The sequence below is a fragment of the Rhopilema esculentum genome, chromosome 4 (assembly GCF_057945365.1).
Source record: "Rhopilema esculentum isolate cy_ngs chromosome 4, ASM5794536v1, whole genome shotgun sequence".
NCBI lineage: Eukaryota > Metazoa > Cnidaria > Scyphozoa > Rhizostomeae > Rhizostomatidae > Rhopilema > Rhopilema esculentum.
The window spans coordinates 743,694-1,225,248 of NC_142818.1; the positions used below are offsets into that span (position 1 = coordinate 743,694).

The window sequence follows — 481,555 nt, forward strand, 5'->3', positions numbered from 1 at the left end:
TCAAACTTCCGTATATACCAATCAAGAAGAGGTAAATGAATGATTTTACGTCACATTTAATCAATCCTACTGATATAATTAAACTTCCGTATATACCAATCAAGAAAAGGTAAATGAATGATTTTACGTCACATTTAATCACTCCAATTGATATAATCAAACTTCCGTATATACCAATCAAGAAGAGGTAAATGAATGATTTTACGTCACATTTAATCAATCCAACTGATATAATCAAACTTCCGTATATACCAATCAAGAAAAGGTAAATGAATGATTTTACGTCACATTTAATCAATCCTACTGATATAATTAAACTTCCGTATCTACCAATCAAGAAGAGGTAAATGAATGATTTTACGTCACATTTAATCAATCCTACTGATATAATTAAACTTCCGTATCTACCAATCAAGAAGAGGTAAATGAATGATTTTACGTCACATTTAATCAATCCTACTGATATAATTAAACTTCCGTATCTACCAATCAAGATGAGGTAAATGAATGATTTTACGTCACATTTTATCAATCCTACTGATATAATGAAATTTCCGTATATACCAGTCAAGAAAAGGTAAATGAATGATTTTACGTCACATTTAATCAATCCTACTGATATAATTAAACTTCCGTATCTACCAATCAAGAAGAGGTAAATGAATGATTTTACGTCACATTTAATCAATCCTACTGATATAATTAAACTTCCGTATCTACCAATCAAGATGAGGTAAATGAATGATTTTACGTCACATTTTATCAATCCTACTGATATAATGAAATTTCCGTATATACCAATCAAGAAGAGGTAAATGAATGATTTTACGTCACATTTAATCAATCCTACTGATATAATTAAACTTCCGTATCTACCAATCAAGAAGAGGTAAATGAATGATTTTACGTCACATTTAATCAATCCAACTGATATAATTAAACTTCCGTATATACCAATCAAGAAGAGGTAAATGAATGATTTTACGTCACATTTAATCAATCCAACATATATAATCAAACTTCCGTATATACCAATCAAGAAAAGGTAAATGAATGATTTTACGTCACATTTAATCAATCCAATTGAAATAATCAAACTTCCGTACAAACCAATCAGGAAGAGGTAAATGAATGATTTTACGTCACATTTAATCAATCCAATTGATATAATCAAACCTCCGTATATACCAATCTAGAAGAGGTAAATGAATGATTTTACGTCACATTTAATCAATCCAACTGATATAATCAAACTTCCGTATATACCAATCAAGAAGAGGTAAATGAATGATTTTACGTCACATTTAATCAATCCTACTGATATAATTAAACTTCCGTATATACCAGTCAAGAAAAGGTAAATGAATGATTTTACGTCACATTTAATCAATCCTACTGATATAATCAAACTTCCGTATATACCAATCAAGAAAAGGTAAATGAATGATTTTACGTCACATTTAATCAATCCTACTGATATAATTAAACTTCCGTATATACGAATCAAGAAGAGGTAAATGAATGATTTTACGTCACATTTAATCAATCCTACTGATATAATCAAACTTCCGTATATACCAATCAAGAAAAGGTAAATGAATGATTTTACGTCACATTTAATCTATCCAACTGATATAATAAAACTTCCGTATATACCAATCAAGAAGAGGTAAATGAATGATTTTACGTCACATTTGATCAATCCAAATGATATAATCAAACTTCTGTATATACAAATCAAGATGAGGTAAATGAATGATTTTACGTCACATTTAATCAATCCAAATGATATAATCAATCTCGCGTATATACCAATAAAGAAGAGGTAAATGAATGATTTTACGTCACATTTAATCAATCCAAATGATATAATTAAACTTCCGTATATATCAATCAAGAAGAGGTAAATGAATGATTTTACGTCACATTTAATCAATCCAACTGATATAATCAAACTTCCGTATATACCAATCAAGGAGAGGTAAATGAATGATTTTACGTCACATTTAATCAATCCAATTGATATAATCAAACTTCTGTATATACCAATCAAGAAAAGGTAAATGAATGATTTTACGTCACATTTAATCAATCAAACTGATATAATTAAACTTCCGTATATACCAATCAAGAAGAGGTAAATGAATGATTTTACGTCACATTTAATTAATCCAAATGATATAATCAATCTCGCGTATATACCAATAAAGAAGAGGTAAATGAATGATTTTACGTCACATTTAATCAATCCAAATGATATAATTAAACTTCCGTATATACCAATCAAGAAAAGGTAAATGAATGATTTTACGTCACATTTAATCAATCCAAATGATATAATTAAACTTCCGTATATACCAATAAAGAAGAGGTAAATGAATGATTTTACGTCACATTTAATCAATCCAAATGATATAATCAATCTCGCGTATATACCAATCAAGAAAAGGTAAATGAATGATTTTACGTCACATTTAATCAATCCAAATGATATAATTAAACTTCCGTATATACCAATAAAGAAGAGGTAAATGAATGATTTTACGTCACATTTAATCAATCCAAATGATATAATCAATCTCGCGTATATACCAATCAAGAAAAGGTAAATGAATGATTTTACGTCACATTTAATCAATCCAAATGATATAATCAATCTCGCGTATATACCAATCAAGAAGAGGTAAATGAATGATTTTACGTCACATTTAATCACTCCAATTGATAGAATCAAACTTCCGTATATACCAATCAAGAAAAGGTAAATGAATGATTTTACGTCACATTTAATCAATCCAATTGATAGAATCAAACTTCCGTATATACCAATCAAGAAGAGGTAAATGAATGATTTTACGTCACATTTAATCAATCCAATTGATATAATCAAACTTCTGTGTATACCAATCAAGAAAAGGTAAATGAATTATTTTACGTCACATTTAATCAATCCAAATGATATAATCAATCTCGCGTATAAACCAATAAAGAAGACGTAAATGAATGATTTTACGTCACATTTAATCAATCCAACTGATATAATCAATCTCGCGTATATACCAATCAAGAAAAGGTAAATGAACAATTTTACGTCACATTTAATCAATCCAAATGATATAATTAAACTTCCGTATATCCAAATCAAGAAAAAATAAATGAATGATTTTACGTCACATTTAATCAATCCAAATGATATAATCAATCTCGCGTATATACCAATAAAGAAGAGGTAAATGAATGATTTTACGTCACATTTAATCAATCCAAATGATATAATTAAACTTCCGTATATATCAATCAAGAAGAGGTAAATGAATGATTTTACGTCACATTTAATCAATCCAACTGATATAATGAAACTTCCGTATATACCAATCAAGAAAAGGTAAATGAATGATTTTACGTCACATTTAATCAATCCAAATGATATAATCAATCTCGCGTATAAACCAATCAAGAAGAGGTAAATGAATGATTTTACGTCACATTTAATCAATCCAACTGATATAATGAAACTTCCGTAGATACCAATCAAGAAAAGGTAAATGAATGATTTTACGTCACATTTAATCAATCCTACTGATATAATTAAACTTCCGTATATACCAATCAAGAAGAGGTAAATGAATGATTTTACGTCACATTTAATCAATTCTACTGATAAAATTAAACTTCTGTATATACCAATCAAGAAAAGGTAAATGAATGATTTTACGTCACATTTAATCAATCCAAATGATATAATCAAACTTCCGTATATACCAATCAAGAAGAGGTAAATGAATGATTTTACGTCACATTTAATCAATCCAACTGATATAATGAAACTTCCGTATATACCAATCAAGAAAAGGTAAATGAATGATTTTACGTCACATTTAATCAATCCTACTGATATAATCAAACTTCCGTATATACCAATCAAGAAGAGGTAAATGAATGATTTTACGTCACATTTAATCAATCCAAATGATATAATCAATCTCGCGTATATACCAATCAAGAAGAGGTAAATGAATGATTTTACGTCACATTTAATCAATCCAAATGATATAATCAATTTCGCGTATATACAAATCAAGAAGAGGTAAATGAATGATTTTACGTCACATTTAATGAATCCAAAGGATATAATCAATCTCGCGTATATACCAATCAAGAAAGAGGTAAATGAATGATTTTACGTCACATTTAATCACTCCAAATGATATAATCAATCTTGCGTATATAGCAATAAAGAGGAGGTAAATGAATGATTTTACGTCACATTTAATCAATCCAAATGATATAATCAATCTCGCGTATATACCAATCAAGAAGAGGTAAATGAATGATTTTACGTCACATTTAATCAATCCAAATGATATAATCAATCTCGCGTATATACCAATCAAGAAAAGGTAAATGAATGATTTTACGTCACATTTAATCAATCCAAATAATATAATCAATCTCGCGTATAAACCAATCAAGAAGAGGTAAATGAATGATTTTACGTCACATTTAATCAATCCAAATGATATAATCAATCTCGCGTATATACCAATCAAGAAAAGGTAAATGAATGATTTTACGTCACATTTAATCAATCCAAATGATATAATCAATCTCGCGTATATACCAATCAAGAAAAGGTAAATGAATGATTTTACGTCACATTTAATCAATCCAAATGATATAATCAATCTCGCGTATATACCAATCAAGAAGAGGTAAATGAATGATTTTACGTCACATTTAATCAATCCAAATGATATAATCAATCTCGCGTATATACCAATCAAGAAGAGGTAAATGAATGATTTTACGTCACATTTAATCAATCCAAATGATATAATCAATCTCGCGTATATACCAATCAAGAAAAGGTAAATGAATGATTTTACGTCACATTTAATCAATCCAAATGATATAATCAATCTCGCGTATAAACCAATAAAGAAGACGTAAATGAATGATTTTACGTCACATTTAATCAATCCAAATGATATAATCAATCTCGCGTATATACCAATCAAGAAGAAGTAAATGAATGATTTTACGTCACATTTAATCAATCCAAATAATATAATCAATCTCGCGTATATACCAATCAAGAAGAGGTAAATGAATGATTTTACGTCACATTTAATCAATCCAATTGATATAATCAATCTCGCGTATATACCAATCAAGAAAGAGGTAAATGAATGATTTTACGTCACATTTAATCAATCCAAATGATATAATCAATCTCGCGTATAAACCAATAAAGAAGAGGTAAATGAATGATTTTACGTCACATTTAATCAATCCAAATGATATAATCAATCTCGCGTAGAAACCAATCAAGAAGAGGTAAATGAATGATTTTACGTCACATTTAATGAATCCAAATGATATAATCAATCTCGCGTATATACCAATCAAGAAGAGGTAAATGAATGATTTTACGTCACATTTAATCAATCCAAATGATATAATCAATCTCGCGTATATACCAATAAAGAAGAGGTAAATGAATGATTTTACGTCACATTTAATGAATCCAAATGATATAATCAATCTCGCGTATATACCAATCAAGAAAGAGGTAAATGAATGATTTTACGTCACATTTAATCAATCCAAATGATATAATCAATCTCGCGTATAAACCAATAAAGAAGAGGTAAATGAATGATTTTACGTCACATTTAATCAATCCAAATGATATAATCAATCTCGCGTATAAACCAATCAAGAAGAGGTAAATGAATGATTTTACGTCACATTTAATGAATCCAAATGATATAATCAATCTCGCGTATATACCAATCAAGAAGAGGTAAATGAATGATTTTACGTCACATTTAATCAATCCAAATGATATAATCAATCTCGCGTATATACCAATAAAGAAGAGGTAAATGAATGATTTTACGTCACATTTAATCAATCCAACTGATATAATCAATCTCGCGTATATACCAATAAAGAAGAGGTAAATGAATGATTTTACGTCACATTTAATCAATCCAAATGATATAATCAATCTCGCGTATAAACCAATCAAGAAGAGGTAAATGAATGATTTTACGTCACATTTAATCAATCCAAATGATATAATCAATCTCGCGTATATACCAATCAAGAAGAGGTAAATGAATGATTTTACGTCACATTTAATCAATCCAAATGATATAATCAATCTCGCGTATATACCAATCAAGAAAAGGTAAATGAATGATTTTACGTCACATTTAATCAATCCAACTGATATAATCAATCTCGCGTATATACCAATAAAGAAGAGGTAAATGAATGATTTTACGTCACATTTAATCAATCCAACTGATATAATCAATCTCGCGTATGTACCAATCAAGAAGAGGTAAATGAATGATTTTACGTCACATTTAATCAATCTAAATGATATAATCAATCTCGCGTATATACCAATCAAGAAGAGGTAAATGAATGATTTTACGTCACATTTAATGAATCCAAATGATATAATGAATCTCGCGTATATACCAATCAAGAAGAGGTAAATGAATGATTTTACGTCACATTTAATCAATCCAAATGATATAATCAATCTCGCGTATATACCAATCAAGAAGAGGTAAATGAATGATTTTACGTCACATTTAATCAATCCAAATGATATAATCAATCTCGCGTATATACCAATCAAGAAGAGGTAAATGAATGATTTTACGTCACATTTAATCAATCCAACTGATATAATCAATCTCGCGAATATACCAATAAAGAAGAGGTAAATGAATGATTTTACGTCACATTTAATCAATCCAAATGATATAATCAATCTCGCGTATATACCAATAAAGAAGAGGTAAATGAATGATTTTACGTCACATTTAATCAATCCAAATGATAGAATCAAACTTCCGTATATACCAATCAAGAAGAGGTAAATGAATGATTTTACGTCACATTTAATCAATCCAAATGATATAATCAATCTCGCGTATATACCAATAAAGAAGAGGTAAATGAATGATTTTACGTCACATTTAATCAATCCAAATGATATAATCAATCTCGCGTATATACCAATCAAGAAGAGGTAAATGAATGATTTTACGTCACATTTAATCAATCCAAATGATATAATCAATCTCGCGTATATACCAATCAAGAAGAGGTAAATGAATGATTTTACGTCACATTTAATCAATCCAAATGATATAATCAATCTCGCGTATATACCAATCAAGAAGAGGTAAATGAATGATTTTACGTCACATTTAATCAATCCAAATGATAGAATCAAACTTCCGTATATACCAATCTAGAAGAGGTAAATGGATGATTTTACGTCACATTTAATCAATCCAAATGATATAATCAATCTCGCGTATATACCAATCAAGAAGAGGTAAATGAATGATTTTACGTCACATTTAATCAATCCAAATGATATAATCAATCTCGCGTATATACCAATCAAGAAGAGGTAAATGAATGACTTTACGTCACATTTAATCAATTCAAATGATATAATCAATCTCGCGTATGTACCAATCAAGAAGAGGTAAATGAATGATTTTACGTCACATTTAATGAATCCAAATGATATAATCAATCTCGCGTATAAACCAATAAAGAAGAGGTAAATGAATGATTTTACGTCACATTTAATCAATCCAAATGATATAATCAATCTCGCGTAGAAACCAATCAAGAAGAGGTAAATGAATGATTTTACGTCACATTTAATGAATCCAAATGATATAATCAATCTCGCGTATATACCAATCAAGAAGAGGTAAATGAATGATTTTACGTCACATTTAATCAATCCAAATGATATAATCAATCTCGCGTATATACCAATAAAGAAGAGGTAAATGAATGATTTTACGTCACATTTAATGAATCCAAATGATATAATCAATCTCGCGTATATACCAATCAAGAAAGAGGTAAATGAATGATTTTACGTCACATTTAATCAATCCAAATGATATAATCAATCTCGCGTATAAACCAATAAAGAAGAGGTAAATGAATGATTTTACGTCACATTTAATCAATCCAAATGATATAATCAATCTCGCGTATAAACCAATCAAGAAGAGGTAAATGAATGATTTTACGTCACATTTAATGAATCCAAATGATATAATCAATCTCGCGTATATACCAATCAAGAAGAGGTAAATGAATGATTTTACGTCACATTTAATCAATCCAAATGATATAATCAATCTCGCGTATATACCAATAAAGAAGAGGTAAATGAATGATTTTACGTCACATTTAATCAATCCAACTGATATAATCAATCTCGCGTATATACCAATAAAGAAGAGGTAAATGAATGATTTTACGTCACATTTAATCAATCCAAATGATATAATCAATCTCGCGTATAAACCAATCAAGAAGAGGTAAATGAATGATTTTACGTCACATTTAATCAATCCAAATGATATAATCAATCTCGCGTATATACCAATCAAGAAGAGGTAAATGAATGATTTTACGTCACATTTAATCAATCCAAATGATATAATCAATCTCGCGTATATACCAATCAAGAAAAGGTAAATGAATGATTTTACGTCACATTTAATCAATCCAACTGATATAATCAATCTCGCGTATATACCAATAAAGAAGAGGTAAATGAATGATTTTACGTCACATTTAATCAATCCAACTGATATAATCAATCTCGCGTATGTACCAATCAAGAAGAGGTAAATGAATGATTTTACGTCACACTTAATCAATCTAAATGATATAATCAATCTCGCGTATATACCAATCAAGAAGAGGTAAATGAATGATTTTACGTCACATTTAATGAATCCAAATGATATAATGAATCTCGCGTATATACCAATCAAGAAGAGGTAAATGAATGATTTTACGTCACATTTAATCAATCCAAATGATATAATCAATCTCGCGTATATACCAATCAAGAAGAGGTAAATGAATGATTTTACGTCACATTTAATCAATCCAAATGATATAATCAATCTCGCGTATATACCAATCAAGAAGAGGTAAATGAATGATTTTACGTCACATTTAATCAATCCAACTGATATAATCAATCTCGCGTATATACCAATAAAGAAGAGGTAAATGAATGATTTTACGTCACATTTAATCAATCCAAATGATATAATCAATCTCGCGTATATACCAATAAAGAAGAGGTAAATGAATGATTTTACGTCACATTTAATCAATCCAAATGATAGAATCAAACTTCCGTATATACCAATCTAGAAGAGGTAAATGGATGATTTTACGTCACATTTAATCAATCCAAATGATATAATCAATCTCGCGTATGTACCAATCAAGAAGAGGTAAATGAATGATTTTACGTCGCATTTAATGAATCCAAATGATATAATCAATCTCGCGTATATACCAATCAAGAAGAGGTAAATGAATGATTTTACGTCACATTTAATCAATCCAAATGATATAATCAATCTCGCGTATATACCAATCAAGAAGAGGTAAATGAATGATTTTACGTCACATTTAATCAATCCAAATGATATAATCAATCTCGCGTATATACCAATCAAGAAGAGGTAAATGAATGATTTTACGTCACATTTAATCAATCCAAATGATAGAATCAAACTTCCGTATATACCAATCTAGAAGAGGTAAATGGATGATTTTACGTCACATTTAATCAATCCAAATGATATAATCAATCTCGCGTATATACCAATCAAGAAGAGGTAAATGAATGATTTTACGTCACATTTAATCAATCCAAATGATATAATCAATCTCGCGTATATACCAATCAAGAAGAGGTAAATGAATGATTTTACGTCACATTTAATCACTCCAAATGATATAATCAATCTCGCGTATATACCAATCAAGAAGAGGTAAATGAATGATTTTACGTCACATTTAATCAATCCAAATGATATAATCAATCTCGCGTATGTACCAATCAAGAAGAGGTAAATGAATGATTTTACGTCACATTTAATCAATCCAAATGATATAATCAATCTCGCGTATATACCAATCAAGAAGAGGTAAATGAATGATTTTACGTCACATTTAATCAATCCAAATGATATAATCAATCTCGCGTATATACCAATCAAGAAGAGGTAAATGAACGATTTTACGTCACATTTAATCAATCCAAATGATAGAATCAAACTTCCGTATATACCAATCTAGAAGAGGTAAATGAATGATTTTACGTCACATTTAATCAATCCAAATGATATAATCAATCTCGCGTATATACCAATAAAGAAGACGTAAATGAATGATTTTACGTCACATTTAATCAATCCAAATGATATAATCAATCTCGCGTATATGCCAATAAAGAAGACGTAAATGAATGATTTTACGTCACATTTAATCAATCCAAATGATATAATCAATCTCGCGTATATACCAATCAAGAAGAGGTAAATGAATGATTTTACGTCACATTTAATCAATCCAAATGATATAATCAATCTCGCGTATATACCAATAAAGAAGACGTAAATGAATGATTTTACGTCACATTTAATCAATCCAAATGATATAATCAATCTCGCGTATATACCAATAAAGAAGACGTAAATGAATGATTTTACGTCACATTTAATCAATCCAAATGATATAATCAATCTCGCGTATATACCAATCAAGAAGAGGTAAATGAATGATTTTACGTCACATTTAATCAATCCAAATGATATAATCAATCTCGCGTATATACCAATAAAGAAGACGTAAATGAATGATTTTACGTCACATTTAATCAATCCAAATGATATAATCAATCTCGCGTATGTACCAATCAAGAAAGAGGTAAATGAATGATTTTACGTCACATTTAATGAATCCAAATGATATAATCAATCTCGCGTATGTACCAATCAAGAAAGAGGTAAATGAATGATTTTACGTCACATTTAATGAATCCAAATGATATAATCAATCTCGCGTATATACCAATAAAGAAGACGTAAATGAATGATTTTACGTCACATTTTATCAATCCAAATGATATAATCAATCTCGCGTATATACCAATAAAGAAGACGTAAATGAATGATTTTACGTCACATTTAATCAATCCAAATGATATAATCAATCTCGCGTATGTACCAATCAAGAAAGAGGTAAATGAATGATTTTACGTCACATTTAATGAATCCAAATGATATAATCAATCTCGCGTATGTACCAATCAAGAAAGAGGTAAATGAATGATTTTACGTCACATTTAATGAATCCAAATGATATAATCAATCTCGCGTATGTACCAATCAAGAAGAGGTAAATGAATGATTTTACGTCACATTTAATGAATCCAAATGATATAATCAATCTCGCGTATGTACCAATCAAGAAGAGGTAAATGAATGATTTTACGTCACATTTAATGAATCCAAATGATATAATCAATCTCGCGTATATACCAATAAAGAAGACGTAAATGAATGATTTTACGTCACATTTTATCAATCCAAATGATATAATCAATCTCGCGTATGTACCAATCAAGAAGAGGTAAATGAATGATTTTACGTCACATTTAATGAATCCAAATGATATAATCAATCTCGCGTATGTACCAATCAAGAAGAGGTAAATGAATGATTTTACGTCACATTTAATGAATCCAAATGATATAATCAATCTCGCGTATATACCAATAAAGAAGACGTAAATGAATGATTTTACGTCACATTTTATCAATCCAAATGATATAATCAATCTCGCGTATATACCAATAAAGAAGACGTAAATGAATGATTTTACGTCACATTTAATCAATCCAAATGATATAATCAATCTCGCGTATGTACCAATCAAGAAAGAGGTAAATGAATGATTTTACGTCACATTTAATGAATCCAAATGATATAATCAATCTCGCGTATGTACCAATCAAGAAAGAGGTAAATGAATGATTTTACGTCACATTTAATGAATCCAAATGATATAATCAATCTCGCGTATGTACCAATCAAGAAGAGGTAAATGAATGATTTTACGTCACATTTAATGAATCCAAATGATATAATCAATCTCGCGTATGTACCAATCAAGAAGAGGTAAATGAATGATTTTACGTCACATTTAATGAATCCAAATGATATAATCAATCTCGCGTATATACCAATAAAGAAGACGTAAATGAATGATTTTACGTCACATTTAATGAATCCAAATGATATAATCAATCTCGCGTATGTACCAATCAAGAAGAGGTAAATGAATGATTTTACGTCACATTTAATGAATCCAAATGATATAATCAATCTCGCGTATGTACCAATCAAGAAGAGGTAAATGAATGATTTTACGTCACATTTAATGAATCCAAATGATATAATCAATCTCGCGTATATACCAATAAAGAAGACGTAAATGAATGATTTTACGTCACATTTTATCAATCCAAATGATATAATCAATCTCGCGTATATACCAATAAAGAAGACGTAAATGAATGATTTTACGTCACATTTAATCAATCCAAATGATATAATCAATCTCGCGTATGTACCAATCAAGAAAGAGGTAAATGAATGATTTTACGTCACATTTAATGAATCCAAATGATATAATCAATCTCGCGTATGTACCAATCAAGAAAGAGGTAAATGAATGATTTTACGTCACATTTAATGAATCCAAATGATATAATCAATCTCGCGTATGTACCAATCAAGAAGAGGTAAATGAATGATTTTACGTCACATTTAATGAATCCAAATGATATAATCAATCTCGCGTATGTACCAATCAAGAAGAGGTAAATGAATGATTTTACGTCACATTTAATTAATCCGAATGATATAATCAAACTTCTGTATATACCAATAAAGAGGAGGTAAATGAATGATTTTACGTCACATTTAATGAATCCAAATGATATAATCAATCTCGCGTATGTACCAATCAAGAAGAGGTAAATGAATGATTTTACGTCACATTTAATGAATCCAAATGATATAATCAATCTCGCGTATAAACCAATAAAGAAGAGGTAAATGAATGATTTTACGTCACATTTAATCAATCCAAATGATAGAATCAAACTTCCGTATATACCAATCTAGAAGAGGTAAATGGATGATTTTACGTCACATTTAATCAATCCAAATGATATAATCAATCTCGCGTATGTACCAATCAAGAAGAGGTAAATGAATGATTTTACGTCACATTTAATCACTCCAATTGATATAATCAATCTCGCGTATGTACCAATCAAGAAAGAGGTAAATGAATGACTTTACGTCACATTTAATCAATCCAAATGATATAATCAATCTCGCGTATATACCAATCAAGAAGAAGTAAATGAATGATTTTACGTCACATTTAATCAATCCAAATGATATAATCAATCTCGCGTATGTACCAATCAAGAAAGAGGTAAATGAATGATTTTACGTCACATTTAATCAATCCAAATGATAGAATCAAACTTCCGTATATACCAATCTAGAAGAGGTAAATGGATGATTTTACGTCACATTTAATCAATCCAAATGATATAATCAATCTCGCGTATGTACCAATCAAGAAGAGGTAAATGAATGACTTTACGTCACATTTAATCAATCCAAATGATAGAATCAATCTCGCGTATATACCAATCAAGAAGAGGTAAATGAATGATTTTACGTCACATTTAATCAATCCAAATGATATAATCAATCTCGCGTATGTACCAATCAAGAAGAGGTAAATGAATGATTTTACGTCACATTTAATCAATCCAAATGATATAATCAATCTCGCGTATGTACCAATCAAGAAAGAGGTAAATGAATGATTTTACGTCACATTTAATCAATCCAAATGATAGAATCAAACTTCCGTATATACCAATCTAGAAGAGGTAAATGGATGATTTTACGTCACATTTAATCAATCCAAATGATATAATCAATCTCGCGTATGTACCAATCAAGAAGAGGTAAATGAATGATTTTACGTCGCATTTAATGAATCCAAATGATATAATCAATCTCGCGTATGTACCAATCAAGAAAGAGGTAAATGAATGATTTTACGTCACATTTAATCAATCCAAATGATAGAATCAAACTTCCGTATATACCAATCTAGAAGAGGTAAATGGATGATTTTACGTCACATTTAATCAATCCAAATGATATAATCAATCTCGCGTATGTACCAATCAAGAAGAGGTAAATGAATGATTTTACGTCACATTTAATCAATCCAAATGATATAATCAATCTCGCGTATGTACCAATCAAGAAAGAGGTAAATGAATGATTTTACGTCACATTTAATCAATCCAAATGATATAATCAATCTCGCGTATGTACCAATCAAGAAGAGGTAAATGAATGATTTTACGTCACATTTAATGAATCCAAATGATATAATCAATCTCGCGTATATACCAATCAAGAAGAGGTAAATGAACGATTTTACGTCACATTTAATCAATCCAAATGATATAATCAATCTCGCGTATAAACCAATAAAGAAGAGGTAAATGAATGATTTTACGTCACATTTAATCAATCCAAATGATATAATCAATCTCGCGTATATACCAATCAAGAAGAGGTAAATGAATGATTTTACGTCACATTTAATGAATCCAAATGATATAATCAATCTCGCGTATATACCAATCAAGAAGAGGTAAATGAATGATTTTACGTGACATTTAATCAATCCAAATGATATAATCAATCTCGCGTATAAACCAATAAAGAAGAGGTAAATGAATGATTTTACGTCACATTTAATCAATCCAAATGATATAATCAATCTCGCGTATATACCAATCAAGAAGAGGTAAATGAATGATTTTACGTCACATTTAATCAATCCAAATGATATAATCAATCTCGCGTATAAACCAATAAAGAAGAGGTAAATGAATGATTTTACGTCACATTTAATCAATCCAAATGATATAATCAATCTCGCGTATAAACCAATAAAGAAGAGGTAAATGAATGATTTTACTTCACATTTAATCAATCCAAATGATATAATCAATCTCGCGTATATACCAATCAAGAAGAGGTAAATGAATGATTTTACGTCACATTTAATCAATCCAAATGATATAATCAATCTCGCGTATATACCAATCAAGAAGAGGTGAATGAATGATTTTACGTCACATTTAATGAATCCAAATGATATAGTCAATCTCGCGTATATACCAATCAAGAAGAGGTAAATGAATGATTTTACGTCACATTTAATCAATCCAAATGATATAATCAATCTCGCGTATCAACCAATCAAGAAGAGGTAAATGAATGATTTTACGTCACATTTAATCAATCCAACTGATATAATCAATCTCGCGTATATACCAATAAAGAAGAGGTAAATGAATGATTTTACGTCACATTTAATCAATCCAAATGATATAATCAATCTCGCGTATATACCAATCAAGAAGAGGTAAATGAATGATTTTACGTCACATTTAATCAATCCAAATGATATAATCAATCTCGCGTATAAACCAATAAAGAAGAGGTAAATGAATGACTTTACGTCACATTTAATCACTCCAAATGATATAATCAATCTCGCGTATGTACCAATCAAGAAGAGGTAAATGAATGATTTTACGTCACATTTAATGAATCCAAATGATATAATCAATCTCGCGTATATACCAATCAAGAAGAGGTAAATGAATGATTTTACGTCACATTTAATGAATCCAAATGATATAATCAATCTCGCGTATATACCAATCAAGAAGAGGTAAATGAATGATTTTACGTCACATTTAATGAATCCAAATGATATAATCAATCTCGCGTATATACCAATCAAGAAGAGGTAAATGAATGATTTTACGTCACATTTAATCAATCCAAATGATATAATCAATCTCGCGTATATACCAATCAAGAAGAGGTAAATGAATGATTTTACGTCACATTTAATCAATCCAAATGATATAATCAATCTCGCGTATATACCAATCAAGAAAGAGGTAAATGAATGATTTTACGTCACATTTAATGAATCCAAATAATATAATCAATCTCGCGTATATACCAATCAAGAAGAGGTAAATGAATGATTTTACGTCACATTTAATCAATCCAAATGATATAATCAATCTCGCGTATATACCAATCAAGAAAGAGGTAAATGAATGATTTTACGTCACATTTAATCAATCCAAATGATATAATCAATCTCGCGTATAAACCAATAAAGAAGAGGTAAATGAATGATTTTACGTCACATTTAATCAATCCAAATGATATAATCAATCTCGCGTATATACCAATCAAGAAAGAGGTAAATGAATGATTTTACGTCACATTTAATGAATCCAAATAATATAATCAATCTCGCGTATGTACCAATCAAGAAGAGGTAAATGAATGATTTTACGTCACATTTAATGAATCCAAATGATATAATCAATCTCGCGTATATACCAATCAAGAAGAGGTAAATGAATGATTTTACGTCACATTTAATGAATCCAAATGATATAATCAATCTCGCGTATATACCAATCAAGAAGAGGTAAATGAATGATTTTACGTCACATTTAATGAATCCAAATGATATAATCAATCTCGCGTATATACCAATCAAGAAGAGGTAAATGAATGATTTTACGTCACATTTAATCAATCCAAATGATATAATCAATCTCGCGTATAAACCAATAAAGAAGAGGTAAATGAATGATTTTACGTCACATTTAATGAATCCAAATAATATAATCAATCTCGCGTATGTAAAAATCAAGAAGAGGTAAATGAATGATTTTACGTCACATTTAATCAATCCAAATGATATAATCAATCTTGCGTATATAGCAATAAAGAGGAGGTAAATGAATGATTTTACGTCACATTTAATCAATCCAAATAATATAATCAATCTCGCGTATATACCAATCAAGAAGAGGTAAATGAATGATTTTACGTCACATTTAATCAATCCAAATGATATAATCAATCTCGCGTATGTACCAATCAAGATAAGGTAAATGAATGATTTTACGTCACATTTAATCAATCCAAATGATATAATCAATCTCGCGTATATACCAATCAAGAAGAGGTAAATGAATGATTTTACGTCACATTTAATCAATCCAAATGATATAATCAATCTCGCGTATAAACCAATAAAGAAGAGGTAAATGAATTATTTTACGTCACATTTAATCAATCCAAATGATATAATCAATCTCGCGTATGTACCAATCAAGAAGAGGTAAATGAATGATTTTACGTCACATTTAATCAATCCAAATGATATAATCAATCTCGCGTATGTACCAATCAAGATAAGGTAAATGAATGATTTTACGTCACATTTAATCAATCCAAATGATATAATCAATCTCGCGTATATACCAATCAAGAAGAGGTAAATGAATGATTTTACGTCACATTTAATCAATCCAAATGATATAATCAATCTCGCGTATAAACCAATAAAGAAGAGGTAAATGAATGATTTTACGTCACATTTAATCAATCCAAATGATATAATCAATCTCGCGTATGTACCAATCAAGAAGAGGTAAATGAATGATTTTACGTCACATTTAATCAATCCAAATGATATAATCAATCTCGCGTATGTACCAATCAAGAAGAGGTAAATGAATGATTTTACGTCACATTTAATCAATCCAAATGATATAATCAATCTCGCGTATAAACCAATCAAGAAGAGGTAAATGAATGACTTTACGTCACATTTAATCAATCCAAATGATATAATCAATCTCGCGTATGTACCAATCAAGAAGAGGTAAATGAATGATTTTACGTCACATTTAATCAATCCAAATGATATAATCAATCTCGCGTATATACCAATCAAGAAGAGGTAAATGAATGATTTTACGTCACATTTAATCAATCCAAATGATATAATCAATCTCGCGTATGTACCAATCAAGAAGAGGTAAATGAATGATTTTACGTCACATTTAATCAATCCAAATGATATAATCAATCTCGCGTATGTACCAATCAAGAAGAGGTAAATGAATGATTTTACGTCACATTTAATCAATCCAAATGATATAATCAATCTCGCGTATGTACCAATCAAGAAGAGGTAAATGAATGATTTTACGTCACATTTAATCAATCCAAATGATATAATCAATCTCGCGTATAAACCAATCAAGAAGAGGTAAATGAATGACTTTACGTCACATTTAATCAATCCAAATGATATAATCAATCTCGCGTATGTACCAATCAAGAAGAGGTAAATGAATGATTTTACGTCACATTTAATCAATCCAAATGATATAATCAATCTCGCGTATGTACCAATCAAGAAGAGGTAAATGAATGATTTTACGTCACATTTAATCAATCCAAATGATATAATCAATCTCGCGTATAAACCAATCAAGAAGAGGTAAATGAATGACTTTACGTCACATTTAATCAATCCAAATGATATAATCAATCTCGCGTATAAACCAATCAAGAAGAGGTAAATGAATAATTTTACGTCACATTTAATCAATCCAAATGATATAATCAATCTCGCGTATAAACCAATAAAGAAGAGGTAAATGAATGATTTTACGTCACATTTAATCAATCCAAATGATATAATCAATCTCGCGTATGTACCAATCAAGAAGAGGTAAATGAATGATTTTACGTCACATTTAATCAATCCAAATGATATAATCAATCTCGCGTATGTACCAATCAAGAAGAGGTAAATGAATGATTTTACGTCACATTTAATCAATCCAAATGATATAATCAATCTCGCGTATGTACCAATCAAGAAGAGGTAAATGAATGATTTTACGTCACATTTAATCAATCCAAATGATATAATCAATCTCGCGTATAAACCAATCAAGAAGAGGTAAATGAATGACTTTACGTCACATTTAATCAATCCAAATGATATAATCAATCTCGCGTATAAACCAATCAAGAAGAGGTAAATGAATAATTTTACGTCACATTTAATCAATCCAAATGATATAATCAATCTCGCGTATAAACCAATAAAGAAGAGGTAAATGAATGATTTTACGTCACATTTAATCAATCCAAATGATATAATCAATCTCGCGTATGTACCAATCAAGAAGAGGTAAATGAATGATTTTACGTCACATTTAATCAATCCAAATGATATAATCAATCTCGCGTATGTACCAATCAAGAAGAGGTAAATGAATGATTTTACGTCACATTTAATCAATCCAAATGATATAATCAATCTCGCGTATAAACCAATCAAGAAGAGGTAAATGAATGATTTTACGTCACATTTAATCAATCCAAATGATATAATCAATCTCGCGTATGTACCAATCAAGATAAGGTAAATGAATGATTTTACGTCACATTTAATCAATCCAAATGATATAATCAATCTTGCGTATATAGCAATAAAGAGGAGGTAAATGAATGATTTTACGTCACATTTAATCAATCCAAATAATATATTCAATCTCGCGTATAAACCAATCAAGAAGAGGTAAATGACTGATTTTACGTCACATTTAATCAATCCAAATGATATAATCAATCTCGCGTATAAACCAATCAAGAAGAGGTAAATGAATGATTTTACGTCACATTTAATCAATCCAAATGATATAATCAATCTCGCGTATGTACCAATCAAGAAGAGGTAAATGAATGACTTTACGTCACATTTAATCAATCCAAATGATATAATCAATCTCGCGTATGTACCAATCAAGAAGAGGTAAATGAATGATTTTACGTCACATTTAATCAATCCAAATGATATAATCAATCTCACGTATATACAAATCAAGAAGAGGTAAATGAATGATTTTACGTCACATTTAATCAATCCAAATGATATAATCAATCTCGCGTATGTACCAATCAAGAAAGAGGTAAATGAATGATTTTACGTCACATTTAATCAATCCAAATGATATAATCAATCTCGCGTATGTACCAATCAAGAAGAGGTAAATGAATGACTTTACGTCACATTTAATCAATCCAAATGATATAATCAATCTCGCGTATATACAAATCAAGAAGAGGTAAATGAATGATTTTACGTCACATTTAATCAATCCAAATGATATAATCAATCTCGCGTATGTACCAATCAAGAAGAGGTAAATGAATGATTTTACGTCACATTTAATCAATCCAAATGATATAATCAATCTCGCGTATGTACCAATCAAGAAGAGGTAAATGAATGATTTTACGTCACATTTAAGCAATCCAAATGATATAATCAATCTCGCGTATGTACCAATCAAGAAGAGGTAAATGAATGATTTTACGTCACATTTAATCAATCCAAATGATATAATCAATCTCGCGTATGTACCAATCAAGAAGAGGTAAATGAATGATTTTACGTCACATTTAATCAATCCAAATGATATAATCAATCTCGCGTATGTACCAATCAAGAAGAGGTAAATGAATGATTTTACGTCACATTTAATCAATCCAAATGATATAATCAATCTCGCGTATGTACCAATCAAGAAGAGGTAAATGAATGATTTTACGTCACATTTAATCAATCCAAATGATATAATCAATCTCGCGTATGTACCAATCAAGAAGAGGTAAATGAATGATTTTACGTCACATTTAATCAATCCAAATGATATAATCAATCTCGCGTATGTACCAATCAAGAAGAGGTAAATGAATGATTTTACGTCACATTTAATCAATCCAAATGATATAATCAATCTCGCGTATGTACCAATCAAGAAGAGGTAAATGAATGATTTTACGTCACATTTAATCAATCCAAATGATATAATCAATCTCGCGTATGTACCAATCAAGAAGAGGTAAATGAATGATTTTACGTCACATTTAATCAATCCAAATGATATAATCAATCTCGCGTATGTACCAATCAAGAAGAGGTAAATGAATGATTTTACGTCACATTTAATCAATCCAAATGATATAATCAATCTCGCGTATGTACCAATCAAGAAGAGGTAAATGAATGATTTTACGTCACATTTAATCAATCCAAATGATATAATCAATCTCGCGTATATACAAATCAAGAAGAGGTAAATGAATGATTTTACGTCACATTTAATCAATCCAAATGATATAATCAATCTCGCGTATATACAAATCAAGAAGAGGTAAATGAATGATTTTACGTCACATTTAATCAATCCAAATGATATAATCAATCTCGCGTATGTACCAATCAAGAAGAGGTAAATGAATGATTTTACGTCACATTTAATCAATCCAAATGATATAATCAATCTCGCGTATATACAAATCAAGAAGAGGTAAATGAATGATTTTACGTCACATTTAATCAATCCAAATGATATAATCAATCTCGCGTATATACAAATCAAGAAGAGGTAAATGAATGATTTTACGTCACATTTAATCAATCCAAATGATATAATCAATCTCGCGTATGTACCAATCAAGAAGAGGTAAATGAATGATTTTACGTCACATTTAATCAATCCAAATGATATAATCAATCTCGCGTATATACAAATCAAGAAGAGGTAAATGAATGATTTTACGTCACATTTAATCAATCCAAATGATATAATCAATCTCGCGTATGTACCAATCAAGAAGAGGTAAATGAATGATTTTACGTCACATTTAATCAATCCAAATGATATAATCAATCTCGCGTATGTACCAATCAAGAAGAGGTAAATGAATGATTTTACGTCACATTTAATCAATCCAAATGATATAATCAATCTCGCGTATGTACCAATCAAGAAGAGGTAAATGAATGATTTTACGTCACATTTAATCAATCCAAATGATATAATCAATCTCGCGTATGTACCAATCAAGAAGAGGTAAATGAATGATTTTACGTCACATTTAATCAATCCAAATGATATAATCAATCTCGCGTATGTACCAATCAAGAAGAGGTAAATGAATGATTTTACGTCACATTTAATCAATCCAAATGATATAATCAATCTCGCGTATATACAAATCAAGAAGAGGTAAATGAATGATTTTACGTCACATTTAATCAATCCAAATGATATAATCAATCTCGCGTATGTACCAATCAAGAAAGAGGTAAATGAATGATTTTACGTCACATTTAATCAATCCAAATGATATAATCAATCTCGCGTATGTACCAATCAAGAAGAGGTAAATGAATGATTTTACGTCACATTTAATCAATCCAAATGATATAATCAATCTCGCGTATGTACCAATCAAGAAGAGGTAAATGAATGATTTTACGTCACATTTAATCAATCCAAATGATATAATCAATCTCGCGTATGTACCAATCAAGAAGAGGTAAATGAATGATTTTACGTCACATTTAATCAATCCAAATGATATAATCAATCTCGCGTATGTACCAATCAAGAAGAGGTAAATGAATGACTTTACGTCACATTTAATCAATCCAAATGATATAATCAATCTCGCGTATGTACCAATCAAGATAAGGTAAATGAATGATTTTACGTCACATTTAATCAATCCAAACGATATAATCAATCTCGCGTATAAACCAATCAAGAAGAGGTAAATGAATGATTTTACGTCACATTTAATCAATCCAAATGATATAATCAATCTCGCGTATGTACCAATCAAGAAGAGGTAAATGAATGATTTTACGTCACATTTAATCAATCCAAATGATATAATCAATCTCGCGTATGTACCAATCAAGATAAGGTAAATGAATGATTTTACGTCACATTTAATCAATCCAAACGATATAATCAATCTCGCGTATAAACCAATCAAGAAGAGGTAAATGAATGATTTTACGTCACATTTAATCAATCCAAATGATATAATCAATCTCGCGTATGTACCAATCAAGAAGAGGTAAATGAATGATTTTACGTCACATTTAATCAATCCAAATGATATAATCAATCTCGCGTATGTACCAATCAAGAAGAGGTAAATGAATGACTTTACGTCACATTTAATCAATCCAAATGATATAATCAATCTCGCGTATGTACCAATCAAGATAAGGTAAATGAATGATTTTACGTCACATTTAATCAATCCAAATAATAAAATCAATCTCGCGTATAAACCAATCAAGAAGAGGTAAATGAATAATTTTACGTCACATTTAATCAATCCAAATGATATAATCAATCTCGCGTATGTACCAATCAAGAAGAGGTAAATGAATGATTTTACGTCACATTTAATCAATCCAAATGATATAATCAATCTCGCGTATGTACCAATCAAGAAAGAGGTAAATGAATGATTTTACGTCACATTTAATCAATCCAAATGATATAATCAATCTCGCGTATGTACCAATCAAGAAAGAGGTAAATGAATGATTTTACGTCACATTTAATCAATCCAAATGATATAATCAATCTCGCGTATGTACCAATCAAGAAGAGGTAAATGAATGATTTTACGTCACATTTAATCAATCCAAATGATATAATCAATCTCGCGTATATACCAATCAAGAATAGGTAAATGAATGATTTTACGTCACATTTAATCAATCCAAATGATATAATCAATCTCGCGTATGTACCAATCAAGAAGAGGTAAATGAATGATTTTACGTCACATTTAATCAATCCAAATGATATAATCAATCTCGCGTATGTACCAATCAAGAAGAGGTAAATGAATGATTTTACGTCACATTTAATCAATCCAAATGATATAATCAATCTCGCGTATGTACCAATCAAGAAAGAGGTAAATGAATGATTTTACGTCACATTTAATCAATCCAAATGATATAATCAATCTCGCGTATAAACCAATAAAGAAGAGGTAAATGAATGATTTTACGTCACATTTAATCAATCCAAATGATATAATCAATCTCGCGTATGTACCAATCAAGAAGAGGTAAATGAATGATTTTACGTCACATTTAATCAATCCAAATGATATAATCAATCTCGCGTATAAACCAATAAAGAAGAGGTAAATGAATGATTTTACGTCACATTTAATCAATCCAAATGATATAATCAATCTCGCGTATAAACCAATAAAGAAGAGGTAAATGAATGATTTTACGTCACATTTAATCAATCCAAATGATATAATCAATCTCGCGTATATACCAATCAAGAAGAGGTAAATGAATGATTTTACGTCACATTTAATCAATCCAAATGATATAATCAATCTCGCGTATGTACCAATCAAGAAGAGGTAAATGAATGATTTTACGTCACATTTAATCAATCCAAATGATATAATCAATCTCGCGTATGTACCAATCAAGAAGAGGTAAATGAATGATTTTACGTCACATTTAATCAATCCAAATGATATAATCAATCTCGCGTATGTACCAATCAAGAAGAGGTAAATGAATGATTTTACGTCACATTTAATCAATCCAAATGATATAATCAATCTCGCGTATGTACCAATCAAGAAAAGGTAAATGAATGATTTTACGTCACATTTAATCAATCCAAATGATATAATCAATCTCGCGTATGTACCAATCAAGAAGAGGTAAATGAATGATTTTACGTCACATTTAATCAATCCAAATGATATAATCAATCTCGCGTATGTACCAATCAAGAAGAGGTAAATGAATGATTTTACGTCACATTTAATCAATCCAAATGATATAATCAATCTCGGGTATATACAAATCAAGAAGAGGTAAATGAATGATTTTACGTCACATTTAATCAATCCAAATGATATAATCAATCTCGCGTATATACAAATCAAGAAGAGGTAAATGAATGATTTTACGTCACATTTAATGAATCCAAATGATATAATCAATCTCGCGTATGTACCAATCAAGAAGAGGTAAATGAATGATTTTACGTCACATTTAATCAATCCAAATGATATAATCAATCTCGCGTATGTACCAATCAAGAAGAGGTAAATGAATGATTTTACGTCACATTTAATCAATCCAAATGATATAATCAATCTCGCGTATGTACCAATCAAGAAGAGGTAAATGAATGATTTTACGTCACATTTAATCAATCCAAATGATATAATCAATCTCGCGTATATACAAATCAAGAAGAGGTAAATGAATGATTTTACGTCACATTTAATCAATCCAAATGATATAATCAATCTCGCGTATATACAAATCAAGAAGAGGTAAATGAATGATTTTACGTCACATTTAATCAATCCAAATGATATAATCAATCTCGCGTATGTACCAATCAAGAAGAGGTAAATGAATGATTTTACGTCACATTTAATCAATCCAAATGATATAATCAATCTCGCGTATATACAAATCAAGAAGAGGTAAATGAATGATTTTACGTCACATTTAATCAATCCAAATGATATAATCAATCTCGCGTATATACAAATCAAGAAGAGGTAAATGAATGATTTTACGTCACATTTAATCAATCCAAATGATATAATCAATCTCGCGTATGTACCAATCAAGAAGAGGTAAATGAATGATTTTACGTCACATTTAATCAATCCAAATGATATAATCAATCTCGCGTATATACAAATCAAGAAGAGGTAAATGAATGATTTTACGTCACATTTAATCAATCCAAATGATATAATCAATCTCGCGTATATACAAATCAAGAAGAGGTAAATGAATGATTTTACGTCACATTTAATCAATCCAAATGATATAATCAATCTCGCGTATGTACCAATCAAGAAGAGGTAAATGAATGATTTTACGTCACATTTAATCAATCCAAATGATATAATCAATCTCGCGTATATACAAATCAAGAAGAGGTAAATGAATGATTTTACGTCACATTTAATCAATCCAAATGATATAATCAATCTCGCGTATGTACCAATCAAGAAGAGGTAAATGAATGATTTTACGTCACATTTAATCAATCCAAATGATATAATCAATCTCGCGTATGTACCAATCAAGAAGAGGTAAATGAATGATTTTACGTCACATTTAATCAATCCAAATGATATAATCAATCTCGCGTATGTACCAATCAAGAAGAGGTAAATGAATGATTTTACGTCACATTTAATCAATCCAAATGATATAATCAATCTCGCGTATGTACCAATCAAGAAGAGGTAAATGAATGATTTTACGTCACATTTAATCAATCCAAATGATATAATCAATCTCGCGTATGTACCAATCAAGAAGAGGTAAATGAATGATTTTACGTCACATTTAATCAATCCAAATGATATAATCAATCTCGCGTATATACAAATCAAGAAGAGGTAAATGAATGATTTTACGTCACATTTAATCAATCCAAATGATATAATCAATCTCGCGTATGTACCAATCAAGAAAGAGGTAAATGAATGATTTTACGTCACATTTAATCAATCCAAATGATATAATCAATCTCGCGTATGTACCAATCAAGAAGAGGTAAATGAATGATTTTACGTCACATTTAATCAATCCAAATGATATAATCAATCTCGCGTATGTACCAATCAAGAAGAGGTAAATGAATGATTTTACGTCACATTTAATCAATCCAAATGATATAATCAATCTCGCGTATGTACCAATCAAGAAGAGGTAAATGAATGATTTTACGTCACATTTAATCAATCCAAATGATATAATCAATCTCGCGTATGTACCAATCAAGAAGAGGTAAATGAATGACTTTACGTCACATTTAATCAATCCAAATGATATAATCAATCTCGCGTATGTACCAATCAAGATAAGGTAAATGAATGATTTTACGTCACATTTAATCAATCCAAACGATATAATCAATCTCGCGTATAAACCAATCAAGAAGAGGTAAATGAATGATTTTACGTCACATTTAATCAATCCAAATGATATAATCAATCTCGCGTATGTACCAATCAAGAAGAGGTAAATGAATGATTTTACGTCACATTTAATCAATCCAAATGATATAATCAATCTCGCGTATGTACCAATCAAGATAAGGTAAATGAATGATTTTACGTCACATTTAATCAATCCAAACGATATAATCAATCTCGCGTATAAACCAATCAAGAAGAGGTAAATGAATGATTTTACGTCACATTTAATCAATCCAAATGATATAATCAATCTCGCGTATGTACCAATCAAGAAGAGGTAAATGAATGATTTTACGTCACATTTAATCAATCCAAATGATATAATCAATCTCGCGTATGTACCAATCAAGAAGAGGTAAATGAATGACTTTACGTCACATTTAATCAATCCAAATGATATAATCAATCTCGCGTATGTACCAATCAAGATAAGGTAAATGAATGATTTTACGTCACATTTAATCAATCCAAATAATAAAATCAATCTCGCGTATAAACCAATCAAGAAGAGGTAAATGAATAATTTTACGTCACATTTAATCAATCCAAATGATATAATCAATCTCGCGTATGTACCAATCAAGAAGAGGTAAATGAATGATTTTACGTCACATTTAATCAATCCAAATGATATAATCAATCTCGCGTATGTACCAATCAAGAAAGAGGTAAATGAATGATTTTACGTCACATTTAATCAATCCAAATGATATAATCAATCTCGCGTATGTACCAATCAAGAAAGAGGTAAATGAATGATTTTACGTCACATTTAATCAATCCAAATGATATAATCAATCTCGCGTATGTACCAATCAAGAAGAGGTAAATGAATGATTTTACGTCACATTTAATCAATCCAAATGATATAATCAATCTCGCGTATATACCAATCAAGAAGAGGTAAATGAATGATTTTACGTCACATTTAATCAATCCAAATGATATAATCAATCTTGCGTATGTACCAATCAAGATAAGGTAAATGAATGATTTTACGTCACATTTAATCAATCCAAATGATATAATCAATCTCGCGTATGTACCAATCAAGAAGAGGTAAATGACTGATTTTACGTCACATTTAATCAATCCAAATGATATAATCAATCTTGCGTATGTACCAATCAAGATAAGGTAAATGAATGATTTTACGTCACATTTAATCAATCCAAATGATATAATCAATCTCGCGTATGTACCAATCAAGAAGAGGTAAATGAATGATTTTACGTCACATTTAATCAATCCAAATGATATAATCAATCTCGCGTATGTACCAATCAAGAAGAGGTAAATGAATGATTTTACGTCACATTTAATCAATCCAAATGATATAATCAATCTCGCGTATGTACCAATCAAGAAGAGGTAAATGAATGATTTTACGTCACATTTAATCAATCCAAATGATATAATCAATCTCGCGTATGTACCAATCAAGAAGAGGTAAATGAATGATTTTACGTCACATTTAATCAATCCAAATGATATAATCAATCTCGCGTATGTACCAATCAAGAAAGAGGTAAATGAATGATTTTACGTCACATTTAATCAATCCAAATGATATAATCAATCTCGCGTATAAACCAATAAAGAAGAGGTAAATGAATGATTTTACGTCACATTTAATCAATCCAAATGATATAATCAATCTCGCGTATGTACCAATCAAGAAGAGGTAAATGAATGATTTTACGTCACATTTAATCAATCCAAATGATATAATCAATCTCGCGTATAAACCAATAAAGAAGAGGTAAATGAATGATTTTACGTCACATTTAATCAATCCAAATGATATAATCAATCTCGCGTATAAACCAATAAAGAAGAGGTAAATGAATGATTTTACGTCACATTTAATCAATCCAAATGATATAATCAATCTCGCGTATATACCAATCAAGAAGAGGTAAATGAATGATTTTACGTCACATTTAATCAATCCAAATGATATAATCAATCTCGCGTATGTACCAATCAAGAAGAGGTAAATGAATGATTTTACGTCACATTTAATCAATCCAAATGATATAATCAATCTCGCGTATATACCAATCAAGAAGAGGTAAATGAATGATTTTACGTCACATTTAATCAATCCAAATGATATAATCAATCTCGCGTATGTACCAATCAAGAAGAGGTAAATGAATGATTTTACGTCACATTTAATCAATCCAAATGATATAATCAATCTCGCGTATGTACCAATCAAGAAGAGGTAAATGAATGATTTTACGTCACATTTAATCAATCCAAATGATATAATCAATCTCGCGTATGTACCAATCAAGAAGAGGTAAATGAATGATTTTACGTCACATTTAATCAATCCAAATGATATAATCAATCTCGCGTATATACCAATCAAGAAGAGGTAAATGAATGATTTTACGTCACATTTAATCAATCCAAATGATATAATCAATCTCGCGTATGTACCAATCAAGAAGAGGTAAATGAATGATTTTACGTCACATTTAATCAATCCAAATGATATAATCAATCTCGCGTATGTACCAATCAAGAAGAGGTAAATGAATGATTTTACGTCACATTTAATCAATCCAAATGATATAATCAATCTCGCGTATGTACCAATCAAGAAAGAGGTAAATGAATGATTTTACGTCACATTTAATCAATCCAAATGATATAATCAATCTCGCGTATGTACCAATAAAGAAGAGGTAAATGAATGATTTTACGTCACATTTAATCAATCCAAATGATATAATCAATCTCGCGTATGTACCAATCAAGAAGAGGTAAATGAATGATTTTACGTCACATTTAATCAATCCAAATGATATAATCAATCTCGCGTATAAACCAATAAAGAAGAGGTAAATGAATGATTTTACGTCACATTTAATCAATCCAAATGATATAATCAATCTCGCGTATAAACCAATAAAGAAGAGGTAAATGAATGATTTTACGTCACATTTAATCAATCCAAATGATATAATCAATCTCGCGTATATACCAATCAAGAAGAGGTAAATGAATGATTTTACGTCACATTTAATCAATCCAAATGATATAATCAATCTCGCGTATAAACCAATAAAGAAGAGGTAAATGAATGATTTTACGTCACATTTAATCAATCCAAATGATATAATCAATCTCGCGTATGTACCAATCAAGAAGAGGTAAATGAATGATTTTACGTCACATTTAATCAATCCAAATGATATAATCAATCTCGCGTATATACCAATCAAGAAGAGGTAAATGAATGATTTTACGTCACATTTAATCAATCCAAATGATATAATCAATCTCGCGTATGTACCAATCAAGATAAGGTAAATGAATGATTTTACGTCACATTTAATCAATCCAAATGATATAATCAATCTCGCGTATGTACCAATCAAGAAGAGGTAAATGAATGATTTTACGTCACATTTAATCAATCCAAATGATATAATCAATCTCGCGTATGTACCAATCAAGAAAGAGGTAAATGAATGATTTTACGTCACATTTAATCAATCCAAATGATATAATCAATCTCGCGTATATACCAATCAAGAATAGGTAAATGAATGATTTTACGTCACATTTAATCAATCCAAATGATATAATCAATCTCGCGTATGTACCAATCAAGATAAGGTAAATGAATGATTTTACGTCACATTTAATCAATCCAAATGATATAATCAATCTCGCGTATGTACCAATCAAGAATAGGTAAATGAATGATTTTACGTCACATTTAATCAATCCAAATGATATAATCAATCTCGCGTATGTACCAATCAAGAAAGAGGTAAATGAATGATTTTACGTCACATTTAATCAATCCAAATGATATAATCAATCTCGCGTATATACCAATCAAGAATAGGTAAATGAATGATTTTACGTCACATTTAATCAATCCAAATGATATAATCAATCTCGCGTATGTACCAATCAAGATAAGGTAAATGAATGATTTTACGTCACATTTAATCAATCCAAATGATATAATCAATCTCGCGTATGTACCAATCAAGAAGAGGTAAATGAATGATTTTACGTCACATTTAATCAATCCAAATGATATAATCAATCTCGCGTATGTACCAATCAAGAAAGAGGTAAATGAATGATTTTACGTCACATTTAATCAATCCAAATGATATAATCAATCTCGCGTATATACCAATCAAGAAGAGGTAAATGAATGATTTTACGTCACATTTAATCAATCCAAATGATATAATCAATCTCGCGTATGTACCAATCAAGATAAGGTAAATGAATGATTTTACGTCACATTTAATCAATCCAAATGATATAATCAATCTCGCGTATGTACCAATCAAGAAGAGGTAAATGAATGATTTTACGTCACATTTAATCAATCCAAATGATATAATCAATCTCGCGTATGTACCAATCAAGAAAGAGGTAAATGAATGATTTTACGTCACATTTAATCAATCCAAATGATATAATCAATCTCGCGTATATACCAATCAAGAATAGGTAAATGAATGATTTTACGTCACATTTAATCAATCCAAATGATATAATCAATCTCGCGTATGTACCAATCAAGAAAGAGGTAAATGAATGATTTTACGTCACATTTAATCAATCCAAATGATATAATCAATCTCGCGTATATACCAATCAAGAATAGGTAAATGAATGATTTTACGTCACATTTAATCAATCCAAATGATATAATCAATCTCGCGTATGTACCAATCAAGATAAGGTAAATGAATGATTTTACGTCACATTTAATGAATCCAAATGATATAATCAATCTCGCGTATATACCAATCAAGAATAGGTAAATGAATGATTTTACGTCACATTTAATCAATCCAAATGATATAATCAATCTCGCGTATGTACCAATCAAGAAGAGGTAAATGAATGATTTTACGTCACATTTAATCAATCCAAATGATATAATCAATCTCGCGTATGTACCAATCAAGAAGAGGTAAATGAATGATTTTACGTCACATTTAATCAATCCAAATGATATAATCAATCTCGCGTATGTACCAATCAAGAAGAGGTAAATGAATGATTTTACGTCACATTTAATCAATCCAAATGATATAATCAATCTCGCGTATGTACCAATCAAGAAGAGGTAAATGAATGATTTTACGTCACATTTAATCAATCCAAATGATATAATCAATCTCGCGTATGTACCAATCAAGAAGAGGTAAATGAATGATTTTACGTCACATTTAATCAATCCAAATGATATAATCAATCTCGCGTATATACCAATCAAGAAGAGGTAAATGAATGATTTTACGTCACATTTAATCAATCCAAATGATATAATCAATCTCGCGTATGTACCAATCAAGAAGAGGTAAATGAATGATTTTACGTCACATTTAATCAATCCAAATGATATAATCAATCTCGCGTATGTACCAATCAAGGAGAGGTAAATGAATGATTTTACGTCACATTTAATCAATCCAAATGATATAATCAATCTCGCGTATATACCAATCAAGAAGAGGTAAATGAATGATTTTACGTCACATTTAATCAATCCAAATGATATAATCAATCTCGCGTATATACCAATCAAGAAGAGGTAAATGAATGATTTTACGTCACATTTAATGAATCCAAATGATATAATCAATCTCGCGTATATACCAATCAAGATAAGGTAAATGAATGATTTTACGTCACATTTAATCAATCCAAATGATATAATCAATCTCGCGTATAAACCAATAAAGAAGAGGTAAATGAATGATTTTACGTCACATTTAATCAATCCAAATGATATAATCAATCTCGCGTATGTACCAATCAAGAAGAGGTAAATGAATGATTTTACGTCACATTTAATGAATCCAAATGATATAATCAATCTCGCGTATAAACCAATAAAGAAGAGGTAAATGAATGATTTTACGTCACATTTAATCAATCCAAATGATATAATCAATCTCGCGTATGTACCAATCAAGAAGAGGTAAATGAATGATTTTACGTCACATTTAATCAATCCAAATGATATAATCAATCTCGCGTATGTACCAATCAAGATAAGGTAAATGAATGATTTTACGTCACATTTAATCAATCCAAATGATATAATCAATATCGCGTATATACAAATCAAGATAAGGTAAATGAATGATTTTACGTCACACTTAATGAATCCAAATGATATAATCAATCTCGCGTATATACAAATCAAGATAAGGTAAATGAATGATTTTACGTCACACTTAATGAATCCAAATGATATAATCAATCTCGCGTATATACCAATCAAGATAAGGTAAATGAATGATTTTACGTCACATTTAATCAATCCAAATGATATAATCAATCTCGCGTATAAACCAATAAAGAAGAGGTAAATGAATGATTTTACGTCACATTTAATCAATCCAAATGATATAATCAATCTCGCGTATGTACCAATCAAGATAAGGTAAATGAATGATTTTACGTCACATTTAATCAATCCAAATGATATAATCAATCTCGCGTATGTACCAATCAAGATAAGGTAAATGAATGATTTTACGTCACACTTAATGAATCCAAATGATATAATCAATCTCGCGTATATACCAATCAAGATAAGGTAAATGAATGATTTTACGTCACATTTAATCAATCCAAATGATATAATCAATCTCGCGTATAAACCAATAAAGAAGAGGTAAATGAATGATTTTACGTCACATTTAATCAATCCAAATGATATAATCAATCTCGCGTATGTACCAATCAAGAAGAGGTAAATGAATGATTTTACGTCACATTTAATGAATCCAAATGATATAATCAATCTCGCGTATAAACCAATAAAGAAGAGGTAAATGAATGATTTTACGTCACATTTAATCAATCCAAATGATATAATCAATCTCGCGTATGTACCAATCAAGAAGAGGTAAATGAATGATTTTACGTCACATTTAATCAATCCAAATGATATAATCAATCTCGCGTATGTACCAATCAAGATAAGGTAAATGAATGATTTTACGTCACATTTAATCAATCCAAATGATATAATCAATATCGCGTATATACAAATCAAGAAGAGGTAAATGAATGATTTTACGTCACATTTAATCAATCCAAATGATATAATCAATATCGCGTATATACAAATCAAGAAGAGGTAAATGAATGATTTTACGTCACATTTAATCAATCCAAATGATATAATCAATCTCGCGTATATACCAATCAAGAAGAGGTAAATGAATGATTTTACGTCACATTTAATCAATCCAAATGATATAATCAATCTCGCGTATGTACCAATCAAGAAGAGGTAAATGAATGATTTTACGTCACATTTAATCAATCCAAATGATATAATCAATCTCGCGTATAAACCAATAAAGAAGAGGTAAATGAATGATTTTACGTCACATTTAATCAATCCAAATGATATAATCAATCTCGCGTATGTACCAATCAAGAAGAGGTAAATGAATGATTTTACGTCACATTTAATCAATCCAAATGATATAATCAATCTCGCGTATATACCAATCAAGAAGAGGTAAATGAATGATTTTACGTCACATTTAATCAATCCAAATGATATAATCAATCTCGCGTATGTACCAATCAAGAAGAGGTAAATGAATGATTTTACGTCACATTTAATCAATCCAAATGATATAATCAATCTCGCGTATGTACCAATCAAGAAGAGGTAAATGAATGATTTTACGTCACATTTAATCAATCCAAATGATATAATCAATCTCGCGTATATACCAATCAAGAAAAGGTAAATGAATGATTTTACGTCACATTTAATGAATCCAAATGATATAATCAATCTCGCGTATGTACCAATCAAGAAGAGGTAAATGAATGATTTTACGTCACATTTAATGAATCCAAATGATATAATCAATCTCGCGTATATACAAATCAAGATAAGGTAAATGAATGATTTTACGTCACATTTAATCAATCCAAATGATATAATCAATCTCGCGTATATACCAATCAAGAAGAGGTAAATGAATGATTTTACGTCACATTTAATCAATCCAAATGATATAATCAATCTCGCGTATATACCAATCAAGAAGAGGTAAATGAATGATTTTACGTCACATTTAATCACTCCAAATGATATAATCAATCTCGCGTATGTACCAATCAAGAAGAGGTAAATGAATGATTTTACGTCACATTTAATCAATCCAAATGATATAATCAATCTCGCGTATATACCAATCAAGAAGAGGTAAATGAATGATTTTACGTCACATTTAATGAATCCAAATGATATAATCAATCTCGCGTATATACAAATCAAGATAAGGTAAATGAATGATTTTACGTCACATTTAATCAATCCAAATGATATAATCAATCTCGCGTATGTACCAATCAAGAAAAGGTAAATGAATGATTTTACGTCACATTTAATCAATCCAAATGATATAATCAATCTCGCGTATATACCAATCAAGAAGAGGTAAATGAATGATTTTACGTCACATTTAATCAATCCAAATGATATAATCAATCTCGCGTATGTACCAATCAAGAAGAGGTAAATGAATGATTTTACGTCACATTTAATGAATCCAAATGATATAATCAATCTCGCGTATATACCAATCAAGAAGAGGTAAATGAATGATTTTACGTCACATTTAATGAATCCAAATGATATAATCAATCTCGCGTATATACCAATCAAGAAGAGGTAAATGAATGATTTTACGTCACATTTAATCAATCCAAATGATATAATCAATCTCGCGTATATACCAATCAAGAAGAGGTAAATGAATGATTTTACGTCACATTTAATCAATCCAAATGATATAATCAATCTCGCGTATATACCAATCAAGAAGAGGTAAATGAATGATTTTACGTCACATTTAATCAATCCAAATGATATAATCAATCTCGCGTATATACCAATCAAGAAGAGGTAAATGAATGATTTTACGTCACATTTAATCAATCCAAATGATATAATCAATCTCGCGTATGTACCAATCAAGAAGAGGTAAATGAATGATTTTACGTCACATTTAATGAATCCAAATGATATAATCAATCTCGCGTATATACCAATCAAGAAGAGGTAAATGAATGATTTTACGTCACATTTAATGAATCCAAATGATATAATCAATCTCGCGTATATACCAATCAAGAAGAGGTAAATGAATGATTTTACGTCACATTTAATCAATCCAAATGATATAATCAATCTCGCGTATATACCAATCAAGAAGAGGTAAATGAATGATTTTACGTCACATTTAATCAATCCAAATGATATAATCAATCTCGCGTATATACCAATCAAGAAGAGGTAAATGAATGATTTTACGTCACATTTAATGAATCCAAATGATATAATCAATCTCGCGTATGTACCAATCAAGAAGAGGTAAATGAATGATTTTACGTCACATTTAATCAATCCAAATGATATAATCAATCTCGCGTATAAACCAATCAAGAAGAGGTAAATGAATGATTTTACGTCACATTTAATGAATCCAAATGATATAATCAATCTCGCGTATATACCAATCAAGAAGAGGTAAATGAATGATTTTACGTCACATTTAATCAATCCAAATGATATAATCAATCTCGCGTATAAACCAATCAAGAAGAGGTAAATGAATGATTTTACGTCACATTTAATCAATCCAAATGATATAATCAATCTCGCGTATATACCAATCAAGAAGAGGTAAATGAATGATTTTACGTCACATTTAATGAATCCAAATGATATAATCAATCTCGCGTATATACCAATCAAGAAGAGGTAAATGAATGATTTTACGTCACATTTAATCAATCCAAATGATATAATCAATCTCGCGTATAAACCAATCAAGAAGAGGTAAATGAATGATTTTACGTCACATTTAATCAATCCAAATGATATAATTAAACTTCTGTATATACCAATCAAGAAGAGGTAAATGAATGACTTTACGTCACATTTAATCAATCCAAATGATATAATCAATCTCGCGTATGTACCAATCAAGAAGAGGTAAATGAATGATTTTACGTCACATTTAATGAATCCAAATGATATAATCAATCTCGCGTGTATACCAATCAAGAAGAGGTAAATGAATGATTTTACGTCACATTTAATCACTCCAAATGATATAATCAATCTTGCGTATATAGCAATAAAGAGGAGGTAAATGAATGATTTTACGTCACATTTAATCAATCCAAATGATATAATCAATCTCGCGTATATACCAATCAAGAAGAGGTAAATGAATGATTTTACGTCACATTTAATCAATCCAAATGATATAATCAATCTCGCGTATGTACCAATCAAGAAAGAGGTAAATGAATGATTTTACGTCACATTTAATCAATCCAAATGATATAATCAATCTCGCGTATAAACCAATCAAGAAGAGGTAAATGAATGATTTTACGTCACATTTAATCAATCCAAATGATATAATCAATCTCGCGTATAAACGAATCAAGAAGAGGTAAATGAATGATTTTACGTCACATTTAATCAATCCAAATGATATAATCAATCTCGCGTATATACCAATCAAGAAGAGGTAAATGAATGATTTTACGTCACATTTAATCAATCCAAATGATATAATCAATCTCGCGTATATACCAATCAAGAAGAGGTAAATGAATGATTTTACGTCACATTTAATCAATCCAAATGATATAATCAATCTCGCGTATATACCAATCAAGAAGAGGTAAATGAATGATTTTACGTCACATTTAATGAATCCAAATGATATAATCAATCTCGCGTATGTACCAATCAAGAAGAGGTAAATGAATGATTTTACGTCACATTTAATCAATCCAAATGATATAATCAATCTCGCGTATAAACCAATCAAGAAGAGGTAAATGAATGATTTTACGTCACATTTAATGAATCCAAATGATATAATCAATCTCGCGTATATACCAATCAAGAAGAGGTAAATGAATGATTTTACGTCACATTTAATCAATCCAAATGATATAATCAATCTCGCGTATAAACCAATCAAGAAGAGGTAAATGAATGATTTTACGTCACATTTAATCAATCCAAATGATATAATCAATCTCGCGTATATACCAATCAAGAAGAGGTAAATGAATGATTTTACGTCACATTTAATGAATCCAAATGATATAATCAATCTCGCGTATATACCAATCAAGAAGAGGTAAATGAATGATTTTACGTCACATTTAATCAATCCAAATGATATAATCAATCTCGCGTATAAACCAATCAAGAAGAGGTAAATGAATGATTTTACGTCACATTTAATCAATCCAAATGATATAATTAAACTTCTGTATATACCAATCAAGAAGAGGTAAATGAATGACTTTACGTCACATTTAATCAATCCAAATGATATAATCAATCTCGCGTATGTACCAATCAAGAAGAGGTAAATGAATGATTTTACGTCACATTTAATGAATCCAAATGATATAATCAATCTCGCGTGTATACCAATCAAGAAGAGGTAAATGAATGATTTTACGTCACATTTAATCACTCCAAATGATATAATCAATCTTGCGTATATAGCAATAAAGAGGAGGTAAATGAATGATTTTACGTCACATTTAATCAATCCAAATGATATAATCAATCTCGCGTATATACCAATCAAGAAGAGGTAAATGAATGATTTTACGTCACATTTAATCAATCCAAATGATATAATCAATCTCGCGTATGTACCAATCAAGAAAGAGGTAAATGAATGATTTTACGTCACATTTAATCAATCCAAATGATATAATCAATCTCGCGTATAAACCAATCAAGAAGAGGTAAATGAATGATTTTACGTCACATTTAATCAATCCAAATGATATAATCAATCTCGCGTATAAACGAATCAAGAAGAGGTAAATGAATGATTTTACGTCACATTTAATCAATCCAAATGATATAATCAATCTCGCGTATGTACCAATCAAGATAAGGTAAATGAATGATTTTACGTCACATTTAATCAATCCAAACGATATAATCAATCTTGCGTATGTACCAATCAAGAAAGAGGTAAATGAATGATTTTACGTCACATTTAATCAATCCAAACGATATAATCAATCTCGCGTATAAACGAATCAAGAAGAGGTAAATGAATGATTTTACGTCACATTTAATCAATCCAAATGATATAATCAATCTCGCGTATGTACCAATCAAGATAAGGTAAATGAATGATTTTACGTCACATTTAATCAATCCAAACGATATAATCAATCTCGCGTATGTACCAATCAAGAAAGAGGTAAATGAATGATTTTACGTCACATTTAATCAATCCAAACGATATAATCAATCTCGCGTATAAACCAATCAAGAAGAGGTAAATGAATGATTTTACGTCACATTTAATCAATCCAAATGATATAATCAATCTCGCGTATGTACCAATCAAGAAAGAGGTAAATGAATGATTTTACGTCACATTTAATCAATCCAAATGATATAATCAATCTCGCGTATAAACCAATCAAGAAGAGGTAAATGAATGATTTTACGTCACATTTAATCAATCCAAATGATATAATCAATCTCGCGTATGTACCAATCAAGAAAGAGGTAAATGAATGATTTTACGTCACATTTAATCAATCCAAATGATATAATCAATCTCGCGTATGTACCAATCAAGAAAGAGGTAAATGAATGATTTTACGTCACATTTAATCAATCCAAATGATATAATCAATCTCGCGTATAAACCAATCAAGAAGAGGTAAATGAATGATTTTACGTCACATTTAATCAATCCAAATGATATAATCAATCTCGCGTATAAACCAATCAAGAAGAGGTAAATGAATGATTTTACGTCACATTTAATCAATCCAAATGATATAATCAATCTCGCGTATGTACCAATCAAGAAAGAGGTAAATGAATGATTTTACGTCACATTTAATCAATCCAAATGATATAATCAATCTCGCGTATAAACCAATCAAGAAGAGGTAAATGAATGATTTTACGTCACATTTAATCAATCCAAATGATATAATCAATCTCGCGTATGTACCAATCAAGAAAGAGGTAAATGAATGATTTTACGTCACATTTAATCAATCCAAACGATATAATCAATCTCGCGTATAAACCAATCAAGAAGAGGTAAATGAATGATTTTACGTCACATTTAATCAATCCAAATGATATAATCAATCTCGCGTATGTACCAATCAAGAAAGAGGTAAATGAATGATTTTACGTCACATTTAATCAATCCAAATGATATAATCAATCTCGCGTATGTACCAATCAAGAAAGAGGTAAATGAATGATTTTACGTCACATTTAATCAATCCAAATGATATAATCAATCTCGCGTATGTACCAATCAAGAAAGAGGTAAATGAATGATTTTACGTCACATTTAATCAATCCAAATGATATAATCAATCTCGCGTATAAACCAATCAAGAAGAGGTAAATGAATGATTTTACGTCACATTTAATCAATCCAAATGATATAATCAATCTCGCGTATAAACCAATCAAGAAGAGGTAAATGAATGATTTTACGTCACATTTAATCAATCCAAATGATATAATCAATCTCGCGTATGTACCAATCAAGAAAGAGGTAAATGAATGATTTTACGTCACATTTAATCAATCCAAACGATATAATCAATCTCGCGTATAAACCAATCAAGAAGAGGTAAATGAATGATTTTACGTCACATTTAATCAATCCAAATGATATAATCAATCTCGCGTATAAACCAATCAAGAAGAGGTAAATGAATGATTTTACGTCACATTTAATCAATCCAAATGATATAATCAATCTCGCGTATAAACCAATCAAGAAAGAGGTAAATGAATGATTTTACGTCACATTTAATCAATCCAAATGATATAATCAATCTCGCGTATAAACCAATCAAGAAGAGGTAAATGAATGATTTTACGTCACATTTAATCAATCCAAATGATATAATCAATCTCGCGTATAAACCAATCAAGAAGAGGTAAATGAATGATTTTACGTCACATTTAATCAATCCAAATGATATAATCAATCTCGCGTATGTACCAATCAAGAAAGAGGTAAATGAATGATTTTACGTCACATTTAATCAATCCAAACGATATAATCAATCTCGCGTATAAACCAATCAAGAAGAGGTAAATGAATGATTTTACGTCACATTTAATCAATCCAAATGATATAATCAATCTCGCGTATGTACCAATCAAGAAGAGGTAAATGAATGATTTTACGTCACATTTAATCAATCCAATTGATATAATCAATCTCGCGTATAAACCAATCAAGAAGAGGTAAATGAATGATTTTACGTCACATTTAATCAATCCAAATGATATAATCAATCTCGCGTAAATACCAATAAAGAGGAGGTAAATGAATGATTTTACGTCACATTTAATCACTCCAAATGATATAATCAATCTTGCGTATATAGCAATAAAGAGGAGGTAAATGAATGATTTTACGTCACATTTAATCAATCCAAATAATATAATCAATCTCGCGTATATACCAATCAAGAAGAGGTAAATGAATGATTTTACGTCACATTTAATCAATCCAAGTGATATAATCAAACTTACGTATATACCAATCAAGAAAAGGTAAATGAATGATTTTACGTCACATTTAATCAATCCAAATGATATAATCAATCTCGCGTATATACCAATCAAGAAGAAGTAAATGAATGATTTTACGTCACATTTAATCAATCCAAATGATATAATCAAACTTCTGTATATACCAATAAAGAGGAGGTAAATGAATGATTTTACGTCACATTTAATCACTCCAATTGATACAATGAAACTCCTGTGTATACCAATCAAGAAAAGGTAAATGAATTATTTTACGTCACATTTAATCAATCCAAATGATATAATCAATCTCGCGTATATACCAATCAAGAAGAGGTAAATGAATGATTTTACGTCACATTTAATCAATCCAACTGATATAATCAATCTCGCGTATAAACCAATCAAGAAAAGGTAAATGAATTATTTTACGTCACATTTAATCAATCCAAATGATATAATCAATCTCGCGTATATACCAATCAAGAAAAGGTAAATGAATTATTTTACGTCACATTTAATCAATCCAAATGATATAATCAATCTCGCGTATATACCAATCAAGAAGAGGTAAATGAATGATTTTACGTCACATTTAATCAATCCAAATGATATAATCAATCTCGCGTATAAACCAATAAAGAAGAGGTAAGTGAATGATTTTACGTCACATTTAATCAATCCAAATGATATAATCAATCTCGCGTCTATACCAATCGAGAAGAGGTAAATGAATGATTTTACGTCACATTTAATCAATCCAAATGATATAATCAAACTTCCGTATATACCAATAAAGAAGAGGTAAAGGAATGATTTTACGTCACATTTAATCAATCCAAATGATATAATCAAACTTCCGTATATACCAATAAAGAAGAGGTAAATGAATGATTTTGCGTCACATTTAATCAATCCAATTGATATAATCAAACTTACGTATATACCAATCAAGAAAAGGTAAATGAATGATTTTACGTCACATTTAATCAATCCAAATGATATAATCAATCTCGCGTATATACCAATCAAGAAGAAGTAAATGAATGATTTTACGTCACATTTAATCAATCCAAATGATATAATCAAACTTCTGTATATACCAATAAAGAGGAGGTAAATGAATGATTTTACGTCACATTTAATCACTCCAATTGATACAATGAAACTTCTGTGTATACCAATCAAGAAAAGGTAAATGAATTATTTTACGTCACATTTAATCAATCCAAATGATATAATCAATCTCGCGTATATACCAATCAAGAAGAGGTAAATGAATGATTTTACGTCACATTTAATCAATCCAACTGATATAATCAATCTCGCGTATAAACCAATCAAGAAAAGGTAAATGAATTATTTTACGTCACATTTAATCACTCCAAATGATATAATCAATCTCGCGTATAAATCAATAAAGAAGACGTAAATGAATGATTTTACGTCACATTTAATCAATCCAAATGATATAATCAAACTTCTGTATATACCAATAAAGAGGAGGTAAATGAATGATTTTACGTCACATTTAATCACTCCAATTGATACAATGAAACTTCTGTGTATACCAATCAAGAAAAGGTAAATGAATTATTTTACGTCACATTTAATCAATCCAAATGATATAATCAATCTCGCGTATATACCAATCAAGAAGAGGTAAATGAATGATTTTACGTCACATTTAATCAATCCAACTGATATAATCAATCTCGCGTATAAACCAATCAAGAAAAGGTAAATGAATTATTTTACGTCACATTTAATCAATCCAACTGATATAATCAATCTCGCGTATAAACCAATCAAGAAAAGGTAAATGAATTATTTTACGTCACATTTAATCACTCCAAATGATATAATCAATCTCGCGTATAAACCAATCAAGAAAAGGTAAATGAATGATTTTACGTCACATTTAATCAATCCAACTGATATAATCAATCTCGCGTATAAACCAATCAAGAAAAGGTAAATGAATTATTTTACGTCACATTTAATCACTCCAAATGATATAATCAATCTCGCGTATAAATCAATAAAGAAGACGTAAATGAATGATTTTACGTCACATTTAATCAATCCAAATGATATAATCAAACTTCTGTATATACCAATAAAGAGGAGGTAAATGAATGATTTTACGTCACATTTAATCACTCCAATTGATACAATGAAACTTCTGTGTATACCAATCAAGAAAAGGTAAATGAATTATTTTACGTCACATTTAATCAATCCAAATGATATAATCAATCTCGCGTATATACCAATCAAGAAGAGGTAAATGAATGATTTTACGTCACATTTAATCAATCCAACTGATATAATCAATCTCGCGTATAAACCAATCAAGAAAAGGTAAATGAATTATTTTACGTCACATTTAATCAATCCAACTGATATAATCAATCTCGCGTATATACCAATCAAGAAGAGGTAAATGAATGATTTTACGTCACATTTAATCAATCCAAATGATATAATCAATCTCGCGTATAAATCAATAAAGAAGACGTAAATGAATGATTTTACGTCACATTTAATCACTCCAAATGATATAATCAATCTCGCGTATATACCAATCAAGAAGAGGTAAATGAATGATTTTACGTCACATTTAATCAATCCAAATGATATAATCAATCTCGCGTATAAACCAATCAAGAAGAGGTAAATGAATGATTTTACGTCACATTTAATCAATCCAAATGATATAATCAATCTCGCGTATATACCAATCAAGAAGAGGTAAATGAATGATTTTACGTCACATTTAATCAATCCAAATGATATAATCAATCTCGCGTATAAACCAATAAAGAAGACGTAAATGAATGATTTTACGTCACATTTAATCACTCCAAATGATATAATCAATCTCGCGTATAAACCAATCAAGAAGAGGTAAATGAATGATTTTACGTCACATTTAATCAATCCAAATGATATAATCAATCTCGCGTATAAACCAATCAAGAAGAGGTAAATGAATGATTTTACGTCACATTTAATCACTCCAAATGATATAATCAATCTCGCGTATATACCAATCAAGAAGAGGTAAATGAATGATTTTACGTCACATTTAATCACTCCAAATGATATAATCAATCTCGCGTATATACCAATCAAGAAGAGGTAAATGAATGATTTACGTCACATTTAATCAATCCAAATGATATAATCAAACTTCTGTATATACCAATAAAGAGGAGGTAAATGAATGATTTTACGTCACATTTAATCAATCCAAATGATATAATCAATCTCGCGTATATACCAATCAAGAAGAGGTAAATGAATGATTTTACGTCACATTTAATCACTCCAATTGATATAATCAAACTTCCGTATATAACAATCAAGAAGAGGTAAATGAATGATTTTACGTCACATTTAATCAATCCAATTGATATAATCAAACTTCTGTGTATACCATTCAAGAAAAGGTAAATGAATTATTTTACGTCACATTTAATTAATCCAAATGATAAAATCAAACTTCTGTATATACCAATAAAGAGGAGGTAAATGAATTATTTTACGTCACATTTAATCAATCCAAATGATATAATCAATCTCGCGTATATACCAATCAAGAAGAGGTAAATGAATGATTTTACGTCACATTTAATCAATCCAACTGATATAATCAAACTTCCGTATATACCAATCAAGAAAAGGTAAATGAATGATTTTACGTCACATTTAATCAATCCAAATGATATAATCAATCTCACGTATATACCAATAAAGAAGAGGTAAATGAATGATTTTACGTCACATTTAATCACTCTAATTTATATAATGAAACTTCCGTATATACCAATCAAGAAGAGGTAAATGAATGATTTTACGTCACATTTAATCAATCCAAATGATATAATCAATCTCGCGTATATACCAATCAAGAAGAGGTAAATGAATGATTTTACGTCACATTTAATCAATCCAAATGATATAATCAATCTCGCGTATATACCAATCAAGAAGAGGTAAATGAATGATTTTACGTCACATTTAATCACTCCAATTGATATAATCAAATTTCTGTGTATACCAATCAAGAAAAGGTAAATGAATTATTTTACGTCACATTTAATCAATCCAAATGATATAATCAAACTTCTGTATATACCAATAAAGAGGAGGTAAATGAATGATTTTACGTCACATTTAATCAATCCAAATGATATAATCAATCTCGCGTATATACCAATCAAGAAGAGGTAAATGAATGATTTTACGTCACATTTAATCACTCCAATTGATATAATCAAACTTCCGTATATAACAATCAAGAAGAGGTAAATGAATGATTTTACGTCACATTTAATCAATCCAATTGATATAATCAAACTTCTGTGTATACCATTCAAGAAAAGGTAAATGAATTATTTTACGTCACATTTAATTAATCCAAATGATAAAATCAAACTTCTGTATATACCAATAAAGAGGAGGTAAATGAATTATTTTACGTCACATTTAATCAATCCAAATGATATAATCAATCTCGCGTATATACCAATCAAGAAGAGGTAAATGAATGATTTTACGTCACATTTAATCAATCCAACTGATATAATCAAACTTCCGTATATACCAATCAAGAAAAGGTAAATGAATGATTTTACGTCACATTTAATCAATCCAAATGATATAATCAATCTCACGTATATACCAATAAAGAAGAGGTAAATGAATGATTTTACGTCACATTTAATCACTCTAATTTATATAATGAAACTTCCGTATATACCAATCAAGAAGAGGTAAATGAATGATTTTACGTCACATTTAATCAATCCAAATGATATAATCAATCTCGCGTATATACCAATCAAGAAGAGGTAAATGAATGATTTTACGTCACATTTAATCACTCCAATTGATATAATCAAACTTTTGTGTATACCAATCAAGAAAAGGTAAATGAATTATTTTACGTCACATTTAATCAATCCAAATGATATAATCAAACTTCTGTATATACCAATTAAGAGGAGGTAAATGAATGATTTTACGTCACATTTAATCAATCCAAATGATATAATCAATCTCGCGTATATACCAATCAAGAAGAGGTAAATGAATGATTTTACGTCACATTTAATCACTCCAATTGATATAATCAAACTTCCGTATATACCAATCAAGAAGAGGTAAATGAATGATTTTACGTCACATTTAATCAATCCAATCGATATAATCAAACTTCTGTGTATACCATTCAAGAAAAGGTAAATGAATTATTTTACGTCACATTTAATTAATCCAAATGATAAAATCAAACTTCTGTATATACCAATAAAGAGGAGGTAAATGAATTATTTTACGTCACATTTAATCAATCCAAATTATATAATCAATCTCGCGTATATACCAATCAAGAAGAGGTAAATGAATGATTTTACGTCACATTTAATCAATCCAAATGATATAATCAATCTCGCGTAAATACCAATAAAGAGGAGGTAAATGAATGATTTTACGTCACATTTAATCAATCCAAATGATATAATCAATCTCGCGTATATACCAATCAAGAAAGAGGTAAATGAATGATTTTACGTCACATTTAATCAATCCAAATGATATAATCAACCTCGCGTATATACCAATCAAGAAGAGGTAAATGAATGATTTTACGTCACATTTAATTAATCCGAATGATATAATCAAACTTCTGTATATACCAATAAAGAGGAGGTAAATGAATTATTTTACGTCACATTTAATCAATCCAAATGATATAATCAATCTCGCGTATATACCAATCAAGAAGAGGTAAATGAATTATTTTACGTCACATTTAATTAATCCAAATGATATAATCAAACTTCTGGATATACCAATAAAGAGGAGGTAAATGAATTATTTTACGTCACATTTAATCAATCCAAATGATATAATCAATCTCGCGTTTATACCAATCAAGAAAGAGGTAAATGAATGATTTTACGTCACATTTAATCAATCCAAATGATATAATCAATCTCGCGTATAAACCAATCAAGAAGAGGTAAATGAATGATTTTACGTCACATTTAATCAATCCAAATGAAATAATCAATCTCGCGTATATACCAATCAAGAAGAGGTAAATGAATGATTTTACGTCACATTTAATCACTCCAATTGATATAATCAAACTTCCGTATATACCAATCAAGAAGAGGTAAATGAATGATTTTACGTCACATTTAATCACTCCAATTGATATAATCAACCTCGCGTATATACCAATCAAGAAGAGGTAAATGAATGATTTTACGTCACATTTAATCAATCCAAATGATATAATCAATCTCGCGTATAAACCAATCAAGAAGAGGTAAATGAATGATTTTACGTCACATTTAATCAATCCAAATGAAATAATCAATCTCGCGTATATACCAATCAAGAAGAGGTAAATGAATGATTTTACGTCACATTTAATCACTCCAATTGATATAATCAAACTTCCGTATATACCAATCAAGAAGACGTAAATGAATGATTTTACGTCACATTTAATCAATCCAAATGATATAATCAACCTCGCGTATATACCAATCAAGAAGAGGTAAATGAATGATTTTACGTCACATTTAATCAATCCAAATGAAATAATCAATCTCGCGTATATACCAATCAAGAAGAGGTAAATGAATGATTTTACGTCACATTTAATCACTCCAATTGATATAATCAAACTTCCGTATATACCAATCAAGAAGAGGTAAATGAATGATTTTACGTCACATTTAATCAATCCATTTGATATAATCAAACTTCTGTGTATACCAATCAAGAAAAGGTAAATGAATTATTTTACGTCACATTTAATTAATCCAAATGATATAATCAATCTCGCGTATATACCAATCAAGAAAGAGGTAAATGAATGATTTTACGTCACATTTAATCAATCCAAATGATATAATCAATCTCGCGTATAAACCAATCAAGAAGAGGTAAATGAATGATTTTACGTCACATTTAATCAATCCAAATGAAATAATCAATCTCGCGTATATACCAATCAAGAAGAGGTAAATGAATGATTTTACGTCACATTTAATCACTCCAATTGATATAATCAAACTTCCGTATATACCAATCAAGAAGAGGTAAATGAATGATTTTACGTCACATTTAATCACTCCAATTGATATAATCAACCTCGCGTATATACCAATCAAGAAGAGGTAAATGAATGATTTTACGTCACATTTAATCAATCCAAATGATATAATCAATCTCGCGTATAAACCAATCAAGAAGAGGTAAATGAATGATTTTACGTCACATTTAATCAATCCAAATGAAATAATCAATCTCGCGTATATACCAATCAAGAAGAGGTAAATGAATGATTTTACGTCACATTTAATCACTCCAATTGATATAATCAAACTTCCGTATATACCAATCAAGAAGACGTAAATGAATGATTTTACGTCACATTTAATCAATCCAAATGATATAATCAACCTCGCGTATATACCAATCAAGAAGAGGTAAATGAATGATTTTACGTCACATTTAATCAATCCAAATGAAATAATCAATCTCGCGTATATACCAATCAAGAAGAGGTAAATGAATGATTTTACGTCACATTTAATCACTCCAATTGATATAATCAAACTTCCGTATATACCAATCAAGAAGAGGTAAATGAATGATTTTACGTCACATTTAATCAATCCATTTGATATAATCAAACTTCTGTGTATACCAATCAAGAAAAGGTAAATGAATTATTTTACGTCACATTTAATTAATCCAAATGATATAATCAATCTCGCGTATATACCAATCAAGAAGAGGTAAATGAATGATTTTACGTCACATTTAATCAATCCAATTGATAGAATCAAACTTCCGTATATACCAATCAAGAAGAGGTAAATGAATGATTTTACGTCACATTTAATCAATCCAATTGATATAATCAAACTTCTGTGTATACCAATCAAGAAAAGGTAAATGAATTATTTTACGTCACATTTAATCAATCCAAATGATAGAATCAATCTCGCGTATATACCAATCAAGAAGAGGTAAATGAATGATTTTGCGTCACATTTAATCAATCCAAATGATAGAATCAATCTCGCGTATATACCAATCAAGAAGAGGTAAATGAATGATTTTACGTCACATTTAATCACTCCAATTGATATAATGAAACTTCTGTGTATACCAATCAAGAAGAGGTAAATGAATGATTTTACGTCACATTTAATCAATCCAACTGATATAATCAATCTCGCGTATAAACCAATCAAGAAAAGGTAAATGAATTATTTTGCGTCACATTTAATCAATCCAATTGATATAATCAAGCTTCTGTGTATACCAATCAAGAAAAGGTTAATGAATTATTTTACGTCACATTTAATCAATCCAAATGATAGAATCAATCTCGCGTATATACCAATCAAGAAGAGGTAAATGAATGATTTTGCGTCACATTTAATCAATCCAATTGATATAATCAAACTTCCGTATATACCAATCAAGAAAAGGTAAATGAATGATTTTACGTCACATTTAATCAATCCAACTGATATAATCAATCTCGCGTATAAACCAATCAAGAAAAGGTAAATGAATTATTTTGCGTCACATTAAATCAATCCAATTGATATAATCAAACTTCCGTATATACCAATCAAGAAAAGGTAAATGAATGATTTTACGTCACATTTAATCAATCCAATTGATAGAATCAAACTTCCGTATATACCAATCAAGAAGAGGTAAATGAATGATTTTACGTCACATTTAATCAATCCAATTGATATAATCAAACTTCTGTGTATACCAATCAAGAAAAGGTAAATGAATGATTTTACGTCACATTTAATCAATCCAAATGATAGAATCAATCTCGCGTATATACCAATCAAGAAGAGGTAAATGAATGATTTTGCGTCACATTTAATCAATCCAAATGATAGAATCAATCTCGCGTATATACCAATCAAGAAGAGGTAAATGAATGATTTTACGTCACATTTAATCAATCCAATTGATAGAATCAAACTTCCGTATATACCAATCAAGAAGAGGTAAATGAATGATTTTACGTCACATTTAATCAATCCAATTGATATAATCAAACTTCTGTGTATACCAATCAAGAAAAGGTAAATGAATGATTTTGCGTCACATTTAATCAATCCAAATGATAGAATCAAACTTCCGTATATACCAATCAAGAAGAGGTAAATGAATGATTTTACGTCACATTTAATCAATCCAATTGATAGAATCAAACTTCCGTATATACCAATCCAGAAGAGGTAAATGAATGATTTTACGTCACATTTAATCAATCCAATTGATATAATCAAACTTCTGTGTATACCAATCAAGAAAAGGTAAATGAATTATTTTACGTCACATTTAATCAATCCAATTGATAGAATCAAACTTCCGTATATACCAATCAAGAAGAGGTAAATGAATGATTTTACGTCACATTTAATCACTCCAATAGATGTAATCAAACTTCTGTGTATACCAATCAAGAAAAGGTAAATGAATTATTTTACGTCACATTTAATCAATCCAAATGATAGAATCAATCTCGCGTATATACCAATCAAGAAGAGGTAAATGAATGATTTTGCGTCACATTTAATCAATCCAAATGATAGAATCAATCTCGCGTATATACCAATCAAGAAGAGGTAAATGAATGATTTTACGTCACATTTAATCAAATCATCATTCAAGTGATAACAAGGAATTTTCTAGAAAGGTACCGGACGAATTTGGAAAGTCCATAGCTTAGACCCCGTTTACACTGTCCCGTGCAAGTTTGGAACCGTGACAAAACTGTCGCGGTTCGCCCTTCCGTTTACACTAGCACTGTGGAACCGTGACGATTTTGCTCTGCTATCCGGAACAGTTTGGACCCTGCTTTGAAAGCGGACGAATTTTGTACCGTCACGGTTCCGTTTTTGAACGGGACAGTGTAAACACCTATCCGAGACGATTTTGTCACGGATTCACAAAGAGGTCTTTTGTATGGCAGTTGTAGGTAATCGAGGCTTTGATTGTGGCGTAACTACGTTGTCAAATTCTGAAGAAAAGGAAATTCTGAAGAGAAGACGACCACAGAAAAGGCTTGTACTGTTTCCCAGTCCAAGCCTTGATTGGACTTTGCAGTTTTGTAGTCTAAAATAACGGCTAAACGAAACAATTTGGAACCGCGACAGTGTAAACACTTGCGAACCGTAACGGTACAAAATTGTCCCGGGACAGTGTAAACGGGGTCTTAATCTATGAGATTACGTCGAGAAAAAAAATGTTAGCAAGTTAGTTAGGTTGTTATACAATATGCCCTGTCGATATTAATAATGTTCTCAGTTTAAAATTTACAAGGTAAGTGCAAGCTTTTGTTGCCGAGTATAATAGATGCATATTTTGAAAGCATGCATTTTTTTTCTATGAATAATTTATTCTATTTTGTATGAAAAATTTGCAACATATGGAACGTCGAAACATTATAAAAGAATTTATTAAGAAATTTCTTAAACGTTAGAAGGCATCAAAAAGCTCAATGAACATATAATATAAAAAGCAACGAGTCTCCTGCTGTTACCAATGGAAAGTCTGCAAACCCCATATTGAAGCCAAGGACTGCGGTTTGTGACTTTAAGTTGACTATGGTAAAGTTACGACTAAAGTTTTGACTGGAAACTTTTTGAGATGTGTTGGACAAAAAATACTTTAGCAAGCCATGTTTCCGATTTTTCTTTGCAATTAGTAAATCTTGCAGAGCTGGGAGTGTATTAGGTTTCACTGAATGCTTCAGGCGCTTGAGAACAGTGGCGGCGCCAGGGGGTGGTATGGGGGGGGGGGGGGGGTAAGGTTGGTTTCAATAAGCTTTTAACCATAGTTGGCTTAGAAAATGCTTTTTAAGAACTATGGTCGTTTTCGATAATCTCAATTCTTTCAGTCATTCCATTATTTCAGATTTCTTGAAATACATCAAGGACGAAGATAATTGTTCAGCTTGTGTGTTTAGATGTTATTTTTATCATGGAATTAATCGAGCTATTCTAAATACTCCACGAAAAACATTTATTGAGCTCCAGTCTTTATAACTATTATTTTGATTCAAGAAAAGGTTTAACCTTCATACCGTTTGATATTTTAAAAGCAAATATTTGATTGTATATACAGAGTTAAAATACAAATACTGTAAAACTACGAAGTTTTACGGATGTTCTGCTTCACATAAAGAACAACAACTAGATTTTAAGCAGCAATATTCATGTAGAAAAATCAACAGTTTAGCTATTAAATATCTAAAAAGCAACGGCGGTGATAATAAGTTCAATTTTATTAATCAACGATTCCACGTAACGTCAACCTTGCAAGACCTTACTTCACGGCATTACATAACGACTTGAATTCACGACCAAGGGCACAGCATAAAAATCACACGAGAGAAGCACCCTGAATACGCTAACAAAATAATTACTTTAATTTACTAACTCGGGAATACCAATCCAGCATAAAGGGCATAAAGCTCCCTCAGAAAAACTGCCATAGACATCAGAAAGGTCAGTCATGAGGCTACGTTCCCACATCATCGAGAGCGAGTTGGGGCGTTGGTGCATCGGCGCCAATCGCTCAACCTACCATATAGGGGTTACTAAGGGAAGTTACACAATAACCCCCAAATATGGTTGATAATTGGGAGGGAATGGACAGGAAAAGCTTCTTTTCCCCACTAATAGCCGATGCACCAGTCCTACCTAATAGCATCAGAAAACTCTAAGAAGCATAAAAGATGCCTAAAGGTATGAGGGGTTTTAACGATACCATAAAAGAAACTCAACACGCAAAGTTATACTGAAAAGGTATTTAGCATAAAGAAACCAAAATGAGGAAGGGAGGGCTGGGAAAATACGATGAAACAGCCTAGTTGTATTGTGGCTTTACCAAGCAAGATGAGACCCACGCTATGCCAAAATCTTAAATACCCCTAGATTAACCAGGGGAATGAAAACGCCACGAAACACACATCTTACCCTAGTTATACAAATCAAATTTACAGGAGGCCGAAAGACTCCCTGCATTGCTCATAAACTAATAGAGCAGATACAAGCAAAATGCGAGGAAGCGTGGCACAAGAAAACATAACAAAATAGTAATAAAAACAATCTCATGCAAATTAGTTAACGCTCAAAAGCCCCTCGTGAAATTAACTCTGATTAAATTTCATTTAATCATCATTAAAACAAACAAAAGGACTGATGATAACAATAGTGGTGATGGGATGATGCAATACCACGGAATGTTGATGGAAAGGTGACAAACACAAGGTTGCCAGATTGGCTTTTTCAGGGCAAATTTTTCCAATTTTGGCCCTTTTCAGAGTAAAGTTGCCTGGAAAAATTGTTTTTCGTCTACTGCTTAAATCTGGCATTTTTTGGCCTATCTAAACGTTATGAGGTCATTCCTTTGTTTGGTATCAACTTTAACACCCTAAGTAGCAAATGAATTATGACTCGAAAGAGCACAACTGCACGGTGTAAACTCAAATGTCAAATATTATCAGATAACCTCACGATGAGCAAAGGAATTGGTTTGAAGGAGAAAGTTTATCAGTTTCTTGCTTGGGCTTGGAAATTATCTAAAAGGCTCATGCATGGGAATAAATACTTCACTTTGCGCGATGTATTTTTTTGGAATTTTTTTTAAAATGGCTTTTTTATATGCAATTTAGCCAGAGGTTGTCATTTGTCTGGCCTTCTTTTGTAAATCCCATCTGGCAACCCTGGACAAACAACGGAGCTAATAAGAACATCACAAGACTGTTCTTTTGATGTTCTTATAAGTTCCGTTGTTGAACATCACGCAACTAAATAAAACATAAAACTAGTTGCATAACAATACACTAGAGGTGTAAAACATTTATTGATCAATGAAACATTTGCCTTTCCTACAAGCAAATGATCGATAATATTACCAGTGTCATGAACGTACAGTAATTGTACCTTAAAAAGCAATGCCCCTTTACTAACCACGTTATGATGCACGTCCAATGTCTTGTATTCAATGCTCGTGAATTATCCCGTTTATTTTAATCTCAGCATCTTAATCTCTTCACATTTTTTGCTAATAGTACAGCGTTGATCTCCTAGGCAATCTAATGATATCTAAAATGCCAAACGAAAAACAGTTTTATAGCTATCCCAGCAATCAATTGACGTCAAATTATAAAAATTAATTAACATCGAGAATGTGACATCATAATCATAAACTTTCACTTGCGTGGAAAAGAGGTTCAACAATGTTAAAAATATCTTACATAACAACAAGAGAAGCATTGCCGTAGTGAGATGATTTCTAGGCTAGAAAAGAAAAATATACTTTCGAGAGCAATATCCGACTTATTTTATATATTTATACGTACCCACTTATTGGTCGAAATGTTCGTTTTTGTACACAATTTGCTATTTTATAAAGGGATTTTAACCAAAACACGCTTCAAGAAAAAGTCAAATAAAAAGAAAATCAAAAGAAAAATCTCGAGAATCAGAAGGAAATCTACATCTCCTGAAACTGGAACTATTGTACTGCTGTTCGCTAAGAAGAAAAGCTAAAACGTTAAAAATACATAAGACTGAATGAAAGGATGAAAATAGGTAATAATTTATATTGTTTGACATGTAGTGCTGAGACGTTGGAAATAGGGTTGCACTGAATGCTTCCTGACATAAAAGGTTGAAACTTCGGAGATTGAGATAGAAGATGCAGAATGAGAATTTGGGCTGGACTGTGTCGGGATTCGTATGCATTTTAGAATGATGGCCAACATAGTAAGCTGCAACGATATTACCAAGGTGGAAACAATTACTGCGTGTCATTGAAATCTTAAAGTTAAATATAGGGTAATATTGAACAGTGAAATCATGTATATAGCCGATAAACTACCAAAAAGACATATCTTGAATACTTCGTGATGCAAAAAGATGAAGAAGGACGAATACGTTTATACTTAACACTGGATGTTCTACAAGACTGAAACGATGAAGATAGGGCATATTGGGGGCTATACAAATAGGGTACTATCGAATAGTGCATGAAACATAAGGCAAAGTTTTCAATTGAATACCGCCTAACATATAAACTGAAAAATTACAAAAAAGGGATATTTCGAATACTGCATGACAAAAAAGGAATAACAAGACACAAAGTTTTCAATTGAATACTGCCTGACAGACAAAATTGAAACATTACAAATACGGTTTTTCGATGCTCGCAAAATTTTATCAATTTTTATGCAGTTACTGTTACTGCTGCCTTTACATCAACACATAAAGACTTTGAAAAGTGCTTGTTTTCTGCATTAACAAGGGGTAGATTCCCTTAAGTTAAGTTTTTTTGCGGACAGAGAGAAAGTGCAATCTTGCATTTCTTGCGTCTGAAAGGAAGATTTTGATGGAAGACATAGCAATTGAAAGTTTTTTAGATGTATAGAAATTAAGATGAAGAAAATCATTTCATTGCTGAAGACACCTTTTTTGCTTCATCTTTCCACTAACTCTACCAACTCCCCCTTCCCTCCCCCAACACCCCTTAGAATTGAAGTTTGCCTTCATTGGACACTAAGAGTTTGCCACCCCTACTCAACTGACCTGCCTACGGGCTTGATTATGCTCTGTAGGTAAGTATGTATTTCCCAGCGAACTGAAATCACTCGTATTTGAAAATTTTCTCACCCTTCTGCTGCAACCATGGTGCAGCCTCGGGTAGTAAGTAAATCGAGAGGTTTTTTTATGATCAATTAAGGACGCATACTTATCAATGAAAAAATTCTGATTTTTCATGTACATAGTACTAAATGTATTTGTTCGACTCATTAATAGAATTTTTGTAGCTACAAAGGCAGATTTTTTCAGCTTTCATTTAATTTTTCAATAATTCATAAAATTTCTTGTATCTCAGATTTTACATATAAAATGCTCGAACTTTCACATTTGTTGAAAGTTAGGCCCTAACTACGGTTGGGTCCGGGGACCCTACAAATGCTAGTGCGGCCCTGATTGAAAGAGAAAAAAACACGAAAACTGCCTTAGTCTAACTCAGTGTTAGTCTGCCAATGATTGAGTCTGCCAATGAGTGACTTTTAGGAAATTTATGTTTTATCGCGTGTGATTTTTCGACAGGAAACAATATGTTTCAACTTTATTGTTTATTTACGTATGAATCATAAACTTTGGAACTGTAGGGCATGTCCCATAGTTTTTAGAAACGGAGGTGAGCTCCCTATTTGCAGCTAAGGGATTTTATAACCCAATGTATTAGTCTTACCCATATATAGATAAGGTTTAATTGAATGGAGCGTTATGGATAAAGACCGAACATTTTGGTCATTATTAAACGCTGCATGTCATAAAGGACTTATAAAGCATGACATCGTAAAACTGAGGGACGTATAGGGATAAAACGTGAGATTTATAACTAAAATGGAATACTTCCCGAAAACTATGAATTATTTTTAATCTGCAAAAGCAAAAAAGATGCTATAATGTATGAAAAAGCAATTCCTCTTTACGCACCTTGATATGATCTGCATTCAGGGTCTTTTATAATCAATACTAGCGAATATTTTACATTCAATCGCAAACTCTGCTTTTTAATCGATACACATCTTTTCTCGCAAAGTAAAAACCATCTGTCTTCTGATAATTGAAACGACAACTGTTTTTTAGTCTTTCCGGCAATCGAATGACGTCAAATTAGAAACGTTAGCTTGAAACGAGAATACTGCTTCTAAGCGGCCTTTGCGCCAAAGAGAGGTTGGATTGAGTTGAATCATAGTAAGATGCAACAGCAGAAAATGAAATGCCACAATGACACTTTTCCTGACTGTAAAATTACAAAATATTTCATTCCGGAATCATTAAGAGCAATTCTATACAGAGTAAATTGAGATTTGTATACTTTTCTACAGTTTTCCTCAGTGGAAAATCTAGCTTTAAAAATCTGGAGGCCTAGTTGGCGGCCAGCTTTCAGTTAGAGGCGTATTTTCCCTACGCGAAAAGGGTTTTCAACAGGATGCAAAGAAACTTGGTTTGGGCTTGCACTGCGCATCTCAACCCAAGAAGCGGTATCTTGTGATAATATGTAACAAATATAGAATCAAAAAAGAAATGGTTGTCAAGAATAAAATGTTTCTAGAAACTTCAGGAATGAATCAAAACTTTTTCAATGTTCACCTTGATTAGAAATAAAAAATTTTATCAGGGCTCCTAGCTTGTTGAATAAATGAAATAAAGATTGATATGCTAGCAAAAATATCAACCATAGCAAAAATGGCAAAAACAATTGAACACCTATGGAAGAAACATAAAATTATTTATAATAACTTTTGTACAAAACTGGGGGGCCAAGTAAGGGGTCAAAAAAAATTCTGAAGGGGACATGACCCCCAAGCCCCCTGTAGAAATGCCACTGTTTTTCCTTCATAATAGTTTTAGATTTCTCCCCCACCCACAACCCTGAGCAATTATCTCCCAAATCGAGGCTAGAAAAAACAGCTGGCAATCCAAAATGGCGACTGTTGGTGAAATGTTTCTGATTGATTCTCTCGATCAAAACCCGTAAAATGCAAGGGAAAAGGCAACAGCGAACTCCGTTAGAACCTTTTAGATTTATTACATTCCTGATTCTGTATGTCATTTCATTTTTTGATGCTACCAATGGGGCTGGATCAGTCACTGACATCACGTCCAGTGTTGGCCTAGCAAATGTCGATGGAGTCGTTGCTGTTTTCTGCGACTTTGATTCAGACAGAGATACCGATATATTGGTGATCACAACTTCAGGTATATATTGTGATATTTCCTTTTTATCAACTATCTACTAGTTAAATTTTCAATGAATAAAATGCTTATTATCGAGAAAAAATTATTAAAATAAACGACTATTTTGTACAAAAAAATGTTAAACATAACTTATCATTTAACGTCATCATTTAATTATATTAATTTTTGTTCATAATTCTTCGACATACAACACGCTAAACCACTTTTATTTATTATTATTGAAGTCCAGATGTTTTAGGCCTTCTTACACTGTTGCTTTCAGATATTGAAACTAGCAATAAATCCATTAAAATTTTATATATTTTGGGTTTCCGTGTGATCTTGGAAGCTCACCAACCGTCCAGAATTGCATACTGATTTTTGCATTAAAAATACTGTGAAGCCTTCTTTAGGTCAGACCTTCACGAGGCAGGGGCAAGGAAATGATCTGACTTAGGGAATGTCTTATAAGTGGAGACAAATGCAAACTTATGATGGTTTCAGCAAAACCGAATAATGTTGAAAAATGTAGCATATGTATTTTTGTTGCGTTGTTAAATTCAGTTATTGTTGTTAATATATTTAGTTGGTTTTTATTAGCTTTAGTTTAGCTAGTAGTATACGTTTACCAACTCAAAAGAAAGTGAACAAAAAAAACTTAAATGAGTTAGGAAAATCTAATTGGAATTGACAATGTGGCTGACTTAGTAAAAATGTGTGAGATTGATCCCGTGTTTTGATCAACCTATACTCAGAACTTTGTTTCTTGCACAGTAAAGGTAATTTGAAAGTATGGAACTGGGCAGTTAAAATCAGGCACATTCAGGACTGGTAATTTTCTAACACTTCATTGGAAACTTTGGCCCATGTCATTTAATCAGGACCCATAATTCAATAAAATGAGCCTAACCTGATTGATACCGATATTGTCAAATGTCATCTCCTCCGTGTTTATAGGCAGTGCAGGGGACTTTTTATACAAAAATGCGCTTGCATTACCTATTACCAAATCCAAATAATTTTGTTTGACCAATAAGCTAAAGCACATGGATAAGAAATTTTTGGGTGTGGACCATATATTGTTAGTGCACAACCAGGGCTGCTGTAAGTGGGGCAAGGGGGGCAAATTGCCACAGAGCCTTTAGGTCTAGGTTGCCTCATTATGGATCCAATTCCATTTTAAAATGTAATAAAAATTTTGCCTGAAAATAGTAACATATTTTAAACAATGCACAAAAATGACTGCAAGAAATATTCTGAAATATTGATAATCTAAAAAGGGTGTGGTTGCAAATATTTCCTGCTCCCTCTGCTTGCAGGAGGCCTGGTCTTTCTGATTTGCCAATGGCCTCCAAAACCTCTCCTCCCAGGCTTAACTGGATGCAACTGAATCAAGTTGGAAACTTTGTTTCCAGCCCATAGAGTAAATTGGTATGGAAAAATTTGCACACACAAAATAGCACAAATTTGTTCTACCTGATTTTTGAAACATCAAAGTTTTATATCTGCTTACAGCCACGTTGCTCCAGCCCCCCCCCCCCCCACACACACACAGGCAAACCCTAATCATAATGAATTAATGAAATTATACTAGAAGAGAACAGTGGGCAGAAAAGCCAGATTTTTTTGTTAGCTTATAACTAGTTTTGCATTGTTAATTTCTCTATTGACTGAAGACCTCAAAATTTCAAAGCCTTATAAGTGTTTAGAATAAAAAATAGGTAACTGTCTTTAAAAAACTGTCTATGAAATAATGTTTTAATCAGAATGTTTCTGTGAATGCCAATTTCATATTTTTAAATTTTTCTTGAAAACTTCTTCTTTCTATTTAGGGAAGAAGCTAGACATTTACTTATGGAGTGCATCACAACTAAAATTTGAAAAGTCAAATAAAGGTCTGAAATTCAGGTAATCCTACACCAGAGTTTCTGGTTACTATTCAAAACTTTTGGACATTGATTTTCTTGTAATTTTGAACATGGTTTTTATGTATTCTAGCATCTTCTTATCTTTGTAATTTGTAATGTTGTTCGTTTTTCATTTGACAACAAATGTTAACAAATTATGGTATTACCTGCTAAAATTAGCAATGGAATAGGATTATGCATGAAGGAACAACAGATAGCGTAAAGTAGATAGTGTAAGAATGTAAATTGTTACATGACAAGTACAAAATTGATATTACAAACAAACTCATTTTTTATATGAAAGATGCTATAAGAAACAAGTTCTGGGCCATTGGAAAAAATTTAAACTTACTTTCTTGAAGGGAAAACAGAAATAGTCTGTTTTCGCTTTGGACTCTTAACTAGGCTAGAGATAAGCTGTTGCGATTGGTCAGTAACATAAAACCAATCAGTCACATTTTCCGATCTCTCAGGTTACTTTTGAACCGCTTAGAAAATTTCTGCTTACTTTCTGACATTATCCGATGTTTATACTTTCAGTGGTGACGGAAAAAACAGCTTCAGTATGATATGTTTCAACTCTTGTGTGCTATTTTCAGATTTAGAAATTCTTAAGAAAGAATGAGTATTGAGATTTCCTAACCGTTAAGAAATTGGAGTACTCAATGTTGACCTTTAGATAATTTCTTTTATAGAAAAAATATATTTCAGTTATATTACATTGGCTTTTTAACTCAAATCAACTTAATATTATGTTACTCTTTAAATAATATTTTATTGCTCTTTATTTTTGAAGAAAAATGTGTTTTGTTGGATCCTACTCAATAAATCTGTGCTCCTACACAAGGCTTTTCCATTTTGCATAAAAACTAGATATCTTTTTTATCATTTTAAGGAGTAATAATGCATACAAAATTGTTTTCTTAAGATAAAGAATGTTTACAAGTATGTTTACAAGTAGAATGTTTACAAGGTTGCATATTCTTTGACTTTTATATTCTCAAATATAGATGAATAAACAGCAAATTCTGCAAGGGCTAAATAATCCAGGCAATCAAACCACCAGGGGTCTTTTGTAGCCCACACATGTTTTTCCCAGAGAGGCCTGCAGTTCTCCTGGCCCTTGATTTGAAGTTTAAAATGTGTTCCCATTTATCCCTTCTTGATATTTGTATGATAAGACTTCTTATAATATTTTAGTGATGGTACACTGATTGTTGGCGCAGCACATTCAGATTTTGATGGAGATGGTTGCCCAGATATCCTCCTTTTAACCAAAAATGATACCAAATCAAAATTGTTCCAAAAAGATATTTTTGCATTCATCTACTGGAATGTCGGAGAAGGTCTTTCTGAAAAGTACAGTATGTTTATTGCTCACTTTTTTATGTCATCATTTTCTAAAATTTAATTTTGTATTTCTAGTAAGATATCAATTTTGTAATATCTTATGCAAACTTACCTCTATTGATAAATGTTTAATCTTTGTAGGGACATTCATTGGAAGAATGAACGATCAGCCATTAATTATGGAGTAAGTTCTTGATTTTATTTTGATCAACAAATAGAAATGAAATAAAATTTGAATACTTTGTTATGCTCAGTCTTTGTAATATGAAAATAGGCCGCGTGCGGCATTTCGCACGCCTTGGTTACTTTGCGCGTGCGATGGCGTGCGATGCGAACCGCTTTTTATCGGTTTTTTCTCATCCCTGTTGTCAAGAACTGGGTGCTGCTTTTAAGGAGACCTTTTGTGTTATAAACTGAACGGAAACCAAGGTAATTGACAGAGAAACTGTTCTTGTTCTTTTTTAAAGATGTTAAATTTAATTAGTCACTTAAAGAAATCTGGATTGAAAAAAAATTATATTACCCGTAGACCCTACTCAAATTCTATTACCTGTGAATATCTTAGCGGATATTCATAAAAAATATCTTACCGTTAGATCGGTATTCCTTTGGAATTGAGCTAACAATCAAATGAGAAGGTAGAGAAATGACACAAACGTCGAAATGAACACACTTTTTTGGGCACAAAAACAAGTTTAAAATAATTTGAAAATAAGTACAGTCACCGTCACTTTTCTTCATCAGAGCTTTCTTCAGCTTCCTCCTCCTTATCTAGCTTTGGTTCCTTCGATAAACTGTTGCACTTACCCAGCTTTCGCTTTCTGCATTTCGAAAGATAGATCTCCGTTGCCCTTTTCAAAATATTATCCCTTTCTTTGTCAGTCCATATATTGTCATTGACTGCGATGCGAAGTCTCATCTCCATAACCCTGTGTGACATTCTCTCTACCGATGAATTGGAGCCAGATATTGCAACCATTATCTTTGCCAGTTTAAAATGCACAGGTTGGGGTACTCGTCTGCCCTGTAAGAAAGCGTATTTTTCCACAGCTTTCTTGCTTCAATCCCACAAGCATTATATTGTACGTATTTTTTTGAATGACTTCCATTCCTTGAAAGCTTGAAAAGGGGGGGGGGGGTTTGAAAATAGCTGCAAAAGCAATGATCTCTGGGACCCCGTAATCCTTGTTGTCGTTCCATTGCTTTCGATCAAACAACTTCATCGTACTAAACAAGCCATCAGCATTATCGAAGTAGCAACCTTCTTTTTCCGACTTGAAACCGAAAATTTCGTTCTTTCCTCAACCAATGAATGTTGCCAGCTCCACTTTCTTTCTTTTCGCCATGATTACCGAAGAACAGAATAATCAATCGAACAGTGAAAACATCTCTTGGATCGAAAATTTAAATTGCCGGGTTTTGACAGTAAGCACCAGGTATTGATTGCAGATTAATCCCCATTGGGTCAACTGTTAAGCGATCTTTTTGACGCTGTTGTTAAATCCCTTATTGGAATAATTTAACAACACCTTGGACAACGACAGAACCGACTTTGGCGACTTTGAGTTGAGCAATTTTAAAAAAATTTTGTGGCAAATTCTTTGTTTTGCGCGTGCGATGATTAGCACGCCTTGGACAATTTGCGCGTGTGTGGAGGCGTGCGCGTGCGATCGCACGCCTCATATTACAAAGACTGTATGCTTTATTAACATTTTCAATGAGGTTATTTATCAGTAAATGGAACTATTTTGTTATTTAGGTAGTAAGGCTTGACAAAATCCCTCAGTTTTCTATGCCATTAGAATGATTATTTGAACATATCCATCAAACTTTTTTTCAGTGTCAATGGAGATCTCTTACCTGACTTAGTTGGCATTGATAATGCAACTGGGTACATAACAGCTTGGGTCTCTCAGCCAAAACCACCAAGGTATTTTCCCACTGAATATGACACCCAAATGATGCTTAATCATAAAACTGTTATTTTTGCTAAAAGTACCTTTGCTAGACTCTCAGTGACCTTTGAAATGTGAGTGCGGATGCGATAAGTTAAGTAAACCATAACCTTCGATAAGTTAACCATGTAATGGTTTATCAAGAACTGCCCAGAAAGCATACCTGTCAAGCCTTTGTGCTTTAATGGAATAAATCTAGAGTTCTACTTAGATTTTTTTATTTTTTCTTTTGTACTTCCTTGTTCTTTCCTTCTGACATTTGTGACAAATGACAAATGTAGTTTTGCCCATTGAAAGCATTACCGCCTTACCTAATGAGAAGCAATGGAAACTACCTTTATAACAAAAATTTTCCTAGAAATAATCTTTGTTACGTCATTGACTTCTGAGTTATTCTTATTTTGCTTTTTACTATAGAAAATTTCAAGCTGAGCTTTTTGACAACAGTACAGTTCCAGCCGCATTTCCAGTAACCAGTGCATTTGTAGATTTAAATGGCGACTTTAATCCAGGTACAATACTTACATTTGATCTTGTGTTTTTTGGATGGGGGGGGGGGGGGGTAGAAAGAGACAGGGAAGTAAGAATTTGAGCAGATGAGCGGTTTAAATTTGGAGCGTCCCTTGAAAATCAGCAACGCGCTCCTTAAATATTTCAAATCAAATCAACCAAACTCGCTAGAATTACGTACAAAGACCCCTTGGTTGAAAAAGCCGTCAATTTGCATCAAAAATTCTAACGCAATTGTTTATGTGTGTTTATATACTGATCTGCTAATGCAATAAGACATTTGATTTTTATTATTCTCAAGGCTTATTTGCATTTTCATTCTGATCTGTCTATATTTCCAAATCGAATTGATTTTTTTTCATTAAGGAGCCATTTGAACGCATGACAAAAAAGAATACCTTTTAGTCCGTTTGCATACGCAAGCACAATACTGTAAACGGAGGCCGGAACAGATAAAATAAGCATGGTTTAGTAATGACAAAATCTCTGTTTAGATATCGCAGTTTTATGACATTAATTTACTTTGTTTCCTATCTAGATCTGTTTCTTCCAATTGTTAAAGCAAATAGAATTGTTCTACAAGTTTGGCAAACATCGGTAAATACATGTTATCTTTTCTTTGATATTTTGCCTCTCATGCTATTGTAAAATGGGTTAAAATTGACTGAAAATTTGTGCTTATTTTCCTTGATTGTTTTTCAATGAAATTTAAAATAGTTGTTTATCGAAGTTTACCTGTCATCTTTCAACCAAAGGCTGGGCAATTTAAGAATGCTAAATCGATGTTTGAGATCCCAATACCAGCGGAAATGAGAAACAAAAAATTTGGACAACCATCATTTGGCGACATGGGTAAGTGAGACTGTATCTAATTGATATCCTTTAAATCTGAAATTAAAGTGAGTACAAGACGCTAGTAATGGTCAGCTAAAGATATTTTGAAAAATGTCCTCAAATTTCATCATTACACCAATGAGAATCGTGTAGAATTCATGCTAGTTATTTGTTGAATTAAAGTGAGTACAACATTTATTTGTAATTCTGTTATGTGCTTTGAGATGATAAATCACTAATTAGCATTGAAAGCTATATTTTGAGTATCCGTATATCGATTGCATGAGGAAATGCTATTTCCAAATAAGCCTTTGGTATATCTTAAAATTTGAAAATAGCGTGAAAAAGAAGAAACATTGCATACTTGGTACGTCCCGCATGACAATTCTTAACTTCAGTCATTATCCAACATTGATACTCAGCGCGCTTAAGTATGTTTTCGCTGTACATGCTATTCAAGAAATGATATGTAGTTGTCAGGCACAAATTCAGATAAGTGAAATTATACTTTCAAGACTTGTGACATTTCAGATGCCGATGGACAAGTTGATTTGGTTCTGCCTGGCTGCGATGAGCCAACTTGCACCGTACCGGTTATATATATGCATAGCAAAAATACTGTAAGTATTCTATCTATCCAACCTCTGATCAAAACAATTGTAGCTTTGGCGCTCCAAAGTTCTATTTCATCTCTTTTAATTACCCGTACTATCTTTCCTCTTGTATTCGCCAGAATTATTAAGAAACTCAAATGATTCAGCATAAATGGCTTGAAAATCTCATAGATTAATGCTTTAGGCTGACGCTTAACCTAATATTATGTTGATATAATATTGAGCACTTTGGGCTAACTAACGATTTGTTTTTCAGTGGCTAAAACTCCTGGCTGCAAGCGATGCAGAACACGCCACATGGCGGTTTCCAGATGGCGATTTTCGGTCAACAGATCTGCTTAATTTCCCACCAGTTTTGAGACTTGGTAAGTTTCTATACTTGGCAGATTGTCGTTTGACAAACAACTATATTTTTTGTATAAGTTTTGAGGAAACATAACTTTCTGTTTATTTCTACATTCATTTTGATGTTTTTGTATATATATTTATCTAGTTTGCGTATGTATATTATAAAAATGATAGAATGATATATCTCAAGTATACATTTATCACAGAAAGGGGTTTTTTCAAAGTTTACTCTACAACTTTTTTTCGTTCTATGCCAAAAACCGATTGTCTTTAATGTTTTAACGAATCTCTTGAAATACCAGGTGATTTCACAATGGATGGATACCCCGATGCTGTGGCGGTGTTTGAAGGCAAAGGGTTGGTAGCTTTTTCTAACATTCTTTCTTCCAAAGAGGCAAAATACTTTATTCTTAGCAAACGTGCTTTTCTCTCCTGATAATTCTGTTTTCTTTTTTTACTGTCTTGACTGCCATTCGCAGTTCTATTTATCATTTAGTACATTAATAAGGTAGTGATTTGCTTTTAAATTTAGGTTATTTAGTCAACAGATTTCATTGTATGAATCATTGCACTCAATACTGCGCATATTGCACAGATATTAATTCATTGCACTCTCATACTGCACATCGGATCTTAGTTCATATTCAAATATGGATTTCTCGCAATTGCTTTTTCTTTAACAGGTCAAAGCGAATGGCATTTTTGCTTGAAAACGTACCTTGTAGCAATGGTGACACATCCTGCTTTGGGTCACGTGCATTAGCTTTTAAAACAAAGGTTTGTTATACAATGGCTGAAATTTGCATTCTGTCTGAGCTGTGTGCAAATGTTCTTTGAGTTGTTTTGACGACGCACAAAACGACTGAGTGGCCTTCTGCAGTCTTAACAGTACTTTTTGTCTTCAATCTTTGTTTAATGCTGTGAAACCGCTTTGATAGTCGATCCTTTATCGCATCATTCGGTCAAAAATTTGCAGTAACGTGAACTCTCTGTCATATCACTAAAAGCGATGTAATTATTTTCCGAATAATCTTTTCTTTTTTGATGTCAAAAATGTCAAGATTTCGAAGCTTTATTTCACAATAGTAGAAAAAGAACGATAACATTTTATCTCTCTAAATTTTTCGTTGTTGCGGCATAATTCTAACAGTGATAATTCGATAAGGCCCCCTTTTGAAAATAGGCCCCATCTCTAGCAATGTGTTTTGATTGAGGTCCCCCTCGAATAAGTCCCGCTTTTATGCTGTTATAATGTTTTTGCACTAAAGCGCCTAATGTGCAGTTTTATGTAATTCAAGCCAGCGTTTATTTGAATCATTAAGATGAGGGAAATGCGTTATGGTCTGTGTCAGAATCTGCTCCCGTGCAACTCATAAAAAATTGTTTCCTCTTGACATATTTCCTTTATTATCACTATCTCCGCATATCCCTATTTTCGAAATTCCTGTTACAGATCGACGACGATGCTGCCATGATATCATTCTTTGATGTTTATGAAAATGTGAGTTCGTCTACTGAAATTACTTGAACTTGTGTTTTTATTCTATGCGTATTCCTTCTGTAAATGATGTTTAGATTGCACTTTAAGTCAGTTCAAACAGCTTAGATGGCATCTTTTAATCGATGCTTTGTCAATTCCATAGCAAAATATCTATTTGTAACCATCTTGGTCTTGTCCTTAATAGTTTTAACTTTTTAATCAAAGGGCATTCTAGACTTTCTTGTGGTTGTTAAGAAGGAAGATCAAGAAGGATATGCCGTTAAGGCCTACAGAAACGACTTCAATACCGACACAACTTTTCTGAAAATTACAGGTATGCAAAGTGCCAAAATTCTCATTTAATTTCAATTTTAAACTTTGTGATGTTCAGTCTACGGATGGATAAGTGAGAGGGTATGCCGTTGCTTATGGGCTAGCGAGCGTAGGTACGGAATATCATGCACGCGCCTATGTATGCAGTCGCTTATTTGGTTTACGGCGAGGAATCAAGCCCGACAGGTAAAAAGTGAGGGGAGGCTTTTCTACAACGTTCATCTTTTTTACAATTATAGAAGGATCTGTATGTAAATTTGGTTGGAAATAATGTTTCCAAGAATTCGTTTTCTTTTGACTAAAATTATGTCAAGAAAGTTTTCAAAGAAAGTTTTGTGCGATTAAATATTAACGGAAACCTGTCCGTGAACTTCTAAAGTGCTTAAATCATAATCATTTTGCTTCATTTTTTTGTTTTAGTTAGCTGTTAGTTCCGTGTAAATGAAAACTTTCTTATTTACTGTTGTGTGATTTTAGCTCAAAGGGGTGGCAATAGATTTCTATATAACCAAATTTGCTATCATTGTTTTAACTAAGTAAGCAGAATTTTAGTGCCTATAGCCTCATTTTAATACCGGGTTTAATACCTACCCCCCCCCCCCCCCCCCACCACCATATCAGTGAGCAAATTGGAAAATGAGCGAATTGGAACTATCTGTTATGGATGTCTGTTTGATTTCAGTTTTGAGCGGAAGATGTTACAAGACCTGCATCTGCAAGAAAATTGAAACGGTATTTGCATTTTAATTATTTAAGGTTGTCTAAGATACAATATATGCCTTGCTTTATTGTTCCTTTTATTGCAATAACCTTCCCATGATCCTATGGGCAAACTGAAGTAAAAAATCAATAGTCCTAGAAGTATGATTTGATTGTTAGAATTTGGATTCAGCATTTTTCTAAACAACAATAGAGATAAGCAGTGATTTCAATCATTTTGATGTATTCGCGATGGGGTTGATCTTCAAGCCTCCCAAGCTCAAATATGTATCCTTGATATTTTTTGCGCGGATGGCTTAGTTCTTAGCGTCGAGGACTACAGACCAAAAGGTATGTGGTTCGAGTCGCTGAAATTACTAAGCTTACACCCGAAGTGAAGGGAGTCGCAAGCTCTCTGCATTTCCAGGGGGAGGAATAACGAGATGTTGACACATTGAGTAGAAAAAGACTAGGGCACAGGTCGATACGCGTAGTTTCTTAGTGTCCTGAAATCTACCGGGGGAAGCTAGGTAGCATCATATGCGAATGTTTCTTGAAATTCTTCCCAAACTGAACATTTATTAAATATACACTGTTTTGAGCACTTCGTTTGTAAAGCATAATTATTCTCAAGTTTTTCTCGTTTTACTTTGATACTAGAATTTTGATCAATTCAAGGCTACTATGATTTGGTTTAGTCGTTAAATGTTATTTTTTACAATCCTTACACACTTGTTGGCTTCTTAACAGCCTTACGGAGCTAACCTTGTTGGAGCAGCTGTTTCTTACAAAACTGTTTCACCGGAAGGAAAAATTCAGATCTGTTCAGGTAATTCATAGCTACAACTGTCTTGCTTTGATGAATTGCTTATTCGTTTGTTTTATTGTTTTTGACAGTACATAAAGTTCCTTTGTGCAATTGACAGACATCTCTTAACAATATCATTACTTCTCAATTATTTTCTACAGCCACTCAGCTGTCACAGTCAGCTCATTTTGCCTTGCAACTGCCCTACACTTTGTTTGGACTCGGTCGATCTCCAAACTTCGTCGACAAAGTGCAAGTTGGTATCCCACAAAGTGACGGGAAGGTAATACGTGACAGCAAGTTTCAGTTGGTGCTTACCTAAAAAGCTCTTGCGCATCCGGCACGCTTTGCGACTATAATTCAAAAGACCGGCCTAATATCGAACTGCATGAAAATACAAAACACGGTCCGTTTCTCAAGACAACTGCCGCTAAGCATGCCGGTCGCGCAAGAGTCTTTAATATTGACGTTGTTGATAAGATATTGTTGCTAGATTTTGCAAACGTGAAATGAAACCATTATTGTAAAAGATGGAATCCTGCAGCAAAGTCATATGCCAGACTGTGCAAGGGATTTCTTTTTCGTAAGAATATCCTGTAAGTTTTCACCCAAATTCTAATCAATAAAGCATCCTATACAGGAACCCCTCAATTTTTCAGTTTAGCTTAGGCAAGTTCTTATTCCTTGCTTACTAATTGCACTTTAAAGTTGTTCATTTTGTCATTATTTTATAACTTCACTCTGATATCTTCACTGAAAGTAAAAAACTTCTCAATCATTGCAAAAAGAATCCTGTTTGAAATTTGGGTAAATAAGTTGCTTATAAAAGTGATCTAAAATACCTCTTTTTAATCTCAAGACCCTTATGAAACGTTGTTACCGTACAGTCAATTTTCTTCTTACTTTTAATCGTAGGTTAAATGATAAGCTTGCTTACAATCATATTTTGTTATTCTCAAAAAGCAGTTATCGCTGTAAACTGAATTTCGCTATAAATTTTATCCCTGCTTTAATTCAGGTCAACAGAGTTCACAGCTGGATGTCGCTTATACCAAATTCACAAGTGATTGTAATCCCCTTCCCTCCTGACAAACCTTACGAGTAAGTTACATTCTAGGATGGTAGACTGCATTTATCAGAATTATACTTTGTCGCCATTTCGTTTGTTCATGTAATTTCTTTTTCCAATCTTCCTTAGAATTATTTAGAACTGATTCGTAAGACATTCTTCATTACGCTCACGTATGATATACAAGGTAGTCTGTTTCTGATTTGCCTTGACCGAAGCAAATTCCATCATCGACCGAAAACATAGTGTCTCACTTATTCCCAGTAAGGATCTCAATTCAACCGCTACGGAATCTTCAATTTTGCAGCTAAAGTAATTGACTGCTTAAGCACAATTTAAGGAGATTAGACGCCCTGGTTTCAAAAACGAATTTCCGATAATTTTGTAATTTAATGATATTTATGATAATTCTTATTGTAGCAGTCTGACTTTTTCGAGTTACAATTAGCGCAAGACATTTGTTAAATCATTAAAGCAGTTAGCAAAAAATTATTAACAATTTTTCATAGTTGATGATGCTGATGCTCATACAAGGTCATATCGAGACTTACAGATGCAGATATTTCATTCGAATGGAGCTGTTTGTTGCTAAAAGTATCTTGAATTCTTAGCACAACGAAATTGTTGCCATTGACAACACAAGTTCTTTTTCAGGTGGATGACAAAATTGTTGGTGACTCCCAGCAAATTGCTCCTTCAAACTGGAGGCGTTCTCATCGGCACTTGCGTTTTTGTTGCTGGTCTAATTCTTATGTTGTATATAAAAGAAAAGGTAACAGAAATTGAATTTATAGATTCTGAAGCGAGGGCTCTTGTTTCTGAGCATTTTTTCACTTTCACTTTTTGACCATTGAAACATTTTAGTAATAAAAATAAACTTAGAGCTCTCAAGATTCTTTTTCTTTGTTTAGTTTGATATTTTAGGCAACGCAGTAATATGGCCTAATTATCTTCAAACGCTTACTACCTCAATATGAGGTTTGAATTGTACGCAGAGCACAGAATATGTGGTTCCACTCAATGCTTTAGCGCTTCAAGGTTTCGGTCTGCAAATGAGGTTTCGACGTATACTTTATTGGATTGATGGCCTAAGGAAACCTCTTCTTATGCTTCCTATTAATATCGTTACTAAGTTTCTTTCTAATCCAGTTTTAATCGCAACTTTTAATCAATTTCTGTAAATTTCCTTGTTTACTTTTTAGCGCGAGGACGAGAAAGAGAAAAGACAAGAAGCTCACAAGTTTCACTTCGATGCTCTTTGATGTAGAAGCCAATTCTCATCTGACTTTGAATAATTTCTATTTCTCTAAATTGTCAATTCCCCCTTTAATGTGGTATTGGAGATTTGTTTCAAACATTTTCAACCGCATAAATATAATGCTACCTATTTATTTTACATTCTAAGACCATAGTAAATCATATTTTTCTCTTTTAAGCTGTTTTTTCTGCGTTTTGACATGGTTTCTCGCCCTTGTGATCCCGAAAGTTTTGCTGTTGTTACAGTAAGTGGTTCTCTACCTAAAAAGGACCCTTTTATAAATTGGTTTACTTTCTGGCCAGGGGGTCTCTCTAAACCTCAAATGGGCGGGTCAGTCCCACCCACTTTTGAAGCCATGTTCTCACTTTTGTGTTTTCGTTCAAACTCTGTTTCCTACTTTTCGATCCCATAGTTTCAATTGATATGTGCGAAAAAGAAATACATTCGTAAATGTATTAACGGCAATAAATGTAATTTGATACGTAAGCTGAAATCATAAGAAAACGATCTTTAAAGTGGAGTCTTTCTGAAATGGAGTCATTTTAAAAGCGAATCGTTTTAATTGGAACAGCGAAAATGGAGGCATCATAATAATAATACGAATTTTTATACAGGATTGACATGTCAACTTTTCTACTGGTATCAATGTGTGTCCTGATTAGTCCTGAGTAAAACAAAACCCTTTAAAAGAAGGGACACATATATCTATAGATTATAAATAATTCACAGCAATTTTTATTACATCATACATTAAAAATTTTAAATAAGGATGATTAGGTAAAATGTTGCGAAAAAAACTTGAAAAGTGTTACAAATATCTTTGTTGATACATTTGCGTACAAGCTTACATGCACGGATTTTATTACCATTTGTAACTGACTGAAATTCTTCGCAAGTGTTCGAATTCCCTTGTGTTGTTCTTAATGAGAGATCATGGAATGATGGTAATCGTTTATATGGAGTATCAGTTGTAATATTCCAGAGAATGTGAAGGTAGGCAGAATTAGTGCGCGGTGAATCGCAGAAGTCAGATCAAGATCATCTCTGAGCTTTCCTAGCAGCCGCAGCCTGCTTGATGCGCGTTGAAAACATTTTTCAAAATGAGAATTGAGGTTTAAAGAGCTGTCAATTTCAATGCCGAGATATTTGTAATGGCTTGTATTCAATACCTTATCACCACGATACATGACATTGAGTGTCTCATGTTGCTTGGTGATTCTCTGTGATGTTTCAAACAGGATCGACTCGGTTTTCCCTTTCTTCAGGTTAATTATCAGTGCATTTTGGTCTAGCCATTTGGCAATGGCATCCATTTCTTTGGTGAGCTTAGAATTTATAATCGCTACATCTTTATCAGCTGTATCGTCCGCATACATATCACTGTATCGTCCGCATACTTCACAATTTTTGCTACTTCGAACACATCTGTTAGGTCATTGAAAAAAATTACAAAAATTAGGGACCCAGAATTGATACTTGGGGCACTCCGGTTAGAATATCTTGTTTATTAGACAGATAACTGCCATAACTAACAACCAACGATCGATGAAAAAGATAATCTGTGAACCATTCAAGTTCTTCATCGCAGATTCCGTACTGTGGCAATTTCCGTAGTAGGTTCGAGTGACTGATAGTATCAAATGCTTTGCATTTGCATTGCAAGTCTATGAACGTTGCACCAACTAATTTCCTTCTATCTATGTACATGTTGCCGAATTGCTGTTTTTCACAAACTCAAAATTGTCAAAGAATTCGGGTGCTATTAAATAGTTTTACCCCCCAAAATTTGAGAGAATTATATTGTCAAGTCGCATGCTATGCTACAGTTTCTGGCTTTAGCTAATTTCACTGATCAGTGTCTAATTCTGATTTTGTTGCTATGGTTAAAGCCTTTTTACGAGAGCCTCGAGTTGAGTTTCAACCTTCCATCTTGGTAATCTTGGTTGCACTGATGAAATGTGAAGGATGGAAGTGATATAACATCTTTCAGTCTCGCAACAAATCAGCTTGATGGGATCAGTTAGCAAGTTCATATCTCTTGCGGTAGTTTTTTATTTCCATTTTACCTATTTTAGTTTACGTGTTATTATTCGACGATAGATAGGATCGCAGAAAAAATTGCTAAAGCTAAGCAATATTATCAGTATGTTTTGCTAAATTTCCAAATCGGTTTCCAATTGTCTTTAATGAAATTTGAGTTACCCAATCCAAGAAACAAGGTGAGAGCAATTAAGCTACATGAAATGCCTAATTCCTTTGGTCAATATGCTGTTTTGTCATGTTACCAATCGAATACAGGCAACTTAAAGAAGAGACATTTAAGAGGAAGCTTCAGAAAGAAATTGAATTGAAGAACATAAACGTTATTAATCCAAGGACGCACAGTGTTCACAGACAGGTCAAAGGATTGCCTTTAACTGTATTTTAGATTTAATTTTCTTTCTATTTTAACATGTAACTTTAATCATTAATTTTCACCTGCATTAATTCGTAGATGCCACTGACCATTCCATTACCATAATACCCTCTCAATGTCCCCTTTAATTTTCAGTCCCTTTTTTGATTTGGTCTTGACGACAAACAAAATTACAGTTTCTCATTTGACATGTATATGTTCAATCAATCTAATCATTGATCAGTGGCATCTTCTAGCACGTTTTATCCATTAAACTTTTATTTCATTATTTCTTGCACTCTGAGCATTATACCGATAATCTGTCCTGCCCAGTATCGATGTAGATGTAGATGTAGATGTAGATGTTTTCCTACATTTGCTCCAGGTCGCCATTTTACCCTTTTCCGTAGAAGGGAAAATTTCAAGCTTGATTTCGCAATGTAGAGGAAATGATATGTCTTTCCAAGTCTGATGTTGGTGCCAGGGGCGTCGTGACCAGGGGGGGGGGGAGGGGTTGTCACCCTCCCAATAGTATCTCAATAGGAAATTTCAGGCAAAATTTGCTCAGTGGAAGAAACATATCAGGTACCTCAGAGACCTTCATGTCATAAAATCAATAAAGGATCAAGCAAAGGTAGTTGCTCAGTTGGTTAAATATGGTATTTCTTGATTGAATGAAGGTAAACAAATTAATTATTTGAACACTTGAATATTTTTCGTTAGCACTCAATCCAAAAATTCAGGCCGTCTGTAGGTAAAATTGTAACTTGTGTCCATTTCCCCTAAAGTTTCTCGGTAGAAGCAACAACTGCAATTCACTATGAGCTCCAGATTATTTTTAACATTCAAAAGGCATGCTAAAATGGAAAGATGGATCTAAATTGACAACCAATGCTGCTTGTTACCTAGCTTTAGAAGTAACTGAAAACATGGTATTTTTCAAGACCATCGTGAAATTGTACCAGTTGTTGTTATCTGCTGCTCAATTTTTTTGCAAAAATGAAATAATTTTCAATAGGATCAGGAGGATTGCTTTAATAAAATTTACTTTAAAGAGTGCATTTCCCAGGGAACTGGAAGCATCAAAATTAGAAAATTCTCTCCTCCTTCAGTGGCAACCATGATGCCGCCTCAGGTAGCAACTGTGTCTTTTGCCCATCTTGATATACAGATTTGACAAAACTATTAGGAAAGTCTGTTATTATCATATAAAAATGAAAGTTGTTAATTATATACAGAGTTAGATTGACAAAATGTATTGCAGTGGTTTGTGGCCGCAACTAAAGAATTTCAGGCAATAATTTTTCAAACAGGTAAATTTGTATTTCACACCCCCCTCCCCCCTTAGGCTTGCCACACCACGGCCCTGTGATGCTCACTGTGTGAATTCTCTGTGATATGTTCAGTGTGAGTTCAGCCTCACTGGGAGCAAGGATGGCTTTTAATTCAATAGAGCCTGAATGGAGGCTCGATTTGTAACTAGAATGGTATTATCTATGGACTAAAGGAAACATAGCCTTTCCAAACATAAATAGATGGATACACACATCACAATGACAAAATAGAAACATAAATATTTTTCTCATATTATTCCAATTAACAGGTTGGAATTGCTGGAGGGTCAGTGTTTGGTATATATTTATCTCAAACCTACCAGGTTAGCACATTTAATTATTACATTTGTGCTGTTTTGGTATTATGCAGTAAGGTGTTTGCCATACCACATGGTTAACCTAATTACAAATGGACAATGCTCAGTAAAGTTATTTCTCCTGTGTGTGAATGGAATTAAGAAGGCTTTGCAATCCTGCTTTTTTGTCTGTCATCCCAAATACATCACCAACTTGAAACCTCTATATACAAAACATATTGCTATCAAAATGTAATAATAAACTGGCCTTTATTTGGATTATTATTGTAGATAATATTTGCGTATGTGATTGTTGAAAACAGTTCTGATGGGGTAAATATTTTTCAGCTTCCTGATGTGAGGAAATTTGGAAGTGTTGTTATGGAAAAGGCTGATGAGTATGTGAAAGCTGATGAATCAAATGCTGCAGAAAAAGATAAGAAATGATGATTATAACACTTGATGTTTCGGAAGTAAATGTGGCATCATACTTTACAATGCATTTGCTTAGAGAGTGTGAAAGGTTATCCACTCAAAACTGGGTGGATAGCAGTACATTGTGAGTTTTGAACTTTGAACTGTGCTTTAATACAATGAGGTGATTTCAATGAAAATCGAGCCCAACAAAGTTGATACTAAGTTAATAAACTCTTGTTTATTCTGTGCATGTTAATGTTAGTTGACAAGAACGAATAATTTATGCAAAGCATCCAGGAGTGTAAAACAGCTTGATTTTGCAAGTATTGTAAGGTTTTGAAACTAAATGAAAATAAGAGAAAATCTGACAAATAAAGTTTGTTTCCTATAATTAACTTCTTTTTATATTATAACAATATTCGATTACCTCTGGCCTGATGTGAAAATTTATGTTCCAATATCAGATACCTTCATTAAATTTGTTCAATTAGCACCTAGGAAATTTTTCGTTTACTTGTATATTTCCATTTGCTCTTTCTGAGTACATAACAGTACTGGATGGTTTGATCCAAAACAGTCAAAATATATCAAGTTCAGGGATGGAATTCATGTGTAACTGTTGTGAAATTAGGAAATAAATATTTTGATTTTAATGAGCATCCTTGTTTGTTTTTCTCATGACCATAAGATTCCTATTAATAATTTAATATACTACTTGGTGTAAAGAACAAGACAGTTCTATACACTGAATAGTGTGTACAGCTCTGCCTATATGGCATTGAGCATTTTACGACAAACCGGTAACCAGTAATTCTCATGAAACATAGTTGCCAAGTTTTGGAGAATAAAGTGCTGGAGATTTGAGTGCTGCGCAGCAGCACTGTGTAGCTATGGAGGAGCTTAAAATATTTCCATTGCAACAGGATATAGAAAAGCAGCAGGGGACAAAAGGAGATTAGAACTGCAGGTCGCAAGCCTGTGAGACATCTAAACATAGGAAAGACAACTCTATTGGTTGCATGAAAAACTTACAATAATCAAAATGTAAAAGTAACTTTTGAATGTTTTCAAATCATAGAATGCTTTAGAGATTTTTCTAGGTTTTGCTGTTGCTGAGCGCGGCTGGAGACAAGCATGAAATGCTGGAGTCTCCAGCAGGATGCGGGAGCCTTGGCAGCTATGTGAAATAATTTAATATATATCTAGTGCTTACTAGAACTCTACAGTCCATGTGGTTCTTTTTTCAATGCATATTAACAAAATCAAAATAAGTAGAAATTTTTAAAGGCTTTCTTAATTGTCTGTCAGCCATATAGCTCATAGGATTCTTCACCCTCTGCCACATATTCTTCTAATGACTTTAACCGCTTAGCACCAAGTAGCCTCCATGAAGTCTCATTACCATCCCAATCAGTGTCAGCCTTGCCAAAAGCCATTGTTCCATTTGTAAACACATAACCATCTTCAGTATGAATCTGATTGCAAATACAAAATGCTTTTGCTTCTTCCACTGTGTCAAACATAAGCCACTCATTGATGACACTTACCGGTATTTTTGAATTCTTTGCATTATACCCTTTGTGGATGACTTCTAAGGCTTTCTTTCTCAGAAGATTTAAATTTGTTATCAGACAACAAGATGAAATGTATGGAAGTTTTTCAAAAACTTTAAAAAACCTATAATAGTTAAAAAGAAACCTATTTTCTGTAATGAATTTTATTGTATCTGCTCTACCCTGTGGTATGCTGCTGTGTGACTCTAGCAACTGTGTCAACATGTCCTCGACAAGAAGCTTTTTGTGGAAATTTAATAGTATATAGTAAACTCTAATTTCAAAACAGTTCACGCTCTCTTTTTTAACGTGTTCTAGCAAAGTGAATATAGATGAGTGTAACTGCTGGATGCTATCATCTCTTTTAAATGTTCCTTCGTTTTTAAGCTCCTCCATGATGACAATATGAAATCTTACGGCCTTTTTTAAGATGTCAACGGCAACTTTTTCATCTGCTCTTTGGATGACTAGCTCTTGCCTTATCGCTCTTATTCTATCTGAAACGAAACTGTAAACGTCAGTCCAGCTTCTGTTGTGTTTGTCTTTCGCAATGACATTTGATATCAAGTAGTTAACACAACGTTGTAAAATGTAAGGGGGCCTCAGTTTCATGATATCGATTTGGCATCCAGCAGCTGGGCGAACAAACTCCTTTAAGCAAGCCTCGTGATTTGCTTTTGGTACTTTATCATACTCCGTCCCACGAGCTATTTCAAAAATTGATAGTCGTTTATGCCTTTCCCTCTCAAGTATTTCAGATTTCGGGCACATTTCCAGACATTTTCCCTCTATTTTGTCCGCCATTTTTTTCACTGTGTTGTTGTCGCTTAAGTGGTTGTTGTTGTAGGAGCCCTCAAATGTCAACATCGGCTCCAGGCTGTTCCAGTTCACCTGTAAAATGGCGACTGCTGTTACAAATCAGTTTGCCATTACATTTTTCAGCACTTTAGTTGCACCAAATCAGAATGAGAATGTCATATTTTCACCAATTAGTATATCATCGGCAGTAGCCTTGGTAGCTGCTGGCGCAGAAGGAAAATCTTTGGACGAAATCGAGAAAGTATTCGGCTGGAACGGAGAAAGAAAGCAGCTTGCAAGAACCGTATTGACGGAAACGAAGGAGACTGTGGATGAATGCAACAGCACTTGCCCACTTAAATCCGCGAATGGAATATGGTTAGCAAAGGAGTTCGCTATTTCCAAATCCTATGAAAGTTTTCTTAAAGAATACGATATTAACGTCGCTGAAACTGATTTCAAAAATAACCACGTGAAGGCTACGTCACTCTTAAACGAATGGGTGTCAGAAAGAACGAACAAGCGTATCAATGAGCTCTTCGCAAGTGGACAATTAGATGAAGCAACAAAAGCAGTCATAGTTAATGCCCTTTATTTTAAAGGTAGCTGGCTGCACCCATTTGATAAGACGATGACACAAGATGCTGAATTCCATGTTTCAAACACAAAGACAGTCAGTGTGAAAATGATGTATCACTCTGGCGAATTTAGATACATCTATGACTCACAAAACAAGTGTGATGTCATCCAGCTTGATTATACATCATCAGCCTACAATATGGTGGTAATTGTGCCTCATGAAATTGATGGGCTATTGGGTGTGACTTCGTCAATCTCCTTAGCCCAAATCTCCAAGTGGAAAGATAGTCTTGCATCATCATATCCTGAAAAAGTTGATGTTTTTCTTCCCAAATTCAAAGTGTCCCAAAAGATTGATCTTAAAAAGCACCTCATTAAGCTTGGTATTAGCCAAGTTTTTACTGACAAAGCAAATTTATCCGGCATTACTGCAGCTGAAGATCTGTATGTCTCCAGTGCAGTCCACAAAGCATTTTTAGAGGTAAACGAGGAGGGAACTGAGGCAGCTGCTGCAACTGGAATTGGCATCTCTTTTATGTCTCTTCCCCCACAAGTTAGGGCTGATCGGCCTTTCATGTTCATGATAACATCAAGAAAAACTGGCAGCATTATCTTTCTCGGCAGCATCTTTGACCCTTCAGCAGAGTGAAATGAAGGCAGTTGGCATAGCTTTGACAAACACAAGATAAAATCGCAGTGATAATTCAAATTTTTTTGGTTAAAAATGATTGTCATATTCAAAGAATATTTTTGATTTATAGAAGAAGATGAATATTTTTTTGAAAGCACAGACAGTAAAATAAAATTTATAGTGATTGTAATATTTTTTTATTTGTTAATGAAAGATCCAGATATATTATAGATTTGACTATCTCATTGTAATGTATCCTTTTCTTTATCCTGTAGTCCTACAGAAGAGGGGCTAAAGCCTGATTTACGCAAGGCAAATTTTTTTGTGGGAAGCAAACTTTTTGCTCCAAATGCTTGAAAAGTGTGCGCAGATTAAGAGATTAGAAAATTCCTTGTGAATTCACAGTGAATAATTTGCTTGGGAAAAAGAAAAATCAATTCTTCTTTTTTGCTGCAAAATTTTCAAGTTGTAATATAAACCAATCAGAACAGTGTTCGAAGACAGCTGACTTCTTTGTTTTTGTTTCCTGATGGCCTATGTCTTTCTGCATTCTTTTTCTCAAACACTCTCATTATCAATAAAATAGGTTAGTTATTATTCATTTCCTGTTTCTCGTACACAAACCATGAAAGTGGATTCACATATCGGATTATTATTCAAATATTTGAATTTAAATTTGATGAAAACTGGCTTAAAGCTACATCATTCAACCCGGTTTAGGCCATATGTCTGTAATAGACGGTCGGCTAAAATGACATTGGAAAGTTTTGAAGTATTCCTGGTCATAAAAACGTAAATGAAATTCCTCCCTCTGAAGACGTTCTGAATAAATTTTTCTAACACAGTATCACTTTTTTGCTGTTTTGCTCGCTTTTTAAAAATTATTAACTTTCAAATTTTAAGCTTTCAGATAACAGCAATCTTTGAACGGTTGCCATAGTATTTCCAGTATTTGCAGCGAATCCGCATAAAAATTTCTGTCAGTGTCAATTGAACTTCGAATTCGCGAGAAAAAATCGCAGCTAAAAAAATTGTGGCGAAAAGTTTGCTTAGCGCCAAAACTTCGTCTCGTGTAAATCAGACTTAACAAATACCTTTTTGGCTCGGTCTTTTCCACATACTTATAGATTGATTGGCTGATGGCATTTCACTCCATTCCACTTTCAGAGATACATGCATTCTTCTTCCTTTATAATTTTCCCCAGTTTTGGCCATTCATCTATTGCTCGGATTTTGATAAAGTAGTTTTTTTGCCGTAGACTGGCCTTATTTGAAAGGTTTCCATAGCAAAATGAATAGAAGTCACCTTTGAATTTTTTTTCTCCAAAAAATTACAGAACGTGTCTTGTAAAAGCTGTGATCGTTTTATAATGATCCAATCAATCAAAATGAATATATTCAGAAACCTATAAGTCACATTTCATACAGAAAAATGAAATGAGTAATAACATATCTCCAATAAAATGTGATATCAAACAATCTTATATCTCTTGCAGACCCTCAATAAAAATATCTTTCTCATAGCGCTCATTTGATTCTGGAAGTTTTTTCTTGCCTGAGCCTGCAACCATAATTTTCATCAATGGTCTTAGGTTTTCTAGTAATTCTCAACAAATCTTCCAGGTTTTGTTTGCAATAATGCTTTACGATCCATCCGTAAAATTCTTCAAAGAATTAAGGTGGCTAGGCAATCCGAACCTTAATGACTGACTAGAACAGCTGCTATTTGTAAGCATAGTTCATGAAATTCAAGTTAGTCCATCAGGTTTCATTTTGTTGAAAGGCTATATTCTCTAGCTTCAAGAGAAAATATCATTGTTTAACTATTTATCATAGACGCTTCCAGTTCAACGACAAAAGGAGTATAGTTGCAGCCATACAGTTTTTCACAAATTTTGCCAAAAATTTGTGGAACATTGAAAAATTTGTTTAGCTTTCTGTCTTCTTGCTCTTTGTACAATTTTGCTATTGATTTTTTATGCAATAATATTGCTTTATTTACTTTGGAAGACAAGTAATTATAACACATCTACCATCGTTAACCATAGGCGTAGGAGACTTTGGGCTTGAAATGAATTGATATTTTAAAACGCTGTCCTAGTTAAGAACGCCTCAAGAGAATGCTGTACAAATTTACATCGGTAGCTCTTCGTCGTTGCCCTGGATTTTTCTTTCTTAGCCATTAAGAATTCTATGCATCCACTGGATGTGTTTCCAGCATCTATCATCAAGTGCTAATGAAACCTGCTAGCTTTTATGCACGTAAACATGGTGACAAAAGGACTATATTATCGTTGACTTTGGTAGTATACCCTGGATGATAGATTTGCATGTACCTGTCTTTGAAACAATATTAACTGTTCGCAAAGCTGTTTCTTCGCATAAACGAAAGGTTCGATATACGAGTTTGTTGTAAGGCTGCCTGCTTGTTGCAAAGGGTCGCTTTCAATACCTAAATAATTGATAGTGACATTGAACAAAGCATGCAACGCAACCAGCCGAGTGTTGTGTTTCCAGCGAAAAAGAATCAAGGTCGATATGTTTAAACAGGTGAGCAACCCGTCGTGAATTAACCCAAACTAGCCTCGCTTAATCCAGTGTATCCCCCGGAACAGGTGGCTGATTATCATTGCCTTTCTAAGCCATAAAAGAAGGTTAACGAAAAATTCACCTTTATGCTTACAACGCACAGACAAGCCGCGATCAAGAAGGCGGCCTTGTCCAGGACTTGGAACTGATCTTCCAGTTCTGCGTGTTCTTGCTGCTTGACAGCAGAGCACGGGTGCATAATTTTTTAGTGCTTCGGGGAGGACCTGCGTTTTCGCTGTGACCTTCCCATCAAATTAACAAAAAAATGACATTATCTCTTCATTGCTCTATTATTTCAATAAATTTAACATAATGAAGTGACAGATCAGAATAGCTTTACTGCGTTTAGCTGAAGAAGAATAGTGTTATCTAGTGGTTTACCCTAGCTGCTGTGCTTTATCATAAGCAATACTGTGCACAGACGAGAACCTCTAGGTTTTACTTTGCTAAGAAGACTCGTCGTATGGCTATAATTAAGGCCAAATGTTTCACTCTTGGATTTTAGAATTAAATTTACATTGACTACTAAGTTGTCTTTATTATGCGCCTATGGCTTGAGAGAGAAAAAAGTTCGCTGTTGAAAAATGATATTATGAAATCCTCGTGATATTATGCACATTTGAAGAGAAAAGTGCGGCTCATGCAAAAAAAGTGACAGGAACTTTTGCAAACAGAATAGAGACATGGGTTGGGTCCAATGTTAATTTTTTGGATGACAAAAAGTCCAAAAGTTGATGGCATTTGTATACTATGCAAGTATTAAGGTTTCTTACTAAGTCAAAGATTTTCATGATCTTCAAAGTCACTTGAAGCTGACAAGAAACTGTTAAAATCAACCATGGAGAAGATTTTTAACGAGATCTAAGATATTATCTATTTAACCCCGATGTACAGCTCTGAAAAATTCAGTTTTTCGCAAGCTTAAATTAAAACAATTTCGAATCAGTCAACATACATATTCTTGTCTTACTTTCTAGTTTATGGAAAAGCAGATGTCCAACTTTCAAATTGAACAGCAGGCGTAAAAAGCGATTTAATGGAAGTCAAATTTACGAGCTTTAAAGAATGGCAGGATTTTGTACGATGCAAATAGATTTCACATGAATTTGAGAACTGTTTTTCAGATACTGTTTTTCAGATGATGACAATTTTGATGCATTCGTTGATAAAACTATTGCTCAACCTTATTATAATATCCTTGCTCTTATCAATTATGAATTAGAGCTAAGACAATAATATTTTCTTTCACTTTATATGCAATTCAGAAGATGTCTTTTGTTCGGGTGGCGATATTCAATTTTTGCCGAATCTTGATGAGCGTGACTTTTTATGCTCCCCCGGCAAACGTAGTAAGATCATAGTTTTTATAAAAAAATCAACTTTATAGTGATGTTTGCTGCACACCCCAAGAAGCATATTTCAGCTGTCCTTGTTGTAATATGTGTTGAAATTATAGAAACAGGATGCAGCTTGTCGGGACATATTATTTCCTTATTGAAAGGAAGCTCCGTAGTCGAGAGATAAACCAGTCTAGAAAGAATGAATGACTGCTGTCGTGCTTATGAATGAAATGTTCACATGAAAGCGTATGCATATTATTAAGAGTCAAGACTTGATTTTACGTTTAAAGTGAGGGCCAATCTTTAATATACGGCCGTTCCAATGTTCTTAGCAAATAATTGTTGAAAGGTAAGGTAAAATAAGAAATACTAGGTTACACTTAAGATTTTGTTGTTTGCTTCATAGAGATCAGCTAAATTGTGTTTGATCAGTTGCAGGAGTCAAGCTGTGTTTTGTTCTAGATCAGAAAGTTATTAATAATAGGAATATTCATTTAAGAGCGTCATGAGTATTGAAAAATAATGGTTTGTAAAGGCAAGGAGAGCTGTTGTGTACATCAGAAGAATAGATGACAATTACAGTTTCTCCTTTTCACTTACTTAGGCTACGAAGAACCTATTTTTCAAGAGTCAGATTGTTGTTTGCTCTTATTCTAATGGTGCTTATGGCCAAAGGCTATTTTTCCAAAAAGGTATATTCCTCGTCTTTTGGGGAAAAGAGAGTCAAAATACCTTGAATATAATACCTTTTTCCTTGAGACACAGAATTATATAAAGATAAAGAATACAGAGTTTTGGAACGTTTAAGCTCGAAACTGCCAACAGACAGACTACAAATTCAGATGACTCTTAGCTAACATGGAACATTTAATGAATCAACCAGCAACCTTATATGTTTCTCAGCCAGAAAAAGGTTTTAGAATACTATGTGAATAATAAAGAAAGATTATAGATTCTTAGGTTTGTCGATGCAGGGATATACCGTAATTGATAAAAAGTATAAATGCTGAGTCCATCGGCATGTTAAATCCCTTAGCTTCGAAAAAGAAAGTTCTTTATTGCCTATTTTTAATGGTAGCCAGAAATTCACAGAAAAACTTACCCCACAATTATTATAAGAATGATAATTTACAAATAATCGTTCTAGTCTCTTCAAATATCCACCTGAAGCCCCATGTTTCAAATTTTGTTGGTAGTGGGTGAAATATTGCTGCTGGAAGCTTTCTCATTTATTGGAAAAAACTAGTTTAGCAATTTGCTTTATGTTCCTCGTTCCGATTGATTGTTTATTTCCTCTGGTGTGCCTTAGTTGGAATGCAATGCTTTTGGTTATGGTCTAACGGTTTAAATTTTGTATGTTGCATAATGTGGCAAAATATTTTGATCTTTCTTGTGCCATCTGTAGATTTAAATTACATCTCGATTTTTTAAGGAAAAGGCCGTCACACTGTCTGTGACCGTACGTTTGTTACCTTTTATTCGTGTCAAATCATTTTTATCTTCACACTACAAAGTTGTTTCTCAATAAACATTTCGGATTTTCATCACTTTGTATTGTTTCTGCATGTTGTTTATCTACATATGTCACCTTTATTTTGGAGGATTCAACAAATTGCCAAAATCAATATAAGTTAATGTATTGTACAGCCAAACGTAAACAAAATAAGGACATCACCAAGTTCAGACAGGTCAATCTGGTGTGCATAAATTGCGATACAACAGAGCCTATATTGCAGATGTCCAAAAATAAATTCTCGTTTGACCTATTTGTTTGAGACAATTTTCCCAGATACTCTAGTCCACGTCAGTATACATGGCTTAAAAGGTCAACCTTGCAAAGCTTAGCTCTAATAGAGCCCGTTAAATCGTAGCATTTGCATGTATTATTTCCTTTGAGTGTACTGTTTTTCCAGACATTGCGATTTGCCATTTTTGATATCTTATTAGGGTTATTTTGGCTTGAAATTCATTGAAATTTATATATCTATCAGTTAATTGATGGCAAGGCACGATTGCCACAAACTCTTTCTTTCAAATGAACTTTTTCACTGGGTTGCAAGTTGTGGAAGAAAAAGCAGTATTATCCAGCCCTAAGAAGATGTCCGCTAAATATACTTTAAATTGATATGATTGCGGTTTTATTCGTTGATAACCATCGGTTGGTTTTTAAGATTCAAGATGGTTTCGTTGTTAATGCCGACATTCAGTAGTAGTCACTATTTTCTCGAAACAAGCAAAAAATTAAAAAAGTTCCATTATAATTATTTCCATTTCAAATGCATCCCTGCAGACACCCGGCTTCAAAAACGCAAAAATAATTTACTCAAAAGACGTTTGCACCTGTCTGCAGCCAGATAATCCCGGCGAAGCATACTTCATAACAGGAGATCTGCATCTGGGCTACCTACAGATTTAACAACAAAAAACTTTATTAGCTATCAATGTGTAATGGAAAACCACATTGGTATTAAAGAAGCTCGAGCAGATATACCTACAAATGAACTCATTAAATTTTAACTCTGGGTACAAAATGTGGCTGGTATCATTGGTTCTCCTTGATGGAAATTCTTTCTCAATGTGTGTTTTCCCGTGGTCTTGATAACCTTCAGTTTAACATACAAAGAATGAAAAGATAATATGAGAGATAAGTGATGCCGTATTTCGCTCGGGGCACTCTTTCGAGGGGGCACTCTTTCGAGGGGACGCTCATTTACAAATCTGCCTTTTTGGAGGCGCTCATTTCATTTCGTAGACCCAATTTTTCCCTATAGTTATGAGCATAACATAAACGCTACATGAAGAAATAGGAAATACAAGGAAATGGAAACAGTAAAAAACCATATGTAAGTAATGGCTGCAATGCAATATGAAGGCAAGTTTTACAAAACAATGTCAATTTCGTCCTCTTTGTCGATGTCTATAAGCTTCAATTCTGGTGTAGCGTCGGCAATATCTTCTTCTGAAACCAGCCTTTCAAACGGATTCAAGTCTGGTTCATTTAAAATGGATAATTGTTGCTGGAATATCTCAAGATCTGCAGAGCATGATTCACCCTCTTTTAGGCAATGGTCAAGCTGTCTTCATTGTCATCAACCGCAAGATTCAGGCCACAATGACTTCGAAACTATTGATGCATTAACGCATGTAATCGCTTTTCTGGCATATAATCGATCACCTCTTTGTCACCATCAGCCTTTTTTCTTTTTCTCCCACCTTCCTGACACTCTCTCTCCCTTTTCTCTGCCAATCTTTCCATAGAACGTTTTCTTACAGATTCAGCTGTTTCTCTCTCCTTTTCTGCAATTCTCTCACCAGCCCTGGCCATTTCAGTGATTTTTATGCCACTGGACTACCTCTACCAGCCACACACCTACAGCAAATGTTTGAGTTTATATTAAAAGAAAATTATTTCTCCTTCAATGGACAGCCATATTTACAGACACATGGCACTGCCATGGATACCCCTTTTGCCCCAAACTTTGCAAACATCTTTATGTCTGTTATTGAACAAAATATCCTCTCCACAGCCCCCGAGGGGTAGAAACCTCTCGGGGCACCCACGAGAAACGGACAAACCAAATTAAAGCACCGAAATGTCCCTCATAGGTTTCTGGCTGATGAGTTGCTTTTTATATCATTTACTGCCCATTTTCAAGCTAATTGCCTAAACATACAAGGGGCACACACAACCACCCCACAACTACCCCCCATCTGAGTTTGAGGCTGTTACCAGGTGGCAGTGACTACTTTTTATCTCCCCTTATCTCCTTTTTTCTTATTTTTCCATTTTGGATTTTAAAATTTTATTCACACATTGGTTTTTTAGTTTTTACCTTCTATACCTATAAAAACATTATTTTCAAACTTATTTCCCACTGAAGAAAACAAGATAAAATGCAGAAAATGAACGTTACAATTAAAGTCATAATGTTATTATGAAAAACTTATCATTAGTGTAATCGGTATCGGGAACTTTTGTATCATCAATTGCCTTAGATAAGATATCGATAGTGATATCAAAAATCATTGATGGATTGTTCTTTAAGCTACTTTATTATAAGGCGTGGTCAGCAAAGATTTCGTAAGGGCCCTGCTCAAAAATATTATCATATTGTCGGAAAATCATGGGCATGAGGGCCTGAAATTCCGCCACTGGGAGAAAGCAAAATAGAATGAATGCCTTTGTTAGATTGGTGCATGATAAAGTGTTTGTTCTTTGTCTGTATTAACCCGCATGTCACAATTTTTCTGTTATTAACCCTATATCAGTATCCGACAAACAAACATATCAATTCAGCAATTTAATGTTCAAGAAATACAGTCATTTTATGTCAAGAAGATTGTTTGTATTGTAAAGTAAATTACGTCAAGTTAATCAAGTAAATTTATTGATTTTTTAATGTTTCAAGGTATCAATATTAAAATAAATTAAAAACCTGATGTAACCTTTGATCAAACACTAATGAAGATCTAATGAAGTTACTATTATCAACACTACTGAAGATATTTTCCCATTATTCTTTTTTCTTTCTCGTATGTTGATTTGTGTGGTATTCATGTATCTGGCCTTGTTCCTTCTATCTAAATATGGAGGGTAGACTTTCTCTCCTCCTGGTATCGTTTTTAAAATGACGTAATTTAATCTTGCAAGTAGTGTAATCAGTGATAACTAGTAGCATATAAAACCACTTCAACATATCCCAGCCAATTTAACCATTAGGTTTTACATTGCAGACTCTAAGTGTGTCACTTTCAAATTACACTGTAGCGTTTTGAGAAAAACGCTTTGAGAGATGCCTTAGGCAGGCAGTGCTTATTAAAGATTGGGTATTGTTGTGCCTCATCATGCGTTTAGGTCGGACAAGGGTTGTACAAAAAACATAAATCATTTGAAATTGTATTTAGAATTGTTTCTTCTTCTCTATCCATGCAGTCAAATTTAACCGTTGATTACTGGCCAAATGAGACAAAATTTTGCCACTCGCTAGAAGTTCTCATGGTCCTTGACTTCCCTGTCAACTTGACCACACAAGTATCTCGTTTTTGGGGAGTTTGAAGCAAATTTTCATCGTTCAAAATCGAACAGAAATAGGTCTACCATGAGTACCTACAATTAGCTAGAGCGATCAATCATTAGATGTGAATTGAAGCTTCTTCCTTCTCTTCTCTATATTCCTAGTTAGTTTGTCATTTTAAAGTTTGAATTGTATGAGCAATTTTGATATTCTGTTTACTCTCACACATATGCCTTTCATTTTGCAAAATTTCAGCAGCCTTGTACAGTTCTAGTATTAATTATATATAAAACTTTTTACTCATGCTGTTTGACAGCAATTAACATCACAAGCGTTATTATGATTGTAAATAGGTACTTCTAGCTCTTGAAATGATTCTTCAGAATCAAAAATAAACTCAGTTTATTTTGTGTGATTTGAATTAATAATACACTTGCTATATTTGTACTATCGATAAGCCAAATTGATGTCTCAATGGTTGTGCTGTTTTTGATAAATGATGCTGCTTTGACTTTGGGAGGAGGATGCATACTTTGTTATAAAAATATTCTAAATTTCGCGAAAATTTTCAAGTCTTTAAATTTTCAAAATTTTTAGCCTAAATATATTCTTAAATTTTCCTTGCAGTAAAAAAAAGGAAATAGGAAAAAGGAAGGAAATGGAACTTGAAAGAAATTTAAGGAAAATTTAAGAGAATTTCACGTCTGAAAGAAACTCAAGAAAAACTTTAAAGAGTTCTTGATTGTCTTTGCTTGTTTTTTCTGGCCTATAGATATTGTTCATATGTGTGCCAGTATAGGCAGTATCGAATTTACAGTTCTTGTATCTTGAAACTAATTAGCTAAAACAGTAAATAGTCAACAATCAAAGCCACTTGTTCTCAGTTCAACTGTCAACAAAAGGGCCCTAGAGGGTGTAGCTGTTAAACTGTTTTTTATTTTTGAAATGCGAATTTTTTTGTTCAATGCGGCATCCGCTGAACTGTATTTTCTCTGCAATTGAATTGTGGCAAAAGGAGGAGAAAGAGAGGTGTTTAACCCCAGATGGCGCTGCGCAGCAGCGGTCTCATGTGTATGTGAGCCGCTGCGTAGAAGTGGGTTGGAAGAGAATAGACTCCCTTTGGTGTATGGCCTCGTTATGGTGTATAATTCTAAGAAGCGAGTTGAGTAGATTTTATAGTGATATTGGTGTCGGATTTGGAATCAGGGTATTTGATTACCTATGGTTACCAATTTTTAGGTCAATCAGAGTAAGTTGAATTATGCGCATGCGTAGTAAGTCCAATCATGATGACGATGCTAGATTTGGCATTAGAGCATTTAATTACTTATAGTTCCCAAGTTTTTGGTTAATCAGAGTAAGCTGAGTTTTGCCCATGCGTTGTAGGTCCGATCGTGATGCCGTTGCCAGATTTGGTTTGCATGTTCTAGCATTTACCATTCATTAGTTGTCTATATATAATTAATTACGCACTATAATAAACAGGTGGGAAGAAGAACATAAAAATTACAGTTTTTAATCGTTAAAAGTTGTTTAATCCACTTTATTGACAAATATGAACTTACCTTTACAAGCCACTGTTAAAATCACTTCTTCTCGGCATTGATCCTTGTGTTACTGACGAAAAAAATCGGTAAATTCCACTGAGAGAAAATGCAGTCCATCTTTCTCTCAAAATAAGTGCAATTGTACAATTTCTCTTGCGCTCAGTTACTTCATATATGTATTTAAAATGCCTGAAGATCGATAAGAAGCTCACGCCCGCTGATGCTCACTGCTACGGCCTTGTAAAAGCTGACGCCATTAGTCAACGATGAAAAGGAACTGAACTGAACTGAACTGAACTGTATTGCTTCATTTAGTTTGTTTCTGTTAGTTCCACAGTAGCTGCTTAAATATACAAGTTGTCTTGTACTAGTCTATTGATGGAAAAATGAAAATCTTGAATCTTGAACATCTATTACAGTTATCAATACCAGATAGAGAAGAGGGGAATCTATACGATAAATTTTGGTTTTCTGTTGGTCATGAGGAATGTGTTATTGCAAATGGTAGAAAGCTGATACGATGATCAGATTTAGATGATGATGATGATAAATTTAGCCAACGTTTACCCCTAGATATATCTGCTCTAGAAAGTGGTGATCCTGAAAGAATATTTAAGGACTTTGAGAAGAAGTTCAATTAGCGCGATTAACTCATAAAGAATTTGGAAATGACTTACGAAACCCATTCCATTCGCTGTTTCACTTGTCAATAATCGTGCTGAATTTACAGTTATCTCTGAATTAGCTCCTAAAGAATCAGCTCGCAGTGTTCAATAAAGGGAAGAAGATGGTATTACAAGGTGGTGGTATCAATACTATAACAGTCACGATGAGATTCTCTAGGGCTCTTTCTTATTTTTTGAGTCTTGATATTAATCGACTACATTATACTGATAAGTTACATTATGGACAATATTCAAGGATTACAACTGTGAAGATGACATAGACCAAATTAACAAATGGCGTTGTTCGTATGTAAAGTAAATAGTGCCACAAGTGTTATAAGACAAAAAATTAAAAATGATGACATCATTCATAAGCGGGTAGATATATATTCCTAAAATCTAGCATAAATGCAAATTTAGATATCATCGGAAGCAATCATGTGGGTGGTGGTGAAAATCGTAAACGTGTTCTTAGAAAGTTAACATTTTCTACCTTTAAGAAGCAGGACACATATGTACGATATTTTGAGAGCAGACATATTGTATATGTTCCTGTAGAGCAATTGTCATTTCAAGACATACAGGTATCAATCGCGGATGATAATAATAAGCCTATAGAGCTAACCACATTGTATCCGAAAGAATAGTTTATTGGACAGACGTTTTTAACTTTATAGTACCGACCTATAATATGAGTCACTTAACAACCGTTAGCTGCTCTGCGTAAAGAGGAAAAAATTGATCGACACTTACCACCGTCTCAAATATAACTGGAAACAGAATCTAATTTCTATTACAGATATCACCATCCTAGTAGCTAGTATTTACAACAAAAATCAGTTGAATATCTTTTCTCGTTTTTCTGGAAAAACGGGGTTTATTCAACTGATTTTTGTTGTAAATACTAGCTAGAAGCATGGTGATATCTGTAATAGGAATTAGATTTTGTTGCCAGTTATATTTGAGACGACTGGGAGGTTTTACTTATCTTCAACCTACTCGCGAACGCGAATGTGAATCGGATTCTGAATCTGATTCTGCAGACACGGAAGTGTATAACGATTCCAAAGAGTTCGGGATTCGTTGTTTGAATGAGTTAGGAAAGTCTTTTAAATTCTCAGATAGACAGTCAACATTCCTTCTTCATTTCAGACCTCGAAATGTTCGGTCAATGTAAACCATATGCAAAGGTAGGCAAAGAATAAACCGATCCCAAGAGACTACATGGAGGGTTCGTTGATAAATTTTTATTAATAAGTAAACTCTCAAATTGCTGGATAAAGCTGGTATTCCATACAACAAAGACTTTGCTGAACAAAGGAAAAGAGTACCTAATATTTAGGGCTTTGGTAGGAATCTCCCAATCTATATACCGTTTCCAGGAGCGGGAAAAGAGAAATTCCCAATCTATGAGGCGCCACCAAATATATTAAATGATATCAGGAGACATTGAGGCTATGGTGGTGTCGGAAAAATTATAACAAAGGGGTTGGTATCAATATATAATATAATTAGGAACAGAGGTGGAGAAGCTATTAGAAACAGCGCCAAATCTGCGATAACCAATGCAGTCAAGAAAGGTTTTGAAGATAAACTGCTACTAGCTGCTAAGAATAAAGGTGTTACTCTATTGCAAAAGATAAAAAATAAGAGAAAAAGAAAAACATTTGCTGTTATTGCTGACAACATAGGATCAACCAGCAAGGGGGCTAGATGAGATACTTCACAACCATCTAGCAAGACGTCTAGAGGAGAGACTAATCCACAACCTTGATAACGTGGAAGTAATATAGCTATCAATACGGACGAACTGTATGCGATGGGAGGTAGAGGACGATAACGACGACGATCTCGAGTTAAAGTTAGAAATAAAAGAAGGTTTAAGACTCTCTCCGGTTTAGATAAACGAAACACACTTAGAAAATTGTTGCTAAAGAAAGTCATACAAAGGTCATGATGAAGAATGTGGACATAACATGCTCTGCTACAGGACTAGATCTGTTCTCAGCACCTCAACCTGAGCCTATGGTAGATTATTATAGATATGTTAAAAATCTATCACAGACTGGAGCACCGCAAAATTCAAAGGAATCAAACATGTTTTCGATATCATCACAACCTGATCATTTTCTAGATCTGAGTGAATCATACTTTGTCACAATGTTGAAAATTGAAAAAGATACTGGTACAAATATAGGAACAACTATAGTTGATGAAGTCTGTGTCATCAACTGAATTGGTCAAAGAATGTGTAGACACATAGAACTGCTTGTTAATGATACTCCGGTTACGAATGCAAATGGCCTTTATGTATATCAATCATATCTGGAGACAATTCGCTGATGCTTCTAAAAACCACAATCTATAGTTGTTATAGGGGAGTTTGATAGGGTTATTTAAGTAGATTTCAAGAAACAAATCAGTCGTGATTCGTAAAGAAAAATGTATGATGTAACAATAGACAATCTGTTAATTAAGCAAGAAAAATTTTATAGTTTTCACGGTTTTTTCGGTAAACATAACATTAAAGGCATAAAAATACATAGGCATAAAATACATAAAAATACATATACGAATCCTTTATTTTTAACGAATATGACTTTGTTGGTGAAGGTACACATTGGGTTGCTGTATACATAAATAATGATGGAACTGCAGACTTTTATGACTCACATGGTGAAAGACCGAAATTTATACATAGTTTCATCATTTAGTCGTATTACTCCATAGAACTTTGGTAAACGTGTCATCGTCTCAGTATGTTACCGTCTGTACATACTTCGTGTGCGAACAATCTTCAAACCTCTTCCTGTTTCTCACATTTTCCATCGTCTTCCCGAATGCAGAGGGTTCATCAGCTTAAAGAAATCCTTCTCGAAATCGTTTCTTGCATGCTTTCTTTCCTCAGTATTGAAGACTATATATTATGTTGCATCCAGTCTGCTTCGATCATCCATCTAGTCATACGGGTAGACTCCCTTTCTCTTCAACAACTGAACTACTGACTCTACTTCCTCTCTTTCCTATGTTGTTCATGTTACATTAATTGGTCTCCAATTCTTATAGTCGTTCATATCACTCGATAATAAGTACTCTTTCTTATGCTCAGAGTTTGTTGTGAAATGGTGTGAATGTAGACTTTGTACTTCATCGTTTCTGCTTTCTTCATCTTCAGGTCTTGACATGGAGCACTCGAAATGTCATTTCTATTTCTCTAGAGTTTGCGATTACTGATGTCTCTCGTGCTCCTAAAGACAAGGAGTAGTGCAGGAGGAAATGCGCAAAGTAGACTTACGGCGTTAAATCTCTGCCTAAACCTATGCTCACTAAATGCACTGAACTGCAAGCGCAATTTTGTTAATATTCTGATTCCCTCAATATCATGGATGTTGTAAATACAATTTTCGTTGAATTCTGCGATAGAAGTAGAGGACCTCGTACTGCTATCAAAAAATTTCCATTCAAAGGGCGCATTGCTTAAGTATGTATTTGAGAACGAGACTGTAGCTGGTTTGTCACGCAGCAGGGATTTCATTGAAGAGATATTCAGGAGACTTTGTATTACTCAGGTTGAAATAATGGCATAAACGCCGATACCATCTTCTGTGGTATAGGGTTTCCCCTTCCCATCCCAGCTTATTGTGAAGCCTTCCCTATTTGCACTTCTTCATGCTCCAGAAACAGCTAAGGCTGCAGAATACTGGGTTGTTCCAGTTTTTGTGTAAAACTTAATCGCATTTCCGGGTCATATCTATGATACAATAGATTAGCATAGTCAAGATGAGGTCTGACGTATAGTTTATATAAAAGATTAAAAACATCTCTAGAGACATAATTTGAAAGATATCGTATCAGACCAAAAGCTCTTTTAACCTTTCGGATAACTGCTCTTACATAGATTTGGAAATTTAACTTTGAGTCCAATATCACTACTAAATGCTTATGTTCAGTCTCTTGTTTAATTTCGTCGATACTTACCTGGCTCTTTTGGTGGAAAATATGACTTCCTTTGTTTTATCTGCATTAAATTGCATTTTCCACTGCCAAGGCCAAAGCTGTATTTTTCAAGGTCTCTATCCAATTCATCAGCGCCAACAAGTTCGTTTTCAATCACTGAAAACAAGGAAGTATCATCTGCAAAGAAATTGACCTCACAATCTAGATTGTCACAGAGATCATTTATATAAACGAGAAAGAGAAGAGGACCCAGAACAGACCCTTGGGGTACTCCTGCGAGAACATCCTTCCATTCTGAAGTCTTCCCATTCAAGAAAACTCTTTGTTTCCGATCTGTTAAAAAAAACCCTAATAATTGCGAGCATATTACCAGATACTCCATTGCATCTAAGCTTGTAAATAAGTCCTTCATGCCAAACTTTATCAACGGCCTTTGATAGGTCAAGGAGTACTGCACGTGTTTCATTACTTGGTATATCATCAAACGCGCAATAGATCTTGTGTTATGACTAGCAATTGATTTATGGTGGAGTCACCAGGCCGAAAACCCGATTGGTTCGACGTTAATAACTGGTTTTCACACAAATGATGGTAGATTACATCAAAAAGCTGTTTTCAAATAATTCCGAAAAACTAGACGATAGTTGTCCTTGCATTGCCGACATCCCTTTTTATGAATTGGAACAACACCTGCTTTCTTCCATGAGGAAGGATAGATTCCAGTCTCTTTGCACTTGCTTGTCGAAAATCAGACTTAACAGTTCAATGACTGCATCATCACATAACTTAATCATAGCAACAGAAATGTCATCACATCCATGGGATTTGCTGGAATCAAGAGCTCGAATCTGGTTTATTACTTTCCCCCTAATGACGTTTAAGTGCTGCAAAGTTTGGGCAGAACTTGCTACGAAAATGTTTAGTTTACTCGATGTGCCTGCTGGACAACACTGTGTGACAAAGTAGCCATTCAACACAATCGCTTTTGTTTCAAAGTTCATCACAAAAAGCCCATTTTCAAGTAAAGGAGAAAAATTGGGAAGCTTTTTATTACAGTTAGCCTTTTTAGCGAGGACCAGAATGTTTTAGTACCAGTATTAGGGTCGGAGAGTTTACAGTTTACTACCTAATTTTCGGTAGTAATTTTCTTTCGCATTAGCAAGAGTTTAAGTTGGTAGTGAACAGTTAGTAAATAGATCAAACAAAGTCGGCATCTAAGCAGTTCATTCTCTTCTTATTTCATACACTGTTTTAAAAAATTATAGAAAAAATGGGTAAAAAATGCTTATCTTGACTAAAGTGGCCTAGCCCCTCCCCCCCCCCCCTCCAGTGGCGCCATGCCTGTCTTGAAAATAATTTACAACTTAACTTAGTTTGTGTGGACTCAACCTTGCCCTCATAAACATGTGCATCGGTCATCATTGCATCCAATTGCTATGACAGTTCGATAAGAAATGCTTTGGTTTTGCTAATAACTGAGCTCTTACCTGTTCCGTTCGCTTGAATGCAATGTCAGGAAGGGAAGTTCATCGCAAATATGATATTCCTTTTTCAAAATTCCTAAACGACCATTTACAAACTTCAGAGGAGGTGTTCCTGCCTTGCAATAAAATTCTTCTCGGCGCTCTGCAAAATCTAGTATTCTTGAGATGGAAGGGAGTGCTACACCCCCACACCCCACGGGATTTTCGCCCCTGATCCTAACACTGTATATTTACAAGCATGCAATCGAAATCTGCGTATATTATGGAAGTACCATCTTATGTCCATAATTAGTAAATTGTAACACCGAATGATCCTCAACTGGATAAACTGCTGCTTGAATGCTATTTACTCTTCCACAAAACACACACTATGCTAGACACATTTTAAAATAGAACCGTTGTGCCGTCGTTTGTATTTCTGCACTTTAAGATGTGCTTTTCTTAAAGTTAGAGCACTGCTATAATACTTAACTTATAATTGAGTTTCAGCATTAAGAGACTAAACATTTTCATTATAAGATAAAAACAAACAATTCATATTTAATTACATTTCTAAAGTTGTTTTTCGAAAAATTAAGGCTGAAAAATTAATATCCTGATTCGTCTATATTTAATTTCAACTTCCAAACACATGACATGAAATAGTAAGGATTGAAGTTACTCAATGCAAGAATAAAAATTGAATAAATATCATATTCTTATACTAAGGAAAGTGAATGAGAAAATAAATTGCCCTTCAAATCTGAAAAAAACTTGGTATGTTTCAAATTCATTGAAAATTTTAATGCAGAGTGAAAAAACTAAATCAAACATTCTTAATGGGCGAAGTCAGAAGAAATTGTACTCAACTAGTCTTGATCAAAACTCCTTGCAACTCTTTTTTCAAACTTTTCTAGAAATTTGTAGTTTGTTTTCAATTGTAGATATTATTTGGAGACAGATATAAATTTGAATGTTTATATAATTTAATGATAAGAACGTGTCATAGTTTAATTATATTATTTTTATAAAAAGTTTATGCTAGTAAAAACATCCACATCACAAATACGCATACAAAAACTGATTCTTTAGAAAATGATAAACTTGATAGAAATAAGCGGAAAGAGCGTGAAAAAGCTCAAAAGAGAGAATTTTACGACAGATCTAGAGGATTAGAGGGACATTGAAAATATAGTTGCTGAAGTTCAACATCGTGTTACTTTCAATTAAGATGTTCTGATATACAATGGACTGAGCCAGAGAAGCAGAAAGTTCGGTTTGGCTTAGATAATTACTTCATCAACGCCCAGTGAAGTTCAAAAGCAACTCACAACTGTCAAATATAATTTTCATTTATTTTGATCCACCTGTAGAATTTTATCTAAAATTTCTGATAAGGTCGCAGCCGGTAATTTTTCCAAAGCAAAGAAAGAGCTCGTACTTTAAGAAGACTTTCCTGCTTTATTCCCTCTTTATTTTTAGAGCTGGACTAAGAACTTGCATCAAAAAGCTTTAGGCAATAAAAATGATACTGTGAATGTGAGTGCTATTATAACTTTTTAGCGTCCCATTTATGCGAATTGAGACGGCGTCATTACGGAGTGTTTTCAAGACCCCTGCGCAGGATTGCCTTCCTAATTCGGTCAGGGGCTCTTGGTCAGGTGAGTGAGAGCGTCCAGTTTCAAGTTCCACCAGATTATTTCTACGTATTATTCAAAATGCCATCTCCCGTAGAAATATCGTTTGTTTCTGGACTTCGGAAGCCTGCAGACAATGCAAACTGTCTGATTGTTGGTCAACTTGCAAATCTGAAGCGCGTCAAATTTGATGATATTGCTTGTATACTGGAGACAAAAGTGGAAAAACAGGTGATTCGATACGGCTTTCTATTTGATGATATGCCTTTTATTCATTTGGAACCCGGGGAGGTACTCAATATACTAAATATGGTACAGAGTAGGGGTCCACGGTCCAAATGCGTCCCTTGAAATCCATCAGGAAAATTGCGAGTGCTGAATCCCCGTTGATTGTGCGTTGTTTTGTTGACGCAGAGGTTTTCTCCTGGACAAACAAATTTCCTTGTTTTCAAAATTGATAAACCTTAAAACTACACACCTTTTTGCTGATCCCTCAAATTTAACTATGTTTATAGTTTTAAATTTCCCAAAACAACAACAATTTTTGACCCTAGTGTATGTATGTATAATTCACCAAATTATTTTATTTACAGATTATAAGAGTTAAATAGATTACAATACAGGTCTGCAAATTAGTAACAAAGATAAACACCCTTAATTTCAGTGGCATGGATAGCATTTAGAGGTCAAGCCGACCCTACTTCTATAATGGTCCCCTTGGAAGTGCTGGTTCAACAGGAAAACAAACAAGGAAAAAAGATGATGCATGAATCTTTGACTGTTATTAGTTAAAAATTGGTCCTTAGTTGTATGCCCTCTTCCTTTTTTACTATATATAAGCTATATTTTTACCAAAATAGCTCCAAAAAATATTTCATTCCTGATAATGTAAATTAAGGACCTTTAACAAAATATCTACAAGTAACCCCTTTGATTAGAACAACTCTACTGGAAACAAGAAGTTTATGACCTATAGAAATAATGACAATCAAAGAAAATTCCAATGTTTACAATATTTGACCAGAATCAAAGTTTGATGATGCCAATAGGAGCCTAACCTACCACATCACTATTGGTTTACAGTAAATATATGATTTTTAAATATTTCAGTGTTTTTAAAATGCTTTTTTTCTTTTTGTTTTAGAATTTTGAACATGCATTGAGGTCTTTGGTGCCATCTCCAACAGACAGTGTACAGCTGAGTGGACGTAGCTTTGTATTGTCTTCCCTACCCACCAATGGGAGTAGACACAATGCACCTATGTTCCCACATTCACTGACTCAGCTGATTAGGAACTCATTACAGCATGGCGAAGAAGAAAATGTTCTTGTATGTTTTCAATTTTTATCATCTGAACAAAATTTTCATTTATCTTGTTTTAATTGCGCATAGTACTGCAGCATTAGGATACCACAGGTGCATAGGACACTTTAACAGAATGCATTCTATAAAGCAGAAGCTCTTTAAATTAAAAGATTTGCATGCTTCCAAGCATGCCTGCCTTGTGCGCAATTGTGCTACAATTTTGTAGCTTTTCAGTATGCAATTTTCTGACACAGATAGTCATGAAATTGTATGATATTGAAAAGCAAGAGAAGAACTTTTAAATACAGAAGTTCCTTTGGATGACAATGGGCCTGAAGATATGCTTTGATAAAATGTAAAAAATCTTGGAAAATTGTTTCTTATTGTTACAAGATGTTCAATATCTGCATGTGCACATTTTCAAAAGAATCCATAGTTTAGCAGTTGTAAAGTGATGAAAATTTCAAAATAATTTGGCAATCATTAAATTGTTTTCCAATCTGTCTGTAAGTTAAAAAGTACTACTTGAGTACACAGAAGCTGTGTTCATTTTCTCTTGTGGTCTTTTCGACCCATCTTCAACTAGGTGAGAAGTTACCAGTCAAATTTTGTTGAAAAATGAAAACACGCAAATGTTTATGTCTTCCTCTTGCAGTTTGGATCCACACTTAAGCCCTGGTCAAACAATCCATCATTTCACCCCCATATTTCGCCCAACATTTTTCTTTTATGTTGGAATGTGATCCAATGCTGGTGGTCAAATGATCCAGCATTTCACCCAACATTTCACCCAACATTTCACCCAACATTTTCCCATGCAGATCAAAAAAGGACTGGGTGGAAGGTCATATTGATAGCTGCACAGTTTCGCGACATTTTGATTGAAAAAAAAAACAAAAGGCAATCGCTGCACTTTCTATTTATTTTCTCTTCAGATATTTCCAGTACCATTGTAGTTTTTCAGGACAAATGTGGCATTCCCTATCAAGGCCTTGGCCTAAATTTCTTCCCTTGTGCTCTCTTGTAGCTCCCCTCTTCTACAGGCTCCTCATTGATGCTTTACGCTTCTTCTTTCACACAGAATTTGTCATATTTCATTATATTGCCCTTAATTAAAGTGTAACTGATTGTAAGCAAATGTGATTGTTGAAACAAATGAAACCAGCCTGAGAATGCTATGATTGAATTTTGGCGCTCTTTAACCAACTGTGCGTGCACAGAGCCAACAATGTTGCCTGCGTTGGGCAAACGATTCCAACATTTTACCTAACACTTCAAAACAATTGATTTCAGCTAATTTTGTCATCCCTGATTTAAGACAGCAATGAAACCCAACTAAGGATTATTTGCAAACTAATTGGAGCAGTGTTGCATGGATGAGAAAAAAAGCTGGCAGCAAGCCAGCTTGAAAGGCTATATGTTTGAATTACTTTAGAAAAAAACATGAGCAAGATCACTTACAAAAGGCAAGATGGTTAATCAAACATTTCAAGACAAACAAACAAAATATGTATGGAAGATTAACTGCATTTCTTGCTGATAATAATTCCATAGTTTTCCAGGTGAAACAAATGTAACAGCTCTGGGATGCTTTAATTAACCCTGCTAACCCTTATTTTTGTAAGCCCCCTGGGTCCCTGCAAAGAAATGTTAAGATTTGAATCACTAGCATGATAAAGCCCTTCATGTATTAAGTTGAGAAATGGTTATTTTATTTCTATTTTAATTGAGAATATTATTTTCAAAGAATTGGAATTTTTTTCTCATGGCATGTCATCTGTTTTCATTTTTGTATTATTCTTCTTCAGTTTGGTTGTTTCTGTCTTTTTTATTGTCTTAATTTGCTTGATCCCTTTTTGCCAATTTTTTATGCATGAATGAATATATGAATGAATACATTGAAGCATCCCTATGATTGATATCTACTAGTGTCCGGCACTCTCACTTTTTACCCTACTGTTTCACTTTTTACCTAGAGGCCCTTATTCTTATGTTTGATAAACACAATTTATAGTAACAAAAATTCACAAGTGGTATAAAGATCTATATATAAGCAATCAAGAGACTATTTGCTTTGAAGCATGTCTAAAGGCATTTTGCATTTTCATTATAGATAATTTGCGAAAGACGTGATTGCTTTGCACTGGCAATGGCCATACCTAGAGCATATCCTCTGTACAGCAGGAAAACAGCGAAGAATCCAAATAGAATAGAACAACAGAGAAAGCTGACAATAGAATTGTTCTTTGTTGGTGATGATAATGCCCCTTTAGACCAAATTGAAGTAGATTTTTTAAATGCGGCAGCTGATTCTGTAAGACTGGCTGCAAGAATTGTTGATGCCCCGTGCAGTGATATGAATACACTTGCATTCTTAGAGGTATTTCTCTTGATTATGTTGCTTCCTTTTAGAAGTAGTTTCTTTTTTCTTGTTGAAAATACTATCTTATTGAAAATACTTCATTGATATCTTCCTATTTATCTTTATTCCAAAGAGGGGGATTTCCACAAACATTCAAATTATTGTTAAGGGTATTGTGCAACATAGAGAGTCTTCAGTGACTTTAGAAACGTTACAAAGTTTCAATTTTATTTAGCAAATTTAAAGAAAACCAGACAGAAATAGCTTTTACAAATGAAAACGAAAAGCACCCACTTTTAGAATGGTGCGCGGTGCCTGGTTCACATTACTCCGTTTTCGCACTAAATCTGAGCTGAGTGGAACCGATTTTATTTTGCATTCCAATGAATACGCTTGAAAACGAAGTCGTTTGATAGTAATGCTCAATATTGTCAATCGAAAACAGAGTGATATGAAAACGAATCATTTTAATAGGAACAGCGTAAAAGAAGTCATTCGAGAACGAACCCATTTCAGCACAAAGCATTTTAATGAGAAAAGTGAAAACGGAGTCATTTAGAAACAAATTCTTTCATCTTCAATTTCAAAATGAGCTCGAACAAAGGATAGGAAAACGGACAAAAACAAAGCAATAGGAACACCTTCGTTTTTGTTTTAACCAAACCAAAACGGCGTGGACCAGAGCAATGGGAACGGCTCAACAAAATAGAGAAACGGAATGATTGAGAAATGTCAACATATGGAACGGAGTAATGGAAACAGGGATTTGATATCAAACTTTCCGTTTAAAAAGGAGTGAATTGGCCTATCAGCATGCGGTAGTCACATTCTTCAAGTGAAATGTTTATCCCTAGACGCAATATTTATCGCTCGCACGCAATCGTTCGCCCCCCCTTAAAGCCCTGCCTTTCTAGGTCTTCTGAAAACTGTTATCACAAGACGTTGCATTTATCTGATTTTATAGCTATTTTGCAAAGATTTGAAAAAATTGACCCCTGTTAAGATTCTGTCAGTATTTGACTGAACATGGCTCAAAATTTATAGAGCATTGTCAGTGATATTCTGTTGGAGATGTTAAACAATCTTAATGTTTTCAATCAGCATTTTAGCTACCAATATAATAAGTAAAACCCAATGCTTTGTTTATCAATTTGCTGTCAAAACTAAGTCAAGCACCCTTGGTCAGCCTGCATGCAGACTTTAAAAATAGAGGAAGATGTAAAGTCTGCGTAAAAAAAGTCTTTGTCTTTGAAGCCAATGAGATGTCTTTTCCAATTTTAAGGAACAAATCATAACGCTTCCTTTGTCATCGTTTGCCCTTGCGGATTTCTTTGCATTCTAGTAATTGAATCATTTTGATGTCAAATTATGATTTTTTTAACTATAAAACAATATGTACTATAAAACAATTTGACTGTTTCTAGGAAGTGAAGGCTGTTGGAGCTGAACTGAGTATTGAACCAATGATTATCAAAGGAGAAGACCTGGAAAAACGAGGCTTTGGAGGTAACTTTTTCAATTTTTGTTATTTGGAAAAAATGTTAGAAACACCATGGATCAGCGTAGCTTGCTTCTCGTGGTACTAGAGAGCTAGGGAATTTTTCAATGCCCAATAAATCTGGCCCAAAAAATCTAGACTGGGGTAAATTACCCACAAAATGACATACCATTGAATCGTCAAAAGGTTGTGAAACCATTAGTTTTTTGAATTAGAATTTCTAGAGCAAGGGCAGATTTTTATCTGGAGGCACTGGTATTAGATGCAAGAAATATAGCAAACTTCTTAAGCTTCTAATTTTTGTTTATGAAGATACCTTTGATCTTTTTCCTTTGATTATTTATTACTGTATTAAGAATTGATATTAATTTCAGTACTTGACCTTAAAAGATCATACTAATATTAGACTAACAAGATGCTACAGAACTATGAATCTTGTTCAGGTATTTATGGAGTTGGAAAGGCTGCCTTGTGTCCTCCTGCATTGGCAGTTCTCAGTCACAAACCAGAAAATGCTACCAAAAATATTGCCTGGGTCGGTAAAGGCATCGTTTATGATACTGGTGGCTTGTCAATTAAAGATAAGGTAAGAATGCATAACCAGTTTTATTTTGTCACAAAGCGCAGTGGGTCAATGTTAAGGCTGACATTCTTAGTGGGTTGATTCACAACTAGTGCTCACTTCAAGAGATGCCTTTTAGCATAAGTGTTACTCCTGATTGCATTCCTGGTGTTTAAAAATTTGATTGACTTTCTGAATTCAACTGGAGTATCTTCACAACACAGTCAGCTGTAAGTCATAGTTGCCTTTTTGGCTGTTTTAAGCTTATTATGAAGGTGATTCCCTTCCTTAACTATTCCATTATATTTCGAACACATGTCATTGTCTCATCTCTATGTTTTTAGATAGGAAGTCTCTTATCATTGCCTACTTAATCAGTATACTTCATTAATGAACAAGATAACATAAACCCAAGAATGGAGCCTTGGGGTATTCGCTATTTTCATTATTTTCAAGCGCTCATTTCTCGGAAGACAAGGCTACATTTCTATTATTTAAGGCTGTTTTCTAATCATTTGTTTGAAATGACGAGAGATGTGCCAATGCACATTAGGGCAAAAGCTTGTAGCAATATTTACATCTCTCCCAGAGAAACCCTAAATTTCCATTCAACGAAATTCATCTCTGGGAAACCCAGTCGAGTCTGCGCGTAGGCTACATCTCATGGCGCTTCACAGCAGCTAATCAAAACTTAAAGCACCATGCATGTACACCTACAATAGAAAATATTATGCAATGTGAGAATAATTCATTATTTCAACTGTGCATGCGCATATGATGGAAAATTTCAACGGACCTTCAAACAAATACTGGTTTGCTTCCCCAACAATCAGATAGTTTGAACTGAAAGCTGAAGGTAGATTCTGATGATGGTATTAGAAGATGGGCTAATTTATGCATATATTTTATTTTAGGTTCATATGCCTGGAATGAAGAGGGACTGCGGAGGAGCCGCTGGTGTTCTTGGCGCTTTCAAGGCAGCAGTCAAAGCGGTATGCTCTTAAAAGGTTTTTCCGAATGCTTGTCATAAGATATCGTCATCAAATTGTTTTTAAAATATACTAGCATTTCTGGCCGTGCTCACTTTCCAGATGACATTTTTTCCTTTTATTTTCTAGGGGTTTTCAGAAAATCTTCATTGCATTGTTTGCCTAGCAGAAAATGCTGTTGGTCCAATGGCAACAAGACCAGACGATATCCACACATTTTACTCGGGAAAGTATGCGAAAAACACATTCAGAGAAATATTTAGAATAGCTACTTCTATAACCATGCAAAAATTATCCAATGCACAATTTCGAATTTATTGCGGAAACAGAGATAGTCTACTGTGCACTGAATCCTGTCCCTCTTTTGATATTTTGCGTCGTCTTTGAAACCTATCTCACTCAAAATGGTAGTTTTTTTATTTCATTTATTCACTTGCTGTGCGAGTCATTCACTGGCTATTGAACAAGATCTTAAATGGCTACAACCCATAAGACTTTTGTGTAATATGCCATACTTGATCATTGGTTGTGCGTTTTTTGTGCGCATTGAAGCGATCAATCTTTAACTGGCAAAATTGTACAGCCGAATAATGCACTCTTCCTCCTTTCAATCCTCTTGCATCTTTGTTTGATATTTTTATTAAAAATAGAAACGAAACTTCACAATGTTTTGGAACTAACGTAACCCATGGATTCATTACAGAACTGTCGAGATTAATAACACAGACGCAGAAGGGCGACTTGTTCTTGCTGATGGGGTAAGTGCAATCATTATTACGGTTGAAATTTCATTCTGCATCGATTTTATTAATTGCTCTTTAATTGCTCTTTTAATTGCAGGATATGCTTTGTGGTTCTCATAAAGCCTTTTTCCATAGGTTGCCTATGCATCTAAGGACTTAGGCTGTGACATTATTGTAGACATGGCAACGTTGACTGGGGCTCAGGGCGTCTCAACAGGTCATTACCATGGAGCCATTGTGACTAATAATGAACAATATGAGACATCTTGTGTCCAGGCTGGAAGATGGTCTGGTGATCTGACGGTTTGTTATCACTCTTATTAGGTTTTGTTTCGCTTGTTTTGCACATATTTCATATTTCACTCTGATTCTTCACTTTAATTCTTCACTTTGATTCTTTTCTTTGATTCTTTGTTTTGATTCTTCGTTTTGATTCTTCACTTTAATTCTTCACTTTGATTCTTCGTTTTGATTTTTCACTTTGATTCTTCACTTTGATTCTTCACTTTGATTCTTCACTTTGATTCTTCACTTTGATTCTTCGTTTTGATTCTTCACTTTGATTCTTCACTTTGATTCTTCACTTTGAATCTTCACTTTGATTCTTCACTTTGATTCTTCACTTTGATTCTTCACTTTGATTCTTCACGTTGATTCTTCTCTTTGATTCTTCTCTTTGATTCTTCATTTTGATTCTTCGTTTTGATTCTTCACTCTGATTCTTCACTTTGATTCTTCGTTTTGATTCTTCACTCTGATTCTTTACTTTGATTCTTCTCTTTGATTCTTCTCTTTGATTCTTCGTTTTCATTCTTCACTTTGATTCTTCACTTTGATTCTTCACTTTGATTCTTCACTTTGATTCTCCACTTTGATTCTTCACTTTGATTCTTCAATTTGATTCTTCACTTTGATTCTTCACTTTGATTCTTCTCTTTGATTCTTCTCTTTGATTCTTCGTTTTGATTCTTCACTTTTATTCTTCACTTTGATTCTTCACTTTGATTCTTCACTTTGATTCTTCACTTTGATTCTTCACTTTGATTCTTCGTTTTGATTCTTCACTTTGATTCTTCACTTTAATTCTTCACTTTGATTCTTCACTTTGATTCTTCTCTTTGATTCTTCTCTTTGATTCTACACTTTGATTCTTCACTTTGATTCTTCACTTTGATTCTCCACTTTGATTCTTCACTTTGATTCTTCACTTTGATTCTTCACTTTGATTCTTCTCTTTGATTCTCCACTTTGATTCTTCACTTTGATTCTTCACTTTGATTCTTCACTTTGATTCTTCTCTTTGATTCTTCACTTTAATTCTTCACTTTGATTCTTCACTTTGATTCTTCTCTTTGATTCTTCTCTTTGATTCTACACTTTGATTCTTCACTTTGATTCTTCACTTTGATTCTTCACTTTGATTCTTCACTTTGATTCTTCACTTTGATTCTTCACTTTGATTCTTCGTTTTGATTCTTCACTTTGATTCTTCACTTTAATTCTTCACTTTGATTCTTCACTTTGATTCTTCTCTTTGATTCTTCTCTTTGATTCTACACTTTGATTCTTCACTTTGATTCTTCACTTTGATTCTCCACTTTGATTCTTCACTTTGATTCTTCACTTTGATTCTTCACTTTGATTCTTCACTTTGATTCTCCACTTTGATTCTTCACTTTGATTCTTCACTTTGATTCTTCTCTTTGATTCTTCTCTTTGATTCTTCGTTTTGATTCTTCACTTTTATTCTTCACTTTGATTCTTCACTTTGATTCTTCACTTTGATTCTTCACTTTGATTCTTCACTTTGATTCTTCGTTTTGATTCTTCACTTTGATTCTTCACTTTGATTCTTCACTTTAATTCTTCACTTTGATTCTTCACTTTGATTCTTCTCTTTGATTCTACACTTTGATTCTTCACTTTGATTCTTCACTTTAATTCTTCACTTTAATTCTTCACTTTGATTCTTCACTTTGATTCTTCGTTTTGATTCTTCACTCTGATTCTTCACTTTGATTCTTCACTTTGATTCTTCACTTTGATTCTTCGTTTTGATTCTTCACTTTGATCCTTCACTTTAATTCTTCACTTTGATTCTTCACTTTGATTCTTCTCTTTGATTCTTCACTTTGATTCTTCACTTTGATTCTTCACTTTAATTCTTCACTTTGATTCTTCACTTTGATTCTTCGTTTTGATTCTTCACTCTGATTCTTCACTTTGATTCTTCGTTTTGATTCTTCACTCTGATTCTTCACTTTTATTCTTCTCTTTGATTCTTCATTTCATGATTCATTAATTCCTTTCACTGTTTATTTTATCGTTATAAAATCAAGATAAATCTCAATTTTGCTTCGTTTCATTTGTTATTTCTTGATTTTTGCGATAAGATTGAAATATATGCAAATAATGACATTGTATTTCTTTGTCTTTGTCTTAAAGCCACCGTTGTTTTTTTTACTTCTAGCATCCGTTGCCATTTTGTCCCGAAATGCATTTCTCTGAATTTAATAGTTCTGTTGCTGATATGAAGAATTCAGTCAAGGTAAGTCTCGAGGCTTATTTTAAATATTTCACGGGAAAAAACAGTTCAATATTATGTAAAAAGTCAGAACCTCATTTAAGGCATCTTCAGGTCTTTTAATTTTTTTTCTTAAATGTTTTGCTCTATTTGTTTTTTGAGAATGACTTATTGAAGTTTTGTTCTCTCTTCAGGATCGTGGCAACGCCCAGAGTTCCTGTGCTGGTCTTTTTATCTGTAAGTGCATTCATCTTCAGGTTTCTTTAAACGCATAGTTAGCAAAATCTCCTTCTGTAAATATTACTCAGATTTAGGAAACAGAAAGACGATACTGTTATACTTTCTACTTTCCGCTTCCAGCTTCCAGCAGCAGCAAATTTATTTGTGCAACCTCTACGAGCGTTATCTTTATACTATTTGCCCTTAATTTCACATATTTTTTCAGTTGCCCACCTGGGATTTGATTTTCCTGGTGTATGGCTGCATATTGACATGGCAAGCCCAGTTCATCGGGTAAGTTTGAGTCACTTCAAAATGTAAAGTGTTATTCGAAATAACATATCGCCTTTTATTGTTCAATGGGAACATTCTATATAACCTGTTAATTCTTATGTAGTTTTCATTAGGATATTGAAATACCATAATTTAAAAAAAACCAGAGCAATCAAATTCTAGGAATAGCAAATACGAAACAAAGATCAATAGATAAATGAACGTGTTAAGACAGTCTTTAGATTGCGTTTGCGTCAAGTTTATAGAATGTGGTAGGCAAAACAGGGTATGCCATGCGCTGAAGAATTTTTTTTCTAAGAATATCGACGTTTCTATTTGATTTCAAAGCTAGAAAAAATCTTTTAGTTAAGCAAGGCTCATAATGTAGCTTACAAACTCTTATGTTTGCAGGGTGAACGGGCAACAGGATACGGCGTAGCATTGCTGGCAACTTTGTTTGGAAAATATTCAAAGAGCAGACTGTTGCAAAGCATCGCCCCTGAACTCGAGTAAAGATCTTAATTACTGTTAGCCCCTGTTAACTTAGACATTTGCTAAAAATATTTTGTAATGATCATATTGCAATTTGAAATTTCCTCTGAGGATTTTTGATCCAGGATTTTTTATTTAGAATTTGTATCTGCATTTGCAGCGAAGAATGCATGAATCCCTTTGATATCTTTACGAATGCGTTTCTCATCGGTTAAATGATTGATCTGAACACCGATCTAGGTAACTAGATAATTCTGTTTTTGTATCTTGCAATGGACTAGAAGAAAATCGTTTCTCAAAAACGCAAGAACGTTTGCTTCTCAATGCCTCATCTTATCTCCACGCTTGTATTCACACGTCTTTTTTATAGATACACGCCAGGCTCAAAGTTCCGTAACATTTTGTTGATTTGAGCCTCAAATGTTTTTTTAAATGTGTCTTTAGAAAATACTCTTGTTATAGCGTACCAGGTGCAGAAAGTCTGTAGCTGTAGCTTCGAGATTTAATTTCTGTGCTTTTAAAAGCAGTAGCATACAACAAAGTAGTGGCGGGAGTAATGGAGGCATAGGGGGCTCAGCCCCTCCGCCCAATCAGTGTTCTCGTCGGAAAATTCAGGCTTTCGTCGAAAACTTGACGAACTTTTAACGTGTCGAAAGCCGATTCAAGACAAACCTAGTTTTGAGGTGCAGTGATAATCACTTTGTGCAGCAATAAAACCTTTTTGTGCAGCGATAAACAGTAAAAGTATGCAGTGTTGAAACTTTATAGTCAAAGCAAGGAAATTTTCCGTATTTTTCACAAACTTTGATAGCGTAAACATACCTAGGGCAATGAAGAGAATGGACAGGGGTGATCAAAGTTACTAGGGCCTCAAGGTGCCAGGAAAATCATAAAGTAAAGAAGTCAATTTAAAGAGGTATGGCTTAAAATACTTAACTATTTTAAACGAAAGATAATGACTGTAAAAAACATTCTGAAATGTATTTTAAGCTAACCTAAAGGGCGTGTTTGCAAAGCTTTTCTGCTCGCTTCGCCCGCAGGGGATCTGCGTTTACCCGTTCTGCCCCAGGGTCCTCTTTAACCTCTATGTGCCCTTCAACAAACCAGATGCAATATTTTTCAGTACTAAATAATCAACAAACTATATGTGATAATATCAAATCTGCTTGCGAAATTTATATGTAATTTCAATTTCGTAAAGAAGAGCTGAATTGTCCATCGAATTCTTCCAAGGAAAAGTTATTTTCAAACATATTTCCCACTGAAAAAAATGAAACTGGGCAGATAAATGAAAAAAAAGAAAGGAAAGATAAAAAACAGAAAATGAACTAGTTACAATTAGTTAAAATTTTGTTGTTGTTATGAATGACTTGTCAATAGTGTAATCGGTCGACTTTTTGTACACCAATTTTCTGAGATGTGATATCAGTCATGGTATCAAAAATCATGAATGGATTCTTTTTCTAGCTACTAAATTAAAGGGCGTGGTCAGCGAAGATTCCGCCCAAAGATCACCTATTTTCATCAAAATGTACAGTGATAATTTTTTTATTAAATCATATATGATCCAAGATGTTATCTTGTCCGATAATCGTGGGCCTGAGCCCCATCAAAGGAATATCTGAATTTCCGCCACTGCCTCGAAGACACTAGCTTTTTTAGGGTATTTGAGCCTCATGTTGCTAATTTCTATGTTTCTCTAAAAAGATGTGTATTAGGAATCAATCCAACATCCTGCAATAGACAGTTTTTTAATCTATGAAGTACACTGTTCTAAAGATACAACCGAATTTCGATGTGTTCGATATGTTAGTTCGAATTGCAGCCAACCAATAATCGTTAAAGTTCATTATGACATAAGAACTTGAAATCGTTTACATTAGATCAGCATTGCTAAAATATGTATCCTGCCGTCTTGACAGCGAATTTAGTGAATAAATACTTTCTGTAAGTTACACCAAATTTCATCAAATTGGCCCACGGCACACGTTACTTCTAGTCACTTTGCCAAGGCTAGCCTTTTCGAATCAAATCTGTAAGAGAAACTAGCTGCCTTACAGTGATGAGCAGAGGCGACATCATAGAGAAAATTGGGTTACGTAGCTGCTGTTATCATATCATATCAGCCCCTTTAAGGGAATTCAACTCTTCATATAATTGGTTTACATCATATAGGTTTGCATCATATGCCTCTTATTCAAATTATAACTTTAGTTATAATGTGGTCTCAAAATTAGTTTTTTCTTTTGCCGCATGTTAACAAAAGACAGAAGTTCCATAAATTGGAACAATGCAATTATTATTGTTGCTTTGCTAAATTTTGAAAATGGAAAGAGACCAGGCACCGCGCACCATTCTAAAAAAGGATAGGCTGAGAAGGGTGTGACCGAAAATTTTGTAAGGCCACACCCTTTCAAACGCTGGAAACGCCCCCTTTTAGAAACTACTTGCTTCTTTCCACTTATTCAGAAAGAATAGTAATTACTATGAAATAGATTAACAAGATAAGACGCCAAGAAAATGAACAAAAAAGGGTTCCCAGTCAAGAAGAACTGCTACTTCTTAGGATCCCTTGGAGTAAACTTTTCCAAAGTTGCGCTAGAGTGAGCTTCTAAAAATTTTCTAACTTGTTATTGCAAAAGTGGGAGGGCTGTAGGCCCTGCTAGCCCTTTGGCTGCGCGGTGCCCGAAAGAGACTATATTCAGACAAAATACCTATATAAACTGTCAAATTGTACCGGTTATTCTTCAATGTTGCCATGAACGTTGTTCTTTCTGCAGATCACTTCACAAATGAGCTTCTGCAGATTATTCCTCCGATCATACACATCTTACTCCCCAGTCTTGAATGAAATTGGTAATTTTTTTCGATAGTGTATATCATAATCCTACTTTATTTGTAAAGAAAAGATTTTGTTTGAGGAAAACATGGACATTGTAATGGGCACATGGCAAGATGCATATCATTTCAAAATATATTTTCAGAGAGCACCCCCTACTTGTTCAGAGCAAAGCAGTGTTCGTTAAATCAATGACTTGATAATGGGCTACGCTCGAAACGTCGTTATTCATTAATCAATTCTTTCCTGGTACAATTTACTTACATTCATCGTTATTATATTCGTTAAATCAACATTCAACCGAATATTTCAGTACAGAATTTTTGGTCTCTCTTTCGAAGTGGTCAGTTGTTCGCTGGAGAATTCCTAGTGCCATATCTGATGATGGTGAAGGAAAATTACAATTATATAAACTAACAAAAATTAACTAGATTTATTTAAAAATATAGTTGAAATCTAAAAACCCCATTTACAAGAAAAGTTAACATTTTAAAAACTTGAATGATTTGTTAAAACAGGTAGCTATCTAAATAGCTTTCTAAATACATCTAGAAAGTCGCATTGAAATTTACAGACATTTAGACACAGACATTGAAATTTACAGACAGTAAAAATCAGCTAAAAAAGGTTTTTCAAATGGTATAGCAAAAATGTCTTTACCATTTCTTCTCATTTTTGCTAATTTAAACAATGTTTAATCAACCCTAAATGTTAGTTCTATGGCCATTTTCATGAATAACAGCGAAAGACTATAAGAAGATAAAATTTTGCTCTTTTATGAAAATTATTTTATGAATAGCAAAAGTAAATGGAACAAGGGAGTAAGTTATAAAATTTAAATGGTGACAAATTATACCAAATTGCAATGTTTTGGGAACAATGACGTCACACGTTGAGACTAGATAACAGTTAGTGGAAAAAAGTAGATTAAATGTAATTTTTAAAGATTTGAGCAGCTCAAATTTTGTTTTATCAGAAAACATGCCATTATTCTTTTCTCAATCCATTGCCGGGAGAGATGTTTAATAAATGGTTCATTTATGAGCCACAAGTGTATTCAGACGAAACTTTTGTTGCGAAGTAAATTCCAATTAAACAAGATTTCTGATATCTTCCAGAAAGCCAGTTTGCAAGCCTGGTTGAATGGACAATGGTGACGATTCTCATCGAGCACTCCTGAACTTCTCGTCTTCATTACGTTTTCAAGGAATATTTCAAATATCTTCGGCAGTGGCGATTCTAGCCTTAAAAATCTGGGGGGGGGGGGCTAACTGGGGGCCAAACTTTCAGTTATAGGAGCCAACGCTAGCTATTACTTTGGGCACTAGCAGAATGTAAAGCAGTGGCGTGGTGGCACAAAATTAGCTAGCTACAAGGCACCGGTTCTTAGCTCCCCATAGATAAGTATGTCCTTGGTACAGCTCCAGACCCGGCTTCAGGAAATTTTTTTGGGGGGTTCAAGTGTTTATCTACCGTGTACATTTTGGCAGCATTACACTTCGTTAATGCAATCAGAATATTTTAGCATTGTTAATATTTAAATTTCAGCTATTTCAAAGCAACTTCAGCTGTAAAACTATTTGTTTTATGAAAGTTTTAAAATTAGCTTTTGTGGTTACGTAGTTTATTCAACCTTTAGAAACACTGAATAGAACTCTTCTGTTCTTCAACTGGACCCACTTCTTGATAACAGATAAGTTCTATGAAAAGTATTTCTCGCACGAAATTAGCGCAAGAGATGTAGACGACCTGGAGCATTATACTTTGCAGTTTCAGAGACGGGGCCACAAAATTTTTTTGAAATTATGCCTTCTAGAATGGCTAAAAACGCATCTCCCAGGCTAAAATTGTTTCTGCCTTTGTCAAATTGTCTTCTCTGATGTTCCTAAAAATTCTTTTCTAGATCAACGGAAAAACTGAACTGCAGAACTTTTCAATATCTTTGAATGTTTTTAAAAATTACACGAAGGACAATTTTCTACAATAAAGATTATCTACCGATCAAAATCCCAATTTTACCGACTATTCAACTAAAACGCAAATGCCTATTCTTTGGGGGGGGTGTTACACCCCTCCTCACCCCCACGGGACCGGCCCTGTACAGCTCTATCAAGGCTGTTATCATTATGCCAAATAGTTTTATTAGTGGTGCAAGGAGAAGCTGTCCTCTAGGAAAAATAACAAAGAAAAATTGTTGCTGGGGGCCCCTAAAGTTTCGGGACCGTTTGTTATTTGACTAAAAGTAACTTTGTTCTGTTACTCAACGGAGTTTTATCTGTTCAACAATAATGCATCATGATCATGGTTTTCAACAGAAGAACTAAACTTCTAACAAATAAAAGTCTAATAGCTTTGTGAGGTTGATTGGTAAAATTTTTCCATTGTAGTTATGTCTTATATCCAACCTTCATGAGATCAAGCAAATCATTCTGTTACACAGAATTTCAAGTCATACAATTTTGATAAGCAATAGTAGATTGCCAAGGTATACTGGGATGGTATTTGGCTGACCCTGCACACCCCATTGCAAGAAGGTGGATCTTCATGATAATATATAGCAAATATAGAATTTAAATGATTGTCAAGAATGAGTTTTTCTTGGTAACTACGGAACTCTTGGTAACTTATTAAAAAGGAGCCAAAATTTCATAAATGTCCACCTCGGTTACAAACCAAAACGCTTATCAGGGCCCCTAGTTTGTTAAATAAATGCAATAAAGATAGCATTGAGGAAAATAAAGAGAGAAACACTAACAAAGTGAAAAAACGATTGAACAGCTTCGACAGAAAACATTGAATTTTTAATAGAAAAATATAAGGCAATTTATGTTAAGTCCAAAAGACCGTGGCCCTCCTTGCCCCCCCCCCCCCCCCTCCCGTAGAATCGCCACCGATCTTCGGGTGATTTTCGTGAGATATTCATCAGATTTAAATAAACAACGAAAATCTGAGCGTTATGTACAGGGATAACTTGTACTTGGTCTGCTGTTGTTCAAACTTGTTTGGTTGCGAGGTTGCTGCTTTCCTCTGGTGGTATGATGTCGATTGTGTTGTCAATTTAGTTCAAAAATATGGCAGAAGAGGAAATACTTGCTGTTGGAAGGTAGGATGACTTTGATCTATGTATAAGTATCAGTTTATCGTAAATACTCCCTTAGATTTAGTTCGTCTCATAAAGAGAGTCTTTTCAGCCGCTGCTGGCAGTGAAAACGACAACGTTTTTTCTATGACATGACAGAGGCAACGCAAACAGCGAAAACTAATTTTGAATAAACGGAAAAGTTGATACTACAAAAAGGGACTGCTTTAAATATGACCGTTTAAATATGAATTGAGAGGTTTCGGGTAGAAGAATTTATGTTTGTCAAATATCAGCCTCGGTTAAAAGGCTTGCGTTTGCAAATAATCATAATGAAGAGATTTGTGTACAAGAATGTGATAACAGGGGAACTGATTTGAAATATGTAAATAAATGTATTTAAATATATGTGTTGAATAGGTCTTTTTGACTTAACATGAGTTGCCTTATATTTTTAAGCATAATATTCCTACCTTTTGCAAATTTTTACCAAGCCTATTTAAATAAATGTAAATCTGTTATGGCAAGCTTGTTTTGATAGAACAGCGAGGGGCAACCTTTTCAATCTTGGGGCCAAATTTACAATATTTTGTACCATTGAAGAGCAGGCCAAACTAGGAAGGGCTGAACAGAAATTGAAAGCATCTTTCAATGAAATACTATCAGACTTGATTCCACTCTCTTGGTTCAATGGATTATCTCACCAGATAATTTGTTTCTTTTCTATCTTTTGATTTGAACAAACTTGAGCTAGAATTTCAAGGGAACATAATTTCCCCCATATGTGCTGCAATTTAGATTTAGATGTCCTATACTAGCAATGAGCTATTCTCCTCCTGCCAGCATGTCAAAATCATATCAAAGTCACCAAAGAAAGTGTGCATGCTCATTGTGTTTGAAAAATTTATAGAGATTCAAAATATTTCATGTCAATTCACTATTCACTCAATTAAACTGGTTGGTAGCTATTCTGTAATGAAATGTAAATACTTGCAGTTCGCTTAATTTTCTGTAGTGGACATTGTTTGTGCCAAAACTGGTCAACATGGACTTTTATGCTGCTTTTTAATATATTTTTCTCATGTTACATAGATACCAAATAGCATTGTTGTTAATTGTACAACTTGCATAGTTTTTATAGCTTTATTTTCATCATAATTGTACCTTATAACTGAGAGCTCAAGGAGTGTGCTGTGTTCCTTTCTTGAAAGCAAATAGGAAATCCTGTAAAAATGGTAATCTAAGAAAATTTTCACTTCTCCGATCTAATTTGTTGGAATATGTGTTTAAAGAATTTATTGCAAAACTGTTCAATAATTTGGTCAAATGCTGCTTTTTAGGTCAAATGCTGCTGATGAAAAATTTGATCACACTGTGGGTGCTTTAGAAGATATTGTCATGGGTAAGTAGTTTAAGTTCCTGCATTGAAAGTGACGTATAGCAGATGCCTTTTAAAATAATTTTGCAGGTTTTTGCAGAGATGATTTCAGTGGCTGAAGGATTTATATTATCTTGTTGTTAATATTCAAATAAAAGAGCTCCCAACACTGAGACAGAAGACTTTTTAGCTATAGTTTGCTGACTATTTCAGTTAAACTGTTTGATCAAGTTTGTTTATCAATGACTCATCAGATGAATTTGTATTTAGTGTTACTACCATAGCTATACAATTTCTCTCTCCTGGGTAAACTCTGTTTATGTGCCATGTTCAAAGCAAAAAGCAACTTCACAATGACAAAGAAAGTTATTTTTATACATGTTTATATATATTTAGGAGGCACCCTTTTTTTGCAAGTGGTCATTTTAAAATAGGTTTGTTCCTTAAAAAAATCATCTTTTTAGAAATTTGCTTTAGTCACACATAACAACACATTATAGTTGACTGAGCTTGTGAGACCCTTTTAATGAAATAAGCAATTCTCTACAAGCCTGACCATAAGACTTTTAGCAGGGAGCAGTAAAAAGCTCTCCTAGTTATCTCCAGGTGAGCTATTTTTAAATAGATAAGATTAACAAATGAAGAATCTATTTTAAGAAGAGCAATTTGCTTTTTAGAGCAATTCAGAAGTGCAACCTGTAGCTCCCAGGCCTTTCCCAGAGACGAGGGCTATAGCCTGCACCCATGCAAACCCCACACAAAATAGATTTGCGAGAGCTTTTTTCTGCCCGCACAGTTTTTCAAACCAACGTTCTCATATAATCCGCGCAGTTTAGCTTCCCAATATTTTTACTACTTACATGTCTAAGTGTTTATCAAATGATGTGATAAATAGGAGATTTCCGTTTCCTTGTATAGGACATGTCAACAATCTTTTGTATTATCTGCTAAAACCTGCAATAGAATAGAAAATGTGTATGCACGAAAGGGATAAAATATAGCGTGATCAATACTATATACAAATAATTAAAGTGAGAAATGTTACACCCTACTGTCAAATAGAAAACAATTTCTTTTCAAATCAAATCTTATAAACTAGGCATTTGCAAAAAAGCCACATTTAACCTGCAAAACCTAACAAAACTTTTCCATATTCCAAAAAAGTTATGTGCCTATTTTGTCTTGTTTTGATGAGTGGTAATACAACATTTAAAGGTAGTGATACACACAAAAATGCCTTCATCTGAACAGTGCTTAAAGAATCAGCAAGGAAATGTATTTTTACCTTTGTAAATACCCAAATATAAAAAAATTAACAACAGTTCAACAAGGGCTAAATAGCCCACGCAGCCAAACTGGCAAGGGCTTTTTATAGCCCACATTCTATTTTTTCCCAGAGAGGCCTGGCTCTCTTCCAGCATTTGAGGAAAGTCTGAAAGGGGAGCACAGGCTATGGCTCTCCTCAAATGGCCAAGCCTGCTCCTGCTCTATAATGTCCATGTATTTTTATTATATTTTGTAAGATGTTAGCAAGTACACAAATCAGAGCAATTTCACTGGAAAATAATACGATAAAGATTATATTTGATTGGTACTAGTGAACTCTAATTGCAAGTAAAATGTAAAATTTAAATTATTCACTTTGTCAAATTAGATGATGGATTTCAAGATTTACAAGACACATTCATGGAAAAATATTATCAAGAGTTTGAAGACACAGAAGAAAATAAACTGGTTTATATGGATATCTTCAAGGAATATGTAAGTTTGCAATATACTTATGGAGTGGTATTTTCTTTGTACATGACAGAGATCCAAAACAGCAACTTTTCAAATTTGCAAGGGTGTAAAATGATGTCAACAGCTTTGAAATTAGATGGCAATTGAAAGCAGTGCTAATCTTTTGGCTTTCTGTGAAAACAGAACCAATTAAATCTGCTTGACAGGCAAGGCCATGTTTCTCCTTGCCTTATTTTTTCAGTTGTGATACTGGATAGTGTGACATGGCACTTTTGTATTCTCTTTCTTTCCAGACTGACATGTTAGAACAGCATATTGAACAACATTTGACTGAAAAAATTCCTAGTTTCTCAATGGATGAATTCCAAAAAAATATCATGTAAGTATGAGGAAAGTAGAGCATTTTATCATTCAATTTACATGTTATGATAGAAATTTACAATGTATCTTTCATTCTCTCATTTGTGATGCAAGAGCCCAACTCTTTATTGATAAGTTTGTGCATAGACTTTATGAAACCCCAAAAGTAGGAGCAAAATGGTAACAAAAAGTAAACTAATGATCTTTTTCAGTATCAATAGAATCATTCTTCTATGGTTACTATTGATTTTATTTTTTCTAATTGTTTAAATTTTAGCATTTTGAACAAGTTTCTTGTAAGGGTTTCTGTTAGATCAACAGCCCTGGCCCTTTGAGGCAGCGATCGCCTGCACGCGCCTCCATGCTCTTCCACTCCATTTTTCGCTTGTCTATGTCAGTTCGCACATTAACCGCCCGCCTTGGTCTTCCTTTCATTTCTCGACCTCTCTTGAAGTAAAACATTCTAACAAACAGAATATTGATAGGAACTTGATCCCCTATGTTTTGACGTTTTAATCTCTCAGGAAGTCATCTACTCCTGTAAACTCGTTAACTAATTAACAAGTCATGCAAAAATCAAACAAAGCATTTTTAAATGCAATAGGGAAGAAAATCCTTTGAATGGTTTCATTTCAACCAGAATGCTATTTCGAAGGCCAATTGAGTATTCTTAACAGGTGAAACCCAAATCATTTCAACATGGCGAGTAACCAGAAAGGATCGACTGTTGAGTTAAGAACTTTCGAAAAATACGACAACAGGGCTGTTCTTGGAAGAAAAATTGAGGAGATAGATGGAAAGAATATGGTGACGTTCGTTTGGTGCAAACTTTGTCTAAAGACAAAGCTTCTATTCTCTTGAACCCACTTTGCAAAGGCAGTGCACAGGTGGATGTTGATGCCTACATCAATGGAACGAATTTTGAATGTTTTTGATTTGCAGTTTTATGAAACTATATGAATAAACAAAATTCTTTATCAGCTAAGTTTACAAAATAAGATGGCGATTCTCTGACAAAAATAAAATGATAATCATTTTATTTTTGTCAGAGAATCGCCATCTTTTTTTGTAAACTTAGCTGTTAAAGAATTTTGTTTATTCATATACTTTAATTGACGATTTTTAAAAGACTAAAAATCACCCGCCTGACTCTACTGAGGAGAGCGATGTACAGCGCGCCTGCTAAAATGCTCAAGGCCAGGCCTGGATAAAGTGTGTCAATTTTCTTTATTCCTGAAAAAGTATTACCTTTGACACAAGGAAAATAGCTAGTTATGCTTTTAACAGATATTCCACAGCTAGGGTTCCTTGCATAGTCAATAAAATGAAGAAATGCATGGACCGCAGTTCTGATCAGCAAAGTCAGGAGAATGTACACAAATCATCTGATCAGATTGAAAATCTTGCCTTTCTTCTTTGTACCATATTTTCTCTTTGCCATATATTCACCCCTGACCTAATTCAACAGCAACTTTTATGTTTGTTGTCTAATGGTGTGTTTTCAGTTATTGTAGGGTTATCAATAGGTAGTTGATAAATATGGTCTAAATTGTGTTTATTTCTTGTTTAGGTCTAGAAGAGATCAAATAGATTTAGAGATATTTGATATGCTGCAAACGATGAGTGATTTTCTTGAATTCAAACAGATGTTCCTTAACTACAAAGCTGTGAGTATGCAAAAGCGCCATATTACAGCTACTAACATTGCATCTTACATGTGCTGCTGCTGTTATGAACACTTGCTAACATTTCAATTAGCAGTGCATAAGCATTGCATTAGCTGGTTTACACAAAATTTCAATATGACATTACTTTTTTGCATTGTGCTTGTCTCATAAAGAGATGATAACCAAATAAGCTTTTTGTACTGAAAAATTACTTATATATGTGTTATGTTTATGCGTTATACAATTATTTTGCATTCATATTGATAAAGTGTCTGAAACAAAACTTTTCAATAAAAGCTGGTTCCCATAAAATTGAAAGAGTTGGAGCATGTCTCTGATTCATACTTTAATCAAAGAAAAAGTGTTTACATTGATCGTGGGAGAGTTGACAACTGTTACAAAGCGCAGTATCCTATCATCTTTTTAGGACTCAAAATGCTTTCAAAGCAAATAAAACTTTGCTATGATTGGTTAATTATGTCTAAGTGACTATTTTCTAAACAAAAGTTGGTTGGCGATGTTGGCAACATGTGCTCCCATTAAAATTTTCATTGATCAAAGGTGTCGTAAGAGTTGGGAAAGTTAAACTCAGATCAATTTGCCCAACCCTTGAAATTCACAGCCAGGCAGGCATAGCTAGCACAAGAAAGTATTCCTTAAACTGGCATTGTAATTCTATTGTATGTTACACTGTTCACTAAATAATTATGTTCTAATTGTAAAGCATGTCATTTTCTTCATGTTAAAGTGATTCATGGAAGTTGTAAATGTATTGAAAAGCTACTGGAGTACTAACAAGAAAGATTGCTTAATGCTTGCTTAGATTGTGTATATCAAAAGATTGGTTTGATATAATTTTACCCTGGTCCTGGTGACTGTTTTCCAGCTCCCTGTTAACTTTTGAAGATATTGTGTCAATCAGTAAATCCTTAAAGCCTGAGTAAGGTTACCATTTTTTTGTCAGATGATGTCACAACTGTCCTTTTTGAAGTTTTATTGCTCATCATCTAGCCAAGATATTGTAATTAAAAGAAACAGAACTAATTTTTTTCTCCTTTTTTCTCTGTTTCAGATGAAGGAAGGAAAGATGGTAGATTTAAGCCAAGGAATTGTTGTAAAACACTTTGAGAGTTCAGATGATACAGACATCAATATGGACAGCAATATTGACATAACCACACAGTTTCATTCAGCATAATGAACTGGGGAAATCAACTGTTCTTGCTAACAAGTAATGAATGCAGTCAAGTTTGGCTGTGATTGCATAAAGTACAGCCAGAGAATGCATGGTATCCTGAACAAAGACATTGCTTTATAAAAAGCATATAATCACACATAAGCAGTGATATCTGGCTGAATTTCTATTTCAGAACTATTACTTAAATTATCTTTCCTTCTCACTTCATTCTTTTGGCCAGTGAGATTCCTTTGTGGTCATGTTTTCACACTTTGTGAATATCATTAACCGTGTATCAACTGTTACACCTTATGGTATCTTTGAACATATGTTGAAGTTTATAGTTTGTATTCATTTACTAATATACTTTATTGAAAAGTTTTTGAAAATTGTTAGAAGTAGCTGGATAGAACTGCAGATAGATTTAAAAGGCTCATTTTCATAACCTAGAATTGGCAAGTTGTATATAATTTCAAAGAAGCACAATGGAAAGGTTTTCAATTTGTTATGATTTTTGTTTCTCTTCTCAACACGTGTTTCTCTTCTTAGATAACCTCGTTTTCAGTTATCATCAAAATGGAAAATATTGACTTTTGTCTTACATGTAGGTACCAAGAGATGCTTGAAACCAAGATTTTATTAGCATTCAGAATATTTATATGAATTGATATTGCTCAGAAATCAATTTCTTTAAAAGGGCATTTTGCTGCCCCTGTGCTGCCCCCGTGCGGCCCCCGTGCTGCCCCCGCACCACTAGGGCAACGGGGGCAAATGCTCCCACTTCCCCCGTAGCTCTGGCGCCCTTGTTCCTGTACAAAGCCCAACTGGCAATAATGGCATGCTTGAAAAAAATCTATTGTAAACGCGCTGAAGAGGAACCACTGACCAAAATTTTACTCTTCTGCTGGGAATAAGATTACTTCCCACATGACTTGGAGGATGCTCGATAAATGCAACTATATTATAGCAAAAGGTTTGGTTAGCTTAAGGTATCAAAAGTTAATGTGAAAACAATAGAGGTGCAGACAAACTTCGTATACCCCCTTTTCTAATATCAGCCTTTCTCCAGCCACTAATTTTGCTGGAACCTGATATGCTGTCATTACATTTCAGCCAGCAATCAAAAGAATGGAACAAATTTAAGAAAACATCGGTTTATCTGTCTTTTAGAAACTTTCTCTGATGACGTCATCAAAATACTCGCGTTGCATGTTTGATCTTACACTATCAAAGTGTGCCTCGCCATTTTTGTATTTTTAGCTTATTTCTCTAGAATAACACCTTTAGCACTGTATCAACTTGTCTTAGACCTTTGTCTGCTTAGAGCCGAAAATAAAGCGTCTTGAATAGTATTTTATTTGCCTATCTATCAATAATATTTTTGCATCCTCAGGTTTTAAATTTCGATGGCACATCCTATCTATAGCCACGATGAAGCGTTTTTCTGCTCGATTCACTTCTGTGCAATTCAAAAACATCCCACAATTAGCTGAATGAAAAAAGAAATCCGTGAATTAACCAGCAGAAGTAGCTGATTTACACTACACTCTTTTTTTATAAGAACCAGTAAATTTAAGTTCAGGCTGACTGTTCTTAATTTTTTCGAAAATCTGAGGCTGGACTGTTCTTAATTTGTTCTTAAATTAAGAGGGTGTAAGCAGTGCTACTGCTAGCTTTTTCGCTCTAAGGAGGTGTTCAGGCCTCATTTGCCAACAAAGTGAGTGAGACAGCCTTAATTTGCTGACAAATTTGAATATTCACCGATAAAGCACCCATACATCGCTAAAAATCCTCGATTTTGAGAAAAAACGTTGTTCAAAATTGCATTTTGGAGAAGCTCAGCCTCAGCTTGTTCTTAATTTGTTCTTAACTTTTGACAGGTTTTGAGGCTCGTGTTCTTATCAAAAAGAGTGTTTTTCTATCTGGAAACTGCGCCCCCTAAAATCTCTCTAAATTTATACAAGGGAACTGACCCCCCCCCCCCCCCGAGGCCCCTCAACGACATCCGTCACATCAAAGTAAAAAATGCCACCTTTTCACTTGAAAAGAGAAACTGATACTTGCATCGCTAAATGATTTTCACACATCAGGCTGTTATTATTGATGATCCCTTAATCCCTTAACAATGCTGTTTTTGGTAATGCTATAACAATATAACTGTTAATGCCTTTTAACCAGTGTTGTGGTGGAAGGGGGGATGGGGCTAAGTGGGGGGGGGGCTCAGTTTTCTTGTTAAAGTCCATAGGGATTTTGGGGGGCTAAGTGAGTTTATATTTGGTTGGGCAAATTCTGTGTTGACAAGCCTTTATCATACTTTACAGTAGATTCCTTATGTTCAGAAATGTCTTAGCAACCTTTTTGTTTCATCAAATAGTTTGAATGACTTCTACACACAACGGAAATTATCTAAGACAAATGCAAGTATATTGGGTGTGGTAAGGGTTTGGTCATGGGTGTGGCCTCTTAAACCTGCCTACAGTACAGCCCCCTTTCCTGACATTTTAGGACGCATCCCTGCTTTTAACATGTTTTGAGTGCACTCTAGTGTTAACCTATTGTTTTTATAATGGAAATGGTCTTTAAAAGTACAATCAAAGGGGGTAGGGGCATTGATATATTTATTTTTGATCACCCAACCGGGCCTGAAACTTCCACCCCTCTGAAGATTCTGCTGTGGTAAAACGCGTGTATCCGAGGCCGTGCACGCGAATATTTCAAACATCGCTATTCCTATTGATGGCCTTGTCACTCACAATCAAGTATTGAGGTGGTGGATTGCCCTCCCTCGCTGTAAAAGCAGGCGAGACTGTATAAATTACACTGTAAAGTCTGGAGAATAATGAGAGTTTGAGAAGAAGTTATATAGTTGGCTAGAATTTACGGTAAGTTAACTTTATTGAGGTTTTATTACCCAAGATATTTTGTAGATATTATGAAGCTAGTAGAGGTCCGTCTACTGGCCTAACCTAGCCCAAGGATTTTCGAACCTAGCGAAAACCTCTTTTTCTTTTATAAAGCTGTTTTTACATTTGTTGGTTCAATATGTATTTGATTTCTAACTGATGCTTTATTATCTTATACAAAGGCTTTGTCGAGCAAGTTTCTTCTCGGTTGTATAACTGGCTGCTACGTTCAAGCAAGTCTGGCATATTGTCTCAACAGATAGAGAAGAAAATAGTGGTAAAGAAAATGGCGAGTGGTAGCAAAGCTCGTGTTTACGCCGAGGTGAATACACACAGACCAAGAGAGTATTGGGACTATGAGGCTCATGTTATCGAATGGGGGTAAGTTGAAGGGAACAAGCTTACTTTCTGCAGTAATTTGTGTTGACGCATCCTGTTACCAAGGTCTAAATTGCAGGTTGTATTTATTCCAGTCTTGCCTTGGTGACACCAATAAGTATTCATGTAGAAACATCGTGATGTGAATCAATCATTTAAACGACTTTGCAAGGCTTTATTGAAAACAGCATGATGGTTTACAGAGTACTAAAATAGTCACACACAGCAACACACAGCAACAGAAACTGAATTTTATGTCGCAACAAAAACCTGTGATTTGATCCGTGATGTGATAAAGTGATAATCAACTTAAGGAATGCATTATCTTTTTTATATGATTTTCATTGTCCCATCAATTCATTTTTACCTTGGATAAGGTTCCTCCCTCAAGTGAAAGCACTTGTTATCAAGGGGCTCTACCATAAAAGACCAAGCTAACTGTATTGTGAAGTTGCTAGTTAAAAACATCTCTACAATATACAAGCTTTTCCTTTCTCTTTATGGCAACATACATTCCACTTATTGTATAAAAATGTAGCTCACTTAGAAACCATTCTAAAAAGGTCAGAACCTACTACCAGACTGTACCATTATTACATCATGTGGGTACTACATGCAAAAACTGTATTCAACTTTTGTCTGGAAACCAGTGATTTGCAATAAGCTTTTTAAAGTGAATTAAAACTATTGTGGTGAAGGTTTGAGGAATCATGTGTCTCAGGTGGTGATAGGTCATCAAGAAAAACATGCAGCGAAAGAGATGTTGCTGTAGGAATCTGGGGCTATTGTTAGAAAGAGAACCAAAGTACTTGAAAATCTAGAACACAGATGTCAAGCTCAGACTTTATTTAACAAGGCTTTAATTCAGAATGACCCAGATGTGTTGTTGTTCACTTGTCTGGTTTGGCATTTATGTCCCTCAGCTTCAACCTAAGTTCACTGGCAAACAATTTTCCGTTTCAAGTGGCTGGAATTCAGTTTGCTTGAGCACATTTTAAGCCACCAGAGATTAAGCCAGAGGAAAGCTTGCTCTATAAATGAGGTGACAGTGTGTATACACAGTGAAATAAAAAGGGCAGTTGGGCAGCTAGAGGTTCTGTTTTAAAGGAAGCTAGAGGGTTTACTTTGTAGGAAGATCAAAGTGCATTCAAGTAGAGAACAAAGATTATTATGGATATTTTAGGGGGCTGTAATTTTGATTTATTGAGTGATGAAATATCAAGCTAGGATACTGCATATAATCTAGTTTAACAAAAAATTTTTTATTCTTTGGGAAATACTTATCAGTTTTAAGTGGCTCAAATTCAGCCATTGGCAGGGCTTTCAGTTTTCATTTACTGATTTTGAGTGGTCCAATATGGATGGCTTCTTACATAGACGTGGAAAGATTGTTCATTATAAAAAGCAAAGTATGGTGGCTAAATAGTCAAGTTGAAATTTTGAAACAAAAAAGAGGGAGATTTGTAAAGAATTGTAAAAAGAACCTTCTTTATCTCTTTAATGGTAGCCAAAAAAGAAGCAAGTGTTATAAAGATATGATCAGCTTAACAAAAAAAATGTATGCTCAATATTTTATGTATAAAATGTGACAAAAAGCTCAACAGCTATTGGTTCAGATCTTTGTCTATTCAACATATGTAAGAAAAAACTTAATAAGCAATCAAATAGACAAAAAATGTGTTTCAAACTACATCATTAGAGAACAATGCATAAGGAATGCTTAAAACAGCTGCAAAAGGGTGCTTTTTGAGTCTCAACCATGAACAAGATATCACTAACATCACCTGCTCTTCTGGTTTTGAAGATTATATGAATCAGGCAGCAATTTCCACAATTGCTAACTTTCAACAACAGTTTAAATGGCATTCAACAAAGCTCAGCAAGGAACATTAGGAGTGTTCAAAAGGTTGGGTCACTTGATTAATTCCTTCCTCCATTAATTAAATACAATGTTATGTCATTTATTATGACATCAAACAACCACTAAAATAAAACAATAAGGCTTTTACTGTGTTAAAATCTTTTTTAAGTGGCAAGAAAATAAATTGGAATAATTTCCCTATTTAACAAACAATGGCAATTACAAACAAGCAAACAGCTGTAAAAGGAAGAAAAATTTATAAATTGTGCCTATGTAGATATTGTCTTTGAGATTAAACATGTTAATTTTTAAAACCTGTCTTTCAAACAGAAACATAAAAATCTTTTGTCTGAATTTTCAAAACACAGAATATAAATGGCATTGAACATAGTACCAATCAGCTGCTTAAAATTTACTAAGTCAAAGAAACATGGTCAACGAGATCCAAGAAAACAAGGCTGACCAGATGTGAAGGTCTGAGAATGAGAAAGAACTGGTTAATATATGGCAAGGAATGCCTTGAGACTGAGTAATTTTCAGCAAGATTATCAGATCAGTTGTTGGGATCTATTGCTAGTAATATTTATATCTCTACTTTCTGATTTTTTCCTCTAAATAGCTTAGAACCTCTGCAAACCTACTTTCGTCCATTCAGAAATACTGCAAGTACATTATATACTTTGTCTACCGTTTCCCCTTCACAAAATTTTTAATACACCTTTTTGAGCAACCCCCTGCTTCACTAATGTTAGTCTGTTCCTTCAGCTAAGTCTTACCCTATGCAAGTACAGCATAACAGCTAGTAAAGCAAACAACTTCTTCTTCTTCTGCCACGAGAAAGCAGCAGCCTTCTTAGCTGACTATTTTGCTGCCAAAATCAGATATCTATCACCACACAAAAACCCCTTATGTGCACAAAAATCAAACACAAAAGCATTAATTTTTTAAAAACAAAAATCTTTCATCTGCTCTTGTTTCAAACACAGATTGATAGATTTTTTTGAAGATATCATTGTTTTTTATCATCTTAATACATCCATTGTCTGCCATCTTTGCTAAAAGCAGCCTTTCCAATAGCCCAAGTTAACACAGTAAAAGGTTTAAAGGTATCTGCTTTTTAAGCGAGTCAATGGAAATGCCAGTGTATTATAAACATGGTTTTTATCTGTTGTAAGTGGGTCAAAAATTATACTGGTTGTGGCATTTCCAGTAACCCACAATGAGCTAAAATATACTGGGATTAAGCTGGTCCACTCTCAGGTCTGTTTTCCAGGTTTTTTGTCACCTATTTGGTTTCCAGTTAGGTTAGTTGGAATGAAACACAAAAACAGATGGCATTTAAGCAGGCCTGGCCATTTGTATTTTTGCAGGTGAGCTGTGAATTGCTCATCTTGATTGTTTTTTTATCATGTGTTTCAGGATAAGTTTCTTAAAATCAAATTTTTCAATTTTTTGCAATGGCCTCCTTTGCGTTTGCAATACCTCAAGTGACTTTGCTGAGAACCTTCATCCCAGCAATTCTTTCATCAATGCTTTTATTGTTCACAGGCTTTTTTCTTCTATGCCCATCTTTCCAAGGGTTTGTCTTGAAGTCATCTAGCTCAACGATGGTGTTATCAACAATCCCTTTCAAATGCACAAGATGCAGGCCTTTTCACCTTTAGAACATTAATGTAACTGTCCATTTTGAAAAGGTATCTCGTAAGACTTCAATGTTTTAAGCAAGTCTTTGACCTTTGCACTTGTTTCTGTTGCTCCTGAACCGTCTGCTAAGGTATTTTTGATAGAAGTTAGTTATCAACCCCGGACACATCTGGTCATGCTTCTTGTAAAGCTTCCCCAACACAGAAGTAACCATTTTTCAACCTTCCTTTCCAATCAATCTCTCACCAATTTCTTTGACTTTGCTACCAAGAATATGCCTGTTCTTGTAAGTTCTTAAGGTTCTAGGCACTACAATGTACATTACACTTCATTATCCTTTTCCTATCATAACATGAACCACTTGACAGGCAAAAATATTCATAGCCAAAAATTTGAAGGAGAAATCCCTTTATAGAATTAAACCAATTTAAATGTGTAATGTTTTCAAGATTCTGAAAATATGAGCAGTCAAATAAATGATAATTTGAAGGGAGTCATTTCCCCTTCAAATGCAGTTTAGAAGAGCAATTCACAGCTCGTCTCAGGTTGTGAGGGGAACATGGAGGTTATTGCTATTGCTCGCCTCAAACAGCAAGACCTGATTTAGCCTGATGTGTTTTTATCTGGGCTAGTTGATGTCTACCTATTGGCTCTCACAATATTTATACTGGTTAACCATCTAGTCACATTTAAGGAAGTGAAGTCATCTTGTTTAAGTTGACAAAAACATCTATATAAACTTTTGTTTAGAACTGAGGTTGTATTGGTATATTTGTATAACCGAGGTTGTATTGGTATATTTAGTGTAATGGAATTAAATGAGATGTAGAAAAATGGGAAAGAGATCTTTCAGTTTTCAGAGGGTACACTTTTTTGTATTTAATGTTTACCAAAAGTTCTCATTGTTTAATTGTAACGTTAAAAGTAACCTTGAATCTTTGTTGAGTTTTTTCACATAAATAGCACATTAAGAGTTTAATCTTTTCTCTCAAATATCAATGATGTGTTTTAATGTTTTTATTGTAGACAACAAGATAACTACCAACTTGTTCGCAAACTTGGAAGAGGCAAATATAGTGAGGTGTTTGAGGGTATAAATGTTGTTAACAACGAAAAAACTGTCATCAAGATTTTAAAGGTAATGAAGTTTGCATTTTTTTCTTCATTAAATTTTCGGATTAACAGTCTTCTCAAAATATATCTTGAAAAACTACACTAAGTGAGCAAATGTATTGCACAGGCTGAAACAGAAATGGGGGCACTATAGGATGACTTTTTAGTTGGAAAATATTGAAACGTTTATCAAGGATCTTTGATACTGAAAGTAGCAAATGCAAGAATATTCTTGATTTTTGTCTGTTTCTAAACAATATCGACATTTGCAATAACACGCAAATTGAGCCACGATGATTGAAGTACCTGTGAAATATTTGCAATAAAAAAGTTTATCTTTGCACCAATATTCGATATCTAATTAGAATGAACTCATGGATACTTACATTTTGCTTTGGTGTCTAGAACTGCTTATTTTATTTATTGTTGTTGATGAAAATGCTAAACGTTTTGGTCGGAAATTTTCAAAGCTGCAACAGGCCTGATGGCAGCCGCCACTTTATGTGTGATATATTGCAACAGAATTCAATCAATAAAATGTGTAACAAATCTTTAAGTCCATCTTTTCCAACCAATTGGGATGTTGTTAAAGGAACAAATAATGCTGCGAATTGCTTGAAACAACATTTTGTCTTCTCATAAAATGAAAAGACAAAATTACAGCGATAAACAGGTACACTCCAGTGCCTCAATAGCTTTGAAAGAGTTATTATAATAAAATTGCTTAAAATAAGTCACTTTCTACCAAATACAAGGCCAAAAATGATCAACTTGGCACTCCAACACCTGAATGTGATCTTGCAAATGTTTTTCTGGGTCTATCATGTCATGTATTAACAGAACCTGTTACAAAACTTTTTGATAAAATTTTAGCCAGTCTCACAAGGGTTTCAAAGCTGCAAGACTGCCCAATAGAAATTTAATTTTTTTTACTTTTTAAAAAGTAAGTTTCTTTGATTTTTAACTTGAAAGTTTTGCCAATGGTTTGAGGTTTTTTTGATTGGCTTTTAATTATAAAAGGCAGGGGCGGCGCGCAATGGTATAAACTGTATGAGCCTCATACCATTTTATTTCCAAAAAAACCTTTAAATTCATCGGCTCGTTCGCCCGTTTTGTACTGCATTTGAGGCAGTAGCGGAGGCGCATTGCGTGTTCAATATTTATTCAAATGTTAACATCAACGAAAGTTTGTGTTTGACTTGTTCCGACAAAAGACTGTTAATTGCCTTCTAATCCGTTAATGAATCATATTCTATAGTACCGTTGATAGCAATTGAATCTCGAGGGCAGTTATGGCCATGGTATTAGTTTCTCACTTCTCATACCGTGATGTCATTAAACTTTTGTCTAAGTGGCCCTGCCCTACGTCGGGGCCTTTTGTCATCCTCACATTAAACAAAGCGACTTGTACATCATGGTATAAACTTTGGATTTCTCATACCGTGGCCAGTCTAACCATTTTATTTCAACACAACGCTAATCTTTCCCTTGCTCGCATCAATATACTGTGTCTTAACAATATGGATCGGGTCTTAGGAAGTGAGTACCGTTGGGGAGTTTCAAATATTTTCTCAATTTTGTCAACTCAAAGAAGTTTAACTCACGAACAGCGGCTTCGCCTAAAAACAGACGGAAGACCATGTCCAAAAGTTACCGTGAAATACGTATCGAGTGACACTGCATATCAGAAATTTCCGTGGATTTGTGGAGACGTAGAGAGGAATACCTACTTTTGTTGGCCATGTCTCGTCATGGGTGAATTATCAAAGGTGAGTTTTTCACTGAGGCTATTTAAAATATTTTTAAGGCAAAAAACGAAGTTTCCCAAACAAGCTTTTTTCAAATAATGGTTTTTAAAAGTTAAAAAAGGAATATTTAATCAGAGAGTGCTGGTGATAAACAAAGGTTGTGACAAGTCCAAATGCTGTGTCTTGGTTGGCGTATAGTATTTTGCACAAAATTTTTCTAGAATCGGCTTTTTTATTTGCGATCCTGATACCCTGGCAGGCTAGTGGCAATTACGAAAGGGCTCTAGACCAGCAGCAATGATTGTAGCCGTGGCTCTACGCCCTGTACCGCATTCACTGGCCATGGTATTAGAATCGCGATTCTCATACCGTGCCCTTAAGGTGGCGATACAGCAAGGGCTGTGCGCCGTCTGTCTTTAACCGGCCTTCACCCATAAAGATAGGAAACCTAAGCCCGCTATTAGAACAATGACCCCATTTTTGTAGGTAGAGTGATTAACAAGACGCTGGTTTATCAATGCATTTTCTTTAGAAATAACAAAGCGTATATGCAAAACAATAAGGAATAAGAATAATCAATTCTTAATAATATTGCCCTCATAAATTTTGTATGTGAAGAAAAGCTCGATAGTTTCATAGACAGAATCAAAAACACAGCTTCTCTAGTTTCATAACTATGATAATACAGATACTCTAAAATGACAAAGAGGGTGCTTCGAATAAGGGTTTTTAGGGCAGATCACTTTTAGAGAAATTTCACTGAGGGGTGAAATCATGAAAAAGTCTCAATTTCAGAACAGATGACAAACAAATTACTCCTAAGTATCGAAATTAAATTAAACATAAGAAAGAGTATTTTCTCTTCACTAAGACTGCAACCATAAAGTCTGTAGGGTGAAATTTTCCGACATAAAAATGTAAAAGAAAGTTTTATACTTAAAAGTGGGAGGTGACGTTTAATTCGGACTCGAGAATAATTTCTCTATTTCTTTCTTCGTGTAGATGCAAGGTGTTTCCTTTGTGAAAGAGTCTGGATTTGTATCAGCTGGTCAAAATCTTTCAAATCTCGCTAAGCGTCACGAGAAGTCTAAGATGCACACAGTCAACTACACTGCTTACCAGCTCTTGGGTAATGTCGACGTAGCATGTGCTTTGGATGAAGCAAGGCAACGGGATGTCGTACGACACAATCACAGTGCTACACGTCTTTCAAAGATGCTATATCATCATATTGATATTGCTGTTTTATTAGCTGCTCAGGGCCTTGCATTTCGTGCTCACGATGAATCTAAATTATCATCAAACAGAGGAAATTTTTTAGAGCTCTTGGAATTACTTGGAGCTTACAGCCACGAACTTCGTTTATTCTTAGACAAAGACCACATTACATACACATCCCATGAACCACAAAATGAGCTGATAGAATGTATTTTTAAAGAAGTTCAACAGGAGATCCAAAAACGCATCGACAGCTCAAAATATGTCGCCGTGATGATGGATGACACAACTGACATTAGCAATGTCGAGCAATCTGCGGTATCTGTGCGGCTTGTTCATAACGGTGAAGTTGAAGAGCATATGCTAGGCATGATCGATGCTTCCAATGATCAGTCAGCCGATGCTCTTGCCAAAATTATGATGTCGACGTTGGAAAAATACAATTTGGAGCCAGCGACAAGTAAATATAAGCTCATTGGTCAGTCGTACGATGGGGCCCCTACAATGAGCGGGCAACTTAACGGTGTCCAAAAGCAAATACAGCAACATTACCCAGCAGCCTATTATAATCACTGCGTTGCTCATAGGTTATCCCTTTGCGCAGCACAGTCCGCGATGAAAATCGCAAAAGTTGCCAAGTTTTTTGGCACAGCCGACAAGCTTGTTGGCTTTTTCAGAAGCAGTCCGAAGCGCACAAGACTTGTCGGGCTTAATCTTCCAAAACCTGGAGATACACGGTGGCTGTCACGTGATACTGCAACAAGTGTCATTGACATCCACTACGAAACGATAGGGGCAGTCCTATATGAAATTTCAAGAAGTAGAAGCGAGAAAGCCGACACACAAAGTACAGCCAGGGGCCTTTGCATTCAAATGCAACAAGTCGAATTCGTCTTTCTGCTCAAGCTTTACCGAAAGATATTTGAGCAATGCACGCCAGTCATGACCATCATGCAGAAGCCAACGCTAGATGCCGTACAGCTAAGATCGATGGTTGATGACTTTCAACGTTCACTTGTTTCTTTAAATCTCGACCAAGTATGGGAAGAGACAATCCAGGCTGACCCAGATTTTCCAGTTATGCGTGAGAGAACTGGGTGGAGGGGAATAGAGAATGGAAATGATGGCTCGCAAGAAAGCTGGAAGGCTTCATTACAAACCCTTGCATTGACCATCACAGCGAAGTTTTCGGAGCAGCTGAGCTGGCGTTTTGGAAACCTTGAAAAATTCAGATGGATGGATCTCATCCATCCAACAAAATTCAGCGAAAGAAGAAACGCGACAGCTAATGAGCAAAAAGCTTTGATTGTAGAGCTGCACAAATTGTACCCATTTGCAGTTCAAGATGTGATAGCAACAGAAAATAATCTGTCTGTCCTTTATAACAGCAGTGAGATATCACTCCTTTTGCAGAAAGTTGTCCGAGAACGGGATACAATCCATGCAGCTAAAAAGGAACGCCAAGCACGGCTGCAACAAAAAGTCGAAGAGGCTAGCGACAAAACAGTCGAAAAAAGATCTAACGTGGGTGAATCCATTGGTGCAATTGATGTAGAGGAAAGTGACGAATTTGAATTGGAACCAAATTTGGAAATAGAAATTGATTCTGTAAAAGAGGGCTCACCAAGTATTCAAGATCTCTTATCTGTTATCAAGAAGGCAACACTTGAGGAGGCTCTTCCTCAGGCAATGGCACTGCTAGAGCTTGCAGCTACAACTCCACTTACCAGTGTCCATTGCGAGAGGATTTTTAGTCGAATGAAGCGAGTTGTAGCACCTTCAAGGTCAAGCATGCAACAAAAAAGAAAAGAAATGCTTGTTATTTTGCAAGTAGAGCACAAGCTTTTACGGTGGCTCACCAGACAGCCTTTTTTTAAAGACAATGTTGTTGCTAGATTTAAATCGTTCAACCGGCGTAGATTCGAAAGATTTTCAAAAAAATAAAAAGGAAGCTTATTATTTAGCATTTAAAATATTATATGAAATATTATAGCCTGTATTTTAAGTAGTTTATCCTTTCATAGACATGAGGTAGAAATCATTTTCTCATCGGGGTAATTTCTGAATTTGTAAGCTGTTTCAAAATCAATTTTTGTATAGACCAAATTAATAGAGTGCTTCCCATGCAATGTGTTTGCTCCTTTTTGAGAAACCCCACAAAATGGAGCTTATGCACTTTTAATCTCAAATTTAGAGTAAGTCTATGACTTAAATTCATAAAAAACCTTTTTTCAGGGGTAGGACCTCAATGAGTCTATACCCCCCCCCCCCTTCTAGCTAGATTGTTTTTGAGCTGTTCAAAATTTCGGAGAACTAATACCAAAAAAATTTGGCTCCCAGCCGCCCCTGATAAAAGGATGTCAAATGTCTGCACAAAAGTGATTTAATTTTCCATCGTCCTGTTGTTTACAATGTGGCTGCCATTACTCATTTGTCACACCTGTGCAATACTTTTGCTCACTAAATGTATTTTGATGTTGCAAATACTCTGAATATATGATGAATAAACAAGCAGATGATGGCCTTTGATATTTTAAATCCCAGTTTTTGTTTTCCTACTATTTACACATTTGTTTGTGGTGACCCGGTTTTGCTTTCTTCTTTCTTTCTATTCTTTCTTATATTTATTTTTTAGAACTTTAAACCTGGTTATTCAATGGTTTGAAAAGTTTATCTACTGCTCCAAAATCCAAAATCCTGACATTGACATAATGTTTTGCTGTATCTTTTTAATTTCCATCTTCTTGTTAAAGCATACCAATTTAAACATATTCTTGGTTGTTTTTAAGCCTGTTAAAAAGAAGAAGATCAAGAGAGAAATAAAAATACTTGAAAATTTGCGTGGAGGACCAAACATCATCACACTACTTGATGTTGTGAAAGATCCAGTGGTCAGTGACAGTTAAATATCAATATTTTCTTTTTCTTGAAATTAGCAGTCCATTTATTGAAAGTTCAGCTCACTTATGCTGATTCATGTTTAATGCTGTTTTGGGTGAAGTAATCAGAAGCAATTATGGTTGTTTTAAATTTTTTCTGCAATGGTTTTAAGCAGTTTTTGCAATTTTTTCTTGTAGTCAAGAACTCCAGCGTTGATTTTCGAGTATGTCAACAACACAGATTTCAAGGTACATTTTAGCTGTTTAAAAAATTAATTGGAAATCATAATTAATCAGTATGCACTAATTTTTTCACACATGTTTAATTGACTTTGGACTGTTTTCATTGCAGTTACATTAATATCAGTTGTTGCCTTGGAAAAGCATTTTTAAGTATTTCCTATGCCGGTACAATATTTAATGCTCCAGGAAGCTTTATTGTTTGTCACCTTGCAATCAATATGGCGTGGTCAGAGCAGTGGTTGAATGTCGAACTTTCTGTATTCTGCGTTAGTGCGGAGCATCTGGCAACTGAAAAGTTTTTGTTTCTGTGAGAAGGCCTCATTTGGTTTTTTTCTGTCTTTCAGCAACTTTATCAAACTTTTACAGACTTCGACATAAGGTTCTATTTATACGAGTTACTGAAGGTATGTTTTTCAAATCTGTATTCACTAAATATTTACTAAGAAGTTTATGAATTTTCTTTCATTGTTTATGAAAGAAAATTTTTAGTAAAACTTTGTGATCTGTTTCATTTAGGTAATAACTGTCAGTTTTTGAAGGTCCTGCATTCGACAGTAAATAACGAGTTCCCTTATTGGGAAGGAAAACTGAATAAATTGGATATTTTGGAGAAAATGGATGGTGATGAGCTTCTACCTAGTGTGACACTGCTGTTTTACATTTGAATTACCGTTTATCGAAATGAGATTTTTGTCTTTGCCAAGCTAATTACTATACTACCGTCAAATGTTTTGTCTGCTTTGTCCGTCAAATTTTCATATATCCCATAGTGCATTGCAGGATTTTCGTGTATTTTTCAGGCTCTTGATTACTGTCACAGTATGGGAATCATGCACCGAGATGTAAAACCACACAATGTAATGATCGATCATGATCAGCGAAAGGTAATTACTCGACAATATGTTGTGATACTTCTGCAGTAGTTATTTGTTGGACTTAAGTAAAAACAAATCTTACAATTGCATGTAATAGAGTGTGCTCCATTTGTCGGTGACCCAAAAGTGAAATCGATCTTAACTAATACGTGAATTAGTTATGTGTTGGTACACAAGATTGGGTTTGACTGGACCACAAAATAGTCATCAGCCGACATGTAATAGGTTAAAGGAAGTTGCCAGTAAGGATTTTAGATTCTTCTCTTGTTTTTCTCTTTGAAATTTTTTCCATGCTTTCACTTTTCTAATTACCTTTGAAAAAAATTTTTGCCAAGAAGCATTTTTGAATTTAAAGTGAATACGTATTCTGCGTTGCAAAAAAACAGAAGACGATGTTACTTAATTTATTCAAATAATTCCTTTGTAGCTGCGGCTCATCGACTGGGGTCTTGCAGAGTTCTACCATCCCAATCAAGAGTACAACGTCCGTGTTGCCTCGCGTTATTTCAAGGGACCAGAGTTACTCGTAGATTTCCAGGTTTGCTGTCGCTATGTACACATATTATTCAGCATTTTGTTGTGTTCCCTTTATCTTTGTTTACAATTAAATCAGCTATAAACTTAAATGCTTTGTAGGGAACCTGCATGTTAATATTGTCTGTATGTTGATGTTGTATTTCCTCTGCTACTCAGCCGCCTGTGTTTTCTTTCCTTCTGTTTTCAAGTTCAATACTTTTTACCACGCATACTTCTAAAGTTTCATCGTCATAGCCAATCATATTCTTCTAAAGCAGCCTCGCAGCCAATCATATCACCTTTAAGAAATACTTTTCATCTGCAGGAGTATGACTATTCTTTGGATTTGTGGAGCTTCGGATGCATGTTTGCAAGCATGGTGAGTCACCATATCATTCATGTGAACCATAAACTTGTCTTTAATAAAAGGCTGTTACTTTTCTTGCTTTTCTTGCATTTTAATGAACAGAGTTTTGTTATTAAGGGTGGGGTGAATTGTATAATCAGTTGAAGGCCACGGAATAACTGCTATTGTTTAAAACAATAAGGTGTCATAAAAGACATATATATATAAGATAAATTGCACGGATACAAAGTAAGAATAGATAGGGAAAGATTGACGAAGAAAGCAATGATATCATTTAAGCAGAAAGACATGAAGCAAACATTAGGTTGACAAAAAATGGAGCCATCGGCATTATGGAAAAACTGCATTTTTCTAGATCGAAAATCCTAGCTTTTGTATCAAGGTTGCTTAATGTATTTATAAAAGGATTTCAAGTTAATCATAAATCCTGTTATTTTATTGCAGATTTTCAGAAAGGAGCCATTTTTTCATGGTCACGATAATTATGATCAGGTTTGTATCCATGATTTAATCAAACCGATAGGTATACTCTCGTTCTAATTATCAGTTTAGTTTTCCAGACATTTCTCGAATTTCTAACAATTGAGATCCATGTGAAAGGTCTTTTCATTTGACTACCTTAGTCTCAATAGCACAACCCTAAGTATTTCTACATGCAAGTAACGCCTGTTGGTTCGTCATAATTTGTATATACATTTCTTATGTGATCACGCGACGACGGTCCATGTACTGATCATATTAGAGCAGCCAAGTAATGAAGCTGGCTGCCTTTTACTTCAGACATATTTTTAATCTCCTGACCTACTTGTAGTGTTAATCTTTTTGACATTCTTCTGCATCCTTCTTAGCTGGTAAGGATCGCCAAGGTGTTAGGCACAGATGACCTGTTCGATTATCTTGAGAAATATCACATCGAGCTCGACCCAAGATTTAACGACATACTTGGAAGGTATACTCCTTTGATTTGTATCACATGGTGCATTCTTCACTTCTTACTCTCATCAAAGCTCTCACCGTATAAAGTTTTCGTCAAAAGTATTTACGCATTGCGATTTTCGTCACAAGAAGAGCCCGCTCAGTTGGTAAAACATTTTTTCCTTTACAGCAGAATCACCATACTGTAAAGAAACATAGGAACGAATCAGAACAAAGATTTAATGAACGTAATCGTGTTTTGATGACTTGAGCGTTTCATTTAAAAATATGTCTACTCTGTTTTGTTTCTGAAATATGTTTCTGTTTTGGTGACTTCGTTTGGCTGGGCAGGTAGTGGTTCAGAATGCCATTTGTAAGCTTTTTTATTGGAATAGGTTGTCAATGAGAAACTTATATAAGAGTATTTGTCTGTTTTTGGTATTGCACAAAGATGTATTGTTGTAGGCATTCGAAGAAGAGATGGGAAAGGTTCATTCACAGCGAGAATCAACACTTGGTGAGCCCCGAGGCCATTGACCTGATTGACAAACTTCTCAAGTACGATCATGCGGTAAGCCATTGTTTTGTGACGTCAAAAAGTTATTTTGATTTTATACTATCTTGAGCAGCTGTAGCTCAAGGACTCAGAAACCCATTCTACTTTAAGGGTGTCTTTCTGAAGAAGGTGGCATGGTTGTCACCATTTTTAGAATTAAGATTTCAATGTTCTTATATTGGAAGCATATACGTTTTGCTTTTCCTTTATGTAAATGATAATCTTTTGATTCACTAGGAGAGGCTGACTGCAAGAGAAGCAATGGATCAACCGTATTTCAGTACGTGCCCTTCTTAATTTTCCTTCTTTTCATTTTTCTAACGTTACTGTAATTCTTGCTATTTGAAATCGAAGCTACAACGCCATGTTCTCATATCCCTCATTCAATTTTTTATCATAAGGTTAAGTTGAGATTTGGCATTATTCACCGGGACCATTGTTTTTGTGCTTTCAAAGTCGTGCTGTAACCATATTATAATGCTTGATGTCGATATTATTTTATGTTGTTGCCATTGTGTGTTCTGCTAGAGAGTTTGTAAGAAAGCCTGCTACGCTTTAAACAAATATTGCAGCACGCTGTGTTTTCTTTGTTGCTAATAGCATTTCTTTTTCATTTGCAGTGCCTGTGGTGCGTCAAGAATCCGCAAGGTCTGGAAGTGCATCAGCGGCATCTAACAATGCATCGATAAGCAACGGCCCGTCACCAACTTTATGAATGGGTACATTAATCGAACGCTGTACAAAAATCAGCTCACTTGTAAAGTTGTTTCCACAGGTGTCCGGCTTTCTTAATGCAAAGTACGGACCTTATTTGAACCGCCCATGATCATTTCCATCACTTTAACGTATGTAGATTTAATTATTACACTTGTAGGAAGCCATGTGTTTGTTTTTGTTTATTCTAGAACTGTGTTCTGGCCTGTTATTCAGTAGCGTAGCTTGCATATCCTATTTAGTAACTGTTTGGTTGACAGTACCAGCTTTGCCACGTAGAATATTCCCATCATGCTGTTCGATGTTCCCTGCTGAACGCTTCTAATGCAGGAATAAAACAAGAGCATTTGAAAGCCTCTGTATAGGATTCACATTTGTCACCCATCCATCACTTTTTGGAAAACAGTTGGTCATTGGAAATAAGCATTACAATAGTCGTCATTTCTATGCCGCATTTCATTTTCTTATTAATAGAAAATTTCTTTCTACTTAAAATGCGTTTGAAAATTGAGATAAAAAACTACAAAGCCCTCTACTCTTGAAAAAAGTGAGGTGTTCGGACAAGGCATCACCTCAATTTCACTTTATGATGATATGTTTCTCGTTCATCCCCTGTTTTTACCTACTTCTCATATTCATATTCGTATTGAAATAATTCTTTCATACGACGCCCTTAGTTACGTCAAGACGTATGCAGCACTTGCCATGAGCATACCTATTCTAGGTATACCTTTTCTACCTTACATTAAGTGATTTGTGCTTTGTTAAATCGGATGTTAATCGGAATGTTTGAACTTCTGTTGTCCCAGTGTTGTGTAAAAGCAGGCGTTGGTTTATTTGTTTTCTCAAGTTTAGTTTGTTGCAAATGGACGTATATCATAATTTGCAAATAGGGTCTTTGTTCAACAAAGTCGTAAATCTGTAAACTTTCATTAATCAAACCTTCACCAAGTCAAATGTTGCTATCTTTGGAGCAAATCAGCTCGTCTGCTGCATCATCACAGATAATGGAACATTTATCTGCCTTTGAGATGAAAATGTTTGAGTCACGGTTAGTATTTTCTATTCAGTAAAGATAACACCAAACAGTTTTAGAGCTGTACAGTTATTGAGTAACAAATTTCAAAATAACAATTTCTTCAAATCCTCCATAAAAAAAATATCAAAGTAATTCCAGATGATTTGAGGATATTTTGAAGTAGTTGTCGACAAGTAAAGTGCACCAAAAAACCTTCTTTTTTTACTTGTTAAGTTTCTAGAAGGTATTATTTGGTCAGTAATTGATATGTTATTGAAATCAGAAAAAGAATTCTAGAGAAAGAAAAGTTGGAAGCGTATTTTGGATTAAATACCACCAACTTAAAAGGAAAAAGTTTTGAAATATCTCATAAAAGTAATTAAAGACGGCTGGATTTTATTTGTATGAGTGCAGAGTTTTTCGTAGTTCCTGACAAATGCATCAGGCATTTACCTTGATAGTGTCAGGCCAAATTGGACTGTGAAAAGACGAATGCTCAGCAGCGTCAGCCTTGAAATGGTTGGTCTCAAAGCCGGTGCTGCTGTGTGCATTTACTCCACCGACATTGATTTATTTTTGAAAGACAAGCCAATTTTCTACGTGTTGAAATCAGTGCAGAATGAGGTAGTAAAAAGTTTAGTTCAACGTTTATGTCGTGGAATGAGAGTGAGAAAAAAAAATAATATAGAATGTAATGTGGTATATGAAATAGATATTTTGAATGCTGAAGAGATAATGTTATTGTTTTATATGATTATATCATGTACCGAGTCACATCCTATTCTATTTATTTCGAGATGTGAAATGAGCTTTTAGCATAGATTGAAAGGGGTCGACGTCTACTCGATAATCCAAAGTGCATCAAAATGCACAACCCCTGCCAATTGTTTCCCAGGCAAATTCAGCCATCTTCATCTCCCCCAAGGGTGTTATTGAGTAATTTTTTTGTATGATATTTTTCTAGATTGTCTAAATTTCTGTGGTGAAAGGAGGATGGAAATAGTAGTATTCCGGAAAAGAAATGAAATATAGAAAAATAACGCAAATTGCTGGGAATGTTAAGTAATTTCGGCAGGCATTGGGCAAGCATGGTCGTCCTTTCGCCAGGTGTTTTGAATCATGTCTACGTCAAAACAAAGGATCCAGAATTGTGATTCGTCAAAAATGAGCAACCAGTCATTTTCATGTTACTTTAGGTACACAGCTGCAATATAAGTCACTCATTATCCGACGTTAATGCATTGAGCAGGAGTGGCGGTAGAAAAGTACAAATTTTTAGTACTAAACACCAGTTCAGAAAAAAATAAAGATAATAGGAGCTAGCACGCAACCTTGTTTAACGACCTTTATCAAATTGGGTGCCTACAGTTGATCTGTAATTCCCCATGACCATTTCTCGTTTTCTTGCTGTTCTTAACGAAAACCAGACGACATAAACTTACATATTCAGTTTATGCAGGTCAAGCAGTGTGATCATACCATGCTTCCCCAATGTTGCTCGAAGCGTATCACATCTACTCGTGGATAGAACAGAATTGATGTTATTGCTGGGTTTTTTAGATGAACAAACTCATTCAAATCCTCGTGATTTTGCTTGCAATAAATTCTAAACCCTGTGAATTTTGAATGAATGTGTTAACGACGTTATATTTTCATTTCGAATACCTAACACGATCTTTATTATGTATTTTCTAGATTTTACATTCTCGGAAATTTTCAATACAGAAACAAATATGAAACATATTGGAACGTTTTAAACATTTAAAATCATAAATGTTTTAAAAAACTGTTACTAACGCAAGGTTTGGAAATTTGTAATTTTTGAGCCAACATTCAGGTATTTGGTTAAAAAAGCGATAACGAAGCTTTTAGAGAAACTTTGCAAGAGGAGGAGGGGCTGACCATTTCGAGTCGCTTGTTTCTTTTACTATATTCATTCAAAAATTTGGGCTGGATAGAAAACTGACTTCTCAAGTCCCACTTCTTAAGTCATTTTCTTCACTTCAATACAGTATAATGTTGGAGTAGGTTGGAGTAATTTTGGAGTAGGTTTCTAATGATCTTCCTAGACAGCCCTTCCTCCCTTTCTTAGTATAGAATCTTGCCTGTATGACGAATCTGTCTCTCACAGAGAAACCAATTGTAGTCATCGATGAGAACTGCAGTCATCAAACTCGGCTATGCAATCTCTTTTTGTTGTAAACACATAAATAACCTAAATCCATTTCAAGCGATTTTGTTTTACGCCTTTGAAGAATAAATAGAGAGAATACCTTAAAACCAATAATGTTCTTAACAACTGTAGATCTAGACGCAAAATTCGCCTGCCTTTGTTCTTTTATTCGAGCATCATGAAAATTGGGTCTAAAGGCTTAAAACCGTTCATTGATTGCTTGTTTGTGAATGTCAGTCCAAAGATGCTTTGGCAAAGGAGATTCAACACCACCTTATACCATCATTTTCATGAAGCATTCTTTCTTAAACAAAATAAACACTTTGTTAATAATCGTTTGAACAGTTCCCTCATCATTGATATTTTTAGCCATTCTTATTTAATGAATCAGTCCAAAGAATTTTTCAAATGCAGTCAATTTTCACTGAAAACACAATCAATTGACGTGATTTGGGTTGCACGAATCACGAACACAGTTGAAAGTTATCACGATTCATGAACCACAATTATTTCAAAACACGAATCACGAAAAATAATAAATTTCAATAACGTTATACGAAAATACCCATACCGGCCCTCTATATACTATATGTATATCGGTACGCTCGGTACTCTCGGTACCCCTCCATACACTATATTTGTGGTGAATGTCTATATACTATAATTTCCTCAATTAAAGTATTATATAATGAATTACGAGGCAGCCTAGTTTCAGCCTGTGCTCCAGACCCCTAACTTGAAAGTAGAGGTCTGGAACACAGGCTACCTAGCTTACGCACTAAAGGTAGTCCACAGGCATCAACACTGTTGTTTGTTTGGATTCTTGCTGCTTGTATGAGGTTAGATAATCACAGCTTTATGAAGAATCAAAATATTTTCTATTGTCATGCAAATGAGGTTATGGCATTCAACCAATGAGAGACTCCGATACTAAGGGTGCTACATAGCTCCATTTTCATGATACAGGACGTTATTTAGACCGAGGTTCAGACTCAAATTTTATTTTGAAAAATACATGATGCTTTTAAGGTAAAAAGCCATTTTCCTGCCGGTTGTCAATCAGACCTTTCAGGGGTCGAGTCAGTTACATCTTATTAATTATGTAGCATTCTGACGAATGATGTTGTTCTAAAAATATCTTGATGAATTTGAATATACTAGTTTTAGAGTTCTAGATACACATTACCACCAACCTTTAGGTAGTTTGACTGTGTTGGGGATTTGTTTTTGAATGAGATATTGCATTTTCTATGGCGTATGATTTTGTTAATTTTTTACTGTCAGTTTTGGAAAAATATAGACTGCCATTTGTGAATGAGAAATTGTGCTAGTATTTTGATGTTATTTGTCTGGTCATACCATAAAAAAATAACCCTTTTCGCGAGTCTAACCTTTTAAAATTAGTAAAATTATTTGTAGTTTCCAAACAAAGCCGTCGCTAAGCACTTTCACTTGGGGGGGGGGGGGGGGTGCCAGTCACCAATTTGTCGACAAAATAGGGCGTAGTCTAGGAACATCTTGAATTTTGGGTGCGGCATTTTGACGCAATTGATTTTGTTTATCAAAGAGTTCTCGTTAGTCAATCATCGCTTCAATTATCGAGTAACTGAGGTCACTTTCTTTGATTTTAACATAGAATACAAGACCACCAAGAGGCTTCGGAGGCCTTGCAGCAAAAACCGAGGCTCCCCTGCGAGCGGAGCGAGCAGAAATTGTTGCGACCTAGCCTTTTAGACTGTTTTGAAGTGCATTTCAGAATATTTCTTGCAGTCATCTCTTGCAATTAATTTAAATATTTGCTTATGGACTGGGGCAGTCTTTTCATCCCATCATTACGTCACAGGTGTTGCCACACGCAATGTAGTTTTAGTTACTCGCGCCGTTGCTATCCACCTTGTTCGTTCACTGTGTATCTCACTGCTTCGCCCGTTATCAAAGTATATGAATAGAAACATGAATAGAAATCGAGTCGAGTCAAAATCGAGAAGAAGTCGAAATCATGAATAGAAACATTTAAACTCACGGAGATTTCATTGAAAAGGACATCTGTAGTTTTTCAAGACTTTTGCAGAGGAAATCGTCCTACTAACAGTTCTTTCAATGGAGCGACATTTGAACGTTGTTAGGCCTATTGATACAGAGAGTGGGCCTAAAAAACGAAACGGTGGCAAATGAGGGTTCAAAAGTTGTGTGCCACAATGCTTCAGCAACAGTCGTGTGGATCGGGATTTATCCTTTTACACTACACTCTTTTTTTATAAGAATCAGTAAATTTAAGTTCAGGCTGACTGTTCTTGATTTTTTCAAAAATCTGAGGCTGGATTGTTCTTAATTTGTTCTTAATCTAATGGGGTGGAAGCAGTGCGAGTGCTGGCTTTTTCGCTCTAGGGTGGTGTTCAGGCCTCATTTGCCAACAAAGTTAGTGAGACAGCCTTAATTTGCTGCCAAATTTGAATATTCACCGAAAAAGCACCCACACATCGATAAAAATCCTCGATTTTGAGAAAAAACGTTGTTCGAAATTGCATTTTGCAGAAGCTCAGCCGCAGCTTGTTTTTAATTTGTTCTTAACTTTTGACCAGTTTTGAGGCTCGAGGTCTTATAAAATTGTTCTTATAAAAAAAGAGTGTATTTGTAATTGTAGATGTTACGAAAAAACTTTGCTAAAAACACGCTGCTTGCATATGATCTCAAGGAAGGATTTCAACCTCACTGCAGCACATAGGTGGAATTCTTGCACACAACATGCAAACCCTGCTCTCTGCATTTCACTGGTGGACGTAAGACGTACATAATATATGTGTATATAGGAAAGATATGTGGCAGGAATTGCCTTGGTTCCTATCTTGTCTGCTGTAATTTTCCACCGTTGATGCTACTTCGAATCTTATTTAACGTGCAGTGAACACGGAACCAGTGAGAGAGACAGTGTGTTGCCTGTGTAACTCTGATGTGAACTGAACTTTATACCAATTAAGATACTTATATACAGAAATCAAAATGCTGACTAAGGATTAGTTAGGATGATGTAATAATGATGTAATGGAGAAGGAAAGATCTAGACTTGGGAAGAAATCAGCATGACATAGATGTGTAAACGTGTGTACAATGGTAAAGGGAATGTCCTGTGACCTATCCTATGTGATGCCGTGAATGACGTAAGGGGATATCGTGGTGCTGGCATGATCGATGAATGAATGCAAATATGGCCTATTTTACAATATTGAAATCACTACATATATATTGCTCGAGGCTTTGAAAAAAACAAATTGAACAAGAATTTTAGGTAGTGTTTCTTTCATTAACAGACATCAAGGATTATTAAATTAACAGCGAAATTTAGCCAACGATTACATATTCTGAAATATTAAGCAGCTATTTGATATCAATGAGTAACGTTATGATATAATCAGGCGCGGATCTAGGCCGGTTGCACAGGTGTCAAAAAACCGGTCAAATTTTTAAGAGCTATGTTTCTCTGTAAATTTTGAATTTCTATCCAAAATTTCAACTGCAACAACTGCTGCATTTCTCAAACACAACTCAATTCAAAATAGAGGCAATCAGTCGCCACTCGAAGTGACAGTTTGGAGTATGCTATCTATGCGCCAATATTGAAACCGGTGGCTATTGTTTTCTGAAAACCTGTGAAAACCGGTGACCATATGTTTCCCTTATGCGAGAAAAACAGGTGGCTAAAAAGCATATTCGATATCGATATCCATAGCTCGAAAGTCTGGACGCTTAAGACAAAATGATACAAAATGAAATACGGATGCAAATAAGAATCTGAGGTTTTGTATTGAGGGACTAGACTTTCTTTCTCGGAAAAAATCATGAAAATTAGAATCGAAGTTGTAAGAAGAGGATCAAAGGCCATGTTGAAATGGAGTAAAATTCTGACATTTTAGTAGCCTGCGTCGCAGACCATATTCTGACGGAGAATAAGCTAACATTTTAGATAAAGTGTAGGAAAATTAATCAAACCCGAAACTGGTGTCCTTGTTGCAGTTCTATAGAGGCAGGTTACTTTTGTTCATCACCTGAGGCTAGTTGGTTAATAGTTGACCTTGCAGCAGCGATACTGGTACCTTACTTTGTTGTCGCTGCTGTTGCGTTGAAGCCTGATGTAAGACAATGCATAACCAGAATTGCAGGACACTGTCTGCCTGTCAAGGTAGTAGACCCTACCACCGCCATCGTCTGTGAAGTCAGTATAACTGGTGTAGCACGTGCTACGACTTGCCCATGGGCTTGGAAGGTTGCAACAATAGTAGTTGTAACGAACTTTGTTGTGGGCAGAATTCCTCTCAACTCTGATATCATTGATAAATCCAGAGTTACCGCAATCAGCTCCATGCCTGTCCAAGTAGACAAGATTACCACCACCGTCGTCGCTGAAGGATGTTGTTTTGCTCTGCAATGAGCAAGATCCCTGAATTGTGCAGCATTTGTATTGGTAGCGCATATTCCCACCACTTTTTTGCAAATGGAACATGGACAAGATAGTGCCGCTCCCACCGCAGTTCATTCTGTGACGCTCGATATACACCATATTTCCATCGCTGTGTGTTTGGTAGAATGTGTACTTGTAGCTGCAGCTGTTAATTTCTAAAAATTGAATTTAGTTACATATTTCTTTCATCAACATTTTACATAAAAATACCATTACCAGTACCAGTTGAAACTGTCACAATAAAAAAAATTATGTCCAAATAATATTGATTGAAATATGGATCACTGTTTATATTATAAATGCAACGAATTGATCTTCCATACACTGCTGACTCTAGAAGTTACCATTCAAAGCAAAGCTAATCCACTCATTGACAAATAAAGCTTTGAATTATATATGGAAGAATACCTGGGCAAGGAACGTGTGTATTGCAAGAAACTGACGTTCTTGAAGATCCAGCGCAGTTGCTACCACCATTCTGTGGTGCAGGATTTGTGCATGTCCTCCTATCTACCTTCACTCCTACTCCGCATGTCTTGCTGCAAGCTCCCCAAGACCATGAACTCCAGCCACCATTTACTGTAAACATGCAAATAAGTTGAATAAAGATTCAATAATTAAGTGGAAATCTTGGGATCGTAACGATTTTACTTTGAACAATCAAACGTATCTAGACAAAGTTGGACATCATCTAATTTAATGCATCAATTTAAAAATAGATATCGGAAACCACGAAAGAAAATTAAGGACAATCTACAATAAATGACCATCTCGCATTGAACAAAAAAATCCAAGCTCATCACAGACCTTAGAATCCTCGAACTGGGAGATCAGGTGACCAACGAACATTATATATTGTGAAATATATTAAAAATACCACATGCTCATTTACGGACTAGCTTTTTGGCGTGGCACAATGTTATTGTAGCTGGTCGGGGAAAAGTTTTCTTTTTCACTTTGTAAAGTTTCAAGAAAATGATACTTATGGGGCAACCTTAACTGTTTGTTGTTGCTCCCCCTTGTAGATGCAGTTAACCATTAAGCTATTCGAGTCTACGAGTTTAAACTTGTACGATAGAAGGGAACTAATCATTTTCTAGTTTCACTGAGCAAAATGCAACAAACGAGAGGTTATATAGACAATTAGACAATTACTTGTTAATTTTACTCATCAAGAACATGTAAATCTCGCAACCAAGAATAGTTCTGCTTTCCCTATCCTGGGTACCAGAGTCTCCATCATTTAATCTCAGGTATAATAATTCAAATTTTTTGTCGATTAAGAACATGCCATATCCCACCGCTCGAACAAGTATTATGGGCCCCATTTATAGTACATTTGTACATTTGAATGTTATTACAGGTAGATAACATAGATTAGAAAATTAACAAAGATAAAGTGGCTGACCTGGGCATCCTTGTGTGTTGCAAGAGGCTGACTGTTTTGAAGGTCCAGTGCAATTGCTACTCTGTGGTGAAGGATCTGTACATGTCCTACTTGCGTACTTCACTCCTCCTCCACATGTCTTGCTGCAACCTCCCCAAGTCCATGAACTCCAGCTACCATCTACTGTAAGCATTAGAAAGGGCTGAATAATGTTACAAAATTTTAGTGGAACTTTTGGGATCGTAACGATTTCTCGTACAAGCCAAAAATTCTAAACAAACGAACGTATCTTGACAAAGTTGGACATCATTTAACTTAATACATTAATTTTCAAATACACTCTTTTTTTATAAGAACAATTTTGTAAGAACACGAGCCTCAAAACTGGTCAAAAGTTAAGAACAAATTAAAAACAAGCTGAGGCTGATCTTTGCAAAATGCAATTTTGAACAATGTTTCAGCATGTGAACAAAAAAATCCCAGCTCGTCACGGACCTTGGAATGCTTTAGCTAACATGGAGATCAGCTGATCAGCGAGGATTTTATTGTGAAATATGTTAAAGATACCGCACGTTCATTTAAGAACTAGGTTTTTGACGTGGCACCACGTCAATGTGACAAGGACGAGGTAAACTCATTTTTAATAAAGGATTTTGTAGCTGTTTTCATTGTCACTTTTCTAAAGTTTCAAAAGAACGATTCTTATGAGATAACCTTTACTGTTTGCTGTTGCTGCAGATGCAGTTTACCATAGAGTTGTTCGAGTCTACCATGGAGTTTTCGAGTTACCATGGAATTGTTCGAGTTTTCCATGGAATGGAATTTTTCCATGGAGTTTAACCGTGTCTACGAGTTGAAACTTTTATGATAGAAGGAGACTACCTTTTTTCTCAATATGGCTTGGCAAAATGCAACAAACGAAGAAGTTAATGTGTTATGTATAAGCATCTGCAAAATAGACAAATATGTAATAAGACAGATCGTTCAGACATTCGCTTATATTGCTGTTGCTGCTGCTGTTGCTATTTCAATTATGGGTTTTTCTGCATGCCGCGTTACGGTTACATACCGGTGTCTGGTGTGCTATGCGTTTCTGCATGGGCCGAGACGCATATGCGTTTGAAGTGTTACAGTGTAATGGCGGACATGCAGGGCGTAGCTGTGAATGGCTTGAAGCGCATATGCGTTAGACAGGACACAAATGTGTTTCAACGGATGTGCGTTTTCTGGTTTCTGCATGGGCCTAAGGCAAACTACAAAAAATGATAAAAATTCAAAAATGCTACTTGCATGGACAAATTTGACCTATATCAGAATGTTGCAATCATTTCTTGCTAGTAAACATTCATTTGCGATGAAATTCGATGGTGTTTTGATTTTAGATGCCCCATGCAGAAACGCATAGCACTAAAACTCTCTATGCATTTCTGCATGGGCTAAGCGGATGGTAGTTGCTCATCTTATCATTAGCTTGATTGTAATTTCGTCTTTTGAGTTTATCGCGTGACGAGGTTTATATATTTTTGAGTATTTGATATTTTGTTAACATATAGAACTTCGATTTGTTTTGGTATTGTTTATATTGCAGGCTTGCGTTGTGTATCCCACAGCTAGGCCCTCCATGTCCGCCATTACACTTTAACATTTGAAACGCATATGTGTCTCAGCCCATGCAGAAACGCATGCCTATGCAGAAACGCATTTGACACCGGCATTGCATCAGACGTTGTACTTTGATATTGCATCAGATACTTTTACAGCGTTTTCCTGATTGGCCATGAACATGATATACATTTCTATTAACCTTATTTAGTAAAGATCTATTATTTTCATAATGTTAATATTTGCCCCTATTTACTCTAATATATATCGTGTAGCGTAGTTTTTAGGTAGAATCTCGAAGAAAGTTGTAGACAAACAAAGATGCCGAAATAATCTGCTGTTGTCGAAATCATTTGCTGTTTAAGACGAGAAATGTCTTCATTTTAGTTCTTCTGTCCAAGGTTGTAAGTCAATTCTATTTATTATTTAGAACTTACGCAAGGTTATGTTAAATAAAAGTAGTGATTTGACAAATACTCGATTCTACTCACCAAGAACATGTAAATCTCGCATCCAAGAAAAGTTTTATTTCCCGATTGAAAAGTTGTAACTTCCAATTAGGGACCCCAAGTATAAGGAAAAGAACATGTACATTTGAGTGTAATAATAGATAGATAACATGAGTCAGGAAGTTAATAAGGAAAAAGTGACTGACCTGGGCATTCATGTGTGTTGCAAAAGGCGAACCGTATAGAAATGCCAACGCACCTCATACCGCCATTCTGTGGTGAAGGATTTGTGCATGTCCTAATTGCGTTTTTCACTCCAAATCCGCATGTCTTGCTGCAAGCTCCCCAAGACCATGAACTCCAGCCACCATCCAGTGGCGTAGCGTGAGCTGTTGAAGTGGGTATGCGGTGTTAGGTGTGGTCAACAAGTAACGCGCCTGTGGGAGACCAGAGGGTAAACCCCGAAAGCTGCAATTTTTTAACTCCAGATGATTGTTAAAATCGTGTTTTTATACAGGAATTTCTACCATTTAAAAAAGAACACCTGACACACAATCCTAAAAGACGTTTATACTAATGAAAATATGATCAACTTTTTCACAGTCACCGTGTTACGTATGTTATGTTTGAAATTTCATTTAATTCCTTTAGGCTAGCCAAGGCTGACGGCAGAAGAGGAGTCGGGGGTCGGACCTCGTTTTGTGTCGTTCCATCCTAGCTGTTGAAAATTGCTCACGTCGTAAATGCTGCTGTGAGTCCCTGCAATAAATTATTGGCGGTATCGACTCTGCCTATAGTGCGCATGTAAATTTAAAAACACTGAATAACCGCACGAATAATCTACTTGTACTTCAGCCCAGGACGTATTTTTTACTTAAGAAACAATAACTGCATTATAGAAAGCGTCTATTTATATAATCTATCCTGTCTCCTCTGCCATGTCATGTTCATATCAGAGTACAATTTCTGAGCTAAAAAACAATCCCATATCCTTTATAACGATTTAATGTTGCCAAATATATGAATATTCTATAAACCATATCAAGGCAAAATGGGTACCCTGACAAGGCAGACCCCCGTTGGCCCCTGTACTATCCCTATTTGAGTGCCCATCTCGGCAGTTTTGGTGCTAAGGTTGAAATGATGAAAAATAGCATTTATATCTTCATATTTTGCTTCTCTACAATCTACACAATGCACTTGTTCTAATCCAAATCTCAACGAATTGCGCTGAGATACATCAACATACATTTGGGCGTTTGCCGAACCGCCTGCCCTGGCTCTTTATTTCTCAGTACCTGGCCACGTGACTTGCCTTACTGAACAACTGCAAATGAAGGAAGCTGAGATTAGTTGCTTCCCTTTCAAAGCTCGATCCTCAGCTCTCACAGCCAAAAACGGCAGCAAACTTCCAGCTTGCTGCCATTTAAACGCAGCTTGTAAAAACGAAAACACTCCGAAAACCAAGACTTTCTGCTTGTAAAAACTAAAGCAACCCATTTCCAAACTCACTTGCAGCACTCATTTCATGCAATCACGCATGTGTAATGCTGATTCACAGGTCACGTGCCAATGTCTATTCACGTATTCACGCATAATAAAAATTTGTTTCACGAATTCATGCATCGAAAATATGCCGATCACGCAATCACGCCAAGATGCTGATACCCCTTTAATGACGTACTACTAAATTTTGACGCATTCTTAAAGTACTGGCTAACTATACAGCCATACTCCAATTGAAAATGGCAAATTTTTAGACCAAAGCAAAACGGCAAATTTTTCTGGGCTCCCAAAATTTGATTTCCCGGTAAAGAAAAAGCATTCAAGTGAGCCCCTTTTGCAGAGTTTTGCAGATAAATTTTAACAAGAGACCTTCAGTCATGCTCAGACTATACAGCATTGTTTTGACACAAAATTTCTCTAGTCGGTGAATAGAGAGCCTTCTGTTAGAGGTTAGGGCCAGGAATTGTTGCGTACAGCGTACAATGAAAACAGTGGAGGATTTTCATAAAATTTTGGGGGGGGGGGGGCATCAGTGTGAAACTTGCTGAATGTAACATGATAAATATGTGATGTGATATGTGATGACTTTCATAGTCCAGCAAAAGCCTAACCTTCCTCTGACTGCCTTTCTCTTCAGTTGAACCTTTCGCGAATTTGATATAAACCTAAAATAATGGGTTAACTCAAAATGAGTTTTCTTTGAAAATTGATATTTTTCAATTGATATTAGAGAACGCCCGACTATTTGTCACCTTAAGAAACAACTTAAGGAGTATTCGAAGAGCTGAGAGCATGCTAGATTGCAATTATATCTTTTTTAATTCAACTAAAATATTTATACTTAATTAAGATTGTGTTTGGGTAGCTGAAGGGTTGCATCGTGTATAAAGAATATCATCAATTAGAAGTGAATTCAATATGGAAGTTACAAATAGTATAAACAGAAAAGCAAGAGCGATATGAAATACCAAGACCAGAAATGCCTCCAGCACCATCAATGGCAGAAACCGTAATGAAGCTAAGAAAAGACAGACAACGCGGACACCAATGCGCAGTGGTGTAACGCACCGTGTGCAGTGTGCACCTTTAAGCACAAAACTAAGGGCCCCCAGATATTTGGGCCCCAAAGGGGCTCCTAGGAATTTTCTAGAAAAAAGGGTTTTTGGGTAAAAGCACACGTTTCTTCATAGCATTCAAAGCAACCACATAATAATGATGTAAGCTATAGCATGTCAGTAAGGTTTCTCTCTAATGCACACCTCTATTGTTATAAAATCTTGTTTTTAATTTACAAGAATATCACAGATATTTTAAAACTAATTGATTCCTTCAATGAAGCTGTTTGAAAATGTTTTTCCATCTAAGCATGTTTTCAAATGCATGGGTCAATGTTCTTGCTTTCATTTCATGAATCTTGTGCCAACCAAAGGCTTGACAAGAAACGAAAAATCTAAGCTGCTTCAGCAAACACAAAGAAAATTTCGCTATTTTTTGGAAAAGCAAAGACCAAGATCTACCAAGCTCGAGTCTCCCTCAGCAGGGAGAAAAAGCCGAAGAAAAATTCACGAGCCCTGTCATTAAGAAATCTTCTGACACTCCTAAAAAGAGCAGCAAAAGTGCGAGTCAAGCTTCAACTGGAGAAATGTCATATCAGTTTGATCTCTCAAAGTCTGATTTAACTGCTCATGGTCATTTTTGTGAAGATGTCCTTGATACAGATCTTAAGAAATTGATTTACAGAATGGTCCTGGCCATTTCGAACTAGTGGTTGCATAAAGAAAGATAGATCTTTCTCTGCAAATTTTAGTGCTAGGTATGATAATATTAACACTTTAAAACATTTCAGTTCTAAGGCAATGGCTCTGTTATTCGAAGGAATTAAAGAAACTTTGTGAGGTTTGCTGGCTGTTTGCAGATATTTGCTTAGGTCTGTTCAAACGGAGAAAAAACACTTACCTCTTCCACTCCAAGCTCGAGGCCAATTGGTTGTGGATTTGTGTTCCATGGCACTTAAACTTCCTTTCAAACAATAGCTAGCCTGCGCGAAGACTTAACAAATAGAGAAAATTGTAAAGTTTGCGCATCGGCGCAGATTTTCTTGTATCCACTTATTTCGCAAGGCTATTGCCTTATTCAAAGCTGTTTTTCTTTATAGCCAATGTCTTTTCACGAATCATATCGATTCTTTTTAATCGTTTTGCGTTGGGGATGACTTTGCATGCTAGTATTTGAATCAGTTTGGTCGCTTGGGACATTTCGTGTTCAAATAATTTAAATTCAATTTAAAGCTATTGTGCCAAGGATAATAGATTGGGAAATAAAGACGATACCCTTAAGAAGATATGACGTAGTGGATACAAGAAAACAAGATTAGCTGATAGAAATACAGCTCAACCCGAGAAGTAGTTGAGTCTTTAGAAATATGGAATTATCAGTTTGAATTTTGATTTATCATCTTCCTCGTGGGTACTTCATGAATTAATGGACAATCATTTCTCACAATTGAAATAGTGCTAGTTTGGACATATCACACTGTCTTTGTTGAAGTGAGACCAAAACTGCAAAAACAGTTTAAACAGAAAAACACAGAAAGTTTTGACTGTAGTCAATAATGCTACCATATCCCATTGCTTCAGAACATTGTGCAATAGTCTTTCACATTGGTCTAGACAAAGGGGAGTTGTACTATTTCAGCAGATCTTTAGGGACATATAGACTAGGCCTATCATTTAGAGATTTGGAAAAAATAATGGTCAGCGTTTTAAGGTTGGGAATTAAAAGACAATTGGATCGGCCCTATTGACAATATTCCCCTAAGTAGTCATTAAACAATACCTTAATACGTCATATACTTGTTTTGCTGAGCTAGAAGCAAATAAATGAAAATACATCTTAAATGCTGGTTTTCATACAACGTCATCAGAGTCTACGATGAATTAAGATTATTTATATGAAAACCGACCAAATTATATGAAAGTCACCTATCGTAAAAAATCCTAATAGAACATTAATTTTATCTTGATTCAACGTCATTCGACTTACATTCCCCTCACAACAGCATTGCATCACATTATTCAAAATGGCGGCACTTTTTGTCAACTTTTCAACCATATCAAACATTTGAATGCATGAATTGAGTGAATTGGCGTACTTAATGGCAATTTTTCTTCTGGGAGGGGGTTGGAATTCTTGAAAATCTTGCTGACGTCATATGAAAAATAGTTTGAAATTAGTAAATGTGTCTTTGTTTGTAGAAATGTCGAACATGCCGATATGAGAAAAAGTGTCAAATGAGAGGCTAGTCGGTATAAAATAGTTATGGGAAAAAAGACTTTAATTTTCGAAAAATTGTTGAACAAGTTAGATGCAGCCACACAACAGCTGTGAGAATAAAAAGTGTTTTCTCGAAAGTGTTTCAGTAGCAAGAAACCGAGCAGTGGAGGTGTAAAAAATTGATGTTAGAGAGGAAAGAATTTGTCTGTTTCGCTTCAAGGCGTTTGGACTTAGGGGCACTAAAGGCCATGAAACTTGAGACTGAGCAAGGTTTTTCAGCTCAAAATCCTTCCAGAAAAATAAGAATTAGTGTCTTACACAAATATAAGATAAAAAGTTAACTGAATAAAGGAAACCATTTTTTCAACGATTTGTTTTCAAACAAGAAGAATTCAGGGCGTCCATCAAGTCCAGATTTGCACATCGTTGAAGATGTTTGCCTTCCTATGAAAAACGTTACGAACCATGAATCGTCAAGTGAAAGAATTCTTCAGGTTTGACATGAAACTCCACAAAAATACATTGCCCGACTATATGCAGCTTATTCAAGAAGGCTGAAGGTTTGGAAAGTTTGTGGTTTTAAAAGTTCGCAGTTACGGTTACTATCAATATATCAATATATAAATTTGAAACTGTTAAAAGACCTTTCTTACTGTTTTTTTTTAAAAATTGCTCCAAAAATTTTGAGGCTTCGATTGGTGGCTGTTTCACTACAAACCCATTTCCAATTGCCACGCAAAAACACAATCAATTCGCACACCAATGACTTTTGATAATTCTGGCGCCATTAGCCCTCCTTCGAGGTGGTGCAATACTGTGGTGAGGTGAGTGTAATTCATCAGAAGAAATCAAAAATTTTGTTTCTCCAGACAAAATACGTTGAATACGATACATGAAGATTACATGGGCCCAACTTTAGGTAGGGGCCACATGAAGGCAAAAGGGAACACCTCCGTGGGCTGTAAATAGGGGCATGACCGCTGGTTTTGAAAAGAGGAGGGCACGTGCTCCTTGTGCCCTCTATGCCCCCGGCTGCTAGTGTACACAGTATATTGGGGGAAATATATCGAGTAAAAGATTCTGTAAATTCGAAAAAACCGAACAAAGCTATTAATTTTTTAGTCGGTTTTCTCTAATTTCTTTATAAACTCTTTTTTCAAGTTCCTAGCCATTACATTTTTACACTAAGTTTTCTTTGATATAGTTAGTAAAGGTCATTATCAAAATACAACATCAACGTCTGTGATTCTGTCTATACTGATATCAAAAGCAATGTTTTCAGACAAGAATCAGTGGGCAAAGAAAATTTAGAACATTATGATCCTTTAAATTTCTTACAAATAACATTCTTGTTCTTACAATTTTCTTCTTTTTTTCTCTCAATTTTCATTTCCTTCTTTATTCCTCCAAAAAGCTCAAATTTCCTTTTGGGAAAAAGATTCTTTCCAAGTGAAAACATTGCCAATAAGCTTCGATATATGTCTCGTGAAAATATTTGCAAGTGGTTGATTTAAAAGCGTAAATTGTGTTCTTTCATTTGTTTACGAGAAGGGGAGACGAAATTTTTTAGGTCGTTTGATTCAGTCACCATTTCTGATCCATTTAAATTCATTTTAAAAAAATTATTTTTGGGAAAGCTTTTTTATTGATTTCAAATTTTTTTTCGGGGAGCCCCATAATTTGCCTAATTCATTGGAAAGATAATCAAGCTTATCACAATGACTCTATAAACCTTGGAACGGAAGACAAAATGGCTTATCAAATTTCCCGCATGGCCAATGATTTTGATAAGTCATTTTCTCAACTTCCATACTGTATGCTCATAGGTTATCTATGGTATGCTTTATATATACTGTGTGTTCTTATTACCAAAGTAACAAGGCAAAAACTACACGATCCTAGTTCTGCCTGCGGAAAACTTAAACTATATCGATGAAGCCAACAAGCATTTGCTTGGACGGCATTATTTGAGTGACTCAATACCACGTGCAAATCATTTTATGCCAAATCACATGTTTAAAATAATTCCTTTAGACCTTCAGTTATAGATAGTCTAAAGAGCAAAATAGAATTTCAGTTAGGAATAGTATGCTACACAATATTTTGCGCATTCTATACGCTCTTTGTTGCTATACTGATTTAGATGAGCCCACCATTGATCGAAAAGGTAACTTTTTCATAAGAGAATTAGTAAAAATTTATTTATTGACCCCAGTCGTTCTTACTACCTTTGAAATAAATGTTATTCTCAATGAAATAAAAGTATCACAGTTGGATATACACAAAACATGAAGATACAGCGCATAGGTAAGAAGAAGAATGAATAGGCAACGAATAAGGTTTCATATGGTGAACTTAATACAAGTGTTTTTAATTTACTGCAAGTGTTTGATATTTGCTTTTATCGATTATCAAAAATTGACTTTACAGCAACGGTAAATGTATCGATATTGGTCCCCACCAATGTTGTTTCTCTGAAGCTGGATGTAAGACAAGGCATATCCTGCATCACAGCTTACCATCTGTCTGTCCAGATAATAAACTCGTCCATTACCATCGAATGTGAATCCAGTATGTCTTGTATAACACTGAGCTAGGCCTGTCCAATTGGCTGATAATTGACAGCACTGGTAGTTGTATCTTACTTTATTGCCAGCTGCATTCCTCTCTAATCTAAACTCACTGATGAAGCCTTTTGTGCTGCAATCCATTGCATGCCTGTCAAGATATCTCGTATTGCCAGTCCCATCTTCACTGAATAATGATGTCTTCTGACTGCTGCTACACACCCCTTGGCCTTCGATTTTGCAGCATTGATACCGAAAGCGAATTTTCTCACCATTTTTTTCAAGATAAAACATTGACAAGATGCTACCAGAACCAGCGCACTGAACTCGATGGCGATCAAGATACACCATGTTGCCTCCTCCATGTGTCTCATAGTTTGTATATGCCAGATTGCAGAGATGTATTGCTGTAAAAAAACAACGGATTCTTTTGCATCTTTAAACTTCTTTTTAGAATAGGATTTCAATTCATAACTCTCATTGATTTAAATATGTCAGTATTCGATGGAGTTTGTTTAAGGGATGTCAGATGCTGAAACTGATTTTGCGAAGTAAAGTCACTTTTCTTACTAACAAGCATATGTGGCTAATTATGGAATATCATAATTGCAGTAGTAAGTGTAAAAGACGTTACTTTGTAAGCGTATTGCTAAAGCATGGCAATAAAAACAGTCTGCTCTATGATGCAACTAAACATAACAAATAAACTCTTCAACAACAATTCATTTTAATTTCTTTATCTGTTCCGTTTAAGTTCAATGCTGCTATAAATTACTGGAGGTTTTTATATTGACACAGAAAGCTGTTTTTCTCACACAAGTATTGTTTTTTAAGATTTTGAAAAATTAGTGAAACTTTATCGAGTTGAGGAAAGTTAGATTTAGCACGAGGGAATTAATAGGAATCTTCACAAATGTTGATAGCCAGAAACACTTCTCTTGATAACCAGAATGTTTTTCTCAGAAATAAGCATGATCCTGATTTTTAAAGGAGAGAAATGTCGCGAGGAACTTTACAAGGTATACGGTGTGTTACCTGGGCAAACATCTGTGTTGCATGATTTCGACTCAGATGATGGACCGTGACAACTTTCACCACCATTTTGAGGCAAAGGATTGTTACATAGGCGATGACGTGTTTGGTTTCCTCCTCCGCAATGTTTGCTACATAGACTGTATTGACTGTAAGGGCTCCACCCTCCATTCACTGCAAGTAGAAGGTAATTGAAACTCATTTCTTTAACGATTCCTTTATTCGAGAATATTTAACTCGATTTGAAAACATCACATCATATCTGGATACAATAAAGGCAATAATTCAGTGGATCATGCGTTTATCGCTATACCTGGGCAAAGCTGAATATTGCAGGCTTTGGCTTCTGAGGTGTGTCCTGTGCAGCATTTTCCTCCGTGCGCCGGTGCTGGGTTAGAGCAATTTCTATGGCGGTATTGGACACCTCCTCCGCATGACTTGGAGCACAGCCCGTATGACCCATACTCACTCCAGACACCGTCCACTAGAAAAACGGTTGACATTTACATCAACGAAAGCCTATATTATACAGGGCCTACGCCACCAGGGGGAGGAGGGCTGGAGGCCCCCCCCCCACTTTTTTGGTAAGCAAAAGTATTTCCAGGGAGGTCCTGTTTTGAAGCACTACATTCAAGTTTGACTTGGCCCCTCCACCTTGAAATTCGTTGCATGGGCCCTGTCATATCGATTGATAGTTTCGCAACAATATTTGCGATATCATGATGAGAATTAAGGAGACAGAGTGAACAATTTCTTCTGAAAGCAACTCAGAAATGCTTAAATGAATTCTTTCTTGGTAATAATAACTTCTTGAATTTTGACCATAATATTGGGAATAAAGTGTTTTCATAATATCATAGTATTTTTGAGATAGCAGCCAATAATCTTATTAAAAAGTGACGGCAATAGAATCCCATTACGAATTATCACCTCGAGGAATGTTACAGCTAGAATTTACCCTAAAACCTTCTTTAAATACCCCAGTAGAAAAGTGTCTTTCGATACAAGTTGATCGTTGCATAACTTAAGACTTGGATGAAAAAGAACAGTTTCTACAACAGCCAATGACCGGAATTAGTCAACTAGCCAACTCACAGGCTGCTTTGGCACACCTGCTTAAAAGATGTATAGTATTAGCGACAAGTTGTTAAAATGGCACAATCTGCGGAAACTACAGACCATATCCTGGACCTATTTTCTGTAATAACTTGAAAAATTGAAAAAACTCTTTAAGTAATGTTTATTCGTATTTTGAAACGCCTCTAATCTACTTTGAACCGGTCAGGTTTAACACAAAATTTCCTATTCTTTATGAAACGTGATTACGAAGTTGAAATGAAGCCAAATGAAGAAAAAATTACCTGGACATTCTTTGATTACACAAGGTTTCCTCTCTGTGTAAGGGCCAAGGTGGCTACAGTCCTTGCCCTCTCCTTTGGGAGGTGGGTTGTCACAGTTTCTTTCTCTGTACATAAAACCCTCACCACATTCCTTGTCACATTTCGTCCATGGAAGCCAATCACCAAATCCTCCGTCAACATCTTCACAGAATCGTTAAAAGACAAAAAGACAAAGTTGCTAGTTAAGTAGAACTCAAGTGTAATAGACTAGCAATGTCTATTATTTACGGAACCATTTATGATATGAAACATCAAAGATACACCAATTTAAGCACGTTGAATAATGAAAAATGTGTCATCTAAATATTTATTGGACATTTCAAGAAAAATCTGCAGACTTCTTCTAAAACGTATATGAACACCAACAGGAAACAAGATAATTTGTTACAAATCTGGTCCTTTGCGCGCAAGGTCTCAAGTTTACTTTATCATTTAATGGAGTGTCTCAAATCATTCAGCTCTAATTTATTTTCAGTTCTCCATTCCGAACGTATCCTGTATGTTCTAAACCTCAAGTATCGTATCATACAGTTTATTTTCAAAAAGTTTCATATAGTTTCTTCAATTGATCAATGAACAATTTTCATCGTAATATCGTCACGATAATTTCCTGTGTTATAGCCATAAATACAATCTAAGCTAACAGCATGTTCTCGATTCAAACATGTTATTTTTTTCGTCTCTTGGGTGCCTTTTGTTTATTTATTAAGGACAACTTTTAAGAATGGTCTCTTGTCTCTTTTCTGTTAAAGCCTGTCGTAAGGGCAAAGAGAATTATGTAATTAACGAGAATGCTCTAAAAATGTTTTTCCTCACTTTCTTCTGCGCTGTCGATGAACTGATAAACGGCTTCAGCATTTTCCTTTCCCATGCAGTGGCTGTGCTCATCTTTCAAGCAATCAACGTATATCTGCTCTCCATAACAAATCTGATTCATATGCTCTTTTTTCATCAACGCAGTCACCTGATCCTTAGTTCTGCCGTAGCACTGTCCTCCATAGTGGATTGCATAGCCTGCAAATCCTTGTGCTTTAGCCGCTTCTGCGCATTTGCATGAAATTCTAGAGCAAAACAATTTAGCCATCAAAAATGATATTCCTTGAAAAAACATCACATTTGAGAAACTTTTTAACTTATCAAAAAGTGCTTATAAACCAATATAGCCTTTGTTCCAAACCGAGGGAACTTCAGTGGTTTCGAGAAAATAATTTTAGGAGTAGGTTTCCAATGATTCCTTCCTAGACAGCCCTTCCTCCTTTTCTCAATCTAGAATCTTGCCTTTGTGACGAATCTGTCTCTCACAGAGAAGCCAATTGTAGTCATCGATGAGAACTGCAATCATCAAACTCGGCTATGCAATCTTTTTTGCTGTAAATGCATAAATAAACTAAACCCCATTTCAAGCGATTTTGTTTTACGCCTTTAAAAAATAAATAGAGAGAACACTTTAGAACCCATAATTTATCTAAAAACTGGAGATCTAGAAGCAAAATTTGCCTGCCTGTATTCAGGCATCATGAAAATTGGGTCCAAAGGCTTAGAACCACACATTGATTCCTTGTTTGTGAATGTCAATCCAAAGATGATTTGGCGAAGAAAGTTTAATACCACCTTATATCCCCATTTTTTTGAAAGATTTTATCTTAACATCAAACATAAACTTTGCATCTAATTTTGCTTTTATTCTCTATAAATGTTGACACATTTAAGGTTTGAATGAATTCTGCCAAAATTGTGAAACTTCTTGCAGTTTTTCAAAAATAGGATTTTAGAGCATCCCAGATATCCTATTTGAACTCTAGAGCGAACCAAAAAGATAATCCCAAAGGCTATCACAGAAAGCTTTTCTAATGTTTCTCTAGCTTCCTGTTAAGGCTATACCATAAAATCGATGCCACAAAATTATTTAAATTCGTTTGTTGCTAATAGGTGCTCGTTCCCGCATATACAAGTCAATGGCAAAAATATAAATCTAGACTTACCCACTTAAAAAGGTCCCAATATTTTTCCAGTCAATGACATGTTCTTCATTAATGAGCAGTTTGCCAGGGGAATCTTCTTGGAAGCAACCAATCATTTGGTATTTGTGCACGCATACAGTGTTTGCAGCAGCTAACGATTTAAACAAGAAAAGACACATCAAAAGCACATATTTTTTTAAATTAAAGCGGTAATTCGAAAAAAAATCGATCGCTAAGACCATCCCGCTGATTTATCTAAGACAGGGTTTGCTACAATTCTAAGATGCATGTAAATGTGTTTAAATGTGTTAGTTATCTTTAACTTTACTTACCACTACTTGCAAAAATCAATGCAGCAAATGCTAACAGGAACCCGGCCATCATGGAAACAGCAACCTCTACAGATAGGAATCATAAATCATTAACATCTTCGAATCTATTTAGTTTATGGTCATTGAAAGAGAACAGAAAAATATTAAATTTAAGGTAACAGCAGAAGGAATTTTATAAAAGAGAATAAGGCCGGTCTTGTCTCCATGCTTAGCTTGTCTCCTATCATAAAAACCTATACAGTGTAGATTTACGTGAAGTTCATCATTCCTATTTCGCGATACTTACTGTTTGAAAATCACCCTAGAATGCAGCAGTACATACAACTGTTGAGTATCACTCGAGATGGAATTTATACTTTTTAATGTCAATATCAATTAAGATGCTAATATCTATTGTGTGAAAAAATTACTGCTAGGCTCTGTTTGAGCAAACATGTTGAGAGAGTCGGTTCTTTCTTTAAAATTTTCGCATAGTAAACATGGATAGCACTGACAACATGGATTTGGAAGTTCTCACGTTAAGCGTAAAGAGCTTTCCAGACGTCAGTAATTGCGACGGTACTTGCGTGCAAATATGATGGAAGATTACACTAGCGATTTACAGATTTCGACAACGCTCTTTCTGTTTATGACTCGCCAGCAATCTATCAACATCTCAATAACATCTCCCTTTCTTTATGATGCCGTTAAGCATTTAACAGGTCAATTACAAAATTTATCTTTCACTAAATTCCAGTGCTAGTACATTTTTTCATAAGCTCAAGCAAAGTCATCGGGAGTATTTATGTACTTTTCTGAAATATTAGTGCTTGACTTTATTTTCCGCCAGTTCTTCAAAAAGAATGAAGACACCAATAGTATTTTAGCATCTAAATGAAACAATGTCTTCTACATAGGTCTTTCCTGAAACAATTCTGTTCCATCGTTATTAATGCTGTAGCAATTTACAATATATATATATTATGATTACTGATGAAGACTTCGGTCGAAACGTTTAAGCGATAGTGTTTTTTCTGAATATCTATATATATATATATATATATGTTAATTTTGATATAATTAATGACGTTCTATTTGCTTAGCATACACTTTAAGCCGTTACAAATGTTTTCCTTTTGCATATGACCATAACATAACTTCTTTTCCACTTACTTTTAAGCAAAAAACCTCGTTGCTGAATATTTACTTCTTTGAGTCAAAGTGAACCGTGAATCAAAGAATGTTCATGATTTTGGTGTGGCTAAAACTAACACGGTGAAAATCCATGTAAGAAACTCAGAATTGCTTGTGCTTGAGAGCTGTAAAGCAAAACCAAATCTACATCCACCTTTGACGAATGAAACAATCTTTCAGAGAACGAAATATCAGCCCAACACCCAAAGATGCCTAGGAGTTGAGATCGTCCTACCCTTGAATTATATTATGGCAGATTTTACCGCAACAAGAAAAGTAATCAAGTGGACTATCTCTTTAAAAAGCGGATACAACGTTGGAATGGAGAAAAATGCAATTTTATGCTTTGCAAAATATTCATTCTATAGACCTTAACTTGATTTTATCTTGAATGCAACAATTTCAATCTTATAATACTATCTGTGATATTTAAATGCATTCTGCATGATGCTACAGCAAGATTAACAATTTACAGCAATGTCATGATGTTATTCATGAATTGTTGCTTTACCAGTCTCAATTTATTCATTTCACCAAGGCCGGTTCGCCTTTGTATTTCCAAATTGCAGTTTCCACTAATCTGAATACACACGACACTCTAAATCCCCCAGATATATTTCCTTGTGAAAAGTTTATTGTAGCTTAAATATATATAGAATAATATTTACTTCTACCATAAAGCCATGGGTGAAACGATATACAAAAAGCGAATATTTTAAGCTTGAATATTTTAAACAAATGATTTATGATGGAACGTCGCAGCTAAGTTAACAAGAACATGTGAGCAGTTCACAGCCGGTCTAATTACGTTTGATGTAACTAGAACAATGTGTGTTGCGTCGTCCAGTTACCAGAAATTTTGCATGCAGTTTTGAAACTAAAGGTTTTTGAGTTGTCCACATTTTACCTTTAAAGATCTTACGAGATTTAAGTACTATTTCATGCTGAGAGTGTGATGCCAGAGATGTAGGCCAGTCTCAAGTGTCTGTATCGGGCTCAGAATATTAACCTAAAGAATATATAAGCGACAGCCTCTCTGCCCTTGTCTGCCAGCGTAGTTTCATCGCAGCAATAGATCTAGAAAGCTGAAGGAGCTGCGCCATTGGGTTTTCTATAAATTGTGCATGTGGCGTCACTGCATTTCTTTTGCCGGCGTGACCGCTTTTTGTAGCCGTCTTTTGTAGCACCTTGAAGATAACCGGCGTAACCATAATTGTTCTGCGATAAACCTTCCGACCTCATCAAATTTATTGATTAAATTTATACATGGACCAAATATGAAAATACTTCCAAACATGCAGATTAAAGAACATAAGGTCAATGAGATAACCCAGGGTAACTGTGGACGATTTGAACGATGATTGGTCTCTATTTAAGTAAAGTATTGACAAGCTAATGAATTTTTCCCAGAAATTGCGATTTTTCAAATTGCCTATACAGTCTTCCTTAACAAAATCATTCTTTCTATCTGAGCCCAGATCGTTCAAAAATCTGCTTGAATTGAAGATAGTGACTTATCAAGAAATGTGTAATGTTTTGACTACTTCTAATTTATCTGTGCATATATGGTTTAATGCCTGTCTATGCATGCTAAACCTATTTTCTTCAGGGCCTAAGTTAGGGTGCTCATGACTTAACTGGCACAGGGCTTGATTTGCTCTTACCTCATGTTCGAAAATTTTGAAATCTTCCCAAAAATTATTGAATAAGGTCGTACGTTTGGTATGCTAACTGAAATCCTTTGGCAGATCTTATTGGTGATTATGAATTTCAAAATGTCTCTAGGTGAGAGGAGTTCGCCTTCATCCACATATATTTGAAAAAAGATTTAATAAAACCTTTGAATATTTTTAAATTTATCAACAGTGCTCAAAGCATCTATGTCAACATCGTAGCACTCAGCAAGTGTCTCTTTTTGCTCCACTGCTTCTTCATTCTGTATTCACATTGGTTAAAGGTATATGAACTTGTATGTATTGCTGTAAAATGGCTCCAGTCTTTCCATCATTTCTTTGGTTGTATGATCGAGGATTTCAAAATAGTTTACACTTTGTCGATGATCAAATAATTGTTTTCTTCTTCTTACCCTTGTTTCTAACTGTTTCTTGGTTCTCTTCAAATACAATATCATGAGAATCTGCGAAAGCTTTAGATGCCTCGTTAATGTTCTTCAAATAGTCATCCTTTCACGTTATATTGTACAGTGCCTCTTTCGTTGATGATGTCGAATCGATTGCTTTTATCATATCCATGTTTACAGTCTGCAGCTGCTTGATAAAACGTTGCATTTCTGTAATATTTCTTCCCATTAATTTTACATGAAGATGAAGTCTTGAGCAGCATATATCTTGTCAAATCCATATTTATCTTGTCTTTTCACGCAGAAGCAATACCACATCTTTCTAGTTATATCTTCTTTTTTGACTTTCCATTCATTCTTTGTTTAAAATTCCAAAGAATAAAACAACAACGTTCCGTGCTTTATTTCTATACTTAATTTTCTCACAATGCATTTTCTCAAATTAATACACCCAATACTTGGAAGAAAGATGAAACAGACAAGCAGCCAATTATTATGTTATTTATCACTTTATCTAACATTAGATAGAATATCTAGCTTTTTCACAAATAGCTTTGATCGGCTAATTGAAGCCTACTAACAGAAGAAAGTATAAAATAGAACCTGCTCCTAAAATTATTTAATCAAACCATATATTCAAGCAATGGTTCCTGGATTTGGCACATCCTGGGTGCATAACTTCAAGGAACATGGGATTGAAATTTGTTTTATTGGTCTCTTAAAGATCTGTGCAATTTCTTATTTCGATGAGGTTATTCAAAATCTGATTGCATCTATAAGAAACTCTTTCCAGTTGTAATCAAGACAAGTCTGTTTTAATGATGATCAAACTTGTGTTAATCATCAAGTATTAATTCGTGTGATTTTCTTTCCTTTCTACTTTTGATTGAACATTTTCGAATGATTATTCTGTTCTAGTCATACTTGATCCTCTGTTTCCTATAACCATTTATTTTATTTCTTTATTTAGAAGCGTGCCATTTTTTCCAACCATTTACTCAATGTGCTTATTTCAGATTCAAAAATTTGGATTATATTGTTGGCTTTTTGCCTCTTTTTCCTTATCGTGCTATCATAATCAACCGGATGCATAATCATGATTACATATTTCAGTTAGAAATAGTAAAACCGCGTAAATCGCAGAATCTGTCGCAAATCGCAGAATGGCAGAAGAAGCCGGAATCTGCCGCATTTTGAAAAAAAATAACGCAATTTGGCGCTTTTTATCCATCTACAATAAGTTCCCGAACAATTGCTGATAATATATTTATTAAATATTCTTAATAGCTGAAACAGGCTTATAAATGAAAGATAAAGAATTTATGGAATGCATCGTGATTTATTCTAGGCCAACGAGTGTCAGAACTTGCATATTGAATTCTCAATTTTTCCCAAGCATTACTGATTTGAATTTTGAGCGACTGACTGCCAATCTCGAAATTTTCTTAATTCCAGCTCACTCTTACCAGCCCCTGCTGTGTGCTCTGATTTTCATTTAACTCTGTGCTTTTGAGCGTAGTTGCCCTGCCAACAATGTTGCTTCCACAAGCATGTACAAATAGGAAAATGTGCAAGACATCGCGTGATCTGTCAAGAAAACGTGAAATACTTTTTTAAGAATGGCACTTCAAATTTTTATTAATGATTAATTTTATAAAATTTGCAGCAAACTAATCCATGAATGAAAGCAAGCTGCTACATTTCGAACCAGAACTTTCATATGACATGAGCATTTTGAAGGATTAGCAGATGCCTTTTCCAGTCTTTGACTACAAGCCATAAGAAATAATAGATAAAAAATAATTAGAATTAAAATAGCTGAGTCTGCTAATCCATGTGGAGAAAACCCTATCTAGATCATCGTGGTTTGACCAATTAAGAAAAAGATTTTGAATGATGGATAAAGATTTTTGAAATGTGTGTTTTGACAAAATATGATACAAAATTGTTTTTGTTCTTCATGAAGAAAGTTAAGAAAATGTGTGAAACACTCTTACAAAATTATATACAAGCTTTTCATCAATTTAAACAAATGTATTAAATCGTATTCCTTCTCTGATTGGGAATTGAGAAAAAATTATCTTCCGCAACCTGAGTTAGCCCGCTAGAATTTTGCTAACCACCTTGCATTTAGTCCAGGCAGCCCCAGCAGCTATAACTTTCGCTGCCAATTAAGGAGAATCAAACTTTGCTTAGAGAAATGGCTAGAAAAAGAGAAAAGGGCATTCCCGAGAAAATCGTCCAAAAGGGCTTGACTGCATTTAAAGCTCTGGAAAGGCATGGTCAATAAATTTTAAGCAGCACTTCTCTACTATGAATATTCCAAATCTTTCTATAGCAGAATAGCATTATGCACAGAGGAATTGTAGTCGTAGCATGCTGCCAAATGTCCTTTATTGAAACAATCTACTTTTTACGATGAAGTCTGTGAAATAGCCCGACAAAGGAATGAGACGATTATCAGGATACAAATAAAATTAAATGTTTGATAAAACAATGTAATTAAAAAAATGCAATTTGAGGATCTGTAAAACCTATCTGGCCAGCATCGATTTTCTTGGCAAATACGAAATATCCCTCGTTAAGTTTTCATTTAACATGGCAGTTCTTGTTTGCGAAACTTATTAATTTTCTTATAATCGGCTTGAGCAAAAGAATTTTTGATAGGTAACCTAGATCAGTCCGCAGTTAGCTTGAACTATAATCGTTTTGCTGGGTCAAAAGACGACAAAATCATTTCCTATAAATTTTCTTTTGAATAATGACAATTTCCTATAAAATAATGACAATTAGGATTCATGTTTAATGGATAAAGTAGTATTCGTTCTTTGGCTAGCGTAAATAAGACATGGTTTTGCATGTAAATAAACTGTAGCGACGTCAACTACCAAGGTGTGAAGGGGCAAAGTACATTTTCAGGCCACGTCCTTCTAACAGTCAGAAAATTCCCTTTTACTGACAGGGAACAACCATGTTACCAACGAGGAAAGTCCGTGATTACCTTTTGCTTACGTTGTTGGAGTTTGAAGTCAAAGAATCACATCACCAAGATGTGTCAAAATTTTACCCCTCCCCAACGCTCTCTCGTCAGATTTACATCAAGAACAAAATCGATCTTATTGGAAACTGAGAAGACGCGGCGATATTAATGGATATGAATAATAATAAAATATAAAATTGAGAAGATTACTGGGCATTGTGAAAATTTTCGTTTCCTAGCAAAGAATTTTGTGCGCAAGTATTTTTTCTCCAGCACTGTAAATAGAAAAAGCAAAAAAGCTTTGCTTGTATCGGTATCTTTTGAAAAATAGTGAAAAAATATTATCAATTAATTCGCGCAGGTCCCATAAGAAGCTGATTAAATAAATTTTTTTTGACAATATCATCTTTCTAAAGAATCAATGATTTTTCGGGTGGATTTTTGTTTACGTCCGCTATTGTTTGAAATGCAATATAAACGCAATAGAACACGAATCCACAGCCAACTAGCCTCAGGTTTGGCGTGGGTGAGGTGAGTGTTCTTTATCTATTTAAGCAGATAAACACCTATATTATATAATATCCATCAATTTCCATCAATTTCCAGTAGCATTCAATTGCAGCAGGAGTCAAGTTTTTCTCTATTAACCTTCGTATCAGATTTCTAGTAGGGACCCCATCAAAAAAGCGAGGGGTTTTAATACATGGACAATTTCACATTTCAGTTCTGCATAAGACAAACATACTGTTCATCCTTTTTTCACTTCTAATCTTAACAGGTTTGAAGAAATGGGAATCTTTATTACCTTTGAAATAATCATCTTTAATTCAGAGGATTAAAATAGAACACAAGAATTTTTTACTCCGAAAAATTTTTCATTCTGGACTTCTTTTAAATTATTTTCAACAAACCATTCCATCCATTGTTAAATCATTTTATAAAAGCTCTGTTTTGCTGTTTTTATTAAAGCGAATTCGCTAACGAAACTCAGACCTATTTTGCAACCTTTTTTCAAGCTTCATTTGCGTTCTTATTCATTTGATCTTTATCATTTCCACAGGTACAGCAATCATGTTCCGACTAGCATTTCTTTCGTTGCTGTTCTTTGCAGCATGTGGTTAGTATAGTATTTTGAAAGGCTCAAAATATTTCTATTTGTGTTCAAGTTTTTTCAGAGAAGGCTGTTGCACTTTTTAGGCCAGGATTAGTCGTTCACTCTATTTTACCTGATATGCTGATTAATTGTATTCAAATTTATTTCTTCAGATGCCACAATCTCATGCAAAAGAGACTATGATATGCTTGGATGCTACGAGGAGTATTCGCCAGGAACACTGCTCTTTAGCGACAGAAACAACATTAATTGGGGCGACATTGAGGGCTACATGAGAGGGTATGTAAGCAAGCTTCCTTTATATAACCATGAGACGTGAATGGTAAATAATGAGTTGCGTCACCGAGAAAGTGAAAATACCCTACCACAGGCATCGTCTTAAGGTGTATTTCCACTTCACGGTATGGACGGAAAGCGAAAAACGGTAAACGATTCGGAAAGTTTCCGCCCATCAATTTCCAATTGGCTTTCTTTCTATTTCCATTTTGTACAATGAAGCATGCCCGAAGAAGGGGAAGAAGGCATGTTTATGGTAAACAACTTTATGATGCTTTTTCTTTTGCAAGAAGATTGAAAAGTTGAAAGAAAAAGAAATACGAGAAGAGCATTTGATTGAAATATGTTTCAAGAAAAAAGCAAAAAGGAAAGTTCCACCTAGGGAACTATGAAAATACAAGCGTTGCTATGAAAAATACAAGAGGGACCTTCTCGCAAAACTTCTCAAAAAGGGTTCACTATTGGAATTTACAAGGGGGGCTCTACAACTCTGCCTGCTTCCACCAAAGATAGGTAATATCATTTCAAGTAATTCAGAATGACTGTGACTCAGTTCGAAGCACAGCTTGTTCCTGAAGTTATGACGCAATGCCTCGAACATGATTGGTTGAGAGGTCAAACGGTACGAATTCCTTGGAAAAAAGTTGCCTTGATTTCAACTTTCAGAAACGGAAAGCGGTACGGTAAGCGTGCCGTTCTTGAATGTCAAAATATCTCCTGCGCATGCTTGTACCGTATACCGTTTTCCGTTTTCCCTCCATACCGTGAAGAAGAAATCCACCTTTACGGATTAGAATTTGCTGCAACTTTTGAGAAGTCGTAAAGGTTAGAAGCGAAGGAGGTAGCGTGCAGCTCGTATTGAGAACTGACTAATCATCACGGCAAAATTACAACAACACGCATGAATTTCAGACGAAAAAGTTTCAAAAGTATAATGTGAATTTTTATATTTTTTCAAAGCCATTTTCAAGTTCTGTACCGTCAAAAGATTGTTAACAAATTAACATATAACTTAGTGGCTTAATTACAAGTTAGCGTCCATTCCTATCAAAATGTGTGTAGGTGAGCGTATTTATGGACTAGGGGGCTGCAGAAAAGCGTGAGAAAGAATAAAGTGAGAGAAATAGAGCGGTTGATTGTTTAATTGGCACGTGACTTTCGATCCGCATCTGGATATAAATTTTCTGCTTATCTGGACATTACCCGACGTTAAGGTGTATCGGATGAGGAGCACTCCAGTATGATAAACACTCAATTTTGCTGTACTAAAGGCTTTTTTAATATTGAGATATTTGCTCTTTCCATTCAACTAAGTACTCACTCCCTATCGTGGAAAATAGCCCTGTAAGCAGTTTGTTTTACATATGTATTCATGTAGTCAAAATATATTCCCGGCTTTCACAAAATACACAGGACGTTGAATTCCCGATATCAAGTTGCAATGATATCCAGTGTTGCGTGGCAAGTCTCTTAATTATCAAATGGTAAGCAATTGCAAGGCAACGTGGCATCTCGATTGCAAGTGACACGTGTGGCATTCTATGCAACAAAGCGTTTTGGACATACCAAAAATTTCCTTTTGTTCGAAATGGTTGCAAATTAAAGGGCCCTTTCTTATTTTATGCACTTTCGAACAATAAACTATTTAGAAAAGCTGCCAGTAATTTTGGTGGTGCTTCATTTTGAACCAATTATATTCTTTTTTGTCTTTTTATTCACTATTGCCCTTGTATGACGCAAAATTGTGAAAACTTCTACTGAACCATATCCTGGGTTGAAGATTGAGCCAGCATTTAAGGGATGAATTTTGAATTAAGATTTTCTGCTGTTCTTTTCTTTAATGAACTACTGATAACTGACAAAAACCTTTTTATCTGTTATTAGCTTTCCTAAGTTGGGGATCGTTTAATTTGCAAGAATTAAGTGACATTATTTCCTTTTATGTGGTAACTTAAAAATGGCTAACTATAATGCTTAACCAAAATAGGTATTACCAATAGAATGAGAGATTATGCAACAGGCCAAAATCAACTCCGAGTTTTAAGATGGCAGTTTGCACCCAAGGCAAATATTCTGCCTAATAGCTAAGTTGTCATTATTTGTTACTCTGTATTTTTTCAAAACATAACTCAATCTTCAATTTTAGACTTATTTCTACTCCAATCTGACACGAGTCAGAATTTCAAGGGATCTTTTCTTGCCTAATTTTTTACCTGAAACTTGCTTGAAAGGATCAAAATCAGTCAGTGGGTCTACAGTGCAACTTCGACTGTTTCGACAAAAGTTTTAAATTGAAATTTCGTGGCAGATTCCTGTCAGTCCCTGTCCGGTCTTTCTTTTCGCTCTGAAATTGAATCTCATAATTCGTAACAGCAGCAATGCCAATTAAACTGGTAGATGGTGATAAAATATAAAATTGAATGTATTTGGGGCTACAACATTTTCTAATTTTTTCAGTCTTGCTTGCAAATGTTCTCAAAAAGCTAAAGTAGACGGCTACGCAGGATTTGCTATGCACTTCTGGGGTGAATGCTACGGAAGGACGTCGGCCGAGCTTGCAGGGCTTGTTGCAAAAAGTCACAGTAGTCATAAATGTGTCGGAAACCAGAAATACACTCATTGTGATGTAGCTGAACATGAACATTGTACAGGGGTTGAATACGCTGAAGCAGTCTACAAATTCAAGGCGTCATCTGAAGAAAGTAGGCACCTTTCCTTGTGTAGCTTTATATGCATTTTTTATGCTATGACAAAGAGTTCAGCTAATATGCAACTACGTCCTATCCATATATTCTACTGATTTTATTTTATAATCACATAGAAAGTTGTCTTTACTACTCAAAAAATCACTCTTATTCGTTTCCAGATGTAAATGGAGGTTTGGGTGAGTGGGAAGACTGGACACCTTGCGATAAATCATGTGGAAGTGGCTTGCAGGTACGAGAAAGAAACTGCGACAGCCCTGTGCCAAAAGGGAGTGGCAAAGACTGTTCCGAGCTCGGTCCGTTGTCAGAAACAAGAGTTTGTAAAATAAAGGAATGTCCAGGTTTGTACCTAGAAAGAATATCAGCTTCTTGAACTAGTTTCTGGATAAGTTTCAATAAAATTCAATTTCTGTGTTTACAATTCAGTAATTTCTTGCTACCAAAGCAAATAAATAATAGATTTACTGAACGCTGTTAAGACCTCGTCTTTACAGTTTGCTTTTCCTACAGATTTGGTAGATTTGAAGCCTCCAATAACCAGTGAATTAGGTCTAAATCAAAGCACAAAAAGATACTTCAGACAAAAAACAAGGATTTTAGATTCTCTCATTCGCCACTTAATTTGTTATAAATAAAAGGCCAAAATGGTGTTCCCTTCTGTTGTGTCTCAATTAGGCACCCTTAGACGCAAAAATCGCCATTAAGCGTTGGCGCATATTTGATAGTGGGAGATCGTTAGAAATTCTTTCTTCCAGTTCTGAGGTTCATTCAAGGGTGGACTTACGAGGGGGCCAATAACAGGCTTAACGTATTGGGAGCTTAAATGAAAAGAAGCATTCACTGATTAAAATTTATCAATGCCCTCTTTTCTCTTTTATAAACCTAATTAAGAGTCGATCTTTAAGCAACTTTTGAATGTCGCTTACCGTTAAGCTAGATATGTACATTCAGGTGCATTTGAACTTGTTTGAAAAACTGTAAACCAGAGGAAGGGAAAGCTTAGGAAAGCTTAACAAAAACAAAGCCAAAATGGCTTAATAAGAAACAAATAATAAACTATGATATTATGTGATTTGCTAAATTGAAACGATTTTGGATAAGAAAAAGTGGTATTAGATTTATCAACTTTACAAAAACATGCCAATTGACATTACTTTTTATAGACCTATTAAACCTATTTATATAGGTGTAACCTATTCAACTTTAGAGAGATGCAACACTCAGGCACCGCGGAAGAGGGGACGCTAGGGGGGCTTTAGCCCTTTAAATAATTTTCAAAATGTCCCTCAATCTAAAATATGATCCGCCGTCATTGACGACACTATATTACAAAACATTTACATGTTTAATTTTAAGGAACGGTAGGGTCAATCAGAGCTGCTATTCTAGATGGGGGCCATTTCAAAAATTAAGCACAATCTGAAAGCTATCTACATTAGATGATAAATTTTAATAAGCCTGATAAATACCTAGCCATACCAGTTAAAAGTAATATTTTGGCTCAAACTAGTAGTCGTTACGATTCTAGATTACCAGAAAATATTGAAACCTTCTTTAATATTTACAACCCTCTAAAAATTCACCATTTTAATGCTTACAGTAAACGGTGGCTGGAGTTCATGGACTTGGGGAGCTTGCAGCAAGTCATGTGGAGGAGGAGTGAAGTACGCAAGTAGGACATGCACCAATCCTGCACCACAGAATGGCGGCAGCAGCTGCGCTGGAGCTTCAAGACAGTCAGCTTCTTGCAACACACACGGATGCCCAGGTCAGCCACTATATCTTCCTTTAACCTCTTGATCTGTGTCTCTAAAAATTTTTACTTTCATATTACTAACAATTATTAATTATTACTTTAATTTAGATTTAAGTTTCGGTTGGCTTAAATTAACACATGAGCTAGCAATAAGTGCCAATCTTAAACAAAGAAATTATTTTTATTATTATTATTATATAATTTTGTTGATACCGGTACATATATTTGGAATGCCTGATTATGGCGTTAAACATGGAGTACAAACATGAATGAATTTTTTGTGTCGGTTATTAGTTTGCTTTATAATTTATTCTTCAGACTTTAGGTCCTCTCAAAGAACAAATTTTCTATATCAATGCGGGTTTATACGGAAAGTTTAGCTTCGAAAAACTCAGTTTTCTGTTTTCTATTCACGGAGATTAAAAAACAATTCCAGTTTTGTCAGATGCATTCAATTTTGAGATGTTACGCATCTTTAGGATTAGATTGGTTGTTTGTAATTTTTTGGCCTGTATGAAAAATCATTGCGATCCCGAGATTTTCACTTACTTACTGAATCTTTATTCAGCTCTTTCTTATGTTTACAGTTAATGGTGGCTGGAGTTCATGGACTTGGGGTGCTTGCAGCAAGTCATGCGGAGGAGGAGTAAAGTACGCAAGTAGGACATGCACCAATCCTGCACCACAGAATGGCGGCAGCAGCTGCGCTGGAGCTTCAAGACAGTCAGCTTCTTGCAACACACACGGATGCCCAGGTCAGCCACTATATCTTCCTTTAACCTCTTGATCTGGGTCTCTAACAATTATTACTTTCATATTACTAACAATTATTAATTATTACTTCAATTTAGATTTAAGTTTCGGTTGGCTTAAATTAACACATGAGCTAGCAATAAGTGCCAATCTTAAACAAAGAAATTATTATTATTATTATTATATAATTTTGTTGATACCGGTACATATATTTGGAATGCCTGATCATGGCGTTAAACATGGAGTACAAACATGAATGATTTTTTTGTGTCGGTTATTAGTTTGCTTTATAATTTAATCTTCAGACTTTAGGTCCTCTCAAGGAACAAATTTTCTATATCAATGCGGGTTTATACGGAAAGTTTAGCTTCGAAAAACTCAGTTTTCTGTTTTCTATTCACGGAGATTAAAAAACAACTCCAGTTTTGTCAGATGCATTTAATTTTGAGACGTTACGCATTTTTAGGATTAGATTGTTTGTTTGTAATTTTTTGGCCTGTATGAAAAATCATTGCGATCCCGAGATTTTCACTTACTTACTGAATCTTTATTCAGCTCTTTCTTATGTTTACAGTTAATGGTGGCTGGAGTTCATGGACTTGGGGTGCTTGCAGCAAGTCATGCGGAGGAGGAGTGAAGTACGCAAGTAGGACATGCACCAATCCTGCACCACAGAATGGCGGCAGCAGCTGCGCTGGAGCTTCAAGACAGTCAGCCTCTTGCAACACACACGGATGCCCAGGTCAGCCACTATATCTTCCTTTAACTTCTTAATCTTTGTTATCTAACAATCACAGCATTCAAATTTGTATATATTCTATATAAACGGGGTCACATGATACTTGTTTCAGCGGCGAGATACGGCATACTTTCAATCGAGAAAAAATTGCAAGTTATATTTCTGAGAATAAATGATGGAGATAGGGTAGGGGAAACGAAACTATTCTTGGGTGCGAGATTTGTATGTTTTTGGGGAGTAAAATTGAGAAGTAATTGGGAGCTTATAGAGAACAAGTTAACTTCGTCGTTTGTTGCATTATACCAGACCATATTTAGAGTGAGAGGTAGTTTCTTTTTATTCAAAGGTTTTAGATCCCAAACTCAGTTAAACTCGCGAGTCCCCAGGTTGTGCCACCAACTGACCGACCGTGTGCATGCATACTTTTATATCACCTTGCTCGAAGTGAACCAGTCTCGCTCGCCTTTAAAGTGAGATTTGGCAATTTGTTATTTGATTGGGGAAGGACCTGTGATCTTATGGCGATAACTTATCTGATTGAAAGACATGTTTTACGATACTCTTTTGTCCCGATTTGTCTATTCCTTAAATAGATTTCTACGACGTCATCTCGCAAAACACTTTTTTTCATGATATAATTTTGTTTATACATTCACGGGCTCCGATAGAGGTTGGAAAGGGAGGGGGGTTGGTGTTGCAAGGGAAAATTCAGCACCCCAAACAAAAGTTTTGGGAAAGAAGTTGTTCTACTGTTTTGCAAAAGAATGGAGTTTCTTGGCTCCCCGGCCCCCTTTCGTCGGAGGCCCTGACATTAGGCGCAAAACATGGGGTACTTAGAAGCTTCCTGTTCTATACACCAAGCGTTATGTGCATGCGTACACACATGCCGTAATATTCAATTTTTAGATTTCATACGCTCTCAAGAAAGCATTTTTGCATATCAATGTGGCAAGTTTAGATAAAGACTCAGTTTTCTGTTTTCTGTTTTAAGCAGATTAAAAAACAACCCCAGCTGTGCCGGATTCATTTAATTTTCAGATGTTAGGCATCTTTAAGATAAAATTGTTTGTTTTTAATTGTTTTGGCATTTATGAGAAATCGCTACAATAAAAATTATTGAAACTTTATTCGACGTTTTTCATGTTTACAGTAAATGGTGGCTGGAGTTCATGGGCTTGGGGAGCTTGCAGCAAGTCATGCGGAGGAGGAGTGAAGTACGCAAGTAGGACATGCACCAATCCTTCACCAAAGAATGGCGGTAGTGGCTGCGCTGGATCCTCAAGTTCTTCAACTTCCTGCAACACACACGGATGCCCAGGTCAGTAACTTTATCTTTATTAACCTCTTGATCTGTGTTATCTAACAATTAACTCTCATATGTATATATTTTCCTCCTATTTCTTGCGATCTCTTATACATTTTTTGGCGGCGGGATTGGGGATATTTTCAATAGAGAAACAATTGCAAGTAATAACTTTTTAATCGGGATTTCTGGAAATAGAACCTGTTCTTAGATTCGAGATTAACATGTTCTTGGTTAGTAAAATCGAGAAGTAATTGTCTATTTTCTGGGAGCTTATACAACCTCTTTGTTTGTTGCATTTTGCCATGTCAGATTAAAAAAGAGGTAGTTTCTTTCTATCGCAAAAGTTTAATGTCGTAGACTCGGATTAACTCGTACAACTCAATGGTTAACTGCATCTGCAGCAACAACAAACAGTAAAGGTTGTCCAATGAAAATCGTTTTTTTGAAACTTTACAAAAGTGACAATGAAAACTTTACCATGAGCAGCTACAAAATCCTGTATTACAAAAAGTTAACCTCGTCCTTGTCACATTGACCATGTGCAACGCCAAAAAGCTAGTTCGTAAATGAACATGTGGCATTCTTAATATTTTTCACAACATAATCCTCGCTGATCAGCTGATCTCCCAGTTCAAGCATTCCAAGGTGGTCATTGATTGTCCTCAATCTTTTTTCGTTTTTGATATCTATCTTTAAGGTTTTTTGAAGATTAATGCATAAAGTTCAATGATGTCCAACTTTGTCAAGATACGTTTGATTGTTTAGAATTTTCGGCTCCTGCAAGAAATTGTTACGATCCCAAGATTTCTACTTAACTATTATACCTTCATTCAACTAATTTTCATCTTAGTAAATGGTGGCTGGAGTTCATGGACGTGGGGTGCTTGCAGCAAGTCATGCGGAGGAGGAGTGAAGTTCGCAAGCAGGACATGCACCAATCCTTCACCAAAGAATGGCGGTAGTGGCTGCGCTGGATCTTCAAGTTATTCAACTTCCTGCAACACACACGGATGCCCAGGTATTCTTCCCTATTTATAGCATTTTTTGTCAATGAGTGGATTAGCTTTGTTTTTGAATTGTAACTTCTAGAGTCAGCAGTGTATGGAAAATTAATTCGTTGCATTTATAATATAAACGCTGCTCCAAATTTCAAACAATATTGAATAGACACAATTTTTGTTACAGTTTGAGGTAGATAAGTCAATCTGTGAACAAGTTGTGTAGATGTAACTGAACATCACTTTTAATTTTGTTTCTTCAAGTAAATGGAGGTTGGAGTTCATTTGGCTCATATGGAGGCTGCAGCAGGCCCTGCGGTGGAGGCACTCAAACACGATATCGATCGTGCAACAACCCAAGTCCCAAGAATGGAGGAGCATCATGCCCAGGTTCAAGTTCCCAGAGCACCAGCTGTAACACTTATGTCTGTCCAGGTTGGTAATCATTAATGCCATCTTAAATGCACTGATTCTAAATATTGTCAAAACTATATTTCCTTAGCACCTTTATACAAAATGTAGATGAAGAAATAAGGAACTAACTTCCATTTTAGCCATAAGCAGCTGTAGCTACAAGTACACATCCTACCAAACACACAGCGATGGAAATATGGTGTATATCGACCGTCACAGAATGAACTGCGGTGGGAGCGGCAGTATCTTGTCCATGTTCCATTTGCAAAGAAGTGGTGGGAATATACGCTACCAATACAAATGCTGCACCATTCAGGGATCTTGCTCATTGCAGGGCAAACAAACATCCTTCAGTGACGACGGTGGTGGTAATCTTGTCTACTTGGACAGGCATGGAGCTGATTGCGGTAACTCTGGATTTATCAATGATATCAGAGTTGAGAGGAATTCTGCCCACAACAAAGTTCGTTACAACTACTATTGTTGCAACCTTCCAAGCACATGGGCAAGTCGTAGCACGTGCTACACCAGTTATACTGGCTTCACGGATGATGGCGGTGGTAGGGTCTACTACCTTGACAGGCAGACAGTGTCCTGCAATTCTGGTTATGCATTGTCTTACATCAGGCTTCAACGCAACAGCAGCCACAACAAAGTAAGGTACCAGTATCGCTGCTGCAAGGTCAACTATTAACCAACTGGCCTCAGGTGATGAAGAAAAGTATTCTGCCTCTATAGAACTGCAACATAAACACCAACATCATTATATCATAACATTACTGATTCACATCAAATAGCTGTTTAGTATTTCAGAACATGTAATCGTTGGCTAAATTTTGCTGTTCATTTAACCATCTACGTTATTTCATTCATGAAAAATCAATAAGTAAAACTCTTTTTTTAACTGGTTTTCTTCTAAGACTCCAGCAAAATATAAATTAATTAGTGACTTTCAAAATGATTAGTTGTATTCATTACCTAAAATTTAAATTACAAGCACAGCCAATATGTTGTATCAGGATAAATAATATGGGGGCAAAACTAAACGTGACCTCTAGAAATCGTACAATTGTGGTTTGAAAAATGAAAATAAGCAGTGGTAAATTACGTCATAACGATTTGATGACGTCACAAAGTATGTTTTGGAATTTCAAAGTTTGATTTCAAATCTCTTTCAAATTGGTCATTGTAAGAGCTGTATTATGCTCAATCCTGGTTCAAGTCAAGATCACAAGCCTGGTCCACACCAGAGTGATGAATAGGACTTACCTGGTTAGCTACCGTGATCCGAACCGGATCTATTCTATTTAATATCGAAAGCTATTCGGCCGATGATATTGAATTGTCAGCCTTTGCTCTCGCTAACGTTTAGGTCAAGGCTATTCGTGTAAAACCAAACACGAAATCTTGAAAACTGTGGGATTAGAAGAAACATGTCTAATTTAAACGCAGGTTTTAAGAGTTAGAAACAATTACCGCTGACTGATCTAACTGTCAATAAGGGTATAGACACAATTTTAAATATTTGTTAACAGTAAGTGCAGCACTTGTCAATGAACAAGTTGGTTTCATTTTCAAAAATGAAAAAACTAAAACAGCTTGGTGTCTGCAAATAAACCAAAAATATTGTGATAGAAGTCAATGCAGAGTGCAGAACTTTCCCCTTAATTCTTCACCCCTAACCCTCAAAATAATAATTCAGCAAAGGTGTTTTAAAAATCTTTAGAAATTTCCAATGCAGAGACAATCTATAAATAAAGATAGCAGCTAATGTTGCTTGAACCAGAATGCATATACACTGGTTGGAGTGTCAGACAAAAGCTTAAGTATGTTTCAAAATGCCTGCCTTTTTCAAAGTAATTTTTAAAAAATTAAAAAAATTCATATAATGTTCTAAGAGCTTGGAATGGAATCTCGGTGCATATAGGGAAGCTTCCTACTTCAATCCATGAGGAGAAATAATAGAAAAAAATTGATGAACTGATGAATAAAAAGAAGACAGACAAGAACAGCAGCATTCTATATGGCCACATCGTGAATTTTTACAATTTAATGCAGGTAGGTATTGCTCCACTTTATGAATGTATATGATTGGCGGTCTACCACTTCTTCAAACAAATCAAAAGGAACCTGTTGCTTTAAAAAAAAACAACGAGACTGAAGACAGGGCAAACGGAATATAAAAAAATTCACTTAATTCCTTATTCGTGTTTAATTTGCTTCAAAAATTAATAAACATATATTGATAAGAGATATAATTTTCATTATAATTAATAGCAAAGAAAGCTTTTGCTTAAATTTATTCAAGTCTTACAACCATCTAAGCTAGGTAAGGCTTAGTCAAGGAAAGGATTGCCAGATCCTGCCCCTCCTTCATCTGAATCTAAAAACGGATTTGATGTATCATCTTCAAACGGATTTGATGGTTCTTTCTCTTCAAAAGGATTTGAAGAATCTTCTAAGAACGGATTGTTTCCATCATTGCTAATAGGAGGCTTTTGCTTTTTCTTTTCATGAGCAATATCTACTAACTTTTTCTTTTGAGATGGTTTGGTGCATAAAACAGGGTCACTTCTTCTAATTGAGCTAGAATCCGCATCATTATCACGAGCAGGCTTGGCTGGAGGCGTTGCACTTTCTGTCTCCTTCACAGCAATGCCAGCAGTTGGAGTCTTCTTGCCACGTGCTGCCTTTGGAGGAGCACTAGAAGCCTGCCCAGTTTCCTTACTGCTCAATTTTGTCACAGGTCTGTCTTTACTGCCAAAAGACTGGCTGCGTTTCTCATCAAAATCACTCAAAAGACCATGCATTTCTGCAAATCTTTGCACCTCCTGCGCAGGCCAGAAACACGACAACTGGAAAAACATCTGTTTGTTGAATTCAGTGACCATCTCATTTACTTTTCTGAATAAAGAAAAGAGCCAGTTAATGAGAAGCTTGCTTGAGTACATATGATTGTATCACTGAGGCGAAATAAAATAAACCTTGGAAGCTAGTTATTCTCTAACGTACAATTTGACTCGATTTGGTGCATAGAACAGGATGGTTTGAAGTTGATACTCAGAGTTCCATGTTTTTTGGATGATTACATTAAATGTGGAACTCGAGTCTCAACTTAGGACCATTCTGCTCACTACACCATACGGCATCGAACACTTTACGAAAAACTGGTATTATAAGATTTGTATACCATGTTAATACTAGAAATTAAGAAAATTTAAAAGTTTAGCATGTTATCTGAAAGCAACATTTGGTTTAAATATTTTGGCTAAAAGGGCTAGAGTAAAAGGGGATAACTGGATAGAGCAAGATGGAAAATATGCAATGATAGGTTTTCTCGTAAAAATCAATATTTCATCAAGCTACTCAAAAATCACAAAGAATAAAACTCATGAATTACTGAATCAAAATAAACGCGTATGTTTCTTAAACCTTAAATTCTCTTCTGAGGGCTGAGGTAAACTTTTTCGTGTCTTCCGTAAAATTTCCCTGTAAATTGAAGATATAAATTGTCAACCTGAGGAATTTTATTTAATAGCACTTTTGATTGTGAAAAGGATTTCAAAAATAGGCCTAAACAATGGGCAGCAGGTGAATATTTTCAGATTCAATATTATTTTTCTCAATTTCACTCTCGACGCTTCTCTCACAACTGTCAAAATGAGCGTTATTCTCTTATTGTTATGTTAAGCATGATTTAGAATGAGGCATGTTGAAAAATGAAGTGAATTGCCTGAAAGGAAATGGGATGCAAAAGTAAAGGAAACGTAGTACAAACATACCACTATACAAACGCGCTACAGAAAGAGCGCAACCGCATACAACTGACGGAGTGGACAACACATTCATTAATAACAACATGACATAATACGCAATGATCTTAAAAGAAATAACATACTGAGAATCTTTTGCGAGGTTATATCGCAGAAATCCCTCAAATACACTGATTTCCAGAAACGCTTGTAGAGCACCACTTTCTGAAAACTTTGAGTAGCATTCAAATATTCTTTGCACTTCTTCAGCAAGCATTGCTCCAACCTTTTGAAATATTCTCTTAACAAAGGACGATGATATCGAGCTGACCTGTAAACAAAGAGATATTAAGTGATATGTGCCCAAGCAATATACATTTTGGCATAATGAATCAACATAAAGGAAAAAGTCTTATGAATGAATACCAAATATCTACCTGGTCATGTATAACCACAAGGTTTTGAATAACCTCTCTCAGATATGGTCTCACACCTAACGAAGAAGAACGATCAACAGTGAAAACAAAAATTAGCTATACTATCTTTGAACAACTGATGAAACGGCAAAGCTATTCTATGGTTATGCCTTTGGCAAAACTGTAATGAGCTCCTAACGAGTAGATATGAAATTAGGTTAGTAAATGAGAAAGACGGTGCATATGACTTGCATTGTTTTGCCCAACAGCAGACCGTTAGATGTGGGTGTAGTAAATTTAAAAGCTTATTTAAATTTTTTTAGAAGTTACGAAATAAGCAATTTTAGCTTGTGTATCAAACTGAGTAACTTCTGCCAAGTAAGAGCTATCTATTTCCAAACCTCTTCTGTGCAGGGGATCATTTAAAAACAAATTGCAACTTTTTTAAATAGGAGTGCATCTTCATCGGCATTAAGGAGAGCTTTAAGTTTTACAATGATCGTATTTTTGCTAAAAACGCTTGTTCGATACCTTTCGTTTGGGTGCTGTCTTCCCATCGATATTCTCCCAGCAGCATTCCTTGCTCTATGCTTCCGACCAACGGATCACCTTTGTGCTCAATAAATTTATCGAATAACTTATTGTCAAAATTGCTAATTGTTGACGAGAAGGCCTAAAGTTTAAAGAAGAAAATTCAAAATTACCAATTGTTTGCAAGAAGGCATAAAATTTAAACAAAACAAAATACACACGAAATATGAGCTGGGAGCCTGCTTTCAAAATGACGTTGGCAGCATTTGATCAGGCTGGCATGGCGGGCCTGATATAGCAGACGGACACCAATTTTGAAAAATATAAAAACAAAATACAAAACAAGGGGATATAAATTTTCAGCAACAGCAGTACAAGAAAAAATTTACATCACAAACCGTTTTTATATTAGCAAGCTCTTCAAATCCACATTTTGAGCATTTTGAACCAAGCTTTGGCAACACAAATTCGTGAAGATAATTACAGTTGCTCAGACATACGAGAAACTTCTTATCCTGGGAGATGAAAATACCAGAAAAACATTACAACAAGAATTGTATACGTTTATGGAAAGAAAGAAAATAGGACTTAAAAAGTCCTATAAAATGCTGATAAGAATAAACTATGAACGCTAAAGATTGAAAAATATTGAAAATAATCATGCAAGGAAAATTAAAAATAATTATTTAGAGAATGTTGAAAATAAAGATGCAGAGAATATTGAAAATAATTATGCAGAGAATATTGAAAATAACTGTGCAGAGAATATTGAAAATAATTATGCAGAGAATATTGAAAATAATTATGCAGAGAATATTGAAAATAACTGTGCAGAGAATATTGAAAATAATTATGCAGAGAATATTGAAAATAATTATGCAGAGAATATTGAAAATAATTAAGCAGAGAATAATGAAAATAATTATGCAGAGAATAATGAAAAAAATTAAGCAGAGAATAATGAAAAAAATTACGCAGAAAATAATGAAAATAATTATGCAGAGAATAATGAAAATAATAATGCAGAAAATAATGAAAATAATTAGGCAGATAATATTGAAAATAATTATGCAGAGAATGAAATGGAATAACGAAGGATCAAAGTCTCTAACAGCATGCGAGTTATTTTAATTGACTCACGAGAGTTATTTCTGTAGCAATATCTTTTTGGGTTCCAGGAGAAGACCTTTAAAAATAAACGGTTTTCGTATAATTAAGAGGCACTATTCTCTCGAAGATTTGCACTTTGAATTTAAAAACTGATTCAAATTAGCAAAAATGGATTTCCCTGTAACAAAATGATTATTCTTAATACTATTGATAAATGAATTTAGTCCAGTGCATTAATCACAGAGGGAGAACTTAGTTTAAAGATAAAACCATTCCTGCAGGATAGAAGAAGGTTGACAATACTAGATTAATAAATGGATTGAAACAAAAATTATGATTCACAAAACACCAAGCCGCTTTTTCTGTGGCCCGGATGGTTTCTACGGTAAAGTGATCTGACAATATCTTTCAATTCCGTCACCTAGCACTGTCATTTGACACAAATGTTGGCATAAACTTCTGGCATGGTGGTCAAATCATTGATTACCTTTGTCTGTCAAACTCCTCTTCTCTTTCCGAAATATTCTGTAGACAATGCAGGAATGCCTGAAAAAGATGTCACTTAATCAGTTCAAAAATTTTCCTAAATGACGAATTATAGTGTTATATTGATGCCCTGGGAGAGCTTAGAATGGTATCCAATGACGGAAACACTGTGTAAAATACTACTTGTTATTGTCGTCGAGCACTCTAATAAATATTCATTGAATTTTTGACGCGAGAAGTCACACGGCCCATTGCATTGCGAACAAATTATTTACATTTTGCTTTCGAGAAGTTGTTTTAAAAAACTGTTGGTATTTGAAAATATTGTAGAGTAGGCATGTTGCCAGTGCTTGTCTTAACAGAGTCAAGGGTGAACACCATTACGCAACCGCTTGCCGTAAGGCAGGTACCTTACAAGCAAAGAACTTAATAGCTCCATGCCATAAAGGCCTTCAATTCGATCCAAAATGAAAAGAATTCTACAAAATGTACACTTTCATAAACTTGTGAAACTCATGTGGGCTTTGCAGCTTCCATTCCTCTTTAATTCTTTGATTCGCTGACATTAATGACAGGTATGAAATGTTTTTTTATGTATTTATTCTTAATTTTATTAGAGTATTACATGTTGAAGTGCAAACTTCTGTAAAAAGTAACGGTACTGTAAACCGAAAGTCAGAAGAACGTTTTCTATTAGCCGAGCTTAGAATAAACAATAACTATTTAAAGAAAAGGTTTTCTTAACTTACTTCAACGAGTTTTTTAGTGGAGTCGGCAACATGTTTTCGTATCCCCGGGCGCTTTTCCTGAAAAATAAAATAGAAAGCGATAATGCGGTTCTGAAAATCAACCAGGGTGACAAAGCTACAAATTGAAGTAAAATTTTCGATTTTCAACATCTCGTTTTCGAAACAAAAAATGAGCTTTAAGAGAGAACTATCAATTAAAACTATATGATTGTCTTTATATGCCAAAATGGTCAGCATATCTAAAGAAGAGCTTAACTGCTACATAAACTGACAAATGAAGCCTCAACCCTTCACCACAATTACATAAATATCTTCTTAAAAAATGTAGGATCATACTTTCTCTTCAATTGTCGTTTCACGCATGAAATTCTTGATAAATGAAATGCAATCAGATACCATCTTCTCAAAGCTGATAGGCTGCAAAGAAACAAGAACTAACAAAGTCAACATGTATTTTGAGAAAAATTGTTCACCGCAGATATCTCAAGGCAAATTGATACAATTCCACAAATAAAAAACAAAAGTACAATGTGATCTCTAATATAATTTCTGATATTAACTAAGATAAGTCTGATATTACTTGATGTTTCTTAGAATTTTGAAAATCCGAGCGATATTACAAGGAATATTTTCACTTCATATTTTCACTTCAACTTCCAAGAGCATAGCAAAAACAGCGTAAAATATAATAATACTTTTACATGACCAATAACATGCTAGCAAAAAGTATTTCCAATACAGACTTAACCATAATATAAAACAAGAGATTTCTTGGGCATGGTAAAAATTTGAAGTATGGTTAAAAACGGGCCACCATGATGTTGAATCATCTTTTGCAAAATGACGTCATTTACCAGTTTTGAAATGCAAGTGTTATTCTCATCATACACAAGCACCCATGTTTCTTTATGCTCCAGTAGCTTGACATCTGAAAAACATGAGCAAGTTGTAATTGCATTTTGTAAAATATGAGGTACTTGAATAACAGATACAATTTGCAACGGAAGCAACCAATCAGCTCCAATAGCTTGCACATGAGAGCGAGACAAAGATCGCGATCGGTCTTTTTATCAATAACTATAGTCAAAGACGTATTCTAAGTCTCCATCATTTTTATTATTCTCATGCGTTAGTGGTGCATCTTGACAATAAGCTATGCATCAGAAGAGGTTCTCCGTCCGCATACAAGTTCATGTAGCTTCTTTTTTGGCCAAACGTAGCTTCAAGAAACATCACTGATATTTCGATCAATTGTGTTCATTGTAGGATTAACAGTTGATAGGAAAAAAACTGAGACGTAAAAAGGCAACTTCAAATCATAGAACTGCTAGATCATAAAGAATATATTTATTTTCTTTAAGTTGTCACGTTAGCCAATAGGCTTGTTAAATAAAACTGCTCAACTCACTGTTTAGGGTACTTTGCAGAACTTCCTTTACGCATTGCTCAGAAACATTAGCGGCAAGATTGCCTAGCAAGACTACAGAGTCTTCTGGAAGCCCAAGAGATTTCAAAGTCTCATAGGCACCACTGAAAATCAGTAAAAGCTTAAAAAACCATCACAAAGTCAAAATATGGCATTTTGCGAAATGAATTAAACTGATATCTTTTTATTACAATAACAGATGAGAAGAGAAGTAAATTTGGGAAGTCCGAAACCAGTTCAGAACTTAAAATTCTCTCAAAAAGCAAATGGGACAAACATAAAATAGCAAAAAAATATGTTGAATTATGTTATGTCAAGAGATATATTGAAGAGCTTTAATCGAAAATATTAGACTAAATATTGAAGACTAATTGAAGCAAAAAAACAGTAAATACTGACTACAGTTTCATTCAATGCAACACTCAAAAATTCTAATAACAGGATGGTAGGTAGTTGAAGTTACAATTCTAACAATATCGAGCAATATTTACAATGGAAGCAGACTTAAGAATAAAACAGACTTAAGAAATCAGTACATACCTTATCTGGCGTCCACAATTAGGAAAATATGCAACGTACAAATCCGTTTTGGCCCAACCTCCCGCTTGAGATCTGTCTCTTTCTTTCAAGTTCAAAATTACTGAGGGTCTCAACACACCATTTACAAGGTTGCAAAAAAGTGTGACTATTTCACTTATCATGTCCTAAAAACAAATATGAAAATAATTTGATGCGCGAAAAAGTTTTAAAATTTGTCATTAACAATTTAACCCCCGAGACAAAATTGGATAAAAAACCTTAACAAAGCATTTGAATAAAAAAATAAATTCTTAAGTTTCACGCTGACAGACAAGACATTTTAAGAAGAGTTGGATGTTTCAAGAAAAACAGCAGACTTGTCCTAAATAGAATTTCCTTTTTTCAAATTGCATTTGATACATACCGAGAACTTTTTCGTATACTTTGCAATATTTACTTGGCTTTCACCAGCAGCATTAACCTAGAAGTAAACAATATGAAGCTTGCATCATTTGCTGAGTATCAACAAAATACGTTTTGAGCATCGAAGGCTATATAAATAGACAAGGACCGTAAAAGACAACGAAATAAATACAATAAAGATAACGGCAATAAGGCGCTTAGAAAACAGATCTATAGAGCAGCATGAGAGCCGAGCCAAGGTGCATTTGCCGATATATTCACATAAAGAGCCAAAGATTCTGTAGCCAACAGTCAACTGACGAGAATGCTAATACTAAAAGGGAATTTATGAGTAGCGAGGATGGCTCTGTAGTTAGAGTCGCTGACTACAGACCCAAGGGTCCGTTCTTCGAGTCCCTGGCTTGACCAAACATTCTCTCACAGTGAGGAGATTCGCCAGGGCTCTGTAAATCAAATAGTGTAGCAGGGCTTGAAAAGAGATTTTTCTTCCTGGCAGCTAAATAAAAAAATCAAGATTTCCTGCGAAGCTTCGACAAAGTTTCCAGCCACTGTAAGTGATATTTTAAGTTGCTTGATTTGTTTTCGAAAAGCAATCATTTTGCTTCTACTGTATTAGATGATCAAGGAGAACGTGATTGAGCATACTCATAGTTTGTTTTCAAGGTTAAAATTAGTTGATCTGAAAATCGAAAATAACTATTATATAATTTCATATCAGTACTAATAAACTAGAAACTATTGAAGTATTGATCTATTCTACATCTTGCTTTGGGTTTCATGTTTGCTGCTCATGTTTATCATCAAAGCTAGTAGTTCATGCAACATGTAAGAACACTTTTTTCAATGGTCAAAATCAGGGGTGGTGCTAGAGGCAGAGATGTAATCCCAAAACGCTTACATTCTATTAAGCAAGCGATGAAAAATGTATGAGAATGTCGGTAAAAAAGCATGAATAATAATGGACACATCTACACAGGTTTTGGGGACATGTTCACCTTAAATACAACTGACGTAAGAAGATTGGCTGTCTTCAAGTGTTTTTACTTATCTAGAATGGCTGATGTAAAAAGAGAAATAAATTTTGTTTCAGCTTGCTTGAATTAAATTAGTAGCTAAAAATCATGCCCGAATTGCCGGAAATTTGGTATAACAGACGCTGATTATACTAAATGATTGTATTTTGAAAGTTAATCTTCTTTTTTTGTTAGTAGTGCAGCACAAAAATTATACGGTGTGTATGTTTATCACAAAACAGCGTTCCGTAGAAGGAGAGTAACATAAATTCAATGTTCATACAAAAATCAAGCAATGGAGATTTCAATCTAAAAATTTACTGGCAAACAGCAAAAATTTCCTGCAATAAATTTGCGCTAAACATTTCCTAGCAGCACCGCTGCCGGATATTTTCCAGTCCTGTAGTGTAGTTACATTGAGAGGAAAGGAGCAGGACACTGCTCGATAAGCATAGCATTTCTCAGGTCTCTCCAGATTAAGGACAGACTATCAACGGTGGAAAGTCAAAGGATAAAGATAGAAACCACGGCAATTCTTGCAACATATTAGCGTTCCTATAAGTCTTTGAAGAAAGATGATCATCTTTTACTGTGCTTTAACTCTATTGTACTGAGAAAAAACCCTGCGAATTTTTTTTCGCACGATGTTTCCTCTCGAGAAAATTGTCTTCAGCCTCAATTCCACTTGCTATGAAATATTTATGAAGCGAAATAATAGACAATTTTTAGGAGTCTAAAATTTGCAGATATTCGCAACTTAATTTAAATGGCCATTGTATTTTATATCTTAAGTGCTTCAAGTGCAGAGAACTTGGTGAGAAAAATGTTAAGGAGACAACTTCGTGATAGCAAATCGTCTGTTGTGATATTTCGCAGGCGCCAAGATATTTGCTAAAGCTGCATACTATTTTGACAATAAATTTACTGGAGATAAAGAATAAACCCATCTCATTATAATAAACAAAGGATTCACTGGACATATCCCCGTGAAAAGATATTACTTGAAGAGCTCAAGAACATGAAAAGAAAGCTTCAACTGCAGACATTAACACCTGCCTTGCTTCCAATCTCTCCAGATAAGTAGGCTTTGCCAAGTTGCAATAAATCTGGCATGTTTCCCACAATCAGCTCGCAAAGCTCCTCGATAAATTGGATTCCATTTGGTATTGAAGCATCGTCTTGGCCTAAAATAAGAAAAAAATTGAAAACAAATTCATTCAAAATCTGCTGGAAGTCATGGTTTTGTTTCCTTGATACAAAAAAATATATAATCGGTTATCTAGCTGTCATAAATAAATAACAACTATTCTCAAATCGATCGGAATCCTAGAAATGAGTGGTCTTCATTCAATCTCATACAAAATTACTTATGAATTCACGGATGTTTATTGAATGTCTAATATAAACATTTTCAGACACAATATCTACAATGGGACGATAAAAACTAAAAATTAGACATAAATAAAATCATGAATACTGAAAGTTGTTGCATGGACTCAAATATCAGGACTGCATGATTTCTGACGGAGAACCATCTTCCTGGGCCAATAACCTAATATGCTTTAAAGTAAACAATGAATGCAGAATTAGTTTGGATTCTGATAAAGAAATACTTCGAATGACATTTCTAGCAAATGAAATAGCACTCTTACGTTAAAACGTAAACCCCGCAATCGCATAAAGAAATTCAAGATAAAAACGGATTTGAGATCAAAATTACTAGAGGATTCTCAGTGCTATATGTGTTATAAGTAGGCACAAATACAATTCAATTACAACAAATACGTTGCAAATGAGATATGGGTTTACTGGCATCAGCAGAATATTCTGCAAGAAAACTGTGAAGGCGCATTTTATGTCTATCTTTAATGCTTTACATGAAGTAACTAACTCTTTACTTTTACTGAATCAGTCTGGAACCTGAACTATTGAAGACGGAACTATTGGAGAAGGCAGCATCCTACAGTGGCAACATTTCCTACCATATATTCAATTACCACGACATAGGTAGAAACTATGGATGTTGCTTACCAATTGGTGATATCGAGTCTGGTAAAACATATGTCAGAGAACCAGTTCGACTGTGTTGCTCTAAGGGTAGAGAAAATGAATTGGAATGTATCTACTTCTGGACAAAAAGTCACTAGCTACGCAAAATACAAATACTTCTAAAGCAACAAAAAGCAAAAATTTTGTAAGAATCAAGAATTATTACTCCAATTTCTTCATTATGAAAACCATTCACAGAATGAAACATACAAGCCAAATATAATCTTGCAGATTGCAACAAATTTTCTACGCGAAAGTCGTGCTTTTCTCTTTCCTTAAAAAAAAGACATACGTATATAATATATACTCGAATTTCACCGATTTTTAGCCTCAATATTCTTATAAAATATATTCTTATGAAAAGAAAGGTTTTTGTTGCTTTTCAGTTTGATGAGTCGGCCACAATTCAACTGGTAAAGTCCGTGGGTAAACATAAATGTACATACTTTCCTCTTGGCAATACTAACCAGAATTATAGGCCGATTCTCACAATAATATGGGCAACTGTTTGGTGAATAATTTAATAGAGTACTCACTTTTGATCGGTTTTAGGTAAACCGGTCTTGATCCCTCACTTGGCGTCCGACGATGTTTACCTTAAAAAGGATTGTACTCAATTTTCACTTCTGTTTGAAGAAATAAGGACAGTATACAAAAAAGGACTTACTACCAAGAAGAAGTTTGCGTAATTGCCGACAAAGAGGCTGGCTTCTTATCAAACACAAGCGAGATAATGTCAGGTTTGCCAAAAAGAAATGAAAAAAAATTTTATAGGAATATTTCATAGATTGATTTGCGAGCAAACCTTCACCAATAAGAAAAAATATTGCTATTAAACGCACTACCTTTGAGTCAAGGAGATTCCAGGAAAAAATTAAAAATACACTTTTGAGCCATAATAAAACTGGCCAACATGCCGGTTAAATGAATTGCAAGCACTACATGCAGCGTGAAATGGCATTTTTTGCTGCAGGTAAATACTTGAAAATGACAAGGAACTATCTCATCTTTCCAAACTAGAAACAAGTTCCAATGAACAGTTAAAATATGTCCTGGGTACAAAGCGGACAACTTAAATAGTATTAACAAGTGATACTACGCCATAATATTATTTAAGCACCAAGCGGAATCGAATTTGCAACAAGAAAGATAAAAAAGGCCGCACACCGGAAACGCTTGTTCTTCAGTCATCTGGGGCGAAACAGGCAAAAAAATAAAATCGGCTGTAGAGCAAAGATTAGTATCAAAACACCTTTAAAACTTTGCTGTGGGTTATTCCTTAGGCCAGCCGAGGAAATCTTACAAATAATAGGCTGAATCGATCTGTGGATGGGGTTAAGCCAGCAGCAAAGAGAAGTGACGTCAGGCCGGTTAATGGTATCTTTGAGCACATAGAGATATCAATGTACTGTAAGCAAGGACAGAGGAACAGATGGTTGAAAGTAATTCGAAATCTTCAAGCCGGTAATTTCTAATATTGGATTGATAAAGAAGATTCATTGTACTGTTTCCTCTATGTTTGACGTGGCATGTACACAGGCAAAGCATTTTTTAATCTCGTCCGTCACAGCATCTTTGCGAAAACTCGGATTGTTAGTGCTTTTATTTGCCCAAGAACAAGATATCAAAACAAGAGAGAAATTCAACGGTAAAGGTTGTCAGAGATAAACACGATGCGTTAGATTTACAAATTTTCTTCAAGTTCCACATACTGACACCTACTCATTTAATATCAATACCGTACAACCGAATTCTGAAATTTTTTACTCATATTATCCTCAAACTATTTTATCTCAAAATGTGAAAGATAAAATGAGCAACTAAAAGGAAGCTATTTAAATTCTGAGAAAAAAACAAATAATATTATTAATATGAAATTAAGCTCTAAAATGGACAATCAAGTGCATTTATGCCAAAAAGGACTCACTTCTTTTGCTAAAAATGAGCTATAGATGCTTGATAAATTGATTAATACTATTAAGAACTTTCGTAACATTCTAATGAAATCGTGGCTTGGAGTTGAAAGAAGCCATGTAAAAATAATTTACAACCCCAGTGAAAAAAATACTTTTCGCCATTGCAGTAAGACTCGTCCAAAAAAGGTTCATTTTCACAGAAAACTCGTCGCCAGTGGACAGTAGAAATCCTACAGCTTTGTATTCTTCTGGTCTCCTTTGCCAGTATACACAGTAATTTTAGTTTGCTTGCATTTAAACAGATCTCCTATCCCTCTAATTTTCCGGGCTAGTAACCGACGGACTCTTGATTGAAGGAATATGTATATCAATGGATCGAATAAAAGAGCAAGCTGGTAAAAAGATTTGTAAAAAATGGCAAGAAGGTTAGGCACTGATTTGTTTTTGTGCGTCAATATCACATCAATCGTCGTTGGGCATACTTCGAATATCAAAAATGTCAAAACAATCAAGCCAACAACTTTGATGAATTGGCTCTTGCTCTTGCTGGCACTCTGTTGGCTGTTGATGGACTCAGCCCTTTGTCTTGTCGGTATTTGCGATTTTAAAGTAGAGAAAAATATCGATGCATAGGTGACTGCGTATATAACCACGGCAAGGCCATCTAGCAATATCCAAACCCACTTGTTATATACCTCATGGCACTTCCTGGTGTCCAAAAAAATCAGAATAATACTATTCAATAAACAGATGAACCATACAATGCTTATCAGGAGCTTCACATTCCGACTATTGGCAAAGATGAGATGCTTCAGCGGAAAATTGCATCCAAGGAATCGATCGATAGCAAGTATGTACATATCGAAAAACCAGAAGCAATACACTCCAGCACGTAATGCCCATATTACAAGCATTGCCCTATCTCCATACGAAAGACCAAAATGAGAAGCTATCAGCTCTGCAACCCAGCCTAGCGCTATGAGAATTTCTGCAAGGCTAAGGTTAATAATAATAATCGATTGAACAATCTCACTGCCTGTCAGCTTTCTTAACAGCATTATTCCACAAGAGTTGAACATCAGGGCTAAAGAAAGCACGATAAACGAAATGATTTCCGAGATACACAAGCTCGTTTGACACATTTCTGGTTTTACAAAAACTACGAGGCTCTTCAAAATATTTGTTGTGCTTGAAACACAGCTGATTTCTTTTCACGAGCGAGAGATACCTAAATGGCAGTCACAGGAGTGCTCCAGCAGGGCCGTAGATTTGCTTAATCCGAAACAACTGCACTTCTTTAGAAGTATAGACTATCTTGCAATGAATCGGTTCATACTTTTGGCGAAACCTGCTGACAGTAAATAACACTGAACCCACATGTTTGTAAATATACACAAATCTTATATGTAACGTTGCAGTCATATCCAGCAATCATTTGAGTCACCTACACGAACTGCGAGAAGCCAAATGCCAAAACCCACTACAGCCTTGTCTTGATAATTTCTCGATTCCTGCGAAAGTTTTGCAAATGGCTATTAAAAGTATCTTCGGAATACTGAATGCACCCTTTTAAGCACAGCAAATGTCCTCAAATGTCACTACAACTGCTGTCTTTCCAAAATATTCTGAGCATGTTTCAGTAGAAACGGTTCTTGACTGAATAAACCCTTAGTAAGGCAAAGCTGATACAAAGTTTACCTGCTGCGCTATCTGCAAAAGAATGCTTGCTCTGGCTGAAGCTCTGAAATAATCTGGTAGCGTTTATGTTTTGCAACTATTTGCTCACAACTGTTTTCCAATGAGCGGAAAGAAAGATTGATAATCGTGGATAAGGCATGCAGAAAGATATCACCAAATCAATGTGTTAATAAAAGTAGCACAGATTAATAAGACCTCATTGTCTTGGAAAAAGGCATGCGATTCTCACTTATTGTGCAATGAATATTCTCCAATGTAAATCTTTAACTCTATTGATCAGTCCATGAGCGTATTCCATTGAAGAGAAAGCGACTTGCATTACAGCACCAAAATGTTGTTGGAACAAAGCATCAGTCATGAAAACTTCCAATTCAATACGTAACATCAGAATACTAAGTGGGTGAGCTTCAATTTCAGTTGTGGGAATAACATTGAAATGATAAAGTGTAAATCAGGCAGCCAACTACAATAAGTCGTCCATTGCACCGATTTGTAATTGATAGGATAAGCATGTTACCTGCTAAGTTCACTTATGAGTATAGTGGCAATTCCAATAAATTCGTTAAAGATTAATGAGAGGTTAAGCAAATTTCTTTGAAAGGATTGAAAGGTTCTCAGTGAATCTAGAACACAAGCTCACTTTTTATTGCTTTTGATCTTGTCATTGAAGCATCTACTGCCAACAGACATGAACATTTCCTGATAGAAAGCCTTAATTATTGATAGTTAAGAGGAAAATAAACAAATGAAAATCAAAGAAAATAGATCAAAAGATAGAAAAGATAGAGACCAAATGAAAATAAAAAAAACAATAAATCATAAATCAAAAGACAGTAACAGTAGAGACTCATAAGCTTCTTTACAACCTAATTCAACTAAATTTCTTCTTTTCTAGAAAAAGTCAATGCACTGACCATAGTCAGGAAAACATTACGGTCGCACGGTCACTGACCGGAGGAAGGCCAACGAAAAACAATAGAAGCTCCCAAGACACATCCAAGCCACGTCCACTTTCTATTGTTTTGCGAAGGTTAACAATTTTTCTGGACTCTGGCACTAACAGTATACAAAACTGTCGAAAAATACGCAAAACAGTCCTAGCGAAAATAAATAACATCGCCAGGGGCGGGTCTTGACCTTGCAGACATGAGGTATATTACAATGTTCCTCTACCGGGGACAGAGAGCAGTGAAAAACCGTTGATACACGTATCCTATTGGTTAAGCAGCCAATTTCAACCCTGACTGCAGCTTCACTATAGCTCGAGCCAAAAAAATATAGCAATTTCTCCTGTCTCAATGTCTCTGATGCCTTATTCAGAGCAAATCTCCAGACCAACTAAAGCTCAGAAAATCGACTATAGCTAAATAAATCCAATATAGCTCAGAAAACCCACTAAAGCGCAGAAAACCCACTAAAGCGCAGAAAATTGACCATAGCTTAGTTCTGGTTGGTTATCCTCCTGATCAGATCACCTCTCCCTATTAATCATCGAATGGTATCTCTGCACAAATTATTGTAATTTTCCAAATCCATGCTAACTAGTCTTTTATTCGTCAAACGACTGCAGCTGCACATCGTCACGCAGTAAAACGCACGTCAAGCTTCATATAAGAAGACATGAAGACATAGCGACCGGAAATGCAACAAGACAATGTGCTGCGTTGTATTAAACAGTTGAAACCTAAACAATCTGGAAGCAGCTGTTAACCATTTTTCTTTGAATTATTTGTCAGACACTGTATTTTCTAATATCTATTGTGCCCTAATTGGATCCACAACAGTACTTTGAGAGGGTATCAACTGAAGCTACATAGAAAATAAATAAAATTGCAATAATATCCACAACGATTGATCTTTTCTTCTTATCTTTCATTAGCTTTATCATCTCATACACATATCACTTAAATACTCTTTTATCAATTAATGAGCTTCTCTCTATTCAAATTACACCTTCAAATTATTACCAATGAGAAAATAAACAAACCTGCCAATCGACACGTTGATACAGAATTTAGGTTAACCTCCCCGCGTTACTGCTACAGTGAAAAAAACACAACTTTTTCTTTTGTTTATATCCAGCGGTAAAGAGAAGTACTTCTTCACACAACACAGCGTAAAAAAATGTTTGAAGTTAGATTGACACTTACTTGGAAATTCAGATGGAGCTCCAAGTCTACTTCCCTCCGATCTACTTGGACGAACATCTAACTGTGGCGTAAGTGGCGGTGAAAGTCTGTTCGCAACATCTTTAATAAAAAGGTATTTATTTTGACATTAGACGTTAGCGAAGAACGCGAGAAGATATTGTCAGTCAGGTCTTAAGGTATATGATTAGATATTAATTATAAGAAAAAAAGAAAATTTGTTAATAGTAAAATCATCTAAGCACCAAATAAACACGGCTAAGACCTGGATAATTCAGGAGAATTGCAACTAAAATACGAATTCTACAAGGCATCCATAAAATTTCTTCATTGCAGTTAAACAGCTGACTTCATTTGTTTGTCTTTCACGTGCCACAAGGCAATCATGTAGATGTAGATATGGTGTATTAGGCACAATTTACACATACCATTCTTTTGATGATGATCTTTGGATTCCAAGAAAAGTCCCTTGATCCATTGCTGCATCTTTGCAATGCATTCCCAAGCAGGGTCTCCAGGACTATCCAGATCGCTCAGGTACCTTAAAACAGCCATTTCAAATTAAGACTCGCAGTTCTAAACAAAAAATATCTTGGATTGTTGCATACTAAGACCAAAATAGGGTTAAGCTTCATCGTCAAGATTACAGTGCTCTGAAGAACGGATTCTACTTCCAATGCCAAGGGGATCCGACTAAGGTCTTTCTGCCAAGCTAATACCAGGCAGAAGATACTCACTTTCACCGTGCGAGTCAGAAAGGTGGCTTCAGGCTTCTTAGGATGAAAAACAACAACAAAGATTGCATTCTGGCATATACAACACGCAATTTCAAATTAAATTCTGATCAATTAAATACTTAAAAGAAATCTAGTATGATCTTCGCTGAAAACCTTTTTTATCGAATTAAGAAATATACAGGGACTCCGCTTAACGAGTTAATGTCTGTTAGGAATATTTTAGTTAGAAGAACAATAAAACGGGAATCTTGCATTTTGATATTATCGTCATCATGGGCCTAACACGAAGAGTTATCCATGTGCAGACTAACATAGGATACATGGAACATCTACGCTTGCACATGAAAACTCGCAAAAAAAGCTGATGTAAGCTCAGATATGACCAGTTACTCCCATTTCCCTTCCCTTGGCAATCCTACAATCAAAATAATGTCTAACTACCATTGAGATTAACCTTTAAAGTAAACGTGAACAGCTGCTATCCATTAAAAACGTACATTTGAACGAATATGGGAAAATAAGGAGATATGACCTGTCAACCCGGTAATTGACAATTATAAAAAAGCGGTAAAAAGTACCTTATTAAGCGCCGTTTCTCTTCTAATACAGATGGAAATTCAAAGAGCCTTTCTTTTAGTTGAACCATGAAAGCACTAATTTGGCCATCAACCTTTTCTAATGCTACAAAAAAGAGAAGACAACGATAAATGTACATTGCACTCTTATACAGAAATAAACATAATCATTAAAATATAAAATATCTAGGTTTGCTTTAATATGTTGTTAGTAATAGAGCCTAATAAAGAATATGTTAAATACACTATAGCAGTGAAATAAACCAAGGGAACATGAAATGGCATTCAGTTGATGAGTAATTATATCTCTATATTGATGGATGTAGAATGGGATATTTCACAAGTACATACTTTATATACTGGAAGGTCATATTCATGACAACAAGACATCGGGACCCAGAATGAAATGAAAAAAACTCAAAGACCAACCACTTAACATCGGTCACAAAGTTTACCAGCAAATAGATCTACTCCACAAATCAATTCAGTGTTTTATTCACTTGTAATCACAATTAACATGTTATTCTGCTATACAGTTAAGAATTTTTCATCAAAATATGGGTTAAAACTACATACTGTAAAGCGGTGATATTCGTAAAAAGTGACCTCAAAAGAACTCAAGTCGAACTAGGTACCAACCAGACTATACAGCAAGAACTTGCACAGACAAAAGCTTTCCTTGTTTAAAAAAAACAGTTTAATTACTGATAGCAGAATACAGACAAGGAACTTTTAGAACCAAGTACAAGTACAACTACAAGAATTGACAAAGAAAAAAAACTTTTCTTTTTTACAAAAAAATAGTAATATTACTGGATAGTGAAGTCCTAAAAAGGAATTTTTAGAGCCAAACTAAAAGTACAAGCTACACTGCAAGAATTAGCAAAAAACAAAAACATTCCTTGTTTGCAAAAAAAAATAATAAAATTACTGATAGCAAAGTCCAGACAAGGAACTTTTAGAACCAATCGGAAAGAACAGGCTACACTGCAAGAATTGACAAAAAAAATCCTTGTTTACAAAAAGTTAGTAAAATTACTGGATAGCAAAGTCCTGACAAGAAACTTTTAGAACCAATCTGAAAGTACAGGCTACACTGCAAAAATTGACAAAAAACAAAAAATTCCTTGTTTACAAAAAGTTAGTAAAATTGCTGGATAGCGAAGTTCTGACAAGGAACTTTTAGACCCAATCTGAATGTACAGGCTACACTGCAAGAATTTACAAAAGACAAAAACCTTCCTTGTTTTTTTAAAAGTCAGTAATATAGCCAAACAAAGCCTTTAAGAGCCAATCTAGAAGCACTAAAAGAACAGTCTACATCTGCTACATTCATGAAAATATTTGCCAGCTCAAACAAAAACTTATTTACCTTTCTGAAACGATTTTACTTCACTGTTCTGAAACAGGGCCTTTGCTCGATTGTAGTCACTTATGACGATTTCAAAGTCACCCTTACGCAGAAAAGAAAACTCGTTATCACAACAATATTTCTTTTAGGCATTATAATAATAATTTCATCCAAGAAAATATCTGGGTATGAAAAATCGCGTCATTAAAGAATGTAATCAAGTCTACCTTAAATGAAATTCATCAAACTTGAGCATATGCAGTGGATATTACTTCATTTGTCGCCTTGACCAAAAAGATCGGGGTATCGTGGATAAGGCATGTGTTAAGGCATCACCGAAGCATAGGTGAAAGGGCAAGGAAGACTGACACAAATCATAGTGGGAATCTGCATTAAGTTCATTGCCCTTTTTAAACAAAACACCCATCGTAGCAGGTTACTTTGCACGTTGGGTCAAGCAAGATCTTCTTTTCAAATCTACTGATTCAATGGTTAGCGTTCCCTTCTTTTGTCTAATGATGATCTACATAGGTGCGAAAGGGGGTGACGTACGTTAACTCTTCAACCTGGTCATTGTTAAGAGGAAAGTCAAGCGGAAACGTACTAATGAGTTAGCCATCCCCTTCTTACAGAAAAAAGCATTTGCAAGAAGGGGGTAACTTTGAATGCCAATGGGTTCATGGTGAGGATGTGAAAATGGGCTCATAGTTCAGAGTTAATATAAAAAGTAAAATATAAAACGCCCAGCTATGTAACATGCCAAAATAAAAATAACTTCTTTTTGGGGCTTTGCAGCACATTATATATGCATTTGCAACATTTAGCCTATCGTCCACAGGCATTCATGCAGATTTTGAATTTTTTATAAGAAAAATTTTTCAAAAAACTTAAGTACGTATACCAACAGTTTTAGTAACGATTCACATTATTCCATGTACCTAAATCTTTGGCGAAAACCTATAATCATATTTGTGAATGAAGAAATCTCCCTAACAATAGCACAACCCCGCTTCCATAAACATGTCAAGCTACCCCCTTGCCCTGTAAAGGGGGACTTTTGATACTGATAAACAACCCATTATAGCAAAAGGGGATAGCAGATCAGTTTTGAAGTAAAAAATTCCAAGTACTAGCCTTAAGATTATTTCTCAGGAACAATGTAAAGCAAGCAAATGAAAGGAAACAGAGCAGTTTCGGACAGTGTTTTAAGCAAGAGTTAAGGAATACCTGCTGAAGGTTCTTTTCTATGTTTCTTTGAAGATTAAAGAGGAATTTGAACCTTTGAAGAACATTCAGAGCATTGCGTTTGGCGTCAGCATCGTCTTTGCGTGACAAAATATCCTTGAACATCGAATTGGCAACCGTATCGCAATCTAACGAGGACCAGTAAAATGACTGTTTAGCAATAACTTAAATAGGATTTATATTTGACGAAATAAACACCAGGGAAAGAATTCATTACAATGAAAAAGTTATTCTAACAAGTAAGAGCACATAACCTTAAAAGCAACAAAAACTGGGGGTGCTGGTCTACTGTGTTTTCAAAACTTGTGCCCGAGCACGGCTTTTCTGTTCGATTTGCTGTATATTTTGACGATTCATTACAATATGCAGAAGGGGGATGCAACCTGTCTAGCACAAGAACCATGTATACATATGTAGCTGCACTATTTGTATTGCTTAAAAAGCTTTTATTATATATCTGAAACGTAACTCAAGTACTTAGATGTATATTGTAAAAGTAAATAAAGCTGTCTACATAATCATGCATAATTGAAATACCATGTATTAGCATTCAAATTTAATCTAGCTTTAGCTATTATAATTTGTGTCTACCCCACATTGGAAAATGTTAAGAGGTTCTAGGATTAAAGATTCATTTAATTATGATTGAAATTCCCTCACTTTTCAAGATGCCTTCGAGCTCTTTGGTGATTGAGCCGCCCGGAGAGTCTTGCTTGTCCTCAGAAACAGATCGCTGAATTTCTAAAATCAAACAATGAAATAAAATTATGAGCTACTAAGATTTTAATAAATACCATTCTACAACACTAAAGAACAGACTGTATAACTTGTGATATATCAATATATTGGAATGTTCTGCCCTATGGTCAAATCACTGAAGCTATTTCTAACAGAATCACAGGCACCCAGGCATGTTTCCTTTCATTTTAATTCATTTTACCCGTATCAAGGAATTTTCTTCGTCAACATTTGCACATCGTTAAAAAACACAAGAAAAAGAAAGTGTTGAAGTAAATACATTTACACAATTACAATGAAGAAAATCATTCAGATTTATTTCAGATTGTACAAGTATTTTCTAAAGTTGACATACCTCCTAAGATATCTAATGAGTCTAGAATTGTTCCTAGATTCGAGCGCACAAGAGATGCAGGACCAGAGTAGCTCCTTGTATCCTGGGATTCCAAATGGTAGAACCCACTCCTCAGAGCATCGAAACTTGAAAAGTAGAGCACAAAAACATGTAAATATCTGCAGGTCTGCTTTAAAAATGGTCTATCTCAACGTTTAAAAGGATATTTTGGGAAAATTATTAAGCTTCTAAAACTCTTGATTGAAAGTAAGTTGAACCGGGACCTAGTTTACACCACGAGATAATTATGGTTAAGGATCATCTTCACAATTTGTTAGTCAGCAGCAAAATCCTTGATTGCGAACAAAGCAAAGTGGGTACATAGGATGTCCTTGTGATAAGTAAATAATATTTTTACCAGATAAACATTGCATAATGGATATGCAAGTAATTAACTGAGCAAACCTTGTATCAAGATGTTTTTCCAGCAGGAAACGCGCAGGATGAAAATTTTCTGATAATGGGTTACCACTGCCTTTAGGAATAAGAATGCATAACATAATCTAGAAACCTTATGAAGAATGCCAATCTAAAAATCTTAGGATTTTATCACCCTGTAAAAAATCAAGGAACCTCAAAGCCTCATGTAAAAAGGTGTATCTAAATATTTAATAGCATAGAACAAGGTATGACAATTTTTTCGTTCTTGCGACCGGACGAAAATCATGCATAAAGTTCTTGCGAGAATGTAAACGAATAAAGGGGTAAGGTACTAGACACCGTAATGATACGTAACCAATTTTTGTAAATGAAGGTATAAGCTACATTTATAAAGGTAAGAGCAACTTTACTACAACTTCAAAATCATTTTCTGTTTTGGCGACATAAGAAAAACTTTAATCAAACATGAATTTTAAAAACATTATCAAGGGTTTTTTTTGGGTAGAAAAACCTTTTCAACATTTACAAGACACATACATAAGATAAACTGTGATTTGAAAGACATCCAATTTTAAGACAGCAAACAGTTCAAGGCATTCTCAAACGGATATGAGCAAACATTAATGATTCTATTCATACTGGGAAGGTTAAGGTTAAGAGCTATTATGCATTATCATAAGTTTGAATCGATGATTGATGTCCAAGTTCTCTTAGCAAAAATACAATATCCTGTCAAATTGAACAGCCAGAACTTACTTTTTGGGTACATCTCGTCAATCTTATCTGGAGGTATTACAGCCCTAAAATGAATTTCAATAGATAGTTTAAAACCAATCAATAAAGGTATTCTAGAAATTTGAGTCACAGTCACATTTTAATCATAGATATTAGAATATACTTAAAAAAGGTAATGCATAGATTTAATGCTACTTTTATCAAAGAATCTAATTTCTTATGCAATAAGATGGCATTGTATTTCAAATTTTAAATCTTCCTTTGAAAACGATAATACACTTAAGGCAATATAAACGCTAATACACCCAATAAAACACAGCAAGAACATAACAATTATAAGCAGGCATTCCTACGAATTAATCCTTAAATCTAAACATAAGAAGAAAAACATAGCTTTATACTTTACCCTGTCTCTGAAGGAGCAACTCCAAGTGGGTCATTTTCAGAAAAATTTGGGGACAGTGGCCTGGAAATGGATAATCCTGAAGTTGGCTTCTCATCAAACAGCTTTGATTCATCAACCCAAACAGCTGACTCTGTGAGCAGTCCAACACGTGGCATGTAACCTCTGAACTTAACTGTGCTGGTTCCTTTTCCACCAGACTTTGTGACAACAACTATTGACCCATTCCCTAGTCCTAAGCCAGTTCTACATGTGATGTAATGAGGATGCCACTCTGCTGTGTAGGTACAGTTCTTATTGCAAATAAAAACCCCTGTAGACAAAATGAAAAATATAATTACTGGTATTAAAAGATAAAAAGATCTGGATATGCATGACTTATGATTACAGAAAACAGGAAATCTCACTGCATAGCTCAACTTTGTACATTACTCAACCTTTTTTATGCTTCTTGTACAGTTCATATTGATTTATGTGCCTATAGGTCTACAGGCAAAGACCTAGAAGCCTAGGGCTATAAAAGTGGGGCTAGAGGCATATGGCTAGAGACCTAGGGCTAGCAGCCAAATATTTGGTAATCTAATCATTAAAAAGATCAGCAACAAACAAGAATCCTAATAAAGATGGTTTGTTTGCAATGAAACTGGTTTATTCTGTAATTAGGTATAATAATTCCAATTAACCAAGTAGAGGTATGTTGTAATGCAGGGGGAAATGTTTTGGCATTTTTGGACTAATATGATTGATTCAATATTGAATTAAAGCACATCTGTGAACTCATGATTCTGAAATTACAAACTGGGATCAATCAAGCACAGGTTGCTGCCACCTCGGGATCCTTAGCACAAACCATGTACTATAAGTCTACTGACGATCTTCAAGATTAATCTTTATTTAAACCATTGCTAAGTGACTGCATTTGAGGGTGCCATAGCTTCATGTTTCTTGCACTTGTTTATCCCAATTCTTTTTGTTAATGGAAAAGTTAAGTGCAAACTGAAAATGCTAAGAGAATAGTATGGGTCTTTTTTGATATAGCAAATTTTGAAAGTCAATTTATTATATTTATAAAGATACAAACTTCCAGAAAAAAGTCAAGTGGAATTGTTACAGTTTTTGACAACTTGGAAGCAAACATTCCAAAAGTATTTAAATTATTAAACCTACATGCTTCCATCTCAGCATGCAGTACCTCGATTGAAATGGATCAAAATTTACATAAGGAGAACCATGTACCAAGACACCCTTGGATCTTTTTTAGAGTCTGTACACACACAAATATATGAAAGAGCTTGAGGCTCAATATTTTGTTCACAGAAATAGTAATTGAAAGTTTTTTAAGAAGCCAAGTGTAGAACAGTTTATGCTGTCCCTGGTTCTTGCCTTTTTTAATTATGATTTCATTTTAGAAGCTTTATTCTCTGGCAGCAGTCATATGATCAAAACCAACAGAACTCCTCCACCTCGATAGTTTCACAAAACAAAAATCAATTTAACAGGCTAGTTACCTTTTACAGAACAATATATAACAACCAAAAGACACATATCGATTAAAGGAATTTTCAAATCATCTAAGAATTGTCTTGTCAAAATGACTCATTTGGCTTTGTTGCTCTTTCTAACGCACTATCTCTCTCTAATAAAAGGTCCATGTTTAATTTAAGTGAACAGAAACAAACTTTCTTTTGCTTTATTTGAAAATCCAACAAAAAAGATGGCTGTAATTAGAAGCATTAGACTAGGCTATGATATGATGGGTAAGGGTACTGTGCTCTCCTACTTAGGATTCAATGCTGTTGTCACTTGTCACCTTGAATTTTTCAGTGTCTGTCACTTTCCTTGTTCTGTATCAGAATGTCATGAAATACTTCTCTATGTTGGTGGAAGCAACCATGAATGAAATGGCACAAGCCCTTAAGATCTTTACCTCCAAATTTTGAGTAGACCATCTGAATAAATATGAGATCGAAGATCATTCCAAAACTTTTATCAAGCATTTTGCCATGAAAAATAGTGTTTTCTTACATCATCTAAAAATATTCTGCTAATGTTTATTCTAAAATTTGAAAAAAAACCATCTGTAAAATGTCAGAGTCCTAAGATGATAAAAAAATTAGAAATTATAGAGCTGACCATCCTCAATTAAATGCTCAAAAACCTTTTCCAAAATTGAGTCAAAATAATTAATTTTTTCCACTAGGCTCCTCAGCAGCTCAATTGACGCAGACCTGTCAAGTTTCAGTTTTGAAAATGAGTGAGTTTTTTTAAAAGGAAGGTTAATTTTTAAATGTTTGGACGTCATAAGTGGATCTTAACTGATCCAGAACGAATCCTGACTGCAACACACAACCAAAAGCAGGGCCCAGGGCACAGCCCCAGGAACCTTTCTTTTGCCACGCCCTCTACTTCTTCGGAAGCACCCTTTTTGAGCAGAAATGGGGGAATTGAGGGGACTTTATTTTACACCATTCTATTCAGTTTTTATTGAGAAGAATTTATAACAGTAGATAATCATGAAAAAAATTAATCTGGTGCACTTGGGCTGTGCAAATGATTGCAAAAGTGCACAGCACTGTTGACCTGGAATGCAGAGGAAATAATGCAGGCGAACAAAAGGATGTCGTAGTGTAACTGCTACCCCAATTATTGTTCTCAGGAAAAAGTAACTCCGCTCTGACCGCTCCGATCACAAATTGCAATAGTGAAACTCTGACTTAAGGAATATTATGCTCCTTCAGGACAATTTCATTCCAAATCCAACGTTGATATATTTCCATGACTAAGAAACCATTTATTGCATCTGCACCTGTATTTAAAAGCATGTATTTGTATAAGGACTGCAGCTAGCTCTGGAGAACACATTTGGTGATAATCTAACAGATGGCCTTTCCGTTACAAGAGCATTAGGTCAGAAAGCTCAAGGACACCTTGTGCAACAAAGGCAACAACACCCAAATCTTCTCTTTTGGTTAGGGTCGGGTTTTGGCATTGTGAGCATTGCTCCACCCCAATATTTGATCAAGTGTCCGCCCCTGATTGTGAGAGCACTTTAGAGACATGGCAGTCTATGTTCAAATGAATGAAACTTGATACATGACCTTTTGTTAGGCAGATATGATGAATCTGACAGTTGAGCAAAGAGAGTTAATGAAGAAAGGCATGTTCTGTGCATCAATCAGTGGGCGTCCTTTCTGCTTTTTGATCAATGGATAGAGATGGCCATGAACAACACTTCTAAGATGAAATCTGATTGGTTTGAGCTACCAAAATGCAAGCATGTTGCACACATATACAAAATGGTCAGTAAGATAGAGTCAACACTTCAAGCTCTCAATGCTGCTGCAAACATTAACAAAAAGGATTGTAGCCATTCTGAAAATTCTCAAGCTAAGTCAAGCTAGAGGTGAAGCATGCTCAAGATCTCAGCTTCTGCAAATACGAGTGGAATTGTGATCATTTTGACAAGCAACACAAGAACATTCAAATTCTTGAATCTGGATTTCTTGCATCCTTAAGTCTCATTGAAGATTTCTCAGTTGAATACAAAGAAGGTAAAAACAAGTCCAACAATTTTTAAAAGAAATAATTTTTTCACGTGAGAAGTCAATATCAAAGAAATAAAGAGGAGTGGTTGTTGCAATATCATGACACAAGATTAAAAAGAGGATAACATTGAAAATATGGATAAACAAAAGATATTATGGATTTTGGTGTACGATTTCTGGGAAAAAGCTGCGTGAGTCCCTCTGTTGTGGTCATGTTGTGTTTGCGTTTGAAGCATTTATGGCCTATGGAGAAAAACAAGCTCTGAACTTGGACCTACCTATCAAATCTGAGGCATTTTTTCCAAGATTTTCTCCACGTATCTTAACTTTTGTTCCAGGAGGTCCTTCTGCAGGGGATATTCCCGTTACAACAGGGCCGTTAGAGGACATTTTCTCTTTGTAAGTTGGTCTTCTTTTTCTTTTAATTTAGCCCTCTGATTTTCATTCCCCTTCCTATATGGACAGCCTCGTTTGGGCAAGCCTGTCAGGGGGGATCCACTGATGAGGGAAATGAGCGATCACTGCGATCACTCAATTCATTAAATACATCTCTCGCCCATTAATGAGGCTTAGCACCCCAAATTTCATCCTCAAAATCATCAAAAGCGTTTTGGAACAACAGAATGTGCTGAAATTTGCTGTGATTCAGCGAAAGCTTTTTAATTTGGACGAGATGAACGCAAAAGATCAAATTTGCACTACAAAGCATGATTCATCAATCACTTTTATCTATATGATACTTAAAAATACCGAGGTATTCACCGAAGAAATTATCTTTGAATTGCAAATGCAAAATCGATGCTTTTGTATTCAGAACTGACTTTAGTTGGCTTTAAGGGTTTGCACTTGGTGTTAAATTGTGAACTTGTTTTATGTAATTATTGAGGTTTACAGGAAAGGAATTCCTTGTGAACTTCTGTTTGGGTGGAAGGGTTATAAAAGTAAATGTGAGAAATGGCACGAGGGTAGGACGAAGAAAGAATCAATGACCAACAAAGTTAGGTGCAAACATGATGGTTATTCAACGCAGCATGTCACTAAAAATGGAACTAAAGCCACACTTTCGATTGCCACAGCTTTCTTGATACTTTCGGCATTTCTTGCAAGGCTTTCAGCAAAATGTGTTGTTCTCCCTCCATTGGTTAGAATCAGAAAGGTTTTTTATTTGAACAAAGCTGTTCATACCATATCTTATGCTGCAGAAACAGGGAAAAACCCAGAGGCCAGAGCTTTATAGATATTTCTTTCCATTTTCTGAGTTCTCTTGCTTGCAGGTTTTTATTGTCTTACTTTCTAACTCAGGCTGGCCTGTTGCAAATTAACTTTTGTAGGAATTGACAGGGAAAAGTTTTTATTAGAATATAAGAAACTGATGTGAGCATACTGGATATGGGGTAACCATACAGAGTAGAGAAATGACTGAAAATGAAAGGGACAGTAAGTATGTATCATCTTTGTGAAAGAGGTCAGAGAGAAGAAACTAAGGTGGGTGAGCATCATGAAAGTTCCCACAAAGGAAAGCCTGAGGACAATTATGCAACAATTGGTATAGAATTAAGAAGAATTTGTTCTTAATACAAAAACATTTTAAAGACACTTGTTTTTCAAAGAAAAGAATAAAAGCAGCCGTATCGTTTTGTACATTTCAAGTAGCTAAACGGCAGGGAAGACTTTAGTAAAATATTTCATTTGTCGCATACCTTACGGTGCCATTGTTCGGTGGTTGAGGTTTTCTTGCATCAAACTACTTAAGGTACGATAAAATCCTGTCCGACAGCAAAATAGTAGACAAACGTTGAATAATCACTTCGTAAATACTACTGAAAGCCTCAATATAGCCCGACCTTTATCTGATAATGTGCAACAGACGTTTGACGAAAGGACAGCTTCGTCACTATTAGATCAATTGAAATGCTTTGAAAACCACCGTAGTATTTTAGAAATCAAGAAACCGTTTGATCAAAGTCCCTAAATTTAACTTTGAAAATGTAACTTCCGATAATGTAAGAGAGATAATTTACAATCCAGAGGAAGACAAATAAACAGAAGCCGATAGCATCTCCCCAAGAAAAAAGTTCTTAAAATGGCAATAGACGTTGTCTCTGGACCACTAGCTGAAAAATTCAATCGATCTCTCTCTGATAAAACATTTCCCTTTCTTATGAAAATGGCTAATGTGTGCCCTATTTCAAAAAAGAGAGAGTCAACTAGAAAAGAGAATTATAGAACAAGAAGTGTGCTCCTCTCAGCTTCAAAGATATTTGAGAGAATAATGTTCAATCAAATCTAGAATTACATCGGTGTTAAACTATTTCCTTTGCTTTGTGGATTCAGAAAAGGTTATAGCGCACAATACGCTTTCTTACGACTTATTGAAGGCCTGAAAAAGTGCCTGGATAAAAAAGGTGTGGCTGGTGCAGTGTATATGGTTTTATTCAAAGTATTTTATTGTTTACCCCATATACTTCTACTAGCCAAATATAAATTTTATGGCTTCAGCGACAATGCAATGAAATTTACGTATAGGTATCTACATAAAAGAGTTCAACGAGTTAAAATAAACTCAGATTTTAGTGATTGGATGGAAACAAAGCAGAGTTCCTCAAGGATCAATCCTAGGCCCGTTGCTTTTCAATATTTACATAAACGATATTCTCTGCATTTTAACAAAAGCAACTTATGCAACTATGCAGATGACAATACAATTTAGCTGTCAAGTACTGATATAATTGAACTAACTGACAACTTAGAATTGGAAGCAGCTATTCTTAATAAATGGTTTTATGAAAAAAATTTGGTGCTCAATAGCGATAAAAGCAAGCTTGTAAGATTTAAACCAACCCAATTTAAAGGAATCTAAAATTCAAATAAATGGTTCTACTATAATAGAAAGTAAGAATGTTAAACTTTTGGGAGTAACACTAGACCATTAACTTAGATTAGAAGAACATATTTAGGTTTTTTGTAAAGAAGCTGGGAAAAAGGTAAACGCTCTAGCCAGGATTGCTTCGTTTATGAACAAATCTAAGCGAATTCTTTTAATCAAAACGTTCATATTATCATACTTTAATCATTGATCTCTGATTTGGATGTTTTACAGTAGGAAAAGTAATAACCGGATAAACCAGATTCATGAAAGAGCAATGAGAATAGCTCGTGATGATTATGAATCAACTTTTGAACAACTTTTAAAATATAATAAAGCAATAACTTCTCATTAGAAAAATGTACAATATCTTGCAAAAGAAATTTACAGAACATTTAACGGTTTGAATCCAACTTTTATGGATGAAATATTTTCCATATATGAATGCCCGCGGAACCACATTACAAAGTATATGCCGTATCATACAGATGCAGCCAAACATGGAACTCAGTTCCAAACGAGATAAAGTCCTCCCCCACCTTGCAAATGTTCAAAAGAAAATTCTGAGAATTTACATCGCTCAATTGTACTTGTAATCTTTGCAAGAAATATGTATGCAAAATCGGCTATCTTTGAATTAGATTACATTCAGCGTTGTTAATTATAATTAGTTGGTTTTAATTAGCTTGAATATACATAGCTAGAAATTGTGCCAACTTTAAATAAAGAAAGAAAATAAGGTATCAGAGCGTCAAATAAGAGTGTATTAAATAATGGTTAAGGGCAAAATAGGGGGAATCGATCAGGTTTGCTCGGAAGGCAGCAAACACTCTTTTGCTCAGCCATTTTGTGTCATTTTGTCAATCCGGATATTTTATTGTCATATTTGCCTGTGCAAAAATCATTTTCGTTGAAGGCAAGAAAATTTTTCAGACTCACGTGCACGAATTTTTGAGAAAACCAAATATCTGTTCTTTTCAATGGCCTTACAATACATTATATTTCAAACTTTATTGCTTAATTGATTATGCTTCTATCCGAGCGCATAGCTGATGAACTTACTTGTGTTTAAACAGCTTCCATCTGAATATAGCGGTCAATCTTTCTGTGGCCAGAGCGGCGGGGGAGGGGGACGTGTTGAGAGACTAAGGATTAAAAACAAAAGAATTTTCAAGAAATTTATTTCGTTTTGCGAAAAAAAGAGCGGACATTGCCCTCCGGTCCCCCGTCGTCAGGGGCCCTGGCGGCTGATCATTCAGTTCGAATACTTGTAATGAGGCATAAAATCAACCAGCAGCATCGTTGAAGGCCTTTGGTCAAGAACAAAGTTAGCACATCATTGACAAATGGAAAGTTAAATTTCGATGCAAATTATACACCGAAGACACACTGGCAAGAAAGGCACCAATGTTTAACAAGACGAATCGAACGAACGAAACGCCTTTTGATGGTCTCCTGCCTTTTAACCCAGGCAATGCTACTGTTTGCTTGCTGGCTGTGCTGCTGAATGGGGTCGAAATGGTTATTATTATTCGCAAAAAGAAAATCCTGAATTTCGAGAGAACACTTCTCAGCTTATGTGTTGCCGACATGCTCGTTTCTCTGTTATACGTTTGTCAAGCGTTTTACAACCTGGTGCATGATGAGTCGATGTATGGCCAATCAGCGCGGCACTTGGTCCAGTTTCCGCTCGAAATATTTGCCGTCATGTCTTCTGTAACAAACATTATCGTTCTTGGAGTTGACCGATTGTTAGCAGTCAAATATCCTTTAAAACACGCTGGATGGATGACCTTTCGTACAATAAACACGCTTATAGCCGCTGCATGGGTCGGTGGTATTGCATTATCTGTCATTTCATACGCACGCCGTTTCGCCGCTCCCGCAGACAATTCAGATGCCGCTTGGTTTACGGCCATGTACATTTTCTCTGGGTTACTTTTTTCTTCAGGCTTTGCTATAATAATTATATATGGAATGATTGTTTTCACTGTTACGAGGCGAGCTGCGAAAATGAGGCAAATGCGGCACAGTGAAAGCCAGTCGCGAGGCGATGAATTTGCCGTGACGATAACATGCATTTTAGTTGTGGTTGCCTTTACCATTTGCTCCTATCCATACGCTGTCGCACGGCTCATTTCTAGAAGACCGATCCTTAAATTCAAAACGATTCTGCTCAATCCGTTACTGGACCCACTGGTTTACTTTTTCAAAGGGCTTCTTCAGAAGAAACTGGAGCGGAACTGACCCATTCCATCCTTATCTTTAAGCACCATCGACCATAAACCACTAACAACAAAAAATAAAATGTAATTTCAGGTTATGATGTACTAGAAGCACTCCATCGATCAGCAAAAGTGCAGCTCAGCGTTTAAATACTACCTAAAATATTTGAAGCCTTTTCCTTGAAAGCCTTGTTTGATAAGGAAAGGACACCTATCATTCGCCGGGAAGTACAAAACAAGTATTGCTCCGAAATCTCTTTTTATGAGAAAAGACTATTGAGGCTTACAATTTGATGCATGCATATTTTGTTTTTGTGACACTTGTGACATAAACATGAGTGAGATCATTAAGTATCCGACCCTCGCTTCCATACTTCCCATGTCACATGTGTTTTTGGAAACATACGGGGAAAGCAGGACGTTGCAATGTACAGTGAAACCGGACTTAGCGTTCACTGTTTTGCAGAGCCAGGAAGTGTAGGAGCGTAGTAAAATCATCTTGATTTCTTAGTGTAAAGCTTATAGCTATATTCCTTCATACAAATAAAAGTATAAAGTGAGTTTCGATCCGTCAGCAATTAATTACCTTGTCAGCTGCAAGCCCCTAATAAAGTCTTGGAAAGGAAATTAAAAAGAGTTTATACATTAGCCATTCAAATAGCAGATTACGTCATTTGACGACTATTTGTGATTTCTACACAAATAAAAAGTAATTTTCAAAAATGTCAATATACCTCTAGAGTATTCTATAAGTTATTCCTGTACTTTCTAGAAGGTTCTTTGTTGTGTAATTAAATGCAATCTATCAAACAACTTCATAAGGCAGTTGGCAGACTAAGGAAATTATCAAGCAGAATTAAGGCAGCACGAATTTTATCATCTTTACTTTCAATTAGCTTAGTTATCTTTCCCATTTTCCAACATCCTCTAGGCAATTTTTGCTAACCAAAGGTTCAATGGTGCTTGACTCTTAAACAATATAGGATGGGTTTAAAAAATATGCATCATTTAGCCATGTCTTAGTTTGTTAGCAAAAGGTATCGTAAGGAAACCCTATTAAATCGTTTTTCGGATCTTCGTCAAAGTTGATTTTTTCTTCCTTGCATCTTCAAAACCTCTTGAAAGCAATCTTGTTTATCAGACTTTTGAGCAGAATTATAGATGTGTTTTTGCAGCTGAACGGAACTCGAAGTTTGCGTGATCAAACAAAAGTAATTCAAATATGCTAAATGTGCTATATTTTTTTCCGGTTCAAAAGCTGGTTGAAGCTTTTCAAGTCTCTTTTTGCTGATGGCAAGTTCTTAATTGCATTCAGCTCATCAAATTCTTTGTCATCGAATCTTCGCTTCAAAAAGTTTTAATACTAACGAGAACCTGATTGCGGATTGCAAAATATATTTTCCCTCACGGATGTAAAGATTGTGGTGGTCTCTTCTTCTTCTTTTGAAACATCGCACTTTCATTCTCATCGATTTATCCCATCTAGTTTGTAACACACATTGGTCCTAAAGTGGGAGGGGGGCTGTAACGGAATTGGGGGCTTGCGCTAGAAAAGTTTGAAGCCACGCTTTTTAGAACGCTGGAAAACGCTCCTTTTAGAAAAAATTGCTTCTTTCTGTCCTTATCAACATTAAGATCCAGTTAAGATTTCAATTACTATAAAAATCCAAAGCCGACTGAGTAACACAAATTACCATTAAACAAGATGAAACACTAAGAAAATTAACAAAAACTGGTTCCTAGTGAAGAACTACAAGAAAATTCATTATTTACAAATCCACACTTTCTACAATTACAGACCTACAATATTAATTTACAACTTCAAAAAATGAGTCAGATCAATGCCTATTTTAGGACCTATTTTCTTCCTGATTTGCAAGTTTTTACTTGAGGCTTTCTTCGATGTGTTGTAACTTGAATCTTGATCTTCTGCCAAGACAGAAGTTTCGTTCTTTGGATTTAAGCTCAAAAAGTGCATTAGCGTTATTACTCCAGCTGAGCTGATACGATATCAGCAATTGACTATAACTATAAATATGTTTTGCAGTTGATTGAAATTTGATCCCTATTTTCTCATAACATCTCTTTGTAGATTTCATAAGCTTTGAGGTAGATCTGTTATTATCTTTCTTCAATTATTCCACCAGTAATTAACTCATCCAAGTAACGGACTATTGCAATCATCTTGCACAGTAGATGTCTGATTATTCGCTTGAAGATGCAATTAGCATAAACTGACTGGAAGATACATTAAATGTTATTTTTGAAAGCCTGGGGGCGTTGATGTTATCTGCAGTAACTGGTTTGCCTCTTCTTTTGTTCGTACAAATCTAGTCACATTTCGTTCTTTTTAGTATTCTTGCAATAGGACATGCAAAAATGCCTTCTATTTGCTGAAATAACAGCTAATTTGTGGATCCAAAACTTCAACGAAAGGGCACAAAGATCTTTCAGAATCACAAGTCCATGGTAGTGTAATTGTGGCAGATGCCTATAAAAGGCGAAAACCTGCTATAAAAAACATACATAAGGCAAAAAGAGACTGAGAAAGAGACTTTTTTCAAAGTTGTTTATCCAAGGAGCCGGTGTAATATAAGTTTTGGCACCATATGCAAAAATGTAACATTGTTGTGAAACGCAATATGTTTCAGATCATGTGACTTCATCATTGTGCGATGTTTTGACACGTTTTTAAGAGTTTAATATTTACACAATCACGCAAAGTTTGGAGTCGCCATTAATGTTGTACTTTTTGCATAAACTTACAGCACCCCTTCTTATTCGCATCCCTTTTACAAAAATAGTTTAATTGTTCTACTCATTCTGAACAATATGAACCAGAACATTCGACCGGTTCGCATGCCAAATTCCACTATTCGTTTTGGTACCCTATTGTTTAAATGCTTGGGTACGTTTTTGCATAACCAAAATTGTCATTCGTTTGTGTACCCGGACCGTTTTGTATGCTAAGTTCCACCATTCGTTTTGGTACCCTATTGTTTAAGTGCATGGGTACGCTTTTGCATAACCAAAATTGTCATGCGTTTGTGTACCCGGACCAAAATGCATAAGGTTACCGAAACGCATATGACACCGGCACAAAAAACTGCCTTTTGGTCGTGACCCGTTTCATTCAAGGAGCTTTTCCCTTTTTTTATAAGAAACTTTTTAAAAAACGGAGACTATAGATGATAACAAACTTAAGAACCACAGTTCTGACATATTTGCTTTATAATTGGTCTTAAAAGATGGCGTGAAAACTATTTTTTCCAATGACACAGGTCTTGATATCAAAGTAAAGAATACTCACAATTACACATAATGCAATGATAACGATCTAATAAAGCTTCTCCATGTTTTGAATCAGGGGCATCGAACAGAGTGTCTGACAAGGCTACATTCTGTCACCATTTCTCTTCAACGTTAACTGAGATTTCATTACGAGAAAAGCACTTAATAGGCTCAAGATTTCAACCAAGTTAAAGGCGTAGCTGTTACTAATAAGCTTCATGCTGAAAGCTTAAAGGCAGAGAAGACAAAGTTCATATTAATAGACAGGAACAACAACGAGGAAACAACAGAGGCGAAAGTCGAGGTCGGTAAAGAATTTGGTACTACGGTGCCTTCATCACAAACAATTAAGATTACACTGAGGAAATAAGAAGGGTGCCATAGCCAACAATTGCTAAAATTTCTCTTAGTATGTCATCATATGAGTAAGACATGGCATTTTGCACTCCTAGACTGTGGTAGGAGTGATTTTTATGTTTTGCCCGATTTCTAAAAAAGTTCAGTTGCATATATGGAGCTATAAAACCTCATTTCTCAACTCATTTCATCACTTCCCCCACAACTTTAACAAAAAATATATGTGGTTTTAACTAAAGCAAGGTAAGCCGGAAGAAATATTGAATGTAGTGTGTGTCAGGTTTTTAGCTTTCGTTTATTTTTATCAAAAAGATGTGTCCGGTAGTTGATCATGTCATGTTATTAATCATATCTTTAGAAAAGTTTTTGACTAAAAAAATTGGGAACCTATCAAGGTGTGTTTTAAGTTGAAGTAGGGTCTCCTAGACCACGATAACCCTTGTCAAGCCTTTGGCAAGCGGGCTCAAAGATCTAAGTTTATGGTAGGCAAACTTCGCGTCTTCGACATTGAAATAGCTATAAAGAATATATTCCATCTCTAATCAGAAGGTTAAAAAATATGCTCTGCCTAGCGACCCTCGATGCAGAGAGTAGATGGGGAAGAACTTTACAGCCCTCAATTTAACAGTGCTTCCTCTTGAAAGTAGTTAACCTTTTTTCGGGAATTTTGGCTGATTGGAAGGAAAAGGGAAGGAATTATGAATTAGAAAAAATAAATAAATATTCTCTAAGAAATTGGGATAACATTTATGATTTAGAAATTAGATAATGGAATTGTTAGTCAGTAAGCAGGCCAATGACATTGGAAATGTTTCAAGGTTTATGCAAACTGTGGCTAGTAAACTGACTTGGCAAATTCAATGTTATAACAGTACACAAAGCTGTTTTTACAATTTCTAATTTGGATTACATAATATGTTTTTGTGATTTAAGCACAGACTCAACAAGGGAAAGTTTCGAAACTAAACAAGGAAAACTTTGAAACTAGATAAAAGAAAATAAGTTAATGAAGCTCGTGTGTTAAGGCAACACCAGGAACAATTTCTTGAGTATGTTGAAAACGAAAATAATGAGTAAAGGCGATTAATCCATATAAATCTAGTAATAGTAAATCGGAATTGTTTTCGTCAATTTTGAAAGGAATTTTAAATAAATACATATTTTCGGGGAACTAATCGAGTGAAAAGTGCAAGTACTGCAGATTTAACTTAGTAAATATCTCGATTAAAAGCCATTCTGTCATCTTATTTTAAAACATGGCGTGCGATAAAACGCACATCCCAGTGTGGGGAGGCATGTACCAATGCCTGCTAGTGCAATCGCATGCCTTTCCCAGGAAAGCCTGATTGGCGTACTTAATAATTTGAAATCAATTTTTATATAAGGAAAACAGATATAACTTGGGATTTCTAAAGCAATGAAGATCCACAATATTGCTTAATGTAAGCAGTAGAACAGATTTCTTCACATTTTTTAACAAGATCATACACAAATTTTTAAAAACCAGTAAGAAATATTTGACAAACAGAGCAATACCATAGACTACAGAATGGAATTTTGTTAATAAAGATACAACATGGAGGAGTATTAGAAAAGAAATAAATCAAACAATGATTGACGAAACCATTCTTTGAGAACTGTAACAATACCAGCATCAGCTACCTTTTGTTACCTTACAAACATTAATTGCGTATTTGGTTCTGATACAAGGATAGTCTCTGCAAAGTGAACCATTGAAGAGAGGCTGTGGGCTACAATACAAGATCTCTAAAATTGTTATCCATGGTGAAGCATCAATCTGAATATGTCATTGAGTACGACCAAGCTATTAGTTACAGGATTCTGTTTCAGATGGAAGACTTGAGAGAAGCCATGTGGAGGATCCGAATCAGTCTAAAAAAGAATGGGACTGTAGTGAACAGGGTCATATATTAATCTAATTATAAAACACAGTTACTTGTAATCCAACTGATAAGAAAACGAGACAAGAAGAGAGAACACAAGGGCCAAAATGTGCATGGCCTTCAGAGTAAAAATGTAGAGAAACTCTGTAAATGCTGATAATGATAACAAAGATCCTTGAATTAGCCCCCCCCCCTCCTGGCTTACTATTTTAGGAAGTTATTTGCCAAGGGCTAATTAGAGAGGGGAGGTTAAATGATGTTGTTGTTTATATGTGTGGGGAGAGGGCTTATATGAATTGTCTCCAAGTCGCTACACGAATAGCTCGTTTTGTAATCTTTAAGTCCATTTTATATTCAATTCTACTCTATAACTTTCTAAAATATCAAACCAAATTTTATATCAAAGCACAAAAAGATATTTTATTCAAATATATTGATATTATCAATCCATTAAACATTGTGGTCTAAATGATGTGTTCTGTACTGTTGTATTTCGATTAATCTGCAATGACTGCTTATTAAAAGGACAAAATAATGATGCTAGTTTGGTGGCTTATTAGCAATTTTCACTTACAAGGTGGGGCTTAAAAAAGGGGGTACTGCTGGCAGGGAAGCAATTTGTAGGTTGATAGAATAATTCAAAAACAATATGAACAACAAAATTATAAGGCAACAACGCAGTAAAACACAAGAGAAAAACCCAGAGCCTAAAGAAAAGGATTATCAATACAACAAACACAACCAATTGATCGGATTCAAATGATGAGCCACATTCTTTAGAAATTCAAATGATTGGCATTCTTTAGAAAAGGTATATACAGATTTCAAGGAGCTTGCAGCAAAAAAATTGTTATAAAAAAGAAAGCAAAATTTACCTTCAGTTGACCAATTACAAAAACAATCAATCCGTTATCAACAGTTGGCTGGACATCAACTGTTGTTACTGAATGCTCTACCTTTTGAAATGGAAGACCCTAAAACCCAAACGAAAACAATATCAATTGAAAGCTCCAAGGTAACTAATCACAGCTCCAAATCACAGCTCCAAAGTACAGCTCCAAAGCACAGCTCCAAGGTACCTTAAACAATGCCTATATAAACTGCTATAATTGGGCAGAAGGCAATTGCTTAACTTCATTATTCACATAGGCGGCACCTCTTTAATAATCATCATAAAATTGTAGGTACAATTTAGACAGAGCTTGTGAGTATTTATTACAATTCTCACGCGCAAGTTAAATTGTGTGTGCTTTTCACCACACGCGCAAACAGATGTTTTTGCAGTTTTCTGTTAACATCAATTTCCCATGGTCTCATGATTGTTTATCCTTTTCCCTTGATACTTGATTAGCACTTTTGGCCATAATATGATTTTTCCAATTTTCGAAAGTGATGTTTGGCTTTTAACTGGATGCTCTTTTCAACTTAGCGTCTAGCATGTTAATTAGCATGTTAAATGTAATAACTGATTTCCTGTCAAAACGTAATTGTGCCCTGAAAGCAAGTTGCTGTTGGAAACAACTTTTATTTGCTCTTGTAACTTTGGAGAGTGACAACGACTTTTGAAAGATGGCTACTAAGGGCAACAAAATCTGTTATGTATTGATTGAATTGAGTTTTGCTCTTGCACGTATTTGAGTGGCTTTTACCTTTCTTGCTCCTTTTACCAATTTTGTCAGTTTGCACTTACAATTTTCTTACAAGTGCGATCGCACACGCAAATTTGTTTACATGTGCGATTTGTCACACATACATAATTTTGCTCACGAAAAGAACTGCATAACATTAGGCCTTTGCAGAGGAGTAGGGACTGGGATAGTTTTCAAGCACAAGACAAACTTGTTTCTGGTTTATTGAAGACTAATTTGCTTCACCTAGGGACACCCACGCTTTTTGAGACCAATAATATTCATATTCTATAAAAACTAATATAGCAACAAATTCTAGCAATTCATACCTTTAACTTCTCTGAAATCTGTACTTCTCCTTGTAAGTCTGTGCCTTCAAATGAAAGAGTAGATTGGGGTACCTAGAAAACATTGAACAAATAAAAATCTATTTAAGTATTTGCCAAACTGAGCGTGTCTGCGAAGATCATAGGTGGACTCTTGTAGACAAGGAATGGGATATCTTGTGTAATCTGAAGTCAGATTGTTGATTACTTTATAAAAAAGGATGAGGCGTCTGCTCCATTGTCGAAAGTTCAATGATTCCTACCCAAGTTCGTCATACCACTTTTCACAGGACATACCCTTTTAGGCACCCGTTATTGCTAGTGCAGGAAGTATTGGACAGCTTCAAGTTTTTCCATTAGATTAGGTAATACAACATCATGACAAAATTCTCAAATATTATGTGGGATGTAGCATATGTTATAATCTAGATACAGCTTTTGTGATGGCAGCTCTGATGTGACTAGAAAAGAACAATTTGGAGTCCAATATGATCCCAAGGTGTTTTTACTCTTACGCATTTTTTACAGGGACGTTATTGAAGAATATGGGTGATTTACAGGAGGTCTTTTCTTGGAGAAAGTCAACTCCACTGCTTTCTTAGTATGTTCTGGATTGAAGGTTATTCTCCATTTACATGCCCAAAGGCTGACCAGGGTCAGATTGTGGTTCATGTCGGCAGCAGCTTTGTTTGGATCATGAATGACTGTGAAAATTGATGTATCTGTGAAAATATGGTCTCTGTTTCAATGCATGCATTTTGCCCAAAACTCAAAAAATTGCAGTCACAAAAGTGGTAGACACAAAATGTCATCCATTTTTTTTTCTTAGAGTTGTATATCTTGCAGCTTTTCAATTTTTTCTGATTTCTGGTTAATCATGTAGCACAATCAGCATTTACTACAGAAAAGGATGTCAATGAAAACCCAACAATCAGTATTTTACGTACGTAATTTTATATCTTTGAATTCTGCTCCCAAATACCACTCCTTCTACCCACTTTCTCTCCATAACAAGACACTCTTTTCATAATTTTTGCTGGGGCTTGGTGTTTATATTTTTGGATGATTTGAGACTTCAGGGTTCTCAATAGTACCAAAAGGCTGATAGGTTGAATCAGGATGAAATAAGAGAACCAAGTAAGTCTAACTCAAACCCCTAGATTAACCTCCCTTTTTGCATCTCGATTCTGGGTTGATCGGGTTCTGTTGTCTGAAACAAGACCACCTTTAGCAAGAGCAAGCCTTGGCAAGGCAAATGATGTTGCTTTTACATTTCTATTGTGTTTCAAGATGGTTTCTAACTACTTTCCCTTCACCAACTATCATGTTATGTATGCCCTTTTTGGAGACAAAATGTTGAAGTAATCAATTTCTGAACTGACTGTTCAAACACTCAAACAATGGGTTCTATCAACACGCATAGCTGAGAGCAATCAAACTCACGGTCCAATAATAGATCATGAATAGATCAAATTGCCACTTTCCCTTCGCAAAGGGCATACAAAACTGTACAAAACACAAAAGTTGGCAAAGGAAAAGTAGTTAGAAACTGTACTAAAACATATAGAAATATGAGAGCAGCGGCTCATTCGCCTCACCAAGGCTTGCTCTTATCAAAGATGGTCTTGTTTGGAAAACAGAACTTGTTCCACAGAGAATCAGGAAGCAAAAAGGGAGGTAAATTGAGGGGTTTAAGTTGGACTATCTTGGTTCTCTTATTTTATATCTTGGTAAAATATATACACCATTATTTCTGTATTCTAATATGGCCAGGTAAATTTTTGAATTTTTTGCTTTTTTCTTATACTACTTCACCTTACCTCCTTGTTCCTCCTCAATTACCTCCTCAAGGAGGGAAACCTCCTAGTTCTAATAAATTTTTGGCAAACCCCAACGTTATAATAATAGGGTGTAACAATGTCATTGGTTTTACAGGAAAAACATCAGTAGGTTCATGAAAATATAATTCCTAGTCTTCAATTTCATTTTATAATAGACTATTTTGTCCAAATTTAGCGATGGGGTTGGTAACATACTTTAAATGAGGAAGGGATTTTAGGTGTGCCCGCATCAAATCCGCTACAAGGAGGAGGAGGACAAATATTGGTGGCGCCAAACCTTCCAAATGGCAAATCAAGCTTTTGACCTCTAGTTCTGTCAGATGAATCATACTGGTACATTTCGAAAATTGAATTTTCAACATCGATGCAAAAATTTGGAGTTGAAGGAGATTCTGGGCACTCTCAGTGTAAGGCCTAGCCATGCATAATTCTCAGAAATTGGGTCGGAGGCTTAGGACTATGAAAACTCAAAACACTTACGTATAAGTTGATTAATTGTTCACGGCTGTTATCAAATGTTGTATAATAATGTTGAACAAATTGATTGGCAATGGTTTTCATGTCCGCCATTGTTGATTTGTAAGTGGCACCAACTTTTCACCCCACCGTCCACCGAAACTAACAAACGCCTAGGCCGAGAGCTCAGCGTGCAATGGGGGCTACAAAAGACAGCCTCGTAAAATACTCATGGTGGGCGTCAAGATAACGCTCCCTGCTTCAAGGCCCTTTGAATAAGACCCCGATGCGATCTCTTGCCCCTACCCAAGATCAAAAACTAGAAATTTAAATTCACAATTGACTACTTTTTAAAACGGTAACAAACATTATGATATCATAAACAGAAAAAGGTAAGCATCGCCTTTCATGACAGAGGGAATCAAGAAAATATGCATGTACATGAGGCTATACCCTTCTTAAACAACTTTTTAGGAATGTTCTTCAATAATTCGAGACTTGAGTGCGCTAACCTTTTTTTTGATTTCAAAATTTATTTTTCTACAACTAGTTACATACTTTAAATTGTTTCCAAGACATGAGAGAATTTTTGAGCTTTTTTAGCAAGATTGACTAGCTTATAAACCTGTCCTATTTGATTAAACATGAACGAAAATTTTCAAAGCCCCATTATTATTTTCTTCTGATTTCTCATTTGCGATTCTTGGCAAATCGAGTCATGGTATAATGCCATTCTAAAGCGCGTTCTAAGAAGATAGTATATATGTTATTTATTTCTTAGATATCTCATAGATAAGATAGTATATATGTTCTTTCGTTGCCGTTTGCCTGATTCATCTTTACAAGTAGATGTGAGAATCCTGTTGTAAAGACACCCTAAATAGATTAAAGCCTTTTTCAACATACTAACTATGTAGGGGCAATTTTCCCTGCAGCCCCAGCGACTTTTTATTGTTTTAGACAATAGGATATTGTCCTTCGCTTTGTATAAACAGAGGTTTGCCCCACAGCTAAATTCCCTTGAAAAAGGTTATGCAAATCACAACTGAATATTTTATGTAAATGCCAAAAGAAAGTAGATATGTGTTCTGAAAGCTTCTAAAGGTGGCTCAAAAATCACTTTAACATGAATGGCAAGGCTCTAATGCTCTCCAGTCTATAAGGTGAAGTAGGTGGACAAGACTGAATTACGCTACAAAATAAATATATCTATTTGCAGTTCCACCCACGCAAACAATTACATCAAACGATGAAAAAGGGTTTCGATTTTAGGTATAACGTTATATCTTGTAATTTTTCTAACTCGTATCCAGTTTAAACGTCAGAGACCTTGTGTCTTCACGCTACTCTTTCTGTCATTCCAATTCACCCAACTGCCAACAAGAAATCTGCCTCCTGCGCACCAAGGTTAGCCGATTTTATTTTGATTGCAGTACAATGATGGACATGAATGTTCCTTCTCTTAAACATTAACATAAAAATATCCAGCATTTTTGCGGCTCGGGAGGCAGCGTGCAATTTTTAGCTATCTTGATGTCTGTTCTGAATCTTGATGCATCTTTGACACAGATAAATAAAAAAATTCAAAATTCTAATTATGATATTTTTGAGCTTTAAAAGTTTAGACTATTTCTAAGAATCTAATTATGTACATTACAGAAAAGAAAATCTTTTGAAAAAGTAGAGCGTAAGAAGAGTAAAACAAAATTTTTTCCCACCCAACATAACCAATTCAGTCAAAGCCAGTTTTCCGTAGTAGAATAATCTATGGTGCTCCACAAGACCATGCTTTAGGCCCTCTCCTCTCTAGCTATCTCTAAATTGTATCTTTTACTTGCATCATCAATTTGTTTTTGCAACCAGCCTACTGTGTACAAACTAATACTTTCTACCATCAGATTATTTACTTTAAAAAGCAATATGTTGTACCTTAGGATTTTCAGCTCTTGTAAGAGAGGCATCATCATATATTTATGCTATATAAACTAACCATCTAACTCACTACACATTCGTACACATCTGAATCGCAGTGGCCTGCACTTAAATCACATTGGGGATGGTAAGCTTGCTTTGAATATTATATCTGCGTTGCGGGATTGACCTCGAGCCTGTATTAGCAATGAATCGAATGAGGACTTTGATGGACAAAACGAAAAATTACAAAAAAGAACATTGCAGTCTCACATAATAGTTACTAATGATATATTAGATAACTCTGATGATGAGAATGAGGATGTAGATGCCAGTTTGATTCTAAAAAAGTTGCGACTATCTAATAAAAACAATTTACTAATTGCACACCTGAATATCAGTTCAATAAGAAATGAATTAGAAGCACTGGAATGTTTGATTTCTAAAAACATCGATATCTTTAATAGCAGAGACGAAAATAGACGAAACTTTCCCAACTAATCAATTCCGTATTGACAGCTATATGCCACCCCTAAGAGCAGATAGGAATCGACATGGAGGAGGTCTTCTGGTATATATAAAAGAGGGTGTTCCCGCGAGAGAAGTTTCAGCAAATGGTTTAACTTCCAAAGAAATCGAAAATAAAGCCGTTAAAGTAAATCTTCACAGAGTAAAATGGCTTCTTATAGGTTTCTACCGTCCTCCGTCTCAATCAGAGAAATTTTTCTTCGAAGAAATCAGCAAAAGCATGGAGCATTATTTCACCAATTATGAAAATTTTCTAGTAGTTGGGGATTTTAACCTTGGCGAGGAAACTTCAAATTTGCAAGACTTCATGAGCAGCTGCAATTTAGAAAACGTCGTTAAGAAACATACATGTTTTAAATCCGATAGCCCAACTTGCATTGACTTGATACTTACTAATGATAACACAAGACTTGAAAATACTACAACAATCGAAACTGGGCTGTCGGACTCCCACGTTATGATAGCTACCGCTTTGAAAGGAAGCTTTCTTAAAAGAGGCCCTAGAATTATAACGTGCCGGGATTATAATAAATTTAACAACTCAGTTTTTAGTGTGGAACTTTTAGAAGAGCTTACCTATAATTCTGAAGGCAATCAAGATTTTGCGAATGTCAATAGAATTTCTAAAAAAGTTCTAGATAAGCATGCTCCGTGCAAGAAGAAATATGTTCGAGCAAATGACGGCCCTTTTATGACCAAAGAACTTAAAAAAGCAAACATGAAGCGTACTAGACTAAAGAATAGGTTTAACAAAAATAAGACAAATGAGAACTGGACTGCTTTTAAAAAACGAAGAAACTTTTGCGTCAAACTGCGCCGTCAAAACAAAAAATCATATTATAATCGACTAGACCCAAAAGTTGTTAGCGACAGCAAAAAGTTTTGGAGAACAGTATAGCCCCTTTCTCAAACAAGATTGAAGGAAGTGCTAGCATTACTCTACTCGAAAACGAAGTTCCAACTAGGGTTGCGGAAATCTTGAATGAATATTTTGTTGATATTACCAAAACGTTAGGTGTAGCTTGTGAAGAGGAATTCACAAACCTGGATATTTCTTCGCAAGATACTTTACAAACGACTGTTCAACGTTTCCAGTGCCACCCAGGCTCAATTAGACCAATATTACTTTCCATGTTGTGTACCTCAGCAAAGTGATTACACAGACAGCTCAGGGGTCAAGTCTTTATATAGCTCAAGATTCTATGCAGTCAGATTATCAGCAAATAGTACTAAAGATTGTCATAGATAAGTTAAAACTCAACTTTTGTAACAGACGATGTAACTCTTTAAGGTCAAGTAGATGATTAATTATAATTTGGTTCGCACATTTATAATTCATGGGTTGAAAGAGAGACGAAAAATTATAAATATCTCTATCCATTATTATTTTAATATGTCCACTTATATGGTTGTTTTGCAGCAATGACAGAAAAGGCTAAAGGAAGAAGTCTTATGTTCGAACATTTTATCACCGTTTTATCATCTATCGATAAATACTAGAACTACTTCGCCCCGTTCCCATGAGAGCAATGGTCAAGTTCGTTCAACTTGAATCAAGGGGCATTTCATCCAAAGTAACAAGTCACGGCATTGCACCAGAAAGGAGCAATGTTAAATTGAATCAAGGGGCATTTTATCAAAAGTAAACAAGTCACAGCATTCCACCAGAAAGGAGCAATTTTAAATCGAATAAAGGAGCATTTTAAAACTTCCAATAATTGTATCAAGTCACTGAGTTTCTTGGGTCCAGAATCTTGAATTTCTTTCCCGACGAAACAGAAAAGTCCACCAACACACTGAAATTTAAAATGCTAGTCAACAACCGGCCAGTTGAAAATAAACGTGCTTGCAAAGTTTGCAGCCCATAGTTGTCATGATGCAATTGTATATGTATTCATTTAACATTTGTATTGGTATTCACACTATAGTTTTACTATCAATAAAAAGGAATGTTTTGCTACAATAACTTCAAGATTTAGTTATTGTGAAAAAGCAAATTTTCAGATAAGTATTAATCTACTGACATGTCATTGATTGTTTTGAAATGTTTGAAATTTTCAGCAGTTCTAAATTTCTTATTAAACTACAAAACTGCAGAAAAGTATTTCTGTGAATAGCTTGGCATTTTTGACTATGATCGAAAATAGAAAGAATATACACATTTAAAACAGCTTCGAAATTCTTTATGAATATAATTTCTGGTCGCAAATGACACTTCTAGACGAGGGGCAAATCACTCCAAGAAAACTCGTACACCATTTGTGAAAATCCTATTGCTTTATCTGAAAATCCATAGAAATTCTTTTGTTTTGGGGAAAATTTTGTACGCTATTTGCAAGAGTGAATTGCCCCTCGCTTCTAGACTCATGTCGGTTTATTGCCTAACCTATGCCGTTAGTGCAATCTTTGTGCAAGGCATCACGGTGCATATCAGAATTGTCCGAGCCTCTTAAATCCCAACTGCACAAAGACAGATAAGATCACTAGCTTTATCAGAAAATTTAACTCTTTTTGAAAGCCTAAACTTTGATGATTTTTAGTTCCCTTAACCAAGTTAAGTCGGGCAATTTGTTTTATACGACTAGATGTTTATTGGCAATTCTTCTAAAATATAACTCACAAAACAACCCCCTAGAATTATTACGAATCCATCCAACTGACAGTAATTAATATGCTTGTCGTTTTAAGTTTTACGCTCCACAAATCTTAATTATTTGACTACGAATAGATAAACATCATTTGTCAGAAAAATTCTGAAACACAGAATGGGTTGAAAAATTATTGAGCTTTGCTTTATAAGTTTTTTTCATTTTATTCTACTTATAATTTTTTAGCGTGTTGAATTTAAAATAAAACTTCGTTTTACATTCAGTTTTATTTATTTTACATTGACTCGTGTTTTTGCAGGAATGTGGCTCGATTAACCTTGAGTCCTGGATCAATAAATCCAGCTAAATAGCTCCTCTTTTTTCAATGTCTGACGTCTTTCTATTGCTATCCATTAGATCAACACTTGTTAACCCATTAATTTAAATTATTTGTAATAGTCATATACATTCACTTGTAGATTGCTGTGAATTAAAAACTAGAATTTAAGGGCGGTAGAGACATTTTGAGACGAGCCGGCTGATAAATCTTTGAGTCCCTTTCTTTGCTCCTCCAACTCCGGAGCATCACAAATTGCAGACTCTACTTTCGTAACTACTTCACTTTTTCAAAGGAAGTAAAAATTTATTATAAAAACAACAAGCAACGATTGAAATGAATGTGAATAATAAGTGTAAGTACGTAATTACTGAGCATGTCAAACCATCTGCCTTTGTTTACTTACCTTCTTAAGTCTTTTAATGACTTGCTTATCTTGAGATCAAGCAAGTACATAACTGAAGGAAATTTTATTTTCATAATTCTTTACAAAGTTTAGAAAGTTGAATGAAACTTCGAAAAACATCACCCACTTCTGATAACTATCTTTAACATTAATCAATAATTCATAGCCAAAACTGCAGCTGAAGTATATAGTCTAAGATAGTGTTTGCGTTAATGAAAACGATCTAAATCCTGTGTTTATATGTGCTTATGTTCCCCTAAAAATTGTGCCGCAAAAATCAAGCTGAAAAGGCCCTTGATTGATCAAGTTAGTTCGAACATCCTTTAAATTAAAAATATCATTATGTTGAGATTATTACTTTTGCTTTATGGCTCGAATTTTCTTCTGACATGCAATATTGGTAAAGGTAATGTCATGGCCTCATCGACTATCTAGCAATTATTAGATTCCTGGTTTGGCGATAAACTTGAGAAACCACGTTCTTTTTCTCTTGTAACTCACATCATCGAGTGAACAAGAAATAATATGTTCATTTGCCATTATTTCTTTTTTTGGTCCAAATACTGCACTAAACATTGGAGTCTTCAGGTGAGAAGACTTTTCTTCATATCGTCTTTTCTTCTTCATGTCGTCTTTTCTTCTTCATACCATCGTTTCCTCTTCATATCATCTTCAGATGAGAAGATATCGTCTCTTCTTCTAGTAAGAAAGCTCTTTCTTTTGATATTTTCATCAACAATTTTTGTTCAATGTCATCTTCTCTTTCATAAATCTGATTAGAGTTTTGTAAAGAGTTTTCTACAGTAAGTTACTTTTTCATTTGATGCTAAAAATATAACTCTCACCTTCTAAATAACAACAACGTCTTTCACGACGAGGGCTAGGCATCGTTACTTTATCATTTTTCAAATTGAAAGAAATCGAAGAGTAATCTCTTGTATCGATTTGTAATAGGTAGTTGCCATTCCCCCACTTTTAAGCTTGAATTAGAGTCTCTGATCCAAGAAATAAAAATTGAGAATTCACAGTACCTGCTCTCTAAATTATTAGTCGCTTTGTAAGCTTGAAGATTGCATTCAAAAAGTTTTTATTCCACTACATGATATCCCTATGATATTCGAATCTTTAACGTTTGGTAAAAATTTGACATTATTTTCATTAATATGGGTTCAGTCTCGAGCATCCCTGAAGTACATATCTGCTATAGTGGTAAACATCTGCAGTACATGAGCTACACCTTTTTAAGCATCGGGTTTAGAATCCTAGAAGAAACAAAGCATTTAAACACAGATTATATTTATTACACTTTGTCTTCTGGTGTTTAAAATAGAGTCCTCATGTGTGACGTCACAAAAAAACTTTTTTAAGAATTTTCAAATTTTGACCATATAGCATAAAATAACACCATGAAATACTCCAATATATGCAAAATCAGTTCAATTTGTCAAAAATCAAGTGAGCTATGGCCAATAGAAGATTTGAAAATTGCTAACGGATTACTGTTATTTTGGCTCAGTTCATAAAGTTATGAAAAGCAATCTAGAAGTTTATGTAACAGCTGCCTGCAATCATTCGACATTTCTATTGGCAACGTTGCTAGTAGCGAAACTATGAGAAGCTTGACGGATTCGACATGTCGACATGTCATAGCAAGTCTTTTGAAATTTACTAAGAAATTTGGTAGAGTTAAGGCCGCAAACTCGAAGCAAGCAACTCCCTGTTTTGGGGCGCCTTCTGAAAAAGAATGTTTATCATCAAAGTCCATGTTTCAATTCTGAACAGAATATTAATCACATCCATGCAGTGATTACAACTAGATACATATTTTATTAGATACTAACGTAAACAAGGTTACACCAATAAGTATAGCCAGAGACGAGTAATTTTTGTCGCTAGGTCCCCAATCCCTAAATTGAAAGAATTCTTTTGTTTTTTCGAATTCATATTCTTTATTACTTGAGTGCCTGAAGCAAAGATTTCTTAGCAAAATATAAGGACCACAGTATTTGTTGCAATAAACTCTTCGTTACAATAAATTTCGCTTTTTGCTCTGAACGCAAGAAAAAGTCATGTAATTTGTAGTTATGTTATGAGAACTTGCATCTGGTAAAATTTCATGCTTTGAAAATATTTTACTTGCATTTATTGAGAAAATTTTGATCAAAGCATGACAGATGTTTTTCAGGTCGGAGCAGAATTTCACAACAATCTACAAGTTTATGTAACAGCTGCCTGCAAGCACTTGCTTGTAATTCAAGAAAACGTTGCACGACCGAAACAAGAAGGCGTAGTTAGTCAGACGTCATTTGATTGAATCACTAATTAACCGAGTTCAGTCAATGTAAACATGACAATGGGATGTTTATTGCTGCTTTACTTGTCATAGTTTGAAGTCATTCTGCGACGACTGGCTGAGTTGAGCAACGATAGAGGAGAGAATGGGTTCGTTTTCAGGGTTTCTGATTATAGCAAAACTGCTTTGCGTAATATCAACAGCTTCAACCAACTCGTAAGTATGCGTAAAAGCATTATCAGCTACTATAAAATGAAATCTATCTTAGCACTGTTGTTGTTAGGAAACCGATATAGATGTACCGTCAGCCTTTTGACTTTACGACATCTAACTTTAAAACGTGTTTCGATCGATGCCTTTAGAACTTCTGATTTTGCAAAATTTTGTACGTTTGAAAAGTTTTTGCAAATGATTTTTTAAAGGTTCTTGAAAGCACATGTCAAAAGCTTTATCTGCATTATAACTTGAAAACAATTATTGGCGCCAACATCATACGAATTAATCATTTATTTAAGAATTAATCAACTCTATCTCATTTGCAGAAATAATATTTTCCCTAGGCGGGATGTTTGCGTGAAACAAATATAACCATACAATAGCTAAAAGTTGCGAAGGCTTTAAAAAATTGATGCTTGGAGTAGGTCTTTAGTAAAGGGTGATGGCAAAAATGGCATGGTGGATTGCCACATTTTAAAGAATGACCTTTACAAAGACATTTGGTTTTGATCCTTGTAATAAAATAATACCTGGTCTTATTGTGTCATCTTTTTCAAAATAGAAATATAACAAGGTAAAAATGTTCAAACTTTTATCTTCTTTTCAAAATTTCTGAGTATACTGTATATCATCAAATGAATAAGGGTCATGTCAACGTGGCATTTTAACCGTACCATCTGAAGAGTATATTTGGACATGCCTTCAACAACATTCCATAGGAACAAGTATAACACTCCTTCAAGTTAAAAAATTTTTGTGCGAGCTTTTTACATTCTTATGCATTTGGGTTAAATAAAGAAAATTAGACCAGAAGTACCTTCCTTATAACATACTTCTAAAATATAGTGACCTAAAGGCGTTATTTGTACAAATCTACTGCAATTCCTCTTGACTTCACTGCCAAACGTGGTCACGCTCAGTCTCTTGACACTTCGCTATAATGCGTGACACCGAAACTTTTTTGTGCTCGGTCAGTGACACCGGAGCGTGGGAGCATCGGCAACTGGCCCTTTTCTTTTGCTTTATTTTCTTCATTTTTCTATTGTTGTCCCCTTTTTCTTGGCGCTATGCTCCCCCACCACATACACAGCTGCATGTGACAAGAGGGATTTGCGCTGATGCTTTGTACCACAGCGATCTTTATTGCCCCCAATCTCTGAGGATATTTTCAAGGATCTTAGCCTGATTGTTACTGGAGATAAGAGATTCATTTCAATTTTCAAACGTACCGCCAATAAGCTGGGGTCGCTATGAACCGCCTTTTCGGTCCAGCATAAATTTCGGTATTATGTGATTTTTTCTTCCAAAACAGTCTTAAGGCGGATTTCCACGAGGAAAATTTCGCAGCGAATACGCGGTGAAATCGCTGGTGAAGGCATCAAGGCATGCGCAGTTTTGATTTTGATTTCGCAGCGAATTCGCAAGAAAGTAGAAAAGAGTTCTACTTTTTCTCGGCGAAATATTTCGCACCACCTAAAAACCAGTCAAAGCATGGTAAATTTGCTTGAATTGTAAGAAAACAATCTCGGAACATTCGCCATGCGTGCAGTTCTGAAAATGGGCGCCCTAAAGTTGAGTTTTGGAAGAAATTATTATATAATTTCGTAGCGAATTTGCAGTCTCGTGGAAATCAAAGACAATTTCGAAGCAAATTCGCAGCAAATTCGGTGCGAAATTCGCCTCGTGGAAATAAGCCTTTAGACCCCGTTTACACTGTGCCGGATGAATTTTATCCGCATCAAAATTAGTTTAGATAGGCGTCGCGTTTACACTAGACCCACGCTATCCGCACGAATTTGAGAGCGGCTATCCGAACAAAATTAGTTCACCTAGGAATGTGGATTAAAATAGTTCAGATAGCTATGTGGCACAGTGTAAACGGTTTTATCCGGATGAATTTTATCCGCATCAAAATTAGTTCAGATAGGCGTCGCGTTTACACTAGACCCACGCTATCCGCACGAATTTGAGAGCGGCTATCCGAACAAAATTAGTTCACCTAGGAAAGTGAATTAAATTAGCTCGGATAGCTATGTAGTACAGTGTAAACGCTTTTATCCGGATAAATTTTATCCACATCGTATCTTGCTCGAAAGCTATTGGCTATTTCATTCAACTATTACATTCAGTTTTTGCTGTCTCCCAATCAAAACCGTTCGCCATCTTGGCTGCCTTGTTGTCGATAAACACTAGGTTTAAAAGTGCAGTATCTTGCCAGTCCACGTAAAATTGGCATCCTTGTCAGCTTTCCCTACTTCGATGCTAGCTCAGTGTCATTTATTTTCAAGAACAAACTATTAAAACAAACTATTAAAACAAACTAGGCCTAATTTGTATTGGCAATATTTTTGGATTCGGTCTAAAAGAGAAGCAGATGATTCTGAAGAGAGAATAAAGTCTTTTTACGTTCGCGGGAATTTTGTTTTTATTTTGTTGCCCAAAGAAGACTTCATTTTAGGCGTTCTGTGCATTTTTTAGGTCATGTAACTGCAGTTATCCGGCACAGTGTAAACGGGAGGGCAAAGTGGACAAAATTTGTGCTGCACAGTGTAAACGCAAATCAATCCGAACAAGTTTTATGCGGATAAATTTTATCCGGCACAGTGTAAACGGGGTCTTAATTGACCAAATCCAGAAACCGGTGGATATATTTGATATGTCGATAACACCTTAGTATTTTCAGCACAGACTCGGCTTCGCGGAACAGGAAGGCTGGGGGGCCCCACTTTTTGCAAAAATGCCAAATATTAAGTAATAAACTACAAGTAAAGCCTCTGAGACACCTACTTTTCTCAACGCTCCGCGGTGCCTGAGAAGACAATCTGTTTCCAGGAAATGATCAATTCGTGCATCCAGCCCTCAAATGCACTACTGAAAAGTAGCAAGTGAGTTTCTTGAGCTTTCCAAACGTTGAGGCACAAAATAAGGGCATGGATTTCTAACTAGCGTCTTTTGGAAATCCAACATTTTCTAGGCAATATATTCGCTGAAGTTTCTTTAGTTCAAAGAAAAGGAAAATATCACTACGAGGCAATAAAGTTTTGTTACAAAACAAAGTTAGGTCTCACGCATAGCAACATCAATGAAATTAATCTGGAAATGTGGAGAATTTTAAAATCATTGCAGAACGATATTAAAAGATATTATTGTTGTGCAATGATTTTAAAGTATTTCAGTTGAACCTTCGAAATATTTTTCAAAAAATTCTGATTTGTATACTTCTGCATGCAGAGAGAGTCCGTTCTCCCTCTTGAATTCATGAACCTTATGAGGGGCGAGAAGTGATATATTTTTATGTAAAAAAGACAGTTCAAGTTAGCGTAAAATATTTCTCGATTAAAGTCACACAACCTATAAATAGTTCTCATTTACTTCCCAATTTCTAGAGCGTGTGCGTCAATTTAGAATCGAGAATCAATATTTCTCACCAAAATCTAAAAGTTTATGTATCTGACTGTACTTTTAATCTTTCGTACATATTTAATGCTTATCTTCTCTCGATGTAGATGCAATGGGATGCAATGCTTTCTGCCATCAAACTACGATCGCAGAGTAAGACCTAGCCATGGCATTGGTAAAAAATTTTCTTTATGAAAATATTAGTTTGCCAAAGAGACACGCCTCTTGCTTTGCATATAGATAGCATTTTATATATGATTATTGAAAAGAAAAGCTTAAAAAAGAGTGGTTTAATTGTTTTAAAAAAATTGTTGATATATCCCAGAAAAGAATGAATCGTTACACTAAACCAAATGAATGCTTGTGCTTTTTGGCATTAACACATCTTTCTAGTGATTTTGTGACATTTGTGCCTTTGCTAAGTGTAATGTTCGCAGGGATGTTATGTATTTCGATTTCCCAAAAATATCGTTTCGTAATTGACTGTTTGGTATCCCAAATTTAATGAGAAAAAAAATAAAAAAAGGCTGGAGTATCAAGCATTACTATTGATTAATTATCAATCTGGTAATTATTATTAATTCATTTATTTTAGAGTTAATGTTTAAGATCAAACAACAAATCTATTGACATATCTACAAGTTATGCATGCCAGATTTTATTAAATAGAAAAATTACGATGTGATCAAATAAATGTGAAAATTGTTTCTGTTAAGTACTATTTATCTTTTTCTTAGGAAGTACTTTAGAAATTGAGCTCAATATGCTTATAGAATCATTTGGAAATGTGGATGTTGCAAAAATGGTACGTAATATAGCAAATGATCATCTTTCACCTATCAAAGTAGAATTGTTGAAAAATTTCGCAAAATCTTTCTAAATCACTTAGGAAGCGATAAAGAAGTGGAGGTAAAAGATGCACCTGAATTCTGTTTGGTGTAAATTAAAAAGCAGAGTGTTGATAAATATATTTCATGATTATGTCTTTAATGAAAATTTTCTTATTTTATTCCTTTTTCGATGTCTTTTTTATCTTTTTTCCTTTCTATCTTTTTTCAAAAACTATATGTTCAAATGACTTACAAGTTACGACATACTTTTCAACGCAATGAAGTTTTATTATTTCATTTCTTTGAATCACTTTGTGGCAATTTCCATTCTCAAAGTTCCATTCTCTTTCAATAATCAGTCTTGAGTTAGGTTTCTTTCTGTACAATAGACGTAGAAAAACCAGCAAAATTGAAAAAATGCAGCGTGCTCCAATATTGGTAGTTCTACCTTTAAGATCTAAGCATCTTTTAACAGACACTGAAATTTCAGTTTATATTCATTAGCAATCAAGATATGCATTTTACCTACCACGTCCAGAGGCAGATAACAGGGGCTTCAACGTCAAGAATACCATGTTCCTCAGTTCTATAACTATTTTTTACTTTTTACTGTAGGTTTGTGTGCTTTCGGAATTTCACATTATAGAAATGTTTAAGAAACATGTAGACGTCTCTAAAACAGCTAATTCCAAGATAATGATTACCTTGGACATCCACTGCGACACCAAATATTGGGGCCAAAATTCAAAATATTTTTTTTGTTATGTCTATTTAAGTATAATCATCAGCTTACATTTAGCATTACAAGTTAATATAATTGTGCATCCTCTCTAAGTTTTCCTTTTGTTTCGACAGAATTAACATACTTTAATGTAAGCTGGTTTTTAAAAAGGTTAAACAGGCACTGAAATTGGTGTATGCATTTTGCAAAAAAATCTGATTTACGAAGGTAAATGAAACGTTTCAATGTTTCAAGGTATCACAAGACTTGGACAAAAATTTACACAAGCTTGACATAAGGTTGATAACCTGAATAATGTAAAATCATTAAATCTGTTTCAAGGAGTTTCATACCTTTGGTTACTTATCACAAAAATGGACTGACAAAAGACTTGCTAGGGTGAATGAAACACCACTGATGTTGCAAGACAAAGATGCCTCACTAATTTGGCTGCCAGATATATATTGCATTAATTGCCGAGAGAGCAATCTTGACAATGGAAGGAATGAGAAACAGGGAATGGTGAAAATTGACAAAGAAGGCCAAGTATATTTCAGTTTCCTGTAAGTTTTAATTTATGGTCTTTACGTAACCAGTTATAGCAAAGTGATTCTACGATCTATGTTTTAGCAGGTCAATTAGAGAATTATATACATCACACACATTAGATGCAATCAGCAATAGAAATGCCATGAACTGTCCTTTCATTGTTTCTATTATTTCACCAAATAGCCTGTTCATGCTTAAGCTATTCATCAAAACACCAAATTAATGATCGAAATTTCTAGGCCAGGAGGTATAGACACCGAGTTTTGTATTTTTTATGAAAGCAATTTTAATTGGCATGCAACATCATCTTGGAATCGACAGAAATGCCTTTCATTGAATAAGGCTCAAAAGCTAGGCAACACTTCCGAAAAAATTATTTGATATTACTGGATGTTAGAAAAGAATTACTTGAAGTTAGCTTTTCAATTATTAAGTTATTTTGGTTAGTAATGTTGAAATTACACTGGGTTTTTGTGCAAACGCCTCAGTCACATTCATATGTTTGTAAATACTACTTAGTACTTACTATTTAAATTTCCATAAACATTAACAAACCACCTTTGAAATCACAGTTATGGTGCTCTTCTTTTTCATTGGTATGGCTGTATTGACTCAAAATCACAAATGAACAGTTTTTTAACCATATTTGTTAAAAACACGGCAATTACCTATCCATAGAATGTCTCGCAGCCGAAATAAAATCGAATATCGCCTCAGAATTTTAGCAGAAACTTAAAACAGGATCAGGAAGATAAAAGCTGCAGTTTACCGGAAGGCAGTTTCATGTATCAGGCGAAATAGCTCTCTAAACCAGGCCTTTAAAGCGCCTAATTTCTTTGAAAATTAGTGCTCGACAATAATATGCTATAAAATTTCAATTCCGAGAATTGAGGTATAACGGCTAACATGGCACAGCGATCGTTATATTTAATCGGTTGCAAAGAAAACCAACGTATGTATTACTCCTTGCAAAAGCAAAAAACGTAAAACAGAGACTAGAAGCAAAGACTATAAAACTTGAAGGAAGGCTGCAAAGGCCAAGATTGCAAACAATGAATCTTTTGGTGCTACTGACACCACTTCTAAAAATTCAAAGCTCTAAAATATAATCTATTGGCTCTTTAAATCGTAAAAGGAGTAGATTTGATATAAGGCAAGTGTCAATATAACATTTTGATATAGGCTAATTGATCTTTAAGATGGCACTTAATTTTGTAAGCGATGAAACTTTTTAAAAGCAAAATCTATTATATTTATGTTCCCATTTAGATTTGTTGGCATTGCTACCTGTAAGATGGATCTGCATGAATTCCCATTCGACTCTCAAGAATGCAGTATTGAACTGAGCAGCTGTGAGTTGACTAACTACTTTTTAATTTTGGCGCTCTGTGTTCAATATCTTATTAAATTTTCATCGTTTCAAAACATAACTTATTTAAAGTCAATTGATTTTTAATGAATCACGTTTTTGTGAGATCAGGGTTTGGTTGTTAAATACAATTCAAACGCCAAACTCTCAGTTGAAATGGCCGTCGCGATGAAAAATTGCTTAACAATATAATATTCCGAACATTCATGTCTTCTTGACTTATTCAAATAATGAAAATGAAATGCAATCTAATTCAGTAATTTTTCCTTATTAGATGGCTACAACACAAGTCACGTCAGTTACAAATGGTCCAAAGATCCTTTTGTTAAGATCAAGAGTATGGATCAGTTTACGCTGATGAATGAAAAATCTTCCTCTAGAACAGAGAAATATCTACTTGGTACGTAGACCAGTTGACAATCTAAAAAAAGAGTATTAATAAGTAAAAAGTTTCAAGATCTTATTGTCCCAAAGAGAATCAAGTTTCAGAAAACAGCTTTCTTGAAGTATTTAATTTGATTCACAGATAAAATTAACCTTCAACTCAACTATATTCTTCAAGTAAATTCGATTCCTAGCACACATAGCCAAGACTTGAAATGCATAACCACTTTAATATTTAGATCTTTTGTTTTCTCGTTAAGAAATCAAGCCTTTGCATATTTCATAAACCCTAAAGCTAGCACTTGTCAGAAATTTTCAGATAAATCATCAAAAGTTTTTCAAGATTCTCTTGTAACCAATGAACTTAGTATATCTTTCTTATATTGGCGACGCCTGGAATAACACTCGTTGTCTGTGTAGAGTCTGAGTTCCATGACATTTTAATATTCATCATGTTTCTCTTGCATGCGCATACAGATATAGGAGTCATCAGTAGCACTTGTCATAGTGAAGCACTTTTAACTGACCTCATTGCCCTGTTTTTACATGCGACTAAAATGATAGAAAGCAATGAGATCTGGCCATTCCTTTATACAAAAGCTGAATATGCCGTAAAAGCTCTATTAATTTCTGGAGGGGGGATTATTTATTTTTCCAGTCCTAGTGGGGGAGACTAAAAAGAGAAGGGGGCTTATTAGAGAGAGGGGGCTTATCAAGCATTCGATTTAAAAAATGTTATAAAACTGCCCTTATGCATTTCATGTTATGAAAATTTCATACAAATGTTCTCAAAAACTTTGCTAGCAGCTTCAAAAGTTTCCTAAAATCTGTCAATTATAATGTCCTCATCTTTCTTAGAGTCACCAGAGTGGGATATCTTCTAAACAAATTTCGACAGACTTCTAAGGTACACAAGTAAATTTTCATATGGGCCGTATTCCGTATTTAATGCACAAATCTTATCATCATCCAGCCCGTCAAGAGACCCACTCAATGCAAATGCTTTCTTTGATTGACATAGGCGGCTTAAGAGGGGGGGGGGGCTTAATAGAGAGGGGGGCTTATTTCAAATGTTTGCTTGATAAGGATGGCTAAGTAAAGAGGGGTTTAACAGAGAGAGGGAGCTTAATAGAGCTTTTACGGTATTCTGTTTTATTCAAATGCTCGTATTCTCAAAATATCTTTTAGGAAACTTCACAATTTCTGAGGCAAAATTCACCTTTAAACGAAGAGTTGGTTTCTACATTCTCCAGCTGTATATTCCTTCCGCAATGCTGGTTTGCCTTTCATGGACGATGTTTTGTTTGAATCGAGTCCACTCTGGAGAGAGAATCACAATTGGCGTGACACTGTTCCTCACAATGATATTTTTAAATGGCTATGCAAATACCTCTTTGCCTAAAGTATCATACGTCAAGTCGGTTGATTTGTTCATGGTCGTTTCTTTAGCTGAGATACTGCTCATTATAATTGAATCGATAGTTGTTACAATGCTCTTGGTGCAAAAGGATAACATGCTGGTCAGAGAATTATCAAGGAAAAGAACGAGAAACATGAGCAGAACTGCATGGGACGTAAGTGAAAACATTCTGTTCGTTCAATACAATCAGTCTGTTGGCCCATTACCCTGTGCCTGACACTGAATAGGAAAAGCTTTAATCCTATGTAACATTTTTTGCCTTAAATACTCTGCTATGCTGCCATATATTTAGCAAAAGATGGATATAAGTCTGAATACTAAGGCTTCTTTCTACTCTTTTGTTTTTAACTTTGCTTGCATCACACCCAAGTTAATCAGTTTACTGATTACGTAAACTAGATTGGCCTTTGCTTTTCTTTTAGAAGGACCACCTAGATTTGCCATCTGCATAAAATGTATTTGTTCACCATTAGCTGAATTGTTGGTTACCAATTCTATTGACTTTATTGGCTGCTAGATTTTTTTCATTCAAGTTCTGTTTATGAATCATTTGCTATCTTCAAAGATGCTAGCATTCTGGCGTTTGCAATAACGAATTTTATATTACAACTTGCCTGTATAGAATTGAGAAGATATAGAAAGATTAAAAATTGTAGTCTAAATTTTGTAAGCGATTGTGATTTTGATTGATATTCGCTAAATGTTTTCAGGACGGCCACCAAGAAATCAAGGAAAACTTATTTCAGGATAATGCAGAGGAGAGCTGTAAGGTAGCAATGAAAGCTGAATCATTGAGTGACAAGGTTGAAGTCGCACAGTCACAAATACCTAAAACAGTGAGAAGAAAATTAGTGGCCAAATTAATCGGGGCAGTAGACGCATCCAAGAATTCTAGCAAATGCTGCGATGGGAAAGTGGTCATTGAAAAGATTTCAGTTGTTCTTCTTCCGGCATCATACGTGGCATTCAACGCCTGGTACTGGCAACAATTCATATTTTGAAATATAACTGTGACAAATGAATATCAAAATCAAGAGATACTTTTAGGTGTAATCGTGGCTACAAAGGCACTTAGGATACGATGCCAGAAACTGCACAAGCTTACATTCACCCATCTAGTTTCTTTATTAGACCGAAACTTACAGCACAACTTACAATATCAAGATTGCTCACATGAAATATTTAATGCAACCTAACCTTATTTCCCAGTACTGACAATATTGCGCTACTTTGTTTCCCTGTAAGCTTTTAGCAGTGCTCGTGCTTCTATGCTATTTAAACTATTGTATTAAGCTATTAAAAAGTATTCCCAATAGACCCCCAAATTCTATCAAATTCATTCGCAAATGAAGAGGGCAGGTTTTCCTAATATTCTAAACAGATGTTGCAATAATACATTATGCAATTTCATAGCAAATAACCTTTCAGTTTGCCTAAGCAGTATGCAACTTTAGATACCAGAAAAATCTTAAGGAGGACTAGAGGATACTGGTCGTCGAATGTGATACAAAAGTGTTCTTCCTACGATTAAGTGAATCTTCAAGACAACGTCTCATAATCACTTACAAATGTTGTGTTTTTCCTTTCACCGTACATACTCGCCACTTTAGAATATTTTAGCAAATTTCTTGGTCAAGAAACAGGTGTCATCAAACAAAAGTTATTTGTCACGTTGATAGAGACAGAGGGCTAATAAATTATGTATTAGAAGTATCTAATACAGATGAAATGAAACTGTCTACAATTTATCAAGTTGCTTTCACACGAGATACACATTAAATGAGCTTTGATTATGCTTGTAGATGACATAACTGATAAGCTAAAAGATACCTAATGGAGTTTAGGCTTCGATTCGAATCTATTCAAGCCATGAATAATGCATTAAATGTTTTCGACAACTTCATACTTTTGGTATTATGGCCAAACATGATTTGACAAAAACCAATAGAAAAAGCGTTTTCAATCAGACTAGAGCACTTCGACCAGAATTCAGTTAAACATACTGAGGTATTTTAATGCGGTCACAACAGCTTCCACGGACTCTTCTGATAAGAAACGTTTCAATAATAAATCAAATCGACATTCCAATCTATTTTGCAAGTGCTCATATCCTTTAAAAAAGTAAGGTCGGCCCTTGCGAGAATGTTGCTAGAGCTTCTACAAGATCAGCTTTTTGATTTCCTATAAAATAGCTTTCAATTCTCTCTGTCAAGAGGCATTTCAATGTCATAACACTGCCATCTTTAATCGGTTCACTATACAACCACATAATACAAGAGAAATTATACTGAGCTAAACCTGTTTTACATTCTCAAGAAAGCTTTCGATGCATTTTATTGCTTATATCTCGTAGCAAAACTCGAATATAGATATTGCAAAGCAGAACGCGCTGCAGTGGCTCAGATTTCATCTAAAGAACTAGATGTGTGGTTTGCAGCTTTGTTGTAGCAGATACGGAATTTCTAATTGATTAAATTTCAGTCACTTTTCTCAAGGTATACCCACGGCAGCCAAAAAAACAAAGAAACAATTTTCTTTGAAACACAACCATTACTTCTCGGTAAGTGCAAAAAATCAAAAACATCACCTTAGCAAACAAAAAGCAAATAATACAAGCAAAGGTTAACTATAACGACAAAATTAAAATAAGTAACTTACTGAAATAAGATTGTGTCTAATGATTCAGCGTCATCTATAGCATACATAAACTCTCAAAGAACAGAAGCCTGTACACAATGCCTGGCCACGTAATCGAATTACAACACAAAGAACTCTCAAAACGAAAAATATAGTAGATATAGTACAATAGGACTTTATAATTCAAGAAAAAAATTGTATGAGACAAACAAGTTGCACATTTGGCCGGGTAAACACAGTGATATGCGTGAAACAAAAGAAATGTCACATTCGACTCTGTCAACTTTAATTTGATAATGTCTAATCTTACATCTTGCAAACAATACAAGTGTGCCTCATTCGCATTATAACATTCAGTTGATTGCTTTCAGGATAAGTAAAAGGTTGGCTATAACGGGTAATTCTACTTAAATGGGGCATAGTCTGGACAGGTTGCAAGGAAAAAATGTTGAAAACAGACAGAAATTACAGCAGCTGCTGCTTAACAACAACAATGTTAAGCAAAAATTTGAAGCCAAATACTCTGGTAACGGTTGCGCTAGCACTTATTGAAGGTATCACTGAGAAGAGAAAGCATGGGAATGTGAAATTCAATGTTGGTTCTGCTTGTCCGACGCAACTAGTGCAATTATAGCTAATTTATGCATGCAAATTGGAAAGCAGGTGCCCCATTACCTAAGGCAGATTAATTGAGAAATTGTTTGCAAATCAAATCATCCTTTTCAAGAAACATGGCTTCAAAGGTGTTTTTGTCATCTATATTATTGGCGCTGGTATTGTGGGCTATTGCACAGCTAGCAATGCTACGTTGTGCATTAAATCTGTGTTTTTCTGCTAACAGTCTCCTTTAGGCCGCACGAGAAAGCCCACATGAAAATAGCCAATTTATCGCATTCAGTGAGGACAAAAGTCCTATATCGAAGAGATGATGCCAGAAGTTTACAAAAGATATTCAAAAGGGTAAATACAAGGATGATGCCAGAAGTTTATAAGATATGGTTGTGAAGAACATCTTTTGAATACTGGTCTGTTGACATATGAATAAGACCCCTATAAATTTTCTTTAGAATGCAAAGAAATTTAAAGGGATTCAATGCTGACTGTAAGTTCCTTGGAAGAAGAAGTTTCCTGTGCTTGAGCACTTAAAAACATACAATCCTGGTAATGTACCCACTCTGGAGAATATTACGAGCAGACAAAAGCTGTGCTGTTTTATAAGCGCTTTTACAAGAAAAATGATGGCACTACCAAGAAATGAATCAAATTAATTCCTGAAGCAATTACACCACACAACGTTGGAGCCATTGCTGTTTATAAATTTTTTTTTTCTCAGGAAAAAAGTGTGTTTTAACGGCTAGCCCTAGGACAAATAATGTTTTGAATCGAGTAGGTTTCAATCTTTTATTGCAAAAATGACGATTAATGTCTCTTACTGGAAAACACCAAGCTAGGTACACTCTTAAACGTCTGGTTTCTTTTGCTTCATTGACTACACAATCATAGATAGTGATAGGTACCAAATTTTGTGTGTTTTCGTAGACTACTGAGGTTTGTGTGCATTACAGCAAGAAATCTCAACTCTGTCACCAAATGCGAAAATATTGGATCAGAGAGAAGGGTTCCACAGAGAGATGAATATAAGAAAGGCTTCGTTCGTTTCTCAAGTGCTTCTTTTTTTAACTGATTCCAAATTTCCAATATCGAATAACTAAGTAAAATGGAATGCTATGCAAGCAATTAGCCAGTGCGATTGCAAATTGGGTCGGCATAACAGCTACAATTAAAGAACGTTCCCCAATTCACATATTGGTACAGTAATAGTAATCAGAAACGAATATACTTTGGTTAAATACAATTCAGCATCGAATTTTATTACAGATACACAAGCAAAACAGTTTAACAGCTTAATAATGTTGATAAAAATGATGGTTATCGTTAGATAAATGCGTTTTGTGCAGTGCTTGCTGATAAAGAGTTAACGATTGAATATCTGAATTGTACATGGCATCAGTCATTAAACTTGTTTAATACTGATACAGAGAACAATAAAGTGCTGTCAAGGTAGGTTTTAGCCTTGCAACAAAAGTGGCCACGGCAGTTAACTATCATTGGCAAACAAAGCAATCCAGTACCAGGCATTGAACAAAAGAAAGGACAGAGGCAACAGCACCATCGCTGCTTTTTCAACAATTTCGTGCATTTGCCATTCGTGCCGCATACTCTTTTCACATTCATCCGTACTGCCTTCCCTATTGTTATGGTTCTTTTCAGCACCTCTGCTTGGCGAAACGTCGTCTGGACTGGCTCCGAGAGCTGTTTCCTGAATCGTTAAGATCTGCATCTCTGCCTGATTATGAGGCCCTCGTTTCAAGCTCTTTGGCAGTAGACAACCAAAAATACCTTTTCCTTTTGACTTGGATTTGTCAGAAACCTGGAAGAATATGTTACTTTTATCATTTTCTTTTCTCATTTTAAAATTGCTTGTAAATGAATCCGTGTAAAGCAGTTTTGATCTTTTTATTTCTCAGTAGATTTGTAAGAAAGTGAAATTTTCAGAAGGGTGCACATTTTTTATCAAAAGCCTATATTGGCAAGATCTATCAAACCAATAATCATTTGTTTGATCTGCAAAATGCCCCATGACCAGTTTTCATCTGATGATATTTTTTAAAGAAAGCCCTTTTTAACGAAATTAGGCCCCTTTTTTAAGGTCTTGCAATTCTTATAGGGTTGAAATAACTTTAAACACACCCTTTCACAATGATCTTCATCTTTATCTTTGGCATGCCTGTCCCATTGGTAAAGTCTTGCAATGATGATTGTCTCGATGGTTATTAGCAAAATTTCTCCTAAAGACACGACCATGAATAGGTCCACCATTTTTACGTAGGAAACCTTTGGCAGTGATGAGTTTGCATAGCCATGGAGGAATATCATAGTGAGGAACAGCGTAACACCAATAGCAATACGATCTCCAGTGTGCTCTTGATCAAGACAGAACATCGTCCAGGACAAAGCAACCAGCATCGCAGTAGGAACGTAAAGTTGTAACAGATAATATCCAAATCTTCTTTTAAAAGAAAACCGAGCTACAGCTTTGACGAACTTTCCTACAACAGAACTTTCCTATTCAGACATATGAAAATATCGCATGAGTAAACAAACGATTAGACATCTTTCATGTTTTTTAATACAATATTTTGACAAATGATAGTAAAACCTGAGCACAAGTAAAGATTGCACAGTTAACATTATTTGCTGAAGATGTTTACTCTCTTCCAACTCTAGAACACGTTTTTAATCATAAACTAAAGCAAATGTTAAAAATTCTAGTAATTTTTGTGAGCATTTTTAAACGTTAAATGCAAAAACTCTATAGTTCAGTGCACTTTTATTTTAACGGAGAAATGTCTTTTTGAGTATCTTTCCCAAAGGAAATTGTCAAATATTTTAAATTTAAAAACCTCAAAAATTATACTAAACCTGACATGTATTGTTCAGTTTCGAGGCTAGATTTGGCCGAATCCACCATAAACTGGTCCATCTTCTTTATTTTTACAAAAGGATCATTCTTCCATGTATAGGTTATGTGACTCATGTTATAGGCGTCTGTTATTAGAAAAAAATGCTTCATACACCCATACGAAAGGCAAAGAGCAGAGAGAATAAGAGATCAGTTTATTATTTCTTCTTTGCTTTTCAGATGAACCTCTTTTTGCCTAACATTGTTAATTATAATCATATTCTTCACACTCTTATAATCTGGTGAGGATCGAAATTTCCCATATTGACATTTAAGTTTTTGTACCACATGCCTAAAGAGCCTAAAATCAAAATGGCTGATATAACGGACGTTTGCAATCTTTTTAAAATTTAACAGGATGGTTTCTAGCCACCTGGAAAATGTAACAACAGTCATAACAATAAATAAATGCAAGATTTCAGTTAATCAAATGACTGAAATTAAACCACATCTGAGTACTTACAGCTACTTAATATTACACTGCAGCGCTGCATATCAAATGGAAATTTCCTGAGATTCATGTAGCATGAGCCAGTTAACTTTATTCTGAAATGACAGAGTTTTCAACTTGTTTGATTTTGGTATATGCTGTTGATAATGGCTACTTTCCGTGAGCTAAATTAGCAGAAAATTCATGTAAAAGCGAAAGAAAGAGAATTTGCGCACATAAAAGAATAGTTTACTTATTTGTAACAAACACTAAACCATTAAAGGCGTTATGAATGTGATCCTGAATTATCAAAAAATTGGTAGTTGGAAATGACGAAGCACATACAAATCGATTTGATTACCCGACGCAAATTTGTAAGGCCTACTTTTGGATGCAAAAAAGAACATATTAGATATGATTGCTAACAGTGGATACAATGCAGGATATATTCAAGCAAATGGACCTTTCAACAGTAAAATGCTTCATCTACATAAAAGTCCACGGCATATGATAGGCTGAAAACAAGCAAACAGATAGGTGTTAGGTGGTGTCTAGACTTTTGACAAAAGAGATTTGCAGATATGACAGAGATGAAGAAGAATAATTTATGAATCTTTGATGACAACGTCAAATTTCTAAATCTGTGGTGCCCATACCCTGAACTCATGTAGACAGTGCCATTGCGATTAATGCGAATCATTCCTTGCTTTGTGTTCAACCCATTTTCGAGGTTGTATGACCTACAGTTAATGCAGTATATGTCAGGGGTCCACAGATGGGTGATGTGAGAACCTTGTAATATCTTTGGTGTGTCATTCAACGCCCTGAGTCGAGGATCTTGCCATGTCTGAGAAATATATCCAAAAACATCGAATTCCTGCAAAGTTGAGAAAACATCAAAATTTAAGATAAATATGTATGAAATTTGATGAAAACGTTATATATTTTTATTTTTTTGGTCTCTTTCATACACGTACATTATTAAGCATTAGTATGATGGTGAAATGTTTAACAATCGGCAATTGTCACAATATAAATGTCAAAATGTCCTACCATTTTCTCGACGTCAACGTCTCCGAATGATTCGATGTACAGCTCAAGGGAAATATCAGTTGATTTTTCTACAAAACATGATATAAAGAGCTTTTCTTTAAGATTCGTTAAAAACTTTTGTAAACAAATTAAGTATGCAAGTAGCTACATAAAAGCCTTTAAGTATAACAAGCATTTGAAGGCGAATAAACCGATGGAAATGTTTTTCAGAGTTTTCTTTTCTTCATTTGACCATGACTGTCTAACAGAAATTCAAGAGTGAAGAACTTATGCAAAAGGCAAAATAATGAGAAGAATTATGCAAAAAACACCAATTTATTCAGTTAAGATTCACATTATTTACAACTTGACTTGCCATTTTGGGCATTTGGTCTTGACGTGGCGTCGTATCCACAGGGAAGAAAGGGATGTTCTTTTACACATCTGCAATGGATTGGACAAAGAATGTCACTAATTTCGGCATTTTGTTACTCAACACACGAGATTTGAAAATACAACAAGCATATTCATGATAGAACATCAAAATTTCTTTGTTAAATTACTAACGTAAAAGTTTCGAGTGAAATGAAGTTATGCTGTCTGAGAGAAATTCAATCATTTTAAATTTCAATATTTTTGTGCACATGCTATTTTTATGTGAGTTCTGAAACGAAACTGATGTTTTAAGATTATTTAGTAAAACGAAAGGTATACTTTTCCATAGATGCCAGTGTGGCTGAAGTGAAAAAAGCCAGGGCAAGCAGAAAATGTATCAACTGATTTCGATTCACATTCGCCATTTGCGCTGAATTTTGCCCTGAAAAATTGATAATGCACGAATTTATACGATACGCTTTTTCTAATTTCTGGAAAGAATCAGTATTCTTGAATATAATGTCCTACTATCTCTCAACAAGAAGGAAGTCTATGAAGTTAATTGCCAAATTAGATACCTAAAAAGATAAGTATGAGCTTAAAATGCAAGTTTAGAGAACAAACAGCTTGCTGATAAAAATGTTTGCTTGCTATAACCTGAAAACACCATAAAACTTTTATAACGATCGCCGGTTTGAGAATCAAAGAGCTGCCATCATCATGAAAACAGCTTGTTTCCATCTCGCGCAACTAGTAGTATAAGTTCACTTATTTCAATATAGATACATCGCCAGTTACAAAGTTAAGCTATTTCAAATTCTATTTCACTACATTGGATTTTCCACACCATCACATGTTGGGTGCTACAAGACTTGTTATTATATAAAAACTCACCTTTGGCTAACCAGCTTGAGATCAGAAGCTGCGCTGAACGCGTTTTAATGGATAATCGCCCACTGCAAGTCTGGATATGAGAAGCAGACGAATGCGTGAAGTTCACACGTGACTTGTACAAAACGACGCCTTCGTGTCGTCCTTAATCAGTAAACTTATCGCGTTCACATTAATGGGTTATTCTACAGTTGATATTCATAATTTATTTGCTTTGAACTTCGCAATAGCTTTTCAAGCCTAATTGAATGTTGATTTATCATCACGCAGCAAATTTTGACTATTATTTGGTAAACCTGATGCACGCAAAGAACCTGTTTTCATTTACAAACGTCTATTATATCCCCATAACACATCTTCAGGTTAAGTGATGCACTTTCTAAAGAACATCAATGGTCTGCCTGTTTGTTTCTAAAACAAGGTTAAAAAGGCATTCTGAAGTCATGAAGTAAGGTGCGAAATGCTCGTCCTAATTTTATTTGGAAAACTTTACGCAGACAACATATCAAGCAGGAAAAGTATTTACCTGTATAGCAATTACTTAGCATGAAACCTCATACAAAAGCCCCGTTAAAACAATCAAATATTCCAGCCAGCGTTTATTAACCACCATGCATTAACGGTAGGCGTACAAATCCGGAGGTGTTTAATCGACCCAACATTGTGGCTAACAAGAAACTCTGTTATTTTACTGCACTTTGTGGCTGCTCAAGTCACTCTATTCAATTTTATTCTAATAGGATCAAGATAAGAAAGGCGTTTAAAATAAAATTGCGATGCTATTTAAATTCATGAACATGATTTGTACTCCAGCGGATAGAGTGTCGAAATCGAAGCCTTAATCCTCTTCTGTTATTTCCATCACAGCGTCATACTGCATCAGCTCGTAAATCGAAGCAATTGAATTGTTTGGTGAAGTTTTTGTTCGTTTAAATAGGGCTAAACGCAAACATCAAAGCTTTGAAACAATTTAAACGGAATTGAAATTATCATAAACTTGTTGATTATTCATAAAGTTTTAATATAAAGAATTAAAAGTTTAGATTTTGTTTGAAAGAAAAACGTTTACAAACCTCCGCTGAATAAAAAATTAAATTAAGAAATCTAGGAAAATCGAAAATTACTTTAACAATTTCGTATCTTTGCACTAAAAGATGTTGATACAGCTTTATAGAAATGAAGACAAAGAAACATGTAAACTTCTTGAAAATTAATAGATAAGAGTCTAAAACAAAGCCTGAAATTTGTGCTAGTCTAATGGAGTAAATTTTTGCAGAACTTTCAGATGCTATGCTGCAACAACAATTTATACTTTTCAATGCACATAGAAAAAAAAGTAAAATAGCCTGCGTCATTTCAAACGAAAGCCTTAAAATGTGTTCTGAAACATTAAGATGCCAGAGGCATTGTGTTACAAACAGAAACTGCCATTCATTAGTGATCAAGCAAATAGCAAAATTAGATTTTTTGAAAGGCAAAATTTCGCATTGTCTTGCGCCTTCAAGGGAACCACAAGGCCCGTGTACCCTACGTCATGAATGCGTTTGCTAAGCTCTTTTTGATCCCAATTTCATTGTCAGGCTATGAAAGTTAGTTAGAAAACTGCTTTATATAAAGTACATGTTTTAACAAAACTCCGAATAGTGAGTCCCTGTTTAAAGGTTGTGAAATTGCTGCACCGTATCACTAAACATTACACTCAGCTTTTGTTCAGTTGCATGAAATGTTCAGTGAAATGTTTAGTCATTTTGCCGGAGCTTTAAACTACTTGGCCAGATTGCGTATCACACACACGAATGTGCAAATGTCAGCTCAAACTTTAATAAGACCCTGAAGTTGATAAAAAGCAAAATTAATGAGGCTGTGGTCAGTGATGCGACTCGAGAATCATTTTATTCCTGTCATTCAATCTACTCTCTAGTTTTTCTCCTTTACCATTCTTCGTCCATTCCTTCGACTTGCACTTCGCCCGCCAAAACCAAAAAACCCCAGGAACACAGGAAAACAAATTCTTTGCTAGCTACTTCAACAAGCAAAATGCGCACAAATGTTGCCCGAGATACTAGATAGTCTAACAACCCACCGAATTCATTGCTGTACAAAGAGGTTGCTATTCTTCCATTGCTGATATTGGGTAGGAGCCCAACTTACCCCTGGTAATCAGACCCCGAAAACCAGGATGCATCTAACTGAAAAGGTCTGTTCCTTTATTTAACAATTTGAAAAGAGGCTACATAGTATCAAATTAATGCACGACATATGAGAAGGACGATTTGATATAAAATCTATTTAGTATCATCAGGATAGAAAAATTATAATAAGCTGTTCAATCCCTCCAAGTAACTTCGACTTCATCTGTGCGATACCTAGGGCAGAATTTGAAAGCTTTTGTTCATTTGTTTATGCTTAGGCCTGTTTTCAAGCGAGACAGGGTCTTTCAATTGTACGTGTTTACAGTCACATTTGTATTGAAAGCCTAGATTTCAGCAGACGCTCTGAAGGACGCAATTACTGTATAATGCTCCTTCTGTACATAACTATTAGGATAATATGCTAAGTATCAAATATTAGTAATTAGAAATGATTAAATTTGAACCTTAAGACCGATATTCAAATATACAGTCTCAAATAATTTTCTAGAGATTGTGAGGCCTTCTACTAAAAATCTGCAAAGGGTTATGCAGCCCCTGTTCCATGTCACATTTTGTACAGCCTCGTCCTGGGACTGTTGGACTTTCCTTCGATTGTTATTGTGGGTCATTCAATGCACTGGAAGAATCTCTATAATACGACAACTTATTGGCCTTTTTAAGGAACAACAATGTGCTAACCTTTGCGTACACCAAGTGTTTTCCATTGGTGTCACGTGTCCTGATCGAAACATTTCCCAGCCTGCTTGAGCAATCATCACTCCATTGTCAATACAAAATCTGCAAATTAACAAGCGCCCGATTACTGAAGTGCATTTAGAAATGGTATTCAGAGATCTGGTTTTAGAGAAATCCTACAGAATGTTCTTGGAACACATAGTAATTTCAATGCTCACTTTCCCATGATGAACAAATTTCACTGTCAACAAAAGCAGAAAAGAACAGATGCCAAAGAAAAAATCAGCTTTTTGTCATATTATTAACATTTTACGAGCCCACAGCAACATTTCTGACTTCAAAATTGGTTTTAATCATATGATGTTTCACGACAACCCTATCAAGAAATTGCTAATTTAACAAAGTGAGTCGCCGCCCCATCCACCAGCAATTCTCAAAAGGACAGTTTGCCAGCAAGCAAAACGCCATTCCATTGGAGCAAAACTAATTAAATGTTCCAGAACAGAAAGCAATTGCGCTCGAACAGGTGACATAAGGAAGAACAAAGACTAAGGCAACCACCTACGCAATCGTCGGGAAACACTGCTCCTATAAAAGGCTTGCCTTGCGTACTTTACCAGGCTAAAGTTTTTTTAAAATTTATCATAGCCGCATCTAGCAAACAGTCAAATACTCATTGTCCACTGTGTATCCACAGGCTTCTTCTGCCTATCAACTAATTGCAACAAGAGATCAAGACTTAATAAACGCAGACAACGCGAAAATAATATTTGCAAAACCTAACTCTCAGTGGTCTGAATTGTCATAAAACTGACGGATTCTAGAACCGTGGATGGCATTGAAAATCAGCTGCCCTACCCTGGTGCAAAGCGACAGTAAATTATGCATTTGAGCTTCTTAATAATTGCTTTAAAATCTATCTTATAAATATTTCTCAGCCCAGTCAACGTATAAAATTTTTTCGAGCTGTTCAGGGCGTTAATGTCCTTATCAAGCAGATTAAGAATTAAAATATCATCACTGTCTGGATTTAAAGGAAGATTTTCCGATATCAGTAGTTTTAGTGGAGAAGATATCAACAGAACATACCTTTCATCAGTAGCAAACAATTTAGCACCCCTTTCTTCGGTCATTCGTTCTGTAAACAAGATATGGATTACTTTAATTATGGAGAAAAGTATCTATTATGGATTGTTTTGATTGACTGGCATTTCCAGGACAAGAGGAAGACATGAAATACAGATCAAGATGAAGGCAAGGACATGCAAGCAAATGTGGAAATATAAAACTTGTAATGAGCAGGATTTAGGGTCTATCGTAGGAGAAACAGTCTACACTGAAAAGATCTTGATTATTAGTCAATTATCAATTGATTGTTTAATGAAAAGATCGGAATTAAACGTGTATCTCTCCCACTGAACAGGGATTCTTCAAGCTTACCACCAACAATTTTTGCACTTTTGGAAAAAGGTTACGCGGAACATAAAATGGAACAACTAGCTTGCAGAGTTCAATTTACTATCTCTTGATAAATCTGAAATCAATATCGACTGAATCAATATAATACGAACTCCTGCAAATTATGACAGACCAACTTTAAGGCCAGCATCAACAACAAATCAATCAATCAAATGGCCTATTCAAATAGAATATGTTAATTTTTTGACTAAAGTCAAATTGCAATCTATACTCACGCATCATTTCTTGCAATCTCACGTTACCTGTAAACAAAAAAAAATGACAAAATATAAATCAAAATACACAGACCATATTTTAGCAATTATATTCAAATCATAAAAATCTATCGATAGCAAGGTTTGCTCAAAAGAACTACCAACATTTGAAGTTTCAAATGAACTTATCTCTCTACAATATCTTTATCAAAATACCACAAATGGCAAACTTACTTTTGTAAAATATTATGTTGAGGTAATATGGTTTTCATATGGATTTAAAAGATTTTATGATAAGTGATAAATGATACCAATACTACAAGTACCGAAAAAAGATATTGATACGAACTAAAAGACATGCTGAATATGAGTAAGAAAATCTCAAGTATATGAGTACATTAGCTATGATGCACTAAAAGTCTATAAATATATTTTAAAACTGTATCGCTTCTAAAACTTGACAAATATATAATGCCTTTTCTGGTAAAAGCTAGTAATTGTAAGCGTTTAAAATACTTACAACCAACACCTCCAACAATTAGGACTTCTTCTGAGCCACAGTGCGCCATTGCTCTTTCTTAAAAAATGGAGTAAATCCATAAGAAATTCTTAACAAAGTATTTCCTTGTTGTACGAGTGGGTTTCTTTGTATGTAGAATTCAAATGGAAGATTTCGCGCAATTTTTCATACATGCAAGAAACAAAACGTATTGACTTCAAATGTTCGTATAATTTTTCTCTGCAGAAATATTGAAGTCCTTGATTTATAAATTAGCCATACTCAATTAGAAATAGGCTAGTCATCACCAAGAACAATGAAGCTGCCAGCAAATGAAGCAATTAGACAAATGGGTAGCTCGTTAATATCAGAAAACTGACCTGTTATTTCAACCAGCATAGCAAACAGCGTCTCCTGATGCGATACATGATCAGTTTAAAAAATTAAACATGGCAATGGCAGGAATATTTAAAAAAAATTACAAGCTTATATTACTATTATCAATAACACTTTGATTGCTTTTATTGCAATTTCAGAGCCATATCCAAAAATATAAACTGGGTAACCAATGTCCCTCATAAAAGGACCTAAATATTGGGATGGGGGATTTTAGAAAAAAACCAATCTTGTGTAAAAACTGTTTTAAACTACAAAGACGATTGAGGCTAATGCTAGAAAAAATTCAATTTTTTGGAGGACTGAATGGATTTCACAGAGAAAGCAGCAACGCTCTTGAGACAACAAGGCTCATTCAATTTGCAGAGAATAAGAGGTTTTTGCAAATCTTGCAAATCAATTATTGACAAAATTCTTAAAAAGGAGGGAAAAGTACCCTGCAACCAGAAAATAGCTTCCACCTTCTTTAGAACTATTCTCGTGTTAGTAAGCAATGGCTATTTATTACATTAATATTTCTCTTGCATAGCATTGTAGAAAAGAAAATATATACACAGAAAGTAATGAAAACACTTATCGTACTTGTAATGAAAAGCACAAGTCTTCGGGAGTGCATTCACCAGAAGATAACAATTTTTCAGCCATCATCTGCAGCAAGAATGAAAAATTGGCAAAATGGCAGCATCAAGTTACACTTTTTAAATGAATCTTAAATTTTCTAGTAGTATTCAACAGAAATTAAAACAAAGATATAAAATATATCATCTATTTCATGATAGATAGCTACCAGATACTATAACAACCTAAAGGTCTGGTAGCTCAAGGGCTATTTGAGGAAAAAACACAAAGAAGATCTTTGTCTGACAATCGTGTAGAGAAAAATGGTTAAATGGTTGAACAAAACATTTCAAGGACAGGGGATCATATTCCTATGCATTTGCATGCAAATGACTGAAAGAACAGTCAGAGGCTTAAAGAATTAAAGGCAACTTAGAGGGTTGAATTGTCAAACTTTGAATTGGAAGAGATGCTTCAGAGGAGGAGGGGAGGGAGGGGATTGAAGCGAGGGAGGGGCTGTGTTAATTGAAGCTTAAACTGGCTCACCTCAATATATGACAGAATACCTGAAAAGCTAACATCCATGCCTTTTACTGTGTATGGCAATTCGACATACTTCGAGCCTCTGACATAAAAGAACAAATGTACAACAGTCAATGGTTACCTTCAGCAGGGTACAAATACTAACTTGGTAAAAGAAGATCAAAATTACTGTTAGATATTGAAAAGGGAAAATTTTCCTATAATCCGTTTGGATTTAAACGTAAAAAGTCACATAGTAGTCACATAAGTAACAGTTTATATTATACCATTTAATCAAAACTTTAGTGAAAAACTTTACCGGCAGATATTTTTGACACCAAGAGTTCCAAGCTAGTTACTGATTCTAATTTTGGGACAAAAACCCAAAGGAATAATGAGGAGAATTAGCATACTTTTTAGCCATTTGCTCGATATTGTATCCAGGACTTGGGTCGTTTGATAACTGAAAAGAGTAGAGAACTTTTGACAAAGGAAAAATGGCTGGTTTTAAAAGAAGTCATATGGCTTGAGGTTGGAGGAGAGTTCTATTATGCTCCTTAAAGGGACATCAAAAAACCTCCTTAAAGAACGTTCTCACCACACATAAAACAAATTATTTTCCAAACATTAATGTTAGAAACAGGATGTAGTATGGCCAAGGGGTAATGCAAATAAGAGAATATTCATACCATTACTGATGTAAATTCCATGGGCTGCAGCAAGAATCAGATTTTCTGCAATAGCTGCAGTTGATATTCCTGATGCTCTTACTGAGCACAGTTGATTAACATTGCAAACACAGGATGATTGATTTAATAAAAAGCTAATCATCCAATACCTTAAGAACTCGTGCAAATCGGTCTAAACAGTTACCAACGGCTATATCGATTGTTTCACCGAAAATTCGGTATCTCTTTTCAGAATATGCTATCACCTAAAAACGGAAAATTGCTATAAACGTATTTAAATTTATCAAGAATGAAAAAATTTTTTAAGGAGTAATTTTCTTTGAGCAGAAAAGCACCATTCAGGATTCTCTTAAATTTTTTTTTAATAAAAATGCAAACCTCTTGAAATAAATTTACACAGACGCTGTTAAACCAAAAACAGCATATGCTGAAACACAACTGGTGGTGGCTTTTGCAGTGGTGGGATATTCATTCAAGTACTCTCAATGATGGTCGATTTTACAATAAACAATTATTAGGAAATAAAAGCTGTTTCATCTTATACAGAGACCAATCTTCAACTGAACCCCCACTGTCTATATCAAAGCCATATTGCTAGATTAATGCCACATAACATCTAAAGAAGAGTTTAATGCGATATTGCATCTGATTATAAGAAAAGGATAAGTCTTTAAAACCGAACATTAAAAAATCAAAGATTCAAAAGTTTAAGATTCCATTAATAATAATGATTATTATTATTCTCGATCATTATACAGGATAATACTTCAGTAGTGATATGCATATATACACATTTAAACTGTTTTCCTAGTAGTCCTGGTAAAATAAACAAGCAAAAACAAAAATAAGATTAAAAACTAGTTTACAATCAGCATTTATAAAATATAATTTGAAAGCGAAAAATAAATCCGGACAAGGGGGATGAAGTAGAGTTGTATAAAAGAGAGTTATAAGGTCGAGAGTCTAAGTTAAAGTACAAAAGCTCTTCAATTTATTTTCGAAGGAAATAAAATCACTTTCTGTTCGAATTTCTTTTGGAAGTTTGTTGAATAATGAGGCACCTTGGTAGGAAAAGGATGCTCTTGCTATTTCCAGATTAATTCTCGGGATGTTAATCATTGTGCAATTGTTTCTGGTGTTTACATTGGAGTTTTTCATTGTAAAATAGCTGTCAAAGATAGCGCCTACGCTATTAGAGTGTAGGCATTTGTGCACATATGTACATATTTGTTTCATTGTGATTATTTCATTTCTCTGAACTTGTTGGCCGATGATTTTTTCTGCGCGGTTTTTTATGCGTTCTGTCTTTTGTTTTAAATATGGGGGTGTTGCACCATATAGCGAGAATGAACAGTACGTCAGAAGAGGAGTAATCATTGTTTGGTAGACAAGAGTACTAGTTTTTCTGTCCATGAAGGCTCGCATTTTTTCAGTAGGTGTAGTCTAGCAGAAGCCTTTTTAATAGGTTCATTTAAGTGATAAGACATGTTGAGATTGCATGTTAGATTGAGACCTAGATATTTGTGGGTCTTGGTGTTATGCATTTCTTTGTTCCTGTGCATAATTGGATAGGTGTCTCCTCAAGTTTGTTGAGTTTTTGGCAAGTACCAAACACCATAACCTCTGAATAAGTTCAATAAGTAAAATTCCTGAGACAATTGTGAAGATCATACGCACACCTGCAAAACTAACTGACGTACAAATAAACAATCAAAAAACTTGATAAGTATGAGATTAAAGAAAACGAACTTGTGTATTTCCACCACTGACATAGAGAACTGTTGGATTGGCAGCTCCAGTTACAAGCCTACCCATTTCAATGTCTTTAATGAATGTTAAGGCAAAGAAATAAAAGAAACCACAAAGTATAATCTGATTAAATTGATTGAATTTGGAAAATGAGGTTGAAAACTTACTTTTTTGTCCATATAGACAAAAAATGATAACACCAATCAGAAGATTATGAAAATACAAAGAATTTCAAATGCCCTTTTCATTATTCATCTAACTAAAAGAAATTTCTTTTAAAACTTCTAAAGATTATCTTGATTCAAGGGTAGCCTGAAATTGTAATTAAAAAGTGGTTAGCATATCAAAAGGACTGGGGGGCTTGGGTAGATAAAAACTTTGACCCTAGGTTAAATTTAGCTATTTGAACAAACATTAATTCAGTTCTCAATCATTTTGATCAGAGAAACAGTTCAATACTTTTAACAGCTTATTTCAACTCAAGAAAATAATAGCAATCAGGCGTCTACCTGGGAATAAAAAAGCACAAGTGTGGCATTTCACACCACTAGGCTGTTATAAGCGTGTGATTGCTATTAGTGTTTTCTACAAAGGTTTAATAGCATAGTATACGGGAGCTTGAAAAGCCCAATTCTTAAGCCATTTTCTCAGTTCTCATACGCAACAATAAATATTTCTGGTGGGGGGCAAGCCCTCTTGCCACCAACCACGGCGGCAGCCTTTAAAAATGTTTATATTTTGGCCCCTACTTTCAATCGTGTTTCGTCAAAAGGAATATGAAAACAATTTTGAATACGGCACGATTTGAAAACGGCAAGATTTGAAAACTGCATGAAAGGTTTCAGTGCAAACTCTTGAACCACAACAGTTATATTGCAGACTTCCCTCTCTTTGAGTCCATATACTTGTCGTTCTGTTTTCAACTGTAACCATTGAACATTTCATGCCTTTATCACAACCTGCTATTTTCCAAATTATTTTCATTTGTGCTAGTCTCAAAAACGGTCATGTTTTTTTTTGTTTTCAAATGAAAACGATACAACATTAAATAATTTGTGGTACGTGAAAATAGTACCCTGAAAACGGGACATCTCGGTGACAAATATACCATACTGCGTAACCCCCTCTGGGGAGGGTTGTTTAGCGTTGCATGGCGCATCGCTTACATTTAACCCAGCTTGTGATAGGGACTGGATACTGAAATCACTGGCGTAAACCTATAGCGTGCAGGAGGCAAGCTTTCCAGCATGGGCCATCGGCAAAGGCATTCACATTCACATAAAACGCTGCAGCTCTTTAGAATGATAGATTCCTGAATGATTAGAATGATATTTCGCACACAACATGCACCAAAACTTTGTTACATATTGCTTATTGCTGTGGGCGTAAAGACCCATTCAGGAGTGTGGAGTGTGTTTTGTTCAAAGTCTAGTCAAAACTGGAAGCCATTTGTATAAAAATTCAACTTAATTTACCATTCGAAAATGGTATTTTAGAAACATTTTAGAAACACTGGTCTATGGTAAAAACGCAAATTAGTTTTTACGAGCACTTGACTAGAAAATGAATGCAAATTGTCGTATAATAATGGTTTCTGCAGCCCTAGATTTAAGAATGAAATTTACCGGACTGCTACTAGCCTTGATGCTATGGCAATTTGGTCCGTGTCTTATTTCTTCCAAGTGTCGTCACAACAGCTCTTCAAAATTATTACGGTGGACGAGAACGGTGAAACACAATTTCTTGTTTTTGGCCCCCTTGATATTTTCCAGCGCTTTGGTTAAAATAATTATTATAATTATAAAACAATCGAATAATTATGAAACAGGCGTGCGATTAAATGCCCTTTTCAGTGTTGGCAGGCGTGTACTAGCATTTCCGGGGAAGGCCTTTAGCATTCTTGATTTTCGTTCTTATAGAGAGGTAAAGGTACCATTCACAATTCTACAAACCATCCAAGACAAAGGATACGTCCAATGCAGTGATTAACACCAACTAATGGCTTATCCCATAACTGTGCAATTGTCCTTGCTACAACAGCTACAGACACAAGTGGAGCACCCATTCCAGGCCCTGTCAAAAACGAGCAAATTTATACATTATTAGATGATACTAAACACAGCACAAAAAGAGCACATCTAGAATAAAGAATAACACTGCTATTATAACAATGCCAACTCATGGCCTGACTTCCTACTTCAAAAGTAAAAGACCGAAGGACCTCAACATCCTGGAAGATATATGAGAGACATACAAATGGAATACAATATTACCTTTAGTAAATGCAATACAGTCTATCTGGGATGCCTTCACCTTTGCTACCTCCAATGCTCTGCAAAATGAATGTACAGTATAAGCCAAAAACAAATCAAGCAAACAGTTTTTGGCAATGCAAAATTTGAAAATGGCTTTTACAACATACTAAAGGATTTTTATCTGACATTCCTCAGAAGATTAAACGTCAGAATAATGGCCGAAAAAACAAGATAGAGAATATATAAACAGTTTTGGATTGAAATAAGCCAATCACAAAAACGCAAGCACATGACCGGTACATTGGTCCAATTGGTACTGCCTGCCTAAAGAAAAGTCACCACTTGAGTCAAAGAGAGAAACGGAACTTCTTCGGTCTACACAATAATAAATTTTTTGTTTGTGTGTAGATCCATTTGATAAACAGCTAGATGAAAAGACTCTGCTGATTAACTGAAATTTTTTGTCATTATAGACTTTGGCGAAATGTGGGTTATCTAAAAGATCTTGTCTGAGGAGTGTGTACGTTGCGTGTGGTACTTCATCCCAAATAACGATTATATAGTTAGCAAATAAATTGAGTACCAGAATGAAAATATAATAGTTTGATTGTTAAAACACGCCTTTCGAGCATGTACTCGTTATCAAGGCTAGAAAAGAAACGAGTCGAGCAAAGAGAAGGCGAGATTCGATAAATAGGGGAATGGGAGGAAAGTAACAAAAGAGTAGGCAATAGGTATAAAAAGAAAATGAGATCTGATGTGGAAGGATTGGTTATGGTTGGTGATAGTGGTCGATTGGTTAATGTCTGTGCAAGTATGACAGAGGTGATGTTGGCAGGGGAAAGTACCAGGCTGTTGTGATGTTTGGTTTAAGTTTGTTCTGACCAGGTGGTCCTTAAAATTCTTGTCTCTGCAGAAAGCCAGTAGTGGCAGTGCATTGAAGATATTCTTTGTTTCAGTGTAATTAATAAGAATATGGAAACTGTTATAAATAATGTTCTTTATGCTGTTGTTTAGAGGGTGGTAGATCAAGGTAAAAGGAATGCGGTTATTGTTGTTTTCTTTGTTGGATTGTAGAAGGGCATCATCTTGAGAAAGTTGCTTTACTTTATTGGATGCTGCTTGGGAAATATGGTCATGATAGTTATTGTTTTTGAAAAAATTTCTCTGCTTTTAAAACGAAATTTCCATCATTTGAACAAATACGGCAGAGACGGCGGAGTTGATAGAAGGGTATGGAGTGTTTGCATTTCTTAGAATGTGATGAATCGTAGTTAAGGAGGCAATGAGCATCTATAGGTTTGTAGTAGATGGATGTGGAGATTTTGTTGCCAGGGATAGGAGGATGTCCAGAAAAGGCAAGCTTTCTACGGTAATAAAGTTCGTGAACTGCAAGGCTGGGTGAAATTCATTGGTGTAATTAATAAATTGTTGAAGATCAGCCAAAGGAAGAGATGTTGCTCTGACGATGTCAGTGATGTATCTTTTGATGAGGCAAGAAAAAGGGCCATTATAGGATTCGTGGATAAGCTGTTCTTGGTGGCCAACTCAAAAGGCAGGCATAGCTTGGGCCAATTTTACTACCCATTGCAACACCAGATGTCTGAAGATAATTTTGACCGTTGAATAAAAAGGCATTAGTTGTTAGGTTTAGTTCAGCAAGGCGAAGAAGAGTAGTAGTTGGTGGACTTTGCAAACATCATCTGTCGAGAAAAAATTTTAGTGCTTGTAGACCATCATTGCGTGGAATGCTTGTGTACAGTGATTTGACATCCATAGTGAAGAGATATTTGCTTGGTCATTTTAATTTGAATTTCTTAAAAAAATGCAAGGAGCACATGGGGAGAATCTTTGACAAACGTTGAAAGATCTTGGACGATCGATGTGAATATTGAAACCAGAAAGGTTGCTATTTGAGACGTTGGGCAGGAGACAGCTGACACAACAGGGCGATCAGGATTACCAGGTTTATGAATCTTAGTCTGAGGAGTGTCAGTCAAAAAAGCTTAGGGAAGTTGTAAAATGTTTGCTTTTTTCAAAGTTATTCTACAAATTCGAGTGTTCCAAAAATATATGACTGTAGGATAGCAACAGACATGATACTAATCTGGGTATTTTTTTTTTAATTTTGATGAACTTTTCAAATGCCTATGTCTTGCTCCACATCTATTCATTATTCAAGCAAATTCCCAGATACAAAAAACATAATAGAGATTTGAGCACCACAGAGGCATTTCAAAAACTGACAAGAAAAGCTTTGTTTTTGGTAAAGAAATATTGCAGTGCAGTTATGCAACATTTGGACAATATTCTTAAAATTTTTTGAGTCATTCTAAAGCCTTTAAGGGAAAACCCTCTTTTATCAATGCCAAATGACTGATTAGATACTTACTCTTTCAATACTTCTAAGACTTTTTGCTGGTGATGTTTCGCAGTATCTCTTGGCAGAAAACCTATGAAAAAGGTTCTAAGCAATTTCAAAAATGAGAGATTGTCTAAAGAAGAGTAATATTGATAAAATTTACTAAAAACAGCTTGTTTGGGGAGCAATACAAATGAACAACTGTCATGTAAAATAGCAGCTCCAAACAATCAATTTTTATCAACAAATTCTTACAAGTATTGATTGACATCGAGTCATGGTAAATAGGCCTTCTCTATAGGGGGTTATTTGGTTTCGGCGTGATTGCTGCTGTTTCATGTGATATTTGCATCCGTTGTTGACAACTTGCTATTGATGAAAATTGTTTTGTCAATCAGTACGAGGTGAGTTCATGTGACCAGATCCAGGTCAACCAATAGCATCGCAGTCATGAAAATCATGACTCAGCGAATTTTGGCACTTAGGTATACCCAATCCATTTTATCATGACTCAATGCCTTTAAGCTGTGGACCACTGTGAGTCATAATTTCAAACCACTACTCCATAATTTTTTCACCCCAGTGTATATCCTGTTTGCACACCTTCATTTCACGTTGGAAAGTCCAGAAATTTCTGGTGTATTTGAGGCACAGGTCCAGAGAAAAATCTTACTAGGACAAGAGGGGGGCTAAGGGCTACATCCATGGAAAAACACCCCCAGTTTACATTAGCAAAGACTACCTTTTTACAGACTATTTGGTAACACCCTTCAGACATTTTATACATTATACATCAATTTATTTAAAAAGACAAAAGTATGGCAGAATTGCAGCTTGAAACTGAAATGGTGCCATGGGAAGGGTCTTCCCTGGACACTCCGAGTAACACAAGACATAAATATATAAAACAAATTATACAGTGATTTCTGATAGTTTTAATTGCTCTTTTTGTTAAAGCCCGCACTTTAATAAGCCTAATTTAAGGAATTCTCACAAATTTGGAGGCATTTTTCTTAGAGGTTTATTCAAGGAGTTGTTTATTGCATGCATACAACAAATTGTTTTCTTAGCTTAGTAGTACTTAGCTGCCCCTTTCTACACAAACAATATTACTTCAGTTTACTTTTCTTCATGGAAAACTTAGGCACTTGGATGACTCAGATGTCAGCAAGCAGAAAGCAAACAACAGAGAAAATCTAGGAATTATCATTTGCCCTCTTTCCTTTCATCTTTGTCAATCTTCAGTTTCAAACTAGACTTTTGTTCAGCCATTTGTTTTGCCAAGTCAGAGCCAATTGTCACACGTTCAGTTGCTCACGAATTGTCAAGCACCAGAACAGAGAGCACCAGAATAATGCTTCCAAAAAAACCCCAAAAACGAAAATTGTGCAAGCTTTTGTTTGGGTTTCCACAAATATTCATTCTTGAGAGATGAAGAAACATGTTTAATGGGTTTTGCTTTGTTTTGGTTAAGAAACTGACCTGGGGAATGGCCAAGAAAGATAAGATGAGGGAAAAAGAGGCATAGGTCTATTTAATTTTTCTTTTACATTCCACTAACTTTAAAAAAATACTCCTAAATTTATGCAAAAAACAAAACAATGATAATTAGCAAAAAGTACAAGAACTATCCTCAGCACAAGAATTTTGTGTGCTTTGTGAAAAGAAAACTTCTTCATTTTGATATTTAACATTGTGCAGTCAAAATTCATTAAAACCTAGAACTGCCTCATACGGGGCAACGGGGCTCTACTGTAGAACTGTCCGAATACTTTCGTGAGGGTCAGAATCTTTGAATGATACTTTCAATGCAAGATCAGAATGTAAGAATTTGTGTGCACGCCAAAAAACTTTTTCTACAGCTACTGCTTGCATGCGAATAAACCACGTTGAGAAAATAGTGGATTCTTTACCATTATTTTTAATTCCAAACCAAACTCTATGCAGCCTTTGTGTGCTGCATGATTATAATTCAAATAGTACTTATTACCTTGACCAGGCGGTGTAACATAGGTCCTTCTAACATTTGACAGCACCTTTCCATCTTCTATTATACCGATTCCAATTTTGTTGGCACTTCCTTCAAGACCTATTACTATAGTCATTTCGAAATTTAGAGTGGAGTCACCCTCTATCTCCTCATGTCGTCCGCCATTGCACCTCGGACCTCGTTACCGTCTTGACACAGGGAAAATAAAATGAAAGGGTGAAACTGGTATCCAGGCCCCGGGTCTCATCGTAACTTATTTCCTTCTTGGAAAAATGTTAACTCATGACTTTTGATTGTAGACCATTGCTTTCGATACATACCAAGGCAAGGCTAACCAAGGACATGATGGAAGTGCTTCTAAATTCCAGTTTACACAAGCATGAGTATTGGGGAAGGTCAAATTTCAATCTGTCAGCAGTGCTTCCAGCCTATGGAATTGTACTCGCAATATGCTTGACAGGGAATTCCGTCGTTTGTGCCACCATATTGAGGAGCAGAAACATGAAAAGTAGATGGTATTACCTCCTTTTTAACCTATCTGTTGCAGATATGGGTTTCGCTATCACAACACCGATACAGTTGGTACAGTTTCTTGATGTTAACCTAGGTAAATACTTCGTCTATATGTTGCTATTCTATTCAGAATGTTATGCAAGATCAGAATGTAAGCATTTGTGTGCACGTAAAAAACTTCTTCTCCTGCTACTGATTGCATTATTTCTCTCTTTTTTGATTTAAATCTTCATCTTCTAAATAAAAACGTCCCCATGCACAAGTTAGCTGATCGCTCCTTGAGGTATAGCTACCTAAAACTGACAAACTTGTCACTTTTTTCATAGGTGATTTTGGCTGCAAATGTGGACTGTTTGTGTTGGACATCTTCCTTGGAACTGCCCTTCTAAGCCTGGCGTTCATTAGTCTTGATCGTTACCATGGTATTTGCAAATCATTTTCAAGCTTTGGATCAGAAAAAGTCAAAGCAAGATTCATAATTCCATTGATCTGGATAGCAGCAGCTGTATCATATTTTCCAATGACTGTGGTATGCAAGAAAAGTAGGCAGCCTGGTAGCTTGGCCTGTGATTGCCACTCTTCATGGCCAGCTCCAAAGTATTACACTGTTTATGCATTCTTTATCACAATTATTATTTACATAGTTCCATTTGTAACTATGCTTGTCTGCTATACAAGAATTTGCAGAAAACTTTGGTGGGGTACAGATATCAACAGCATAATACCTGCAGATGCTGTTGGCTCAAAGAAAAGAAGTATCAAAATGCTTGTAGCTACAACACTTCTGTTTTTTCTCACATGGACACCATACAACATGCTGTATATAGTGAAAAAGTTAAATTTGATTGACCCAAAAACTTTAGGGTAAGCAGGTTTGAAATATTCTTTTATCTTTAAATATGAAATTGATGTTTGATGAATTCTCATCACAAGTGAAATTATGCCAATGCTTTTTGGCTCAGGCCACCACAACAGCATTTCAAAGCAAACAGCCCTTTGAAAAATGCAAATGATTTCAGTGTAGTATTTTCATTGCATTTATCAGTGTTTCAAAGGAGACAGTCTCAAATGATTAAATCTAGTATTTCAAAGGAGCCAAATTCAAAGGACTAGCTGATCACTTAATATGCTAAATTACAGTGCCAAGTTACAAGCACACAACTTGTTACACCATTTACAGTCTGTAATGCAAAATCTAAACAGGGAAATGCTTTCTGCACAACCATTCTCCATGAGTTATTAAGACCTTCATTGCCTTCCCCAGAGGTCACATTCACTGAAGATAAAAAGCATCAATTTAATGAAACTTTAATGTTTTCCTTTTTATTTTCAAAGTTGGCAAATTTTTCAAACAAGAACATCTAACATGATGTTTTATATTTTCTTTATTACAGAGCACAACACTGTACATGTTTATTAATATTGTAAACAATTGGAAATAAGTGAAATGACACCAGCCACTGGGCAATTCAAAATCTAGGCCACACACTTTGCGCTGTCAGGAAACACCCTTTTACCAACAGGGAACACTAATTTTGCCCAATGAGAACGGCCATGACTTAACATTTGGCTACATAATGGGAGTTTCAAAATCAAAAGACAAGATCATTTCTTCCAAAAAGTGGGGCAGGGACATGTCTCTGCTGTTGAAATCAACAGTCTCTTTGGCTGTCTAACTTTTTCTGTCATCAAAGGTCTCAATATATTGCTTTGAACTTAAGTTTGCATAAATTATCCTTTAAATGAATTCTCTTGCCCTTTTTCTTAAGGCAAGGTATTCACAAAATATGAAATGTTTTTTGCAATTCTGAAATTTACCAGCCTTTCTACACATCGTAGTGTTTTAAACAGCTCTACCTATACAGCATTGAGCACTTAATGATAGACAGGTGAAGTACTAATTTTCATCAGCTCTGTATCTACACTTACATATTTTTGGGTTGAAGTGCAATCAAAGTGTTCAAAATTTCTATTTTTTGAAAATTATATTGCTCAATATATTTGAAACAATACATGAGCATTCAAATAATATATTTTTTGACAGGAAAATCTTCTTGGCCAGTCAAATTTGTGGCTTTGCCAACTCTGCTGTCAATCCATTTGTTTACTGCATTTTCAGCAAGAGCTTTAGAGTTGGGTTCAAAAACATTTTTGCTTGTCGAAAACGAAGGCATCAGGATAGCAGCTTTAACACACAAAAACCATTCAAAGACACAAACAATGACTCAAAACGAAATGAGACAAGAACATCATCTGATACTGGGTATGGTAGTATCAGCATATTAAAGGAAATTGAGTAATAAGTACTTTTTTAATTGGTTTTATTATCAGTATCAAAATGTCAGTAGCTTCAATTCTGCTTGGAAAATCTACTGTGTCTTATTTATTAGAAATGGGTAATTTCAATAGAATTACTATTATTATTATTTTTATTAGAATTTGGGTAGATTTGGTTGCTATCAGTATGGGTAATTTTGTGACATTAAGTTGTTTATTTTTGCTGCTTATTCATAATAAAAAAACACTTTGCTTCACATTAGAATCTGTTCTCATGCTTCTATGCAATTTTTTAACTATTTGAATTCACACTTACAAGCATCAGGATGGTTGATATCATTATTTACAGAGGGAACATCCCTCTTTTTTGCAATGATGTTTAACATTTTTCTTTAAAAGGCAGACCAGTTCAGTTTATTCATTCATTTAAAATTCCACTACATACAAATACATATCTTCTGTACAAAAGATTAAATAACTTGTACCGATTTGAATAACTACATGACAAAAGTAAAGAAATATTTATGACACTAGAAGATTTGTATGAAGGTGAATCAAAAAGAAGGGACTAAGGTATCTTTTTTAACATAATACTAATGTGATATGTTTACAATTTGTTTATTTGCTTACCTATTTAAGTGTGAAAAGTAACTGCTGTGGTTCCTGATATAAGGAAAAAACTACTCTGACTTGGATTTATTTTGTATTTTTTCTGTTTTTGTGCATTTAGCAATAATTCGACTGAAGCTCCATAAGTAGAACAAGATCATAAGTCTTAATGGACCCATCAGAAGTACCTAAAATTGAAGAATGTAATCAATTATTTATAATTAGTTCATGCTATTTAACATTTACTTATCAGATCTGCAACAACAAAAAACTGCAAATTTTGCTTGGAGTCTGCGGGCAGGCTAGCAAAATAAGCTTAATAGAAAAATATTTTTAATATTATTTGTTGTTACATAGATTATTACGATAAATCTACATATAAATATTTTGTTTTCTTTTCTTATTCATTCTGAAATTTGGACAATTTTCTACTCATTTGCAATATAAAAAACAGCCAATGGTGTATATTTGCCCCTCAGTGGCATAAAGGTTGATAGGGATTGATGCTTTTTTCATTATATAATATTCTGATTTCTATCATGAAAGAAGTTAACTTCACTTAATTAAGAAGTGAAAGAGTCAGGTAACATACTTGAACAAGAACTTCCCCAAGGGAGGATGGTGGGGCAGCACCACAAGTTAGTGTATTCATGGCAAATCCATCAACACCACACCAAATTAAGTATTGACGATTCTATAAGAAAAAGTTAAAGCGATTAGGGTCATTATTTCAGAACTGAATAGACATATATTTTTTAAACAAAGAGTGGTTTAGGTCTGGGCTACAAAAGGGGACAATCTTTGTTGAGTAGGCATATAGGAAACCTTAAAGTTTTAAATACCTTTTTTCATTTCTACATATATTGAAATTTAATTTCAATACCGTCAATCTAATTCATCAATTATGTTTTTATTAATGGAAAATTCCCAAACATATTAAAAAACCCAAACATAAAACTGGATGAATATCTCTGCAAATTGTTGGGAAATAAAATCTGATTTTATTTTGCGCACAAAGGGAGTTTCTCAGAATTGCTCAACTTTCGGTAGTCATAAGAAGAACAGTCTTTATAGCTTGTTGTTTAATTTTTTAAAAACGACTCTCAAAAAAGCAAATGATTAAAACTTGAAACTTCCCCTGCACATACACAAAACAATCACACTTCATCCTCACATCAAAAACAATAACACTCATAAACAACAACGCACAATAATTCCTTTACAAATTGTTGTAAAGATGATGAGATTTCAAATAATTCTTATTAGCTTAAATTACAGTTAGAAAGTTGAATAACTTACAAAAAGTAAAAAAGTGTCAATTTATTCAAATACCAGATGATGCTCTTTTATAAAAAGCTTATATGGAAAGTGATCAAAATCAGGATTTGAGAAAATATACTGAAGGAAAACTGAAGTGTCACACAATGCCATTATTTTCATCTTAATCTGGAAAGAAAATATTGTAAAGCACTAAATGTTTAAATCATATTTACATTGACTCCTTTGATGATAATTTCCGCCACCTCATCAGGTGTAAAAAGGCCAGCTGTTTCTGAGATAAGCTTTGTGGCTTCAGGCTTAAAAAATGAAAGCAAATGAAAGCATAGAACTGAAATTTAATAAGGGCTAAAGCTATGCTACTCACAGGAAATGGAAAATTGGCTAAGCTAAATTGTATTATATAGGACAAGCATTTGCTGATAGGTTATCCTGTATCAAAATTTGTTTTATTGCTATCATCATTATTATTTCTTTTACGGGGAGTTCACCGGACCATACAACTTCTTGATTTTAGAAAACTTCCTTTTCTTCAAGTTGGTTGATGTGTAGCGAATTTCACATAGCAATTTAGGCAATACAGGATAAGATTATTCGTAGATAGATGTGAAACTTGAATCGAAAAGGGGTGTAAATAAATAGATGCAAACCATCTTATTCATAAAATTTTACACAAACAGCTAAATACAAACTTTGGACTCATTCTCGTTTTCAAAACCAGGTGTATCTGTGTCTGGTGGAAATGCTACAGAAACCCCAATATTGTGTGGCTTGAGCTGAGTAAGAATTGACATAATTAAGAAATAGTAGTCTTTATACAATAGAAATAATGCTAGGACTCTCCAAAAGCAATAATTTCTGAAAGAGTAAAAATACATTTACAACAACATTTCTGACAAATATTTTGCATAAATATTCTTTGGCTAACTTTTAAAATATATGAAAATTATTTAAGTAGGAAATCTTTTGTTTTTTAAAAATTTCAGAATCCAAAATGAAAATCAATACAGCCTTTTTCCTGAATGTTCTGAAATGCTGTTCTGCATTTGAAGATCCTATCTCAATGCACACCCAAAAAAGACTTGAGCCCCATAGCTGAGTTTTGATAGCTCCTATAAAGTTTGTAACTAAAAATGGGATTTAATATTTAGATGCAAATTGGGGGTATTGGGAATATGCTCAATCTTTGCTGTTTTGTTATTAAACACACACAAATTGTTTCATTGCAAAATTTTGAGAATTGGTCAGATAAATTATTTTTAATTTTTTTGTCATTCATTTGCTTCTTCAATCTTCCTATTGTTATAAGCAGCCCCAAATTATCAATTGGAGGGGTGTTAAGAAACAAGAAAATATCACTTGATAAGAACTGGATACACTTTTTTTAAAGTTGTTGCATTCATTTTATTCTTTATTTGAATGGCATTCACATTCTTAATTCTTCAATATTTGCTTTCCGGCCATTTAACAGTATTTTGTATGAAAAAAGTTGGAATAAGTTAGAATTTATTGGAAATTTGCAAATTTGCAAGGAACTAGCTCTACAAGAAATTATCTGCTTGTTGTTTTCAGCATTTGCTGATTCATGTTAAATATTGTTGATAAAAAAACACTAAAAAATAAGAAACCAAAAAAAATGAAAAAAGACAGTCATTACCATATTGTTAGTCAAAAAAAGGGCCAGGGGGAGAACATGCTATCTGGCCTGAACTGGATATAGAAATAGCTTCAAATTAGCCATTCTCAGAATGAAAATATGAAAGTAACTTTGTCTGATCAGTTTAAACATGTTTTGTCTTTTTGTCTCTCCTCCTGATGCATGATAAAATTTGAACTGGGCATGGGAAAAACATTGGAAGTGTATGTTTTGCAATAGAAGGATTTCTCCTTTTCTTTACATTTCCACAAGCAATATAATATGCACATGGAGATGCCTGATAAAGTGGGTATATTTCATAAAATAGTTCTTTAGTTTAAGCATACCTCAGAAGCCAAAGATTCTGCAAACCCTCTCACAGCAAACTTAGATGCTGAATAAGCAGTGTATCCATACAACCCTAGCTAAAATGGAATGGACAAGATTTTGTTTTTAAAACGACAGCTAACTATTTCTAGGTAGCAGTTAATGGGTCTATAGGAGGTATGCTGGTCAGGCCTTGCTAAAGCGCGCAATCAGTACTCGCAGGCAAACTGTGCTGATTAAATTGTATCTGCAAATACATCTGAAAAAGCGGACTTTTTCAAAGTTTTCAATTGTTTAAGAGTTTGGGGAAAAATTCAGCTACAAGTTTTACCATGTTAATTTTAAGCTCTACCGCTTTGTGAAAGTAATTTATGTAGCAAAAAAAGAGTAAAAGATTTTCCTAACAGCAAGACAAGATGTTCAGCTATCTTGTTTTGATTATTTATTCTGTTCGAGTTGCTGCAGCAAGCTATTGGTTGAATCAGTCATTGATTGAAGGCTTCTGTTTAAAAAAATTCAGGACAAGCTACAAATCTGGGTGGAGTGTGCAAGAGATGGGAATTGTGATTGCTGTTAATGATCCAAATATTTAAAAAGCTGAAAGTATCCTTAATCATAGTATCAAACAATATAAAGCAATATAAACGACTGCCATTTTCGCTGCTAGAAGAAAATTAAGGACACAATCGCTGCAAATGTTTCCTTTTTGTCACAAGCTGAAGTTTGTTTAAATTCTATAATGCTATTATTGTTGATAAAACAATCTTCGTTCTATATATAGTAATTTTCTGCTAAAGTAGCTCTTTGAAAATTTACTGGTCTTTGCATCATTAAACCTTACTTTATGTCTCTTATTTTAAACAATTTTATATCCTATGCATTACATATGAAAAAACCTTGCAGGCACCTTTTGCAAAACAGTTTGTGCTTGCAGGCACAAAATGTTTTTAGGGAGGTCTGATGCTGGTTGCCAGTATGATTATCTCATAACATGATGTCTGCCTGGTTCAATCTACTTTCTTATGGAAAAATTTAAATTAATTTCTTCTGAAATTGAGTCATCATAATTAAAGATAATAACCCCGAGAGACAAAATTCATGCCCCGATTTTGTACATTTAGAGAAAGCTCGGAAAAAATAAAACAACTTAACAGAAAGAAAAAACAATATAAAAAGAAAGAACACAGGACCTTAACAGCATTTGCTTGCCCATCTCATGCACAATTTCGGCTCTCTTTTCCACTCAATACATCACATACTGTTCAATTATCTTTATGTGTATTTTGAAAAACAACAATTAAAAACACATACATACCTGTCCTCCTATAGATGAAACAAAAACTATGTGCCCTTGTTCCATTTTTTTCATATCATCTATAACACATTTTGTCATATGCACACCTCCAAAGAAATTTGTATCCATCATGAGCTAAAATACGAAAATAAAATGTTCAAATAACTGCAGGGAAAATAGAGACAGAAAATAGGCAGGATGTCTTACAAGTTGATAATTCTGAAACATAAATCACCAATTGTGTACTTACTTTGAAATCTTCAGAATCTGTATTTTCAAAAGTTCCACAATAAGCAAATCCAGCACAGTTGATAAGTATGTTCACACTACCATTACACTCTTGTGCCTGTAAAAGATAGAAAATTTGAGAAAATCAGTCAGTAACTATGGTATTCTCAGGGGCCCCAACCCTGGAGGAGCTGCAGGGGCTCTTCCAGGAGGGGCAGAGGGGGCAAGCAGTGCCCTTAAATATTAACTCCTAAGAAAAGATTATAGAATCTTGTTGATAATTGATTAGTTTAGCCATTCTCATTATGTTGATATCCATTAGAAATTAAAATTAAAAATAGAAAAATCTCCTTTTTTCTGTCAGTCTTTGGTAACAGAAAATTCTCTTTCAGCAGACGATTGTAAACTCTAAAAACCAGCGGCGTCTTATAAGATATTGGCTTTTTTGACCATGTCAGGACAAGAATATTACATTTATTTTATGCCTCAATATAAGAAACACACTGCAGTAAACAATTATTTGATTTATTTTTTTCTTGTGATTATTATTTTCCTTTTTGCATTTTCAATGATTCTGTAACCATGGAGTATTGAGACTAAGTGGACAATCAAAGATTTACAACCAGTCTATTTATATTTCATTGTAACCCCACCCCTCCCCCATCCTCACAAGTACTCTGTTATGGTAGTGAAAGAAAATTCTACTATTTGCCCTAAGCACCAACATTGCCCCTCCTTCCTTAATCTTGTGCGGGTGTCCCTGGGTATTCCGACAAGAAATATTTAAGAAGCCGTTCAAATATTAGAACTATATTTCAAACGGTATAAAGGGCATGCTAAACTTCAAAGAAAAGAGGATTTGAAACAGTTCCTTTAAAAAAATGTGGTACAAAAAATGCATGATTTATTACCTCTTTGTATGCATTTCTTATGTAAAGTAGATCTTTGGTCAGATCAACAGATACAATGCAAACCTAAAGAAAACAGACTTTGAAGAATTATACAAAACAGTGCCTTGAGATGTTCATTTACCAATGTACAAGATTCAAAATTCAATTCTTTGTAAAAGAATTCAGATTGAAAAATGCCTATCAACACAAAAGTGGATAACAAAATCCTCGCCCCCTTTCTTCACATGTCAACACTCTTGCTTGATATATTTGGAATTATAATTGTAAAAGAAATGGAAAAATGAAAAATGTCTTGAGAAAATTGACAAACAGGTGCTAAAAAGAAACTGTTTTGAAAATGACCAAAATGTAGGCAGCCACTAAATTATCAGGAAAAAACTTTCACTCTGGTGGGTGATATGTCAAAGACCTACTAGCACAATATTCTATATAAAATACATATCATATATACATTCATACATTTTACAATAAATATAAATTGATGAAGGACAAAAACATGAAAATTTGAAGTTATAAATCATTTGAGTTGCAGTTAACAAATTGATTTTTATAACTATTTGACCAATAAACTGATTTTTGGGACTGTTTCTTCCAGGGAAACAGCTTACTGTTAAATATTTGTATGATATGATACAACTAATTCATTGTCTATTTAGACAGTTCAGGGTACTCACAAAACGAATTCATCCCACGGTTATGGAGCAAGGTAAAATTTATACATAAAAACAAGTCTTTACAGCCAGCTTTGCTTAATCTGACAAAAAAACCGACTATTCCTTGTAATAAAAACTAAAATAGTTTTTATTAAGTTTAGTTCTCTTGCATCAAAGCCAGCCTCTGCTTCTTTTGATTTGAAATTATCTAGACTTTCCTTATCATTATATGGATTAGAAACTACTTTGATTACTAACCTTTTGGCTTTTTTTCACTTTTTCTTTCTCTAAAACCATGGCAGCCTGAGCCAATTTAATCTGAGAATAAGAAAAGATGAAATAACAAATATGTATAAGATTAAGTTATAATGAATTTTGAAAAACTCACATTCAGCTATCAGGCATTGGTCTGGAAACTTAACCCTAGTAAAAGAAATGTAACCCTAGGTGTTTGCTTGAAAGCCAGGCCCCCTCTCAAACCTCACCTACTGCATACACCAGACTATTTACCTCATTTTTCAAACACTATCATTTTCATTATAATAACAATTCAGAATATGACTAAGACATGAAAGAAAATGGTACCCTTGTGAAACTTGAAACAAGTGACTGCAAGAAAGGTTTGGGAGATAACATTGACAAAGATCTCAAGTTCAGCAAACATGCTGAGGTAGCTTTAAACAAAGCTAACAGAATAATGGGGATGACAAAAGGCTCATTCATCTACATTGATAAAGAAATATTCAATTGCCTATTCAAAAGCCTGGTAAGACCGCACCTTGAATTTGGCAATGTAGTATGGTCTCTGTGGTTCAAAAAAGATATTAAAACGATTGAGAATCTTCAGAAAAGAGATTGTAAAGTTGTCACAGGTCTGAGAAACCTTTAATCAAGGAGCCCTTTAAAGAACTAAAGTTACCTCCTTTTGTTTACAGAAGACTAAGGGGAGACCTTATTGAAGTATACAAGTACACACACAATTGTAACGATGCTAGGGGCTTGTGTGATTTACAAGAAGATGATAGAGCAAGCAGTAATGATTTCAAGATTAAAAAACAGGGATGCCGTAGGGATGTTGCAAAAATAATTTTCAGTCTGAGGATTACTGGCATTTGGAATGAATTACCAAACAGCATAGTCAAATCAGGCCTTGCTCTAAGTAAAATGAAGGTACTCCATAAAAAGAGCCCCTTAGAAACTCTAGGCGCTCTATTTCGCACCTCTAAGTAGATTTCCTTGAGAGCATCCTTCAAGAGCTTTAGGAGATCGAGAGCTTTAGGAGATCGAGAGCTTCATATCGAAAGCTTCGGAAGAATGTTAAATATGAAATTCAACGGTGATACCAGAAAGCACCATAATATGAAATAACAAAACATGAAAACAAACACTATGTTCATATAAATATAGAAATATAATAGAACAAAGTCGTCGCAAAATTGTTCAGATTTTTCTAGATATGTAAGTTGCCATCATTCGATGAGCTTTTATCAGTGTCAGTATCACTAGTTATGTTCAGCTTCACATATTGCTTCATCAAAGCGCATGTCTTTAAATCGAACATTTAACTTTGTTTCCTTTTTTCATGTTATCCATTCTATAAGAAACGCTAGAACATCTACTACTCGCAAAAGCTAATGAAAAGCAATGCGATAAGTTATTGAGAAAAACAGGAAAATAATATATACTACAAAAGAAGATTAACGCTTGCTCGAAAATCAAATAAATCTGCCGGAGAATACGCTTGATCGCCTGTGTCCTTTATGGTTATTAGAGGGTTATTAAATAATAAATGATATCGAAAACCCAACATTGAATTTGCTGAATTTTTTCTCAAGGGGTAATCTTACGCAAATCATAATATTGCGGTCTGTTGGGAAGATTGTTTAATATGCTTGATCAAGTTGATTCAACAAATTCCAAAAATTTATTTTGCTCCATGTTAATATTGTTTTTACCTTTTGAGGGGCTCTATAAATCGCTCTCCAAGGCTTTTTTTGGGTGCACTCTAGGCGCTCGGGCTCGATCGAGCGCCTTTCCGGGCAAGGCCTGGTCAAATGCAAGTCCACTGTGTTTTTTTAAAATGAAAATTGATAATTTGTTCGGGGACACTAAGTACTTAATGGATACAGCAGAAATGATTTCAAAAATCTGAGCATCATGTGAATTAAGAGAAGAGAGGATGTTCCAGAAAAACGTCAAAGTCACTTATTGTGCATGGCCTCATATGTTTTCAATTTGAATATTTCAAGTGCAGAAAGAAATTAACAATAAGCAGTACTTATTCAGTTTATTCATACACAGATAAATTCTCATTAAAACTGTTCAACATTTCATGAACAGCATAACTGAGTAAAAATTGTTAAAGTCAGAAAATGGGTGCCATTAAAAACATTACAGTACAGAAACTTCACTGTGCTGCTAAGTTGCAGAGGAAATTGCTAAAGTCTGATTAGTGCAGTGTATCTGGCTCCATGCTCATGATTGCAAGGGGCAGGAACAGGCCTCTCCGTGAGCATTTTAGCGGGCACGTGCTCAAACGCGCGCCTCGCCTTGCTAAGGTGTGCGTTTTATCAAAAAAATATATTAACGTCAAAGTAGGCAAAAACGGCATGTTTTCGCATGTAAATACTTTTTATCTAGAAATATCTAAAAAAACTACTTAATAGAGCACTAAAAGCAAAAAAAACACATTATTGTTGCAGTTTGTCAATGTCCAGCTCAAATTCCGATGAAGAATCGGAGTCAGAAGAAGTGGAAAAATCAAAATTTGTTCTATTGACGTACGATTCAATTGCTTTCCTGGCACTTCCTTTACAAAGAGGATTTGATAAAATAACGCTTTTGTGTTTTGAGCAAACTTTACACCAAATCGAAACCATCTTGTCTTCCAATTTCATTTTTCGGTCTTTGATCCGCTAACTTCGTCCTTGCGAGACTTGCGAAAGCAGATAGCTCTATGGCTTGACCCTTTGAATTACTGGCCATTTAAAAAACTTATAACAATCAGGAATGGCAATGACAGTTTATTGGTTATTGACCGTATGTTTGCTTTCACTTGGCAATAACAATTTCCTCGAAAGAGGGATTAAAAGAAGCAACCGTTTATTTAGATATCAATCGATTTTGAATCTGCAAGGCTCTTTGTAGAAAAATTGTTCAAAACCAAAACACAAGGAGCGCGATTTAAAGAGTTCTTATAAACCAGGCGCGTGATTTATTGCGCGTCTCGACAACGACAGGAGCGTGCCAAGGTGCGCGCGTGTGATCGCGCGCCTTAAACGAAGAGGCCTGGGCAGGAAGCATAGGGGCAGGAAGCATAGGGGCTAGAAGCATAGTGGCAGGGGGGCAGCCTCTCAAATGTCCACTAATCAGGCAAAATATATTGAACTTTCAAGAGTTCATGTGAAGTTAAGCCCCTGCCTTTATCCAGTTGGGTGCATACATATTATTTAGGACATTCCTATCAATAACTTCAAATTGGAATGGTTGAAAACTACAAACAACAGAAGGAAGAATTGAAAAATGTCTAACAGGATGTCTTAAACTTGTCTCTTTGGTTAAGATTAGAGTCAGTAAAATTAAATTCATTGTCCCACTTATTCAGCTTGGTCTCTGCTCATTTTTAAATTTTTTAACAATTTGAGCATTAGTAGGTTCAAAAGATTAAAAAGATATTTGACATCTAAGAAAACTAATGTGTAACTTCGCAAATCAGGTTATATTGATTAAGAGTCTTAGCAGATGCTAACCAGGCATACTGCTTGACAGTTGTTGCTGACTTTTTTTCAAGTAGATCCCTTTGGTAGTCAGATGTTGTTGAAATTTTTTCATTTTTCAATTTTTGCCTTTCGGTTTTTTAGAGAATAGCATAATAACTGCCTAAGCACATACCTTGTTTCTTGCAACAATAGTAACATCGGCACCTTTTGATAAATACAACTTTGCCAGTGCAAGACCAATGCCACTACTACCACCAGTAATCTGCATGTATTGAAAAAATTGATCAAAAAGAAATTCAGCACACTACAACCACAGTCGTAGAAGGTACATATTATATTACCCCAGACAACATCATCACATTAATTAAAGATTAGACAAGATGAAACTTTTCGATGTATCAAACATTTTGACATTTTAATGAAAAAACATTTTGGAAACAAGTAGATCCAGTTTCAGTGAAAAGGGTTTGAATGTAAATATTCTTAAATGTGTCTTTTTGTTGCTTTTCTTGAAAAAATTGGATTAGTCTTTTGAAAATATTTGAATGACAAAGTTAGGCTGTTGAAGTATTCTATCTGTCTTCACTTGAGTTATTTAGTATCTGGTTTATGGCAGATTTTAATGATCGTCACATGAACTAGGCAAAAGATGAGACAAGATGAACCTTTTCAATCTTGAAAAACAATATGCAAACAATAAGAGCCAGTTTCAGCAAAAAGGCTTGTTTCCAAAAACCCTTAAATGTGTCTTTTTGCTGCTGTTCTTTAAAAGAATATTAAGGGTGTTTAAAAATATTGGAATTTTAAAGTTGAACTGTTGAAGAAATCTTAGCTTTCTCTACTTTTGAGTTATTTATTATCTGGTTAGGGGAAATGGTAGATTTTAATAAGAACATGAAGACATGCACTACAAAATTCTTAGGCGCAGTGCAGGTGTGCACAATATATACTTTGAGGTGCGGCAAATCTTCGGCGCTTCAGGTGCACCAGGCAAAAGGTTTGTTGCACACCCATTTATCCTGCCAGTGGAAAGTGTAGACACCTTTCTGTTTTTCTAACTGGCTGTGCAAAAAACCCCTAGTTAAAACACTGTTCATTTAACGTTATAATTTATTTGGTTTTTAAGCCTTGGCCTTTAGTTCGCAGGAGTTAGGACATGTATTGAAGAATAAAAAATACTTCTTTCTAACATAAAAAGAAGCACGCGTTTCGATTGATACCTACTATAAAAGAATTCAAATGAAAAAATGAAAATAAAAAGAACTTACCATAACATGACTGTTTTCCACTACTATGTTGCTCTTTACTTTTATACATGAAATTATCCAGTCTAACACAGAAAACATACAAATTGCGATCAGGACACAAATCAAGACAAAAAGCAACATATTTAACTTAAAATTTTAGACAGGATAACCAATTGTCTGTTTTTGCAACTTAGGCCTAGTGATCCTATCCTGTTTCTGGATTTTAGCAGCCTCTTAACCACAGCTAAAAACGAGGCAGGTTCGTCCATTCCCAAACTCAAACTCAAACGACATCAAAACATGGACAGGGAACTTGACGTACTTTCTAATTATAGAGCTATTAATAATAAGCTTAAAAAGCGGTTACTAAAGAAACCTAATTTTGCTGAAGCTAGTGATCAATTTGGAACTCTCACTAGGGTCTTGAAGCAGCAGGAGTGCTTGCAATATGCAGGATTCTGCTGTATAGCCAAGGCGCACTGCCAAAACGCATTGAACAATCCTGTGGCTGAGACAGAAGCTTTGGTAGAAGCAGCCAGGCTGTTCTTCAAAGCTGAGAAAGAGAATGTCGATGTTAAGTGTCCTGCATTTGAAGAACATTTAACAGAGGCTACCCACTGTTTCAATCAAGCGATAAAGATTTACAAGCGGGAAGGACATCTTGCCTTAGCTGCAATGATTTCCTTGGAGGTTGGCAATAAGCTCAGAGAAGTTGGGAAAATTCAAGAGGCATGTGATCACTTTATAAGAGCTGCAGAAATTCAAAGATCTTACAGTATTATTGATTACCTACATTCCACAAGAGAAGGCATCACATGCCGTATCATGACTGGAGATTATCACTCTGCACTGAAAATGCTTTCTGAACTTTCAACAATAATTGAAGCTTATGAGAAGAAAGAACCTTTCATACTTGTTTCTCAAAGAGAATTCATATGCAGTTGTGAGATTGATAAAGTTTTCTTGCTATTGCTGCTCCAGTCATCACCCCAGCAACTTAGTAGTGCCTATGGCAAGGTGATGGAGAAATATATTTGGGAAAATCTTGAAGATTCAAGGCCAGCATGGCTTCAGGAAGAACTGTTCCAATTGTTGCAGTCTTTGATTATGGCTGTACAAGAAAAAGACACTGAGCTTCTAAAGGAGCTTGAAAATGACTTATTTCCGTTTCTCAAGGGGTGGCAGTGCCAAATTTATTTTGACTTAATCAATAGCTTGAATCAGGTCGATTAGAAAAACATAGTTCTTATTCTTAATTTTGTATTGTTATGTAATGAAATGAAAATATACCTAATGTATGTATTTAGACAGATTGAGGTTTAGTCCTACCTTTTGGCTCAAGTTTGATTGGGTTCTCTTGGTAAGTCCTTCAAAATATTCTGTGAATGTCTATTATCTATACCTCTACTCACAATAATCTATACTTATAATGCTTTCTAAGAGTAGCAAGAGAAATTGACTGCAAACAATTTTTCTGAAAAGTTTGCCCCTGAACAACAATTTCTTACTCTCTCCAATTGTCTTCTTGGTGCTAAAACTTTGAGTTACTGTAAAAGGTGGAAATTTGAGGAAAAACTTTATTTCAAGAAAATTACCTGGAGATAAGTTTTAAACCATGAGTTCTATGCTGAAATCTGAGAACAGGGCAACTGTCCTCAATATATTTATGACAATTGATGATCCAACTCTCTCTAATCTTTGGCCCAAAAGCTCTTATCTTTTGCTGTTGTGTGTCAGACACCTGGGATATTCATCTACAGACACCCCCAAAACCATTTTAACCCCCCCCCCCCACCCTCTTTATAGACATAACAGAAAAGCTACCAAGCATGTTTTGCTGCCGAAACTTCATAGAAATGTGCAAGCCCTGCAAGAGATTACAGCGAAAATTATATCCAACAATGAATATTTTCGGTGACGTCACATGTTGGTGCTCTATTCTTCGTTTTCGTAAGGCGATTCCCTGATAAGCTAAAAAAATGCCAAAGTATGGAAATTATTAGCTCATCTCAGTTCTTCCAGTTATCGATAGAATTTTTGAAATTTTGTTTAAAATCAGATTAGTGATTTAAACAAGAAAATTCTTGGAAAGAAATAGCAAAATTTTCAATTTCAATATTGTCTTGATAAAAGAAGATCTGCTTCTCTAGTAATTTTGAAGTTTCAATCTCGAAGAATAATAAACGATATTTTAGAATTTATTTTCTCTTGTAGCACATTTCTTTCCTTCAATAAAGAATTTGACGTTGCTAACTGTTAATCATGGCAGACTTATATGTGTTCTTTTTTCTCTCTTGGCTTATTTGATACTTACGTAAGCAGTTGTAATAAACGGAGCTACAGCAAAAAATCTTGATATAAACTTCAATGTTCTACAGAGCCGCACTAGATGATGAATTAATATGGAAAGAACATGTAAACAATTTAGCCTTATGAATTCTAAAAGTATTTGCAGTTTAGAATTCTCTATAATATAAACTGTTTCCAAAATGAGAACTCTTAGAATATTATGTAATTCTTTTATTCAATCCATAGTCATAAGAGAAACTGTTGTCTTAGGATCATGCCCAATCTCATGTCCTTTATGGGATACTTAACTGGGGATGTGCTACCAACCAATTAATCTCTAGAATAAATAACGTAGCTTACGTAACGCGACCAGAAAAACAGACTCCCCACAAGTCATAACACATAGTGGTCCTGTCTTCAAACGTATCTTATTGTTTTGTGTTTGCTACCTAGCTTTCGAAGGTAGTTTTAGGGTACTGAAAAACTATGATTATTGAGCAGTGTCTTGGTCCTTCCTTTCGATGTGACCACACATCGTGATTCCTACGCCTGGAATTACAGAGAGCTGACGACTCTCCTCTCTCTGAGAGAAAGTTGGTCATGGGACTCGTACCACGGACTCTTGCGCGGAGTCAACGACCCTGACCACCAAGCCATCCTCGCTCAAACGTCTGAAACTTCTAATTTTGACAAACTCAAAATGCTTGAAGCAGAATAAACGAATAAAAAATGCTGGAATTGAATAAATAAAAGCATAAAATAAAGTATTTAAGACACAGGAACTTCCCTACGCAAAGATGTTGCATAACTACAGTAAAGGTCAACCCTCCCCTCTTGGCTCCTTTTATCTTGCTTCTCTTACCCCTTGGCCTCTATTACGCTTTTAAACATCTTTCAAATTCAATCTCGGATAAAATTGATGAGACAAAATGCAATTTATGCAATTTCTACTTTATATCGCCCCTGTATATTCGAATCCCTTCTTTTCCCGAATCTCTGTTCGATTAGAAATCTATCACTTGCGCTTCGAAAACTTGCATTCAACATTTAATCGGGAGAAGGGAAAACGTTTTTTTAAGGAAACAGAAAACATAAACTTTTTTAAAAAATCTCGACCATTTTTGTCCGGAATTGTAGCTTGATAATATCCTTCAAAAGAAAAATGTAAAACTTTCTTTAAGAACATAAACTTTGTTACTAGCGTTTGTGTGTTAATTCTGACTACTGATAATTGCTCTTAATTTATTTAGTTCATTAAAAAGTTCTCACCTTTTTCATTTTATGATAAAAAATCATATTTGTATATTCATTTTGTTTGCTATTTCACCTTCTAAAAAATCAAAACAAAGTATAAATCTAAGCACAAAAATATATTTTAGTCCAAAATATTCATATATGTATATGTTCATTGTCTTCGGTAGTCTTTTCGCCAATGTTTCGTTTGTTTTATACTTTTTTCATTTGTTGCTGAACGTTTTATCAATCATAGATTGAAATGATCCTTCTACTGTATCTCAATAAAGCCCTTTTTCGGGATTATCAAAATGTAAAACAATACAGCAATATATTGTATGGTAAACAGCCATTAAAAGCAAGGCCCATGCTACCAATTCTAAACTGGGGGCCAGCGGTATAAAGAAGTTGTCTTTTTATCCCCCGAGCCTTCGTCGGGGCTAAACTTTTGCTGACTCTTTCTACCACTGCCACCGCAGGGGATGTTCTCTCGACTCTCGTGCGATACATAAATCAATGCAACATTCCTGTTGTGTTCCTGGTTCTTGGCCGCCTCCATAACACCAGTGTTACAGGTAATTTTGCATCTCGATTGTTTCTCAAGCACTTTTTTTTGTTTTTCAGGTAAATGTCTTGAACATCCATTAATGTTTTAGCTTTAAGTTACAACCCTTCAAATAATAAGAATTTCTAAAGAACGGCTTGGTAGTAGGCGGTCTGAGACCTTAGCCGAATGTGAGGGTCAAAAAGCAAAGTACACATTAAAGGCAATTGGCCTGCACGGCCTGCATCATTATGCAGTTAGACCACTAACCGACAAAAAGCTGGATAATCGCACAGTTTTCATAGATGAAGAATCTAAAGAATTCAAGAAACCTTGATCAATACTAAAAACCGCTATCAAAAATTAATAATTCATACTTGTCAAGCTTCTGTGGTCGTGCGGTGTCTTGTCCTAAGAGGTGGTTTTTTTATAGAACCACAAATTTGTGTATTAAACGGTGATTTAACAATAGAAAAACCATATCTTTTGTATTCATTGAACCTCGTTTTATTCAAAACAAACGCTGAAAACAAAATGTAAGCAGTACAAAGTAACTAAGAAATTGTTTTAGAAAGGTTCGCTCCAGTATACATAACATGGTAATGACCCACCCATGATAATGTCATTGATACACAACATGGTAATGTCATTGAAGGTACACCAAGGTTTAAAACTGATATTTCTGTTGCACCTGGCATTTTTGGGATTTGCCAACCCCCAACTGAGATGCAGGGATGGTGGTGCACCCAAGATCTTGTCAGAATCAACCATACCTTGCAAGCTGGGGTTCACAGAAGAACCACCAATCAAAACTTCTATCTATTTAGAGCATTGTTTAAAAATTATAACGCTTAATGCCATTTAACATTTTGCAGAATATTCAGAATTATACAGAATTTCTAACAACCAGCCAACTAATTAACTTATATTTCTAAAAATTTGCTTATATTATCTTGCTGTCTCACATACTTACTATGGTATCCTATCATTTGTATGTTTTTTAGGTTCACTATTAACAACTTCTAGACCCACTTCTGTTTTACTCTGGGCTTTTCAAGTAAACTTGCCTTGTTTCATTACAGGGCCAAGCTAAGACATGGGACTGGCAGAGAAACTGAAACACACTGTTTGTAGTGAAGTTGACAAAAGGCTTGCTGAGCTGAATGACATAAGTGAAAAGATATGGAAAAACCCTGAGCTTTGTTTTGAAGAGATTTATGCTCATGATTTGCTTACAGATATTTTGGAAAAAGAAGGCTTCCTTGTGTCCAGGAAGACCCCTATACCAACTGCATTCACTGCAGTTTATAAAAATGGTGATGGTATCAATGCTGGTATTGTTGTAGAGTATGATGCACTTCCTGGCATTGGGCATGCATGTGGACATAACCTAATTTCAGAAGCAGGCATTGGTGCTGCACTTGGTAATTTTTTATCTTTAGTAAAATTGTCCAGCAGTCTTTTTAAATCTACACACATGACAACATGCACAACTCCATTGATTATCAATTCATTTTAAATAGACTGTTTTCTGCCATGTTGAGCTTGGTATGTTTTATAAAAAGACCTGATAATATTCCTTTTTAAGAAATCCATTGTGATTTATTCAAATCATAGTTTATCTATATGCTTGTGATGGCATAGTCCAGGCTTATGCCTCAGATGCTGACTCAAGCAAATGATTTATTGAATTGAGTAAAATGCTGTTTATTTCAAAACATAAGAGTGAATTAAGGCTTCATGAAGTGCATGCAATCATTTTTTAACAGTTATTTGTATCCAATTACAGACCCTAGATGCAATGTTCAGGTTCAGCTTATTACCTTAATGCCTGTTGCAACACTTGGCAAAGTTAAAGGAAGTGAAAAAATTTGCTACTTGCCTTAAGCAATTGAGCAGACTTACCTTGCCATGTTGCTAGACAAAATCAAAAAATATGTTTTCAATAAGGACTGTGATAATTTTGTGATTATACACAGGACACACTCATAAGTCAGTTTTCTACCTAATTTTTGTGGCATGGTATTATAACACGTTTGCACAGATTTAATGACAAATAAAAATAGGTTTAAATGTAACAGGACTGAATTTTATGCTCATGTTATTTATTTCCATCATTTCAGATTAGAATGAGATATTTTGCTAATTCAAAGGATAGAAACATCAAAAGTCAAGAAAAATAGAAAACATGCTGATACTGTAGCTGTGATTTAACAAAATTTGTTATATTACCATGCCACAAAAGTTGGGTAGAAAACCGAATTCAATGTATTCAATCCAGTATCCTACACGTTGGTGTCTAAACAGAGGACAGGTTGTAAGATCAGTGGGCTGGTACTAGCTGTCTTATCTTGCTGTTAAAAATGAGGGTCATTGTGGTGAGTAGGATTGGGTGGTTTGAGAAAAATGAAAAAAAGGAACTAGCACTTGTAACTAATGCTGCTACAAAAAGAGAATGTTAAAATAGCTGACAGCATCTGCTTTTGACATTTCAGTAATACGAGGCTGCTTTTGCAATTGGAGAGATTTTGGCACAGAGTTGTTTTCACTTGAGTTTTCTAGTCCTCTCTGTCCGCTCATCCTCTTCAAGGATGTTCCATCCTTCATCATCTGTTGTAATTTGCTTGCTTATTAAACAGAAAAAGTTTTTGCAAGTCTGATCATGTTGCCATAGAACTAAATGACTGTTAGGTTGAAACTTGGCAAATTAGCAACCTGTATAGAGCATTTGTCAAATTTTTGAATTTATATGTGTGCAATGGTGATTTTAAAGTTTTACATGGCTTTGTTCCTCTTTGTCATACTCTGTCTCTGTTATTCTCATATATTAAGCATCCTAAACTAACAACCGATATAGCAAGTTTACTTATATTTACTGATTAATTTTTAGAATTAATAATTGCTTTTCATTTAAAATTTGTAGGAATCAAAGCAGCACTCATGTCTGGTGAGACAAGTGGCCAGTTAACTGTATTTGGCACACCTGCAGAGGAAGGTGGAGGGGGGAAATGCATCATGATACAGCATGGATGTTTTGACGATGTTGATTTTTGTATTATGGCTCACCCATATGTTGAGGATATTATCTACCACCCAGAGCTAGCATTTGAACATATCCAGATAACATATCATGGTGAGGGTCTTCTATAACTAAATGTCATCGATTGCAAGGAACTGTCTTTAAATCACGAGAAGTTCAAGTCATTGCAGATATTCAAGCTATTTAGCATTGCATAGCATGTTTCGCCATCCAGTTCTTTTTATCAATCTTTGTGTGATGGTTGTGGCCAAAGTGAATAGGTGGACAGAAATGAGGGTGTCTCTTAGCCATGTCCTTCAGACTTCCAGACAATGCAGTAAACATAAATTTAGCAATTTAATATCCAGCCAATCAGCATTTTTGCAGATGTGGGAATTTTCAAAAAAAAATTGAAATGGAAAAAGACTACCCTATTAATTGAAGAAGGCAAATTTCTCTCTCCAAATTTGCAGTAAGTAGCATTTAAATACATTTATTAGATATGTTCATGGTTGGCAACAAACATAGTCCATTACTTTTTATTGGATTTTGAGAGATAGAACAATTAACTAAGGAAAATGTAATCTGATATTTACCTTGCCAACAGGAAAAGCATCACATGCATCAGTTGCACCATGGCTAGGTTTAAATGCACTGGATGCTGTCGTTCAATGTTATAATAACGTGAGCATGATGAGACAACAAATGCTACCTGAGTGCAGAGTCCATGGAATAATAACAAAAGGAGGCGAAAAGCCTAACATTATTCCTCAGCTCTGCCAACTTGAGTACTTTGTACGAGGTACTACAGATGAACAAAGAGATGAACTGAAGAAGAAAGTCCTTGCATGTGCTCAGGCTGCATCAGTTTCAACAGGTTTGTTTTTGTTGCTTTTCTATGATAAAGCATTGCAAGTATAATTTGTTTTAGCAATGACAGTTAATTAATATACTGGTAAATAAGGTGTCTTTCAACGGTCAAATGGTCCTTATCCCAGATACCTTATGGAAATCCGTCAAAAGCTGCCTCTATAAGTAAATATTTGTTTGTATCAGGAGCGATTGCAGAAGCCACCTTAACAACCCATGACTGAAAAGAAAACAATGTCTTAAGGACTCAAGGCTGAACTCCTTTCTCAGTTTTGCTACGTCAAATTTTCTTGCTTGAAGAAAGTTGGCAGACCAATTGGAGTCACTCAAACTTGTTATGGGGAGGTTTATCCGAAATTAGCAAAATTCTCCAAAAAGAATCGAAAACAAATTTAACAGACCCAAAATTATGATAGGGCCCAAAAGAGTAATGATAGGGCCCAAAAAATGTAGAAATCAAAATCTTTTTGCTGAGCACATAAGAAACTATATAGTCATAGATATAATCAACTAAGCACATATAGTCATAGATATTTACTTTAATCACTGTTTCCTATCAGTTCAAAATCAGTTTGAACACATCTGTTTTTTTATTGTTGTTTTGGATATTGTTTTGTGTTAGTTGGACCCATAAGAATAAAAAAGCTTATATTGTTAAAACAGCTACCCAAAGGTAACAGATCTAGAAGAAAACTCTCACCCTGTATATTTAAAGGTCAAGTGACCCCCTTTGCTGGACCCGTTTGAATCCCTTGCAACTTTAGAAGAATAATTTAGGTAGTGCATGCTAATAAATACAGGGGCTAAAACACTGAGTTTTGAAGCCACCAATGTTCATCAACCTTTGGAAGGAAGAATGTTGATTTGAACGAATTCAGGTTATCAATTCGCAAGAGACATGATACTTGGCGTAAATTATTACTAACTCGTAATTATTCTCTGACCAAGGTACAGTGTATTCTCTTTAACTGTGCCTTGACCAACGTAGAGCTGTTATTTTTTGGATCCTCTTTCTCGCTTATGTACAATCACTTCCAAAAGTCTTGGAACACTAACGTCAGGTTTCAAAGGCAAATTCAGCCACCCCCTCTCCCCCTAAGAACAATGTTGATCTACTGTAAAAAAAGGCAGGTATTGTGGAGTACGCTTTTTCGTGTGCCTTGTATGATATTTTTCTATGCTTTCAACATTGTTTTGGGGGGAAAGGGGGACGGAAGTAGATGTATTCGGGAAAACAAGTTAAAAAATAGAAAAGCACAGCGCAAAGTGTTGGGTGTTCCAAGTATCTTTGGCAGCGATTGTACAATTTATAGCAATCGTTGCACTACTTTTATCGTTGGAGTCAAGCTATTAAATAAAGGTTTATCAAATAAATTTTATGTATACATTGATGCCCAAGTCAAATAGGTTATTTGATCAACGGTAATGCGCATTGTTAGTACCATAATGTATCTCAAGCTTAAAATAACATAGAAACATTAATTGAAATAAGCATTAAAGCATTCAAATAAGTGAAATTTTGCAGCCTCAAATCTTATCAAAGATGTTTAAACTGATATTAAAATAATATTTTATGAACTAGTTGATGTACTTAAGAATAAATAGCGTTTATATTGCTATTTATTTTTATAGATTTTTATTTTATTGCTCTTGTTCCTGTACTTTAGTATTTTTCATCGTATTTCAGTCATCACTGGCAGCCATGGCATAATACTATATTTTATTTGAGACTTTTATTAACCTTTGTACCATGATTTGCGAGAGCTTTCGTACAAAGGAAACATTGTTATGACATTGGCCGTAAGTAACGTTTGTTAAATATGATTTGGTTGCTACAATAAAGTAATCACAAGTTACAAAAAGTTTTTTGAATAATCATGGCATGTCAAATAACCAAGGTAGAATAAGCATGTCTCGTTTTATGAAACTTAATTTTGCCTTTTGAATGTCTTAACGTATATTTCTGTATACTCCACAATCGTTTCGTTCATTTAGGTTGCAAGATGGAACAAAAAACTCTTGGCCACCCGTATTCAAACATGCTGATAAACAACTGCCTTGCAAAGCTGTTTGAGCAAAATGGCCTAAAACTGGACATGCACTTCAAGGAAAATCCTCCAAATATGGTTGGCTCAACAGATATGGGCAATGTTTCCCATTTGAAGCCCTCTATACATCCGATGTTCAAGATACCTACAGCTGGTGCAAACCATACGGTTGCGTTCACTGAAGCTGCAATCAAACCAGAGGCCCAAGACCCAACAATCAAGATAGCCAAATGTATGGCAATGACGGCAATCGATGTTCTTTGTGACAGAAAGATACTGGATGCAGTAAATCAAGATTTTCAAAATAATTCATAACGATTTTAGATTTGTGTAATGCATTATTTATACTAACTTTTTAGTGTTTTTAACCATGTGAAAATTGAGATAGAATCTTTTTTAATGTAGAATTCATGTCTTGATTATGTGTTTTTTTTTGTTATTTCCTTTTCTTTGTAGCCTATGAATGATTTGAGTCGTTTTAATACATTTAGCTGTGTTGCAGCTTTTGTGCAAAGTTCAGAAATGTGCGGTTCAAAAATTAATTTTCTTGTCATGTTTGGCACCTAGTAGTTTCACTTTTTTTCGGATCCCAGTCACTTTTTCTGAATATTTAGATATATTCCATAAACATTTGTTCTATCGTTCTTTACAATAAGGGCATGAATTTCAATGGGGCCTGCAATCGTTTGGTTTTTGACTGAGCAACATTTTCTTTCTTCCTGTATCTTCATCAGGTTAAGGTAATGTCTTTGAAAGTATGTCAATATTTTTAAGATTAAATGTACACACCAAGAAGAATAGGACAAATGACAGACCCTTGAAAACCTCTAGCTAGGCATTAGAATTAGACAGACGACTTTATCGGACCGTTAGGCATTGAATTGTCAGTGACCTGATCGTATGCACCATTTTTAGTCAAAATAAGTAATAAATTCCCACCAGTGGTCGAGCCTACTTCTAATGAAACCCCAAAAGCATTCCTTTATGCCAAGCAAACCATCTCAAATTTTTTTGGTATTTCATTGAAAATTGATCAACGCAAGTTATGAAGTGATGTAGGTGACCAACAAGTAAGAACTTCTTCTACATTTTGAAGAAGTGACAGTTGATTATCAAATGTGCTTGAGTTATTTAGATTCCGGCAGATGTCACCATCAAAGTCAGAGTGATCTTACTAATCTTCGTCGTAAATAGTGTTGACAGTAAGTCTGGAGCAATACAATTCTTCAATTATTTTATAAAAAGTAATAGGGCACTTAGCTTTGACTTTCATAACACGATAGTACTTTAGAATTCAGAACCCTTGAGATAATATCGATTTCAAAATGTATTGACAGTGAGTCTGGAGCAATACAATTCTTCAATTATTTTATAAAAAGTAATAGGGCACTTTGCTTTGACTTTCATAACACGATAGTACTTCAGAATTCAGAACCCTTGAGATAATATCGATTTCAAAAAGTATTGACAGTGAGTCTGGAGCAAAACAATTCTTCAATTATTTTATAAAAAGTAATAGGGCACTTAGCTTTGACTTTCATAACACGATAGTACTTTAGAATTCAGAACCCTTGAGATAATATCGATTTCAAAAAGTATTGACAGTAAGTCTGGAGCAATACAATTCTTCAATTATTTTATAAAAAGTAATAGGGCACTTAGCTTTGACTTTCATAACACGATAGTACTTTAGAATTCAGAACCCTTGAGATAATATCGATTTCAAAAAGTATTGACAGTAAGTCTGGAGCAATACAATTCTTCAATTATTTTATAAAAAGTAATAGGGCACTTAGCTTTGACTTTCATAACACGATAGTACTTTAGAATTCAGAACCCTTGAGATAATATCGATTTCAAAAAGTATTGACAAGGAGTCTGGAGCAATACAATTCTTCAATTATTTTATAAAAAGTAATAGGGCACTTAGCTTTGACTTTCATAACACGATAGTACTTTAGAATTCAGAACCCTTGAGATAATATCGATTTCAAAAAGTATTGACAGTGAGTCTGGAGCAATACAATTCTTCAATTATTTTATAAAAAGTAATAGGGCACTTTGCTTTGACTTTCATAACACGATAGTACTTCAGAATTCAGAACCCTTGAGATAATATCGATTTCAAAAAGTATTGACAGTAAGTCTGGAGCAATACAATTCTTCAATTATTTTATAAAAAGTAATAGGGCACTTAGCTTTGACTTTCATAACACGATAGTACTTTAGAATTCAGAACCCTTGAGATAATATCGATTTCAAAAAGTATTGACAGTGAGTCTGGAGCAAAACAATTCTTCAATTATTTTATAAAAAGTAATAGGGCACTTAGCTTTGACTTTCATAACACGATAGTACTTTAGAATTCAGAACCCTTGAGATAATATCGATTTCAAAAAGTATTGACAGTGAGTCTGGAGCAAAAAAATTCTTCAATTATTTTATAAAAAGTAATAGGGCACTTAGCTTCGACTTTCATAACACGATAGTACTTCAGAATTCAGAACCCTTGAGATAATATCGATTTCAAAAAGTATTGACAGTGAGTCTGGAGCAATACAATTCTTCAATTATTTTATAAAAAGTAATAGGGCACTTAGCTTTGACTTTCATAACACGATAGTACTTTAGAATTCAGAACCCTTGAGATAATATCGATTTCAAAAAGTATTGACAGTAAGTCTGGAGCAATACAATTCTTCAATTATTTTATAAAAAGTAATAGGGCACTTAGCTTTGACTTTCATAACACGATAGTACTTCAGAATTCAGAACCCTTGAGATAATATCGATTTCAAAAAGTATTGACAGTAAGTCTGGAGCAATACAATTCTTCAATTATTTTATAAAAAGTAATAGGGCACTTAGCTTTGACTTTCATAACACGATAGTACTTTAGAATTCAGAACCCTTGAGATAATATCGATTTCAAAAAGTATTGACAGTGAGTCTGGAGCAATACAATTCTTCAATTATTTTATAAAAAGTAATAGGGCACTTTGCTTTGACTTTCATAACACGATAGTACTTCAGAATTCAGAACCCTTGAGATAATATCGATTTCAAAAAGTATTGACAGTGAGTCTGGAGCAATACAATTCTTCAATTATTTTATAAAAAGTAATAGGGCACTTTGCTTTGACTTTCATAACACGATAGTACTTCAGAATTCAGAACCCTTGAGATAATATCGATTTCAAAAAGTATTGACAGTGAGTCTGGAGCAAAAAAATTCTTCAATTATTTTATTAAAAGTAATAGGGCACTTAGCTTCGACCTTCATAATCTAGTCAAATCGAACCTAGCTCTTTAGTGTCCACCTGAACAAATTGGTGACAATTGACGAACTTGTTTAAAAACCATTTAAGAAAGGACTTTAAAAGCTCTAAAAACTTAGACCACGCAACTTATATAATAGCGTATAACAATTTATTGTATCAACAGCTTTCAAATAGTTTGCGAAAGTCATTGAAGTAATTTCATTTTATTCCTTGGCTTGCACAATCAAATCTTAAATGCCTTGCTGTTTAGATACCCTTGACTGTAGTTTTCTTACTTCACGAAGTCTTTCCTTTTTTTATTCTTTCGATGAGTTTATCAATCTGTCAGCGATAACATTACAACTTTTTACATCAATAGTCAACATCAACTTTTTACATTAACACAATGCTAGAGCACAAAAAAAAGTTTAAAAAAGGTTAATATGCCCCAAAAACTCTATATTACACAGCTTTGAAAGTAATTTTAATAAAACATTAATGGAACTTTCAAAAATTACGCTCTTCGCCACCCGGCAACATTACACAGAGCTTCCTTTTTTGCGCGTTTAAAACTAGATCCAGTCTTTTTTCAATTCAAAGGGGGTATGGAGATTGTCCCAAATTCTCGTGGAAGAAACGGAATTATCAACGAAAATTGCAAATATTTTACGAAGGCAAAAAAAATACATGGCCCACTTCATGGCATCAGAAAATCATGGACAGATTTGCCGGGGGGTAGTGTAAAGTGTGTGTCAGCCCCCAACATTATTGTGTTTTCCTATAAATTTTGCCTTGATTCGAAAAAAAGTATTTGTTGGTAGCCATTGTATCAGTAGTCATCGGATAATGCAAAAAGCATTTTTCTATCTTCTTATCTTCTTTATCAATAAAACTAAAAACTGAATATTAAACATGGGTGTTTCCATCATTTTCAAGGTACTGCGAGGGTGTGGCACCTAAACCCAATCATTATCAATATTTACAACCCTTGCTGCCAATATCCGTCCTTTGGTTGTACATCACTTCAACTTTGTGATAGAAATAAACAGGAGCACCGCTTGATTCTTTAAAATCATCGGCAAAAATGTTCTACGCAGATAGTCTATAACCATTGGATGAAGTGATGCAAAGAAAATAACTTGCAAGTTGCAAAAACGGTTGGCAGACCAGCGCATTTGCAATAACACATTGTAACAAACCTCTAAATTTTGCAAGATAGCAATTCACTTTTTGAGATGCAGCTATGCATAACTAGGCTAGGCTGCCATGTTTGCAGTAACAATACTTCCTCAGCATTGGGTATTTGTCTTGCAAGCATTTTGGTTGGTCCCCGTATTTGTTTATACGACTTATTATTGGTTCGTCAAAAATTTTATTCTCTTTCGTTTTCAGGGAAACTTCAAAGGTTGCATTACTTGGAAAAGCGGATAATACCAATTGGTAGCTTTTTAATAAATTCACTCCTTTCCCAAATACAACTTTCCCCTCATCAGATTTTGCCGTTTTGGCTGTTTCTCTAAATTCTTGAACCGCCTTTCTTGGCATACTCGTTGCAGCCCGATGTATGTCTTTCAATGCAAGTCTTTCACATTTTCGAAATGCTTCTGGATTTTTCCACAAGAATTCCCTATTAACGAACTGTATAAAACTTCTTGCAACAGCGATAACTTCGGGGTCTGTCGTGTTCAGTTCAGTAGATTCGAGGCAAGGACACCAATGTTCCTTCACGCCTGCCGATTCACAAACACGTGTTGTTTCGTCTATGACTGTGAACAGACTTTGGCCAATAGTTACCTTGGGATGGTATGGATAAGTAAAGAAATGTTTCAGAGTTGCATGTAGGTCAAAGTGTGATGTAAGCACTTTCGTATTATGTCTCATTGCTGTCTTGAATTGCGGTTGCTTTTCAAGTAGTTTTGATGGCATTGTTATAGAAAGAAATGGTAACCTCTCTTCCAATTTTCCTGTCAATGTTTCGCGAAAATTTCCATATCTGGCTCCATGGTCACTTAAAAGAACAAGCACAGTGTCTGCTAGATGCCCAGCTGCTTTCATTTCTTTAAGAAATGACAGAAGAGGGTCTTCGAGACTATAAAGTGTTTCCATGTTATTATGAAACATCGTGGACAAAAAAGTCATTGAGAACTTGGGCAGTACTTTGTACTTCTCGTGAAAATCTCGTAAATAGTTTAAGCTAGTTACAAATATAGGGTTGTTTCCATGACAAGCCCTAGTCTTAATTTTGTGTATTTTTGCATTCAGCCAAAACACTCTGCTGTAATGGTCAGTGGGTGGCTTTTCAAATCCTAGCAGGCGATAACTAAATGCTCCAAACCAGGGATCGTCTTCGTTGAACATTGTAGCATAGCCTCGTTGGATAAAATCTTTGAATATGAACGGCCATTTATCAACCGGTTCGGCACCCCTGTAACCACGACGACTTTCTCCAAAATCACATTCGAATCCTCCAGCAAGTATCGCACTTAGCTGTGCTGTTGTTCCATCTCCTACAATTGTGTGACCATCGAAGATAAACGTATTTTTATCGTTTTTCAGATAGCTGTAAATCTTAGGCATCCTTCTCTTCCAATGAGAAGCAGATTGAGAATCTACCATAAGCAAAGCTATGTTGTATGGCAACTTCGCTTCGATCTTTGTCAACTTTGCTCTTTTGAAAACGTCGTTCTTCTCCACTATCCCTGCATGAAATTCCTCATATCTTTTATTGTCCTTTGTAAACGTTACCCTTACGAAATCCTCGCTAAGTTTCAATTGAAAGTCAACAAGGCCCCCAGAAGGGATCGGAATCATCGTTTTCTCGCCATACTGTACTCTGTTGTCATTGTTAACAGGCCGCCTGATATACTCGTAGTATGCATTTGAAACACCATTTAGTTTTAGATACAAATGTCCATTTCTAACGCTCGAGAAGTACTCTTTCGGACAAAATATTTTTGATACCTTTCCTGTAGAGATGTACCTAAGTATTTCTTGTGCAAATGGATTCAGCTCCGGTAACTGGCAGGCACGGTGAAGTGCTTTCGCATTAGCTGCAACAGGATGCTTTGCCTTCCGCCTCGTCTTTGGTTGTTCCCTAAAACTTATTATAACGACAACTAAAATAAGTAAGAACATAATTTTGTAACATTTGCTTTTCCAATATGCCCGCATCGTTCCCGTGGTGTGACCTGTGTGGCATCCGTTAAATGCCAAAACAATACCTGAAGTACACAGGACATTAAATTCCGGGCAACTAAATCCTTGATGCTGAATTTGAGGCTGAAATTTACTAGATATTTAAAGGCAGTATGCCCCCGATTGTTCTCATGGTCACGATATTTATGCATCGTTGATTTAATGCACAAAAACAATAAGAATGAAGAACCACAAAAACGCAATTTCCTCGAGCGAGGAGCTGCTATGAATTTCGATTCGGAAACGTCTAAGTCAGTTTCGATGATATAAAGATTAGGCAATTTTTGTCGTGTACACCAACAATAACTAGTGTCGGATACTAAAAAGGCAAAGGAAGACCCTCCTTTCAGGCGAGGCTTTCAAGTTAGAATTAACCAATCACGAAGGGGACAGACTGCCTTTAAAAGCACTATGTCTGGCCAGTCAACCGTTCGGAGTTAGCGCGTATTATTAAAAAAACATTGAGAATGGGTCTTACGTTTGCCGATTTGATACATAATAATACGTTAATTGTACAGTCCATCCAATGGGAATTTTAAAGGCATTGAGTCATGGTAAATACTGGTTCTCCGCGGGGGGTTTGTCTGTTTCCATGTGATAAGTTTGTGTTCATGTGATCAGCGATCAGCGATGTGATTTGTCGAAAGCGAAAGGCATTTGAAAAGCCTTTGTGGCATTTGAAAGGTAAAATGGGGGAAGAAGTTTTGAAACCTTTTTTAGAGAGCAAGATAAAAGAGAGAGAAAGAAAGAACCTTTAGAAACAAAGATGGCGGAACAAAGAGCACTTACAACATCGTGTGTGCAGTTTGCTTGACAGCCAATCAGATTAGCGAAGCTATCATAATGACTCAGCAATTTTTGCAATTTGGGTATACGCTTCCTTTTCACCATGACTCAATGCCTTTAACTTGGCACTAAAATGCCTTGGGACTATTGAGAAAATTATCCGATCTGTATTGTCATTAGCCTAACTATTTGTTCGTTGAATTTCCATTATCTTTGAACTTAGAAAAGTGTGACAAATTAGAAGAGGTGACCAATAACAATTAAGGTATCTCTTTTGTTACGAAATGACTCAAGAGTTTTCGGTTTTAATTTAGTTGCACAAGATTGATTTTAACCCACGTATTAGACCCCTTCGCCTCGCCTTACAGATTCAAAAAAATATACCTTCAGAAAGTCTACTCACGTATGGACTTCAATTACATGACAGTAATCTTGAATATAGCTCTTTGTCACTGTTGCTAACTCTTTTATAAAGCAAAATCAAGTGACGGCTGGACTGGGTCTACGTACCCCAGTCCAAAAATATCGTTTGGGAGCAAATCTCAGTTGGGGTCTGTTTCTAAATGTATTTAGCGCATCAAACTACGAACCAAGATAAAATGAGATGTAACAAATTATCATACTTTATCATAATTATCATATTTATAAGATATAACATATTTCATCTTGATATAACAAATTCTAGCTCTTTATCGTTATTTGTAGTAGAGTTGTAGTTTAAACCTTTTTAGGAGTGGGTCCAAGTACCTCAGTCTAAAGGTAGCTTTTGAGAGTATATTCGTGTTGGGTCTTAGTCTTACCTTTTTCAACGAATTAAACTTCCCATCTTCATCACAATTTAGTTCTTTATTCTAATTTTCAGGGATTTTATGGTGGATTGTTCAAGGTCCGAGTACCCCGACAAGCAAATAGCAGTAAGGGACAAATTATAGTTGGGGCTTGACCCTTATCGTTCTCAGTGCATCAAGCTATTCTTAACGAAATTCAATTCTTTATCTTTATTTACAGTGGAGTTATGATGAATGGACTGGGTCCGAGTAGCCCACTCAAAAATAGCATTCAGGGGCAAATTTGAGATAGGGTCCGACTCTTATCTTTTTTCAGCGCATCAAACTGGGTAGGTGTGTGAAATTTCATGCTGGTATCACAATTTGCATGATCAATGTCATTAGAGCCACCACTACTGAAAGAATAGTCTTTTGAAAAGATCTTGCATTTTTGCTTTTTGAAAGGGTTGTAGGGCATCTAAAACTTGAAATAAGTTTACCAGGGCACTGATAGAGCCAAAAATGCTACAGCCCCCCCCCCCCTAAAATTTCCACAATGTACTTGAAACCATACAAAATCGTCTGTACTTAGTTTTTATCATGTTTAGCTTCCTAAAACCTTTTGGCCCCCTCAATTTGTAATATTCTCCACGGTCCTTGCAAACATACCAAAAGAAGCGCAGCCATTCCTGCTTCTAGAGCAAAGAAACATTCAAATATCTTGCCTTTCGTACATATAAAGATTACTTTCGTTTTAACGGATTGTCGATGAAGTGCGCGTACTTCAAGTTTGCATGGTCAGTGAGAGTATTTCACATTGCAAATGCGTTGCTTGATTTAATCGTACATTTGCATTTTCCAAAGCTACCCGAGTTTTTGTTTTTCACACAGGACCAGAATAAAATTCAGATTCATTGCCATATTCACGGGAAGTATTTCTCCTTTACAATGGTATGCAGTCTTCTGTTCGATGTTTAAAACTTTTGGATTTTATGAACAATTGTTCATGATACGTAACGTTAGGGCTTGGTGTTTTTATAAAAAAGGGGTGCTTCATCGAAAACATGCGGTTGCCGGTCGTGGCTCGTGGGTCTTGGGTGCTGGGTTCTGGTTCCTGAGTCCTCGATCCTGAGTCCACGGTCCTGGGTCCTGTCTTAAGGTCCTTGTTTTCCGGTATGCCTTCAAAGAACTGATCGAAGGGTGTGGCTCGTCCTTTGGTTCTTATATCGTACATAAAAATGCCACATTCTAGTTTAAAACTACTGTTAAGATTAAGTCCTCTTAGTTCACTAAAGATGGGTTTAGCGCTTGATGTAAAATTTCAAAATTTCATTACCCTTAAAATTTTCTTAAGATTACGTTGTATTGACTCTGTAGCTTTTTCAGCAGCAAAGCAGCAATTAATAGGTCCATAATTAACATGTGGTGCAACAAAGGCAAATTAGAGGTTTCGTGGGATTTGAAGTGGGACAAAATGTCTTACTTTGCAAGAGCACAAATACCTCTTTAGAGTATCAACTTAGTATTATCTATTTGCTATTGGCTGATAGGTGTTTAACACTTGACATAATATTTTTGCATGCTTGATTCATTATTAATTAACAAATTAATTTTTGGTGAGTCTTTTTTGCGGGAAGGAGGGATAATCATAAAGTTTGATTTTCCAACATTCAGGGTAAGTTTGTTTGCATTTAACCAATTTTAAATTTTAGTTAATTCGCTGTTGACAAGATTTTTTAGCGTCTTTAGTTTATAATGTGAGCAAAAAATACTAGTATCAAACAGGTAGAATTTGAGAATGTTAAACGCAAAGGGCATATCGTTGATACAAATAAGGGAAAGAAATGGGCCAAGGATGCTACCTTGTGGTACTCCACTGGTAATTTTAGATGAATTTGATAATCGTTCATTGATTGAGACCTTTTGTATTCTATCATTCAAGTTTTATTTGAACCAATCAACGGCAATTCCTCTGATGCCATAATGGTCTAATTTGGCAATTAGTATGTTGTGGTCAACAGTATCGAAGGTTTTTGCTAAATCGAGGACAATACAACAGGGAAAATTCTTAGTTTCGATTGCATTTGCATGTTGATTGTAAAAGTCTAATATAGTTTGGGGTGTGGATTTATTTTCTGGAAAAAATTGATGTTCAATTATTATTTCAGGTCTATCTAGAAAATTTGTCAATCTTGCATGCATTAGTTTTCAAAAATTTTGCTGAAAATAGATAGTAATGATATGGGCCGGTAAATTTTTACTTCAGATGTTGACTTTGCTTTATGGACAGAAATTATTTTGACATACTTCAACCTTTTTGAAAACACCCTAATAGATCTAATTAACTGATTTAGTAAGTTGGTCAGTTAAAGCATCGCTAACACACCTGATTAAGTTTACTGGTATGTCATAAGTCAAGTTCGAGGGTAGCCTCGTATTTAAATCATAAGAATTTGCGCCTTTGTCTTAGTATAGAGATGTTGACAGGTTATTTACTTCTGAAGGCGCAACTGGTGAACTGAAAAATGATTCACTGTAAATATTTTCTAGATAATCCATAAAGTTTATACTTAAAGTGCTAAGCTTACTGCCAAGATTTTTTGCTTTTTTAGAGAAAAAATTATTAAACTTGCTAGCTACTCCTTTATCTATTAAACTCGCAATAAATCTGTGACAATAAGCATGTCTTGGGGTGTAGTGGTGAAGGGAAACAGTGTGCAGTCCCATATTTTAAAATATTTAAAAAAGGAGGGGCGGGGGTCAGCTCCCTAACTGTTTGTGCTTCGATAAAAAGATAAATCCTTTAGAACATAGAAAGCTGTGGTATTGCTTCACTACAGATCAGTCATTGGCGAGGTATAGTACTCAGAGTTGATATAATTGGTACTTTATACTCATCACACAAATGTACACATATTCCTGCAACAACGTTTCATTGCTCAACCATGGATAGCAATGGTTGTACCATGGTCGCCAATGGTACTTGGAGCATCTTTGCCCATGGTCAACAACGATGGTTCGCCAATGGTTGTACTTGTAACAATCTTTAAAAGTTTTGAATGTTTCTAATTGTTAAATTATACAAGTTTGGAGCATTCTGTCATTGTTGTGTTGCTTTAAGATAATTAGAAATTAATTGATGCAACTTTTCTATCTTTATACAATAACCATGGTTCTTAATAGCAAGTTGAATTCCAACTTCTATTTTAACTGACGTGATAATTCATATGACAAAAATCAGTATAATGGCATTCCAGTTAAGACAATCCATGCAATTACGACAAAATAAGTGTACTCAAGATATCCCAGGTAAGCAGTGGCCGATTAACCGACACAAGGGCCTGGGACCTACGCTATTTTAGGGGCGATTTCTGCCAAGAACAAGAATATCATATTGTAAAAAAGAGTTAACGTCATTAACCATTATTGCAACAACAGGCTTAGATGTACGACAATCATAAATTAAGATAAAATCTATTTAGAGCAATGTCAAACAATAAGTTTACACAATTACGTCACTTATACATAGACATCTTTCCCTTTTTTCGAGATTTTAAAGCTGCAAAGTCAGAAATAGTTTCATCTACCTAAAGCATGTCCAGTTTACCATGTTTAATGCTTAGAAATGACAGGGTACCCAATTGAGTCTGACATATCGTCGATCGTGAAAAAAGTTTTCAAAACACGCTGCAGTTTGTCGTCGATAGAGACAGAATTATTTTCAAAACGTTGACCACATTTTGGAAAAAAATTCGCAAGCATTTTCTGAAGCATGCTTTTTTCAACAAATTTTCTAAAAATTCCTGGTTCACATAGCCATGCAAAGTAGGATGTTCTTCTAGTCATTAGAAATTACAACGCTACAGAAGGACATTTTAATCAACCATTTTATTAGCGACAAAAATATGATAGACTTTTTACTAAAACATAAAAGTTTCTGACTAATAGCTTCGCAAAATGTGAAACTGCATGTATGAGTGACAACAGGGAACATTCAAGTTCAACTTGAGCATTTAAAATGATGCATTTAAATGTCTTTGTAACCTTAATCGTCTTTATAGCGAATGTTCCACATTTTCATAGGAAATTAATTCGTTTTGACAAATGTCCTCTCAAATGTCCTTGACAAATCAATACTTTATTTAATATACGAAAATAAATAAATGATATTTGATTAATATTGTAGATGTAAAGGATAAAGCTCTGTTTCATTTTTCAAGTCTATTATCTACCCACGTTTTTAAGGGAGTTAATTTTACAAGAACTTATTTTTGTGAAATTTTTCTACAAATTTCTTGCCTATTAATTTTGCGGATTTAGCAAATGCGAAAATTTCACGGGAATTCATTAAAAACTGCCGATTTTAATCAATCTAAGGATGGCGCGTCTGCATGCCCTAAACGACGTTATTGCAATGAGTTCTCTCAAAGTACGCGGCTTTCCACTGAAGATGCCAAAACAAAACTTTAGCCTCAGAACTAAATGCCGGTTGGATTCTGGGTAGAGGGCCTAGGCTCTAAAAGCATTATAGGTAATTCGCCACTGTGGGTAAGAAAAATCAGTGGGATAATGTTATAGACGTTTCAACTCTAGCTAGTGTCAACTTCAGTATAATATCATAAACGACAAACTAGCTGTAAGAAGGAAAGGACTAGATTGAAGGGATCATAAATCATGTGACCTCACAGTAAGCGGGAGCAGCGTTCAGGACGTGAGAGAGAGGATATCAAAAAGTGATAAACAACCGATTAGTTTAGTTCTTCTGAATACAAACTTTAATTAACATTAGGATAGCATTGTTTTATAAGCTTTGTAATGTTTTTGGGTCATTCCATAACAAAAAGAGACAGCCATGTCACCTATCATCCCAGAATTTGCTGATTTTTTGCGTAAATGTAGGTAAATATGGGATAAATAGAAATTGAATATCTCAAATATTTCCAAAAATAAAAACATTCAAAATTTCCCATTTTTCATCCCAATTTTTCGAGATCCGCCATTTTGAATTCAAAGCATTCTGTAAAACCACTTAAAAGAGATTTTACCAACGTGAGTTCGTTATAGGTAGAAATGCTCAAAAATACAGCAACGTCGGATAAAATCAAAATTCTTCTTTTTACGGCAATGTTCGACTAACAACTGAAAACAACAAGTTCGACAAACGACAAACAGCACGGCTTCAACAGAGATGAAAAAACTAGCGACAGAGCTTCAGTGGCGGACTGGCAGGGATGCCATGTTGCGATCGCAACCCGGGCCCTATCAACTTCATAATAACCGGGCCCTACAGAGATAAATTCGAGAAAATAACTGTGTTAATTTCAAAGATATCTATGTTCAAGTGTTGTATGTATTCTGTAAAGCTTGGTTCCCACTAGGCGACTGAGTGCGTTCAAGTGCGTTCATCTCTGAGCGTTCAAGTTAAACGCCAAATGGGAATGCTCCGGGCGTTTAACTTGGAGGAGATGAACGCACTTGAACGCTCAAAAAAGTTAAACGCCAAGATCAAAAATTTTTGATCTGAGCGTTTAAACATAGAAGAAGCCGAAAAATTCAAGGAATGTTTCATTCATCAACCAACAAGTAAGATGCAAATGTAATGCCAAAATAAGGCAATTTCAATCGTAGCAACGCATGAAATCGATTTCGTGACTGCTAGCACCTTGCGATCAATAAAGCATTGCCAATTAAGAGATTTCTGCTAGCTTGTAAATTTTGAAAAGAGCTATACAATCAGGATTACTTGAAATGACTAACGAGAGGCCATAAACTGAAAGCATAGATCACCTACAATGTACACGTAAAAGAATTGCGAAATTTGTGTCACGAAAATGCAAGGGAACTTAAGTTGTGATCCTGTTGCGATAATTGATCGGTTAGTGTGGCTAACAATGGCCTTTACATAATTTTCAAGAGAGGGTTACAACATCTGACAATTGCATGATTAATAAATGACAAATAAGCAAAAATGATAATTATTTTAGTGTTTAAATGCATGTCCTAGATTCTCTAAAATGCGACATTTAGACATTTTGACTTGTCTTCACTTCACACAGCTAGCTGAGTGTTTATGTTTGCAAGTGGGAATGCCTCGGTAGTTTTATATGTTATCTTTAATTCAAATAAAGGATTAGAGATGAACGCACTTGAACGCACTTAGTCGCCTAGTGGGAACCAAGCTTAAAGGGTCATCAGGGAACGGGCAATACTGACCCAATTAGAAACACCGGAATCTGCATCATTAATTAACATTTGAAGAGCTCTGTATGCGTATTTTGAAGAATCGAGATTTATCAAACGAATATAGCTAAAATTTTAAGATATCAATATGTCTATGTTTGTTGGGAATTCCATTCATGTCAGCGCCTTTGATATAGCACTGCAGCACATGGTTTTCGCATAGAGATTTGTTTTTTCTTGCTTGCGTGGCGTTTTGGGCTGACTCAGGCTAATCATGGGCTGAATCAAGCTATTCATCGGTCTAAACAAAGAGCTTAACAACGACATTTATTAATCCACATATGCATTTAAAGTTATTCATAAAAAATCTTTGACGCAAAATTCGTATCCTGTTTTTCTAAATGCTGGTTGGTAGACATATTTAGTCTGTCTAGATTAAAAGTATATAAAACGTCCGATTGTAAGGTAACAAGCGACAGAAACGGCGATAGGGAGATAGGTAATCAGTACCTAGGTGTACAATGAAGAAGGATTGGATATAACTGTTGTGTTTCCTTTGGTGTTCTCTTGGCACTTTAACATTAAATCTTTGAACCAGCAGATAGTTCTGGTGTTGGTACACTATATAATTTCTACAATGTTCAAGCAACGAACAACGTCTTAACTCCGCATAAACCCCAAGAGACGTTGTTGATCCTTTAACACCTAGGGATGACTTGCAAGCCATAAGATTAAGTTTTTCCAGGCATTCCCAGGTACCAGATCCCCATTCGTCAGTGGCATAATTTTTGATAGGAAGTATTGTACTGTCAAATAAAAATAGAAAAAGTCTTGGGTTGAAACCATCCCATTCATTGCTTTTGGACAAGAGAGCAAAGTAAGATTTTTGAGCTTTTTGCTCAACTATATCAACATGAGCACTGTAGGAACCATTAGATTCAAAAGTAACTCCAAGGTATTTGTACTCATTGCATTCTTTGATCTCTAGATTTTGTACGCCGTAGACTTTTTCTTGTTCTTTTTTACAGTATTGATCTCCATATTAATGGACATGAAGAACTGTTTAGCTCGTTTAACTGGGATTGCATATCATCAGCAGAATTAGCTAATAAAACTAAATCATCAGCATATAAAAGGGTGCAGATATTTCTATCACCTAATCTGACGCTGGTAGACACATTATTAATCTTTGAGTCTAAGTCATTAAAAAACAAAGTGAACAGCAACGGACTTAACAAACAACCTTGCCTAGCACCACGATGGCAGGAAAACAGATTAGTTAGGCTGTCTTGACCCCTTACACAAGACTCAACTTTTGCCAACAGGGACTTAATGATATCTAATACTTTACCATGAATACCATAAGACAACAATGTGTTAATGAGATTTTTATGTGATCGGAGGTTCGATATGATTTTCTATAAGCAATTTGATTCTCCCTCTTCCACTATCTGATTCAGGTGGTTTAGAAGAATACCCAAGAAAAGCTTTCCAAAAATGCTAAGCAAGGCAATCCCTCTATAGTTGTCAAGATATTTTTTGTCACCTCCTTTAAAAAGCCAAAAAATGACACCTATCGACCATTCTTCTGGTAAGTCACCAGAATCTAGAATTTTATTAAAAGTTTAACAAAGAAAGTGAAATAACGGGCATTAAAATGTTTGAAAAGTTCAGCAAATTTTCACTTGCTATTGCGTCTTTACAGGAAATAAACTTCGGAAATGTTTATTTTGCTTTAAGGGAACTTGTCCTAATTGCGTTAAATAAAGTACCTTCTAGAGAATTTTCCTGTTTTTTTAAAATTAATTTTGTTTATGTCACCTAAACGCCATGGAATTGAACTTTATGAAAATGTACAGAAGAGAACAAGATTGCTATTAGCAGGACAGAAGACAAAAAGGTTACAACGCAAGAATTTGGTATAAAACATCTGGCAATGCCTTCACATTGGTTCTTCAAAAAACAAGGTTTGCGAAAGTCCTTTATTTCAAATTTGTCTTAACATGAATTCAAGTTTGCGTATCTACATGCTTGGGACATTGATTAAATCTTGGGGGGGGGGGGGCGTTCATTCGGCGCTTATTTCAAGGGTTGTAAAGGGAACTATCCTCCTTTTCATAATTTGCCTTTTCTTAATTACGTAATTAATGACGCACTTTATTTTATGATGTATCGTTGGGAGAATATTTATCCTTTGTAATTAAAACCATTTTCTCGAAAGAGTTAATGTTAATGTTAACGAAAGAGTAAAGAGAAAAAAATTAAAAATATTTTCCATTGCAATTAGCCGACAATTTCCTCACAAATTTTACCAACGTGGTAATATCAGCAAGATGTTTGATATAAATGATGTCCCGTGAAATGAGTAAGAATAGACCTTTCGAAGCAAATCTGTCAAAATACCCTTCAGCGATATACATACTATCCCTGTCCTATATCTTTGGCTGTTGAGGTAAATGCAATTTTAATCTTATAGAAATCCATTAAAAATCACGGAAGCTTTTATTATCAAATACCAAGTTATAGACTGGCAAAGTGACGTCATCAAAAGGTCTATTTTTAGAACTTTTGAATATTGACTCCTTAATCTTAAAGAGCAGTACTTAATACCTCTAAATTTGCAAGATCAGCTGAATCTGTTGCAAATGAACTGAGATATTGCCACTCAAGCATGAGCTCTCAAACTTATGAACCAGGCAAAAACAACAGTAATCCATTAGCAAAACGTGTCTTTCACTGGCCATGTCTCAGCCACATTTCACTGGCCATAATTTGAACAGTTTCAACCTATTTTGTATACTCATAGGTATATTTTGGTGTTCTTTCAGATTTTGACGTCACTTTGTCACTGTTTTGCTGAGAAGGTATGCAGTTGAACGCAATCAACTAATAGTGTAGTGTATCAAGATTTTTTTTAGGGGCAAGTGTCGAAGTAGCTTTGGGTAGGGGTGCCACAACCCCCGTAAAAGAACTAAAATTGTCGGAAAATTAGGGAAATCTGCTACATTTTTAGGATTGCTAGGAAAAAATTGAGCATTAGCCCCTCTGAAAATTCACCTTCTTTTGCACCTTTGGTTGTTATTATTGTCGACAACCACCTCTGAGCTATCAAAGACATGACCCACCCTTTTAGAAATCTAGGGATTTGATAATATTGTTTTTGGTGGAGTTAATGATTTTAAATAAGGATTTATAGGGAAGTCCTACGCTCAGTGACTAATTATTGTCTTCACTGATGATCACCAGTGTTCACGATCAGTTGATTTGCGTTTACTTGTTTGCTGGTCATCGATACTAAAGCGAAGCCAAGTGGCAGATAACTTACGGTCTGCTCATTCGGCTCACTGGTTTGCCCGTTGAAGAAGCAGACGTGGCATCGAACTCATTTCTGAAATGCCGTTGTGGCGAATTCTTCACCAATGTTTTGATGCAAAAGAATGCCGAACCTGCAGCTACCTGGATTCTGCGGTTTGAAGTCGCATGACTTCCATGGACTGCAATTTTTGATGCAATGAATAAATCCCACTTCCTTTAGCATTATCTTCAATGCTTTTAATATTATTGTGAAAATCCATCCACCTTATACATGAATTATATTTGCAGCCATCTGCCAACTCTTAAACTATTTATTAATTTCTGAATTTTTTCTTAAATGATAATTTAAATATTAAATCATATTGATATTAAGATAGTTAAATCGTTGCATATACTTTTATGCAGCGTCCAAATTAATGACCTTCTCAGCGTCTTTACGAATTCAACAAAACAAACAACTTTGCCTCCTTTCATTGTAATGACGTCTCTTTATGTAAGTTCCTCATTGCTAGGCCAATTGGTACTTGGACCTCTTTTTACACTATTTTCCGTAATTTGATGTTTTACACTATTTCAAGGCTTTCCATCCTAATATTTGTGTATCATTTTAAACATCCACAAAGTCTTTTTGCCGCTATCTTTGAAAGGGTGCAATGAATATATCTCAATTTCACTTAGATTAGACAACTTGCAGAACCAACTGAAACAAATAAGAACAACTCCAAGATCTAAATCTTAGCGTTTTGTAGATTATCCTAAAGACGGCTCATTTTCCTTAACTTTTCTACCTTCGGTGCCTAAAAGTACAGATTCAACTTAGTTATTTATGATTGTTCGTATATGGTATATTTATAATTGTTCGTATAACAAGCTTTGTGTTTTCTTCTGAAACTGTTTTTTTGCAATTTTGATCAATTTTCAAATCGTGAAGCAGCATTTTTTCTGTCTTGTTCAAGTAAAAAGGACGCTGTTTCCAATTTCTTATTTTAAAGTAATTCTTCTAGGAAACTGTCTCCCAGTACTACGAACATAACGTAATCTGATTTATTTAAAGCAACTCAACATTGCAAATTATTTGTTTCAAGACTTGAAGGAATTCAAAGACTCTCTTTGGTTTTTGCAATATCTGGGTAACCATGGATTTGTGCCTTTCATTTGTTGTAATTTTCACCCTTTCTTAATTTGTGATGCTTTAATGTTGATTTAAAATTGCGCTTCACAGAAATTGTTTTTTTTAAAAAAGTTCCAAAATTGCATTTTTCTCTTTTCTAGGTCTTATTGGCACATTTTTATTAATAACAGATATCTGCGTAAATCAAGGGAAAGGTTCCTGAACCAGCATGTCATGTACCGCCTGACAGGAAAAATGGTTTTTAAGGGAAGATAATTTTGATTTCAAACTATTTTAATCTAATTATTTAGGGAGAGTTGAAAGTGTTCTGCCCATCAAAAGAGAAAAATTTAGGAGATTGTTTGTTTAAAAAATTGTATTGTGGGCATTTTTACTTTTGAAAAGTTTGGAAAGTATGATGTAAATGGAAAGGGAACTGTAAATTTCCGTGAATTTTAGTTTTCTCATGAAATCATGAAGTACTCGATAAAAGCCATTCAAGAATTTAAGAATTAGTAAATTGCTTCGTTGATCTTCTTATTATTAGACTTTTGAGCACTTGTTTGATTTATAGGGAGGTGTTAGAAAATCTCTCTACCCACAAGCAATCATTTTGTTTTTTGAAATTGCCGCCTTTCCCACAGACAATGCGCAGGTCTATTTGTCAACGAGGCTGTCTGCTTCGCCGAGGTTTTCAAAGTAGCGGTACCTGTCAGCAATCTTGTCCATTGTTCTTTTTGCGCTTTTCCACAACTATATTCCTTCTCAACTTAGAGGAAGTAAAACAGATAGTTTATTCTTAACTTCAGAGTCTAATCATGATATCAAAGACACGATTTTTCCTTTTGAGATCAGTTGTTTTGCCCTGATAAAATTATTCTGTCGTCTGGGAAAGGGCCGTAATCTTTGGGCCTTTAGTGTTTCTTGTTAGTGACTTTTCATGGTGCGCTATTCGTAGGGATAAAAAGATCGGGTTGGATCAAGGCCCTTTTACAGGTACCCTTCTCATCTATTATTCAAAGTATATTTTCAGCAAATCATCTACAGCGCCTTCTAGCCGATGAAGTAGCGCGATTTTAATTTTGCTTTTTTGTCAATCGCAAAAGAATTTTATGCAGATTTTTTCGTATGATGAACGGTTAAATCAAGAAATCGGAACTGGGAATTGCTGGGTTTTTTCAGGTAAGCATGTTGTATTTTTGATTTTCAAAAGACTATTATTTCTGATTTCAATGATAATAGGCGATCTTTTGGTTTCTTGAGCTAGTCAAACAATAGGAAAGATTGAAAGGAAATACCGTACTTTCAGAAAGAGTTTCGAGTAATAATACTCTCAGAAATAGTATCGAGTGAATGTAGCTGTTTTCAAAATAGTGTGCCGTTGGTTTTTAACGTCTGTTTATAGCGTTGTCATTGTCCGCGGATCTTACCGATTATGGATTACGTCGGGGTGTAGAAGAAGACAAGAAAATTTTTATTCAATATTTGTTCTAAGATGATAATACTCTAGAAAGCCAAGTTTCGTTCCATCGCTGGGTTGATATAAGTGTGTAAGTGGCTTCATTTCTACTATGACTTTATATATTGGAACCAACATATTGCATAGTATGACACGTCGAATCATTATGTAAAATTTGTTTCATGACATAATGGTACCTTATTTGACCTACAAATCATTGCTTGACCTACGTGATGTCTTCCTATGACTCTGACCTACGTAAGCACTCTTATAAGCCACCAAATTCTTAAATACAATCACAGTTTAACATATACATTCTTACATATAGTCATTCAATATTCTCGTTGCTACATCGAATTATATTATAGCTGGCTGTTGATCCAGGGCAGATCCCAATCGCCGAAAATTGTACAATATGGTAAAAATTAGGTCAAAACATTCATTGCGAGTTGAGATGTTACAATCATATGCCATTTCTTTTCAGAGGGAAAGGGGTGGGGTAGAACCCCATACAGATCAACAGCATTTGCTTTAGTCCTAAGGGTTTCCCTTTTTGCATAGGTATCTTGCAGCACTTTGGCTTAAATATTAGGTCAAATGTTTAATGATTGGAAAAAGACATTCCTTGTTTAGTTTTCTTTTATGGCTTTTCCGCTCGATGCAGATCCTAATGGGACAATATCCGGCTAGCTATACCGAAAATAAGCCACGTTGCTAAAGAAGGACTCAACCTTTCTCAAAATCTGTAGAGACTTACATAAAGCATGAAATTTCTTAAATATTATTATGATAATGGATTTGCGATTGAATGGAAACGATCGTTTCCTTGAGCTCCTTTTGATGATATCTAGCAACGGCAATAGACTGCGACATAACTGCTTGGCTCGGTAATGTGTAGACAGGAAAAGTACTCTAATGTAAGTTAGGTTTACAATTAAACTGTGAATTTTGTGTCAATATTTGGTATTATGGAAAATTGTTTTATGTCCGTTAGTTTTATGCAGGCTATCTTTATCGGCGTTCAGCACTGCATCAAAATGTATTTATTGGGTTGTATTTTATTTTTGTTCCTTGCTCCTCAATAATGAACTGACGTTTAAGAGTTTCAATGTACAGTTAGGGAGATGACATTTAGTGAAACAGGATAAGATGTCAGTAACGGATGTATTATAACGTTCAAAATATATCCTGTGACGAGGACAAGAAGGAATTAAAATGTTTCATACGCCAACCAAAAAATGTTTTTGATTCTCACACATGGATTTGAAGGAATCAGACAGGAAGTCTATTACACTTGAAATTTCATTTTCAATCCAGGACCAAAACGATGTGATGTTTTCCATTTCATTGTTGGAATTTCTTTTTGCCTCATCTCCAAGAATACCCAAACTTCTTCACAATTGACAGATAATCTTAAAACTATATTATAAATCTTTTTATAAATTTCAAAAGTTTTTACAGCTCATAATATCACAACTTTTTATAGTTCACAATTCAGATATACAGTTTTTCATTTCCAAAGTTTGTTTCCTTTTCTTGTACCCAAACATTTAGAACCCCCTTGCTAACTTGCTTCTACCCTTGTCTCAGCCATTCTTAAAGACAGCTTTCTTGGGAATGAAATACTTTAGATATGTTCAATGATCGACTTCTCTTTCCGGTTGAACCATGTACTACCTACCGGTTTAGGAAAGAAAATTTCTAAAATAGATACAATATCATATAAATTTTCTTTATTTATTACTTGATAGTCAAACAGGGTCTTTTTGCTGTACACCATCTGGTTTTCCATTTGGTCTCAAAGAAGGGATACATTTCTCAAAATAGGATTTAGAGTTACATAATGCGGCTATTTTCAGACAAATAATTTTTTGCAATATTAGCAGAAACAGTTGGGTTTTTGAAATTTTGAAAACATTCCGAGTAATTTTTCAAACAATTTCCGTCAAAATTACACTGCCTTTGAGAAAAAGACTTCGTCAATGTGACGTCACACGCACAAAGTCTGGACAGAAAGCAAATTTATTCTATTGCCTAACAGATGTCCCTAACCCTTATAGATCTAAGAAAACAGATGAGAGTCGATACACAATGTATATCTGTATATTGAAATGACTTTTTTCATTTCTAGATTGTATAGCCGCATATTGGCTTGGAAACCCAGTAGGACTGAAACATGGATTTCGTAACCAGAGTAACTTTATACCTGGTTTTATCATTTTTTACTAACTATGCAGTTTCATATAGAATTCCAGGAGGTAAGAAAATTACTTTCAAGTTTATATCATGCCTTATTTTTTTAGCGCTGGCGATCACACGCCAAATAGTTAAATGCCTCGTCCTGAAACTGAACCTCGCTATCGTCCTGGTGAAATAGCGATCTATGATCTTTTAAATATTTATTCTTATTAAGATCAGAAAATGCAGGCACCAGTTATCATGACCACCAATTGTGATCATTGGTTTTCTTCTTATATAACCTGTTCATCAAGCATCACGTTTACATTTCAGTCTGTATATTTATCTGAATAATAATCTTTGCGAAATCTGATATAATTATTACATGATAACTACCTTTGGTCCGGTTGACCAGCCACCCCCGTTAATTTTTTGGGATTTTCGAAACTCATTTCGACCCATCTTTTACCCCCTGTTTCATCTACGGAAACGCCTGACAAAGATGCGATACTCAAAATGTCCTCAAATGATCATTTATAAACAATGTCCCCCTGCTTATTAAAACCTCCGTTTATCTTTATTTTGGACTTGGCTACGAAGTGCTGTTACGAGGTCCTGCAACGGAGTGATGCATTCTCTACGAAGAATGATTTTAAACGAACCCTCCGAAACAAAACCCTTCTGACTTCCATGAGATAAAAATGTTTGCATATACACAAACCAATAATTTTTCTCTCTCAAAGCCTCTGTGTTGCAATTCTAAAAACTGTCCTTTTTGAACGCTAGGGATAAGTTAAGACTTTTTACAGGGTATTACAATGATAAAGGGGGTCTCAAAAACTGAACGACATTACACTTCGTTGCCATACACTCTCCGTAATACTTTATTAACTGTACAACCTTGCACCTATCGCACCTGATTGCTTCCTATAGTGAATTATTTTGTTTTGCTCTTCTCTAGGTTTCAGAGATAACACTTTGGATCGCACGCGGCGAATGAGTAAAAGAGAAGATATAGTTATGTTTGATAATCCAAAAGCAATTCCGGAATCTTTAACGGGTATAGATTTTTGTTGCATAGTTTTTTTCTCTAAAAGGAATATTCGTTGTTCAGAAAACCTTCCCCTCCAAATATGATCAAGTCTGGTGATGGCATTATGATCAAGTCAGTTCCTGATGTGTCTGAAGGCATCAAGTAAATATTTGGTGCCAATGCCTTCAACCTTGATTGCCTAGCTAAATAGAGCGCCATAGAATAAATATATACATTTTTTATTACTTCTTATACCTAATCTTCTATTTCATTATATTAATATCATCCTGCATTTTTTCCCATTTTCCAGAGATAGATAACATGTTTCATTTGATATTTTATTGATTTGTTCCCTATACTTGAACCTGCTTTTAGCAATTTTTTTAACCATTTATGTCCATTCAAACGCAGAAGAATATGCGATCCCCTCATTTTTTGCTCGTAAAGTTCATTATTTTTATTCCTTCCATTTTCAGACGAAAAAGTGAATTATGTAAGAAATAGAAAACTGTCTCAAACAAGATCTGAAGTTCCAGATGATGACATAGATGCCTTGGTTGTACCGGATGAAAACAGTCCTTTTGGTAGTCTAGCGGAATCAGCTAATAGGCGTACCGATACAAAGAAAATTGCAAGTAACGTTGTATCAGAGTCAAGCATAAACGAAATGAAACCATCAGCAATCTACGATACCACATCCGGAACAAATTTGCACTCAACTGGTGTCCAAAGAACGCCTCAAGACGGAGCCGGAGAACAGACTGCTGAGGAAAAACCAGCGGAGGAGAAACCAGCAGAAGAAAAACCTGCAGAGGAGAAACCGGCAGAGGAGAAACCCGCAGAGGAGAAACCCGCAGAGGAGAAACCCACAGAGGAGAAACCGGCAGAGGAGAAACCCACAGAGGAGAAACCGGCAGAGGAAAAACCAACTGAAGAGAAACCGGCAGAGGAAAAGCCAGCAGAGGAAAAACCTGCAGAGGAAAAACCGGCAGAGGAGAAACCGGCAGAGGAAAAACCGGCAGAGGAGAAACCAGCCGAAGGTGTACAAGGAGAAGCTACTCCTCCTACACAGCAGCCAACTACGAAGACGCCTTTTGATGCAGAGTTTCATCACCAATTAGAGCATGGAATATTTGGAAAGTTTGCTCATGATGATAAAAAACCAAATTATGCTTCTAATGCTTCTAGTCAGCTTTCAAGGATTCTTGCGAATGGCAGCAACGATATGCACGTATCTGGCGAACAAAAGCAAAGTGTAGAAGTCGAAGACCCAACAGTTCCAAAGACTGCGCCACTTCCCAGCGCTCCTGCTGTTCCGGATCAACCTCAACCGCAAGGAGGTGCTTCTCTTTTTGACGAGCTTCTCAATGACAACAGTGCGGGCACTCCTGTTCAACAAAGTCCCCCACAACCTACCGTTAGAACTGGGCCAGTTACAACACTTAAACCACAGACAATCACTCCCCCAGCTAATACACAACCGGGGCAGACGTCTCATATAGTGACAACCCAGAAGCCATTGACAACCCAGCAGCCATTGACAACCCAGCAGCCGTTGACAACCCATCAGCAATTTACTTTACTAAAGGAGACACTTACACCACCTCCAGTTTCGACACCAAAAGACGCACTTCTGCCTACTACGGGACGTCCACAAATTCCAGACGACGATTTATTTGGTAAACACCATGTTGAAAATGCAAGTTCAATGCACGATGATCAATTGAAAGTCCAAAAAAGCAATAACAAAGCAATCATGATGGTTCAAACTGGGAACAAAACACAGTCTTTAAAAGGCTCATACATTAAAGACCCAATCCCATACCCTGCTGGCAACTATTCTTCATATTTGAAGACTCTCGTCGCACCTTCGCAGCAAAAGATTGAACAATCCGGTGCAGCAAGAAATTTAGATGAGAACTTGTCTTCAAAAGGTAAAGAAATGTCAACAGAAAAAACAAGCTTACAGCAAGGGGACGACACACAAGGTGCACCCGTAGCTAACTCGGATTCATCGTCTGTTTATATGCAAAACACAGTCACGCAAGCTAAGCTCTTGTATGTTGAAACACAAGGACAAAACATCAGGCAGAACACAGGGACACAGAACAGTGAAACTGAAAGCAACGCACAGCCAACATCGGTTGAAAGTTCAGCAAATAGCCCAAGTGGAGAGAACGAGAAGTATGGAAAGTCTCAAGGTTATACAGGCCAAGAAAGTAACACGGAACCATCACAAGTATCTGATTACTTACAAGGTAACGCCGAAAAAGCCCTTACCACAACACAAGCTCCTACAACTATGTATACAACCCAACCAACGACTTCACTATACACACAAGAGAAATCAGTTAATGCAAGTGAAGCAAATGCAGGATACCCACCAGCCGCCACAAAAGATAATCAAACCAGTGCTTCCGAAAATTCGGAAAAACAATTCAGCTCTTACGAAACAAGTGTTTCAGCTTCATCCAATAGCAGCACTGAATCAACAGGGTCTTATATCGAGTCACTCAGCACAACGCCTTCAACCACCCCTACAACACCTACTCAAAGCCAGACGTCAACATATAGTCAAAACGCCAACGAAACGTATCAAACAACACCGCCGTATGTTTATCCAGAGAGAAACACAAGCAAGGGAGATAATACGTCATATCCAGATTACAGTGCCTATACAACAAAAGAGCCCTATGTTGTAACAGTATCAACAGCAAGCCCTTACACCGAAAACCAAACAAAAAGCTCTGATGGACAAGTAAATACCTCGAATTCCTCATTGTCCAATGTCACTGAGTTGTCCAATGGTACAAATGCATCCTCACAGTACGCCAGCTATGGTACAGCAATATCACCACAAAGCAGTGGTTCTGAAACTGGTACATACTCAAAGATCAGTGGATATAGTACTACCACAACTTTACAGAACTCTGGATACAATGCAGCTGCAGCTTCACAGTATAATTCATACGGTGCAACCGCATCTTCACAGAACGGTGGATATGGTGCCGCCGCATCTTCACAGAACGGTGGATATGGTGCCGCCGCATCTTCACAGAACGGTGGATATGGTGCTGCTGCATCTTCACAGAACAGTGGATATGGGGCTGCTGCATCTTCACAGAACAGTGGATATGGTGCTGCTGCATCTTCACAGAACAGTGGATATGGGGCCGCCGCATCTTCACAGAACAGTGGATATGGTGCCGCCGCATCTTCACAGAACAATTCATATGGTGCCGCCGCATCTTCACAGAACAATTCATATGGTGCCGCCGCATCTTCACAGAACAGTGGATATGGGGCCGCTGCATCTTCCCAGAACAATTCATATGGTGCCGCCACATCTTCACAGAACAGTGGATATGGGGCCGCTGCAGCTTCCCAGAACAATTCATATGGGGCCGCCGCATCTTCACAGAACAGTGGATATGGGGCCGCTGCATCTTCACAGAACAATTCATATGGTGCCGCCGCATCTTCACAGAACAATTCATATGGTGCCGCTGCATCTTCACAGAACAATTCATATGGTGCCGCCGCATCTTCACAGAACAATTCATATGGTGCCGCTGCATCTTCCCAGAACAATTCATATGGTGCCGCTGCATCTTCACAGAACAATTCATATGGTGCCGCCGCATCTCCACAGAACAATTCATATGGTGCCGCTGCATCTTCACAGAACAATTCATATGGTGTCGCCGCATCTCCACAGAACAATTCATATGGTGCCGCCGCATCTTCACAGAACAGTGGATATGGGGCCGCTGCATCTTCAGTTAATGCACCTGGCCAAATACAACAGAAGTTTTATGATTACCACACAATTACTAATGAGCAAATGGAGCAAATTCAAAATTCAGCTTCTGTGAAAGAAACTACTGATGCAACGCAGCTTCCCTCGACTTATAACAACACTAAAACTGCTTCAGATGGTGGCTATGCCAGCTTAAAAGTTACTGCAACAAACAAAACGTACGCAGAAACAAGCCCTAACAAGGAACAAGTGGGCTCCAATGGCCTAGGAAAGAATAACAAGCAGTCACAGTTCTTCGACTACAGTAAAATTACTGACAGTCAGATGCAGCAGATACAAGACTCAGCTTCTATAAAGGAGCCTAAGGACAACAGCACCAAAGCTTCAAATGAAATGAATATTAGCAAGTATAATGTTTCCGGCAATGGAACAACCTCAACTGCAGCAGATACATCCAAGTATTCTTATCAAAACTATCTTCAGCAAATTTACGGTGAACAAACACCGGCCACCGATGAAGCTTATTCTAAGAACAAAACTGGATCAGGGAATGTAAGCTCCTCCGCAACTCCTATTACCAACAATCAAAACACTTCCAGTAGCTACTTCAATTACTATCAATATGTTAATGCAAGCAGGCCAAGCTATGACTATCAAAAGACCTATGAAAATGGTACAAAGAATGTTCCAGCTGCCGTTTCAGCTGCTTCTGAAGACATCGTGCCCAGTGCTAACCAGAGCAGCAGTTATTATAACATAGTATCCACGCAGGCACCATCTGCCAACGAAACTTCGAAGGTCAATACAACGACATCCCTAGAGGGTGTTTCTACAACCACAATGCCTTATGTTAATTACAATCAGAATTACAGTACGGCAAAACCAGACTATGTGAATAATACAGAATCACCTGTGATTCAAGAGACAACTACCAGGCCCAACTGGAACCACAGCAAAGAAGGAGAGGGAACCTATCAAACTAGTTCGCCTTACCAATACAATGGAAGTGCCTATTACAACTACAATGGCTATTCAAACAACGCAGCTTCCAATTATTCTCAAGAAGGAATGTCCAGCGGTAACAACAGCCAGCCTTTGAGCACAACAAAGGTACCATATATAAACAACACGGAAGCGCCATATGTTCAAGAAACAACGACAACCACCTACATAAACTATAACGAGACCATCCAAACGACAAGTCAGCCATTTGTAAACAGTACTGCTTCTCCTGCCACCACTAAAAGCCTTTATGCCAATTCTAGCGAAGTTTTCAATACAACAGTCTCTCCATCAGTAACTACCACCGCTTCTCCATACGAGCAAACAAATTTCACGACAGCTTCCCCAACAAACTACACCAATGTTGATCAACAGAATCAAGGATACAACAACCAATCAACCAGCAATTACAACCAAGGATATCGTGAATCGCTTCTTTACGGGCATTATAAACAGCAGAAAATACAAGTTGCAATCGACCAAAGCAGCCAACTTGTACCAAGCACTTCAGATACTAATAATGGTGTCCAGTCTTTACCATTTTTCACGGATGCGTCTAATATGAATCCACCATCTTCACAGACATTAGTAGCTGCTTCATCTACCAATATGCAACAACTTTCATACCAACAGAAATATCCCAGTGGGCCTCAGCAGGGAAACAATACCTCGAGTTTCCCATCACCTGCCCCCGTCGTAGGCAATTTCCCTTCACCTGCTCCTGCTGTAGCCAAGTTTCCTTCACCAGCTCCAACCTTGAATGGTGAAAACAACACTGCCAATATGTCATTAGAATCGATCCTAGAGTCATTGGCAGATAACAATGCTACAGAAGAGATTCAAGAACCAAAGGAGAACAAGCTGCCATTTAGAAACGAAGAACCAATCGTTACCTCAAAGTTGGTAAACCCAGCTGATAAGACTAAATCATACACAACCAGCAACGAAACAGCTGTGCCAAAGAAACCAAGTCTTGCAGCAATTATTTCAGGGGGCAAGAAGAGGCCAGCCAGTCAATGTATGTATAATGAGCATGTATTGTCAATGTTTAATCTTTTCTTTCTAGCAGCGAATTGTTTCCTTCCCCCGTCCCATTTCCCAATTTTCTATAGTGAGGATACTTCTCACCATGCAAGGTAACTTTAGCAATGATTTATGTTCACCTTGTTGCAAAATTCTACGGAATGTAACTGTAAAGTCTAACTTCAACTTTTCAACTTGGAAGTCTGATTTTATTGGATTTTGCTGCAAGTACCTTTCCTGCTTGTTACCAGGCTAGGCTATTTAGCTTATTCAAAATAACAACTCGTCTCGTGTTACAATGTCCTTGCTAGAACCTTAGGTAAGGTATTTCCCATCCATCGGACACAATCTGGCGTCTTTCTCATTTGAGGTATCACAAGGAATGCTAATGAGTCCTTTTGTTTTTAGCGCCATACCCTGGCTGCGAATATGACAGAATTATAGCATCTCAGCCAACTTCATTCGATATGGTTGTTCCAGAGTGTGATGCTGATGGATCCTACAAAGCTATTCAATGTTACAAGCATAAGATCTATGGAAAATGGTGTTGGTGCGCCGATAAGCTTGGTCTTGAAATTATTGGTACAAGAAGCGCAAATGAAACATTGACAGAACTACATTGTCTAGATACAAGGAAAGCCAATAGTACAAACAATTACTGGACAGCATTTTATCACAGGCCAACTAAAGCTCCAAAGCCACCTGTTATAGCTAGAGTAAAGCCGGTTCGACCGCTGAAAGGTAACTTCACTTATTGAGAAATCTGCTTTTAATTGACACTGTCATTACATGTATTGCTATCATTGAATCTGATTGATTCTTAACTTGAAATTTGGCAAGTAACGGGTTAATGCAGGGCGAAAGAGAACAGCGAATCCGATTGCAGAAGTCAGATTCTTACAACAGTTGAAAGATGTGCCATTTGACGACAAATAATTGTGTCCATCTTGATATCCAGAAATCCTTCTGAATATCTCATGTCTTGTTCCACCACACATTGCTTTCTTATGTTTGCAATAAACTGTCAGTGACAAGTACTCTTGCAAAGCTGCCGTTAAAACCATTGGTTATGTGTCTCATTATAATCCTTTATTGATGATCAACATGTTTGTTTATAGCTCTGCCTCCTTGCTTGAAAGAACGCCAGCAATCACTGTCTCCACTCACAAAAGACGATACTTTCATTCCTGAATGCAATGCAGATGGAAGCTATCGCAGTAGACAGTGCTTTACCCACATGTACTATGGAAAACAATGCTGGTGCGTGGATCAGAATGGACAGGAAATTCTGGGTACAAGGAAGATTGACGGCTCCCATCCTGATTGTAGGAAGGGTGAGTACAAAGCATTTCAGTCTTATTTTGAGAATCAAGCCATTAGTATACTTCTTTTCACAGATTTCAATAGAAGCAACGAGATGCCATGAACTTAACAAGAAATGATATTGCTTATAAAAGAATTAAAGAAATGCTATTGTTTATTTAAACTCCTCTGTTGTTCTGGCCATTCTAATCAACATATCGAAAATTAGAAATGTTATGAGTTTTCTAATCATATGCGATTTGAAAGCCAAAAATATGGCTTGCGCTTAAAGAGATCAGAGTTTTCATGATCTCCACACTTTTTAAAACAATATATACTAATGCTTAATAAACCAATATCTTCTAGTCGATCGCCCACCCCTTCTTGAATTCTAAGGTTTGCCCCTTGAAAAATTCTTTTGAATAGTTTTAACTTGTTATTTCAAAATTTCTTGTGAGGTTTTTATTCCGACGTATAATCACAAATTGAATGTTTTTTACAGTGTCTGAAAACCTCTGCACGTTCAAACCACAGAATGGCAAATGCAGCCTGAATATCACAAAGTTTTACTTCAATATTGTTACAAAAGAATGCGAGTTATTTGTTTACACTGGCTGTGGTGGCAATGCTAATAATTTTATGAGTATGCTTGAGTGTGAGACCCGTTGTAAGCAAGGTACGTTAAAGTTATATAACTCACATACCACTTTCCTTTAAAAGCATCTACGATTTCCCTTACTTACAAAATTATGAATCATTTAGGCTAGCTTATGAATCAAAAGTCTTGTGTGCAACACTTAATTTGGTATTTGAGACTATTATGCCTTTTTAATTTTCAATTTTATTAATAAAATACTATAAAATACTCTAATTAGAATATATAATATTCTTATAAGAAGGCTATGGGTAAGCTGAGGAAAATAGACAGTTTGCTTTTCTTTATTCGTCTTGTTTTTACATTCTTTCGAATTGAACTGTTTGGAATCAGAAAAGTAATCAGGAAATAGCCGAGCTTTTGTTTTCAACTTCCTTAGGTAAGATTTGTCCGATTTAAATGATGCCCTCTTTACATCCTCTTTGCTTTAGCAAGAAGAAGCACTTGACAATGATTTTTGCTTCAAATGGCAATGTGTCAAGTTCGTCTTGCTGGCTTCCAATTTGTAAAATAAGGTTGTTTTGAATGGCGTGGATGACAATAATAAAACATTTTAACTTTTAGGCTACGGTGTGATTGTCCAGGTTTCAGTACCTGTGAAGCAGGCCAGAAATGGTTCAAATGAAACCACAGCGACACAAACAGTTATGGTGCCAACCATTGTCAATGAGACATCGACTGTAACAAGTACTGAAAAAATACCCATCTCTAGCTCTGCATTACCAGACTATGCTGATAATGCAAAGGGCACTCAGACGAAGGAAGTGTCCGACAAGCCGCAAACGACCATCCCTTACAGCGGGGATCGCGTTCAGGTGCCATTCCAGCAAGAAAAGTCACCAAATAACATAGATCTCCAGTCATTTGGGGAACAAGTCCAGGCTGATATTTCAGCACAAAAAGGACAAAAGCAAATAGCAAGCAGTGAAGCATCTACAGGCAGCTCCCAAGAGAGGCCAAATGAACATGTCGTAATACAAAGTAGCAATGCTACAACACCGGAAACGACTGACAAAACAAGCACCAATCAAACATCAGATATGAACCCAACAGTAAACATCGCTTTTGACATCTTCATGACATGGAACCCGAAAATGATTGATCCGACATTCCCACCAAGACTTGATGTTATCAAGCTCTTGAACGAAGCGGTTAGTTTCTTCTTAATTAATTTTATATTTAGAGTCTTTAACCATATTTATTCCAATATGAAGACAAAATTTTGTTTTGTTTGGAGAGTTTTCGAAAATGAAGAGTTTTTGATTCATTTCTTTTATTCTTTTTCAGTAACTTTTTTCATCATATATTCATTTTCTCTTAGGTATCAGCCAATCGATAACAATGCCATTACCCTTTTCTCGTGTTATTTTAAAATTGCCAGTCTCCATACCAATTTTACTAAATGTATTTCTTTAATTCCTACAGTTCATGCAAGTTTTCTACGGTTTTGAGCAGTATGACAAAGCAACCATCGAACTAAGGTATTTATCAGTGACTCCTTATTTTCCACATTTTGTGTGGTGCTTTTTTCGATGTGGTGCGTTGTTGATCTGTTTCGACAGTCGCTAAGAATTTATTTTAATTTATAGAAATTTCTTATTACTATTTTCTTTTGCGTTGTCAATGTGATATTGCCAAGTTGAAGAGTAAATTTTTCTTGCAGCCCATCAAGACCAGAAAACCCCCACCAAGCCCATTTCATCCATGTTGATGCCACTCTTCACTTCATTGCTGCCATTGAAGATCCTCTTCCTACCTTGAATGAGACCATTCAACGTGGCATGATTGGTGAAGTTCCTGTAATCAGAAACTCGCTAAGAGTTATCAACGAACAAGGTACTGAAACAGTAATTATTTTGCTATCAAAGCTTATGAAGTTGGCTCTCGTTTGCCAAATCACCGCTGGATATGGTGCACATTAAACTAAAGTAAACTAAGTAAACTAAAGTTGATCATTGCTGTAGTAAAACATGATGATCTATGGGAATAGATTTTAATATTATCTTTGCTTTTAATTCATCTTTGTTTAAACCCATCTTTGATTCTGAATTTAACAGCGTTTGATATCAGAGTTAAACTTTTTATCGTAGGTGTGAGTCCTGCTGCAGAGCTTCCACCCGCTGTTGACTACAATACAACTAACACTCACGAGGGACAGCCTTACCCTGGCATCATTGTCGGGGGTTGTGCTGGAACAAGGTATGGGTGTTGCCTGGATGGCAAGAGAGCTGCAGAAGGTCCTGACAGCCAAGGCTGCCCTGAAGGTAAAATAGCATATCTTCTGTTTTCTGCATTTTAGAAATCAATTTGGCAGTCTGTTGACATTTTGAAGACTAAAAAGCACGAGCAATAATCTTTTTCTTTCGTCACATTTCCATTCTTCAATTTCCTTCTGTTGTTGTGGCTGTTGTTATTATTGTTGTTTATGACAGCTGTTTATTTTTAAGTACTCTTCAAAATACGGTTTCTACTGGGTGAAACAATATTGCTTTGCAGCAAAAATACTCTCTTTGTTGCAAATGACCAAAATACAACATGACTGAGTCTTGATTATAAAAGTGTCCCCAAACATAGTTTAGCTTTTGACTTAGTAATGGTTCGTTGTATAATGCTTTTAAATATCTTTATTACAGTAAACTGCCCTTGCTCGACAATAGTTGTCGAATTTGGCATCATCAAGGGATGGACAGGAAGACTGAAGGAAAATGACACTCAAGATTATACTGATTTATGGATTGAAATCAATAACTGGGTTCGTTACTTTAATTATTTTCACAATATACTAATTTTGCATTTGGACATAACGATGGTCTTTGAATTGTAACTAAAATGGGCTTTATATACTCTTTTTGTGATACATGCGGCTATAATGAAGCCATAATTTCATTTTTTATCTTTTCTGTTTGTCAAATAACATTGTAAACTATGGTCTTTTCAGCTTGCGAATTCGGTTTACCAAGCTCCAGAAACATTGGTGTCTACCGATCTTGTTGCATACAGGTGAGATAGTTAATGATGAATTTACTGATTTTCTGTTTTCTTTTTCTTTCGTTTGTGTTCAGCAATGTGTGCCATGTGTAAATTCTCAAATTATGATATTTAACTGAACTGCTTTTTTTATTCATTCCAGCCCGCGTATTGAACCCCAGCACGTACAACAAACACATTACACGAATGTGCTGATTAAGATTAACTTTGCAGAGCCTGTTGCAGACCCAGTCACGCCACTGCAAGAGGCCATTCAACGTGCTTCAAATAGCGCTGTATTTCCTATAGCTGAATCGCTGTCTGTTATCGAGGCTTTAGGTAAGTACAGAGGCTCAGCTTACCTCTGTTATCGATTTTGATCGTATGATGCTAATGATACAAAGAATGCCGAATAATAATCTTTTAATGGGTATACTCACTAAAAGGTTACAATTTTTAAGTAGGAACAATTTTGAAATTTTATTGATAGGATCGAATATATAGAACTTAATTAATAGCATCAAAGGTATTGGGATTTCTCTTTTGAGAAAATATTTGGAGGGTTATCGTTGTTAGGTATATCTTAAATCATTACATCTTGTCTTGTAACATCTTGATTTGTTACATCTTCAACTAATGTTTCAGTAACCAAATTTAAATATAATGTCGTTAACGTGAATATGCTAAATACTACATTTCCGCTTTGTCATTTCCGAAATGTACGTCATTTTTTCTACCCTTTCTTTTCTCAAAACAAATGCAACGAAAAGTTTTTCTCTGCCGTCCCTGCCCCTCACTTCCAGGCCAGAATTAATGCTTGGAAATCTTAGTGATCTAGGCCATTCATAATTCACCGCTGCTCTTTTACGGCGGTCGTTTTTCCTTGTCAGGATTGCGAAGCATAAAGAACCCTGGCACTGCGAAGGATTTATTAGATAGAACTGGTCTACAAAAAACTAATACGCTCAAAGATTTACTTCTCTACAAATCGCAAGGAATCAGTGGACACAAGAGCTTTGCAGCAGAAAGCATACTTAATAACACAAAAGATTCACTCGAAGTAACTCGAAGTGGCAGAATCTATTCGGGATCCGGGTCTTCTTTAAAACCTAGTCAACGTAATAGTATTTTACCTAGAAGAAAAATCATTTTAGGTGACACTAATTCCTTTAATTTAGACTCATCTCCGACAAAAAAAGACTATTTTGATAACCAAGAACGTTTTTTCAAAGGGTATGCTACACATGCTGCCTTCTTTAAACTGCCCGAAAGTGCATTAAAGGGCATTAAAAATGCAGCCTTTTCACTGATTGGGGGTGCTAAAGATACTGAAACAATTCCCAGAGGCCAGTATCAGCCTCTGCCAGCCTCGCCACTAAGCCCTCGAATACCTGCTTCGAAGACTTTATCTGCTTCTGCTGCCCAGCTCCTAACAGCGGCTCTTCCATCCAATAAACCAGCTTCCCAAAACCCATCTCAATATGCAGCTCTTCCTTTGCAGTCAAAGCAGGTTGCTCAATCGGGGTCCCAAACTAGTGTTGTGAACCAACAACGTCCTGCAACACAACCCTCTGGTATACCTTTTAATAGCCCTACTGGAAAGCCTTTACCTGCAAGTGACCTCAACGTTTACCAAGCTACACAATCGCAAAATCCTTTATATACAAAGCAAAATAAACCCACACAATTAAAAGTACCCACTCAATCCCTACAACAACTTGGCTTTACCCCAACTCCACCTAATCTTAAGCCGTCTCCGCTATCCCCTAAAACAACAGCTCTGCTCCCAACTACAAAAGACTTTCCTACACTACCACCAGCTTTGTTAGCTAGGCCGTTGAAGTATTATGATGACGCTGGGTCACAGCCAAAACTATATGCTGGTAAAATGAAACTGTTTGTGCCAACAGGTATAGACAGCCAAGGAAAAGCTACTGGTTATGATGCAAAACAGGTATTTCCACCTTATCGTTATGTGAAGGAAGTTGCTGGAAAAAAGTTGGTACCTGTCTATAGCGGAGACAAGGTAATTGCACTGGTTCCACCAGGCCCTCACCTCAGACAAAATAACACTGCCAGAGCACGAAGAAGAGGTTTGATACCAAATCCACCATTAAACATGGCACAGCTGAGAAAGCAAACTGCGTACAACCCACCTTCGAAGAAGGATCTTGCAGTTCACCTGGAATTCGACCAATTTGAGGGTGATTTGCTGCTTGACACGTCAGGCCATGAGAACAACGCTCGTCCAAGTGGCTCTGCAACCAGAATGGTAGCAAACCATAGCTGTGGCATGGCAGAAAGGCTTATAGGAGGCCAGATTGAATTTGATGGCGAGAAATTTGCCCCAAAGCCAAAATCAGCAGTTAGTATAGCTGTCTGGGTAAAGCTTAAATCATCTAAAGGAAGGCAGTCGATTTTCTACACTGTTGGTGGTGGACAGTATAACCTTGCCAGTGAAGATGGCAAGATTGTCTGGTCTCACATCGGGGATGATAACAACATCACTTTCAGGCTTGTAACTCTTAACGAGTACCTTCAGCCGGATAAATGGGCACATGTTGCAGCAACGTACGATGCAGTCGAAGGTGAGTGGCACGATATCGTAAGCTATGTTTGATTTTTCAATAAACTGATTGTTGGGATTCCAGGTTATTTGTTTATCGAAAACTCTTTATTTATTCAAAACTCTTGCTTGAAATTTAGATAAAGAAGCATATTTACTCAGTGAGAAAAGTGAATCAAAAATTTGAAAAGTTATGAAAAAATTACTATATCTCAATTTTGCATCTACTCAGTGCTATTTATCTTAATTGCCAATTTGGTTGTGTCGGGATGATGTTACAACTCTCATACTGCATTGCTTTGATGCATTCAAAATAATATGTTTCTGTTTTCAAGGAAAAGCAAAAGTGTATGTGAACAGTAAGTTCATTCATTCCGAGACTGGAGCAGGTATCTTGTCACAAAATTGGAGCAAAGCTGCAGTAATAGGAGACGAAACAGGTGTAATGGAACTCCAAGGAATTATAGATGAGTTCTATATCTACACCAAGGCATTGTCGCATCCTGAGATATTGAATCTGGCTCAGTCCTGCGTATACGGTATGGAAACTGTTCGATTTAAGCTACATTACCTATTTACTTAATTGTCTTCGGTTACCTATCAGTATTCAAACTGAACAGAATTCGATGGTATTGTCAGAATTAAGCAAGAATTAAGCTCTATGCTGCTTAGGTTTAAATTAGCACTATGTTGTTTCAAACGATTTAAATCGAAGTTAAGAATTTATCTAGCCTAGCTTTTCTTCTGTATAAAAATTATTTATCTAGCACGCTCTTATGCCAGCGAAACTAATGCAGAAATTCACTTTTCAGGTATACCATCTCCAAAATGGGGACTGAAAAAGCCTTGTGCGAACTGTAAAGGTGCCTCAACAACACAGGCACCAACTACAAAAGCAACTAGCAATTATACTACTCCAATCAGCACAAAAGCAACTAGCAATTACACGACTCCAACAACCCAAGGAATGACTACAACACAGACCCCACCTACCACATTAACAACCCTAACAACAGCATCAACAACACCTGCAGCGACGACTGGTTCAAGTAAGAGTTTCTTTGATTTATATAACTAAGTAAAATAATTTTATATAACGAAAGTAAAATCACATTTTTTGCATCCATTTTAACCTTATTTTCTTAATATATAATTTTACACAATGTAAATTGAAGTCGCAACGCAAAATTGTTATTCCTTGCCAAGTTCCAAATTATGACAAGTATCAAGCAAGATCGCAAGGTTGTATGGATAAAGTAAAAAGTATCTTTTTATCCAACTCATAGCTTTTTTGTTTTGTTTTGCAATTCATCTTTCAATAATTTTTATATTTGTTTCCACAGCAAAAGTTTCTGAAACTACAACGCACATAATAGATGAGACAACACCAACAACCACCGTAATAACTACAACAGTTTCAACGGAGTGGACGACAAAGCCAACTATTAGCACAACTGTTTCCACTGGCAAGCCGATCAGTAACGTAACGACTGTAATTCCTGCCACAACAAAAGCTCCTGCTACCAATGGTACGACCCCTACAACCGTTGTCTCAACCACTCCATATACCGTAACGACCACTACAATTGAGGATACTACCACCATACCCGATACAACAGTTGTAACAACAACAGTTAGTCCAGGAACAACTACAACAAACGGAACCATTCAAACAACAGTAAGCACAGAGGAACCTCTTATTACCACAACTGCAACACCCACAACGTCAGCCTCAACCACAGCAGCAAACGCAACAACTGGATCTTTCTCAACAACACCTATGACTACAATTACTACGGCAACAACTCCATCAACGGCTGCAACTACAACTCCGTCTACGGCTGCAACTACAACTCCGTCAACGGCTGCAACTACAACTCCGTCAACGGCTGCAACCACAACTCCGTCAACGGCTGCAACTACAACTTCCTCAACAGCAGCTACAACAACTGCAAAGGTAGAAACAACAACACCACCGTCAACAACGTCGAGTACAGCATCAACAACCAAATCAGCAACAACACCCAGTACAACCGCGATTCCAGAAACGACACCTGCTGCAACAACAGCACCAGGCAATTTAACAACCGAAGAGCCTCCTGTAATTCCAACAGCGGCACCGCCTCCTGGTGAGTAACTAAGAATGAATCTATGTAATGGGGATGAGATTATCTATAATTTTGCATGTACTTGTATATCAGAAGCTTTTGAAATTATAACATTTCTTTTTGTCGCCATTGCAGCCGTGCCAATACGCTCATGCCGTGAATTCTACGACCGATGCTCTCGACGCCGTAGTGGAATATATCAGTTGCAAGATACCGATGGTGATAGCCCTTTCAAGACCTTCTGCGATATGACATATAATGGTGGTGGTTGGACTCTTCTGTTGACAAGCAAGACTGCTCTTGGTTGGACAAATGAGAATATTTACAACAGGTAACGTTACTCGAAATACGCTACAAACTGCAATACAGTTATTGTAGCTCACTAAAAACCTCAGTGCATTGTTACATTTGTGCAACAACGCTGCTTCCTTGGGTACCTAAAGGATTGCATCTTTTAATCAGTTACCTTGCCTTTAAATGATGATATTACATTTAATAAATATTGTTTGGCTGTTTATATTAAACAATTTTCTCTAAACAAATACCATATGCCCTGACTTATATTTCCATTTGCAATGAATACCTTATTTTGTGCTCAGTTAAAATGTAAAAGCATTTTAATGATAACTTAGATTGCTTGAATAATTCGTGTTTATTCCCAGATCTTCGGAGACTCCTGCGCTCAACCAAGACTTTTCAATTCTTGGTTACGGAGACAAAGTCAAGTCAATTGTTGATGGGGAATATGAAATTAGACTCGAGGGTGGCAACAGCCAACAGTATGGTGGAATCTGGAGAGTGCCTGCCTCTTACAGGTAAAAACACATTCTTTCACTCCTTTAAGAGAAACATACGTTTAAACTAGCATTTCTCTACAAAATTACATTACTGCTTTTGATAAAGGTTCATCTATATATATCTTTTTTCAAAAAGAGTACTCTTATGTTGTCCGTTGATGTAAACATTGCTTCAACCGTTATGCAAGTTGTTTTATGCAGTTTTCTTAGCGAAACAAGCATGATGATTTGAAATGTTTCTTTTTAATTATATATCTGGGTTTTTTCATCTCTTTGTCAAATTTAAAGACATCATTTTTTTTGCAGCTTTGTTAGTACATTCAACAACCAAACTGATATAGTTTTAGTAAAGAAATTTAGTCAATGGAATTACATCACATCGAGCCTGCGAGAACGAATGCCTTACTTGACACTCAGTGATACTAATACAGTCCTGACAACTTCCGCAAACCCAGGTATTAGTCAGTATGGCACACTTGTGTCGAGAAACAGCTCACATTCGCCAGCATTGTGGATAGAAGGTGCTTCAAGCAGTCCACATGTTATCTGGTATTGGATGAGAGAGCCTAAAGGTAATTATTTTTTTCTAATACTCGCTTGTATCAAAACTAGTTGCACGAGCCTTTGTTTGTTAATGGGAGTCATCAGCTTTGAAAATCGTACGGAGTTCTGCGGTGCTAATTTAATACATCTTGAATGATACAAACGTTTCTATTCAATTTTTCTTATGGACATTATTGGCTATTCAATCGGCCACTCCGCCAATTCACTGAAAGTTCTTTTTCATAATGAGCTATGTTTTTTTCAAGTTTACTAATGATGTTTTGCTTATCAATGCTTAATTCTACACTCTCTTTACTTCTCTTAATCTTTTTGCATATCTTGATTCCATTACTTCCTTCTTGCAGGTGTTGTCAATGTATCAGCTCCTTTACCCATGATAAACATATTCTATTACAACGTTGAAGTAGTCAGCAATGAAACGAAGATTATCCTAGAGTGGACAATAGGAAGTGACAAGAAGTCCCAAATTCTACAAATCAATTCCATCATGCGTGTCAGAAATGAGTTACGTACATCTGTGCCTCAACCTCCAGGCGTTCTTTTCAAAGCTTTGAGATACGAAGATCGATCTCCATTGATTATCAACGGTGATGAAGGAGACGCCGAAGTTATGCCGTCTACTTCAAGGGAAGAATTCACTATCCTCGAATTGTCTGCAACAAAAGGTACAAACAATGAGTTTCTTTTTATGTATTTCGATTGAAGAAGGATTTTATGCTAGTTGTTTTAGCCTGCGTAACCCTACTGGTAATTTGTCACTTGGGTGATGCACCCACAACTGCAACTAATAAGGACCCCAATCTATGAAATAACTGTAAACATAAGACTGATACTCTGCCTTCTTTACACCCAAGTTGCTGTCGTTGGAGAATTTTCTAAATTTTTATCGACTTCCAGTAAACGTGTTTGTTTTTATTTTTAGACAACCTTGCTCAAACTGAACTGAAAAAATTCACATTCAATTACCAAATTGTGAATAAAGTTGGTGCTGATATCGTTATTACCTACTCTGAATTTGGATGGAATGAGAAAATCAACTTGGCACCTGACGATATCTTAGACTGGTATCGTGTGTTTCGGGCAACCAGTGAGCTGCAGTTCACAATAAAGGCTGAAATTAAAGGCGGTGGAATGAATTTCTTGATTGCTGGTCAGCAAGAATTCGTTTTGAAGCCAATGGCCGAGGAAAACATGCTGATTGTCCTACCAGTTACAGCTGAAAGTAAGTGATATGCTTCTAAGATGTCTGCCCGCAAGAAAGAACGTGCAACTTGAAATTCATGATAGAAGTTGTGTATTTGGTCGCCTAGCGTTTTACTATGTGCTAAAGGCATCTTTAGTCTCCTTTCAGTATGTAATATTAAATAATCCTCAAAGTGTTAATAGAAATATGATTACTGAGGTGGATCTTATCATCGTTGAAAAATAAAACTAACTTCTCCACCTATGCATTCTGATGGTTCATGTCTTGTATTTTCAGGAAACAGCGTGTTACAAGTTCCTCAACAGTTCTTCATTAATGCTGACATCACTAACAGGGCAGGAAGAAGAGTGTCCTTAGTTTGGCGTGATGACATCATTGAATTTGACATTGCCGATGGTACTACAGCTCAGCTCAGGTACAAAGTACTGACATACATGGTTCCACCGCCTGTTTACAAGCTGTTTGTCGTACGTTATGGAACCAATGTGTCAGACCTTATTAACAAAGATGCCTTTATCACTTTAAGTGCCACTTCCCAGCCAAACAATATTACAAGTGCTGTTTGCTCGTCAAGTAAGTTTATTTAATATCAATTTTATATGAACGCTCATTTCTACTAACAGCTACAATTTTGCAACTCTACTGCCACTTTAAACGGCATATTTTCTCGCCCTTAGAGATTGATGATGTACTTTGATAATGACAGGCTTGATTTTATCATGCTTTGTTGACATGAGTTGGTAGGGATTTTCAAAATGTATGTAAAATAGTATCCTAAAATCTTTTAGCAGGTGTCATAAATATACTTATATATGTCTTATATTATATATATATTATTCTTATAAATAAAATATTGAAATAGCATTTTCTGGTATTCACTGAATTGTGTCATTGATAATTTGAAATATTTAAATGGGTCATTGTTATCCTAGGTGGTGTTACTGGACCAGACCTCGATTCGTACAGAGAGGAATCTGTATGCCCTCCTGCAGGTATTGTTGATAAGCTGTTCTCAGAACATTTTCTTGACATAAATTAGCCTTTAAAATTTAGCTAATGATTTATCAAAAGTGAAACTGTATATTGTGATTGCTAATTTCAAAATCATTTTCACTTCAACTTGACTACTTTCAGTCCTTATAGCAGGCCCCTTTTTCTGACCATCTTTATAACAGTTGTCATTACTTTGAAAAGTTGTGATATCAAAGTATGAAATACGTTGCTTCTTTTGCAGTTGACGGAGACTATTCGCAATGGACCTCGTGGTCAGCTTGCAGCATAACATGTGGTGATGGCTTCAAAACCAGAACAAGGTTATGTAACTCGCCATCACCAGAAAATGGAGGCAGGACATGCATTGAGCAAGGCTTTGGAGGGGCTATGGAAATGCTGACGTGTAAATTGGCTGACTGTCCTAGTATGCTTTCTTATTTCTTTTTGTCTTCTTGCCTTTTGAAAAGCACCTCTACTTTCATTTGATTTGCTACTTTATACTTAGGCGATGATAGGTTAATAGCTAAGTGGATGTAAACAAAATTAAGATATCAAGGTTCAATGGCTAAAAGCAATTTCGAATGGATTCAACAACATTTTCTTGTCTCCCTTTAAGACATTTTCTTCTAATGATACTTTAAGATGTTTTTGAAGGAAAAGGCAGCATTTGCCCATGCATAGCTTTGAATGAGTCCCTAAAACAACCAATTGTTTTTCATACTACTTTTTTATGTAAGCCTTTAACAGGAGGTTTTATTTTTAGATAACTGCAAATTCACACATTAATGTCAGTACTTCAATGCTTCTTATTTATGGTTCTTTGAAAGCAGAAATTTTATCCTTAAAAACGCAGAAAAGATTTTCGAGTATATTTCCCATTCTTGATTAAAGAGTTTTGATTTATTTACAGAAACAGAACCAGAAAAATACTATCTTCGTCTACGAATCATAAACCACGCCAACGTTTTAGCCAATATCTACTACTCCGATGGCATAGGATCGTACAACGAGAGAGTTGGATTAAACATGGTTGAAGAGGTTTCTCCTAAAATTGATATGGTCAATGGAAAACCTGCTAATTACACAGTCACTGCTATTAATTTCAATGACAATTCTCCCCTATTTATCAATGGAATAGAAAAAATTATTGTCGAACCAACAGCAAAGAAGATTGACTATAATTTGTACATAGTTGGCAACAAAGGTGACTTATTATTTACAATTGCGTGCTAATTGAATACCACATTAAACCGTATATCAAAGAAATCAGTTTGGCTTTTTATACGACGTTAGTTTTCTAGTTGACTTTTGAAAAACACAAGCAAGTTAATCGATTAAGTAGATGTCAATTTTCTTTCGAAGAAAATATTTTCTAATTTAAATTGATTGACTATCAAGTATTATAAAACCATAAGAAAATAATCAGTTACAAGAAATAAAATTTCTTAATACTTTATGCTTAATATTGCTGACGATTTTGAGGCGAAATTAGTAAACATATATTTTATGAACTGTTGTGAATATTTAATGAATATTGCTTGACTTATCAATAACTAGATCTTAAGCATAATGTAATAAAGTTTTGCCCTATGTAAATTTAAGATTCTTTACACCAAATCATCTACATACAGGCGAAAAAGGAGGAGACATGCAAGATTTCTACGTTGACATAATGTTTGTGAATAACGCCAGTGGAAATGCGACACTTCTTTACGACGAATTCGGCTTCACAAGAGACAGAATTGTCTTGCTTGGTGATCCTTATCGGATGCGTGCAATACTGCGAACCACAGTTAGCCCAAGCTATCTCATTAGCGCAGTAAAGATGAACACAAGAGATGAGTTTTACTTGAATGGTAATCCGAAGTACAATTTCACGCCTTCGATTGGAGCCCCTGGTCCTATGCATATGGTTTATATTACTGATTCTCGTAAGTATTGAATGCATTTAATACCATAGCTGGATATGTGCGTACTTTCTCGTCTAACTTAGAAATCCACAAACAAATTGTCTGATTAAGAGAACATTGTTTCATTGAGACCATTTAATGCGTTTAAGAAAACCTGAAAATTTCTACAGACTTTAATTTATCATCCTTACATTTGTAATTAGTTACATGTTGTTTTTGCTTTTGTTGCTTTGAAGAATAAGTATGTATTCTTTGGGTCTCTTTGTTTTTTCTACACAACTGAAGGAATCGTAGCTCTGTTTATCAATATTTTTTTGTGGATTCTCAAGCATTAAGGTTAAGAACAAGAGTTATTGAAGACAGAATTTCTCATGTCTTTATATCTTATATCAGCTTCAGGGAAGCCTGCGGGACCAAAGACTTACTACATGAATTTAGAAGTCATCAACCAGGCTGGCATAGCAGTTTCAGTTAAATACAAAGACGGCAAGGAGTCTATCGATCTTCCTGCTGGAGGTGTTGGCTATGTCAAATATTCCATAGTTACTGTAGTGCCACCTGATGCTTTGGTATACAGGGTCCATGAAACGCAGAGTGGAGACATGCTGCTGTTAAATGGAAAGTCAGAACTATCTGTCATGCCAAGCGAATCTAGCCAGTCGATTTACAGAATTATCATTAGCAAAGAAGGTTTGTTTTGAATTATACGCACATAATGCAATAATGATTTCTCACCTATAGTTAGTGAGACATTTAAATTTACGGTTCACATTTAGCTAGATCTAAGCAACGAATATAGAAGTGTTTAAAAGGAAAGCTCAGTCTTATAGATATATACTATTCTGTGACCAGAATGGCTATTTGTAAAATTAACCAGAAAGCCAATAGGGTTGAAACCAGTCATAATTCAATCATGAACCCTGTTTCTAGGTGCTACGGCCACCCCGAAGGTTTACTACTTGAGCCTCACATTTATCAATAACGAAAAACAAACTGCAATGGTAGAATGGACAGAGCAAGATGGACGCAAAGTTTACTTGGATATTCTCCCGAACTCACAAAAGATCCACGAGTCCGTGTTCTCTTCAGCTATGCCTCCAACCCCCGTTAATATAACTGCAATCTCGAAAGAAACGAATGCGCAGCTGTTGCTTGATTCCAAAGCATCAGTCACTGTAACTCCGAAAGACAGTAGGGAAATGGTCACGATAAAAATCGGTGAAGGTATGTTTCGTATAGTTGGCTTCTATGCACCTCTTGATTAATGAGGACAAGGCTTTGTTCTGTTTGGGTATTTTTGCCGTTTTTTGTTTGTGCATGCAGCTGCGATATGCGTTTGTATTTCTTTGTTTGCACGATTTTACCTTGTCGGTTCTTTCTTTATTATGACTTTCTTCTTGATTTTAGAACAACCTTTGAAAGTCTTCTACCTGAATATGAACATCGTCAATTCTGGAAGTAATGTAGCAGTTGTAAGTTGGGTAGATCTTGAAGGCAAGCCAAAGCAAGTCGAAGTGGGTCAGGGAACCCATGAAGAGAGAACCGTCTTCACGGCTTCAGCGCAGCCAGCAAACATTGAGGTATCTGCAAAGGACAAAGAAACGAACCAACCTTTGCTGCTGAATAATGTAGAGAAATTCACAGTTACGCCAAAGGAAACCAGCGAGATCGCTACTATCAACATTGGTCAAGGTAAGGGCGAGTTTCAATAAAAGGCAGGTTTTGTAATACATGGCTGTGTATTTTCTATCCTGTGGTTGTTGCTGCAGGATTTTCCCTACCTTGATTAATCCATGCCACTTCTGAGATGAAATGTACTTTTGTTTGAAGATATCTGATAAGGCCACCTTTAGAACTATTTGAGTATCTCCTACATTATATTATCCATTTTCATAGGTTTTTATCATGCTCCTTTATTTATGCAAATTAATTCTCTATTTTTTATTATTTTTCAGGAACGACAACTGTTCCAAGTTCCGTATTCTACCTTGCACTTCGCGTGCAAAATACCGGAACAGGTGCCAAGGATACGGTTCTCAGATACCAAGGACCGCAAGGACCAGAAGAGCTCGAAGTCCTAGCCGGACAAATTGTCACCAAAGAGATCATCTTTGCTACCAATGTTCAGCCGGCTACAGTTGAAATTAAGGCTTTCGATAAGACAACAAATATTCCAGTTAGAATAAACAATAAAGAGTCTGTCCTGGTGAACCCAACAACTACCAAAGTTACTACAGAAATCGTGGTTTCTGCTCAAGGTAATTAACGCCGGTCCAGTTTCTGTCTGATGCGTTCGTTCCTACAATAAATAAGTCGTGTTGACATTACCTATGGTTTTATCGTATAGGTCTATAATAAGGCTGACATATGGTATTTTTATGTTGAATTTTCTAGATACTTCAAGTCAGAAAACATACTACTTCTCAATAAATGTAACGAATTCCGCCAGTAAAGATGCTGAGCTCAAGTGGCAAGGCATCTCAGGACCAGAGCAGTTGACCGTCTGGAAAAGCGCGAATGTTGCAAAAGAAGTTGTCGTAACCAGCTCATCATTGCCACAACCATTCACTTTATACGCATATGAAAAGGGAACCAACAACGTTATGATGCTCAACGGCATCGATAATGTAAATGTGCCATTGTCCTTGATAAAGCAGCCCACATTCTTACAGATTACAGATGGTAATTTTATTTCGTTTAACTGATTCATTCCTTCCCTTTTTACAATTCCTGATAGTCAATCAAATAAAAATATGCTACTGCTTTTATTCATAACAACTACATTTTACTATGGTCGTTGATGATTATTCAAATTAAATGTGAGGATCTGAGATGCAATGTACGATATTAGCTAAATTTCTAACAATAACACAAAATATGGAGTGATCTTTGTTTTCTTCAACAGGAAATCCATCTCAAAGCAGGACATACTACGTGTCGCTCAGTGTTGAGAACAAATCCCCGAATGATGCTTCTTTGTCGTATATTGAGAACGGGCAAATGAAGGAGGTAAACATCTCCAAAGGTGGCATGGTGGAATTAATGGTGAATATGACCAGTTATCAGCAGCCTGCACAAATGGAATTCAAATCATTTCAAAAGGGAACGAACACCGCCCTTACACTTAATGGCAAAGATACCTTGATGGTTCAACCTACAGAAGAGATTATGAGTTATTCCGTGGTTCTCAATGGCGGTAATTATCTTCTGATAATAGTTATTGTAATTGATAATAATTATTCTGATAACAGCATGCTGGCAAACTTCTTATTTCATCATGTTGACAGCATAGTCTACGAGCACTCTCGACTTGCTATCGTGAGGCAATACCTTTATGTACCATTTTGATGTGGGTATAACCTATTTAGCTATTTGCTATAACCTCCATTTGCATGCAAAATTGATATTCAAGTTATTCCGTCTTTTTAGGCTCGACACCAACGCAGAAAACATATTATGTATCGCTTGCCATAACCAATCAGTCACCAGACGATGTTACGATATCCTATCTTGAAAATGGAAACTTGAAGGAGCAAGATGTTCCAAAGAACTCCGTTGGTAGCATCATGATGTCTTTCACTAGCTCTGAAACGCCCAAAGCAATCGAGTTCAAAGCTTTTAAGAAAGGCACTGTCACAGTTGTCAAGCTAAATAGCACAGACTCATTGTTTGTTAAACCAACAGAAACTCTTGTCACTGTACCAGTTTTAATTGGAGCAGGTAAATCAAATATACTTTTTCGATTACAAAAATTAGGCAGTTTATGTATCTACTTTAACCATTTCTTCGTACCCTGCTGTGAAAATCATAAATATCTTTTCTCTTTCTGATTGTACTTTCTATTATGATAAGTCCAGTGGCTGGAGGAGGAGCATTACCACCTAGAACAAGACTTTGCGAGACCTACTTTTTTTAAGAGTGGTTTTTGATACAAATTTTGAATCTGAGAGTTAATCAGGCCGTTTGTTGTTGTTTATGGTTATTTTATCGTCATTTGTTTTCTTTCTCTAAAGCTACTACATCAAAGACCTACTACATTTCTCTATCGATAACCAACCAATCGCCAGAAGACGTAACCTTGTCATTTTTGGAAAACGGCCAGCTTAAAGAAGAAGATGTTCCAAAGTATGCCGTAGGAAGCATTATGATGACGTTCACAAGTAAGGTTCAACCGGGCTTGGTAGAATTCAAGGCATTCAAGAAAGGTACGGCTACCGTTGTGCAGCTTAACGGAACAGACAGTATTCAAGTTGCGCCAACAGAGTCCCTTAGAACCATCCCAGTTTTTATCCCTGGTTCTGGTGAGTATTTCGTTGGTCTACGTTAAACGTTGAAAGACTCAGATCTAGCATTGCGAGCATTGATTGATTTGACTGCTGTAAAGTAAAATTTGTTTATCTTTTTTTAACGCTACTCTGCAACGACAACATTAGCATAAAGAGAACTGAAAATAGTTATCATGACAGTCATTGAATTGATCTCAAAGTTCATTTGAAATTTTAAATTGTCGATCACTTTTTACAGACGCAAACAGTCAAAACACATACTACTTCTCGATCAACGTAACTAACAGCCTAGCAAAAGACGTGGAATTAAAATGGACAGGGCTCTCTGGGGAAGAAAAATTGACAGTGTGGAAAAACAGCGCTGTGAATAAAGAAGTTGCTGTTACAAGTCCGACACAACCACAACCATTCAATGTGACAGCGTACGAAAGGGGGACATCGAATTTGATAAAATTGAATGGTGCTAGCTTTGTGCGTGTTCCTTTGTTATTGATAAAACAGACTGTTGATGTCTCATTGTCCGATGGTAGGTATCTAAAAGGATAATTTCAACTTATCATGCAACTTTAACTATTTTTGTATAACAAATTAACACATGATTCATTCGTACAAACATGTTTCCTATTTCACATGCTTTGTATCCTGATTTTGCCATAGAATTTATCATTATCCATCGATATTATCATTTTATTATGCACCGCATACGGACATTATAAAATTTAGTGAGATAAAACTTAGTAAAATGAAAACGTATTTTCAAGAATACACCATTCAATTCATTTCAATTAAAGGTGCTACTGGTGGTGAAGTAAAGACCTACTATGCAACTCTTTCTGTCATCAACCAATCTCCAAATGATGTCCAAATTAAGTATACCGTAAACGGACAAGAACAAAGCCAAGAATTTCCAAAAGGAGCCGCAGGACAATTCGATGTGACAATCCAGAGCAATTCAGCGCCTGGTGCAATTGAATTCAAGGCATTCCAGAAAGGAACTACAACCGTTTTGAAAATGAATGGCAAGGAAAGTTTTATGGTGACTCCAACAGAGACAAAATCTCCAGTATCTATCACAATCGGAGAAGGAGGTACGTGCCAGTTGCATTCTGGAATTTCTTGTTTTTAATTACATTTGTCCTTTATTAAAAGGTATTTTAGTTTACCTGGAAAAGGAACAAATAGATTTCTTTTGTTAAGGACTTTTTTTCAGTAGCCCTTTTCTGACGATCCTATCATTGATATCCACAGGTGCTACTGGTGGTGAAGTAAAGACCTACTATGCAACTCTTTCTGTCATCAACCAATCTCCAAATGATGTCCAAATCAAGTATACCGTAAACGGACAAGAACAAAGCCAAGAATTTCCAAAAGGGGCCGCAGGACAATTCGATGTGACAATCCAGAGCAATTCAGCGCCTGGTGCAATTGAATTCAAGGCATTCCAGAAAGGAACCACAACCGTTTTGAAAATGAATGGCAAGGGAAGTGTTATGGTGACACCAACAGAGACAAAATCTCCAGTTTCTATCACAATCGGAGTAGGAGGTATGTGGAAGTTGCATTCGAGAAATTCTTGTTCTTAATGATATTTGTGATTGATTTAAAGGTATTTTAGTTTACCTGGAAAAGGAACAAATAGTTTTCTTTTGCTAAGGACTTTATTTCAGTAGCCCTTTTCTGACGATCCTATCGTTGATATCCACAGGTGCTACTGGTGGTGAAATAAAGACCTACTATGCAACTCTTTCTGTCATCAACCAATCTCCAAATGATGTCCAAATTAAGTATACCGTAAACGGACAAGAACAAAGCCAAGAATTTCCAAAAGGAGCCGCAGGACAATTCGATGTGACAATCCAGAGCAATTCAGCGCCTGGTGCAATTGAATTCAAGGCATTCCAGAAAGGAACTACAACCGTTTTGAAAATGAATGGCAAGGAAAGTTTTATGGTGACTCCAACAGAGAAAAAATCTCCAGTATCTATCACAATCGGAGAAGGAGGTACGTGCCAGTTGCATTCTGGAATTTCTTGTTTTTAATTACATTTGTCCTTTATTAAAAGGTATTTTAGTTTACCTGGAAAAGGAACAAATAGATTTCTTTTGTTAAGGACTTTTTTTCAGTAGCCCTTTTCTGACGATCCTATCGTTGATATCCACAGGTGCTACTGGTGGTGAAGTAAAGACCTACTATGCAACTCTTTCTGTCATCAACCAATCTCCAAATGATGTCCAAATCAAGTATACCGTAAACGGACAAGAACAAAGCCAAGAATTTCCAAGAGGAGCCGCAGGACAATTCGATGTGACAATCCAGAGCAATTCAGCGCCTGGTGCAATTGAATTCAAGGCATTCCAGAAAGGAACTACAACCGTTTTGAAAATGAATGGCAAGGAAAGTTTTATGGTGACTCCAACAGAGACAAAATCTCCAGTATCTATCACAATCGGAGAAGGAGGTACGTGCCAGTTGCATTCTGGAATTTCTTGTTTTTAATTACATTTGTCCTTTATTAAAAGGTATTTTAGTTTACCTGGAAAAGGAACAAATAGATTTCTTTTGTTAAGGACTTTTTTTCAGTAGCCCTTTTCTGACGATCCTATCGTTGATATCCACAGGTGCTACTGGTGGTGAAGTAAAGACTTACTATGCAACTCTTTCTGTCATCAACCAATCTCCAAATGATGTCCAAATCAAGTATACCGTAAACGGACAAGAGCAAAGCCAAGAATTTCCAAAAGGAGCCGCAGGACAATTCGATGTGACAATCCAGAGCAATTCAGCGCCTGGTGCAATTGAATTCAAGGCATTCCAGAAAGGAACCACAATCGTTTTGAAAATGAATGGCAAAGAAAGTTTTATGGTGACACCAACAGAGACAAAATCTCCAGTATCTATCACAATCGGAGAAGGAGGTACGTGCCAGTTGCATTCGGGAATTTCTTGTTCTTAATGACATTTGTGATTGATTTAAAGGTATTTTAGTTTACCTGGAAAAGGAACAAATAGTTTTCTTTTCTTAAGGACTTTATTTCAGTAGCCCTTTTCTGACGATCCTATCGTTGATATCCACAGGTGCTACTGGTGGTGAAGTAAAGACCTACTATGCAACTCTTTCTGTCATCAACCAATCTCCAAATGATGTCCAAATCAAGTATACCGTAAACGGACAAGAGCAAAGCCAAGAATTTCCAAAAGGAGCCGCAGGACAATTCGATGTGACAATCCAGAGCAATTCAGCTCCTGGTGCAATTGAATTCAAGGCATTCCAGAAAGGAACCACAACCGTTTTGAAAATGAATGGCAAGGAAAGTGTTATGGTGACACCAACAGAGACCAAATCTCCAGTTTCTATCACAATCGGAGAAGGAGGTATGTGGAAGTTGCATTCGGGAATTTCTTGTTCTTAATGACATTTGTCCTTTATTAAAAGGTATTTTAGTTTACCTGGAAAAGGAACAAATAGATTTTATTTGTTAAGGACTTTTTTCAGTAGCCCTTTTCTGACGATCATATCGTTGATATCCACAGGTGCTACTGGTGGTGAAGTAAAGACCTACTATGCAACTCTTTCTGTCATCAACCAATCTCCAAATGATGTCCAAATTAAGTATACCGTAAACGGACAAGAACAAAGCCAAGAATTTCCAAAAGGAGCCGCGGGACAATTCGATGTGACAATCCAGAGTAATTCAGCGCCTGGTGCAATTGAATTCAAGGCATTCCAGAAAGGAACCACAACCGTTTTGAAAATGAATGGCAAGGAAAGTGTTATGGTGACACCAACAGAGACAAAATCTCCAGTATCTATCACAATCGGCGAAGGAGGTACTTGCCAGTTGCATTCAGGAATTGTTTGTAGTTTATGACAGTTGTTGTTGATTAAAAGGTTTTTTAGTTTACCTGAAAAAGGAACAAATAGTTTTCTTTTGTTAAGGACTTTTTTCCAGTAGCCCTTTTCTGACGATCCTATCGTTGATATCCACAGGTGCTACTGGTGGTGAAGTAAAGACCTACTATGCAACTCTTTCTGTCATCAACCAATCTCCAAATGATGTCCAAATCAAGTATACCGTAAACGGACAAGAACAAAGCCAAGAATTTCCAAAAGGAGCCGCAGGACAATTCGATGTGACAATCCAGAGCAATTCAGCTCCTGGTGCAATTGAATTCAAGGCATTCCAGAAAGGAACTACAACCGTTTTGAAAATGAATGGCAAAGAAAGTTTTATGGTGACACCAACAGAGACAAAATCTCCAGTTTCTATCACAATCGGAGAAGGAGGTATGTGGAAGTTGCATTCGGGAATTTCTTGTTCTTAATGACATTTGTCCTTTATTAAAAGGTATTTTAGTTTACCTGGAAAATGAACAAATAGATTTTATTTGTTAAGGACTTTTTTCAGTAGCCCTTTTCTGACGATCCTTTCGTTGATATCCACAGGTGCTACTGGTGGTGAAGTAAAGACCTACTATGCAACTCTTTCTGTCATCAACCAATCTCCAAATGATGTCCAAATCAAGTATACCGTAAACGGACAAGAACAAAGCCAAGAATTTCCAAAAGGAGCCGCAGGACAGTTCGATGTGACAATCCAGAGCAATTCAGCTCCTGGTGCAATTGAATACAAGGCATTCCAGAAAGGAACCACAACCGTTTTGAAAATGAATGGCAAGGAAACTGTTATGGTGACACCAACAGAGACAAAATCTCCAGTATCTGTCACAATCGGAGAAGGAGGTGAGTCTTACTTTTTACCTGTTCTTTCTCCCAAAGTTTTTCTGTTGAGTTTTAAAATATTTAGTTTACGCAGCAAATTGTATTATATTTGAAATTTGTCATTGATTTTATTCTCAGTCGATATTATGTTTTTAATTGTATTTATAGATGCGATGACTGGCCATGCCCATAACACAATTCCTGGGCAGCTGTTTGCCAATCTGCATATTGGAAATCATGCTGGAAAGAAAGTGACCTTAGTTTGGAGTGAAGCGGATAGCCCAAAATCAAGAGATATTGAGGATGGTGAAAGTGTTGATATAAGAAAAACAATCCCAGCGGGTGAAGGAGGTGCTACAGGCAAACCATCTTACGATTTTCAAGTTAGAGAATACGACACTGGTAACAATTTGATGATCAATGGTGATAAAACATACACTGTAACAACTTCTGACGATCCACAGAGCATTCAGTATGTTGAAATAACTGCCCAAGGTTTGTACCGTACCCCATTTGTACAAAAAATTTTTGTTGCTTGTTATTTTAACATCTACCTTAAGACTTACAACCATTTACTAAACAGCACCTAAATTCATAATCCCTAAATCAGCTTTGCGCTTGTTGTTGAATTTTTTCCTCTGTTCTTCTGATTGCGATAACATTGAAAATGGTTGATATTTTCAATGTAAAAAGTCATTTTCTTTAGATTTACGGATAGTGAATAGAGTAGTTTATAAAACCATAAATCTATTTTGCTATTCTAGATTCAAACACACAATTTAGACAAGCTGCATTGCCAGAGCCAAATACATCAACGAAAACATATCTCATCATCTTGTTTGATAACCAGCTTGACAGAACATTGAAAATTGTTCCATCCAGAAGCAGCCGTGGCAAATACTTTGTTGAGCCACGGGGATACTTGATGGTCAATATTACAATTGACAGTCATGATCCTTTTGAACCGATTTTATTTAAAGCATATGACCAAGAAAAATCGACAGAGGTGCTGCTGAATAACAGCTTAACTATCAAGTTAAATCCGTCTGTTGACCAAAGCATTATTCACAACATTACATTAACTCCTCAAGGTGAGTTTGCATCTTATCTTTTAAAGTAGGTTGCTAAAGTAAGAACATAATCAGAGTTGAGGTTTTCAGCGCTCCTTTACATAGAATTCATTAACATACCAAGTTAAATCAAGAAACATAAATGTCTTGTTTTTCTTCTCTAGCCTTGAAAGTTATCCCTAGCCATTCGTACGCTCTACTTGAAGTCAAGGAAAACGTAATCCCTGGAAATCCAAACCTGAGCGCTCATGGGGACATTAAAAGTGTCACTGGCGGAGGACTAGAGCTTGACGGAGCTTCAACGTGGATTGACGGACACTTCAAAAGCACCGACTGCCTGCTTGACCCAGGTCTTTGCATCGACGGGTTCTCAATTGCTGGAAAGTTTATGTTTGAAGAATCTGCTAAAGCTTACACTGACGCTCATTACGTCATTGACACTGGTGCCCATGGTGGGACTTCGCGTGGTATATCGGTTTATCTGAAGAATGGAAAACTTCATTTTCAATTAACAACAAGCGCCAAAACCTGGACGGTTAGTTGAAATTATACACATGATTTGATTTTTGGCCATCAAAATATTACCGAAACCTCTATACCTAAATGCTTCCTTGCAATAATTTTTCCATTCATTGATTACTGCCAGAATCGTTTGTATAAACTGAATTTCGTGTATGATTTTTCTCTTCAAGGCGGAAACAGTAATATCTGCTGCTGAATGGGTATACATCATTGCAACCTGGAAGCCAGATCTTGGGCTCTTTGTTTATTTCAATGCACAATTAAAGGCCACCGACCCATCTGGAACTGCAATGACGGGAACACAGCTTATTGAAGCGAATCCAAATTTCAGCATTGGCCGTAATGTTCGCGGACCTTCGTTCTACTATGCCAAGTTCTCAGTTAGCTCCTTCACAGCTTTCAATAAGTTTGTACCAGAGTCAGACGTCACGAATGTCTACATATTCTTCTGGAGTAGCTGTAAGTATCACCATTTTGCTTTAATGATAAACATGTGAAAAGGAATTGCTTTTAGTTATTGTCAAGGTACTAATGACTGTGACATGCATTTGATTTCATAAAGCCAGCTTAACAATAAGGCTCGTGAAAAAAGAGGGATACTTCATCGTGGTATTTTTTATTAATCGATTTATAACCTTTTTTTCTTGTTTATTATTGTCTATTTTATTAGAAAAAGTCTTAACTAGCTGTTTTTCCTGTTAGATACTGCCAAAGCCTATTCAGCTATTCTGCGTGTGAACAATGACGCTGGAAGAACCGTCAGGCTAACACCGGACAAAGGACGTGCAGAAGGATTCATTGTGCAACCAGATAAGCCATTGGAGATCACTCTAATTGATCTGTCAACTGACGGAAAATCCGTTGCACCGGTCTACTTCAATGCAACTGACGCCGAGACTGGTTTGCTTTTGCTTGTCAACAACAACAACCAGCCAGTGCCAATTACACCTTCAGAGAGCCAATCTGACTATACCGATATAGTTATAACTGTACCAGGTTTGTGAAATTTTCTCCTTTATATTGATTTCATAATTTTAAACGACAGTTTTAAACTTGTTGATACCTATACGCTTCCCGCGCATGAGAAATATGTCATGTTGCATGCAGTTCATGATTCTCGATGATGCTGCACCTTCAAACCACGGCGAACTATATGTGTAACAATCACATCAACTTCCTGGTATATCAACGCTTTCTTATTAGGAAATCTTTTATGAGCTCAACTAGAACTCTAACTTATACTGCCCAATAATGCAAGAATCATTAAGTAATTTTATGTTAATACCTACTCGATTCTGGATCGATTCATCTACACACGGAAAGCTTTTACCCTGGCAAAGATACAGGAAATTAATATTTGATTTAAATTTTCTTGCATGCGCATTTAAGATGTTTTGGAGATATTTGGAATCTTAAATTTATTTATCAAATTACGTTTTTAATATAGTTTTTGTTCATTGCTATTTCAGCACCTGGTGTTAACCCTGCTTATATATGGCCATTGAACACAGTAAGAAATGGTCAAATTCCAACCAATCCTCCTCTGAAAACCTACGGAAATATTCTAGTTTCTGGCAACAGCCTTGTGTTAGAAGATGAATCTGCTTACTTGAATGCTGGAGATTTCCAAGGTAAGATATGGTCTTCATGAGAGGAATAATTCTAGCTATTTGGTTAATGAATAGGGAAAGTCTTATTTAGGTTTTGTCTAGATTAAATCATGTTTATTAAGGCTTTCTATCAAATAGTCAATACGAATTTAAATGATATCAAACTAATAATAGCGCCAAAGAACTTGCTTTCTCAAAACCATAAAATATTTTGATAATTATCCTTGATATTATTTTATTCTTCAATTTAGGCCAGTGTTTCGCAAATCCCCTTCTCTGTGAAAACGGGTTTACAGTCGGCTTGAAAATCAAGTTTGATGACGGAGCAAAGGAGTTCACCAAGCCCCGATATGTTATTGATACTGGAGGTCACAATGGCCAAGGGTTCACAATTTACTTGCAGAGCAACAAACTCTACTTTGAAGTTTCATACAACAACAAAATGTGGCGGGTAAGCCTTTATAAATTAAAGTTTTGGATCAATGCTTCCTCAAGGAGAATGTGAAAGCTGGCTTGATTAATTGACATTCGTCGATAGTTTCCTTTGTCTAAAGGCATTCTTTTTGAAGATGCTCATTTGCTGATTTTGTGAAGATGCTTATTTTTCAGTAAGAATATTTATATTTATTAAGGATCTGATGTATTGTTTACAATATTTATCTACAGGTTGAGACAAATATCAATTTCAATGATTGGCTATTTATTATGTTGACATGGAAATCTGACCTCGGTTTGACCGTATTCCTGAATGGTGCTGAAAGAGGCAGTGTAAGAGACCCAATAGAAAGCCAAGGTCACACTGCAGAGAAGAGCAGTAATTTAGTTTTAGGACACAGCAATCTGTTGTCTCAAAGTAAAAGAGCAGTGGATAGTTCTGCAAAACTGTTCATGGCCATCTGCACGCTGTTTGAAACACATATAAACAGGATTGATGCTACAAAGATCTTCGTCTACTATTGGGGACACAGTAAGATTTTCATTTTATTTGATTTTCATTATTAATTGAAGCTTTCCAAAAATTAAAGAATTCATCTTGATATAAGCTTTCACGTTGATCAATGAAAAAAGCCTATTTACCAAAAATCGATATTTCTGTATAGACTGCTAAAATACACGCACCTCTAAAATGGATGAAAAATTCAATTCTACCCATACATCTCAAGACATATTCTAACAACCTTCACGCTTCGCAGAATGACTAACGCAGTTTTTTTTCTTGCAACAGCAACAACAATATCAGCTGATCGTTACATTAATGTGAACTTTGAAAACAAAGCTGGTGTGGATGTCATCCTATTCCCTGATAAAGGCGAGCATCGCACCAACGGATACCCTATAAAGCCGTCAATGACTCTGGAATTGAGACTAGTTGAGCAAGGATCACAGACGAATTTCCCTGTTACGTTTCTTGCTAAAAATTTAAAAACCGGTGAAAAGTTGCTGATTGAAGGTGAAACAACTTATGTAGCAACGCCAACAGAAACTTCAGAGCCGGTCCTCGATGCTTTGATAACTGCTGTCTGTGAGTATATTGGTCTCTTTTAACGATTTTGTAGGCATTGTAATACGTCCTGTGTTTCTGTCTTGATGAGTTGAATTCTTGGCCAATCTAGTTAGAATTTTGTGGGCTTTGTTATGTACTTGAGTTTGGCATAGGCACTTCATTAAATAGATCGTATTGACTTATTAATATCATTATTTTCTTAAAACTAGACTACTTTGGAGGCAACTGACAGATACAAAAATGGCTTAAGCCACCTGTCAATCAATATAAGCCAATCAATGAGCTTGTGAGTGGAATTACACTCGCTGATTGGTCAATCCTTGATTGAAGACGGGGGTGATCTCTTTAGTATCTGTCGATTGTCTTTAAATTTTGTATTCTTTGAAGTATGTCTGTAACTTATTCATTTAATGGAATCTGATTTTACAGTGTCCTGTCCTGAAGAAAATGGGGTGTTCTCGGATGCAGCTGATCGATATGGTTTCATTTCGTGCAACGGAGGAATCGCCCAGAAAAAGCAATGCCCATCCAACACTATATGGAATGACGAAGCCAAAGAGTGCAGCAAAGAAAAACTCGGTACGTTTCTTCTTTTAAGCAAATAATTGAGAATTCTCAACTGAAATGTATTGGATATAGCTACTTTCAGATCATTTCGAACAACTGTATTTGTATTCGAAAAATATCGAGTATTTTTTTCTGATTTTTTTTATTTCTGATAGAGTTCCTTTTTAGCTGTAACGTGAGCAAAAGAAGTTTCAGTTTATGTCACTAAGAGTCCGCATTCACTTCATAGGTGCTAATGGAAGTGGTGAGATGAGATACGCAAAAGTCACTTTCAGCAATTTGGCTGGATCGACTGTAGTTATCACCGCTGAAACAAATATCCCAATGGCAAATAAAGAGGTAGACTTGTACCCAGGCTCCCAAGCAACACTTGAAATTCAGTCTTCTATCAATGAGCCGGTCACATTCACTGCGAAAACCAAAGAAACCCAGGCTGTGGTTGAATTGAATGGTCAGACATCTTTTAAAGTGCAGCCAACAACAGATCCAAATTACAATGTATCTGTGTCAATGAACAGTGCTGAAGGTAAGCTCATACACCCTCTGCTATCCTATATCTAAGTTTACTATGTCTAAGACGACATGCAAGGTACATAACTTTCATATCCTGTTTGAAAGCTGGAACGATTTATTTTGATGTGGAAGTAGAGTGGTACATAACAATCAGCTCGATTTGATTCAATTCAATCAACTTACATGCCTTTAAACTGCATTTTCAGTCATGCCTCAAAGACTTACGTATATTGTTGCAAAAATATTCATTCTGCAATGGATTTAAATTGCAAAAATTTTATTACAGCGAAACACTATAATATCACAACACTGACTGGTGTGGGTGAAACCGCAGGAACGAATGCCAAAGTATTTGTCAAATTATTTGGATCACTGGGAGAATCAGAAGAAATTGAACTGAATGGACAGGATGAGCAAGTATTCAGGCCTGGAGAGTACGTGATCATTGGATATTTTTATTCATTTGTGCTATCTTTTGCTTTGATGAAAGCAGTAGAGGATTTTCTAGTCTCCTTTGCTGGCAGTTATTGAAACTAATGTCACATGGTGGGACTACCGAATAAAATATCTCATTTAATTGTGTTCAGCTTGGATGTTATTTAATAGGCTTCTTCATAATGAATGATCCTGTGAAGAACTTCTAGTTAAATGTACGTTTGGTTCTTTCAGAAAAGACGTATTTCAAGTAGAGACTGGAAGTCTTGGTGAGCTGCAGAAAATCCAATTGCGTTCGGATGACACCGGAGATAGCCCAGACTGGCTCATCGACAAGGTGGGCTGCTCAAGATAGTTTATTTTCCTGAGAATTAGTGACGTTTTCATTTGACTTGCAACTTGATCATCTGCATAATTCATATAAACACCAGGTTTCAAGTAAACTATATCAGTGACACAGTACAATTTCAAACAGAACCATTCAAATGCGAATATTTCCGCGTCAGTCCAATTTACTTGCATAAGTTCCTTTAAACTCGTGGAGACCTTAGCAGAACTTTGCAATATCTGTAGAAGCTCCAAACTTTTAACTGTTACTAATTGACCTAGCTTCTAGAAAAATATCTGCCCTCAATTAGCAGTTCTACCGTGTTGTAGAGAAGTTCAAAGAATGTTTTCATTGTAATTATTGCTAAATGTCAGCATCCTAATTTTTCATTATAATTATGGGTGTTTTTATTTATATACTTATACGGAATTATTCTGTTTAACAGGTAACTGTAAGTGATCAAGCTGGAGGCCAGTTCAATTTCCCTGCAAATGTTTGGCTCTCTAGTGACCCAGGAAAAAACCTGATCGTCACCCTGGCTAAAGGTAATTTCAAGTTTTTAAATTTTTTGACATCTGAATTGATGGTAAAGTTTTCACTTTTTCATAATTTTGTTACTCTTTTAACTCACCAAAATTCTTGCAATATTTCAGCATGTATCTTTGTATGAATTTTAACTATAAATGAATTTTATTTAAGATCTTGGAGCAGTTGATTCATCTGGGGGTACAGCAAATGCACCATCATGGAAGACAGCAAACATCGAATTATCTAACAGCCTGTACAAGACCGTAAAGCTTAACATCTCAACACAAACGAAGAACTTCATCATTTCCCCTGGAGAGGACAGTTTCAAGCTGAAGATATCCTCAACTTCCAACGAGGCAAAGATAACCGCAGAGGATGCTGATAATCCAGGAACGTCCTTTTTGTTGAACGGCCAGAAAGTCTTCACAGTTGGTCTGAGTATGGTGGGCACAGATGTGAAAATCACCATTAGTGACCGTGAGTAGCTTTCTTCATTTGTTAAACCATCTTTAGAAACCATCTTAGAAGGTGGCACGTAAAGAGACGACATACTCAACGCCAATTGCTTACTTTCCAATAAATTCTCGTGTTTAGCGTTTTCAAGCCCCGTTTACCCTACTCCGTTTTACCATGTATGCAGGAATAATATAACTGTTTTCATATTACCCTTATATTCGCACGCTATGAAAACAGATACATATAAAAACAAACTCTTAGAACAGATTAAAGTACAAACGTATCAAGAGCAGATCCGTGATGTATTGTATCATTTTAGCGGCATAATGTGCGTGCTCATATTTTTGGCAGCAGTTCATTAGTCTACGTAAACCGCGAACATCTTTAAAACAAACCAAGATCACTGTAGCCATTGTTTGCATCTGCATTCAATTCTGGTTTTGGTGATCAATCAATCTTCTTGGTATTGCAGCTGCATTTTATTTTTTTTTATTTACGAAGTCAGTCGGAAATGTGCTTGATTAGATTTCATACCTGGGAGAAAACAGTAAAGCTAACCCGCTAACAGTTTTTGATAGATATGGGAAAAATTTCATCAAATTTGCAAAGAAAACAACTTGACAAATTCTGAAAGAAATGAGCTGTTAGTGAGTTATCTTTGTTGATTTCTTGCAGAAAGTGAAATCTCTCAGCAACTGACTTCTACTGCTTTTGGTAAAACTTCAAATGAAATGATACAAGGCCATAAGAAGACGGCTGGGACAAAACCAAACTTGCTTCGTAATTCCAACCTCGCGCCTCAAAGTGAACAAGAAGCCTTAATGAAAGCTTACACTAATTTGTCTTCGGCTTCCTATTTAATGTTGTTCGTACAAAGTTATGTCGATCGCAGAGTTGAGCTGCAAGATGTGAATGGAAGAATAAACCCAGTAATCATTCATCCACGGGCACAGTTGCATTTTGGCCTGGCTCTTAGTGACAATAGCTCTTTGGTTCTGGTGGGTCATGTTCTTGGCACCAACGATACTGTATTCCTAAATCAATTCCCGAAAGTCAGAATCCAGCCAGAAAATGACATATACAAGCAGGCCCATATAGTGTTGGCTGCGAACAACAGTAAACAAACCGGGAAGATTACGCCATATAACACAGAACAAGGAGGAGAATCTCGCTTAAATATGTCGTCTGAAATCCAGAAATCAATGGAGAACTCAGGAAAGCAAGAAAGCCAAGTTAAGGAATTGCCTCTTACGATGACTTTCCGTAACACTTTGGGTGTGGTTGTGGAGGTCACCGAGATAACTGGTGCAGTAGAACCAACTGTACTTCTACCATTCGAAGTGAAGACGCTTAGATTGCTTGTGAAGAAGACGTGGCCTCTTATATTCCATGCCAACAGCGGGAACCAGATAGAGGAAATTCTAGTCAACGGGCAAAGGCAGCTGAGGGTTTATCTACCTCTTGATGTGAATGGCCTAAACGAAATAACAGTAACAAGTAGAAATACAGGGTTGCAGCATAAAGAAGATAAACTTAATGCAGTTATGCTGAGCATCAACAATACATTGGGAAAACCTGTTGTACTTTTTGATATTTCAAACCTTATGAAGCCTTTAGTTGTCCCCGAGCACCGGATCTGTCAGGTTGGTTTCTTTGTGAAAACCACAGGCTTTGTGATGCTCGCTGGAATAACTCTGGGTGGAAAGACAGAAGGAGTTGCATTGAATGGAGAAACTCAGATTTTAGTATCTTCAAGTCAAAATCCGTCACAAGATACTTTGATTACTATCAGTGAACTAGCGAATGCCACATTAAGTGGACCAGCCAATAACAGTAGTGACAAAGGAAACAAGACAACAAACGACAGTGAAGGTAACGAAGATCATTCAAAACAGAGCCAAGATAATACCAAGTTTGTAATGCTTAGCATAAAAAATACGCTTGACTTTGCGGTGAAGTTCATAGAGCTAACTGGAGCACGAAAGCCATTTATTGTGCCACCAATGTCTAACACTCAACTTGGTTTTGATGTTGTCCGAAATGGGCCTATCGTTCTTAGGGCGATTAGCACAGACAGCAATGAATCTCTGCTTCTGAATAAGGTAAATTCTTTGAAAATCGACCCTGCCAAAGAACTTGAGAGAGTAACAAACATTGTAGTAGAAAAGAAAGAAAACCAGAAAAAAATTCAGAAAAGACTATTCACAAGCCTTCCAAGCTTAATTCTGATGCACAGATAAATGGTTGAGGTTCTGTCGATATTAAACCTACAAAACTGAGAGAACAAGCGTAGTGTAATATAAAAGATTTAAGAAAATATTTAATAGCTTGTAGGGCTTTTTTGAAATTATTCAGCCACTAATAATTTCATCCCATATCCTTCAATTTAATATTAGTTTATTGTATTATTATAAGATAAAGCGAGACTCGTACACAGCTTATCTGACAGTTTATCAGCGCTTGTTTTTAAACATTCATCAGAAATCTTTAAAATGAGGAAGAAAAACTTCTATTATTAAAATAAATCAATAACAAACGCTGGAACATTTTGAATAATAACATACATTAACTATCGCAAAGCAAATGTATTTAAGATATTTCATGCAAGACCGTAAAGAATATGTTTCATTCGATGCTTAAGAATAAAATACGTCTATGTGAATCTAATTAGTCGTTGTCGTTTTTGGTATTTAAGTGTTTTTTTCTGTTCAGTAGCTTAATCAGCTTATAGAAAATCTAGCTTTTACATTAATGATGCTTTATACGAATAGATTTGTCTAAACTGTCATGTCAAAACTAATGTATGCTGTTCTGCTGTTTAATATATAATTTGTTGTGTTCATAGAAGACTTGAAAACTCAGTCGCTTTTGTTTGTGTCAAAAACTCTCATTACGTGCGAAAATTCACACAGCCTCTAGGTTGTGATCTTTATAAAGAACTTTCATGCCTCTCTATTGTCAAAAATGAATATGAAAACATATCAATATTAAGTTAGGTGAATAATTTGTTTTAATGCCATAGCTTTCCAGAGTTCTTCTTATTTTGTTGTATTTGTTAATATGAAAGCATTTACTGGTAATCTTTGTCACTTGCAACTGGTGAGTTAAAGAAAACCTTTGCAGTTAGTGATTGATTGGGCAAGAAAACCAACTAAAACATTTCTGATTTGCGCTCTCTGTCACACGCTCATTTTGTTTACGCTATTTTTATTTGCGAATGGTCATTAAAGGTTTTCATTAAAAAGTACTGGATGAGAACTATGTCTTCAGAAGTTAAATTGTTTGTTGTTGTAGTTGCCTCACAATACTCCATTCCAATATTTCAAATACTGACTGCTTTCTATATCTAGCTAAAACAGACACATTCAGTTTTTTCAATGCATCTTTTGAAAGTACACCAATCTTCCCTATTTTTTCTTATGCGGCATTTGAAAAAGCTAATCAAATCTTTAGCTTTTGATTTGTGTTGCTTATGCACACTTTTCTTGCTTCGAATCTTTTCTTTTTATAACAAACTAATCTTGCATTCTGCCGTTCTTGCAGAAAAAGATGCAACATCTGCATCGACAGGATCTTCATTGGGAGTATCGACATCAAACAAACTTCCTCTGACCAGCAACGTGGCTCCGCCTTCTTCTGCAAGCACTACTACGAATCTAGCTTCAGCTTCCCCATCAAATAATATTGCATTGAATTCTGGGACAACAGCAGCTAGCAACACAACAACAAGAACTACAGGAAAAACAGGACCAACCAGTAAGAGTCTTCATTCTTTTAGACCGCTTAAGGCATTTGGAATTAAAAACAAATTTCAATTGTTACTCATATTTCAAGCATTATGGTCTTTTGTAAAGCGAATACATGAATCACTGTAAAAATTTATCGATGATTATCTATTCTTCATGCAATTTTGTTTCCTAAATTCCTATGCGAAACTGATCTTCTCTTTATACAAAATAAGCTGAAAGCAAGGAAAGAGAATATTTGATTAAGGTGCTCCTGTTATTTTTTAGTTACTTTTCCTGTATTAAATATGGCGGATCAAGATATCACAGTCAGAGAAATAAGTGGGACAAAGCAGACAATCGATATCCTCAATAAGGAGAAAGGTCTGGTTGCCATGACATTGTCCAAAGAGAGGCCACCACTTAAGTACGTAGCTGTCAGCAAGAGCGGTAGTGACAAGTTACTCATCAGTGGACAAAAGGAATATGTACTTGATCTGAAAACTCTTGGAAATGTTGGCTCGTTCCCTGGTCTCTATGTTCATAAAGAGGGTATGATCCTTTTCTTGTAACCTTTGCTGAGTTAGAAAAAAGTTTGCTAGAATATTTCATTTTCGATCAAAAGGTGAATGCTTAAGCTTGTCGATAGAATTTTCAATCAACAAATCCAAAATTTTGGCATGGTGCAAATTGTTGCTGAAAGATTTTTTACTGCAAATATTTGGTGATTTATTTTAGAAATTAAACATATAACTCATCATCTCCCTATTTTCGCCTTTACATAAAGACGAGGGTTTCGAACTTTGGTTTCTAATGAAAAAATGTTTCATTAAAAGTATTTGTATTCCAGGACAAGATTGGAAAACACTTGTGAATGGACAAGATTCGAACAAGAAAACCTTCCATTTTGCTGCTACTGATATTTCCGGCGAGGGACTTGTCACAATAGAAGAATCGGCTATAACAAAGCTTAGATTTGATTTAATGAAAGGAAGCATCTTGCAAGGTGGAATCTCAGCATTTGGAATAAGCGCACCCTTTCAACTAAAAGCAACTGTTAAGAAGACTGGAGACGAGTTGCTGATTAATGGACAGAGGAATCTTTCTGCAAGCCCAAGCAAAGATTCAAGTGATATCGTTAATCTTGTCGTACACAAAGCCGGTGAGTTGATTGGCTATCATATTCATTATCGACTCTTATCATGTTGTTTGTACATTTATTATAGTCTAAAGGCAATTAGGATGTTTACTTTGAGAAAATACTGCCTTGCTGCTATGCGACTGATTTTATATCTGAAACAAATTTCGATGCAAATGCGAGAAAGAGCTGTTTGACTACGGGATTTTTCTGCTTGAAATGCTTGTGCCGTAGTGATTTATAGACTCTATCTGTAATCCTGATTTGCTCCACTTTTTCAGATCAAGATTGGCAAAGCGAGGTATCCGGAGGTCATTTCGGTCTTACGGACATAATGACGTCACAATTCATCATCATGAACATGTTGCATAAAGACATAACTGTGGAGGAGACGTCATCGGGGCAGTCAGTTGATGTGCAGCAAAGTGAAATGATGCAGATTGCAAAGTCTTCAAGGGGCAAAAAGGATGCTTTCAAGTTTGATGCTTTGATAAAAGATAGCAAAAAACAAGTTCTAATCAACGGGCAGTCGATCTTTACGCTGGATATTAATGATCTGTCACTGATGAACATCCTTGTTGTTCACAATGAAGGTAGTTATTTTGTCAATAAGAACGCTAGTAATTCTCTACTTTGTGCCAGGGAACAAAGTCAAATGAGCAGGGGTTTTGTGACATATCTGACAACCATTTAAATGTTTTAGCTTTTAAGGATATTGCGGCTGAACATAGAAGGATGCATTCAGAAAATTTGTTGATAGTTTAGGCTTTCATACGAGAAGCAAGTAGACTTTTGACAAAGCGGTCTACTTTCTAGCAGTAGTCACTTCAGGTGAAAAATGGTGCTTACCAGCCTGCTTTCTCAACTCATCGTCATTCTTTTACAATTCGTTATGCAAAAGTGAAATAGAAAATATGTTTACAAAAATGGGATTTCGTGTTTCAATTTTCGGATGTTTGTATAAAGAAATCAAACTACAGCTCTGTTTGTTAGTATTTACAGAGTAAAGGTTCTCTAAACGTACTTTGAGCAATTAGTCTCAAGGCCACCTTTATTTATTTGTAGGTCAAAACTGGCAGCAAATCCAATCGTCTCTTCTACAAACAGGAAGCGGTGCTCCAGAGTCACTTGGTGATCTCATCGCAAACCTTTCAAATAACACCTCAGCTGATTATGCCAGTGCCCAGAGCCAAACAAGCTCCCAGCCACCAAAGTACCATCTCCAGATTACAGCTGTAAACATGCTACAAAAGGACACTATTGTCCTGGAGGAAGTAACAGACAAAAAAGAGAATGTCGACATTCCAGGCAATGCAACAGCCACTCTTGGCTTGCTTATATCGGGTGGAACACAGCCATTGCGCTTTAAGGCCTCGGTGAAATCAAATAATGAGCCTCTTTTGGTCAATGGTCAAAATGAATTGCTAGTAGATCCTAAAACTGCAAAAGGGCTGGAGTCAATAATTGTCATTGGTAGACAAGGTTTGTTAATTTCTAGTTTAGTTTGTTTAGCATGTTGCTGCAACTGAATGAACACAACGCAACTAGTGCTTTTCAGCAATATTTTATCTATGCTTTTTCAACAAGGTAATAATGGGCTTGCTTCAGGTGTCAAATTTCATTAATTTCACTATGGATAATGTCTAGTTACAAACATGAAAGTCGTGCCTTATTTTAGTGATGTTATGGTAATTATAAGCAACCATTAAATGTTCATTGTTTTGAATTCTTCAGGAGACTCTTGGGATGCAACACGTGTGGCTACATTGGATTTTATTGGCACAGAAAACCAAGGTCTGGTGCAAGTCAGTGAACCATCCGAATACGATAATGCCAATGACGCCAAGGCCCTGCAACTGAAAGTTATCAACAAAGCTGCCACGAACATTCGCATACAAGAAATTTCAAGTGCTGGCCAGAGACTTGATGTACCAAATGAGGCAACTGCAACGCTTGGTTTCTTAATTAGAGCCAGACAAGAGCCTCTGAAGTTCAAGGCATTCGTAAACGGAAGTGGGGAAGAGCTGTTGTTAAATGGACAGAAGATACTTCCAATTGACATAGACGCAACGGGATTTAGCACGATCATTGTTGTACACAAGCCTGGTACGCACCATTGTCTTTCATACATCGAAAATCCTCTTGCTTACTCAAAATGCTTGTTTATATCGTGATATTTCTGTTCAGTTATTTGGTTTCTTGTGAATAGGATTTCGAAACTTCAGGCTAGAATTGCATTCAGCCTCTATCAATGACCTATGTTTGCTTTATGTCTGTTTATAGGGTTTCAATTTGAGACTGCAAGATATGAAGAATTCCGAAGAATGACGCAATCTAATGAACAACAGAAAACTGAGGCAACGTCTACGGCTTTGACTGCTGGTGAAAACATCCAGAGTGGGCAAAGTGCACCTGGGTCTACTGATTACGGAAAAACCAATAGCCCGAATCAACAAATGAATTCTGGTAGTAATAGAGTTTCTGGCCCTGTACTTTCACAAAGTGGTATGCTGTCTCCGTCATCGAACGCAGTGTCCTCTTCTCAAAGTTCATCCCCAGCAAGTTCAAGAGGTGATGCTACCTCAAAGCAACAATTCATGCCGGAGAAGATAGATTTTATCATCGCCAATGGAGCTAATGGCTTTGTATACGTGGAAGAAACGTCAGGAACTTTTCAGCGCATAGAGCTTCCACGAAAAGATATTTTAGCCAATCTCACAGTGAAGGCAAAATCAAGGTTCGCTCCACTGAGTTTCAGAGCCACAATGAAAGACAGCAGTCAGGAGCTATACATCAATGGAAAAAGTGAGCTGGATGTTTCACCTGAAGCATTGTCGCCATATTGGCTTGTCATCCATGCTAAAGGTATTTGTTGTTAATTCTTTTATTTCTACTCTACATTTTCTTTGTATTGTTAATTGGCCTAAGAAGACCAATCTTCTCTGCTTCATAATCGGTTCATCCTCTTCATTTGCATTAAAATATTCAATTCTTTAAGGTCAAGACTGGCAAACCATTCGGAAAAAGCTAGAAGAAACCAATGGATTGAAAGTCGACTTATCCCAACCAGGAGTAACTAAACTCACATCTAACTCGATTCCATCGCAGCTTAGAATGATACCCGTCGCATTTAATAACATTGCTGGAAAGGAGGCTGAAATTTCAGAAACAACTGGAACTTTATATAAAACAGCTGCGAATCCAAAAACTGCTGGCATGTTTGTTCTCCCAGCAACCCCGATTGGAAGGTCGAAGCCTGTCAAATTGCGAGCTAGTGCCAAAGGGTCAGGAGAGAAGCTGCTCGTCAATGGAGAGGAAGAATATCCGATCGATGTTAATGCTGCCTATGTTGTCGTTATAATACATACAGAGGGTGAGAATATTTTTTGATATTATTGTTTATTATAGTAATCTAATTGAAGGGTATGTTGCCGATGGTAGTAATATTCAAGTTTTATAAGCCTATCTATGCTTTCTGCTCTTAGAACAAAGATGGGAATCTGCCCGAAAGAACTTCCATTACGCAACTCTTGGAAACTACGCTGACATTGCAGGGAATGGGCTTGGAAATTTTGGTGGCTCAGACATTAAAGTTGGTGGCCAAACTGAAAGCAAAGCGACACAGGAAACTGGCTCTCATCTAAATGGTAAACCTGTCTATTTTGTCACACATGTCAGAACTAAATCTACAAGCTTTCACTTTGGTTTTTAGAACCGTTTTTAGTAATTTTAACTACATGAGATACCCCTTCTTGAAAAAGATTGTTCAGAATTGATGCACACATTCATGAACGATTGAAAGTGCATCTCTTGTAGATTTTGTGTGATTTGGGAAAATACTTCTTGTGATTTTGTCATTTTCCACTTTCTTGTGAGCGTTTTGGTCACCCTTGTAATCAATTGTTGATTCATTCCTAAACGAATGGACAACGGTCCACATTTTTCAGTCCTTTTTCTAAACAAGATCTCATTTTTCCATATAGATTCTATGGTTGGAAGTGGTCAGGCTCCAACGAGTGCTATCAAAACAGCAACGAGCAAAATACAAAACTCTGCTGGTGTTGACGTCGATCTGCGTTTAAATGGAAAGAGTTTCAAGAATGTGCCTGCTGGTGCCACTGGGACTGTATCATTTGCTTTGACCGGAGCGACTGTCCAGTTTGAAGCAGTCGCAGTTAGAGATGGAACGCAATTGCTGATAAACAACAAAGATGTCTTGATTATCAAGGAAAATGACCAGCCAAGTACCATAGTGATTTCGAGCCAAAATAGTAAGTATTTTTGTTGGACAAAATTTGTCCATTATGAAAGTAAATACTTATATTTGTTGTCTAGCTTTCTTGTTCCATGTTATAGTCGTGTTGTAACTGCTATCTGCCTAGATTTCCATGTTATATTTACCATTAAGAAAAAATTGGGAACAGGTTCAACCTAAATATTTAAGAAGGATAGGCACTGTTGTGCAGTTGGACCTGGTACAAATGTGACAAGGTATGGGGTATCTACTGATATAAAAGTATGCCGTTTTAGAAACCATTACAAATTCATCATTGTAGGTTCTCAGCTGACCAATGAGCAACCATCTGAAAGTGGAGATCAATCAGCAATGAAATACGGCAAAGTAAACTTCATAAACCGAGCTGATAAAGAAGTGAAGATTTTTGAAGTATCTGGTATCGGAGAACCAACGGTGCTTTCGCCCAATTTCATAAGCACATTTTTCTTGAAGTCACCTAAAGAATCTGCCACCTTCAGGGCCATTGATCCAAACAGCAACGAAGCATATCTACTTAACGACCAGCCTTCTTTGGAGATCAAGCTGGACCAGAATCCACGTGTCGAGACCGAAGTTCAAGTTACTGCACCAAAAACCCTAGCAAAATCTGCTGCAAAGAAAGGTACCGTTGTCTGCTTCGCATAACGTTGATGATCGTAATCGGTGCTCAGATAATTAGTATAACAATTGTATTGCTTTAAAGGCAATCGACAGATATAAAAGCGGCTAAAGCCGTCTGTCAATCAATTTTAGCCAATCAATAAGCATGTGAGTGGAATCACACTCGCTGATTGGTCAATTTTTATTGAAAGATGGCCTAGATCCCTTCAGTATTTGTCGACTGCCTTTAAATTTGTTTAACTGAGCCAAGTCTTTTCTTTTCATTCATTTCTGAGCCATTATGTCCAAGGGATAATTCTACATCTACCTTTTCCCCAAGTTATGATTTGGAACTTCTAAAATGTTCATACTCTGCGTTCCTGAAAAGGGACCACTTTCCGAATCTACGATCAAGTCATCTGTTTTGCGGCATAGGTAGGGCTTTATCATAAGTAAGCTGACTTTAAAATGAAATTGTACATTCAATTTTTCTCGTTGCCAATTTCAGCTGCAACATGCCTAGCTGTTACTGAGCGTGGACCATGCTACAGTGCATTGCAATATGAAACACAAGTTGAAGCAGCAGAAGGCAAGAGCGAAACATGCAAAAAGTATCTCGAGGAAACACTGAGCAAGTGCGCCCAAAAGAACGTATCGCAAGGAATAGAGGGATGCAAAAAACTCTGCAGTATGTATCATTTTGACTGATCTTGAACTGTTTAGACTTGAGAGCAGATTGAAATGAATACAGTATAAAAATTTCACAGGAAAGAAGTATTAATCGGCCAGATACCTTAAAAAACATTTCTGTTTACCGCTCAGTTGTGGTTTTTCTAGTCTTTCTTCATTTCTTTGAATTGAATTTTTATTGTTTTTTACGCGATTTGTACCCCCTATCTCAACTTTAACTTTTCCCGTCTCTGAAAATATTCTTACTAACCTTCTTGCCCTCTGAATTTTCATTTTTAGACTCAAAAGACAGCGATGTGTGTGAAAGAATATGGAGTCCGAAATCTTGTTCTTCATCGATGGTGCGCTATAGTTTTAACCCGGAGGCGCAAACATGCCAATCAATAGATTACAATGGTTGTCTTGGAAATGAAAATAATTTTGCAACTCCTGAAGAATGTGCTAAGACTTGCTTGCCAGGTAATTATATGCATCCAAGAAAATTCACCAACAAGTTTAGAGATACATCCTTACTCAATTTCAGTTTCCTGGCATCTACTTTCATCACAAATAATGTTTTAACCTTCTCCCAGCCTCTTTTTGCCAGTGGCGTACCCAAGGGGGGGGGGAATAGGGGGTCCGGACCTCCCCTGCTTTTCTGAAATATGGTCCTCGAGATTTGTCCAAAAACGATGTAAAACTCATGGGGGGGGTTAGTATACTGTATGCTTGTGTCAATAACAATTGTAAAATACTTTGCTATTTACCGTAGCTAAAATGAATCAAATAATGGGGGAAAATTTTGCAAAAAGGGCGTTTCCCTGCATTCGGGAGTGTTTGAAGGGCGTGGCCTGAAAAAATTCTGGGGGCTAGGCCCCAGACCCCCTCACTACTGCAGCCCTGGGTACGCCACTGCTTTTTTGCATGATTTCTTATTGATGAATAATAGGAAAATATGTTCTCGTCTCTCGACTAAACTGTTAAAATCATTATTTTTGACTGCGAGAAATACTTTCATCTGATTGGTGAGAGATGTATATATAAACAAACCTACGTGTGTGCAAAGAGCATGCCGTAAGTAATCAACAAAACATAAGATTTCCAGGCATCGTGAAGCGGAATCTTACGTTAAAATGTGAACAGACATCTTCTAAGGCCTCGCATACACATGTCGTTGTCAAATGATATAAGAACAGGATCATGCATTGTCCGTCTACATGGCAATGTATCGTATTCAACGGTCAAAGATTTATTGCTGTCTTGTAGAAATAGGCAGGATGATGCAAAGAAATGATTTCGTTTTCAATTGCATATTTATTGGAATACTTAGATTTTTTTCCTGCTTGTGTGGTAAAGTTCAGTATACTAATTCAGTGATCCTTTTTCAGATGGTGAAGCAAAGAAGCCTAAAAGAAGTTCATTCGAAAGAAAAATGAGGAAAATATTGATACGAAACAGACTAATAAGGCCTGCAAGACAATTAGATTCAATAGATAGCAATTTAGTATCCAGAATACTAGCTTATTGAAAAAGATATATAATGTGAAGTTCTGTAATTTGTGGTACTTATATGTGAAATTAAAAAGAGTTCTAGCTTACGTTAAAGAAGATTTAAGTAAGGACACGTGAACCTTCTATTATTCAAAGTATCGAAATTGTAGACTGTAAAATCGGGCATATACTGCCTGAGGCTGTAGAATTCATTGCCTGTTAGATTCATTCACAACTGTTTATCAGGTAGAATAAACATACATATGGGGTTTTTGAAAATAAAGCTCTTTGAAGATTTCTTATTACATTTCAATGATAAAAAGGAATTTTCAAATACTACAATGTTCATAAGCATTTGTGAGGCAACTCTCCGGTATTCTTGCGCACGTACACATTTCATAGCACCATCGGTATTAAAGCTTTTTTTTACAAAACTAATAAAATACAAAGATATAACGAATCCCTTTAAATCCATAGAATCTCCTTAATTATGATGATTCTCCTTGAGTATATTTTTTCTCGCATTATTCAACTGAAAGATGTTTCAGTCCAGAAATTAAAATTATTAAAGTGTATTTGTAATTATGGTAAAACAAAACGAATTTATGAATTTATATGCTAAAGTAGATATAACAACTAGTATGTTTTATGACAATATATAATAGAGAGAGTATTTTTAATAAAATATGTATTTCACTGCGTAAAAACTCTTGTGAAAATCTCTTGTCTTGTCGTTTCTCAGTAGAAGGCAATTTTAGATATTATCAACCAAAGATTTTCAATCAATTGAAATGTTATTTTGACATGTTGTGTCAGAATGGATTAGGTTTCTTTTTTTGTTGCAAGGGTAATAGGTAACTTTCACGTTATGCTTTTTCATTAATCTAGAGAAGTTGCCACGGTTATTCCTTACACTCAAGTTCCTAATTGTAGGGGGGGGGGGAGCGTAAACTCCAGTTTTCAGAAATTTTATAACCATTTCCACTTACTAACTCCCCCTAATTATGTATTTCATGCAAAATAATCATAATTTCGTCCAAATTTAAATATAATTTCGAAAAATCTAAGCATTTGAATCCATTATGAACCCCCTCCCCCCATTTTAGGATTTTTTAAAAAATGCCTACCCCTTCCTTATTATACCCCCCACCCTACAATTAGGAACTTGAGAGTACAAGAATTCAAAGGTCTTTCTTTGAATAAGAGCTTTGTGTAAAAAAACATTTTTGCTGGAAAAACTTTAAGGCTTGATAGATAGAAAAAAGACAAAAAACCTCTATTTAGTTGTGTGAAACGAAAAATGAGCAATTTATCTACAATATTTTTATTCAAAGTACAATATTAGGACGCAAGCCTGTTCTGTTTATGATTCGCCACAACCATTTTATGAGCTGACTTTATTTCCATAATAGCCTATTTCAAAAATGGCTTAAATTCATCAACAAAGAAATATCATTAGAGATAGAAGGGCAATTGCTCCCATATATGCATGTAATTAATTTAAAGAGTTTTGTTTCTATTCAAAAGACGTACGAATGATGACGCTCTTATAGCAACTTTAAGCATTAGCGCAACTTAACGCAACTTAACGCAACTTTCCTAGTAAATCTGCAAAGCCAATATGTTTGTATCTTGTAACCCAAACGTGTGAAACGCATGCTCTTATATTATTAGATGTCCAACCTGAGAGATGAAGGATTACTACGCAAGCACTGGATATCTTATTTGTAAAGTGGTAGAAATAAGATAGTAAAACTGATAAATACATTATTTGAATGTTGAAGAGCTACTACAAGACCGTAGTTAATGTAGGTTTCTGCCGGGATCTACAGTTTAAAAATAGAATGAATAGCTAACTAGAAAATTGAGAAAACTGGAGGCATGATTGAATATACATTATTTTGAAGAAAAGATTTCAAATGCAAACTTACTGTCTTGTTTAATTTTTTCAATTGGAGCAAATTGATTGTATTAAAAAGACTATCATTTTCTTTTTTGAAAATTTATTTTCTAAAAATCTGATGAAACATGAAATACCGTACGGGAAAATTGCCACCTTGCCCCCAACATGCCACGCCGTAGCATCCAGGAAAACTGACCCCATTCCGTTCTCGATCGTGCTTTTTGGTTGCTGTTGCTGCTGCTACATCGTGGGGCCTGTAGGCTGGCGGGAGAGCTTGCAGAACACTCAACATCATAACGGCATTTACCTTCAATGTAAGAACGTTGTACCAAATGTTAACTTTCTGTTCGCTAAAAGGATGACAAAGAATCCTGAAAATATCAACGGGGAGCCAGCTCCAAAAAAGACACGACTAGATAGTCAGAATGTTGGAACAATCGTTGCTAGGCCCAATAACAACTCCACGGATGGGCTCAAAGTCAATGGTCATGTTCATGACAGGCAGCGTCTTGAACATGCTAAGAGAAAATTGAAAGAAGAAAGGCGACGATTGCCAATTTATTTTGGTAAAAAACAACTAATTTCAGAGGTGCAAAGGAATGAAAATGTAATAATTATGAGTGAAACTGGTAGTGGGAAAACGACCCAAGTGCCTCAATATTTGTTCGAGGCAGGGTTTGCAAATTCTGGAGTGATTGGTTGCACACAGCCAAGGAGGGTAGCAGCAATATCCATAGCTGACAGGGTAGCCAAAGAAATGGGAGTTTCATTAGGAAGTCTTGTTGGTTTTACTGTCAGGTTCGAAGAACATAGTGGCCCTAGAACGAAAATTAAGTATATGACTGATGGAATATTGCTTCGTGAAGCTATTGCCGATCCACTGCTTAAGAAATATAGCATAATTATTCTAGATGAGGCACATGAGAGAACAATACATACAGATGTCTTGTTTGGGGTGGTAAAACAAGCCCAAAAGCTACGCAAAGAGAATAAAATCAACAAACTGAAGATCATAATCATGTCTGCAACTTTGGAGGCTGAGCATTTTGCACAATATTTCAATAATGCAAAAGTACTATATGTCGAAGGACGGCGGCACCCAATCAGAATGATGTATGCTGTCGACCAGCAAACAGATTATATTCATTCAGCTCTTGTTTCTACATTGCAAATTCACCAGCAACACGGATTTGGGTTAGTACAAAACCATTGTATACAAAGAATTGTTCCGTACTTCTTTTCTTGCATTCACCCTCATTGAAAGTTGAATAGTTTTCACTTTGTAAACAATTTTAGATGCTAGGTGACCTGGTACATTATTAAACTTGGCTATGGTCTCTTATAAAGTTTAAGCCTATGTACCAATAGAGCATGTCAAGACATTGTGGAATCCATGTAGCTTATGCTGGAGATAGCTGGCATAGACCAACTGTTTTCTGTTCTCTTTCTATTGTTTATTTGGGGTATATCCGGCAAGAGCTTCACATTGATTCCACCCTAGGCTCAAGATGATTTGTCAGAAAAGGCCATTCATATATTTGTTCAATTTCTATTTTAATCTTTCTAAAGAGAAAGACATATCGCATGCGAAATGAAACCCTTTTTGAGCTTCTGAAATGTCATAGCAGAAATTAAATGATATTGAGTGGTGTTTAACCTAATTTTCACAGCAGTTATCTCTGTCTAGAGGTTATCTTCTTCAATTTATAAAGCTTGCATTGTAAATTTTTTATTGTCATATTTCCAAAAAATTAACCACTGAAATTATATCCTTGATTATATATACTTTCACAAAAATTAGCATATGCTCTATAATTTTTTTCTTGAACGGTATGAAAAAATTCTTGTTGATCACGATTTCTTGCAGTGATGTGAAAAATTTCCTGGGAGCAAATCTTCCATGCTTGCTTGTTTTCCCATCCTTGTATCTAATCTAACTATGTATCTCATTTTTGTTCTCGTGATGTCAATTCAGCCTTGATTAGCTTCAAGGAAAAGTGATTTCATTCAATTGCTATTTTTATATTTTTTGTTTCAGAGATGATATTTTGGTGTTCCTAACTGGACAAGAGGAAATTGAGTCCCTATCCAAGCTTTTAATTGACTGCTCTAGTCAGCTGGACCAGAGTAAGTAAAAAAAACCAATCCAGAATTTTTGGTAAACACCTTTTCATTTCAAGATTAGCTCAGTTTGGATTACACTTTGTGCCTTAGAATTTTCAGTTGCTTCTCTATCAAGTGATGGCAGCAGAGGCTTGACAGTCTTATTGATAATCTATTAGTCTACTTGCATCCTTTATCTAAAGTCTGTTATCCTATTTTTATCCTTTTTTATGAGTAACTTTGTATAAGAAATGAATAAAAAACATTTGTTCTTCATGGGCAACCTTGGCTTTTGAATAGACCATAAAGTTTGTTACTTGACTCAAACAAAAATGCTTCCTTCACTTTCTCAATTGGGATTTTGTAAGGTGTATTCATATGAGGGCCCAATATGCAGGAAATGAACAAGCAACTTTTTTGGATCTGAAAGGGAAAAGAGGTCAGACCCAGCAGTTTCTGTATGTACAATTTCTTGAATGTAGTTGTATGCTCAGATTGTCCTGGTTTGTACTGCAAATCACAATTTCATACGCTGTTTCACTTAATGGCTCACCAGTTCTAATTATGGTTTTTACAGATTTTCAGAAGATCACTGTTTGCCCATTGTTTGCTGCACTTCCACCAGGTTTGCAAATGAAGGTATTTGAAAAAACTAAACCAGGTCACAGGAAGATTATTCTTGCAACAAACATTGCAGAGACTTCAATAACAATTCCTGGGGTGAAATATGTCATTGACACTGGGATGGTAAAAGTCAAAGGTACTCTATTACTCTGATTTAGATATATTCAGACCAGTAACAATCAGTAAAAGTTAATATTCTATTTTTTCCCTTAAATTTGATGTAGACCCTCATTGATTTTTCTGATAATTCGCATAGATGTAAGGCTTCATAAGGAAATCTCAAAATTAAAATTTCAGGGTTCTAGGTCAACTTGTTTTAGAGTTATGACAAGTGAAAAATTGCAAAATTTCCGAAATCAGGAGCATTCAGACCACACCCAGACTCTCTTGGCTTCTGTGCTGTAGCACCTGGGACCAAAATGTTTAGTATCAAATGAAAGCTCTTGTTGTTCCTATTCTGGATAAAAACACAAAATTTCTGTTTCTCAAGTTTGAAAAAAGCAGAAAAAGGCGAGAACATGTTTACTCTCAATTTTGCTTACACAAACAGTACACCAAGATTTCAATTGTTGACCACATCCAAAGGGCAACTTTTATTTTGATAATTTTTTTACCAAAAAGCCCCTGGTCATTACAAAATTGATTCAGAAAATTTCAGAGTCAAAATCTAATGACCCTAATGTTCTGAATGCCCCTAATTTTCGAAACTTTGCAATTTTTTCCCCTGCCATTTCTTGGAAACAATTTGACCTAGAACCATAAAATTGTGGTAGTGAGCTTTCTTTATGAAGCCCCTATGCATGCAATTTATCGTGAAAATACATTAGGGCTTCATTATTAGCTTGGTACACTTAATATGGAATATCCCAGCTATTAGTTTCATCCACTTAGTTTCAAACGAGATAAAATATTTCAGGATCACAGCTAGTACTATCATGGGAAAGCACATTGATAAAATGAAGTTGCTATATATTCATCCCTGTTTGCAAGACGTATAAAAAATTTAAAACAGTGTATAACATATAAGAAATTGGTTTTTGATATTTTTTTAACTGCTTGTATAATTTTAGTATGCAAATTGAATTGAATTTTTCTGTTTAACTGGATCCTTGGTTGTCTTTGTAAGATTTAAAATTCACTTCAATGAAGGCTGGTAAATTGATGTACTAACTTCATACCAGTTGTGTTTAGAAAGCTTGCCTTTCTATTTATGCAGGTTACAACCCTCAAAATGGATTGGATATGCTAATAAGAGAGCCTGTATCAAAAGCTCAGGCACGACAAAGAGCTGGTAGAGCTGGCCGTGAGTGCCCTGGTATTTGCTATCGACTGTATACAGAAGATTCTTTTAAAGCCCTTGCCCAATCCTCAGTGCCAGAAATAAAAAGATCCAATTTATCAAGTGTTGTTCTCAATTTACTTGCAATGGGCATTTCTGATTTGTCATCTTTTGATTTCATGGATCCACCATCAACAATGGCAATTCAAAATGCTATTGAAGAACTGGTTTTACTTGGGGCAGTGGAATCTGCTCAAACTGAAAAGGTTAGTGTGTCTTCAGTTATCTTTGAGGTTCAATTTTGGCAATTTTCTGAAAAGCTTTTTTAACCGAATTGACAAGAAAAAGACAATGGGCGTTCTCTTCACAGTGAAAGCCTGGAGGTGTTCATGTTTACCTGTAAGTTTCAAAAGTTTTTTGGAAAATAAATGTATGGCTGAAGGGCAAACCTGGCCTGTCATGTCAGTATTACCATGATTTCAGTGAGAAGTAGATCTCTCCAGTTATGCTTGCCTTTTTTCTGGTGCTTCTTGAACTGTTGTCTTTCTTCTACAACAGCGAGTCACCATGATATCATTTTATTAAAGAAAGCATAGAATCCCGTAAAACTTTCTTCAAGTCAGCATTTTCATATTCGTTGGTACAAATAGCAATTAGCCTTCAACACAATTCACCTTTCCTTCTTTCCTCACACAACTGTTTATGCATAAAGCCCTTTTATAGAGAGCTGTTAAGTCACTAATACAATCATTTTTGAACAGTTAACAGAAACTGGAAAAATTATGGCTAACTTCCCGTTAGACCCAAAGTTTGCCAAATGTATACTGACTGCACGCGGAGAAGGTTGCACGGAAGAGATGTTAACAATCGTTGCCGTGCTGTCGGTCGAATCCATTACATATTCGCCATCTGATAAAAGAGATGAAGTAAACAGAGTGCGACAAAAGTTTCTTTCTTCAGAGGGTGACCACGTGAGTTTGCTTAACATATTTAAAGCCCATAAACACGTGAAAGGCAACCCTGATTGGTGCATGGAGCATTTCATAAACACAAGGGCAATGAAAACTGTTCACAATATTCGCAGCCAGCTGCGGGAACTTTGTCAAAGACTAGACATACAATTGACCAGCTGTGGGAAGGACTTCACCAAACTTAGACGGTCTTTAGCTGCGGGGCTCTTTACTTGCTGTGCGGAGTTGCAAAGAGATGGTACTTATCAGACTGTAGTTCAAAAACAGCCAGTCAGCATCCACCCCTCATCAGCCTTGTTTCGTTGTAAGGCTGCCTACGTTGTTTATACGGAGCTCGTTAAGACTTCGAAGTGCTACATGAGAAATTTAAGTGTAGTGGACCCGCAGTGGCTGATAGATGCTTGCCCAAGGTATTTTCGTAATCAGAAACTGCTTCCCCAGTCCGTTTCTAGTTAATATATTCCATAAAGTTTAATTAATGTAATCATGTCTTTTACATTTCTTCTGCTTTTTATTCATAAAAGAAGATTATAATCTATCAATTAAGTAACCTGTACGTAGCTGTTTTAGGCTGTGTTTCGTGAACGGCGCGCAGTGAGAGGTTTTTGCGTTGAATAATTATTCTATAAGCCAGAGACGGATTTCAGCGGCAAGGATGGAGGGATCGTTTGATAATGATGGGGGCTACAGCTTACGGTTAATGAAAAGCACAAAAGCCTACTTTTTAAGGTTTCATCATTCTAACGAATTAGGACTTAAGACTTGTCACAAAAGAATGAAGATTGTACTTCAATGAAAATAATTATTCTCCCCCACATTTTTCCACCACTGTCCCTTGAACAAGCTCTACTTGTGCCTGCTTGTATTCTCAAGGCAATGTTTCCCGCAAGCGGTGCTCCAAAGTCTGTCGGAATTTTGAACAAACGGAATTATTCAAGGTAACAGATATTTTCAATAACGTTCTCCATGAAAACAGTGATGTTCAATGATGATGTTTTCAGTTTTTAACAGATCCCTATTGACTGCTAGATTTGCTCACTGGTGCTTTTTTCGTTACAGGCACATCGTTAGGTGGATATAAACAGGTCTGGGGGGGGGGGGATCTGATAAACAGGTCAGATACAGTTCTGAGCCTTAATACCTTTTCTATCATTAAGCGCAAGAATCATATATTTTTTGTATTGTAATGGTTCGTCTTGAAAGCCTTAATATGTATTACGAAAGCCTGCCGCTTGCTTTCTCTAGAGCAAAAATTTATCGTTATCCTGCTATGTCTTTTATACTAAGAAGAGTGTTTTTGAAATACTTTGAGATAAAAAGTTCATTATTATTTGAACCCGTTTTACGTGCTCGCACATAAAACATAAGTCATTAACTGTTCTTGTCATTTTATATTCGTTCTAACTTGAATCGTGCATACAGCCTCTGTTTCGCGTACTCCTGTTAGAAGATATATGCACTGTAAATGGTCTCTATACTCAATGAAGTACTACTCTGATCTCACGTTCCTAGGTCGTATAGGCCTATGATGAGGTCCCTTGCTTGAGGTTGTGTTGTTCCTCTTTTTCCAGGGATACCTGTATTTTCACTTTCGAAGCTGAAGCAGCTAGATTACGTGACTGAGTTTGATCAAGGGTCGACCGCGTAGATTATCCGTACCGCTATGAATGGAAATTTAGATGTCGTACTTTCATTCACATTCATAGGGCGTCAGCCTCATGTACTGCTGGTGACACTTTAGCTACTCCGTCGTCTCTTGTGTCATGTGTTACGTCACATGTTAAATCTTATCCTGCACTCCTACGGGTTTAAATGTCTTTGCTGTTTGAATAATTTTGATATTAGCAATGCCATTTTTATAGCAATCTATGTTTGTTGCAGAATTGTCACCGTATCGTTTATATAAACTACAAAGATATCTGTGTTTAAAAGAATCAGTTTCTGCCAGATTTCTGTCACTATAATACTACCTGCAAAGATCTGCAGTGTTGTAATGTGACTTTTTTACATTAGATAAAAGATTGAGCATCATAAGTTGGGCCTAGGCCCAATTATCGACATGGAAAGCCACAAGAATGTGTTCTGGTCTTATCTATGAATCCATTAAGGATAAGTAGATTTTGAATCTTAAAGACTTTATATTTGCGTCAGTATTGAGCAGCATATGAGAGACCCTGAGTGCAGACCCAGTGAATGATAATGGTTACAATAATTTTATTCTTTCTTATGTAGCAAGGCATGGCACGTTTTGTCCTCTCCAAAGTCGTCCAAACCGAAACCAGTTCATTTCGTAAAGCTGCAAATGAAGTTTGATCATCTTTGTGGAAAAAGAGACAAGATAAATGCTCATCGAGATTTCTAAATGGATTGCCTTGCGTTTTAACATGAAAGAATTCCATTTGCTATGTTCAAAACGGAAATCCTGTAGTTACTTTCAAATCCGTCTAAATAGATTCTCGTGTTAACAAGAATAAATCAGCTTTGGGTAATTAATAGTGCTTACAAGATTACTTATGTCTCCAATAGAAGAAACGCAGAGTATGTTTGCCTTGCGCCTGAAACTTGTATCCATATCGGGTATCTGAAAGCTGAGGTTGTCTGCTTTTCAAGAGACAAGGGTCCACGCTGTGAATTTCAACGTTGAAGGGCAAAAGATAGAAAAAAGATACTTGTCAAGTATCTTATTGGAAATTACCCGGTCATTGCCCCTTTTTAGGCCCAGCCACTTTAACACTCAGTTGAAAGTCAGTAATTGAAGATCGACATTGAGATCGATATCGTTAAACATTGAGGTTCTATTTATCATTAGTTGGTTCTCATTGTCATCTATGCATGCAGTTTCTAGTCGCAGTGATAATGAGATCCTCAATGGTGGGTAAAACTTAACCCCAGAATTTTGAAAAAAGACAATAGTTTATGCTTAACAATTGTGTAGAGGCAAGAGGCTAAACCGGAGACTTAGTGCCCGAATTTTTTTCTCAAGGTTTTCAAAAAAGATAACGAAAGCATGTTTTAAATAGGATTAAGGTATATAGCCTGTTTTATTTCGTTTCTGTTTTTAATGATCTGACACAGTTCATAGACAGCTGACAATGCCAAGCTTCTTGTAACCGTCCGATGAATGGCTAGCTTCAGTTTTCGCTGAGAATTCACTCAAAGCCGATCATAATTCTTCTCAGATTCTGTTGTTGCATTCTGTTGTTACGAAGTTTGACTAAAGAGCCACCTTTTCAAGGTAATACTGTTTTGCTAATATTTTATCTTTTTCTTGCCTTTTTCTCAGTGAATTTGCGTTCTCGTTTTTTTTGTGATCGTTAAATCACGCATAAAACGTAAGGTTGTTGCATAAAGGCTATACTTTTTGAGGCTGATCCACAAATTTTTAGTAGGCAGGTTCTCTGATATATTCCATACTTTTTAACAAGATGAAAATTACTTTTAGCTCTTTTTGTAAACAACATTATTGCCTTGGTGCTGGGGCTATTGAAGCAGAGGGTAAACATTTGTTCACAGTTTTTAGGCACAGCGAAAAAGCTTGCGAGACTAAACAAAAGTGACCTGAGGCCAATCGATAAAGGAGACGTCGACAGCTGCTATCTGCACAATAACATTTTTTGAACGATATATAATTGGAATTGGAAACGTTATCTTCATGGGGAATTCCTGAGGTTGGCAAAATGTTATTACATTTGAATGTTTATTTGGAATCGCAAACTTCCTTTTCTGGATCATTGCCATTTGTGATTGGCTATTGGTAGTACTTCAATATAACAAAATTTGATAAAGCAATTCTAGATAGACAAGAAATTGAGGGAAATAAACAAATTTTTCTGACTGGTGCTAAGGTCTATTTGAATCTCATTTCCTCAAAATAAACTCGGCTTAAAATCAAAATTATATATTATAAACTGCATCTTTAATTGTTAAATATCAGTGGTACCTGTCCTGCCATCTATACGCACGTTTCCTTTCAGGCATGAAAAGATCGATTGTGCACCTCTCTCACCCTTCCCCCTCCTTTTTCCAGCACCAATCATTAATACTTTATTTCATTGATCAAGTGCAATCATTGCTAGTGCCTTCAAAAGCGTGTAGACTGTAGGTTGATTGCTAACCCCCGCCCCAAATGGAGCAGGGGGCGAGGGGGTCAATGCCTTCAACTTTTTTGATGTCTCTTGTTATTGATTTGTATCAGATTGATTTAGTTTTTTTAAATACAGATCCTATTAACCGTCTTATGCTGGAAGTTAAAAAGGGCGAAGATTGATTTTTGCCAAATTCCATATTTGCATTAGATGAATGCATCAAACTTTGCTTTGCTTCTAATTTCCAGCTTATGTTGCCATGCACCAGCACTGAAAGGGATTCGGCCTAAAGTTAATGATGTCAAGACCTTGATAGTATTATTTCGTATTATTCTGCAGCGAATGTGGGAATGTCTTTGCGGTTTTAAGCGTTTTTGACGACATGGTTTATCCACGTGGGTATTGCGGTAGAAATCTTGTTAAAGCAAAGCTTTGCATCACGAAATCTCTTTTGCTTATTGTCTCACCTCTGCAGTGGCAAAAATGGAGCATTTTAAGAATGAGGAGTGAATTTCAAGGGAAGTAAATTTCTAGAAGCTGCAATATGGTGTGAACTTTTTCTGCCCATGTCAACAAGCTTTTTTTCTGATACATTTTCCGATTCATGTCAAAGATGCACCCCAACCTTTCCCATATTTCTGCCAAGTTCTCTTACTTCCCGGTACATATAATGTCGTTTTCGAATAGAACAGTTTGATAGTAGTCTGACCATAGGGGTACGTGAACTAGAAGGTACCCTCGATAGCTGATCAATCAAACGGTGATATAGCTAGAAATGGCTCCGAAAGCCCTATGTTACTCCCCTCCCTCTCTTTCCATTCACTGATTATTGATGCCGTTTAGCTTATGGAAACAACAGTAAAAATGCCTAATCAATGTTTACAAAGAACGCGAACGAGCAGATGACGCCTGGAAAGGACTCTCCCATTTCACGTCCTTAGACAAATTTGGGTGCGCCTCCTTTTCTGATCGATTCGCTTTGATTTTTAGAAAACTCGTAACAGTTATTTTTCCCTCGGAGAATCTATAAAGTCAAAATGTTGCGAATGGCAAGGGGGATATATCCTTAAGACAAAACCAGTCTCTTGTTGTGTTCAATTCCTTGTCAATTCTCGAGCATGTATGGTTTATCGCAAATGTTTTTGCTTTCCTTATTAGAATCCTGGTCCTCAGCAAACAGGATTAATACAACACTGATGAAGAAAAGATAGCGACAGGCAAAAATAGTTTTGGGCTTTTAGTTTACTTGCAAATAACTTTAAATAAATAGGGGCCTTTGATGTGCAATGATACGTTGCAGAGAATTTTGCGAGTAAACTATCAACAGAACCATCATTTTCTCATTTCAAAATAAAGCGGCTTTCGGGCTACTTTATGTAATCAAGTATTAAAGCGATGCAGGAATTTGCAATTTCTATGAGTCTTCTTGGGAGGTTAACCACGATCCTTCTTCTTCTTAGATTTCGAAGTCTTCGAAGTAAACAAAGAGTCTTGGCTAGCATTTTGATTTTGGGCTGGTTGAACCAGCGTGTATCCCACTCATTCTGCAATCATCTCACCCAACATTGACCCTGGGGGAAAGGGCTGTAAAAAGATACATTAAAGTTTAAATACTTCTTGTCACGAAATAAGTCCATACGTCACTTGAAGAACAACGACGCCCCACTGACCACATTTTCGATCAATATTGCAATAACGAAAGTCACCCCTTTACCTGCCAAGAGTATCGCTTGGAAATTTCTATCCTTCTTCTCAACTCAGCAGAAAATGTCCTCCTCCTTTAAGACCCCCTCTTCTCCATGAATCGTCCATAAAACCTCCACGAATCCTCTATGAAATTCTCCACAAATCCTCCACGAATTCTCTATGAAATCCTCGACAAATCCTCCACAAATCCTCCAAAAATCCATCTCGAATCCTCCACCTATCCTATTTAGTGTCGAAACCACTCACAAGACCTCCCACCACCCACTTCTTCAATACCTGGAAATCCGCACGCTGTCCGATTATACTTCTTCAAGATTGCAAACCACTTTTTGAATGTCAAAAGCTTTTTTGGCATCAATAATGTTTTGCGATTCGCTTTTTAGTCGAGGAATTTTTCTTGATTTCAGATTGATTGACAAAATAATCCGCACGAAGTTTGGGGTTATCGACCGGCCTTCTTTCTGTATATATTCAAAGTTTTTGGTCGATTTTCAGAAAAAAGATTACCAGAACAGCCGGAAGCTAATTATTTTTATTTCTGCAGTGTCATATGAAAAACATTTCTAGAGACTAAATTCTTTGTTAATCAAAGTCTGCCTGGATGACCATTACGAGTATCTGATTTTTCTGAAATTTCGCACATAAACTGGAGTTACATTTCCAGTCAGAATTGTGGCAGTTATTTTTTCTTCTAAGCTTCGCTTGCTTATATAGTTTGCTTGGTTTTCTGTAGCAGTATGGTACGTAATGGTTATCAAAAGTTTGAGCTCTCCCTATAAAAAATGCTGATATTCAGATGCTGGATGCGTGCCCTCAATGCCAGAACCAATTCAATGTTGGAGAGGCACAAGAGGCATTTTTCAAATTATTCTAACGGTAGTGCTTCTAAAAAAAGGAGCATTTTGAAAGTTAGGGGGTACTTGTATTTTTTTATGTCTCAGGTTTCAGGTTCTTGAGCTATGAGTCCAGTGTGCACAAGTAAGTGCTTAGTAATTCAACTGTTCGCTAGTAAATTTTTCAAAGTTACATCTTTGAGAATACCAGGAAAAATGCTTGTTTTGGAAATCCAATACACAGACTTAGTCTAGACTATATGTCTAGATGACGCTGCTCCCAAAAGTTCTTGACCTAAAGTGAAAAAAACATGCTTTCTTTGAAAACGAAGAAATTTCATATGTCGTATATGGACAGACAAGAAATCATCTTGGGTTAAACTACAATTGTTATGAAATCTTCTGTTGTGAGCAGTCTTTCACGGCTTTGCTTCTGAATGTTTCAGATATTGTCACGGAATCGTATCGAGTAAAAACAAATTTACAGTAGATATAGCCCCCTTTCTGCTTTTATGCAGGCAACTCTTATAGTTAAACAGAATTTGTTATATTGAATTTTAAGCTTTATAAATGATGCATGGTCTTAATAAGCTGCTTACGGAAACTGTAATCCTTGTAAATATGCAAATTAAGTTGGGCGGAGGCTATAAAGACTTAACTAAGTTTGATACTGTTGTTAAAAGGTTAAAACCAGACAAATTGAAATTTTTATTCATAAGCAGCATGAAATGATGAATATATTCGGTGTTTTCCAAGTCATCTAAATTTACCAGTACAAAGCCACATTCAACAGTCTGGTTAACTCTCTCGACAAATCTATCACTCTTAGTTAACTAGGAAAACGAATTTTGTGCTTTCTCGAAGATATTTAAGGTATTCTCGTGTCCTTTCATGAGTTTCCAGTTGGAATAATCTGTTTAGTCACTTCCCAACCAACCTCAACACAGACAGCAATGCAACACAAATGAAACGATGTGATTGTAACTCTCTTGCATGCTCCGAATGAAAACTGAATTTGAATCTTACGTTCTAAGGATGTCTCACCACGAGGATATTGACACAATCACAGATCATGTATAGTCCTTAAAGGGCCACTCCAGCCCAAAATTTTTATTCCCGTTTACAATGAAATCAGACCTCCTGAAAACGAATCTGTTGTCATTTTTTCATATCTTTAGCCGTTTTGTAGTTATTAGCGTTTGTAAAATGGTCATTGAGTTTGGCTCTTGCGCAACCGGCATGCTTAGCGGCAGCTGTCTTCAGAAATTATTTGTTTTTTGTATTTTCATGCAGTACGACATTAGGCCGGTTTTGAAAATAAAGTCGCAAAGCATGCCGGTTGTGCAGGAGCCTTTAAAGGAAAATACGTAGAGCAAAATGCCGTTATCAAGGAGTACTGTTTTCCTGGTTTTACAGTTGGTAAACGTGGAAAAGTCTTCAACGATTACAAAATTTAACTATTGCCACCATAACTGTGCTCCAACATCACATTTAAGAATCTGCTAAACTGTATCTTATATTCAGATTTGTCGCTAACTCAAAATAGCCAAATACAGTTACACTGGTATTTGGTTTCAGTCGTTTCTCTTTAAATCAAATAGAGTAATTTTGTTAATTCCCAACGGAGCCATCGCAAGTCTGATCCTTGCTTAGTGCTTATCGTTGCAGGATGATTTTTGAAATAACATGATGTTGCTTTTCATCACCAGCAAAGAGAGAGAAATATTGCTGGTGTAAGATGTCTGCCTTAATGGATTAAGTATTCTGCCCAAACATTTATAAGCTTACGTGATATCTTCCGCAGTCCACAAGCAGATAACGTCTTTTGAAAGGATTTATACTTATCTTCCTTCTTTTTGTTTATATCAGACATTTCATATAGTTGATTAAAACCGAGAGTAAAGTTCAGTTTTGTTGAAATACCCTAATCACATAAAACACGTCTCCAAAGTTATTATGAATACAATGAAACAATTACAGAAATGCATTTTCATAATGACTTTTTGAATTCTGATGCCCACATTGAATTAATTTAAATACGTTTTTACTCTTATCAAAGCTTTCTATCTAGCCACAATTAGATGATACTTTTCTTCGTTGTTTACGCAACGTTATCAAAATTAAAGCAAAATATTCATTTTGCCGAGCTTTAATTTGAAATTCGTTTTAGTTAGATTTTATGCACGCCAGACTTTTGGCTTGAGTACTACTCTACTAAAAGATATAATGAATTTTCTACGTTAGAATTTTACCAAACAGGACATAGGCCAAAGAGCCAGGTTTTTTTTCCATTGACGTAAACACTATATCAGTTTTAATTTCGAAACAGAATCAGTGATATCATTACCATAGCCAACATATCTGCAGTACAGTAAAAGTGAAAAGTCAGTCAGGTCGCAATTGTTTATCCATTTTTTTAATCATACAATGTCTTACTAAAACTGGAAATATGAGCAGGGCCACCGAGAGTAGAAAAGTTTTGTGACCACGCCCTTCAGATTAGCTTAAAATGCATTTTTGAATATTTCTTGCAGACATTTTCTTGCAATCGTTTAAAACGTTTTCCTAGTTTTAGAAATGCTTTTGCTACATTTGATTAATTCCATTCTTGAAGTGGGATTCATTACTTTACGAGGCCCCAAAAACCTTTAGACCCTGGGGCAGTTTGCCCACTTGCTCCCCTCTCGGCGGCCCTGGATTTGAATATAAAGTAGAGAAAAGATCATTGAAGGAATTTTTGTTACAGCTGAAGGGCTATTCTTTATAAACTTAGGTATTCCGGCTGCCGGGTATCGCCATTAAGAGGTGTTCAGAATAAAAGATGAGTTCAGAAAAGTAGCAAGGAATTTAAAGAGGCAGAACTATTCATTGCATTCATTCTAAGAGGTGTTTGAAGAAGTCAATGGTCTTTGATTAGTAATTAAAGTAAGTTGAGTATGGAAAAGAGCAAATGAAGACCACACAGCAAAACTCAATTTGGTTTGCACTTTCTTTTGGTTGAATAACGGGGGGCTGGTAAATGTATTGTTTTTCTATACAGTTCCGAGATACGAATCCTATTTGTACCGGTTTCGAATCCTTGGAATGGCTAACAGAGAAACGTTAATAAAAGGGAGCGTTAATTTTAACTTGGTCAGGCTAAACTTCATTACTCCAAGATTTACCGTATGAATCACAACTTTTATTTTATGCTCATCACACTACTGGAAAGAGATCTTTTTCTTTTATGAATGGAAAGGGCACACATTCAAATTGGATAAAGATTATCTATTTAACAGTTAAGATAAATCCTATTTTATCTGAACAGCTGATATTATACGAAATTTTAAACCTTCAAAATCATCAGCCCACTTAAAAGGCAAATGGCGATCGCAATCAGGACTGATACAAGCAAACTATCATATATTCTGTCTTCTGTTTAAGTACAGTCATTTTATGATCAGCTAAAGTAACATGTCCCTCAGACCTGTATTGGAGTCTTTCATCCTGGTATGAATAGGGGCGTAGCTAGTGTGGGATGTAGGGGGTGTGATACCCCCTCCCAATTTTTCATGAATTGGTCGGTAAATCTTCAATGGTTCACAAAATCATTAGTTTGTCAGTAGGATCATTTATAATGGACAGTTAACTTAAACGGCGTAATTTGTACCTCTAAAAATTCCAGACAAGTATGGATCCGCTTCTGCAAAAAAACTTGCGTTTACGGGCCTTGGAACTGCTTTAAGCCTATATGCAGCTATATACATTTTTTTTGCTTTGGTATTACTTTGCATTTTCGGGAACATACATTAATCAATATCTATGCAATGTTTTTTGTCTATGGTAAGGCTGTCATTTTTATCTTGTTGATTTTCAAAGGAATACTCGAACAGCCAAAATTCAGTTATTCATTGTTAAGGTAAAGAACAATTTCAAAATGCAATATTTGCAACTGCAGCTTTTAATATTTGGCAAACCAGCAGAGAGATAGCAATCGATTTATGAGGGACAGGAAGAGACCCAATCGCCAACAAATGCTTGCTTAAGAATACGGGACAAAAATATTTCACTCTGATTATTAACTGTTTCTTTCGAATTTTTTGATAAATTTCGGTAAAAATTTCCTTGCAAACACCTTACCTCATCGTCATCACTGTGGCGAATATGTTCTCTAGGGTTAAGATAGTAGAGCTCCAACAACAACAAGAATTGTATATCTTTATCTTGAAAGCGCCTTTGTCTTTTGCGTTAATTTTCAGTTTATTTGACGCGTCAGTTTTGGCACTAATTGCAAACAATTGTATGAAAGGATCTAATGATATAATTGTATGAATAGAATGATTTAGATGATTTAGTTAAATGATTTAATATCAATCATCACGAATAACCTTTGAAAATCTGTTACATCTACCATATATTGGGCCAAAAATATCCCGTTTTTGACAAGCTGTTGTTATTGGTTATTATAAAACTATATTATAGCATAAATTTGTTTTTTTCTATGCCTAAAGAAAATGTTGATTAAAACTGTATTTTGCCGAGATATATTTCAGTTGTTTGCTACTTTTTAAGGTCATGCTGAAGTTGCAGGTCTCCAAATTCCCAAAACACGAATGAAGTAGAATGCTTATGAAAATGTTAAAAGCAAAAGGCCTATGATGGATCCTTGTTGGATTTCCATTATTCGCTTAATAGGTTACAATAGAGAAGGCATACAGCATTTAACATAAAATGTACTACATTCTGTCTAATCTGCTAAGTACGTAATAAAAGTAAGCTTTCTGAAAAAAGACTTTATACAGAACTTGTAGAAATTCAGTCCTCTATCGCATTCTTGGTAAGTACGGGTAATGCTGTAACCTTTAACCATTTATCGAGACTTCATACGCACAGTGTTTCAATTCCAAAATATGCAGTTTTGATCAGAGGGCTGCATTTTGATTGTCATCCTTGCCTCGCTTTAATGCTACTGCAACCCAATCGACAGCTCCGCCGCAATGACCTCGTACGATCATATTCATTTCAACTTAGCAAATTTCGGTTAGCAGCTTATCTGTCTAGATTAGTACATTGTCATTAATCAGCATAGAAGATTTTGCACTGGTCTACTTTCGGACTCTTAATACTTTAGCTCATAATCTTAATACCTATATTCGGTTACTACCCAAAAAGTTCCTTTATTTATTTAACTGCTCACGTCTGAGAGGAATATGATTAAAGTCCTCTTCATGATAGATCTACGTCACGTAAACGTATACGTCAGCTTGACTTGTAGGCTATGACGTATGTTCTGGGTAAGGTTTTTGTATAAAGTCTTATGTTTATCGTGAGCAGATTAACAAAGAAAGGAAAAATGCAGTTATAGAAGCACATTCAAGTTATAAGTGGCAGTAATAGTGACCTAAATTGCCAACAGAATCCAGGGAAGAAGTATCCTTTGAACGCAGCTATGGTAAAGCTAACAGTCTGGCCATAACGATAATCACTATCAAACAGAAGGCTCGTTACGTGTCACCGTGGCTTTCTATCAAGCTTTGTCTTGTAGCTACTTGTTTGCAAAAAGCCTAAACTTAATAAAGAGTATCAATAATTGACTAGTTATGTGAAGAATTGCATCAATTGTTCTCTTCACTTCACTTTAAAAATATTCTGGCATTTAGCTGGTATTTCATCTCGAATCTAAAAAGTTATGGTCTGGTTGGGATCATCTGATTTTGAATTCCATCATTTACATCTAAGAGCGCTTTTCCCAGAACGAATTTCTCCATACTTCAACTTGACATGAGCTTCTATCAGGAATCAACAGCAAAGTTGAAAAGTAAACAGTCTTTTCACGATACGACCAATAAAAAGCTAAAATGCTATTTCTGAAAGTTTAAACAACTGGAAATCCTGACACTTAGTCCAAACCCTTTAAAGCTAATGCAGCAAAATTTCTATCACATAAGAACCTGTTCAAAGTTAACTAATCATTAAGAAACTCTTTCTCCGTTAATTGTTTATCTATACTAGCATATCGCATATCTCAAATAAACCATACAGATGTATAGACGAATTTTCTTCATTAGGGGAAAGGAATGTTGACTGTTACCCTTCAAACGAGTGCAGCCACTTAAATACTTTTTCCTGGTTTACGATTAAGTAAGCCATGAAATGTAAATGAAGTCTGGCATCAGCGTTTGTCTATTATTGAGTAGAATGAGGCCACATTAGCCCTAAAAGATAAACAGCCATTTTCGATCTTAAATAGACGCCAGCAAACTTCGGAATCTGCCCCAAGTGCTTACTGCAAAAGCAGTTGCAATCTTGAAATAGCATTTTTGTGTTGCATAATCACTTAAAATGCAGGCCTGCCCTACCGCTATAATTCATTTGCATGTTATTCTGACTAAATGACAATTCTGACTGGGTCAGCATGGTAGATTATCCTTTGTGGGTATCGGTATCGTCTCAGAAATCAAGTGTCTCGTCACAGCATGTTTTGCACATATTCTATCACTCTTATTCTGTCAAAGTGTTCACTCTTTCTAATACCGCAGTGCAGCCACTGCGTTTGACTCAATGAGCTTCTCATGGAACAAGATAGGTATGCTTGGAAAGTCTTCATTTAATTGCAACCTTGAAAACAAAACGAGAATAGAATTCAGTAGGCATCCAGAGCTCTGAATGGCGCTTTTATGGTTTTAAGGAATATAACTTCTGATGAACGTCCTCTAAAATTCAAGTTATCAAACCTAATACATAACCCATAAAATTTATTATTTATGAATGCTCTTACTACAAAAAAGGTTTCCGAATACGTTGAGCGTCAAAATAATTTCCGGCAGAAAACATTGAGAGCTAAAATCAATGTGTTGCGCCATTTAACTGAAAATTATTTTAATTTGATGCTATGAAATTCAATTACACGTTCATTGGATTTATAATTTATTCCATACATAACAAAAGATAAGTTCGTCAGTTTTTTAATAAGGGCTGAATACATTTGTGGTGGAAAAAGGTTTGTGACGAAATTTGGGGCAGTTGTGGTAAAAAATGATTTGAATTCAACTTAGATGAATTGAGATTAAGAAACACGTTCTATAATGGTTTTAGGTTCTTCTAAAGTTTTTACGTCAAGTTAGATATTTATTGAAAACCGGCCCAGTTTACTGAATGCCAACATTTGCGATGAACATTCATCGTCGTTCATTCAACCATTTTCTTGACTGCTTGTGCATTCCTTGACGGCTACGTTCTACAAGCCTCTGTTTTGTGCTTGGCGAATGTAATCCGCTAAAGGAGCATTCACCAATTCCTTGATGTTGTCTGACCATCTAACTTTCGGTCCTCTTCTAATGCGCTTTCCCTCCACGTGGCCGAACATCATTGGTGAAATTTGGCATTTGCGAAAATTTGTGGCTCTGTTTATTCTTTATTTTCTGTCAATTTTCTCAGGAAAAGCGGTGATAAAAGAACACCTTTTGATAGAGCGCCTTATTATCTGCAGCATGATGCATTTAAACTTTTTCAGAAATCGACAGAACAAAAGATTTGTTTTTAGCCAGTACATAATTCTGTCAAATGATAACAAAACAGCGATTGATGTATTGTAAATTGTGTCTGTTTTGTACCTATTAGTGTTGGTGTTGTGGGGATGCTTGATTATCAAGGGAAATTGTGCTTGCCATTGGGTGTTGCTTTGCGCAATATGAGACCATTGGTTCCCTGCCAGGATGTATGTCAAAGTACCAAACATAATTCTGATTTTTACCAATATAAGCTTATAATCTGTAGTTTCTCTTGATTTCAAAGAGAACAGTCTAATAAACAAACTAATATTCCTAGAAAAATACCTTTTGGGTGAAAATTTATACCCATGATTCCATCAAATATCATTACAAAAAATCCTGGCACATCTTGCTCTCATTGTAACCAGAGGAGGGGCGTGGATGCAGACGCTCCCCCGAAAACGCATTCGTAAAAAGATTTAGCAAGATGAGTTCAGGCAATGCTAGTTTAAACTTCCTTAAAATGTATTCGCTATAGTCCAAATATTTATAATTATCGAAGGCAATGGTAAGAAAGCCTTACTTCGGATAAAAAGCTTTCATAACTCGTACCCGCGGTTTTTTTCCTCTTCTAAAGACAGTATTTGTGGAGCCTTCGAAACATTAAGAATGATGCTTTGTTGCTTTGATAAAAAGACAACTTTATTCCTTTCAGGGATATTTTTCATTGTCCAATATTTGAGCCAAATGTTTTTACAAACATGTTACCCTACGTCAGTAACGAAAGACAAGTTTTTCTTTGAAACAGGAGATTCTCCAGTAGAGACAATGAGATTGGCAGTAATCTCACCAGTCAAAGATCTTTTCTTTCATTTCTTAAATGGATATGACTTTTCTTTGCAATATATTAAACTCTTTGACTGAAAGATCGCTTTGACTGAAACAGTTCTTTCTGTTCTTTTCTCGAAAGCCAAATAGCAACTAATACATCATGTTATTAACCATATTTTCTGTAATCCTATTTGACTGTAGATAAAAGACGGCTTTTTAATTGGCTCCATGGTTTGGCCTTCCTATTTATTAGAAGAGAGAAATCGAAAACAACCATGGTTCCTCAAAACATATCTACAAAAGCCAAAAATGCTTTCTTGAACATTTGAAAACAACTTTTTAATACTTGCATTAGTTGAAAGAATACAACCAGTATAGTCAGTTCTCATTTTGGTAGAAATTGTTCTCAAAATCAGGCGGGACATTTAGTTGAGATTTTCATTAATTTAAAAGGCTTTTATAGCTACATTTGTTGTCAACGTCACAGTAAAGGAAGATAGTTGTTTGTCTGTTCTACGAATGTAATACCTGTCAGAAGAAAAGGGTTTGATTGGTACGTTATCGGACATGGATAATGAAAGAATTTGGCAAGGATATCCACAAAGACTTATAGGAGAGAGTGCGTGTAGGAAGTGATAAGAGTCATTTACTATTACTAGGTTTTAGAAGACTCTTGCAACCAACACAAGCGCACTAGTAAGTAATTTAGGCATTCACTAAGCTACGCTTCCAATTTTGCCAATTTGACCATGTATCAAAAGATAACTCAGATTTGTTAAGATTTACAGCTCTAGAAATCTACTTATGTAAAATATTACCTTGCTATAAAATATTGTGTTTTGGAGGACTTATGATGGTGATACGCTGAGCGTCACAAATCTTAGCATGCACAGTATTATTACTGTTTAAACGTCAGTGTTCATTCACTCAAATATCTTATCTGCAAAACCACCTTGGACTAATAAAATAAGTACTGTAAGTCACATTTTCAATAGACAAAATAGGTAGATAGACAAGAACCAAATTATGATGAAATTGTTATTAATTTCATTTCAAATACCTAACCACGTCATCATGGTTCCAGAATGGAGAGCGCAAATGGGTTTGATAAGATTGTGTTACCCACAGGTTAGGCTCCAAGATATCTAAAATTCAGGGTTATGGAAAAATCCAAGATATTGGAATATTAACTTAAAATGCTGGCGTTAAAAGATACAGCTAGTGGATGAAGCTATAAGAATAGTTAGATTTTTCGTGCGCGCGTCATAGTGCATGAGTAAGCATATGCGATGAGATATACTTTGCAGTTCTAGCTACTCAGTTGTATACGAAAGTTTACCTTTAAGTAAACATGTTTTTTCTTTATAAAGGAATTCATCATTATCCAGGGGTGGATCCAGAGCAAATTTGAAGGAGGGGCAGTCGGTAGTAGGGGCGCTGAAAAATTTTCAAAAATTGGTAACGAGAGTACGCTGTATACAACAATTTCATAACAATTTCATATCTATTTTCAGAATAAACAACATAACTTCGAGGTAATTCTTGAAGTAAATTAGGTCTCAGAAACTTTTTCACCTGATTCTCATTCTTCAAAAGAGGCGCGAAATTTCCAAAAAGGGGCACCAGACTTGCTTCAACTCGTTGAAGGAGGGGCATTTACCCCTAGTTGCCCCCCTTAAATACGCCACTGCATTACGCTACCATTCAGAAAATAGATACAACTTCGTTGTGCATAATCAGTCATATTTTATGGTGATTTTTCGAGATGTAGGAACCTGAATTCGAGCCCTTTCCCGTCAAACCACTGTATTTTGGCTTTGTTTCTTAAACTTGTGCACCAGGTCAGAACATCAGTAACACATTAGCAACAATTGAGTCTTTCTGATCTCAGGAAATCTGTAATAGATTCGATTGGTTATGCATACTTAAGGATTTTCTTTTTGCTTATGTGGTCAAATTCAAAAAATTAAAAAAAGATTTTTGTGACGTCATCATTTTGCTTGTCTAATGCTTTTGCCCCGTAGAATAACCCCAAAAAAGTATACCTGGAGGGAATATTCTGTATCAATTCTTAATTTTAATATTTCATTAATAGCGTTTTGAAGGAAATTTGTAAGATAATATCGGTGGGAAAGCACGAATTCCAATAGCTGTAATCAAAGAGTCCCTGTTTAAGTGTCAATTTACAAGCCCTTTATTGGCAGCCATGATTAAAATCAACTTCTTATTATATCTTGCACCCAGCTATGATCACCTTTGTTAGTGAAGCAGTGTTCATTCATTCGGAGTAATCGCAACCAGATGACAGATACTTCACTGTTAATTTCAGCTGACCTTCTTAAAGTATCAAGAGCAAGAAACCACGTCCATCTTGAAAAGATATCCCAACCGGTAGCCTCATTCATGTGCAACGAAATTGCGTCAAGTTGTCACGTAATAATTGTAACAGTATAATGTAACTGTTTAGAGAAAACGTTCGCTCTAAGCGGATGAGGTTCAAGAAGTCAAGTAACCTTTATTGGATTTCCATTGAGTTTGAGGTTCTTCCAACTGCCTGTATTAACAATTCTTTTCCTTTCTGGGTGCTTGGGGCATCATTAGAGTCAACATGTTGAGAGAGATTGAGAGTAACGGGAGGGTGCTCTGAAATTCAAAATTTTAGAGCTAGAATGAATACATTTAAACCTTAAAAAAACAATAACATCCACATTTCAGTGATCACAAGCCATCAAGTAACCCGTTCCTAAACTTAAGCTTGTTACGAAAGCGTCATGTTCAGCTTGGTTTTGAGCAAGAGAGGAAGGAATTACCCAACTTATTGATCTTTTTATCTTTAGAAAATTGTTTCGGTATTCGAAATTAAAAAGGCAAGCAAATATTAAATATTGCAGAATTTGGAGGAGGCACATTCAGGCACCTCTGAGAAAAACAACCTAAAATGGTGACGTAACAGCAAAGACCAACAAGTAAACATTGACGTAAGGCCGAAATCACAAATTATGTTTTTAGAACAAAACGCGGAGTGCTAGAAAAAACATCAACTGTACACCTTATTGTTTACTAATCGTTCTGCAGCCTCTCAATCTGCAGCCAAGGTGTGATCAACCTCTGCTATTCGACACTTACCTTTTCTTCTCTGCAAAACCATAACGTATTTGGGGAAAAAGCTGTGATTTTATTAAATCCGTAATCATTTGGGAAAATTTGAGAGATAATATCAATTTACAATAATTACTCTTTCGTCAAATATTGTGGCTTATTACATTATTGTCGTTGTTTGAAGAAGTCCAGAAAGTAGATCTCGATTGGAAGATGTACATTTACACGATAGTGGCTTATTGTTCCAATGACACGGGGGATAGCCTAACCAAGAGTCGAGAGAATCCATAAATGTTTACAAACTGCTTTCCGTGAAATTATTACGTTCTCTGGTCTTCAAGCAGCTTATCTTTTTGCTGGTGGTTCCCTGAAACCAAGATGGTAGCTAAAGGTTTTTTTTCAATAATTGAGTGTCCAATGCGATTGCAACAGATGTTGACAAAGCTAGTTTTGCGTTACATTTGAAAACCTAAGAGCTGGTTGAGGAATAAATCCCTCTTTATCGCTTTGACAGTGATTCACATACACAGCATTTATCGACTTACATTAGAATTTATCGAATTTTTCTTTATCTGTACCAAACATTTCTCTCAAACCACCGAATCTATAAAAGTTAATGTTATAGCATCCTGTTTCAAAACAAGTTTAGACTCTCCCTTTAATTTCGATTGCAAGAATGCTTTTGTGACTCTTGCTAGAACTTAAAATAATTAGGCAGATTATTAAGACTTTAATAAGACATCTCGGATCAAATGTAGATGAAATTGATAATGATTAACTTTCAAAATTTTGCAGCAAATTGCTTTTTTGTAACTCACTAGCTTTAGTTTTTTAGCTACTTTTAGCTTTTTTTACGAGTGACATTAACAGATGTTGGTCTTCGACAAACTTATTCTCGTTGCATCCCCGTCGACTAATCGCTGATAGTGGTAAATCTGAATTTAGTTTTGACAAATTGTTGCTTTTTCGAGGTTGGCATCACAACTTCAATGTTTTACCGATACAGCCACCCGGAATTTTCGTTATAATTGTGATCTGCGTTTTCCGGGGGACAACAGGTCAAAATGTACCTGTTCAATCGCGTATTCTCATAACGCAAGGTGAAGCCGCTTGAGAAGCGTCAACTGAAGGATTTGATAAATAATCATATAAACCTCGATTTAAGAAGGCCTTACACAATAAATGTTTATTGCTATCGTTTCTGTTCAAAGCTTTGAAATAATGGAAACTCGATTGTGATTCGTCCTGCCTACACAACATGAACCGATTTAAAGGCACACATGTCTACTGACGGAGTGCGAAAGAGGCTGCATAATATGTTGCTACAAATGCCTTAAGTACAGGAGAGTACACTGCATCACTTCACAATGAGGAACATGGACAAGAGCTTCAAGGGATATGCATGGCAAGGGGAAATTGGCGAAGGTGCATTTGCAAGTGTTTCGTTGTGGATGGGAATGAAAGATAAGAGGCTTTATGCGGCCAAAAGTATGCATTTCGGAGCTAACAGAAGACTGAAATGGGAAGCAGAGAATGAAATTGAGGTCAGGATTATTCACGAATTTTTAAACTTTCAACTACATGCAAGGTTTCAAAATTTTATCAAAGTGTAATTTTTTTCGTGTGAAGCATGGGTGTTAAACTGGATCACCTTTTTTTGTTATGACTCGTTGAAGCTCTCCAGGTACTCCAAGATAGGGGGTATACCAACGCTTATGTGTAGCAGATCCCATATCAAATAAGTCCTTGGCACGCTGTTTACCTTAGCTTAAGACAGTTTTTAGACATGAACGAACGGCTATCTTTACAGCCAAGTCTGTATTGAATTTCCTGACCTGGGAATCTTTTTTTAATTCCAAAGCAAATACATCGTCGACAGTTAACCTGGCTACTTCGACAAATCATTTTCTTTTGATCCTGTTTACCAAATTGTAAGCTCCATAATGCCTGTACAGTTTTACGTTACAACCAAGAGATCTTTAGGAAACAGATACATTTCGTGAGATAATTTTCATTACAAAATTGTTCCCGGACCCAGATATGACTTCCTACATTGTAGCACCATAACGACAGGACCGTCGAAAGTGGGCGGGCTGGGGAGGAATCGGGCTGCAGCCAACACAATTGCCCCAAAATGCTCTAATTTTACATAATAAAATAATTGTCTTGAATTGGAAATGGCAACACCTATTCTCCTCAAATATTCATTTCATTTCGACTGGTTTGAACTTCTAATCGTTTTTGAGAAGGCATGGGATTTCGCCAGTATTAGAGAGGACGTAAGATTATCCTCGTGGATATCTTCCCAAATTACTTAGCCCCTCTATCTGGCATTGCATTGCACTCTAGTTTCGATAATACAAATTGTCCCTTTCTGTTGCTGATATGAAAACCCTTTGCATGGCCTTGGGAATGGACTCACGTTTTGATAGTGAAGGCGAACAATGTGTTTTAAATGTATTCTGCTGCACTCGTTGGCAGTGAGCCTTTTTTATGTAGCTAGTCAAATGGAAAGATGGTCTTTGGGCGTTGCACCCGATAACATTTCTAATTCACATCGGCAAATCACTTTTAACAGTCCAAGTGAAATGTCCTTCTCTTCACTGTCACAAAAAGACATCTCTGTTAGTCTACATCTAAAAGCCAATCCAGTTGCCAAATTCTTTTTCGAAGCTCTTACCAAGTTTTCGTTTTTAGCACTTTCAGGGTTTTTGCATTTAAAGGCAGACGGACAATCAAGAGACTCCTCTAAGAAAGATATAAATTAATTCAAATCAACGTCAATTTTCTAATTTATTTTGAAGAAAAGGTGATCTACCTTTTAAAAGCTTCATTAATCTCGACTTCCAACATCCCTTCCTTTGGAAACACTGATTAAAGAAGGATTAGATACTGCAAGTTGTCTTTAGCCTAAGTCACTTGTCCACGTGTCTCCAATTATTTTAAAAAGAGCCAACATTATATGTATTTTTGTTGTGCAAATCCTAAATTTTTCATATCTAGAAGAGCTATAGCGTTATTACTGAACATGAATGTATTGACTAAATTGTGTTTTTTTTCTGATTGCTTCAGAACTCATCATATAATCAACATCAAACCTACATCGTGACATGGATTGCCAAATCAGATCAGGCCAATGAACTAGCAAGCTAATGTAATATTTCTGCAAACATTTGCTTACATTTCGCTAAAAGCATTATGTCGGATTTTCTCTACAAATCACCAATCTTTGAGAAAGGACTAGCTCGAATGCATACAGGAGGCTTGATGTGTGTTTCCATACACTGGCTCATACGCTGGCAAAGCTAATAGGTCTTCTTTAACTCAGATAAGCTACAACAATCCTCGACAACATGTTGGCTTATCCCTGTTTTAAGCGAACCGCAATACACTGGTCTTTTGTTCTTTTAATACAGCATTAAGGGACAGAAGCAATGAGACCGTCCGCGGTCCGTACAGGATTTCTAGCTTGACTGTAGTCAGTCATTTTGCAACGGTTAACGCGCTTTACTGCAAGCGCATGATTCACAGATACACTGTCCATGGCTTTTCTCTAGCGGTCCTATTGGCACACTTATCGAGTATCTATCTAATTCGAAATTCTTGAGGCTAGTTCTAGAAAAGATAGCACTGTAATTTGATTAATAATCCACAGATACGCAAGGAACGCCTCCTCAAAAGTGCAAATTCAGTTCTGCGAAACAGACGTTGAAAAATCTATGGCTAGAAGTACACTAGAAGTACGCAGACTTTGAGTCTATGGTCTGCGCTCAGTCTTCAAAAAAACAATCTTTCCTCTCGTATTTTTTAAGCTTACGTAAAAGCGGTTCTCTATATGTTCTTGTTGCTACTAAAAATGTCGAAAAACTCGATATTTTGAAATAAAAAGATTGATTCAGTAATCCAGTCTGTATCTGTTGACTAAATATCTACCTAAACTGATTCTTGAATGTGATTGCCGAGAATGTGATCGCCATTTTTGTCAGTTAAGTTTGAGAACTGGCATCTCAAATGAAGTCTGCACAGATTTACTTTGGCAAATAAAAGTCATACCATTGTTACTATATCCAGTTTATCGTCGAATTTAACAAAGACAACTCTACATGAAAATAGTCGTAAGAGAAGCGAACAATTGGCTAAAATGTTGTACGCAAATATTTTCAGGTTCGATAAACTCTAGTTTATTAAATATTTTGTTTGAGATAATAGAGGCTAGAAGCGTAATCCTTGAAGCTGATTAAACATTGAATAAACGTTAGTTTAATCTTAGAGATGCGTTGAACAACATCGCGGATAATGACAGAAATAACTCTAGTAAACACGAAACTGAGGTGATTGTCCGTTTTGCATAATTACAAATCGCTTACTTTTAAAAGCGGATTAACTTGGTGTACAATTAAGATGCTTAATATCACACATGTTACCGATGACAATTTAAGTTGTTAGCTTGCTCATTCTTGTTGTCCTTCTACAAAACAGCATTACCAAAGCAAGTTTACAACTAATAAATCGAATCCAGTCACTTAAACAGCACAAAAATAAAATATATTACACAAATAGCACTGTATTTGGAGATTAGAGATCTTACTTTCCTTTGTTCAAAAACTTGCTGTAGTATAACCAACCTCATTCTCGACCCAGCTGTAACCCTGTGAGCTGGGTTCATGCTGGCTTTACTGTGCCTACATAAATCACTGTCTCCATTGGTTAATAAATTTGCCTGTCCTGTCGTACATTTCTCTGAAGTATCCCTTATTTGTTTTTTTTTCGGAACCTCAGTTCTCTCTTCGTCCATATTTGATCACCTTCTCTAACGAAGGTTGGCCCACCTTCCCCTTGACAGCCCTGAAGCCACTTCTTCTCTAAATCCACCTGATTTACTTATTATAAAAGGTTGCAGCTTATGGCGTTCATGCATTCTTTAAAGCTGTATGCGTACTGACCATGTCAGGGCCGTCGTAGCCAGGGGGGAGGCACAGAACCCCCCTGATTGCAAACAAGTGTAAAAAGTGCCCTTTTGAAAAATATATTGTGTGCATTTTTTCACTGTCAGATATTTTGCCTCTAGCAGCTAAGTAAAATACCGAAATCTAGGCGTTCTTGGACAACTATACACTGAAATTTCCTTAAATGTTTCGATGATCATGCTGCAAAAGTGCAAGCTCCTGTCATAAAAAATATCAACTGCCAAGATGGCTGTCTGTTTGGTGAGAAAATTCCCTAGTATGTCTTCAGCAACAAACGCAATAGTGAAAGGTCAGCATCAAGTCTAAGGAAAGTTAGAAATTATTTTCGTTCATCAATGACCCAAGGACGACTTAACCACTGCATGGTTCTTTCGATTCACAAACAAAAAACTAACGAGATAAACTTAACGTTGCAAATTATTTTTGCTACGACAGTGATAAACATGTCCACACCTTCGGCTGATTGTGTAAAGATGACTCAAACTTAAAATTCTATAGCTTTAAACAAGTATTTTATGGAGGCAGAAAGTTATATGTTTCAAGTAATGTAGGAATGGGAAGGTGCAAAAAACCAAGGGGGATTAAACTGCTTAAATTTTAAAAATAAGAAAATCAAAACCATTATTCGAATAGGCTTTAGATAATCATAGAGACTTGAACTTTGAAAACGATAGGGACTGGATTTCATTTTGAAGCGCTAGAGTCTAGAAATTCAAAAATTTCTTTCAATTCCTTACGTCATATTTTGGGTTTGAATTTTAAACGTTTTTATTAATATTGCATCAATGTGGATTCAATTGTATATTGCAATTAATCTGATCATTTACTGATTACATTGCACCTGTCACAAGTATGGGAGAAGAATGTGTGCCTACCGCTTAACCGGGGTCAAATCCACTTACAATATAAACTATAAGAAAATAAACGTATTGTGATAGAAATATGAATCGTACGTGGAAGAACGATTTACGCTACAAAAAACTTCAAAGCCCATGAGATGAGGAGTTATATAGTTAGTTAAGGGTGTTCAAGTGTGCGTGATCCCTAAATAGAGTACATAGCCAAGTCCCCTTTCAGCGAAGATTGATCCCACTATGCTCAATGTGTTTCATTTTTTTATAAATGTCTAAATCACAATGAAAGCTGTACCATTTTTTGGCACATACTAATGATCCGGAAAAAAGATTGTTGTGCCCTATTTACTCGTTTTGGCCCCCCCCCCCTGCCCCTGTTCAATTCTGCGTTTGGCAACCCTGCATGTGGAATAACTTTTATTTTCCTCGAGTGATATACACCCACCTTGAAGTTTGATAAAGCCATTTTGTAAAAATTTAATTTTAATCTGTTGATAACTTATTTGTTGATTAACTATTAGTGTCGTATGCAAAACGTGGTGTTTGCAAATCATTGCAAGCTATCAATTTTTTAGATAATGAAAGATCTTCGTCGTCACCCATACATCGTATCCCTTTGTGACGTAATCAGGGAGCAAGAATCGACTACGCTGATGTTGGAATACGTTTCAAATACCTGCTATCTGAATGGGATCGCTAAATGGGCGAATTTCACTGAAACAGATGCACAAGTGTCTATGAAACAATTGCTGCAAGCAATCAACTATTGTCACAGACACAAAGTAATTCACAGGGTATGCTACTTTTATGAATGGCAACATTCTTATGAGAATTTTGTTTCTTGTAATTGCTAGATCTAATTGGAAGAAAAACATGCACACTGCAAGGCGAGGGGCAATTCACTCTTGCAAATAGCGTACGAGATTTTGCCTAATACAAAAGGATTTCCAGGGATTTTCAGATGAAACAATAGGATTTTCACAAAAGGTGTACGAGACGATTTTCTTGGAGTGATTTGCCCCTCGCTGCAAGGTACCTTGAAAAGAGCCCAGTCAATAACAGAATTTATTTTCTCTGCGACTTTCGCGGAATACTCGTATTTTCTGGATATAGCTTAGCATAAAATCTTTATATGGAAATGCTGGACCCCCTTTTCTGAATCCATTTTATAAGCCTGCAAATCCTTAAATAGTATTTGATTCTTTGCTTAGAACTGAAATAAGAATCATTGAAAATGTGTCAAGAATATAATGAAGCCTCGTTAAATACGCACGATCATTGCAAATATTTCCAGGGAAGACTATCTTTTCCAAACATTAGAGAAATTTCTCTTTGAATACAGATAATATAACATTGTGACATATTTTGCTAGCAACTTCGATAAACGATAGATTCGATTCAGCTTAAGTTTTATAGCTTTCGACAGAGCGAGAAGAACTATGAGCGTGTGACTGAAAATGTCGCATGTTTTGGATGTGTTATCAAGGAGAACCTGCAGTAATAGTCACGCTGCCTAGCAACATTTCCTGTTGCCAGAACTATTTGACTTGACCTGGTGATTGAAGTTGTAGAAACAAAGATGTGGACTGTTTAACTTTGTTGGCAATGTTTCTTGGTTTCATTCAAAGTTCAACTAAGCAATCAATTTAAAAATAATTGAGAGGAATGAAAGATCACAATTCTGTTAGGTTGTTTACGATATCTGGAAAAATAGTTAACCGCGACTGTGAAATCAAAATCACCAATGCCATTTATTATCAAATAATGTTGCACCGAATTCTAATTTCCATTTTTGATTGAATCTTTCGTAAAATAGAGTAATGTGCATGTTCTATGTTTCATCTTCTATGTTTACAGGATCTTTCCCCACTAAACATTCTTTGGGTGCAAAGACCAACCTTCATGAAACCTGATGTTTCTCCGTGGTTAAAGTTGATCGATTTCAATTTGGCCAGAAGAGTATCTGGTAGGTGCACATATTGCGTTATAGGTCATTTTAGTATCAAAATTGTGGTATCTTTTAACGCTATAGGTCGACGCATCAAGCATTGTGCTTTCCTAGCAATGGTAAAATTCCTTTGATTTTCTTTGCAAACGACAATACTAGTCAACAAACCTTTTTTCAAAATAGCGGTTGATTTGGAATATTTTATGAAGAAATGTTCTAAAATGGCATCAAATGACCAATTGATTAAGCATAGTCTGAAAACTGATTCAGTAGATAAGACACTATTTATATCTGCATGTCTTGCTTTCAGATGGCAAAAGTATAATAGAATGTGATCCACTTGGCACTGACCTGTTCATGTCCCCAGAATCGCTGAAGGACAAGTGTCAAATTGGACTTTCGAACGATGTTTGGTCACTTGGAGTTTTGCTTTTCTTTACTCTGGTAAGATTGCATTTGCTTAGCTGCTTCTATTAGCACCAGCGCTATGGAAGAATACTACCAGTTTTAAACTCACTTCCAAAGAAATAAAACCGACAGGAAAGTTCAGCTCACTAACGATGTGTCTATGTTTCCTATGGGCTCAAAAATCGTGATCTGGTAGATATTGCGTTAGTGTTCATTAAACTACTCTTACTTTACACCCGAGACCAGAGAGTGCACTAAAGGCAAGTGCCCCACTCCAACGTTTGGAAAATCGTCTTTTCTTAGAATTGACCTCTTAAAAAAAAGCCCCACGCTGTTCCCCTGCAACATTGAAATGCTTTAGATAGATGTTTACTAATACTAAACTTTTAAAGGTGATATGATGCACGTTAGTTTTGAAATACCCACGACCTTTAGGGAAATTTTTTGCGCTTCAAGTAAAGGGAAAGCAACTCCTTTTCAGGTTGGCTATCCTCCATTTTGGTGTGATAATTATTCTCATTTATTGAAAAATATCGAAGAGGGAAGCTACTGTATGCCAAAAAGATACTGGAGTTCTGTGTCTAGCGAGGCACAAGATCTTGTTAAAGAAATGGTGAGTTAGAACTATTCGATCTATTGATGTTTATGTCTCCATTTCCATGAGAGTTTTTTTAGACATATACCGTTCCTAAACATATTCAATGTAAAATAAGAAAAATTTAGAAGCTTGTTAAAGCTATAGTCAGTAATCCTCTTTGTTCAATCATGCCATTGATTTTTCTACGGGAAACCAGCTAGGGGTGAAGCCTCTGTTTATATAAAGCGGAGGAAAATAATATATCGTTTTAAACAATTGGAGGTTGCTGTGGTTAGATGGGCAATTGCACGCCCCCATGCTCTCTCCCACGCCCCCCCCCCCCAAGTTAGTTTGTTGAGAAATGCCCATACCACGCTTAAAATACACACTATATACTTTAAAGTTAATTTATTCTCAACGATTTGTATAAATACATACGTTTGTTATTTCTCGTTATAATCTCTGCAACAACATTCATGATTAATTTGATGATTAATTCTCTTTCAACGTAGCTGATAGTAAAACCTTCACGCCGCATAACCGCCGCAGATGCATTAAAACATCAATGGTTTAGGAAGAGTTTGAGCGATGACTCAAAGATGAAAACAGAGCTCAGCATTGTGCAATCTCGTATAACTGTTCACCTAAACAGAACAGCGCCGTCTAACAGGTGGGAATTTGAGATTTTTTGTTGTACTAAATGCGTCTATAGTGACATGCCGAAGGAATATTGTACGGAGACTGTATTGCTAAGAATGTGACCTACTCTTCCTTGCCATTCGTCCAGGACACGATCCCTTTTATACCCTGCCTTCTGCCCTCTCCCGTTTGTCCTTTCCCTTCTGCCTTCCAAATTCGCTTGCATGATCCCACTTACCATAACTAATCTTGTTTTGGCGTTTGTTTGCCGCAATTGAATCGACAGTTGATGTACCATAGAAAGGGATTGCACGTGTCAAAGTTTTGCAGTCAGTTAATTCGTCTTCTCTTTGGTATACTTAGAGCTTCAATATTATGCCCTTAGCGGCAAAAACTATACGCTTTGGGTTCAATATTACTCATATTCTAGAGGGATGGCTTCCAAATTATACAGCATTTACTTCTTTATTTCAATTGACATATATAAATATTTTTAACACCCAAAATTATTTTTTGCTATTGAGAGCCGAAATATTGGCTTCTTCAAATTTGGTTTATATCGTGCTTGAACATTAGGAATTTATAAAAGCAAACCATCTTTATTTTCTTCTTTTTTTCTGTTTTTCTTATCTTCTTTATTTTTTCAACTTTTTTTCCATCGAAAGGTTTTAACTCTGCAAATGTTTTTACTCTTAATTTTCTTTCTACAGGCAAATCAATAACACATCACGTGTATTTCCAAGATTATCGACAAGAAAAGCACATGTTCCTGATAAGGAACTTGACATGTTGGCTCTACAGATCAAAGAAAACAATAACATTTAAACACATGCTACTCTGTGATGAAAATGTAGCAATTACCAATGCTACGAGAGTGAGGTGTCTGAAAAAGATCAGGTGTCGAGATGGCCGTAAAAAATTGTCACTGCAGCAAGTGCTAAGGGAAGATTTGAATTGAATCGATAATGTTCGAACCTAAGGCAAGGTGTAATATGGCTCTCATGTCAGCAGAAGTCAATTCAATCCACTATTTTATGACCATTCGGATGACTTATAATACTAATCAGAAGCAAAAAGAAATCAAACGTGACTTGCTTGCAGGTTTATAACAGTTATTCTCATCAATGATAACCTAGGATGTATGATTCAACAGTTCTCTCTTCTGAAGACGACAACAAACATTTTTAACTGTCAACGCTTTGGTGCCGTGACCAGTAGCTCCTGCACAAATAACTCATTGAACTGCATTGTTATGCATATGTCCAGTTGACATAATTGAAATCGCCGGGGCTCAACACCATCAGCAATTACATACACTTTTCCTGAGGAATTTTGTTGTTGAACAAACATATTTGCGCAGTTTTCTAACTCAAAGTTGTATATTAAACTAGCATTATTAATTTGACAATAAGAACTTACTGCTTTGTCAAGCAGTCGTTACCACCAACACCCTCTCTCCTCATGAAATTTTTCTTTTAAAACAAAGCCATCCTGGTAAATATGTTTACAAAAGTTTGATGCAATTTTCCCTCCCGTCTCGAACAGCGAATCTGACATATCTGATTTATTTCTTTTGCTTTTATTCAGTGAGTTAGGTAAAACTAAATTCAAGAAGCTTGCATTTTTTGAGATTGAATTCTCTTCACTTTCAAGCGTGATAGTTATCAAAGTTTTACCAAGACTCATTTGCTAGAAAGATTGGAGATCAAAATTTGACTGAAGTTTTACTAAGCTTATTATTCAGTCCCTATATAAGACATTAACCATGCTTTTATGTTACCATATGCAAAACCTGTTCAAGAAATGGCTTTAATATTGAGCTTCATGCATGTAAAATTATCAAACGGTGCCTAAAAAAATCTGCAAAATTTTAAAATACCATGAACATGTATAAAGCTTTATTTGTATTATATTTGTAAATATGTGTGATATAAATGTGATATATGTGAATTGTTAGAAAAAGATTCTATACGAAGAGATTTTAAAAGTGATAAAAGTTTGATTTTATATATGCTGTAAATGTATCGCCTAATCTAATCCAGCGAATGAAGATCTTAACCGCTTTCTCTCTGATTGTATTTCATGTTGACATTCTAAACGTTTCTGATGAAAACACAGCAAATGATTCAAAATCCCTTTTTATCCCGTCTCTTTTTAGCCATTAGTAGAACCTGCGATTCTGCCATCGGGCAGCATTTACTAGAAAACCCAGATTGTACAAAAAACTATAATGGCGACATGTTTCGGATTATTGGTAAAGCCCGATCGTCGTTCCACCTAATAGTTTTGGAATCTATCTACAAAAGCACGAAAAAACCGCTACTGTGTAGACAAAAGGAGTTCGTTTTCACCTTAGGACTCCATTGGTAACATTCTCAATAGGCAAGCGGCACTGATTGGTCAACCTATACAGTCATGTGCTCGTGTTTCTGATTGATCTATTTCGATCCACAACTGGGTATATATATTTAATAGTGTAGAGTTTTCGGTCTATGTTCTGACGTTTTAAACTCTGAAGAGTGTCAGACGAAAAGCTTTAGTTTACTAAATGTTTGCTTTTTTCAAAGCCATTAACAAGTAAATTGAACATCGATAAATTATCGATTGCCAATAGGATGATGATAGCTGTTATTCTGTTGCTGCACACGTTCCCAACATCATAAGGGAAAATGTAGGCAACGTGATTATTCATCTCGCTTCTGTATCTGTAAAATCTTTAAGTATGAAAGCAAATTGTTCATAGCTTCCTGTCTACCTTGCATTGACATTTGAAGAAAGATCCATACTACGACTGTTAATCTGAAAGAAGTCTTCTAAAATCTATTTTTAAAACAGGTGATACGAATAGTTATGCTGAATAGTTTTTAAAGTGCAAACAATGGAGATGATCCTCACTTATATCAAGAGCATTGCACACGTCGGTAAAAGCACAAGACTACGTGAAGATACCTAGCTGAATGACCGAAAGGTTAACAAACATGATGAAAAAATAGTTCCAGCTTAAGCTAGTCTGCAAGTGAATTTTAGCATTTCTCTCACTTACTGTCGGCATTGACAACCAAATTCATTTCACATCCTAAAATAAGCTCGAGTATGGATTGGCATAGTATGGATATATAGGCATTGTATGGTTTTAAGATAATACGCAAAGGGTCTTCTTGAAAGATCTGCGTAAAAATTACAAATATGACAACAATTAAATTGGGTAGTTTTTAGCTCATCACAACATTTTTGAGATCTAGTTTACACCAACAATTTACAAGAAAAAAAGACTAGTTTACAGTTCAATATAAAACAAAATGTAAAGTAATTCTTGTTCAAAAACCTATAATAAATTCAAGTTGTTATACCAAAGACACCCATCGACGTTTGTCTAGTGGTGTTTCTTATTCTATGAATATCCCTATCAGTTCAGTTCAGTTCAGTTTTAATTTTAAAATTCTACTACATACAAAAATCTTTCTAAAATACATAGAATTAACTAGAATAACAAATTAAAACAGATGACAAAAAATGACAAATTTTACAATAAGAGTACATAGAATTTTGTATGGAGAGGAATTTCTTAAGGAGGAGCTCTCTCAGTAGGTAGACTAATCGAGGAGAGAGCATTTTCTTGAAGCTTTGATCTGTACGTTTCTGCACAAAGCATAAATGGTGCAGATATCCTTTAGCTGTAGACTTTTATCATTACACATAACCTGCTCCTTTTCAAAGCAATCGACTTGGAGAAACTTTCATTATATCCTCAATAACATACTTTAGAGTAAGAACTTCAAAGATCACCTTTTCGAACTCTGTAAATAATATATATAAGAAAAAAAGCCAAAGATTGATGAAGGTTTTTATTAAGGATTCAAAAATTATTAAAGACCTTGTTTATTTAAGTTGGAATTTCTTTATAAGCAATTATTAATTTCTACCAAAAGTATGAATTTGTTGTGGTAATTCAATAAAACATCATAGGCAACCTCAGATGACAAAAATCACCAAATGGAGGGGTTCAATTCGAGAATTTACGGTAGCAGTGGGGGCTTATTCGAGGGGGGGGGGCTTATTGACAATTTGTAGCTCTAGGATAGAGGTTTATTTGGGAGGGGGGCTTTTTTAAGAGGGGGCAAATTCGGGGATTTCCGGTATTATCTGCTTCTGCGATCTTGCCAGGTTATGCAGAGCATTCGGCGCATTCATTTCAAAGGCATCAATGCATCGATCTTATCTGTTACTGTCCAGCTTTCACATCCATACAGCAGAATGCTCGTCATCATTGCTTTCATCAGCCTCGTCTTGCTTTCCTATTTTAGTTTCCTTGCTTTTTAAATTCTTTAATCTTTGCTAGGGCACTCCGCACTCGTTGCAGCTCCAATTCTTCTTTTGACTACAGTTTCACTCGTCATGTTCTCTGCGATGGTCACCCCTAAGTATTTGAAGTCTTTGACATATTCCAAGATATCATCTTTCTACTTGATTGAGACCTTTTCAGTAATGTTTTTCCTGTGACCTTAACTTTGCTTTTTAAGTACTTATCTCAATTCCAAATCTGCTTGCTGCTGTGTCGAGCTCGGATGTTATTTCTTCAAATTATTTCTCATAGTCGATGTCGTCAGCAAAACGGAGGTTGTTGACAGTTAGTCCACCCCATCTGATGCCTCGTATTTTTCCAGTGGAACGAACATAATTCTTTTCTGCAAAAAGGTGAGCAGGACAGGAGATAGAAAGCAGCCTTGCCTCACTCCTACAATGCTTGTAAACCAGAACTATGTTCTAGGTAGGTGACATATCTTGATTACGTAAAAACACTTGGTAATACCTCGTCATTTAGACAAAGGCGCTCCTTTCTATGGATAATAAATCAGATTTCGAATAGCTCTTCAAAGTGGTAGTTGTAATTTGTAAATCCAAAGATATGACGAACTTATTGTTGGACAATGACGTAGCCAGCCTCGTTTCAGTTGTGATCCTTCTTGGAAGACCGAAGACCCGAACTGAAGTGAAACTCTTGGTTGTCCATCCAAGACCTAGAACAAAACAGTGTTAAATAACTGTTGCACTCAGAGATGTCTGGAGACTCATAAATCTAAAATTCTCTAGAATAAAATTTCCTCTGTTATTGGACACTCCTTTGCGCATCTGCACTCGATTGATCCTCAGCCAAGGAAATGGAATCGGAAGAGAAATTTCAGCGGGCCTAAGTGGCTACTCAAGTGGTATCATCACCAGGTGCATCTCTATCGATTTTCGTGCATCCAACAGCAAAGAAACATTTTATACTTTCCTAATCAAAGTAATTTTGGTCCACAGTTGATAATTAGCTATCACTGCTGATGATATAATTAATTTCCCATGATGAGTTGGAACAAATTGCTTTCTTGCAAAGGGACTGTGCATAGATATGACCTATCAAAAAACACTTTTGAACCTCTCGTTAGAGACCTTTGCGAAATCCAAGTTTGGGTTTTTCATAACGGAGGAACTGGCAGACAATTGGGCGAAGTCAAAGTAGTAACAGGAAGTAATAATCAAGTATGTGTATATTTTTTTCATTTAAAATATTGTACGATAAAAGAGATCTACCCCTGTATGTAAGAAACTGGTGTTTGATTCCTCCAATAAATGGTAATATTTACAATAAAAAGGGGAAGGGGATGTCCTCCTGGAAAAATTCATAGATCTGATTTTGCTAGTGGCTATCCCTCTTCTCCTTTTTTCTTATAATCATTTTATGAATAAATGGCCAAGGAAAGAAATATCTTTATTTATACCTCTGCATGCGTCTAGAAAAGGCATAATGATGTACGTTTAGAAGAATACTTTTTAGTTTTTGTTGGAATATTTCTTAGAAATCAAAAATAGGGTTTTAGTCATTGCAATAAACTACTTAAAACACCCTGCGAAAATTTCATTGCTCAACCATGGTATTCCATGGTTCTACCATTTCCCCACCATGGTTTTGGATCATGGTTTTTCATGGTTGGGAGGTGAAATAACCATGGCTGAACCATGGTTACACCACAAATGTCAAATGGAACACACTGCCCAACCATGGTGTGACCACGGTACTAAAATGTAATATTGAGAGAATAATTCTTAAAATTGACCTAAACAAGCAACTCTCTTACCTATGTCTGCTACTCACCCATAATTTCATCATGCTAGAATTCAACAGCTGTTCATCAAATGTTTCCAAAAACCAGGTAGCAAATATGTAACTTCAATAGGCTCCCGTGTCAGATGAAAATTAATGGTCATTTAATTTTGACTGGGATTGAAATCAGAAACGATTGGTTTTATTTACCAGAGAGTCAGTGTTGATAATGTTGACAAAGTGTAACTCGTTTTTGCTAAATTTTTCAAATATTACCATGTTTGTTCATTAACTGTTCAAAAAGTAAGATCACTGTCTTTTTCAGATTTTAAGGCTGCAACTTAGTAAAGTTATAGCTCTTCATCCACCACCACTCCAGGAGCCATCTTGGTTTGTCCTAGAACTAGATATGGCAGTTTGTGTTGAGAAATATGGTTTGAAGATAGCTGATACTAAGCAGAACATTCAAAGCTTTGGAAACCTGCTTCATAGATTGATGGACCAGAAAGGTATAAAATTATGTTTGCTTCATTTGCTGCTACATCTTTATGATATACTAGAGCTGGCTCTCGATATGCTACCATCCTTGCCAAACGTCTTCGAAATACTAAGTTGCTTAAAGGTTGTTCCCCAAAACAATGTTTTCTTTCACCACAAAATTCACAACATTGCAACTCTTGTAAATCCTATATTAATCCCCAGGAATCAACAATTTTTAAGTGACATAAGATGCTTGATGCTTTGAAAAAGAGTAGATGCCCTTAATATCAATTCCTGAAGCATCTTTAGGCAGAAGCATTCATGATAAGGGGGCATTTTAAGCCAAAAGTGGGTAATGAGACATTTGAAGTCATTGAGTCAAGGTAAATAGGCCTTCTCTATAGGGGGTCATCTGGTCTCGGCGTGATCACTGCAGTTTCATTATATTGGCATCCGTTGTTGAAGACTTGCTTTTGATGGAAACTGTTTTGTTAATAAGTACGAAGTGAATTCATGTGACCAGTTCCGGGTTAACCAATAGTATCTCAGTCATGAAAATTGTGACTCAGGAGATTTTGACACTTTGGTGGGTATACCCAATCCATTTTATAATGACTCAATGCCTTTAAAGAATGGGAAATTTATTAACATTTCTGTCTACATCCCATTTTTTCTTAAACTTCATCATTATTTAATTCTATGCTGTTAAATTCTAATTCTACTGTTTAATTCAACATGTTGCTTTTTTAGATGGCAGAATTCCTCCAGAGGCTAACAATGATATTTATGCTCCTCCATCTAATGTTCAACAAGCTCCACCAATTTATTATAGAAAAATTGAAAGCAATGTTCCATTCCCTACTGATGGTAGCAGTTTTTCTGATTGTCACACTTACGATAAGCTAAATCTACAACCACAACATTTTGCTCCATTACGAAGAGTAAATCCTACTTCATTTCCCTTGCATGGTGATAAAGACTATGTTTCAATGCACGGAGGGTCTCCTCAGGTTACTGAAGACCTAGATAATCACTATGAATCTATTTTAACATATCAAAATCCAACTTTGGTAAGTCCAGTGAATAGAAAGGTCCCTGAGCTACCTGCAAGGCCACCAAGATTACAGTCAGGAATTACACAGACACAAACATTAGCTGCAATGGAAACACCGGCACAAGGACCAAGAAGAATGCTGATTCCTATTTCTCCAGAAATTAACATGGAAAAAGATGAGAATGTAAGCAGCAAAAAGATATCTGTAGCAGATGCTCAGACAAGCAAGGGCTCTAAAAATCCAGACAGTGTTGAAAAACCTGCCTTTGATTGTGATAATGCTGGTATGTAGTCTCTAGCTGGGTTATCAGTTTTCTTTTGCAGACTTTTTCTGTAGTGGGTTGAGTAGTGAATTGGCTTAGAACATCTCTTCTGTTCAAATGTTTCAATGAAAGTTCAGCAAGTAACTAAGCTATGCTTCTGTAAGCAGTTGAAGGAGGGCAAGTGAAAACAATCTCACTCTCTTATTTATTCTTGGCACAGGTCAAATGTCCTGTCCTGGCACCCTTCATGGAAGTCCTTTACAAGAAAAAAGGAAGTAATTATCAAAGCAAAGTCTGCCTAAGTTAAGATTTCTGTTTCAGTTTCAGTTTCATGTATTTTATAATTCTATCACATACAGTACAAAACAACAAAAACAAACTAAAATGAAATACAACAAATAGAACTACTCCATTTTGTTCTGTAAAAGAAGCATTACACTTAATTCAATAGTAAAATTCTAAACAGATAGTTGATTCCATGTCTTATCATGTATAAGTTGAATCCTCTTTTCTAAGTGCTTGTAAAGTATGTGTATTCATGTTTCTTTTGAATGTTTAAAAAAACCAAGAATACTAAATAAACAAACTTTAAAGAGGAAAATTCTTTCAAGCCAAGTGTGTCAACCATTTTGTTTAGAATTATCAGAATAAATTGACAAGTTTTAAAATCTCTAAAGCTCTTCTCCTTCATTAGTTCACCAAAAAGGTCCTTCCAGTCTTTTCCAGGAAAAATAAACCACTGTTGCTCATCAGGTGCCACCTTCAGTAAAGCAAGTAGTTTTCCCGAGTTATTATGCTTCAACTTTAGGCACTCACTCAACCTTTGCTTTTAACCACCTTTGTACATTTTTTTGAAAGTTGATAAAACCGTGTATAAAATGCACCCTCGTACAGTAATTACAGAATAAAAGACAAATACTGAAAAAGAGGTCACCACGATAAACATATTTCTACTCTACATCATGAAAACCAAAGCATTTTATTTGATTCCTTCATTATGATTTTATGGTTTTTGATTTGTGTGTTGTCTTTATGTTTTTGTCAAATTTACGTAACTAGTGAGTTATTTTGGTAAATATATTTTGACAGTTGAAAATAACTTGAATAGCAAATAACAAAATGAAGTAAACATAGAGATTGTGGAATTGTTGCCCATTGGCTAAACATATACAATAGAAAAAACCATCTCTGCTGTCTAAATACATTTTTCATTTTTGTTCCTAGGTAACCTGTGATGTAAAAAGATAATAAATACGTTTATTTTTCTAGACTTCCTGTGTGATATGTTAGCAGAAGCAATTGATGTTGGTAACACAGTGCAAGCAGCCAACATTGCTGAAAAGCTTGCAAAGCAAAAACTCAAAATAACAATACAAGCTTTATTTTCTGAGACTGATGAAAAGCCTCCAGAATGTACAATCAATATTACAGTACAAGTAGAAGACAAGGAGAGTGAAACACCCACTCTAATTAAGCTTGATGTTGATCCAAATTGCAGCATTGGTAAACTCAAATACATGGTAAGTATCATTTTGACCCTAAGTCACTCATTTTTTTCAAAAAAAGAATCATTGTTAGAAAACTTTACACAGTTCTAAAATTCCTAAAATTTTAAAACTTCACTCAATGAATTTTGAAATTTTTCTAGAATTGTTTCAGTGGTTTTTATACCAGTATACTGAACAAGTAGCCTTTGCCTTTCAAGTTGCATTCTAGTCCTTAATGCTTTTTCTATTATACCAACTAGAGGGAGGTAATTCCCCCACAGTCACATTTCCTTTTTGGGGACAATTTCTATGACTATAACTATATGTTAAGTTTGGTTTCCATAACAAAATATTTCAAGCAAAAATGTTTTAGAATATAGAGATTCAGTTCCGAAACAGTATGCTCTTGCTTGCTTATCAGACTTTTTTTACATGTCATTGACTGTTTCCCTATATATACTTGATCTATAAAATGTTGTAAAGAAGAACAAAGTTTCCATGTATCCACACCATAGCTCAGTTCTTTTATTGCTGCATCAGGTGTCAAGAAAGACACATAAATTTTTGTTTTGATAATTTGCAATAAGATCAATATGTTTAAAAGTATGCCAGAAAACAAGTGATATCTTAGAAGCTCTGACTATTTTGAATTTACAAAGAAACTATTTTTTTAAGTTTTGTCTCAAATTGCAGAATACCTTTTTTCCAAGATATACACAATCTGTAATAGGTCCAACAGTTATTTGGCTTCCCAATAAAAGTCCAGCGCTGGGTCATTGGCAAACGCCTACCAAAAGATGTTGAAAGTTTGAAGCAGTTGAATGTAATAACAACTGGTACTGTCATCTTTCTTTACTTGCTGTCTGCCGAAGAGGTTGGGATTGATAAAACCAATTTGTCTCTCCAAGAACCTAAGAACAGCCAAAGTAGCGATAAATTTCAGTTGCCACCACGAGACTACTCTCCAGGCACCAACTTGAATGGGCCACCAGAACTAAATGCAGCAAGACAGCAATATCCAAGTGCCCCGGCAGCTTCTCCCAGAAATTCCCCTTTCCCCAATCCTGCAGGACAAGATTTTGTTATGCCGCCTTCACTACAACCATCTGCACAAAATAAAAATTCTCCAAGAAATTATTTCCAGGATGTTTATGGAACACCTCCTCCTTTTAATCCTCCATATCAAAATGTGAACAATCCACAGGGAAGATATGGCAGACCTGGCCCTCCTGTACCACCAGTACTGTCTAGTACTTCTTCCCATATCCCAGATGCCACTGCCAGGAAGAGTGCAACCCAAAAAGCTCTTATAGCACAACAAAAGTCAATAATGAAAAAAACAGGTACGCAAGAGAATCTATTTTTCTTTTATCTGTGTTCTTGTACCTCTGTTTAACATTATACAACATTCCTACCTTTCAAGATAGATATAGCACCATTTCTCTATTGTATTGATATTAAATTGTCTTCTTATTAAATTTAACTCAACATTATCTTTAATTCTCTTTTATCTAACACCTTATAACCAAATTACAATAACTTCTAACTTCTTATTGGAACAGTTTTAATCTAACAAACTTTTCTTATCAAATCTATTTGTATTAATCCTTTAAAATTTTCCTTCAGTTCCCATAGCCAAATCAAACCTTTTCAATCTCATTTTACATCAAAATCCTACAAACCTGCTGCTAGCCATTGGGCTTGGATAGGTTTCAAAACATACTACTCCCATAATTGACTGGCCAAGATTTATATCATGGAGATTTACACAATATGGAGTCATAAGAAATGCTAGTTGAGCTTCTATGATAATACCACTGATTGATGATAATGATGATGATGATGATGGTTATGAATGAAAATTAAAGTGATACTAATGAACAGGAAAGCAACCCTTGTATCATGACTGGTGACCCAGATGATACCAAGGAATGTTGGAAATTTTTACTGTCTGAAATTGTGGAGAATTAACATAGCACTGTTTTCTTGTCTTGTAGAGTTGACCAAACATTACGTTTTAATATATTTTATCTGACACTTTTTTCCTAAAAAATTCAATTTTGTAAATTGATCTGACACTATCTTCTCATCACATCTCTTTATGTCAATATAAAGCTATAAAGCTATATTGTTGTATATTTATATATAAAGCTATAAAGCTATATTATATATAAAGCTAAAGATATAAAGCTATATTGTTGATATAAAGCTATCTTCTCTTCTTATCAAATTGACATAACACTATCGGCTTCTAAAGATTCTCTTACACCTTTTTTTAATTATTTTGATCTCTTGCATTTTTTATTCATCTCCGATTCTAGACAGAGTATTAACGAGTTTTCTTACAATAAATACTATTATTGATACCTTGAAACCAATATACGAATTAAAAAACTGTAGTTTAGGATGTTGAATACAGGTTTTTCTTTTTAGTCATATGAACATGCACATAAAAAGCTCTGTGAATTTGGTCACTTATAGAATGACAATCAATAAGTCTTGCAATTCCATGCTCGATTTTTCTCATATAAAAAATAAGCTAACATCACTTCCATTTTCAATTAACCATTTCAAAGGTCTGAAAATTTGTCCGAATTCGAGCACAATATCTAGTGAAGGTCCCCTCAGCGCCGCAATTTTAGACATACTAGGCATGTAATAGACCATTTGTGCTCCGTTAAAAGAAAACAAAAATAAGGTACAGCTTTTGCAATTTAAAGACTATCATCTCTAGGCTGGACATGTCCAATGTGCACCTTTATCAACCCACCAACGCGTCCTGGTTGTGCAGTGTGTGCAGCCACGCGTCCAATTGACTATAAAATACCTGCAGATTTTGAAGTGGACGATTCAGAGAGGAGGCGCCTCGAGGAAGAATATATGCTGGAGCAAATGGCATTTAATGTACGTGTTCAGTTTATTTATGCTAGCAATTTTGTGATTTCATTTCAATGAAAACCTGTCTTCTTCATTAAGGGTAGTGAGTCTAGTGGAGTGTTTCAATTTTTCTTTTCATGTTTAATATACTTTTTTACAATTTTTTATTTCAATCGCTAAAAGCATTTTTTGAACATTGAAAAGGACAGAAATTCATCGGATACAAAGATTTAAAGCATCATTGAGTTCCCTCTAAGGGCTAGGCAATGAGATTTTTCAGGGGGGGGGGAGGGAGCAAGCACCCTAACCCTACACTTAACTTGTCTTCTTTACTTATATTTTGAGGAATGTCTTTACAAAAAAATCAGATTATTGTTATTAGTCTTTTGTAATACATAAACTCACACTGAGAGTATGTTACATTTTATAATTATTGCCAGACAAGGATTTAAAAGATACGACTAAAACTTAAGCTAATGGAAACGTCCCATCTATGCTTGGATGATTATCTGTTTGATTCTTTTACTTCTTTTGATTGTTTTAGTTTGAAGAATCCCGAGAAGAACCGGACCGCAAACTAGCAGCAGAAAATTACCTGCAAGTATTGGCCACCGCTCAGAAAAACTTGATTCCCAATACAGAGGAATTTGAATGTCCGATTTGTTTTACCCCGATCGAACCGAATGAGGGTATCGTTCTCCGAGAATGCCTGCATTCTTTTTGCAAGTATGTTGTTTCACCTTATTAATTTCTATTTTGTCAGCATCTTATCTTCGAAAGGTCAAAATTTGCAAATTTCTAAGGACTATGCAATAATCAATGTTCATTCCATATTCTCTTTATGGTACGAAGGTATAAAATCCTCTCACAATACTAGCAAAATAATTTAATATTGTAGCTCTGTGAAGCTTTGCGAAGTTTTAGCTTACAATAAATGTCATCTTTACTGCTGTGTTTGTGTTTCTATCAACCAACAACGATCTTCCTTGTCCCTATGTTTCAACAACTAATGCCCCGTTTGAACTTCGTTTGAATATGAGTTTAATTGTCAGAAATTTTTTTGACCCATGATTTCTTTCGAGCAGTTGATTTTATTTTATTTATTTTGATTATTGATTTTATCTCTCTCTCATACAAATCTTGAATCTTAAATTAATTATTTCGTTGATATTTCTTTAAATGTGACGTTACCTAATGGATGGTTGAAATTTAAACAACTTCCCTGCTACAGACAACTGAACAGATAATTTTTCAATTGAGAACTTTTCAGCATTTTTAAACGTTTATTTTGCATTTCAGAGTTTGCTTGAAAATGCATATTAACCAAAGCGATGATCCGGAGGTTAAATGTCCCTTTACTGATGGCACGGTGAATTGCCCTGAGGTCATAACAGCCCAGGAAATTAGTTCTGTAAGTCATGTAAAACATTCCATATCCTTTCTTTTTTGTACGTTTCAATCAATTAAATAGCAAGTTGGATATATCATAGTTTGCCAGGAAAAGAGTCATAGGCTTGAAGAAACCGATTATTTGTTGGCGTTTCTCCCGTAACCCTACAGGCTATAGCATTTTAGTGTCTTCACTGTGATGGCCAGCAGTAGCGACGTGAATAGGCATCCTCAACACGCCGCTGACTTGCTTCTTTAATTTTCTCACCAAGCAGCACTTCCCTTACCTACAGATTATCTATAAGTTATATTTCTCATTTCAATCACATTTTTCTTTCAGTATTTGAAAATTTTTTTCTACCTGATTATTCTTTGCTGCGAATAACTTTAAATACTGATAGTAAAACATTGATAGTAAAGTTCTGTAAATATGTTGTGTAAGTCCATTAGTGATGTTGATTTGATAGCTAATCAAATTGTTTGTAGTGTTCATCTGATCAGTTCAGCTGTAATATTTGCAAAATTTGGTTTAATATTCTTTCCTCTTTATGTAACTAATGCAAGAACTTTTCAAATTATTTTTTAAAACCGAACACCAAGTTGATTTGTATTGAATGTCATCTGCCTCACATTTTAAGACCAATAGTTGGATACAGCATGTCTTCTTTTCCTGTAGATTCTGAACGAAGAGGAATATATGAACTACTTGCAGAGATCTGTCAATGCCGCGGAGAACAGAGCTCCAAACAGCTACCATTGTAAAACGTTGAATTGCAATGGTTGGTGCTTTTATGAAGATGAAGTGAATTGGTTTGACTGCCAAGTATGCAATAAACGAAACTGTCTAACGTGTAAAGCTATCCATCTTAACATGACGTGTCAGCAGTACCAAGATGACTTGAAAATAAAGTCAGAGAATGATGTTGCAGCGAGGCGAACACAAGAGATGCTTGAGGTACATGCTCTTGCTTCTAAAGTGTCTTCTCTGAATCCTACAAAGTGGCTTTCGTCAATGGGGCATTCCTTTTTCTACTTATCATAACGATGCAAGAAGAATAATACTTACACGTTGAAAAATCTTGAAATGTCTCTTAAACAAATAGTTAATACGCTGAAATGCCACATTGCCAAAAACTAATCGCCTCATAAGGATTTTATATCAGTTATGAAATCTACATTTTCTGATGAGTAGGCATCTCTTTCAAAATAACTTTAAAATGAATTTTTTTTAATTAAAAACTAATGTTTTTTGTTATCCTATTTCAATGCTGGTTTCAGTTTTTTTGGAAATGGCAGTTACAATCTTTGTCAGCAATTTGTTTCTAACTGTTGATCAGCAGTGGTCTGGCTAGGGATGATAAACTGGTAGTCACAACCTGTTTCCCCTTCTCTTCCTCCCCTTCTTCCTGCCATGTTAGCAGCATACCTAGGCATTTCCCCTAAAAGGGATTACAGCCAGGTTTTGTCTGCAGTCGTAGGTAAACAATTGTTGTACTATTTCTTTGCATCATATCTAAAGCTTCCATGTTTTCGTGCTCGAAGGAACTTGTTCGTAAAGGCGATGCTATGAATTGCCCTCAGTGTGCTATAATACTGCAAAAGAAGGATGGCTGTGACTGGATGCGGTGCAGCATGTGCAAAACTGAAATTTGCTGGGCAACCAAAGGACGGCGATGGGGTCCTAAGGTGCGTATACCTTTGTGCGTATACCTGTATTAAATCTTGAATGTAAACAAGTTGCATCTGCTGTAGCAATATACATTGTATCTGCTAGAAAATGCTTTTCAATGCGGGCAGAATGGTACCAACAAAGACCCTCTTTCTATAGAAAAATGATGTAATTCGAACCAGTTAAAATCGTTCATGTTATTGCATCTTCCCAATTTGCAACATTGCTTTTTTCACAAATTCTGTCTATCATCCTTCCAAGCATACTTATAAGAAAGCATTTAACCGCCTGTAATTATTGCTCTCTCGTTTTTTTAGATCTATTTCTTTCTCACTGAATGTATTTGTCTCGAGTTGCAATTCATATTGACAAAATGCATTTAACATTTCCGTTTATTTGCTTCAGATGTTAGGCTTATCTCTTTTAATCTTATTATGTATTGTTGTTACTTCAGGATAGTTCACTATCTGATAAAAGTTATTTTCCATATTGGTCATCCCTCTATTATTGCCATTTTGCAATGTCTTTGTAAAGAAACTTTGTCTATAAACTACTAAGCAGTCTTGGCAATACAAAGCACCTCTAGCTGAAATCAGAATTTTCCTAGCAGAAATTTGTGTATATTGCCAAGTCAATTTGTCGTATAATGTCAGTCAGGTTTATCCCAATGTATCTGCATTTTAAGCATACCGACCAACCACGAAAAGGGAAGAAAATGCATTTTTTGCTGCCAACCTCGATAAAGCCCCTCCCTTGAGTAAGCCCCCAACCCAAAATGTATTTTCCGAAATAAGCCAAAAATGTATTTCTGTTTCAGAGTACGATCAATTTTCAAGTTTATTGTCTGTTTCGTTATATTTTGAATTTAAATTGTAAATGAGGGCTGTTTATAGGGTGAAAATGTACATTGTTAATTCTACGTATAACGATTGACCCTAACACTTGGACACTCATTCGTTGAAAGGTTACCTGTATCCGGAGATTAATCTTTTGTTAATCTTTTGATAAATTAATGTTTTGTTTTTTTTGAAGATTAATCTCAATTTCTAAAGTTTTTTTTCTTGATAGGGCAATGGGGACACAACTGGAGGCTGTCAATGCACTCCTGCAAAGCGCTGCCATCCGAACTGTGGCAATTGCCATTGAAACGCTGACGTTCCTTTCCTGTCTATAAAACGTCATCATTTGGCCATTGCGGAGACGGAAACCATTAACAGTTGTATTGTGAACATTTTTATCATAAATTCGAAGATCTTACTTTAATTTTTTAGAATAGATGCTAAAATCTTCGAGATTAAATTTGGCTATTCCTTTTGATTATTTAATCAGCTAGGAATCGATTCAAACCTTTCAGTAAAGCCCCACATTAAAGAATTTGCAGATTAAAGGCAATCAATAGATTCTTTGGCAGTCAATCAACAATGGGCCAACCAGTAGACGTGTTACCCCTCGCGGGCCTATTAATTGGTTAATTTTGATTGAAAGATGCCTTATTACACTTGAGTCCACCATCTTTTACAACGTCCAAGCTAATTTTGTTCCAAAAAAGCACCTTTGATATAAGTAAAGCTTTGTAAAACAGCCTATATGAGCAACTTTTGCCTGTTTGCCTTGAGCAACGAAACCACAGCTTCCTTTTATGCGGGTTTTACTGTATATCAATTTTTATTTTAATAAGCTTTGTTTTTCAAGGCAGTAGTCTTAAAAAGATTTACTGGGAAATGGCATCCCTTGTTATAGGGCTAAAATAATGTCACAGTTTCAAAAAATGCTTAAATCCACAGGTAGAAGGGATTAAGTATGGGATCAAGTATGAGATTTTCCTGTGCGAAGAAACTTTTGATTTATCACTAGAATAGTTATTTTTCACTTCTTCAACCGATGCTAGCTGGCCTAATTGTAATTTGCCACCTAGAAGTGACGACAAGGCCTTTATGATTTGTTTAATTTTGTTTTCCGATATTTTGATGAAACTTTTCTGATTGCAATGATACCGAAATTTTGTTCTTTTGCGATAATATTTTAACGTGTAAAAGTATGGATAAAGATTAATGAAGCTAGGCCAATTTTGGCAAAGATGTACCAGAAGTTTATAAGATATGAATCGAAAGTAACACAACATGAAAAACAACACGTCTGATTGGTTCCTTGTTTTTGACCAATCGGAGACAACTAACCTTTCATCTAGTTGAAAGGCTCAAGAGTCTCACAATTTTACTTTCCATCCGAATCTGTTTATGATTTACTCATACTACTTTGAGAAGTGTCGGGCGAAATGTACTCAAGAATAGTATCTTTTCGCTTTTCCATACTATCTTCAAATTTTGTGGTAATAAAGTAGCTTTACCTTTTATATCGTGAATGATCTGCATTTCTGTTAGGTTAAGAAACCCGCTTGGTTTCATCGTTGTTTTAATTACATATCTAGTAGAACACCCTGCACAGTGGTGTTTTGTAAAACATAGATTTGAATAAAGTCATGATATATTTCTGTAAACGTTTAGATTGTGGCCATGCTTGTCATGTAGTGACGTAGATGCTATTATACCACGCCTGATTGATACATGATAAATGATAAATAAATTGCTAGCGAATATAACAAGAAGACTGTTGACTCTAAGCTTCTTCAGGGACGTCGAGTGCAAAGAAGCTATGATTTTTTCATGCATCCCATCCGCACTTCAAGATATTTGAATGTTCCTGGGCATGGATCGTAACCAAAGAACAAATCATTTGCTTGCATTTTGCAATATTGTTTTCCCTCGCAAAGCGCTCTAACTCGTGGAAGGGCATCTGGCACTTTGCAGTTTGTAGATTTCACGGGTCCCCAGCGACAGTACATTCCAATTTGTCGTCCATACATGGCATACTCTACTTTCACCTCAGAGCCAAAGGAGCAACTGAAACTTCGTGTGCGATTTTCACATACCAGAACTATATGGAAGCGGAAATAGTTGGCTTTATGTCAACATGATGATTTGCTCTCTTACACAACGAATGACTATGGTATTTAATTATATAAAAAAATTTTCTTTCTAAATCTCATCTTTTTTGGCTTCAAAAGATGAATTTACATAATCAGACTTTATGTAAACCCATTGTCAAGGAGTTAATTGCGCGAGAATTAAATGATATCGTTGACCGTCATTTCAAGTACAGCTACACGGTTAGCTATTTCTGTAATGATTTCGTTTGTTAATTATGAAATGTAAATTCCCCAATGCAAGAATGGAAAGTAAATTCATCTTTAGTCCCGCTAGCTCAAAGGAAGTTATTTTTACAATTAATATTTTTATTTATTTTTACTATTTTTCTATACCGTAAATCCTCGAATTAACCTGGGGGCTAATTTATTTCTGATATTTTGGATAGGGGCTTATTCGAGCGAGGGGGTTATACGAAGGGGGTTTATACGAGCGAGGGTTAAGAAGACATTATTGAAAGATCTCGTTTATTTTAATAGAAATTTCTTTATGACCATTTAATTAATTACTACCAAAAGTATAAATTTGTTGTGGTAATTCAAAAAAACGCCATAGGCAACCTCAGAAGTCATCAAATGGAGGGGTCAAATTCGAGAATTTACAGTAGTAGTGGGGGCTTATTTAAGGGGGGGCTTATTGACAATTTGTAGTTCTCGGGTGGGGGTGGCTTTTCGAGGGGGGGCAATTCAAGAATTTATGGTATTCTATTTCCTATTGCTGTTGCATTTCCAGTGTATGCTATTGTAAACACGGATTTAGGCCTTGTGATGTTCTTAGCGAACTCGAAGACTTCAAAGAAACGATCGTATTTTTATGTTGTTTTATAGAATTAAGAGCTTGCATGTTAAGGAAGACCGTGAAATTCCTAAAAAATACTCACGTTGTCTGTAATACACTGCTGGCGTTGTCTTTACCGTTGTGGGTTTTGGCTTTTGGGTCCGGGTTGTTGTTTTCTTCAGTGTTGATCTTGCCATACTGGTTGGTTCAACTGTAGTTGTTGGCTGAATTGTTTTCAATCTAGTTGTTTGTTGCTTTGTTGGAGCGTGAGTTGTTGGCTTTTGTGAAGTCCCCTTGGTGACAGGTGGGCGGGTAAAACCTGTTTAAAAACGACAAATTATTTCTTCTTTACCAGTGTCTCTCCCGAAGAAGTCATCTATACACAAAGTTAGCTAAAGACCGCCAAGAGATGACTTTGTGAATCGAATACCCGGCCTTTTCGTTTTACATTGAGAATCTGTAACTTAGCTTTGTTTTGCTCGATTTGATGCGCAAGAGATGACGTCACGAAAATATTTTTCTAGCATTTTTAAATTTGTTCTCATAACCTGAAAGAGCATCATGAAATCATTCTAAATCTGCAAAATCAATTAAAGGTATTACGAATTTGTTGAGATATGACCAGATGTGGCTCTGGCCCCATCAAATCTCTATAATTTGGTCTAAGTTCATAACTTTGTGAACTGTGCCAAATTAACTGTAGTCCGTTAGCAAACTTCAAATCTTCTATTGGCTATAACTGACCTTATTTTTTACAAACTTGACTGATTTTGTATATATGGATTTCTTCTATGTTATGTGGTCAAAATTCGAAAATTCTAAAAATTGTTTTTCATGACTTCACATTTGAGAATTCTATCATCTTTGCTTATTTACTGTGATTTTTCATCGTTGTTTCTCTTGTTAATTGAAGATTTTGCATCTTCGAAAGCATATTTCTCTTTTCTATTTTTATATCATTCCTTGCATCATCTTGTATGTCCCCCTTCTCCTTTTCAACATTATGCCGCCTGAAATTGATGGATATTGTTAATAACGACACGAGAAAGAGTTACTAAGGCGTAAGTGAGTTACTTGTGTCGCGTTAGTGAGTAACGAGACTAGCTGGTCACGCTTGGTGTTGCGGCATGAAGAGAAAGCAGAACAAGAAGAATTCAAGAAGAAGAAAAATCATTAACATGAATATTAAGACATAAAAATAGACATCTAGAGGGAAAAGGGATATTTAGAAGATCAATAAATACGGGTCGGTTGTTTCAATGCTAGTTAGATTAAAGATTGTTTAATTTTACATACCAGGGCAGTTATACATTATCCCAAACTGAAGAATGTCTTTTTCACTGAGACCATTTCGTTGTCCAATCTTGTATTTATATGCAGGGTCTTTAGCGTCTATCGTTGGCTTGTCACCTCCAAACTGATGTCTGTTGTAGTGCATTATTGACAAGTAGTCATATGGAACGTTTAGTGAATCGATGTGCTTCAATGTATATTTCTTGAATTGGTTTCTAAAATCTAATAAAGATACGCATATCTAATTTATGTACATTGTTGTAACTTTTCATTGACAACAATTTCATTGTACATAGATTATAAAACTTCAATATAAATTATACATTATAAATAGCCTTTTCGACACCAATAGCAATTTCGGCAGCCAAAAGTTTCTTTCTTGTGCTTAATGGAAAATTCAGTTTACGGCTCCTCTTGCATTTCGACAGCTATGGGTGTCTTAAAAATGCATTAAGACTCAACAAGAGCAGAAGTACTAACATTTTGGAATATTGTCCCAAAGGATGGTAACATAATCGTCCCTGTCCGGCCTAGACTGCTCGTGAAAGAATCCAAGTGCATGAGCCATTTCGTGAATTACGATGCCCTTTCTCCAGCAGCCGTATCCCAATGAAATAGGAGCCATTTTGTTTGGAATATAGCCAACATATGACCAGCACCTACAGAAAACAAGAGCCGCAGTAAACAACATAACTGTTATATAGAAAGCAACTGTAGATAAATAGAAGTGTTTTGAGATGCAGATACGCATGTGACTTAAAAGGCGTTCAGGTATATGATTGGTGACATATTATTAGAGAGAAGCATATAAATATATATATATATAAAGTTATATTGATCTATTGATCTTTAGTTATATGGTTACATCGTTATAACGTTATTTTCACATATAAAGCTATATATTAGTTTTTCATTGGAATTTCCAACAATTGCACTCTTGTTATAGATCTCAGCTCCAGCCATCAGACTTTGTTAATCACAAGGTTCTAGGGATTTCATATAATGTATGGTTGTGAAAAAGCTGTCTTGCCTATCAACGTACAGTTATGCATTATAAAAATTTATATTTTTATCGCTGGCAGTGAATATCAGTTTAGCTATTGTCGTATTTACTAACCCTTTTCCTCTATAGAAGTACAAAGTTTCATTTTCCCCCTTTTTCTCCTCAAAGCGCAAGCATGTCTTTTCCTCGTAGTGTTTGATGGCATCTTTTATTCCTTTTACAGCAAAGCTGTGTTTGCCTAAACGCAAACAGAATTACTCATGCTTGGGTTTCTTTAGAATTACATTTTAAGCTCCCGGTTTTTTCTATGCCAGATAAAACATCAGGACTAAAGGCATCTCTTTGCAAAGTCTTAGTGAAGGTATCAGTTACTGTGAAGCGTAAACAAAAGAGATGATTGAAGCCCATGAGAAATTTCTGAGATCACGCCCTTTTCCGTGATTTCGGTGCTACCCTCTCATGACAATGCTATATATACTTTCCCCAGGCAGGTCTTAGGAAAACGTGACCTAACCATCAACAGTACAGTTCCATCAATATTTAGAAGAGTTGTATGGACCATGCTTTGAATAAGAGGGGAAACGTAATTATTACTTGTAATTGCTACTTTCTTTGAGGAATTTTAACTCTCTCGACGTGTCTTTAACCGTATCAAATTTACTGTATCATCACATACTTAACCCTGGATCTATTTCATAATAGATAGGCATAGGCCATGGCCTTGTTTTGAAGGCAGCATACTCAGCACCAGGCCCCCTTTGCTGGTCAATCTCTTTCAGCTGGCTCTTCGTCAGCATCATATCTCCTTCAAACAGATCTGGATCTGAAAAATGAGATAATAATTTGCTTTGTGTGTCTAAAACTATGCACAAATCAGTATTATACAAATAATACTTAATATATTTAAAGAATGTTATATTTTATTTCAAACGCGCAAGATTTGATATTCATTGCAAACTTTTAAATTGAATTTTTAACATCGTTGAAAAAAAATTATCAATTAACGTAATAAGTTATTATCAATTTAAATCTTAGTTCAGACTGCTTTTGACAGAAAAAAATTGGTAGCCATTGTTAATACAGCAACATAGAATAGAAGATGGCAGTTTTATTTAAAATTGTTAACAATGTTGCCAGGTAAATGCTAGATCTCTATTCTGTGCTAGCGTTAATAATCGTAACTAACGTTTTTAGTTTCACTAAGTCACAGAACCTTGTGTTTTCCTTTACATTTCAAGACAATGACTGTTGACAGCTGCAGACAGACACTATTTTCATTAAGAACCAGTACTAATTACAATTATTGATCGGGAAACGACCCTGTGCTTTTTATTCTGTCTCAGCTAGATTTAGATGGGTTTAACTGTTTATCGCAGGTGTGACTGCTATATTATGTCCCGTACATGAAACGGTCAAATTTTTAAAAATTCTAATAGCAAGTTTCAAATACGTCATCACATCACCACTAGTTCATGACATGGAATATGTGCTTGCAACATAAAAGACTGACGAAAATTACTTGAAAAACATTCCGATTGTTATCAAAACCTAATCGAATACCTTGTTTATTTCCTTCCATATAAATATTTTTTAAGCTTGTGTTATGTTCAGAATGTGGAGAATGTATGCGTATAAAATCTTGATGGCAATAGAGCTAATTCATCTTCAATCTGACTTACTTTCCATTGGATCTATTCCAAAAACACACTGCAGCAATGCAAAAACAACCGCTTGAAATGCGAATGACCTCATGACTGCCGCAATGCTTTCACCCAAAAATACAAACAAATCCATTTTGTCTTTGCATTGGGACCTTATATATAGGTACTCTAATTAGCAGAGAAATTTTTCGTTTAAACAGCAGTTGTTTATATCGAAGATTTTGGCAAAATTTTTGAGATATGTCCTTATGAAATTACTAGCAAATGTGACGGTGTGTTTGTTGATCATTACGTTGCTGACGATATTTTACCAAGAAAACCTATTTAGCCGATAGTGTGTTTTCATCATGCCCTTTTTAATCAAGATTGTATGCTATCTATGAGGTGTAAGTAGAAGCTGGACAAACATATTGAGGAAGAGCACTTGCTTATTTTATTGGTCAACCAACCAACCAACCAACCAATCAATATACTAATTATAAGTGATTCTTTCAATTGGCAATTTATTTTTTATTTCTATACAAGCTACGTGCATTAACTGCACTGTTGGCTTTACTGGTACAAGGTTCAAGAAATATGATTGCGAAGGCGATAGCTTTGGCTTTTTGGCTTCCTTTTATTGTGGGACTGAATCCCTTTGAAAGTAAGTTCCTATCTTTGCTATGTATAATTTTTACTGCACTGAGATGATTCAACGAGATTGAAAACCAAATTTTCGCCATACATCTATCTTTTTCTCAAAAATCTCGAGTTACGAATTCTTATATTGACAGATATGCAGGCAATAGGCCACGTTAATTGGTTTGAAAATCTGAACTTAATCTGAAAGACCTGAGACATGGTTTTACTTCAAAATGAATGTATTACAAAATCCATTACTTTCTTTTCAGATGAAGATCTTTTTGAAGGCGATATGGTCCTTTCTCAAGATCAACTCAAGGAAGTAGAAGCAGGGATGGTCGACATCCAAAATGGCTTTGCAGCTTCAAAAAGGAGACAGTGGCCATTACCAATTGCTTATGAATTTGATCCTTCAATAGGTTTGACTAAACACAAATTCAGAATTATCCTTTTATTGAATAGAACCAAAATGCATTAGCTTTTGCTTTGGCAACTGGTCATTATTGACTTTAGCATTTCTGGATTTCGTACTCACAGTCTTTCAACTGTATCTTTGTACGAATAGTGACAAGCAATTAACACATATTTCTAACGTCTTTTTTGTCGAGTATGTTCAGAACTTTGACCTTGCTGAACATCCAACGCTACATATGTCTATTTCCTGCAACCTCAAGTCTACTTTGTTAATGTAAGAGAATGTTGCTGCGTTTCTTGGTGCATGGGTAGTATATGTACATTGATCCATATTTTGACGTTTTCTCAGCTAGATATCCTAAAGCCATTGCCGTCATAAACGCATCACTTGCTGAGTTCGAGGAGAACACTTGTCTTCGATTCAAAAGAAGAACAGACGAATCTGCATATATCTATTTCTATAAAGGAGGAGGGTGAGCTAAAGATGCTGATTTTTAAACACTTTTCATACGCCTTACCGGATTGCTATGCACAACTTGAAAAATAATCTAGAGTTCGAAATCAAAAATTGTAAATATGAATTCGATGTGATATAATCAATTTATTTAATGCCTTTAAAATTGAGACATTGTTAATAGAGGGTAATTTGTCTTTCGATAAGCCATCCTCACAACATGAAAGCTAAGTTGACGTCGCATTAAAATGCCATATACCTACAACGTACCTGTAGAATCTGCAGTGTTTTTTCACGTTGTGAGTAAGTAAAGAAGACATCATCAAATTCCATGGTCTTGTGCCAATGTCTAGAAGGATCAGGGTGGATCTAAATAAACATAGCACCGTCCACGTTATTATTTCTTCATTTGAAATAGCTAAGTTATCCTACACATACTAATGGAAGTCAGAACATCCTATTCTCCAGCAACTCTATTTATGCGTCTGGAAGATGAGTTTAGATTATTCATATAGTTTAATGCAATTATTTTATCCATTTCTCCGAACCAATGAGAAAATGCATCATACGGGTATGGACATTAGGGCAAAGTCATGTGGACAAAATTTGCATCTCGTGGCGCTTCACAGTATTAAATCAATATCATATATCATAGTTGCATCAAATAATCCAGAGTTTCTTTCTCAATTTCTCGCTCTTCTCTAACACCTGATTCTCTAGCTCTCATCGTCTTTTCATTCAAAATTAGTTTCTTCCTATAAGAGCCATGAATGTTCCTACCATAAAATACACTAGGCGATGTAAAAATAACGTCATTGACAATAACTGCGTCATATGATGCAAAATTTTTGAAAGCCAAAAGTCCATTGAACCTATTTTGTTGCTTCTCCCCAACCATCTTCAATTTAAACTTAGGATTATTAACTTACATTATCTTGTCGTTTTCGTGTAGATGTCACTCTCGTGTTGGCTTCGGATATGGAAAAAGACCAATCTCCCTTTCATCGTGGTGCTGGTACAAAGGTGCGGTCATTCACGAGATCGCACATGCACTCGGCTTCTATCATGAACAAAGTCGTCCTGACAGAGACAGCTACGTCAAAATTATTTGGGAAAATATCCCGAAAAGTAAATATCTTTCCATGTTTCTATGCTTGAAATTGCTCTTGTATAGTTCCTGGCCTATCGGGATGCCTGATTTTCTATGTAAATGTTTTATTCAAATTATCAGAAGCAAAAAATACTGTATGCAGTAAACTGAAAAATAATTGTAAGTAGATATACGACATGAAAATGTTATGAATAACTTCATGGATCAATGTTGATTCAAAGAATGGTCTTGTAGTTAACTGGTTCAATCAAGCTGATTGAGACAAATTTATCTTTTTTCTTTCAGAGGCATGGGGAAACTTTCAAAAGTATTCAGTCCGAACAATCGATTCATTAGGTGTCCCATATGACTTTGACAGTGTCATGCATTACGCCAGCAAAGCTTTCAACGGAAGAAATGTCACCATTCAGCCACTTGATCCGAATCAGAAGATCGGGCAACGAAAAAAGCTCAGCAAATTAGATATTCTGCAGTTGAATCTCCTCTATAGATGTGCAGGTATTCAATTTGAACTTCTTTGCAAATAATTCCTTGTTTTGTATCCAAGTATTCGTGTGCCAACCTTAGTCTGTTCGTATTTAATATTTTCATAGGATATACAAAGCCACCAAAGACAGCAAATGTTACCACCATCTCTCCTGTTAAGTCTTCATATGTAACAAAGCCAGTTAAAACCACTCTTCAGTCAACAAAACAGCCAGTGACAACGCCCAGCCTATCCACTGTCAAGCCAACAACAAAAGTTTTTTATAGGCAATGTGAGTTTTTTCATTATATTTGCGTCAAGTAATTTTTATCGACTGTACAGATAGTAATAAGCATTGATATCTGTGTGTGTCTAAAGTGGATGCTTTGGCCATTAGATGCGATAGCAAAATCTAAGGCTCCTATTCTGAACTACTCTCAATGCATTCTTAAAGACATATTGTATAAAACCTAGAGTATTGTAAAATACATAAATATATGTATATAGATTGTACAATGTGCCTTTTGCAATCTTGTCTTTGAACCTTGGGGGTTGGTTGCACAAGGACTATTATGATGTAATGACAAATATTTTTTCTAGTGTAAACGTTTCTAAACAAACTACATACTTACTCTACTGTATAGTGCTGGTATGTGAAAATCGCACACGAAGTTTTAGCTGCTCCTTTGGCTCTGTGGTCAAAGTGGAGTATGCCATGTATGGACGACAAATTGGAATGTACTGTCGCTGGGGACCTGTGAAATCTATAAACTGCAAGGTACCAGATGCCCTTCCACGAGTCAGAGCGCTTTGCGAGGGAAAACAATATTGCAAAATGCAAGCAAATGATTTGTTCTTTGGTTACGATCCATGTCCAGGAACATTCAAATATCTTGAAGTGCGGATGGGATGTGCAAAGAATTAAGTTCATGTTTGGAAATATAAGTTTGCATGATGTGATATGTAAAAAATTGTAGTAAAAGCGCTTTCTTTTATTCACAATTACAAACAATAAGTTAACTTTGACAGATAATTTATAGGTAATTTATAGATTATTTATAAATTATAAACATCTGGCAGTTTCAAGCTGTTAGATGAATCTTATAGAAGTTCTTGTCTTTGTAATCTGATAGCTATTTAGATCACAACTCTGGCCGTGCGCTGCGGAGCACCTAACGTAGGCATTAGGAATTACCTGCGCCAGGTTGTCATCATGCCAGTACCGTAAATCCTCGAATAAGCCCCCGGGGGCTTATTTGCAAAAATGAATTTTTGGATGGGGGCTTATTCGACAAGAGGCTTATTCGAGGGAGGGGGCTTATTCCAAAGTTTAGTGTTTTCCTCAAAGGTCAAAATAAAAACGACATAATTTTTCTAACAAATATATTAATTTTCATATTATTATTATCATCACAAAAGTCGCTTTTTGCGTTTTGGTCTCCAGTCAAAGGAAGTAATACTGTATAGCTATTGTCCTGTGGAGGCTTATTCAAAGAGGGGCTTATTTGCAAAAATGATTTTTTAGGTAGGGGCCTATTCGAGGGAGGGGGGTCTTATTCGAACGTGGGGGCTTATTCGAGGATTTACGGTATGTTACACCCTTGGCAAGATAATGGAATGCCATGCTTGAATGACGTGTTTCTTTTGTTCATGGTATAAACGTAAGACCTGTGAATAGATGAGTATTTGAGAAGTTGCAGTCCTCGCTCAATTCAAATTTTCTTTTCTATGTGCTCAAATCTGAGGAGAAGTGGCTATAGTTCCCAAAACAACAGCAGTAAGTTAATTTTTTTTCTGAATCCCTGGTGCATCTATCAACTTTCTAGACATAATTCCTTGGGCACTTATCAGAAAGAGGCGTGTATTCAACGTTTTTGAAACGTGTATTTAACAAAAAAAAACGTATTTGAATGCCTTTTTTACTGAGGTTTACTTTTCAAACAGACAAGGACGATCTCTTTTTAAGTATGTAACGACAGGGTTCTTCTTAGAACGGTGGATAACCAGCGAATAACCAGCTTGTTGGTGGAGCGATAGGCTCGTCCAAAGGGCCTAGGCCCTGGATAAGCAGCACACAAAAGATACCCGTTCTTTGATCTCTAATGATCCAACAGTAAGACAGGCCGGACTGAAATTCAATCCGGCCTGAGTTCAGTTTAGATATGCTAATTTTCTTCGCGTTCACATGGATATTTAAAATCGGTTGGAATGAACTTATGAATACTGCGTTTTGATTGATACATTCAAGGATCAGGCGCTGTAACTCAGCTACAGGAAGTTTCTCAAGAAATTTAGAGCAAAAACAAGGTACAGACAACTTAGGAATAGGTTTATAAAGAAGGGAAGACATTGGAAATACACTGGACGCACAGAGAAATGATGGTAGGCACTAGATCATAGCCTCAATATTCACACGACGTAATGTCTGGTTGATTTACAATAAAATATCTAACTAGCTGATAGCATTTGTAATCACCGATTGTACACTAAAGAGGTTTCATAAAGGAAGATTTTTCGATTAGTGCCACAGAGGTGTTTGTTCACAGGAAAACAAAAGGTTTGCAGTATGATTTTCGTCAGAAATACGTAATAATTATAATGTTACTGCCTTCAGCATTTATGTAACAGCGGAGAGATCGGGAGAGATGAGCATTCATTATTTAATTTTCTTAAGTTTTCTTGATTACGAATTTTTACAGTTTAGCCAGGGTCTGAGACCGATAATGTAGCAAGGTATAGCATTTGTAGTCCTATATTTGAAACGAAAAGGACTCTCGAAAGGAAATAATGCTGATTTATAGACTGTGGCAAGTTTTAACCTCGACTGCATCATTGTTTATGCGTCTCTTTCGTTTCTGAGGTGCATCAATATCATTGCCTTGGTGACATTGAAACCACTTCCTCTCCGTAATGGACATAGAGTACCATTACGTCATGTGAATATTGAGGCTATGATCTAGTGCCTACCAGAAATGATGGACATATACGATTCAATTCAATTTTCAATTCAATTCAATTTCATTGACAAATATACCTAAATACTCAGAGACTGAGGAAATCCTTAGGGATTACCTCAATATTGATGTAGAATATAACCATTTATGAGAAATTCTTTCAGTTTTGATTTGAAAATATTTAAGGACGCTGAAATTTTAATGTATGTTGGAATATCATTCCAGAGTTTAACACCAAGATATCTAATCGACCTGAGCCCATACAAAAATGTATTCCTTGAAGGTTGGAAAATATTACCACTAACTGCCTGACGCGTTCCATGGCTATGAACTGTGCTACTAAGCTGAAAATAGTTGTGGAAATGAGAAGGTGAAAGATGATTAAGTGACTTGTAAACAAATTTAAGAATATCCTGGTGAATCATATCCTTTAATTTGAAAATTTTAAGTGAGGCAAATATTGGTGTTGAAGGAGATCTATTGGGGTGAAATGAGATAGACCTCAATAGTTAATTTGTAGTAAGAAGAGCGGTTCCAGAAAGGTTTCATGTGAAAGACCCCAAGCTGTGGAGCCGTAGCAAAGAAATGAGGAGAAATTGGAATAGTAAAGTTTTTTAAAATATCAAGGGGAAGGAAATTTCGGATCTTATTTCAAGCCACGACTTAACTTTCAGCAGCTCTCTATTAATTATATAAGTTAGTTTGTTTAAGTTATCAGATTCGTAATATATATTTGTATCATCTGCAAATAGAAAAAAAGAAATAATTTTGGATACATTCAGCAAGTCATTTATATAAAGCAAAAAAGTAAAGGTCCTAGTACAGAGCCTTGAGGAACTCCACAGGTCATTTTTCCAGGATTAGAGGAATATCCGTTTACTGAGACAATTTGCAATCTGTCAGTCAGGTTAGACTCAAACCTCTTTAAAGTAATGCCTCTTTTAGTATAATGAAAATCAGTTTTTGCAGTAGGGTCATTCCATGTCAAATCAACACACCCATAAAACCTAAATCTCTCAGATTTTGATAAAATTTGGCCAGTAGATTTAATGTGCAAAGATATCCACTTCTGCCAATTTTTATGTTCCTGCCCCTTTTACATGCAAAATTATGGGCTTCTAAAGTTTTGGGGTAATGCGGTCGATACGCAGCCCCCCAGATTAGAAAAAAGTTGTAAATCCTTTAATTTTTTACCTACAGAGGCAAGCAAGGACTCATGTTAAAGGAAATTTGATTTCCTGGCAGAAAATGGAGTCTTCCACATCAGCAAATGCCTCAATGTTAATCGAAAGCAATAAATAAAGATTTCTCTTTCTACCCCCTCCCCTCCCCCCAAAAACATATCAATTTCCCAAAGCAAAAATTGGTTTTTTGTTGACCATTTGATATCCCAAGTCTGTGTGCAAAATATCTTTTTGGGGCCTCTTGTTGTTTTCAAGTAAGAGGCCTTTTAATAAACTTACCCTTAATTAAATGTATATTTTCAATTTCTTATATCAAGCCTTGTATATAATAACAGTGCATGTTTTTGTCATTCCTTGCATAAAGCTGTCTAATCTAAAGTAGAAGGAGGGTGGCTGCCAGTTTGCATTAGGTGCTCTCTTTTTTTGTTTTTGAATCCATCAGGTGATCAGGTATACCTCTGCAAGAATTGCAACAGATGTAACATGTATACATATTATCAGGATTCAACTAGCTAAAAATAATGATAATTCAAGCAACAGGTGTCAAGGGAATGTTAATCTACCAATCTTAAAAGTGCAAAAGTTTTCTGTTCACTAAAATGATGAAACTGTTATCTGCATCATATATATACTTCCTTGATATATAATTTCAGACAAGTACTCTTCTAGTATGTAGTGCTGCAAAGTAGCCTTAAAGTGTCATTCAGTTAATCAATAACATAACTAGGGAGAGGGAATGCCGTTTCTTATAAACCATACAGAGTTTGGAAAAGACTTTCTTGGAGTTTTCTTTTCAAATTTATATCTGTCACTATAAATTTAGTTTGTTCTGGTTACCTCGTTTCCCAATTCACTTTTTGACCTCTGACCTCTGACCTATGAAGCCTGGCAATGCATACTCATTTAGAAATTACATCATACCACATCACCTGGTTGCACGTTTTTAATGTATAGATTGAGGATAGAAATAGCTTTCGTTGGTGTTTGTTTTTCAAATTTATATCTGTCATCATAAATTTATTTTGTCTGGTTACCTAGGTTATCTATCAGCTTTCTGACCTCTGACTTATGGAAGCTAAGCAATGCTTACTCATTTAGAAATTACATCATGCCATGTCACTGTCCTTTCAATTGGTCACATGGTTGCAGGTGTTTGTGAGTAAGGTATAAAATGAGGGAAAAACTGGAGGTTTCTCAGATTGTTTTTCGGAGCTAACAGTGATTGATTTGCGTTGAGTAAAAATGAGTGTTTTAGAGAGTACTTGTTCGGTTGGTCACCTCCTAAATGAATCGTGTCAGTTCTGGAGAGGAATTCTATTCTATTATCCTGATGACCAGGAAAAAGAGCTGCTCTGTTGGCGATTGAGAGCTGACTTTGATGGAAATCTTTGTCAAAGACATAGAAAAATATATTTAACATTATTCTCAATCAATCAGAAGTACTGTGCTAATTCGCTGGGGCAACACAAAGGAAAAATGCCAACAAAGGGCCTTAGGAAGGATTTTCTTAGAAAATGTTTCCAATATAAGCATTTAAGCTTAATACCAGGGTCAAAACTGTGCACAAACTGTAGGAAGGGAATTCAAGCAGATGCTATGTTGGTAAGAGTGACACCATATGAAGAGCATGGTAGCATGAGTGATCCTGAGGAACATAGGTATCATTAATTCCTCTTTGTCAGGAATCGGGGAATCGCCTATTCAAAAGAAACGACTGATTGAGTTGAAGACATACTCAGAACAAAAAGTTGAAAAAATCACTGGAGCAATAAGAAAAAAATTGAAAATGGGAGTAAAGCAAATTCAGGAGAGCAAGGAAAATGAGATGGCCAAGTCGAAGATAGAACTGGATGAAATCTTGAATCAGTTAAAGGAAAAGTTTCATTCCTCTGTTGGAAGAGCGGAAAAACCTCACGCCATTCCAACAACAACAACTTCGTTGTTCTGTTGAAGTAAGGAGGGCATTTCACTACGCTAAAGGAAGGAGCACGAGGGGCATTTCACTTCAAACAATCCCGTACACCCCTTTAAAAACCCGGGAAAATATCCGAAAATCCCTACAGATCCTCTTTCGATCCTGAAACTTCTCAAATATTTTTTACGAGAAGCTCGGAAGGTGTAATAAAAATCAGCTAAGTATGTAGTGCCAGAACTTCGGCAATGAGACGAAGATGTTGAAGAAGCTGAAGAAGTTGAAAGAAAGGATGCTAACACTGCACTGCACTGCACTGCACGGCACGAAACGACACGACACGACACGACACGACACGACACGATCGATACGATACGATACGATACGATACGATACGATACGATACGATACGATACGATACGATACGATACGATACGATACGATACGACAAGGTATCCTTCAAGGCAGCATACTTGGTCCTTTCCTCTTTCTTGTATATGTAAACGACATGACTCTGTCATCAGAAACCATGAAATTCCATCTTTTTCCAGATGACACAAGTATCTTTCTTCTTTCTTTCTTGCAAATGACACAATCACCTGATTAAGGTTTCTAGCTGGCTGTCTGCTAATAGGCTAATGCTTTATATAGACAAATAAAACATACTCAACATCCATCCCAAAAATACCAAGGATTCATAACCTGTAACCATTAGGATAAATAATAGACCCCTGACTGAAAAGAAGTTTATAAGGTACCTTAGAGTTCTCATAGATGATAAACTAAACTGGAAAAAACACATCCAACATGTAAATAGGAAAATATCAAAAGATATCGTTATTCTTGCAAATAGTCGACTCTTTGCTCCATTTGACATTCTAAAAAAAGTATGCCTTGCCTTTATTGCTCCACATATCAACTGTTACCTGCATTTTTTAATATATGCTCTTGTTACCTGCATTTAAAACAAATCTAGATGAAATAATTCATAACCAGGAAAAGGTAATGTGCTTTGAAAAATCTAAAACTCGCTTTTGGTGCTCACTTTTCCAAAAGCTTGGCATCTTGAAATTTGAGGATACTTACAAACTTGAGTGTGCAAAATGTATGCAAGACAATTACAATAATAAGCTGCCAGATATTTTGACGAATTGGTTCCAAAAAGCTACCTCCAGACATAAGTATGGAACACGGCAAGCCAGTAAAAAACTTTTCTCTTTCCCCTTTGCCAGAACAAACATCAAGAAAAATGTTCTTACTTATATAGGTATCTAAAATTGGAATGAAATATCTATTGAGGTTTGCTCGAAACCTAATAAACCATTTTTTGCTAAAAAAAACTATTCTGAAATCTGATACAATTTATATCTGAATAATTGATATCTACAAATGATATCTTTAGATTTACATCCCTCATAATTGCCTTGTCAAATTCAATTTATCAATTATCCTTGTCTTTCTTTGTTTTCCTTTTCTTTTTTCTACCTATTGTTAACTTCTAAAATGATAAAAAATTGTTTATCTCACATTCAATTGAATAAAATTGCTTAAACGAGTTTTCTATCGTGACATTTTCCACTAGCGAATCCTTATATTGTATTAAGTAATTGAAGTACGTAGGACATTGGGTTCTATAACCATACTGTTAGTTCTTCACAGTGTCTTAAGCAACTTATTGATTAAATTTACCCTACATTTTGTAAAAAATCTTAGAATTGTAATTTTACGTTAGTCGCTAGAACAAAAATTTGCAAAACATTTTTAATTTTTGTTCCATATTTAGTTTTGTGCTATTCTGAATAAAAATTTAGCAGTCGAAATGTTCATAGGACTTTTCTGTGTGTGGATTGGTGCAAAATTAGTATTTCGAATATTCTCTAAGATTCCTGGCTAAGCTTTATTTCTTTGTCACATTTGAGCAAATGGAATATTTCTTTGGAGCGTTCTTTTGGTTCAAAGGTATTCAGAGATCCGTTTTAAATGCATCCTAATTTGAAGTATATCTTGGTCAATCTTTGAAAATCCTTTAATATACACTCATTTCTACTAAGTTTCCTTCTCAATTTAAATGGAAAACAGATCTACTTTCGTGTAAGTCTTTTGTTTTGCAAGATTATTCTAACAGCCGCTTTCCATTACAATCTACTTGCCAAAGAGCATCTCATATCTCATAAAGATGGTATAGAGTCTAAGATATCAACAGTTCAAAATTGAGTTTTTAAAATTAAGTTCATGTTTGGAAATATAAGTTTGCATGATGTGATAGGTAAAAAATTGTAGTAAAAGCGCTTTCTTTTATTCACAATTACAAACAATAAGTTAGCTTTGACAGATAATTTATAGGTAATTTATAGATTATTTATAAATTATAAACATCTGGCGGTTTCAAGCTGTTAGATGAATCTTACAAAAGTTCTTGTCTTTATAATCTGATAGCTATTTAGATCACAACTCTGGCTGTGCGCTGCGGAGCACCTAACGTAGGCATTAGGAATTGCCTGCGCCAGGTTGTCATCATGCCAGTACCGTAAATCCTCGAATAAGCCCCCGGGGGCTTATTTGCAAAAATGAATTTTTGGATGGGGGCTTATTCGACGGGAGGCTTATTCGAGGGAGGGGGCTTATTTCAAAGTTTAGTGTTTTCCTCAAAGGTCAAAATAAAAACGACATAATTTTTCTAACAAATCTAACAAAGAACTAACAAATATTATAATTTTCATATTATTATTATCATCACAAAAGTCGCTTTTTGCGTTTTGGTCTCCAGTCAAATGAAGTACTGTATAGCTATTATCCTGTGGAGGCTTATTCAAAGAGGGGCTTATTTGCAAAAATGATTTTTTAGGTGGGGGCTTATTCGAGGGAGGGGGGTCTTATTCGAACGTGGGGGCTTATTCGAGGATTTATGGTATGTTACACCCTTGGCAAGATAATGGAATGCCATGCTTGAACGACGTGTTTCTTTTGTTCATGGTATAAACGTAAGACCTGTGAATAGATGAGTATTTGAGAAGTTGCAGTCCTCGCTCAATTCAAATTTTGTTTTCTATGTGCTCAAATCTGAGGAGAAGTGGCTATAGTTTCCAAAACAACAGCAGTAAGTTAATTTTTTTTTCTGAATCCCTGGTGCATCTATCAACTTTCTAGACATAATTCCTTGGGCACTTATCAGAAAGAGGCGTGTATTTAACGTGTTTGAAACGTGTATCTAACAAATAAAACGTATTTGAATGCCTTTTTTACTGAAGTTTACTTTTCAAACAGACAAGGACGATCTCTTTTTAAGTATGTAACGACAGGGTTCTTCTTAGAACGGTGGATAACCAGCGAATAACCAGCTCGTTGGTGGAGCGATAGGCTAGTCCAAAGGGCCTAGGCCCTGGATAAGTAGCACACAAAAGATACCCGTTCTTTGATCTCTAATGATCCAACAGTAAGACAGGCCGGACTGAAATTCAATCCGGCCTGAGTTCAATTTAGATATGCTAATATTCTTCGCGTTCACATGGATATTTAAAATCGGTTGGAATGAATACTGCGTTTTGATTGATACATTCAAGGATCAGGCGCTGTAACTCAGCTACAGGAAGTTTCTCAAGAAATTTAGAGTAAAAACAAGGTACAGACAACTTAGGAATAGGTTTATAAAGAAGGGAAGACATTGGAAATACACTGGACGCACAGAGAAATGATGGTAGGCACTAAATCATAGCCTCAATATTCACATGACGTAATGTCTGGTTGATTTACAATAAAATATCTAACTAGCTGATAGCATTTGTAATCACCGATTGTACGTTAAAGAGGTTTCATAAAGGAAGATTTTTCAATTAGTGCCACAGAGGTGTTTGTTCACAGGAGAACAAAAGATTTGCAGTATGATTTTCGTCAGAAATACGTAATAATTATAATGTTACTGCCTTCAGTATTTATGTAACAGCGGAGAGATTGGGAGAGACGAGCCTCCATTATTTAATTTTCTTAAGTTTTCTTGATTACGAATTTTTACAGTTTAGCCAGGGTCTGAGACCAATAATGTAGCAAGGTATAGCATTTGTAGTCCTATACTTGAAACGAAAAGGACTCTCGAAATGAAATAATGCTGATTTATAGACTGTGGCAAGTTTTAACCTCGACTGCATCATTGTTTATGCCTCTCTTTCGTTTCTGAGGTGCATCAATATCATTGCCTTGGTGACATTGAAACCACTTCCTCTCCGTAATGGACATAGAGTACCATTACGTCATGTGAATATTGAGGCTATGATCTAGTGCCTGCCAGAAATGATGGACATATACAATTCAATTCAATTTTCAATTCAATTCAATTTCATTGACAAATATACCTAAATACTTAGAGACTGAGGAAATCCTTAGGGATTACCTAAATATTGATGTAGAATATACCCATTTATGAGAAATTCTTTCAGTTTTGAATTGAAAATATTTAAGGACACTGAAATTTTAATGTATGTTGGAATATCATTCCAGAGTTTAACACCAAGATATCTAATCGACCTGAGCCCATACAAGAATGTATTCCTTGAAGGTTGGAAAATATTACCACTAACTCCCTGACGCGTTCCATGGCTATGAACTGTGCTACTAAGCTGAAAATAGTTGTGGAAATGAGAAGGTGAAAGATGATTAAGTGACTTGTAAACAAATTTAAGAATATCCTGGTGAATCATATCCTTTAATTTGAAAATTTTAAGTGAGGCAAATATTGGTGTTGAAGGAGATCTATTGGGGTGAAATGAGATAGACCTCAATAGTTTATTTGTAGTAAGAAGAGCAGTTCCAGAAAGGTCTCATGTGAAAGACCCTAAGCTGTGGAGCCGTAGCAAAGAAATGAGGAGAAATTGGAATAGTAAAGGTTTTTTAAAATATCAAGGGGAAGGAAATTTCGGATCTTATTTCAAGCCACGACTTTACTTTCAGCAGCTCTCTATTAATTATATAAGTTAGTTTGTTTAAGTTATCAGAATCATAATATATATTTGTATCATCTGCAAATAAAAAAAGAAATAATTTTGGATACATTCAGCAAGTCATATATAAAGCAAAAAAGTAAAGGTCCTGGTACAGAGCCTTGAGGAACTCCACAGGTCATTTTTCCAGGATTAGAGGAATATCCGTTTACTGAGACAATTTGCAATCTGTCAGTCAGGTTAGACTCGAACCACTTTAAAGTAATGCCTCTTTTAGTATAATGATAATCAGTTTTTGCAGTAGGGTCATTCCATGTCAAATCAACACACCCATAAAACCTAAATCTCTCAGATTTTGATAAAATTTGGCCAGTAGATTTAATGTGCAAAGATATCCACTTCTGCCAATTTTTATGTTCCTGCCCCTTTTACATGCAAAATTATGGGCTTCTAAAGTTTTGGGGTAATGCGGTCGATACGCAGCCCCCCAGAATAGAAAAAAGTTGTAAATCCTTTAATTTGTTACCTACAGAAGCAAGCAAGGACTCATGTTAAAGGAAATTTGATTTCATGGCAGAAAATGGAGTCTTCCACATCAGCAAATGCCTCAATGTTAATCGAAAGCAATAAATAAAGATTTCTCTTTCTACCCCCTCCCCTCCCCCCCAAAAACATATCAATTTCCCAAAGCAAAAATTGGTTTTTTGTTGACCATTTGATATCCCAAGTCTGTGTGCAAAATATCTTTTTGGGGCCTCTTGTTGTTTTCAAGTAAGAGGCCTTTAATAAACTTACCCGTAATGAAATGTATATTTTCAATTTCTAATATCAAGCCTTGTATATAATAATAGTGCATGTTTTTGTCATTCCTTGCATAAAGCTGTCTAATCTAAAGTAGAAGGAGGGTGGCTGCCAGTTTGCATTAGATGTTCTCTTTTTTTGTTTTTGAATCCATCAGGTGATCAGGTATACCTCTGCAAGAATTGCAACAGATGTAACATGTATACATATTATCAGGATTCAACTAGCTAAAAAATGATGATAATTCAAGCAATAGGTGTCAAGGGAATGTTAATCTACCAATCTTAAAAGTGCAAAAGTTTTCTGTTCATTAAAAATGATGAAACTGTTATTTGCATCATATACTTCCTTAATATATAATTTCAGACAAGTACTCTTCTAGTATGTAGTGCTGCAAAGTAGCCTTAAAGTGCCACTGAACTGAAAAAAATGAAATTTTTTTTATTGTTGATTCTGGTAGACCTATCATCGCTGATTTCGGAAAAAAGTTTAGTTTTTTAATTTGGGGCCCACAAATAGGGGTTTCTGGGGTTCTTTTGCGAGTAGGTCGTGCGAAAAGAGGCTGGGGCGAGTGACGCATTCAGATTTATATAGTCATTTCAGCCATAGTGAGGGCTGTAAGAAGATAAAACGATACAAATTGTGTAAAACATGACACAAGCATGAAACTTGATAGAGATAGGCAGTTTAATACGCCGAAAAAGATAGGGTGTGAATAGACGCTGACAAATATACCCTTGTGCTATTTATAGACTGGGGTACTAGGTTCCAAACCTCTAAGCAGTAATTGACATAATTTAGCCATTATATCGCGAAACCAACATGGAACGTGGTAGTAATAGGCAGTTTGATACGCTGAAAAAGATAGGATATGAATTGACCCTGAAAAACCCCCCTTGTGCTATTTATAGAGTGGGGTACTAGGTTCCAAACCTCTAAGCAGTAATTGACATAATTTAGCCATTAGATCGCGATACCAGCATGGAACTTGGTAGTAATAGGCAGTTTGATACACCGAAAAAGATAGGGTCTGAATAGACGCTGAAAAATATCCTTTGTGCTATTTATAGACTGGGGTACCAGGTCCTAGACCTCTAAGCAGTAATTGACAGAATTTAGCCATTAGATCGTGATACCAGCAAGGAACTTGGCAGTAATAGGCAGTTTGATACGCCGAAAAAGATAGGGTCTGAATAGAGGCTGAAAAATACCCCTTATGCTATTTATAGACTGGGATACCAGGTCCTAGACCTCTAAGCAGTCATTGTCATAATTTAACTTTTAGATCGCGATATCGGCATGGAACTTTGTAGAGATAAGCAGTTTGATACGCTGAAAAAGATAGGATATGAATTGACCCTGAAAAATCCCACCGTGCTACTTATAGGCTGGAGAACAAGGTTCCAGATAAAGCAAGTTTTTTTCAAAATTTTCATTTTGGATCACGATACCATGACAATGATGCTAACAATGATGCTACTGCTATAACCAGGGACGCCAAGACATTCTGGAAGCCAAAACGGATAGGCGATATTTGCAACCACGAATTCTAGATTAGCCTAAATTGATTCTTTTTCATGCAAACGTTTAAAAAAGTTTTACTTTTAAAGGCATAATTTTGTTACCTTTAATCAATTCCATTTAAAATGAACTTCTCTACTTTTTGAGGCCCCCTGACCACGGGGCAATTTATCCCATCTTGACGGCCCTGGCGATAACTGATGCTTTGACAGTGGCAACGCAAGTTAGAAAGTGGGAAAAGCGCCGAAAAATGTGCAATTTGTTTGGTTCTTTAATAGAACAACTTTTTCCCTTGATCAATTTGCTCACTTTTATTCATAATTTGTAAAGCTGTTTGTAAGAGCATTCTTATTCGACACGCTCAATTATTCACAAAAGGTAAATGATCGGGATGAAGTCTTGGTAAAAACTGCACGCAAAAAGTTTGCTTATTTCGTATCGGCTCGAAATTTTCGCAAGAAAATACCTTGCACATGTCTTGTAGTTAGATAGCTAATGATATTTAGAGCACAAGTATCGCACTATTTTCATCCACTTCACGTTTTTTTGGGTTTTTTATCGCACTCGAAATACAGCTTTCAGTACTGAAGCCCGCATCACTTCCGCGACTTATAAACGTTAATGCGTCACACATTCCTGAAATTCCTCACAGACCGCGCACAAATTTTCGCACAAAAAGTCTTGAAAATCGCAACTTTGAAGCGTTGTAGCTTCAAAACACTTCACAATTCCGAAAAATGAACTTCACCATCGGATTCAGGAGCACTGACTTGACTTAGAACATCAATAAAAATTTTTTTGATTTTTTCAATTCAGTGGCACTTTAAAGTTTCATTCAGTTAATCAATAAGATAACTAGGGAGAGGGAATGCCGTTTCTTATAAACCATACAGAGTTTGGAAAAAACTTTCTTGGAGTTTTCTTTTCAAATTTATATCTGTCACTATAAATTTAGTTTGTTCTGGTTACCTCGTTTCCCAATTCACTTTTTGACCTCTGACCTATGAAGCCTGAGCAATGCATACTCATTTAGAAATTACATCATACCACATCACCTGGTTGCACGTTTTTAATGTATAGATTGAGGATAGAAATAGCTTTCGTTGGTGTTTGTTTTTCAAATTTATATCTGTCATCATAAATTTATTTTGTCTGGTTACCTAGGTTATCTATCAGCTTTCTGACCTCTGACTTATGGAACCTAAGCAATGCTTACTCATTTAGAAATTACATCATGCCATGTCACTGTCCTTTCAATTGGTCACATGGTTGCAGGTGTTTGTGAGTAAGGTATAAAATGAGGGAAAAACTGGAGGTTTCTCAGATTGTTTTTCGGAGCTAACAGTGATTGATTTGCGTTGAGTAAAAATGAGTGTTTTAGAGAGTACTTGTTCGGTTGGTCACCTCCTAAATGAATCGTGTCAGTTCTGGAGAGGAATTCTATTCTATTATCCTGATGACCAGGAAAAAGAGCTGCTCTGTTGGCGATTGAGAGCTGACTTTGATGGAAATCTTTGTCAAAGACATAGAAAAATATATTTAACATTATTCTCAATCAATCAGAAGTACTGTGCTAATCCGCTGGGGCAACACAAAGGAAAACTGCCAACAAAGGGCCTTCGGGAGGTTTCTCTTAGAAAATGTTTCCAATATAAGCATTTAAGCTTAATACCAGGGTCAAAATTGTGCACAAACTGTAGGAAGGGAATTCAAGCAGATGCTATGTTGGTAAGAGTGACACCATATGAAGAGCATGGTAGCCTGAGTGATCCTGAGGAACAAGATGACAATGATGAGTTCGAATCATTTGCTGCTGACATAGGTATCATTAATTCTTCTTTGTCAGGAATCGGGGAATCGCCGATTCAAAAGAAACGACTGATTGAGTCGAAGACATACTCAGAACAAAAAGTTGAAAAAATCACTGGAGCAATAAGAAAAAAATTGAAAATGGGAGTAAAGCAAATTCAGGAGAGCAAGGAAAATGAGATGGCCAAGTCGATGATAGAACTGGATGAAATCTTGAATCAGTTAAAGGAAAAGTTTCATTCCTCTGTTGGAAGAGCGGAAAAACCTCACGCCATTCCAACAACAACAACTTCGTTGTTCTGTTGAAGTAAGGAGGGCATTTCACTACGCTAAAGGAAGGAGCACGAGGGGCATTTCACTTCAAACAATCCCGTACACCCCTCTGAAAATCCCTACAGATCCTCTTGCGATCTTGAAACTTCTCAAATATTTTTTACGAGAAGCTCGGAAGGTGTAATAAAAATCAGCTGAGTATGTAATGCCAGAACTTCGGCAATGCGACGAAGATGTTGAAGAAGTTGAAGAAGTTGAAAGAAAGGATGCTAACACTGCACTGCACTGCACGACACGGCACGACACGACACGACACGACACGACACGACACGACACGACACGATACGATACGATACGATACGATACGATACGATACGATACGATACGATACGATACGATACGATACGATACGATACGATACGATACGACAAGGTATCCTTCAAGGCAGCATACTTGGTCCTTTCCTCTTTCTTGTATATGTAAACGACATGACTCTGTCATAAAAACCTTGAAATTCCATCTTTTTCCAGATGACACAAGTATCTTTCTTCTTTCTTTCTTTCTTGCAAATGACACAATCACCTGACTAAGGTTTCTAGCTGGCTGTCTGCTAATAGGCTAATGCTTTATATAGATAAATAAAACATACTCAACATCCATCCCAAAAATACCAAGGATTCATAACCTGTAACCATTAGGATAAATAATAGACCCCTGACTGAAAAGAAGTTTATAAGGTACCTTAGAGTTCTCATAGATGATAAACTAAACTGGAAAAAACACATCCAACATGTAAATAGGAAAATATCAAAAGATATCGTTATTCTTGCAAATAGTCGACACTTTGCTCCATTTGACATTCTAAAAAAGTATGCCTTGCCTTTATTGCTCCACATATCAACTGTTACCTGCATTTTTTAATATATGCTCTTGTTACCTGCATTTAAAATAAATCTAGATGAAATAATTCATAACCAGGAAAAGGTAATGTGCTTTGAAAAATCTAAAACTCGCTTTTCGTGCTCACTTTTCCAAAAGCTTGGCATCTTGAAATTTGAGGATACTTACAAACTTGAGTGTGCAAAATGTATGCAAGACAATTACAATAATAAGCTGCCAGATATTTTGACGAATTGGTTCCAAAAAGCTACCTCCAGACATAAGTATGGAACACGGCAAGCCAGTAAAAAACTTTTCTCTTTCCCCTTTGCCAGAACAAACATCTATAAAAATGTTCTTACTTATATAGGTATCTAAAATTGGAATGAAATATCCTTTGAGGTTTGCTCGAAACCTAATAAGGCATTTTTTGCTAAAAAAAACTATTCTGACATCTGATACAATTTATATCTGAATAATTGATATCTACAAATGATATCTTTAGATTTACATCCCTCATAATTGCCTTGTCAAATTCAATTTATCAATTATCCTTGTCTTTCTTTATTTTCCTTTTCTTTTTTCTACCTATTGTTAACTTCTAAAATGATAAAAAATTGTTTATCTCACACTCAATTGAAAAAAATTGCTTAAACGAGTTTTCTATCGTGACATTTTCCACTAGCGAATCCTTATATTGTATTAAGTAATTGAAGTACATAGGACATTAGGTTCTATAACCATACTGTTGGTTCTTCACAGTGTCTTAAGCAACTTATTGATTAAATTTACCCTACATTTTGTAAAAAATCTTAGAATTGTAATTTTACGTTAGTCGCTAGAACAAACGAATATATGAAGAAACATTTTTAATTTTTGTTCCATATTTAGTTTTGTGCCATTCTGAATAAAAATTTAGCAGTCGAAATATTCTTAGGACTTTTCTTTGTGTGGATTGGTGCAAAATTAGTATTTCGAATATTCTCTAAGATTCCTGGCTAAACTTTATTTCTTTGTCACTTTTGAGCAAATGGAATATTTCTTTGGAGCGTTCTTTTGGTTCAAAGGTATCCAGAGATCCGTTTTAAATGCATCCTAATTTGAAGTATATCTTGGTCAATCTTTGAAAATCCTTCAATATACACTCATTTCTACTAAGTTTCTTTCTCCATTTAAATGGAAAACAGATCTACTTTCGTGTAAGGCTTTTCTTTTGCAAGATTATTGTAACAGCCGCTCTCCATTACAATCTACTTGCCAAAGAGCATCTCATATCTCATAAGAATGGTATAGAGTCTAAGATATCAACAGTTCAAAATTGAGTTTTTAAAATTAAGTTCATGTTTGGAAATATAAGTTTGCATGATGTGATAGGTAAAAAATTGTAGTAAAAGCGCTTTCTTTTATTCACAATTACAAACAATAAGTTAGCTTTGACAGATAATTTATAGGTAATTTATAGATTATTTATAAATTATAAACATCTGGCAGTTTCAAGCTGTTAGATGAATCTTATAGAAGTTCTTGTCTTTATAATCTGATAGCTATTTAGATCACAACTCTGGCCGGGCGCTGCGGAGCACCTAACGTAGGCATTAGGAATTGCCTGCGCCAGGTTGGCATCATGCCAGTACCGTAAATCCTTGAATAAGCCCCTAGGGGTTTATTTGCAAAAATGAATTTTTGGATGGGGGCCTATTCGACGGGAGGCTTATTCGAGGGAGGGGGCTTATTTCAAAGTTTAGTGTTTTCCTCAAAGGTCAAAATAAAAACGACATAATTTTTCTAACAAATCTAACAAAGAACTAACAAATATTATAATTTTCATATTATTATTATCATCACAAAAGCCGCTTTTTTGCGTTTTGGTCTCAAGTCAAAGGAAGTATTACTGTATAGCTATTGTCCTGTGGAGGCTTATTCAAAGAGGGGCGTATTTGCAAAAATGATTTTTTAGGTGGGGGCTTATTCGAGGGAGGGGGTCTTATTCGAACGTGGGGGCTTATTCGAGGATTTACGGTATGTTACACCCTTGGCAAGATAATGGAATGCCATGCTTGAATGACGTGTTTCTTTTGTTCATGGTATAAACGTAAGACCTGTGAATAGATGAGTATTTGAGAAGTTGCAGTCTTCGCTCAATTCAAATTTTGTTTTCTATGTGCTCAAATCTAAGGAGAAGTGGCTATAGTTTCCAAAACAACAGCAGTAAGTTAATTTTTTTTCTGAATCCCTGGTGCATCTATCAACTTTCTAGACATAATTCCTTGGGCACTTATCAGAAAGAGGCGTGTTTTTAACGTGTTTGAAACGTGTATTTAACAAATAAAACGTATTTGAATGCCTTTTTTACTGAAGTTTACTTTTCAAACAGACAAGGACGATCTCTTTTTAAGTATGTAACGACAGGGTTCTTCTTAGAACGGTGGATAACCAGCGAATAACCAGCTCGTTGGTGGAGCGATAGGCTCGTCCAAAGGGCCTAGGCCCTGGATAAGTAGCACACAAAAGATACCCGTTCTTTGATCTCTAATGATCCAACAGTAAGACAGGCCGGACTGAAATTCAATCCGGCCTGAGTTCAGTTTAGATATGCTAATTTTCTTCGCGTTCACATGGATATTTAAAATCGGTTGGAATAAACTTATGAATACTGCCTTTTGATTGATACATTCAAGGATCAGGCGCTGTAACTCAGCTACAGGAAGTTTCTCAAGAAATTTAGAGTAAAAACAAGGTACAGACAACTTAGGAATAGGTTTATAAAGAAGGGAAGACATTGGAAATACACTGGACGCACAGAGAAATGATGGTAGGCACTAGATCATAGCCTCAATATTCACATGACGTAATGTCTGGTTGATTTACAATAAAATATCTAACTAGCTGATAGCATTTGTAATCACCGATTGTACACTAAAGAGGTTTCATAAAGGAAGATTTTTCGATTAGTACCACAGAGGTGTTTGTTCACAGGAAAACAAAAGATTTGCAGTATGATTTTCCTCAGAAATACGTAATAATTATAATGTTACTGCCTTCAGCATTTATGTAACAGCGGAGAGTTCGGGAGAGATGAGCATTCATTATTTAATTTTCTTACGTTTTCTTGATTACGAATTTTTACAGTTTAGCCAGGGTCTGAGACCAATAATGTAGCAAGGTATAGCATTTGTAGTCCTATACTTGAAACGAAAAGGACTCTCGAAATGAAATAATGCTGATTTATAGACTGTGGCAAGTTTTAACCTCGACTGCATCATTGTTTATGCCTCTCTTTCGTTTCTGAGGTGCATCAATATCATTGCCTTGGTGACATTGAAACCACTTCCTCTCCGTAATGGACATAGAGTACCATTACGTCATGTGAATATTGAGGCTATGATCTAGTGCCTGCCAGAAATGATGGACATATACAATTCAATTCAATTTTCAATTCAATTCAATTTCATTGACAAATATACCTAAATACTTAGAGACTGAGGAAATCCTTAGGGATTACCTAAATATTGATGTAGAATATACCCATTTATGAGAAATTCTTTCAGTTTTGAATTGAAAATATTTAAGGACACTGAAATTTTAATGTATGTTGGAATATCATTCCAGAGTTTAACACCAAGATATCTAATCGACCTGAGCCCATACAAGAATGTATTCCTTGAAGGTTGGAAAATATTACCACTAACTCCCTGACGCGTTCCATGGCTATGAACTGTGCTACTAAGCTGAAAATAGTTGTGGAAATGAGAAGGTGAAAGATGATTAAGTGACTTGTAAACAAATTTAAGAATATCCTGGTGAATCATATCCTTTAATTTGAAAATTTTAAGTGAGGCAAATATTGGTGTTGAAGGAGATCTATTGGGGTGAAATGAGATAGACCTCAATAGTTTATTTGTAGTAAGAAGAGCAGTTCCAGAAAGGTCTCATGTGAAAGACCCTAAGCTGTGGAGCCGTAGCAAAGAAATGAGGAGAAATTGGAATAGTAAAGGTTTTTTAAAATATCAAGGGGAAGGAAATTTCGGATCTTATTTCAAGCCACGACTTTACTTTCAGCAGCTCTCTATTAATTATATAAGTTAGTTTGTTTAAGTTATCAGAATCATAATATATATTTGTATCATCTGCAAATAAAAAAAGAAATAATTTTGGATACATTCAGCAAGTCATATATAAAGCAAAAAAGTAAAGGTCCTAGTACAGAGCCTTGAGGAACTCCACAGGTCATTTTTCCAGGATTAGAGGAATATCCGTTTACTGAGACAATTTGCAATCTGTCAGTCAGGTTAGACTCGAACCACTTTAAAGTAATGCCTCTTTTAGTATAATGATAATCAGTTTTTGCAGTAGGGTCATTCCATGTCAAATCAACACACCCATAAAACCTAAATCTCTCAGATTTTGATAAAATTTGGCCAGTAGATTTAATGTGCAAAGATATCCACTTCTGCCAATTTTTATGTTCCTGCCCCTTTTACATGCAAAATTATGGGCTTCTAAAGTTTTGGGGTAATGCGGTCGATACGCAGCCCCCCAGAATAGAAAAAAGTTACAGCAAGGACTCATGTTAAGGGGTTCATGTTAAATTTGATTTCCTGGCAGAAAATGGAGTCTTCCACATCAGCAAATGCCTCAATGTTAATCGAAAGCAATAAATAAAGATTTCTCTTTCTACCCCCTCCCCTCCCCCCCAAAAACATATCAATTTCCCAAAGCAAAAATTGGTTTTTTGTTGACCATTTGATATCCCAAGTCTGTGTGCAAAATATCTTTTTGGGGCCTCTTGTTGTTTTCAAGTAAGAGGCCTTTTAATAAACTTACCCTCAATTTCTTATATCAAGCCTTGTATATAATAACAGTGCATGTTTTTGTCATTCCTTGCATAAAGCTGTCTAATCTAAAGTAGAAGGAGGTTGGCTGCCAGTTTGCATTAGATGTTCTCTTTTTTTGTTTTTGAATCCATCAGGTGATCAGGTATACCTCTGCAAGAATTGCAACAGATGTAACATGTATACATATTATCAGGATTCAACTAGCTAAAAAATAATGATAATTCAAGCAACAGGTGTCAAGGGAATGTTAATCTACCAATCTTAAAAGTGTAAAAGTTTTCTGTTCATTAAAAATGATGAAACTGTTATCTGCATCATATACTTCCTTAATATATAATTTCAGAGAAGTACTCTTCCAGTATGTAGTACTGCAAAGTAGCCTTAAAGTTTCATTCAGTTAATCAATAAGATAACTAGGGAGAGGGAATGCCGTTTCTTATAAACCATACAGAGTTTGGAAAAAACTTTCTTGGAGTTTTCTTTTCAAATTTATATCTGTCACTATAAATTTAGTTTGTTCTGGTTACCTCGTTTCCCAATTCATTTTTTGACCACTGACCTATGAAGCCTGAGCAATGCATACTCATTTAGAAATTACATCATACCACATCACCTGGTTGCACGTTTTTAATGTATAGATTGAGGATAGAAATAGCTTTCGTTGGTGTTTGTTTTTCAAATTTATATCTGTCATCATAAATTTATTTTGTCTGGTTACCTAGGTTATCTATCAGCTTTCTGACCTCTGACTTATGGAACCTAAGCAATGCTTACCCATTTAGAAATTACATCATGCCATGTCACTGTCCTTTCAATTGGTCACATGGTTGCAGGTGTTTGTGAGTAAGGTATAAAATGAGGGAAAAACTGGAGGTTTCTCAGATTGTTTTTCGGAGCTAACAGTGATTGATTTGCGTTGAGTAAAAATGAGTGTTTTAGAGAGTACTTGTTCGGTTGGTCACCTCCTAAATGAATCGTGTCAGACAGGTTCTGGAGAGGAATTCTATTATCCTGATGACCAGGAAAAAGAGCTGCTCTGTTGGCGATTGAGGGCTGACTTTGATGGAAATCGTTGTCAAAGACATAGAAAAATATATTTAACATTATTCTCAATCAATCAGAAGTACTGTGCTAATCCGCTGGGGCAACTGCCAACAAAGGAAAACTGCCAACAAAGGGCCTTCGGGAGGTTTTTCTTAGAAAATGTTTCCAATATAAGCATTTAAGCTTAATACCAGGGTCAAAATTGTGCACAAACTGTAGGAAGGGAATTCAAGCAGATGCTATGTTGGTAAGAGTGACACCATATGAAGAGCATGGTAGCCTGAGTGATCCTGAGGAACAAGATGACAATGATGAGTTCGAATCATTTGCTGCTGACATAGGTATCATCAATTCTTCTTTGTCAGGAATCGGGGAATCGCCTATTCTAAAGAAACGACTGATTGAGTCGAAGACATACTCAGAACAAAAAGTTGAAAAAATCACTGGAGCAATAAGAAAAAAATTGAAAATGGGAGTAAAGCAAATTCAGGAGAGCAAGGAAAATGAGATGGCCAAGTCGAAGGTAGAACTGGATGAAATCTTGAATCAGTTAAAGGAAAAGTTTCATTCCTCTGTTGGAAGAGCGGAAAAACCTCACGCAATTCCAACAACAACAACTTCGTTGTTCTGTTGAAGTAAGGAGGGCATTTCACTATGCTAAAGGAAGGAGCACGAGGGGCATTTCACTTCAAACAATCCCGTACACCCCTCTGAAAACCCGGGAAAATATCCGAAAATCCCTACAGATCCTCTTGCGATCCTGAAACTTCTCAAATATCTTTTACGAGAAGCTCGGAAGGTGTAATAAAAATCAGCCAAGTATGTAGTGCCAGAACTTCGGCAATGCGACGACGATGTTGAAGAAGTTGAAGAATTTGAAAGAAAGGATGCTAACACTGCACTGCACTGCACGACACGGCACGATACGACACGACACGACACGACATGACACGATACAACACGATACGATACGATACGATACGATACGACAAGGTATCCTTCAAGGCAGCATACTTGGTCCTTTCCACTTTCTTGTATATGTAAACGACATGACTCTGTCATAAAAACCTTGAAATTCCATCTTTTTCCAGATGACACAAGTATCTTTCTTCTTTCTTTCTTGCAAATGACACAATCACCTGACTAAGGTTTCTAGCTGGCTGTCTGCTAATAGGCTAATGCTTTATATAGATAAATAAAACATACTCAACATCCATCCCAAAAATACCAAGGATTCATAACCTGTAACCATTAGGATAAATAATAGACCCCTGACTGAAAAGAAGTTTATAAGGTACCTTAGAGTTCTCATAGATGATAAACTAAACTGGAAAAAACACATCCAACATGTAAATAGGAAAATATCAAAAGATATCGTTATTCTTGCAAATAGTCGACACTTTGCTCCATTTGACATTCTAAAAAAGTATGCCTTGCCTTTATTGCTCCACATATCAACTGTTACCTGCATTTTTTACTATGTGCTCTTGTTACCTGCATTTAAAACAAATCTAGATGAAATAATTCATAACCAGGAAAAGGTAATCTGCTTTGAAAAATCTAAAACTCGCTTTTCGTGCTCACTTTTCCAAAAGCTTGGCATCTTGAAATTTGAGGATACTTACAAACTTGAGTGTGCAAAATGTATGCAAGACAATTACAATAATAAGCTGCCAGATATTTTGACGAATTGGTTCCAAAAAGCTACCTCCAGATATAAGTATGGAACACGGCAAGCCAGTAAAAAACTTTTCTCTTTCCCCTTTGCCAGAACAAACATCAAGAAAAATGTTCTTACTTATATAGGTATCTAAAATTGGAATGAAATATCTATTGAGGTTTGCTCGAAACCTAATAAAGCATTTTTTGCTAAAAAAAACTATTCTGATATCTGATACAATTTATATCTGAATAATTGATATCTACAAATGATATCTTTAGATTTACATCCCTCATAATTGCCTTGTCAAATTCAATCTATCAATTATCCTTGTCTTTCTTTATTTTCCTTTTCTTTTTTCTACCTATTGTTAACTTCTAAAATGATAAAAAATTGTTCATCTCACACTCAATTGAATAAAATTGCTTAAACGAGTTTTCTATCGTGACATTTTCCACTAGCGAATCCTTATATTGTATTAAGTAATTGAAGTACATAGGACATTAGGTTCTATAACCATACTGTTAGTTCTTCACAGTGTCTTAAGCAACTTATTGATTAAATTTACCCTACATTTTGTAAAAAATCTTAGAATTGTAATTTTACGTTAGTCGCTAGAACAAACGAATATATGAAGAAACATTTTTAATTTTTGTTCCATATTTAGTTTTGTGCTATTCTGAATAAAAATTTAGCAGTCGAAATGTTCATAGGACTTTTCTGTGTGTGGATTGGTGCAAAATTAGTATTTCGAATATTCTCTAAGATTCCTGGCTAAACTTTATTTCTTTGTCACTTTTGAGCAAATGGAATATTTTTTTGGAGCGTTCTTTTGGTTCAAAGGTATTCACAGATCCGTTTTAAATGCATCCTTATTTGAATTATATCTTGGTCAATCTTCGAAAAGCCTCTTATATACACTCCTTTCTAATAATTTCCTTTCTCCATTTAAATGGAAAACAGATCTACTTTCGTGTAAGGATTTTGTTTTGCAAGATTATTGTAACAGCCGCTCTCCATTACAATCTACTTGCCAAAGAGCATCTCATAAAAATGGTAAAGAGTCTAAGATATCAACAGTTCAGAATTCAATCCTTTATGACTGCCGCACAGTTCGTGTTGAAACTCATAAATTTATTTTTTGCTACAGACAACTAGAAGTGTATTCAAAATAATTGCGACCAATGTGTTTGGTGATTCATTGAATGGAAATAAATGATATTCAGCAAAAGCTTTTAAAACAGGCTTAGATATGTAGGGACTCCGTTCTCGTTGAGTTTTCATAACACGTTTGGCATAACACATTGATATCGGACTTGAAGATACTTTCTCACCCCAGGACAAGGGTCACCAAAAGCATCAGTTCTTGCAGTAATCTTGCAGCTATTTTTCATATGGCAGTTTGCTCGCACTACGCTGAGCGATGAATCAGATTTGCAATTCGTTTCCCTGTCCCATATGGTTGGACACACGTAAATAGATTGCCGTCCATACATCGCATCCGCAACATAGATGAGTTGTCCTACAGGACACTTGATTTCCTTCACATTAAGGTTGCAAGCAATAACTAAAAAAAATAAGAGAATTTTTTAACGACCTTTTACAAACTGAAATCATGTTGAAAGGTCTGAATCTTCATGCATTTCTGTTGATCGAATATTTCTTACATCAATTGAGAAAGCCCAGGCTATCATCAATAAAAACATGCTAAAATAGGTTTCGTAAAGCAAACACCGCTCAGTTTTTGTATCACATTATTCCTTAATTATTTTCATACTTGTCTAATGCTAACTATTGCTAACAAAATAATAGTTTCTTAATGACAAAGTCGAGGGCTTAAATCTCTTATCAACTTACTCACATGTCCAATCAAATTAGTTTCTGCTTCGTTAATTTCAAATTGTATAGTAACCGCTTCATTATTGACTAGCATTACTTTCTTGATAATAATGACCAATAAATTCTATTTTTATTACCTTTTGTTGTACATCTGTACTTTATCTGCAAGTATTTAAATGTACCAGGACATGGATCACCATAGACTTCGTTAGTGACTTGCAATTTGCATACCATATTGTTCTGACACTTGCCACGTACAATTTCTGTAACATCTGAATGACAACTCATGTTCTTCCAGGATCCATATCCACATATTTTGGTTGTCAAACGCCCATACATTGCGCTATCTATCCACATCTTTGTACCGTATGGACAACTAAATGTTTTGGTTCGTAAGGCACAGATGTTTTCTATGTCAAAAAATGTTTGCACGTCATTTAATTTTCTATTAAACATTTTGTTAAAGCATTTAAACTTATTTACGTTTAATGCGTACAACAGACGTCAGTCAGAATATCTTATTTTGATAAATATTTAATTTCATATATATTATTTCATATATTTCATATATATTTAAACTCATTTTGCATAAAAACTAGATTGGTGTGGAAAACGGCAGAAAGTGGGATAATAGTTAAATCTGCATCAAGAGGGGGAGAAAACAACGGGTCTATCAGTTCTTGAAATGTTTAAATTTGACGAATCCTGGCGAATTTTTCGGAAAGGCCTAGACTGACAATTAATTTTTCCCCGTTTGCTGGTACAAAATATTTCAGAAAAGTGGTCTCTTCGCAGCACCCCCCCCCCCCCCCTTCTAGAACTCGGTCGGTCACAATTCGATGAAATCCCGAGAGGGAGGGTGGGGGGAGGAGGTAATCATTTATTTTTAGGATAGGGGTGCTCTTGCTGGGGTACGAACCATTGATAGTAATCATTTATAGCATAGAAATTGACCAAAAAAAAATAATTATTCTTGTCTTGCACAACCAAAAAAATAACAAAGAAACTCTGCTCCATAGATGATCTTGAGATCATTTGCACAGCAAATAAGCAAGAATACTATATATATCAAAGATACACAATTTACATGATCTTGTAGTTTCACTTTTGCATTTTAGCTAAAAACCTTTCAAATGTTCCAGTCAGTCTGCTATCTAGGGCTGCTAATAAGGGCCAGTTTATGTCGTTATGTGTTTAGCTTTTGGCGGGATTTTGTTCGAATGAGAATGTAGTGAAGACTGTTAACCACTGTTTTTGATTCAAAACAAAGACCAGAAGAAACCAGGATTTTCAAAGAGAAAGAAACCATTCCTGTCTTATTGAACTGTGTTTGGACAACAGGAAATCAGATGTTTAATTCATTGATAAATTGAATTATCCAATGTTAAATGCAGTATGAGTAATGGACAGAAAAAAAGAAGAATATACATGTTTGCCCCTCCCTGAAAATTAGGCCCTGCCTTAGATTACACTTACTACTATTCTCCATAAGCTCGAAACCAAGACGAGCATACATGTTAAACATAAAAAAGTACGAAATCAGTACGAAATTAAAACCATGTGATTCGATCACGGTTATTGTAAGTTTTATATGTATCGTTATGATTCGATCACGTCTTGAAAGTTTTATATGGAGCTTAAAGAAGAATTTGTCGAATATACATTCCATTTTGCTTGTTGGTTTAATTTCCCTATCAACTAAAAGAATTGAGCAGATAACTTGAAAAGGGTATGAATTTTCAAAGTATTCCTACAGCTACAAATATGGACACATAGAAATCAAATACACGGAAGTCTTTTTTGACTCAGCCAGTTGTTAGCTTTTTGGGAGTTCCTTATATCATTCTAAATACTCTTATGGCTATGAAGTTTTCATCTCAAAATGAATGAAAAATGAATCATGTTTAGTGTGTAGACCACATTTTTCTATTTCGTAAAATTTTCCCACATACAAGGTCCGAAAAAAAATTCGGCATTTAATGAACCCAAGAAAGTAACTGTATAATTGGCTGATCCAAAAAATAACATTTGCTCAAATTCTAGACCCAAAAAAGTAGCCTGAGCACCCTTGTCCTAAACATATATGTGTAGCCCCCCACTCCCCCCCTCCTGGGGATGAAATCTTTCAAAACACGATAAATAAAACCATCGTGAGACCTCCTGTAGTGTACCGATGTGAAAGTTTACAAAACTTACCTGTTTGCACAACTGGTTTTGGAGTTGCTGGTGTTGTAATTGCAGGTGCCGGAGGCAGCGTGTTTGGTGGCCTGGTGAATCCTTTATTACAAAAGAAGTTCATTTCATTACTAATTGCGCCTCAGAAGATATTTTTCAATACGTCAGCTTCTAGTTTGCTAAAGATATAGAAGATTCTTCTTAAAATGGTAGAAACATTTTCATCGCGTCCAAAAAACGTAGAGGCATTGAAACTTGAATTGACATGCAAAGGGTGTAGAAAGAATGTTCCCCCATTCGACAGAACTCAGAAAATCCATATTATATCAACATAAATGAATTTTAAATAAATATATATTTAGACGAAGGAGATAAACCAGAAAGGTATTGCCAGAATCCTAAAACAGGCTTGATTAAAAATTCAGTATTGACATTTTTAAAAAAGGCTTGGAAATGCTGTTTTTTTATTTTATCCGGATTTACTAGAATATATCAAAGAGAGATCTGATGCAGTCTCTAAAGATTCAATTTTGCTGTGACATTATTAGTAGTTCGATACCTAACACACTCACCGGGGCAACGATAAAGTAAATTCAACTGAAGAATATCGGATTCACTAAGGTGACTTCGCTGTCCAATTGAATACTTCTTTTTGCGATCCAAAGCTTCTATTGTTGCCATTATGTTACCTGTAGGGGTTCTTTTACCGAGGTACCAACGATACATATGTGTAATGCTGTCATAGTCGTATGGAACATTCATTGAATTCACACTGAACGGATCTTTTCTGTAAAAGTCCTTGTGGTTCTCTAAAACCAATCGTCAAAGTATGTTACTGTCCAGAAATATGACTGGACATAATAAGGATATCAAAAATTTCGTTTGCGTTTGCTCTCATAGCTCTTTTTCAAGATTTCTTGCTAGGTCTCTTTTTGTTTCACTGTTATTAGTTACAAAAGTATGATAATTAACTTGCCTAGATAAATGATCAGATGAAGAGTGAATTTTTAAGAATTCCAGAGGCTATCAAGAAAACATTTTAAATGGAAATGAAAGTGTCGCCTGGCCCGAGCTTATGAGTAGCATATAAATATGAAATACGTTTAAAAACCCGCACGTTAAGGTGGTTTTCATAGATATTGGTTCCATGTAGCATCTTTTTTATCATAAAACTTTTATTATAAAGCTCACCATCTCGTATGTTATCCCAAAGTATCTTTACAAAAGAGTCTCTATCTGGCCTGTTGTTCTCATGTGCGAAGCCAAGGGTATGCATCAGATGATGTAGAACAGTGCCTCTGTACCAGCAATATTTGTGCAAAGAAATCACTCTTCGGTATGTAGATACATACCCAAGTGGTGACCAACACCTGAAAAATGAGAAAAGTTTTTAATTTTTAACGTTGAAAGCAATCTCCTGTTGCAGCATTCAAGTGCATCACAGCATTGCCAATATAAAGTTTTATCAATATAGAGTTCCAACAATATAGACGTGATTTGACCAGGTCCTATTAACGATTTGAACGACACAGATTCTATCACGTTTTGACTAAATTCTTCCACCAAGCTATTAATTACTAGCAAAATCTATAAGCGGAAATAATGGGAGTTAAGAAGAGGGTGAAACCTCGATATGACTCAGAAAGTCTTGTACAAAATGGAATATGTTTACGTAGGACGTTTGAGAGAATAGACCATTAAAGCAACTCTGAAAATTTACTGCACTTATCCAGTCCCCAAATCTCCTCAAGTGCCAGTAGCAATACTGTATCAATAATGATTCTGTACTGAATACTTTCATTACTGCACAGAAAAGTTTGTCACCGTAATTATATAACGACCTCGTCATTAACTGAATGGCTATATGCAAACCAAATTCTACATCTTATTGTTCTACAAAAAAAGTATATCAAAATAATTCTGAACAAACGCGAAGGATGAACTTATTATGTCGTTTGTATCTATTTCATAATCAATTACTCTTTCTGCTCGGTTATCAAACACAGTTTTTAGAGTATTGCGATAGCAAGCAATTTAATTGGCTGCAAAAATATCACCTTTTTGCATCCATATTTGCAAACAAGATGTAACCAGCCTCGTCATCTCTTTTTTTGAACTTTAAGCATGTGTATTTTTCCATTTCGACGATTGCATCCTGAATCGCTTCAACGGCTTTCGGCTCTGAAGCTGCAAGAAAGCCATAAATACACTAAGATACACTGACCCACGTACATAGACAATAGGACAAAACCACATAACAGCATTTTCTACCAACTCAAGTGCACAACGATACTTGCTTAGAATGCATAAACAGATTATTTTTTACCGATTTCTGGTGCAAGGTCGTATGGTATCGTCAAGGGCCAAATTGCAGTTTTGATTACATTGAAAGCATTTCCTCCATCTTTGCCTTGGAGAATGTCCTGTTGTTCCTTTGTCAGTTTGATGTCTCCTTGATACAAATCATCAGCTAAAATCACAATAGAAAAGCAAAGTACATACCTTATGTTAAAAAAGTTTGTAGCAGAAATATTTATGCATTAGCATTGCGACAAAAAATACAAAAAAAGACCAGCAGGTGCTAACTAAAAATTTCCACCACTTTCCAGAACGATGAGACATATTCAAATTAGATAAGAAGTAAATTCAAGTTGAGTTGCACAAAAGTCACATATTTTATTGCTGAACTTCATAGAATTATACGCTAATAAGAATAGCAGACAAATGAACAAAAACTGAAAGACAACTTCTACCAAAGTGACATTTATCATATTTCGAGACCAGATCTTTATGTCCTGTTTTACATCAGGTGTTGAAATAGCACAAAGCAGAAAAAACCATGGAGAGTTTAAATGAAAGGAAATAAATAAAAGTGCTTTGCTAGAAATTCTATGCTAGAAAATTATATTCCTTGACGTTTTAAATTTTCAAAAATTTTTTGACTCTGGGATGAAAATGCTATGTATTCCCAGTATTTTATGTCACAAGCATATGCATAAAAACAATTTTGAAAAATATTAAGTGTTGCTACAAAGGTTTTTAATAAATGAAAACTTGAATTGGCTTTGTCACCATAAATCGTGGGTTCATAGCTAATTTAAAGTAGCAGGTTGTCTTGTTGAAAATGGGGACCACCAGTAAACGCAACAAAATTTTCGTTTGACTCAAAACGCAATTAAATATCTATTGTTTAATTGCGGAAATAGCAAGCCAACCTGATATACACCCTGTATTCTATTTGACAACGATATAGAAGCATTTATCTGTTATTATCTGTTGCATTTATGGATTACGTTACCGCTTTAGACTTCCAATTAGTTTGCAGACAAGATTATATTTGTATACCATTAACGTTACACAATCACACTTTGGTTTTTCAACGCCTTTATGAATATTAAACATGTATGAGAAGACCAAAGATAATAGTAATACTTCCAATCAACATAAGCAATTTATCTTTATTATGTTATTTAGTCAAGATATCAAAAGTAAGACGACAATAAGGCATACCATCTGCTATGATATTGACGTCACATTAAAATCAATGTACAAACCTGCGCAAAGGCAAGCCAACAGTAGCACTACTATGAAATGCTTGTACATTATACCTGCATGGACCGTCAGGCTATCAGACAACTTTCTTGGAGAAATCCACAGGGCCCGCTTTGCTTCAAATACCCTTGCAGCCGGCTATTTAAACAACGCTGCTTCCTTGAAATTTCGCGTAGAACTCATTGCAGCTATGCAAACTGGCTGACCAAAAAGCCAATGCTTTGCATGGGAGACCAACGCGTTAACATATGAATTTAGATATAACGTTAAAAGCTGAATCCACAATCAATACCAAAGCAATAGCTTTGAGATTACTTTGCTGGAAATTTAGGCAATTTCATCTAATTATGCATTAATAAATAGCTCTAGCACTAGTGAATTTTGCGCAAATGGAGAAAACTGTTTAGAAATTGACAGAACTTCAAACTTTCATGTTTATTTCTCTGCACGTGTATGAACAGCTGTAGACGATAACGAAAAATTAAGGATTAATTAAGTTAATTGCTCAGTATCATCAAATCTATACAGTTTATTGGTATGGTAGCATAACATATATGTTTCTTGAGTTCCTCAACACACTCTCTATCACAAACACTTTCGTTGTAAATTCTGGTTATGCTATAAATAATTGCAGTGCAATTTGGGCAATCTATTTGCATAAATAATTGCAGTGCAATTTGTTAGGCCAAACTCAAGTGAGAAGTTATAACCAAAACTCAACTAACAGGAATCTTTGGAGAAATAAAAAAAATCTTTGACAATTATTTCCAAAATACGAGCGGGGAGAGACCAAATATATTAATCAATGTAACAACCAAGAAAGGTTAATTATCTGTTGATAATGAATGTGATACTATTTATTCTTTCTGGCCAAATTCTACCATGAATAGGCCATTAAACTAATTTGTCAGCGTATGTCCGTTTTCCTAGAGTTGCTTCTAAAAGCGGGAATGCTGAGGACTGGACCAGCATGAATAGTGAGAAAAATGTCACAAAGGTTACTGTTCTTGTAACGCATATGATTGGGAAGAAAAGATCTAATCATGTTATGAAAAGTAGTTGCTAATTGCATTTTCATTCGCAATACCAGATACTCCTAACAAGCCTTCAAAATTTTATTTATCAACAGAAGAAGGCCTACTTGGAGAAAGAAGAAATGCATCTCAGGTTAATTAGACATATAAATGCATCTCATTATGAATACATTTGCAGTGTAAAGGTTGAGCAACGTAAAGGTCTTTGCATTGAAATTTAAACCGTACAGAAACCAGCTATGAAAATGCTTGTTTGGGACAAGGAGTTTTTTATGGCTTTTACCTGTTCAGTTTTTACGTTTCGCAAAATTCAGATTTCAGATGGTTTAATGTATATAAAGGAAATACTCTGAACATTGAAAACCGTCGATTCTTACGGTTCAGAGCATTTTGCAAATCAAAGTTTTATAATTTGCAGCAGTTTAAGTACTTTTTATGTTTTTCATTGCAACAGCAAATTATTCTTAAAGATATCATTCGCTCTATAAAATGTGTTGTTTGACTCGTAAGGAAATTCATTGATGTTTTCTAGGTCTTATTATTGGTTACATTGCCAAGCAGCTGTGACTGCAAATCGTGTTATACTTTTACAAACACATTTCCTTATAGAATACTTTCAATTTTTAGGTTACAGCAGACAAAAATTTTAAAACCAATTAAAATAAAAGACAATATTTAACAAAAAGTTTGCAAACGAAGGATCCTTGATGCTGGAATGGGCTAAATTTCACAACAAATTAGTGTTGGAAAAATCTTATCATAAAGATTCTACAATAAATTTATGAAATCGGAAAATTAGGTTTACAGGAAGAATGTTCATTTTTTCAGAAATATGAATTTTAAAAGAAATTCAAGCTAGAAACCCTCGAACATTTTCAAGCATCGCCTGAGATTGTTTTTGTCGCACAGGTTTTTTTCCGAGTAAGTTTTGGTACTAAACCTAATACTTACCATGTTGATTTATTTGCTAATTTTCTTGCTTGATAAAGAAAAGTTCATGTATTTCATTTTTTAAATGAATGAAGCCTTGAAAATCTTTATTCTGTTAGTAAATGATTTGGTCTAAAAAATTGTTTAAATTATTTTAAGTTATTCAAAATAGTTCAAAAGAAAAGGTGACTGAAATGTAATCAAGCGTCATGACGTGTTTGTCAAGACACTGTCCTTACTTATACCGACATTTGCATTTAATGCCCTTTTTCAGGATATATTATTCAGGATATATAGTTCATAATTTGCTCATATTAATCCTTCAGAGATACTCCCATCAGCGACAATACACATTCACAAGAAAATAAAATCTTTTTAATCCAGGCCCTGTGTAAACATGTTCAATGAAACATAATTTACACCTTCAAGACTTAACAATGGCTGCTATAAGTCTTTGAGCAACAGCAGCTATTTCTGCCATTCGCTTTATCTGTTCCCTCTCTCCTTTCAAACTATGCTGAATAATTATTATAGAAGTTCACAGTTTGGATGTAACCTGTAATTTGGAAACTAGAATGGTTGTGGTGCGATTCTAATTCTTTGGGGGGAAGAGGCAAATAAGCTTTTGCTAGGCGTGAAGCTAAAATAGATTGAGAATTGCCTAACGCTGCTAGTGTGTTTCAAGTACGTTAGGCAGCATCGTAGATCAGATAAAGAGTTGCATCATCAACACAAGACAGCTAGCAAAGTAATCTAAAAATCAACTGGTAAATATGCAAATGTTCAGCGAAGTCTTTGAGTTATCGCTAGACAGATTCTTGCGGAAAAAATCGATGTGTGCCTGCTTGCCTGCTAAGGACAATGCCAATAAGTAGCAGCTGAAAAACTAAACGGCATTGCAGTGATTGTATTACACTATAATGAAATGCCAGTTCTAAAGTAAATACAGCACTGCTACTTGACTTTGCAACAGCATAAGTTCAGTGCAATGGAGTTACATTCATTGGAAAGTGTATCGCCACCCGAGGCACAATTTCTGGGACTCCATCCCTCTGTGTCCCAAAATAAGTTAATGATGGTGAGCTGAGCACTTCTTGCTGCATTGCCATGTAAATTATGATCAAAGGTGTGATCTCCTCGGCACGATTAACAAAATATTCCATCTAAATAGCATCTCAAACTTCACAAAATATGCTCTGGTGTACATTTTGCTGCATGGAATGAATACTTTCATTTATACATCAGAGTGTTTCTTGTGGCATCAGCAAATACCAGACTAGTTAAATTTATTTAGCATTCAATCTTTCTCTGTTAATTTTTAGCATGAATTGTATAGTAATATAGTTCTAATACTAAAAAGATTACCATAATCTTCTGCACATATTATCTTCTATCCAAGCAGTAGTCTCTATTTTGTTCGATCTCACTGGTTGTCCCCTAAAGAATGACCTACATAAATATTTGGTACAGCTTCCAATACTACTGTATTGTTGTTTGCAAAGGTCATGCTTCCGATAGCATCGTCATTTTAACTTTGTTGTTGTCTAATTTTACTTCTTTAGTTTCTGCACAATTGTACATCTTGAAACTGTTCAACAAAGCTTCCAATGTCATTGATCAAAAAAGGATTTTCGTTGTAAACTGCAATATTTCAATCTCAAAATTTCAAATACGATAGAATAATCAAATTATCATTGGTCTCGCACTATTACTATTGCTGCTTATTGCTGCTTTGTCGCACCCCTCCACCAGCTATAGTAGGAATTTTCAAGAATAGAAATTAACAAGACTTTCCCACTGGCGGTGCAAATTTTTAGTTGCAAAGAATTGCTATGTATCTTTTGATTTGTCGTCTTCAAACTTGAGAAAATATGCTTGATTTTATTGTTTACCGAAAATCAGTTCTGCATCAAAATCTGCCTGGGGTGAATATGAACCCCTCCCCTCTAAAATTCCCCAGGGATTCGGTGCTTATGCTTGCAAGTTGGAGCATATTGAAGGTGCTTGTGATGTCAATACGTCTGCTAAGCAACGACTGGATTTCACAATGGTAAACTCAATAAATGGGAATTGACAAAAGCCGGCTGTTGCTTGGCGTTGGTATTCAGAACCGAATGCTGGTGGAATTGTATTCAACATTTGAAAATACTTTTGGAAATCAAAGCAGGCTTCTGTGGCATCGGTGAAACACACCGTATTCGCCTTGATACTAAGGGAACTCGGGTGCCGACTGCCGAAGTTCCAGCGAGTACGCTTTTCATTTACTGTCGGATTTTTTAACCAATTTCTTTTATGTTGATTAGCTTGCAGTTCCATTCATAGAAGTTTTCTATCAATAATTAATAAACCTACAATGACATCAATTAATTGTAATTACAGATTAGTCTGATTGGTTTCACACAAAGTGCTGCCTGCAATCATTGTACAAAGTTACGTTGTTGAAAGGTACGTGTCAAATTCTTACTTATTTTGAAAATAAAGTTATTTCTCGAGCCTGTTAAATCTGGCAGCCATGACTTTGATCGTTTTTACCTTTTCTGGCAGAGAATAAAGAGCCGAGCCTACACCCTTTGTGTATCACTTCGTTGTTTTTCATATGCTAGTCAAAGAAAGCTGCTAATTTTATTAATCATATCTCACTCAAGTATTTTCATGATACCACTGGCTTTTGTCTTTTGTTGTTAAACAAGTCAAGATTTCCAATTTTCCTTGGTAAACAAATCAAGATTCTCAATTTTGCTGGTAACACTTTTTGATACCGAACACTTTTTGACGTCATTTTCTTCTGCCAATAGACATCTATAAATTGTTTCTTTTAGTTGCTACCCCCTCCTTATTTTAAAATCATTCATCATTACATTTACATTTAACAACCCTTTTGGGTCACACAAATGTATGAATCAAATGAAGCGATATTTTTCTCATATACAATCTCCAAAAAGAAAAGAGTTGTTTTCGTTATTAGCTTTCTTTAAACCATGTAATACTCAGCCACTTTAGCTTAGTAGGGGACATCAGACAATGTAAGAAAACAAGGTTTTCTCGTTCTTTTAGAAGAATACCAAAGAAATGGCAACAAAAATCACAATTCAAACGAGGTACTTTTTTACATTTACGAATTCATTCAACAATGAAGTTTTTCCATTTTAATGTTTCTGATCGCAAGAATAATGACGATAGTTAATAAAGAAGAAGTTACAACGGACGATACGAGCCAATTTTTACCATTATTGATGGTAGATATTTCGCAAACTAATTCTGACAACCATCAGCCATCATCTTTTGACAGACTTTGGCAATCATTTTTCATTTCCTTGAAAACCTCGAAAGGTAAACTTTATATTCTATAAAATGCAAAGTAAACATCTAATGAAATTGCTCAAAAAGCAACTGCAAAATTCGTAGGTTAATTATCATTAATTGTCAAGTTATAATAAATATGCGACTTAATCATTTTAGGTTCTCCTTCGATTCCCTTCTTTTATCCAGACTTGTGTTAAGGCATTCCGTATTTGTTTTAAAAATGATTGGCACTTGCTATGATATATGTCTGCTTTTAGCTGCAGATGTACCGAATTTCTCGTTTAGCTCCCAAAATTGTCTCATAAATGCGTCAGCACGATATCAACTTTACGAGACATTTCGTTGCGAACGACAGTTGAAGGATTTGTTTACACTCATCGTTTGTCCCAATCTTAAGAGGCAGGTGTTTGCTAAAACTGCAGAACAGTTTTTTGTTGGAGGTTTTAATATTTGCTATCTCAATTATTAAGTCTGACTATTCAGTCCTAACTTACAGGAATAGGATGTCCTTTAATCCTGACATTACGAAGCAATATTTTATGGTTATATTGTCCAAAAAAGAATCCTCAATTGAAGAATACAATGGTTTCAAATCTGCTTTACAAGGGTTCAAACATAAAATGCTTTCAACATAAATAGAAAGCCTTCTTCATGTCCAGTCGTAGTGTCTTCGTATGTGCCTGTGTCATATGCTTTTCTGCACTGGCATGCCCTTCTCGATAGGCTGCAGCGCATATGCGTTTCGAGTTCGCCAGTGTGATGGCGGTCCTCGAATTGACCCCAAGAATTGCTTGCAGATGGGCGACGTTCTTATACCATTATTAATGATTTCTGTCGCATACGCATTTTTCACTCTACACATCAAAACGGGCTGTAATAAACATGCTTTATTTGGTTCAAGTTTGTACCTATATGATTATTCCTAATTCATGACCCACGTTCATCCTGGAATTAAATTCCGTTTTAAAAATCCGGGTTATTATGTTTCTTTTGTTAATTCGAAATACTTTTATGGCGCCTTTAAATTTTCATTGACTTATGACAGAAAAATTGTATCATTTCAACTTTGTAATCGAAGAAGTCACGAACACGTTGTATGTAAAAATTATTGCTTATCATTGCGAATAATTAATGCAATTCGAAACATTTCAGGTAATATTCCCTTGCTCTCGAGAAAACAAACACCAGCAAAAAAGACATTAATTAATTATCATTGTCAGAAGCTTTTGTTATCATTCGAGAAGAACTCTACGTGACGCACAATAAACAATTCTATTTCTGCGATCGTTATAACGTTAGAACTAGAAGCTTCTACACGATCCTTAATTAGCTAACAATAGAGGAGCAAGCAATCTACTCTCAGCATGCGTCCTCAACTGCACTACTAATTAAAAATTTATTAACGTACCTAAATAATCAGCAATATGCAAAACTGTCGAGTGCGTGTTCCAAACAGATATTTTTTTCTAATTATCTGTACCCTATAAATACAAACGTAATATTGTTTAAAATCTTTTGCAGGAATTTGGTGAAGATCTTGGCAATAATGATCTTGATTTTGGTCTTGACCATAAGGGGTAAATCTAATTATTTTCTACGGCATACCTTTATTTAAAATGTTAGCCACTGTACCACTTTGATATTTGGTACATATCATTCTCATTCTGTAGTATAGAGAACATTCATATGGAGTATCAGCAAGCTTGTGGAGTGTCATAGATTTCAAGATACACCATAAGCTAGTCACAAAATGTCGTTGTACATTTTTGCAGCTTTTGACTAACATATCTAAAGAATGAAAAAGAAATGTCGAAATAATCGTTGCAAAATGTTTGGGTATCACACGAGAAACACGCTGCTTAATACCTTTTTTGATCCATTAAGGGAAAGATTCGTATACCCAGGCCTTATGAGGCTTTAAGTAAAAACCTTTTTATAAGCTTTTCTTAGAAGATTGAATTTTAAACCTATGAAAATGGTCTAAAACGATTGTGTCATAATTTTTTGAGCTTTCAATCATTAAATTATCTTTTTCCTGCTAGTAAGATGTGAAAATGGAAGGTAATATTTGCATTTTCAATGGAAAACGTCTTCTTGTAGTTAGGGCCTAATATTACTCTTGTTTAATAAATTGCAGCTCAAACATTCGATGTTCTCTTATGCAATGCAGATTCGAACACATGAAGACACTTCGTTTATTCTAAACATATTCTACTCATGACCTGTGCCAACATAATTCGTGTTCTAACTAATAAAAAGCAACTAACGTGATACAAAAAGCACTTTTGCAGCAAGCGAATATGAAGCCTTTAATGATTTAAGACATAGCGCTGGATTACAGTTGTCAATCTTTGCAAATCGTCAGACTAGTTTGTAGTGTCATTACACTATCTTTTTTGATTTATTAAAGGCGGTTCAGCGACAAGTCACAGCATAGATCCAAAAGTCTCTGAAATGTCACTCTTTATTGACAAGTTGAAATTATACGGTCGCGATCCCCGTATACGACCGTCTCAATCTGGTATGTATATATTGCTATGCTTTATGCAATATTATATTTTATACAATATTGCCATGCTTTTCAGATGTCGATTTATCTACTTTAAAAAAGACATCATTGTTCAAGATACTCATGACAAAACGATCAATGTTTGAGATCATAGAAATTACATATAAAGAGTTTTAAAATGTTCTACATAACTAAAATTTGCAAAGAATCTTGCATTGTTGGACGGGTGGTCAAATGTCGACCAAAAAATTAAAAGCTCATAAATTGAAATGAAGCTTTAACTGGTATTAAGTTTTCTTTCCATGCTCTTGCGGACATTTAGTGTCGTTATCAGCCGTGGAACATATTTTTCCCCTCTCTGGAAGTCCCATAACATTAAGTTTTTCAAACAAGACAAAGCCTCACCAGCCTTATCTTAATATGTATTTTGCAACAGCTACTTTAGAAAATAGCTAATGAATTTTTGCTTTGCAGCTACAAACATCACACTCCAGATTGCACTTATTGCAGTGGGACCAATAAGCATGCTAACTACGGTCAGTGAAGCTTGTGTTCTGAAATTATCATGTTTAATTTTCAACATAGATTAGTACAGAATGAAGGCAAGACCTAACTTAAACAACCCGGGGCTATTTCAAATTTTTTTAACAAGTTCTCAGAAGACTGTCAGGTATATTTGTCAGAAATTCATTTGTCAATTTTTTACCTTCAGTAAAGCACTGCTTTTTTGGCATCGACAGGTAATTGCCATCTATATTAAGCCTGTCCTATATTAATTTTTCAATCTGCTGCAATCTATTTTTGATCGGTTTATAGTTTAGTTGAAATTTTTCTCTTCTTTTCAATGACGCAGGTGCAACACTGATTTGATGGGGTGAAAATCCCCTTGTAAAGCTAAATTTCTATTTGGTCTAAATTCCTTTCATCTTTGATGAAAATTAACTAGGTTGCTTTTTAGTATCTGGGTGTTACTTTTTGAGAGGAAAGATTTTAAAGCTGAATAAATAGATTTAATATTTTTGTGTTCTAAATCAGATTGGCAATCTCCTGAAGTTATGTATGGTACTTGAAAATGAATTTCTAGAGGAGATTTTCTTGGCAAGCCTGCAAGAGGAGAAGACCAGACGAGTCTTCAAGTAGCATGACACCAGGAAATCTCAATTTCGCGCCGTTCCTATGACTTAACCAATCTAGTCATTGCTTCAACTGTATCAAATTTTCTGCTATTTTATTAAATTTCAGTCGGTGAGATGTGATGTGATACTAAGGCAATGGTGGACGGATCCAAGGACTGCTTTTGACAACAAGACAGAGTTGAACTTCAATGGAAATCCTTCCCACTTGATTTGGACACCGGATTCCTATGTTACAAATGCAATCAAAATTAGTTCCCCTAAGGGAATCACAGAGAACACAAGAACAAAAATTGGACCAAATGGCGCTGTTTACTTAAGCACCAGGTATCGAACACACAATTTTTGAAATTATTCCAGAAGTTACTTGTTCATTAACTTACTTAAATTTGCTGGTCTAAGGATCGGTTCTTGTTAGGGAATATTATGATCTTTAGGGTGGCTTCCTGAAAAACGAATTTTGGATATGGGAAATTATTTTGTTCAGAAACGGATATAAACAAAATTTTCAAAAATATATGATTTTATATACGTGAATATGGAACAAGATTCAATGTTATAGAAATCAATCCCCTTTTTATATTATAATTCATTATTCGAGTTCAATTTTCATGTACCCCTGAGCTCAAAAATTCTGACAATATGACATGTTCTGGTTGCCACAAGATTGTCAAGCGTCTATTTTTCCAGAAAGGATAATTTCTTTCTCATTAAAATAAGTAATTTGATTAAAAAAAGACATTTCCTGGCAAAAGGTTGACAAACCTGGGCGAATACAAACCGTATTTTTACCTAACATATATTGGATTTATCGATGTTTAATGCATTCAAATTTTTGTTTTTGTGCAATCAAATTTTTTCGTCATCATTTATTCATTAAAAAGAGAAATCTTTTTTAGGTTGACAGTGGAAGCTGCTTGTAATATGAACTTTCACATGTACCCTATGGACAAACAGGAGTGTTCATTGAACCTTGAGAGCTGTATGTCAATAACCGTTTTTACAAAAAGCTAGAGAAATGTTTTCAAGTGCGAGATACGATAGATACTTGAATGGGAAATCTTGATAAAGCTAGCCCAACTGATTTGGGATTTTTATTGTCGCTTTTATACATTTACCTGATATTTCCTTGCATATTTTCAACAATTGTTGCAAAGAATGCGCTCTATTTCAACAATTATTATAAATTCAACTACACTCTTTTTTTTATAAGAACCAGTAAATTTAAGTTCAGGCTGACTGTTCTTAATTTTTTCGAAAATCTGAGGCTGGATTGTTCTTAATTTGTTCTTAAATTAAGAGGGTGTAAGCAGTGCTATTGTTAGCTTTTTCGCTCTAAGAAGGTGTACAGGCCTCATTTGCGAAAAAAGTAAGTGAGGCAGCCTTAATTTGCTGACAAATTTGAATATTCACCGAAAAAGCATCGCTAAAAATCCTCGATTTTGAGAAAAAACGCTGTTCCAAATTGCATTTTGCAGAAGCTGAGCCTCAGCTTGTTCTTAATTTGTTCTTAAATTTGACCAGTTTTGAGGCTCGTGTTCTTATAAAATTTTTCTTATAAAAGAAAGAGTGTAACTAGATTTGCTTAACAGTTTCTTTGTCTTATTGTGACTTAGCTAATTGAAAACAATGACTGTATTTTTCAAAAACTCAAATTCATTTATAAATACAAAAATTCATCTCAGTTGCTTTATAGGCCGTATTTTACAGCAATCCTTTGAAGTAAGAATTTGTTTGTATTTCAGATGCCTACACTGCCCAAGAAATGCGACTAAGGTGGCGTAAAAAGAGCCCAATAGAAATTGAAGGTGAAAGTCTTAGTGTATCCGAGTACAAAATTGTATCAATCAAAGCAGTCACGGCAAGCAAACAGTATCTTGGAACTCGTAAGTCTTGGCTTGTCATCTTAAGCAATAAAGCTTTATTTGGTGCTTTAGATATTTTTTGGCACCAGCAAGTTCTTTGAGTTCTTAGCTCTTTAATATCAGTTCAAAATCAATAGCAATAAAGTAATAAGTAAATGAATTGAGTACCAAAATGAAATAGACTGTAAAAAACACGACGTTTCGAGCATTTGGTCATTATCGAATTTTGCGAAAAGATTCGAGGCGAGCAACGAGAAGACACATCTCGACAAAGGGAAAAGAATGCGAAAAGGGATCTGTGAGATCTTCACACACTTTGCTTTCTTGCTGCAAAGCCCTTAGCTGCCTTCTCGCATTTGCTTACGAGCATCTAAATAACCTAGATAGCAAATACGTTTTGGAAAATGGTAGAAACTTTCAAAAATTGTGTTTCAGAAAAAGATGGCTTTAGATGAAACGATTTGTTAATGAACATTCTAAACTTGTAATGAACTAGTGGATATGCTGAATTACTAATTCCATTGTTTAATTTCATTTAGAAAATTTTGATATGGCCAAGCTGACTATAAAGTTTTCAAGACTGCTGCCCAACTATATTTATCATATTTACCTCCCCGGCATTTTCCTTGTACTGCTATCATTTTGTACCTTCTGGATTCCGGAAAAAGCTGTTCCTGCGAGGGTCACTCTTATTGTGACTAACTTCCTCACTACAATGTTTCTGTTCGGCAACATTGGCAATGGCGTGCCAAAAGTGCCTTATATCACCGCTTTGGAAGTCTTCGCTCTTGTCAATGCCATATGGATTATTGGTGTTATGTTGGAATATGTTTTTATTCTTCGATTCCCTGAGTTTGGAAAGAAAGTAAGCATATATATCCAGTCGCGTTTTCTGCTGCTACGATTAAATTCTTTATAATCGTTTCATCCATGTACTCCTAAGCTGCAATTTTGATGAAGATTTTAAATAGAATTAAAGATATTAAAGATATTTGAGCAGTAATCCTCTTGTCTTATTATATATCACGTGATGACCTCAATAGGAAATGTTTTGGGTACTTTCTGTCTCTTAGAAACTATTTATTTCTTAGAAATAGAGAATTATGCTTAAGTCTTGCAATTTGATTTTGTGAGCTATCTTCTTTTTTTCTGACTGTTTCATTTCACATAGGGTCTTGTATCATTTACTGAGCCAAATGGACCTGTAACAGAGAAAAATGACCAGTTTTGGGAAAAGCCGGATACTGACAAAGCACTGAAGATTTTTAAAGGCTGTATTGCACAGGTTATGGCACAGAAAGCTGGGAACAAAGGGCCTCACATTGTCGACAAATTTTCCCGTATCATCTTTCCAATAACTTATAGTTCATATTTAATTGCATACTTTGCTTATTGTTTCTCACGCGATTAACTGAAATACTAAAGTGAGTGTCATCTATGTTAATCAAAATTTGGATGAACACATTATGAATTATGAAAGACTTACAACATGCATACTATTTTGTTGTTAATTGGTAAAGTTCAGGATGTATGATTTAAATTTTTTCATTCATGTTTAGCACCGTAAGAGTCATTAATTGTGGAATAATATACCATCACCATTTCAGCTTCAAATGATTTTGTTTCTTTACAACGATCGTCTAATATTTTGCTAGTTCGTGACAAATGGAATGGTTCATCTACGTAGCTTTAAACATTTTGCTGCTTCTATTTTGCAAATCATAACATCAATCAAGCTAGGTTTGATCAGAAAAATGCTTGATACGTGTAAACATCATATATAGGAAAAAAAAGCTACAAAGGCGTTGACTATTGCGCTTCAAATCAATGTGTAAGAGTCCTGACAATCACATGACATTCATAATCGCTTTGATTAATCGCTTTGACCTCAATGCTGAGTTATGTTAGTTTCCGTATAAATGCTTGAAAGTTGTGTATATATTTTGCTACTAAACACACTGTCTCTTCTTTGACTACTCAACAACATGGTGCCGTGACCAGGATCCGTTTCGTCCTACTAAGTTTCGTTTTCGTTCTTTCGCTGTTGTCAAAGTTTTCATGACCGGGAAGATATTACCCACTTCCTATGTTAGCGAGTTGCCAACATTTCGCGTGGACACGTCTAGCCGTCCGTTTTCGAACATTGGTGTTGATTTTACCGGCCATTTAATGTTTAAAGGCATCATGGTAACTTTCGCAATGTGTACATTTACCTATTCACTTAACCAACTACACGAGCAATTAGCTTGGAAACCGACGAAGACCTGATTATACATCGTTAGGGTATCTAAAGAAAGTAGTCTAATTTTGAACATGCATATGTTCCAAGATGGTCTTTTTGAGCGTGGGTAGGTTCTTTTGCAAGCTATAAATTGGTATTACCATCCAGGGGTACTGCCTTATAAGTAATTTCAAGTAATTCTACTTTTGTAACGTTCGCATTGTCTACACTCACTGCCCGAGTGTCTTATTGTTTTATTCTTCAGAGTAAAAAATAAAACATTAAAACTTCTTAAGTACAAAAGTAGGACAATAACGAGCTTTAATGACTCATGAATTGCATTATAACAGAAATATTTCAAGTTAAGGCTTATTCTCTGTGTGAAATTGTCTTTAAAATAAACTTTTTCAGTGATGTTTTCAGCGACAAAATTCATAGCCTATTCCAAGCGAGGTTAGCTGTTGGGGCAAACCTTTATTTATTTTAAGATGGGGACATAAGCATATTGTTTGAAACAATGGAAAGTCATTAGGGCTGCGGGGGCAAGTGCCCCCCTCCTAGATGATAAAAAGGCCCTGACAAATTTACAATAAATTTGAAGAGAATTCTTTATAGAGTACGTATAAAAAGTTAGTATCTAGTCTTTCCCAGCAAACTAAACGATACATATCGTAAAAGCTCTGTTAAGCCCTAGGAGGGCTTACTTAATTTTTTCAGTCTTAGAGGGGCTTATCAGAGAGGGGAGCTTATTGGAGAGGGAGGCTTATTAATAATTTAATCTTTAAAATGTTATAAAATTTCCGTTATGCATTTTTTGTTATAAAAATTTCATAAAAATGTTCTCAAAACCTTCCTAACAGCTTCACATGGTTCCTAAAATCAGTCAATTATAATGTCTTCATCTTCCTCTGTCAACAGGATCAATTGATATCCCCTGGAACATCTTCTAAACAGATCTTTGCTGACATCCAAGTCGCGCAAGTAAATATTTACTTGGGCCGTTTTTAATGCGCACAATCATATCACATCGTCATGACACCTGTCAAGAGAGCCACTCAGTGCATATGTTTTCTTTGTTTGAAATCAAGGGCCTAAGAGAGGGGCTTAATAGAGTTCTAAAGTGTGACGTCATCAAAAACCTATTTTTAGAATTTTTGAATTTTAACCACATAGCATAAAAAATCACTATGAAATATTTTCAAATACGCAAAATTGGCCGAATATGTCTAAAATTAGTTGAGATATGGCTAATGAAAGATTTGAAGTTTGCTAACGAATCACTGTAATTTTGGCTCTGTTCATAAAGTTATGAACAGAGACCAAAATACAGAGGTTTGATGGGGAGAGAACCAATAAACATGTGGCCATATCTCTGCCATTTCGTAATACACTTGCCTGATTTTGCACATTTAGAGATATTTCATGATGCTCTTTCAGGTTATGGGGTCCAAATTAAAAAATTCCAAAAATAGATTTTTGTGACGTCATCACTTTAGAACTCTATAGAGGGGGGGGGATTATTTCAAATTTTTGCTTGATAAAGAGGGCTTTATAGAGAAGGGGGCTTAAAAGAGAGGGGGATTCAAAAGAGAGGGGAGCTTAATAGAGCTTTCACGGTATTATTCAATACTTTTTACGGCTTCATTGCTAGATGTTGAAGCCAAGCTTTAAAGCTACATACAGTAAGCAAAAATAGCACATTTAGAGCCACGTTTGTTCCATATGCTATCTAAATTTGTATCAATATCGAATATTCAGCAAAAGCTGGGCATTTGAAGTCTTAATTAAGCAGATTCAGTTCGATGCCAAAACTCTAAGCAGATTCAGTTTTAATTTTGGATATCTATTTGGTGTATTCGTGTTGCTGACTGAATTGGGCAAGATATGTTTCCAAAAATGATATGTTATTGCCATGTGTTTGGCTTCGAGAAATTAATGCAGAAACGCTGTCAATTTAAACTCATACCCCAGCATTACGCCCTGGTGATTGTATGTCATCAACGGCCATTCTGCTTTACCATGCGATTGCGTCAGTCATTAAACATAAATTAGCAATCCAAAAATGGGTATAAATTATGCAATGCAGGATTGATGCATTTATCTTTCATGTTGCTGTAAGTAGGGCTTTTCAAATTAGCTATAGGTGATGAATAGTAATCATATCAACCTTACATATCTTTCATATATTAACTCTACAATCGTAACCCATTATTGAAGTTTCATCTAATTGAGTTTTGTTGTGACGCACTTTCTGTTTATCAAATGTTTTATTAAAAATTGGTTTCATATCGTGTCTAGAAAACACTTCAAACAAAATTCACCGGTCTACGTAACACAACAGGTGACGATATAGACAGAAGTTGACAAACAAATGCCCTCCTTACCTAATTAAACTAATTTTGTACTCAAGAGTTCAACTCGTAGGCACAAATCGAAAGCTTCTTGGTTATATCTTAGGTTAAAATCATGAAAATAATATTGAATGAGATCTTAAAATGCAGTCGTAATAATATTTTCTTATCAACAACGTTTAAAACAAAATCACAAGCATCCATATAAATGTTCATTTAGCAATGAAAAAGTAGTAGATAAAATAAACTATAAGAAAAATAAAGTAACTAAGAGGAAAACATATTCGCGAAATCCGATCAAGGTTGTGCGTCTCATGTAGAAGAAGGTTTCGGTTTTCTTCACTTCGAGCTTCTTTATTTTGATTTTCAGAAGATGGCTTCAAACTTCTATCTCTGATATAATTGTCATTCTCTTCGAAACCATGATTTATGTGGTGATTTTGGAAAGGATTTAGTGAAAAAGAAACAAACTGAGGGCCTCTTCTTTTCGTCTTGGGCTGAAAAGAAATTATATCTACGAATGATATGTCATACAGGAAATAACGGACATAGGAAGAATTGAAAATGTAGAGCTGCTTATAATTAAGGCTGGCCTGATCAAGCCTGTATGGGCAATTGAATTATCATGATTAGAAGCATAAGAATACTAGTAAATGAAGACAAATACAAACAATGCTGTAAAAGAGCAAGGCAGCTAGAGATGGAGTGGGCATAAAAATAGCCACTTGGCCTAATCATAAGAATTTTTAGAAGACACGAAACTTTGAAGAAATAACAAAGCTTCGCAAAATAGTCAAAAAAGATTTCAAGGAAGTTTTGTGCCTGTTTAAAATGAAATTAAAAGAAAACATGGTAATGGATGCAAAAACATTTTGCTTTCTGATCGAAAAAGCCAGGAGGGCTTCAATTAGTTGTTTTGAATCCAAAGCCTTTTTTGTTGGGGTTCTTATGTTTCTAGCAACTCTGGCTGCGTAGTTCTGCTATGTCATTAACTAAGCTAGATTTAAATAATCTGACAAATGTCAGAGGAAAAATGCAACAGCATTTTTATAATATCTTCTGATATTTTGTGCTATTACGAAGTTTTCCTAGAAATCTTATTTCGATCATTGGAACAAAATTATCTTACTTTTATGAAGCAACAGTAACACTAGGCTATGTATGTTGAGCAAGAATAGCCATGTAAAATTGAGTAATTGACATATCAGATGATGTAAAGCCGAAGAGAAACTGTAGTTAAACAGGAATAATTCAATCACAACTTAAAGGCTCATGTTTCGACAGACAACTCTAAGACTCGGTTTTCGTTCTCGCTTAGAATGCCAAAGTCCTCACTCATAAAAAATGTAGGAATGGGAAGATAGTAGCCACAGTGGATACCATAAGGAACAGTTCAATTTTCATAGGCATCTCAATTTGAGCAATAAATATCGAGCCAAAACAGAGAACGTGTTGACATTATATCTTTGCTCAAATTTTAGTTCGTAAGTTATCTTGGTAAATCTCTCCTCCTAAAAACGCACATAGTCTAATGACATTTTGAAACGTTCCAGGTTGATCCAATATTTGGAAATTTTGATTGCTGAAATACCTCCAGTAAGACGTCATTTAGATCAGGTAAAGTTATAAAAATGATATAAACTAAAAACTAAATAAATATGTAAAACAAAATAAAGCAAACTCACCTTCTGAGCGTTGTTTAGCTGGCTAAGAATCGTTACATACTCAATCATGGTCATGAAAATGAAAATCATGTTGATCAGCGCAAAAAGTTCCACTGCGGTATGGTAAGGCACGTGAGGAATCGTGTTTCCTGCATCACTGAAAACAACCATGCTTGTCAGGAAGCTTGTAACTATGAGAGTCACCCTGGCAGGAATTGCATGGACTGGTATCCAGAATCCAGCAAACGATAGAATGACAATTAAACAGCTTGGAATGTATGTATGGTACAGATAAAAATGGAACTGTCTCTTCAAGGAGAATACGGCTTGCAAGATTTTGAACTTTGCTGCGAAATATCGTCATTAATCATTATTTTATAACTTTGCCATATAAAATGCTGTAATTTTGTAAAAATGTAAAGGCCACGATAGCACAACTGCTCAACGACATTTGCTAGATCAACTACACATTCAACAAATATAGGCAAGGGTTGCAGTTAAGCATTGTTGTTAAAGAGCATTGATCCTATCATTTTATGATACTCACAGGTCCATAACAGCTATCAATTGTTTCTAAGGAGGAGTTATGATAAATAAACCCTACTGCATCTCTCAAGTAATAAAATCTAATGCTTAAAGTTTCAAATGTATTTCAGACTTCAATCAACGATAATATAGGCTTTTAAACAAATGTAATTGACAACGGAAAAACTAGGATAAATTTACATTCTTGTCCAGTGATACATTTTACGTTGGATTTGTAACTAATTTCTTGGCGGCACAAACTTTACATGGCTTGGAAAAACCCAACATTTCAAAGCATTTTTCGGGTTTTCGTCTGACATTTTTCAGCGGAATAAACGTTAGGACATAGCTCTATAATTCTAAGCTAGGAAAATAAACATCCAATTGTTCAGAAGAGCGAACACGTTACACATCCGTTCTGCTTGCCTTTAGGGTGATAAAAAACTCCTGTTAAAACAAAAATGGGTTGATTCTTTCTTATATACATGGGTCCGCTAGATAGAAGATTAATAGTATGCTTTATATTATTTCAAATGGAGTTGATTATATTTCTTTTTCAAGGGCCGGCCACTCGGCTGCTTCAAAATATTTTAGGAATGTTCTGAGGGGTTCTACTTCCGTCATCAGTTGTTTCAAGAGATTTGTATCAAGAAATAGCTTGACAAATGAACCCACATGCAATACCATAATCAAACTGATCAGTGACATTGCCAATTGCTTTTATTGTGTAACCAGACAATTTTGGATTTCTTGTAAATTCAATCGCTTCTGCAATTTGAATCCATTCCAAAGACACTTCTTTGCTTGTGTACGCAACTATGAAAAACATTAATTTTTATTGAAATAAATTGGTAGAGACTTCGATAGATCCATTAGTCTTTTAGCCTGAAACCAGAGTGAAATTATTTACCATTTTTTAAATCTTTATCACAAAGTAGAATTATTTGGCAGAAGAATGAGCTTATTGCCAATCCTTAGTAGGTTCAGGGGCGCAAATGAGGGGGTGGTCACACCCCCCAAATAATTTCGCCACCCGGTCCCAGTTGAAAATTGATAGCAATAAAGTCGATCCCGATCCAGCCCTCTGCTTAGTATTTCTGTCTATCGCACCCAAAGCTGGGCTAGTCCCAATTCTGCTGGTACCATGCTGTATTGCAGTAAAGTAAGGCATAAAGTGGATGCATTTTCTAGGAAGGCTTATCACCGAAAAATGAGGGGGGACAGAATTGGTCCAGTCCGTGGCAAAACTCATGGCAACACTTGTGTGGGCTACTCTCATTTTTTTATAAGAAACAAAGGTCGATGTTGATTACTCCAGTTTCTTAATGTTCTGGAAATTTCAATACTCATTGTTTATTAAGAGTTTCTTAATTATGATGTCATGAATACTGTTATGAAATGTTCGTGACTTTTTTTATCACGTTAAGATATCACGCTACCGTTTTTGTCTTAAGTTCTAGGCCAACAGGGCTATCATGTTCTTGGATTTTACAAAAATGTTGTTTATTTTCAATAGTTTCTTAACGTTTTAATAGTTTCTTAATTCTTCTGCTTCGAGTACTAAAGTTTCCTAATTTTTTCTGACTGTCCAGTACTCGTTTCTTATAGCCAGTTTATTGAAAAAAATGAGTATCCTCCATGCATCCGGAAATCAGCAGAATTTTGACAGTGAATAAAAGACCTTGTGAGCAAAACATTTCCACGGCATTTTTCAAGATGCCGAATACATGCCGCATAATGTGCCTTTTCTATCTTGGAGCTCTACCTATATTTACAACTAAATCTATACTTCCACCAACATTTACGATAAGAAGGTAAGGTTTTGGTAAGTAATTACTTGAAGAAAATCTGTTCTTGATGGCCAGATGCCAATCTTGTACTCGCTATATGAACATTGATTTATGCTTTTGGAACTCTGTATGAGCAACCTTACATGCCTTCAGAACGAATTTGCTGGGTTTTTGAATGGACGACGTCCCTAATGCTTTTGTTAGGATGCAACTTGCTGTCAGTTATAGTTATGTTGATTCTCGTCTTCTGAGATATTTTTGCCGTTTTGGAAAAAAACTCTAGCTGCCACCGACAACGATAACTTTTTCGCCATATGTACATGCTTTATCTTGTTTCCGTGTTATGCGCGGCGTTGGATGTGCATATTTCAAGGGGAATGCGAGAGCAGCAGTCACATTCCCTCAATAGTATCTCTATTGGAAATTTCAAGTAAAATCCGCTCGGTGGAAGAAACATTTTAGGTATTTCAGAGACCTTCCTATCATAAAATCAATAAAGGATTAAGCAAAGGTAGTTGCTCCGTTGGTTAAATGCGATCTTCTTGTTGGCATTAAATCTAAAAATCCAGGCCCTCTTTAGGTAAAATTGTGTCTTATTCCCATTTCCCCTAAAGTTTCTCGAAGTGCTTCCAGGGAACTGGGAGCATCAAAATTCGAAAATTTGGAATATTAGGAAAGTCTGTTATTATCATATAAAAATATATGTGGCAGATTATATACAGAGTTAGATTCACAAAATGTATTGCAGAGGTTTGTGACAGCAACTATGTTATTTCAGGCAACCATTTTTCAATCAGGTAAATTTGTAATCCAACCAACCACCCCCCCCCCCTCCCCTCCTATTCGCAAAAATCGGCCTGTCGTGGCGAAAACTCGGTCCCTTCAAAGAACACCCCCCTAAAAAGAATTTGCATTTGCGCCCCCTGAATAGGTTAGTTTTTTGCATTTATTGCAAATACACTCTCTTTTTATAAGAACCAGTAAATTTCAGTTCAGGATGACTGTTCTTAATTTTTTCGAAAATCTAAGGCTGGATTTGTTCTTAATCTAATAGGATGTAAGCAGTGCGAGTGCTAGGTTTTTCGCTCTAGGGTTGTGTACAGGCCTCATTTGCCAACAAAGCAAGTGAGGCAGCTTTAATTCGCTGACAAATTTGAATATTCACCGAAAAAGCACCCACACATCGCTAAAAGTCATCGATTTTGAGAAAAAACGTTGTTCAAAATTGTATTTTACAGTAGCCCAGCCTCAGCTTGTTCTTAATTTATTTTTAACTTTTGACCAATTTTGAAGCTCGTGCTCTTATAAAATTGTTCTTATATAAAAAGAGTGCACTCCAATACATTTAGAATAGGGGTGGTCAAGTAGTGTTATGATACTTTAACTCAAAGTCAAATTTTTCCATTACTCGCATAGCCAAATATACTGGTCGATTTTTCACCTCTTGCTCTTTTCGGCTTGGACTATAAACAAAAGTTTATCTTATTGATATTCTCTAGTATTCTAAACCCAACAATATTCCAGCATTTTATGAACCCTCAAAAGAATTTGAAAAAGCGGACTGCCCAAAAAGCTGTTTTAACACAAGGTCAAACTCGTAAAGTTACCCCGAGCATCCCTGTCCTACCAGAGAACCCCAAACAAAAGACAGGCACATAATGCGTTGACAGCTTACAGGGGACGTAGAAACCGGGGGCACTAGGGGAAGTGCCCCCACTTTTATAAATGTTGAGTATAAAGTGCCCTCATGATTTTAAAAAGAGCTCTTAAAATTTCAAAACTTGCTTTTTGCTAACTGAACAAAAAGGTTTTACTTGTTAGTTATTAACACACTATCTTTTATGCATAAATTGATAGTCAATGGAGTTGTGCGTGTTGTGCGTCGAGTAATGAACAAACATTGATACAATGAATTAAAGACATGGTAAAAGAAATTATTCATTCTTTGTACAAAGACTTTATTTTATTTTATCAATCTTTGATGCATGTCTTCCTAAAGACTGAGGTTAATTTATTCTCAAGTTATTTCGGTTTTTAAGCAAGGCCCCACTTTGGCAATTAGTTGGGCAGCAATTAAACCTATATCTTATATATTCGATTATCGTATTTGTCATGAACACCACTGTGAACTGGTTTGTTGAAACTGGTTTGTTATAGATGATTATGCCGCTTTTCCTTGTAAATGAGCATGCACTACAAACCATAACTGTTGACAGATCAAATTAATCAATATTTAATTTTTTTTCTAAGTTTATCCAGGCTGATGAATTTTAGTAATGAATAATTCAGATGCATTTTATAAACTGATGCATTACTCACAGCTTTCTAAATTCATTGTGCAAATCTGAGTGTCCATTGGAAATAGCTGAAAATTCATATCACAGGAAAACTCTATGGTTAGCCTAAAAAGCAAGAAGTACATTTACTCATGCAATCGCTTGAAAATACATGTTTTATTTTAACAGATAAAGTTGAAACATTGTTTGCTGATCAAGTGTTTAACATAATTACATCATGGGAGTAGCTGGCATTTCGACATTTGGGGGGGGGGATTTCTTGTAAATATTTAGAAATAGCTACATAAAATGACGTACAAAGGTGATGTACAAACATTTAAAAAAAACCAACACAGTCATGGGAGAGAGGGTTAAGCAGCAGCATGTGCTCAAACTCAGTGCATTTGAACATTGCAATTTACGCACTACGAATTTTCATTCCTCGACCTGCAAACGTTTTGGTTCGGGGGGCCCAGGCATTCCTGCCCCCTCATAACATATCCTTTTAGCACTTTTTTTAGCTCCTTTTAGCATACATACACTCAGTCTCTCAGTGAGAATAAGCAACAAACAGATATTACCTCCAACTTATGTAGATATTGCCACTGGGTCCAATCTTTACTCGCAAGTTTCTTTTTAAAGCTTTGTGGTTCTTTGTTTCTATTGCATTGAAAATATACACATCAGGCATCCAAATCAAGGCAGCTGGATTTTCTGATAGTGTGAGATCAGTATTGTTGTCAAAGGCGAGCCGTGGGTCCTGCCACCAAAGCCTTAGAAGAATGTCACTTCCCATCGTCTGTCAAAAAAGAGTTCTTTTGGCATTTTGCAGGTAAAGTTTTGAGGTGATTACAGCATAAGGTCTGTATGCAAGACAACTACCTGCTAGAGAGGTATCACAAGGTAGACTGCCTAATCTTTTTTCCCGCTGATTTGGGTTCCCAAATGGATGACCGTTAGCTTCCCTAATGGATGACCGTTAGCTTCCCTAATGGATGACCGTTAGCTTCCCTAATGGATGACCGTTAGCTTCCCTAATGGATGACCGTTAGCTTCCCTAATGGATGACCGTTAGCTTCCCTAATGGATGACCGTTAGCTTCCCTAATGGATGACCGTTAGCTTCCCTAATGGATGACCGTTAGCTTCCCTAATGGATGACCGTTAGCTTCCCTAATGGATGACCGTTAGCTTCCCTAATGGATGACCGTTAGCTTCCCTAATGGATGACCGTTAGCTTCCCTAATGGATGACCGTTAGCTTCCCTAATGGATGACCGTTAGCTTCCCTAATGGATGACCGTTAGCTTCCCTAATGGATGACCGTTAGCTTCCCTAATGGATGACCGTTAGCTTCCCTAATGGATGACCGTTAGCTTCCCTAATGGATGACCGTTAGCTTCCCTAATGGATGACCGTTAGCTACTTGGTTGACTTAAAGCGAGTGAGCCAATATTGATTCAGCACTGCAACTAAATTGTCTAGACACCGCTTCAGAACATAACGATCTGAGAATACTGAAACTTACAAGACTTGAACTATTTCCTTCAAATGGAGTAGATTTATGTACGAAAAGGTATATCAAGCTTGTTTCTTTAGAAAGTAAAATGACTAAGCAACTCACCATTCTTTGAAGGTTAACGGGGCCTACAGCGAGCAAACCAATTTGTATTGAGACTTGAGTGGCTAGAAATGAATAAAATCCATATTTCATTATAAAGGAAGAAAATGTTCAATCATAAAGCCAGAATGCATCTTCAAAATTTTGCGAATTCTTCATTTCTAATTTAAAAGATGTTTTTCTGACATTAAAGCAAAAGTAGTAAAAAAGTGGAAAAAGTTGTAATTCTAATTTGAATCTATATCTAGCTTTAAAAGTTGGAAAGAATAAATGATATGCTACCAATTGAAAACTCGGCACAAGAAAATTTTTTAGGTAACTTTAACTTTTTTAAGAAGTTATACCTAGAGAACAGTAAAAATCCACTGTCTATTAACACAAAACCCAAGAACTAGATAAACATAATCACAAGAAAGCATTGATAATTGTTAAAATGAATTATTTATGTTTTGAAAAACCTTTATTCTCATATGGGCGAATTCTCTTATCATAACCTTTGGCAGCAAGATTTTGGATGAATTGAGAGAGTTGTTTCTGACGACTCTGTGACTTGAGTTCTGCATTGCAAAAAACGAGTAAAATAGACATAACCACATCATCCACCAAATCATTTTTTATTTTTGTAAAACTTCTTTCTATTGTTTTTTTGTTTTTTCCCATCCCAAGTAGACCGAAACCCCCATTAAGCTGCGTGGCATCACTACGGTATTTTATCCAACACAAGTGGACTGCATTTTCAACCCGGGTTGGAAACAGGGTTGTTGTGAAGTCAGTATATTTCGCAGCCCACGCCATCATGGGCGATTCCTACTCGTCCCAGTCTTCTTGAGGGATATCTTAACGCCCTATATTGTAAGGTTAAATTTTTTTTGAAGTAGCGAAGTTACGATGAAGTCACGCTACAAGTTTATGATGGGCTAACAAGTTACGTTTACGTTATAGTTGTATAGAGTCACGTTTTGAATATATTTAAAGATAAAATCAATGATATGGAGTTTCATTCAAGTCTACGCTCTACCAAAGCTATGTTCAAAAAAAGGGTTTCCATTGCTCACGCGCTCTTAATTGTCTATTCAAATCAAACTTTTTTATTTTGTCTACAATGTATGCAAAAATATTTTAAAACACTGATGGTTTGGCGTTGTATCTATATATTTTCCTTTCCTTTTCAAAAAATTACGATATGGTCGACTCGCCCTTATTTTTGCAAAGTTTATCTGACTGTGTCTTTATTCAGGAAAAACATCATATAGCTTAATTAAAAACTGAAGAGTAGCAAAGATTGTAGATTAGGAGAAAATTGCAAATTCTGATATTTAGCTTAAATGATAATTTAAAATACTAACGTAATTTATATAAGGCAAAGTTTCCTAATTTTTTCTTGATAGCTTTGGAAATCTTGTTTGAGGACAATAGGATCGAAAGGCTTTTAAGTTGAAAAAAAGAACTACGGTGATTCATTAGAGGGCACTGCCCCTTTTGAAAATAATATTGGTTTTTGCCTTGTACAAAAATAATCTTAAAAAGTATGGTTATCTTTTACGTAAGTTAAACTGTTCCTTTTGATATCGTAAAATATTTTAGACATTGATAGAAAGAGACAACAGCTTTTTAATGTCTTGAATTTGTTAAAACGCACCTGTAATTTCTTGCGATACAAACATCGCAGCCACAAACAACAATCTGAAAAATTAGCACATAATAGTAATAGAAAATAAATTGTTCTTCATAAATCGGGTGACTAAGTTAAGAACTCGCACAGCAATGATCAAGAGAAATTGTTTACTGGACTTGATACTTACGGTATGAGAAAATTTTAAATAATAATAAAATCTGCGGTCAGATATAGAAACTTTTACCTCTTTGAATAAGATAGGATAGATCTTACACAGTTGTTGAAGAAATATAGTTTTGTAAAGCAGTATAGATTGCGCAGTTAGAAGAAACCTAAGCTTAATATTGATACCCTTCATATTGATATTATATTGATATTCAAGAAGCACTTTAGAAGAGTATAATTATAAAGAAGATTATGATTCAAGCAAGAAAACTACTGAATAGGTGTGAAGAAGAGAACAGTATTGAAAAAGTTTTAAATCATTGGAAAATATAAACATCTTACCGATAGCTCATTTCACCTGTAAGCATTTTGTACTTGGTTGCAATCGAATCCCAAATAGCTTCTATTTGAACAGCACAGCCTGTAAAATATTCATGGATTATTAATACATTTCTATTCAATTCCCCAATTATGTTATCACGGGGGTTTTCATTCATGATAAACCATAAATAGCCCGTCTGTTAACAGAATGGTGTGAGAAAAGAAGAAAAAAAAATGATTCTCGGCAAATACTTTTGCTACATTTGTTAAATGAGTGCATGAAATCAAGGTTGAAAGAAAAAAGGCATTTAATTGCCCAATTGCAGAATGCGAAATTTCAAACAAAGAGTTTTTTTAGGTTTTCTCAAGGCTTTTTTATCGGGTTCCATTGAAGGAAGTTAACGATTAAAAGAATACTTCAACTACCATTGGTCAGTTTTAACAATGAAGTCAAAACAATGCTTTCATTCGATTGTTGTAATGTCTATGTTGGTTTTGGCTGTCATAAACAAGCTATGTTTATGCCTGCCTACAGATACGATTCATTTGAAACGCATGAATACCTAGCAGGATGGCGCAAACGATTTATTAATTAATAGGATAGACATGATCGCGCAAGTATCACCAAGGCAGATATATGTTTGCTGGCAACTGTCTGTTAATCATATCCCTATTCGATTGAATATTAGGGTCTTTAAAATGCGCGCCAAAGAGAGGCTTCGGCGCGTCAAGATCTCAGATCAGACCAAGAGGTTGAGAGAAGTTGAATTTTATAAATCGTAATGACAATCCATGACGAACGCTTGGAAACAGTTATCAGTGAAAGCAAATCAGATGAGATAGCAATTCAAAGCAAGTTGCAAGACCAAATCCTGACTTTAGGAATCATCAGGCAGCTACTGTTAAACCAAAAGAGTATCCGAAGTTCATCTTCCAAAACACCATACCTAAACAGCGGATTCCCTTGTCTTGGATCTCTGAGAGACCGAAGTTCATAGTTAAACTAATGTTGAGTCGAATTGTTGAGAGCGTTTTAACACCCCTATTCAACATTACTTAACATCACTAGACATCCGTGCTAGGTTGGGAACGGTTCCGTTCTTCTATGGTTTCGCTAAAATGCGAAATTCTCTGGTTCCCTTCCCAAAATTTGCTTGTTTTCTCTAGTGTAAACGGTCAGGAGCGGAACTTTTTGGTTGGGATTGAAAATGGTGCTTAATCTAGGGTAAGGGCGAGGCATTTTTATAATGTCAGGCGTAACTGCCGCGCCACTGTGAGTGATTCACATGAAAGTGCCGTTATTTTTACTCAAGTGTAAACGCTCTCAAATTTGGATCCGTTCCTTTTTGCTTCAATGATGTTTAATCTATTTATTTAAAGTTTCAGCTTGAGTTTTGCTGCCTGATAAATTTTCAAAATCAGATCGGGACCAGGATGTGTACATCTGCTCTCGTTGCCTTTATTGGCTTCTATTATATCTTGCCTTTTTCATCTTAAACTTAGCTGTTTGCCTGGCTTTTTTCTTTGCAGAGGAGCAATGGCATTGTTTATGTTTATGCAGGTGACTGCATTTTTCCATTCTTGATCTCGCCGTTGGCCCCACTGAAAGAACTAAAGTCATTCGCCGAAAAATGCCTGCTACATTACAAACATTTGAAATATTCATTGCGGCATACAACGTCATTAACGAGTGAACAGCTGCAGATTTGAAATTGCTTATGAAATATATTGATCTATCCCCAATCGATCTTGGAGGTTTTCCTTATAAAATAATTTAATAGAAGCATCTAATTTCATGTAAAATAGAAAATTAAGTTAGTTATCAAAGCCAACAAGAATCAAATTAGAACTTGCGCTAGATATGTAGCAGGGCCAAACATTCTTTTCATTGGCTTAAAAACTTACCTTTTTCAAATTACTAATTTATGCAAATTATTTTCTTTAGCCAATCAGAAGATTACAAAACTGTGTTAAAAAGAACACAGGGATTCAATGTTACCTAAAGTATACTGATGTGTAACCTGATAAGTGAATAATTCTAGAGAATTGTATATGCTAATAATAATTTGTTTTTTTCTGTAGAAAAAAACTCTATGACATCCAGTATCTTAGAAACAGAGTCATCGTTATTTTCAAAAAATGATGCCATCAGATCAGTGTCATTCATATCAAATACAACTCCAAATTATAGAAAAAGTATAATATATTTTATAAATTTTGATTTTACAAATGCACTAAACTTTAGTTCAAAGGGTAGATATTATTCTCCATAAAACTAATTAAGGTTCCAAACTCAACAGAACTCAATAAACCTTTATTGAAAACGGCATAAATCAGCAACCATTTCTAGTTTTTTCATTGAGTATACTTCTAAATTAGTTCATAGGATAATTTAGTCTTAGGATAACAGAAGTTAAAATAAATTTGTCAACAACTTTAAAACAGCAAAATAGACAAAATGTTTGCTTTTCACTTAAATATGTTCAAATCTGCAAGCATTCCAAGAAATATCCAGATTTTCATAGAAAGAAGCTGCTTGTTTGTTCCTTTTATCTCAAGAAAGGTCGAGTGATCGCTGATTGGTGAAAAAAGAACCAATCAAATTGAAAGCAGCTCTTCATTGGTTTCGAACAAAGAGCAACACTTTATTTTCTTTAGGCTTCCAACTAAACAAAGTTCAAATGATACGTTTTCATTCAAAAACTGCCTTGAATACATTTCAAGCTCGATTGTACTATCACATTTTTGTTCGGTGCCGTATTTTGTTTCTAATTCTACCTTAGGTCTATTCGATGTTGCATTTGATCAAATTTTGCAAAAATGTTTATCCAAACACCTCACCCTAAACTTTCATTGGCCAGTTAGTATATGTTGTTAGTGATAATATTTTTTATCTCCAGATCTTTATCAATTGTCCGTACTAAATTGAATTACCAGGAGACTCATTTGCCATTCTAGGACTCTTGTAAAGCCAGACGACATGAAGTATATCTTCTGGTTTTGTCAAGGCATGTCCTAACCATCTAACTTTTTTGCTTCTATATCGTTTTTGACCAGGATTCCTGTTTGCTTTTGTATAGGAACTAAGCACGCTATTTCTTTAGGACATTTTAGGTTAAGGGTCTTCCTTAAGAGTTTTCGTTGAGTAGCATTCATCCTGTTTCTTTCGGAGCTTTTCATTGTCCTGGCAGGTGCTGTACAGGAGAATTCTTTGTTGAAAGCAATACAAATTTGCATACTAGTTTCCACATTTATTTATATCATGTATTATAAATGAAATAGCATCTTTTCAAGATTTCTTGGTTGTTTGGTAAATAAATAGTTGGCTTCTCTAGAAGCCCTTAGCAGCTGGTTTCGTTGCATCTCTGAGTGGTTTAATTATGCCTACAGCAGTCTTAAATGTGTTTCATTTATTCTATCTTTCCACGTGTACTTATGATTCTTTTTTGTAACTTCTTTTTTCAATGTCAGGTTTTTCAATCAAGTATCCCCCAGTTATCAAGAGTTGAGCCGCGTTTATGATTGATTCTAATTCATCATAAGATGCTTATTTTTCATCTGGCTTTTTGTTATTTACTTGGAGAAGAACTTGTGCATATGCTGGAGTGACAGTGAATTTGGATTTCCATTTGTTTCGGACGAAAGTTTAGACAAAACAGTTTTTTACAAGAAGAAAGTCTATTTACAGAACATATTCACAATGCTTTTCAAGCCAAATTTGTATAGTGACAGTATGTGTACCATAAGCAGAACCAACGCCACAGGGGTAAGGGTAGGGGGGCATGGCCTCCCAACTTTTTTGTGAAATAATATAATAAAATCAGCTTACTTAAGGTAGATAAATCTGTAGGTTACACAAAATACAGAGAACCAAAGTCCATAAGCAGAGCATCTTCAGCAAAAGTTTTGCTATATTTCAGGCTAGCAAAGGAGGAAAGAAACTTTTTTACATTGCTGGCGCGGGCCCTGCATCAGTGGGTTCTTGGTGTTTCACAAAATGCCTGCAGTTTATTTCCATTGGTCTTCGTTTCAGTTGTGAAAAGAACGGCTAGTTTGTATGTTTATTTGCTAGTTTGTAAGAACGGCTGTTTGGTAGGCCTTAGAAACTAATCATTTGGATTTTGATTTCAACTTTAGAGAAACATCCCGTTGAAAGCTCAAAACAAAGTGGGTTTGGTGCAAAACTGTTCCTTATTTCGCTTTTTTTCCAGATAAGTCGACCACGGTGGTGGCCCTCGTCGATGACGCCATAAAAACATATACCGTAAATCCTCGAATTAGCCCCCTGGGGGCTTATTCATTTTTGTATTTTGGATGGAGGCTTATTCGAGGGGGGGGGGGCTTATACGAGGGGGCTTATAAGATTATTGTAGACATTAAAGAGACAATATTAAAATACATTGTTTATTTTAGA

At 35.1% G+C, this 481,555-nt stretch overlaps 30 protein-coding genes and 1 long non-coding RNA gene across 49 annotated transcripts; 19 read left to right on the forward strand and 12 right to left on the reverse strand.

Moving 5' to 3' along the window:
• Positions 1-57,975: 57,975 nt before the first annotated feature.
• LOC135690759 (T-cell immunomodulatory protein) lies at positions 57,976-71,584 on the forward strand. The gene is made up of 20 exons (XM_089114610.1): positions 57,976-58,256; positions 60,068-60,143; positions 61,343-61,506; positions 61,634-61,676; positions 63,333-63,422; positions 63,865-63,959; positions 64,496-64,554; positions 64,713-64,809; positions 65,323-65,411; positions 65,662-65,770; positions 66,056-66,110; positions 66,437-66,530; positions 67,207-67,254; positions 67,459-67,567; positions 68,249-68,298; positions 69,016-69,094; positions 69,235-69,356; positions 70,092-70,174; positions 70,797-70,914; positions 71,345-71,584. The coding sequence occupies exons 1-20, from the start codon at positions 58,037-58,039 to the stop codon at positions 71,402-71,404; spliced, it is 1,860 nt and encodes a 619-aa protein (XP_088970736.1). The 5' UTR covers positions 57,976-58,036; the 3' UTR covers positions 71,405-71,584.
• A 1,702-nt stretch (positions 71,585-73,286) lies between these two features.
• Positions 73,287-76,052, forward strand: LOC148960293 (uncharacterized). Its single transcript, XR_016145144.1, has 3 exons — positions 73,287-73,443; positions 75,399-75,452; positions 75,774-76,052. It is a non-coding gene; the product is annotated as an uncharacterized LOC148960293 (long non-coding RNA).
• LOC135690758 (germinal-center associated nuclear protein-like) lies at positions 75,990-78,262 on the reverse strand. Its single transcript, XM_065208412.2, has one exon. The coding sequence runs from the start codon at positions 78,260-78,262 to the stop codon at positions 77,147-77,149; it is 1,116 nt and encodes a 371-aa protein (XP_065064484.2). The 3' UTR covers positions 75,990-77,146.
• A 31-nt stretch (positions 78,263-78,293) lies between these two features.
• On the forward strand, positions 78,294-79,707 carry LOC135690757 (serine protease inhibitor). The gene has a single exon (XM_065208410.2). It carries the CDS (start codon positions 78,294-78,296, stop codon positions 79,419-79,421), a length of 1,128 nt encoding a protein of 375 aa, XP_065064482.2. The 3' UTR covers positions 79,422-79,707.
• A 17,899-nt stretch (positions 79,708-97,606) lies between these two features.
• On the forward strand, positions 97,607-108,704 carry LOC135690863 (putative aminopeptidase NPEPL1). The gene is made up of 13 exons (XM_065208546.2): positions 97,607-97,847; positions 98,761-98,946; positions 101,036-101,302; positions 102,709-102,790; positions 103,226-103,368; positions 104,259-104,336; positions 104,463-104,563; positions 105,037-105,091; positions 105,212-105,379; positions 107,547-107,624; positions 107,795-107,837; positions 108,046-108,113; positions 108,504-108,704. Exons 1-13 carry the CDS (start codon positions 97,698-97,700, stop codon positions 108,603-108,605), a joined length of 1,521 nt encoding a protein of 506 aa, XP_065064618.2. The 5' UTR covers positions 97,607-97,697; the 3' UTR covers positions 108,606-108,704.
• A 5,695-nt stretch (positions 108,705-114,399) lies between these two features.
• On the forward strand, positions 114,400-121,354 carry LOC135690756 (ADP-ribosylation factor-like protein 2-binding protein). The gene is made up of 6 exons (XM_065208409.1): positions 114,400-114,526; positions 115,843-115,904; positions 117,535-117,641; positions 117,914-117,999; positions 119,551-119,647; positions 120,720-121,354. The coding sequence occupies exons 1-6, from the start codon at positions 114,495-114,497 to the stop codon at positions 120,843-120,845; spliced, it is 510 nt and encodes a 169-aa protein (XP_065064481.1). The 5' UTR covers positions 114,400-114,494; the 3' UTR covers positions 120,846-121,354.
• A 2,191-nt stretch (positions 121,355-123,545) lies between these two features.
• On the forward strand, positions 123,546-138,921 carry LOC135690755 (casein kinase II subunit alpha). The gene is made up of 14 exons (XM_065208408.2): positions 123,546-123,706; positions 123,910-124,108; positions 128,637-128,748; positions 134,479-134,580; positions 134,767-134,817; positions 135,156-135,215; positions 135,612-135,695; positions 136,114-136,224; positions 136,528-136,581; positions 137,014-137,061; positions 137,418-137,518; positions 137,950-138,055; positions 138,278-138,320; positions 138,661-138,921. Exons 2-14 carry the CDS (start codon positions 124,014-124,016, stop codon positions 138,753-138,755), a joined length of 1,062 nt encoding a protein of 353 aa, XP_065064480.1. The 5' UTR covers positions 123,546-123,706; positions 123,910-124,013; the 3' UTR covers positions 138,756-138,921.
• On the forward strand, positions 129,753-133,818 carry LOC135690753 (zinc finger protein 862). The gene is made up of 2 exons (XM_065208407.2): positions 129,753-130,492; positions 131,474-133,818. The coding sequence occupies exons 1-2, from the start codon at positions 130,016-130,018 to the stop codon at positions 133,631-133,633; spliced, it is 2,637 nt and encodes an 878-aa protein (XP_065064479.2). The 5' UTR covers positions 129,753-130,015; the 3' UTR covers positions 133,634-133,818.
• A 6,593-nt stretch (positions 138,922-145,514) lies between the features above and the next one.
• On the reverse strand, positions 145,515-147,981 carry LOC135690880 (uncharacterized). Its single transcript, XM_065208566.2, has 3 exons — positions 147,810-147,981; positions 146,810-146,980; positions 145,515-146,556 (listed from the first exon to the last, which is right to left on the reverse strand). Exons 1-3 carry the CDS (start codon positions 147,979-147,981, stop codon positions 146,003-146,005), a joined length of 897 nt encoding a protein of 298 aa, XP_065064638.1. The 3' UTR covers positions 145,515-146,002.
• Positions 147,982-156,942: 8,961 nt separating this feature from the next.
• Positions 156,943-162,279, reverse strand: LOC135691014 (uncharacterized). Its single transcript, XM_065208730.2, has 8 exons — positions 162,197-162,279; positions 161,911-161,976; positions 161,600-161,729; positions 160,434-160,678; positions 159,579-159,758; positions 158,531-158,701; positions 158,221-158,391; positions 156,943-157,592 (listed from the first exon to the last, which is right to left on the reverse strand). The coding sequence occupies exons 2-8, from the start codon at positions 161,960-161,962 to the stop codon at positions 157,030-157,032; spliced, it is 1,512 nt and encodes a 503-aa protein (XP_065064802.1). The 5' UTR covers positions 161,963-161,976; positions 162,197-162,279; the 3' UTR covers positions 156,943-157,029.
• A 6,332-nt stretch (positions 162,280-168,611) lies between these two features.
• On the forward strand, positions 168,612-179,096 carry LOC135690696 (coadhesin). Its single transcript, XM_065208323.2, has 12 exons — positions 168,612-168,674; positions 169,204-169,260; positions 169,410-169,536; positions 171,991-172,235; positions 172,400-172,579; positions 173,839-174,006; positions 174,582-174,749; positions 175,322-175,489; positions 176,637-176,804; positions 177,643-177,810; positions 178,055-178,225; positions 178,345-179,096. Exons 2-12 carry the CDS (start codon positions 169,215-169,217, stop codon positions 178,896-178,898), a joined length of 2,163 nt encoding a protein of 720 aa, XP_065064395.2. The 5' UTR covers positions 168,612-168,674; positions 169,204-169,214; the 3' UTR covers positions 178,899-179,096.
• A 1,305-nt stretch (positions 179,097-180,401) lies between these two features.
• Positions 180,402-207,021, reverse strand: LOC135690695 (exocyst complex component 2). The gene is made up of 28 exons (XM_065208321.2): positions 206,822-207,021; positions 203,002-203,311; positions 202,617-202,660; positions 201,885-201,954; positions 201,441-201,565; positions 201,008-201,088; positions 200,330-200,475; positions 199,124-199,205; positions 197,755-197,857; positions 196,868-196,980; positions 196,443-196,541; positions 191,215-191,274; positions 190,661-190,720; positions 189,686-189,813; positions 187,618-187,674; positions 187,215-187,378; positions 186,657-186,778; positions 186,103-186,176; positions 185,585-185,665; positions 185,249-185,305; positions 184,501-184,559; positions 184,044-184,089; positions 183,302-183,418; positions 182,904-183,045; positions 182,394-182,449; positions 182,103-182,287; positions 181,637-181,693; positions 180,402-181,108 (listed from the first exon to the last, which is right to left on the reverse strand). Exons 1-28 carry the CDS (start codon positions 206,931-206,933, stop codon positions 180,541-180,543), a joined length of 3,318 nt encoding a protein of 1,105 aa, XP_065064393.2. The 5' UTR covers positions 206,934-207,021; the 3' UTR covers positions 180,402-180,540.
• Positions 207,022-210,927: 3,906 nt separating this feature from the next.
• Positions 210,928-211,656, forward strand: LOC148960294 (somatostatin receptor type 3-like). The gene has a single exon (XM_089115378.1). The coding sequence runs from the start codon at positions 210,928-210,930 to the stop codon at positions 211,654-211,656; it is 729 nt and encodes a 242-aa protein (XP_088971504.1).
• A 5,166-nt stretch (positions 211,657-216,822) lies between these two features.
• LOC135690496 (nuclear transport factor 2) lies at positions 216,823-221,641 on the reverse strand. The gene is made up of 4 exons (XM_065208062.2): positions 221,462-221,641; positions 219,144-219,215; positions 218,062-218,160; positions 216,823-217,175 (listed from the first exon to the last, which is right to left on the reverse strand). Exons 1-4 carry the CDS (start codon positions 221,549-221,551, stop codon positions 217,059-217,061), a joined length of 378 nt encoding a protein of 125 aa, XP_065064134.1. The 5' UTR covers positions 221,552-221,641; the 3' UTR covers positions 216,823-217,058.
• A 7,546-nt stretch (positions 221,642-229,187) lies between these two features.
• LOC135690489 (glycine receptor subunit alpha-2) lies at positions 229,188-240,736 on the forward strand. 2 transcript variants are annotated; one of them, XM_065208053.2, is made up of 9 exons: positions 229,213-229,313; positions 229,594-229,716; positions 233,223-233,290; positions 233,853-233,920; positions 235,009-235,229; positions 236,485-236,567; positions 236,859-236,984; positions 238,157-238,542; positions 239,099-240,736. In XM_065208053.2, exons 2-9 carry the CDS (start codon positions 229,646-229,648, stop codon positions 239,387-239,389), a joined length of 1,314 nt encoding a protein of 437 aa, XP_065064125.1. In that variant the 5' UTR covers positions 229,213-229,313; positions 229,594-229,645; the 3' UTR covers positions 239,390-240,736. The 2 variants fall into 2 exon arrangements, with proteins under 2 accessions (XP_065064124.1, XP_065064125.1); XM_065208052.2 differs by having other exon boundaries at positions 229,188-229,716.
• Positions 240,737-242,041: 1,305 nt separating this feature from the next.
• Positions 242,042-249,225, reverse strand: LOC135690487 (glycine receptor subunit alphaZ1). The gene is made up of 11 exons (XM_089115384.1): positions 249,212-249,225; positions 248,350-248,354; positions 247,280-247,420; positions 246,725-246,827; positions 246,387-246,454; positions 246,032-246,099; positions 245,635-245,855; positions 245,012-245,094; positions 244,509-244,634; positions 243,777-244,135; positions 242,042-243,456 (listed from the first exon to the last, which is right to left on the reverse strand). The coding sequence occupies exons 1-11, from the start codon at positions 249,223-249,225 to the stop codon at positions 243,124-243,126; spliced, it is 1,521 nt and encodes a 506-aa protein (XP_088971510.1). The 3' UTR covers positions 242,042-243,123.
• A 311-nt stretch (positions 249,226-249,536) lies between these two features.
• On the reverse strand, positions 249,537-263,014 carry LOC135690492 (tRNA N6-adenosine threonylcarbamoyltransferase). Its single transcript, XM_065208059.2, has 15 exons — positions 262,798-263,014; positions 260,838-260,898; positions 258,464-258,522; positions 258,162-258,263; positions 256,191-256,264; positions 254,591-254,686; positions 254,166-254,215; positions 253,777-253,855; positions 253,255-253,320; positions 252,657-252,690; positions 252,298-252,354; positions 251,799-251,825; positions 251,194-251,242; positions 250,108-250,206; positions 249,537-249,642 (listed from the first exon to the last, which is right to left on the reverse strand). Exons 1-15 carry the CDS (start codon positions 262,910-262,912, stop codon positions 249,603-249,605), a joined length of 1,008 nt encoding a protein of 335 aa, XP_065064131.2. The 5' UTR covers positions 262,913-263,014; the 3' UTR covers positions 249,537-249,602.
• An 11-nt stretch (positions 263,015-263,025) lies between these two features.
• LOC135690491 (QRFP-like peptide receptor) lies at positions 263,026-266,581 on the forward strand. The gene is made up of 3 exons (XM_065208058.2): positions 263,026-263,404; positions 263,637-264,174; positions 265,355-266,581. The coding sequence occupies exons 1-3, from the start codon at positions 263,080-263,082 to the stop codon at positions 265,608-265,610; spliced, it is 1,119 nt and encodes a 372-aa protein (XP_065064130.2). The 5' UTR covers positions 263,026-263,079; the 3' UTR covers positions 265,611-266,581.
• Positions 266,164-277,728, reverse strand: LOC135690494 (3-ketodihydrosphingosine reductase). The gene is made up of 11 exons (XM_065208060.2): positions 277,511-277,728; positions 276,415-276,504; positions 272,782-272,841; positions 271,871-271,933; positions 270,982-271,077; positions 270,753-270,866; positions 269,458-269,535; positions 268,167-268,250; positions 267,690-267,773; positions 266,789-266,890; positions 266,164-266,384 (listed from the first exon to the last, which is right to left on the reverse strand). The coding sequence occupies exons 1-11, from the start codon at positions 277,628-277,630 to the stop codon at positions 266,268-266,270; spliced, it is 1,008 nt and encodes a 335-aa protein (XP_065064132.2). The 5' UTR covers positions 277,631-277,728; the 3' UTR covers positions 266,164-266,267.
• A 9-nt stretch (positions 277,729-277,737) lies between these two features.
• LOC135690495 (40-kDa huntingtin-associated protein-like) lies at positions 277,738-278,783 on the forward strand. Its single transcript, XM_065208061.2, has one exon. It carries the CDS (start codon positions 277,790-277,792, stop codon positions 278,720-278,722), a length of 933 nt encoding a protein of 310 aa, XP_065064133.1. The 5' UTR covers positions 277,738-277,789; the 3' UTR covers positions 278,723-278,783.
• Positions 278,784-281,451: 2,668 nt separating this feature from the next.
• LOC135690490 (peptidase M20 domain-containing protein 2) lies at positions 281,452-287,911 on the forward strand. 3 transcript variants are annotated; one of them, XM_065208056.2, is made up of 5 exons: positions 281,452-281,586; positions 282,638-282,979; positions 284,479-284,688; positions 285,182-285,451; positions 287,440-287,911. In XM_065208056.2, the coding sequence occupies exons 2-5, from the start codon at positions 282,652-282,654 to the stop codon at positions 287,805-287,807; spliced, it is 1,176 nt and encodes a 391-aa protein (XP_065064128.2). In that variant the 5' UTR covers positions 281,452-281,586; positions 282,638-282,651; the 3' UTR covers positions 287,808-287,911. The 3 variants fall into 3 exon arrangements, with proteins under 3 accessions (XP_065064128.2, XP_065064129.2, XP_065064126.2); XM_065208057.2 differs by lacking the exon at positions 281,452-281,586 and adding an exon at positions 281,730-282,012; XM_065208054.2 differs by lacking the exon at positions 281,452-281,586 and adding an exon at positions 281,731-281,973.
• Positions 287,912-289,078: 1,167 nt separating this feature from the next.
• Positions 289,079-294,135, reverse strand: LOC135690486 (uncharacterized). Its single transcript, XM_065208050.2, has one exon. The coding sequence runs from the start codon at positions 293,921-293,923 to the stop codon at positions 292,004-292,006; it is 1,920 nt and encodes a 639-aa protein (XP_065064122.2). The 5' UTR covers positions 293,924-294,135; the 3' UTR covers positions 289,079-292,003.
• Positions 294,136-303,495: 9,360 nt separating this feature from the next.
• LOC135690881 (uncharacterized) lies at positions 303,496-360,818 on the forward strand. Of its 6 annotated transcripts, XM_089116063.1 has the most exons (76): positions 303,497-303,647; positions 306,268-307,288; positions 309,697-309,823; positions 310,705-310,803; positions 311,253-316,556; positions 316,970-317,302; positions 317,680-317,895; positions 318,366-318,539; positions 319,083-319,669; positions 319,944-319,999; positions 320,182-320,354; positions 320,609-320,782; positions 321,152-321,270; positions 321,457-321,518; positions 321,649-321,824; positions 323,396-324,073; positions 324,387-324,590; positions 324,864-325,100; positions 325,395-326,180; positions 326,295-326,490; positions 326,822-326,974; positions 327,263-327,528; positions 327,865-328,185; positions 328,443-328,742; positions 329,001-329,297; positions 329,657-329,716; positions 329,959-330,141; positions 330,628-330,921; positions 331,349-331,648; positions 332,021-332,317; positions 332,558-332,851; positions 333,035-333,319; positions 333,583-333,885; positions 334,022-334,309; positions 334,533-334,823; positions 335,057-335,347; positions 335,641-335,928; positions 336,152-336,439; positions 336,705-337,001; positions 337,162-337,458; positions 337,619-337,915; positions 338,076-338,372; positions 338,533-338,829; positions 338,990-339,286; positions 339,446-339,742; positions 339,903-340,199; positions 340,359-340,655; positions 340,803-341,129; positions 341,399-341,725; positions 341,869-342,239; positions 342,397-342,685; positions 342,929-343,222; positions 343,696-343,857; positions 344,088-344,287; positions 344,503-344,803; positions 345,062-345,358; positions 345,770-345,919; positions 346,137-346,433; positions 346,707-346,854; positions 347,090-347,192; positions 347,629-347,728; positions 347,883-348,188; positions 351,711-351,923; positions 352,181-352,444; positions 352,743-353,054; positions 353,312-353,623; positions 354,096-354,512; positions 354,765-355,136; positions 355,314-355,895; positions 356,029-356,403; positions 356,516-356,677; positions 357,014-357,301; positions 357,587-357,928; positions 358,415-358,594; positions 358,876-359,055; positions 359,964-360,817. In XM_089116063.1, the coding sequence occupies exons 3-76, from the start codon at positions 309,742-309,744 to the stop codon at positions 360,101-360,103; spliced, it is 24,939 nt and encodes an 8,312-aa protein (XP_088972189.1). In that variant the 5' UTR covers positions 303,497-303,647; positions 306,268-307,288; positions 309,697-309,741; the 3' UTR covers positions 360,104-360,817. The 6 variants fall into 6 exon arrangements, with proteins under 6 accessions (XP_088972191.1, XP_088972193.1, XP_088972189.1 ...); XM_089116065.1 differs by lacking the exon at positions 336,705-337,001 and having other exon boundaries at positions 303,496-303,647; positions 359,964-360,818; XM_089116064.1 differs by lacking the exon at positions 337,619-337,915.
• Positions 360,819-362,185: 1,367 nt separating this feature from the next.
• LOC135691276 (ATP-dependent RNA helicase DHX33) lies at positions 362,186-386,318 on the forward strand. 2 transcript variants are annotated; one of them, XM_089116068.1, is made up of 7 exons: positions 362,186-363,163; positions 364,008-364,096; positions 364,650-364,832; positions 365,913-366,241; positions 366,737-370,181; positions 370,460-370,614; positions 386,182-386,318. In XM_089116068.1, exons 1-5 carry the CDS (start codon positions 362,328-362,330, stop codon positions 367,400-367,402), a joined length of 2,103 nt encoding a protein of 700 aa, XP_088972194.1. In that variant the 5' UTR covers positions 362,186-362,327; the 3' UTR covers positions 367,403-370,181; positions 370,460-370,614; positions 386,182-386,318. The 2 variants fall into 2 exon arrangements, with proteins under 2 accessions (XP_088972194.1, XP_065065163.2); XM_065209091.2 differs by lacking the exon at positions 370,460-370,614.
• On the forward strand, positions 386,046-396,431 carry LOC135691277 (myosin light chain kinase A). Its single transcript, XM_065209092.2, has 7 exons — positions 386,046-386,514; positions 391,367-391,585; positions 392,649-392,757; positions 393,050-393,183; positions 393,629-393,760; positions 394,237-394,394; positions 395,074-396,431. The coding sequence occupies exons 1-7, from the start codon at positions 386,338-386,340 to the stop codon at positions 395,186-395,188; spliced, it is 1,044 nt and encodes a 347-aa protein (XP_065065164.2). The 5' UTR covers positions 386,046-386,337; the 3' UTR covers positions 395,189-396,431.
• Positions 396,432-399,311: 2,880 nt separating this feature from the next.
• Positions 399,312-412,272, forward strand: LOC135691127 (ranBP-type and C3HC4-type zinc finger-containing protein 1). Its single transcript, XM_065208894.2, has 11 exons — positions 399,312-399,886; positions 400,774-400,957; positions 401,679-402,266; positions 403,515-403,765; positions 404,463-405,075; positions 406,467-406,636; positions 407,154-407,335; positions 407,909-408,020; positions 408,675-408,953; positions 409,541-409,684; positions 410,736-412,272. The coding sequence occupies exons 1-11, from the start codon at positions 399,707-399,709 to the stop codon at positions 410,811-410,813; spliced, it is 2,781 nt and encodes a 926-aa protein (XP_065064966.2). The 5' UTR covers positions 399,312-399,706; the 3' UTR covers positions 410,814-412,272.
• On the reverse strand, positions 412,140-417,557 carry LOC135691136 (low choriolytic enzyme). Its single transcript, XM_065208908.2, has 7 exons — positions 417,404-417,557; positions 416,401-416,547; positions 415,839-415,962; positions 415,202-415,380; positions 414,725-414,943; positions 413,532-413,747; positions 412,140-412,601 (listed from the first exon to the last, which is right to left on the reverse strand). The coding sequence occupies exons 1-7, from the start codon at positions 417,516-417,518 to the stop codon at positions 412,318-412,320; spliced, it is 1,284 nt and encodes a 427-aa protein (XP_065064980.2). The 5' UTR covers positions 417,519-417,557; the 3' UTR covers positions 412,140-412,317.
• Positions 417,558-417,871: 314 nt separating this feature from the next.
• LOC135691134 (low choriolytic enzyme) lies at positions 417,872-421,691 on the forward strand. Its single transcript, XM_065208907.2, has 7 exons — positions 417,872-418,028; positions 418,276-418,425; positions 418,770-418,893; positions 419,827-420,002; positions 420,271-420,483; positions 420,579-420,743; positions 421,096-421,691. The coding sequence occupies exons 1-7, from the start codon at positions 417,962-417,964 to the stop codon at positions 421,374-421,376; spliced, it is 1,176 nt and encodes a 391-aa protein (XP_065064979.2). The 5' UTR covers positions 417,872-417,961; the 3' UTR covers positions 421,377-421,691.
• Positions 421,692-421,993: 302 nt separating this feature from the next.
• On the forward strand, positions 421,994-464,548 carry LOC135691133 (glycine receptor subunit alpha-3). Of its 4 annotated transcripts, none has more exons than XM_089116074.1 (11): positions 421,994-422,228; positions 456,164-456,229; positions 456,839-456,882; positions 458,609-458,664; positions 459,498-459,608; positions 460,071-460,132; positions 460,839-461,056; positions 461,629-461,711; positions 462,475-462,615; positions 463,134-463,459; positions 463,766-464,548. In XM_089116074.1, the coding sequence occupies exons 3-11, from the start codon at positions 456,854-456,856 to the stop codon at positions 464,003-464,005; spliced, it is 1,266 nt and encodes a 421-aa protein (XP_088972200.1). In that variant the 5' UTR covers positions 421,994-422,228; positions 456,164-456,229; positions 456,839-456,853; the 3' UTR covers positions 464,006-464,548. The 4 variants fall into 4 exon arrangements, with proteins under 4 accessions (XP_088972200.1, XP_088972199.1, XP_065064977.2 ...); XM_089116073.1 differs by lacking the exon at positions 421,994-422,228 and adding an exon at positions 429,410-429,598; XM_065208905.2 differs by lacking the exon at positions 421,994-422,228 and adding an exon at positions 438,720-438,923.
• LOC135691130 (nematocyst expressed protein 6) lies at positions 445,442-451,978 on the reverse strand. The gene is made up of 8 exons (XM_065208897.2): positions 451,823-451,978; positions 450,595-450,738; positions 450,326-450,455; positions 449,460-449,638; positions 448,841-449,077; positions 448,290-448,370; positions 446,231-446,503; positions 445,442-445,821 (listed from the first exon to the last, which is right to left on the reverse strand). Exons 1-8 carry the CDS (start codon positions 451,869-451,871, stop codon positions 445,535-445,537), a joined length of 1,380 nt encoding a protein of 459 aa, XP_065064969.2. The 5' UTR covers positions 451,872-451,978; the 3' UTR covers positions 445,442-445,534.
• Positions 464,549-464,700: 152 nt separating the features above from the next.
• On the reverse strand, positions 464,701-477,485 carry LOC135691132 (glycine receptor subunit alpha-2). 7 transcript variants are annotated; one of them, XM_065208902.2, is made up of 9 exons: positions 477,163-477,485; positions 476,680-476,723; positions 475,535-475,597; positions 475,044-475,105; positions 474,003-474,220; positions 473,465-473,547; positions 470,031-470,171; positions 468,852-469,177; positions 464,701-467,663 (listed from the first exon to the last, which is right to left on the reverse strand). In XM_065208902.2, the coding sequence occupies exons 1-9, from the start codon at positions 477,315-477,317 to the stop codon at positions 467,379-467,381; spliced, it is 1,377 nt and encodes a 458-aa protein (XP_065064974.2). In that variant the 5' UTR covers positions 477,318-477,485; the 3' UTR covers positions 464,701-467,378. The 7 variants fall into 7 exon arrangements, with proteins under 7 accessions (XP_065064974.2, XP_065064972.2, XP_065064975.2 ...); XM_065208900.2 differs by having other exon boundaries at positions 475,499-475,597; positions 477,163-477,479; XM_065208903.2 differs by lacking the exon at positions 475,535-475,597 and having other exon boundaries at positions 477,163-477,482.
• Between the last annotated feature and the right edge of the window lie 4,070 nt (positions 477,486-481,555).

Excerpts from the sequence above, each read along its gene's own strand:
- LOC135690759 (XM_089114610.1), top strand. The coding sequence starts at position 58,037 with ATGCAAGGGAAAAGGCAACAGCGAACTCCGTTAGAACCTTTTAGATTT. Across the intron at positions 61,677-63,332 it reads GATCAGCCATTAATTATGGA|TGTCAATGGAGATCTCTTAC; the intron begins GTAAGTTCTTGA and ends ACTTTTTTTCAG. Across the intron at positions 70,175-70,796 it reads CCTCCTGACAAACCTTACGA|GTGGATGACAAAATTGTTGG; the intron begins GTAAGTTACATT and ends GTTCTTTTTCAG.
- LOC135691132 (XM_089116069.1), bottom strand. The coding sequence starts at position 475,838 with ATGATGGCGTGGGCTGCGAAATATACTGACTTCACAACAACCCTGTTT. Across the intron at positions 474,221-475,043 it reads CCGTTAACCTTCAAAGAATG|ACGATGGGAAGTGACATTCT; the intron begins GTGAGTTGCTTA and ends CTTTTTTGACAG. Across the intron at positions 470,172-473,464 it reads CACAATGAATTTAGAAAGCT|TTGCGTACACAAGCAAAGAA; the intron begins GTGAGTAATGCA and ends TGTTTTTCATAG.
- LOC135690756 (XM_065208409.1), top strand. The coding sequence starts at position 114,495 with ATGGCAGAAGAGGAAATACTTGCTGTTGGAAG. Across the intron at positions 118,000-119,550 it reads GAATTCCAAAAAAATATCAT|GTCTAGAAGAGATCAAATAG; the intron begins GTAAGTATGAGG and ends TTTCTTGTTTAG. Across the intron at positions 119,648-120,719 it reads TGTTCCTTAACTACAAAGCT|ATGAAGGAAGGAAAGATGGT; the intron begins GTGAGTATGCAA and ends TCTCTGTTTCAG.
- LOC135690492 (XM_065208059.2), bottom strand. The coding sequence starts at position 262,912 with ATGACTATAGTAATAGGTCTTGAAGGAAGTGCCAACAAAATTGGAATC. Across the intron at positions 252,691-253,254 it reads ACTTGTGCTTTTCATTACAA|GAGACGCTGTTTGCTATGCT; the intron begins GTACGATAAGTG and ends GTATCGCATCAG. Across the intron at positions 251,826-252,297 it reads AATTGTTGGAGGTGTTGGTT|GTAACGTGAGATTGCAAGAA; the intron begins GTAAGTATTTTA and ends TTTTGTTTACAG.
- LOC135690863 (XM_065208546.2), top strand. The coding sequence starts at position 97,698 with ATGCCATCTCCCGTAGAAATATCGTTTGTTTCTGGACTTCGGAAGCCT. Across the intron at positions 101,303-102,708 it reads ATACACTTGCATTCTTAGAG|GAAGTGAAGGCTGTTGGAGC; the intron begins GTATTTCTCTTG and ends GACTGTTTCTAG. Across the intron at positions 104,564-105,036 it reads CACACATTTTACTCGGGAAA|AACTGTCGAGATTAATAACA; the intron begins GTATGCGAAAAA and ends GATTCATTACAG.
- LOC135690755 (XM_065208408.2), top strand. The coding sequence starts at position 124,014 with ATGGCGAGTGGTAGCAAAGCTCGTGTTTACGCCGAGGTGAATACACAC. Across the intron at positions 124,109-128,636 it reads GCTCATGTTATCGAATGGGG|ACAACAAGATAACTACCAAC; the intron begins GTAAGTTGAAGG and ends TTTTTATTGTAG. Across the intron at positions 134,818-135,155 it reads TCAACAACACAGATTTCAAG|CAACTTTATCAAACTTTTAC; the intron begins GTACATTTTAGC and ends TCTGTCTTTCAG.
- LOC135690495 (XM_065208061.2), top strand. The coding sequence starts at position 277,790 with ATGGACAGGGAACTTGACGTACTTTCTAATTATAGAGCTATTAATAAT.
- LOC135690696 (XM_065208323.2), top strand. The coding sequence starts at position 169,215 with ATGTTCCGACTAGCATTTCTTTCGTTGCTGTTCTTTGCAGCATGTG. Across the intron at positions 175,490-176,636 it reads CAACACACACGGATGCCCAG|TAAATGGTGGCTGGAGTTCA; the intron begins GTCAGCCACTAT and ends TCATGTTTACAG. Across the intron at positions 176,805-177,642 it reads CAACACACACGGATGCCCAG|TAAATGGTGGCTGGAGTTCA; the intron begins GTCAGTAACTTT and ends TTTTCATCTTAG.
- LOC135691130 (XM_065208897.2), bottom strand. The coding sequence starts at position 451,871 with ATGTACAAGCATTTCATAGTAGTGCTACTGTTGGCTTGCCTTTGCGCA. Across the intron at positions 449,639-450,325 it reads GCAAATATGGATGCAAAAAG|GTGTTGGTCACCACTTGGGT; the intron begins GTGATATTTTTG and ends CTCATTTTTCAG. Across the intron at positions 445,822-446,230 it reads GTACAGATGTACAACAAAAG|TTATTGCTTGCAACCTTAAT; the intron begins GTAATAAAAATA and ends TATTTTTTTTAG.
- LOC148960294 (XM_089115378.1), top strand. The coding sequence starts at position 210,928 with ATGGTTATTATTATTCGCAAAAAGAAAATCCTGAATTTCGAGAGAACA.
- LOC135691134 (XM_065208907.2), top strand. The coding sequence starts at position 417,962 with ATGATTGCGAAGGCGATAGCTTTGGCTTTTTGGCTTCCTTTTATTGTG. Across the intron at positions 418,894-419,826 it reads TATTTCTATAAAGGAGGAGG|ATGTCACTCTCGTGTTGGCT; the intron begins GTGAGCTAAAGA and ends GTTTTCGTGTAG. Across the intron at positions 420,484-420,578 it reads TCTCCTCTATAGATGTGCAG|GATATACAAAGCCACCAAAG; the intron begins GTATTCAATTTG and ends ATATTTTCATAG.
- LOC135690496 (XM_065208062.2), bottom strand. The coding sequence starts at position 221,551 with ATGGCGGACATGAAAACCATTGCCAATCAATTTGTTCAACATTATTAT. Across the intron at positions 219,216-221,461 it reads AACAATTAATCAACTTATAC|GTACCCCAATCTACTCTTTC; the intron begins GTAAGTGTTTTG and ends AATGTTTTCTAG. Across the intron at positions 218,161-219,143 it reads AGATTTCAGAGAAGTTAAAG|GGTCTTCCATTTCAAAAGGT; the intron begins GTATGAATTGCT and ends TTTGGGTTTTAG.
- LOC135690757 (XM_065208410.2), top strand. The coding sequence starts at position 78,294 with ATGGCGACTGCTGTTACAAATCAGTTTGCCATTACATTTTTCAGCACT.
- LOC135690491 (XM_065208058.2), top strand. The coding sequence starts at position 263,080 with ATGACTTTTGATTGTAGACCATTGCTTTCGATACATACCAAGGCAAGG. Across the intron at positions 263,405-263,636 it reads GTTTCTTGATGTTAACCTAG|GTGATTTTGGCTGCAAATGT; the intron begins GTAAATACTTCG and ends CTTTTTTCATAG. Across the intron at positions 264,175-265,354 it reads ATTGACCCAAAAACTTTAGG|GAAAATCTTCTTGGCCAGTC; the intron begins GTAAGCAGGTTT and ends ATTTTTTGACAG.
- LOC135690753 (XM_065208407.2), top strand. The coding sequence starts at position 130,016 with ATGGCCATGGTATTAGTTTCTCACTTCTCATACCGTGATGTCATTAAA. Across the intron at positions 130,493-131,473 it reads TCATGGGTGAATTATCAAAG|ATGCAAGGTGTTTCCTTTGT; the intron begins GTGAGTTTTTCA and ends TTCTTCGTGTAG.
- LOC135691014 (XM_065208730.2), bottom strand. The coding sequence starts at position 161,962 with ATGATGGCCGGGTTCCTGTTAGCATTTGCTGCATTGATTTTTGCAAGT. Across the intron at positions 161,730-161,910 it reads ATTGATTTTTGCAAGTAGTG|CTGCTGCAAACACTGTATGC; the intron begins GTAAGTAAAGTT and ends TTAAATCGTTAG. Across the intron at positions 158,392-158,530 it reads CAATATTCAGCTTTGCCCAG|TGAATGGAGGGTGGAGCCCT; the intron begins GTATAGCGATAA and ends TTCTACTTGCAG.
- LOC135691276 (XM_089116068.1), top strand. The coding sequence starts at position 362,328 with ATGACAAAGAATCCTGAAAATATCAACGGGGAGCCAGCTCCAAAAAAG. Across the intron at positions 364,097-364,649 it reads CTCTAGTCAGCTGGACCAGA|ATTTTCAGAAGATCACTGTT; the intron begins GTAAGTAAAAAA and ends TGGTTTTTACAG. Across the intron at positions 366,242-366,736 it reads AATCTGCTCAAACTGAAAAG|TTAACAGAAACTGGAAAAAT; the intron begins GTTAGTGTGTCT and ends ATTTTTGAACAG.
- LOC135690487 (XM_089115384.1), bottom strand. Across the intron at positions 246,455-246,724 it reads ACACTGGCATCTATGGAAAA|ATGTGTAAAAGAACATCCCT; the intron begins GTATACCTTTCG and ends AATCCATTGCAG. Across the intron at positions 243,457-243,776 it reads ATGAAGATCATTGTGAAAGG|GTTTCTGACAAATCCAAGTC; the intron begins GTGTGTTTAAAG and ends ATATTCTTCCAG.
- LOC135691133 (XM_089116074.1), top strand. The coding sequence starts at position 456,854 with ATGGCAACAAAAATCACAATTCAAACGAG. Across the intron at positions 460,133-460,838 it reads CAATAAGCATGCTAACTACG|TCGGTGAGATGTGATGTGAT; the intron begins GTCAGTGAAGCT and ends ATTAAATTTCAG. Across the intron at positions 463,460-463,765 it reads TCCCTGAGTTTGGAAAGAAA|GGTCTTGTATCATTTACTGA; the intron begins GTAAGCATATAT and ends CATTTCACATAG.
- LOC135691136 (XM_065208908.2), bottom strand. The coding sequence starts at position 417,518 with ATGGATTTGTTTGTATTTTTGGGTGAAAGCATTGCGGCAGTCATGAGG. Across the intron at positions 415,381-415,838 it reads TACTTCTATAGAGGAAAAGG|GTGCTGGTCATATGTTGGCT; the intron begins GTTAGTAAATAC and ends TGTTTTCTGTAG. Across the intron at positions 414,944-415,201 it reads TTGGGACAATATTCCAAAAT|ATTTTAGAAACCAATTCAAG; the intron begins GTTAGTACTTCT and ends TATCTTTATTAG.
- LOC135690494 (XM_065208060.2), bottom strand. The coding sequence starts at position 277,630 with ATGTTGCTTTTTGTCTTGATTTGTGTCCTGATCGCAATTTGTATGTTT. Across the intron at positions 272,842-276,414 it reads CTATTGTTGCAAGAAACAAG|ATTAAATTGGCTCAGGCTGC; the intron begins GTATGTGCTTAG and ends TCTTATTCTCAG. Across the intron at positions 271,934-272,781 it reads AAGTGAAAAAAAGCCAAAAG|GTTTGCATTGTATCTGTTGA; the intron begins GTTAGTAATCAA and ends TGTTTTCTTTAG.
- LOC135690758 (XM_065208412.2), bottom strand. The coding sequence starts at position 78,262 with ATGTTGACATTTGAGGGCTCCTACAACAACAACCACTTAAGCGACAAC.
- LOC135690880 (XM_065208566.2), bottom strand. The coding sequence starts at position 147,981 with ATGCTTACAGTAGATGGTAGCTGGAGTTCATGGACTTGGGGAGGTTGC. Across the intron at positions 146,981-147,809 it reads CAACACACAAGGATGCCCAG|TAAATGGTGGCTGGAGTTCA; the intron begins GTCAGCCACTTT and ends GCATGTTTACAG. Across the intron at positions 146,557-146,809 it reads TACACACGTTCCTTGCCCAG|AAATTAACAGCTGCAGCTAC; the intron begins GTATTCTTCCAT and ends TTCAATTTTTAG.
- LOC135691277 (XM_065209092.2), top strand. The coding sequence starts at position 386,338 with ATGAGGAACATGGACAAGAGCTTCAAGGGATATGCATGGCAAGGGGAA. Across the intron at positions 393,184-393,628 it reads TTTTGCTTTTCTTTACTCTG|GTTGGCTATCCTCCATTTTG; the intron begins GTAAGATTGCAT and ends ACTCCTTTTCAG. Across the intron at positions 394,395-395,073 it reads AGAACAGCGCCGTCTAACAG|GCAAATCAATAACACATCAC; the intron begins GTGGGAATTTGA and ends TTCTTTCTACAG.
- LOC135690881 (XM_089116063.1), top strand. The coding sequence starts at position 309,742 with ATGGATTTCGTAACCAGAGTAACTTTATACCTGGTTTTATCATTTTTT. Across the intron at positions 337,916-338,075 it reads TATCACAATCGGAGAAGGAG|GTGCTACTGGTGGTGAAGTA; the intron begins GTACGTGCCAGT and ends TGATATCCACAG. Across the intron at positions 339,287-339,445 it reads TATCACAATCGGAGAAGGAG|GTGCTACTGGTGGTGAAGTA; the intron begins GTATGTGGAAGT and ends TGATATCCACAG.
- LOC135690490 (XM_065208056.2), top strand. The coding sequence starts at position 282,652 with ATGGGACTGGCAGAGAAACTGAAACACACTGTTTGTAGTGAAGTTGAC. Across the intron at positions 282,980-284,478 it reads AGGCATTGGTGCTGCACTTG|GAATCAAAGCAGCACTCATG; the intron begins GTAATTTTTTAT and ends TAAAATTTGTAG. Across the intron at positions 284,689-285,181 it reads TATCCAGATAACATATCATG|GAAAAGCATCACATGCATCA; the intron begins GTGAGGGTCTTC and ends CCTTGCCAACAG.
- LOC135690695 (XM_065208321.2), bottom strand. The coding sequence starts at position 206,933 with ATGTCCTCTAACGGCCCTGTTGTAACGGGAATATCCCCTGCAGAAGGA. Across the intron at positions 202,661-203,001 it reads GTTGCTCCTTCAGAGACAGG|GGCTGTAATACCTCCAGATA; the intron begins GTAAAGTATAAA and ends AATTCATTTTAG. Across the intron at positions 201,566-201,884 it reads GAAAAACATCTTGATACAAG|TTTCGATGCTCTGAGGAGTG; the intron begins GTTTGCTCAGTT and ends CTACTTTTCAAG.
- LOC135691127 (XM_065208894.2), top strand. The coding sequence starts at position 399,707 with ATGATGAGTTGGAACAAATTGCTTTCTTGCAAAGGGACTGTGCATAGA. Across the intron at positions 407,336-407,908 it reads TGCCTGCATTCTTTTTGCAA|AGTTTGCTTGAAAATGCATA; the intron begins GTATGTTGTTTC and ends TTTGCATTTCAG. Across the intron at positions 408,021-408,674 it reads CAGCCCAGGAAATTAGTTCT|ATTCTGAACGAAGAGGAATA; the intron begins GTAAGTCATGTA and ends CTTTTCCTGTAG.
- LOC135690489 (XM_065208052.2), top strand. The coding sequence starts at position 229,646 with ATGGGTTCGTTTTCAGGGTTTCTGATTATAGCAAAACTGCTTTGCGTA. Across the intron at positions 236,985-238,156 it reads AACAGAGAAATATCTACTTG|GAAACTTCACAATTTCTGAG; the intron begins GTACGTAGACCA and ends AATATCTTTTAG. Across the intron at positions 238,543-239,098 it reads TGAGCAGAACTGCATGGGAC|GACGGCCACCAAGAAATCAA; the intron begins GTAAGTGAAAAC and ends AAATGTTTTCAG.
- LOC135690486 (XM_065208050.2), bottom strand. The coding sequence starts at position 293,923 with ATGCGGGCATATTGGAAAAGCAAATGTTACAAAATTATGTTCTTACTT.